This window comes from Neocloeon triangulifer, unplaced genomic scaffold (genome assembly GCF_031216515.1).
Source record: "Neocloeon triangulifer isolate White Clay Creek 2 clone unplaced genomic scaffold, ASM3121651v1 ptg000008l, whole genome shotgun sequence".
In the NCBI taxonomy this organism is placed as follows: Eukaryota; Metazoa; Arthropoda; class Insecta; order Ephemeroptera; family Baetidae; genus Neocloeon; species Neocloeon triangulifer.
In genome coordinates, this window is record NW_026775550.1 from 5,060,331 (window position 1) to 5,614,930 (window position 554,600).

At 38.2% G+C, this 554,600-nt stretch overlaps 52 protein-coding genes, 2 long non-coding RNA genes and 1 pseudogene across 125 annotated transcripts in view; 29 read left to right on the forward strand and 26 right to left on the reverse strand.

Moving 5' to 3' along the window:
- Positions 1-1,882: 1,882 nt before the first annotated feature.
- LOC132194831 (aquaporin-11) lies at positions 1,883-4,405 on the forward strand. 2 transcript variants are annotated; one of them, XM_059616381.1, is made up of 4 exons: positions 1,883-2,030; positions 2,659-2,847; positions 3,254-3,528; positions 3,944-4,405. In XM_059616381.1, the coding sequence occupies exons 1-4, from the start codon at positions 1,988-1,990 to the stop codon at positions 4,328-4,330; spliced, it is 894 nt and encodes a 297-aa protein (XP_059472364.1). In that variant the 5' UTR covers positions 1,883-1,987; the 3' UTR covers positions 4,331-4,405. The 2 variants fall into 2 exon arrangements, with proteins under 2 accessions (XP_059472364.1, XP_059472363.1); XM_059616380.1 differs by lacking the exon at positions 1,883-2,030 and adding an exon at positions 2,434-2,599.
- On the reverse strand, positions 4,108-6,173 carry LOC132194830 (aladin-like). Its single transcript, XM_059616379.1, has 4 exons — positions 5,893-6,173; positions 5,379-5,831; positions 4,789-5,315; positions 4,108-4,733 (listed from the first exon to the last, which is right to left on the reverse strand). The coding sequence occupies exons 1-4, from the start codon at positions 6,040-6,042 to the stop codon at positions 4,568-4,570; spliced, it is 1,296 nt and encodes a 431-aa protein (XP_059472362.1). The 5' UTR covers positions 6,043-6,173; the 3' UTR covers positions 4,108-4,567.
- Positions 6,174-6,463: 290 nt separating this feature from the next.
- LOC132194632 (ubiquitin carboxyl-terminal hydrolase MINDY-3 homolog) lies at positions 6,464-8,777 on the forward strand. 3 transcript variants are annotated; one of them, XM_059616042.1, is made up of 9 exons: positions 6,464-6,605; positions 6,692-6,967; positions 7,024-7,160; positions 7,216-7,472; positions 7,527-7,638; positions 7,693-7,984; positions 8,049-8,208; positions 8,257-8,416; positions 8,468-8,777. In XM_059616042.1, the coding sequence occupies exons 2-9, from the start codon at positions 6,892-6,894 to the stop codon at positions 8,615-8,617; spliced, it is 1,344 nt and encodes a 447-aa protein (XP_059472025.1). In that variant the 5' UTR covers positions 6,464-6,605; positions 6,692-6,891; the 3' UTR covers positions 8,618-8,777. The 3 variants fall into 3 exon arrangements, with proteins under 3 accessions (XP_059472025.1, XP_059472024.1, XP_059472023.1); XM_059616041.1 differs by having other exon boundaries at positions 6,466-6,605; positions 6,655-6,967; XM_059616040.1 differs by having other exon boundaries at positions 6,560-6,967.
- Positions 8,778-9,097: 320 nt separating this feature from the next.
- LOC132194589 (uncharacterized) lies at positions 9,098-10,534 on the forward strand. 4 transcript variants are annotated; one of them, XM_059615961.1, is made up of 6 exons: positions 9,098-9,257; positions 9,312-9,577; positions 9,641-9,782; positions 9,843-9,918; positions 9,971-10,160; positions 10,214-10,534. In XM_059615961.1, exons 1-6 carry the CDS (start codon positions 9,206-9,208, stop codon positions 10,328-10,330), a joined length of 843 nt encoding a protein of 280 aa, XP_059471944.1. In that variant the 5' UTR covers positions 9,098-9,205; the 3' UTR covers positions 10,331-10,534. The 4 variants fall into 4 exon arrangements, with proteins under 4 accessions (XP_059471944.1, XP_059471945.1, XP_059471942.1 ...); XM_059615962.1 differs by having other exon boundaries at positions 9,644-9,782; XM_059615959.1 differs by having other exon boundaries at positions 9,312-9,782.
- On the reverse strand, positions 10,525-14,090 carry LOC132194588 (uncharacterized). The gene is made up of 5 exons (XM_059615958.1): positions 13,792-14,090; positions 12,313-12,635; positions 11,831-11,951; positions 11,342-11,719; positions 10,525-10,981 (listed from the first exon to the last, which is right to left on the reverse strand). The coding sequence occupies exons 1-5, from the start codon at positions 14,064-14,066 to the stop codon at positions 10,921-10,923; spliced, it is 1,158 nt and encodes a 385-aa protein (XP_059471941.1). The 5' UTR covers positions 14,067-14,090; the 3' UTR covers positions 10,525-10,920.
- Positions 14,091-14,745: 655 nt separating this feature from the next.
- LOC132194719 (uncharacterized) lies at positions 14,746-18,191 on the reverse strand. Of its 2 annotated transcripts, none has more exons than XM_059616176.1 (6): positions 17,981-18,191; positions 16,427-16,685; positions 15,968-16,207; positions 15,528-15,688; positions 15,292-15,464; positions 14,746-15,230 (listed from the first exon to the last, which is right to left on the reverse strand). In XM_059616176.1, exons 1-6 carry the CDS (start codon positions 18,188-18,190, stop codon positions 15,077-15,079), a joined length of 1,197 nt encoding a protein of 398 aa, XP_059472159.1. In that variant the 5' UTR covers position 18,191; the 3' UTR covers positions 14,746-15,076. The 2 variants fall into 2 exon arrangements, with proteins under 2 accessions (XP_059472159.1, XP_059472158.1); XM_059616175.1 differs by having other exon boundaries at positions 15,528-15,706.
- A 6,865-nt stretch (positions 18,192-25,056) lies between these two features.
- LOC132194583 (serine/threonine-protein phosphatase 2A 65 kDa regulatory subunit A alpha isoform-like) lies at positions 25,057-30,362 on the forward strand. Its single transcript, XM_059615951.1, has 7 exons — positions 25,057-25,333; positions 25,710-25,910; positions 26,181-26,400; positions 27,994-28,154; positions 28,210-28,323; positions 29,314-29,774; positions 29,829-30,362. Exons 1-7 carry the CDS (start codon positions 25,253-25,255, stop codon positions 29,998-30,000), a joined length of 1,410 nt encoding a protein of 469 aa, XP_059471934.1. The 5' UTR covers positions 25,057-25,252; the 3' UTR covers positions 30,001-30,362.
- Positions 30,363-31,559: 1,197 nt separating this feature from the next.
- On the reverse strand, positions 31,560-41,352 carry LOC132194932 (sialate O-acetylesterase-like). Its single transcript, XM_059616531.1, has 11 exons — positions 41,292-41,352; positions 41,078-41,206; positions 40,812-40,990; positions 40,536-40,677; positions 40,309-40,474; positions 40,148-40,233; positions 39,523-39,647; positions 39,274-39,434; positions 32,128-32,221; positions 31,939-32,022; positions 31,560-31,886 (listed from the first exon to the last, which is right to left on the reverse strand). Exons 1-11 carry the CDS (start codon positions 41,350-41,352, stop codon positions 31,593-31,595), a joined length of 1,521 nt encoding a protein of 506 aa, XP_059472514.1. The 3' UTR covers positions 31,560-31,592.
- A 6,966-nt stretch (positions 41,353-48,318) lies between these two features.
- On the forward strand, positions 48,319-192,127 carry LOC132194826 (protein alan shepard). Of its 14 annotated transcripts, none has more exons than XM_059616366.1 (13): positions 48,319-48,676; positions 88,340-88,405; positions 114,980-115,033; positions 134,417-134,683; positions 184,322-184,557; positions 184,885-184,943; positions 186,781-186,905; positions 188,598-188,755; positions 188,820-188,988; positions 189,214-189,396; positions 189,455-189,556; positions 189,684-189,823; positions 190,028-192,127. In XM_059616366.1, exons 1-13 carry the CDS (start codon positions 48,623-48,625, stop codon positions 190,047-190,049), a joined length of 1,635 nt encoding a protein of 544 aa, XP_059472349.1. In that variant the 5' UTR covers positions 48,319-48,622; the 3' UTR covers positions 190,050-192,127. The 14 variants fall into 14 exon arrangements, with proteins under 14 accessions (XP_059472349.1, XP_059472351.1, XP_059472354.1 ...); XM_059616373.1 differs by lacking the exon at positions 48,319-48,676 and adding an exon at positions 70,594-70,602; XM_059616364.1 differs by lacking the exon at positions 48,319-48,676 and adding an exon at positions 71,609-71,867 and having other exon boundaries at positions 184,885-184,937; positions 186,781-186,872.
- LOC132194904 (uncharacterized) lies at positions 64,371-65,158 on the reverse strand. The gene is made up of 5 exons (XM_059616496.1): positions 65,141-65,158; positions 65,059-65,099; positions 64,872-64,994; positions 64,702-64,812; positions 64,371-64,609 (listed from the first exon to the last, which is right to left on the reverse strand). The coding sequence occupies exons 1-5, from the start codon at positions 65,156-65,158 to the stop codon at positions 64,405-64,407; spliced, it is 498 nt and encodes a 165-aa protein (XP_059472479.1). The 3' UTR covers positions 64,371-64,404.
- A 3,513-nt stretch (positions 192,128-195,640) lies between the features above and the next one.
- Positions 195,641-198,146, forward strand: LOC132194828 (tubulin beta chain-like). Its single transcript, XM_059616376.1, has 4 exons — positions 195,641-195,994; positions 196,736-197,072; positions 197,164-197,524; positions 197,798-198,146. The coding sequence occupies exons 1-4, from the start codon at positions 195,641-195,643 to the stop codon at positions 198,033-198,035; spliced, it is 1,290 nt and encodes a 429-aa protein (XP_059472359.1). The 3' UTR covers positions 198,036-198,146.
- LOC132194933 (ribosome biogenesis protein WDR12 homolog) lies at positions 198,141-199,907 on the reverse strand. The gene is made up of 7 exons (XM_059616532.1): positions 199,868-199,907; positions 199,383-199,590; positions 199,186-199,326; positions 198,903-199,134; positions 198,599-198,845; positions 198,413-198,545; positions 198,141-198,356 (listed from the first exon to the last, which is right to left on the reverse strand). Exons 1-7 carry the CDS (start codon positions 199,905-199,907, stop codon positions 198,221-198,223), a joined length of 1,137 nt encoding a protein of 378 aa, XP_059472515.1. The 3' UTR covers positions 198,141-198,220.
- A 434-nt stretch (positions 199,908-200,341) lies between these two features.
- LOC132194829 (tubulin beta chain-like) lies at positions 200,342-203,991 on the forward strand. The gene is made up of 3 exons (XM_059616377.1): positions 200,342-200,866; positions 201,049-201,155; positions 203,621-203,991. The coding sequence occupies exons 1-3, from the start codon at positions 200,804-200,806 to the stop codon at positions 203,856-203,858; spliced, it is 408 nt and encodes a 135-aa protein (XP_059472360.1). The 5' UTR covers positions 200,342-200,803; the 3' UTR covers positions 203,859-203,991.
- Positions 203,564-205,867, reverse strand: LOC132194827 (ribosome biogenesis protein WDR12 homolog). Of its 2 annotated transcripts, XM_059616375.1 has the most exons (8): positions 205,644-205,866; positions 205,489-205,574; positions 205,209-205,416; positions 205,012-205,152; positions 204,729-204,960; positions 204,422-204,668; positions 204,236-204,368; positions 203,567-204,179 (listed from the first exon to the last, which is right to left on the reverse strand). In XM_059616375.1, the coding sequence occupies exons 1-8, from the start codon at positions 205,697-205,699 to the stop codon at positions 204,044-204,046; spliced, it is 1,239 nt and encodes a 412-aa protein (XP_059472358.1). In that variant the 5' UTR covers positions 205,700-205,866; the 3' UTR covers positions 203,567-204,043. The 2 variants fall into 2 exon arrangements, with proteins under 2 accessions (XP_059472357.1, XP_059472358.1); XM_059616374.1 differs by having other exon boundaries at positions 203,564-204,179; positions 204,422-204,960; positions 205,644-205,867.
- Positions 205,868-206,093: 226 nt separating this feature from the next.
- Positions 206,094-213,922, forward strand: LOC132194584 (proteasome activator complex subunit 4-like). Its single transcript, XM_059615953.1, has 31 exons — positions 206,094-206,484; positions 206,552-206,692; positions 206,830-206,943; positions 206,990-207,034; positions 207,094-207,307; positions 207,359-207,550; positions 207,603-207,751; positions 207,852-208,058; positions 208,118-208,394; positions 208,444-208,755; positions 208,810-208,947; positions 209,009-209,224; positions 209,277-209,434; positions 209,504-209,593; positions 209,648-209,828; positions 209,887-210,147; positions 210,213-210,341; positions 210,390-210,581; positions 210,643-210,830; positions 210,890-211,019; positions 211,159-211,427; positions 211,483-211,678; positions 211,727-211,984; positions 212,046-212,134; positions 212,245-212,376; positions 212,431-212,690; positions 212,749-212,954; positions 213,015-213,125; positions 213,179-213,298; positions 213,359-213,562; positions 213,616-213,922. The coding sequence occupies exons 1-31, from the start codon at positions 206,261-206,263 to the stop codon at positions 213,748-213,750; spliced, it is 5,538 nt and encodes a 1,845-aa protein (XP_059471936.1). The 5' UTR covers positions 206,094-206,260; the 3' UTR covers positions 213,751-213,922.
- Positions 213,923-214,220: 298 nt separating this feature from the next.
- Positions 214,221-217,582, forward strand: LOC132194586 (uncharacterized). Of its 2 annotated transcripts, XR_009441561.1 has the most exons (8): positions 214,221-214,915; positions 215,682-216,141; positions 216,200-216,409; positions 216,468-216,536; positions 216,602-216,691; positions 216,745-216,827; positions 216,880-216,973; positions 217,083-217,582. XR_009441561.1 is itself a non-coding variant. In XM_059615956.1 (7 exons), the coding sequence occupies exons 1-6, from the start codon at positions 214,710-214,712 to the stop codon at positions 216,802-216,804; spliced, it is 1,095 nt and encodes a 364-aa protein (XP_059471939.1). In that variant the 5' UTR covers positions 214,221-214,709; the 3' UTR covers positions 216,805-216,827; positions 216,880-217,582. The 2 variants fall into 2 exon arrangements, 1 of the variants encoding a protein (XP_059471939.1); XM_059615956.1 differs by having other exon boundaries at positions 216,880-217,582.
- A 469-nt stretch (positions 217,583-218,051) lies between these two features.
- On the forward strand, positions 218,052-221,538 carry LOC132194585 (SET domain-containing protein SmydA-8-like). 2 transcript variants are annotated; one of them, XM_059615954.1, is made up of 6 exons: positions 218,052-218,178; positions 218,355-218,583; positions 218,705-219,051; positions 219,301-219,588; positions 220,327-220,687; positions 221,059-221,538. In XM_059615954.1, the coding sequence occupies exons 2-6, from the start codon at positions 218,437-218,439 to the stop codon at positions 221,464-221,466; spliced, it is 1,551 nt and encodes a 516-aa protein (XP_059471937.1). In that variant the 5' UTR covers positions 218,052-218,178; positions 218,355-218,436; the 3' UTR covers positions 221,467-221,538. The 2 variants fall into 2 exon arrangements, with proteins under 2 accessions (XP_059471937.1, XP_059471938.1); XM_059615955.1 differs by having other exon boundaries at positions 218,118-218,178; positions 218,315-218,583.
- Positions 221,539-226,616: 5,078 nt separating this feature from the next.
- On the forward strand, positions 226,617-232,596 carry LOC132194891 (cardioactive peptide). 3 transcript variants are annotated; one of them, XM_059616480.1, is made up of 6 exons: positions 226,617-226,685; positions 230,410-230,530; positions 231,067-231,133; positions 231,429-231,586; positions 231,874-231,960; positions 232,183-232,596. In XM_059616480.1, the coding sequence occupies exons 2-6, from the start codon at positions 230,444-230,446 to the stop codon at positions 232,195-232,197; spliced, it is 414 nt and encodes a 137-aa protein (XP_059472463.1). In that variant the 5' UTR covers positions 226,617-226,685; positions 230,410-230,443; the 3' UTR covers positions 232,198-232,596. The 3 variants fall into 3 exon arrangements, with proteins under 3 accessions (XP_059472463.1, XP_059472464.1, XP_059472462.1); XM_059616481.1 differs by having other exon boundaries at positions 232,186-232,595; XM_059616479.1 differs by having other exon boundaries at positions 232,174-232,585.
- On the reverse strand, positions 232,553-238,457 carry LOC132194871 (cyclin-G-associated kinase). Of its 2 annotated transcripts, none has more exons than XM_059616448.1 (21): positions 238,144-238,457; positions 238,014-238,075; positions 237,774-237,948; positions 237,543-237,685; positions 237,357-237,482; positions 237,083-237,308; positions 236,868-237,032; positions 236,572-236,812; positions 236,324-236,512; positions 236,002-236,274; positions 235,728-235,947; positions 235,565-235,667; positions 235,238-235,507; positions 235,011-235,183; positions 234,728-234,961; positions 234,523-234,670; positions 234,289-234,456; positions 234,087-234,173; positions 233,867-234,033; positions 233,638-233,811; positions 232,553-233,570 (listed from the first exon to the last, which is right to left on the reverse strand). In XM_059616448.1, exons 1-21 carry the CDS (start codon positions 238,286-238,288, stop codon positions 233,463-233,465), a joined length of 3,597 nt encoding a protein of 1,198 aa, XP_059472431.1. In that variant the 5' UTR covers positions 238,289-238,457; the 3' UTR covers positions 232,553-233,462. The 2 variants fall into 2 exon arrangements, with proteins under 2 accessions (XP_059472431.1, XP_059472430.1); XM_059616447.1 differs by having other exon boundaries at positions 233,867-234,036.
- A 331-nt stretch (positions 238,458-238,788) lies between these two features.
- On the forward strand, positions 238,789-240,745 carry LOC132194875 (transmembrane protein 115). Its single transcript, XM_059616456.1, has 4 exons — positions 238,789-239,103; positions 239,169-239,608; positions 239,671-239,844; positions 239,954-240,745. The coding sequence occupies exons 1-4, from the start codon at positions 238,837-238,839 to the stop codon at positions 240,237-240,239; spliced, it is 1,167 nt and encodes a 388-aa protein (XP_059472439.1). The 5' UTR covers positions 238,789-238,836; the 3' UTR covers positions 240,240-240,745.
- A 13-nt stretch (positions 240,746-240,758) lies between these two features.
- Positions 240,759-243,060, reverse strand: LOC132194876 (actin-related protein 1). Its single transcript, XM_059616457.1, has 8 exons — positions 242,975-243,060; positions 242,678-242,742; positions 242,130-242,456; positions 241,935-242,078; positions 241,714-241,879; positions 241,486-241,659; positions 241,371-241,433; positions 240,759-241,310 (listed from the first exon to the last, which is right to left on the reverse strand). The coding sequence occupies exons 1-8, from the start codon at positions 243,020-243,022 to the stop codon at positions 241,167-241,169; spliced, it is 1,131 nt and encodes a 376-aa protein (XP_059472440.1). The 5' UTR covers positions 243,023-243,060; the 3' UTR covers positions 240,759-241,166.
- Positions 243,061-243,296: 236 nt separating this feature from the next.
- LOC132194893 (uncharacterized) lies at positions 243,297-244,104 on the forward strand. The gene is made up of 3 exons (XM_059616483.1): positions 243,297-243,461; positions 243,572-243,724; positions 243,806-244,104. The coding sequence occupies exons 1-3, from the start codon at positions 243,321-243,323 to the stop codon at positions 243,935-243,937; spliced, it is 426 nt and encodes a 141-aa protein (XP_059472466.1). The 5' UTR covers positions 243,297-243,320; the 3' UTR covers positions 243,938-244,104.
- LOC132194880 (transmembrane protein 169) lies at positions 244,098-246,513 on the reverse strand. Its single transcript, XM_059616460.1, has 3 exons — positions 246,237-246,513; positions 245,964-246,149; positions 244,098-245,902 (listed from the first exon to the last, which is right to left on the reverse strand). The coding sequence occupies exons 1-3, from the start codon at positions 246,339-246,341 to the stop codon at positions 245,234-245,236; spliced, it is 960 nt and encodes a 319-aa protein (XP_059472443.1). The 5' UTR covers positions 246,342-246,513; the 3' UTR covers positions 244,098-245,233.
- Positions 246,514-246,942: 429 nt separating this feature from the next.
- LOC132194874 (ferrochelatase, mitochondrial) lies at positions 246,943-248,904 on the reverse strand. Its single transcript, XM_059616455.1, has 8 exons — positions 248,870-248,904; positions 248,519-248,707; positions 248,229-248,450; positions 248,073-248,174; positions 247,853-248,021; positions 247,637-247,793; positions 247,469-247,584; positions 246,943-247,409 (listed from the first exon to the last, which is right to left on the reverse strand). Exons 1-8 carry the CDS (start codon positions 248,899-248,901, stop codon positions 247,203-247,205), a joined length of 1,194 nt encoding a protein of 397 aa, XP_059472438.1. The 5' UTR covers positions 248,902-248,904; the 3' UTR covers positions 246,943-247,202.
- Positions 248,905-249,069: 165 nt separating this feature from the next.
- LOC132194890 (mpv17-like protein 2) lies at positions 249,070-252,120 on the forward strand. 2 transcript variants are annotated; one of them, XM_059616478.1, is made up of 6 exons: positions 249,070-249,263; positions 249,447-249,615; positions 249,676-249,905; positions 249,961-250,089; positions 250,149-250,196; positions 251,750-252,120. In XM_059616478.1, exons 2-5 carry the CDS (start codon positions 249,468-249,470, stop codon positions 250,188-250,190), a joined length of 549 nt encoding a protein of 182 aa, XP_059472461.1. In that variant the 5' UTR covers positions 249,070-249,263; positions 249,447-249,467; the 3' UTR covers positions 250,191-250,196; positions 251,750-252,120. The 2 variants fall into 2 exon arrangements, with proteins under 2 accessions (XP_059472461.1, XP_059472460.1); XM_059616477.1 differs by having other exon boundaries at positions 249,086-249,133.
- LOC132194873 (pancreatic lipase-related protein 3-like) lies at positions 250,198-259,317 on the reverse strand. Of its 2 annotated transcripts, none has more exons than XM_059616454.1 (10): positions 259,197-259,317; positions 253,370-253,516; positions 252,640-252,774; positions 252,428-252,588; positions 252,135-252,375; positions 251,780-252,010; positions 251,148-251,399; positions 250,853-250,982; positions 250,603-250,797; positions 250,198-250,547 (listed from the first exon to the last, which is right to left on the reverse strand). In XM_059616454.1, exons 1-10 carry the CDS (start codon positions 259,267-259,269, stop codon positions 250,454-250,456), a joined length of 1,659 nt encoding a protein of 552 aa, XP_059472437.1. In that variant the 5' UTR covers positions 259,270-259,317; the 3' UTR covers positions 250,198-250,453. The 2 variants fall into 2 exon arrangements, with proteins under 2 accessions (XP_059472437.1, XP_059472436.1); XM_059616453.1 differs by having other exon boundaries at positions 251,148-251,411.
- A 937-nt stretch (positions 259,318-260,254) lies between these two features.
- Positions 260,255-281,214, reverse strand: LOC132194870 (serine/arginine repetitive matrix protein 2). 6 transcript variants are annotated; one of them, XM_059616442.1, is made up of 21 exons: positions 281,187-281,214; positions 273,533-273,731; positions 269,901-269,979; positions 269,760-269,846; positions 269,520-269,705; positions 269,261-269,457; positions 269,080-269,201; positions 268,801-269,024; positions 267,727-268,741; positions 266,901-267,600; positions 266,365-266,762; positions 266,130-266,313; positions 265,917-266,072; positions 265,742-265,868; positions 265,378-265,529; positions 265,091-265,132; positions 264,589-264,716; positions 262,566-263,059; positions 261,962-262,254; positions 261,373-261,858; positions 260,255-261,193 (listed from the first exon to the last, which is right to left on the reverse strand). In XM_059616442.1, the coding sequence occupies exons 1-21, from the start codon at positions 281,200-281,202 to the stop codon at positions 261,094-261,096; spliced, it is 5,385 nt and encodes a 1,794-aa protein (XP_059472425.1). In that variant the 5' UTR covers positions 281,203-281,214; the 3' UTR covers positions 260,255-261,093. The 6 variants fall into 6 exon arrangements, with proteins under 6 accessions (XP_059472425.1, XP_059472424.1, XP_059472423.1 ...); XM_059616441.1 differs by having other exon boundaries at positions 261,962-262,251; positions 265,378-265,544; XM_059616440.1 differs by having other exon boundaries at positions 265,378-265,544.
- Positions 281,215-281,953: 739 nt separating this feature from the next.
- LOC132194872 (zinc finger protein 3-like) lies at positions 281,954-328,863 on the reverse strand. Of its 3 annotated transcripts, none has more exons than XM_059616451.1 (10): positions 328,585-328,863; positions 287,265-287,682; positions 286,867-287,136; positions 286,346-286,457; positions 286,079-286,295; positions 285,847-286,028; positions 285,596-285,754; positions 285,390-285,539; positions 284,905-285,221; positions 281,954-284,235 (listed from the first exon to the last, which is right to left on the reverse strand). In XM_059616451.1, the coding sequence occupies exons 2-10, from the start codon at positions 287,625-287,627 to the stop codon at positions 283,981-283,983; spliced, it is 2,025 nt and encodes a 674-aa protein (XP_059472434.1). In that variant the 5' UTR covers positions 287,628-287,682; positions 328,585-328,863; the 3' UTR covers positions 281,954-283,980. The 3 variants fall into 3 exon arrangements, with proteins under 3 accessions (XP_059472434.1, XP_059472433.1, XP_059472432.1); XM_059616450.1 differs by lacking the exon at positions 328,585-328,863 and adding an exon at positions 327,397-327,526; XM_059616449.1 differs by lacking the exon at positions 328,585-328,863 and adding an exon at positions 288,594-289,920.
- On the forward strand, positions 291,272-295,322 carry LOC132194888 (elongation of very long chain fatty acids protein 7-like). Its single transcript, XM_059616472.1, has 8 exons — positions 291,272-291,890; positions 292,363-292,515; positions 293,479-293,669; positions 293,739-293,819; positions 293,873-293,929; positions 294,456-294,561; positions 294,702-294,838; positions 294,894-295,322. The coding sequence occupies exons 2-8, from the start codon at positions 292,464-292,466 to the stop codon at positions 295,098-295,100; spliced, it is 831 nt and encodes a 276-aa protein (XP_059472455.1). The 5' UTR covers positions 291,272-291,890; positions 292,363-292,463; the 3' UTR covers positions 295,101-295,322.
- LOC132194883 (elongation of very long chain fatty acids protein 7-like) lies at positions 298,508-307,211 on the forward strand. The gene is made up of 8 exons (XM_059616466.1): positions 298,508-298,681; positions 301,593-301,680; positions 303,730-303,923; positions 303,976-304,056; positions 304,719-304,775; positions 305,334-305,439; positions 305,786-305,922; positions 305,975-307,211. The coding sequence occupies exons 2-8, from the start codon at positions 301,593-301,595 to the stop codon at positions 306,251-306,253; spliced, it is 942 nt and encodes a 313-aa protein (XP_059472449.1). The 5' UTR covers positions 298,508-298,681; the 3' UTR covers positions 306,254-307,211.
- Positions 310,024-317,289, forward strand: LOC132194889 (elongation of very long chain fatty acids protein 7-like). Of its 3 annotated transcripts, none has more exons than XM_059616474.1 (9): positions 310,041-310,151; positions 314,288-314,457; positions 315,083-315,192; positions 315,248-315,438; positions 315,628-315,708; positions 315,780-315,836; positions 316,396-316,501; positions 316,569-316,705; positions 316,771-317,289. In XM_059616474.1, exons 3-9 carry the CDS (start codon positions 315,132-315,134, stop codon positions 316,936-316,938), a joined length of 801 nt encoding a protein of 266 aa, XP_059472457.1. In that variant the 5' UTR covers positions 310,041-310,151; positions 314,288-314,457; positions 315,083-315,131; the 3' UTR covers positions 316,939-317,289. The 3 variants fall into 3 exon arrangements, with proteins under 3 accessions (XP_059472456.1, XP_059472457.1, XP_059472459.1); XM_059616476.1 differs by having other exon boundaries at positions 314,288-314,450; XM_059616473.1 differs by lacking the exon at positions 314,288-314,457 and having other exon boundaries at positions 310,024-310,151; positions 316,771-317,288.
- On the reverse strand, positions 317,287-320,001 carry LOC132194886 (elongation of very long chain fatty acids protein AAEL008004-like). 2 transcript variants are annotated; one of them, XM_059616470.1, is made up of 7 exons: positions 319,938-320,001; positions 319,061-319,141; positions 318,811-319,001; positions 318,542-318,673; positions 318,379-318,484; positions 318,009-318,145; positions 317,287-317,652 (listed from the first exon to the last, which is right to left on the reverse strand). In XM_059616470.1, exons 2-7 carry the CDS (start codon positions 319,119-319,121, stop codon positions 317,422-317,424), a joined length of 858 nt encoding a protein of 285 aa, XP_059472453.1. In that variant the 5' UTR covers positions 319,122-319,141; positions 319,938-320,001; the 3' UTR covers positions 317,287-317,421. The 2 variants fall into 2 exon arrangements, with proteins under 2 accessions (XP_059472453.1, XP_059472454.1); XM_059616471.1 differs by lacking the exon at positions 319,938-320,001 and adding an exon at positions 319,568-319,613.
- LOC132194885 (elongation of very long chain fatty acids protein AAEL008004-like) lies at positions 317,906-322,608 on the forward strand. 2 transcript variants are annotated; one of them, XM_059616468.1, is made up of 8 exons: positions 317,906-318,080; positions 320,519-320,652; positions 321,163-321,353; positions 321,428-321,505; positions 321,565-321,621; positions 321,697-321,802; positions 321,950-322,086; positions 322,140-322,607. In XM_059616468.1, the coding sequence occupies exons 2-8, from the start codon at positions 320,589-320,591 to the stop codon at positions 322,368-322,370; spliced, it is 864 nt and encodes a 287-aa protein (XP_059472451.1). In that variant the 5' UTR covers positions 317,906-318,080; positions 320,519-320,588; the 3' UTR covers positions 322,371-322,607. The 2 variants fall into 2 exon arrangements, with proteins under 2 accessions (XP_059472451.1, XP_059472452.1); XM_059616469.1 differs by lacking the exon at positions 317,906-318,080 and adding an exon at positions 320,117-320,247 and having other exon boundaries at positions 322,140-322,608.
- LOC132194881 (elongation of very long chain fatty acids protein 7) lies at positions 324,033-331,247 on the forward strand. 2 transcript variants are annotated; one of them, XM_059616461.1, is made up of 8 exons: positions 324,033-324,273; positions 329,689-329,758; positions 329,823-330,013; positions 330,116-330,193; positions 330,246-330,302; positions 330,360-330,465; positions 330,627-330,763; positions 330,951-331,247. In XM_059616461.1, the coding sequence occupies exons 1-8, from the start codon at positions 324,124-324,126 to the stop codon at positions 331,110-331,112; spliced, it is 951 nt and encodes a 316-aa protein (XP_059472444.1). In that variant the 5' UTR covers positions 324,033-324,123; the 3' UTR covers positions 331,113-331,247. The 2 variants fall into 2 exon arrangements, with proteins under 2 accessions (XP_059472444.1, XP_059472446.1); XM_059616463.1 differs by lacking the exon at positions 324,033-324,273 and adding an exon at positions 327,380-327,531 and having other exon boundaries at positions 330,951-331,246.
- Positions 331,248-331,708: 461 nt separating this feature from the next.
- On the reverse strand, positions 331,709-363,392 carry LOC132194882 (elongation of very long chain fatty acids protein 7). Of its 2 annotated transcripts, XM_059616464.1 has the most exons (9): positions 363,122-363,392; positions 338,546-338,643; positions 335,051-335,158; positions 334,735-334,925; positions 334,596-334,676; positions 334,021-334,077; positions 333,662-333,904; positions 333,392-333,611; positions 331,709-333,264 (listed from the first exon to the last, which is right to left on the reverse strand). In XM_059616464.1, the coding sequence occupies exons 2-9, from the start codon at positions 338,583-338,585 to the stop codon at positions 333,260-333,262; spliced, it is 945 nt and encodes a 314-aa protein (XP_059472447.1). In that variant the 5' UTR covers positions 338,586-338,643; positions 363,122-363,392; the 3' UTR covers positions 331,709-333,259. The 2 variants fall into 2 exon arrangements, with proteins under 2 accessions (XP_059472447.1, XP_059472448.1); XM_059616465.1 differs by lacking the exon at positions 363,122-363,392 and having other exon boundaries at positions 335,083-335,158; positions 338,546-338,640.
- On the forward strand, positions 349,681-364,489 carry LOC132194884 (elongation of very long chain fatty acids protein 7-like). Its single transcript, XM_059616467.1, has 8 exons — positions 349,681-350,033; positions 355,147-355,313; positions 357,931-358,121; positions 360,445-360,525; positions 360,582-360,638; positions 360,745-360,850; positions 361,168-361,304; positions 363,141-364,489. Exons 2-8 carry the CDS (start codon positions 355,253-355,255, stop codon positions 363,417-363,419), a joined length of 912 nt encoding a protein of 303 aa, XP_059472450.1. The 5' UTR covers positions 349,681-350,033; positions 355,147-355,252; the 3' UTR covers positions 363,420-364,489.
- On the reverse strand, positions 364,468-366,110 carry LOC132194892 (NADH dehydrogenase [ubiquinone] 1 beta subcomplex subunit 7). The gene is made up of 3 exons (XM_059616482.1): positions 365,917-366,110; positions 365,503-365,671; positions 364,468-364,726 (listed from the first exon to the last, which is right to left on the reverse strand). The coding sequence occupies exons 1-3, from the start codon at positions 366,023-366,025 to the stop codon at positions 364,627-364,629; spliced, it is 378 nt and encodes a 125-aa protein (XP_059472465.1). The 5' UTR covers positions 366,026-366,110; the 3' UTR covers positions 364,468-364,626.
- Positions 366,111-366,733: 623 nt separating this feature from the next.
- LOC132194877 (D-beta-hydroxybutyrate dehydrogenase, mitochondrial-like) lies at positions 366,734-371,510 on the forward strand. 2 transcript variants are annotated; one of them, XM_059616458.1, is made up of 7 exons: positions 366,734-367,017; positions 369,994-370,077; positions 370,146-370,314; positions 370,530-370,682; positions 370,738-370,905; positions 371,047-371,195; positions 371,257-371,510. In XM_059616458.1, exons 1-7 carry the CDS (start codon positions 366,808-366,810, stop codon positions 371,410-371,412), a joined length of 1,089 nt encoding a protein of 362 aa, XP_059472441.1. In that variant the 5' UTR covers positions 366,734-366,807; the 3' UTR covers positions 371,413-371,510. The 2 variants fall into 2 exon arrangements, with proteins under 2 accessions (XP_059472441.1, XP_059472442.1); XM_059616459.1 differs by having other exon boundaries at positions 366,734-366,879.
- A 5,302-nt stretch (positions 371,511-376,812) lies between these two features.
- On the reverse strand, positions 376,813-379,079 carry LOC132194879 (paraplegin-like; annotated as a pseudogene).
- A 22,687-nt stretch (positions 379,080-401,766) lies between these two features.
- On the reverse strand, positions 401,767-407,187 carry LOC132195014 (uncharacterized). Of its 3 annotated transcripts, none has more exons than XM_059616700.1 (11): positions 406,940-407,187; positions 406,607-406,865; positions 406,459-406,539; positions 406,349-406,411; positions 404,782-404,917; positions 404,502-404,723; positions 404,301-404,447; positions 404,124-404,244; positions 403,897-404,070; positions 403,687-403,844; positions 401,767-402,431 (listed from the first exon to the last, which is right to left on the reverse strand). In XM_059616700.1, the coding sequence occupies exons 2-11, from the start codon at positions 406,729-406,731 to the stop codon at positions 401,952-401,954; spliced, it is 1,707 nt and encodes a 568-aa protein (XP_059472683.1). In that variant the 5' UTR covers positions 406,732-406,865; positions 406,940-407,187; the 3' UTR covers positions 401,767-401,951. The 3 variants fall into 3 exon arrangements, with proteins under 3 accessions (XP_059472683.1, XP_059472682.1, XP_059472680.1); XM_059616699.1 differs by having other exon boundaries at positions 401,770-402,434; positions 406,607-406,829; XM_059616697.1 differs by having other exon boundaries at positions 401,770-402,434.
- A 13-nt stretch (positions 407,188-407,200) lies between these two features.
- On the forward strand, positions 407,201-411,274 carry LOC132195017 (protein SET). 2 transcript variants are annotated; one of them, XM_059616703.1, is made up of 4 exons: positions 407,201-407,359; positions 408,927-409,357; positions 410,389-410,646; positions 410,838-411,274. In XM_059616703.1, the coding sequence occupies exons 2-4, from the start codon at positions 408,950-408,952 to the stop codon at positions 411,000-411,002; spliced, it is 831 nt and encodes a 276-aa protein (XP_059472686.1). In that variant the 5' UTR covers positions 407,201-407,359; positions 408,927-408,949; the 3' UTR covers positions 411,003-411,274. The 2 variants fall into 2 exon arrangements, with proteins under 2 accessions (XP_059472686.1, XP_059472687.1); XM_059616704.1 differs by lacking the exon at positions 407,201-407,359 and adding an exon at positions 407,515-407,647.
- Positions 411,275-411,527: 253 nt separating this feature from the next.
- On the forward strand, positions 411,528-421,056 carry LOC132195015 (pancreatic triacylglycerol lipase-like). The gene is made up of 10 exons (XM_059616701.1): positions 411,528-411,722; positions 412,474-412,619; positions 412,753-412,866; positions 413,043-413,189; positions 413,573-413,693; positions 416,057-416,293; positions 416,344-416,595; positions 416,679-416,811; positions 419,740-419,931; positions 419,990-421,056. The coding sequence occupies exons 1-10, from the start codon at positions 411,566-411,568 to the stop codon at positions 420,084-420,086; spliced, it is 1,596 nt and encodes a 531-aa protein (XP_059472684.1). The 5' UTR covers positions 411,528-411,565; the 3' UTR covers positions 420,087-421,056.
- On the reverse strand, positions 412,193-453,996 carry LOC132195020 (uncharacterized). 2 transcript variants are annotated; one of them, XR_009441599.1, is made up of 4 exons: positions 453,788-453,996; positions 453,327-453,403; positions 449,576-449,702; positions 449,249-449,510 (listed from the first exon to the last, which is right to left on the reverse strand). It is a non-coding gene; the product is annotated as an uncharacterized LOC132195020 (long non-coding RNA). The 2 variants fall into 2 exon arrangements; XR_009441598.1 differs by lacking the exons at positions 449,249-449,510; positions 449,576-449,702 and adding an exon at positions 412,193-413,782.
- On the forward strand, positions 430,523-453,234 carry LOC132195012 (pancreatic triacylglycerol lipase-like). Of its 4 annotated transcripts, XM_059616695.1 has the most exons (12): positions 430,523-430,680; positions 434,702-434,798; positions 439,870-440,082; positions 440,361-440,515; positions 448,344-448,463; positions 449,276-449,531; positions 449,590-449,706; positions 450,471-450,715; positions 450,773-450,911; positions 451,057-451,183; positions 451,241-451,450; positions 452,447-453,233. In XM_059616695.1, exons 3-12 carry the CDS (start codon positions 439,899-439,901, stop codon positions 452,556-452,558), a joined length of 1,665 nt encoding a protein of 554 aa, XP_059472678.1. In that variant the 5' UTR covers positions 430,523-430,680; positions 434,702-434,798; positions 439,870-439,898; the 3' UTR covers positions 452,559-453,233. The 4 variants fall into 4 exon arrangements, 3 of the variants coding, with proteins under 3 accessions (XP_059472678.1, XP_059472679.1, XP_059472677.1); XM_059616696.1 differs by lacking the exon at positions 434,702-434,798 and having other exon boundaries at positions 430,528-430,680; positions 452,447-453,234; XM_059616694.1 differs by lacking the exons at positions 430,523-430,680; positions 434,702-434,798 and adding an exon at positions 436,242-436,479 and having other exon boundaries at positions 452,447-453,234.
- Positions 453,997-454,233: 237 nt separating the features above from the next.
- Positions 454,234-457,905, forward strand: LOC132195016 (splicing factor 3A subunit 3). Its single transcript, XM_059616702.1, has 11 exons — positions 454,234-454,604; positions 454,666-454,824; positions 454,887-454,959; positions 455,014-455,105; positions 456,453-456,674; positions 456,741-456,877; positions 456,930-457,088; positions 457,146-457,329; positions 457,381-457,491; positions 457,551-457,641; positions 457,693-457,905. Exons 1-11 carry the CDS (start codon positions 454,461-454,463, stop codon positions 457,824-457,826), a joined length of 1,506 nt encoding a protein of 501 aa, XP_059472685.1. The 5' UTR covers positions 454,234-454,460; the 3' UTR covers positions 457,827-457,905.
- A 525-nt stretch (positions 457,906-458,430) lies between these two features.
- On the reverse strand, positions 458,431-460,419 carry LOC132195018 (uncharacterized). 3 transcript variants are annotated; one of them, XM_059616705.1, is made up of 6 exons: positions 460,266-460,419; positions 459,979-460,154; positions 459,719-459,879; positions 459,116-459,313; positions 458,968-459,052; positions 458,431-458,628 (listed from the first exon to the last, which is right to left on the reverse strand). In XM_059616705.1, exons 2-6 carry the CDS (start codon positions 460,052-460,054, stop codon positions 458,540-458,542), a joined length of 609 nt encoding a protein of 202 aa, XP_059472688.1. In that variant the 5' UTR covers positions 460,055-460,154; positions 460,266-460,419; the 3' UTR covers positions 458,431-458,539. The 3 variants fall into 3 exon arrangements, with proteins under 3 accessions (XP_059472688.1, XP_059472690.1, XP_059472689.1); XM_059616707.1 differs by having other exon boundaries at positions 458,968-459,066; XM_059616706.1 differs by having other exon boundaries at positions 459,979-460,209; positions 460,266-460,412.
- A 579-nt stretch (positions 460,420-460,998) lies between these two features.
- Positions 460,999-465,940, reverse strand: LOC132195011 (double-strand-break repair protein rad21-like protein 1). The gene is made up of 9 exons (XM_059616693.1): positions 465,781-465,940; positions 465,233-465,386; positions 464,951-465,180; positions 464,678-464,897; positions 464,130-464,622; positions 463,761-464,083; positions 463,328-463,597; positions 462,354-462,941; positions 460,999-462,256 (listed from the first exon to the last, which is right to left on the reverse strand). Exons 2-9 carry the CDS (start codon positions 465,374-465,376, stop codon positions 462,131-462,133), a joined length of 2,394 nt encoding a protein of 797 aa, XP_059472676.1. The 5' UTR covers positions 465,377-465,386; positions 465,781-465,940; the 3' UTR covers positions 460,999-462,130.
- Positions 465,941-466,501: 561 nt separating this feature from the next.
- On the forward strand, positions 466,502-468,018 carry LOC132194797 (small nuclear ribonucleoprotein F). Its single transcript, XM_059616300.1, has 3 exons — positions 466,502-466,665; positions 467,094-467,219; positions 467,275-468,018. The coding sequence occupies exons 1-3, from the start codon at positions 466,660-466,662 to the stop codon at positions 467,404-467,406; spliced, it is 264 nt and encodes an 87-aa protein (XP_059472283.1). The 5' UTR covers positions 466,502-466,659; the 3' UTR covers positions 467,407-468,018.
- On the reverse strand, positions 467,545-481,345 carry LOC132194796 (sphingomyelin phosphodiesterase-like). 2 transcript variants are annotated; one of them, XM_059616298.1, is made up of 12 exons: positions 481,190-481,345; positions 477,031-477,187; positions 472,386-472,609; positions 471,997-472,221; positions 471,662-471,829; positions 471,350-471,601; positions 471,112-471,284; positions 470,255-470,452; positions 469,755-469,925; positions 469,489-469,693; positions 468,102-468,295; positions 467,545-468,017 (listed from the first exon to the last, which is right to left on the reverse strand). In XM_059616298.1, the coding sequence occupies exons 2-12, from the start codon at positions 477,095-477,097 to the stop codon at positions 467,870-467,872; spliced, it is 2,025 nt and encodes a 674-aa protein (XP_059472281.1). In that variant the 5' UTR covers positions 477,098-477,187; positions 481,190-481,345; the 3' UTR covers positions 467,545-467,869. The 2 variants fall into 2 exon arrangements, with proteins under 2 accessions (XP_059472281.1, XP_059472282.1); XM_059616299.1 differs by lacking the exon at positions 481,190-481,345 and adding an exon at positions 478,601-478,730.
- Positions 481,346-482,180: 835 nt separating this feature from the next.
- LOC132194553 (CD151 antigen) lies at positions 482,181-491,901 on the reverse strand. Of its 3 annotated transcripts, none has more exons than XM_059615896.1 (8): positions 491,748-491,901; positions 490,105-490,196; positions 489,930-490,031; positions 489,719-489,847; positions 485,513-485,587; positions 485,352-485,459; positions 485,116-485,292; positions 482,181-483,883 (listed from the first exon to the last, which is right to left on the reverse strand). In XM_059615896.1, the coding sequence occupies exons 2-8, from the start codon at positions 490,168-490,170 to the stop codon at positions 483,749-483,751; spliced, it is 792 nt and encodes a 263-aa protein (XP_059471879.1). In that variant the 5' UTR covers positions 490,171-490,196; positions 491,748-491,901; the 3' UTR covers positions 482,181-483,748. The 3 variants fall into 3 exon arrangements, with proteins under 3 accessions (XP_059471879.1, XP_059471880.1, XP_059471877.1); XM_059615897.1 differs by having other exon boundaries at positions 491,552-491,895; XM_059615894.1 differs by having other exon boundaries at positions 491,557-491,894.
- On the forward strand, positions 489,303-489,853 carry LOC132194556 (uncharacterized). The gene is made up of 3 exons (XR_009441560.1): positions 489,303-489,447; positions 489,494-489,638; positions 489,712-489,853. It is a non-coding gene; the product is annotated as an uncharacterized LOC132194556 (long non-coding RNA).
- A 479-nt stretch (positions 491,902-492,380) lies between the features above and the next one.
- On the reverse strand, positions 492,381-495,954 carry LOC132194549 (uncharacterized). Of its 3 annotated transcripts, none has more exons than XR_009441558.1 (8): positions 495,327-495,954; positions 494,181-494,333; positions 493,953-494,119; positions 493,789-493,897; positions 493,509-493,723; positions 493,330-493,397; positions 493,101-493,253; positions 492,381-492,812 (listed from the first exon to the last, which is right to left on the reverse strand). XR_009441558.1 is itself a non-coding variant. In XM_059615890.1 (8 exons), the coding sequence occupies exons 1-8, from the start codon at positions 495,634-495,636 to the stop codon at positions 492,709-492,711; spliced, it is 1,299 nt and encodes a 432-aa protein (XP_059471873.1). In that variant the 5' UTR covers positions 495,637-495,954; the 3' UTR covers positions 492,381-492,708. The 3 variants fall into 3 exon arrangements, 2 of the variants coding, with proteins under 2 accessions (XP_059471873.1, XP_059471872.1); XM_059615890.1 differs by having other exon boundaries at positions 493,330-493,417; XM_059615889.1 differs by having other exon boundaries at positions 493,330-493,447.
- A 124-nt stretch (positions 495,955-496,078) lies between these two features.
- Positions 496,079-507,851, reverse strand: LOC132194547 (snake venom 5'-nucleotidase). Of its 6 annotated transcripts, none has more exons than XR_009441557.1 (13): positions 507,682-507,823; positions 506,058-506,260; positions 502,559-502,892; positions 502,357-502,505; positions 502,187-502,303; positions 502,001-502,123; positions 501,525-501,690; positions 501,188-501,451; positions 500,884-501,134; positions 498,830-498,957; positions 498,530-498,599; positions 498,411-498,472; positions 497,700-497,840 (listed from the first exon to the last, which is right to left on the reverse strand). XR_009441557.1 is itself a non-coding variant. In XM_059615887.1 (13 exons), exons 2-12 carry the CDS (start codon positions 506,181-506,183, stop codon positions 498,429-498,431), a joined length of 1,776 nt encoding a protein of 591 aa, XP_059471870.1. In that variant the 5' UTR covers positions 506,184-506,260; positions 507,682-507,823; the 3' UTR covers positions 497,700-497,840; positions 498,411-498,428. The 6 variants fall into 6 exon arrangements, 4 of the variants coding, with proteins under 4 accessions (XP_059471867.1, XP_059471868.1, XP_059471869.1 ...); XM_059615887.1 differs by having other exon boundaries at positions 498,411-498,476; XM_059615884.1 differs by lacking the exons at positions 498,411-498,472; positions 498,530-498,599 and adding an exon at positions 496,079-497,578 and having other exon boundaries at positions 497,636-497,840.
- LOC132194542 (signal-induced proliferation-associated 1-like protein 1) overlaps positions 505,107-554,600 on the forward strand; it is a 61,028-nt gene continuing 11,534 nt past the window's right edge. For 2 of the 5 annotated variants that reach the window (XM_059615865.1, XM_059615870.1), the window contains exons 1-13: positions 509,826-510,077; positions 525,218-525,559; positions 525,863-526,524; positions 542,517-542,788; positions 542,856-543,016; positions 543,108-543,223; positions 543,280-543,518; positions 544,661-544,764; positions 544,817-545,216; positions 545,272-545,524; positions 550,319-550,690; positions 550,745-550,885; positions 552,448-552,880. In XM_059615865.1, the coding sequence (XP_059471848.1) occupies positions 525,239-525,559; positions 525,863-526,524; positions 542,517-542,788; positions 542,856-543,016; positions 543,108-543,223; positions 543,280-543,518; positions 544,661-544,764; positions 544,817-545,216; positions 545,272-545,524; positions 550,319-550,690; positions 550,745-550,885; positions 552,448-552,880 (3,474 nt within the window). In that variant the 5' untranslated portion in view covers positions 509,826-510,077; positions 525,218-525,238. The other 3 variants (XM_059615866.1, XM_059615867.1, XM_059615868.1) reach the window with 3 other exon arrangements.
- Positions 533,408-538,070, forward strand: LOC132194543 (uncharacterized protein K02A2.6-like). 7 transcript variants are annotated; one of them, XM_059615877.1, is made up of 3 exons: positions 533,409-535,443; positions 535,678-535,798; positions 535,862-538,070. In XM_059615877.1, exons 1-3 carry the CDS (start codon positions 533,826-533,828, stop codon positions 537,816-537,818), a joined length of 3,696 nt encoding a protein of 1,231 aa, XP_059471860.1. In that variant the 5' UTR covers positions 533,409-533,825; the 3' UTR covers positions 537,819-538,070. The 7 variants fall into 7 exon arrangements, with proteins under 7 accessions (XP_059471858.1, XP_059471857.1, XP_059471854.1 ...); XM_059615875.1 differs by having other exon boundaries at positions 533,408-536,517; positions 536,611-538,070; XM_059615874.1 differs by having other exon boundaries at positions 533,408-536,269; positions 536,354-538,070.

The following is a 554,600-nucleotide window of genomic DNA, read 5'->3' on the forward strand; positions in this document are numbered from 1 at the left end:
CATAAAAAAGAAGCGCGGCTATAACGACTGAAGTGTTTTGATGAGTTAAATAAATCGCGATAATGGGACGAACATCAACCAAATGGTTCTTCCTTGCTCGGAGCAGTTTTCAGTTCGATTAGAGAGTGAATGGTCTTAAAAATCTCAACATAAAGTTAGCAGTGATATATAAAAAGAACAAAGGGAACCCCGTAAGCCCAAAATAGTTGAACAAAGAAGCTAAAAGAGTCTAAAAAAATTATCAAAAATTGGTACGTTACTTTTAAAGAAATCCCTAAAATAAAATTTTAAATTTTTATTTAATAACAAAAACAACCGAGGCTCACTGCGGCGGATGGGGTCTTTTTGGCCTCGGAAGTTTTAGCAAAATTTTTGCTAGTGGTGGTGCCGTTTTGTCCAACAATTTCTTTTTTCCAAATAAATGTTTTCAACAATTTGTATGTAAACAATGTGATTTAACAATTTGGACAAATAAACAACAATAATAAAAGTTGTTTGATAAAAATTTATGAATTAAATTTATAAGCTTTAATCAATGTGAAAATAAACTTTGACTTTCACAGCATAAAAAAACCATGGGATCATTCATAATATTAACGATTTATTTTAGTAAAATGATGAAATCTTAAAAAGCGTGGAAGACATTTTACGTAAAAATAATAAAAATAATCTATTTTGGAAAAATTAAGCTCCATTCTAGCTCAATTCGACAACAAAGAGGTAGGAACAGGTCTGTCATTTGGATTGCCCTGGTTGACTTTAATTATTTGATTTTTATTTATTATTTTTAATGCAAAAGATTTATTTGATTTAAATTATTCATTATTAATGAGTTTTCTAAGTGGGTGATTTACGCTTTTAAACGAGCCTGCTTCTAAATTTTCTTACTCAAGAACTTTAGCTTTAGATATAAATTATAGAAATCTTCTTACCAAATGCACCGCTGTACACATGAAATATAATTTATAGATATAGCATTAAAATTTATTTGCGTAAAAGAAAAAAAATCAAAAATGATCGCATGCGATCTACTGACTTTTGCGATTGCGATCATCTTTTTAAAAAATGGTGCGATCGCTCGCAGATCGCTTTTGCTTTCCTTGAAATAAATATAAATTTAATTTTAAATCAAAGCATTTCCACCATATCATATTTTCTCAATGATATAAGCTCACAACTCTTCATTCTGAAAAAACTGGATTGGTTTTGCCGATTCCGTCCTTCGAGTGCACGGAATGTCAATTATTAAGCACTCGCCAAATAGGGGATGTGCCAAAACCAGCTCACCGCCAAGATGTTGGTAGAGATCGACGGACGCCACGCTGTCTCGAATCACGCGAGTGGCTTTTTCTCTCATAATAAAATAGTGATATTTATTTTAGTACAATGTTAAAATATAATAAGAAATGTTTTAGAATTTTCATGAAAATTAAAAAAAAAAATTGAATAATTTTTATTTTATAGCAAAATTATTTTCATACGGTGCGGAGGCAAATCGACTTGAAGGCGCCATCTGTTCGCACATGAAGCGAATTTGTTACTAGGAGAGCTTCAAGTTTCAGCGGTAGCGACACGTTTCTCATTTAACAATTTAAAGCAACCATTAACCATCAAGGTGTGTAATAAAATATAACCACGCTAATTACAATTAAACAAGAAAACGAGACGTAGCGTTGAAGACATTAATCGTTTTAACAGAAAAAAAACTGAATAAATTTATCGCTCAATGACGCACGAGTTTTACGATTGGCTTTGGACACGTTCATCTCCTTCGTTTGAGTAAATATTGTTTTAATATTGAGCATTTTATCTGTGCTCGCGGTTAGTTTGTGCTCGGAGCGGCGCGGCCAGCGCAATTTCAAAAGTTGGCCCTGGCGACCGAGAGTGCAAACTAGCAGCCAAGGACGCAGCATTCTTTTCATTGCTTTCATTCCACCCTGCTAAATCAAAACTTTCGGGGCGAGTGCAGCGGCCCAGTGACCCCGGGATGTCTTCGTTCTGGCAAACCGCGACTTTGACCGCACCGTCAAGTATGGATCATTCATTCAATCAATCAATTGATAAAAGGCGCTCTACTTGCAATTAACATCAGAGCACCGAAGTAAAAAAATATTTCCATGGATTTTTTGCATCTATATTGAGTATTTCGTTATATTTTCCACATATTTTGTGAAACAAAATAAATTTGAAGTGAAAAACAATTTCGAAAAATTTCTGTAAATTTAAGCCTCCTATCGAAAGTTTAATTATTAGCAGTAAAATTCATTTTCATTTGGATTTGTATATTTTTTCCTTTTTTTTTTTATTAAAAGGTTTAGCTTTAACTTAAAAATGTTGAATTATAAAATTTAGATTATTTATTGCTTGTCAGGGGAAAGTTTAAGAGGGTTTGCAAGTTGCAAAAATAAGAGATAAAAATGAATCTGGCGAAATGACCATGGACAACTGATGAACGGCTCGGTGCCAAACGCGCTGGGCGGAGGCGTTGGTCGGAGGGGACGCGCGTCCGAAAATAGCCGCTGCGGGGCCGAAGGAAGTTGGCCGCAGTTTGACACGGCGGCCTCCGCGATGAGGATTAGCATCGCCGAGATTCTCGACGGTTTTCCGCAATTTATTGCAAAAAACGTGTTTTCACAACATTTAATTGTGTTTGAGCAGGGGTTCGGGATGTGCTGGAGATCAGCCCCCTGGCCTTCTCGGTGGCCTGTATCTGCCTGACGCTGAGCATCAGCCAGTACCTGCGAAGCGCGGTTCGCGGTGCCTCCGACCCCGGCGTCTGGCGACAATGCCTCGAGGAGATGGTTGCCGCTTTCGAGCTTTGCGGATGCTGCTATGAACTCATAATCAGTATGTAAAATAACTAATTTTGAATTCATTATAATTTAATATTTAAAAATTAAAAAATATTATTTTGTTTCAATTGGAAAAATTAGATTAAGTAGTAGTACAATAAATTGAGCTTTGGAGAATATCCAGGTCTTAACTCCACTCTTTCTTTCTCTCTCCGTTCATTCTGCCCGGCTCTCTTGGCTCATTGACTCTCCCTAATTTATTTTTGCGACCAACAACAACACCGCGAGGGCTCAGCTTGTTTCACAAGCAGGCTCCATTCCATCTCTATTTAAGAGACACTCCAACTCCACTAAGCAACTTTTCATCTTTATAGAGATATTGAAATTTTCGAGAATTTTATCTAAATTTTTGTTAACAAATTTTTAACTCCAACTTCTCTAAATTAAAATTCAACTTTCAGTTGCTGACAACTATGGCGTGGGAGCGTACGCAGTGGCTCTATTTTTACTGACAATTTGGTGGTCGAAACACTGGGGCGACGCAACCGCCTGCCCGTACACTTACCTTGAGGACTTGCTCGAAGGCCGCACCAACTACGGAGTAGTCATTTTGAAGACCATCTTCGGCCTGATAGGCGCCCTTTCAGTCTTTCAGTACATCCAGCTTATTTGGGGTCTTGAAATGGTGGAAAACCACAAGGACAGGGCAGACTCAAAGTGCGTTGCCGACCTTCAGGTAAACAGAAGAAAGGAAAATAAAATTAATTTCCAAAAATTTTTTTATAGAGAATTAATTTTAAACCATTTTTTATTTATTATATAATAAATATTTTTTTTTAAAAAATAAATTTTGGAGTAAAAATCTTTAAGATCTGAAAATTATATTTATTTGGCTCATTCTTCTTTCATCGAAGATTTTTTGTTCAATTTTACATATTATGGTAATCCTAAGTTTTTCAAATAACTTTTAAAGAACACTAACCTCATCAATTCTAAATAAGAGATATTACAAATGATACTTAAAATTGCAAAATCAGTTCATCAATTAAAAAAATTATACAAATATTGTTGCACTACTTTTACAGTAACTTTATTGTTTTTTATTATAAATAGCATAACCCTATTCTTAATTTACCTCTTAATCACTGCAGGTTCCAGTGCTGTATGGTGCCCTTGTTGAATTGGCGGCAACCTTTGTGTGTCGAGTGTGCTCACGCACAATTGGCGAGCTAGGTCCCAAGCACGGAGCACCACTCGACTCCTTCATCGGCACATCCCTTGTGGTGCTCGGTTTCAACTACTCGGGTGGCTACTACAACCCGCTGCTTGCCACCGGCCTCAAGCTGGGGTGCCTAGGCCACACGTTTGCCCAGTTCTTTGTTGTCTACTGGTTGGGGGCCACCCTGGGCAGTGTGGCCGCCTCCTACTTCTTCCGTCTTCCTGCTGTGCACAGTTTGCTGGTCCCCTCGGCTGCTGCCGCACAGCAGAAGCCGGCCGAGGAGGAAATCGAGAATGTTTGGCCCGACCACGAAGACTAACATACCTGTGCTAAAAACCCAGATCTCTCCGATGCGAAATAAACGAAAACCATGTTGAGTTTCAAAGAGGCGTTTTTTGATTTGTAAAATTAACTATGCACTCAATTCATTTAACACTCTCCGTTTAATCAAGTAATGAAAGGATATTAATATGAATTTGAAAGTTTTTGCTCATTACGTTTTGAGTTCAGATAACAAAATACCAATTATCCTGAGCCACATCACAGTCTTTTGAGTTCAGACCTTCTGGTTGTGATATCTGCAGAACTCAACTTCTGTAGTAAAAGGGAAGGCTTGAGTCCTTCCTGAGGACCAGAGGATCACAAGCACAGTGGCACCTTTAATACTGGGGAAGAACTCGATGGCTGATGGACTTTCTCCTTCCTTTCCACCAATAATGAAACTGAAAAAAAAAATTTTTTAGATTGTTGCTCTATAAAATTTTTAAATATTTTTACTTCGGTCGAATATTTAGTTGAGGCTCAGTCTGGGTGCTATAAATGTGGACAACATCACTGTTGTAATGAACAGCAGCCAAAAGGTCCCCATTCCAGGCCAGAGCGGCCACTCTGGTTTGGTCGACCAAAAAGGCAGGTCCATCTGGAGGTAAGCAGTAGATTCCTGCTTCGTCTCCAAAAATTAACAAGCGGCCGTTCTGACTGAAACATGCGGCCACCAAGGATCCTCTAGAAACAGTCCATCGTTCTGCCGTCCACGTGGCAGTGTCCCACAAGTGGAATACTGCCCCCGTGGAAGCAGTCAGCAGACGGTGGCCACACGGAGACCAAATGAGAAGCTGAGGTGCGTGGCTTTGGGGAAGAGGCCACCAGTGCTCCGTCTCTGGCCGAACGAGGTACATCTGACGGCCAGCAACAGCCACAAGGAGGTCGCCTTTAGGGTGCCAAGACACAGTGGTCACAGGGCGGCCATTTGGAGCTCGCAATAAGTTGTGCTTTCCAGAAACCAAATCAGAGTATTTGTTTTCCTAAACGATAAGCATCAAGTTAATGAAATAATTTGGATTTTTTGGTATTCTTTCAATCTTCACCTGTTTAGCACTCCAAATAAGTAAACCAGCGGCACAACCAGCCACAAGGTACTGTGCATACGGGCGCCAGGCAAGACATAAAACGCGGTGTTTGGCCTTAAAATCGTGTGCCTGGGTTTTGGCCCATCCAACCACGCGGACCACATCTTCTCTGCACGCAACAGCTAGTAAGGGTGCCGTTGGATGAGCAGCAAGGAGAGGGTGGTGGCCGCCTGCTTGGTGCTTAACTGGGGACACCAGACGCCGCAGAACGCGGCCAAGAGGATGGACATTACTGTGCGCGAGCATTTCGATCGCGGCCGTCCAGCCGTGGTGATAGAAGGTGGCCGCAAAGGCCTTGGCTAGTGAGGTTGGGGCGGCCAGGAAGAGGCCACCTGGTTGATGCTCGAGTGGAGCCCGCCACTGCTCTCCATGCGCCTTGTCACTAGGCGCGTCTAGGCTTTCGCAGAACGCCTATGCAAAACAAAAGTCATTTATAATTAAGGAAGTCGCCATCGGAATTATGAGATCGAACCGCAACAGAGGAAATCAGAGGCGAGCCGTTGATGGACGTGAAGGGAGTTTGACGAGGCCGACTGTGCAGACGACCGTCCAGTTCGCAGAACCATCGATGGCCCTCCGGAGGAACGGGCGTCACGGTAAAGTCCATACTCTCTTCTGTCATTTTGGTGAAATTCTCCAACAAAAACTCGCAAAATTTCCGTTTTTCACAAAAATCTTGCCCGACTCTTATTTTCCGTTATAACTCGTTTGTTCGTTTTTGAATTTTGAAAGAATCAAGCAATCAAGCATCAAGAGACAAGAATCAAGAATATAAAGAATACAACGACCAACTTAACAATATTCAGATCATAATTGGAGCTATTTAAAAAAAATTCCCATCATTTTAGAATTTAACTGAGCGAAATTATATTAAAAATTTTAATATTTAAATAACTCGATCCAAAAATTATTAAAAGGCATACAAAATTTGATTTTTATTAAAAATTTTAAATTTATTAAGTTGGCATTGGGAATTGGAACAAGGATAATTCCTTCTTGCCGTTCGTTCACTCGCAATCCGTTTGTTGCCATAGCAACCTTTTATGGTTTGCGAGCTGTGTGAAGTTGGCTCTACGAAGCGATTTTCTTCGTGAACGAACAACCTCGTTATTAGCATTTTTGCAGTTTAGCCAACATATTAGACATAATAATTATTGAACAAATGGATACAAAACACAATCACAGGTGGCTGTGCATCCTTTTGTTTTTTGCAAATTCCGTAACTTTTCCCTAGGAATGGTGAAAATAAATTTGTTTTCTCCATTCGCTAGTGTTGCAGAACTCGAAGGCACGTGAATATTTTCTACTGTCGCCGAGCCACGGAGCGGAATCGACGTCTGAAGTAGCGGCATGCTTGCCGTAGTGCCGTGTGCCCGTTTCATAATAAAATTGTGAACTCTGGTGTGTTTAAAAAAAATTAGCCCGTGGCTCAGTCGAGCCGAGCTATTTGAGTTCTGAAATTGGCAGAATAATGTCTGTTGATGAGTTCAAGAATCTGCTCTGGGGTCCCAGTGTGAAAGAAGATGTCTTCAAACGGTGGTCTCAAGGTTTGACCTCGTAATTTGTCCAGCAATTTTTGTAGCTAACATAATTTTCAATTAAGGATTCGTGTTCAGTGACGCTGAACCGACCGCTCTCGTCCAATGGGAAGGTGGTCCCTGTGCCGTTTTGGCCCCAGTTCAAGCATTTATTCTGAAGTCCCTGATTCAGGGCAACAGCTTGCGTGAGCAATGGCGAACGGTCAGTATTAAATCTATTTTTATTAAATGATGAAATTTTTCATTATTTTTCTCAGGTGGATCCTAGTCAATGTAACGAGTTACTGGCAAGTGCCTTGAGCGAAGTGCTTCTGCAGGCTGCCGTCGAGGATCATTCCATAAAACTTTTCCGTCTAGATGATGCCCTTCAGCCACAAGTCTCAAGCACAGTAGAGGAATCTCCTGCGTCCGTGGAGGCAGCTGATGACCAGCCAAATCAAGAATCTGAGGCTTCACCTGCAAAGCCTGCGGAGGAAATCGAAGTCTGCTCTTCCGACTTCCATCAAAGACTGCAGTAAAATAGCGCTGCAAATTTATGTGTAACCTAAATTTACTCTTTAATCTTCAGGGTGGAGAACGTTAGTAGAGAAAATCTACCGGCTGAAATTTTGAAGAACATTGACAAACTGAAATCTACTTACGGTGTTCTACTTTTCCTTTACTCAGTTTTGGGTACCAGAGTGAGTTACGGAAGCCACTGAGAATATAAGAGTGCTAATTTAATTCTATTTTAGGGTCTGGAGGAAATGAAAAATGAGCTGTCCGATATTGTTGAGCCTATGATTGATGACAACCATGGCTATGGCAGTCAAAGTTTGATCAACCTGGTGCTTACTGGTCGTGCTGTTGGAAATGTTTGGGATGGGGATCAAAATGTTGGCGGTCTTAACTTAAGGGGCATAGATAGACAGAGTGAGGTTGGCTTTTTGACTCTGTTGGAGCATCTTAGATACCTAGAGGTTGGCTCCTTTTACAAAAGTCCCAAAACCCCTGTCTGGGTTCTGGGAAGTGAAACCCACCTAACAGGTAAAGAACTAATATGGCGATTAATTTAATTAATTAATTTTGTTGTACTGATTTTGTCATGCAGTTTTATTCTCGGTTGAGAAGAAACTTGTGAGCCCCGAAACAGCAAGCGAAGCTGGACGGAGAGTATTCAAAAGCTTCGACCCAGAGGGCAACAACTTTATTCAGACCAAATTCTTGGCAGATGTTCTCAAAGCGTTAGACTTAGTTTCAGAACCTGAATAGTGAGTCAAAGTGATTAGTTGCTTTCGTAAATTTACTTTTTCTTTTAGTGTTGAAATTATAAGGAAAAAGATCGACAGTGAAAACCTAGGAATCATTCTCTTGAATGCCTTCATGGAGGAGTTTTTCCCAACTGAAAAAAGTTCCACGCCTGATACTTTTCCTCTCTATCACTACAATGGACTGCATAGATCTTGCCCCAATGGAAAGGTAAAAATTTTACAAAATTTTTTGTAGGAAATATTGCAAAAGCTTTTGCAGGTGGAATATATTGAAGGCCAGGCTGTGACTCTTGAGAGTTTGGTTGGACCCAGCATGTCTGACAGCAACGCTATGCTAACGTGCCTGCAAACCAAGTGGCCAAGTTTGGAAGTCCAGTGGCTCGCTACTGCCACTCCGTCGCTCAATTGAGCCAGCTTAGCGGTGGAAGCAAAAAGACTTGTTGACAAGCCAAAGTGTTGGAATATTTTTGTCTTGAAGAACTTTAATATTTTGAAACTAGTTTCACTTAAAAAAAACGCATTTTTCAAACTTTGAATAAACAATCAACTGAGAAAAGTTCTGGATATATAAACAACTCCTATATATTATTAACATATCGCTCAAAAACTCTACATCAAAGAATTTTTTTTTTTGTCGCCAAGGTGAATAGTATAAATTTCCAGTTTGCTTGCAAAAATGCACAATCTATGATTTCCTTGTGTACTCTGATTTGGTTGGTATACTTGTAAGGAATTCCTTTTTGTACACTATTTGAAGCTGGACGCCATTTTTTGATTTCAGCATCCCAGGCCGCCAGGCGTATTGAAAGCGAAAAATGGCGTCTCGACCAATCCAGCCTCTAATGTCCATGTTGTACACTCGGCTACAGCTGGACATTTTGTGTATGTGATGGTAGTTAACTTCACGACACGATAGTAGTCAAAGTCAACAATAGAAATGTCGTCATCGTGCCTGCGACATAACTACTTTTGAAATTTGTAAAAATCGCTCCGTAAAATGACTTCCATTGAGCAACAACGACTTCTGAACGAATTAGAATATTACAAAAGTAAGTCAGTTGTATTTAAACCGTCGGCCAACTTCCTAAACAGGAGATTTTCAGATCTGGTCGCAAATCACAAAATCGAATCAGGCCACAAGGTCGCACCTTCTGGATTGAAAAAAGCGCCAAAGGGCCCTTCTCGGAGCTGGCGCAACCCTGCCCTGCTTGTGCCTCCGCAGGCCGCGCCTTCCAAGATTCTGGTGAACCCAAACTTCCGAGGAAACAAGATCTTGGTCAATCCAAACTTCGAGCCTCCGCCACCCCCAACGAAAATCCTCGTCAATCCAGCGTTCCAGCAGCCCAAGGCTATCCACGTGAACCCAAAGGTTCTTAATAGCAATAAGAGTCCCAGGGTGCTTTTTAAAAGCAAAAACAAGTTGATCCTGAAGAAGCAGCCTGCAGCGACGACGTCGGGGTCCACGACAAAACCGAAGAGTTCACCTATAATTTTCAAAAGCAAAACCAAATGGGTCAGAAGGTCAACAACCAAGAGTAATAAGCTGGCTAGTCCAAGTGACAAAAGAAAAACAGGTGGGCGAGTGTGAAAATTCTGATAAGAAATTTTTTATTTAACTCTATATAATCTTGTAGCAATTAAAGTTCTCAGCGGAGAGAGATTTGTGAGCAACGGAGGCACAAGACTGACCAGACTGCAATCCATTATTAGGTTAGTCGATAAATTTAAACCTTTGTTGACATAAACAAGTAATAATTTACAGACAAGCCAAGCAGAGGAGTCTAACAGTTTTGTCCAGTAAAAGACGCTCGTCTTTACAAGTGTGTACGGTTTTTCGAAAATTGGGTCGATGCCCAAAAGGAGACGCTTGTGAACGCGCCCATTTGCCTCAGACCACTCTTTTCAAACGTCAAAACAAAGCCTGTGATCAGCAGATCTTAAAAAATGACAAGGTTATTTGTTAACTTTCTATGTTGATTGAATTATTTCATGATTTAATTTGAAGCAGGAGAAGAAAAAAGACCCGAGATATTACCAGAGTGATCAGCAGGAGGTGAGCAAGGCTGTGCGGCCGGTGAGGACCAAGACTGTAGGTGAGCTGCCAGCTTTTATTCCTTTGTGATTCTCTTTTTCATTTGAGCAAATCCTATTTTATCCCAATTTTATATTTATTTATATCATTTCCCCGCATCACATTTTAAGTACATTGAATTTAGGAGTAAAAGAGAAGACGCCGTGGATTTTAATAAAGTCCACCAGATTTGACAAATAATGGAAAAGATTTTTCAATAAAAAAAAAAACACCAGAAAAAACGTTGGAATTTGCTTTTTATTGAGAACATTTAAATTACACATCCGCAGGACTGCTGCCTTTTTTAAACTATCTCAGTTCACAGTCTTGGGAAAACATACTTCTTACTTTTGAACATTAAAGCCATTATCAAGAGGCAGTTTTGCTCTAACGAATTTGTAAGGCAAAGGTTGTCTTTTAATTTTCGTGTCGAGAGAAGAACAATGATGGATTATTAATATTATTCAAACATGAATAATGCTTATGTGATTGGAAGAAGAACCTATGTATCTTTTGTTGTGGGTGAATCTGGTATACATTAATTAATGGTAGATAGGAAAAAAAATGAAATCGTCAAGCTGATACTGTGGTGGAGTAGGAAACATTTATACACGGAGAGATAAATGTGGACTCTCATCGTCTCAACAGTGCCAGGCGAGGATGACTTTTCGAAACGGAACAAATAGGCCGCGACCCTGCTCACTGCAAAAAAAAAAAACTTATTAGAAACCTGATTCTCATTCAACAGATCCAATCATAACATTTTGAAGAAGTTTAAAGAACAATCTTACAATTTTTCTGTATTTTATATTCAGAAAAACAATGAATTTATTATTAAAATATTATTGAATTTGTCAAAATAAAAAAAATAAAAATAAAAAATGGTACATACAGCTTTTCATATTAATTAAATTAATAACAATTTTAATTTTGTATTGTATTGAATCAAATTTACAAAGAAAATCGCAACAATTTTTATATATTTTTGTCCCAGCTATACTTTATTATATTTTAATCTTCTGTTGTTCTGTTCTCTTAAAATTAAATTACTTTTAAACATACCAGGAGAACAGTCTATGTCCATTGACGGTTCCGTCCGAGTCGCCGTACTCGGCCACTTCGAGTCCAACGACCGGCTCCTTAAAACCGGCCGCGCTGGCGCTGCCCACGAATCGGACTCTGCCGACCAGGACGCGATTTTCAGGCCCGATGACCTTGGCCAGGCAATCCTCCTTGAGGTCGCGCAGTTGTCGTGGCAGGAATGGTCGCGACGTGAGTGGAGGTCGCAGGTCCAGCATCAGCTGTTCTGGCGCCCGCAAGTCGGGCAGTGAGCCTCGGACGAGCCACGTGGCCGGCGGCGCCGCGAGAGACGGCGACGACAAGAAGACGCGGCGACGGCAGCAGCAGCACTGCTCATCTCCTGCCCACTCGATAAACGGCCTGCCCGATTTAAAATTTTAGTCAACAAAAAATAATGAAATATTTTTTCATACAAAATCATATAATTTCTTAAATTTTTATTAAATTTAATTAATTTTTTATTAAACTAACCCTGGTGGAGGAACGTCAGGTGACGCTGGGACGGATCCCCAGACTGCGCTGTTTCTGGTCAGGGTGCCACGATTTGTCTCAGCGCTGCTCTGTGCTGTTCGCCAAGAAAAACGCCTTCGTTCTGCAATTTTTTAATAATTTTTTTAAGGCCAAACAAAGCAGACTAATTTGACACCTAAGCCAAACTTGTTGGATTATAATCGCCATTTAATTAAGCCCACACTCTTTTTATACAAAAAAATTCAATTCATTGTGCGCTTTTTCTTTAATTTTTATTTTATTTTAAGTTACAGTTTCAAATACATGCAATTGATAATATTATTTAACATTATCAATAACAAATCTTTGCAAAACATTATTTTTGAAAACTTATTTTGAATTTGTGTTTTGCGAAAAATAAAGCAAAAAAATTAAATAGAACAAATTGGATGGAAGAATTATCTTAATGAAGTTTCTTCTATTAAATTTTTTTGTAAACCTACCCTTATCGCACCAGGGACTTCGGAGAGAGTCCCAGTGATGGGCAGAGGCGGCCAAGCATTCGCAAGGCCAGCGCTCGACGGTTCGCGGCGGCGGCCGGGCCAGGTCGTGGTCCACCGAGCGACTCAGCTCTGGCACCATCGCCGTGAAGCCCAGGTTGGACAGCGGCTTGGTGTTGTTGCCGTTCGCTCGTGGCCCCAAGATGGGCCGCAGCGGCCGTCGGTTGAGGAAGCCCTCGCTGCGCCACTGCACGGCTGTCACGTCCGTCTGCGCGCCCGCGCTGCTGCGGGGCGCAGCTGGGGCGCGGGTCGCACGCAACGCATCCCTGTCCAAATACATACAGGTCTTTCAAAAAACGAAGTAATACATTTCGAGAAATTTTAGGCCATCAATCAATCTAACCAGTTTTTTTTGGTTAGAGGTTGTCAGTCAACATAATGACAAATCCAAACGTTAGCTATTTTATAAGAAATTGGCATTTTCTTTTTTTTAAATGGTTTTATATTTGATATATAATATATAAACAAATGTGAATAATACGGTTACCCAAATTAAAAAAGTCGATGTAATACAAAATAAATTCAATGCGTCACCAATCAATTGGAATAATTAGTGCATTGAAAATCGAAACGCATTAGTTAACTGTTAAAAAGACTGTTAAATACAAGCAATTATTTATATGCTTTAATATCCAATCAAAAGGAAAATGCTTTCACGGCGAGCCCGACAACATTCAATAATTTCCTGGAATTGAAATGGAAATTGACAAGAGAAGTTTAATTTATGCTCTTAAATCAGTAAACTTCATCATATTCCGGTCCTGAAAGTGTCCATACATAAAAATAAGTTACCGAACTTATTTTTCTTTAAATTACTGATAACTACATATTTATAAAATTCCTTGCATTCAGGTCAATGAACCTTCCTCGACCTAGTTCTAATTTAAAATAAAAAAATTTAGCAAGCATTTGTTCATAAACCTTATAAGATTCAATTGCGCAAAATGCAAAACAAAATATTTAAAGTCGCTCAATCTAAGAAGTTTTGAACATTTTTTTTAATTTTCAATAAAATTTGGAAGGGTATTGCAGTGATAAGACGGGGCTACGGATCCCCTTTCCAACCGTGTAATCCTAATTTGAATTCATCGACGGGGAAGGGGGTTATTTACTCACGAACACTCGAAGTGCTGTGGAAATGCGCGGCTGTTTTGGTCACTAATCGATTACTTGGAAATCAAGTGCCTGCGTATAATATGGCAGTTTGAGACGCAGTTCAAACCAAAAGACGAAATATTTTGATTTAGAGATACATTATGAATTAAAAAAAAAAAATGATTTATAATTTAAATCACAATTAAAATTGCAAATTTTTCGTTGTAAATATATAAAAGTATCAAATTTGAAAAGCATTATATTTCCTGATTTTAGATTACATTATTATTATTTTTAATTTTAAATGTGAACTTAGTGTTTCTGTACCTGTGTACAAGGGGTCTGTATCGCGTGTGAGCGCCGGACGGCGGGCCGCCGTCCTCGGTGATGGACTCGAGAGGCTCCTGGGGTGGGACGCTGCCGGCGCCCTCGGTCGTGAAGATGAGCTCGATGTCGTCGAGCTCGTCGTCGTCGTCGTCCATGCGGAGGCGCTCGCGCAACTCGCGGTTCTGCGAGCTGAGCAGCTCGCCCTGCTGCTTGCAGCTCTCGAGGGCCGTTCTCAGGCCCACGACTGTCTGGTGCAGGGCCCGCACGGTGCCCATCGACCACGCATTATCGACTGCCGACTCGCGAGACATCTGCCAGCGAGCCGCCCCAACCTGCAAACGCGTCGCCACGGCGACCACGCACCCCCTCGCACCCCTCGCGTGCATGACCGAGGTCAGTGTTCTCTATACTTCTTATATGCCATGCGTGTGCGCTGCTTGTAAGGATACATTATATTTATAGTGTTCTTTTCATTTCATTTTTTTCCCTTTGGCTACAAATAGATTGCGAATATAATCGTTTCCAGTTTGAAGCGCGATTAATTTAATCAATTTCAATATTCAGTCTTCCATATCCAATCAAGAGTGAATTTATTTTTTGCTATACTTAATTAAGGGATGTAAAAGTTTACTACAAAATAAACAGAAATAATTTATCAAGAAAAATTGTATTATAGAACTCAGTTTAGTAAAAGAAAAAAAAATTGAATAAAAACAGCTCGGCTTGCAGTGTTAAGGAGTTCAAAAAACTGTTTTAAGGCGCATTTTTAATGTTCAAAAGTTTTATAAAGTAATTTAATATTTTTAATATCTTGTTAGTTGCTCGGCATATTTATTTTTTATTATTTAATCGCCAGATTAAAAAATTTCAAATTTTCCCATAAAGTGTGCAATGGTGTGCAAGTAAAATAAATACAAAATTGATTCAAAATAATTATTATTTATTGTTATTTATTTGTCCAAATTGTTATATCACATAATATTTCTACTTTTGGCTTTTACTAAATTATTATTTCAGTATGTATATAATGACTTCAAGCTCAAAGCTCAAGATGAAGAAATTTAATGGCCCGTTGAAGTGTGGAATAATTATCTGAACATCTGAAGAAAGTATAAAAAATATGCTTTTTTTAATAGAAAAACATTTGATTTAATGATAACAATAACAGTTTCCTTTTTAATAATTACATATAATACATATCCGAAGCAAATAATATCATATATTGCTTTATGAAAGGAGTTGAATTTTATGAAATTCTTTATTTTGAATTTTGGATCGATTTGTTTCAGTACTTTGGATTGACACATTGGTCCCACGCCTTCTGAGGGCAGCGGTAGGTCAGTTCGCACTTGCCCTTGCGGCCAGTGGCGGCGGCCAGCCGCACCTTCTTGCTCAGCTCCTTAGGAATGGCAGGATGGCTCGCCATCTCACGCACCACTCTGTATAATTTTTCAATTTTTAATTCTTTTTTCGCCCACGGAAAGGCACTTCAAAACTTACATCCTCAGCACTTGCATCTCAAGTTCGGGCAGTTCCGTGGCCGGGTCGTAAGCCTCGCAGGCAATGCGTTGCAGACAGCCTAGGTTTCGGGGGTCAGCGAGACCTGAGCAGGACAGCAAAGCTGACAGAAGGGCGTCGCCGTTGCCCTGTGACCTTTGCGGCAACTTGTCTTGCTGCAAAAATGGTACAAAAATTTTTTTTTTTCTTTTCTAAACATAATTGAAATAATTTTTCACCTCTCGAAGGAATTTCTGCAGGACGGCGATTTCCTTCAGTCTGGTTGATCCGACCGCGGCTTCTTTGAAAGGCGATGCCTCATCAGCTCGGGGGCCAAGGTCCTCTAAGGCGGCCAAGTCTCCCAGTTCGAAGGCGGCCACGTCTCTGCGCCGCCGCTTGCCTGCAAAGCGCCACACGTCTGCTCGACAAACACCAAAAAGGGCTTGTTTTTGCTCAAACTTCAATTTTAATTTGAAGTTATCTCCAAGTTTTTTTCTTCATAAAAACCAATAATATAACTTTTTGCTCAAAGTGAATATTTTTGTAATAATTCAAAATTCAAAATTTATTGATTTAAAAATAATAGTAAAACGGTTTGGCAAACTTGAAGATTTATACAAATTTCTTAGAATATTAAATTTTGTTTTAGTTGCAAATTAATTTTATATTTTCTTCTGACCTGAAACAACGCCAAGCTGCAGCAGGATAGGGTTGGTTGCAAGGGCAGCGGCAGCGCCAAGCAATGCGATTCCGGCCAGAGGAACAAGCACCCTTTTCAGATTGTGCTCCCTGTTTCCTCTGTGGGGCGCGACCTCGTGAGGGTGGCGGTGATGGTGGTCAGGCTCCTCAGGGAAGTGCACATGCGGACTACCTGCTGCTATCAGATTCACGGGTGGCTCGTAACCTGGCCGCGAACCATCTTATAACACAAAATAAAGAAAGGTCAGAAAATAAAAATTAATTGCACGCGACTTGTCCAAATGAAAAAAAAAAACTCAATTATTAGCTTAAAATCTCGTGTTGTTTGTTTTTCTAAAGTTTTTTTATGAGGCACGGATAAATTAAAATAATTTTGTTTCAAAAACTTCCAAAAATTAAAATGTCTATAGCAAATTATACTATTTATTATTGAACTCACGAGAAGGGACGAACTGAGTCTCGTATTGGGGTGGTGGAGGCGGCTCTTGCACAAGGGGCTCCTTGACTGGAGGCGGCCGATGAAGCACCTGGTATTGCTCGGCCGGTTTTTCGTGTTGGGGCACGTGAGGCATGGGCACAGGAATGTACTGCACCGGTACATACTGATAGGCAACCCCCTCTTGGTGGGGGTGGCGCGGCCCCACCGCCCCGTGATGGGGGACGCCTCCACCGGGCCCAATCAGTTGCCCAGAAGCGATCTAAATTGTGAAGAATATATTTAAATTAATCCGCAAAAATATAGAAAGGAAAATGTAATCTCAAGTATTTATTGTAAAAAAATTATGAAAATTAGGCCAAAACTAGGCACAAGGACACTTGATTTTTTCATTGAAGTATAACTATTTAAGTAACATTAATTTATAGATCAGAAAATTAATATTGTAATTATATAATTATTAATTTGATTGATTGTTCTGACTTGTTTGGACTTGGAGATAAATAACACAATTTGCAACCAAATAAATGAATTGAATTTTATTCGCACATAAAACCTGCAGGAAAGATTTATTATTCAAAAATTGAAAACACTTTTAAATTTTGGCTTCAAATATTATTAGTATTATTTACTGAAATATACATTGATTTTTACAATAGTATTTTTACTGTCATCCTACTTTGTTTAAAAGTGGGCTATATAATGTAAGCCGAGAAATTATAAGAAAGTTGCACCAGGCGAAACGACGGCGGGTTTGTGCATTTCATTCTCGGCGCGCGATAAATTAATGCACGCGGCGCTCTTTTCGAGTTATAAAAACATGCGTTGCATCTTTCCAAGCGCGCGATCGAAAGCATAATTAGAGAAGAGAAATTGCCAAACACTGCAGAGAGACGGACGCGCTTGTTTGCATTTTATAACATAAATCCTATTCCCACTCTTTCAATGCGGCTACTCATCGTCCGTCCGTCTCGGTGATCTCGTTTTCTCTCAAATATGTTCACCTCATTACTTCAGTACGACTATCTCAATAGATTGAATTCATTAAAACTCCGAAATGTATTTTTAAAATTAGACATTGAATTTTGTAAAAATTGTTTAATTATTTCTTCCAAAAACTCAAAATATTTTTGTGCAGCATATGATTTATTTTCTCAAAAAATAGAATTTCTATTTAATGATTTGAATAATGGAGCCTACTAATATAGAGGAATGAAGTAAACATTAATAAATACTAAAAATGCAAAGTGTATTTAGAATTAAATAAGAAAAGCCAATTTTAATTTACTTTTTGTATGTTTTATTTTAAATTATTGAGCAATTCTGCAATAAATTATTATTAATTCCTGATAAAACCCATTAAAAAAAATATAAATATATTCTAAGGATCTTTTTTTATTCACTTAATCATTATTAATAAATAATAATAATATTAATTTAAAAATAAAAAAAAATCATTAGAAATAAGATTAATTTCAAACATTCCTAATTTTTTTGCCGCTTAAAATTTAAATACACTTATTACTATAAATAATTATTGCTAATTAGTGAACATACCTGGTGGTGCAAATGTTGGTGTTGTTGAGGCACAAGGACATGTTGAAACTGCTCCTGATGTTGTTGTCGGACGTGTTCTTCGGGGAATTGAAGCTGCGCCACCCTGGACTCGGTGCCTTCCGACCGTTGCTGCTCCTTGCTGTCCTTCTGCACCACCACGCAGGCGGCCACGGCGGCCATGCACAACACGATCAACGGCCGCGTCAACATTTCGCGGCGAAATGACTGCAGATTCCACCGAGCGCCGCTCTTTATGAAGCCTCTCAAGCCCCTACTCGGAAGCGACAGGAGAGTGGTACAGGCGCGCATCTCCTCCTCACGAAAAAGCACTTACACGTCAAAATTTTGAGCAATATCGAAACTTAAAATGGGGAAGGGCGAAGGGCAGCGACCCTGAAACAAATTTACGTATTACAGCAAAAAAAAATGGCTAATTTATATTTATAAAAAATTTGTATTTGGGGGAAACTTAGGCCAATTTTTAATTTTTATTGATAAAATTCTATTTTTCTAATAATTTTTGTAGACTGATCGATGTAAAAGTTCTACCCGAAATAAGGCTCAAAAATTGGATACCATCATAATGTCCTAATGTGAGTATTTAGAAAATGTCCAAAAAGATTGGTCCTAAAATAAAGAATCTTATAATGCCCAATTCTGGCCCAATTTTTAGAAAGGATTGTTTATGTTAGGACATTTTATTTTCGTGAATGTCTGACATGAAACATAAAACTTTGGAAACTTTCTGTAGGGCAAAAATGTTCATAAAAAATATTTTAAAAGCTCATCACCCTAAAAATAATTTATTTTTCATTAATTAATTATTTATTTATTAAAAAAAATCAGCAATCTAAGCTATCTGAAATTGTGAAGTAATAAAAAAAAAAATATATATATATTTAAAATATTGATAGCTTGTTTTAGTTGTATTATTTTATCACGATATCAAGTTGAAACTATATCAAACACATCAACAACATGAAGGAAGAACGTCTTATAGAAGCGGAAGCTACGCTGTAATATTATTTATTGTAGCGGCTGACGAGATTGTTTCATTGTGGAGACGCACTCACGTAGGAGAAGAGTTCAGGTTTGCTCGTATAGCGACGTGTGTCTCTTTGTGAACCGCAGCGAGATTTTTGTCACTTTCCCTCATTGTCGCGCAACGCACAATGGGCAAGTAATAAATGGCACGCGATTTTTGCGGTTCGACTCCCGTGGCCGAACGCGAGCAAACGTAAGAGAGAACTTCACGTATTGCGCAACTTCATAGAGCCGTCTTCTGTCACTAATTTCCTCTGGCGTGTCATTAAATAAAAAGAAGGGATCTTAAGAAATCAAGCAGTTTTTGTAGTCAAACACACATCATTTGAAAGTAAAAATAAAAAGACGTAACGCTCAAAAACCGACACATTACTTTTTCCGCGGACAAAATGCCGACTTAAAAAAAAAAATCATTTTCCATGCAAAAAAAAAAAAAATGTGCCAAACTGAGGAGGAAATGTTTGAATTTCTTTAACTCTTATTCCTATGCGACACATTTTGAAATTCAAGGCCAGCACTTGATCTAAATCTAAAATTTAAATTTTTTTTATTTTTTCAGTTTTCAGGAATAAAAAAAGTTTAACGTAAATTTTTCCTATTATGCAATAAAGAAAGAACATGTATTTGGCCACAACTTTCCAATTAGTTTTTATTTGCATTTTTGTTTGCAAAAAAATCACTTTTCAAATGGCACCTCTCTCAGCAAACCCTTTTATATCTCCCAAGTGTCCGCGGAAAATAAGATATTTCAACTAAAGGACCGTGTCAAGCAAATCTTTAACTTTTATTTTCCTAAATTATTTATTCACTTTCATTTACTTTGGGCAACCTAACGCGACCTAAATCGGGATCAGCCAAATCCGCACTCAACAGTGTCTTATTTTCGATTGTTGCAGCGACGGGTAAATTCAAAGGAGGAAGTACCAAGAACTCGCTTTTCAGACGCCAATATCTCCAAAACGGCTGATTGGGTCTTGATTCTGACCACGCCATTCGTTTTTCCGCCCGTTTTTTAATTAAGAAGTAACACAAAATAAATCCAAATTACAAACTGAAATCCTTTATTGATTGAATTCTTCCATGCGCACGGCTTTTTTTTATTTAAATTTCTCCTCAATACTGCCGCGCGGATAAGCAAATATAATTGTTGGGTTTGCACAATGTTTGACACAATTCCGATTGTTGATTAACTTCCATTGTTCACTTCAGAAATTCAACGGTTAAATTCATTTGAAATTTGAAACGTCTCGAATCAAATCTTTAGTTCCTCGTCCGAGCCGCAATGGAAGTTTACGTGTCCGAAAGAAAACCGTCCACACCCCACTCCTGCAAAGAGCAAGGTAAGACTGCACTCAAGTGGCAGAGTGGTTAGTGTGCTTGCATTCTGATCACTCTGAACTCGGCTGGCGTGTGTTCGAGCCTTGCAATTTGTTTGCATTGATAGGTCATAAAGTTGTGTGTGAGCCGGACACTCGCCAGTCGAAATCCAGTGGGATTCGGGAGATGCAGAGCAATCTGCATCAACTCGCCGAATCTAGCGAAAAGCGGCCGCGCAGAACAAAGCGGCTCCGTACTGCGCCAATAGCGCTCACCCGCAAGAGCTCTCACCACTTTTTTCTGCGCCAGGAAAACCTCGTCCAGCGCTTGATTCAACCCTCCCCAAATTACTATGCCATAACTCATAATTGAATGACAGTAAAATAAGCAAAATATACCATTTTCAAGTACTTTTCGTCAACAGAATGCATCAAATTGTTAATCAAAAAAACCGCACTATTTAATTTCCCAACCACATAATCTGAATACTCAGTCCACTTCAAATTATGTGCAAGGTACAAGCCCAAAATTTTTGTCACATCTGATTCAGTCAAATTGTCGCCATTTAAAGTCAAATTAAAATTATCACGATCTAGCACAGGGTGCCTAAGTTGAAAATTAAGCACCACCGTCTTGGTCTGATTTAGCGTCAAAAAATTGTCACGGCAAAAACCCGACATTAAATTAGCCGCCAACTGCGCCTCCTGCATTAGAGAATAAGTCGTCCGAGCAAAAACAAGGGACGACGAATCGTCCGCATATTTTCTGTGGCTTCAGGGCCACAGAAAAGGGTTGATCGAGTGAAGAAAAACGAGTCGGATGTTTTTGTGTTGTTTAATCCGAAGTGAAAAATATTTACAAAAATTAATATCACATTTATATAAAAAATAAATTTTATTTATTTGGTTTGACTAATTGAGTTTGATTGGAATGACATTTGGTTGGATGGAAAAATTAATTTGTTGTTCGAATGTAAATTAGTATGGCCAACATTGGCTTGATATTAGCAAATAAAAATAATCCGAATTTTACAAGTTATCATATATTATTGCTTAATCATTGAGTGTTCGGAGAAAATTAAAATTAACATATTCATTGTGAATAAAATAAAAATTTAAATTAATATATCGTTTAACTTCACAGTTGCCATCTTCATGTCCGTTGATGCCGTCCATGAATTGTACCCACCGAGACGGGGAGCTCGGAGGCGGACTTTTTACGTCGAGGTGGCCCGCCAGGGCAAAGTGCTCTTGATGATTGCCGTGCCCACCGACTCGATAGAGGGATACGCTGCCCAGCTTACACCATGTGCTCTCCGTTGCCTGGATGTGAAGCCGTCCCAAAAGTGCACTGTCGCAGTGCCTCGTCGAGTCGTGTGCCTGGATTTCCTTGAGCTGGAGGTGCTGTGCACCAACGTGCAGAGAGGCGCGGAGGCCGACTACAGGCTCTTGCAGGAGGCTAGGCGAACCTGCCGAGCTATGGGCGTCGGCAGTGTTGGACAAAGGCCTGGAGGAGGTACCACCCTCAGGATAAGGCGCCTCTCACCAACGGCCAACGACTACGGCTCAGTTGAGAAGAGCACCAACATCGTTTTCCAGGAAGAGGACGAAGAATACTTTTAGTTCTAGCGCGAAACAAGAGAGTCTGCAGCACATTATTATTATTGTTGTTTATTTGTCCAAATTGTTACATCACATTGTTTACATACAAATTGTTGAAAATTTTACGAAATATAGAGAGAACACTATAATTATTTTAATTTTATTGTCACTTTTCCCACTCATGGTGAAATATTTTTTTTTTATGTTAAATTAAAACATGAAAAGCACATCAGTCAGATTTCTTTTAAAATTGATTTTAGTGATATCATAAAAAAAATAATAATAAAAAAAATTAATTGGGTGGTGCCTTCTGTACCACCAAAAAAGGGCACAGGCCGACAAGACTTTGTCTTGGCCTGACCCTATAAAAAAAAAAATAACAAAAAATTAAAATAAATTTTTAATGCGCCATAAATGGAAATTTATCTCCTCCCCAGCAGCACCAATATTGTAAATTGTTCATTAAGGTTGTTGCTTGCAAATTGACAGCACCCAGCAATTACAAAGCATGGTTTTGGTAACAATTTTCTTCTTCTACTTATTCATAAAAACAAAATTTGTCAAAAGGGTGCGACGGCTAGGTGATTGAAATTATTAAAATCATCACATTTATAAAAAGAAACATTATTTTTCCGACACTTATTGTAAGCAGTTTTGAACTATCATGATTAAAATAACCCACAGTCGGCAGATTTCGCATTCAATGCGACGCATTGTAAAATTCGAGGTGAATTTGCCGCTTTTGATAGGAGACTAGTCTGCCGATGGAGCAAAAGCACTTGCTGGTGGCCTCCGAAGGCCGCTGAGTGTCTCGGACGGCCCTCATCTTCGCCGCCGCGGCCACCGCCGTCATCTTCTTCTGGCCGGAGCCTGGTGAGACAAAATCACCATTATCATATCAATGTGGAGTTAATCGATAATTGGTGCGTTGCGGAAGTTGCAAATTGGAGTGATGAAATCTTTTGTGGTGTGAAAGAGTTATTTCTTCAAGATTGATTGAAACAAATACCATATAAAAGTAATAAAATTGTTAAGAAGTTAAGAAGCAATAATTTAACAGGTTTTTTACATTTCACAAGATGTAACAAAAAATACTTGTTTTATTTAAATGTTTTATGTGTTTACAGTTACTATTTATACCAGAGCATTTTTCCGATTATATATTATTTACGAATTTAATCAAATTAATATATATTTCTGAAATTATTATTCATAATCAAGTTGATCAAAGCACCAAAATGTTTACTACGATATGAATTAATAAGTAGATCTTAATATTGTAGCTTTCATATAATATTTGACTTTTTAGTTAGACAAGTATCTATTGAATTTAATATCAATACTAATTTTCGTTTTTAATTTTTTCACTACAATTTTGTAAATTCTAAAGAATTTTCAGCTTTTATGACATCAATTTTCTTGTTTTCATTCAGGTCGAGGCAAAGTAGCGTCGCCTAACTGACCCCCTTCAAAGAGTGCCAAGGCATCTCGACTTTTTAAACGATTACTTCAATAATGCAAACTATTTATTTATTTTATATTTAATATAGAAGAGAAATTTGTCAATAATTACTTTCCCAAATCGCATCTCGGACACTTTCAATTCACAAGACGCCTGCGAGCGTTGAAAGTTTGCAACCCGCTCAACGCCAACGGCCGCCTGGTTGCCCGTCATTTCAGTTCGGCCCTAGCAGAGCATTGATAGAAAAATGTGGAATTGATTTTTTTTTTTTAGAAAAAGGTTTACTGCCGAGATTTGAGATTTGTAATCAACCCCAACGACAAAAGCTCAAAGATTTAATTATCTATCATCGCTGATAATAATTATTTTAATTTTAATATTTCAACGGATTTTAATAAAATAGCTGGATCTTTTCAGAGGATATCAAAAATTGAAATAATGGTTTGTAAGAATTTAAAAAAACAGGCAAAAAGGGTCAGAAAATTATTTACAGAAACGAACTTTTTAAATATTTAATAAAATATCTTCAAAAGTAAAGATAATTCCATTCTGAATTTTACCTACCAGATGTAGAATTTCATGGGCAACATTTTTTTCTAAATCGCGGAAAATATCTGAGTTACGCTTCTTTGAGAAAATTGACCTTGAAAACTAAAAATGCATTTTACTGACCTTGACCTTTGACCTAGGTATTTTTTGTAAAAGGAAAAGTTGTTCAAAATTAAAAAATAGGTCCGGCAGTGAAAACCGCATTGCTCTAGGCTGCTTAGAAATTAAATAACAGAAAAATGTCGAAATACGGCATTTCGGAAAAACGAATCTTTTTTAATTTTAAATTGAAATAACTAAAAAACTAAGATATGCGCCATCGCAAATAATTTGGACCAAATGTAGAATTTCACGGGCTACATTTTTTGCGTTTGCTAAAGAAATATCTAAAATACGCTTCTTTGAGAAAAATGGCCTCAAAAACTAAAAATGCATTTTAATGACCTTGACCTTTGACCTAGGGATATTAAGTCAACAGCAAAGTTGTTCAAAATTAAAAGTTACCTACTCTAGTGCAAACCAAATTTCTCTAAAGATAATAGGAGCAAAGATATAAGCATTTTTGAGCTTTTCAAAAAACCCGAATAATTCAAAAAGTAATAAAAATTTTCGAAAATTTTGGTCTCAAAATTTGGTCAAATTAGTTTTTCATCAACCCTAACAACATATCTAAAAATCAGAACGGTCCTCGTAACAAAAAAAAAATCTGTCCAATCTGATTAATTTTAAATCATTCGTGAACGGTCCTAATAATAATAATAAAATGTCATTATGGTTGTTACTGAAGCACGTTTCAAGTCTCTCGCACTCCCTTAAGCGCGGATCTTTTTATGGTTATCCAAAATATTATGCACTTCTATTCTAATGTCGATCATGATTTAGCTGAAAATCAACATTTCACTTTCCGCATGGACAGCGCCGCATTGAGAATTTTCGGTTCATAACTTAAATATACTGTTCATAGCAGTTCATATCAGCGCATAGTGCAAAAACAACGTTATCTTGCTTTTAGCGCCAAAACTGAGAAAATCTCGAGCGGTGACCAATCAGAGAAAGATAAGCGACTGCATCTCCTCATGCGGCATCTTTGGCAAACTGCAATTTGCATCGTTTTGTTTTGTTTGAGGTGAAAGGTGAAACTTTCGTTGGTGTCGCGTTGGTGTGCTTTAATTTTTCTTAAATTCATTCTCTTCGACTTCTACCCACACTGACGTGGCTAAAATCGCCTCGCTTCCTCGCTAGTCTCACCTTTAACCGAATTGTGCAGAGAAACGTGTGACGACAATTCAAAGATTCGAAATGGCAACGAGTGATCCGGCGGACGATTCTCTCTACCCGATTCCGGGCCCCATGGACGACCTGAAGAACGAGGACATGGAGGTAATTAACCCTGTCAACCATTTCTTGCCAACGGGCAAAAAATTGGGCTCAACTCGGCCCACCTGCGGACTTGCAATTCTGGCCCCCCCAAAATGCATGCTTTCCCTGAATACATAAGTTTGAGATGGTAACGACTGTGGAATTGCAATGTGCAGTCTTACATCAACTATAGTTCCTGTTTATTTTTTTTTTGCATTTACTCCGCTAATTAATAGCTCAAAATTAGGTAAATTAGGTATTGTTAATGTGTACAAATTGTTACACATCACATTTGTTCACATTTTACATTTAATATTGTTGAAAAAAAACCATGCCGCCTTATTGTATTCGTTTTTTGATTGCACTGCGACTATGACACCGTTTTAATTAATTTCAGATACGTCTCAACTCCATGAAGAATCTGTCCCCGATTGCTGTAACGCTGGGCGTCGAGCGCACTCGCAACGAGCTAATTCCTTTCCTAACGGAGACCATCCGTAGAAATGACACTGACGAAGTAGTCTTGCTTGCGTTGGCTGAGCAGCTTGGAAACTTCACTCCACTCTGCGGCGGATCTGAATATGTCCACTGTCTACTGGTATGAGCTAAAATTCATAATTGATGGATGTAAAAATAAATTTTGGCATGAACGAGCACTATGAAAATGAGAACAAAATTTAGTTAAAATCAAACTTCATAGTGTAGCTCTCAAGAAGCCATTTTAAAAATTATCCAGACATGATTTATAAAGAGATGTTTGGGGTTTTTGAATGGAATTTATTTATAATAAATTCGGTCCTATCTCATATTATTATTGATTTACTGGGTATTTTATTGACCTTTCTATTAATTAAATATTTTTCTTCAGCCACCACTGGAGTCCTTGGCCACGGTGCAGGAGGCTGCGGTTCGAGAGAGGGCAGTGGAGTCCCTGCAGCAAATCTGTGCCCTGCAAAGCCCATCAGACCTTGAGAACCACTTTGTTCCACTGGTTCTGCGTCTTGCTGATGGTGACTGCTTCACGGCTCGCAGTTCAGCTTGTGGTCTCCTCAGTATCTGCTACCCAAGAGTCTCTGCCAATGTGAAAGGTAGAAAGAACACTTGACCTTAGTCTAAAAGCGCCGACAGTGGGTAGTGGGCAACATCTTGGTTGCAGTAAAATAGAAACTTAATTAAAGAGTGCTATCAGATAGCATGTAATTTTTTTTAAATCTGTTTTTTAAATGCAAATCTTAAAAGTGTAAATTAAGAGAAATTACTAAAGAGTTGTGTATATCTGATTGGTTTTGGAAAAATTTAAAGGTAGTTCCATGAATGGAATGAGGCCAAGCTTGGATGAGAAAATATATACAGAAAAAATTCCATTAAAATTTAATTTATATTTTTTTATGTTAATTAAGGCTGTTTCGGCGATCATCGTAGGGTACGCCCACTGAATTTGCAAATATTTTGAAAAAATGACTGCAAAATATTTCCAACAAATTTTTCTCTTTTATTTGCCCATTATAAGAGCTTTTATGAAAAATTTTTCCGACTTTTCTGGAAAATGGCTGAGTTATAAAGGGGTTTGCTTTTCCGCTTGTATCTCATTAAGTATAAGTCCTACGTTAAAAACGAGCATATATTCTGAATGCTGATAAAATTTCCAATATTTTTTACATGAACAATTATTTTCTATGAAAGGGTTAAGTACCCTGAAATCAGGGTAAAAATACTTCAATGCCTGCTCCTGAAGGTATGCAACCGGAAAATTAAATCTGAGATAGCCAAAATTTGACGTCACTCATAGGCACAAACTTCCCCAAAGGAAATTATTTTTGCATTTTCCATTTTTGAGAAAATCCAAAATTTCCCAAAAAGGGTCAAATAGGGTTGGAAAATGCGGGAAAGCCAAGAAAGTGTGGTCATATGGCACATTGGCCGATTCGTTATCACATCCTTAATACGTGTCTAAATTTTCAGAAAATTTCATCTGCCCAAAAAAAAGTTACAGCCGATTTTCAAAAATAGCCCTATCTCGGAAGCAGGAAAACGAACAAAACCGTTTTATATCCATCAGCCAAAATTTAAAAAGGCAAGAAACATATCGTTTTTATGGTCTCATTCGAAAGCTATAGTGGCTAACTTCACGTTGGTACGAAAAAATTTCGGTTTCTTCTGACAGATATTGAGATATACCGGTTATTGTGTAATAAAAACCGGTATGCAAGTTCTAATTTCACCAAAATTTGGACTTTTTGCGACGAAAAACATGTATATTGTATAAATTTAGGTTTGTGCATTAGTTTATGATGGAAAAATACGATATTTATAATAATACCACTCCTCAGTTCAAAATTATAAGCATTTTTCAAAAATATTTTACATACCGGTATTTAATTAACTATTCAGAAAACCGGCCTAAAATCACCGACTTTGTGTGGCGCGATAATAATATTTTCAGAAAAAATAAAAATATTTACAATTCTTCTGCGCCGCATTATCGTAGAAACACCCTTAATAAAAAGCATTTATATTTTCCGTCACTATATACAATTTTCTTGATCTCGAACATCCATAATTTTTATCATAGATCATAGTTACTCCGTCAAGTCTTTCAAGACCGTTTTGTATTTCAAAATTTTTAGCCACTCCCTTTAATGATTCAATGCTGCCATAATAATCCTAACAAATTATTACAGACGATTTGCGTTTCACCTTCAGCAAAATGTGTGATGATGACTCCCCCATGGTTCGTTGCGCCGCTGCCACTAATTTGGGCACACTCGCCAAAGTAGTCGAGCTCAAGTACCTCAAGTACGAAGTCATCCCCATGTTTGAGATCCTTTCCCAGGATGAACAGGCTAGATAAAACTAAAGGAGAAGTGGATCTTTTAAAAACTTTGTTGAATTTTTAGGATTCAGTTCGTCTTCTGGCGGCCGAGGCCTGTGTCATCATTGCCACCACGAGCAAGTGGGCTGAAGACAAGTCATTGCTTGTGCGCCAAATGGCCGCTGATGAAATAAGAATGGCAAGTTTATCTTTTATGACCATTTAGTGAACTGTTATTATGAAAGATTTGCACCTTAAAAATCTTGTGGAAATTTGAAGATATTTAGTAAAATTGCACACAAAATGATCATAGAAATGAAGCGATCGGGCTTTTCCTCGTTGCAGAAAATTGTTTTTATTCAAAAACAAATGGCTCTACCAGTTTCGGTCACAGTCTGCGACCCTATTTCATGAGCAAACGCGCTGCTCGCTGACTAATACAAGAGCCATTTGTTTTTGAATAAAAACCATTTTCTGCAATGAGGAAAAGCCCGATCGCTTCATTTCCATGATCATCTCCTCAAGTGTCAACTTTTTCAATCAAAAATGATCATAATTTACCATTTTTAAATGATTTTTGGTGTTGCCAGTTCTTGATGTATATTACAAAGACTTCAGGCCTCCATAGTGACAAAGTCAAATCCAGTCTACTACAATAAGAGCCATTTATCAATTATGGGAAAACCATGACAGATTTTGACCACTATATATTGTTGTAAAAACTTATTTGACTTAGTCAATTAGAAGTCCTTAATGAATACATATAAGTAGAGGAGCCTGTCAATTGTACTTAAGGCCTCCGTATTCTTTACAACAATTAGAATTATTATTATTATTATTGATCTTTATTGACGTATGAGGCCTCACAACGATGTAATCATGTTATATTATTTGAAACAGTGAGAAATTTTAACCATTGTCGTATAGACTTGATTGACTACGGCAATAAGGAGTCGTTAAAACTTTTTCATAATTTAATTTTATATCTTAATCTTTATCCTCAATTTCTTGTTGTTATGAGCGTGGGTTGAACATAACGAGATTTTTTTATACCTAAAAAAGTGATCAGCAGATCAACTGGCTCTCTCAACATTATCTTTTGATTGTTTCGACCATTGATTGAGATTGATACAGAGCTAGGGATATGAAATTTTTCACCAGTTATAATTATATAAAAAATTTACCACAGGTTGACGAGAGCCCACCATCTACAACAGCCAGACTTGCTGTTTTGCCTAGCGCCACTGCAGAGGATGACAAGCGCGCTTCCAAACTAGCCGCTTTGGTGTCGATCTTTCCAAAAACGGACCCAATATTCTTGTCTACGAAAGCAGCCCTTGATGAACATGAGTTCATTCAATTCATCAATGACGCCATTGCTAAAAATATTGATTTACCAAGCAGGGCAAACAATTTGAATAGAGTTGACTGTTTCACTTGTGAAACTTTTTTGAAAGAATTCCCGAACCCGAAAGATCACTTTGGGCAGGAATCGTGGCCGTATGATGAGATCTATAATACCTGTGCCTTGATCGTCCTCGGAAACCATTTTAGGAGGCATAACTTGAGGGACATTATAAAAGGTTTTAAGGAAAGTGGAGACTGCCTTTACAAGGCCCACCACATCCTACAAAACATACCTGCCAAAAAGTAACTGTTTTGAAAATAAAATCTAAAATTAATGTAAAATTTTAAATTCAATAGGACACATGAACGAGAGCAGCTATTGATCCCTGTCGAGGGCAAAAATCACCATCGCCTTATGAGTGAAATTTTTTTTTTGGAAAACGAAAAGAAACTGGAGGAGCTGCAAGATCATCAAAAGCAAGAACTTGAGAGGAAAAGAGAGGAGGCCAGTTTGGAAAAAAAATTATAAGATGTTGTGTATTTCATTGTATTTGAATGGAGAATAAATAAATAGAAAAAACGATCAATCCCATTTTCAACAATTGTGGCACTTGATTAAATTTTTTCAAAATATGGAATTATTGTTTCAAAATTGTTAATTTTAAGATCTAAAATCAGCCTTTAAAATCCTTAAATCTAAATCATTCTACGGCGAATGTCTTTTTGTCAGGTTTGAAAACTCAAATTGTGCTTGAAATAATACAAAAAATAAGGATCATCCCATGCTAAAAAATTATGGCAATTAATTTTCTTCAAAATTGTTAATTTTAAGCTCTGTGACTGAATTTGTATCAGAAAAATCTCAGCCGTTATTAAATTATGCTCAAAATACTTGGACAAGTCGTGTGAATACATGCTGAATCGATTGACTATCTCATATAAATCTTAAAAATGTTTTACTTGTATAATAATCTAAATTTTAAATTAATTTTTTTTTCAGAGTTCAGGAATAAAAAAAGTTTAACGTAAATTTTTACGATGCAATAAAGAAAGAATATGTTTTTGGCCACAACTTTCCGATTAGTTTTTTTCATTTTTGTTTGTAAAAAAATCACTTTTCAAATGGCACCTCTCTCAGCAAACCCTTTTATATCTCCCAAGTGTCCGCGGAAAATAAGATATTTCAACTAAAGGGCCGTGTCAAGCAAATCTTTAACTTTTATTTTCCAAAATTTTATTCACTTTCATTTACTTTTGGCGACCTAACGCGACCTAAGTCGGGATCAGCCAAATCCGCACTCAACAGTCTCTTATTTTCGATTGTTGCAGCGACGGGTAAATTCAAAGGAGGAAGTACCAAGAACTCGCTTTTCAGACGCCAATATCTCCGAAACGGCTGATTGGATCTTGATTCTGCCCACGCCATTCGTTTTTCCGCCCGTTTTTTAATTATGAAATAAGTAAAACTTATTAAATTATCTTTAACTAAAAATAACGCCATTCTGAATTTTTCCTACCAGATGTAGAATATAATGGGCTACATTTTTTCCTATACCACGGAAAAAATGTGAGGTATGCTTCTTTGAGAAAAATGGCCTTGAAAAATAAAAATGCATTTTACTGACCTTAACCTTTTACCTAGGTATTTTTATCCAACAGAAAAGTTGTTCAGAATTTAAAATTGCATCTAGCAGTGAAAATCGCATTGCTCCAGTCCTCTAAGTAAGAAATTAAAAAAAAAAAATATCAAAATAGATACACGGCATATCGGCAAAACGCATCTTTTTAATTTTAAATAAAAATATCTTAAAAACTAAAATAACGCCATCGCGAATTTTGCTGACCAGATGTAGAATTTAACGGCCTACGTTTTTTGCATTTTACACATAAATATGAAAAATATAATTTTTCCGGAAAACGGACCTTAAAAACTCTAAATGCATTTTAGTGACCTTGACCTGTGACCTACGACATTTTCCTTCTTAATAAACTCCAATTTAATATACTTATATGTGTATAAGAAATTGTTTTTACCAACCCTGGCCCAATATTAAGTTTGCCTGCACATAAAACGCTTAGTTTTTACATTTAAATTTTTTACTGTTAAATTAATTTTTCATTTTATATTATTATGTTTAAAAAATAAGCAATGAAAGCTCTGTGGATTACAATTGCAATCAATGAAGCAGTCAACTGAAGCACTGATGCTCCCGACGGGAGCGGCAGCACTTTTGGTTGCAGTGGAAGTCTTTGCGAGTCGTAAACCGCGCACTGTAGTCGCAGGCAGGGGGTTCGGTGAACCGCGTAGCCGAGCACCGTCGCCCCCAACGGTGGTGCCTCCAACTGCAAGCGTCGGCCAGATACTCCGACCACTGCCGCTGCCGTCCAATTTTTACATTTGGCACACGTGGAATACTAAAAATTAATTTATTTGTACAAAAATTTTAATGAAAAAAAATTAAACCACCGAAAATCCATGGGACCCGTTCAAAATGATGTCTTCAGAGAACTGAACTTCTATTTGAGCTGAATCAGTTTTTGATAATTCAAACTGTGGAAATATTTTTTTTTCAAAATTAATTTTTAGAAGAGATGAAAATTTATAAATAATCTCTTGTTATATACATGTGACAAAATAATAGAGTTCAAAAAATACTTTTAAAGTTGTGGTGTTTTCTGTGGAAAAGACGACTTCCTTTGCTGATCGGAAGAGTCTTTCAGTCACAATGCGTTTTGAGTTGAAGAGGGCACTGAAATCATTTTTTAAATTTTTTCATAAAAATTCTTGGTTTTCCCCCAAAAAAATCTTGATGTTTTTATATTCAATGGTATAAAGTTTTCATCAAATTTTTAAGCAAAATAACAAATTTTAATTTAAGCTATAGGTTGCTTGATAAATTGTTGATTTCATATTTTCGGCTTTTTCTATGGGTGGTAAAAATAATTTTGACAGTAAATAATCAGATTGGCCTGCAAATGATGCTTGATTTCAATAAAAAAAGAAATAATACAGATAAGCCCAAAAAAACTGTCCCTCTAGCAATTTTCCCTCCCTCTGCAAGGAGCATTTGTGGCAGTAATTCAAGAGTTAAGATTTTAAGCAGCTTTCCCCGGGCAAGGCAGTGCCCCATCAGAATCTGCCAAAGTCACAGCAGGAACAGGTGGACAAGCTAGGTGCACACCGGAGACCTGTAAAAAAGCTGGGGTGCCCTCCCGTGCGCCTAGCCCCACCTCATCGCCAGCTAATAAAGGTGATAAAAATTTAAATCAGACTACCAATCCTGATGAGGTACGCACTTGCAGTCTGGAGCCCAATAAGCTACCTGGTGGGGCTGTGTCACAGACGAGAGGGACTGGATGGAGGGACGCTCATGACCGTAAACTGACTGCATTCTTTGCTAACCTCGAGCGTGAAAGCGCATTGCTTCGGGAAGGCTCTGTCGGTGGGGGTAGCCTACCCCCGCTGCCCCTACCTGTTTTATCTCAAAATCCCCCCCGACAACCTTCCACTGTTATGGTGAGTGGAACTGAGAGAAGTCTTGCAAAGGAGGTCCTAATTTCTTCTTCGCCCGAGCACCCAGTCTTAATTGCGGCCCCAGAGGCACCAGAAACAGTCGACCTGACAAGTTTCATGAATGACCAGATGGCCGGAGTGAGACGCAGCATCGATGCGTTGACTGAACAATTACGTGAGTCACATCCTGAGGGCAGGAAACGTTCACTGCAGAAAGTACCCTTCTGGAAAATAAATTTGATAAAATTTGATCCAAAGTTAGAAAAAATTAGAAAAAATTAGATCCAATATATGGTTAGAAATGCGATTCATGATGTTTCTGATAAATTATTTTTTCAAAGTTTTAAAATTTTTTTTGGTCCCAAAAAAATGTGCATGAAAAAATTAGAAAAAATTTTAAAAAAATTCGAAAAAGTTTGATGTGAAAATTCGATAAAATTTAATGTTGAAATAAACATGGAATTTTTTATTTTTGATAATGAGTAATACAACCAACAGAGCCCGAACAAAAATTAACTGACGAAAAAGACACACGTACCGTAAAAATGTTTGGATTTTAAGTTGAATGAGTGTCCACCAGGCGTCGGTGGCTCAAAGTTTTGCTGCGGGCATGAGTGTTTGATGTATTCTGGGTTGATCGATGCGCACGTATTTTTATCATTTTTATACTGAAAATTGTGCTTCAATAATAGGAATGTAAAGGTTCGCCACCGCCAACTCTTCTTTGAAATTATTAAAATTTGAAAAAATTTATCAAATTTTTACTAATTTTATCAAATTTTTTCTAATTTTATGAAACTTTTTCTAATTTATCAAATTTTTTACATATAAAATTAAATTTTTTAATCTAATCTTCTTAAATTTGTGTCTAGAATTGTTGCTTCATTAAATTAAAATTTCATCCAATTTAATAAAATATTTTCATCGCTCGTCCGACTCTCTAGCAAATTTTGGTGCAGTCAGCTCGGAGAAGCTTACGGTCGGAAACTCCACCACTTGACCGCACCGATCTGGTTACTGCGTGCAGTGTAGGAAAACAAGTGACCGGACTTATCTAAGTGGCCAACTGTCCCTCCCTGAAGTTTGCTCAGACGTAATGACACCAGGTGAGACCTTATGCATGTATTTGCATTGCTTTAGTAATTGACGTTTACGTTTTACAATAGTTATTTAATATATCTTGTAATTTCATCAAATTTTTTTCAAGTTTTACCAAATTTGTTTAGAATTTCTTAAATATTTATAAAATTTTATCAAATTTTTTCAAATTTTATCAAATTTTTTATTAAATATTTTTTTTAATTTTTTTTAACAATTCGAGACACAAATTCAAGAAGATGAGAAAAAAATTAAATTTAATATGTAACAAATTTGATAAAATTAGAAAAAATTTGATAAAATTTTATAAATATTTAAGAAATTCTAAACAAATTTGGTAAAACTCGAAAAAAATTTGATGAAATTACAAGATATATTAAATAACTATTGTAAAACGTAAACGTCAATTACTAAAGCAATGCAAATACATGCATAAGGTCTCACCTGGTGTCATTACGTCTGAGCAAACTTCAGGGAGGGACAGTTGGCCACTTAGATAAGTCCGGTCACTTGTTTTCCTACACTGCACGCAGTAACCAGATCGGTGCGGTCAAGTGGTGGAGTTTCCGACCGTAAGCTTCTCCGAGCTGACTGCACCAAAATTTGCTAGAGAGTCGGACGAGCGATGAAAATATTTTATTAAATTGGATGAAATTTTAATTTAATGAAGCAACAATTCTAGACACAAATTTAAGATATGTAAAAAATTTGATAAATTAGAAAAAGTTTCATAAAATTAGAAAAAATTTGATAAAATTAGAAAAAATTTGATAAAATTAGTAAAAATTTGATAAATTTTTTCAAATTTTAATAATTTCAAAGAAGAGTTGGCGGTGGCGAACCTTTACATTCCTATTATTGAAGCACACTTTTCAGTATAAAAATGATAAAAATACGTGCGCATCGATCAACCCAGAATACATCAAACACTCATGCCTGCAGCAAAACTTTGAGCCACCGACGCCTGGTGGACACTCATTCAACTTAAAATCAAAACATTTTTACGGTGCGTGTGTCTTTTTCGTCAGTTAATTTTTGTTCGGGCTCTGTTGGTTGTATTACTCATTATCAAAAATAAAAAATTCCATGTTTATTTCAACATTAAATTTTATCGAATTTTCACATCAAACTTTTTCGAATTTTTTTAAAATTTTTTCTAATTTTTTCTAATTTTTTCATGCACATTTTTTTGGGACCAAAAAAAATTTTAAAACTTTGAAAAAATAATTTATCAGAAACATCATAAATCGCATTTCTAACCATATATTGGATCTAATTTTTTCTAATTTTTTCTAACTTTGGATCAAATTTTATCAAATTTATTTTCCAGAAGGGTAGCTGCTACTCGCACCAGTACGCTGCGCGCTTCAACCAAACCGTCTCCGAAGATTGCAGCACCATCGCCTTCCAAGTCCGTAACGATTAATTACAGAAAGAGCTCAAAAAACGCAATCAGCAAGTCTCTCCACAAGGTCGCGTAAAAAAGAATGGTCAAAGTAAAGTTGAAAATTTGAAAATCGCTCTTTTAAATATCCAAGGCGTTAAATCTGCAGAAAAATTAGCGAATTTCGAAAATTACATAACTAATTTGCGCGAAAAGCCCTCAATCATTGTAATAAATGAGCATTGGCTCTGTTCTAAGGAAGTCAAACATTTTAGCATAACTAATTATAAAACTGTTACTTTCTTTGGCCGTAAGATAAGAGAAAGAGGGGGAGTGCTAATTTTAGTCAAAAAAGGCCTCAAATTTAATTGCAAGAAACTATTTCCAACTTCTATTGAATTTAGATTCGAAACTTGTGGAGTTGAATTGAAGGTTGCAAATCGAATTATTACGCTTTTGACGGTGTACCGACCGAGTAATCCTGAAAACAGAGATATTGAGTTCTTCATTGAAAATTTGGAAAATCTTATTGAGAAGTTTATAAGTCCAGAGAAAGAGATGTTACTAGTTGGTGATTTGAATGTTGATCTTAACTCAGACAATGCTGATAAAATGAAATTACTGAACTTAATGGATGGCTATGAAATGTCACTGGTAAATGGAATCGAAGCTACCCGGGTTACAAACACATCAGCAACTTTGATTGATCATGTATTTAGTTCCTTAAAGTGCTCGCATACTTCTTTTGTCAGTGATGTATTTTTTAGCGACCATAGAATGGTGTCTGTTAATTTTCAAATTCCAATTGAACTCGATAGAGATTATTACAAAATTATCAGGAGATTCTCTGACAGTAACTGGACTGAATTTTTCCACCTCTTAAGTACAGAAAGTTGGACCGAAGTTTATGAAAGTGATGATATTGATGATATGTGCTGTAAATTCATGGATAAGCTTACTATGTACTTTGAAATGAGTTTCCCAAAGGAGAAAATATTAATTAGAGTAAATAGGAAAAATAATGCCGATTCTGAGTTTCTTCGTAAGCAAAAGGAAGAATTAAGGCTCTTGGGTGCCCAAATATCTACACTGAAAAGGAATGATCCTAACTGTGACAGATTAAGAAGTCTTAAATTCAAATATAAAAGTAAACAAAAGTACGTTGGCTTTCTCATAAATGATGCAGTCCGAACTCACAATGACCAGAAAATGTTAAAAGCCTCTAATAAGACTGGTATGGCCTGGAAAATTATTAACGAAACTTGCAACTTGAACCAAGATAAACACGAAAATGATATTAAGCAAATTGAAATTGATGGTGAAATGGAAAAGGATTTACAGAAAATTTGCAACTTTTTAAATAAAAAATTTGTTGAACCTCAGGTAAATCTTAGTAGTGATGAAATTGAACTCTGTACTGAGAGTATTGTTTCAAATGGAATAAAATTTACTGCTCAGCCTGACGTTACCCCATTTGAAATAGAAAAAATTTTGAAGTTATTCCCGTCAAAGAAATCATCTAGCTGGGATGGATTATCTATGGATACGTTGAAAAAGATTTCTGGTTATATAGTGTTCCCTGTGGCATTTATGGTGAATGAGTCGTTTCGCACTGGTAAATTCCCGGAAGTGCTAAAATTAACTGTAATCAAGCCATTGTACAAAAAGAAGGGTGAGAAATCCGATGCTAGTAGTTATCGCCCAATAGCCTTAACATCTTCTGTAGCAAAAGTATTTGAGAAATGTTTCCTAAATAGAATTGAAAGCTATTTCGCTGAAAACAATCTCCTTGCGGACGAGCAGCACGGTTTTCGAAAAGGCAGGAGCACAGTGACTGCACTTTTTAAGTTAGTGTCCGAAATCTACGATTCGTTGGAAAATAGAGAAAAAATCAATGTGATTCTGTATGACTTTTCTAATGCCTTTGGGTGTGTCGTTCCCGAAATACTGCTTGCAAAACTGAAAAAATTTGGAATTGATGATGTATCCCTCCTTTGGTTAAAGTCCTTTCTTACTGATAGAAAACAACTTGTTCAACTTTTTGGTGTGGGTGAAAATGGCGAGCAAAAATTATTTGAGTCAACAATGGAAAATGTTTCGATTGGCGTACCACAAGGAACAGTATTGGGCCCTTTTGGCTATTCCTCCTACGGTAATGATATGCCCTTAAAAATCATTGTCGCCGCTCTTATCTTGTTCGCAGATGATTCATCTTTTATTGTAAAGGCTGGAAACTACAAAGCCTTGAACGAAAAAACTGCTGTGGCTAATGACAAAATGATAGATTTTGCCAGTAATAACCGCTTAAGATTGAACGAAAAGAAAACTCAGGTGCTGCAAATGCATACTGCTCAAACTAGTAAATTGGAACCGCCTGTAATCAGAATTAACGACGCTGAAATTGAAGTGGTAAATCAAGCAAAAATACTTGGTGTAATGCTCTCTGATACAATGAACTGGAGCACCCAATGCGATCAGGTTGTAGCGAAACTGAGAAGTACCACGTACCTTTTTGTTAAATTAAGGCAGCGCATTCAAACTAAATTGCTAAGAGATGTATATTTCGCCCATGTTCAAAGTCACTTACTATACTCAATTGTAATTTGGGGTGGGTCGCCTATGTTGGAAAAGGTTTTCATTGCTCAAAAGAGAGTTATCCGTGCGATGGCAGGTAAAAGATACTGGAAGGCATTGACACCTGTCGAGTCTTGCCGACCACTTTTTGAAGAATTTCAGATCCTGCCAGCTTTCTCTGTGTACGCCTTTGAATGTGTTAAATTTTACAAAAAGTATCCTGAATTGTTCCTCAAAAATTCTGAAAGCAAGGTGCACCAGAATCGCAGTACTCGAAATAAACCTATAGCGGAGCAAGACTTATTTGTCAAACCAAACAGACTGTTGCTGACTGCGCAGTCCCCTCACATCATGATCCCTAGAATTTTCAATCATCTTCCCGATAGAATCAAAAACATTGATAGTTATCAAGTGTTTAAGAAGGAATTGGAATTAATATTCTACGACAAAATGTTCTATGACGTGCATGAATATTTTTTGTGTAAAATTGTGTGAACTGTATTTTAAATGTATTTTAAATTTAGTAAGCTGTATTATAGTTATATTGAGATATAGCTGTATTACAGTGACCTATTCCAAAGATTATTTCTGTACATATGTTGATCTATACGGAATAAATATTATCTGAATCTGAATCTGAATCTAAAGTGTTTGTGATATCGTTCCTTTTTACCGATAGTGTGGGTTTACCGCGGCGGCCGTGTCTCTTTTGATGTCGGGCGTTTTAGCAGACATCTGCTAGTTGTAAACCCTTTCTTCTCTTTTTTCCAATTTAAAATTTTGTATTGACCGAGAAGAATAAATAATAATGAAAAAAAAAATTGCATACAAATTTATTGGCGCCTTCTGTACCACTGACAAGGGGCACAGGCCAACAAGACTTTGTCTAGGCCTGGCCCTAAAAAAAATGTTGCCAGGAAAGGCTTCTTTTGAATCAACTTTTTTATGGAAATTTGAATATTCGTTTCTTCTATTACAGATCAAATAATGGAAACTACCATGTCTCTCAAATATATATGGGCTCTCGTCAGTCTCGTCACATTCAGAATACATCAAAAATGTTTAAAAAATTTAATTAGCATAGAAATTAGCATTATAGAACAGTGAGTCAATTCTTTCGTCATTTAGCACATCATCTTTAAGGACGACAGGCTGCAGAATTAAAAATTATTTTTTAAGTTTAATTAAATAATATAAGTCCAAAAAATTAATGATATTAAATTTGTAGTTACGTAAAACAGTTTGCACTTTCTTCCGCAGTGGTGTTGTCCACCAGGTCGAAGGTGGACGCGGTGAACAAGCTATTTTCAGGATCATTTGCAAGTTCGTTTTGAAAAAACCGTACAGATGCCGCTTCACCTTCCGAGACTCCGACGATTGCATCAGGACCTAGCTGCGGAAGAACGCAACGTGTTTGGTAAAATGAAAATGAATGTATGCAACCTGTACAACATACGTGCTGCAAAGGGTGCCTGACTCACCTGAACAACACCGATTGCCAGGTCGTTCTGTGCGGCTTCGGCGAAAGTGGAGCGCCAGTGGCTGAAGAGACCCAGAGTGGCGCACAAGAATTCGGATTTGTTGAGTGAATTTTGCACACTCTCACCTTCAAAATGAAAAAGTCTAATTTAAAAGCTGCTATCCATGTGAATTTTTTTATATCATTAAAAAAAACAACAAAGAGGAAAAGCCTGATTCTTTATTTCCATGATCATCTCGAGTGTCAACTTTTTCAAACAAATTTAAAAAAAAGAATCTTATTTTTATACTTTTTTTTACATAAATGTTGCAAAATCAAATTTTTATTATCAGAATATTCTGTTTGTTAATTTGTTAATGGGGATTAAAATACAAAACATGCAATAAAATGTAATAAGCTATCATATTTAAAAATCAAATTTTATCCAATCTCTAATTTGCCTCTGTGAGATATCAATAATTATTTTTATTTATAATAAAATAAAAAATATTATCATTTCTTATATCATTTATTTTCTCGCAACAAGTCAGAGTTTGCAATTAGAGAAATTAATTTAAAAAAATTTAAAATGTTTTTTGTGATGAATGGACAGTAAATAAATAAAAAAAAGTGACAATTTTTTTTACCGTGATCCCAGATGATTCCCTTTGCGCTGATTTTGCTCAAAGGATGAACAACGCCGTTGTGGATTCCAGATTCAGGGTGCGGGCCACTTTAATTCCAGAAAAAACAATTGAAAAAAAATCACAATGCTCTGTGCAAATATTAATTTTATTATTTTTCTCACTCGGATTCGGGTGTCAGGCATTCCTGGATAACCTTCTTCGGCAGCCACGCCTGAAGACTGGTCGCCGTCCACGCGAACTCGATGAGGCCGATTGGACGCGCGGGCAAAAAGTCTGACAACATTTGCCCAAAGAAGACGCACTCAGCCGAAATCCACTCAATGGTGCCTGTGCAATTGCTTTGGAAAATTAAAATAATGCAGTTATATATATTTAATTATAAGCGGACCATTGTTGATGGTGGTCCAGGATTGCTCAATGTTCTGTCCTATTTCCTGCTGCTCTTCGCCCGCTTCTGCTCGGCCAACATGGAAAAATCGCATTCCAAAGTAGTTTCCAACCAATGCAGCTTCCTCCTCATAATTTTCCAACTTGGTGAATAAATAATTATATCATGAATATAAATTCCATAAATTCATTTATTAGTTAAATAAATATACACATAGTCATAAAAATTAATCAAACTTTTCTATTAAATCAATTACATTTATTTTAATTTTCTTACGGATCTCATGAAAAACTCCATGTTTCCCTCGCCAAAGCAAAACCATACGTCTCCGAAGAGCACTCCGCCCAATTTGACCTGAGTCACCTGCCCTCCGGATTCCTCTGCGTGCTTAAAACGTAATGTGTGCGGCCCACCGGCCTCTTGGGGCGGTATCCAAAGCTCCCACATTTCAGTTTCTAGGCTCAAATTTTATTTTTATTTTGGCCCCGAAAAATTTCAATTCATGTGTTGTGGTGACGACCCATCAAGTAAAAATAATTTACCTGCAACTGTTGTGCTTGTGTCAACGTCGGCAAAGGTCAGTGTGACCTGCGATCCTGGGACGCCAAAGCCCCAGACGTGGGCCCTTTTTGGCTCCATTTGTAGTACCATGTGACTTGCATAGCCGCGCGCTAAACGGAACGGAACCCCACAAACATGCAAGATAACTGACTAAAATATTAAGGATTTCCAAAAATTCTACGAAATTATAATTACTGTTAGAAGCAATCAACGATATAATTGAAACGTTAAGAAAAGAGATGATCATGACGGTCATGTTGAGTTCTCTATGATAAGAACATCCAAAACCAAATTGTGCTTGATTTGGTAAAACTAAAATTATCATTTTTCTTATCTCAATCACTGCTGATTAAATTTAAATCGAGATGAAATGGCTCCGGCTGAAGAGAGCGACTCCGGTCCCTGTCTGGAGGGATTATTATTGACTCCAGCTGAAAGAAGTTGCTCCGACCTGAGGGAATTGCTCCGGCTGGAGGAACTTGCTTTGGCCTTACAGGCCGCAGGGTGAGGTTCCCACAAGAGGGTGCAAATCTGAATGGAGGGAGCGACTTCGGGAAGTGGAAGAAACCCATATGCGTGACGGAGCGACTCCTGCCGAAGGGAGTTGCTCCAGTTGGTCGTAACACAATAATAATAAAGGAATATAGGAATAACTATTATACAATAAGGCGAAAGACCTTGTGACGGGTCAGGCGCACGGGACAAAGAGGATTTTCATTCCCCATGCTCCTGCTGATAAAATTTATGAGCATGAAATTCGGCCACCAAGACAAGAGCCAACATAAAGCGATGCGTCTGGCGGCTGGTTATTACTCTGTCAAGTATAACGCTATGTTGCAATTACGAGAACAATTAAAGTGGCTCGTATTTATTACACTCTCTATGAATGGCATATATGACGCTCGCGCATTCCTCACCGATTTCCAATTGGCACAACTAGCGTAAACGCGGATATGTATACGCGGAAGGAAAACTAAATCCATAAAATGAGCCATTAATAAGATTTTAAAGGAACACTTAAATCTGTGGTATACGAGACGGCTGAAATTATTTTATACCAAAGAGAAAAGTTCTAACTTATCAATACAAATTTGTCAACTAGAGGATTGTTTCAAATTTAAATAAATATTATGCGAAATTTTTTAATTTAAAAACAGCAGTAGAAAATAAATATTAAAGGGAAATTTTATTTTATAGTATTGAAGCTTCCAATATTTCACGTGGGGCCAAACGTAAAACTTTCTTCTTTTGATTTTAAATTGAATTCAAATGATAAGTTGAACGGTATTATTTCTTAAAGGAATCAAGTAATATAAAATATTAAGATTCAATATTTATTCAGAATTTTCTTAAATTTAAGGTAGTTAAAAATAAAGCAGAAATAATGCAGTTGTGGTGGTAAATTATTGAAAAGATATCCTAATCTTTCTTCTGCAAATATTTATAACATTGATGCAGCACTTTAAAAATACCAAAACCTACCAAAACATTAAAGTTGAAAATGGTTTCTAAATTGGATTTTCTGTTAGAATGAGATTTTGCAGCAACAAAGGGACCTATTTTATTTGATCACACAAAAGCAGACGCGCCACACCGCGAAGAGATTTTATACGCGGCATTCAACAGTGCATTTCAAGCGCGTACATCTTTTGGTGTTGGCGCGCGCGTTCCGAACTTCAGCAAAGGCCCAACAACAACTACTACTTGAATTTAATATAAAACAGGCCCGTTCCAGTATATCAAAGCGGAGCCGGGGAGAAATATTTTCCGAGAGCGCGTATATGTGCGGGCGGGCGCGTCAATTTGCAGTTGGAATGTGGGAAAATGGTGCCGAGACAAAGGCCGAAAAAGCAGCAAAGCGCGCATGAATCCGCGTTTGCAAAGGAAAAAATATCGACTTTGCACTAAAAGCAAGAATTCGTATGCGTCTCGTTGTGTGTCCTTGTTGTTTGTTGTGCCTCGGCGCCATATAAAAAGAAGTCCCAACGAGGGATGACGGCGCGCAGTTCATTTTATTATCTGCAACGCACCCATTGCTGCGCTGGACTACAAATTGAATCATTGACATGTTTGGAATTCATCAGCGCCACTTGCCAAGAATCCGCTCTGCCGCCGACTCAAAAATTTATACGGTTTGTGACAATGTTTCGCGTTTAAAATAAATCTTAAAGAACCAAGAGGATTGATTTATTCAGTACAACCCAAAAAGCCTAAAATTAAAATCCTGGTAAAATTGTTGGCTTGCAATGGGGTGTGGAATAAAATTAAATACTTATAAGATTATTGCAGCGTTTTAAATTTTCTGAAAAAGGTAAAGTTCTACTGAAATATTCATTTGAATAAGCATAATTATACTTGTTTGGAGACCAGAATATTTGCTAAAGAAAGTTCAGTATTTTGGCTATTTGTAAAATATTTAAAATTAAACAAAAATAATAATAATTTGTAAAAAACTCAAATTCACATCAATTCTGGGTCCATATCAATGTGAAATTCGTTGAGATTCCACATTAGTTTGCTTTCAATCAACTTTGGAGGCATTGCCGAAAAGGCGCGCGTACAATAAAATTCATAAAATCAATCGTGACGCCAGCAGCTCAGGCCAAGCTGATCTGAAGCCATCAAACTTGCTTTGTGAATCGCGACTCGAAGAGTACATTTGCAGTCGCACCGGCGCGGCGATTAATTACTTAATTAGCTAAACTTTGCGAGTGGCGCGCACCGAGTTTAATTAATCTTGCATTATATGCGAATAACCATCACGAGAGAGAGCTTGTGTGTGCGCGAAATAATGAAATTTGACTAGTCGATATGATGTCAAGGAGGGTACGTTGCTATTCTACTCGCGCGCCTAGCTATAATAATTTGCATACTCTTGTTTACAACGCCGGGGTGTTGCAAATTTATTGCCCTTTCGTCCTCTGTTCGTCGGCAGGCAGCCTTTCCAAGGGGATCTCTTGGGCAATTCATTTTGCGCGTCTTCTCTCTCTCCTATAAGGAAAACAGCAGACATGCGGTCTTTAAATCTCGATGTACATACATTATTTTGGTTGCTTGGAGAGAGAGACGCCGCCTTATGATGCGAATATTCACAACGTGTTGAGTGTTTAAGGCGCTTTTTTGCTTGCTGGTGACATTTTCCACCCAAAAATAAATAACTCAACCAGCAAACCGAACTTCGGGCGCTAAATTTTCGTCTTGAAAAGTAATACGTGTGTTTTTTCGTAGGTAAAAAATTTCACACTCCTCCTACAAATAGATATATTTCAACGATATTTTACTTCATTTTCTGATGTGTTGCAGATATATTGTTAATTTTACCAACTACTTGCAAAGTTTTAACTTAACAAGGGAAAATATGGGGCATAAATATTTTGGCATCATATGGAAGCCATCTTCTGCCGAACGGAGCAAATAAATAAGAAAAATCAATGGATTTAAAAATTGCATGTAGTTAAAACCACAAAAAAAATAATAATAAATGAAAACTGGGTGGTGCCTTCTGACCTATTAATAAAGGGCACAGGCCGACCAGACTTTGTCTTGGCCTGACCCTTTAAAATTAATAATAAAAAAAAAAATCATTTCAAAATAGATTAAGCCAAAATCAAATATGGTTGAGAGATAAATATACTGAAAATTGCCAAGTTTTCATAATTTAACTTTTATCGATATTACAATATGTTTGAAGAAATTGACAATCGAGGAGATGATCATAGAAATGAAGAGATTGGGCTTTTTCCTTTTTGCAAAAATTGTTTTTTATTTTGTATTTTTTACACAATTTTTGTAACAAGGAAAAAGCCTAGATAGCTGATCTCTTCATTTCTAATATTAAATAATTAATGTTTATTTTATGTTACTTTGTGCTTATTTTGAAACAAAGCAAATTCAATGGTGGCCTATAATTTCAAGATCCCGTCGGAGCTGTTTAGCCGCTCACTCTCATTATCTCCTCGACGCGTGCAGTATAAACCAGCAGACAAAAAGTTTTGCTGGCAGCGAGGGAACAATTATCAGCGCGCAAAAGCGTCTCTCTGAGCTGCGGCGGGCGGTTTGTTCTGTCAGACGCACAAACAAACGCTCCTCATTTTCTTGGAGCGCTTCTATCCTAAACTTTAAAGACGCGATTTGTGCAATTAAGTAATTATATTTTTTAAGCACACTTTACTGCTCAATTGTTATGAGAAAATTTGCTATTTGTGGCCTACGGTGACAGCTTGCGTGACAAGGCAACGGCCAAACCTTCAAAATTTGAGAAGAGTGCAAATAATTTAAATTATTTGGTTAAAAAAATTTACTTTGAAAGATTTTGAAATTTTTATACATTTGAAAACAAAATTTTAACCATAATGTTGAAAAAATTTCAATTTTCTGAAAAATAAATTGTTTCATTATTCAGAAAAATAGGATATTGAGGATATTATTGGAAATTTAAAAAAAACAGCAGCAATTCTAAAAGATGTATATGATTTTTAATGGAACATAACTGAAACAGTAAATTATAAAATTTGCTATCAAAAATTCCCATGACTGAGAAAAAATTAAAATTTAGCATTGAAAATATTGAGCTCCTACAAATAAATGGATAGTTAAATTCTTGTATCCTCTCAGAAGTCGCACAAAAATTCAGATTTTTGTATATATGACAATTAAAATTATCAGTAACTTCCAAATTTGACTCTAAAACCATTTCTCCTAATTTAGAATCTTTACTAAATCCATGTTATATCAAACCTGTTCTATCCAATCTATCTATTCTGTCCAATAATTAAATTTCTACCCCCCAACAATGGTTTTACCTGCAAAATTTTTGTAGCACTTTGGACAAAGAAACAGTAATATTAATACTGACCGCTAGCTCATATTTTTATGCAAAATTTCGCCTTGAACCCGATTGTCAAGCGAAACAACTCGAACATTCTGCGCGCATACTTTTGTTTGCATCTGATAAGATTCGGCTAAAGAGACGCAAGCAGTTTTGAATAATAATTCACGGTATGCTAATGCGCACAGAGTAACAAACTACATGAGGCTCATGCATTCCATATCAAGAGAAAGACGCCAAATTGTCTAACCGTGCGTGAATACTAAACAACATGCATAGGCATTTGTGTGTGCTGACGAGAGATAACAATAGCATCATAATTAGGTACCGAGACAATGTGTGGAAGAAAAATGGAAAAGTGTGTGCGGCAAAGAGAAGAGGTCTCGGGTGTCTTTTGAGTCCGTCTACCCCCCAGCGGGATTACTTCTCATTTGTGCACGTGCTCTAGCAAATTTAATTATCTGGCGTGAAGGTGTATTGTGTCCTCAACGCGCGAAATTCGATTATTTGCCGAGCAAATCACGCGATCGTGCAAGAATACCGGGCCACCCAAAATTCAATTATAGTCGTGACTCTTCCTTCAGGACGAGTTTTTGCCCCTGGAAAGTTTCTTTTCATCGTAGCTATATATTATTAATAAAAAAATTTAAAGCCTGAAATAAGTTTCTACTTGTACAATAAAATTTTGCATATTTGCAGGAAAAAAATGGGTTTTAAATGTTTTTATGTACCTTATTTATTAACATTCAATTCATTTAGTTGGGAAATAATATAAATAATAATAAACTATTTGTCATTTAAAGATTTTATTTTTAACTTAAAAAAAAAATCATTTTTATCCGGCAGTATCCTAAAATATTATTTGAAAGCTCATTTTACTATTAAATGCTTGACTGTTTAAATACTAATCTTAATTTACTACTATCATAGTTTTTCGCGGTGAATAATTCATCACTCAAAATGAGCCGAGGAGAAGTATGTCTTCATGTGCTTGCGATTCAACAAAGTTTTATGCTCTCATTATAATATTCTTTTTGAATATACACGCAGACCCTAATGAGCTTATAATCATAGTTTTCAGTGCTACCCTTGGTCTGAAACACTCGCGTAATTGATGAAACGATCATTAACTCGGATTGTATGCGCCGCTCGGAAAATCGCGCGCAAACTTATTCAAGACACGCATATAATACCGAGTCTAATTACGCGCCGGCAATAATTATCGCGCCTTGTCCGAGAGAAATATCGACAGCGAATCCACCCTATGCAAAGAGCCGAGGAACGTGTTCGCTCTTGCAAACTCATTTGAGCCAAAATATTACATGTATATCGGCGCGGTCCATCCAGCGAGAAGAAAAGTCGGCTGCTCTACTGACAAGAAAATAACATTTAAGAAGGAGTATCTATCATCGCGCTCAGCTTTATTTATCGCGCCGAGACGTGATGCGCAGCTATAAAAAGCATTCACCAGAAGCACATCATCCGAGCTATAATGATGATAGACTTGGAGCTTGCGAGTGACACTAAAATATGAGTTGCTATTTATCAGCCGCCGCCGCCGCGTCTACACGAGTTTCGCCAATTACAAACCGTGTTTTCGTGACTTTTCTCATCCACATCTCAAACCGTCCTGAATTTAATTCATTATTTATTACATCAGATACAATTCTGAAATCAGAAGGTACTGTTTTTAATATTTTAATACAAAATTCCTTGCTATGAATTTTGGGTTGCATTACTTGCATTGCCTCCGGTTTGGTAATAAAAAAATAAAAAAAAATCATTTGATCTTTTCAGTGTATTTTTTTTTTAATTTTAAAAATATAATATATATTTGGATCTATTTGGATTAAAAAATAACAAAAAAAATGTTGTCAAAACAATTTTTTTATGAATTTTAAAATAATAAGTATCTATTGTTGTAAATTTGGTTTATTCATCCAGCGCAGCTGTAGAACGGTACATAAATATTCCAATTTTTAAAGCTCCAATGATTTTGAAGAGCAAAATTAAATAATTACTCATTATCTCAATTCATCACATTTTAAATTGAATTTTAAGGGTCAAATCAAAAGAACTGAATCTAAAAAATGCTAATTAAAAAAGAAAAATTTTTATAATCTTTGATAAGAAAATTAATCAATTCAATCCTGGAATTGAAAAAAATTACTTAAAAAAACTTGAAGAAGTGCACAATATTGAGTTATTGTGGCATACAGTGGGTTGCTTTTTAGTCGAAATTTGACTCGAAAGAGGGCGGGCAAAAGTGACCGCGCAAGAGTCTTCTTTTCGCGTATGTTATGCAAGTCGGCGGCGGCGGCGTTTTCGTCGTACGTGAATGGGCAGGGTTGGCGCTCCCGAGCCCCCAAGCGGGCGAAGCGTCGCTAGCGCCGCCGCACGACGAGTGGTGCAAGCTGGCGTGTCTGTGCAGCAAAATGGTAGTGAGAATGGACATTAATATCTCGCAGTAAATATTCGCCGAGGGACAGTTTGGGCTGCCGACCGCTTGCACAGCGCCTGCCGACACCGCACCGCCGGGCTCACACCGCCGATCGGCCGAATCGGCGCCGCCCCCGCACTCGCATCACTCCAGCAGCGGTGCCACTGACAATAGTTTGCGACTCCCGCGGACACACCCCTCTCAGCCTTGACTTCTTCTTGGCCGTATTTCGTCGCCTGTGCTCACTTACCAGCGGCCATGGCCGTCCGAATGGAGACTCCGGCCACCCGCAAGGTCAACTACAAGACCATGGTGAGTACCTTGCCTACCCTGTCGAAAGGGCCCGTCCGTGCCCCTCCGCCGACGGCGCCCGGCGCCGAGGGCGGGTGTTTAAATCCCGTCTCCTCTCGCTCATCCCGGACACTTCCGGTCCGCCCGGCCCCAGTGCACCCCTCTTCCGGTCGGGTCGGCCGAGGGCCGGCCACTGGGCCTGCCGGGCTGCACTTGCACGGCCCCTCCCGGCCCGCGAAAACCGCGCCCAAGAAAGCTGTTTTTCTTTTTCCCCCTTCGGACTTTGTATCTCCTCGAGTGAGTTCCGGTTTTTTTCTCAAAACAATTATAAATTGATCGCGGCGGCCGACGTGCGATTTTTTCATTAATTGTGGAGATAAATAAATTAATGTGATTACAGGCCCATTTCACCTGTTATCTGTCCGGTGACGTGCGCCGCCGCTTATCGGACGCATGCATGCGTGTGTGTTTGATACAAACAGCCTTTTTTATCGCGGGCAAGACCTGTCGCAGATTATAATATACACACTTGAAATTTTATCCTCTTATGTAAATATGTCTTGTTGTTTTGCTCGTCTTTGTGTCTCCAGTGAGCTTGCGCTGATCTGGAAGTTATTAAAATAAAAAATGAGCTGCCCTCCCTAATTCAGCGCAATTATTTTTTAAACGATCAGATATTTTTTTATTTTATTTTTTAGAGAAAATATTGCAGACGTATTAAAAATAGTGGAAATGCAGAGATCAGGCTTTTCATCATTGCGAAAATCGTTTTTTTTTTAAAAACAAATGGCTCTACCAGTTTTGGTTACGGTCTGCGACCCTATTTCACGAGCAAGAAAAAATACAAAAACAGCTAAATTAAAAAAAAACCACATTTTAACTTAAAAATTAAAATCTTTTTGCTTAAAAGATAAAAACCAGAGTGTACACTCTGGTGACAAAAATTAACGCATTGTTTTAATTTAGATTATTTATTTTTGTGGTAGAATTTCACGATTACATTTAAATTATTTATGTTTGATTAAAATACATTGAATTAACACATCTTACATCACACCATTCTCTTTATTGACAGGTTCAATGTTAATTCAAAACTTTTATGGGTATGAATTGCATAAATAATTTTTGAGAAGAGGCTGATTTTTCTTGTAATGATGAACATGAATTTACTTTCATGCATCATCAAATTTTTTGCTTTTTTAGGTTTTTGAAATTATTACTTTTATTATTATTGATATTTATTGACTTATGAGTCTCTCAAATTTTACATCATATCTGTGGAGAATAATTTTTATGTCAATATTTTTGTTGTTGCTTATTTTCCCATCATAGGGTGTGGTGAGGCATGGTGTCTTTTGATGTTGAGTGTGAATTGAATTGAATCAAAATTTATTGTATTAGACAAATTTAATTTTGTCAATTTGCCTTTTACGAAAGCTAGTCAATTGTCTCATTTTTCCTCTCATTTCAGTACTTGAGAAAAATAAAATAAAAACTTGGAAGAAATGAGAAACAACAAAAAATCCCATTGTAGCGATTATTCCTTGATTTAATTTTATAACTAGTTTAGTTTTTTTGAGAATCTTTTGAGCATTGGAAGTGCAGAATATATTCACCTGAATATATTTTTCCGACTTAATGCACATTTTCATTTGTTTTCATTTAAATTAAAAATAAAAATAAGGCATTAAAGACCAATATTTAACATTTCACTATTTAAGCTTTATGGACTTAAATTATTGAGCAAATATTATCATATATCATTTCTTTCCTTGCAATTAGGGGACTAAAATCATTAGGAGGAACTAAATTAACATTTTTTCCGTGGCGAAATTAGCAATCATTTGTTCCAGCTGGTTCCAGCCTTACTCTGCTTATCCCTTCAAAAAAATCATTTTAGAATTAAATTCCACGAAGATTGAAACATACAAAAATTAAAAGATCCACTTGTTAAATTAAATTTTATTCCAAACTTCATAGAACAAAATAGATTTTGAGGTGAAATTTTTCACAATTTTAATTATTTGATCTTATGCCTCTGATTCAATTTCTTATTTAAAATTTAAACGCACAATTGTGTTTAAAATCCATTTTAGACCCGTTTGAGTATTCAACCTTTTTATTTTCACCCATTATAAAAGTTTTTTTTCTGATTTAAAAATTCCAAGCTCTCTTCCTTTTTGTTGCGAAAGTAAACGAGGGATCGAAAATTGGCCCAAGTTTTTGTGGCGAAAGGTGCGAGATTGGGGGGTGAAACTTTGAAACAACGGAGCACGCGGTAGGTGTCCAAATCGTGTTGAGTGCAAATCCTTGTGACAAAGACAGGGTGCGGGTTATTTACAGGCCTGGTGCGGTTGCCACGCGACTCGAAAAAAGAAAAACACACACCCACCCCCAATCAGCCCGCATCCGAGTGTCGCCCCCGAGTCTGTGCTGCGTGGGTGGAGACCGACCGGGGTCCCATAAAGTTTCGCAATAAACTCTTGGCTCCATTATTTGCCCGATACGCTGCCGCTTTCATTTAGACCGTCCACAAATTATCCTATTTGAGCTCACTTGCAGGACTTTTGCTCTTTTCCAACTGCAAATGGAATTTCTGCGCAGCGACCAGATTGGCCCAATAAAACTGCTTAACTTTTACTGCTTATTTATTTAGCCGCGCGCCAATAAAACGTGCACACTCTGTGTCAATCGCTCTTTCACTTGCTTTGTGCGAATGCTACTTTGTTAACACTGACTTGCGCCCCCTCAAAGTTCGATCAAAGGGTGCCGATTTACGACCGAAACGCGTTTGTTCTGTTCGCTTTAGTTCAAAACTGCTGGTTTTCAGCAAGTGCCTCCAATGTTTGCAGTTAGATTTTCTACTTCGATAATGCAGAAAAAATTTCTCAAAAAAATCTGCAAATATTCTAATCGTTAGCTTTTTGATTTTTTTTTTAAATTTGACTTAAATTGTCTTTTTCGAAATTGAAACTGGAGAAGCACTTAAATCTTTCAACTGGATTCAAACGAAGTTTTTCTTGGTTCCGATCTCAAATTAGCAACATCAGCGTCTCAAGAAAGCCAACGGCATAACTCTCTCGCTGCTCTGTTTATGGGTTTCTTCTTGAGCCCGAACAAAGGAATTTGTTTTCCTCCCCCTTTTTTGGCAAAAATCCCAAATGATGCAACTCGCGGCGCAGCCACACACAAACTCACATGCGCGAATTATTCTTTTTTATGGCTAGTCTGGCCAGAGAAAGAACCGAAAAGAAGAAGTATATCCATTTTTGGCGCACAAGCAAAAATTGAAAAAGCCCACACGTGAAAACTGAAATTTTGACAGTGCATTAAAAAATTGCTTCAAGAGGCGTTTTAAGTTGCAATTTAATAAACAATTTTGTCTGATTCTTTCTTTAGGAATGGAAAAGGCAAAAGTTCCAATAGTGTTGTGGACGAGCTTTCTCGTGGAGGCTTGAAATGCCCGGTGAGAGGTCAGTCGGCATTTGACACATCCTCTCGCTCTTTTCCCTTCCATTAGGCGATGCGAGCAGCAGCGAATTTCAAAGTGCTCGCACTAATCTCGGACTCGAGAGAAGAAAAAACCCCATTACTTTTTAGTGCCGCGCTGCGCATTATTACGGCGCGCGCTTTTTCGCCGAGCCCGCGCGGGTAAAAAGCGTAACTAATACCCTCTTGATTTTCTCATCTGTGTGCGTGGCGCATTCAAATGTTTCCAATTTGTTAGACAGGGCTATTACTGCAGCAGCTAGAGGTGATTTTTAATGGCCCGCGATGGATTCTGCGAGATCCGTTCATTCGTCCGCCAGCTTATTTATTTTCCCAAAGCACGAAATGCTCGGCCGGGTAAAACGTCTCGAGAATAGAGATTTGTTGGTTTTCGAGCACCAAGATGAATCCTCTCTGCAGCCCGTTTGGTCCCAATAAAATGGAATCAAGAGTTTTATGAATACTTCTTGAATTCTAAGTTCCAAGAAATGTTAGCATGAAATAAGTTTGATCTAAATGGTCCTTGAACAAAATTTAAGCATTTTTATGATCAGAAATTATTGGAGGACGCTAATAATTTAGACTTTCTCTTAAGTTTGTGCGTTCCAAGTTTCTTTTCCGCAACATTTCTTTGCAATCCATCATCTTCATCCTTGCAATCTGCATTGTTTGCCGCGGAATGGCAAGTTCGGACAAAAATCCGGCGGCTTGTTTGCTTGTTGTGTACACAAGACAGAGCGCAAAAGTTGAGGCCTATATTTGCAGAGCAACTCTGTGTCGGCTGGTAGAGATATGAATTTTCACTCGCTGCGTGTGTTTATTTCGCTAGGAAAGTTTGCGCGTCCGCCAAGCAACTCGGCCCGGAACGCCGCAAGCGCAACTTTTGGCTTTCGGTTTTAAAAGCGCAGCCCTTTGTGTCTCGAGTGTTACGCGTGAGGGATGCTGAAAGTATCTCTTTTCAAAGACATATATTTACTTAATAAGCGCCATTTGTTCAGCCGCGAATAGAACGCACGGCTCAAATATTTTGGCAACGAAACTTTTCAGCTGCTCTTTCGGTCCGAAACGGAAGCTGCGTCAAACTTGACGAAATCATTTTTGAAGAGCCCCTGCTCTTTATTTGTAATTGTCTAATAACTTAGGCGAGCATTAAACATTCTTGTGAACATGCGTTTGAAGTTGCAGCGGACCAGCAAATAAACGTTTCTTGCTTCTCTCATTGATCACGAATGGCCGTCTTGAAGAACATACAAAGCGCATCTCCCAAGTCATTACCCTGATGAGAGGCGGTCGCTCGCTCGCTCTGAAAGTAGGTCTGGTCTGCTCCCAGTCTGATTTGCTTCATTTGCTTGTTCAACGTTTGGCTGACTCGATCCTTATGTAAACCAATGTAAACAAGGAAATGCAAATCGGTCTGACGTGGCTCTAAACATTTAAAGTTACTTTACTTTGATTTGCAACATCAATTTAACTGGTCCAACGTTCAAACTGGTAGATTGGGAAATAGTTATTTGAGACGAGACTGAAAACTAATTTCATTATCTGCATCCATAGACAAAAACTAGGATTCTCTTTTGTAAAAAAGAATACTTTGATATTTAAAATATCATTGTGAAATTTGTCATGATTTATTGTGCATTCTAAAAATTCACATAATGACTTCAAATAAACAATTCATACATTATAATCACCTAGTTTTTATTGCAAATAAAATCTTTTTTCTAAAGCATGTGAGCACATAAATAAATACTGCAGCTTTTTAAATTATTCATTTGGCCTTAAATATAAATTATTAGCATTTTTTTTTTAAATTTCCTGTGAAATTTGAGTTTTGGTGTTAGAAGTCTGAATTACCTAGCGCAAAATAGCTTTATTTAAACTATATTTTTGCTGTGGAATGTTTTGCGTCCGTGGTGGCGAACAAAGCGAACTATTGGTTTGCGTGGATCGGGGGTTCGCGTGCTCCCCACAATCACTTGGAGCAGGCAGGGAAGGAGCCGCCGTATTTTCGCGCAGCAGCGGCCATATATCTTCCGGCCTACACCTGACAGAACACATTTCCAGCCTCTAAACTCGGATGTTTTATCGGGAATCAAGTTGCCAATTGAGTCCCTGGCGGACTGTAAGCGTCTCGGCGCGGTGATGGATGCGCCACAGTGCAGCGAGCTGAGCCAGATTTCACAGCGTCCAGACAACAAAGCTTTCAGCATAATTATTTCGGCAAATTGCACCTGAATGGATAATTATTATTTGCTTGGCGTTGACGAGATCTGTGGGTTTCCTCCTCCTGCTGCGGCCGAATGAAAGGCACGTGACTTCCCTCTATCGAAAGACTGCCCACCCCAAAAACAACGTCACGAAAGCGCCGCTTGCAACAAATGAGAATCTATATCATTAAAGTTCTGTTGAATATGGACGGAATGGTCCTTTGATTCTACTTATTCATTCAATTGGAAAGAAATAAATTAATGTAAAATATTTTTCGGTGCTTTCAATTTATTTTAAAATAATTCTTAACAAAACCGGATGAAAATTAACTAAATTATTGATTAATATAGATTTATTAAAAAATAAACGCTAAGCTTATTTGTTTAAATTAACTACTGAAACTTTGTTAAAAAGAATTTTGTGTTTTTTTTTTGCATTTTATTTAAAAATGGATTGGGATTCTTTGTAGCTAGTAAAAGTGTCAAATAAAAATATCTTTATGGTAGTGCATTTTATTTTAATACTTTATTCGCTGGTTGCAATTTGTCTCCTTGATTTGTTTACTTTTTAAGTTACACAGCAAACAAAGATTAGTCCTTCTGGCAAAAACTCAAGACTTGTGTCCAATTTTCTAGCGGCGCCAACAAGCCAGGCTCCCCCAGCTATCAAGGTCTTTTTTCTCTTGGCACTTTTCTCTCGTCGGCTGCAGAAATAATTAAATTTCTCAGTGTTTCGAGCAGAAAAAGAAACGTCTGAGAGTTTCCCTTGGATTTTTTTTTTCTCGTACTAAAACGCTCTGCATACTTGTCTCGACGTATGCGCGCCACCTAAGCGTTCGCCTTTAAATTTCACTCAAGATCAAAGGTGCAGACTGCTGAAAGCAAAAGCGTAAGAATTTGCTTGAAACTCTTGCAGCTCCAAGCACGCCCGACTTTTCAGCCTTCGTACTTTCTCGTTCTTTCATCTCCCTGCGAAAAAGGGAATTATTATGATGCCGCTGCTTCCAAAGGTTTGAAATAAAATGAGAGACGGAGACAGTGGAATTATCCGCTCATTTGTTGTAAGTAACAAAAACTGAAAATCTGCCAAAATGTCTGGACCCTGGAATCAATAATGAACAAAATTATTTCTTTTGAAATAAAGTATTTCATTGCAATTAATTTTAGTCACAATTAATGTATAATTATTAAACAAATAATTATATACTATCGTTGACCCTTGAGGATTTGTTTATGAAGACAAATGAAGAATTTTAAACCTGTAAAATTTTAAAATTTTGAAATCAATCTAAACTGAAACTTCTAATGAAATTATGAAAGGTAGATTGTGCAACTTTGTTGGCGCCACTGAATTTTTATTTTGGCTGGCGAGTGCAATATTGGCTGCGAAATCAATTTTATTTTTCTGCCGGCCCGAATGCAGCCGACAAGCGCATTTATTACCCCGACCAAAAGAGGCGCCGGCCGTGCTAATATCGGCCCAATCCATATTTGCGACGTTTAAAGCAGCATTTTAATAGTTGTGCATGCATGGCACCACTCCAAACGGATCCGCAAAAACAAATATAAACACACTTGTGCACACACAATGGGCCGAAATCGCGGAGAAAATATAAATTTCGCTGACTGGAAGGCGCACGGCCGACTCCGATACTTTACGGCCATGCTGCTTTTGAAAATTGCATGAGGCGTTATTATCTATAAATTATGTTGCTCGCAATAAAAGTGGCCATAAAGCTGCCTAGACGCGCGTTTGACTTCTTGTATAATCGTTTTGATATTGTGATCATAGACTCCATTTTATTGGCACAAATCTTTTTCTGCCAAGTCGTTTTGTCTTCTGCGAACTTTGCAACTTTCGCCCCTAACAAACCACGCGCACAAAAACTGCTTCTTCCTCGGAACGCTTTTATCCGTTTCAGCTTTGAAGGAAATAATTCAAAATCTTTGTAAGTTTGCAAATTATTAGAAATTTGTTGATAAAGAGTCATCTGCCTAGTGTAAGGAAATGATGTCAATCAGGAAATTTTCCTTGCTTAACAAAACGTGAAGGTCTTAAATTACAATATTAATAATAAATCAATAAAAAAAAATGAATAAAATCGAAAAAATTAAAACTTTTTCATAAATTTTGAACTTAAAGCAAGTGGGTCTGAAGGATTTCTAAGGGATTTTTGTCCATATTTTTTTCTTACATGCAAAATTTGCATTTTTTGTGAAGTGGCACGTTGAGATGTGATGCTCTTCAGAATGCAGAGGTGCATGAGAATTGAAATGGTGTGAATTCATTCGGAATAACACCCGCACATTCTTGTGTGAATGCTTAAACACTCTCTGCTGCAGAGCCAAAGCCCGCGGCCTGCTGGTAATAGATAAGAGGCAGGGTCGCTTAATCGATTTCCACAAGTCGATAATAATAAATTGCGCCTTAAACACGGAGAGCGCCGCCGCCGATCGCTATCGTTACAATGCAAAGGTCGCCTCCCCTTTTTATTCGCCAAAATTACCATTCATTATGCACCGCGGCGTTGGTTAGAAAAAAAACTGCTTTTCTTCGCAAGAGAGAAACAGAAAGAAAAAAGAGCTCTTTTGATTATTCCCGGCTCGGACTTGCGCCGCCCTTTGATCGATCGATGAAGTCTTCGATGTTGATGATGATGGTTTCTCGAGTTTTTTTTTTGTTCCTAGCTGCATGTGTTTGCGTCTGAGCTGCTTGCCTTTTACGCTTGTTTTGGCACGCATATTAAATCTATTTTTCTTTGAGACGCGACCAGAGACCGACAACTATTTACCATGTTGCGCAGATCCTCTTTATCATTTTATTAATTGCACCCATGAATTTATGAAGTCTTTTATTTCATTTAACATTGGCCACGGTGAAAAATTTGCAATTAAAATTTTAAGTTTAAAAACGTTTTGAAAAGAAATATTTAAAAATAGATTTATGTTAAATGAATAAAACATGAATGCTATTATTTTTTCCAAATCAATTTTTTTTCATGTATGACTTGAGTAGAATAAACAACAATATAATATGGTTCTAGAAATTTTCATTCAAGAATCCATGAAGAATCTTGAAATAATAATTATTCTGAATTGCATTGATTACTAAATTAATAATATTATGTTCAAAAATATAAAACCAAAATATTTTATTGCTTGGAGATCTTTGAAGTATTTTTTCTGCCAGCAACAGGAGCTTCTCAAATTTTATTACAAATGTTTCCGATTAAATTTTTGTGCCGCTTACTTTCTCATGTTAAGTGATTTGCCAAAGTTGAGTTATGGCAGAAGAAACGCCGTTTGCCAAAGTGGGATTTTCTCATCAACTCGTCGGCGAAAAACGAAGACGGACAGTGGGGGCAAAAAAGCACCATCACGACTTTCATCATCGGTCTGCATCTTTTCGCACCATTCCGCGAAAAGAGGAACGGAAAAGCTCGGCTGGCAGGCATTTTCCCTCGCGCGCGGTCCGAGCCAATTTTACGCCTGCCAAACAACTGCGGGCCCGACCGACCAGCATGCAATCGCTCCAAAGGCTCGGATCGATGCGCCGCCAGAAATAGAAAATTATTATTTATCTGCGTGTAATCTCCAAGGAGTGTAAAGTCTGAGACTGATAAATCCCAAGCCTGCATATTATTCCCGTCAGTCCTTGATGCGTGCGCCACATTCGCTTGATTTATCGTCCGCCGACTAATTATCACCGGCTTGCGATCGAGAGACGTCGTCACCTCGCCCGGACTAACGAGCTGCTGCGTGCGTATCCATACAAATTTATTACAGTCAGTCAAATTAGTGTTTTTTTGTGGGCCATTGATGATAAAACGTACTGATAAGACCATAGTGCTGATTTTTTGTATCCACTTATCATTCATTATCAAGTGTATAAAATAAAAGACCAAAACTCATTTGAAATTTTGCAAATTTTGTTTAAAATAATTTATTAATTGTTTGGATGGTTTTGTAGGGAAATGAAGTTTCAACAGAAATATAAAAATGAAAACTTACAATTAAACTTAAAATCTCAAAAGTTCGTGATTTATTTTTTAAGACGCTTTTTATAATTATTGCTTTTTGGAGCTTCCAAAGTTTCCAGAATGGTTACCGTTATCATGCGAGTAAAGGACTCGCTATCGGTAAAAATTTGTCCTGAGCAATTTTTTAAATAACTTGTGAATGCAAGGAAATTAATTATTGAAATTTTCAATAATTTATGATATGGTTTATGGATCTCTTGATTAAAGAATAACATAACTTTTCAAAGCATCGATCCCTGAAACCAATTAATGCAGGATTTCTGCTGAGCATTGCACACATTTTGTTTCCCACGGTGTCAACCGCGCCCAGGCAAAGTCCCAACAGATTCCCTCTGTATTTTATACCAACATAGCAATATATTATTATTATTTAAAACGCCGGCAGGCCCTTTTAATTCGCAGTTTTGTCTTAATGTTATGCGAAATTATAACGCGCCGAGAGGATTGATATGAAAAGAAGCGAAGTTGGCGGGCGCCGCGCTAAATCAAACACAATAACGGACGCGGCTGCGATTTATTAAAATCTTGATTTTCGGCCTCGCCAGTGGAAGAAAGAGAAGGATGAATGATGGTGCGTTGTGTTGTTGTTGCCGCCGCGGTGCAGCAGCATTAATTAAAAACGCCAGTCTCATCTGTTGGGCCAAAATATGAGATTAATTTTCTGATAAGGCGGCATAACTTTTAGTGTAGGTTCTTAATCAGTGAGTGATTTGCACTATTAGAGCTCATTAATTCAGAGTTAGACGAAAGAAATAGCAGCATAAAATTAGTTTCGTATTTTTTTTGAGCAAAATAAAATGGGAGAATGCAAAAAAATTGTCTTTTTTTGTACTTTTAATTAACGAGAAAGAGAAAAGTTTCAATGAAATAAACTTCCATCGGATGAGGAAAAATTTGACTTTGTAATTTGAAATGTTATTTTACTCAATAAGGCACTGTTGAGCAGGTGAACAGACGGGAAAGTTATTTTCTACGTGGGAGGTACACGCGGAGCGATCGGGCCGGGTAAACAGCGTTCAATGTTCAAATGGCAAGCCGTGTAATTAATGAGAGGTAAACACTTTGGTGATAGGCAATAATTATACAATGTGAGATGAACCAAAACAGCGCACTCTACACCAAAGGCCAAAGTTGCTGCGGCTGCCTCCTTAATGGCGTTTGTGCCTCCTATAATGCACTGCTGAATTTTAATTTGCGCTCAGGCAAATTCTAATCTGCAATAAATCAAGAATTCAAATAATTCCACAATGAAGGAGTCAAGAAAGCCGCGCTTGTGCGACCGCCAAGGATTATGAAAATTTAATGAACCGCCTCTCTCTCGCTTATTCTCTCTTTGGTTTTTCGAATTAAGCTGGAGAATAATGTGATTTTCGACTCGGGATAACAATTTGTACGGAACTTGAGCTATTAAATTTATGGTCAAAAGCTCAGCGCTCACTTGCAAAACTGGCAAAACGGCTTGATTTGTAAACTGGTAAATATGTTTGCCATACAATACGGACACAGGGCTTTTAATGAAATGAGAGGCAAAATTGAGTTTTTTTTTGTCGGACACTAACGAACGCAATTTGCCTCACAACGACGCAATCTAAATATATATATGCAATGCCTGTTTTTTCTCACGGCTTTTTGGGCATTAAAATGTTTTCCGATGGGAAATTACAAAATTAGCAAGTAATTTACGTTGTTTTCTGTTTTATTTTTCCATTTGCATTTACCAGAATGAGAGGATTGCACTTGATTCTTTACACAAATGGGTTAACAAGCATGAATTTTATTTTATTTTAATAAATAATAATTTTTTTGGTAAATTTTTTAAACCAATGCTAAATATTAAAAAGTTTTTTTGAAGTCGAAAAACAAAATACATTGAACCTAGAAACACCGAGTAGTTATTTTATTTGATTTTAACTTCTGCATTCTCCACACAAAAATGTATTGCATTTATAAAAATCCAGACTTTTAAAAGTTTTTTTAAAAACTAAATTTTTATCAATAAACTTGGATTACTTCTATAAAAATCCTAAAATCTAGCTGCTAGAAGAAGGGAAACTGTTTGGTTCGAACTCGAGCCCATCTGGGGAAACAAACAAAAAGGTTTTCGCCGCATTGGCCAATAAACGCGTCGTTGGCAAGCCAATTCTTATCTGCTCACGCGGTCGGTTCGATAATGGGAAACAATAGAATCGCACTTTTGGGTGCGAACAGGCGATAAGGGCGGCCATAGCGGCGGCGGGTGTCACGAGCACTCCACCCCGCGCGCGCGTTCACCGCAATAGCGTTCGTTTTCGGGCCGGCCGCCTAAATGGCTTCATTTGTGACACCACCGAGAGCGACTCACTCTGGAGAGACACGTAACGACCGCGCCGCTCCAGATGTCCCATTACTCTCGTTTTTCCGCGCGTTTGCTCGGCAACCTGTTCTCTCGGAAATCGGAACGCTTGCTTTTCATTAAGCCAAAGCCGTGCCTCGTCCAAATTGTTTCAATGGCCTGTCCGCCTCACCGAGGGCGTAATTACTGCGCGTCCCCTCCAGCTAACGATGCACAATGTTCAAGTGGTCGCGGCCCACGACCGGACGCGCCGGTCCACTGTTGATTGCTTTTGAGTGCTGCCTGGGTGCTTCGACTACAAACCCAACTTTCCACCAATTTTATTCTGAAAATTTTTTCATTTTTTTTTAACCATAAAAAAAGCATATTTTTAAATTTAAATGGGTCTGTCTGTCTGAATCTATATTTGTGGGGTCAAAAGCGCAACCTCGGTGACCTTTTTTCGTGTCAAATACGGGTTGGGGGTGAATTGAATCTGACTTTTGACCATGGAATTTGATTCAGCCAGTGACTCGTTATTTAATTAAACTCAATCAAATCAATAATTTTAATTCAGTTTCAATCCAACAGGAATTGGAATCAAATGAATTGGACATTTAGCACGATTTGGAATGCAAAAGGCACCCGATTCGTCGATGCCCACGCCCAGCAAGTGTTTCTCAATAGTGTCTGGTAACGAGAGAGCCTCTCTGCTCGTTGGCAATCCGCAAGGCTCTGATTGCAGTTTAATGTACTTGACACCTGGCTCTCTCGCTCGCTGCGTGTTGACGATGTAAATTTGGCATGGCTGCGGTACAATATTCTTCTGCCGTCTGGCACGCATAAAGCGTTTGTCAGTCTGTGCACCGCATTGTGTGTGTACCGAGTAGGCGTCTCGCAAAACCACTCCCAAATTATTAGCAGAAGCAGCACCATTTGCGCTGTCTCATGTGCAAGGGGGAGAGAGAGGGCCTTCTTTTTTCACTCTTTGTTGATCACAAATTGTACCTGGTGCGAAAAATCGTTTCATTTCCACGCTCAGTGAACGAAAGAAAGTTGGCAGCCCCTTGCAGTGCTCCCAACTTTGTTATGCAAATTTATTAGTCTCGCGAGCTCTTTTAATAAAGCAGAAAAATATGGTTTATGCGCCGTGTTTTGCGGTCTGCACCCAAGTTATTCGGTCTGCGGTGCCTCCCTGCGCTGCAAATAAATGTGTGTATGGCACTGCACACATACATTTCGTGCCATGCGCCGGGTTTGCGTTGCCGCCGCCACCACGGAGAAATTAAACCGCAAAGTTGAAAAGCACAAATCAAATTTATGCTAGGAAATCTTGTGAGGGATTTCTCGCTTCGTTTCTCCCACACTAGTGATGTGGTGCAAAAATGCTTTCAAAAGCTTCTTCCATCAGATTCTTCCAAGCGCTTCCAAAATTTAATTCAATTTGTAAAAAATGTACAGTTATTAAATATTCTGTGCTAATTATACTTTGTAAAACTGAAATAATATTCATAACATCACATAACATAAACAAATTGTAAATTTTTAATATTGAAAAAAAAATTTAAAAATGGATTAAAAAAATACTGTTGTCTTTCAAATTTCAATTTCAAATCCGGATTAAGTAATTAATTTTTAATATATTCGTATTGTAATAAATTATTTATAAATGACATTAGCGTGTGTCTCATAATCAAATCGGAGACTCTATTCATGAAGTTCCGTGAAGTAATTACCAACCTAAATTACAGGTCAGGCGGAGACAGTCGTGAGGAGATACGCGAGTCCTTCTTACCTGAATAATTTCCGTCCTTTACAAACACGATGTGTGTACGCGGTTATCTGGCATGTGAATTCGTGCATTTTCTCGGAAATTCCGAGTCAGCCGTGCGGCAGCATTTAATTTTTCAGTCCAAGCTCTCCATACTTTTGGGAGGAAGAAAGGCACGGTTGAAAAATCGCGATAATAGTGCGCTCGGCGGCCAGACGAATAATTGTGAATACGAAAACTGCGGAGTTTGAATTTCACCAATCTTCGCGTGCCCGGATCTCATTTCGCGGTTCGGAACAAAAATAAAATGTCTAATTAGCCGCCGCGGAAAGAAAGAGAGGAAGGGTTGCTTTATTATTATACAGGGCGAGTCGGAGGAACAAAATAAATTGCCCTTATCGCGCGCTTGTATCTGCCCTAATTTATCTATTTCGCGTGTTTCTTGTCTCTGGCCGCGCGCGGTGATTTACATCGTCGAGAATTGATATTATTCCGGAGAGGGAAAGAAAGGGAATAAAGAGAAAGAGCCAGTCGACGGCATTAATTTCGTGATTTATGTCGATTCCGTCCGCAGCACGGCATGCTGTGGTCGTCGAGTAAAAAAAAACAAAAGGGGTGCTGCTGTGGGACTTTGATATTATGCATATTTCTCAATACTGCTTATTTTCATAATGTGAAACCCCGAATGAAGTCACTCGTCAGCACAAGGGGAAGTTGATGCTGATTTATCGCGTGGAAAAATACACCGCATATTTATTTATATATTTGTCCGCCCGGAACCTTTTCCGAAACACACACCAGATGATTCGTGAGCGACGGTAAACGCGTTGCATGAATGAACCGTTTCGTTTCAGTCGCGCGCGGCGAGAACGTAAAAAGGGAAATGATATCATGTCATGCGAATGGCGAGTTAAATCTGCTGGAAGCTCGCCCCGAGTTTTCAAATATGAATAACCGTGAAAACCATTACACAACTCCCTCTGCACAAACACACATCGTACATATGAAAGTTCTGAATGGCAAAAAAAGAAATCTCGTGATTGACTTTTCTCTCTACAGTTGCGTGTTGCTAGTCTATGTTCATTATTTTATTTCAAGGCAACTGCGGTTTTGGCGTCATCGATCGGCCCGCACTCGGTCGTATTTCATTTTTGCAATTGTTTCAGCAGCAACATAATAAAATTTACCGACTTCTCCGCGTGCACATACGTTGACCGAACAATGCTTCGTGATCACATTCCGATTGGCCATAAATCTACTTGAACTGTTGAACTTGATCGTCGGAATTTACAACTCAATTCAAAACAAATTAACGCTGCTCCCGACGGACCGCAATATGCCATTTACTAATATTTATTTACACAGAAAAAACTTAATTTGATTGTGTTTTTTTTTTATAGAACAATGAAATTAAGAATTTAAATTGAACAAGCCTTAAGAGTTCAATGTAGAAATAAAAGAAAATAATTCTGTACAAATAAAAGTTCATAAACTTTATTAAAATTGAATTTCAGATGTAAAAAATCGTAAATAAAAACAACCTATCTAGTGAAAATCTATATTCATCTAATAAATTTACCTCTAGAATTTTCTTCTTGTTGCGTGAAAATCAGTCAAATCTGATGATAAAAAATCGATAAATATATCTAGATAAAATATACCTCTATATTTTACAATTCAATAAATTTATTTAATTGAATTTAATTCTTTATTTTGGTTAGGAAAATTTTAAAATATATTTATTCCTATTAATAAGATTGCAGGAAAGAGGATTTTGTTAAATAAAGTACTGATCCTTTTAGAAAACTTTCAATTTATGACTCGATTATTTTCAGGAAATTAAGATAAAGTAAACAAATTGATTCAACTGCTGTTTTTCAGGTTATATTCCCTATAATATACAACTCTAACTTTGGATAATGTGTTTTAATTTAAATGGGATGAACACAGATAGAAGGTGGGGCAAAAGAAGGGGTGACGTCTTGAGGTGGCGGCACGGACGACAGGTGAGGTGGGCAGCTGCAGGTGGTGGACAGGTTCCCCAAAGAGGGCTGGCGTCGGTCACAGGGAAGGCTCGGCCTCTCGCTGGGGTGAAGGGCCACTCTCAGGTTGGTCAGTGGTCGCCAGACGAGGAACCTGGGGACAAGGAGGGAGCAATTAGTTAAGCTTTAAATATATTAGCATATGAGGTGCTAAAATGCACACAAATGCGCTATCACTTTATTTACCTGTCGACTCCGCAGGCAGGACTTGGGGAGTGTGTCTCGTGGGTCAGCTGGGGTCTGGGTGGTCCGGAGGTGCTGCCTGGTCGAGGTCGCCGGCTGGTAGATGTGTCCGCCCTAGAACAGTATTGTGACCATTAGATAATCACAAAGGAAACTAAGGGTGGACATCTCACCAACTGGGGTGGTCAGGACCTGGGCAGCTCTGCGTCCTCTGGCTAGGCTCTGCGAGACCAGGGTAGCGGCGAGGAGGGACGTCCGGCCAGCGGGGTGGCGGGGCGTTCTGCTCGCTGGATAACCTGGGAACAAAAGATTGAACTTTTAAGTCCCTCCGTCAGCGGCGGTGGCCAGAGAGTCGCCTACCTTCGTAGAAGTGGCGAGTCTCGAGATTGAGTGATCCACAGCTGACGGGGGGCCTCCTTTTATACTATTACCGCCCACCCACTTTTGCATACAAAACCATTGCCCTTCTACTAGAATATTCCCACCCATCGGCCAAGTGAGAGAATTCAGGCGACCTTTGTACCTGAATTCTTGAACCGACAAAAGAATTTACTTTATCCCAAAATAGATTTGCAATTTGCATGTTATTTTCAACAATTGATTTCCCACAAAAAGATTCTTAGACTGATTTTAAAATTAATTTCACTATTGGGATTTTAATTTTAAAACCCACTTAAACAAAAATATTCAAAAAAAAAGAACTAGGAACAAAACGTACATAATGCATTAACTAAACCCCTAAATTAATTTGACCTCTCTTAAAAAAAAACAATCCTTAAATTTTTCATCAACTCCCCCCCCCCCCCCCATTATGTACTTTGTTCTCCAAAAAGCAGTCTTTGTGCTCTGATTAACAAAAAATAAATAAAACAATTTCTTATATGTGACTCGGTGTTTAGTTGGGGTTGTCCGAGTGGGCTGCATTTCGGGCCTCATGTTCTGCGTCCAGGCGGTTGGCCAAACTACGGAGGAGATTTGCGGCCCGTCTCAGCTCGTCTGGGGTTACTGTTGGTGCAGGGCTTCCTTGGTGCGGCTGGCGAGGAACGGGATTTGGTATTGGCTGCGCCATCAGGGGTGGCGGTGGTGGGTAGTCAATAGCACTGCCTCTTTGTGTCCCGAGGCGTGCAAAGACGCTAGTTCTGGTATTTGCCTTGTTCTGAGTTGGTAATACCGCAGCAGTTGCTGTCACCATTTTGGCAGGCGTTGGTGGCTGTACTGGCACTGGCTGCCGAGGACCAGATGTTGCAGGACAATCTATGGGTATTAGTCTGTAAGGTGTGCTCGTGGTTATCGGAGCTGTCTGGCTTTGAGCTTGTGCAGGGGCAGGTCTGCGTACGCGTACTTCTGGCGGTAGGATGCGGACGGGAGTAGTCGCTGCACTTCGTGGGTCAAAACCCCGGCGTGTGACCTTTGCCTGTTGTTGTCGGTGGACTTGCGCCTGTTCTCTTTGCTCTATGCGCTTGTTGATCTCCGCAGGATACAACCCTGTCAGTGGTGATTTTCTGATGGCGCCGACTTTGTTTTTTTTTGTTTTGGAATGGGACGCCTCTGGTGTTGCTGGTCTGTTCTGAAGGGAGTGTTTGTTGCATGAAGAGCTCCTTAGGGGTTGCCGTCGGCGGGTCGGTTGGTGGTTGGCGGTTGGTGGCCACGGGATGAAGGTCATTTGCATTTTTTTTTATGGTCATCTTCCAAAGTGCCCACGTCTATAATGAAATTTGCACTTGTAGTTATGTTCACATTATTTTAATAAAACAAAATCTACGCTACCATGGGCTTGAGGCACTTCGGGTTTGTTCCTTTTCCGATTATTCCCGTCGGCGAATTCATCGTCCGAAGATGATAGGGATAAATTCAAGAAGTCGTCGTAGCTGGACATGGCGAAAAACCCACGCTTCGCGAGGAGGGAAAAGACGCTTGACTTATTGATGGGATGGGCCTTGCGCTTACGATTCGTGTTTGTTTTTTGTGTCTATAATTTGAATTTTTAAAAGTTTAACAGAACAGCTTTGTAAGGAAATTCTAACTATGTTTTGAACGAACCGTAGCATTTTAAACTGTGTTGAAAGGGTTGATGTTTTTGGTATTTGATAGGGGGGTTTGGCTTTGTTATTTACCGCAATCCTGACAGAATCGCCAATTGGTATTACAAATTTCGTTTATTGCAAACCAAAAATAATTTTAGGAAGTTGCAAGTAAGGGGTTTGCATATGATTATACTGACTTTTTAATTGTTTAAATTATTTCTAATGCTAATTGTTTAATAATATTGGTTGGGGTATTTTGTTTAAACAAATTGGGTCAGCTTATACACGGGCTTTATTTTATACAACAATTCTGGCAGAATGAGTAAAATCACTGGATCGAAATTGTTCGTATAGTGTCACTTAAAAACCAACAAATGGGAGCGGTGTTCCCTGGGTAGGCCGGCATGTTATTTTCAACAATTGATTTCCCACAAAAAGATTCTTAGACTGATTTTAAAATTAATTTCACTATTGGGATTTTAATTTTAAAACCCACTTAAACAAAAATATTCAAAAAAAAAAGAACTAGGAAAAAACGTACATAATGCATTAACTAAACCCCTAAATTAATTTGACCTCTCTTAAAAAAAAACAATCCTTAAATTTTTCATCAATTTACATTTACAACTGTTTACAACGTAGCGTTACAGGTGACACAATTCAATTCACTCATTTGCAAACTGGTTGAAAAGGAAAAGGAAACAAAACAAGTCATTTTTTCTAATTTTAGAACACCTAAATTCCAAACTTCATTATCATCTAGTATTGCCTATATAGGGGCAGGAAGAGGATTTAGATGATTATCAAGGAGTAATAAATATTTATTTGCGCTTTCTATCCTGCTGCTATACACGACACATACAGTAATTTCAAACATGAATCTTTCGATAGACAAGGAAGTAATGATCGTTGAAAAGGGTTTCTCATTTTTTGCGTTAATTTGGCTATTCACGTTTTTTCTTCAAAGTATAGGACGACATTTTAAATGCACGGTTAAAATCAAGAATTAAACTGCGAATATTCCAAATGCTGCCACGGGCACTTAGTAAAATTCAAGTAGTTTGCACGTTCTCCGATTTAAAAAGGGAGCAAAGCGATCGTGGAAATGGTTATAAAAGTCCAATTTGCTCATTGCAAACGCCCATGCAAGATCCACATTGAAAGCCCACTTAGCGAGCTTTTCGCGAGGGGCGCAGCCGCGTTTTATTGCTGCGCGACGGGCAGAGAAGAAAATGACACAGATTTTCTTGAGGTGCGGTGGGCAGAGCCGAGGATATCCAGCAGAACATCTGCGGTGGCTGCTCGTCGGCGGCCTAATGGATGGCTCCCATTATTATGCGAGAAATAAAATTTTATGGGCCAACGAGAGAGAAATATTCGGGACGCGCGTGAACGAGTGAGTTATTAGCGGGCTTAGTGTGAAAAATGGCGGCATCGGAAACCAGTTTGATAGATCGCAATGATCGCATGTGACGTCGCGCGCTGCGCCATTCATCTCTCGCGGATTCGCGCACCTCTTCGCGGCCTCCAAAGGCCCCAACTTCTTCTGCGCGCCTTCTAATTGCTGAGGCAACACGGCGACGGACACGACGCTGGCTGGAATTTATACATTCGGTATTGCGCGCCGACTCGAAAAAGAAGCTAGTCTTCTCGGCCGGGCACTTAAAAAGCCGTAAAGATAAAAGTTCTTGCGCTCAAAATTAGTTTCACCTTGAAAATTCCAGCCGAAAAAGTTTAAGAGCCGCAGCGAAGTCTCCTTTTTTGAAATTAAGAGGCGAAAGAAGTTAATCATTTTTATGCGCTCCTTTTTTGAGTTTCTGATTTCCCTGCAAAATTTTTGACAAGCGCAAATTGGAAGTAAATAAAAAAAATTCATTCCTAAAATCAAAATAGATCTTGAAACGATTTTGAAAATTAAACAATTTTAGCTAAAAAATTTTGCTAAAAACAATTCCAATTCAATAATTTTTTTTTACAATGAGAACTGAATGTTGCCTGTGAGAATTTGTTTTGAATTTTTATCTCTCTCATGCAAACTTCATAACAAACTTTTGAGCTTCTCAATTCTGGATATTAACGTGTTGTCAAGTTTATTTCGTTTATGTTGCGGGAAAACATTTTAAATTAAAAATTTGATTTTTTTCCTATTTATTCTCAGTAATCACAGGATCAGGATGGAGCAAAGTTTACCGTGAAACAATGAAGCGCATCGTCATTTTCTAAACACGTTCGATTCACCCTCGGGTCAGCCTCTGCTGAATTATCGCAGCGTTCAAAGAATCAGCTGGCTGGTCGCGCATTCCACGGCCACTTTGTGTAACATAATAAGGAGGAAGGCAAGGCAGGAGTCTTGCATAAATAATCGTCGCGGCAACATTCTCGAGCTGCATTCCGCGTTGCATCTCCTAGCGCAGTCACATATGCTGCTGCGGGTGATTTGATTATACTTTGATTACATGCACGGCGGAACATGGAATGCAGACACTTGTTACGCGCATTTGCATGCAACCGTGTTTCTTTTCTCATATTCTTCTGAATTGAATTTGAGACGACGTGTTTGCAAATTGATAAAATTCCCGGCGCGATCGAAAACTGCAGCGAGTGAATTGAATAATTTAAATCGCGCCGGTCACATGCATGCATGACTCACGTTGGCCTGACTGCTGGTGTGGTAATGTGATTAATATAAAACTGCTCTCTCGGTGGTGTGTATGTGTGCGATGATGATTGCAACAGGGTACCAGCGTAATATCTCGTTGCAATGGGACGGAGCCGCGCGGCAACAATCTTATTTTTACGCGTGATGAGCGCGCCTTGTTTATTATTCTTCTCTCCAGACTGTGCAGGCTATGATGAAACATGATTTATCTTTGCACAATTCTTGCATCGCACAAACACAATCAACTTGCAAATATTACAAAGCTAAAAATATCTAAAGCTCATCAATTTATTTACAAAATGATAATTTATAAATATTCATTCATTTTTCTCGCTTTTTTAAACCATGTCTGTTTCTTTAGATTCCAAATAACTTTTTCTCCATACGTTTTCAATTTAATTAAATAACTAATTTACTTCTGTTCAATACACATTGGAGAATATGCGAATAAAAGCAACTTGGGAATTGAACGTTAGCAGAAACGCTTAAAAAATACGCAGATTCGGTCACGCTCGAGATTGCAATTGTACCCATTTACGAGCGGACAAATGAGACAAATTCTGAACGGGCAGACGCACATTGCTCATTCAAAGGCGTTTTTGTTTCGCGGACCACCCGTGGTGGATGCTCGCGGTGCGTCTGTCGGTGACAAAAGACCATTTTTTTTAGAGTGCATACTTGACAAGAAACAGCGAAATTGGCTCATTATCCGCGTGGCAGAATGTTGAGGTGTCGCTCTTTATCGCGCGTAATTGCAGGCTGGGATGAAAGCAAGAGGCGCAATTTTCGCCAACAAGCAATTAAATTCCATCCTGCGAGAAATTCAAAATCTCTTTTGAAGAATGAGAAATCGCAAATAGCGCCGCCGGCCGGAGATGAATTGCCGATCGATATTAGAGGAGGTGGCAAAGAAGAAGACGAAGTGTCGTCATCTTAAATTGTTTATTAGGCGCTGAGAACTCGTAAAAGTGCTCGTAAAGCGACGACGAGACGACGCTCGAGTTCACAGCAGATTAGAAAACATTGACGAACTTGATTTGGCCGCACCACTCTCGCCTTGTCGAGGGTGCCAAAATCCATGTGTTTATATATTATTATTATTATTATTATGTGAGTGCCATTTTTAAACGTGACAATCTTGTGTTTGTTCTAGGTGAGTAGCGAACCCGCCCACTGGATTTCTTTATCCTTGGTCAGTGACTCTGCTGCAGTCGTTTTTGTGTGAGTACACAATTCGAACAATAGCCAAAGCAGCCGTCGTGCTGCTGGAATTCCCGCTCCGCTTTTTTGCAAATTACGTAAGCTACTGCTTAAGTGCATTTAATGGGAATTAGTAGTCTTGCTAATGGAATAGTTCTCGCGGGCGAATATCATCTGCTGAGCGTCTCGAGCAAATTGAACAATTGTTTAACGACCGATGACTGTTTTTTTTTTCATGCTTTTAATTCAACTTTTGCATTACTTCGAACTTGGAACAAAAAGATTTCTTCTTGGAATTGAATGGTAGGGAAAAAAGTTTGGTATAAACTTGAATATTTTATATTTATCATACGAATTTAAAAAAAAAATGATATACTTTTTCAAAGGTTATCTGAAAATAAGGCAAGTATAGTTAAAAAAAGTACTAAAATTTATATTTTTTGAACTTGACTGATGAATTTGTAAAATTATTTGTCAATATTCACTACGGGATTAGCTGGTCTTAGCTTGAGTTGGAATGAGAAATTTCATGAAAATCACACAATCATATTCCCTCTATATGAAGCAAAAAATAAGCAACAAAGGGGAAACACCGAATGTACTGTCACCCTTGTTAGTTTTGCTCAGTTGAGCAAAATCACGGTGAATTGTAAAAAAGTGAAACTTATGCGGGCTTGAATGACAATAATTCGCATCACATGCGCAACAATAGCAATTGGTCATAATCTGTATGAATCGGCCCGCATGTATATCGGAACGAGAGTTGTTCTCACGCGCCGCGGAAAGCAGCTCGCGAGAGTGGTCATCGCGGCCAATGTATTCATTGAGTGGCTAATTCCGCGTTTGCATTATTATATCTCTGGTGGTGTGTATTGTGGACGGACGACTCCCCTCGGCATTCATCACAATTACACAGAAACAGAAACACACACCGCGGCCTCCTCCCGTCCGCCGGCCCCCCTCCCCGCGCGTATTTTGTCACGTCACGCCGGCTTTCAGCTAAGTGAGTTTCTTCTTCTCACTGCGTCGTGTTCTCCACTACTGTGAGTGAGCCGAGTGAGCACCGAGTGCCTCGTCCTCGCGGTCATTCAAGTGCTTTTCAGTTCCGAAAGTCAGTGCGGAAAAGTCGCCGCCGCCGATTTCCCGAGCAGGATTTTCCCTCTAGTATGCCGGAGCCGACAGGTGCTGCTTCCCCGGCAGACCCGATGAGTAGTGCCGCCGCCTTCAACAACAACAACAACAATCCAGAAACCGTCGGCAAAGACGTCGTCGACCCGGTCGCAGCTGTAAGTCTAAATTTCCCAAATTAGATTGTTCTCGACTCTCAGCCGTTTTAAATTGCAAAAGATTTGGATCAAAAACATTTTGAGCCATTTTTCCTGGATAGGCGTTGGAATTTTTACTTTAAAATCACTTTTTTTGACGTGTCCACACACCAAGTAAAAATTCTGTTTCTAGGTCACTTTGGAATATGATTAATTATTAATTTATTTAAATTAGTACTGTGACTAATCGCCTTCGACGTCCAAGTGGTTAAAAAGTAAAACAAAGTAGAATTCCCAATTTTTGGTGAAAAAGCGATATGAAATTTTTCATCATTCTAGGAAGCAGAAAATTAGTCACTCTGGTGCGGATTTTGCGCAGAGTCAAAATATCAGCTTTCCAGCCAAAATTTCTAAGTACTCCGCCCTTTTGCTCGTTGCTTGTTCGTTCGAGTCATGAATGAGAGAGCCACTCTCTCACTCGCGCGGCATTTGCATGCAAAAGCACAATTACCTCTTTTGCGTCTTGCAGATCATTCGTCTGCCTGTATACAAGAGGAATAAGACAAAAGAAAAAGTGCACGAAGAAGCAAACAAACAGCACGTTATCTCGTCGGCTAAAACAGCAGCCGAGAGATGAATTATAATTTTTTCTCCTCTTTTTATAATGTACACCCGCGCGCCAGTGAGTGGCTCAGAATGATAACACTGCGCTGGCTTCTTTGGTTTTATCTAGAATTCCTGAGGCGTGACTCGTCGCGGCTTCAAGCCCTGTTTGTTTATCGGAATGCAAATGTTTTCTAATTCCACGCGTCACCAGCTAAATCGGCGCTCAATTACCGCTCTATATTGACACATCCATGTTTGAATGGAGCATCGCGATTGGCGACGACGACGAGGCCACATACGCAAGTTCACTGACTCGCCCGACGGTCGGTCGGCGTCGAAATTATCATTACGGGCGCGCAGTAAGCGAGCTAGTAAGCAGGCCGAGCGAATTTGCATAATGGAGAGACGTACGGGTGCGTTCGAAAAAAAATTCGCCGTCGATCGTTCGTTAAGTGAAAAGCACCGAATAAAAAACGTCTGAATCAGATAACCGTGCACGAAACAAAGGAAGATTTGCTTAATTTTCCGGACATATTGTTGGAGTTTTCCTTTTTAATTTCGGCGGATCGATAGTCATCATTTTATTGCATAGTCGTAAAATCAGCGTTGCCAGCAAAGCGTGACTGCAACTGCACCGAGCGAGTGTGTTGAACCAGCCCAGGCATTTTGCTCTCAATTTGTCTTTTATTGTCTCTCGCACGCTTGGTTTGCGCGAAATTCGAGTTTCGCCCCGAACGTCTCGGGTAATAACGAAATTTATTGCCGCGCGCACTCGGCACACAGCAGCTGTCGCGATCAATTGCCCAGGTACCATATACGTTCTTTCTTGTTGCCCGAATTGGGCTGCTCTAGTGTGATTTATGCCACTTTGCTTCCCTCTGCCAGTGTATTTAATTTCGCACTCTGCTGCCTCCCGGTCGCAATTGAGATTTAGATGCCGGAATGCGCCAAACAAGGAAAACTTCTCAAATGCTTTTTAACTTTTCCACCGAGAAAAAAAGGATGAATTGCTGAAAGCTATTTTGCTCAGAATACTTCTTTGTATATTTTTTTCTGCGTTTTAATCGCTTTGCTGCTTTTGTTTTTGTCTAGACACTGCTGATTAAAAGTCTACCACTTATTTCAAAGGGAAAGAAAATTTCCAAAATTAGAATTTTGTTAAAATAAATTTGAAATTTAGTGTTGGATTATTTTGACTTGTTTACAGAAAATTAAAATGATTAAAAATTGATTAGCAAATTCACATTTCTATTGTTAGAATTGTTAACAAAACAATTCTGAACATTTGGTTGGAAACGAAATTGAACCAAGGCGTTTTCAGAAGCATCAGACTATAAATCTCGTGTCGTCTGCTTGTGCACTGACACAAGTTTCCTCCTGCGCCACCTCCCCGAGTTGGGTATCAGGAAGCCCTTTAAAAGGCCACGGAGGCCAAAAGTTCCGCCTTAATTAACGATTCAATTAAAATTCCGCGCGCACAACGTCTGCCTGCGCGCCTCTCTGTACATTTCGCCGATTCTCGACAACCGCCTGCTGCTTCTGCATGAACGCAGTGGGAAGTAATAAGTAATGAATCGTCTTTCTCTTTGGCATATCCTGTTGCTTGGCAGCCGAGAAACTGCTACAACTCCCAGCAGTAACTTTCGACTGAATGCAGCGCTCTTTCTTTCTCTATCTCTCTCTCTCTCTCTCTATATTATTACACCTTTCATTCCGCGTACTTCTCGAACCATCTCCTTCGCTCTTCTATGTGTGTGTGTATGTCGTCTGCCACCGCCGCCGTCACTGCGGCACACACACCATATCGATTCAGTTCCAAACTCAATTACAGTCAGGTAGGGCATGCCAAGTTAACTTGATTTACCTGTTTGTTACTCGAGAGGCACGCCGTTTTGGGCCCTGCAACATAATGTCTATCTTCTCTCTCTTGAGCACCGTCCAAATCAAATTTCTACTCTGTCCTTTGCCAGAACTTCACTCGAGACACCAGCCGGTGCTGCAATAGTATAAATTGAGAAAATTTTACATGAAATTTCTTTATTTGGTGGATTTTTCCTCAAAATTTCTTACAATTTAAGGAACAAGATTTTTTTTTTCAAATTTTGTAATTTTTTTCCATTTTTTTTTGTGCATTGCTTTATTATGGGAAAAAAATAAAAGGTTTTTTTTATTTCATCTTTGGTAAAATTTCAGATTTTTTTTTTATTTTTTTTAGATCATATATGATTTTTCACCCCAATAAGGATAATCTTTTGTTTGGAGATGGATTGCATTAATAACTATCGTAGCTTATTTTTGAAATTTTCTTGCAGAAATCTAGCGCTGACGTAATTCTCTTGTCGGCAATATTTTAAATATCCACGCACGCACACACTGAGAGATAAAGACAAATTACTCGCTGCGCGCAAGTTGGAATTTTTGCTTGCATAATATTACAGGCAGCACGTTAAAAGTCTTTTCTGTGCCGCCGCCGCACAAAATCTTCTTATCTTAAGCACAAGCGGCAACTCTTCTCGCGCAAAATGTAATAAATTTGTTGCTAACCCTTTTATTCATTTTGCACCCAGTATGGATGCGGAGAAGGAGCGGCCTTTCTTGTACAAACATACATCAAAGATTTAATAAATTATGCACGGAATTTTAGCCACACAAGAGGCACATTGTTCTCCTGAAAGCCATCATTTTTCGGGCCAATGTGCCGCTAATTCAATTTGAGCTCTCTTTCTGCCTGCCTTAACGACAAAGAGCGGAAAAATACAAGAGAAGAGAGAAGAAGCATCTCCTCAGACAGATATAATCCTTTTATAATTAAACATAAGATGGGTCGTCGCCGCGAATTTGCATTAAAATAAGCGCTGGCTGCTTCGGCGAGCAGCGTCCTCTCGGCTCGTCGCTCGTTGGGCACAACAATGAATAACGCTGCCTTTGATGGATAAAAAAGGCTTTGCAGAACCAACAGCCATAATGACATTTACATACATCCGGCCACTGACGATGAAATGACAATGAGGGGCGTATGTGTGTTGGTGCGAGTGTGCCCTGGCCGGCCTGGCCGCTGCACCAATATACTCTTTTTTTGTTGTGCGCGACCCTCTTGCGCTTGCACGGTCACAGGCTCGATTCCGCTGTGCCAATTTATTGAAATAACAACCCTTTTCTCTCATGGCAGCGAAACTCGGCGTCATTCGGATCGCGAATGGATTTGAGCGGAAATTAAAGGCGCCGTTACCGATATTGTTCACGCGCGCACTATATAAGGCTGATCGCAAAAGGTCCGTTTGCCCGATTGGTTTCCGCTGTATTTAATATGCTTTTGAAAACAGATTTTGAATGATTTTTTTGTAAAGTTTCTGTGCTTGAGCCTCCAGGCAAAGGAAATTCTCCAATTTTTCCTGGTGTTATTAAAAAAAAAAGAAAAAGGCACTTAAATTATTCCAAGTTTATCCGCATTCATTAGAATCCAGCGCAGATATGGAAAAATGGGTTCAGCAGGAAAGAGAAGAAAGCTTGCCCCAAGTTATTTCCTTCAATCACACGTTATGCGGCAAATAATTGCCAAAACATTTTAAAGCGGTGCAATTGTTTTTTATTTTTGCAAGCTGGAGGAAATTAATGCTGCAATACAAAATCTGATTTTGAATTTTGAAGAATAAGTCGGTATTTAATTAATTTTTTTTAATTACACAATTACGCCAACAATAATTAATCATGTTCAGAACTAAAGGCCCTTATCACGTGAAGCTCATCGCTGCTCACAAGCACTCTTTATTGTGTTCCCATGCCATCCATGGTGGTGACCACTGCTGCGAGAGTGCCGGACGAACGCTTCTGAATGATCTGAAGAGGCGATTAAAGCTTATTATAGGAGAAAAGATGCATGAAATAACCGTGCTGTGGTGAATGATCCAAGCGGCGGGGTCAGAGTCTCCGTCGTCGTGTTATTGTTTGTGCAGCGGTCTGACTTGACCGACCGTCGTCGGATAAAGAAAGAAAGAAAGCGCGTTATCTCGATGGCGCGCGCTATACTGAATTTTCAGCAATCACATGACACGACGGCGATGTGACCTTGTTATTCAATTTCCAGCTAGGCGGCTTTTGATCCTATGCAAGACACGTGAACGCCCCTGCATTCACCTCATATTTAATTCTGCCGCCTTTTCCCGATGCGGCAATTCATGCAAATTTCACAAGGAAAAGGGAGAAAAGCAGCTTACACGAGCGAATTTGTCTAAATTTAATAAAACTGGAAGCGAACCAACCATTCGCCGGGGTTAATTGTGTTTGTTGCTGCTGCATGCGTGTGTGGGGTGTTATTAAATTTGTTGGCGCTATGACTCGCAGTTCAAAGCAAAAAAGTAGGCTGAGTTTGTCTCCTTAAAAGTCGCCGCCGCCGCGACTCATAGAAATGATAATAGCAGATGAAATTAATGTAGCATGAACCCTTGGAAAGTGGGTGTGGCGCGCTCTTTCTTTCTCTCTTTGTCTTTCGGCCGGAGGAGCCGAGCAGAGATAGAGAAGTTTGCGAGCGAGCGCTCCCAAGGTCCTTGCCGCTATCGTTGTCTCTCTCTCTCTCTCGACGGCCGCCGTCGCCATGGCAACCCGCATCATGTGATGGTGATGATGATGATTCCCAGTGCCGACGAGCGAAAGGGGCTGCCCGCCTCTCTCCGCCACCGTAATCTCGCGGGTGCTGCCGGCGGAAATTCATTCCGATTTCGCTGCATTTCCACGGCTGCACTGAACTCGCGTGTTTCGAATTATTAATATCATTGCGTGTCCCAAACGCTTGCTTGTATACACATTTGCGCCGATCCGCTCGGGTGCATGGATCGTCGTATTTGGCTGCTGCGACCGGAGCAGCAGGAAACGCCCTGCTGAATAGTTGGGAATTAATTTGGTGACGCTACGAATTTGCCTCTGATAAAATCCGCGGAAGTGTCATATACATGCATTCCATTCAAGTTTTACACTACAAAATAAAACATTCTGAAACAGCTAATTTCATAATTTTCTCATTTAATTTATTATTCTTCTCTAGCAAGTCAAAACCATTCAACCTACAAAAATTTTTTGAACAAAATATTGGCATAAAATATCAGCATTATTTGCTTTAGCACATTTTGTCAGATTTCTAATGGTCCTTTGATAATATTTTAATATTCATAAAAATAAGTATTTATTTAATAAAAACGTCAAATGCATTATATTATTTTTAAGGGCAGGCCAAAACAAATTCTTGTCCGCCTTGTGCTCTTTATTGGTGGTGTCGAGATTGCTTCTTTCTTGACAATTTCTTGCGTGGCATTGATTTCAAATTAAAAAAGCTCAAGCTCAAATTTTCATTGATCCATTCATGGAAGCCATCAATCATTGCCTAAAATCGATATGAATGCTGGTGGTTTTAATTTTCGCCCAAGTTCCAATATCGCAGACGAGAAGAAAGAGCTTTTAAATAATTCATCGGGCGCGATCAGTTTCTAAGAGCTCTTTTCTTATATCATTGGATGCCATGTAAGAAATGCAGGCACCGCTCCAAGACGGGCGGCCGCACGCACCACCACAAGAAAGGGAACAAAAGGCAGCAAGTCGAAAGTGCATTGCCAATCAAAATGGCGTGCAGAAGGAAACGAAAAAAGCTGCTGTGCCGCAGAATAATAACTCGAGATTAAAACGCTGGCGCAGACGGATGGTTTGCGGAGAGAAGCTGTTGCAATTTCCCTCATTCGGCCGCGTGCGAGCATGGCAAGAGTGCAACCGGATTATTCCGCAGGCAATTGTTATGTTCTACGGCGTGCAATAACTTTTTATGCAAACTGAACGCTACGTCAGCACAAATGTGATTGTGTTTTTCCCTCTGCAGGATCGAACAAGAAGGTTATTTTATGTCGCAAGGCGTTTTTTTCTTCTTCGCCTAGCAATTTTCTTTAATGAAAAGTTGGTCCGATGACGAATTGACTGAAAATATAAACATACAGTTTTCGCCGGCTGCTGATATCAGCAGTTTATGTGGGGCCGAAAATATCAACGCTCCACTGCTTTGTTTGATAAGATACTGCCTTAGCACTTCAATAATGTGTTTTGAACACGACTTCGAAAAGCCAATATGTAAAAATTAATTAAAAATGTCATTATCGTATCTAAACATTCCTTTTTTTACAGGCCTGTGTTAGATTTATTTAAAATTTTGGTGTGTCTTTTCTCAAATTAATTCATAATTTTGGATCTGACAAACATACATGAATAAAATAAAAATTAATATTAACCCTTTTCTTACCATCAAAAATGATTACAATATATGTAAGTCCCAAACCCTCTCACTGGACTAACAATAAGACTTCCTAAAGGAAATCAGCCCTTTTCACCTTGCTTTGTGAAGAATTTCCAGCCACAGATTCAAATTAATTCTTCTTTGGTTATGCAACTCGTTTGCAATTGAGTGAAAATAACAAAAGATACTTAATTACAGCCTCAGAGAATTCATATTCCAGAGCTCGTTTGCAAATTATTGTTTCCAATGTGCAGGCCAAAAAAAAGAGAGCCACAAAACACAATGAGCCATCTATTAAATATTTCCGTCGCGGTCGTTCGTCTCTCATTGTATTTATCTTGCGCCGCTAATCTGGCGACTCATTGTCCCCAACTCTCTAACACAATCGCGCGTTTACAAATTTCCCTTCCTATCAATTTCGCCATATGTTGTTATTGAAGTTGTTGTGCCGAGCGGTTATCGGAAATTGACGTGAGTTTGCTCCGTGCACGACACTATATATACTCGCTCGGGCAAAAAGCGGAGAAGTTCGATTTTTGTGTACCATCATTACCGACGTCGAGGTTATGATGAGAAAGAAAACTGCACATGAGAGTGAGAGAGGAACTCGCCCTGTAGCTCGTGTTGGCCTCTGACCTCCTCTTTGTACACCAGACAGTCGGAGGATGGATTTTGTGCCGGCTGGAGAGGAGCCATCCATTTTTCGCTGCCTCTCATTCTCTCTTTTTAATTTTGGCCAGCCGACCAACCGCACACCACGAGAGAGAATGAGAGTGAAATGGCTCTCTCTCTCTCTCTCCCACTCGCCAGTGCAGTCGGTCGACCAGAGAGAGAGAGAGAGAGAGAGAGAGAGACGTCTTTTTGCACCGTCTTTTGTGCGAACTTTTAATCATGCAGATTAGAAATGATTCTCCGTGCAAGCAAAGGGAATCGAAAAGAAGAGAGCAAAGCTGCATATCAAAAGCCCCATTCTGCGGGCTGAAAGGACGCTCGCCTCGTTCTGCGGTGCTGCCGCGCACTTGAATATGTCTCTCTCCACTTTCGATGATCTGTCTTGTCGAAACGACCCGCACTAGAACTGATTCGATAATCAAGGATTGAGGAGAACGGTTAAAAAACTGCTACAAATTAAATTGGTGCTGGAGATTTGTTTCCCCCTTTGTTCAGACTGTCCGAAATATTCATATCGCTTTCATTAAAATCGTTTTGCATACTTACGGTAAAATTACGATTGTCTAGAATATTTAAAGATTGAATTTTGTTTGAAAATTGGACTTTAAAATTAGTTTGAAACCATATTCACTTGGATTGTTTAAAAGTTTAGACACATAATTTTTTTGGAGACTTGTACGGTCCAGGATCTTTCGTGGTTTTTAAATATTTTTAGTGATATATTCTGCGCTGTCTCATTCTAGCTCCACTGCATACAAAATTAAACCATTCAGAACAGGATTAATATCTGTTTGGGAGCCAAAGTCGATTTCCCAGGCGGCCCGGCATCATTATTCAAATGGCGAGACAGCCATTATTTTATTGTTACCAGTCGTCGTTGAAAGAAATTCGGCGCCGCAAATGGCAAATCCCAATCTTCTGGGTCGACGAGCGTTAAAAATCGGCCTCTCGAAACTCAACAAAATCTGCATGCGCGATGATAAATCGATCGGCAAATATTAATAAGCGATAATTCATTGCAACGGCGAGGCAGAGCAAGAAAGAGTTAAAAACGCCGGTTAAAAATCCAATTAGCTCGTCGTGTGATGCGAATTCGTTATTTATTTCCGTTCCGAATTAAATTTTCACGCTTGCTGTCACTCGATTACAAGCGCTGATATAATTGCAGCGAAAAAGAGCATCAGGCGGTGTAACTGTTAATAATTTACGGCCTGCGTCGAACAGAAATGCGTAACTGGTTATTAAAAAAAATATAAAACTTTGGTCGAAAAGCGCGCGACGTCATGTTATTTTGAATAGTTGCGCCGGGGCCGATGTATGACTCAACTTGCTCAAACTGACCTATCCTTTGATTGTTTAATAGCAAAACACTGCACAATTTGCAAAAGTTGCAGGAAAAATAAGGCAGCTAAGAGCCGTGTACAGAAGAAGTGTATGCGAGTGTAATCACCTCGAGAGAGCAGACATGAAACATGACTTGGCTCTTTTTGCTGAGCGTTTGTGCTGCGCCGTGCGAATTCTTTTCGCCAGGAAAGGGATCGTGTTGTTTGATTCGGCAGAATGGAATCCCGCGTTTTTGCCCGTCGCCGAGCAACAAATTTCACGCAGAATTCTCGTGTGAGCGACCAACCTTCATTTAGGTCATGAAAGAAGCGTTTTCAAAATATAAAAAAATTAATTGCATATAAATTTAAAAATATTATATTTGTTTTCAAAGAAATCATTGCTTGATTATAACTTTTAACTTTCCAAAAAAGTGATAAAAAAATTCTGATATAGAGGCAAAAGATTTGTGTCAGTTTTGGTGCTTCAACAACAAGAATGAAGTCTATAAAATGCTAAAAATTCATGCGCAGCCTGAGGTGCAAGTGCCATCATAAATCTATAATCCCAGCAAAACTTCCTGCCGGCGCGTATACGTTTCGCACACACGCGAAAATGACTCAATAAATTCCACGCACAAACAAATGAAGAGAAATAAAACACATCGCTCATATCTGCCGTTTTTTCTTCCAAAGGAAAAAAAGGCGCATTCTTGGCTCGAGGGCCGAGAAGTGAATTTCGAGATGGATGGCCGTCTATAATTACACACGCCCATTAAAAACAAATAAATCTCATCTGGCCACTCTTGACCGTAGAGAGAAAAGTTTTGAGAGGTTGTCGCGTAGCCGATTCATTTTTTCCTCTCTCTGCTGGGTGCGTGAGAAAGAGATTTTCTTCCTTTAATCCACCTGTGCGCCTCTTCCTCGCCCCACGTACACACAATTGGAAACAAAATAATGAGAAGGAAGCGAACGGCGGCGCGAGAGGAGAAGAAACAAGAAGCCGCAGCTTATCCGCATGGCCAGGGGGTAATCACCTGAGCACCATTTTTCGGCGTGACGTCATAATTGACAAGCGCGTCCTGAGCTCCGCTGCGCCTTTTTCGCCACCTCGTTCGCCCGATTTTGAAGCGAATTTTTCGCTCCGATTTGGTGCAAATTGGTTTCTTGTTGGAAAAAAAATTATTATGCTGACTGCCTCCGCTTGAATGTGAAATGAGCTGCGACTTTGAGGAATGCTGCTCATGAATTATTGAGAGGGCATTTCATTTCTCACAATGTTATGGTCAACTGTTCGTTACCGTTCTTGGCTACTATTTTTTTATGCAAATTTCTTATTCTTTAAAAAATATAAATTTTTAAATTCTCTTCAATACCTTTATTTTTTCAAATTAAATCATATTCTTCTAAAACGTTTAAAAGCTTTCGATGTTTTTTTTTCTTTAAATGAATTTGCTCATACAAGGATAGCAAAATTTTAAAATCCTCCATGCTTAATTATAGAAAATTCATACATTCGAAGCCAGTAGTAAAAGAAGAGACAAAATACAGAAAAATCTATTGTTTTTTTGTAATAAAACAGTCTATTATGTTACATGATAAGTAAGCCATCCATGAGTTATGGTATTAATTAATTTGTTTCTTGGCTAAAATCAATAGTGAAAATTTGGTAGAGATAATTTTTTTGCGTGGAAGTTAATTAAAAAAACCAGTCTGAAAGAGAGTCAAGTGTGTCGTCTGGGAGCGGGAGCCCCCTTTTAATTAAATTACACGTTTCTGCTTGACGGAGGGTGAAATTTTAAGCACAAACGTTCAAGCGTAGATATATACATAAATAAATTTGTAACCTCTAAAAGGAGCAGGATATTGACTGACGCGACCGCGGAAGGTCTTGAAAGAGAGGCGCGCGCGGATGAAAGGCATTCCACACAATGATCAAAGCATGTAACATAGGCAGGCTGAATAAATAAATAATTAGCATTGATTGCCGTTCCGGGAAGCGAAGATTGATCCCCGGCCGAGTTCCGAGAAAGCCACTTTTCGCAGTTTTGATATCGAAATTAGTGACGATTAAGTTGTTGCATCTTTCAAGAAATCAACAACAAAAAGCTGGGCACTTGGCTGGATAATTATAATATCACGATGCATTTCATTATGGCGGCATGACATGGATGTTATTTATTTATACATTCATCGCCGAGGAGTGTCGATGACAACAAAAATTAGCGTGCCGGCTCAAATCAAGCGTGCGTAGGCAATTTTTTATCAACAGCATTGTGTTCCTCTGCAAAATAGAATAAAAAAATACAAACACGCGCTTGAGGTCGGCCGGTTGGACCAGAGGAAAAAAAAATCCGACGCCCTGGCCGCCCTGCTCCTGTCACTTGCGATTATTGTCAACATATTTTTTGCTTGGTACGGAGAGACGAGAGCAGAATATTTATTCGCTTATCTCATTTCGCCGATCAGGTTTTTTCATTTAATCACTTATTGAGCTGTCGGTCAGCTGCAACAGATTCGCAAACAAACTATAAAACATTTTTATTTCTGCAAGACTAGAGCAGGCTAATAATTATTCCTAATTACATTGAAATATATGAAAAATTCATTAAAAAAATATTTATTTTAAATTTAATTCAGCTCATTCATAAAATTAATTTGATTTAAGTCAAAATGTAAATTTTATTTTGAACTGTTGTATGTATGTAAAATGTGTAAGGAGGGAAACATTTTAAATTATCTTGTCCTGAAAAATGCAGCAATTTTTTATTCATTTTTCTGATAAGCTGCAAAATCATAGCGTTTGGCGCTAAAACAAATCCGGTTTAATGAAATGCGAGCCCCGGCGAGAAAGGAAATTTACTCTGTGCCGCTTGTTCGGCAAGTTTCTTTTCTGGGAAAGGCTGTATGAAGCGAATCGCAGCACCAAAAGCAGCTGAAAAGTGGCAAAAATCCGAGTCGCCTCGGATGGCTGGCTGCCGCAGCAATTATTTTCGGAAGCAGCGCGTCGATTACTTTGCGTCTAGTGGTTAATTACGAAATTTATTGCGTTTTATGGCCGGTTTCCTTTTACATGGTGCGGTTTTTGCTTTTCTCGGAACGCGTCGAACGCGATGAACTCTCGCGCCGGCCGGCCGGTCTGCGCCGATTCGACCAGAGATGCTTTTATATATAAATCAGAAAAAGCGACACATGCACGTTGCATGATAAAATTATATGGATGTGCACTGAGGTCGGCCGCAACCTTGGAGTCGCAGCAATTGTCTATGCCCGGAATCGTCTTTCTGCATCTTATACTCGCTGACGGCAACAATAATAAATTATGCCGATGATGCGTGGCCGGTAGAAAAAAATGCAACCTTGATTCTGATGCAGCAGTTGAACATAGGTATGCGTGACAGCGGCAATTAAATTAACATTCCTCACGCTCGATGAATGAAAATGACCTAATCTCTCCCCCCCCCCCCCCTCTTCCCGCTGATGCGGTTTTAATGCACATTGCAGTCGCGATTTTCGCCACAGCACTTTGTAAAAGGCGATTTCTATGTTTCGTCGTATTCAATACAAATATGAAAATGTAATATGCGTTTTTTTCGCTATATTTATAATAATAGCCGTTGGGTGTGGTGCGCGGCGCAGTTGGAAAATTGCTGTTCGCGGCTAGAAGGTCTCTTTGATAACTCTTCTCTTCTGTCTCTGGTTCAGTTTACTTTTGATGGTTAAAAAAAACAAGGATCTGATTTCTTTAACAATTCAGTCAAGATTCCTGACAGTTTGTAGAAAAGTTTTTTTTTACATTCTTCTCCTGAATTTGTAAGAGCCATTAAATTTAAAAACAAAAATGAATGGTCAGAAGGATCTTTCATAATCTTCAATAATATATGATCTGAATTTTAGAAGTTTTTTTTTTTTAAACTGTTCGAGAAAAATATTTAGACCGAAAATTTCACTTGTTTGTGAATGTGCAAAAAAAACCTTAATTTTATCTTGGGTGATCTTAAGTATTTTTTGTGTGTGACAAAATCAATCAATTTCAGTCCTCTAGAATCATGTAAATATAATTTTGTATTTATTTGCCTTTGCTTGGAATCATTTCACAGTTGCATTTTAATCAGGCTCAATTATACTTGCGTCCTGAAAAAGTCGCGAGTTCTTTTGGCACCTACACGTACATTCTCGTCACCATCTTTTCGCCGTCCATAAACACCCATGTATATTCCGTCTTGTTGTTTTAGCGTGTATACCTGGTGCGCGCTCAAACATACCTGCCAGCCTTGTCGGCATTAGACGAGCGCGCGCATAGCACAAAAGTAATGCTGTTACTCTTTATGATAATGCTGCGAGTTGCCGGTTGGGCGTGATCAACAGGTGTCTTATAAAATACCTGGATGATCCTCTCTCTCTCGGCTCTCACTGCTGCAGCACGTGAGTGTGTGTTTCGACCTGTGTTTACAGAGCCAAAAAAATTCGAGATGGAAAAACACGAAGTTTATGCGCACCGAAATTCGCGAGCTCCATGGGAATCGCGCGAGAGTTTTCGTCCGCTTGACTGAATCTTAGGATCTTGGTCGGTTTTACTTTTTTCGGACAGCACATGCAGAGCACGTCATGTTCTTGGCTTGAGGTTTTTTGACGGTTGCTGAAAACAAACAGGCGCGAAATGCTGATGAAGTTATTTTATAAGCGCCTTTCAGTGTGTGCGCGTCGAGAAGGCGCTTTGTTCGAAAATCGTCACGTTTTTCCCTGGAAGTGTCTGCAGAGGCGGAGATATTATAGACGTTGTGTTGAGAAGGGATTTTGCAGAACCGGCCCTTTGTTTTAACGAGACGAAACAGCACCGGTGCTTCTTGCTTGATGATTAATGAAGTCATTCTGAAACACCTGATTTGGGACTTTGTACAGAATGCAGGGAGGTTTTGAATTGAATCGTGGACAATTAAAAATAAAATCTGGTTTGAGATTCAAAGTACTTGTACCGTGCAATACTTTTTACTGTAGAAAAATTGACCTCCTGATTGTTAAATAGAATTTTACATATCTAACAAAATTTGATAGTCTCAAAATCTGTGAATAAAATTCCATTTCTTACTTTTGCGCATCTTGTAAACTAAATTTATCCAAATTTATCCACATTTGGTCTCTGAGCAAGAGGATCTTTGCCACTGCCAAGGTCACACTGGTTATTAAAGCACTCGTGGTGACGTCACCGAATTCATTATTCGCTCCTGCATCAATTTCAAACATTGTACTGCTTTTTTATAATTATTTGTTCACTTACATTTTCTACAAATGCGTGGCAAAATTAAAATAACAAATAAGCGTCAGATTTCGGATTTAACTTGCAAAAGAAAAAGAAAATTGTTGCTCTGCTTTGAAAAACGACGCGCACCACTTGCCGCGGTGCCGCAAATTGCATAAAATAGGCAGAACCCGAGGGATTAATCCAGCAGCAGCGCAAGTTGCTCTCCGACGGCCCTAGAAAAGTAACTTTTGCTCCACTATTAAAAGCCGGCTCTGTTTATGTGCCACTCGACGTCACAACAAGTTTAAAATTATACCTTTACGCACAGTGTCGAGGGGCAAAACGTAGCATTCCCTGCGCTCAGGAAGAATGCAGCCTTAATGGATTAGCCCACCCGTTTCCTCTCCTCCGAACGAACGTCTATCATTTTATCCCTTTTCCAGCCGTTTTCTCCGACTTTTTATGCGCGCACCTTTCAATTTATGTAAAATAGACACCTTTTCGGCCGCTGCGCGAGTTCAAGGAACTTGTTTCTTCCAAGCGACCGACCAAACTTCTTGATGATGTTGTTTATTTTCATTTTAAAAACCCGCTCCGTAAATTTGTCTCTCTCCTGTTTGAAATATTACTCAGCTTTTTAAATGCGTGCCTTTTTCGCGCATGTATTTGCATAATGAGTCTCGCGACACGGCCCATTTCGACCATTTTTTCTCACTCGGAATCCGGATCGAGGATTGAGGAGGCGACGCTGCAAAAAGCGGCCGCGCCGCCGCTTCTATTCTGAGCGCACCTGTGCGCCATGTCTATTTCAGGCATCCGCGTCGCTTTTGAAACCAAAGTATACTCTGCAGTTTACAGTAGCATAGGTCATTGACTAGTATCTCATTATTTTCGCTCGAGTTTCGCTCCCAAGGTCGATTGATCTGCACGGCGCGGAATGCGAAACGGCCCGTAATCGTCTGCGTTTAGCACTCAATTATTGTCTTAGAGTGGATCAAGATGCTGCCTCTAATGGCTTCGCGGAAAAATTGAGCAATTCCATTTGCGTCTCCGACTAACGAGTGCAACGCGAATTCCAAACCGTGTCAGGGACGCCGCATTTTTCAGCGGAAGGCTTGAAATTAAAAAATAATAGCAAAGTGTCCTCCAAGAGAGGGGAACTTTAAAATGTGCATTTTTTTCTTCCTAACTATAAAAATAACGGAATTCTACTAAATGAAGGAGATGAACAAGTTACTAAATTATATTATTATTTTTAATTAAAAACATTCAAGTGGAAAATTCTACAAAATAAAGTAACTAAATAAACAGGCCTCAAATTTAACTGCATTTTTCATTGATTTATTCTTCATTCAGGTACAAATATGAAATATACAACATCTTACATCAAGTCCAAGTTTTAGGTGGCTATAAAAATAAATTAGAATTTTTTAACTGATATCTTATAAAATAAAGGAAAATAATTAATAAATTTTGCATCTTGCTGTAAAGTGTAGAAACTAAAAAAAGACGAGTTTTGATGATATTTTTTATAACTTTTACTATTTCATTTGGCGTTTTTGTTTCGTGCATTCCAACTGTATGAATAATTAAAATGACATGAACGAAATCGAGCCCTGTCATCGTCAGGTATGCGAAAAATCACGCATCGCGCTCTTGAAAACCTTTAGCTCGCGTGCGGGCATGCATATTTTATGTACGTGTGTGTTCATGGCGAGGACAATAGATGCCATCGGCAGAAAACAACGCGCTCTCGATGCATTATAGTTCACCCCGCGTGTATGTGCGCACACGTAATTCACGGCTGCAATTTTCCCTGCACATTATTCGAATGATCAATGCGCAATTTGTTCGAGAGAGCGGTCGGCGCGGCAAGCGGGAAAAATTTATGCAAAATATGCCTTGGCACCAAACACCCCGCGGCAGCATAGAGCAAACTTTATTTATTACACAAATTTATATATAATGGCCCCTTGTTTTTCCCCTGTCCTAAATAAATACATAAATATATATAAAAATATAAAATGATGTTGGTTGAGCGTTGAAAAGCCATTATGGCGCCCGAGAGGAGTTTTCGCTCCGAAAAAGCAGCAGGCCGTGCTGTTATTCACATTATTCACGCGGAATGCCTTTGATTGGAATCTTGCACGTCTGCTCACTGGCTGGCTGCGGCGATCCATCACACGGCCTGTCTAATGTCACTCGAAGCGACCGACCGAACTGACTGACTGCCGGGCCGGCCTATTTTATTGATTCCTCTCTGTTTAATTCACTCACACGTGGCTGCTGCAATATGGGCAGCAGAAGTGCCAACCCCCGCAAGTGACGAAGCCAACCGGCCTTTTTCTCTTTTATAATTTTCCGTTTTCTTTTTTTGTTTCAGGTGAGTACCGGATTATTGCGCTTTTCCGCAGAAGGAGACGTCTCGGAGGATTTCGCTCCGTCAGCAGTGAGTACAAAAATTATGAATGCATTTAGTGCCTTGCGCGCGGACAAAAAGACTTCGCCTCTTGACTCGAGTGACGCCCTCAGGAGCGGTTTCCAGTTTTCTAAGAACAATTGTTAGTTTGCAGAACTGCGCTCTTGACGAGCAGAAAAGAATAGCAAATCTGCTTCCTTGTGAAAATCTTTCTGCATCAAGCAGTTTTTTTTATTCTTTTAGGACAAAAAACACTTCTAAACAAGTTTTTAAAAATTGGAAATAATAATGAATGTTCATAACGAAATACTGCAATTAAAATCATTATGCGTCAGATTTCTTAAATACTATCATGAAGAAGCACAAAAAGTTGTTTTAAAGAACATTCCTAGAATCCTTTTGAATTTTTTCACTTCATTTGAGGGGACCAAAACATCATAATCTAATTTCACAAAAGCCTTCTTGCTATTTCGAGCGTTGAAGGACCTCATCTCCGCGCCTTTTAGGAAAAATAAAATCTTATTTCGCAGTTTCCTCCCCTTTCACCTGCTGATGCTCTCGCGTAGAAAAAAAAACTGTGTCTCTGCGCCAACCTTTTACACACGCGAGCTAGCGACAAGTCATAATAAAACACAATTTGATACGTCATTACTTTTTGCTACATAAAAAAGCACTTCTCCCATTCCTTTATTGCATTTTGCCAAAAACAGGCAGGCAGCGAGCGTATAATACAAAAACCCCATTGTCGTCGTCGGCGGCGAATGGCCGGAGAAAGAAGTCAAAGGCGGCTTGCGTTCGTGCCAGTGTTATATTTCATTTTCCATTTCCTCCGAGAGCAGAGAATAAACACAACACCCTTTGCTCTCGGCTGCTGCTGCGACTGCAATATTTATATTTCAGAAAGCTCTGAGACTCGGCGGCCGGCCAGAAGTGGGACTAGGCTCTCTGGAAATTGGAGCGAAAGGGACACAGCGTTTCATTACGAGAGATCTTGTTAAAGGAGGCAGCCCGAGAGATGGCAGAAAATTGCCTCGGAAAGGCTCTTCCGCTAAAATAAGTGCCGGAATAAATGTGCATATGCAAAGAGGGACAAAAACGCCCGCCACGATTTTGGCGCCGAATTCTATTTGGGCGAGTGCATGATTTTCCTGCACAGTTCGCCAAGCGTGAAAAATTGGAGCGGATTTTGCGCGTGAAATTTGATAACGTGAACCGCACTATTATTTTTTTTTTATATTTGGTCTTTCTTGCGGAAGAATGATTTTCTTAGAATGCAATTGATGCTGCTGTTTAGTTTTTGAGTGTCGCTTCAAACTGGAAAATTAGAATGTAAAAGTTTTAAAATTCGATCGATGAAAAAACGTAGATTATTGGAGTAATTTTGTCTTCAACGAAGTTTAGCAACATTCAATATTACTTTTTTATTCAATCGATGCAGATATTTTTATTCCAGTTATATCTTTGAATTAAAAGTCAATATCGATAAGATTATTTTTAAGGGGGCTCAAATATTTCGCTGAAGTGACTTCTTGAAAATAAAATGTCGCCGATTTGGCTTCTTCTTTTAGAAACGTTATTGGACGCGGCGAATCAAAGTACGAGTGATCACTTTTACAGTTCACAAGGCAAGAGGCAGAGCGCAATGGAGCGAATTAAATAATTTGGCCGGTATGTTGAAACGCAAATTGAATTAACTTTCCGGCTCATTTGCCGCGACGCCAAACGTCAGTAGCGAGACGAAAAAAAAAATAACGAAAGACCCCTTTTGGTCGAACGAAAACGGAAAACCCTGGCGCAGAGTTTATGGCCCTTTAACTGCGGATCGCGTTGCCCCAAGTTTTATTTGCAAAATGAGCAGGGGCGTGGTCGGCTCGGCTCGGCTGCTCTGCGAGAATCCAGTTATTATGGCCCGAAGCATCCCCATACAAAGTTGTCTCTCTGGAGCGCTGCTGGCTCGGCGCGGGCTGTTTGGCGCGCGCACCAACCACACCGCTGCCGCACATCACGAATTCCGATCATATATTCTGCAGCACGTGGTCGATATAAAATATAAAAAGGTATAATGCCGGGGCGCAGAAGCCACCCCATTTCTGTGATCTAGGGCCAAATCGAGGCTTTCCTGAACGAACGCCCCCCTCACTGCATCGCATCTGCTGCCACTGGCGCGGAGACGTCAGCCGAGCAAATATTTATCAAGCGACTCAAATGTCAAAAGATTTAGACGAAATTGGCAGGCGTCAGTCAGAAAAATATACACGTCTTGGAATTAAAACCAAAAAAAATGGGCAAAATGCATGAAAAGTTACTAAACCGGATTAAATGTAGGAAAATCTCGAGAATAATGGAAAAGGCTGACAAATCACATACATAAGAAAATTTTTGAAAAATTAAATTGAGTGGATTATTTTTCTATATATATAGCGATTGCAAACTTCTTCTTTGTCTCACACCGGTTAAATATTAAATTTTGATATGAATAATAAAAAAATCTACCTTTCCTTTGAGTCAATTATTAATAATTTCTCCCTTTGCCAATGAAAATTTCTTTGAGGTGCTCGTCGCCGGCGTTCGTCTCAAAGAGAGTATAAAGTGTGGCTTTGGCGCACAAGTTTTTCGCTCCGACGCGAGAGTTCTTTGACCAGCGGAGCACCGCACAGTCTCGCATGCACAACAGCCAGCACGTCTGTGGCTTGTGTGTGTGTTTTGAATAATCAGCCAAATTAAGCCACAAAGAGAATGCTATTTTTGCATTCTGCCCGGCGCGCTTTCAACTTTGAAGCAGGTGAGCCCCGATTTTCTTTAATACATCCTATACGCGGGTCAGGGCGGCTCCTTTGACGCGCGTTATCCGTCTCGAAAAAAAAGAGGGTCACATGCGCGCAGCCGATTTTGCGAGAGCTCGTCCAGACGCCCGAATTTCAATATATAGAAGACGTCCGTGACGCGCAAATTAATACGCCATCGGCACGATTGGAATTTCGCCTGCGCCTGACAACGAGAAAATGAAAATGGACGGAATTTTTCTGCCGCCTTGTGAACGACACAATTAATCCTCATTCTTCGGCTGGCCTTGAAGTAATTGGCAAAAATGGTTTGAGATGGAGACGATTAAAAAAATCGATCTTTGCCATTTATTAAATTTTATTCAAAATTATCTTTTGGGGAAAAGTATACATACCATTTTTTCAATTTTGAATTTAAAGGAAATGTCACAACCGATCAAATTGAGTGCTTTTAGAAATTTCCTCCTCTTTTCCTCCGTCTTGGTGCGCCATTTGAGAAAAAGATTGAATTCTGTGCCGGTCCGCGAAAAAGCGAGCGCGCACAAAAAGCAAACAAAAGAGCACAGCCGGCATTAAAACTTTGATCGGCCGTCTCTTTTTCCAGTTGTGCAAATAATGTATATTTGATGGAAGCGTTTCTCGTCATGCAGCAGTCAAAGGAGAAATAAAAGAGGAAATTCGATTACGCTGCCTGGCCGGGGAAAAGAGTATTTAAGCAGCAAGAAGTGCTGCAGCTGATTGGTTCTTTTGTGCGAGACGGCTCTGCCATATAAATTGAAACAGAGGAGTTTTTCTACTTTTATTTTCAGCAGGCAGGAGAGAGAGAGGATCGACAAATCAAACGAATATTACTTGCAATCTAAAGTGAGAGCGCTGGCAAAACATTTGAATTGTAAATGGCCACGTTTGGTGTGCGTGCCTTTTGAAATGAAGCCAGTGGAGGCGCAGCAGCACAAAAAAGTTAATAATTTATTTATGCAAGACGGAGGGAGGAACTGAAAAGTAGTAGTGTCCCCTTCTGCGTTTTACACGAGAATTTGCGAGACTGTATAATTTTTTTAAACGACACACCAAAATAAGCTAGTATGACGGAGCAACAGCGGCAATGCGACGCCGCGCCTAATATTTTCATATATTCCAGAGAGCGTGCGCAGCTTTGTGTGAATGCGTAATAATGCGAATAAATATTTTTTTTTTGCAAATTCGTTCGTATGTATGGAGAGACACAATTCCTTTGCGGATGTTTTGCAGTGGTTCGAACGACGCCCCTTGACTCTTGCACCAGTTGTAAGAGAGATTGTGCGGCGCGCTATGGGCCGTGTGCGATTGTCAAAGTTTCTTTCTTGCTCGCCCAGGAATGAAGGGAAAAATCTGAGGCGTCGCGCCGGCGAAATTCAATTTGCGCGCGTAATATTTGCGAAAATTGCTATGGTACGGCAAGAGGCTCACATGTGTTGCAATGCTTGGGAAAACTCTATTAGGTGATTTGATTTTTTTTGCAAATAAAATCCCTTCATACTCCATATTAGAAATTGATGGGAATTAAAAATAGCAATTTAAGCGGGGTCTTTTAAATTTACAAAAATTTTAACATTCATTTATTTGAACATGAAATTTATTCATGATGTTCCTTTTTTTACCTTTATTAAAAAGTCATTAAAAGGTGGCAGTTTAGTATTTTAAATTTGCGACTTTTTCAAATAATTCCATTTCTGCTTCAGTGCGGCCCATTTTTATCAGCAAGAAAGGGAATTCCTAGACTCTATTATATAAATTGCGAAGTTAGCTGCCTTTTTATCGCCTAGATAAATTAACGAACTGATAGAAGTGTACAATGACAAGCCAAAGCTTTTAGCGCGGATCTGGAATGGCCGCCGCCGACTGGCGAGTGAGGTCAAATGGCAAAAATCCGGTCAGATAACCGCTTCGCACATTTTCCCTCGAGAAAAGTGGCAAAAAGTGTCATTCCTGTGTGTGTGCTTCTCCGAGTTAATAAAAGACAAACGGCTCGAATTCTCTCCCGTCTCATGAATCCAGCAAGCAGGACTCCTCCAAAACTTCAATTTCGAGCAAAGGAATCCTTTCTTTTTTCCAGCTCTACATAAAATACATGGGTGTAATTTACTCGCGACCGCAGAATGTAAACAAAAACGGACGGACGGAGAAAAAAGGCGAGCAGTTCATACACAATTTTTGTGGTCGCAAAGAAAGAAAAATCGGCGCAGAAATGTTTGAAAACGGCGAAAAGTCTCGAGTCGTCTCGCAGCGTGAGACGAAATAATTCATTCTTTCAGGTGTCGCGGTGTGTGTTTCTTGTTCTTGTGCTGTGTGTGCGCCACGTAAAAAAAGAAGAAGTAGTGCTGTCGTGGTTTACACGGGTAATTTTGTGTATAAAATAATTATCCTCTCGTGCTGGAGTCGTTGCTCTCTCTCCGTTAGTTGTTTTCTTGGTCGTGGTAGAAGGTTTTTTGTTGATTATTTAAGACGGCGGGTTTAGAAGAGGCTAAAACTTTTTAAGAATGAATTAGGCGGGCGCTTCTTCCACAAAAATCAGGAAAGGCTAGAACTAGTTTAGACGAAGAGGAGAGCGTTTTAGAAGATGTGGAAAAAATAGATTTAATTTAAGAGTTCAGTTGAAGGGAAAATAAATATTCTTGGGTTTGCTTCTTGCTTATAAAAGGGGAGGAAAATATATATTAAACATTGAGCTATAGTTTGTATATAATATTAATTTTTCAGGAAGATAATCGAAAAGAAATTGTTTCCATTTTTTTCTTCTTAATTTTAAACAAACTGTACATTTTCAAAATTTTCATAGGTTTCAAGTTGCAAGTTGATTGATTCCCCCCGAATATTAGTTATTTGCATACAACGGAAGTCAAAAATAATTTTTCAAATAATATAAATTAATTAATATTGGCATTGTCTGCGGTTTCCAGGCAAACAAACTTGAAATTGATGCAAGTGCAGTTGAGACTCCGTGCTCAATCAAATGGTCGTTAGTGCACGCGCGACGGCATTAGCCTGTTCCGAGATGAGCACCTGACGCCTCAGCCTTGGGGGCGCGCATCCTTGCATACCTGAGCGCCAATGCCAACGGTGTCGCCGCCGCTGCAATGATAAATACATGCGCGTTTTAAAGAAGGAGCTCATTAGTCTTCCCACACACCCACCTGACAGCAATAACGATCAGCTGGGAGAGGATTCTATGTGTCAAGGTGCGAGATAAGCACCGCGAGCACCTGCACCCTATGGCAAAAAATAATAATGCATGCTCGTTCTGCGGTCGGATGGGAGATGGAGGCAGGTGTATTTGCGCGTTCCAAATCCGCCGCGCCGCCTGCGAACAATGCGACCTGATTATCATTTTTATTGGCCTGTTAAATTTGCCATCTTCGCATGCTGATCGCAGTGAAGACCGAGCGAGCGCACAATCGCACAAATCTGAAACCAAGCAGGGGCGAATTGATCCATTTTATTGCAGCAACTTTAAAAAAAAAATGAAATCAGAAACTAAAATGTTCAAACCTTTCAATTCAAAATTCGTGAATAAATAATGTAAATTTTAAAACGTTTTCAGCAGGAATGTCGCGAATATTTGCAAAATTTGTAAATAATCATCAACAATTTTGGCAATAACAAATAATAATCGAATTTTAAATTTTCCCATTTCACCAAAAGGGTAGGATTTATCAAATTTTTATGAAATGTCTCATCATAACAAATAAATAAATAGATAAATAAATAAATTTAAAAAAAATCAGTTTTAAAGACTCTAGAGGGTCCAGTTCCGCCACTTTGCACAATGCGAGGGGGCCGTGCCGCACAAAGTAAGAAATCAGAGACAAGCCAGACAATGTGTCCTTTGTTTACATTCGATCAGATATCACGCGGCAGCACAAGAATCCGTGCGCGCTCTCGGACTTGCGCTGCTAAAAATTAATCAGGTTTTTTTCGCGCAGAGGCCGATTTTTTCCACCATTGTTTACTGCGCGTATATTATCGGCCAATCTGCCGTACTGCCAAATAAAACCGGATTTAAATTGATTTGTCTCTCTGCAGCCGCCGCCGGGACAAAGGCGGCGAAAAAGCTCTGCAGGTTTTTGCGGCTTATTTATTGCGTATCGATTGGCGTGTTATTATTTTATTGGCGCGTTTTCCTTCACCAGAGAGCCAAAAGAAAAGAGCAACTTTGCCGGATTAATGGCACACGATCCATTAGGCAAATTCGGAATTTTTTCGCCGCCACCGTCGCGCTCTCTTATAATGCAGTCTCTTTCTCTCAATATTTTTTACAGCGCCATAAAAGGAATTTTTTATTACACTCGATTTTATGCTGGTTGAAAATTTCTTTTATAGCGCGGAAAAACAACTTTACTGCTTCTATATTTTTTCCCTCCTCATTCATTACCCATTATTCTCGATTTTGTGCTCGAAATAATGCTCGATGTGTGAAATTCTCGTGAAACACACGCTGACAGTATAAAATATACATTTTACAAATCTAGCTGCCGAGCGCCGGAAAAAATAATAATAACATGCTGTACAATGCAGCAGCGCTCGGTCGGCGTGCATTCACTCTTTGATGTTGTTTTGTGCACGTCAGAAGCCACAAATTGGTCTCGCTGACTGGCGTATCATGTCAGAAAATAATCTCCTTCTTCTCCCTGCCAAGCTGCTGGAGATTTCGCGATGGAATCAGCAGCCGGCAGCGCTCGCCATACGCCCACCAGTCGGAAAAATGTGAAATAACCAGCCAGTGATGGAGAACAGATGTTGAAAAAATAAACAGTCTCAACTAGAAATTGCAAAAACCAAAAGCGAAATCGATTTCAATTCCAGACATACATGATTTTTTTGTATGTAATCTTGTCAATCTTATTTTTATTTTACAATTTCAAAGTTTTTGATTTATTATTAATATTCAAAAGAAAATCCATCTTATTGCGTTTCTTCATTTATTTTTGGATCTAGACTGACCCTTTTGAATGAGTTTTTTTTTTTGCATCTGCTGATCCCTGTCCGTCCAAACGTCTGTCGTCTCCTCCTCTTTGCAATCGCTCGCTCTTTATTTATTTATCTTCCGGCGTCACAAGCGGGGGCAGGGTCAAGCTGATAGTTTCGCGCGATAGTTTAACAGGCAAGCATTATTTTCAATTTACATGTGACACGTTATCTGCACAGACGAGGCAACGAACGGCAGCAAAATACGTCCCACGTGTTTGTACGCCAAAGCGAGATAGCAATAAAAGAGAGAGAAATTTCGGCAGGAAACTTGTGCTGATCACGTCCGCGGACGAAATACTACTTTGACGCCTAACGCTCGCCATTATTCTTGTCGCCGATCGAATTTTCGCAAGGAAGAATAAATCTCTCACCCCGCGCCGAGGGGTGAAAAATGAACACGTTAATTCCAAGTGTCATCGCCTCTTCCGTTTTATTTCAAACGCGATGAATTGAGTCAGCAGAAAAAATAATTAAGTAAATCATAAAATTTTTTCTTCAATACTTTGATAAATTAATATTCCTAATTGAAAGATTATTTTTCAATTCAATTAAAAAATTGAGTGATAAATCCAATTAAAAAAAAAGAAGAGATCAAAATTCGGATTATTTTGGAGGAAAAAAATTGTTATCACCAGGAATAAAATTTGTGACAAAAATTCGCTACTGTTGAGAGAGGCAGAAAAATTTATTCAATATTGGTCTCGTTCATGGACTGGAAATCTCAAAGCGATCGCAAAATCAAACACGGGTCCGATCGAGGGGGCAACTTTCAAATGTGGTGTTTGCCGTGGTCGGCGAATCGGAACACACACTGGCTGCTGCAAACCGAATTATTTCCACGCAAGCGTTTGCATCAGTGGGGTGTGGCGAGTTGGAAATTCAAATTGCGCCGGCAGCGTGTTTCTCCAAGACAGAGCAGCCGTCTTACTTAAATGGTTTGGCAGCAGCTCCTATCTTAATTGAAACTACGCCTGCAGCCCGGGTGCCTAATTGCGAAAATTGTTTTCGCGCTATCGCGGCGCGAGCAGGCGACGACGACGACTTGCTGGATTCGGCACCAAGACGCACACCAGCGATAAGGACGTGTTAATTCGCGCGCCAGCCGTGGTTAACAATGGAAATTTATTCGGCGTCAGACTGCAGGACGAGTGTCACTCTCAACACATTGTGACATGAGAGCACCAAGTAACCAAATCTGCTTGCTCTCTCGCCCAAGTTGAATGCAGACAGCGCCGCCCTTCGAGCTTCAATTCATATTATCTTAATTGGCATTAATTCTTGAAAAATAAATTAAACATTTCCTAATATATGTTCCAAATATTGTCATTCTTTTGAGGTTTGAAGACCAAAAGTTTTTGAAGTACTTAATTGTTTAAATTGCATTTTGAATTTTAAAGGATTCCAAGCCGTTATTTTCCTGTTGCAGTTCCAAGTTCAAGTTTTTGTAAATAAAGTTTTTTAAATTAATTTATGCTGCCCTTGGGTTTACCGCGGCGGCCGTGTCTCTTTTCAGATTCAGATTCAGATTCAGATAATATTTATTCCGTATAGATCAACATATGTACAGAAATAATCTTTGGAATAGGTCACTGTAATACAGCTATATCTCAATATAACTATAATACAGCTTACTAAATTTAAAATACATTTAAAATACAGTTCACACAATTTTACACAAAAAATATTCATGCACGTCATAGAACATTTTGTCGTAGAATATTAATTCCAATTCCTTCTTAAACACTTGATAACTATCAATGTTTTTGATTCTATCGGGAAGATGATTGAAAATTCTAGGGATCATGATGTGAGGGGACTGCGCAGTCAGCAACAGTCTGTTTGGTTTGACAAATAAGTCTTGCTCCGCTATAGGTTTATTTCGAGTTTGAAGTTGGGCGTTTTAAGAGACATCTGCTAGTTGTAAACCCTTTCTTCTCTTTTTTTCCCAAATTCAAAATTTTTGTACAGGCCGAGAAGAATAAATAATAATAAATACACGGAACACTTACAAGTCTTGAAAAATTATGTAGTTTTCCGCCTCCAGGAAAGTAATCATGTTCAGAATTAAATTGAATAATTTCAACTGAGATAAAAAGCAATCTTCCTCTATTAAATTTGATCCATCTCCCTTGCGTTCTCCTGTCTTGCGTTTCCCTTGGATTTATTTTTAATAAAATAGATTTTATCCCGACGGATTTGTTTGTATATTTTTTTTCTCGTGAGTCTCTCTCTCAAATTTCAATACGCGCTGATCCTCGAGTTGATACCGCAGCCAGAGGAGAATCCAGAATGATTATAATTATAAGGGAGCCCAAGCGTTTTTCTCCTGGAGAGCAACAAACACAGATTTTCCATCAAACCGGTTTCTCTCTCGACCAGAAACATCCACTCTCTCGAAGCTTTTTCTACTTCTTTGTAACACCAGCAACTTTGTAGCTTTGATGATGTTGGTAATATGTTTCTCTTTCTGCCGAGGCTGTGTTTTCGATAAGAAAAGTTGAAAGCACCACCAAACATTTTCAGCCAGGCATTCTTCTTTTCCAGACAGACGCAGAGACGAACTAAAGAAAATGGCTTTTTATTTCTCTCTCTCTCTCTCTCACACAAAAACAGAGGATTTTCTTGCCCTTGTGAAAAATTCCGGCACCGCGAGCACCACCAGAGCATATTGATCGATTTTCGCTCGTCTTTTGTTCTCAACTCGCGCCAAGGAGCTCATATTGCATGCGTGTGTTTCTGCTGCTTTTTCTGTCGGCTCTTAGCACAAGCACGTAATAAATCATCATTGTGTGGATAAAGCCGAGTGAGTGTGTATGTGCGTGCGCTAAGTATAAGTATACAAAAGGTGGAGCCGCTCTTCTTCTTCTTCCTCGTACATTATTAAATCATCTCGCGCGCGCACCCATCACTTCATAAAATTCGAATCCCGCGCACCCGCGGCTTCATGCACGTCGGACGTTTTTATTTCAAAAGAATGATGATCGTCGCGCCGTGGAAAAAAATGCGCGGCACATGCTTCTCTTCTTTGCCGAAAAAGGATTAGACAGATGCGAGGAAAATAATCGTTTGGAATTTATTTTTGAAACCGTTAAACGGATTTTGCCTGCTTTTTCGGCGCACTTTAGAGTTGCACTAATTAGGATTAGCTATTAACAAAGTTGAGAGCTTCGTAAGAGCGCATGCAGATTTTCCACGAAACGCCGAAAAGTTAATCCGCTTAGCTGACGAAACAGTTGTGACTTTTCCGCACAAAACCAGCAGCAGGGGATTTTTTTCCAGTGCCCCTATAAAAAACTGGGAAACGCACCGGTCTAAATGTCTGTTATACGCTTCACAAACAAAGCATATTCTTGCCCCTTTATGAAAAGCGGTGAAAAGTACATTTTTAACATTTATTTTTAGGTCTTGTACTTCAAGTTAGATTCAATTTGAATTTGGCTTTGAGAAATATTCGGTTTTCTTTCTTCTGAATTTCGTGAACACCTTTTTTAAAATTTTTAATTTCAATAATAATGAAATCAACAATTATCGCTTAACAATAATTTTTCATTGGAAAATCACTTCACTACATTTAATTAAGTTGAATCATTTAATCGATTGAAATTTAAATTTAGCCAAAACTGAGAAATTTTAAGCGAAATTCAGCCCATGTTTTCCACATAGGATGTGGAAAAACCATTAACGTCTGGGAATTGCGATTTCGCCAGCCGTAAAATCGACCTGAGTTTGCCAACTTTCCGCCATCAATCAAAATATTCCTGCAAAAATGTAAGCATCCCACAAACATGGCAGTTTGCGGTCTGAGATTAATCTGGCTCTGCATTGTCTTGATCCGCTGGAAGCTCTTTCTCTCTCTCACTCTCTGCCAAACTTTGGCAAGCCGGCTGCCAAAAGTATTCTGCTCAAAAATTCGAGCCTCAAAGCGGCAAAGCGAGAGACGCGCGCGGATATTGCAAAATCTCAAATTCAGCAGCAGAGCGATAACATGCCTGCATCGCTAATGCACGCCAAGGAGAGCGAGCACACATGCATACTTTGCATATAGGAGGGAATGCCTCACCGGGGCGAAATACACACTTCAAAGGCCTCAAACCCGCCGGGCCAAGTATTAGCTTAGGTTATATAGCTGCCGAATTTTCCCGGTTTGGGATGTCGAGTGAAAGAGACAAAGCCGAATTTCTCTCGCGCGCAAAAGCAGGTATATTTTGTAGATAGAGCGGCGGCGCATCTCTCGCGTGCGCGCCGAACAGCTAATTGACAAGCTCTCTCATCCAATCTGCGAAACTAATAGCGCCCAAATTGGCTCTTGCCAATTAATTAGCTCTGTCTCCTGTCACGACCGTGTGTATGAAATAATGTATGCTTCGGACGCACACGTGTGTATGAACTTGATTTTGATAAAATCCGTCTCAATCGATTCAGTATTATCTACTTTGAGAATTTGGCAAACATATATTTTTAAATTTTGAAAAATAATACATTACTTTCTAGATTTGTATCGCACAATGTTAAAATATATTTCAGATTTTTTTTTTTAATAAAGTTTATTCATTTGAAAAGAATTATAAGTCCAGTCTGCTTCTATCGTAGTTGTTATCGACCGGAGCTTAATGCGACTAGAGAGCAAGGCAATAAAGCCGAGCACACATTTTTACAAAATTAACATTTTTAAAGCATTAAAATGTTAAAGCCGAATTTAAGATTGAAAAGCACCTTGAGCTCACTTGCAAAAAAAATAGAAACGTGTCTTCTCCAGTGTGCTGAATAATCAATACAATAATGAAAGTCATGCTTGCTTAATAACACAAAACTGAAGAACAATTGCTGTGGGAAACGTAGGAAAAGTCATGATCGTTCAATTGCTTGCGCCTCGGTCTGCCAGAGCAATTGAATAAGTTGAACAACATCACGTCTGCCGCGAGCTTGTATAAAATATATAAACCTGCAACAAAGAGCAGAACGAGTCACAGGAAAAATTATTTCTGCCTTTCGAAAGAGCCGAGGCAAACCTGATTTGACGCGGGGATCAACAAATAGCCGAGAGTTTAGCGGAAAAGAATTTACAAGTAAAAAAGCATAATTAAAGTCTGTATAATTTTCGCATATTGCATTAGTTGCCTCCATCTCGACCTTAATGAAGGAATGTAAGCGCAGAAAATTTTTTCCCTTGGGTGACAGCAGCAGTTCTTGATGGCATCGTTTCAAGAGAGTAATAAAATTTTATATAAGCCCCTGATTAATTGCGCTCTAGTTGAAAGAGACTGTGTGTTGATTTTTTCACTTAATTATGCACAATCCTCGCGTTTGTATGCGCGATGAAAATCATTTTTAAACTCGACCTGCTGAATAAATAAAAATTTGGACGTTCAAAAACCGAGTTGGAAAGTTCTTTGTGCTTCGTACTGGAATTAATTACGTCTCGGATTAACGGGAGAGAATTTACGCGGCACAAACTTTTACAATAACGAACGAGACGATGAAAAGCGCGTGTAAACACGAGAACGATTGTCGCGCACTCGGAAAAGGAAAGGAGCTCGTCGGTGACCCCTGTCGGGAAAAAGGGGATAAAACTTCTGGCAGGTGAGGGGGTGCAAAACTCGTCTTGGCTCACGTGCGTCGGTGACGTCACCTGCGAGAGAGTCGGCGGGCGGTTTTTTTTTTTGTTCTGGCGCGGGGCAGAATTATGAGGGTAGCTCTCTGGCAGGGTGGAGGAAGAAAAGTAAAAGGGGCTGGTGGGTGTGTTCAAGGGGTTTTGACAGCATTATGGCCCATAACCAGCCAGCAGCACTTTTGGCTGCCTCTCTCTCGCTTGCATCCTCATCCGCACTTTGGCACTATTTCACGTCTGCGGTGTTTCGGGACCGTGCAGCTTTTGGCTCAAAGAGCGAGAAATTCAAAGCCCGTGTACCTAATGCGCCAGTGCGCGCGCCGAGCACAAAGAAAATTGCAGCCCCTCTCTAGACTCGACTCGATTTATTCGCTGCAAATTTGGCTGCTGATACGAATCAAGCCGAGCCACTTTTGCGGCTGCCAGTCTCAAGAGAAAGGGATTTCTGCAGCTTCTATTCCGACCGGTTATGGAAAAGTGCCTTTCCTCCACCAAGAAAAATTGCGAAGAGTGAAGCAGAATCAAGCCGAATTGGCTCGGCGACTCAAGATGAATTCCTGCGAGGATGATTCTCTTCTGTAAATGATGCGTTCCTTTGGAGGAAGGGAGGATGGGAATAAATTTGAGATGGATGACTAGAACGATCATGGTCTTCAATGATAAAGGTTTTGATTTGATTTTGATATACATTTGGTCATTTTCAAATCATTCTGACCAGTGTTTGGCATTGCTATAGACAAAATAAAATAAAATTAAATTAAAAAAATCTGATTTCAATCCCTGAAGTGCAAAATCAGATATCACAGATTTAAAAGTTTGTATAACTTCAATGGAATATATTTCAAACGTTTTATTTATTGTTTCCAGTTACCTTTGATTTTGAAAAAAAATTATATATCTGTAATTTTTGCATTTTCTTTTTTTACTTCCTGAATCGTTGTGTTCAAAAGGTGAAAATCAAGTTCCGCAAGTTCAAATCTAGCTGTTTATTGTGGAGGACACACAAATTAATTATTTAATTGGAATCGCTTGAGTTTAAATTGGATTGTGCCAAATTTTATACTGGAGGGTGCTCCAGGTCAATTCAAAAAGCAATTTGACCGTAGGTGGACGCACACTCTGAGTGGACGCGGCAAAAAACGCGCAATGGAGCGGAGACGAAACTCGTCACGGTAGCCCAAAATTGAGTGGTCCGGCTCGCGGAAAAGCCGCCGCAGAGCACTCAGGACACGCCACAGCCAATATATCACACACGCGCAGTTTTCTCCTCAAAGCAGCCCGGCTGGACAAACACCGGCCGACGAAATTTTGATTCAAAGCTAACTCATCAATCATTGAGGCCGAAAGTTGCAATTACGTCAGCCCGAAAGCGACGAGCAGTTCGCCGCAGCGCAGGTCACTTTTAATCAATTATTTCCATCACGATAATGACAGCGCGCAGCCGGGCAGACGGCAAAGGGTCCGAGCGACAAAAGCGAGTGAGCAGACGACGCAGTCTGGCGTGTGCTCTCTTGGACCAGACCGGCATCTATTTGTGAATGACGAATTAAAGCGAAGTTCATTAAGTCAGTGGAATTAAACGGCACGCGCTCGTGCACACCTGCCCCCGCTTCGTCACTTTCACGCTACAATTATTTTTGGCTCAGACAGAATCAAAAATAAACGCAACTGTATATTAATTTGGACAAAGAAAAATAAGGCACGTGAATTTTCTTTCTCTTCTCGTTAAAAATTTCAAGAACTCCTTGCGCAGAGAATTGAAAATTACAAAGTCTTGATGAAAATTTACAACTTCTTTAAAAAATACACTAAAAATTTTCCAACGCCTAAAAGAATTAATTTTAAAATATGCCCTATTACTGAAAGCTTATTTAAATTTCTGGGTAACATTTCCATCTGGGACAGAATGAGGAAAACTGCCGGAGCTAAATTTGTATCATGAGAGCGAACAATGTCGCAATTTAAACAGCTTGTAAACCAATTTTGTATATTCGCAAAAAAGCGCCCATGGCGTTGCATGTTAAATTTTCTCCTCTCATTTTCCTGCGCTTCTCTTTGAATACGCAGCCGCTCGTCTAACAAACACAACCTGCGCAAAAAGTACTCGAAAACCAGCCACCACTTTATCTACCCTTACTCTGTCGCTCTGGACATTTCCACTTTTTGTCAAGTACTTTTCGTTTTGACGTATCACTTGGCCAACGTGCGACAGCCAGAAACGAATTCGCCACAAATTGTTATTTGATGTCTCGCTTCGCTTTTTCCCACATTAGAGCAAACAAACAAAAACGCGTTTTGACTCCGAAAGCGGAGAATGACAAAAATCCAGTAGAATTAATATAACATTAAACAAACAAGAGGTTCTCTTTATTTCGAGGCGACTCACCTCGGCTGCTTTTTCCGCACACATTCACAAAACGCCGCTCATCAAAGCAACCCTTTGCCGCCCACACCTCTCAAAATAAATATAAACACTGACAGCTCACAGCGGTGCGCTCACGCCAGATATAAATTGTATAAATTTACATGCACAAAGGCTAAATCACAGATTCTGAAGTAGCCCTAATGTGGCAAAAAGGTACAAAAGCGCCATCGCTAGGTTGCATGTTCGTTTGAATGCTGCAGGAAAAAAAAGCAATATTGATTTTTATCATTAATTTCATGCGTGGTAGGTGCTGGAATGAAAATTGTGAAATCTGTGAGGTCTAATTTAATTTTAATACGTGTGCATCAATTTGGAACTTGATTGATTGCATTTTTAATTATTTCTAATTGTTTGTTTATTGTCAAGGCAGGTGAAAATGACTTGTAGAGCTAAAATTGAAATAAAAATAAGTTTACACTTGAAATGACGACTTTGAAAGTGTAGTGGACGAGGACGAAAAATAATCGTTATTTTCACAAAGACTGATTTTGTTGAGCGTGCAAAATTGAATGCTGCAGTAAATAATTTTCCCCAAGTTTCTCACTGGCTTTGGGAAAAAAATAAGCAAGAAAGTTAGTTGCATGTGCGTGCTACCTCTGTTAATCTCTCGTACAAAATGTTGAAAAAGAAAAAAAGGAAAATTTTCGGTTTGGAAAACGAAGGCAGGTTGCGTGCGCCGGTGACCACCAGCGGGAGAGAGTCGCGTTCTCCGCTCGGCGGCGACGGACGGAGGCTGCGGCGGCGGCGGCAGGGGAAGGGGAGAACGGGGAGAAGAGGCGAGGGGCGGCGGCGGCGGTGAGCAGTCAGTGCACTACGAGCCGTACGCCGGGCAGGAGCTATGCTGAACGCTGCCGTCGCGGTAATGCCTACAGCCACAGCTCCATGGAACGGTGCCACTGTTTTGACTGCCGATAGTGTGGTTGCCGCCAACAGGGTGCAGACCTACGTCGCAAGTTCTTACGGGGTGAGTTTCGCCCCCGAACCCAAATTCGTACCGGTGGGCGTGTCCGCGCGGCGCCCAATTTGCATACGTGAGAGAGAGGGCGAGATGAGCATAGTAGAAGGAGTTTTTCATCCGATTGCGTGTGTGCGGGGGTGGTGCGTGGCCCGCAGAGATAAGGGTGTCGCCGGAGGAATTTAATTTGGGCCTCGGCGTGTAATGGACGTGTTGGAGAACGCGACGGGCTAATTGGACGGATTGTCGCGCGCCTCCGGCTTTTGGGCGTCGTTCATCTGCAAAAATGATACCAGACTGAATTCCAGGGGTCTCAAACTAATTAACTTTTTCAACTCTCAAAAGTTTTGACAAGCAGATCTGTTTAATTTTCCTTTTTTTTCAAAGCAAAAGAAATTTTAGTTGCGTTTCTTTACTTTAGAGGAGGAGATTGATTCATTTAAAATGCACTCAGCATTTTCCAAAAATTTATAAATCTGCTTTGAAAACCGCTAAATTATTATTATTGATCTTTATTGAATGAGGCGTCACCGTCACCACGATGTAATGACCCATGCGCCTCATTTGCAACATAGTACAAAACAAGGAAAGAAGAAAGAGCTACAAATCAACAAAATATTATAAATTGTCAAATATTTTAAATGAAAGATTTAAATTCCAGATAATAACATTATAAATATTTGTCTGCTTATTAACTTTACCACACATTAGTCTTTGCCATATAAAATCCGGAAATTGGCAAACTTTCATCCTCGTTGCAGCATCTTGAGATGCAGCTAACGGCCTTTTGGCGCAGTATTATAACTTTGCTGAAAGTTCCGCATAGTAGTTAGACCGTCTTCCGTCGCTTTTCCAATAAAAACAGCGGCACGTTCAGTTTCCCTGACGCAACAGCGCGTCGGCGAAACCAACACTTTGCACCGCTTAACCTGCTCTTTTTGGGGCGCAAAAAGTCGAAAAAGCAGCACCCTGGACACATTAGTCTCTGGCGCGTCCCCACCGCCTGTATTTGTCTCTCGAAAGCAACAGACCGCAAGCAAGCATGTTGCTGCAACTCGCGCGCACCACAAAAAACAAACGGAGCGAAATCTCCCCTGGGAACATGGAAGCGGACGCCCGCTGGCGTTAGTTAATTATCCCAATTTTTCTCTCACGCCACACACCGCATACGGAATATATCGGCCGCGCCTTCTTTTCTGATTCGTTCGGCGACCCGCGTTTCGACGTGCGAGGACAAAAAGGGTGATTTGCTGGGGAGCCTTCACTTGCTCCAAAATTTTCAATTCTTGACGATTTTTCTGTCAAATCAAGTTTGAAGGAGGAATTTTTTTCCCGCACCCAAATTATGCAACCCACGCAACACTAAACCCACTTTTATAATAAAATCCTTTCAGGCTCAAGGAATGTCATTCAGGTCAACCAAGAAGCATAATGAAATTTGAAAATAAAAAGTTCAGTCTCCATTGTGCCGCATTTTGTTTCACATCTTTTTTTTTTTTTTTTTGTGATTCATTTGAATAGACTATGATCCTGCCAAGCTCCATTCGGTGCTTATCGGCTGGAAAGTCTACCAAATTAGCCAGGTGCCGCTGGACTTTATGAAATGCCCCCATTTGGTGCAGGAATTCCAACAACTCGAGGAAACGGCACAAACCTCGAGCAGACAAGTTCGGCGCCTTGCGACACCTCCCGAACATGAGTGACGATACAGAGCACTTTTTGACGCGCTAACAACGTCAAAGCATTGAACTCTGTACCTTCGTATTGGTAGCCTAACACTCAAACCACTACGCCACTCACGCCTGAAAGCGAAAATTGTAAATTTTGTCGTTGTCTGAGTTTCGAACAAGTGATGGCGACCCGATTTGCTCACTCGCGTGCAACGGAGATGGCGAAAGAAAAGCTGATGGGGCAAGTTTCTGTCCCGACTCGTAGGCACAGAAAAGTAAAAGTGGGGAAAAAAAACTTGAGGCATGGAGTACCGTTTTATTTTTCGGACTTTTGGAATTTTCCGTTGCTTTCCCAATCGAACGTGCCTCTGGTCGGGTAAGAGGGTTAGGCAAAGCGCGCAGACAAAGCGGCTGCTCACCTGAATGGCATTCTTACAGGTTACATAAGAGCATTATTATTTGGTAGCATTTTTACGGGCAGCAGGGGCGGCTATTGAAAGGAGGCTCGGTCGTCTTCTTTTTCTTCTCCGGCAGCTCCTTTCCCATTCAAGTTGGCATGAATAATTTCCCTTTCAGCCCTCTAACTTATGACCTCTGCGAGTCAGCCAAGTCGCTCGCTCGCGTTTTATGTGCGAGAGTAATATAATGCACGGAGAGACCTTCTCGTGCAGAGATTTTAAATAATTTATTATTATTCGAGTGAAAGAGCCAGGCCGGGATGAAAGGATTTATATATCATCGTGCGCATTGCCGCATCCGCGCGTCTCTCGATTCAGCTCAAATGAAATTCACGCAGCCCGAGGCCGGAAATTATTTATCCGCCGAGATGCATTTTATTGTGCTGCCGGACGCATTCTCGGCCGAATAAGTCGCGTTCCTTCGGCGCCCAGGAATGTCCCAACACCCCAATTGAGTACTACAAGCATGTGAGCGCCTTCGGGCCGCGAATACTTGTTGGCAGTTTATCCATTCGCCAGTGGCACGCTGCACATTTCACACAAAACAAACAAAGAATGTGTCCAATTTAAAAGAACCCACTTCAAATGCGCTCCCAGGGAATTATCAATTCGCCTTCAATCTATTTTAGTTGCTTCGCTAAAAATTTATCACGCATTTAATTTCTTTATTATGAATATAATTAGTGTCATTAAATTTCCTTTGGAATATGATTTTCTAGATTGAAAAAGGGCGATTTATGTTCTATGTATTTCTGCTGTGATATTTATTACTTGCAATTAGAAAAGTAAACAACGCCATTGAAATTGCAAATTTAAATAATTTTGTAATTAATTTCAGCTGGGAGTTGAAACACGTTTTATTTTAGTAAAACGGCTTCAGGGGATAAGCCGAGGCGAAAGCACTCTCCGCGGCAAAATATGCAAGCGCATTATTAGTCCCAAAAGCCATAGTCGAATTACTCGCATAATGCACATTCGAGCGGTTGCCAACAGCTCAAAAGCACGAATTCCACTGCGATATCGCAGCCCACGCCGGCTAATTGCTAATTAACCGCGGCAGATGGAAATCGGCGCCCATCGACACACAATTTGTGTACATTTTATCGCAATATATCCGGCAGAGGGGTGTGGCCTCTCGTTTTTCCTCTAAATTTTCCATGTTTTTGAATTGGTCGGCAATTTGGAGAGACACAAAGGTATGAACTTGATGTATAAATGTTGTGGTCGATTTGCCTTTGGTGATTGGTGTCGATTTGCGGTCTTTTGATCTCTAGCTCGGCATGGCCATCCAAGTCGAACGCAAACACATCAGCAGGGGAAATGTCACGCGCGTGTTTCGGGTTGCGCAGAGCTTGCTGAGAGAGAGTGCAAATTGATTGGAAATTGATTCGCCGCTGTCGAATTTGAGTTCGTGCAGCCCCTGGAAGTTGGCGAAAATTGCCATTTGGGTGTCACAAAACACGTTGACCGCGCCCTCCATTGAGAAAAAAATTATACGAGCACAAAAAGGGGAGAAAAAGAATTATTTTTTATTTCTGCTGCCGCGAGTGCATGACAATTGGCCATTTCTTATTTTCATCACGATTTGCGACAGGGCGATGAAATGATTAAAGTATGACCATAAAAAGTAAAGCTCATAAAAAAATTTATAACAACTTATTGACAGAAATTTATCTCAAAATCAGCTTTATTGCTCTATTTCTCATTTATTTGTGGAGGAAAAAATATTTTTTTTTTAACATTTGGTTGTGTTAATTTAATTAATTTTGATTTAAATTGAATTTATTTTTATGGGACCCTAGAAATTACTGAAACAAAATTGATTCAGAATTTTCGTAACACTGCAAACGACGCGCCACATAAACTGACCTGCAAGTTGGTGTATTTTGACAAGTGCTGAGAGCATGAAAAGCCCTGTCCAAACACGAAATTAGGCAGGCCGACGTCAAGTGCAGGGACGTGTACTATTTGACGAGAAGGACCGAACGCGAAATTGAATGCGGCGGAGGGACACGCACAATACACCTATTAACGAGCCCGGCCCAAACGAATTCGGCGCTCTGTTCATTCACCGGAGCGTCCCGGTGTGTGCTTTATTAATCAGGACTCTCTCTGTGCAGTTGTACATGCGTCATGTGCTGTGGAACAATGAGACGCAATAATAATAAGCATCAGCGTCGTCTGTCAGAGAGTGCGGAATATAATGAAGAGCCGACGTGCGTGCAAATATAATTCCGAAACCTCGGCCCTGTTAATTTTAGACTTTTTCGCATTCATTTGCGTCTGGTTGGAGAGGGAGGGAGGATTGGTCAGTCTCTGCAGCTTTTTATCGCCCGCTTTGTTTCACCACCCTTTCATGTTCGCTTTTTAATTTGGATTCCGGCTTCCGCGATAGCCCGCTTTTGTCCATTTGTGTTAAAACAGGACACGGTAAACAATAATGAGACCAAAAATGTTCTTTTCACAGTTTGCGGTTTTAAAATGATTTTAATTAAGTCCTATTGCGCTAGGGAAAAGTGTTTGGTCAAAAGTTTTTAAACAAGAGGAAATTTCACTCAGAGGAGAATTATTTTGTATTTTTATCATTTTTTTTTTAAATCCTTTGGGTTAATGGAAAATTGGTTTTCTACATTTGAATAATATACATTTTTCTTTAAAAATACTTCAAAATAAGCGTCCTTGCAGTTAAATTCCGCTTATCCCAATATCATACTGCTGCGCGTTTCTTTGAAGGGTCTTTCGTATGGATTCCACAAAGCTAATTTTGATGCAACTTTGGTTGCTGAGCGGGGTATTAATACGGCTTTTGTGACGTGGCTAAAGGTGCATTATTCAGCTGCAACGTATAATCCTCTCCCTTTGGAAACTAGACTAATGCACTTACTTATTTTAACCCTTATACGCCGCTTTTGCATAGTTGGGAATTATTGCATTGGCAAAGTTAGAATTTTCCGTTAAGCTTTCATGTGAATAAAAAAGTTTTGCTGACTTTTGTGCTATATTTTATTGTGCATATGCATCAAAATGCAAACTGACCTCATAGAGAAACTTTGTAATGCTCCCTTAATATGTATGCGCTGCAATATTATCAGTCTAGTCAATAAAATGCATTTGATTTAAAGTCTACAATCTGACTTCTCCATTTCAATGAAGATGGAAGAAATTTTAATCACAAAAATGTAGTAAATTCCACTATTCTACAAATCTATAACAATGGTAATTTTCATGAATGAATTGAGATGCGTTTTTCTGCTGAACAACAATATTATTCCCTAGCCGCTATTGACCCCTAGTCAATCCGATCCCTAGTTTAGTTGGTCTCAGCTGCACCCTCCAGTGAAATTTCGCATCGATCTCTGCCCACAGTGGGCTCTTGTTTTCCCGCGTTTCGCATACTTCCCGAGCCATTGAACATCGCGTAGGCCGTTAATTCAGATTTAGGCGCGTGCATGCATGCAACCGGCTTGTTCGGTTTAATCTTGATTTAAGTCGGACAGAATCATCGGCCAGCACTGCATAATCCGCGGTCTAAACATGCACGCTTATATACAATGGATTACTTTTCACAGAACACCATATTATGATGCACCGAATTCCGATTAATTTCGTCGCCAAATCTCTAAATCTTCACTTTTTTATTTATTGAAACTTAAGATTTTGTAACCAAATGTACAAACTAGAGTCAAATTTTCATTATATTTTAGTTTCTTTCTAATTCTTTCTGAAATCATTTTGCTGAAAACTGATGTTACTTTGAGCTTAAAAAAAATGTAGAGCCTCACGATATGATTAATTTTCATTAAATTTTTTAAAGACAATTCCAGGTTCCAGGCCACAGTTAAATAGTTTCAGTTGAAATTTAAAATGATTTAATAAAATTGACTGGTACCCTTTTTTTCCCCAACCACTAATTCTGTGTTCAAATTGAGCGTCTTCGGAGGGGAGCAGAAAGTGAAGCGAGGCCAAAAGCAGGCGAATTTTTGTGCCGCGGGGGGCGGGCGGGGGTGTTTGGCGGGCGGCATCGATTGTGTCCCCGACGGTTATCGGCTCGGTGTATCAGAGATGCTGCGGGAAAAAAGGGTTTTGCGGCTCACACGGAGTCACTCTCGCTGGCTGGCTGGCTGGCTGGTAGCCGGCGTGGCGAGCGAGCGTACTCTGCAGATCGATACGCACGCGAAGCAAAAAGGGGCCCTTATGCACTCCTCCGCGCGCGCCAGCCCCATACATACAATATCCACCGCTTGTGCTGCCGGCGTACATATAAAACTTGATGGTGCCAGAGAGCACCGAATATGTACCACGCGCGCACCGTTGTGGAAATTGTGCTGATCGCCGCACCCAGATTTTCGACCTGATAAAATAATACCATAAATTTCTTTTCTCTGCTGCAGCGGCCAAAAGATTGAGAGCAAGTTCAGAGCACACCAAAATAAATTACAAAATTTGGTGTCCGAAAAAAGAGATTTTTGTATGCGATTTAATCATACTGGGACGAAAATATTTTTCTCTCTGACTTTGAGCTCAATTTTGCCGAATACTAAAAATACGACCAACGGTTAGTTGCAGACTTATAAGTTGTCTGTTATTTTTCTTTCCAAAGAAGACATTTTACAAATGAAAGAACGTATTTATAGATTCAATTGCTTTTCCTCTTGTATATCATTGAGCACAGTTCTTATTTTCTCTGCGTATCATTTTGCCAAGATCGAAAGTTACTCTGTGTATATTTCCGTCCGTCCGAGCTTAAGTAAAAAGCAAGTCTATGCGTGTGTTTGGCGTTGTGATTGAAACAATGCCATTAAAAATAACAAGCTCGGCGCGTCGTCTCGAGGCGAAATTGGCTCCGATTCCGAGAGCAGCCAATTTTCCGCGACCGCCGCGCGTAAGAAAGAAGCAAGGCTTATGTCTTGGCGAGGCGCGCCCATTCATGATGAAGACTCCGAATTCGGGCCGTCCGTCTTAATAACTCGTGCGTCTCAGCCCTTAAATAAAAAGCAGCAGCAGCAGCCGGCAATAATAATATTTGTCTCTGCCGCTTCTACGCATAACGAGATTTTATTGTCGCCGAAAATGAAAATCCGCCGCACGCGCGCGTTTATATATTATTATATTTTCTAATGCGTGTGCGTAATAATAAAATTCTATTCATGCTGCCAGCGGGCTTTGCAGGCGCGTGTGTACATTATGCCAGCATTATCGTGCCCCGGCAAAATTGGAAACCTTTATTGCCTGTGTGCGCTCAATTTTATTATTATTCATGCTCATACGCACAGCGCCGAAAGCGGATCATTATGCTGCCGCCTTGGTGAATCGCAAGGTCGGCACTTTTGGTGCAGTTTCGCAGCAATCGGCAAAGTAAACAACTCGACGCCCAATTCCGGTGCTGTTTGCTTTGGGTGTACCTTTGGGATTCCTCGAGTGCCCGTGTGACGTGTCAATTTCGCCAAGTGGACCGACCTACCTCATAGAAACACATTTCTTTCGCAACAGCATTTTCCTATCCAATTTTCAACCAGATTTAAAATCTAAATTCGTGTGCCTGCGTTTATACAATTAGATGGGATTTTAAGTTCAGTAAATAATTTTCACAAAACAAATCCATAATCATTTTCAGTTGGTAAAAAATAAAAAACTGAATGTAATTTGCACATTCGAAACTGTCATTATTATTGAATGCTTTAAATCGTTAGAGTCAAATTTTTTGCTACAAAATTTCTAACGTGGTCAGAATTTTGCTCATATTTTTTTTGGCAACATTTTTCAAGTGTACCGTGGGACAAAGAAAATTCCCAAGATGATTTCCGCCAAAAGATTTAGTTACGACTCTTGGTTGCTCTCCTGCTCATAAACATTGGAATCAGCCCGCGGTTGGTCACCAACAACTACGGCATACCGACAGGTTTACGACACCCGCCGAGTGTCCCTTTCCAGAATTAGAGAAACTTTATGGCTCCGAAACGGTGTGCATTCCGTCCGGTTGTCACAACAATATACGAGGAATGCCGTTTGACGAAATAATTCAAACAGGCTGTCATGCGGCATATATGATTTATGAAATTTCCTTGTTCTTATCGGAATTCAATAGAACGTTGGTTAATTAGCGGGCAATTAGCGCGTCGGCAAGGGAGTCAGCAGTTCATATATGTACTTGGTCTTGGCCAGACTGTTGCAATGCAGGAGAGTTATTGACCCTCGGCGCGAATGAGCGCAAATTAAAAGAAGGCAGACCGTAAATTAGACGTCGGGCCTAATCCACAGCCATCCGTATAGAAATGCGCATCTGCGGCCTTTTGCGAATATAAATTCGCTGCTTCGTTTTCTCATCCGAGGCGAAATAATACATCTGGGAGCTTCTCGTGTTCCAGTGGTTGGTTTTCGTTGCGAGCATCAATCTCTGCAGGCCCCTGCAATAAATAAATTACCACTGCCCGCCGCGTGCATCGAAAACCAATCTTACTTCGTCGGAAAATTGCGACGAGGGCAGCACCGGCAGAGCCCCGCCGCGATAAAAGCAGGGGCGCATGTATGTTTTTATGTCACGGCCATTACGCCTAATGAAACGAAGATGGAGCGTCCTAGCTTTCGCGAGCGAGACGACGCTGTAAAGTGCGAGCGTGTGTGTTTGTAATTGAACTGCACATAACATTCGCGCGCCCCCTCGGTAATAAAGTCCCTAGATACTGCGCGTCCGGGGCTCTTAAATTCGCAAATCGGGATTGCCATCGTAGACCCTGCGGGGGCCACTGGCTGCTTAGCAACGGCGAGCTTAAATTTCATCTTGCAAAATCGAATTGATAAAAAATTTAAATTTCAATAACAACCGAATCAAAATTAACCAGCTGAAGATATGTATATAATTTTTCTAAATTCAAAAATCCAAAACTTATAAAATTTCCAAAATTTAGAACAAAATGGTTTTTCATCTTTTCTTACTCATTTTTATTTAAATTTCGTATCCGATCCGTGTTTTTTGCTTCCTAAAATATGTAATCTTAAACGCCATTTGTTAAAAAAAAAATGCAAATTTTTTATGCTCACAGTTTAAAATTTCGTCTTTATTTATGAGTCTTGTCAGCGAGTTATTTTGGATACGCTCGGATCTGATGACAGAGAGAGATGGAGGCCAGATTATGCTGCCAGTCTGTCTTTCTTTCTTTGCCCAAACCCAAAACTGCACCCTTGCGCGCGGCCATTTATCATCAAATATCGGGTTTCCAATCAGAAATATCTCGTTTCAGTCTCGTCATAGATTAATGCACCTCAATTTTACTACACGAGCTGATGAGAGTGAAAGAGCAGCGTCGAGAAATAAATTGGACGGCTCAAATAGAAACCGCAGAGAGCCACGATGTTGCGGAGTCTCTTATCAACTCTACGCAATGTGTGGCGAATTGGTTTCCCAATCACAATCAGTGTGCGAGCGTAAAAAGCAAACCTTTTTGAAAACTCAAAGGAGTACATGAAGCACAGCTGCATGAACTTGGAAAACAGATGTGAAAATATTGAGAGAGAAAATGCTCATATGAAGAATATACACTTAAAAATGCTTGCAACTAAAATGGATAATTTTTCTGTAAAAAAAAAAAATTGGAAAAATTGATTATTTAAAAATTTCCTAAACTCCTACAAAAGAATATCATTTTCGAAATATTTATTTTTTGTAAACATTTATTAATGTCGAAATTCTCTTTGTTTTAGGTGAGTACCATTCCTTTTCATCTCTGCGCACGTTTGGCCTGTGAAACAGCGGTCGTAAGTATTCCGACATTAAAAACGGGACAAAATGTGATGGAAAAGGCCACATTTGAGAGAATAAATCGCTGGATAAAACAGAGAAAGGGCGGTCGCGAATAATTGATGACCCCGCGCTCGTGTGTAAAAGACACGCTGCGGCAACAGAGCGAATTCATCATCGGCACAGGTGCAAAATGACCGGTGCAGGTGCCCGGAAAACATGCGGCACTCGGGCCGTGAATCGAAACAAAACATCGGCCGGATGAATGGATTAAATTGTAAATACAAAGATGAAGAGGATGCACGTGATTGTCGACGACGCATACAAGATTAAATCAGTAAAATCACAGAATCAAGTCAATTTTCAGGGGAAGGAGTAGCTTGAATGTTTAAAGATTTTTTTTTTTTTTTAAATTGGTGAATTAAGGAGGAAAAAATTTTCGTGGTTTTTAGTTCAAAGATTTTTTGCAAACAGGTGCTCCTTACCAATTTTCCCATGTCGCTCTTTCGGATCGATTTTGCGTGAAATATTTTTGAGGCTGTCATGCAAAAATGTGGTCGTGCGTACATTTATTATTACAAATAATTGGCGTCGCTCATGCCGAGTTGGTGCACGGCGCCGATTACATCCATTTTCCATCGCAGAGCTCGTAATTTGTCCAAACACGCGAGTATAATAAAACGCCACGACCAGCGGCTCTGTTGCCGCACTCGCGCGCGCCCAGAGAGATGTTATTTAATATCACAATTCTCAACAAGTTAGCAACATACCCTTTGTGGCAATGATAATAACAACAACAAACGGCGACGGCGCAGGTTGGCTAAAATATGCGCGAGGCTGAAAATAGACTCGAGCTGCCATCAAAAGTCTTCTCTGCAGCTTTTCGTCCCGCCGCCGGTAATTTTGTTTACTGCCATTCTAATCCAGCGTCGAAAAATAAACGTGCGGTCATTACGCCAAATTAAAGTCGAATAAACCTTAACGAGCTAGTTTGACTTCATCAAGTAGAATTTCCTGCTGAATAATAAGAAAAAATTTGCTTTCGGCCAAACGATATTTTTCCTCTCTATTAAGAAATTTATTTTCAAGCATATCTGAAAGATTACCCTTTCAGATTTAGACCAGACCTTTTTCTCCAAGAGCAGGTGTTAAATGCAGAGGCAAATCACAATAGGGCACCGCTCCATTCCCCCTTTCGACTTTCACACGAAACTCGCGTGGTAATTTTATTTTCCTCTACTCTCAGTACACGCGTATACACCAAAAGGAAACCGTAATAACAACAACTGGAAATTTGCATGTTGCGCGATAACCCGTGCAGCTTTCAAGGGTCTCTGTCGATACAACCCCCGACGGCCGTTTAAAAGTTTAAAAACACAATCAAGGCGGAAATGGGGGCGAAAATTGGCCATGCGTGCATGAAATATTTAACTCGGCGCGTATGCACAAACAAAACTCTCGGCGCACGAGTTTTGGTGCAAAAGTGAGCAGAAATTTCGCCGAGCAGCTTTTAGCACATCAAAAGGGTATATTAAATTATGGTACGGAGAGAGCAAAGGGGTGTTCTCTCGCCTATGCACATTTGTAATAATGCGAGCGTAAGTGAAGTTGCCATTTATAGAGAGCGGCCGGACGCTTTATCTGATGCGGGTGGCCGCGCACGCACGCAGCCGAATGCACCCCCGAAATTTCGGAACGGTGTGGAAAATCGATCGGCAGGCGATTATCGCCCTTTGCACACGAAAGTAATATTAATTCAAAGGGGTGCAATTAATATCGGACGCCATTTTGACTAAATGTGCCCCACAAAGATTAAAATCAGCTAAAGCGTTTAAAAAGCTCCGAGCTAATTAACTTTTTGACGATGTTATTTACCAAAAATTGCCTGCTTTACTTTTTTCAGTTGTAAAAAACGTCTGTTGATTGCACGAAGAGACTCAATGAGAAGAGAATTGGTGCGCTGAGCGTTTTTATTTCTGCCAACTGTTGGCGTAACTGCTACAAATCTATTTAAAGCCTCAAACGACGAGCGGCCACGCGGCTCTCTCGCTACCTCTGCTCTGTGTCTGCAGAGACAGGTATATGGACTTTTTACCTCTTTTTACACGCAATAAAAGCAGCTAGACCGAATAAAAACGACGCGGAATTCATATATTTTTTCGTCGGGAGCACATCGAGGAGAGCTTTTTTTTTGTTTCGCGTGCCTGATTTTTGCCGAGTTAATTGGTTTCATGCTGACTTTGTTGTTTTTTGTTTCGCTTCTGTCCGTCTGCCGGCAGAGCAGCGATCAGAAACCGTGTTGTGCCGCCCATGAATGTACGTTTCCACGGGAGAGAAAAACGTCCCTCGCAGCGACACGTCTTGGAAATTCTTCCCGTGTTTTTAAGGAAATTAAACCACACGCACAGTTCCTTATTAGAATTTCATATTTAGTCAAAATGGACAGGGAAACTGCTACAACGTCCCTAATTAAATCATTTTATGATTAAATTATAATTATTAAAAATCACAAAGTAGTTAACTTAATTTTTTTGTTGGGGTTGGGGCTCGATTTAATAATAGTACGAAAAATGTTATTTGCTTTCTTTCAAAATAGTTTTTAAGTTGACGAAAGTTATATTCGAAAACTTTATGGAAAAATTTAGCAATCAAGGCGATTTGAATCTCAATATGAGAAATAATAATTTAGACTTGTAGTAGGCCATATTTCAAATTGGATGAAATGCAAAGAATAGTGCGCTATGAAAGCGAATTTTGAAGCAAAGGCAATTATGAACCGTGTCGGCCGGAGTGCGGGGCAAAAAGCGGCTCTAGGGCGCAATATTGATGTATCACTTCTTTCATTATCACTTTTTTCTGCATACTGCCGCGCAAAAGAGTATTATGAAGCACGAGCTGTAATGAATAAAAAAGAGCAGCGCGGCCAGGAGAAAATTACACTTTCATGCCCACACAACTTTTTGCCGTATGCGCCGGCCGAGCACACACAAAGCCAGCCTTCCTTTTTTCCATTTCCACGCTCTCCGAGTGTAATTTTCGAGCACTTTTATATTCGTTCATGTGCAAATATAATGATCTAACGATGAGCGATGGTACTGTTTCATAATTTCCAACCCTGAATATACATAAAAAATGATGAAGTGAATTTTGAACAACTTTTGCACACATAAACTGACGGACGGACCGCGTCGGTCGCATAAAAAAATTGAACCTCTCTCTTTTTCCCTGCGTCTCGTGATTATTCAAATTAATTTGCGCACCATTAATTCCCGCAGCTTTTTTATTCGTGAGAAACGTGTGTGTGATTTTTTCGCTTCTCCCAACTCTCCGAATCGAAAAAAAGCGGCGGGTGAGAACAGTTATCTTTTTCCTCTCCCGTTGCCGACGTAGTGGTTAATAATTTGATATTAATAATTAACGTGCTGCGCGAGTGTATATCGCCGATGACCCCATGCTTCGGCCTTTGGCCCCAGCACCATCTTTTGCTCGCCTCTGAAGCGATTTTTTCGCTCATTACGCTGCGGCTGAATCGATCGGTTTGTGCGTGCAGATGGTCGCACGAAACGGATAAAACCTCTTTCATCCTCCCTTTGGAGTTTGCGAGAATGTTAAAAAAAAAAAAATATAATTATCCACTTCAGAAATATGGAGATTTGATGAAATCGTCTATATTTTGTTTATATTTGAAATTTGGAATAACAATTTACAAAAAAAAAAATACATACTTTAGTAGAGTGGAACCTAAATTATAAAATAGAGAAGAAATACTCTAGGAAAAATCGTAGAAATGGCCACATTTTGACATGTAAATTCCCAAGCATTTCTGTGCGTCACGCAGTAGGTATTTTTCCTGCATGCATTTTGGAGGCTAAAATTGTGTGTAGGGCGCGCAAGTACCGTAAATGGAATTCCGTAAAAACAAACGCAATATCGATTTCTGCACCAACCGAGGATGAAAAATCCGGCCGCGGTGACAAATGGAAAAAATTTCCATTCCGGCTGATATATAAAAAACCAGCTAGGAATTTGTTTACTTGCTTTGTGTTTTATTTGTTCGAACGCACATGCCTTATCACCAATTCGCCGCCGCTTTTTATCACGATCCGTGCACCGCAGGATTAGTAATGGCGTAATGAAAGTGACGGCGTCGTCGCACGCAACCTCTCTTTTTTTTCTTTCCTGCTTTTAATTTCCCTCTGATGATTTGCACTTTTGCCACATTGATTCGGCCGACGCACTAACCCGCTGTTTTTTTTTCATGGCGGTGGCTTTTTCATTCCGCAGGCACAAAACTTCATTCATTCTCGCGGCGGTCTCGGCGGGGCACGATGCGGGTGCGCGCAAATGGCGTAATTGACTCTGATAATCGTGCGCGCCACCGACCGCCCAGACTTTCATTGTTGCTTTTTGAAATGCAGGCGAAACAGCAGCAGGTAACAGTGAATTTGCACACTTTGCTGGAGACTTGAAAATTGAAATTCAACACAATGCTCTGAAAAAAAACCCGTTATAACAAAACTGTGGTTGTTACTCACAAGGGTGAATTAATCTAAAAAGCAAAACTAATTTAAGCTTGAAAATTGTTATTTCTCTTTCAAAATTCCCATTTAAGGCAACGACCTCTTGCAAATCTAAAGCAGGAAATTAAAATGGATAAGACTTCTGCGGTTCCAGTGGCTTTTTACAAATTTTGAAATGAAAAACAAAAATCCATTTCTGATTGCGAGCTATAGAAAATGCCGCATTTTGAAGCAGCGATGCAGTTGATTAATTTTTGAATTTTCATCTTTTATGCCTATTGATAACTAATAACGCAACATTTCTCCAATACACTCTACACAATATTAAATTTTTTATGCCGCTGGTTGCAGATTGTGTTTTTATTCTCTTCTCGTCTCTCTCGCGCACCAGCAAATTGAGGCGAGCAACAATGAGCGTCCCTTGTTCTGCCTTAATACATTTTCGCTTGGAACGTTCGGCGGGAAAAAGCGCGAAGCATTCTGGTGTGTAAAAAATAAAAGCCATATTATATTTATAGCTCATAAATTTCCGCGCATCAACGGCAGCCAGCAAAAAACGGGAGCCGCCGTCGCTCGGAAAATCGATAAATATACCAAATGCAAGAGTTTCGTAACTGAAAATGGAAGAAAAATGAAATTATTTATTACTGGGGCTTCTTTAATCATTTCTATTTTTTCGCGTCAATATTTCGGCGTTTTGCTTTGTCCCTTGGATCGGTTGCGCGAGGCCTCATGTGTGTGATAAATAGCCTTACATGATAAGGGTCTCAAGGGGTTAGCGCGCGCAAAGGAGAGCCATTGTTTTGCACGTTTTCCCATTTGAATATTATGACGCAGCTCTCGAGAGTGAGCCGGAATAAAATGCGAGAGCGCCGTGATAAAAATTCTTATAATGCCATTTTTCCTCTTGGTCCTCTCCTCTCCATCTCGGCACGCAGACTTATACGTGTGTATTTCTCCTGGGATGAAGCTCTGTTTTAAAAAGAAAATGCTGCAATAAATAAACTTCTTTAGCGCCCTCTCACGACTGCTGCTCCCCAGTTAATTCTCTTCTCTCGCGCGCTCACCAAGCTTCGTTTTTTTGCTGTCACTTAATTTCGTTGCTGATGAAATGCGGCCCGGCTTGTTTTTGCGCCTGTTGAGCCGATTTATTCGATTTGTGCTGGAGAGGATATTTTCGTCTCTCTTCTCGCGAAGCAAACGCAGGAAAAAAAGAGGAAAGGGAAAAATCAAAACTTTCGCGCAGCCACTCTCCCGAGACAAAAGTGGAATTGCCTTTTCTTCTCTTTCATTTTGCGCAGCCTTTGTCATTTCACCGGCTGCGGGAAATAAAAATCACTACTGGAATCGTGGCAAATCTGAAATAGGAAAAACTTTTGAGGAGGGGCTCTAATTAAATATTTTTATTTCGTTTGAATTAAGAATTACTCAATCAAAATGATGAGAGAGTAGAAATCAATGGCCAGATTGCAAAAAGGTAAAATTCTCATTATTATTTAAAGGAATTCCGCAAAAAAATGATTTTTTTAACACAAAAAGATTTCATTTTTCGTAAAAATGTTAATATCTATTTTTAATGATGGAAAAATGTACTGAATAATGAGTAATTCGATGCCATGTTCTGTGTGGTAATAGAACAAAAATAATTCACCAGGAGGCTGACAAGTCGTGCCAAAGTGCACGGCCGTGCGTCCGTCGATCGCCTCCCAACTCGTTAATTCGCATTTGAAACATTGTGTGTACCCGCCGGTAATAAATTGCTACACAACAACTAACTTGTTACGGACAACACGGGGATAAATCACCGCTCGCGACGTGTATGCTAATGCAGCCCGAGAGAAAACGAACGGCCGCTTATTATTTATATTAAGATTTATCTGCCGCCGGAGAATTTAATTCGCCGCTTCGTGACGATTCATTCGAGCGGTCTCTGTGCGCGCACCTGAAAGTTGTTGTTTGCATATCACAAGGCAACAAGAGAATTTTGGTGCTGCACCCAACAGTCTCCCCTGAGAAATAATAATAATTCATCAGTGAATTAAAAATTGCCGCGAGAGTTGAACGGACCTTGAAAAGCTGTGGGAAAAATCTGCCAATAAGCAAAGATGGGCTGCAAAGTTAATTAAATCGACGCCCATTGTCTATAAATCATTTTCGAAGGAATTCAAATTTCGGTAAAATTAATTTTGTTCACTTGGTGCCGTATTTGCTTGAGCGAAACTTCCCTCCGCCTGTCGTAATAAATTCCGAGTTCATTACTCGCCTGCCTGTGCGCAAATTCTCATCCGAAATTTCGCGGGAATAATTAATCCCGGCAGCTAGAGCAAAAACGATTAAACAAACTCGGGAATTTCGGACGCTTATTATCAATTTCTCATCTCTTGGCAGCTCTTCTTTTCTTCATTTTCACTTGCTGCTTCATTTCCGAGCGTAATTTATTAATTACTCGCCGTGCACTCTGCGTGAGTTATTCGTTCTTTCTCCGAATCGATATAATTATCGGCGCGCACGCATCATTTAATTTGTGTACCAAACCTGTTATTAGCGGCGAGATTGAATTTTGATTTGTGGCTCCCTCTGCAAATACGCACGATTAATGAACTCGCCCGAAACAAAAACCCAAATTAATTACTTTTCGTCTGCGCGCCTGTGATATTCGCTGCGTGTACAAAACCATCAATCATCGATCACGTCGCTTGTCAAAAGATGCGTTTTCATGCGGCGTGAGTTGTTATTTAAAATATGAATGAAGGGGAAAAACACACGCTTTTAATTAAGAGGTGAACGGCACCTGAAATTAATGCAGGAATTTTATGTATATTGACACGTTCATTTGAATGTTTTTTCTTCCACTCGTGTCTTGCCTGATTAGAGGAAGACAAACCTGATTGGACGTCCGGCAGCATCACAAGAGCAGGTGCGCGTTTTTCTCTGGCCGTGAGACCGAAAATCCGAGCCCACGTTCCCTCCACAGATCCATGTTTTATTTATTAACAGCAGGAACGAGTTTGTCCTGATAAATTGATTTTTATGTTTCGATTCGAGACCAGACACTTAATTAAACTGCTGAACTTGCAATTAAGCGCAGATTTTTAGTTGGAGTAAATCCAACGAAAATTTTTTTGGGGGACGCAACGTCAAATCGTAAATCGACGCAGATATGACCACGGACTGAAAATTTGCATGCGATAATCTGGACGCTATTATTTATCAAGCCCGCCAGCAATTATCGCACCGGTGTCAAAGTGTCAAAATTTGCATTCTCCGCCCATTTTTTTTTGCGCCGCTAATCTGTCCGAAATTTATATCGTGGAAACAACAACGGCCATTATTCACGGCCGGCAACACAAACACTCTGTCGGAGGAGGAAATTTCATACGAACGCGGCTGGGTGTATCGATATAAAATCTTGATGGCGCGCGCGTTTTTATTGCCTTTCCAGCAGTGACAACCGTCATAAAAATACAATTTGAAATTTTTACGGCATCACGGAGATAAAAATACATCAAACGCGCAAAAAGCGCATGCGGCCGTGTGCGTTATTAAAATTCAGCAGTCGCCCCTACAGGTGTTGCTCTATGCATAATCGTATGTCATTTCTCGCTGCCTGCTCTGCTGCCGCATTATTTTGCGGCGGTATTTCGGGTTTTGCGAGCTGTCACGCGCACTTTTCCCACACGTCCGTCACGCAGCGCCAGGGAAAGAAAGGAAAAAATGAGAGACGCGTATGTCTTCCTCGAAACTGCTTTTTTTTGCGTGTGTGACAAATTGGAGCAAAAATTCGCAAGTTTTCGTAGAAGGCCTCTTGTACAGCTGGATTGTTTTTAAAAAATTTTCTTTACCAAATGGAGAATTATTTACGTCGTTTAAGAAATTTCCAATGAAGTAGTTTGGGTAAAATCTAAAGAGAATACAAAACAAAGAAGGAAATAGAGTTTAAGAACAAAACAAGAGACTCGCTCTAAACGTCGTCTCAATCTTCCTCTTGTAGTCTGATTTCCACCCCCGGCAAGGAAATTGTAATGCAAATTGGAAACAATATACGTTCAGCAGCGTCTGTGGTTTGAACTTTTCAAACGAGTTGCGCGCAAAATATCAAAGGGAGAGACGACGAAAATGGGGGAAGGAGTGCAAAAGCGGGAGCAACGACCTTTGCGGGCGCGAGTGTGTGTCATTCTCCCCTATCGCCGGAAAATCAAAGTCTTGTCAAATTGTCGTTTTTCATGACGTTGTCAAAATCTGTCCAATCCTGCCCCTTCCGATAAAATTTTTAATATTTCCCCCGCTTTGGCGGCGCCTCGGGCCATTCCGCGCGGCGCGAGAATTTAGTCTTGCACGCACACTCCCTCTTTTAAACTCGCCATAAATAACACGCAGACCTGCCATTTGCACAAAGTTTTGGTCTCCGCAGTCGAGACGAACTGCACGATGCAAAAACTCGGCGCGCGGCGAGGGCAATTACTTAAGTTTCTTCATCGCCCGCTGCCTCTAACGAGCTCCCACAAAAACAAGGCACAGATGAGACTAATGCGCCTTTGTCAATTGTGCATGGTTAATTAAAGGGTGGCTTTCTCGTGGGGGCATCAAAAAAATCGACCCTCTTGCGACGGAATTTCCGTCTTGTGCTGAAAATAGCCGAAAATACATGTCAGCTCGCCCCTCACTCAGAGCCGCACGTTAATCTCGAAAGCGTAATTAATTTTATAAGGTAGCGCAGCAAAGTTTATCATCAAGTCGGCCTTCGAGTGTTGATAATGTTATAAAGTTTTGCGCAACCAGCATGGGCAAAAATTGCGTTTGTGCAAAATGTTTAATTAAAGCAGCAGAGTTCTCGAAAGTTGCCGTCGCTCGCTGCTCTCGCGTCTCGTCGGGGAGGTTTTACGAGGCGGCACTAAATTAGTTGGAATTTATTAGCAGCGCACCTGAGGAGCTCTCGCCGTTTCGTCTCGGGTTTCGAGCACGCCCGCCGCCTGGAAAATTCGGTTTTCCAAGGGTAAATAATCTGCACCCCTATAAACAGTCTGTCAAAGTTTCAAACAAACAGCAAACAATGTAGGAATAATGTGCTATTTGAGTAAAATACTTCGTTTGAAACGAAATGAAAAGCTAACAAGGCAATTTAAAAATGATTATAAAAATCAAAGGCATTAAATGAAGGAATTCTGATTTGCTGGTTTGGTAAAATTGCCCTCTGCTGTAAAGATGTGGACAATATAATTTTGATTTTTTTTATCAATTCAAATTCTAGTACTCAATAATTTCCATAATAAAGCAGTTGCCATTTTTCCGATAGTGTGGAGTAGCCTTTGCGTTTTTCACTGCGTCCACCCCAAGCGATAATGCAAATAAATTACACCCGTTTTGCTATCTGCGAACGCGCTTATCGAGGGTCCAGCGCAAATTGTGCGTTTTATCAAAAGTTTCGGAGGGTTCGGTTGTTTCGCGCCAGGCCGACTCTTATCGCCGGGCACACCGCGATAACGCCCCGGGTGGAAATTCACGAAATTCCATTATCATGCATAGCAGCTAGGGGTGCATAAATGCCATAGAAGTGAGTGCAGTGTGACCCACATACCCCCGCAGCAGGGGTGGTTCGGGGGTGGCACTTGCTTGTCTTGACTCCTCTCAATCAATACGTCACGCCACTTGGCGCAAACAATCAGCCGAGCTTGTCGACCCACGCAGGATCTCGCGCTTTACGTTTTATCTGGTCGGAGTTTCGAGAGTTCGGATTGGCGCCGCCAAACCCGTCGGTCGACGACGAGAGCATTTCGTTCGCATAAGTGATTAATTTCTTGCGCCTCTCGCCCTCTGACTTTTCGCTCTTGATGCAAATCGGATGAGAAATTGATGATGTGCTCTCGTTTTTTAGCCATCAGCAAGCAACCGTCTAGCCGCTCAGAAAATTTGTCGGACGCAAAAATCAAGATTGCTCTCTAGCTCAGGCCGAGACGATTTAATGTAAATTTGTTTTTTGATTGGCATTTTATGAAAATACAAATTAACAGACATGATTTATAGAAATTATTTTCATTGCTGAAAACGGAATTAGAGTCAATGCCAAAGAAAAAAAGTGCCATTAAAACATATCCATTCACATCAATTGTCCAGCCGCTTAGAAATTTGTAGGACAAACTTGAATTAAGTTTCTAATTTCTCTTTGGAAATATAAAAAAGAACGTTGAAAAGTCTATAATTTGGAATTAATTAAGAAAATTTAATACTTCTAGAGTTGAACTTTGAAGGGCTGTGTGAAATTGGCTTCTATAAAGAAGCTTGGGAAGATGTTTTATGGTCTTGTCGTGCCAAACGAAATTTTGATATTTATCACGAGCCGACCTGCCATTTCATAAATGCCGCTGAAATGAGCTGTTTGAAGTTTGATACGCCTTTGAAAGTTCAATTATCTCCACGTCGAAGAAGAAAAGTTTAGAGAGCAGGTCATTATTATAGCTGCGGAGAGTAATTAGTTTCAAAGTTAATCACCCGGGGCGCCGGAATAAGAAAATCGCGGTGGCGTTTGCACCTCTCTGCAATTAGAGCGAATGTTTGCGTATTTGCCGAGAGCTTTTTAATCAAAAGCTGGAATGACAGTTCAATTACACCGCCGGCTGTTGTGCTCGCATAAATACGTTTGTGTTGTTATATCACGAGAGAGCGGAGCTTGTCTGTCTCTCTTCCGAAGCATAATTCAATCTCGGCACATCTCGCACAGAAGGCGCGAGACGATAATTAAAGTGGCAGTTGCTGCGCTGCAAACAGGTGCATACAAGTAAGTACATGCGACGTGTCGGGTAATTACTGCGCGCGGCCGTAATTATGCGCGAAAAATTGCACGCACGCCGATTTAATTCGGCGATACGGCCAACGGAGTGACTGGCGAAAATATTATGCTGTGCTCTACCGCTGCGGCCGGCAGGTGGTTTTGCACTGCACTCGCTTCCTGCACTTGGCAGCCCGCGTTAACAGCTTGCGAGAGTAATTGCTTAATTTAAAGTTTGAAAGGTTTACGAATTTTAAAGAAACGGTGAAGAACAAGAACAGAAAATTTTCAAATACAATTTTTATTAACTGCGAATTGAACTTACGAGAAAATATTAATTGGATATTTTCGCGCAATACATAATTTTTTTGCTTTGCACGTTTTATAAATTTCTCTTTTGAGTAGATAAACTGCAATTTTTATTTTCATTATTCCATGGAGCTTTTAAAGTCAACGGCACGCACTTGAAACAAAAACTGCTAATTAACTACCACTTGGTCTAATTAATTTGAAAAAAAATGTGCGTCATAATCGTCAAATTAATCTCGGAATCAACAGTCAATTAAACACGTATACATTACTAATATTATCACCTAAAACTAGTGCTCTCGCGATATGATCGGCACGATCAGATAACCGCGTCGGATCTAATTAGAGAGTAGTTTGGCTAAAAAAGCTCAACAATAATTGTCTCTCGCATTCGCGCGCGCGAGTGCACTGGGAACCTGTTCTTGACTTTTTTCGTGGCGACACGCGGGACCCCGCCCAGTTGTAATTTGGACGACAGACAGAAAGAGAGTCTTTTAATCCTTGTGAGATACCGGAAATACACTTGCCAGCGTTTTTCGCCTGCTGTTGCCGCGCGACATAGCACGCAGGAAACGGACCGTGTTTGTTCGTGCTGTGTACCATAGGGCCATTGTTTCTCCGCTTCTTATTCTTTCTTTATAAGGAGAAGCCTAGGAGAGAGAGAGGAAGAAGAAGATTAATGCTTTGCCGGTCGAGTAGCGTGTTGATGAAACTGCCTCGGCGGAATGAGCAAAAAATTGGCCGTCGCCTTATAAGGGTCCTCGTCCGGCCCAACGACCGCCGGCCGCTCTTCGCAGAAAAGTCTCCTGTCGCACAACTAATTGAATCCCGCACTCCTCCGGCTTTGATCCGATTTCTGAGTGAGAGATGTGGGGAGAACAAATTTGATTTCTTGGCTCATCTGACTTCTGGAATTGCCTGTCTCCGCTTGGGACTTTTTTTTAATTATTTATTTGGAGAAATTGGACCATTTGTCAAGAAAAAGTTTCAGTCGTATAAATAACAAAATTTATTCTGGAATAAACAATACACATAAACTCGACAATTTATTTCCATCTCCAGCCGCAAATGGCAATTTGGATGCGTAGAAGAAAATAAAAAAGCGATTGATATTCGTGTGTAATGAGTCATAAATTCAGCTGAACGACGGTCGTATCAAATCTTAAGTACTTCTTAAAAAGGCAAAAGTAACGTCGCTTTTTCATTCACCGTCCATTCAAGAGAGAAAACAAATGGCTGCGGAGAGAAAGAAACATGACGCATGCCTGTGAATACATTTCGGCGGCATTCCGCTCGGAACATGTAACAGAGGACGACGAGTTGGAACGCTGACGTTGACCCATTGAGGTGGAACTAAAAGCCAACAAACTTAATGACGACTGTCGTCATTTTTCATTGAGCATCTCGGCTCGGCGGCGACGCAGAGAGAGGTGTACCTTGACCTCAAACTGATGGGCTAATGGTCTCTCTACGCATTTCCCCGGCCGGCTTTTATTTTCGTCTGTCGACCGCGCTCGCATTTGCATTTAAATATAATTTGTGCTCGCGAGCAAACCGGTTTTTCCATTGGAAAAATTCTCCGTTTTTCACGCACGCCTCGATGATAAGCGGACAGGTGGAATTTATTACGCAAATCTCTGAGCACGCAACACAATTTTTCTCTCGCAAATGACCGTGATTTCTCCCTTTGCCATCTTTTGTTCCTCCGCGATACTTTTTACTCGTAAATCGATAGGCCGTAAAAAAGCCAATCTCGCCTCAAACTTTTATCCATTCTCGCGCTGGAGGCTGAGTATGGGAAGGAAGGAGATAGAAATTTTCTTTTAATATCCAACAGCCGGAAAGTTGTACACGCAGAAAATGATCACCATAAAGTAATAATGTAAAATCCCATTTTGTCAACACGCCGCCGACGGAGCGGAGGCTGAATATCGCTTACAAGCGTGTTCAACGCGAAAAACTTTCTTCTTCTTCCTCCTCCGTCGTCGTCGCACTTCTGCACCAGCATAAATTGCTACACACGAGTCGACGACGACGACAGAGAAGGAAAAGTTTTTAATTTAAAGCTCTTTTTAAAAGTCGTGCGTTCGTATATTTAATTGCAAAAGTTGTTCGATAATTTAATTAGCTGCCACGATATGACAATTTTCATCGGAATGCGCCGCCCGCCGGCTGTGTGTCGCTTTGACACTTTTAATCGTTATTTCTATGGCGATGGGGGCAAACAGTAATTTTGTGTCAACTTGTCGCTCCGGCCGCGCGCGCGTTATCGACGACGAGCAGCCCTTTCCCATTTCGGCGCCAGAAATATCGTGGCGGTGATTGCTTTTTTGCATCAGCAGGTGCCGCGCGGGCACAATTTGTCACTGGTGCGAATTGAAAAAGGCATTATTTGCCGGGGCAAACAGTGAAAGGGGTGACAAGGTTGCTTTTGTATGCAGACGGCTAAAGCTGTGCTGAAAACTGCAAATTGGTTTTGGCGCATTTAAGAGCTTTTTCTGTTAGCAAGTTAAGATTTTTTTATAAGCATCTGTTATAAACACCTACTTCAAATTTAAAAAAAATTAAATATCCCACTTTCAAATTTAATTTATCGTTTTGCAAAAATATCACCTATTTAAAAAAAAGGCAGAAGTTATTAAAAATTTATACCATTTTGTAAACACTGGGGTATTTATAGAAATTTTTACTACACCCGTTTCCTTTGTTAAAATATCTGCTCTCTTTTATTACTTTTCAAACCATTCAGTCCTTAAATAGTATCAATACATGTGGGATGAGCTTTATCGGAACTCAATGCAAATCCAATACCCGTGGAGAGGGACAACAGAGTGTAGAGCCGAATTTGAGACAAAACGAGGCAGTCGGCAAACGACGTCTCCTCTCTGCTGTTTACCCTTGATAATCGATATTGGAACAAACAGTCTGTTGAAACGCATGCACCTTCCTCAATTCTATTTGGAAACAAAGCGAGCCATCAGCATGTTGACAGTATCGAGTGAGTCACTCGCACACACACACACACACCGAGACGAGGAAATAATGTAATCTCCATCCGGCTGCTCATTTCATTTGATACTGCTGCGTCGCTTCGCACTCGCCCGATCCTCTTTCGTGCGTGCGGTGCTCCTCAATTGAAATCATCCATCCATTGTGAAGCAGGATCTGACGTACCGGGCCAGAGTGAGTAGCTCCCTCGCTCAATCGTCTTCCGCTCGACGCGCGTGGGGAGAGCCTTTAATAATTCTGTCGATAATTTTACAGTTTGTTTGGCGCAGACTAGTCCAATTACTCCGGCAGACGTTGTTTGCAATCGTTCGTTCGCGTTACCAAGGAAATTCGTTGGGTGCCGCTCTCTAAATAGAGCCACGCAACAGTGAATTCTGCAAATTACTTCAATGGCCAACGTCCTGCACAGAATTCATGTTGAGCAATCAAGTTACAAGTTTAATTTAGATTTTTTTCATCTCTCTTTAACTAAAAAATACAATTTTTTTACCTCCTCAAGTTGATTTATTTACTGAAAGTTTTCAGACTTTTGTGTCTAATTTCCAATACTATCAGAATTTTAATTTTCAAAACGTTTCTTGCAAAGTAAGTATGCAACCTGCTCGTCGTTGGTGCTGAGCCAGGTTGCATTCATCCATCCATGCGCAGGGGTCGAAATTTTGAGCAGCAGGACTTAATTTACGGAGAGCCAGTCTAGCGCGGCCTTTTTGTCTTAACCGAGTTCTCGAGAAGCACTCGGAGCGCGGAAAATTGCAGTTCGTTATGAGCGCCGCGCACTTGAGATAACCCCCTTCCGATCTGAAATGCAGCCGAACGGAATTCCGCGCGAAATTTCCAAAAGCACTCAGCAAAGCTGCTCATCCGGCCGGATTACCACGGCCGAATTTGCCGATAACAAATGAATTAAAAATGAACGCAGGCGCGGCTGGCGAGGCTAAATCCTTGCAATCCGCTGCATATTTCATCAGACACCGGCAGGATCGCCGCCGACCAATAACATTATTTTATCGCCGGCCCCGCATTTGAATTCAGTTCGCACGCGGCCGTTTAAACACAAGCGTTCTCCGCCGAGCTTTTAGCGCGTATTAAAAGGATTTAGTAGTGCGTGCGTCGGTGATATTTTACGTCTCAATTATTCATCCGCCGGCTCTCTCGCAGAACGAGCGGTTACACTAGATTAGAGGTCTGCCCGGGACCAGCTCGAAATTCAATTGTGCGGCCGAGCTGCATTTGGGCACACAACGCCGTAAATCGTGCGCCAAAGCCCGGTCTTGCACGTGTAAAACACCTCCGATTTAATCTTGTTACCAATGCTATGTGCAGCCCCTTATTGTGTCCGTCTGACCCATGAAATTAACGATCGTCCTTGATTGTTTTAAATTTCAACAGATGTTTGTAAACTCTTGACTTCGTATGAAAATTTTTTCAAAAAAGGTGAAAAAGTTTCACACAACTCTTGAATTTCACGCCCAAATTTATTTAAAAAAAAAAAAAATATTTGAAGAGCTAAATTGGCTAACAACTTATTTTTTCTCAAATTTCTTCAACAAAATCTTTAATAGCCTCCATAGAATTTTTTTAATAAAAATATTCCATTTTTTCAAAATAAGAATTAAAGAAAAAACTGAATACCATAGATATATTTTTATCTAAAATTTTGCAGATATTGTATTAATCGATCAAATTTTGTCATCATTTATTGAAACTGCACTCCCTGGAATTTGTTAAGTGAGACCGAAATTGGGCTTGGGATCGTCTCCCGTTTCGAGCCCCGCGGGAGATGTGAGGTCGTTCCCGACCTCTAATGGCCGCGGCAGCATCATGTTGCAGGCAGGGTTTCGTTCGTGTGTATGTGAATGTGTGTTTGGTTGTAGCGGCAAAGGGAATGAATATCTAACTCCATTTAATATGGCTGGGAACAAAGAGCGATGAGATATCAAAGGACACGACGACGCAAACTAGCTGCCTGGTCTCGTGTTTGATACTGCGCTGCACGTACACCCGACATTTGAACAAAACATGCAGTTAAGTTTGCGTACAGCAGGAGCAGTGAATGGGCCGGCCGGGAACATTGTGTAATTGCCAGAGCGCGCTAAATTGAATTTCCGCGGCCCTGTTTAAATATATACGCTTGCGAAATGCTGGTAATTGCCTGGGATAATTGGCCGTAAATTTTAAAAGTATATGTGAGGGGGGAAGGATAAGGAAAACTTGCCACTTTTCCCTTTATTCTCTTGCAGGGTTTGTTAAAATTAATTTTTTCATAACTTTTCAAATGAGTATTTTAATTCTATTTTTGTTTGGTGGGACTTCATGAATTAAATTTCAAAAATAATATTTTAAATACTGCAGCTCTCTTATTGAACTAAAATAAAATAAAATTGGATAGGACCTTTCCACTTTTCTGTGGGAAATCAATGGTTGTCCCGCCGTTGGGGGAAATAATTAATTAGCAAGTCGTGATGACGGCGCCGTGTTCATACCGCAATCAAATATGAAGTGAACGCTCCACTTGCGCTTTTGTCTGTCCGTGTATGTTTGCGTCTGTCCCGTGATTGGATATTGACTGACACCAGGGGTACCGATGTCGGTTATTATCGAGTTTTGCGTCGCCGCCGGGCTTGGCCGCCGACGCGCAAATTCCACCAGGCTTCATTGCAGACGCGCTTTTGCTGATTGATGAACGCGGCCTCCGACTATGTACACACCTATGTACGTAATTCAAAATCGAATTCGTAAACGATTCGCCGCGGCGGACCATTAGTTGCGAGTGTGATTAATTAAATGAGCACGTGGTGCGTGTTGCGGCGCGACAGATGCGCTGTTCGATTGCGTGCACTCGTCATTAGCATTATTGATGACGACGGTCGCCATCCGGAGGGTGCGAAATTCGCCTGAGCCGCAGACGCCGTCAATCATCAATTTGGCGATTACTCGTTGATGGGCCGCGACAAATTCGACGACTGCCAAATTTGCGTCTATTATTCCTGTCGCAAAGGGCAAGGGATTCTTTTTTGCTTGAAAATATATTGGAAGAAAGGACAGAAAGAAATTCACAGGCAATTTTGAGAATAATCCAAATACTGATTTTTTTCATCCTTATTTAGAAATAAGTGGATCAGTTGGAAAGAAATTAATTTAACTTCACTGGGATTAAATTATCCTGGATAGAGAAATATTTTTGAAAATGGTGAAAAAAGTTATTTTCTAAATATCTATGAAAATAAAAAATAATCATGTTGCTTGCGCTCAAGCGCGATTAATTTCTTCTATTTTTTAATTCATTTATTTTCCATGTATGTTTCAAATGAATACTTGTTTTTATCTTTAAATAAATCTTTGTGCATTCCAGAAGTTTGCTCTTGTGAATCGCATGTGTTGTGCTCTTTTGAAATTCATAAATTGAGCGTGTATTTTGTAACTGGACTGGCGAGGGTTAATTTTAATATTTCGTGCCGGAAGCCTAGTTGTGTGACTGCTGCCGAGCTCAATGTTAATAACACACTGTGCGGCGAGAGAGAGAGAGAAATGTCGAGTTACAAAATTCGAGTTGCATGTTACTTGATCGGAAAGTGCAGCACGAACGGGACGGTTGATTGACAGTGGCAGTGCCGCCGCCGAAAGCGAAATCACGGAGGTAGAAAAGGAGGAATTCCACGTGCGAGAGAGAGATGCTAAGCAACAGTTTTGAGCGGATGTATTTGTTTAGTGTTGATGACAAGCGCAGCCGTGAGGGAGTTCTCTGCTTTTTGCGCTGAATCTTAATATTTGATGCGCGCCGGCGAGACAATGACGATGTCGAGCAATTAGCACGGCGTTGCCGCCCGAGGACAGCTCTGCAAACATGAAAGAGCAAAACAAAAGTTTCGACGCGCCCGCTCGCTCGCTGCATGAATAAAATATAATTATACGCTCGAGAGACTACTTTTTATTTTTTCTGCACTCGAGAAGCAGCGACCGTAGGCAAATTTAATTAAAAGCTGCTGCTGCTCAGGATGAGATGCGATTATAATTCGCAGATGATTTACATTTATTGCCTACTTGATGCTGATTAAATTTTTCTCAGTATTACCTGGAAAGTGTTCTTGAGAAAAATTTTGACATAAAAAATGGAAAAGTTTCGCTTGAAATATGATTTGCGGTGGTTGAAGGAAGACTGAGTAGAAAATCCGAGGGTATTTACAAGTATGCGTTTAATTAAAAAGTTGCACGCAAAAAGGAAATGAGCGGCGCGGGATTTGAGGAACGAGAGAGACGCTGCCAGAGAGATATTTAATAAAATGTGCAAAAGGATTGCTGGCCTGCTTTTTCACTGCGAGCCCTCCCTGCGTACGCACCAGGGAATGACAGGGGGTGGGAGGGTTGCCATGCGGCTTTTAATATGGCAGGTATTTGCAGCCGCCGCGCCGTTATTATTGGAAAGAATGCTTACAATTAAATTACTTGCGGGCATCGCCGAGTTATTTCCGCGGCTGGAATCGGATAATAATTCCTTGCAAAAGCATTTCCAGGCTGTGGCTTTTGATAACGTTTTGTTAAGAATGGATATTCTACATGAAAAACCCTTTCAATTAATATTTCATCCCTAATGATTGTTTGTTCTCCTCAAAAGAAATTGAATGGGAAAATATTTATACGATTTATTTTTTATGCACCGTCCAAAGACATACTGGAAATTTTCAAGCTGGGATTAAAAAAATTGTTGATTTAGACTTCAAATCCATCACTCCACGATTTTTGAAAATCTTAAACAGTCACAAGATCCAAGCTTGACCGTCTTTTTGGTGTTTGTTTCTCAGGGTGCTACAGTTCCTAGACCAGCCTACGGAGGACAGAAGGGCGCAGGAGGTCCTCGGCCATCCAACAACATGACTCCCACCTCAGCCGGCTCCACCGCCTACAGACCCGCCCCAGCGGCCGGCCAACAGCAGCAACAAAGTTGGGGTGGCGGCGGAGGCGGCGGGGGCAGTGCCGCGTACGCGCAGGCCGCCTCCATGCGCTTCGCGGCGCCGATCTCCGTGTCGGCGCCCTCATACTCGGCGCCAGCTTACCAGCAGCACAATTCGGTGAGTACAATTCTTATAATTTTATTTATAATTTATTATGTTTTCATCGAAAGTTTGCTTCCCTTGAGGAAAGAATTTTGTTGCTTACATCTTTGTATTCCGGGAAAAAGCTTTTGTGAAAAGGTTTAATCAAGAAGTCAATCTTTGCTCAAGCACATATTGAGGAAAAATACGCGGCCTTTTCAAAGGGTCTTATGAAACCGTCAAAGAGAATTTATTTCCTTCGTGTCCCTCAGCGATGCAAAACTTACCTTCTCAAGGAGCAGAGTCGATCCCCAGAAGCGCGCAGATATCCATCTAACCATGCTCCTTTCCGATTGATCTCCCTCTTGCCTTTGAACGAAACAAATGAAGAGGCACGTGATTCGATAATTCCACCCCGCGGCTCCAAACTTGACCTTATTTTCAGGGCAGATAAAATAGGCGCGGTACCAACAAACAAAGCTGTTGTCAAAACTGCTGCAAAATCGCGGCTGCACACATTGCGAATTACCGCGCGAACCTGTCAATGCAGCTCTATTATTTGGCCAATTGATGGAAATACCTGCCCGCTTGGCTCCGTTGATGCTGACGTGAAATCGATGCTGCCGAAACGTGGCATAAAATATTCATCTGCTTCCGATATAGTTCTGTTGGCGACGTTTTATCTCCTCACTCCGCCCTCCTCATTGTGTTTTGCACTTACTTGCATGTCGTCTCTCGTCTGACTGAGCCGATACTTCCATTTTTCCTATCTTATATTGGTGCGCAAAACGTGTAAACACAAAACAGTGCACAGAGATGAAATTGAAAATAGCTACACACAAATCAATCGACTTTCAAGACCGTGCAGAATATTTTTACGTGTCTTGCGCTGTAAGAAAAAGTATTGGGAAAAAACAGGAAAAGAAATTCAATTCTAGAAAAATATTTATGCTGAAGATTATTTATTTATTTATTGATTCTCCATTCGATACAGTCATGAGTCATTTAACGTTGATTTAAAAAGTTGATTTAAAAAAATAAAAAATATAACGTAGCATCGAGAACTGAGCTTGTTTTTGTTTCTCTCAAAATCAAGTTGTCCAGGTTCTATGGCGGTAAAAATCCAGCAGCTTAGAAAAAGGGAACATGCGCTTAACATTTATAGGCGTTATTGGAAAAGATTTATTTTATTTTATAAAATTGATCAAGTACTTTAAGTTAAAATTGTGAATTAAGGTTGCAGTTTCTCTGCATTTAATATCTTGACTTTTTTATCAGATACGCATTTTATATATTTTACAATGTAGCTTTTGTTATAGCAAGTGAAATCGGAGCCGGTGCAGCTTTCGTTGTAAAATTTGGTGCGCTGCAAGATAGATAGCGGTGGCACTTTGGCCCGCACTTTGCAGCCGATAGAAATGAAAATACGGCGCCCAACCATATACGGCGCATACAAACACACATATAAATTCGGATCCATAACAAAGAGCGATGCGCCAATGCGGCGGAGCTGCTTCCCCTGCCGTCTCTCCACACAACACAAGCAGAGAATAAAGATGGAGCTGGAGAGAGAGATGGATATGCAATGCAGAGGCCCATTTTGCATAATGCCCGCCACTAACTTTTTACAACTCGGCAGCCGCTCGTGACATTTGCGAGAAAATGCAATCGGCTTTTATATTGAGTAGAATTTTGTCCCAAAGAAAGAACTTCCCAGCAGGTGGACGACAGGAAAAGTGGAAGATTTGATTTGGAAAAATACTCAGTCCACACTTCCGTTTTATCGGCTGTCGGCCGAGGCGCAAATAAATTTGAAAGGCTTCGTTCTTGCTTTGTTCTCTTTTTGCGCTCGCAAAGGTTTCCCTGAAAAATGTGTCACGCCGGACGGTTTGCTGCGTTTCCAATTGTAAATAACGAGCGGCTGGGTCAACACGCCCCGGAAAAGTCACCCCTTTGAAAGCGGTGACAAATTAGCGGCTCTCAAAGAAAGTAGTGCTGCAGTTGATTATGCGACTCGGCCTTCTGAAGTGCCAGAGCAACTATCGATCCAGCTTGTGAAATAAGCGCACTCAAAACACGCGTGCTTTTTCTCTTTTTCCTTTGAACCACTTTCTCACAATCAATCATACAGCTTCCATTTATTTACTAAAAATAAATCATAAATTCGTATTCCCAAAATCAAATGTTCCCTGTATTTTCAAGTTGTTACTTCTAAAATTATGTTTTGCAGAAATAATCAACTTACACAACTAATAAAAAGTTGATATTTTTTAATATTGTTTCACGTTTGAATTGTAATTTGTTTTGCTAAAATATACAAAGTATTTCAGAATTTCTGCATTTATTCTAAATTTTACTGAATGAATAATAAACTCAAAGTGGTCACCTTGTTTCCATTTGCGAAATTTAGAAGCAGCTTTTGGACGTTTGCCATACGTTGGTGGCAAAATTAGCTCGCCCAAAATTCTCAATGTTCATTAATGAAAATGCATATTTTAGTCTTTTGCTCGCCGCGCGGTCCAGGTGTTCGCTTTGCCATCTCTGCTCTTACATTTAATTTTTCTCTCTCCTCAATCCGTCGCGCCATAGGTGCAAAAATTTCGCGGCGGGCATTTGGTCGGAGAGCCGCCGCCGCCGCCTTTTTCATTATTAATCGGCGATGCCATGTGGTTTGGACGGCGAATAAATCAGCGCGACTGGCCTTTTAATTAGCATGGGCTCTCGCCACACAGACTTTTTAACGCGGCTTTTATTCATTTTGCACAAGGAGTGTAGCGTCATGTTGCGGCATTTTTCGTTAGCGACGATCCAGAGCTTCAAAATTATTGCTCTCTGCGAGTGCTGAAATGTGTCCATTTGTCAGATATTACTTTTTGTAAAAGCGGCAAATTGACGCAAGAAAAAAAATGATTCAAAATGTCATTGTGAAGAGGAAAATTTGATTTGATTTTAATGCGAAAAGTCCAAGCTTTGTCCCAATAAAATTTGGCCAGAACTGTTTGACAGAAAGTTTGAAAAAAAAAATAATCCAAAAATGCACACATAGGAAATTTTAAAACAGTTAAACTTCTAAATCAACGGCATAATTTGTTAATATACAAAATTAACTAAAAACTGAAACTTCAAATAATAATAAAAATAATAATTTAAGAAAACCCTGCACCAAATTGTGCAAGTCAAATATTCATTTGTGGATAAAAAATCCTATTGTTTCCAAGGGAAGCAGCTGGGGCGAGTGGTGCAATCGCCAATTGCCGTTTTGATGATGACTATTAAATCTCGCGAGCTGACATGAGTGGCTCGAAATAACTTGCCGAGTGGCGTGAGTAGAGAGAGTGTGTGTGAGAGAAAAGAGAGCCGCCGGCGAAGCACCGTCCGTCCGCCGAAATCCCTGCAAAACTTATTATTACTTCAACCCCCAGCTCGAGCAGAACACTTCCTTATTACCGGCGGCGTGCGTCCCCAGCACTTCCTCCTCGGAGACTCATTATTCAAGTGACCCTTCCTTCCCGCAAGCTGAATAATTAGAACCCGGCGAGAAATAAATTCGATTTTTCTCCTCGGGTTTCGCTCTCCATTTCACCGGCCCTTTTTCGCCCTTCAATCAGAGCTGCCGAATCCACTTAACGGCCGGGGCGAATGCTTCTTTTTTTTATACGCTCCTCGCCGTTCGGGGGAGAGAGGGAGGCACGTTTCAATTAATGCAATTCGCACACGCTCGTCTTTCTCAATTAAAGCCGGACAAATTGGGCATTTAAAAAGTGGCAGAGTGGGAGCTTAATTATTAATGGAGGCAGAACAAAGGCAAAATTTTCGAGTAGGAAATCTTTGATCTGCATTTTTTGGATTTCCTTTTGAAATAACACCAATTTAGTTGGAAAAATAAATTATTTACTACAAAGTTTTGCAAGTTAAGAAAAAACTTGTATAGTGTGTGCAAAATTGAAATTGCCTCCCCATTTATAGTTTGTGCAACCCTTGTCTGAGTTGATCGATTTGAGCATCTTGCAACCACAGCAGCCCCCTACTGGAACAATTTCGCACACCCTCCTTCACACCCCTTGCTTCAGTTCTCACGCGTCACCTTCGCACTGGTGCTCGCTGGGCAGAAAGAATTTTTGCCGCCGCCGCCGACAGAGAGGGCTGATGAGTTTCGGCTGCGGGTTAATTACACGAAAATGACGGGGATGAGACGCGCCAAGGGTGCGGCGATAATGATTGTTTGGGAGGACCTGCGCGCGCTCTCACTCTAGCTCTCAACTCGCTCGCTCTCTCGCGAATAACAATAATAATGATGAGCGCTCTCGGCGAGTGCGTCATGCCTCTCATTAGGATGAAACTGCGACATTACGCGCGCGGTACAGTAAGAGAGCAAAATGTTGCTGGCTGACGTTCGTTTGCTTCTTTCCACCGACGGCACAAATAATGGCACTGTTTTGACAGAGCGGAATTTATTATTTGGGTCCCTCGTCAAAAACAGCGCAGAAATTGGGCAGGAACGGCCGATTTGTGCTGCTGCGAGCCGAGCGATTTGTCATCTGTGGCTAACGAGGACGATTTTTTACTCCATTCACGGGGCAGAGTGCCTGCCTGTCTGCCACAAAATCTCTCGATGCGTTTCCGCCCCAATACGACAAAAACAAACTTCTCATATCTTATAAGTGAAATGGATTTTTAGCACTTTCGAAATTTCCCTGTTTTTGTAAAAGCAATAATTTGACATTTCATTAGATCGCTGTGTTGATTTTTTTTTTGGATAAGCTGCGAAAAATGATAATTGTGTATAGTTTTTGCTATTTTAGAATTGCAGCCCTATGAGAGCAAATACAAACTAAATAGATGTGAAGGAGAAATGTATTGTTTGTTTGTCTCTGCCGTGCAATTTGCCAATTTTTCGACTCACTCGTTCGTCTCCCCCGCCCCCGGCTAGCAACCGCACGCAGCAGCTGCTAATTTCCAGCTCCAACAATTGCACCGCCACAACAGTATAATTAACTGGGGCGCCTCAATAATTCACGTGGCCGCTGAAATTACACCCGAATAAGCAAAAGCTGAAAATACAAACAGCAAAAGTTTCGTGCATAATTCAGGCTCGAGATATCAGCAAAATTTCCGCCTTGCCGGAGCTGGAGAGAAACGGGGGTGGTTTCGGTCCGCCGGGGGAAAAGGTGGGTCGGCGCAAAAAGTGCACCTGGCGCCAGGCCAGATGCCGATCGGACAAATAGACAGAGGGTGAAAACTCGCATCACTTACCCCCGATGTGCTGTTTTTGCGTTTAAATGACTCAAAGCTAAATAAACACACAACAAATCCGGCCTTTCGCAGCCAGAGGGATTTTATTTTTTTGGACGCGGCGCGTGCATTTGCATGCGAATTCGCGGCGCGTTGATAAGGGCGATTAGAGCTGAGCCAGAGCGGCGTGTGGATTTGCGCCGACGAGCCGCGGCTTCCTTGCAAAAACACGTTCCGGGGCTTTTTGCCGTTGTCTCTGTCAGGCCGATATTTCCATGTCAAACGTGCAGCGTCGCCGGCCGGGGCGACAGGGATCGCCAGCACATGTCCGACCTTTTTTCAAGTTTTTGCGCTTTTCGCGAATAAAATATGTTGACATGATGAATCTCATTTGTAAATGAGGCTTTTGGTTGAAACATTAGATAAAAACATACACACTCATTATTCAACGGAGAATAATTTTTTGTTTTGTTTTTTTTGCCCTCATTGGAATTTTAAATTATTCCGTTTTAATTTAATGTTATCTTGGATTAAATTCAATGTCAGCTTAAGATTGATTGTGTCAGGAAAAAAATCAAGTTTCGCACCCCTGTTAGAACAAACGCATGCCGATTTGAGCGACCCCGTTTTGGAATTTGAACACGCCATTGTGCGCGTGTTATAGTTTTGTGTGCGCGTTATTTGCATATCAGCGGCGCCGCTGGCTGCCAGGGTGACGTTTTCATATTCAGATTAAGTCAATACGGCGAGTATGCGAGACAACACTTCTTGTCTCTCTGTCTCTCTACGTTGTCAGCAGTTGAGGTTGAGTTGAGGGGCGCCAGTTTCGCCAACATGTTTATTTATGAAAAACATACAGGACGTGCAGATGTGTCGAAAACGGAAATTTAAAACAAAAATCAACAGCCCAAAAGTGGTCTTGCAGAGACAAATTTCTTTTTCTTTCACCATCGACGTGGCACGTCTCATGCAAATTTTAATTTCTGAACTCGGCGGGGCCAGATAAGGTGGCGGCCTTCGATGGGGCGCAAAACGGCCGACACGCAAACCTGCATACAAATTGGCGCGCAAATCGCTCTATTTTTACTTGTGGTGCGAGAACCGGGGAGGCCGTATTTAAACGCCTTATTATGACAAATTGCTGAGTGAGTGAAGGGACGACGCGCGAGAAAAGGGTCGGGGGCACATAAAAAGAAAAGTTCCTGAGCCACTTCATTATTCAAAGGATTTGCTCGCGTTTGCCTGCGCGTAAATTATGACCGAAAAATGTAATTCCACTGATTTAGCTATGCGGCCTCGTCACGTGGCCCCTCCAGGCACACGTTCCAAACTTTTCAACCAAGTTTTCAGATTCAAACAATCGCGGATAAAACTCGCGGGGGAATACATCTGAATTTAATTAGAAACCTCACTTGGGAAAAATCTATCACAATGAATATCAGTTCAATGGATTTATATGTTGAATTGTTATTCAAATTTTAAAAAATAAACCAATGATTAGATTGTAATGTGGCATGTCATGTGGTTTTTATTCTCAAATCCAACATTTTTTTCAGCTTTTAATACATATTTAGTTACACTGAAATTATACCTGGACTGCAATATCTTTTGGATCAAGTTCGCTTTGTGTGTGGTTGAAAGGCACCTAAAGCATGCTAATCAATAGTAATCCGTGATCTCGCTCAATTTAATTCCGCCCCATGCACGTGACACGATGTTAATGCTTACAATTGGAAGCCTTGGGAAGCCGAACAAGTCTGCATATCACACAAAGTGCAAGAGTGCGCGACACACCTTTGGCGTCATAAAGCAGCGGCAGATGAGGCTCGTTACTTGTGGGCGGGTCAACCACCGGCGGCCGGAACATGCAGCCTTTGCTAATTTATCGTCCATATGGCGCCCATTATTGAATCACTGCCCGATATCATTATTGGTGCCGAACACGTATATGTCGCGAATTAATATGTAGAGGTACATCTGCCGCCACCGCGGACAAAAGCATCCCCAGTGGCAATTAGTGTGCGAAAGGACAATGCATTATTAACCGGAGTGGAGAGATTCATTATGATTATATCATGCTTTGCGTTCGTTCGTTAGTTCGAGGGTGTATTATTTAATTCATCAACGGCCATTATCGTGAAAGAGAGAATCGCCACGCAGATCCAATAATAATTGGAACCGTGAAACGGATCCGTCATGCGCGCGTGACACCAACTCGGACCGATTGATTAGTTTCAATCGGCACTTGCGTGCGCGGTTGAATCCCGGTGTTATTAATTATATCGCGTTTGCAGCCAGCCCAGTGCTTTGATTTGCTCTGTTTAATTTAAGCCGTGTTATCATTAATTTAATCGTTCGACCGCACACACGTGTGTGTGCTGAATGATGCAAATCGGCCTGCAGAGTTGGAAGAGTATGCTAATTTGGTGGTCGTTGTTATTTCACCGGCCGATTATCAACTAAAATTGGAAACAAATTTTTTATTAACAAAAACACTTGTCAAGTTCATTCAAAATTTGAAAATGAATTATTTTATTCCCTTACATCATGACAATAAAATAATGGTAATTTTTTCAGCAAAAAACATCTTACAAGAATTTCATTTTATTAATATTTTAAATTATTATAAATTTTATTTATTCCAAACACTAGGAGTTTGTTATTTTAAGCAGTTTTTGATGGTTCCAACTCACAAAATAGTTCCTTTCGTGACACCACAGTGGCCGAAATCTATAAAACTGCGTCAAATGCAACACTACTTAATCTTATCAGACCGAAATCGCTCTTTCCCCTCTTCCACATTTGTTATGAGCTTGCTTCCGTCCGAAATTCGGCCGCTTGGAAATTACACACAATCAACTGTGCATTACTTGATTTCGGTGAAATGGAAAACTAGAAATTTATCCGCGCACGTGAGGCACTCTGCACGAAAGCCAGCCCAATTTGCTTTATTACCATTTTTTGTAAATCAGTAAGGCACCGTGTCCTGCGTAACCTCGAGTGCCTGCCGCGAGGTCGGGTTTGCTTTTATGCTTTTACAGCACGGAGTAAACAACTCGAATCTGCACAACTCACGAATGATGTAATGCATGCGAATCGACGCGCGGTGTGTGCATTATCAAGTTTGATCATGACTTAGGGGAAAAGTTTGTGCGCTGGGCGCGCGCGCGTGATTCATTACGCGGCTGGTGTCAGAGCGGCATTATGAAGCATTTTATCTTGCAGAGAGAAAATATATAAGGAGCAAAAGGGCTGCTGCTTTGAGAATTGATGAGCCTCCGAATTGGATCTGCCGCTTTTAATGGGAAAATGCTCGCTAAGGGAGATCTTTCGCTTTCGTTTCTTGTTCTTAAGTGGGAGAGAATGAAAAATAAATTGGCTTTTCTAGTGCTTTAGAGGAAATAACTCCAAATGGATGGCAATTTTTGGAAAGAATAACAAAAATTTATAAATTCCTTTCCCAATGGCATGAATTCAAAGTGTCTATCAATTCTTACCTTTTGCAGAAACAATGTCGGCCAATTACGACCTTGCGAACTACACGCTGATTTTTTTTCCTCGCAGAAAAGACGTGCACCTTCAAACAGAACTTTTTCACATTTTTTTTCTGCGGCTTTGAAAGTCTTCTGCTCTCGCGTCGTTTGCTTTCGTTACGTTCTGCGACGTTTAGCCCGCAATACATTATTTTTACTTTCGAGTGCGTTCACCGTTTTTACGGCCGTCGCAGAGACGCCAAATTTTATGTATCACTCTCTCTTTAGTGCGCCCGCCTAATATATCTGCCGGGCGTTATTTTATCTGCTCGTCGGCGGAAGAGGTGCTGTATCGTCGCTTTTTACTTGGGCCGATACCCGCCGCCGACTAATGGCCGATTCGGGTCGGCGACAATATTGCCGCATATAAATTCGGCTTATCTTCTGGCGCTTTTCTCGATGGACGGATCCGATAAATATTCCGAGTGGGGGCAAGAAAAGAAAAGGAGTCGGATCGAGAGAGTTACTGTGCCAAGCCTGCTTTTTAATGGCCGCTCCCTTATCGATTTTTCATTCGGAGGGGCTGCAGCGGAAAATGTGCCAAGAGAAATCCAAAAGACCAACTTCAAAAAAAGGGGAAATTTCTTGACGAATCTTTTCCCTTCAATTTTCCATCAGCGAAATGACGCGAATCATGGGAAATCGGCCCAATTTTTTATCACAGGCGTCTCGACCGAAGCAAAAAATGGTCGGGACCAGAGCGGAAAATTTTCAAAGGCCATGCGAGATTTCCTTTCGTTCCATTTGCCAGCTGATTAGCTGTCAATTGAAGAACACGGCGCTGCTTTTTTTATATGCTGGCGTCTTGAAAAATGCCGGCCGTTGAAAGCGCTGCTGGCCAAAGGTCGTCAGTCGCTCGAAAATCGGTATCAAAAAGCAAGCGGACCGAGAAGTGCACCAGGGAAGCCATTAAAACTTTTCCATCATAAAAATAAATACGGCAGCGCTGCTCCGAGTAAGGATCAATTTATCATGCCGGCCCTTAAAAGTATTGACACAGGCGGGCGACGTGAGACTCGGCGGTCAGTTGCGGAGAGAAAGAGTGATGCTGGTCATAAAACGATTTCATTCTGATACTATTTCTGCTTTTTTGAGCATAAAAATAGAAGAAAATTGTATAATTACTGTTGTTTGTCGCCTGCCTGGGGCACAAACAAGGCTAATTACCGTCAGAATTGGTTGTTTGTGGATCGAAAATTTCGGATTAATATGTTTAATAATAAGTGGTGGGAAAGCCGTGGAATTCGTTGCGGTCGCTTAAGGATCGACGGACTAGTCGCATGCAGTAATTATAACGTTGGAGGTTATTCACTCCAAAAAATGCAGAATAATAATTGAAAATGTACGAAAAAAATGCGGTGTCTCTTGAATATACAAAAATATACAAAAACCCACAACGAGTTAAATTAAAAAATAAAAAAAATCCTGTTTTTAATTCATTAATTTTTTGCCAACAAGTCAGAACGATAAATTGTAAAAAAAAATGGTTTGGAGAAAAATAGGCACACAATGCTAGTGAACAACTCACTGAAACTCATATCATAACCGAGTATTTATCAAGAGGCGATAAATACCCGACTACCCGCCGCACTGCAGCCTAAACTATGTTTTTAAGGGTTTTGTTGATAAGGGACATCAAAAGAGATTAACACAAATGATCTCTTAACAAGTAAGAAAGGCATCTAATTTTTACTGTCAGATTTTTAAGGCTCAATTGGATAAATTATAAATTTGGAAAATTTTCATAAATTGTTTGCTGAAAATTGAGTTTTATTGGTTTAAATTGGAGAGATTCGGCAAGAAAAATATTTATTCACATTTCAACCAAAAAAGACCAACTAGATTTTGATTGAACATAAAATTCCAATTGCAAACAGAGCTGGTGACGTAGATGAAGGTCATTGGAAAATGTAAAAAATAAACTTTGACTTGGTCTCTCCCTGAAGTTTGGAACCCCCAAATCACGCAGTAACCTTAATTGTCGACGAACCTTAAGGTCAGCGTGCGACTTGTCGACGGGTAAACGACCTATAAACGACGGACGCATCGGGGCACTTGAAATACCAGCACGCTCGCTGGCCATAAGTGACAAATGCCTGCGCGCGCGTGAGTCGGCAGGCAGTTGATGACCTTTGCGAGGTTAAATCAATCCACTCGCGGCGATAATGAGCCGAGCGAAAATGCAAAAAGCCTTGGCCGACGTCCCGAAAAGTAAGTCCGCGCCAATTGATATGCAGTTCGCAGAGCCAGGCCGCTCATTTACCTGTGGAATGGTAATAAACCAGCCCGCCTCCATACGTGAGTTTGTTTTCGTGTCGCGCAAGCTGATGAATTAATCCAATTTGCGTTTGGACTCGTATTTTTCGCATACGCGCTCGCAGCCCCGGGCCCCGCTTTTGTTTTGGTCGCGAATTTTGGCATCGGCGAGCGAACCAACACCGCGAGGCTTCATTTTTAGTTCCCCATTTTTTTTTTTTTGCAAAACGGCGCGTGGTGACAAATTAGCGGGCACGCAGGTACACACGCCCAGATGAATGTTTGATGAGCAAATTTTATTTCAGCGTGCAGATTCTTCCGGCGGCGTCGCGTTGTGAAATTTAACAAGCAGCCGCTGGCGACCAAATTCAAATGGAAATTTTTGAATGCGTGTTCGCAACGCTCTTGTTTGCCAGCCAGGGTCGGTAATCAACTTGCTTGTGGCGCTGCAAAAATTGCAATATTTTGTTACAAAAACAACTCTTTTGGTCTAAAAGAGTCTGAAATTTGAATCTAATTCCATCGGTTTCATACGAAAAGTCCTCAATCTTAATTGGTAGCTTTCATTTTAAATTATTTTGAATCTAATTGAAACTGTTCACAAACTTTTATGGAAAAAAACAATACCACTTTTAACCATTTTTTAAACTTTCAACCTTGTGCTTATTCATAAATGCCAGTACAAATTTGATCGTGCAGCTGGAATTTTTCCGATTTTGTGTGCAAACTTTTTGATGAAAAAACTCTTCCATACCTGCACTTGCTGAGAGAGGGTCGGTCGGAATGCGCTTTATATATAATGGCTGGAACACGAAAGCGAATCCCATTAAGGACTCGTCCGACTCACCGTCCCACTCGACGAAGCAATTTCGCTTTAAACACGGCGGCGGCTGCGGCTCGCTTTAAAACAGTTTCGAAGCTCATCAAAAGTTTTAAAACAGGGTTGGAGGGCGCAACAGAAAATCAGTTTCACGTCTGTCAAGAGCGCGGCTACTTTTCTCTCTGCTTTTCATTCATTTCGCAAGTTTAACGAGATAGTCTAATTGAAGGGCGTTGTCGCGAGAGCTTTTTTGTCCAGCCCAACCGGCTGATGAATTCTTCGCCCCCGGCCGGTGCCTGCGGAGGGTTACATTTGGCGGGCTGCGAGCGGAATCAATCACCAGCAGCAGCGAGGGCTGGTTGCTATCTTTTGGGAATTGACAAGAAGAAACCCGGCGCGTATTGCGTCAGAGAGGCGCACACGCGCATTAAAAATTTTCTGCTTCATTTTCCCCGAGACTGCCTTAAGAGGATTTCTGCTACTTTATTTTAGTTACTCTAAGCGGCTTTAGTTTCTGCCACTGCTGGGTCCTTTGAGATTCGCAGCTTACCGGCTAATTTACAGCAAAAAATTTATCAAGCTAAACTCGGAATTCGTAATTTCAATGTGGGGATTAAAATTGTAATTACGCGCGATTAATTTTTGCTCCATTTCCATTTTCCAGTGACAAAAATTATTATCGACGAGAAAATGTTTTGATAATCATTAACAAGATGCGAGCGGTCGTGCGTGAAAAATTCGCGTTCGCTATGCCTCAATAAAGCTTTGCCCAAATTAAATTAAATGCTTTCTTTTGTAAGTGCCGCATAAGCGCCTATGGGTTCGTGTTAATCTCAAAAAAATTAAAATTACAAACATTCAAAATTTACAAAAATTTTATTAAAAAATTACAATTTTTGACGCCAATTCCATAATCTTTGAAAAAAAAATGAGAAAACCAAAATTTTGATTTATAAAATGAAAAATAAATCAATGAAATAGTTTTATCTGTATAGAACCTTTTTGAATAAATCGCTCGGTTTACAAGATATATCGAACGTACAAAGAAAACGGCAAGTTCTCCCATGGAGAGATTGAATTGATTTACACCTTCCTCTTGGCCACATGCACGCATCGAGTGGCAGAAAAGTGGTCCAGTTTCCTCTTGGGCCGCTCTGGAACAAATCGAATCAAAGTCGGGTGAAATTCGTCACCGTACGTGTGCTTGAAGTCGAGATGCAAACGGCCTCATTTGCATCTTATGGCTTCAATATCGCGGCACAAGTCGTTTCGTTTCGCAGCCCGGGGCGCTTTACGTCGTTTCGTTTTTCGCATCACGGCTGGTGCGCATCAGCACTTTGTGAAAACGGACCGCCGGGGCCACTCCCAACGCACACCACTGCGGTGCCCGGCCGCTCATTAAAAACATGCGGGGGCTTGAAAAGACTATGCAACCCGCTCGCCGTGTTCTTTCTGCGCAGCCAAATTAATCTTCTCCTTTTGTGTCGCGCGGAATAATCTGCGTTTTTTAGTGAATGGGGCCCGGTGTCTCGCGCAGATGAATTTAATTTCAACTCTGCGTGCCCCAGGGGGACGAGAAACATCCTAACCAGAAGTAAGGAATAAACTTTGGAGTGCAAAAATATTAAATTATACTTGGTCTGGAAACCTCAATAGTTCTTGATTCATTTTGAATTGTTTGGATTTTAACTACGAAATTTTTCTTTCCGGAAAATTCTCGGCCAACTTTAAATTTTGGGAAAGTTTCGAAAGAAAATCTGGTGGAGCCTGAGAGCGGCCCGTTCAGAGATAGCATCAATAATTAAATCCCCTGACTACATACATAGTGGGCGAGTGGAATAATCGCTGCAGAAGAGCACAAAGTTGAAGCCGTTTTCCATTTCCAGCGGCATATTAGAGGCCCGAATTTGTCTCATCTGCGCTGCAATAAGGGCGTGTGTATGGTAATTCGGCCGGTGGCGGCAGCCCGAGTGCGAGGCCGGAATAGATTTTAATCAACGTTTTGAAGAGAGAACGCGCGCAGAGATGTGTGGAACTGTGCGCTGGAAATTCGCTGAAGAGCTCTCTGCGCCAGGCTTAAACTCTCTTAATGGTCTGTGTGCCATCATGTCTCCATTATTAAACGACACATCCACTGTAAAAACAAACTGTAAAATTTAATTATCGCTGAGGAGAGCGACTGCGCGTGAGTGATGCTCGGGCGACCATTACGGCTCTGTTAAACATCGCCGCGGCGTCGTACCGAGTTAATTAATTGTTCCCCCAGCCAACCGGCAAATGAATATTTCGCCAAATGGAGTGTTTTATTGCTGATGAGCAACTCATTTATTCGCCGCGCAAACCCACGTTGTAAACAGTATCGTGAATATACGGATAAAATAATTAATAAACGCGCGGTCGAGTGCGAAATTCAGCGATTTTTGGCACCGCGCATTAAAATTATCTTTGCGATCGGTCGCAGCTGATGCCCAAATTTAATTAAACTTTGGTCGTTTTTTGCGGTCTTATCTCTCGATGGTGCAATTTTACTTCAGCGGCACTTCCTTTCCATAATTGCCAGCTACTGTCGGCCTAATTAGTGGAGTCGTATGCGATTTTTGCTACATGAAAAATGCCGTCAAACTTAATTAAAAATAAATTTCCATTTTGAAAGGGAATATTATTTATTATGAATTCTCAATATGAAAGGAGGATCTTGGTTAAATGAAATAAATTTTTGTTCGGAATTTTCTGTAATTGCTTTTGTTAATTTTTTTTCTGTTTGAATTTAAAAAATCTAATTTTTGGTGGCCATGGTTTTATCATCTGCTCGTGTACGGCGAGACTAATACCCAAAAACGGTGCAAACCCTCTCACAACCGGCGTGCTGTCGGACGAGATTTTTAATCAGCCCGGCCCAATTAATGAAGTTGGTCCCAGCCGGAGTCATCTTGCTCCGCGTGTGTAAATGAAAGAGAGGGTGCGAGCGGAGAGCGCAGCCTCTCGAGATGAAGATTAAACTGCACGAGCACTCGAGGAAGAATCGCTGAATCGCACCATTCGCTGCAGATTGAATTAACAAGCACGTGACGGAGAACAACAAAGGAGGGAAAGAAAGAAAGCAAGCAACGCCCGCAGCACCCCTCTTCTTTCTCTGTGTTTGCGCGGTGGTTTTCTTATTATTTGATCCGACCGGCTGATTCTCGGCCTCTGATTTTTATGGACCCCTTCCTTATCGCGCAGTGCGAGAGAGGGTGCGTCGTGTGGGGCATTTGCTTGGCAAATTTGTGGCCAAAAATTGTGCTGCCGAAGGGAAACGTGCCGGGATAAAGGTCATCGCAGGCGGCAAGTGGGCCGTTCAACGGTTGATGCTGCTGTTCGTGGAGGCGTCTTTAATGCTCAAATTTTCAAAAGATGCGCAAAAATGGAATTTATTAGCTCACAGCTATAAATTGCACGATTATCTCGCACAGGGCTAAAATTCAGCAACAGGGCATGAAAAATATTAAAAATAATTAGGTATTGCTTTCTAGGTTGAATAAAAAGCAAATCTAAAAGAAAAGAAACAAAAAGTTCAGATGCTTTTTATACCCAAAATTCTCTGAATAAACAAAACAAAACCACAGTTCCCCCCATTTATTTTTACAGTTTTGTACAAAAATAGTTCTTTTAAAAACAGCACTCGGCTCTTCGTTTGCGGAAAAGAACCGTCACAGTGTTTACCTTACGAATGCATTCCGGCAGCAACTCGAAAGAAACTCGAGTGGACGCGGCAGCAACTCAAGTGTTTGGAAAATCGCTGCAGCTTCTTTTTTTTTGTCGCCAAGCGGTCGCGGACAGATTTTAAATTTAGTAAGCTGTATTATAGTTATATTGAGATATAGCTGTATTACAGTGACCTATTCCAAAGATTATTTCTGTACATATGTTGATCTATACGGAATAAATATTATCTGAATCTGAATCTGAATCTGAATCTGACGAGCATCTGTCAGCGTCGCACCGTGTGTGAGCAGATTCCGCGAATTAGCGCAAATCCAGATCTAGCAAAGCTGCAAAAAGCGAGTGGAAGTTGAAGAAGTAAAACGGCGGCCCGGAATGCATCTGTTGAATTAATAATGGCCGCGGTGGTCTTTCGCCGGCTCTTTCTCTCGCGGTAAGAGGATTACAATAAAAAGAGCGGCAGCTTTATCACTTGACGCGGCCGTAAAAAGTCGTTCGTTCGGTGCGCGCGATGACGATGATGGAGTCGGTGCTGAAATGAGCGTAAAGTGCTCCGTGTTTCGCACATTTTCATTCACCTGCTCCTTTCCGCGTCCATTTAGCGCCGGCTTATTCCGCCTTTTATTACAACCGCACGTCTCGTGCAACGAGCTCGCAGTACTCTTGGCGCCAGCAAAGTAAACACAAGACCATCCAACCAAAAAGAAACATTTTTGAGAACTTGCGATTTTTTTATAAATTTTACTAAAATATTTAGCGACCTTGACGCGTACCTCTTTTGAGGCTCCCGTGTCTTCACAAAGTTTTTGCCTTTACTTCAAACATTATTTACTTCCCTCATTGTGACTTGATTTTTTGTGACTAAAGTTATTTTCAAATTTCGTAATTATGAAATAAATTGATTTTCAAATTTATTTATTCAAAAATATTGTAGCTTATTCTTCTCAAACCAACATTAAAAAGATTAAAAATGTGAAGATGTGAAAAAACGGCAACATTAATATAGCAATTATGGAATCGCATGCAACCCCTTAATTCATATACAGAAAAACTTATTATTATTTTAATTCTTCATTCCTCTCAATTTCTTTGAATTATTTATGGTTGAATTATTATTATTATGGTTGAATAATTGATTGTTTTTATAAGATAAATTAAAATACAGAAAAAGCTTACGGAGTATTTTGTTTCTATTTTTTCACTTGGTTTTGACATTTAAATTTCAAATCGAATTTATTTTTGAACAAATATTAAGAAAAAAATACTAAAATTTGTATTATTAAATTAAACGTTCAAGGAAATTCAATAAATGTTCTACTCGAAGATGCAAAGCAACGGAAACGCCAGCTCTGATATATCATTTCAACCCCTATTTGATTAACTTGTACACCCTAAGGAATTATATTATTCTCTTGTACATAATGTATCGCTGCACAGAGAATTAACTCTCTATTTGAGACAGTGCGTTTTGTGCCTCGTTAAGTATGTTAAGGGGCGTGTTTCTTGCATGTATTTCGCGCACATTCTGCATGTTTTTGCGCACTTGTTTGTATAGAAATTCTCTCTCGCATTCACCTGGCGCATTATTCGTGGGCGGCAAGGGAAGGTTAATGGGGCTTTGTGCCCTTATCCGCTCGCTCCCTTGCGAGAGCTTCAAAGGCTCTTCCGACTCTGATCCTGCGCTCAAGAACGGACTATTCTTCGAAACGCCGTATCGCGCTCTGTACTCAATTACAAACGGCGCATACACACAGGAATTTGCGAGCAAGGCAAACTTGCCAGCTAATAAATGGCTTCAGTCGATTTGTCGGCTTTGAGAGATATGCCAGCGCAATTGACGAAAGCAGATTTTCGGTCGAATACAATTTAGTCGGTTCTATCATAGGCTCAAGCTGAAATAATAATTTATTTGGTCACATTCTTGAAAAATGCCGCAGGCGTGCTTTGTGCGAAATTCACAATTTAAAATTCAAACACGTTTTTAGTGCTCAATTTCTACTTTATAAAAATATGTACTATATTTTCTAATGAACTTCCTTTTTCGTTTCAGGTGAGTACAAACGTCAACACAGTCGGTTCCACTTTGGATTTGGCAGAGCAAACAGCAGTGAGTAAATATACACGGCTCGCGGAAAATTTGAAACCCTTTTCTCCTGAACTGAATCTACACAGAGTTCGTTTCTAGCCGGGCGAATTTTGTGCATATTTGATGTATTCCTTATTTGACGTCGAGCTTGGCAATTCTCGCGAGGAAATGTTTTTAACGAGCTCGTATCACCCGAGTCCCCGGCGGAATCGCGTCACGGCCTTCAAAGAACATTTTTCACTGCGCGTAATCCTTTAAAAGCAGGGCTTAAAATAATGCCTGAAAAATGGCAGAGCGAATTTGTCATTTTACTCTTCAAAATCAGAAGAGATAATCCGGCCGGCATTCAATAATGCGCCCAGTCCCGATTTCGAATTTATTTTTGAACTCCAAGCCGGCTCTCAAGTACAGCAAAACTCACTCAATGGCTGACCAGACCACACATACATGCGAAGCCTCGCTCGCGCGTATATTGCGGCTGGGAAGCGTGTAATTGGCTGCCAGTGGCTGCCGCCGCCGCTGGTCACCAGTCGACAGACAAGAACGACCGCGCCGATTTTTGCCCCTGCAGCTGGATAACCGCAGTTTGCTCAGGGGACAAAACCTCGGCGACAAACTGCGATTCAAATCAAACGATGCTAATGCGCCAATTAGTCATGAAAGATTTTCGTGGAAACTTTTATTTGAAGTGGATTTGCAACACATGAAAATAAAAAAATGCGTTTATTTGATCATAAATGGAAACCTTTAAATTACAATACTTATTTATCAAATTAAATTTTTACGCAAACGATTTAGAAAACTCAATGAAGCGTAATTATGTCACCGAAAAATTGAAACATTTGTTATATTGCATTGCAAAACAAATTTCTTCTTATTAGAGTCAGATATTTCGCCTCCTCTGCTCATTTTGTGAACTTTGGAACGGCTTGGTCAGTCTCGGCACTAATAGATTTCCGGTGCTTGAAAATCGAAAGGCTCTCGAGTCTCGAGCTAGCACCGGCTGGCCGACCGGCATTCTTCCTCTTCCAGAACACTTACCCTACCTGCTACTCTTGCAGGCTGATATATTTATTGCGAGAGCGGAGAGCAAGAATAAGAATGAAAAAAAAAATCGGGACCCGCTCTAACAGATGGTCCTGCTGCTGGTGCCGGCGCCACCGGTTCAACGAAAGGGCTGCTTTCTTTCTTTTTGCCCGGGCGTGTCATTGTGATTCCGGCCGAGTATTTTCTCGCTCGGCGTGTTACACACCACTTTTATAACGCGGACGTGCCCATTTTTATTTTTCAGCGCAGGTATTCCCTTTCTTTCTTTCTTTCTTTTTTGGTTGGTATTGCATCGACGTGGCCATTCCGCCCGCTGGGAAATGTCCCTTAATGCTCTCGCCGGTGCTACTGGTGGCGCGCCATTGAAAAGATTCCTGGCCTTTTGACTCGGCACGAGCTTTGAGCAGTCGATCGACGGAATTATTTATTAATTTGTTCTATTCTGTCGAGGCAAAAGGTCTGAAAGGGTCGCCCGCCGAGACTCGGAGGCGAATAAATATATTACTAACGTTCGCAGCAGACCACTTTTCCGGTTTTCACTTTTGTTATATACACTGCCCAATGATGTGTGTCGTTTTCATTTCCAACAAAAGACGCTAAAAGTCAACTTATATTTACAAGGTGCCGAAACAAAATTTATTGATTAAAAATCAAAGTCATTCAATACAAAAATTATTTCGTGATGATGGGAAAAACTTATTGCATTTTATTTATAAATACGATTTCTTGAAAACACCTGAATTTTTTCTATTTTGATAAACTGCATAAATTATCAAAATTTGCAGAGTAATTCTTTCGGTGGTGTTTATTTTTTTCACCTCTTTTATTTTCTGATAATTTTTAATGGACAATCGATTTCCTTATCAATCCAAAGGCAGTATTATCTTGGTCCATAATTTCTATCCCTTCTTTTTCATTTGCACTTGTCTGCCAAAGGCCTGCTTGCTTTCTCGTTGAGCGCGCCAAGAAGTGCTAAACGAAATTCGGACGGGCCGCTGTAATTTTGGCTCGCACCCTCGGAGCAATCGCCGCGTCGTTTCCACGGGGGCGATAAAAACAATGACCAAATGCGCTGTGCGCGGACAAAAACATAAATCGCCGTTGTTGATTGTTGCGGTTCGAGAGTGCCCGGTGCAGCTCTATCGAGGCCATAATTTTAATTATCTCCTTAAGAAGGCTTGGCACGTGATTTAATAAGGGTCGGGGGGCGGCGGGGGTGGAAATAGACCAGCCATGCAGCCGCCGGGCCAATTTGGCAAGCGGAGGCCATTTCCAGCAGCCGACCGACCAAAGCCCGAAGAGCATCTCGCAGCAGCGCAAAGTTATTTTCGCCACGCTTTCGCTCCGATGCCCGGCTCGCTTTTATCACACTCGAGGGTGATTAAAATGAAAAAGTGCGGCAATTAGACCCAAGCAGAAGAGCGCCAAGCGGCCCGCGCTCTCTTATTAAAAATGTTTCTCCTTCACAAAAGTAAATTTCGGAGAGACAATTTTTGGACCGAAACAAGACATTCATTTCATTGTTATTGGACTTTTCGGTGATCAAAGAGACCACCATGACTTGGACTGAATGGAAAAATTGTCTGAATGGAAAATTCTAAAATTTGATTCAAGATTTGAATGTGCGACAATGTTTATCAGGAATTTATTGGTATTTTTTATTTACGAGGAATTGACAAACCCGTCAGAGTTGAAAAATTTGAAGGAAGAAAATTTTCTTATTATGATGGATATTCAAATTTTTCCGTATACAGACAAGATCGGTTGGTTTTAAAGGGCTCAATTTTTAATGAAAGTACATTAGAGTGACTAAAAATTTTATTCAATTCAAAGTAAGCACGAGCTAAACGTTGAAAAATAATTTGAGGCTGCACCAAACAGATTGGAAGAAAAATGGAGGAAATAATATGGTTTAGCGTGTTGATTCATTAAAATGACGATCGATGTCAGTCGTGGGGCTCGGCAGCATCACTCATCCGTCGAGCGGCGTCTACTCCACATGCTCATTATATGGTAATCAGCCAAAACAAACGATCGAACCGCAGGCCTCGTTCATTATGTAGCAAATCTTCGCTTGTCAGCGGCAGCGAGGTTAGAACAATAAACAGCGGGCGCAAAAGTGCGAAAATTCTCGCCCATAAATCATCCGCCGCCGCCGCACTCGCCGCGGCGCGCACGAAAATAATTAAAGTTTGCAGGCTTGATTTATATGCAGAGCTGCTCGGCAATTTTCAATTAACAGACACATACGGCCGGGCAGACGACCGTGTCGTTTAATAACTAACAATAAACGCCTCTCTCTGCACCGGCCGGTCGATTTTCGAATGCATTCGCCGGACGGAAACTGCGCTGTAGCGATTTCCACTCGATTTCATCCACGATTTTGCCTCCTGGCGCGCCCGCCTTTGTAATAAAACGGATGGATTTATGGTAGGTATTTGGCACGGGGGCAGCCTCTCGCACTTGTGAATTGGCTGCACGTGATTTTTCATATTAGAGGGAGGGCCTTTGTCACGCTTAAGCTGTTTATATGAGACACATTTGGCACTGCCGCCGCCAAGTTTCATTTCATACAAAATAATGCCAGACTTTTTGCACATTGTAAAATTAGAAAAGAACTAGGAGACTGAAACATTGAAAACAAAAATTAAACAATCAAAGCAAAGCTCAGGTGCTAAAATACATGTCTAAGATTTACTTTCCTCAAACTCCTAGTCCATTTCAATAATAATAATTAATTATTAAATCAACCAAAATTTTTTTCCACAAAGAAGTCGGAAAAATTGGTCGAGAGGAAAACGCAGCGCACAACTCACTGAAACTCAAAGCCGAGCATATTTACCAGGAAGCGATAACAACCTAAATGCTCTAGAATCCCACTTTTCATCTGATCAAATAAATTTTCTGGCGTGTTTTCCTGCAAATGACGATCCCTGAATTCTGACTGCAAGAAACACCCGTGGAGCGCCAAATGGCAATCAATAATCAATTTAATTTGAAAGGCACTCCTCTGGCCGCTCTTGCAATCAGCAAATCGGACCAAAGGGTTGAGCTGTGAATTTGACGTCGAGTTGCAGCATCGACGAGCAATTATTCTGCGTGTTTCATTATTTATTATTGCGCACCGAGATAAATCATTTGGCTCGCGCCGACGTTTTATTCTTCGTTTTATTTCACGTCGTATAATTTGATATTATATGTGCGAGCGAGAGAGCGAGCGGCGCAAATTTATATTTACTGCGGCGACAAACACAATGAAGAATGGAAATGTATTGTATCAAGGGACCTCCCAAGAGTCGCACAACGCGCGCATGTTGTTATTATGATTATTTACTCCGGCGGCGTCATTATTCTCCGCCGCGTGACACCGAGCGACACATAATTCCTTTTTATTCTCTCGCCCGCCGGCTGGACCAGAATTAGCAGTTTCATCTTTGCGCAAAAAGGCATTGAGCTGCGATCCCATGACGCTGCGCTTTCGCAGCATTCGCGGAGCCTTCTCAAAAAGACGGGCCCCGATAAAAATTTATGTTCTAGAAATCAACTCACTAGTTTTTAATTTATGATTGTGAACTAAAATTATATACAAAAAAAACTCGTATCAAGAAACTTTGAACGTGCCTCCCAAGTTTTCTGGACGATTTGATTTAATTTATGCAAGAATGACTCTAAAATTATTCGGGAGCTCAAATTATTAAAATTCGTGAGTTACAAGTTTAAATAACTCATTTAAAGAGAAGGAAAATCCTCAACAGTTGGCCCTGAGGAGGCGCATTGTTCCTCTCCTAATGTCTCTAATAGGCCGTAATGACGCGCGAGGTGTGGCCGCGCAGTCGGATCGTAATTTTTTCGTCGACATGCCTCGAAACACGTCGTCGTCTTGTAATTTATGCAAAGCTGCTTTGCAGCCTAATTTATGGCGCATCGGGATTTGTGGTGTAGCAAGTGAGTGTGGAGCGCTCTCTCAAAATCATTTGATTACATTATACCTTGCGCGCTCTCCAAAATAATAATGTATGCACATACATTAGGGTTGTAAATGATGTACGAATGTGCTGCGCGGCACTACAAGCAATTAATTTGTCTCGCTGCGGGGCCTGATTTGCAGATAGCGATCTTAAGTTGGTCATTAGCGCGAGCAGTGACTGTGCGCGCCGGAAATTTATACGCCAGCTGAAATTCGAGAGCGAGAAATAGCGCGCTCTTGTTTCCAGATAACCGAAATAAGGCGATTATCATAATCCAACGTGCTAATAGTAAAACCGCAAAAAGACTTTGAATTTTGATGTAGAAACGTGGATATTTTTTTAATATATTATATAGGATAATTGTCAAATATGGATATTTTTTATTCTTAAAAATTCAGTTTTCCAGCCTTGCGTTTGAATTAAAATTGATAAAAAACTATTTCCAATTATTTTTCTCTTAGAGAGCAAAAATTCCAAAATATTCTTAATGCTCCTGCGTTTGGCCTTCTAATTTCATGAAACACCAAGTCTTCTAAAATCCCTGCCGGACTTCTGCTTCTCGAACAACAACTTGCAAATCTTCAATTTGTCCGAGTCTCGTGGCTGGCGACTTACTCGGGACTTCGGTCTCGAAGCAGTTATAATCCCCCTTGTAAAAATAGGAATTAATTAGCATGCAAATCTGGCAAACCTTGTTGCCACCCAGCAGAGCGAGTTGGCAAATTTTAAGCCACAAGCAGCAGCAAGATGGAATTTAATCCTGTTATTAAAATCTGCCTAACATTCTGGACACCGACCGCTTTTTGCTCATTCGAAATCCGGTCTGATTTTTGTGCTACAGGGTCGCGTCGCAAATACACACGTGTTCTAATTAGACTTATATATTTATTTAGCTTCTCATTCACTGAGGCCGGGATCCGATTTCCGTGCGCTCTGCGGTGGCGGGACAAGTTGTTGGTAACCAACACCGACGGCTTTTTACAACCTCACTTTTTTCTCGCGCCTCTCGCGGCAAAAAAACCACTAATAATCGGACATTCCCACTATTATATTTTGAAAATTGAAAAATGGTGCTTTTATTGGATCACTTCTGGGAATTTCTCGCGCTGGGATATTTTTCCCTCCACCTATAATGGTTTTTCAGTAAAACTTCGGATCAAAATAAATAGAAAAATTAATATCATTCTATTCGTCTATTAATAAATCCTCGATTCTTCAACCATAAACCCCCTCGGCAAGCTCCCTCCCCAGGGGTAGGTTTTGATGAAAAATTAACACCTGAAAGCTCAAACCTGCTCTCGCCTGAGATTCCTGATGTGCTGACCATTCAACAACAAGTGACTGTTCAACAACAAATGATTGACGAGGTGAGGGAGATGAGACGCAGCCTGGATAAGTTTATGGCGCAGAAGGACCCGCAGTCAAACCCGTCAAAGTCGTCACCAGCTGGAGTCACTAGGAGGCGACAAAAAAACCAACTCAGCCAAGGAAGGGAAAAGTGGCGCTAGAGAAAAAAGAGCAGAAGAAGAATGAAAAGAAGAAAAAAGAAGGACTTTCACCTCAGAGGCAATTTAGTGTTATGTTGTTAAACGTTAGAGGTATTAGAACCGCGTTAAAATTTACACTTGTTGAAAACTATGTCCAAAGCCTTAAAGTTAAGCCGCAATTTATTGCAATAACAGAACATTGGTTAAATGTACATGAGATAGGAACACTGAGGATTAGTGGGTATTTACAGTTAGCTTCCTTTGCGCGAGCAACCCAAGAGCGTGGTGGAGTTGTGTTATTTGTTGCTAGTGAATTGCAATATGAGTCTGTTAAAAAGATAACCTTTGCAAATATAGAACTAAAATTTGAGGCTGCTGGTGTTGAGATTCGAATGGCAGGAGAAGTTTTGAAAATAATACTCTTGTATAGACCTAGCAATCCACAGAGCAACTTAGAAATTAGTAAGTTCTTTGAAAGACTAGAAGATGTTTTGGAAGAAAACGTTTCACTTGGGGGCCATATGCTATTAATGGGAGATTTCAATGTAGATTTAATGAAAATTGATGGAAATTCAAATAAGTTGAGAGAACTCACAGGAGGCTATAACTTGAAGCAAGTGAATAATCAAGTTACAAGGATAGATGGCGAATCCGCTACCTTGCTAGATGTCATGTTCTCTACACTAGATTGTGAAGGTCAGAGCAAAGTTCTGAAATGCCCCTTTTCGGACCATGATGCAGTGTTTTGTTTATGGGATTTAAATTTAATACAAAAACAGGATACGTTTAAATTCAGCAGGCATTTTTCAGAAGAAAATTGGAGTAAATTTTATGAATTGCTTAGTAATGAAACATGGGAAGATGTGCTCTTCATTGAGGGTGGTGTTAACCTTAAATGTAGTATCTTTATGGAAAGACTTTCTTCATATTTTGAAAATTGTTTCCCGATGAGAAAAGTTATTAATAGAGCTAACCAGACTGGCAAAATCAAATTATCTCAACCTACTAGGGAGCTTAAAACGCAATTAAGAGAACTTGGTGAGCGGATGAAAAGGGAAACCAATGTAAAAGTAAAAGACAAGCTTCGAATAGAATTTAAGAGCCTAAAACGACGGGTTGGAACTTGCATTAACAAAGAAATTAGGAATCATAACAATGAGAGGATTTTGAAAGCGAGTAATAAATCTGGTATGATGTGGAGAATAGTTAAGGAAATCAAAGAAGGTCAAACATCTTCTTGTGATATTATAAAGTGCCTGAGAGACGGGGAGGAATTAATATCTGACCCATATAAAATTAGTGAAATATTAAATGATAATTTCATAGAATGTGTGCCGGAACTAAACAGTGAGCTTGGCCAAAATGTTGAATACACAGTAGAGAAATTTCAACTTTGTGTGTTGAGTGAAGAGCAGATTTTTGAAATTTTGTGCGGGTTGCCAACTAAGAGATCGTTTGGCTGGGATGGAATTTCCACAGAAGTGTTGAAAAAAATCTCTGCTTATATTGTAGCTCCACTAACACACCTTGTTAATTGTTCCTTCTGTGAAGGAGTATTTCCAGACTTAATGAAGGTATCAGAAATAAGGCCTCTGTTTAAAAAAGGTAGTAATACAGATGCAGCTAATTATAGACCAATCGCCCTTACGTCGAGTATCTCAAAAGTTTTTGAAAAAGCGTTTTTAATTCAGCTGGAGAAATATTATGAAGGGAATAACTTTTTGCCTGACCAGCAGCATGGCTTTAGGAAAAAGCGTTCTACGGTCACTGCGCTTTATGATATGGTGATAAATGTGTACGACTCATTAGACAAAAGAGAAAAGATTAATGTTATTTTGTATGATTTTACAAACGCGTTTGGATCATTAGTACCTGATAGATTGTTGAACAAACTAAAAATGTTTGGTGTCAATGGTAAAGCGTTAGACTGGGTCAAATCGTTTTTACTAGAGCGAAAGCAGCTAGTTAAACTGAGAGTTCTGAATGATAAGGGTGTAGAAGAAATAATTAAATCAAAGTTGCGTGAGAGTAACAGAGGTGTGCCGCAAGGTACATCTCTCGGTCCCTTTACTTACAGCGCATATTCGATTGACCTGCCCTTAATTGTTATAATTGCAATATTAGTTATATTTGCCGATGACTCTACAATGATAGTGAAAGGTAAAACTGCCTCTGAGGTGAATGAAAAGACAATACAAGCAAACTCTGACATGGTGAAATATGCGAGTGATAATCACCTGAAATTGAATCCGAATAAGACTATGGTAATGACAATGCACACCGCTCAAACGAGGAATATAATCCAGCCTGAAATATTGATTGAGAATGAGGAATTGTCTGTGGTGAACAGTAGTCGCCTTCTAGGAGTAACGTTAACAGATACAATGAATTGGAATAAACAGTGCAGCGAAGTGGTTACTAAGTTGCGTAGTGTTACGTATTTATTTATCATGTTACGAGAAAAAGTTCTAGAATCGACTTTGGTCCAAGCCTATCATGCATATGCGGCTAGCCGAATTCTATACTCGATTGTAATCTGGGGTGGATCTACACATATGAAAGATGTTTTTCTTGCGCAGAAAAGAGTAATAAGAGCGATGGCTGGCGTTCAATATTGGAGAAGTAATTCGGCACTTGACTCATGTAGACCACTATTTGTGAAATTTGGAGTTCTTACAGTCTATTCATTATATATTTTGGAGTGTGTTAAGTTTGTGCGCAAATTTCCTGAAAAGTTTAAAATGAATCGTGATGTTCCAGGTGTTGTAGTGCGAACTACGCGTGCTACTGCATATGTTGAAACAGATTTATTTGTAAGGCCAAGCTCACTAAATTGTGTGAATGAAAGTCCTGAGATAATGATAGCACGAGTATATAACAAATTACCCAATGTATTGAAAGAAATAGCTGACTATGGCAACTTTGTTAAAAGTGTCAAATATGTAATGCTGAAGTGTCAATTCTATGATATGAATGAATATTGGAGATGTAAATTTGAATGCTTAAACTTGGAAGATTGAGACTCAGCTGCAGGGTTTTCGGGGGTGGTTTTCCCCTGCAGTATTTGAGGAGGGTTAGTCAAAGGCTTGCCCACCCCCGCCGAATAACTAATGGCGTGCGAGCTCCCTCATTCACTTGATGTTGTATTTAGTTGATTGATAAAACCTAATTATTATTATTATAATGACCTGTTGTAAAGGCAAATTGGAGATGTACTATATATGTCTAATGCAATAAATTTTGATCTAATCTAATCTAATCTAAATCTTCTAAATTATTAATCAGAGAAAAATTTATCATTTAAAACTAATTTTAAATAAAATTTCATTTCTGTTCCTAACATGGAAATTTACTTTACCGCTAGAACTATTTTAAATAATTTTTTATACCATATTATTCCAAAACCCACAATAGCGAGCGCCAATTACGAGCCCTCTCCCGAAACGACCATTCCAAATCTCCGGCCATACATTTTACACGTTTCCCTCTCCTGACGGGGCAAGCGTTTTGCATAAAATCGCGTACGCTTTAACTGCGCCAAGTAATCGCGCATTTCGCATCAAAAGTTGGCAATAAACATTAACCCATCACGGGCGCACACATTAATCCGGCGCGATATAAAAGACGGGGCGCAATTTTTACATTTACGACCTCCCCCGCGCCACAGGCGGCACATTCGCGCATTTCGGACGGAACAATTTAATCGGCGGCGACTGCAGTGCAGAGTGCATAATGCAGCGAGCAACTTTATGGTCCGTCGTTGTCACGTGCTCGGCGGGGATTACACCGGGGTTGCATTTCATTATGATCTATGTGTGTCACTGCACCCGGCTCTATTTATGCAACGAGTCGGTCTGCAGCCGCGGGCGGGCGGGGCGGACAAGAGCGCTTTTTTTCATAGTGCTGCGCTGGCTCGGGTTTTTAATAATGGGTCGATTTCAGCTGCTGTGCAAATATGTGCCGCAGAGCTTGATGAGAGATGGAACTTTGTGTGATTGCAACCTGCATTTGTTTGTTTGCGCTCGGTTGAAAAATTCTCTCTTGACTGCTTCTAGCCGTCGGGAGCGCAAAAACTTTTTTGTGTTCCCGAAGTAAACTGCTTGAATTTTTTATTATTTTTCAAGGTACAAAATGAAGTTTACTTTGGCCGCAGCCCATAATTTACTCATTAATTAATAAAAAAAAAATAGAACTAAAAAGAAGAGCAGATAAATTTCAACCTGCAAATGATGTATTTTCCTGAAAAATGGAAATATAACGAAAGCATTGGGAAGGATTTGCAAAGTTATGCAACACGCACAGTATCCATGTTGAGCAGGCTGCCGGCTTTGCCACAATTACACAAAATTCGTAACAAAAACCAGTTTTGCTCGGATCGGCAGCGACTCGGGGGCGCAACAAGCAACTCCATTAGCACCCATTGGTGCAGTTCTGCATGCAAGAATGCACCCGCCGAGTGCGGCAGGCATAAGCATGACCCATTTCGATTGTCAACGACAGAGCAGAGGATGAGGAATCGTAAAGAGTCGCCGCCCCGGGAGCATCGATCCCCACGCGTATATTAGAGGAAAAAGGCGCGCGCGATGATGTTGCGGATTAGTGCGGCGGCACGCACGTCGACACTGCGATGCATAAATTGCGTCGCATTGAGCCAAGATGAATTAGCAGCAGCGGAAATGGAGTTGTCGCCGCCGTTTGCTTGCCGAGTGAGAGATTATCGCCTCGATTATTTATGGCCCCTCGATACATATTTCGGGCCATTCAAATCGAATCGAGTGTTTAGCAGAGGAAATCAAGAGATTCGTGTGCCTGATTGATGCGCGCGATTGGGCTCGCGTTTAATCCCGTTCTCTGTGTCGCCCGCGCACGGATTACTTTATTGCACGCCATCGCCGTGTTAATTAAAAGCAAATAGAGCTCGCTCTGTTGGGAAACGGCGAAACACGTTCGCTATTCAAACAAACGTGCAAGTCCCGCGGTGATTATCATAAAATCATCAATATATTGTGAATTTTAACTCTATAGAATTTAGATTAAATCACGAAATTAATATCCATTGGACGCGAATGCCTGTTAGAACAATATAAACAATAAATTTTTAATTCAATTATAAAATAAATTTCAAAGATCATTGTATGCAATTAAAATAAAATTTCTGCTAAAAATTTGGTTGCAGTTGTTGCCTTTTATGCATCAAGGTGAAACTACTAAATTATTCAAATTTCTTACTGAAAGTTTGGTGCCATGAATATTGTCCAAGTTTTAAAAAATCCAGCCCAAACTGGACTGAATTTGAATCGCAAATCCTCATTAGCACGCTCGGCGGGGTGTATCAATCCCAAGCCGAATCAGATTTGAAAACTAAGCCAACTGCTGGGCTAACGAACAAGGGTCCAGGAAGGTGCCCCATTTAATTCAAACAGGAAAGATATCGGTGTTATGTGCGGGTCTGCCGGGCACAATCTTTTTTTGCCTGCGGCCAATCTAGGGCCTCGCCGAGCACGCTTTGATTAACCTAAGGGTTTGCTATGCCGCAATAGACGGAAAGGAGAAAGAGAAAAGCAGTCAGTCGGCTTGCTATCTGCAGTTGCCGGGACCAGAGAGAGAGAAAGTGCGGGAGTAATTCCTCTGGAATTGTGCGTCATCTTTCCCTCGTGCCAGAGAGGGAGGTATCGCAGAACAAAGAAAATAATTCTCGAGCTCCTCTCCAGCCGGCGAATTAATTAAATTGCCTTATCTTTTCATCCGCCCGGAATTTAATATAATAAGAATTATCGCGCCTCTTGTACATTTTCTCATTCTCTCAAGCAGCATTTTTCTCCCTTTCCTTATTTCGTTCTTGGTCTCTTTTTTCTTTTGTCATCAAGTAAGAGTATTTTTTTTCCACCAAAAGAAGAGAGCTTTTCTTCGTAATTTTCCCTATTGGCGGAAGTTGTATACAAATCGCACCAACTCCTAACGGAATTACGTCTGAGAGTAGAGTGTAAAACTTTTGTGTTACTTCCGCTCTTCTTGCATGCAAAAGTCAAACAAAATTAGCAGCTTCTTTATGCAAATAAATTACTTGTCAAGTTTATATAGAAAGGGGTGTGTGTGTTATAAGAGTACATACGTGTGTCGCGCAAAAGGGATTGGCACAATTCAAAAGGGGCGCCGCAGAATGAAGCACCTCTTTCTCTTTATTTCTCACTCGCTATATAAATATATTTTCGGCTCTTGTGCTAAACCCCTTTTAAAAACTCGAACAACCTCCCTTGGCTGCCTTGCGCCGCGAAGCCGCCCACGCAATCTCGCTGAAATTGATCACTGGAAGCAGAGGCTGCCGGCACCCGAGTTCTATTTATAAACCACTCACTCGCCCACTCACTCACTCTCTCGCTCGCTCGCAATACACCCGCTGGATGGATATGCAACCCTCCTCCCCTTTTATTTCGCCGCACTCATGCGAGTCATACACACTGCAAGAGAGTGTCGCGGGGACACGTTTTCTTTCACTTTCCAACCTGCGCGCACGTGTCATATACACTCGCAATCTCCTTCTCAATTTTTAATAACAAAAAAGTTTTCGCTCGCGAAAAACGTATTGAGCTTTTTGGCTGCCCGCCGGCGGTTTGCTTCTTTCGCTTTCTCTCTCTCTGGAGAGGCTGCTGAATCTCAAAAAGTCGAAGAAGCCTTTCTCGGTGATTGTTTCCCTTCCGTTCTTTTCTTCTCTTTCTTTGGACAAACTTTTATCCTCTGAGCCTGCTGAATCTTTGAAATTTCGCCTCGCCGTTTGTTTTGATACGAAACGCTGCTGGGACGTGTTCTATTTCTGAATCTCGCTCTCTTTCTGCAGGCCTGGCGAATAACTGTCTGTGGAAATAAGCGATGAGCTGACAAGAGTAACGGGGCGGATTTGCTTTTTGCCGTGGAAATAGATTTGAGATTAAGGGTCAAGAGCCGAAAGATGAATGAAACACAATATTCTGGGTGATTTTTTAAGTCTAAACATCTCGAAACCTCACTTTTTTTTTTTTTTTTTTTTTAAATGAAGTATATTTATTTGAGTGAAGTTACAAGTCCAGCCAACTCCAAACGGAGTTATCGGCCGGTGCTTATTTGACTGGAAAGCAAGACTTAAAAGCCAGGCAATCCAGTTCTATACACATTGTTTTACATGCGAATTTTTACAAGATAAAAATGTCAACTAAATATTATAGAAGTGACAAAAACCATTTTTTAATATGAAATTTAACAGAATTTTTTGAATCAAGATTTTTTAGATTTGGTGGTAAAGCATTCCACAGTCTGGGAAAAGAAAATTCAAACGTGCGATCAAAATATTTGTTTACACTGGGCGGCATAACAAGAGGATCCAATTGGGACATTCTTGTTTCATATTGATGCATTCGTGGCACGCCACGATTTTCGTCAAAGTATTTCAAGCAATGTACATTCAGATCATAAATTTTATTGACAGGCATTATGTTCCAAAACTTGAACAAATTATCGACTGAATTTTTTTGTTTACGAGTACACATTTTATATAACACTTTTTCTTGCAAGTTACGCACAGCAGTTAAATTTGCGGATCCCCAAGCAGGGATTCCGTAGTTCAATTAGTTTCATACAGTTTCAATTATTTATGACCTTATTTTTTCAAATCCTTATTGAGTATTGACTTTAAAGTCTAATGAAATATGACCCAATATTTAAGAATTTGTTATTTTATAAATAAATTGTTTATTTTCTTGCATATTTTTTTTTTGTCAGGACAAGATGAAGTGTCTTATTGGCCTGTGCCCTTATGAGCTTGCAGATGATTTTTTTAGGGCAATTTTTTATGAGATTGATGACGAAACATATGTATTTGCTTTGTTCCTGGGCACTTTAACTGCAAAGAGTTGATTTTTACAAAGTGTTTCAATGTGGGAGATAACTGGTGACCGAAAAATGCTGCTAAAAGCTCGGTAAAGTGCATTTGCATCTTTTGCTACTGGAGCATCAGTCTCGGTGCCTATCTTAATGCTGCAATTGAGTGGAAAACGCGGTGCTTGGGAAAGGAAGGCTGCCTTTGCTATCTCTGGCGTCTGCATTTGCAGCGCAGGAACAAACTGTCAGCACTCAGCGCAATGAGGCTGCCGCATGTGTAATTTCATCCAAGCTGCAGCGCAACCCACATCATTTCACACGATGGTAACGCGATAATGCCGAGGAAAAAAAGAAGAAGAAAAACACACACACTTACAGCTGTAATTCCCAGCTTGCTCTCTCGGCACACGGCCGAGTTAACAATACTGGATGTTAGTGCGCGGCCGGCGTGTTTTACACCATGTGAAATGAAAACGCTCTCACGTGCAGAGTAGCCCATGCAGACACTCTCGGCGACACTTGAAATAAATAAACATGTTCAGCAAAAGCAGAGAAGAAGAGAATGATAATTACCCTGGAAATCTATAAAAACGTGTGATGCAGCTAATGAGGAAAATTTACTTGCAGCACGTCCTTCAGATAAAACTTCCGCTTGAGTTTAAATATTTCGATTTGTAAAATTGTTATTTTCAAATTATCGTTGCAATGAAATTTTCTATTCAAAATCTGGTACCCAGATTTGGTCAGTTTCAAATTCTTTGCAGAATTTTATAAAAATTTGTATTTAAAATTATATGGGAAGTACTGACATCATGAGAGAAGCTGCTACCCTCACACAAAACACAATCTCTTTTGGAAAAGTTGTTTTGGGCTTGAGATGCATTAGTGTGATAAGAGTGGGGAAAACAGCAACGGCTGTTTTGCTCTCTGATCAAATGATTCACAACCGGGTATAAATCACGGCGCGCGGCTTTGAGATGTAAATTCGGCGCGAGACGGGATATCGGATTTGCGCTTTATTTGCCCGAAGGCGTCCTGGCTGCCCCCGCCCGGAAAAGCCATCCGGGAAAATTGCCTGGTCGCGCTTTAAATAAATATATATGCACTTTGGAAGGCGCTCCGACCATTTTTCTCCATCTCGCAACTTTTTTTGCCGCGCCTAAGCCACTCAAAGAGACAAGAATGCTTTCCTTTGTCGCCGCGCTGTTTTTCTGCACATAATTCGTCTTGTTTTTGGCACGTCATACAAAACGAGGGGAATAAGCATAATTTATTTGTATGGCTTTGAATTGAGAGTGTTAAATTGAGATCACTTGAATAATAATTTGTTAAAGAAATTAAATTTTTTTTTAAAGGGTCCTTCATAATTGCAAGGGTCCTTATTGCAATCATTTTTTTTTTAAATTCCTTACTTTGAAACAATAAAAAAAGATGATGGGGCTAGCGAAACCTTAGGGCACAACTTCTTGATGTACTCCTCTTGCAAAAATTCCATTCCCATTCAGGCAACTGTCACTGCCACACGCAAATTGCATACTTTGTTTTGTTTTCAAAAAAGTTGTTAAATTAATTAAGAATAATTTCAAATGCACTGTGCTTGTGCAATTGAGTGATGCTGAGATTGTACAGCTTCATTTGCTGACGAATCGGAAGAAAAGTTTTTCCAGTCTTCTCCCTAAAACGCCATTCGATCAAGTGAGGGTCAACTAAACGTGCAGGGTCATTGAAGTTATGCCAGCGAAGAATTTGAAATTAATACTGAAAAGCAAATCGTAAGGACTATAGATATTAAAATAGCAAAAACGTGGTCCTAATTTTTTTTTTTTAATTTCTTTTTCTAATGTCTGCGCTTTGCATTGTGTTGTTGTTATGATTATTTATAATTCTTCCCCTAATTAGTTGTAAATTCCATAATGCAATAAAGCTAGAATAATAATAATAATAATATAATTTTGTTGCTGGAAAATCGCCAAAAAATCATTTTGAAATTATCTTGCCAAAACAAATCTGCTTGAATGTGGTGAAAAAAAAGAGCCAGAATTTTGGCAAAGAAGACGCACTACTTTCACTTTGCGGCGTCAGTTTTGCGCCGACACAAAATTTTGATCTTGGGCTGGTGGTGCAAAAAGCTGCTTTGTTTTTTTTTTGCAGCACAAAGGCCCTTTTTTCGAGGGCTTCTCATCTCAAACAACAAGATTTAATTCCTCCGCACTCTGACGTCATAATAAATTCAACGGCACGCACACTGACACACTTGATGCAGTGCTCGACGGACGACGCTTTTATGGGATGTACTAGCAGCGAGCGAGCTGAAGAAGCCCGGCCATTTTACAAATACACGCTATTGTGGCGCCGGATATTTTATAGACGCCTATTCTGGCGGCGCCTTTCCCTCGCCCAGCGTCTTCTTTCGCCAACATTCCGTCCTCAGTCGGTTTGTTTATGAACTCGCTCGGCAACGCAAAATGCACAACAGTAATTAATGCCCTTATAATAACACGAATTTATTGCGCGTGCGAATTCCGCTAGTTTCGTTTTACGACCATGCCATTTTTTTTTTGCCGTTCAATAATGAGTCAGTCTCATTTTCAAGCCAGACGCCCGGCAGACGCTGCGTTTTCACAAGTGGGTGGGGAAGTTGACGAAAGAAAGAAAAATCCCGCCCGGGCACGTGGCAAATTTGCTCAGCGGACGCACGTGGGCCGCTCCATTCAGAACCAAAAAAGCTGCTTTGTTTTATGGAAAAAGGTTTTGCACAAATTTGATACTTAGTATGTCTATTTTTAGATAGAAAATATTTTATGCAAATGATCTTTTTCCTCGTCTTAAAAATTGTTTTTTACTAAAATAGACGGCTCAAAACTTTATTAACTGGATGGAGAATAAATAAATAAATTAACTTTTAACAAACTTAATTACGTGTCAAATTTTTAAGCCGGTTTTATAATTTGAGCCCTAGATATTAAAATAATATATTTTCGTAATATGAACTTCCATATAGAAGTAAATTGCAAAACAAGTACGCAAAAAAACTAATTATTGTTTCCTGGTGGCGAATGGTGGCGAATTTCCGACAAAGACTCGTTGCGATTTAACGCTCGACCGGTTCTGCATCAGCAATGCGCCGCAAAGCACGGCACACAACAAAGAAAAATAGCGCAAACACCAGCTAGTCTGTCAGTTGCAGCCTCTTGGTGCAGTGAAAATAATCAGCTCTCGCCGTGTAATTGATTGTGCGCTTAAGCACATCAGCTTTTAAGAGTGGCATAAAAAGCTGCCGGTGGGAGTTGCTGCCGCGGCTAAACGTAATTACGCGCCAGTGATGGATTTTGAGCTTCCGCGAGATACTATATACGAAATTGGATCTGAAAGACGTGATTAGCCGATGGGTGTGCAATGAAGAGACAACGACCAAAGTGAGTTTTAGAAAGAGGGATCTGGCTACTTGGAAAATTGGAAAATTAATTCCTTTTTCTGAAACTTTGGTGCTGTATTTTACAGAAGAAGTACACTTTTTCGTGTTTAAATTTTGAATCAATTCAAAGTTAAATTACTTATACTTTTACAGTGCTATTTTTGTTCAAAGACGGAACTATAAAAATAACTTTTTAGGTAAAGTGAAAATTTTGCTCACGGCTTGAAATTATTTTTTCCCGGGAAGGGAAAATCGTGAACCGCCATCCCGATTGGCCAAACAATTAGAGGGCAAGAAGTTTGGCTTGATAGACTAGCGTCGGAAACTTGCGTGCGTGGTGGCCGCAGCTCCGAAAATACGCTCACGGTCCCTAATAACCCGAAGGACCTTTGCAAACATCGAGGGCGCGCCTCTTAAGTTATTTACCGCACCGAGGGATGAAACCGCAAGTAGCGAAAGCTGGCCTTAATGGGCGCCTGGCCCCAGAGAGAGACTGACTGACCCCAAACTGTCAAGGGCATGCAAATTCAAGACGTGCCAATCTCAATTACCCGCGCCCATAAATACGTCCGACTCAAATTAAATTAGCCGCTCTGCCAATGAAAACTGCCTCTTTATTTATATATATTTATTTTTGCTGCGCCCCTTTTCCGGCAACATGCATAAAAAACTGCCCTCTCGTCGTTTTACTTTTTTTTATTAAAGGAGAAAAGTGGTGCCGGTGCAAAACGTGACCTGTGTCGGGTTCTCGTTTGCGGAAACTCGCTCTCGTTTGATATTATATTATATTTATTTGCTTATTTGCTCGGCGCGCGCCCTAATTTATTCGGCGACTCGCAAATCATCCTGCCGCCGGCGGATGTTCTGCTGCAATATGAGCCACCCCGTGTCGCGTTTTAATAATAAAATAATCCGTACCGAGCAGGTCCGGACTGTCCTTGCTTTAACATTATTATAACAATTTTTCTTTTTGTGTTTCAGGTGAGTCAGAGTGACAAATTCAGATATTCTTGGAGCCAAATTGTGAGTAAAATAAAATGAAAAGTTAAACATTCACTTAAGTTGGTCTTCGGCATTAAGAGTATTTACAGATTTTATTAGGAAAACTGTGGAATTTAAAAATTTTGTATGAATGGATTACAGAATCCTCATTGTCAGTGTTTTTCAACTAGAAATGGAATTAATTAAAAACAAAAATCAACAAAATACAACATTGAATCTCCGTTGAGAGAATTTGAAAGTCTTTTTAATCCGTTCAGAACAGTCCGTGCCTTGCCGTGTTGATATTTGCGTTTTGTGAACCCCTCGGCGTGCTTGCTTTTCGCACCATAAATAATGAAATATGGGCGATCGCTAGGATTTCTCTCTATTAGCCGAGGAATTTCGCGCGATCATGCGTCGCTCCCTATTTTAATTAAACGCCCTGCAAATCCACCGAGCGACGGATTAGCCCGTTTTTTAACGCTCCTCTCTCCGGAGCGAGCATTCAATTATCGCGTCGGGCGGGTCTTTACCACAAGGAAAATGTTTGTTCAGTCTCTGTCGATTTATTTTTCGCGCAGCCTCCGAAAAATAAAAAAGAAAACGCCTTGCCTGGAAATTAAAAAGGCGCGCGCAGAAAGGAAGTTATTTCGGGAGATAATGAAAAACCGCACGCGGGGACGGAGCAGAGAATGGAGAGTGCCATCTTTAAGTCCAAGGCCCCAGGACAAAAAAGCAGCTCTCGATCGAAAGCTAGGGTAGATTTGAGCTGCCCGGCTAATTCCTCAAAGAGCACGTTTTCCCCCTTGCACTCCTTAGACGTGGAAAATTGCATCTTGAAGAACAATTGAAATTTGAAAATGGCGGAAATTTGCTTGGGAGTTATAGGCAATAGCTAAAAAAAAGAAAATTAAATAATTAAATTAATAAAAATTAATTCGTTAATTAAAAATCTTTGGACGAGGATAAACAACAATAATAATAATAATAATGATAAGTTAAGAGTTTTAAAAAATATTCAAAAATATATCGAGCCATCCAAAGCCTAACCTAGAACCCATCAATGGTGGGCTAATTAGCCTGGGCCAGTTGATATCCTCATTAGTCATTGAGATAATACATCTTAGTTTTTTGTGCAAAGTTTCCAAAACTCATTTTTTAATTTGTAAAGTAGCCGATTGGTGTACACTTTTCTCAAGAAGTTGTTTCAAACAAGATAAACTTTTTGCAAAATCTTGACTTGGTTTTTTTCTTAAACTGGCTGCAAAAATCGCCCGCGGTGGGCAATCGGATGGATTTATTTCCGGGTCGTCAGGGTGGCTGGCGTTGCATCGTCCGCAGAGATTGGATTGCGCTCAAGGGCGAACCGTTGAGTCTCGATCCATCAGTCTGGGCCACATCATCATAATGCGTACGAACCCCTCCAGCTCCTGCGGGCAGCTGCATTTAATGTGCTTTTATTCAAACTTGCTTTTTATACACACACGTAATTTTGGCCCTACCGGCGGGTTGCGTTTGTTGCGCCATTAAAATCGGGAATCAAGTTTGGGCCCGAATGGCTTTATTATGACGGCCTTTGGTTTCGCCGAGGGCGCCCGCCCTTATTTTATTTCCGCTCGGCGCTGCTGCGGTTTGGCTGAATTGAAATTTGTGGCTGTCTGCGCGAGCTCCGAACAATGGAGCCCTTTCACAAAGTTGGGCGTCTTGTGCCCTCGTTATTATTGCAACGGGCAAACTGTGGCACCGCCAACATGAGACATTCTTTGTCCCCAAAGTGTCTTTTAATTAATTAATTGATTGCGACTGGTGCCATTGTCAGAGGCCAGCTGCCTTTTCATATCAGGTTCTCCACAATTTTAAAGTAAAATTCATGTGAAAAAGTAAAAATCTTCTGTCGTTTGGAAACGATCTTGGAGAACTCGAGGAAAAACGTTCGGATATGAAGAAAAAGCTTTTATAACAAAAGAATCCGCAATTTATTTGAAAAAAATGGTCATATTAGAAATTAACATATTTAACTTGTCAAAATCATTATTTTCATTTTCTCTTTCCTGTTAATTTATTTATTCATCTACTTGTTGCGTTTTTTATTCTCTGAAAACAAAATCTATTTAAAAAATCATATTTAATAAATATTAAAGGTGATTCGTTTGCTATACAACATAATTTCTCTTAATTAACCCATTTTTAGCCCAACTTGATTAATTCACTTATCAACAGCGGGCATCACGGGCAGGCCGTTCGTTCTTTCGTCAATGCTGGGTGTAATTATTACGTAGGAAAGCGGCCGGGGGCAATGTACATGAAGCCCTCTCACGTGCTTCATGCCCTCTTTCCTTCTTTCTTTTCTCGTCGAGTGGAGGCTAATGTATTTTTAATGAGAGCCCCCTTTTCCACTCTCGTGCTGCGGCCGCCTGCATCTTTTATCTCGCCCTTTGATATTCCAAGTAAAAAATCTTATTGTGCCACCCACAAACATGCACGCGCCCGTCGCTACTTTTTGCAGCACATAAGCGACCGACCAACCCTCTGTGTTTTATGACGTGCGTTTCCGCTCTTTGCGCTGCAAATGAGGCTCTTTTGGCGCCGAATTTTCCAGCAGACGACGATGTTTAAGGGTCTTGAGCAAAAGGGGCTGATTTTAAAAAGTGAAAGTGGGACAAAAATTTAATATTTAGAAATTTTTCTGTAAAAATTTAATAGTCAACCGGCCATTATATCAGGACAAAAAAATAATGAATTGGGAAAGAGAGAAGATAGTATTTGAACTCATATGCCTCAAAAATGCAAAAATGCAAATGTAGTAGAGGAATAAATTTATGAAGTTAAATTTATAGAGATTATAGAGGCACTTGAAGAGTTAATTCATTATTTCCATCATAAAGTCTAAAATTTCGTAGGTGAATGGATGAAAAAACTAACTGAGTCTATAAATCATTAAATTGAGAAAAAGATTGAACTTTTACCCGAGGTGAATAACATTTGCTCCCACTTTTCCATGTCAAAAGAATGAAAAAAAGTAAAAGTAAGTACGGTATACGGAAGAATTAAATTATGTTTTATTTTATGACAGATTAAATTATGTAAGCCACAGGTTTATATTTATTATTATTATTTATTCTTTTATCAAATTTATTAAACTAAATTGAATTTTCAGACCTCATTTTTTCACACATTTTGAATCTGTATAAAAACTATAAACAAAATGTACAAACTGTAAGTTTAAACTCCCTTTTTTATATCATCCGCGCGCACTTCGGCCATCCAATAATGCGAGGCAGCGCACTTTTCTCTTTCTGAAAGCGCGCTCAGACGAAAAGCCGTCCCTTTTTTGTGCTCGAATTCCCTTTATTTTGAGCTTTGCGGAGTCGGCGCGGAAAAAAAGAATAACAAGCGCGGCATATGAAAAATCAAGCCGGCATAATGTCGTGCAGCGCATCTCGTAAGAAAATTATCAAGGTATCATGTCAGGCGCGCGGTTGTGGTATAAAAACGAGTGTTTACGCATGAATAAAAATCATTTCATGCAAAAAGAATGCGCCGGAATTTATACAAGGTACACTCGACGTTCAGTCACTCACTCGGCTCGACATTATTACGGCCCGAGGAGAGGCGCGCGACGTTTTTCCCTCTCTTGCTCGAGCACCGCCATTAACTTTTGTGTCAATCTCGGCTGCAACGAGAAAAAGTAATATCGCCTCCGCGCGTCAAAAACGCGACCGGCATTCTCATCATTTTTTCGGTTCACCCTGAGAGCGGAATTCGAATCCGCTGACCTGTTATAATTCGGATTATTTTCGTCTTGATGGAATGCCGAAGGAAGAGATGTAAAATCTGCGTCTGCCGCGGATTAATTTAAAATTCACCCTTTTGCCCCTCTCAAATAGAGTTGCTTGTTTGCGCCCTCAGCATTTTTCTTCGGTACCTCGCGGCACCGAAAAGAATTTAATGAAAAGGAGAAACTTTTTCCAAAAGAAAAATCTCTTTCTCTCGTTAATAAATATTCCAGACTAATTTAACTCCGAAGAGAGGCAAACTTTTTATCACTGCTGCTGAGAGATGATGCTTCTTAACTGCTTGGCCAAAATCCCGCTGATTGTAATGCTAATGAAAAGATTTGGAATAATAATAATCTCACTAATGAGCAAATAAAGGGAGAGGAGAGACAAAAAATGCCTTTGGAAGCTGCTGCAGTAGAGAGAGGAGGAGGAGTCGAGGGCTGCGCTTTGTTTACTTTGATATACAAAGAGGGATATTGTGAAAGAAAAAGGTCAAGAGAAGGTAAAACAAAGAGGAGCCAAGAGAGAGGCACAGATCATAACGTGCGCGCGGCCTGTCTTAAAAGATTTATGCAAATAAGAAAAATCTCTTGGTGCCATCAGCTAACGACTCATTTCCTCCAAGTCAGCGTTTTTTCCGCGTCTCTCCAGCTTTTAGAAGAATTGGCTACATCTGGTTTTGTTTTATTATTATTTATTTATTTATTTATTTATTTATTTATTTATTTATTTATTCTCCATTCGATACAGTCATGTCATGAATACAGCAAAAAAAACTATACAGAAAAAGTACAGAAAAAGCTGAAAATACATTTTAAAAGAGACATACTGTTAATAAGGGGTGAAGGGTGAATGGAGAAATGGCTTTTCGCTAGCAAACAACTTGCTAAAGCACAGGACCCTCTCCTTCGAAAGAGAGCGTACCGGCCGCTAGAGCCATCAAAAAAAAGGGGGGTTGAGAAATATTACTACACACTAAAATTTTGCCACAAGTACGCCTTGCACAGAGATGGAAACTGTGCCGCGGTACTACCCTTCACTGCGGGTGGCAAGTCATTCCAGGGTTTGACGACGCGGTACGAGTAAGCTTCGCGTCCAAACTTTGTATTCGCGTCCGGCTGCTGCAGCCGCGGATGGCTTTGACTGTCGCCGCGAAGCTGCATGCCCATATTAATGCGCGCTTTCGCGTCCATGTCGGTAACTCCCGAGTCACATCTTTTAAAAAAATTCAAATCAGTATATCTGAGCTGCATATCCACGGGCATGATTTTTTGTTCTCTAACTGGGGGGAGATGCTTTCCGTGAATAAAATGCAGGGCTCGCTTTTGCACTCGCTCGAGTTTTTCAACTGTGCAGTCTGTTCCGGGGTGCCAGGCTGGCGTGCCATAAAATAGAATAGGCTTCACCAACGTCAGGTAGGCCACCCTTTTCACGCGCGGAGTGCATCCGTGCAGATTGCGCGAGACGAAACTTAGATTTCTCGCTGCCTTTGCGCGCACAACACCAGTGTGGTGGTTCCATCTAAGATCTTTTGAGATGTGCACGCCGAGCAGTCGCTCAGTATCAACGTAGTCTAATTTAGCGCCACTAACAGTGTAAGTTAAATGTTTTACTGTCCTAGCGTGGGTGATATCCATTACTTTGCATTATTTATTTATTCTCGGTCATTTGCAATAATGTGGACAAATAATCAACAATCAAAATAGACTAATTTTAAATTGGAATAAAGAGATGAACAAGGTTTTACAGCTAGCAGATGTTTGCTGAAACACCCAATATCAAGAGACTTGATCAGAGCACTATCGAAGAAAACTCAGAATTTTCAGATTATGAATTTTAATAAATTATCCTTTTTGTATAAAAAACTTTTTGGGCCAGACATCAACGTCTGGTGCCAATTTTTGCTGATTCTGGAGAGAGGCGCCGCTTAAGTTCCTAGTATAGTTTTATATACGGCGTATATTACGCTCGCACGCGCCGTACGTTATTCAACTTTGTTGTTTAGCATAATGAAGGTAAAGCAGCCCCGGGGAGTTGTTAAATATTTAAAGAGCAACAAGAAGTTGTTTTGAGTGCTCGCGAGCAAAAATTTATTTGCGCACCTCCAAGGCACTCCGATTAATCCGGCCGTGGTTTTTTTCAATCAACGGCGTAAACTTTTTTAATCAGCGAAAACCGCAATAAAATTTGAAGCGTAAATTTCTCTCGGAATTTTTTTGTACACCGGGTCCCATCTGTAAAAATTCATTGTTTATTTATATCAGATGTTCTCCGCGGCTTGGTAGTTTGCTCTTTTATTCAATTCCTTTCTTCTCATCTTGTTTGCGCGGTGGCGCTTGTTGGCGTTTCGCGGATTTTGGATTTTGGGCTTGAGTGCTAATTCGCCGCTTGTTTCGCTTATTGCTGGAGAGAGTGCGGTGAATGGAATCGCTGGGTGAAACCACTCAATTGATTTTTTTTAGAAAAAAAATTCATTATTTGATTGGTTCAAGTCCAGCCAAGCTATATCGGCTGGTGCTCATGTTAACTGATGAGCACATTTGCTCGCCAGACTGAATATAACGGGCAAACTGTCATTAAATCTAAATTTCACAATCTGAAATTGCGATCAAGTTTCGTTTGGGAAACACTGACACCTATTATTGCTCTGAAAAGCTCTAAAGACAAGTGTTTGAATTTAATAAAAAAAAAGTCAAAATTTTTGAAGAATAATAAATAATGATTAATATATTAATATATGATATTTAATTTTTCTTTGCGATGATTCCATCACGATTCATTTAAAATGTAAATTTGAGATGAATTAATTGTGAGGAAAATTTTCAGTTAGAAAAGCAAGGAATTTTATTACAGTTCATCCTGTAGTTGTAATTCTAAAATTCCAGGAAATAACAAAATTAAAGAAAATAATAGAAAATCAAAAGGAAATTGGAAGCGGTTGCTGCTGTATGAGCCTCCATAGAAGCAAGCGTTTGTGCTTTATAATAATAATGATGATGATCTTTATTGCGTGTACAACGTGATATTGCATTGTGTAGTAAGAACTCAACACAACTCACAAGCAGCTAATGATATAAATAGTTTTCCCTGGTTTCATGGCTTTTCACTTTTACCCATTCTATATCGGAGCCAATTATTAGACTCGAAGTCGCTGTGACTCAAAAGCCACCAAGAAACACAACATTGTATAGCGAGAAGTCGGCCTTTATCAGTCTGCTGTCGTGTGTGTGTTTCTGCGAGACGCAACACAAAAGGACGAGCAGCCAATTAAAATTATTCAGCAAGGCGTGCACCTCGCTCTCTGGCGCGTTCCGCCCTTGGGCTGCGGTGTTGCTATTTTTCCGTCGTTTCCTCCCCTCTTTCGTCCGGCAAATCAGTCAAAGATTCGCGAACGAAAACAACAAGTGACGTATTTGCTGGTAATGGATGGCCGTGGAAAAACTGCGGCGGCTGCCTGTCGAGCCGGCTGACTGCAAATCTATCAGTCCTATATGATTGATTCCAAGTGTAATGCCCTCGGAAGCGCGCTGCCGGTTCTGAATTATGCGATCTACTCTGGCAACTGCATAATGACTGTTTAATTCGTCGCCGCTGCAGAGTTTAATGAAAAATGGCCTGGATCAAGAGCTAAAATTAAATGAAATTTTTTCCTAAAAATGGTTCATAATTTATTAGTATTATCCTTACTAATGGCATAATATTGGATAAGAATCAATAAAAATGTAAATTTTTTTGAAACACGCTGTCAGTTGCAAAGATATGGACAAAATATTTAAAAAGAAGGACCCAAATATAATGATTTTTTTGCGTTTTGTCGCAATTCTGTTTTCTTCTGTGTCGTTTGTCCTCTGTTTTTGCTTCATCACTGGCTCCCATTTTCAACCTCATTTCTCAAAAATTCCTTCCGACGTGGACTCGCAAGAGAAAAAGGGCAGGAAACAAAGTCCTCGAATCAGAAAGAGTGTCTTATTACGCGTCATTTCTTCCGCAAAAGGGCAGAGGAGGCGCAGTGTGATGAATACGCCGAATTTCCGCCAACGCGCGCATCTGGCACCAGGGGAAAAAAGATCGCCGCTGACAATTACAAATGACTCGTTGTTCATTTGAATTTAAAACCAATTTGCCGGCGTTTTCATTATTCCGTGTCTCCTCTGCTCCGCGTTCATTCAAAATAAAAAAGAGTTTCAGCTTTTTGCTTTTTTCGGCATCGCTTCAGCCTTTTTAATTGTTTGCTTTTTTGCACCGGTCCTCGCTTTTTTTGTAGTATCGCGTGCGTTATCTGTCAGTGGCGACTTTGCTCATCTGCAATTCAGATCGGTCCTATTGTTAACAACAGGGACAAAGCGTGAGCACGGGTGCCAGAAAATGTATAGAATGAGTCAGTTCAAAAGTTCTTACTTTTTTCTAAGGCAACGTAAATTTAATGTCACGTTTAGGATTGATTGATTTTTATTCATTTTTCTTCTTTAAATAATTTAGATAAATAAATTAAATACTAGTAAATTATGTTTTTTATTAAATTCAAATTATTAGTTAATTATTTGTATAACTTAAAAGTGCATTTGTGACATAGTTTTATTTGCAGCTATAAGAACTTAAAGCTTTATATATTTTATAACCAAGTTAAAAAAATTCAATATTTACTAAACATTTAGTTAAAAGGCAAGTTATTATTATGATTTTTTTATGCAAAATAGTGTAAGACACATAAAAAAATTCTTCCCAAATTGCACTGAATTATTTTTATAACTTTTTTTAAACCTCAATGATCCCAATTTATTTTTTTTTAGTCAGGCGAAGACAAAGTGTCTTATCGGCCTGTGCCCTAATGAGCTTGCAGAAGGCAAGCACTTATTTTTCTTATTGGGTAATTTTTTTATTGTAAGTTTACTTTAAGTTAACTTTCCACTCCTTATTCTTGCCAGGTGGATTTAATATCTTTTCTCAACTGTGTCAAAATTTTAGCGGGACGAATGTTTGGCATATTCATCTTGGGTCTTTTCACCACATCTTTGCCTTTTTCCCATTCTCCTCTTTTCACCTCTCGACTTGGGCTCGTCTGTCGGGAAAAAAGCTGAAAGAAAGAATCCATCTGCCTAATGTCATTTTGCGCGCTGAGGAGGAGGAGAGTGTCGGAATGTTTTATTCATGCCGGAGCACCTTCGAGAAACAAAAAGCAACAGCAACGCCGAGTTAAGTAATGCGCCACTCAATTTGGATCCGCCGGCGCTCAATTCGTCCCAAGGGCTCGACGGAGCCGAATTTCAGCAAAACTGCAAACAAGTGCGATCGATCAAAAAACAAATAGAGTTGTGTTGCATTTTATTTTTTCCCTTTCTCCGTGATTGAATTTGCCGATTGATTTCAACTGGATCGATCTCGCGGCGCCGAGCGCTTTTAGCGCTGATGAGTCGAGCGAATCTTTATGGCGCCGCTCTTAAAAAGCATTTAATCCGAAACTGCCGAGGATGTGCACTGAATGAAAGCTTCGCATTTGGAGGAAATAATGAGGAGCCGACTCGACTCTCAAGAGAGTTGTGCACCGAGTTGTGTTTAAACGGGCGGATTGAATGCGCGGGTTATTCAGTTTGTAAAAGACGAGCACACGAAAATAAGATAGTTGGAAATCCAATACTTAAATATTTAAAAGACGTATCAAATTTTGAATTTTGAATGCTCTTTAAAAGCGTTCTCTTTTAGCCCGGAGTTATGATTTTGTAGAAGCATCGCTCTAATCTAAATACACTTTTTTACAGAGCCGGGCGGGATTTTTATTGGTTAAGCAATTTAAAACACCCAATAACTGTTTTTATATTATCAAAATTGTATAAAATATCCAAATAAGACATTTTCCCTGGATATCCTGAATACGAAAATAAAAATGTACCGCCCTCAACAAATCCTGATTCAGTGAAAGGAACTACAAGATTTAGTTTCGTTGAACATTGTAAAAACTCTAAAAGAGTAAAAGCACTTTTGATTTGTACACTTTAATTTAAAATTGTGTATCAAGACAGAGGAATTAGCTGCAAAGTTTTAATCCTGCTCTCTCAAGTTAGTAATCCCCAAAATACTGAAATTAGCGCTAAACAGCCACTTTGAATAATTCGGCCGCACGCGCAATTCTCCTTATCTTCGTCATTTTGAATAAATATACCCACGCGCATGCATCTTAAGCCCAAGCGAAACTTTTTCACGCGCGACAAAGGCCACACGAGAAGAGATAACAGTGCGAATTAAAAGAAATTTACGACTTGTTATCTCCCCCCTAATTAAAAATCGCGAAAATCCGCGAGAGCAGGTGCCGTTCTTAATTAGAAAGTGTGTGTTTGAGAGAAAGAGAATTGTCATTTGGGCAAAGAGGGTGATGTGACGGGGCGGTGCTGAATTATGCAGTTTCGGCATCCCTTTCTCTGTCGCTGGCTGCGTGGCACCAGGGCGTGGATTATCGATCCGAGTCGCTCTTGTATGCATCGGGGACCGGCATAATACAAGTCTCATGAAACCATCTGTCACCGCGCGCGTATCCCATCAACAAACGCACTGCTCGCTTTTCTCTCTCTTTCGCCGCACCACCTTCGGCCCCGCTTTCTTTCTTTTGCTGTGTTTGTTTTCGGCCGGAATTTAATTTCGAAAATATTTGCGGATGCGGTGCTTGGCAATCGATGGCGACCGCAAGCTGAGGGGACGGCAGCTGTCCGCCCGCGCCCCAGAACAAAAAGGGCGTCGGTGGCGCGGAAATAAAAAAGGAGTGCGCCCGAGCGAAAAGAAAAGACGTGCAGCGCGCCGAGCAAAGGCAAAATGGGATTCGGCAGCATGCAATTTTATCACTCAGTAACACACTTTTAGGCTTTGCAGTAAAAATGCGAGTTGTTTCGCTGAGAAAAGCAGCCCTCTCCGCTGGAAATGGCCTGTTGTAAAACTCTGCTACTTTTTGATCATACAAGACCTTTTTTGGTCTCCGGTGTGCTGAGTGAGACAAGTCTGAAGTCGTCAAAAAGGTGCTCGGATTTGCCATAACAATGCGATTTCGGGAGCAATGATGACTTTTAGTGCAACATTGGAAACTTTCAAAGAAAACGGAATGGAAATTTCAAAAGATGAAATTCTTGAAGTGAAAACTTTTGTGGAAAATAGTTTTAGAAGAAGGCCCTGATATCAGTTCCATTCAGGGAAACTATCAAAAACTTGACGTTAGGAAGTTTTTACAAAAAATTTTGGAAAAATCTTAATTTCAAATAATTTTAAAGAGATTTTCAGATACTCTTACTCAATGAGTCAATTTTGCAGATTTATGGTCCACATCTATTTGGTAAATTTCAAATTTTGGAATGAAATAAAGTTAAAAGAAAAAACGCATTCAATTTTAGCACAATTTTTTTAAATCGAGCTTCATTAGCATATTTAGGTGTCTCAAAATAGAACGGAATCTCTTCTCAGTAATAATTTTTGTATGACGTGATTTGTTTCTACCACTTTTCATGCGCAAGTTCTGTAATAATTTTAACGCAGCCAAAACTTTGCAGTTGTCATGGCCGAGTTAATTTCCCGTCCAATTAAATAAATTTTCTTTTCAACACGGCTGGCTTTTCAAAAGCACCCCCGCGCGCCCCGGCCGAATTTATGTTTTTCTCCCTCTCATTTTCGGGGACATAAGTGCGTGTTTCAGAAATTTGTGAGCACGGCTCTCTCGCGTGCGCCTTCATTAATTTTAATAATGGTCGCTTAAATAGCGGCGCGGCACTTAAATTAAAATGGTTTGAAAGGTTTTACGACAAGACGCGCGCGCGTCAGTCGAAAATTTTGCTAACGACGACGCGCTCTCGCTAATTGCGGCCCGGCTGCTGAATTATGAAAATTTTCGTCCAGGAAATTCGGCTCTGACATAATTACGGACATTCTTTGAGAGCTTCTGCCAACCTTGGCGCACTAATTGCATTACATCTTCGACGCGAGACGCCTTACTAAAGTACTCTTCTGCGCTATACGTGCCTGCACACCTAGCAAGTGCGTTCATACTTTCGTGCCTCCACTTGTAAACACGATGTGGTGCACGCTTAGGTGCTCGTTGCTTTTCGCGCCAAGCCGGAGAGAAAAAGAGATGCGAGAGGCGTGTTTACCACTTTACCACGACCCAATCTACGATTTTCGCAACCAACTTTTAGCCAAAATAGAACATTTTAGCATGAAAACTCAGTTTTCTGCATATTTATAAGAAGGACGAATAATTTTCAGAAATTTCAAACATCATACAATAATAATTTTCAAATTTCACTAAAAATAAAACTTTCAAACTTCATTTAAAATAAAGATATTTGATTTTTTTTTCATTTTAAATTAAATTTTTATTAATTTTTTGCATAATCAATTTCAACCAAATAATGTGCTGAAATTTTGACGTGCTATCAAATCTATCAGATTTAATAAATAAAATTTCAGAGCCAAACATTTATTTAAATTGGCTTCACCGCAAGTCTTGCACATAAGTTACGGAGTTCTTCGTAGAAATCGTTTCAAGTGCATCAAGCTGCATTAGACTTTGCTCCCTCTGCTACTTTTGCAAACGCCATTTATTTGTTCTCGATTTCACTCGCGGCACATCAAGTTTTATTCCGCCGTCGAGAGGCAGGCACTTTCTTTCTCCCCTTTGTATGCCATTCAAAATAATGAGGAGGGCGGAATTTCCCTCCTTTTCTTCTTCCCGCGCATCGAACCCATTCACTGGAAAAAAAAAAGGAAAAACACACACAAACAACCGTGCAACAATGCAAACGCATCGGTCGTTGTGTGCAATAACAATCCGTACGGGTGCGGCGCCACCCTCTCTGGCCGCAAAATTAGATTAAACAGGGGTGCGCGGGGGTCGAAGGGGCGTGCGATGAGTGGCCGACGCACCGCCGGACCGGCAAGATGGACTTTGTCAAATTTCTGCACCACTTGCTGCTGGTGATGGCCGTAATCATGGTGCTGTTGTTCGCCTTCATGATGTACCAGCTCGTTTATTTGATCATCAATGACAATCACAACGGTGGGTCCGCCGCTCGCCAGCCCCCTTATCGGCCGCGGCCAACACTCGCGTTTCCCACCGACCGCCATCAATCAGCCCGGCTGCCTTTTCAATCAGCCAGTAATGCAGTTTTCGGACAAGTGGTTTCGAGGTGCGAGAATCAGCGATTCGCGGCCAACCTCAGATAAAACCGAACACGGCGCAAAAGTGACAGAAATTGACTCGTTTTTATCAGATTAAGGTCGATTTCATCAAGTTTTGGAATTGCAAAAGGCGTGTCAGTTTGCATGACAACAGAGGTCACGATGCACAATTACCATTAGAATTTTAAAACTTTGATTTTTGCATTCAAATTCACCGAAAGTATTTTCAAAAATTAAATATAATTTTGTTAGTGAAATTACAATTTGAGAGAATTTTCAAATATTTTCTTTTGCATCTACTGACTTTTGGCTCTGCGAAAATTTTCCCCGAGTGCATAACTATAATTCTCTTTTTGTTTTGTTTCAGTATTCTAACCAAGCACAGGGCGCGCCCCAGGGGCAGCAGCGGGTGCCGACGGCTGCCTCGCCAGCCACCACCAACAGCAGCGGCAGCAGCAGCAACGCCGGTTCGCAAAATGGCACCATCAGCACCAGCGTCAGCACCGGCGGCACCGGCTCCGAGCAACTGTCCAAGACCAACCTGTACATCAGGGGCCTCAACCAAAACACGACGGACAAGGACCTGGTCGCCATGTGCTCTCAGTGAGTAGCAAGTTTCATTCAAGTTTCAAGCAAAACGTTTGAAAAATAAAAGAAAAAATTGATGATTTCTTAGAAAAAATTTCCACCTCTCTTCTGAATTTTTTGTCTTGGCACTGTAAACAAGCGTCTGTCGCAAAATGGATTCCGCAGTCATTTGAGCTGCTTTGCATTATTAAATATCCTTTCAGAAAGCGAAGGGCGGCTGCTCGCTTTACGCCAGTCTCTTTCCTTCCTTTCTCTTCTTCTTTTTCGCTCCTCCGTCGTCGAGCCCGCAATTTTCCGTCCAATTTGACGACACTCAAGAGCTCCGTTTTCTTCTGCCAACAGGTACGGAACCATAACCTCAACAAAAGCCATTCTGGACAAGAATACTAATAAATGTAAAGGTATGTTTTATATTTCTCAGTAGATTTGCTTTTTAGAACACACACTTCAGAAGCGCATAGTCTCTGCATTGTGAACATAATTTTGATGCTTGCGGTAATATATACATTGGAATCAAACCAATCCACGTTTTATATATTTCTCTCTATCTCTCTAAATCCATTAATTGTGTCATTCGACTCCGCTCTCTGATTGGATCAAACACTTGCGACTCTTGTCCTCTCCCGACGATGCTGACACTTAAATAATAGACACGTTTAGACTGTGTTTTCTAGTTGGTGCTCCTCCATTTTAAACAAATTAAAACACTGTGTGAACGACTGTGAGTAAAAACCGAATCAATTTGAAATTAATTTTAATTTTCATCAATCCCCTCATTTTACAATTATTAGTTTTTTTTATTCTTCGCCAAGGCAACTTGTTGTTAGTTCTGCATCCAATAGTTTTAATTCCTACCTAGTTGCCGGCGCAAGTTTAATTTCAATCATCTCTCACAAAGTCAAACAAAATCGCCTATTTCGATTGGAAATGAGCCCCGCCGTTCAGCACAGTCTGAAAATTTTATTTTTTTACTCCCACTCTTTCTCATATTTGTTCGTTCGTTGGTAGTTATGGTGTATTTACACAGTAAATGTTGGACCAGTTAGTTTTTTTTCCTGGAACAGTTTTTGCGCTGGTTTTTCATGACCATTTTTTTAGCATTATTATTTGGCGAAAGTTACTTTTGTGCTGTGGGCGCCGCTTGGGGTTTTACATATTCGCAAAGTCGGGGTGTTTCGCGAGCGGAGGCGGAACTTTGATTGATACGCACTGACGTCAGTCAACTTCTTTTTCCGGTACAAATATCGATCACAATTTTATACCGAGGGCTGTTTTGGCACCGGATAAATTACTTTTACAGATGAGCACGATCATTCAGATAGAATGATTTATATATTCAACGCAAATACATATAAAAAAAAATGAGTCATCACATCATAATGACGCCTCATAAGTGAGTTGAAAAAAGGAAGGTTGCAATAAATTATTTGTTTCCATAATTATTGAATTCCATAAATTTTATTAAAAAGATAAATATATTATTCCCTTGGAGAAAATTTAAAATTTCATAAACGTAATCCGCCGTTAAGAACTCAACAAGTTTTTGTTGGACCAAAAAGTTATCGGAAGCGTCTCGTCTCACCTTAAGCCTCAGCCACCCCCATCCCAGTGTGTGCACTTGACAAGGGTTGAGTCAAATTTTAAGTCGGCCGGGATGAATTTCCTGGTGCAAACTCGGCGACGAGGAGACGGTTTTATCTTTGGCACAAAGTCGTGTGTGTCGCTCGCTCGCTCGCTTTGATCAAACTTTCGCCGTTCGCTCGCTGGCAGTGCGAAGTGATAAAACTACATTGCAAAGTCAATTTCCTTGGTGGACGCGCCCGCCGGCAGCCGCTCACAGCCAAAAGTCCCTTATTTTTGTTTCCAACAGCACTCTGCATGATGTCCGTGCTACGTAAACTGATTTTTATAATAAATTTGATGACACCAAAATCACACGTCCTCCAATTTTGAGATCCGACTCGGTTTTGCCAAACTGGTTCTTTCTCTATCATAGATGTACAGAGTTTTGATAATTATTAGACAGTTGATGCTGCGTGTTTTTCTTATGGTTGAACTGCACCAAATTATTTATACTTAGTATTTTCATTTTTTAATATATAATTACGAATTTTTATTTTTTATTCAGATTAAAATATCAGCATTTAAGTGATTGCAATGCTTTTTCTACCAACAATTGTTTTCTTTCTTTCAGCAAGTCGACTGTAAACTGGACTAATGATGTTTCTCTTTGTTTAGGGTATGGTTTTGTCGATTTCGAAAGCCCGGTGGCTGCCGAGACCGCAGTAAAAGCCCTGCAAGCAAAAGGGGTGCAAGCTCAGATGGCCAAAGTGGGTATCTCACTTGTGCATCGTAGGCAAAGTGTACGTTTGCATGACAAACTAGTGGGAGAGTATAACCACACTAAGTAGCCAAGTATATTCCTTAGACCATCATTTAGTAGCGAGACTCATCTTCTGCCCGGGCAACCTGCCGTGCGGCACAATAATTAATTCATTCTTACCCCCCGAGTAACGCTCACTCCTAACCTTTCTGAGACAGGCCTTCTGGGGGGAAAAAAAACTTGAAATTTTTCACTTCTCCGCTTTTGAAGCTCCATTAATTTAGTATGTTAGTTAGCTTTAGATATTAATTCTCATAATAAATTAGAGTTACCTCAAAAAGTTGGTAATCAAGACTTTTCTTTTGTTTTTTTTTTCGTGGATTAAAAGGGTATGAGTGAGTTTTATCTTGGAATTTCATCGCCTGCGGGTTGCCCGGCGCGAAACTAACCACAAAACTTATGATGACAATTCCTTTTGATTACAACATTTTCAAATCTGCTGCATTTTATTGTCAGGTCTGGAGAACTGAGAGCAAATGCGCTAAAATCGCAGTAACATGTTCCGTTTTTTCCTCTTTTTTTTATAAAAATATATTTTTATTTTTTCAAGCAGTTTTTCCGTATTTGAAACTTTTCGCATAATCATCGATTGATATTTGAAATAGAGTGGAAATGTTACTTTAATAGAGAGCTGTCTGGTTTTTTGATACATTAGCCTTGCAGTAATCGCCATTATTTGGATCATGCAACTGCAATATTTTATTGTTACACATATCATTTCGATTTTAGTCTGCAGTCTCATAATTTCATGTGTTGCATTGTACAATTTTGATTAGCGGCTGTTATTGCTCATTTTCTTTATACATTAACGAATTATTGATTGATTGGTAAATTATTTCTAAATCAGAGCCTCAGCATTGTAGACCTCAACGTTTTTAGTTCCGCAAACTTCAACAAGCCCTTTTCAAATTTAGAGCAGCGCAAAATACTAATGTAGACCAGCAGTATCCATTTTGATTGAAAAAACCTTTGATGCAAACTTACACTAATTTTCAGCACTTTTGTGATTAAAACACACAAAAAGTGGACCAATTTTTTTTCTCTAAGAGTATTTTCAGGGAACGGTCATTATGCGGTCATTTTTCACTCTTTATACGTTTTCTCTCCTCTTGGCTGGACAGACTCGTAACTGCCCAAACAACCGTCTACTGACAAATAGTCGTCCATAAGCATAAATTTATTATTATTTCCACTCTCATAGTCTCCTTGTTCGTTCTCCTGATTTTCAAACCGCAGGCCTTTTTTTACCTCACAGAGATTATTATCTTTGTTTCCTTTTTTCGAGCGCTTTTGTGATATTTTCCATTGTAATCTTTTACTAATGGTACCTTTTAAATGATTTTGATACATTGCTGCTGGGCATAGCTCTGCTATTACATCTCATTAATTTTATCCATATAGCTTAACTTACTTACAATACTGCCTGGTATTTGATTCGACATTTTCTATTGTTATCATTTCTTTTAACTCTTAGCTAGCAGAGTAATTTTCTCCTCTTACAAAAATATTTTATACTTGAGTACTATACATATATACTAACCTTAGCAAGACCAAACTTAACAACTTATAAAGCAGTCTATTTACAAACAGAAAATTAAATCGTTTTGAACACAAAACCCACACCTTAGACCGTCCGAGCGCAGTTCTAATTGAATTCCTTTTGCCTCCGCAGCAACAAGAGCAGGACCCGACTAACCTATATATAGCTAATTTACCATTGAACTACAAGGAAAATGATCTTGACGCGTTGCTAACCAAATATGGACAAGTCATATCTACTAGGATTCTTAGAGACACAAGCGGACAAAGCAAAGGAGTTGGCTTTGCCAGGTAAAAACAGTCAAAATATATTAATAAATTTTTTTTTTTAAATTATTTATGCTTGTCCCTGCAGGATGGAATCAAAGGAAAAGTGTGAACAGATAATCCAGATGTTCAACTCGCAACAACTGCAGGGCTCCAAGGAGCCTCTCCTTGTGAAATTTGCCGATGGGGGCAACAAAAAGAGGAACGCTATGTACAAGAGCCCAGACCAAAGAATGTGGGCGAAAGATATGGGCGAGGTGAGACACGCGCCAAGCACTAATCATTTATCAGTTTCTTTCGGACAAATTTTTCTAAAAAAAAAACGTACCCGTTCAGTTTTTTATTTCAACCTTTAATACATTCATCTTCCTTCTTTTGACAAACTCTCATGATAAGAAAATCAAGGTAAACTCGCTTTCATTGCTATAGTTTTTCAAAATATTTTTCCACGTTCTTTCAAACTTGTTGTTTGTGATGCTCAGGGTGCGCCTGTGGCCTACGACCAGTCGCTGATGGCGCAGAACGGCATCCCGACCCAGCTTCTACCCGCCCTCAACCACCAGTACGGCAGACCGTACACCGGCCAAATCCAAAGCTACTCGATGCCCAACCCGACGTGGATGCCTGCCCAGTACGTGATGCAGCCACACTTGCAACAGGTCGAGGTTTGTAACTTTGAATCAATTGCGAGGACGAGAGGTTCAAAATTTTGTTGCACACCAGCAGATGATGCCCTCCACGGACCCGACCATGCAGTTCGCCGGCTCAATGATCCCACAGCTCACAACACACATGTCAGCGCTGCAGCTTGGAACATCTGGCTCGGTGAGATTAAAAACATCATTGAAAATATAATTATTCAGAAAAATATTAAGTTTATAGCAACATCGGAAATCAGTTCAGAAATTTCATATGTGAAGATTTTTAATAAATTTTTCACCTTAATTTTTAGTACATTGCGGCAGGACATCCACACTACGGCTTCTACCCTCCAGCAGCCTCCATTATCCACACAATGCCCATGGAGTCTGAACAGCCCTCAAACGCAACCTCACCTGATGAATATCAGCCCTATCAGAATCAACCAACCAAGTAAACACTCTGGGGGAAAGGTTGGTTGCCGCATGTCCACACCTCTGATTGGCACAATTTTCACATCCTTATCCTGTCCGAGATCTAACGGAATTTCTCCAAATTCACCCCTTCCTCTCTAACACACCCTGAGATGAATGATTGCTTTTGGGGGGAAAATCCACCTTTTGTTTCGAATCGCAATTTAATTGTGTTGCATTGCAGATGGCAGACTGGATACGACTGAAAGATGTACATTTTCATTTCAACGAAGGAGGTTCTTTCTTCTCTCACACACACAACAAAAGAAGAGCTGCTTTCTTTGGGCCACAAGATAGCCACGCTCAAGAGTCATTGACACAAGGGATTGCCTTTCTGCCTGGAGAGTTGAGAATTGTTATTTTTAGGCTCTTTGGTGCTGATTCCCTTTTTATTAGGAAAATGTCTCTTGCGTCGCTATTGCTAGGCTAATTTCATTCGCGGTGAAAAGAAAGAAAGCTCTCTCATCTTCCGACCTCCTTTCCCCGTCAAAATATTTAAATGAAAAAAAAATCACACACATACATAAAACCAGATGTAAGAAACCGAGTGACGCAGAAGTTAAGGAAATTACTGACAAAGCGCATTGTTGTATGCTCATCACAAAAACCGCAAATTCTTCCGAAGCATGCATCATCAGATTGATTGATCAAAATTCAATGTTCACTGTTACTGAGAACCGAGTGTCAACACTGACCGTAGAGTGTTTATTTGCGAAAAGGCAAAAACTTCTCTCGACTGCCCGCCTGCCTGGATTTGTGTATTTATTTTAATTAGCTATTTATCGCCTAAAGTAGCGTGTTTTTAAATTATTCAGCGCCACATTCCAACCAGATTATTAACCGATATTTAATTATTTATTGATTTTCTCAAGTCATTTGCAATGATTTTTTTTTTTTGCAAAGTTGCAAATGCGCCCTTGTTGATGAGTTTTGACCTTTCTAGTGTCTAGATTGTTACGTTTCGAAATAAATCAGCTAAAGTGTTTGTTAGTCTTGTCAGGAGATTAGAAACCTTTTGTCACACACTTACACACGATGGATGGGAAATTTATTTAGATATTGTGCCTTTCAGAATATCCTTAGTAAAAATGAAGCAAACTGTAGTAGTGGAAATGGTGAAACAAAAACGTTAGGGATTTTCTCTGAGATGAAAAAAGAAACCAAAGCCAAATTACCTTCTAGTTCATTGTTTATTAATTTTTCTATATGTTGTAGTAGTTAATTGTAATAGAGCAAAACGGGATTTAAAATAACTCAAACAGACAGATTTAAATAGCTGCTAAAAGTCCTCCTTTCGTGAACTTGTAAAATGCAGATGAATTAAATTTTATAAAGAACTACAAGAAACTGACAGGGACCTGGTTTCTACACACATAGCAAACTGATTATTCCCAGACTCCTCTTATTCGTAGGCTGAAAATCGTAAACGTTAATGTGACAACGTGTAGTAGACAATTTACTGTGTAGCGAATCTAAAAATGACGTAAGCAAAAACGAACGAAGAGCTTGTTTTTCACGAAAAATGGTAACAAAAAATGTTAATGAGAAAAAAACACAGCAGTGAACGTGATTTGTAATGCCAAACTAACAGCTAGCACAAAAAAAGTATAAAAGCAGTCGGGCGCTTTTTGTGGCGTCCGAATCGGAGATTTTTATTCAGCAGTGAAAAAGGACAATGGGGATAAGTTATATTTTTTACCGAATTTGATGTTGAGAAAAAACATAATAACCATGAGAACAGGCGCATTGATTTGCAAAAATCCAAGATCGGTTGGTAAGGAATTAAAAAAAAACGTAATCTGTAAAAAAAGTGATGCTGGACATAACGGGAAAGATCAATGAACAAAATGATCGAAAAATGTACAGAAAACATTTGCCCTGCTTTGTTTGTTTGTTTGTTTTTTTTTACGAATGAGGCGCCACTCAATGCAAACACACACAACACGCATGGTTTTGGAAACTGCAGAACTGCGAAAAGAAACCTTTCATGATTTCCGCTGCCCGTCTCGAGTGCGGAGTTTGTAGATTTTTGTAGATAATTTAAAGATTAAGATGTTAGGCCCAGAAAGTGTTTGTTTGTTTCTCCGACATGAGACGCATGAACCTGATCGAGACACACGCGCGCGCGTCATTAAACGACGAGAGATGACTTTTCGCGAAACGAGAGAAAAAAGAAGCAGAGTTTTAATTTGCGTGGTGCACTTTTAGTGTCATTAGATTTAAGCTCCTAGCGCGTAGTGAAAAAAGAAGAAACTAGTTTGTAAGGCCCGAAAATGAAAGGAAGGTTGATGAGCAAAATCCACAATTTATACGAAGTGCGGGACGAAAAACAAAAACCCAAGGCGCTTTGATTTCCTTCTTTCTTGTTAAATCTCGTTTTGGTTTTTTTGAGTGCGCGTGAGTGAGCGAGTTACATAAAAAAAGAGACATTTTTGATTGTATGTGTGTGTGCCCCCGGCTCCCTCTATTTGTTCGGCAAAAATAGAGGGCGAATGAGAGTGACGAGAGAGATCCTAGTTTGTAGACAAATTTCTAGTTGTTAAGTCGAAAAAGAGAAGATTTCTTCTAGTGTGTAGCTAGTTATGTAGGCGAAACTTAACGTTTAAGGAAAAAAACATGTTCTTTGGTGTAAAGAGGTTGGCGTGTAGCCGAACAAACGCAGACGTTTGGCCGCCGCCGTGGCCGCCGCCACACACACAACTGGGGCATACACGAGGCCATTCAGAAATTACAACAAGTGCCCTTAGTTTTCTTGTAATATTTTGTGAAAACGCGCGCTGGTAACATAATTTATTTTATCTAACAATAAAAGCGGCAGGTGAAAAGAAGTATTGGGGCGGAAGCACGCAGGCCATTGGTGGGGGGCGGCGGTCGGACGTTCGGACGGACGGACGGACGAAGCGGCCGGCGCAAATGTTCAAGTTCCTTGTAAATATTCAGTCAGTGTGGCTACATTCCAGCCTCTGGTAGGTTTAAATTAAGGCGCAGACAGAAACAGAGAATCACACAACCACTGTGTAAAAAGAAAGAAGATTTGAGAGCAGAATTTAAGTCTTAAAATATATCAAAATGATGATGATTTTCTGTTAAGTGCGAAAAGAAGATGAAAGTAAAAATTAAAGAATACAAAGTTCTTTAACGCGAGGAAAAAAGATAAATTTAAAATGCAGTAATTTGTTCAACTTGCCATTAGAGATCGAGAGAGACAAATGGTGGTGAAATTTTTGTTATAAGCAGTAAGCGACACACACACACCCACCCACACTGTAGTTGAGACAAGTTATTGTGCGTTCAAGTTCTGTTCCACGAGCAAAAACGAGAAGCCCACACATGAGCATTCCTGTCTTCCCATCTTTGATGAGAGAGAAAATGAATTCTGGGCTGCAGATCTTGAATTGATTTTTGCTAATGGTTTCATCAAGAAAATAAAAACAGAGAGAACAGGAGAAAAAAAGAAGAAAAACAATGTTTGAAGAAATTTGAAATAAAAAAGATAAGACTACCAGGATCTTTATTGAGTGGCGAAGTGACAAACGGCGCCGAATGAAACGTGAAAACCTCTCACATAAAAAAAAACAAAAACGGGCGGAAGATGGCAGGAATTGCGTTTCCACGGACCGACGATAACCCTCCCGCGAAAGCCAACCCCAGCTTCCACCCTTTTTATCTCCCCTTGTTGTTGAAATATGTATTTTATTGATTTTTCATGTTTGTTGATTTTTTTGTCGCCTCTTCCAACGGTTACTCGACGATTTTATAATGTTGAATAATGTGTGTAAAGGGAATAACGTACGTGGGAAATCTACTGAGTATTCAAATAGCCTCACAATACTAACGAGAGAAGAAGATGAGTTTAAAAGAAGAAGAAGAAACGACGGAAAACAAAGAAGCGCCCGCGCCACCGTAACTTTTTAAGGCGCTCGGGTCGCGAGAAATAAATTATTTTTATAAAGACTGCAAAATCTAGATTAATATAATTATTTTTTGTATAAGCTAGCTATAAAAAGTGAAACATACTAACACACACACACAGAACACAAGCGCGAGGGGAAAATGATTGTTGAATTTTTTCTAAATTTATATAAGATGAAGAAATGAGACACACACAAACACACACACACTACTCTCCCGGAGAAAAATAAACTCGTGTAAATTAAAAAGAACACTCGCCACCCCAGCACAGACCGACTTTAATATAATACTATATCACGCAGTTCAGGACACACTCACAACACACACCCCTCTACCAAATGAATATTTGAGACTTTGTATACATTCGTACAGAAACCACAAACTTACCACCCGATTCGTTCGTCTTACGAGCATCGGTTTACGACGGTTATTTTTTTGCGCACCAACCACAACCACTTTTACAGCGACCAAACCAAATAGCTACTTTCTGGGCAACGTTTCCGATAAAAATTCCCATAGACGTCTGTCAAGCCGGTTGACGATAGTTTGATTTTGCTACCGCGATCGTTTTTCTCACGTACATCCGAAACTGCCCAGAAAACGTTTAAACTCTCACTGATAAAATGTAACGATGTAGAAAAAGAAGATGAAGACTACTCCCAATAGTCTGTTGTTGATTGTACAAATTCTATGTCTAGAGTAAAATATTTATTGTTTTGTTTTTATTGATTGATTTTGTTTTTATGTTGATATATAGTGTAATCCTCTTCGAACGCCCTTTCTTACAACTGTCCGCTTCCCTCTGCCCTTATTCGTTTTCGCGCACAGGAGGTCCGAAACTCGGAAATGTCCTGAAGCGATCAAAACCTGCCGTCACTTCGTCCACAGGGCTAATTACAATTGCGAAACGCGCCCGTTTGTCACCCGCACACAAAAATCGTTTGTGCCAGGAGGATAATTTTTGTAGCTGGTTTGCGCCAGCCGTCGATCGATTGATTAACATAAGTTCTCTTGTCAATAAAGATCCATGTGAAAAATTACTCACGCACTTGTTTTGTTTCTTACTTTTTCATTTAATTCACAAAAAGTATGTACAGGAGAAAAATTGAAATTTGAGCTTCGGCAAAAAGTAAGCAGTCCGCAACCCGCAGAGCGTTTAGGTTTTGCGGGTTGCCGCTCATGAATCTTGCAGGCGTTCGCAGCGCAATTAAGAAGAAGCGCGCCCCTCTAAGCAAATATGCCATTTTTCTCATCTCTGAATGGAAACGGGAAGCAATATTAAATATTATGCAATATTTGTACAACACCCTTCGACACTTTCAAGAAAATGCTCGCGGAAAAGTTTCGACAGTATCAGTTTGGAAAGCGAGAGAAATGGAGACGAGACGCGGAATCGTGCAAATTATGGCTGGTCAGTGCGGCAACTCCATTGGAGCAGAAGTAATTATTTATTTATTTATTTATCTGCATTCAAATACATGAAATATACAACATCTTACATCAAGTCAATACACAAAAAATTAAATATAAAATACATGTTAAGAATGTTGGTTAATTAAGCACATTTTCATCATAGTTTTTTATTAATTCTCTTGACACATAGTTATAAACAAATAAAATTAAAATTTAATTTTAAATACTTAGAACACAGTAAAATAAATTCACATTTAAACAAACATTTTATTTAAAATATATTTTGTTAATTTTTATTATTATTATTTTTTGTTGTGTCGATAAAATTTCTTTCTTTAAACGCTTTTTTCAGTTTTATTTTTTTTTATCCATCTGAAAATATATTTATTTTTCTTTCATATTCTTGCTTATTATTATCATTTTCTTGATTTTTGTATTTGAAAAGAACAAAATAATATATCAATTAAAAAAAATGTATGTATCATATAAGTACTGGAAGCAAATTGCCGCCGAGCACGGAATCGACCTTGAAGGCAACCAGGTGGGCACCGCGGAGCAACTGGGCAGCGGCGATTCCGTTTTCAAATTCAACCCAGACGCAAACAGACACATCGCACGCGCCATCCTGCTCGACTTGGAGCCGGGGGTGGTGGAGGCGGTTCGCTCGGGGGCCGCCGGCCGCCTCTTCCAGCCGGCCAACATCATCTACGGCCAGAGCGGCGCCGGCAATAACTGGGCCAAAGGTCACTACACCGAGGGCGCCGAAATCGTCGACAGCGTGCTTGACGTCGCCAGACACGAAGCTGACGACTGTGACGTTCTGCAGGTATTCAAATCGATGATAAAATTTTACCTCAAAATATTATGTAAAAAAAAGAAAAGAATTATTGTATAAGAGCAACAATAAATTGTCTATTGCACGAGACAATTGATTTTTGCAAGTATTTTTTTCCATACATGGGTGCGCTCAACAATTTTGCGCTCGCGCTCGCGCTCGCGATCACTGGCAACAGTGCGCTCGCGCTCTGCGCTCGCGATCAAGATTTTGAAAATGTTGCGCTCGCGCTCTGCGCTCGCGCTCAAATTTTTAAAAAGTCTTGCGCTCACGCGTTGCGCTCAAAAATATTTTTATCCGATGAAAAAGTGCGACTTTTTAGACAATTTTTTAATATAACAAAAAATACATCGGCAATTGGAAATGATAAAGTTGAAGTTAAATCACCAAAATTGGGATCAGTTTTAAGTTTTTGGTATAAAAACACTGTTTTTCATTACAATTTTTGATCAAATTCGGGAATTTTTACTCTTGGTTTGAGCGCAAAATGAGCGCAATTGAGCGCTGCGCTCAGCGACCAATGCGCTCGCGCTCTGCGCTCGCGCTCACGATTTTGAAAATCGTGCGATCGCGCTCTGCGCTCGCGCTCATGAGCGCAGAGCGCGAGCGCAGATCGCAGAGCGCAAAGTGCGCTCTGCCCATGTATGTTTTTTTCTATAGCTAAAAGATCAAGAATTTAGTTCTAAAAATGACATTTAAATTTCATATAATGTTTGTTTTTTTCTTTTTAAGGGATTTCAACTGGTGCATTCTCTTGGTGGTGGCACCGGTTCCGGTCTGGGCACTCTGATGCTGTCGAAACTGAAAGAAGAGTTTCCCGACCGCATCTTCAACAGCTTCTCGGTGGCGCCTTCGGCCAAGGTTTCGGACACCGTGGTCGAACCTTACAACGCCGTCTTCACTCTGGCCAGCCTGATCGAGAATTCTGAGGGCACTTTCCTGGTAGACAACGAGGCGCTGTACAACATCTGCCACCGCACCCTTGGCAAATCCACCCCCACTTACTCGGATCTCAACGGCCTTGTGGCGCAGACCATGGCCGGGGTCACCGCATCACTAAGGTTTCCCGGTAATTTGGAATTTTTTTACATCAAAACATCAAATGACGAAATAAACAGAGATCCTAAGTAAATTTTTTTTTTTTTTTAATATAATTCAAGGACAGCTGAATTCAGATTTGCGGAAGTTGGCCATCAACCTGGTTCCCTTTCCTCGTCTCCACTTCTACATGTCCGGTTACGCGCCCCTGACTCGCACCCAAGACGCGGAATTCGAGTTCAAGTCGTCCGTCCGCGAACTGATGCACCAATTGACCGTCGGCCGAAACTTCCTGGTCGACTGCGACCCGAACCACGGGCGCTACCTCACCATGGCTGCCATCCTGCGAGGCAACTTCTCCATGAATGAAGTCGAGACGGAATTTGCCGCCATGCAGAAAAAGCACAGCGCCGCCTTCGTACCTTGGGTGCCCAACAACGTCACCATTTCGTCCTGCGCGATACCCCCAATCGGCCGTGAAAGGTTGATTTTATAATTTTGCATTTCTCTATCCTAGGCTCTTTAAAATATTGAAAAAAGACGAATTAAAATTAAGGAATTGGTATTATCATCTCTTTGCTTTATTACTGAGCCAAAGTACTTCTTTTTTTTCTTTGCATTTTGATTTTTTTTTTCATTCTTGTATATGAAAACTGGTAACTTATAAAAACAATTTATTTTGTCCAAGAACTTGGCGTGGATTAATTATTAACAGCTATTTGATCCCAATAGTAAAGAAAATTTCCATTATTCTAGGTCCGCAACAGTGATTGGGAACAACTCGGCTATCGCAGAAGTTTTCAAAAGACTGGTAAACCAGTTTGAGGCAATGTTTGCCAAAAGAGCCTACCTTCACTGGTTTACTGGGGAAGGAATGGACTTGCAAGAGTTTCACGAAGCTTCGAAAAATGTGCGCGACTTGATTTCTGAATACCAACAGAGAGGTGAAATGGGCATGGAGGCTGACCAGGCCGTCGATGAAGAGGACGAATGATCAGTCCAGTGTGTTTAATATAAAGTCACTCTATCTCAAATGTAATTTGTGTCTAATAAATAAATTTTTCGAGTGCGTCAAATTTCTCATTAATCAAAATAAAATGCAAAATTTGAATTATCTTGTAGTTTCGTTTACTTTCACCGCTTGAGAAAATATTGAAAGCAAATACTGTGATCACAGGGCTACAGCGCATGCTGAGATTTAAAAATCCGCAACGAGTTATCTGAGCTCCCTGAGAGAATCAACTCTGGGTTCGACCAGTCACAGCAGAGAACTTTGTCCTGGTGACCAGACATATCAAAAAGTGGAGCCTTGGGGCTGCAATAAAACATTGGAATAGAAAAATGAAACTTCCCTGAAGCATGAACGCAAACCTTCTCGTGTCCCAGAGTTTAACCTGCTTGTCGTAAGAGCCAGAGATGAAGTGGTACTCGGAGGTCGTTGACCATTTGACACACTGCACCCACTCGGTGTGCGAAGTGAATGTTGATTTCACCAAGGTTCCCTCTGAGAGTTTTGATATTTCAAATAATTTTCAAAAGTCAGGTCTTTTATTTTACCTGTTGATCTTGGGTCATACAGTCGGACGTGTCTGTCGGCAGAGGCTGTGATTGCAGTTCTGGTCAGCGGTGACCAACAGAGGTCAAAGAAACTCTTGTTGCCTACGATTTCCACTTTGATGCCGCCCAGCTCTGCGTCCCACGTTTTGATTGTGTGGTCCCAAGAGGCGCTGATCATTTCTCCCTCCTCCGACCACTGCACTGCAGAAATGGCTTCTTTGTGTCCTTGGAAGCTCATCAGAGGTGACTGCAGAATGCAAAATTTGATTTTTTTCAACCCAATGAAAAGTTGTTGCAAAATTACTTTGGAATCAAATTTAATCTTTTTTGGAAATGATTCTCCCTCGCTGAGTCCTTCGACAGTCGACCACAAGTGAATGACCTTGTCCCAGCCAGCAGTGGCAATGTAAGTGCGAGTGGGGTCAACGGCCAGACACTCCAGCCCCCTATCGTGTCCTCTCAAAACGTGGACACACTCGACCGAGTTGGATGTCTGATTCCACTGCCAAATCATTGCAGTTTGGTCTTGAGAAGCACTAAAAATTTAATCAATTAACCATGGAATACATAATTTTGTTTTGTTTCACCTAACAAAGGAACAAATTTTGTCTGCAGTTTCCACCCAAGCTACCGCCTTGACGGCTCCTGTGTGTCCTGGAATTGTTAGTAGGTGTGTTCCCTTGCGACTCCACAAATGTAATGTGCTGTCGTAGCTTCCAGACAAAATCCTATTTTGACAAAATTAATAATCTTGGAAATAAAACTCGCTTTTTAGAAGACAAACCATTCCCCACTGGCCTGAGTGGCAGACACCCAGTCATCATGTTCAAGGCAGTCTTGTGGTTCTGGGGCTGGGAACCTTTCGACGTATTCAACAAGGACAACTTCTTCGGCAGAAACCTGTCTCTCTGATAAATGTTCAGACAGATGTGTCCGTAACAGTTCTCCGCCGACGAGAAAATCAAACTCAACCAAAGCGCCATCATGAGTTTCTACAAAGAATAAATTTCATTTCATTTTGATATTATTATAAATACATGTATGCATGGATATTCATACTCGAGTGTCAACTTCTTCAAACAAATACATGTATGCAGTAAATTAAAATAACTGTCAATAATTCGTTGACGAGAGAATTCAGCTCAGCACAGACTATTTCTCAGGGAACTGAATACGAAATATCAGGCACAGCATATCTGCAAACGATATTTATATTAATAAAATTGAAATATACATAATTCACCATGAAAAGTTCTTTAATACACATACGTCGATTGCTTTGTGACGAGTTTGATTTGCAGTTGGGCATCGCTGGATCCCGCCATTATTTCCTCTGATAATAACCAACTACAAAAATGCAAACCAGGAATCTTTATGCAGTCGTTAATCGTTGAAAATATAAATCAAATACGATTGTGTAAATTTTGAGTGGATGCACGTGTTGATGTTTTTTTCTTAAATGCTCTCCAATGGGGCGTGGGCGTGGTTCACACTAACCAAGGTGCATGGAAAAATAATGCACCCTGGTTCAAACATTAATGTTGACCAACTGAATAAAAATAAAATGTTAAGTTTAAATATTTATATGGCAAATTTTATACGCTAGATTAAATATTTAATCATTTTTTGAAATCATTTTTGTAATTTTTTCTTCTCATTTTCAAACAGCGTATCGAGAAATACTTTCAGATTTTTTTAAAACATCGTTCCATCGTTGGCAGCAATGGCTTGTTGATTTGTTGACCAATGGAGCAAAATCTCTATTATGCAAATTTAATAATAAATATACCGTCATCCGTCATTACCTGACTGGAGCATCTCTCCTTCGCGACAAAATCGTGATTTGTCTTTGTCAGGACGACTCTGCGTCCGCCGGACGGTCCGTTATACAAGCGTTGGAAGCTTCCTAGCCCCTGGGCCCCGAGTATTTTTTGCACCTCTCCAGGCTCTCCATCAGATAAGAACCTATCAACCCAAATAAAACACACCCTTTGTGATTCGTCCTACCGCAGGTTCTTCCGGGAAAAACTCGCTCTCGGCCGCGCCGCTCTGCCAAGAGATTGTGCTAAATAAGGACGTGGATGACCACTACGAACTGCGCACGCTGTCTAGCTCGCCCACCTGCTGGAGCCACTCCGTCTTCCGCAGGTGTCCGTAGCAATCCCCTGGTGGGTGTTGCGGCGGCTTCCGACAAGTCCTTTGACCATGCCGGGAGTATCTTCTTCAAGGGGCGCTCCTGCCCTGCGCAGAAATGCAAACTCTCCAGAGGTAGTTTAACGAATACCCAGACAACCACCAACGCGGTCACCACTTTTTATATGGTTGCATGCGTCCCCTATCTTGTTTTCCGAGAAAATCTTCAAAAACTTAAACACTTCTCCCTGACTTGAGACATGATTTGGAGGATTTTCTTGCAAGGCTCAGCTTTACTCATATGATTTACATTACAGGTCCTTGGCCAAACCAGGAAAAATATTCCTCCACTTGACTGCACTCTCATCCCATCCTGGCCACCTCCAGCGGTCAGCGGCAAAGTTGGAGCCCCTCCGTCAGTAAAGTAATTATTTTCAACAAAAATTTAACCCTACCCTCGGGCTCGTAAATCATTCGGACAGCTTTATTTGTAATTCCTCGTAAAACTTGTATTAAAATTTCTTTGTTTCAGCTCAGGCTAATGCAAAAATTTTGTCAAAAATTATATCTGCACACTGTAACCTGGCTGTCCAGAACACCCTCCGCGTATCTGTCTCCCGACCCAGAGTTGGGAAAATTTTTCCAAACCAAAATTTCCATCTTCATTCTCGGATCATTATTTTAAATGGTATTTTCAAAATTTTACATTCAGATCTTGCAGTCATTTAACGAAATCATACGACAATAAAGTTACGGTGCAAGGCGAGAGCAGTGGCGCTTGACTGTCCAATTTTCAAATCATCCAAGTTTATGTTGCTATAACAATTCTGCCGGCCGTGCTTCTTCTCGTCCCGCCTGGCCTTTTCTTCTTTGTTCAGGTTAAACTTGCTGTCAGTGTGCGACTGATCGTCAGGGGCGGATATGTCTCCTCCGTAGTCCACTACAGCAGCTTCGTTTGCAATTTTCTGCATCATGTGAACAGTAGCAGCCTTGTTGTCCTGTGGAGCTGCCTCAAGGGTGGTTTTCTTGGAACCATCAGTGGCGCTTGATTGTCCAATCGAATCAACAAGGGCTGCACTGGGATCAGACTTCAACATTATGTCGGCAAGCGCTAAAAAAAATATATTATATTTTACTCATACAACTATTAATGAGTCTGACCATCAGCGCCAACCATCAACTCATTCAGGAAGAGCAGTGAATCGCTGATGCGCTTGCCGACACAACGAGCTTGTCCCTCTTCTGGGTCTTCTTTGCTGGATCTTATTTGCAGCACCTCTGAAAACCAATTCAACGTTAATATTTTATAAATTTTATATTTCTACGTAAATAGTATATTTACCGTCGCAGGCCTTCAGAATAACGTTCAGATTTGTAAGTGGGTGTTTTTTCTCAGAATCAGACATTTTGGAGTCTCAACAATGTGCCTAAAAATCGGCTCAAATTTATAGTAAAAATTTAACTGTTGTGGATTCGACTTCATTGTTGGGGCTTTTTATAAAATGACGCCCATATAAGAGACGAAATTTCATCTTGCCTGAATATATGAACCGTGACTTTGTTTCAAACGATTTTATTATATCGTTTAATCTTCACAAAGTTTTATTTTATGGTGTGGAAAATTAATAATAAATTTATGCCTCGTCCAATTTTTTTATTGTGGCTGGGCTGATTTCTGAACAGATCATTTTGATCATTTCTATAGCTACTTTTTCCGAGCGCTTTTTTTTAAACTCCCCTGTTTGAACTTTGCCTCAGAACAAATAAAATTTCATATTTTTCAGCGACCATCTAAAAATCCCGAACATACCAATCTGATCATTTCTGGCTAATTTTTGCGAAAGCTATTTTTTACACCCTCACCCCTGGTTGAACTTGGCCGCCGAACAAAAAATTTTCATGTTTTTCGGCGACCATCTAAAAATCCCGAACAGATCATTCTGATCATTTCTGGCTACTTTTCCTGAACGCTTTTTTTACACCGCTCCCAGAAATCTTACTTTTTCTAATTTATTAATTTATTTTATCAAAAGCTGCAATTTAAAGCAATTTCCTATCCTCATAAGAAAATTAGTGGTTTTTTGGTACATATTTTTATAAAAAAAATTTGCTCGCTTCGCTCGCTATAGATACTTCTGCGTAGTCCTAAAATATTAGGCTTGCAAAATAAGATGCAAGCAATTAAAATAATGTGTATAGAACTGGATTGCTCGGCTTTTAAGTCTTGCTCTCCAGTCACATAAGCACCGGCCGATAACTCCGTTTGGAGTTGGCTGGACTTGTAACTTCTTACAAATAAATATACTTCATTTAAAAAAAAATTAATTACTTAAAATGACGGAAAAATTTGGCGATCATAAAAAGGGCTGCGAGAAAAAATTAGGGGGGGGGGAGGGTTAAGGGTCCTTGATGGGATGTGGGCCCTCTCATCCACAGAAAGCCCGAACTGAAGTTTTGGTTCAGTCCGGCACTATACCGCGTCGTCAAACCGTGTGGAATGACACGCCACCCGCCTTGAAGGACTGTACGGCGGCACAGTTTCCAGCGCTGTTCAAGGCGTATCTGTGGCAAAACCTTGATACATAGTCATAGTCCCCTGACCAATGGCTCTAGCGGCCGGTGCGCACTTCTTCGATGGAGAGTGCGCCGTGCTTTAGCAAGTTGTTTGCTAGCGAAAAGCCATTTCTCCATTCACCCCCCCCCCCCCCAACCAACATTCTTAACATGTATTTTCAGTTTTTTCAAATTTTATTTGACTTGATGTAAGATGTTGTGTATTGTATACATTTCACAATGGAGAATAAATAAATAAACTTATAAAAACAATTTATTTTGTCCAATAACTTGGCGTGGATTAATTATTAACAGCTTTTATTTTGATTATTACAGGTCGGCAACAGTGATTGGGAACAACTCGGCTATCGCAGAAGTTTTCAGAAGACTGGTGAACCAGTTTGAGGCTATGTTTGCAAAAAGAGCCTACCTTCACTGGTATACTGGGGAAGGAATGGACTTGGAAGAGTTTCACGAAGCTTCGAAAAATGTGCGTGACTTGATCTCTGAATACCTACAGAGAGGTGAAATGGGCATGGAGGCTGACCAGGCCATCGATGAAGACGACGAATGATCAGTCCAGTGTGTTTAATATAAAGTCACTCTATCTCAAATGTAATTTGTGTCTAATAAATAAATTTTTCAAGTGCGTCAATTTTCTCATTAATCAAAATAAAATGCAAAATTTGAATTATCTTGTAGTTTCGTTTACTTTCACCGCTTGAGAAAATATTGAAAGCAAATACTGTGATCACAGGGCTACAGCACATGCTGAGATTTAAAAATCCGCAACGAGTTATCTGAGCTCCCTGAGAGAATCAACTCTGGGTTCGACCAGTCACAGCAGAGAACTTTATCCTGGTGACCAGACATATCAAAAAGTGGAGCCTTGGGGCTGCAATAAAACATTGGAATAGAAAAATGAAACTTCCCTGAAGCATGAACGCAAACCTTCTCGTGTCCCAAAGTTTAACCTGCTTGTCGTAAGAGCCAGAGATGAAGTGGTACTCGGAGGTCGTTGACCATTTGACACACTGCACCCACTCGGTGTGCGAAGTGAATGTTGATTTCACCAAGGTTCCCTCTGAGAGTTTTGATATTTCAAATAATTTTCAAAAGTCAGGTCTTTTATTTTACCTGTTGATCTTGGGTCGTACAGTCGGACGTGTCTGTCGGCAGAGGCTGTGATTGCAGTTCTGGTCAGCGGTGACCAAGAGAGGTCAAAGAAACTCTTGTTGCCTACGATTTCCACTTTGATGCCGCCCAGCTCTGCGTCCCACGTTTTGATTGTGTGGTCCCAAGAGGCGCTGATCATTTCTCCCTCCTCCGACCACTGCACTGCAGAAATGGCTTCTTTGTGTCCTTGGAAGCTCATCAGAGGTGACTGCAGAATGCAAAATATGATTTTTTTTTTCAACCCAATGAAAAGTTGTTGCAAAATTACTTTGGAATCAAATTTAATCTTTTTTGGAAATGATTCTCCCTCGCTGAGTCCTTCGACAGTCGACCACAAGTGAATGACCTTGTCCCAGCCAGCAGTGGCAATGTAAGTGCGAGTGGGGTCAACGGCCAGACACTCCAGCCCCCTATCGTGTCCTCTCAAAACGTGGACACACTCGACCGAGTTGGATGTCTGATTCCACTGCCAAATCATTGCAGTTTGGTCTTGAGAAGCACTAAAAATTTAAACAGTTAACCATGGAATACATAATTTTGTTTTGTTTCACCTAACAAAGGAACAAATTTTGTCTGCAGTTTCTACCCAAGCTACCGCCTTGACGGCTCCTGTGTGTCCTGGAATTGTGAGTAGGTGTGTTCCCTTGCGACTCCACAAATGTAATGTGCTGTCGTAGCTTCCAGACAAAATCCTATTTTGACAAAATTAATAATCTTGGAAATAAAAATCGCTTTTTAGAAGACAAACCATTCCCCACTGGCCTGAGTGGCAGACACCCAGTCATCATGTTCAAGGCAGTCTTGTGGTTCTGGGGCTGGGAACCTTTCGACGTATTCAACAAGGACAACTTCTTCGGCAGAAACCTGTCTCTCTGATAAATGTTCAGACAGATGTGTCCGTAACAGTTCTCCGCCGACGAGAAAATCGAACTCAACCACAGCGCCACCATGAGTTTCTATAAAAAGGACAAGTTTAATTCAATTTTGATGTCATGCGTGCATATTTATAAAAAAAATTTCATGCATACCTGTCAATAATTCGTTGACGAGAGAATTCAGCTCGCCACAAACGATTTCTGAGGGAACTGAATACGGAATATCAGGCACAGCATATCTGCAAACGATATTTATTTTAATAAAATTGAAATATAATTCACCATGAAAAGTTCTTTAATACACATACGTCGATTGCTTTGTGACGAGTTTGATTTGCAGTTGGGCATCGCTGGATCCCGCCATTATTTCCTCTGATAATAACCAACTACAAAAATGCAAACCAGGAATCTTTATGCAGTCGTTGATCGTTAAAAATATAAATATAAATCAAATACGATTGTGCAAATTTTGAATGGATGCACCCGGCACGTGTTGATGTTTTTTCTTTACGCTTCAAAACGCTTGCCAATGGGGCGTGGTTGAAACGTTTATGTTAACCAACTGAGTAAAAATACGAAGTTTAGTTTAACCTAATTTAAATATTTATTTAGCGAATTTTATGCGCTAGTGAAAAAAACATTAAATATTCAATCATTTTTCATAGTTAAAATTTTAATTTTTTTTCGTCTCATTCTCAAACGAAGCATTGAGAAATATTTTTTTCTAAAATTTCGTTGGCAGCAGTGACAGATGGAGCACGTAACCAGGAGCAAAAAAGCAAGTTGTTGTTTTCTAGTTTTCCCTAATCATCGCGGTAGCGATCATTGGCGCAGTAATTAGCAGAGCAATCAATTTATCACGCAATAGATTAAAATTGCGATTAACTTTGACCACGACAAGAAGGAGAAAAGAAGCTTTGCAGGCATGGAAGAATCGCTGTCCGAGGATGACAGTTCCCAGGACCGAATCGAGAGCCTTGGGTTTAGGCCGCAGAAAATCCTCGAGTGCAACAGACTGTTGCCCTATGCTGACAAACTGGACGAGGAATCCAACCGAGTCCTGGCCACTATCAAAGCTAACCTTGGAAGGGCTGTCATGTTGCGTGAAATTTGCCCTGGCTGCAGAGTCTGGACAGCCAGACTGATGAGGCATGTATTTAAAAAAATAAAAAATTCATTCATGCAGGTCATTGACACTACTTTAAATATTATGCAGGTTCACACGTCTCTACGGCTTGAAAATTTCTAAAGAAGACCACCTGGCTTTTGTGAGGATGTTATACGAGCTGGTGACATTGCCAAATTTGGAGCCGTACTTGGTCAACAAATTTGCCTCAACTCTACTGGAGCTCCTCAGGTTTATAATTATAACAATGACTAGTTGAAAATTTATGACGCAAGATTAACATGAACTAAACTGTTGCAAAAACATAAAACACCATTAATAGAAATTGACAAACCTATGCCTAAATAAATTCTTTTTTACATTTTTAGCAAAAAATACCTGAATTATGACGATTTGACCTTAGACTGGAGGCCTCTCTATGAAGTTCGGAAAAGAATAATTGAAGACTCCCATGCAGAACTAGGAATGTACAGATACTTCACGTAATAAAAAAATTATACCATCAAACAAAGCTAATTTTTCTTACAGTGATTTGGATAGCACTTTAAATGCCCTGATTCGCGAATCTGCTTAGTAAGTTGGAATTTCATTACCTTTGTTGTTTCAAAATTCACACTCTTATTGATTTCCAGCTATTTTCCTCCATCTACAACCCAAGAAGTTTTGGATTTGTTCCGTCCTCGCCTGTGCCCTTTTGACAGTTCCACCACCAAAGGGATGGAAGGGCTCAATCTGTTTTTGCCCACAATGCGCAGAGCAGACGTCAAAGAGCAAGGTTACACACTCTGGTTGGATGAACTGATGCACTTTTGGAGCGTTTGCAACAACTCCACCAACTTTGAATCTGTAATTTTGGTTTACTTGCAAATATGTCCAGCTGATGGTTATCATTTGTAGGAGCTGATGTGGCTGTTAGCGCGGCTGGCCCGCTTGAATATCGGCCACATTGACTGGGAGCCTCACATGGCTATGATGTTTACAAGATTCCTTAGATCACTCAATCTGCCAGTCCTGTACAAGAAAATGTACCCAGGGCGAATCCACAAGTTGGACTCCATGGCCATTTGCCAGTGGATTGTGTCAACTATTGTAATTTATTTTAATCAAAAATATTTGGCAAATTTTGCATTTGATTTTTTAGGGTGGCAAAAGCAGCACATACCAGTATCTTGAGAAGTTCATGAAGACGCTGGAGACGTACTTGCAGCCAGCTAATTTTGGTCGCTGGGTCCTGAAGTTACGAGAGCTTATCAAAAGAATTGTTTCCTGTTTCATCAGCCGTGTCTATAGGTACATGAAAATTTGTCCAAACATTGAATTTTGTTCAAAATTTTTAATTTTATTTTCAATAGTAACATTTTTTTTAAATTTTTTTTTTTTATGTATAAAGAGAGAGAGTGAAGAAGCGAAAATGGGAACCTCCCATACCCGAGAGTCACTTGCTGAGTGATGAGGACATAACCAAGTTTGTAGAAATTATGCAGCCAATCACCATGCAAGCTATGTACTCGAAAGCTGGTGTCCTGGACATGGTTCAATCCCTGCAGTATTTGGCCACCCTGAAGCCAAGCCTGGTTGTACCACCTATAGTTGAAAAGTAATTATTGAAATAAATTTGTATTATTGAGATAAGTGCTAACATTGAATTTCTCGCAGAATGTACATGAATTTGGACTCAATAACTGAACCACACAAGCTAACCACTGCCATGATGTGTGTGGTTGCTGTCGGAAGGCCAATGTTGGAGCAAGTGGGTGATTACAAGGAAGGAAGGGGCCATGTTTTGCCTCTGCTCATGTCTGTGTTGCCTGGAATAGACCCCAACGATTCCTTCAAGTGCTTCATCACGTTCCAGTTCATCTCCACATTTGCCACACTGGTGCCCTTGGTGGATTCATCCAGGGCATACGAGCATTTCAAAGACTTGACTGATGTAAAAAAAAGCTTCAATTCACTAAATTTTTAATCATTTGTGTTTATAGGAAGAGGAAATTTTGTGTGCGGCCTCATCAGGATTTGAAGACTTTGTGCTGCAGTTTATCGACAGATGCCTGAGCCTGATCGAAAGCAGCTCTATCGACCAGTCTCGCATAGAGCAGGAATCTGACAAATGGGAAAGCGAGTCCCTTACAGAGAGTGCCATTCTTTCAACTGTGATTTCTGTGCTTACTCAAACGTCACCTTCCATATTCCAACAAGCACTCAGGAAGGTGAACCAGTTTGTAATAAGTCGCATTTTGGAAACCTCAGTGGCGGGCATATTGCTTGCTGTTCTCTGCCAAGCATTTGCAATGGTTTGTTCGTCTATTCACTCACTTATAATTTTTATTACAACAGCCAACTTTTAGGTGAATGCAGAAGAGACTTTGAAACTGCTGGTGCCAAACCTTTGCTCAGCCATCATGCAAGGCACAGAGTCCGAGGACATTATCAAAGAACCCCACCTTAATAACGAACTGCTGTACCAGCTGCAGATTCTTGCAGAGGTTCAAATGTTTTCAATATTATTAGTATTATCATAAAGTTTTTATTTTTTATAATTTAAAGGTTGTTTGCTGTGATGGATCCTACTTAGTGCAGTATGTGCCTCTAATAATGCCTGTTTTGGACCGAACCCTTCGTTTTGTAAGCAAAGAGGGCCAGCACTCGGCAGGTCGATTGCTGAGCCACATGCTTGATTCCATGGTCCACATGAAGCCTACTGACTACAGAAGTGTCGGCTACAATTTCACAGAGCCATTGACTGAGCACCTTCCAGTTAGGGTACACTGAGCAGAAACAAAATTTATTTTGGCACTTACATAAGATTTTTCAGGATTGGTCAAAGCCTTGTAGTATATACGACCTCAAAATAATCTGGCACATTCCCTCGAGGGAAGAGGTGCAATGTGTTCAGCAAATTGTTGGTCGCTACTTGCCACCAGAACTAGAGAAAATCAACAATTTTGTTAGTGGAAACCTTACTCTGACAAGGTGAAAAATTTAATAAATCACCGATTGTTCGATTATTGTATTTATTTTTTTGCTTGATTAATTTTTTAGGGATGAACTGCAAAGCACATTAAACATTATGATGTCAATATTAGCTGGCCGTCCATTGCTTCCAGTTTGGGATGAAGAGCCAATCACTTTGTAGGTTAAATCAAGTTGTCTCTTCACAAGATTAATTTTTTTTTTCATTTCCAGGATGGATAGTGCAGTTGATTTGCGCACTATAAAATACATGACTGGTGTTGAAGGAATGGAAGTAACCATGCCAGATGGCAGCAATGTGAGGCAGGAAGTTGCCAGAGTGATGATCCAACTCCAAAAAAAATTACTCCGGGCGCATGAGGACGACACTCGCTCTTTCTTCCTGCTAATAAGCGTATGTTATGTTTTAAACTGTTTGAAAACTTATTTCAAATTATTTCTTTTACGTACAGATTTATGAGTTATTGCTATGTAACCAAGGGACATCCAAATCCGACTTCCTGAACCACTGGAAAAATTATTCATTCATCAAGCAGCTTCTGGACAACAAATTGGCTGTTGGCTCTAAAAGACAATTGCGAAGAATGATCATTGACAGAGCTGTTCTTCAGCAAAAGATGCGGCAAAGTGAAGCTAGCACCTCAGTTGTGACAGAGACCCACAAGCAAATTTTCTTGGCTCTATTAGAATTGGCAGCAAGCCAGTACAGTGAAGTGCGTCTCTAGAAAACTTAATTTATTCATTCATTTTTCCAGTTACTAATAAATTAATTTCTTAGGTCCGAGCCAAAGCTCAGGGTTCTTTGTCAATGTCACTTGAAATGTTCACTTTCTCCTATCGTCTCCTGGTGCCCCAAATCATCGACTACCTCAAATTGGATTCCAACAAATTCCATGAGCAGTTTAAGGTGATTTCATTTGGCTATGTTTCGTAATATCATTTTACTCAACTTTAGGGAGCATTGTATGTTTTGCTTGGGCCAAAGCAAAACCCCCTGGTTTCAAAGCACAGCTGGGAACTCTTGTCCGACCTGTGGTTTGTCCTTGTGACAGCCAAACCCTCTGAGAAAAACTCTGTGATTCGTCTGATGGAAAAATTAGTTGAAAGCGTGCACAAAAATTTCCCTACAATTACCATTCAGTTAGAGGTACTAATTTCTGACCGATTCTGCCCTTTGAGTATCTTTTCTGAGTACCATTGAATTTAAGGTTCCGCAAAAATGCGCTGACACAGGCCGAGCCTTGTGGAGTTCTCTCCCAATTCCTGATCAGCCAATTCCAACCGAGACAGAATTGGAGTTGGGAAAAATGACTTTGGACAACCTGTGTAGAAATAAGCAAGAAAAGTACACAAATTTAGTCAACAAATTACTTGATGCCATTGAATCTGGAAATTTGTAAGCATATTAGGCGTTTTTGTTTTTTCGTAACTTTGACATTAATTTTGTATTTACAGACATTGGCGGTACAACGACATGGCTGTTAGTTTCCTCCGGGATTTGGTTCATCCAGACGTTCCATTCCCATCTAGAGCAGTGAAATTTTTCTTGAAGACTCTGATACACGACACAATCCATCTCCGAAAGGTTCCCAATAACTATTTTTTGTTATTTGTCCCAATTGATAAAAAAAATATAATAATCAAGAACTTTTCAATTTAATAGAGATGTGCCACACACTAAATATTTGTAAATAAAAAAGGCCAAATAATTGTTCTTCTTTTAGTTGGCTATTGCTAGCATGGTCTTCATTCTGCAACAGCAAAAGAGAGACCACGTCAAAGTGTTGGTCGATCCAACTTCATATCAAGAAGGATCTGGATTGACAATTTTGCAGAGTGAGGATGAAGCAAAGCAGGTAGCTGTCAAACCTGGTGACAGGGAGGACAATGCCTGGCTTCAGTACAACTACCAAAGCAGACCATTGACCACTGAGCAATGGCAAATGACAAGATATCAACACAGGCCTTACCTGGGTTATTACTGCTGGCCAAAGTAAGAAATATCTTTTGACCCTGTTTTCCAATTACAAATTAATTGATTATCTTAGGAAAGTAGAAGTCTATGCTTCTTACAGCAAACAGCCATGTTTGGACAGGCCTGTCGAAGAGATGGACGAGGCTGAGGCCGACGTTTTCAAATTTTTCCACAACCAAGCCAACATTGACAAACTCATAGAGTATTTATCCCTGGAAGAGAAGAAAGGCAGAGACAAATTCAACAGCAAGAGATACATTCTCTTTAAGGTGAAATTATTAATTATTGCAACTCAATAATCTAAAAATGTTTTGCAGAATTTATTCCGCAACCATGGTGATGCTCACTTGAATCTGTTTCTACCTCATTTAAAACGGCTAGTGGCTGATAAAAACGAGAGTAGCCAAAGATGTGCTGCAGAAATCATTGCAGGCCTTATCAAGGGCGCCAAACACTGGCCTTTTGACAAAATTGAATCGCTGTGGAGAGAGCTGTGTCCTATTATCAGGTGTGCCTTGTCGAATATGACTGTCGAGACTGTCGGAGACTGGGGCATCTGTTTTGCAACTGCAGCGGTAACTCGACCTTTTTTTTTTTTATTCATTCAAAATTGATTAAATTCAAATCCACCATCAGGAGAGTCGAGATCCAAACCAACAGCATTGGTTGCTGGAAGTGCTCATGGAGGAGCCTTTGAGGGAAGAAGCTGCTTTTAAAGACTGCGGGTAAAATTGGACACATAAAAATATTTGTCTTAATTCTTTACACATGAAGTGAAGAAAATTATTCACCGAGTAAAATTTTTTTTAAAAAAAATTGTGTATTTGATTTTTAGGAGGTTGTACGCACTGCAAGGCGCGTTGAACCAACACGAGTGGCGAATCCCGGAGTTGCTGCACCGTCTTCTGCATTATGTGAAACCTTTCCTCACCCATTCATTCCAGAATGTGAGGGAACGGCTGGGAAGGTATGAAAAAATCAACATTAAATTTTCTTGAATATTTAAATTGATTGTCTTTAGTGTGCTGACAAATATTTTCAACTTGGACATTGCCCTGAGTGACCAGAACTTGACAAAATCGCCCCGGATTGATGACTTCATTTCTGAAGTTTTGCCTAGGCTACAAATTCTATGTGCAAACGGACCCAAAGACATAGAGAGCAAAATGGAGGTTGACAGCCCCGAGGAGGTGAGCAGAACAGCCGACTTGATTGCTAATGTCGAGTTGTCTGCAGAAAACAAAGCTCCTAGGGATTTGGCCCTTCGACTGCTCAAAACCGGTTGGTTTATTGTGATTTACTTTTTCCTACTTAAAGTTTCGTTCAAAATTTTATTTAGTTTGCCAGTGGTCATCCGCTTGCATCCTCAGATCATGTTTCGGAGTAAAACCTTCATTCTACAAATTCTTCCCAATTGTTTGTTTATTGGAGAGCTATGAAGGCGACGATGAAATCAGTAAATGCTGCACAACCTTCCTAGCATACCTAGCATTTTCACTCAACCCTCCGTCAGTCATTCCCACAGCTCTGGCTACAGTTAAATCTGTAAGTTAAAATATTTGTGTTTTTATTTCAATTAATACGCAATATTATTCCAAATTTTAGACTCTGAACCTGGGCTCTTGGAAAGCTAGACTGACTTGCTTGGACTTTTTGCAAGTGCTTGTCTTCCACAACATGCCAAATTTCCTGAGCAATGATGAGTGGGTGAAAGATGTAAACGATAAAAGTAATTTTGGCTTCTATTAAAACAAACGTTATTTTGCTAGGTGACATCTCTTGTGTTGACTTTGATGAAAGACGAAAGGTTGGAAGTAAGGGAGAAAGCGTCCCAGGTGTTGGGCGGACTTCTTCACTGTGATTTTATTTCTTCTACGGATGAACTTCTCGTAATTATTGAACTAATTATTTGACTTGTTGATATTTATTATGTTTATTATGCTCACCAGAAACAATTCACCAAACAATCAAAAACAAAACTTAAGAGGAGCAGTGCTTTGGACAACATCTACACCGAGTCTGTGATCAAGCGGCACTGTGGAGTGCTGGGCTTGTGCGCCTTCATCGACGCATACCCTTACGAGGTGCCAGACTTCATTCCAGACGTTTTTTCTGTCTTGGGTGACCACTTGAACGATCCCCCGCCAATTTCGGTAACAATGGGGAAAATTTTAATTTCCTTAAAGTACTTTCAATTCCCTTGCAGACAACAATTCGCAAGTCGCTTGGCAACTTCAAGCGAACCCACTTGGACAACTGGCAGAATCACAAGCTCAAGTTCTCGGAAGACCAACTTTGTCTGTTGTCTGATCTCCTCATCCCTCCCACTTACTACGCTTGAAGTACATCTACAGGAATTTGTTTGAAATACCGAGAAGGGATTTTGTTTAATTGAGTTCACCTAGAAAACCTTTCAATTAGTTATTGCAGTTAAAGTTCTGATCTGTTTTTCCTTAAATATGCCTCACTGTTTAATCATAAAATAAATTTTGATTACTTTTTGTTTCTATGTATATGAATTTGTTGTTGCTGCTGGTGCTGTGGAACTACCACATGTTCCTGCTCGGACACTGTTAATTTCGAAGCAGAACCCTTTGAATTGTTTGGCTTCCTTGTATAACAAATTGCCTGTTTCGATTCGCTTGGAGCCTCGATACAAGACTTTTGAAAGTAATTTGAGGCGTTTTATTCATGCCCGCAAATTTTATAGCAGAGAAGAGTTTTTCAGGTTTTTTCAACTCATCGATGAATTGTAATATTTTGGTTGTTTTTTAAATCTTCTCTTCCATTTATTTTGTACTATGTTGCAAATGGGGCGCGTTGCAGTGAGTCACTACATCGTGGCGACGCTTCATAAGTCAATAAAGATCAATAATAATAAAATATGATTTCGGCGATTTTACGAAGGTCTACTGTGTGACTGGCCGTAGTGCGCACAGAATAGTGTGAACTTTTTCCCAAATTTACATATGCTTCCAACAAATAAATGCAAAACACGGGAAGGAAATCAAATTTCTCAAACAAAGGCCTCGACAGTAAACTTCACCCTACATCGCCCGCAAAAGACGCTTCTGTGCAACAAAAACCAATTCCAAAGCCTTTGCCGATCCCTCCCCAAATTACAATTGCGAACACCATGTAAGACGGTCAAATTGTCATGAATTTTTCATCAGTCTAATTTCTCCATTCAAAAGTTACTGCCCACACCATGCTTTGCATAATCACGCGTCCTTGCTGCTTGCCTGGTAACCAAAGTCCCGACGGCAGTCAGCGTTCGCTCGTTCTGCCCACGCTCACGGTATGCCCCTGCGAATAGGCAACTACGGCGCTGCCCTTCATCCCGTTTTCGCATTCGGCGCTCTAACCGCCGTTTTCCCGGCCTCGCGAGCAACGGCCCGCGCCAAGTTCAACACCTGCGTGCTCGCCGCCCTGGCTGCGTTTTTGTTCTACGGCATGTACCGCTTCTCGAGGTTTTTCCTCGCCGCGTGGAAAGACCACGACAAAAGGTATTTAATCTTCAACACTTCCTAGCGAATTTCCATTGCAGATTTTCAGTCAAACTTTTTTATGAAGCCGCTCTCCTGACAAATTTTTATGGAAGATGGGCTAATTTTTGCATAAATTTGGTTTAGTTTATTTTCTGTTCGCTCGCATTATATTACTTTTTGGGTTGAGAGTGGCATAAATTCGTTGATATTTTGAAGCACATCGCGTTATAAAAATATAGAGGACGATCCAAAAGCCCTATATGGACTAGCCTAAATTATTATCATTATTTTATTTGTCCACATTGTTAAAAATAAATTGTATACATTTGATTGTAGAAAACAATTTATTCAAAGGATTCCTTATTGACATAGTTGTTAACAACAATTATGGTAGTTAATAATTCCAATCATTGCAAAAAAATGTCTCTTATTGTTGTTAAGACATGATTTAACTAGGAATATTCCTTAAAAAAAGGAATGACAAAGCAGCACCACCAATAACAAAAGAAATTTGCTAAAACTTCTGAGATTAAAATGACCCTATCTTCAAGCCTCGGTTGACCCAACCATTCAATACCGCCGGCGGTCTAAATTAGCTCTTGGGTCAGGTTAGGCCTACGTTTTTTTTCTTTTTAAATATATCCTAATTAAGGTAAAATAATTCATAAAAAAAAGTATTCTTTTCGATTTTTTTTTAACAGGCAACCGGCTCGTCCTTGCCGCAGAGCAGGTTGCCTATCCAGCCACTTGAAGGGGACTGCCAATCTCGTTTTTATTTTTCCAGAGAAACCTCGCTGAATTTGACGAACGTTGTAATACTCTCGTCAAACTTCATTGCCGGCTTGGCAATTATGTACACGTGCCTGCTGAAAGCCGACAGGTTCGACCTCATCCTGAAAAATATTCAGCGACTATCCACATTTCTGAACTTCGACGCGTCTGCTGGCCACGCCAATCTGCGTCGCAGGGTTTGGATCAGGTCCGTCTCAGCATTCGTCATCATGAACTTCCTGTTTGTCTATGAACCCTTTGTGTGGCCAGACTACTTCCACCTCCTTGATCTGATCGGCAGACTTTGGTCGTCGGTGGCTATTGCCATACTGGAAATGCAAGTCATATGCATTGCTGACTGTTTAAGGGAGATCTTTTGCTTGCTGAACGCCCGACTGGTGGCAACCAAAATGTCGATTCGAACCTTGAGAAAAAGTCATGGCGATCTCTGCGACACTTTACATCTTTTTCAGGTTAGATTTAAGGAATTTGATTTATAAATTACTTCAATTGATATATATTTTCTTTTAGGAACATTACGGCGTTTTTATTGTAGCCAATATACTTTACTTGTTTACAAGTTTGACTTTCGGTATGTACTTTTCGATTGTCGGAATATACCAAAACTTGCCCGATGTGGAGAAAATTATCAAACAGGCGGTTGTTTCTGACTCTTGGTTGTGTTACGCCGGTTACAGACTAGTTCAACTGGTAACGCTGTGTAGTTCGTCGTTAAAAGAGGTAAATGCACGAATTATTTAATAATTGACTTATTAAAAAAAAAAAAAAAACACTGAAGGCAAGAAAAACTGGCATATTTATATTTCGACTAAACCATCCCAATATATGGCAGATTGAAAAAAAAGAGGTGCTTTTAATTTTTTTCCCAACAATTATAAGAATTAATAATCATATTTGCTCTTAAAATTAAAGCTGCTTATATTCAGTCGGCAAATTCAGCACCAGCCTCACAAATTTTATGCGACTGGAATCTTGGCTTTGGATAATTCTCTGTTATTTGAGGTAGGTATTAGTTTCATGTAAAATGTAATTTTAGGAAGCATAAAATTTTTCAGACATTTAGTGCGGTAGCCACTTACTTCTTTATTATGGTGCAATTCCAAAATTCCCTGTAGTTCACCAAATCGTAAATAACAAGGTTGTAAATAATAGTAAAGCTAAACACAATAATGAAGGACTGCTTTCATCAGGTCTAATAGCAAAATAGGTGAATCAGTTTTACGGTAAAAGCTTAATCATTCACAATCCACTACATCCAGATCAAAAATCCAGTTGTAAAAATGGGTGAGTTATAATAAAATAATAATATCTATAATAAGACACCATGATCTACAATAAAAGTGCATATTAACGAGCTTTGCTATGCTTTTGTGGGCTTGCGTTTGTCGGCCAGAGATCTTGTGTCGTTGATGTGGAGCCTCTTCAATTTCTGTGAAATCTGGCCGCTGCTCTCACTGTGCCAGTTTGCCAGGTTCTGGAGGCGGACATCGGCGCTGACGTCACAATCCAACCTTTGGCACCCGGAGCGGTCAGACCTCCATCGAGTGCGGCACTCCACTCGAGACCACCGCCGTATGGCTTTTGAAATCCCTGAATATTGTCCAAAAGGATCTCAAGTACAAGGTTGTGGATCCGGAGAACTACAATGGTTGTGCAAGTCAAGGCACATGTGGCCTTTCAAGGATGGCACGAAGCGCCGCAAGTCGAGAGCCGCCGACCTGCAGGGAGCCGCCGGTTTCCAGCAGGGCATTGCCAGGGCAGCCTCTGCCAGGCACAACCACGGATAAAACCGCTCCATTTTGTGCATTTTAAGACACACTTCAACCAACTTTTATCGAGTCAGTGAAATTTACCCATTTCGCCAGAAATGTTGTAAATCAATAAAGCCCGTGTGTAAGCCGACCTGACTTGTTTTAAACAATTACACATAAACAATAGAAATAAGTTAAGCTATTGAAAATCAAAGCATAATTTAGTCATTAAAATATATGGAAACCCCTTACTAGCAATTTTCTTTGTGTTTGGTTTACAATCATACCAATTGGCGATCCTGGCGCTATTGACAAACACAACAAATAAAACATTAGTTTACACAATTTCTTACCTTTTATTTTGACGACACGAAACCGTAGTGTTTTTTTTCTTTTCCATTGATCCAAAATTTAACTCTAGCATCTCCGATGATAAATTTAGCTCTTCGAGTGAAATTTTTTTACATTTGATTAGTTTTTCAATACTTATTTTTCCATGCAATAATAATAATATATATATTAAAAGTTTATTTTATAATTTAGTCCAACTGAATGAGTATTATTTTACTCGTTAGATTCGATCGATCGACGACAGATAGAGCATGTGTGTTGGCTGTCTCATATGACCACCATTAACAAAGTTTTGCTCACGAGCCAAAATATCTGGTCTAAAATTAGAAGGCACGTTTCAGTGGAGCGCACACGAGTTTGTCTTAAACGAATATTTCTTTTGAAATTGTAAGTTAAATTATTTGAGAAAGCTTTCTTACATCTAGATTTTTTTAATCACTATTTTGGATCATCATTTTTTCGTCAAATCTTAGCTGCGGAATTGTTTTAAAAACGTATTGCGTCAACCCTCAATTCATTCTAGAAAAGTATGGAAAGGGTGGAACGTTTGCTTTTATTTTCAGACGGCGCTATAAAAGCAGAAGCTGAACAAGTGAATTAATATTTTTCGGTTGATGAGACGAGTTGAGAGACGATCAAAGAAAGATGCCAGATTTTGGTTCATGTGCGGTGTGCGGGAGTCCAGCTGAGAGTCGGTGCGCGGGGTGTAAAACAGCCCTGTACTGCAGCAAGGAGCACCAAAAGCAGGACTGGAAGACTCACAAAATTCTCTGCAAACCTCCACTTTACAAGGTAAATTTGCAATTAATGAGACAAATTAATAAAGAAAGTCTTTATAGAAATTTAAAATATAAATATATATGTTGGCTTACCGCGGCGTCTGAGTGTCCGTGTGTGTGGTGTGTGTTGACAGGAGTGCAGCAGTCCGGAACTGGGCCGCTACCTGACGGCCAGCCGCAACATCGAGGGCGGCCAGACGGTGATCACCGAGACGCCGATCATTATCGGGCCCAAGCAGGTGACGCCGCCGGTGTGTTTGGGCTGCATGCGTCCGGAGCCCAAGGCGCGCTGCCAACTGTGCAAGTGGCCCTTGTGCGACGAGGAGTGTCCCGGCTGGGACGCGAACCACGCCATCGAGTGCGCCGCCCTCGTCAGGGCAGAGAAGCCGCTCTCCTTTACTGACCTCAGCAAACCCCACGCAGCCTACGAGGCCATCACCCTACTGAGGCTTGTGCTGCTGCAGAAAAAAAGCCCTAAAAAGTAATAATTAAAAAAATACTTGTTAAGTGTAAAAAAACGGGTATTCTAAAACAATAAATTAAATTGAATTGTAATATATTTTTACAAAACGACACATAAGTGTGATTTATTTTAACGAGAAAACGAGGCTAGATCAAGTTGATATTTATTTTAATACCCTTATTTTCTTTTATTTGACTTGAAAATTAGTATTGTTTTGAAAGGAAAAAAATTTAGAAAGACCACAATTTTTTTTTTTTTAAATTTCAGATGGAAATTAATTCAAGAAATGAAGGCAAATGATTTAAAACGAGAGCCTTCTGCCGAGGAGAAGAAAATCGTGCAGTTTCTCTTAAGCTACGTGGGCCTCTCGACGTGGGGCCCCACTTGGGACACGAGTGAAAAGACGCTGCACCATTTAGCGGCCGTTCTGCAGGTGAACGCCCTAGACGTGCGATTGCCCCACGGAGGTGAAGTATTGGCCCTCTACCCGACCACCTCGTTCATCGAGCATTCGTGCATCCCCAACGTCCGCATCGTCTTTGATCCTATGTGCAGGTATATCTTTTTTGTCAGTTGCTGCGCAAATTAAAAAATGGCTTCAGACCCTTTCTTGGAATTCAATAAAAATTGGTAAAATTACCTCGTCACTCTCAACGGTTAGAAATTGGGAAAGTTGACGATTTTAAGGTTTCCAACGTCGAATTGATTTTCTTGAAAGTAAAGGAGGAAAACTATCTGGGAAACTTTCCCAAAATATATTTGTCAGTTTGCCATTTTTTCATTGCCAAAAAATCATTTTGGAACGCAAAATGTTTTTGTCAAAGTTTAAAGTAGTGCAAAATATATAAGTTCAGAGGTAAAGCAAAAACGGAAATAAGAAGCGTCTTAAGGAAATATTAATTAAAACATTTTTTTTTTTTCAAATTTGAAGTTATTTTTTTATTAGCTTCTAATTATTTAGTGCAAAAAAATTTGATCAGTTATTATTTTTTATACTTACTTTTCTTTTTCGCAAAAAAATCCTATCCATAGTCCTGTCAACGTCTCAAATTATAATGACAGTCGGACATTATTCCAACGTCAATTTTGAGAATGTTTAAAAATATTAAAAAAAAAATGCATTATTCTCTAAATAATAAATTAATACTAGATTGACCGAGAAGAACACAAAAATAATGATATCATCAGCTAATCTATTGAAATTAGGTTGTCTTTTGAAAAAAAAAACACACTCTCAGGGAGTAAAACTTGGTTTTTCAATTTCTCATAATAAAATCAATAATGTCGTTATAGAATGACTCTGAGTGCATGCAAGGATATCAAGGAGGGCGAGCACCTGCAGACGATGTACACGCACGCCCTGTGGGCGACCTTCCAGCGGCGGGAGCACCTGCACGCCAGCAAGCAATTCTGGTGCCGCTGCCTGCGGTGCGCTGACCCCACCGAGTTGGGCACCATGTTCGGCGCGATGCGTTGCGTGGCGCCCGACTGCGGCGGATTCCTGCTGCCGACGGCGCCACTGAAGGCGGGCGCCGACTGGGCCTGTACCAAGTGCGTCGGTCGACTCAGCGAGAAACAGATCGCCGATCTCACCGGACACCTCGGTCAGATCGTGGACGAGGCTCTAGCACAACCCACTGAAAGCAGTCTAAAGGTAATTTCGACTTTTTATTTTTGTTCGAATTTTGTTTGAATTGAAGTGAATTTTATCAATTGCCCCACAAAATTTTCAATAGGTATAAAATTGTTCTCAAATTATTATAAATAATTTTCATTGAATGGTAACACTCGAGGTGGATTTCATGAAAAATTGAAACCGGGCGAACCTCGTTGCAAAGAAAAAAATGAAAAAATATAAAGGACAACTGACCGCAGGTCGCCTTTGGGGTCAGTTGTCCTTTATATTTTTTCATTTTTTTCTTTGCAACGAGGTTCGCCCGGTTTCAATTTTTCAATAATTTTCATATAATACATTACAAATTTCTGCTTGCTCATTTTTGTGTGCATATCTCATGACTGTTTTAGGAATTGTTAGAGAAGCTGAACGCCATCACTCATGAGAACCACTTCCGGCAGTACGCCGTGAAACACTCGCTAGTCCAACTGATGGCCAAGTCTGCACCTACCAAGGACGAATTGGCCGAGAAGCAGCAGCTGTGCGAGCAGCTACTCAGGGTGACGCAGACCCTGGACCCTGGCGGCGCCCGTCTCGCCATCTACGAGGCCGTTGTCTGCTACGAGCTCAACAACGTGCTCATCATCAGGGCTCAGAGGGAGAGCGACGAGCAGCAGCAACTCTTGGCCAGGGCGAAACGCCTGCTGGAAAGAGTCGTCTACCTACTGAGATTTGACGAGCACCTGCCGGAAGGGCAACTCGCCGCTGTGGCCAAGAAGAAAATTGCAGAGATCGACGAAAATTTGAAAACATCATGATTGGAAATTTAGTTGCAAATTTACAAAAAAAAAATGATAATAATAAAAAATAAATTTTGTTACTCTGGATGAACATCATTTGCTGTCAATTTTTTATTTCACCAAATTTGTTAGAATTTCCATACTTATAAAAAAGCAGAAAATAAATCAAACAAATTTAAATAAACGAAATAAACGATTGAATAAATTTTTCAAATATAGGGGAATGATATAGTATTAATAAATTTTATATTTAAATACATTATTTTTATCTCATGGAAAATAATATATTGCATATAACCTTATAATATATTGCATTCAATAACCTTTGGTCTTTCTTCAAATTAATAAATGGATAAACCAAGTGGTTCAATTTATTCAATTATTTATTCTCCATTTGATTCTTATTATAAAGTCATATAAACAATTAAAACTTTACATAAGCTGCACACAAAAAGCTGAAAATTCTTCGTCAAAAAGATAAAAAAAGAATCAATGTAATAATTATGATTATTTATTCTTCTCGGTTGATAAAAAAAAATGAAATTTTAACATGAGAGAAAAGGTTTACAACAGCAGATGCCTGCTAAAACGCACGATATCAAAAGACACTCGGCCGCCGCGGTAAACCCACACTATAGAAAAAAAAATATTCATAATCAAATCAGCGAAACAAATCTTATCATTTATTTGGAAAAAACCCTAATTTTTAAATACAAAATGAAGTTCAATAGAATTTTCTTCTGCAAAGAAAACAAGTCATTTTCCGCCCCCTCAATCTCTCATTTATGCCCAGGTACGATCAAACGAGTGCTCACTCTGGCGTTACGGCGAGCGGTGATAAAATATTTACAAGGGGCAAGTGTATAGTTTCCGCTCATGGTTAGCGCTAGCATAGGCGCCCACCCGCCCGCCCGTTCAAACACGCTCGCTTGCACACGTGAGAATAGGAAAAAGATGGGGCTGCACCACACAATTAAAATTGATTCGCATGAATAGTAATGAGCGGACGGCGGCGTGATTGAGCAATTTGCCACCCATCAATCGGATTCATAATTCACGCGCGGCGGCGGCTTTTTGACCACCACTCGTCGTCGTTCACTCGAGCAAACAAACTATTATGCCTCGCAGGATCAATACGCGTCACCTTTTTGACGCTCTGATTTCATTTATGCGCGACAATGACGAGTGCAACGTTTATTTGCCTGTTTGGTGATCGGACAGGTGCTCTCGCCAAAACACGACCCCTGTCCCCTCCATGCCGCCCCCGGTCGAGAGTGACCAAATCGGCGCCCCGAGGGTCGCGACCAAGTCAGTCTCATTTTCTTGCTCCGCGACCACCGTCCTGCCATGGGTGAGACACACAACGACCCCAAGACCCCACCTTTTAAATAGATATATCTCGTTTCTTATACTTATAAATATTTATTTGAACTTTAATATAACAAGGATATTTTTTAACCAAATTTTTCTTTTTAATGAAAAATGCGTGAAAATTCTAATTTTTTTTTGGAAATTTAAAATACACCCTTTCAAAAGGTCGAAGTCTACCAGTGCCTGTGCCATGCAGAGTTTGCGGAGACAAATCGTACGGGAAACACTACGGCGTCTTTTGTTGCGACGGATGTTCCTGCTTTTTTAAAAGAAGCGTCCGCCGAGGCCTGCTCTACACTTGCATTGGTTTCCATTTTAGTCGCAAACCGTAACTTTTTTTAATATTTTTACGCTTCAGCCGGACAAGGTGCTTGCATAGTGGACAAGGCAAGGAGGAACTGGTGTCCGCATTGTCGCCTCAAAAGATGCTTCGCTGTCAATATGAACAGATCAGGTCTCGATTCGAAATAACTTTATTTAATTACTACAGTAATTTGTTTTTAAATATGTCAGGCTTATGACAATAAACATAATAAAAACTATTTTATAACACTTTTTCACGACTTATTGCCCAACTTAGCCGTCCAAGCAGAAAGGGGGCCGAGGAAAAATAAAAACAAATCCATCGCGCAACCTCAAAAACAGCAAGAGTCGGAAAAAACCAACGCAACGAAACATGGAAATATTCCTCAGCAATCCGCCTTCTACCCTCCTTCCTCAATCAGAAATGCTACGGTATGTTACGTGAAAATTAATCCCTGCAATAATAATTAAATTAATTCATAGCCCTTTGTGAATTTCCACTGCGACCAAACGAGTCCCTTCCAAAGAGTCAGGCCGTCAGCGATCAGTCCGATGAGGCCGCCGCCCATGAGTTTCCTCACGCCGTTTCTGGCGAGCAGCATCGAAAGTATGTATTTAAATTTACGTGTAAAACAAAACAAAAATGTTTCCACAAGTTCTGGGAGGATTTATATATTTTAGCCCTTCCATAGATGCATTAAGTAATAAAAGTATATATAATTTTCTATAATTAGAAGATAGTATGGGCAAATGTGTTGTAATGTAAAATTTTAAAAATTGTATGATTCCCACGCGGATCCTAGAACTCAAAGTGCCACCAATAAAATCTCATTAAAAATTCAATTAACGGAATTAGCCCTTCCTATTTGTTGTACAGAAATAAATGACTTCAACGATCAATTTCTCTAACGCCTTAGAATTTTCCAATCTAATCTGCGCGTTCAATTTGCAGTGGGGTGCCCCGCGGGCCTCAACGCAGTCTACCTGCCGCGAATGATCTCGACCGAATCATCACCAGCCGATTTTTTCTCACCCATTCATCACGAGGTATGCGTGAGAGAAAGAAATTATTACGAAACGGCACCTGCAGGATGCTCAGTATGCAACCGGTGCGTGCTGCGCGACGTGCTGGTTGCAGGCTACCCCCACAGAGCCGGAGCAAATTATAATATGGGCATTGATTTCGAAAAGGATAAAGGATGAATTTTTTTTAGGAAATTACTTTGTTAATTTTATTTTTGCAAATTTTGAAATCGCAACCTCTTCAGGAACATTCAAATTAAAAAAAACTTTCAATCTTTTTAATATTATTATATTAATTTTTTGAAACAATCGGTTGATTAACAAGAAAGTAATTTTTGCATTTTCAAGCCAAACCAAATATTTTGTAATTTGAAAACTGACCAAGGTTTGCAACTTTTTTAGGTTTTGCTGCGTTGTCGAGCTGCCCTGATGAGCATCTTGAACAGGGAAATCTCTCTGGAATCGTCGTGCCTCCCATCAATACCGTGGAGCCATCCAAACTAGACGCTGTCCACGATTTGATTGAAAATACATTTGACATGACACGCTTGAGCAGTCTGTAGGCATTTATTTTTGGCAATCAATAAAATCCATCCGGTGTGTGTGTGCGTTTTACTCGAGAGACTCTAAATTTCTTCGCCCTCATCATTCATCCTAATAACACTGAGCAGGGAGAAAAAAAGAGAAATCCTGAGATTCTCATCTCCTCCGCTGATCCGCCCGAGCTTACACTCGGCGCAGATTCCTTCAGCTTGCTCTGAGCGTGGGAGCCTCTCAAAAGATAAACACGGCCAAAATGTTTCAATGTGTGATCAGCCTGAAGCGAGGGGTGCGAAATTTTGCTCTGTTAATTAATTATGAATTAGAAACTGCACGAGGTTACTAACTAGACCAATATCGGCTGTTTGTCAGGCATTGTGTTTATGTTAGTTAAAAAAGGTTAAAATTGATCATAAGTTCATGCCAATGACGCTCTAAGAATATGCAAATATAATACAAAAATATAATTTGTAATTCGTTTCCAATGAAGACTATGTTTATAATGAAATAAAACAAATAAATTGTATTTTCAGTTCAGCTTAGTTGCCAAAACCGCTTGAAATCGGTTTCAAAATTGATTCATCTTGTTAAAATTCTGATTTATTTGTTAAAGAGATTCGAAAATAAACTGCTTTACATTATTTTTTCTTTTTTTTTCATTATTATCATTTATTATTCTTCTCGGTCCATACAAAAATTTTAAAGTTTTTTTTTTGCAGAATTTCAATTATATCCAGTGGAAACAGGGTCGATTGATAAGAACCCCTTGTTTTTATTTCCTCTTGTGCTTTCTTTCGCGGCATTGTGAGATGAGGTAATGAACACAGCGAATGGGGCGCTAAGTGAGGGGCGCGCGAGGTTTGGTCGGCGTTTGGTGTCGATATTCAAATGACTCTGCTCGGTTCGGCTGACCGGGGGTGGCTGGGGGTGGCATAGCGGGCGCACCGCGGGGGCCGATGGAGTAAGCTGGTTTGCCTCGCCGCGGGGATCGCGGCCGGGGTCAGAGGTGCGGCTACCAACGGGTCAACATTTAACATTGCGTCTTTTCACTCGTTGCGGTCCAAGAGCGAGAGCAACAGGTAAACAGCAGCACGCCGCACAAGCGAAAGTGAAATTGAGGCACTTTGTTTTGACCGACGAGCAAATAATTCTCTGGCTGATTGCTTACTTACATTTTTTTTACAAATCATTTTATTTATTCTTCCGTGAATTTCAGTTTTGGAATTTATTAAAACAATTTATAATGTCAAGCTCTGTTGACATTCCGAATCCCTTTCAAAACTTACTATCGCAAATTACAGTAACAACAAAACGCGCCTGCTGCCGCGATAAAACTGTCAACTTACAACTTGCCGTTTAAACAGATTCAACTTGTCAAAATTCTCACTCCTCAATCATGTGCATCAGTTGCCGGTGGCAAAAATAATAATAATTTCCTCTTCATCCACATTTACATGTTCTGCAAGGAGTATCATCTTGCTGAGTTTTTTTTATACATGATATGTTTGCTGAAGAAAATCGTTTCCATTTTTCATGATGTACATATAAAAATATTTGCTCGGTAGAAAAACCAATCTTTCGTTTTAAAATTGAAGCACCCCTTTGTATCAAAACCATCAAAACGCTACTGGATTCTTTTTTATATTCTTATATTTATTTATTTATATTTATTAATATTGCATCGATATTAAAAGAGAACTTATTACTCACTCACCGCATTAATTTAGAAATTATTTTTCATAATTATCAAAAAATTTATTTTGCTTCAAGACTGCATTAACTTGAAGAGGCTGAAGAGCCATTAGGCTCGTGTAATTATCACAGTAAAAAAACTTTTCAATGCGAGATTTTGCGCAAAAAAAAATAATGTGGTTTATCCACCCCCGCTAGCAGTGACGTCACCGGCCACCCTTGGTATAAGACACCCTGCTTGCCTGTCAGCCACCCTCAGACATCTCTGCACCTCCTCTCGGCATAGTCCTCAGTCAGTCGGTCGGTCGGTAAGTTAAATAATTTCATTTTAAAACTCAAATTACTTTTTAAATTTAATCTAATATTGGTGTTATTCATTCAAGTAGCATATTTAAAACGTTATTTTAACAATTTTAATCAACAAAAGCCCGTTTTCACTTAAAATTAATCATAAACAGCTCTGAAAACTTGACTCCACTCTTATCATGAAATCGCAGCTTACTGCGTTTCATTTTTATTCCAAATTTTCACTGCTGCTGAGTCTGGCCATGTTGTTTTTGCAAGCAGCGCTTCCGTCTCCTGCCTTTCTCGTTTTGCCCAAGCAATCTGATTACGTTCCGTATTTATAACAAAAATCAAATTATTGACTCGAGCGTCGGTCATGTCTTCAACATGTTCTCAATTTTTTACGTTTTGTAACAGAGAAGCATTAGAACATTTAACTTTTCTAGCTATGATCAGCAGCTGCATGCCTTTCAATGGAAATTGCAATCAATTATTATTTTATTACATATAAATTTTGCAATATCAATCGGTCAAAGCTGATAGAATGTGAAAGGGAAAATTTAAAACAGATTCTCCGCTCCAATGAATAAAAATATTTTGCAATACAAAAATTTTGCGACAACTTCCTTTACTATTTTTACTAATAAGGTATGCTACCTCTCGTGGCTATGGCTACTAATAGAATCCAATTTGATCTACATGAGGGCCAACTCATGCAATCTAATTAGTACAGGAACATTTCAATTTCCTCTCGCTACCCCACTTTGGGTGAATTATTATTTTGCCCTAGCCCCGATCGCCACCGATTGCAACTAATTCATCATCATGCAAATTGGCCAGCATTTGCAAACCGGTAGTGTATGTCAAAAGGTCAAAGGTAAGAGAGCCGCACGCACGATTTAGCGCTTCTGCAACTGATGGCTTTGATTTTCTTGTAAAAATATATATACAACGACAAACGACGCTCGGATTTCAAAGCACAAGAGTGTGGTATAATTTGCGTGCGCCGAGGGCCGAGGAGCGGGCAAAAATTGTGGTCTTTGAAATCGCGCTTGTACGTCTCATCAAGCATTTAGCCACAAGCACTCGTTTTTCCATCACGCGCACGTCAGCCACATGCATGCAAACTCATTCCAAGGAAAATAATTTAATTAATTCGTTTTTGTACGTTTTGCTTCAATTTGAGTAAAATATATTTAAGAAAACATATTTTTCATTTCTTTCCACAAGTTATAATAATGTAGCCTGAACGGTCTGAACCAATAAAATGCAGACCTTCGAGATGGTCGTTCACTTTTCAGCTAAAAATAAAACACGCGGCCCTTAAGTTGATGGAGGGATTTGATATCAAGTGTCCCTAAAATCCATCTAGAAAGTGATGAGGGGTCACCGTTCCCCAATATACCTCGTTTATTTTCTAAATTTGACAGAGAGAGATTATTAAATAAAAAAAAATGTTGAAAATAGGCCAACTCACAAACAAATGATAAGACAAAAAGGTTTTGAAATTAGACAAAAAACAACAATGTATCGAAAATTAAAAATAATAGCTGGATCTAGAAGCTATCAAAGTATTATTATTATTATTGAAAATTGTTATACAAAGAAAGAAAAGTTTTTAGGGAAACGTTGAATGCATCTACGCGAATAAAGATTTAGTAAAAACTTCGAGATTGACAATGAGGTTGTTTTGTTATATCGATTTAATTAAACTATTAAACATCTAACCAAATTACGCATTAAATTAGAAAAAAAAACACACACACATTTGAAAATTTGGACGTTGCATCCAGGTTGGAAATTAATTGTTTCTGCAGATTTTTATTGTTATACGTAAAATTAAGTGATAAGTAAAATTAGCTTGCGGCCCATCTTGGCGCGGACCTCTCTGGAGGCCCCGCGTTTTAGCAACTTGTTTAGTTGTTTATACCAGAGGTGTTGCCGTTTCTTCACATTTTGTAATTTTTTCTCATTTGACTTGATTCGTGAAGAATAAACAACAATAATAAGTAATACTTTTTTTGTTTTAAACTGGATTTTTGGGGTTCGAACAACCCCGACTTCATAATAATTGTTGTAAAAACGTGAAAAGATGTACTTTTAAAGCAGATAATATTATAATTATTATTGTTTATTCTTCACAAATCAAGTCATGAAAAGAAAAAGATTACAAAATGTGAAGAAACGGCAACACCTCTGGCAAACAGGTTGCTAAAATAATGTTTAATGATCCTGTTTTCAAGAGCTGCCAAAAAAGCGGGAAACCAATTTTTCTTGAAGGATCTCGCTTTATGCAAATCACATAATTCCCGACGCTCATTTCACACGCATTCATTTCTTGTCGCTAAAATTTGCAGATTTAATTTTCAGGCTCACTTAACCAGCATCCCTTAATGGCGCGCTTTAATTAATGCGACGAGTATTTTTTTCTTGCCGCAGAATAAAATTTAATTGGAACTCTCTTTTATTCAAATTTAATTTTTATTGCAGTAGCCCAGTTTCCATGGAAGAAAATAATTTGTGTAGCGATTCTTTTTTTTTTCACTGAGAAAGAAGTACCAAAAGTCCATTTAGCTTATTTTGTTTAAAAACACTTTTTACCGCAAGTGTATTTTTAATTAAGAAGAGTGTCAGAGGCAGAGTGTGGCAAAGGTGATTTCAAGACGCAACTCTTACAATTTCCAAAAGTGGAGCATACTATGATCCGGCTTATGAAGTTAATTAAGAGACTGACACCTCCAGAGTGTGGTTTTTCCGACTGACGCGGGGTTGCATACATGCAGGGCTGACGCATGTTTGCCTGATAAACAGCATAAGGAGTTCGTTCTCACGGACCTCCATAAATCATGGTCGCATTTTCATAAATCCGTCAGATAGGTCGTTTGACACCGCCGCGCGTGCGATTGCGTCACTCCCTTTGTGCGATTGAGTTTGCACGCCAACGAAGAACAAAATTTTTTTTAAGGGTCAGGCCAAGACAAGGTCTTGTCGGCCTGTGCCCTTTTAAGTGGCGCAGAAGGCGCCACTCAATTTTGTCATTTTTAATTTAATTTTGTTTTTGGGTTTGTCTTTATTGAAATCAAGCATCATTTATTTTCGCTGGCATAAACTTATTTTCAAAGAAATTTTATTGATTACTTATTTACAAATTATAAGTTATTATCTTTCCAGACTCCAACGCTACTTAACGCTGAATTTATTCTTGCATTAGAGTAAAACACAATTATTATTAAATGTTGTAATTTAAAAAAAAAATTATTATGTGCAATTTGATTTCCTTGATATTTCCACAATCCATTTTTTTTCTTAAAAAAAATCTGCTTAATTGTCTTCTTGAATGTTTAGAATTAGTGATTTTTATTCATTTTGACCCTGGCATAAAAAGAAATATAGATGCCTAAATTTCAAATATTTATTTTTGTATTTTCCATTACAAACATCATTTAACATTGTCAACAGCGATCAACAGTAACTCATCCTGCATGCTGCGCTCGTCGTGCGTACGTGTAATGCAAACCTACAAACGTATCAGCCACAGCCAACCCCCTGTACTTTGAATTTTATTGAAAAGACTTGCGGGTTGCATACTTTTGAGACATGCAGGCGTAAATAGGCAGTAGAGTGTAATCTGAACGAACATGCAGTTTCATAATATCCCTTTCATGGAGGCACACTATTTTTTCATTATCTATTACGACATATTTTTGAATCACTTTCAATGATGTATATTACTTTGCTTTGCTACAGGTACAGTGAAGAGCAGTGTCATTAATTCTTGAGAATGCTGTCCTCAAGTCAGGTGACCTGTCTGGCGATTTGCGCTCTCGTCCTTGTCAACCTAGTAGCGTCCAGAGATATCAGGAAAAGGGTAAAAATAATTTATTAAATTTATCTTTATTAAATTATGAGGCGTCGCCACTCTCATTGCAACGCGTCTCATTTGCAACATTTTAAAATTTTATTCAAATTCAATATTTTTTTGGCTTGAGCGCTTAAAAAATAAATTAGTTGAAAAGGATTACCACAGAATGAATAAACAGCATCTTTTTCTCCCTCTTGCTCTATCCACATTATATTTTTACCCCCATAACGAGGGTGAGTGAAATTATGTACCCAGCTGTGCGCATTTTTCTCCGCCGGCTCGGGCAAGCACAAAAAAAGATTTGACGAGGCGGAGTGCATAAATAAATAATACACCAACAACAAAGCTGCTACGAATTGAATGATGCCTTTAGCGTGGATGGGAGAGAGAAAAAACCATTCACGATCTCTCGACGGCCCTAATTAGCGCTTAATCAATGCTTGGATGCAAAAGTCGCAGCAGTCGATTTTTCTTTCGCTCTCTCGCTTATTGGCCGTGGCATTTATTCAATTAAAGCATTCGATTTTTGTTTTGTTTTTCAGGAAGTAGACGATTCCGATGCAGGCAATGAGCCAAAGAGGAAAAGACCTTTCTGCAATGCGTTCACAGGTTAATCTTACAAGTTTTGTTATTTTTAATTTAGAAATAACACTTTTAATACAGCAAGATTCTCTATAACGCTTCAAATGTAGCAAGTGTATAAATCCCTTATGCTTTCAGGGCTGGATAATTTTCTTTGCTAGATTTATTTCTAAGCATTGAGTTCCACTAAATAAACGCGTCATGTTGCTCAAAGATAAACAGACCGACAGGGGATTTGCCAATCTTACTTTTTCTATTCCCAAAATATTGAACCTTTTTTGTGTCTGCAAAATGTAATCTGCTCGATTTCAAATCTTTTAAGGCTGCGGTCGAAAGCGTTCTGACGAGTCGATGGGGGCTTTAGTGGATGTTGGCCAGGAACCCTTGTTAGCTGATGTGAACCGGCAAATTATTTCAGAGGCGAAATTGTGGGAAGCAATTCAAGAGGCTCGCAATGAACTTCTCCGTCAGCGCCACCAGGTTTGTTGGAAATTTAGATACGAAAAATTAAATTGATTCGTCCTTAGCCTTAGATCAAAATAATACTATAAAATAATTCTTTTATGGGGTTTTCAGTTGCTTTGCCCTCTGAACTTTTGCAATAATTAGAATTATGAAATTTGAGAGAGATGCTCGCAAAACAAAACTTATTTCAAAAACTTTTATCAATGCTTTGTCAGAAAGGGAAGGTTTTGATGTCACAGGATCCACTACTGCTGGCGGGCTTCATCTTTGTTTTTATCCGATTTTTTTTTCATCTTTTGCAGCAAATGATGCACGCCCCCGGAGGTTTGATGGAACGAGAGCTGCCGCTTTTCAGGAAGAGGCGCGACGTTCTGAACCGTCTCCCCGAGGCAATGCCACTAATTAGTATTTATTATAAAATTATATATATTATTTAATCGTGACTTTAAAAAAATTCAAACAACATCAGATCTCATTTTGAACAAAGAAGTCTTCAATAATTTAATTTATGTAGAAAATAAATTGCAATTTATTACAAATTTTGTTATTTTCACCTCTATCTCTATTTTTTCCAGCAAATAATTTTTACCCGCCTGTTTCAGGGAAAGCAGCAGCATGTTAGGTAAAAATCCGGGCGGTAAGCGAGGCAAAGTGTGAGGGCACATGATCGGCTGGATGACTCCCAATGCATTTTACACCCACAATTTAAAGACGCAAGCAACTCTTCCACAGTAGCAGAGCACACAAACCATTAAACAATAATTGTATTGATGTGGCGATTTCTTATAGATGTAGCTACCTTGAATGTTGCATTACATAATTATATTATAAAAAGACGGGGCTATCAAAATTATACACGCGGCGATCAACGTTTGAAGATTGAGAGGAGTATCAACTACGAATCTTGTTTACATTATTTCCCACTTTAATCAGAGCAATCATCGCGTAGTTTGAGATCAAGTCTTAATAAAAGAAATTGGGTAACATTAGAGCAGTTTATAGTTTTTATTTCAGACAAACCTAATCAACTTCTGATGAAGGAAATTTCTATAATTGCTGATTCAAGAGGCTGAATTCATTGCACTTGCTTTATTTGTATACTTATTTTGGCCCAGAAATCAATCATAACATCTTAAGAGATCATTTGCAAAAAAAAACTTTCAAAAACAATCTGGTAATGCCAAAAATTGAGAACATTTTTGCCCATTTAGTCATAAGCACTAAGTTGTTCCACAATATGAAGCATTGCTGTTTCTTTTTTTTTAATAATAATTTTGCATATAAAAAACGAGCACATGAAGCTATATTTCAAACAAAAGACTATTTCTGTGGAATGCTCCTTTTAAATTCACGTTAATCTGGGTCAAAATTTGCCAACAGTATATTATTATTGAACTTTCAACATTTACAATTTGATCGATGCCAGTCCGACCTTAACAACTTTTGATGCTAATTAAATTGAAAATATATATAATATATTATTATGCTTCTGTCATTAAATGATGTGGTTTTAATTCTCTACCCATTTCAAGAGCACGTTATCTGTGGTGATATAAGTTTACCAAGGTTTACAATCATTAATATATTTCAATCGTCTATATTTTGCTTTCGACTGATATTATTTATCAATCGCAGTTTGAGAAGATCCATGAAAATTGTAACAAATCAATAAATTAATGATATTTTAGCACCAAATAAAAATATAACAAAATAGCATCTTTTGACGTAAAACACGTATATTATTGAGACTCTGCCGCTTCTCTAGAAAAAAGCAAATGACTGATTAAGCCTTTCAAACTTCAGCCAACAGAGCAAAGCCTCAAATCTCTACATAAAATAAGTAAATTTGCCCTGAAACTTATAATCCAATCAAAATGATGTAGAGAGGCGCTCAACCAAACATCTGTTGTGTCATGGGATCGTTTTCAAATTCGCTCCATGCATTGTTCAGCTCCATAAATATCAACTTGGCCATGTTTTCATTGTCAGAGCCCATTTGCTTCAAAAGTTCAAAAATTGAGATCATTATTATTATTATTGAAATATTGCACAAGGATGGAGCCTACCTTATCAGGGTGCACAGCCAGACAAGCTTTCCTGTACGTTTTCTTCACTTCAGCTGCAGTCACAAGCTGGTGCATTCCCACAGTTTTCCATGTCGTGCCCTCCCAAAGGACCGTGTGCAGTGAGCACAAGAGCGCCCTAATATTCTTCTCCTTGCCATCAGTCCACTCCACAATCTGAACAGTAAGTAAATTATACTTAACAACAATTCAAATTTGCCCTAGTGAAAACCTTGAGTTTTTCTGGGTCCATATCTCGAGCCATGTCCTCCTTGCGCATGGCATTCATCGTCTTTGGTCCTGTATCTTTTGCAGACGAAAAAGCATAGCCTTGCGAGCCCAGAAGGTCGCCAAAGGCATCACCAACTTTTGGCCTAACTCCAGTTCCGGCCTGCTTATCTGCTGCACCAAAAGCATTAATATCTCTTTCTTGATTACTTTTAAATAATTACGATCTTTATGTGCTGTGTCAAAGTGTGATCGACTGTAATCAGGACGTTGAGGTTCACTAGGAGATTTCATTTGGTGTTGAGGGGTGCCTACAATATATATATATTTTTTTAGTATTATTTTAATAATAATAACAATGAACATGAAATCATTAACTTTTATTTAAAAATATGTAAGATATGATCAAATAGCTTTAGTTTGCACCTGTCGGGGATTTTGCACTGTTTGATGCATTCCAGTTTGGCATGGAGTTTGGCCGATGAGACGGTGAACCTCCCATTGGACTGCCATTCATGGGAGTTGTGGGCTTCGATGAGCCACCTCCTACACTCCAGCCACCCCCTCCTACTGGAGCAAGGCCCGACAATGATCCTGATTATGGAAAACAAGACTCTTATTGTCAATTCAGCTTTTAAGATTTAGATTTAAATCACAAACCCAAATCTGCAAATGGATCACTATTGGTTTTGGTTTCCATGTTTGGTGTGCTGGAGTTTCTCACCATTCCGTTAGCCGATGGATTATTGGCCCATCCTCCTAGCAGGTTTGTGTCACTGTGGTGAGTGCTAGTAAGCCCCTCACTTCCCTTGAAGCACATCATTAAATAATTATACTAGAACACTAATTTCTGTGAATAATTTACTGATATTCCAAAAGGGTCAAATAAATCTTCGGAAATCTTGGTTTGTGGTTTACTAGGCTGGATAAAATCTGGGTGGTTGAGAAGGTTTTCCGGCCCAGCCCCAAAACCACCAAGAAGGTCCACATTGCTCCCAGGCTTTGGCATGTTAGACGTGGTATTACTTGAGATCGAAGCACCTAAGTTTAGTCCTAGAAGATCGATCGTGTCTGCTACAGATTCAGCTTGTACATTGTCCTGAAAAGACACGCTAGATAACTCAAAGAGTGCCTCACTGATGTCAAACCTTCTGAAGATCAGGCTTGGTGTCTAGCACATCCTCTGGCTTGTGGACTACAGGTGGCTGCGGTCTTGGAGGAGGAGTATTAGAATGTGCGGGCACCAAAGGTGGAGAAGAGCGCTGCGCCTCAGTGTGAGACGGAGGTGCTGGCCTGGGAGGAGGTCTTGTAGGGACATGCACTGAATTTCAGACAGTATTTGTGATAGCATAGATTTTGAGAAATTTTTACTAACCAAATGTTTCAACAACTTCTTCTTTTTCCAGTTTTGTGGAGAACAATAGGTCTGAAGAGAGAGTTTTTGATTGATGATCAAGCCATGGCTCGGGTCGTAAAGGAGACCGCACTTCGTCAGATACAAACACACTGACAGTCAACGAAAACTTCTCGGGATAGTGATCAGGGCTGACTTCGATTTCATCTAGTTCACATGTTTGGAATCGCAGACTTGTCATTTCTTCTGCAATGACCCCTGTGTGAAACTGTACTTGGCCAATCCTGATGCCTAAAAGAGAATTATTATCAATGACTTTTAAAATTTGGTTCAAGAAATAAAATGCACCTGAAGGTCTGCCTTGGGAAATCACTCCGCTGATGGTGTTCCGGGCATGATAGGCTATAATTGAGATATCGCCTTGAACTTGTAGACCAATTGGCAGGGCAATCTGATTGCAAAAGAGTTAAATTTTCTGAAATCGCTCACAAGGCTTTGCATTTTTGCATACCTTTCCATCTGTGATATGATACACATTCATTCGCTCGTAATCTTGAAGGGTGGTGAAAATTTTGTGATCATCTTGGTAGATTTCCATGAATGGCCGACAACCGTCTCTTACTTTAGTGAACATTGGCACTGGTTGGAGAATCAGAGACACAAGATGAACTGGTTGGTGGTGAGGCAAGAGAGGTGATGGCTGTAGGATGTTGTACAGATAATACAAGTACCTGCAAAATGGTAAATGGTGAGTTTAATTATTTTTATTTTTTATATTGTCATACCTCATTTCGGAAGGACTTAGGAAGGGAGGAAATCTCTTGACAGCGAACATTTGCACTGCATCATCCGGCCTTTTGAAAAGTCCTGTGTACATCAAGAGAGCGCTCACGGCAAGAGCAGAAGAGGCTCGGCCATCCATGCAATGGACAACACAAATGTTTCGGTTGTCTTTGCCGAGAAAATCCAGCATTGCAGAACAAGTAGAGTAAAGATGTGTCAGAGGAGGTGCCCGCCCTTTACCGGGCCAGTGGCAATCCACCACTCTTCCTCCAATTCTGTCAAACAAGTTGAAATTCATACTCAAATTCAGTTTCCAAAATTTACCTGGCAGGGTTGTAGGACCGACCAGACACATTAAACACCATAAAATATCCACCGTGCCTGCTCTCGAGTAGCGCCTTGACGTCTTCAGCATTGTTTCTGTGGGTGATTTCCAATCCCTCTCCTGGAAAACTCATGACTGCAACTCGTGAAGTGATGTAAGTTAAGTCCAAATCAGATCTTGCAATACTCCTAAAAATATGCAATGACATGTTATATGCATGTTTCTTGTTTCTCAAGAAGTTACTTACTGCTGGACTGTATTGATCACTTTAGAAGAGGTGTCTTTCAAATTTTTCAAAAAACTGCCTGCGCCACCTTTGATTGATGAAAACAGGCCTCCACTTTGGGTTGGAGGTGCTTGTTGAGGAGGAGGGGGTCTTTGCGGCAAAGGGTGATTTTCAGGAGGCCCACCACTGGGGCGGGAAGGCGCTTGGGATGGCCGTGGAGGACGTTGGGGCGTTTTTCCTTCTTCTGCCACGGGATGGTTTGCTAATGGCAATATTAGTTATTAAAATAAAAAAATTTATAACATCTATATTTTTACCTGGACTAGGTGTCATATGAGTTGGACTAGGTTTATCAAGTCTTTTCCCCTGAAGTTTCAATGGCTCTTTGACGTCAATGCGGTGGCTTTCGGATATTGCAGCCAACCTTTCCAGTATTTCAGACACTGTGAGCCGTTTTTCAGGATCAACTTGCAAACAACCACCTAAAAGACAGCCTTCAAGCCAACCGTCCTCTGTTTATTTTTAAACTCACGGATGATATCATGATACCAAGAATATTTCGTATCCCCAGCAGGAATTGCATAGTTGCCATTCAATATTCTAAGCTTGGCCGAATCCTCGAAGGGATGTTTCATGAAGCACAACATGTAAAGAATGCATCCGAGGGCCCAGACGTCACTAGCATGTGTAATGGGTCGATTGTCCCAAGTGTCCAGCATCTCTGGCGCACGGTACATTGGTGTGGTGAATTTTGCCATCTATTAAATATAAATAAAACAGTTATAAAAAATTTTAACTCCCCTCACCTCATCTTCCAGCAAGCTTCTCTGAGCAGCCGACCACATTAAATCTGGATGGAATGTTTTCATGGTGGCTGAGCCAAAGTCGCAAAGCTTTATTTGCCCATTAGCACCGATTAGAAGATTTTCAATCTGTAAATCAGTTTTACGTTATTTTGATGATCCACCCAATTTCATCATCAGGTAGTTTACCTTTAAGTCTCTATGGGTAATCGGAGGCTGCTGAGCATGCATGTGTTGAATTGCTTTGCAAGTTTGCCAGAAAATCTGACATACCGTAATTGGGGGAAGAGGGTTACCCGCCCGAACATTCAGAACATCAATCAAACTTCCACCTGAGAAGAGTTACAATAGTGTAATTCAGTTGCATGGTTTGAGAATATCAGAGAATATATTGTAATTTTTAGAAAATCAAATTAATACCTGTACACAATTCTGTCACAATTTGATACTCAGTCATTCCATGTGAAGTCCTCGACTTCTCTATTTGGTGTGCTATCATGAATTGAATCACATTTGCATGTCCGTTTAACTTTTTCAGAATGCTGATTTCTTGGGCAATGTTTCTGTTTGCCTCTTCATCAGCTGCCATCATTCTCTGCACAAAATATTGTAAGGTATAATAGAAAAACAAATTATTATCTCTAGCACTGTTGGCGTTACCTTGAGAGCATATTCCTTGCCAGTGTTCATGTCTTGAGCAATGAAAACAAGAGCAAAACCACCTGTGCAAAATGGATAAGAAAACGATAAATTTTTAAGGTCAAGGTAGCTAAAAATAGATATTTCGAACCTTCGGCGATGAGCTTCCTGATTCTGAGCTTGACGTTGTTGATCTCCACAACTTGGCCTACAAACTCATTGCCTTGACCAGAAGGGTCTCCAGGGGCTGAGCTGGAGCTGAAGTAGCCCATTGCAGATTTGAAAAGGTCGCTCATAGTTTCTACGCTATTGATTTAGCTAGCTGAAGAGAAAATATCCGGCAAGCCAAGTCACCTCATCATTTGAAAACACGGAAAGAGGAAAAACTCTTATTTTCCTCGATTAAAAATTATTCTGTCTATCGCACTGCAGTCACAGTCCCCTAAATGACAATCATATGTGCAAGCTTCCGTTAAGCGCCGTAAGGGGCGTAAATGGCGTAGTTTTCGGTAAAGAGTTTCAATAATACCGGTGAAAAAGATGAAACCGGTAGTGTTTAAAATTTCAATAGACTATGAAATTATCAACAATTTATCTTATTTTCAATTATTTAGAGTTAGATTTGGAATTAAAACTTTAAAATGCACTATTCTTCTGCATAATTAGTTTTTTGAAAATATGTTTTGCAACTTTTTTCCCCCAATATTGATCTGATATTTCAAGTTAAACCGGTACATATTTTTTATATTGTGACGTCATTAAGTCAAGTGTGCCACTCCCCCTTTTCGTTCTTCTCTTCTACACCCTGATGTTTACGTACGTGTGATTTGTGTTGTGGTGAAAAATGGCGACTTTTAAGACAGTCAGCCGCAATTTGCCATTCGTGAAGCAGCAGCTCGGGGCGCTCACGTCCAACACTAGCATATTTTTCAAGTTAATTAGTTCCTTAACCGTGTGCTGTTATTTTCTTTCCTACTCGGACTACTTGGTGCAAATTCTGAGCGTTACGCCAGGCTACTTCTTGCCACCCACTTTCCGAATATACTCGGCTTTTACATTTTGTTTTCTTGAGTTGCACCTCTGGGAGTTGCTTATCGACGTCCTAACACTCGTAAGATTCACTTAGCATAATTCGTTTGGCTAGACTCTAAACGAGCAAACCTTATGTCCTTGTAGGTTCTGTGTGGGAAACTTATTGAACCATTATGGGGTCTGGTCGAGATGCTGATTTTCTTCGGCGTCGTCAACCTCAGCGTTGCTGTCCTTTCAGCGTTTTTCTACCTTTTCCTCTACATGTGCACGTCCAACACAGAGCTGCTCTTTGAAGTTCACATCCATGGTCTGGCCGGCTACATCGCGGCACTTTCGGTGGCCGTGAAACAAATAATGCCAGAGCACCTCGTTTTCCGGTCTCCAATCGGCAAAATCACCAACAGGAACATTCCCCTCAGCGTCCTGGGATTGTCTCTCATTCTGTACTTGATTGGTCTCATTGAGGGCACCTACCCTACAATGTACGCATGCGGTTTCCTCGTCAGCTGGACGTACCTCAGATTTTACCAGCGGCACTCGAACGGCACTCGTGGAGACATGGCAGAGAGCTTTTGCTTTGCAAAGTATTATTATATTTATCATTTTATTACAATTGACCTTTGAAATCTAATCCTCGGATTTTTAGCTTTTTTCCAAATGTGGTGCAGCCTCCAATAGCTGTAATTGGCAACACAATCCACGGTTTGCTTGTGAGTGCAGGACTGTGCCAAAAGCCTGTGCGCAAATACGACTTGGGAGCATCTACTGCTATCACAATCAGTTTGCCAGGAAGTGAGCCACAGGATCAAGACAGGAGAAGGTTGGACACAAACTTCATTTCATGAAAATCGCCAGTCTTTAATTTAAAAATCTATCTAAATTATTTCATAATTTTTTATACATAATTTTTTAAATTCTTCTTTTCTCAGAGAAAAGGCATTAAAGGCCCTGAGTGAGCGACTAAGCAAATTTGACCCAAGCGCCACATCCAGCGTTGCACCAGCACCAGCCTGGCAATCCAAGACAGCCTGGGTGGGATCTTCGAGTTCCAGCAAACCCAACGTCAAGTCAGTTACGATTGCTGTTCCTGAAGTGACCCCTTCCTCCGAGGTTAATGGTCCAGGGGCGGCAGCCGCGGCAGTGATGGAGGCAGTTGGCTTGTTAGACAGTTCATCCGATAAGGAGCCGTTGATCACGTCCTCCTCGTCAGATTGAACAAAGACTAAGATTGTAGCTCATAAGCAAATTGTCTGTGAAGGTTTGCACCGGCCATTAGACTGTCTGAGAGAAAGAGGCCGAGCGAGTTTGTGCTAGTTGAGTGGCGACAATTGAAACGTGTTGATTTTTAATGACTCCTAAGAGATGATGAAATAGTTTTAGGATATTAATATTTGTCGTGCTTGAAGAATCTGGATGTTTGTGATAAGGTTTCTTGTTATCCAGTCTCAGAATCTAAGTGGTTAAGATATATGTATATAAAATTTGCAGCCTGCAGGTTAATCAATGTTGAATGTTATTTTTTACAACAAGTTTTAAATTCACTGATTTAACCTTATTATTGAGAGTTGCAAGAAAAGGTTAAGAGATTTGTGTACCACTGCACTGGGGTGGTTGCATTAGAATTAAATAATATTGCATTCAACTTAATTCACAATAATGAGACGATTTTTACCTTCTGTCGAATCCAAAGAACATTAATAAAGGAATTTTTAAAAAGCAGACACACACAGTACATCTTATTATATAAAGCAATATTTAATATTACTGCAGAATTAAGAACAAAAAATTAAGATTGCCATCCAATTTTGCTGACAAGTGCTGACCGTTTATGTTATATTATCAAATGATTAACCAAAATATTTGAAGTTAAAAAAACATGAGTGCATCTAGGATTATAATAAATAATGAACTTGCAGCTAAAGAATATTTTTAAGGGCTAGAAGTCTTTCATCGATCATGTGCTTGCTTTGTTAGTTAGCTGCTCAATTCCATTGAAATTTTCAACCACCAGATTTGAATGTATAGAGGACGTTGATTATTTGGCTGTATGCTCGTGAACCACAAATAAAGTACATTTGCAGTGAAAATTAACATAAGAAAAACTTCCTTGAGCTGCCCTTGGAACGCTTCAAATCAGGAAGATTAGAAAGTTTTGCGATGCAATGCTCTTTGACCCTCCTCCTCAAATTCTCTTTTTGAAACCCACATCTTCTTGAATGTGTCCAGAGAGGCCAATATAGAGCCACCTATCCACGTTGAATACAAGCGTTCTTGGGGTGCAGATATCTAGAAATGGACAGACAGCATGGGTTATTTAATTACATGGGCTTAGACCCTCCGACATACCTTAATTTTAATATCCTTGGGTGCCAACTTTTTCAGTTCTGCCAACAACCTCTCTCCGAAGCCCTAAATGATACAAATTAGAATCACTCAAGCAAGGACAACACAAAATACTTGCTTTAAAAAGTGTGGAACCTCCAGATAAGACAATGTTTTGGTAAAGAACTTGTCTAAGATCAAGATCTGACTTTTGGATAGCATAAAGGAGAACTTCATGGAGGCCTTCCGACTCTTCACCGACCAGGTCTGGTCTGAACAAGACCTCAGGTGCCCGGAATCTGGCGGGACCAACCTGAAAATAAAGTAGAGCAAATTTTAGGGCTCTGCTTCATTTTTTTTTTCATACCTCCAGCATACTGCCATCTGGTAACTGATATTGCACTCTCTCAGATTCAACACTCTCTTCCTTCTGTGGATTTTTGGACAAGTAGCAAGCTTTCTCTTTGATAGTGCGAACTATTTCAAACTCAGCTGTTGTGCGGAAATTGACCCCCTCTTTTCGCAGCAGCATTCTAACCATGAAATTGTTAAAAAAATTTAGGCAAGTTAGATTATTTCCTATTGTACTTTAGGTATCTCGTGACATCACGGCCTGCAATATCCACCCTCATAATGCTGTGGGGCATGGCAAAACCTTCGTAAATAGGCACCGCATGAGTGACACCATCTCCTGAGTCTAGAACCACTCCTGTTGTACGACCAGTTGCATATCTGAAGAAAATATTTTTGAATGAATCTTAAATAATTACTTCTTAACCCTACAAGCTGAGAACTGCTTGCATGGAGACGTAAAGTGCTGGGACATTGAGGGTTTCAAAAAAGAGCTCAGCAGCTTTTTCTCTGTTCCTTCTGGGGTTGAGTGGCGCCTCTGTCAGCAAAACTGGGTGCTCTTCTGAAAACGCCCCAAGTTGGTCTTTGCTGTAAATGTACTGCCAGATGCGCTCCATGTCATTCCAGTCGGTGACAATGCCATGCTCCATGGGATACCTAATGCTCAGCAGACCTCTGTGCTCCTCTGCTTTGGGACCAACAAATATATCACCTTCCAGGGCACCGGCCATCACCCTTACATGTTTTGGGCGACCAATGCTAAAAATAAGATAAATTTCTTTATTTTCATTATGCTTAAATATCGAATCTACGATTTTATTTAATAAATTTGGGATTGGTTGATAAAAATTTAGGTTCACAAAGCTTTACAATTTATTGGGTGTGTGACTCATGATCCCATCCTGTGGCTTTGGTGTATCGAATGTACATAAACTTATGTACTTTTAAACTTAAGTGTGTGTATAATATTGAATACTTACTAATTTGGGAAGCGGCATTTTGGATTTTGGTCACCAGCGAAACCTGCCTTGATTACTCCTGATCCCTAAAGAGACAAATTTGAGGATATAATTAAATTTATTTTTAATATATTATTGCAGATTTTTTGCAAAAAAAAAGCAACCACACCCCCACACACTACATGGACGAAGGTGCTCCTCGTTCGGTTAAATCGAAATTGAATGAGAAAAATTGAACTCCGAGTTCAAAATTTTGGCCCAAACTTGAGAAATAATAATAAATTCATTATTAACGTTTCTTCCTGAAGAATAACTTACATTATCGATGACAACAGGCTGATTTATGACCACATCATAGGGCTCCATTTTTCGGTGTCAGAATCACCTGGCTGGGACTTGTATGGGAACATGAGAGGAGTCACCAATATAACAAAGACTGAGTGAAACTTTTTTCTATAAGAATTGTCCTATGAACTGAATATTTAAATTTAAAAGAAGTTAAAATATAGTTTTTACATGTCACTAAAACAAAAATTTTACGATTTTTCTTCAAAATATAGAAAGTTGGATCCAACATTATTTTTTGTTGTGTTGTCGCTTTGGTTTACCAAAACATTTTTAAGCAATTCTTGGCGGTAAATCGGCTAAAAGTTGTCAGAGAGCGATGTTCTTCCAAAAAATGCAATTTGCATTTGTCGCAGGAATTTCTGCTGCTCTTGGTAGTGTTTTTGGAAAATTATCTGGGTCGACACGCACTCTGATGCAATTAGTAAATATTTCTAAAGTAATTTTCCATGTGAACGAGGTACGTACGTACTTGAAAATTTCTAATAATTTTTTTGTATTAGCAGAAGTTTGGTATTTATAATATAACTTTCATAGAATTCAATATAATAAAAATAATCCTATTTTCAGGAATATGTTTTGTTTGGTTTGCGGTCCACGTTCTTCATTTTAATGATTGCTTGCAATGCGTCTGTCTGGTCTTTCTATGTGAGAGCACTCCAACATTCAAACTCTTCACTTCCAGCAACTGTAATAAGCACAGCGACAAATTATATTGTATCAGTAAGTCATATTTATGCCTTTTTCATTTTAAAAAACATTCAAATTGAACAAATTTTTTTTACATAATTCTCTTAATTGCAGGCACTTTTGGGGGTATTCCTGTTTGGTGAGAAAACTGGCTTGCTTTGGTGGACTGGAACAAGCCTAGTAATTTTCGGCTTAGCGATAATAGCAAAAAAGGAAGAAGTAATTGTAGTAAAAAAATTTGAATAATTTTTAGCTTGACATAATATGTATACATAAAATATAAAAAATTTTGAAAAAAAATGTATAATAATTTTGACTTATAAGCATAAGAAGTTTTCGCTTTTATTGGAATATTTCACATTATTTCAGTTACATACAGTAATTGCAGTGTTGTGATTGTGAATAAAATTGGTTTACTATACAAACTGACTGCAAAATTTAATTTATTTTTTCTGAATTCAATTTATCGGTCTTTGTTTTCTATAAAATTTAAAATTAAATAATAATCTGGAAGTGTAAATCAGTAAAAATGACAAAATGATTTATAAATTTTTGATATATATTATCATTTTCATGTAAATGCACATAAATATAAGTAAAGTAATTTTGAAATTTGATGTGTACAGATAATATGACTTTTAAATTTAAATTGATATGACAAGTATTCAAAATAAAGAATTATAACAATATTTTAGGAAATTAATACAGAGTTAATGTGGATGACTTGATAATTATTATTATACCATGTTGTTTGCTAATTTCAAATTGGAATACCATTCATATCACAGAAAGAATTATTTTTGTTAGACACGTAAATACAAAAGTTCTGGTTTTTTCAAACTACCTTAGACAGATATCAGCAGTGTATAAATCTATAAAATGTAAAAATCTTAAATCATCAAATTCATTGGCCTCTAAAAGTGATCACAACTTATTGAGAATTTGTTGTGAACTATGGCAATGGGATGGCATGGGCATGACATAAAATGATCAGGATAATAAAAAAGGAATACAAAATATAATCTGATTTAGCAAATAAAATAGCTCCTTGCAAAAACAGACCTGTTTCTAAACTGCGATCAAATTTTTAAGAAATTGAACAGAAACAAACATAAAAAAACAACTTTTGTCTTAATTTTAAAATATGTTGTGTTTGTGTTCAGATTGATTTGGAAATCAATCAATAGTGATCTAAAATGCAATTGCCAGAGAAAAATGTGATGATTGAAATGCACCCAAAAGTTCAGTGAAAACTCTATGCAGTGTCAAAAATTTGCCAAAAACTTTAATCCGCTTTAATCTTTTCTAGCTCGTGCACTGAGACTTCATAAAAAAAGAATCTGCAGAGCACACACGGCCTTTCAATATTTTTTCTAATATCACTAGTTGATCTTTCCCTTATTTTTGACAATTGCATATTTTTTTTTTTAATGCATAATTTGATGCACAGCTAGTTAGTAGCTGCTACAATTTTTGACTTTATCTCTAAAAGAAAATAATGCATTTTGAGACATGACAATTTTGAGCTTCTTAAAAAATAATCTAAGCCTCTGGCTGAGAATTCCTGCCAGAATTATCCTGCCTTATGTCCATCAGGATGACGACCTCGTACGGAGAGCAATCTTCAAGCTTGAGAGCTGAACACATGGAGCCGAAGAAGCCTTTTTCCAGATCTTGAACCTGAGTTTTCCACCGGATTAGGTCAAAGGACACCTGAACAACGCCTGCGTAAAGTCCCAGCAGCAGTGAGGCAGACACGATGAAAATCGGGTACAGGAGAATGATGAAAGGTGGGAAGATGATTTTGGAGCAGAAGATTTTGCTGTAGCCATTGCTGAAGTGCGTGAAAATGTTGTACCAGGTTAGTGTGCCCATGTAGAAGTTGTACACAATAGCAGCCACCGTGATGAAGGGGATGCAGAAAACAGAGAAAATAAATATGTGAATGCCAAAACAGGGGTTCTCCTTTGGGTTTTTTTCCATGATCGCCGCCTCGATGATTTCAAGCTCTTCTCGGGACATGTTCAGCTTCACGTCTACATTTTGCCCAGCCTTACGACCACGTTTGATTGTGCCAGTCAAGGTTAAAAAGTTTTCACTAGGTGATCGTCTAGTGAGATCCGATTCACTTCTATCCAAGGACGATGAGGAGGTTGCGACTTTGCCAACGAGAGGATCATTTGAGTTTTCGGTGCAAATGTTGACTTTTTTCTGAGCAAAAATAGGAAGTTTAAATGAAAATCAAGTCAAAGTAGTCAGTGTGGTGCCTTACCTTCCTCCTGTTAGAACCCATGAGATCAAGACTGGGACTCCGGCTTTGGTCCGTGCTGATTGATTCTATTAATTGGGAATCCGGAGTCGCCGAAGACCTACTGACCATAGGCTCTACCTCGCTTATTCTGTCAATTTTTTCCAAGTCCTCCTCCGAAGGTGAAGTGACTGGACTTCTTCCATGTCCCTGTAAAATTTGTATTTCATTTATTTATCCATATAACTTAATTATTTTTCGGTTTCACATCACTGAAAAATTCAATTTTATTCTTACCTGAACAGTCATAATGTAGTCACCATGGGCGTTTCCTCCTGCGGTCTTTTTACCGCTGGTCCTTTTCACGGGCGGCTGAAAGTTTGTAGGCCTCTTCTCTGCCATATTCTAGTTAGCAAATATATTTGTTTAAAATCCAAGACAACCGATGACTTAGGGTCCGGTCATCGGAAGCTCTTCATTTATATTTACGTTTTCCTTTTCCTGCTGTGAGAAGTTTGAGGCTAGACCGCTTCATAAATAAATCGCAAACCAAACAAGAAGGGGTTTGAGAAAGGAGTGTGAGCGTGTGCTACACACGGTTGTAGGAGACAAGTTACCGCAGACACACCTTACAAACGAGGAGGACAGAAGCTACAAGCCCCTCCTTTTTTTGTAAAATTCATTTAGACACAAGTTACAAGCGCGAAACTTTGAATAAGCAAAGCAAAATTGATCAGTTTTATGATAAATTTTGAACCTCTCTGTCAGGAAAATCGATTATAAATTTGGATATTAGGGCACATTTTCATAAGAAATATATTATTATATTATTTATTTGCAAGGATAATGTAATTTAGTCGATTGTATACAAGAAAAAATATTTAAAAAGTTTTTTCATATTCGAAACATTTTTATATTTTGAAGCTTATATGTTGATATTAGTTTATATTTAAGAGGAAAATAATAAAATTAGCTATTATGTATAATTATATAAATTTCATCACTATTATAGGTATTTTTTTTTTTATTTTACTAAATTTATTCAAATGCTCCTTTTTTACATGAACAATAACACTTTTTAATGTAATAAATTCACATTGATATATCTCATTATGATCTTAGAAGATCATTAATTTGTGCACCAAATAACAAATCTTTTAGTGAATAAAGATACCTCACCTAAACATTTTATGCAGCTTTCAACAATCTGTAATATTCAAACCTCAAAGCACTTTTCAACCATTATGCCCTTATTCTTTTTACCTAGAATTTTGCTCCACAAATTTGCGCAAACCATCTTTTTGTTTGTCCGCACCTGGCGTTGGTGCAGTGAGGACATCTGGTCAAAAACTTGGGTGAAACTCCAGGAGCACTGGACTTAAGTCGCTGCTGCACCAAATCGGCCAAGGCGTCAATAAAAAGTGGGTGGTCGTTAGGTGCAGCTGCACGTCGCAGATTTTGCACTCCAAGCTGTCATCATTTTATACATAATTTAGTGTGTACTTATTAAATAATTATGAAGCGCAAACCTTTTTGCCAAGATCGTGGCAATATTCAATGTCAAGTTCGTGCAAAGTTTCGATGTGTTCATTTACGAAAGCAATCGGCACAAGAATAAAATTCTTTTTCCCTTGCTTCACATATGCTGCAGAGATAAATAATGTAACTTGCATAAAATTAAAAAAAAAGTTGCAAACCTTCAAGAGCTTCATCAGTGAATGGCCCTAACCAGGGGAGAGGCCCAACTTTTGATTGCCAAACCAGGTTGAAAGGATTGCTGTAGTTGAGTTCGTTCATGACCATTTGGACTGTTGAGCCAACTTCCGAAGGATAAGGATCGCCTCTTTGGACAGCCTGCACAAAACATTAACAATTTATTTTTTCAAATTAAATAATTATTACTTTTTAACAACCTTCAGGGGCAAAGAGTGAGCTGAGAAAAGGATAATGGTTTGATCACGGAGATCCTCAGGAATTTGATCAAGCTCTTTTCGAATCTGGTCCGCAAATACCTTGGCCAGGAGAGGGTGAGTCGGCCACCTGTCAATCACGCTCCACTTCATACCCCCAAGATCACCTTTCCTATAAATTATTCACTCAAGTTTTGAGGCAGTTTTATGGGTTTATATTTACCGTTTGGCAAAGTAGTCGTAGATTGCGTTGAAACTCGAGCCAGAAGTGGCACAGCTGTACTGAGGGTACTGCGAAAATGCAATTACTTGCTCCACACCATCCCTGGAACAAAACCAGTTTTCAGTATATAGCTTTCCCATAAATTTCAATTCCTACTTTTGCATGGCCTCCATGGCCTGATCTATGAACGGGGTTACATAGCGAAATGCAACGTAATGCTTGTGCAGGCCCGTTTCTTTGGACACCTCATTTAATTTCTTGCACATCAACTCTCCCTGCTTATTTGTCCATTTGAGAATTGGTGAACCGCCACCAATTTCTGCATACTTCTTCTGCACTTCCGGGGTTCTGCGCTTGGCAATCCACGGACCCAGTTTGCTATTTGAAAAATCCAAATGCATAGTATTATATTATTCAATATGAAAAATCATCAATGAATAAATTACCTTTGCACAGGCAACTGGATCATGTCTCTGTCGGTCATGATTCCCAAAAGGTAATCATGAACCTGGTCCAGTCTCTCGGGTCCTCCCATATTGATCATCAACACTCCAGTTTTGATTTTACTGTTGGCTGCATTTCGCAAGGCCGAAGCTGTTGAAAAGAATCTCCGAGAAATTCTCACTACTTCCATCCTGTAAAAGCATTAAATCCTCATAATTAAACTCCATCCATTCATTCTAAGGATAAAACATAAAATGCACATGTTCAGAGCAGCAACAAAAAGCAGGTTGATCGTGTAATGTAGGCTAAATTATGTTTAAATTTTGAAGCTGAAAATGTAAATCTCTACAGACAACAAGCATGTGCGCAGCACAAATTTTCGCATTTGAATTACATATATTATATCAAATTGTATATACCTGATTGCCTTTGGAGGGAGAATTGAGAAATCCAGCAAAAAAGCTAAAATGCCTGCTGAGCACAACCAGAGCAAGCACCCAACACGCTCCAACTCAAACCTCAAACGCTGTTCACAACACGTGTCACGTGGTACGAAATCAGCTGTTGGATTTGGACAGGGTAAACAAAATTAACAAAAAGAGCCGAAGCAGCTCATGGTACAGTTTTACATATTTATTTTACTTTCGTTGCTGATTCTTCATCAAAATATTATGATATCTTAATAATGATCTACTCTTCCTTATCATAATTAAACATGCAATTTCGTGCTTATTACATACATAAAGTGTAAGTAAATTACATATTTCTAAAAATTAAATATTATTATTACCATGCATGCAGGAGATTTTTTTTAAGTTCATATTTTTCCAGCACATAATACTTATATGTGCTATTATATTTTTATGATTGTTCTTTGTTACATCTTCACACAATATTGCTAAACCCCTGAACCCCATGTAAAATTTTCAGAAATTCAACACAAAAATAAGGATGTGGTTCCAACGCTTATTTTCCAAAAGGTGGCTGCTTTTCACTAATACCGTAACCTCTGGCGGTCTATTGGCCTTTGGAGATGGCCTGCAACAAACAATTGAAAAGAAGAGAGGACTTTCTGTAAAATACGACTGGTCTCGTACAGGTATAACTTTTGGCTATTATTTTTGCTATAAAAAATTTAATTGAACTCTAAAAAATCCAGGCCGAATGTTTATTGTGGGTCTCGTAATGGGCCCTGTGCATCACTACTGGTATATCTGGCTTGACAGATATTTAAAGACTAATCAAGTTTGGCGAAAAATCCTTGCCGACCAAATACTGGCAGCCCCGTTTTTTGCCTTCAGCTTTTTCTATGGAATGGGATTTCTTGAAGGGCGGTCAACAGAGGAGAGTTCAAAAGAGTTTCGTGAAAAATTTGTCACTGTCTACGCTGTAAGTCTGATAAACTAAAACTCTATAGAGCACCAAAGTAATGTCTTTTCTTTAGTTTGACTGGCTTTTTTGGCCACCGAGCCAGTATGTCAATTTCCATTATGTTCCTGGAAAGTACCGGGTGCTGTATGTGAATGGAGCCACTGTTGTTTGGGATGTCTTCCTCTCCTATATGAAGCACTACGTACGGAATAATTGTTATATAAATTTAATCATACCAAAATTAAATTGATTTTTATATAGGATCAGATAAAACCAAAGGATAGCAGTAAAAAAAACCAATGAAAAAAGGTAAAAATTATTTTTTCTTGTTTTTATTTCCATACTTACATCAGTTTGTCCATTTACCCTGTAAAATAAATTGTAAAATGTGCCGAACGTTTTCTTAAGTAACAGTCATGGATTTGTACCACAGTAAATTGCAATCATTATTGCAGCTTGGAAAATTAACCGAACAGAATGAGCTGAAGAATCAAATTCCACCAATTAAAAATCAAAAGTTTTTACAACAAACAAAAGCAAGTTAGTAAATGAGATCAGTCATTTTTTCAGCATCGATTTCCATCCAGCTTCACTATAAGTGGTTTGCTTCTCTGCTTACTTGTGTACTTCACTGTTGTGTTGCGACCACAGAAATGCCACCTGCAAAAAGCAAAAATTGTTTTACTTTCTCTGCAAAACAAATTGTCCACTTTACCATTTTCCTTCTTGACTCGTAATACTTATTCGGTCCAAGATGACCTGCTGGCTGGTTATTCGGCCAGCAGGCCCAGTTTTAGGTCTGAAAGCCAAAGCTGCATACAAAATCGGAGTTTTTTCTGGAGAAATACTGTAGGCGTCCGTAGCAGTTACAGCGCTCAACTCTTGGCCAGCACTAATCATGTCAAGAGTCCTGGAGTTCAATTTTTTTTTTTACATAATTTGATTTGCAAATTTTTGTAGCTTACTGTGAGCCTAAACGGGATGAGCTCAACTCAAAAGTTGTCACTTTTGACTCATGGTGCAGCTGCAAAATCATGGTCCCTCGTGTCAGCTTTGACTGAGGCGAAATTTGTACTGCTGCTCTAATTTGTTGGCCTATCAAGAATATAAAAAATCTTTTAAAAATAGAAAAATTAAACAGGCAACAAAATAATCTGAAATAAAAAATTTAATACCTATTTTTACCAAATAGAAAAAAGTGGAAATAAAAACATTAAAAAATATAATTATTATATAATATATATTAAATTAGTTTTGTACCGCAATATGGTTTTGTGGCTCTGGTGGCTAAGTAAAGAGGCCCTCTTCCACTTCTAAGAGGCGCTCGGTATCCCATTTCGCCACAAGACCCTCCGTCACATGTGAAGCAGTTGCCGTGCGTAAAGTCGCGCTCAAATTGCCGCAGTCCGGGACAAGGATAGGCCAAAAATTTACAACTCGGGTCCAGCGACTCGATGAATAAGTCGACGGCCCTTGCGTGACTGCACAAGTTTGTGCTGTTCATGTTTTGCGCTGAAAGAACCCCTTTTTTTCTAGTTTTAGTATTGGGACTGAATCATGCTTTAGTTGCCTGCCATGCGTACCAGCGGGGTTACAAAAAAGCAAATTAACTTCTAAAAATCTCCAAGCGTTAATAAAATAATTTTAAAACTTAAATCAAGAAAAAAATAGCTTAAAAATTATATTTAGAAAATGATTAGTTTAGAATTGAACTCCCCTGAATAAATTTTTTCTGATCTTATTATATCAACATTTTTAGTTTCGGCAATAATTAAATGTTAATAGGCTCTTTTCAGTAATATTTCATTTTAATAATAAGCAATAAATTATTCACCAGGTTTCCCAAATTATTGTGTTTGCAGACTAAAAAAGACTCCATTTTAACAACTTACTGAGTTGGAAGGTGAGCGCTCCGACGTAGCTGTCTTTGCATCCAGGCTGGTCGCGTCCGCCGTTTGGATAGAAATCGACGTGGCCCACGGGCGCCAGAATTCCGAAGCCGTCGGACCAAATCAAACTGCCGTCCGTGTGGATCACGTCCACAAACTCTGCGTCGGTTAAATCCAGCCTCTTGTCTGCGTCCAGACCGGCCCGCTCAAAGGTGAATGACGCAGGGTCCAAACCTACGGAAAGTTTAGTATAATCTTCAGTATTCGTTCTTCAATTAGATCTATTTCTAGTCCCATGTCATTCTGTTATTTTTTTTCCTGAAATTAAAAGAAAAAAAATTGGATCGTCGAGTTTTACCCGTGATTCTGCCTATTTTGAAGCCCTCCTTCTGCACTTCGGCGCCTGCCATTCCTGCAACCTGCGCCCCCAGACTGAATCCTATTATGTGGATTTGCTTGGGGTTCGACCCCATGGCAATCATTTCCAAAATCAAATGTGCCAGCTGCCGAGCCACTAATTCCGCATTGGCCACGGCTCGGAGGTAGTTTGGCCCTTTGGCACCGTTCGACCAATCCACGGAGAAAATATTCACATCCTCCTTTAGTAAAAAGTTTATAAAAAAAAAAATCAAAATTTTCTTGACAACTTACCCTGTCAAAAAAGGCGTTTCGTATTCTCTTGGCGTTATCTCCGTCGCCTCTACCCTTGTAGCCGTGGAGCAAAATTTTTGTGTCTTTTTCGGGATCAAAATTTGAAAGTGACAGTTTATGATAATTGAAAAAATCGATCATTTCAGCATCATCTTCCGCGCCTTTAAAAAAAAAATCGATGATTTAATATTCTGTGGTTTGACAAGGTTTACCTATGGATCTTTGTTCACGTGCGTCTGGAGGATTTTTCCTGTATAGATAAAATCTTGTGTCCAGTCTTTCTGGGCTGTCAGGCACCGAGCGAAGGTGTGCCAGTTTTCCAGACACGTGGAAGCACCCCAGCACATCTGCAAATCCAGTTGTTGCTCAATTAATTAATTGCCTTGAAATTAATAAGTAAACAATCTTTTCGCATTTCATCTCGTGTTGAGCCACACTCTGCGGCAAGTTGCAAATCTTAAAGTCACGATCATTATCAGATCAGATCCTTTAAAGTGAATTGCACATCTTTGCGCGCACTCGAGTGCATCCGCGACAATTTTCTCCACAGCAACATTTTTATTCCTTTGCGTGAAGCGCTGCTTAAAACTGTCGCGTGGGTTGGGACAATTATTAAAGAAATGCACAAAAGTTCACAGACAAATAATAAAAAAAAAGTTCAGTGAAAGCTTGTTAGAAGAGGATGATTATGTTATCAGAGTGTGAGGCAGGTCGAGGCCGTCTGTGGCATGCAAAATAATAATTTATTTCGGCGTTCACTTTTCTTTCTTAACGAATCAAGCACCTTTCAATTAGTGCCTTCTGAGATGCTGTGAGGAGAACTCCCACAAGAAAAAAATTTAATTCTCAAACATGAAGCGTTTTATTATCCTCAATCTGCTAATTGTAAATTACAACATTTTGTAGAATATAAAGAAACAAAAGCGTGGGATAAGTTCCTACCGTAGCAAACCGACTTTCTGCCTTGGCGATGTTTAAACAGGAATTGGCTCAGAACTTGATCGAGCACCCTTCTGATGTTGCCGGGCGGAATTTCAGGTGGCATGGCTACAATTGCCACTTCTTCGGACAGTGCAGGAGGTGGTTCACCTATTGAATAATTGTCATGGATATTAATCTGTATTAAATTTGAAATCAATTTCAATATTTCTTTATTTTGTTAAGCATTAGTTTGCAGTAGCAATAAACACATTTTTATTAAAGAAGCGAAGAAGTTGTTCTACGACAAATTATTTTATATGATATCCATGAGAATCTGCTTTGTAAACTTGAATGAATGTGGAATGTTGAATTACTTTTATTAAGAATTATTCCAAAGTAAATATGTGATCTAAAATGCGGAATAAAACTATTGAATTGAAATTGAACTTTTTAAAATAAGTCAATGTTTGAATGGCATTATTCAAACGATAAAATTCGTTTAAGTCATAGAATTGGTGTTGTAGTACAATAGCTTTCACTTACTTTACAAGTTCCTCGTCGTTTTTGAGGATTTTTTTAGGATTTTTAAGTTAGAAGAGCATTAAAAATTCTTGGGATCATACAATCAGGAATCAGGGCTTTCTACATATTTTTTAGAGTAACTTCCCTCACAACTAAATCATTTATACACAGATTATATTATAATATTTATGAGAATTTTAAGAAAGTTTAAATAGTTTTAAACTTTTGAGGGTTCATATTAAATTTTTTGCTTTAAAATGTTTCAGGGGTTTTCATGAGTACGCATATCAAAATAAAGGCTATGAATTGTAATTTGTTCTATTCAAGTTGTAAGAAAAAGAAAAATGAGCAGGAAGGGTGAGCAGAAGTCTGCTACACGCCCTAATTCAAAACAGCCTAGGCTGTCACTTTGAACACACTATCAAGAAAAAAGAATATCATATCAATTTTTCAATCAAAGCCTGGAACCGATTATATTACAAAAACATGCTTAGAGACTTCTTAACATGAGCAACGCCTCTTCAATTGGCCGTCATAAATGTTAAGATTAAGATGCATTATTTATGCTTATAATCGCCTGCTGAACAGGATTTCTTGTTGCTTCATAATAGAATGTGTTATGCTATTAGTATTATTTGAAACCTTAATTTGAAACGAACAGTTTTGAATAATTTTTTTTGCACTCTTAACAAAATATGATAAACACATTAATTTTCTAAAAAAATTACACGTAATTTTGATTCTCTTTAATCAAAAGACAATGCTGCAAATGGAGCATGCAAAGCGCGCGACCTGTTTGCATATTTCCATGCGCTCGTCAAAAGAAAGTTGTCGGGCGGCAAAGTGCAGTGCACAATAAGCGCTGCACGCACTCTTTTCTATGCTCTATTAAGGCTGATGTAATAATTTTATTAGGTATGCACGCGGTGTTGGCAGAGGTTACACAAGTTCAAAGGCATGCGAGCAATACAAAGCAGTTGATTATTTGTATCAACACCGTCAGAAATTTTAAAACCAAGCAAAGTAATTCGTTCCGAATCAAAATAAAAGTTGCGTCTTGCTTTTGTCTTCAAGTGTAAAAATTATTAAAAGTTGATGCTCAATATCAGCTTCAGAATCGTCATTAAGGGATGTTTCATAATTTTTTTGAAGAAATTTACAATCGAGGAGATGATCATGGAAATGAAGATAACGGACTTTTTCCTTGTTGCAAAAGCTGTTCATACAAAACAAATGGCTCTACCAGTTTCGATCACGGTTTGCGACCCTATTTCATGAGCAAGAAAACACAAAAAAATCCGCAAAATTTAAAAAACACCACATTTAAGCAAAAAATTAAAATCTTATTTGTGATTAGTGCCAGTTTAAAAACTTAGTCAACCGAGGCTCACTGCGGCGGATGGGGTCTTTTTGACCTCGGAAGTTTTAGCAAAATTCTTGCTAGTGGTGGTGCCGTTTTATCCAACAATTTCTTTTTTCTAAAATAAATGTTTTCAACAATTTGTATTGTCAGTGTTAAGTTGTGGCACGCCTATAGCATTCAATCCAATAAAAAACAAAATTTAAACCTAACAAATTCATTTTTAAACTTGTTTCTTATAGTTGATCAACATGAACGTAATTAGATAAAATAAATTACACTCTTTGCATAAAATCAAAAATATGTTCGTTAATATTCTATTTAAAAAAAAGAAATCAACAAAAAAAAATTCATATAACTCTAATGACTTTTACTAAAGAATATTAAGGCAAATTATGTAAATTATGTAAAATAAATAAATAATTAACTTTGGTTTAATTTAATGTAACGGAAACAAAATAGAAATTTGATATCTTCATTTAGCGATGAAGAGTGGAAAGAATACTAATTGCAATGTTTCCGCTCGTCGCCTAAAGTGGTCCGAGGGCTCCGACTAAACATTTGATGGCAAACGAAAAGCGAGCAAGTTAATCTTGATCCGCTTTCACCAAAAAATTAGAATCGCGCGTAATTAAAGCGTTATCAGCAGCATGGGATGTGAACAATAGTGAATTGTTTTCCACTTGTACCGTCTTAGAAATTCCTTCCTAATTCAAAATTAATTAGGAGCTGCAACACCAAAACGGAATTATTGTGAGTGAAATCCGCAAAGAAGTAATTTTGACAAAAACACGTTCTGTGAGAAATTTTCAAATCACTATAATTATATTTATTTTGCAAAAGGTGCGTTTTGCAAAATTTTGCTGCAAACCAGCGTTGCTCGTACATACAATACTTTTAGCTTAAATAATGCATTTTTCAAGTATTTCAAAGTTAAAAGCTGCAAAACCGTAAAATATTGTATTAAACAAAATTAAAAATGTTGACGTTAAGTAACTGATTAGTCACAATTCCGGTTTCTCGCACTTATGTTTGTTTTAATTGTTTTGATTTAGTTGCCCAACTTCCTAGAATTTGCAGCTCCATCTTATACTTTTATAAGAGCATAAAAAATGAAAATTAGTTGTAATTTTTAGGCGTTAATCTGAGCGTGAGAATCTTATTGCGGGGTAAAGAATTTAATTTATTCTGGCCAGGCGGAATCATAAAGGACTTAAACGTTGCACCCACTAAACCCAGATTGTGATCCTTTTGTTTTTGCAATCGCGGATCTATTTTAGAACATTTAGCATGCAGAAATTCGTAAAGTGCGAAAAAAAACTTCCGGCTTTTGGCTTTTTACAAAATGATATTTGTTTTACTTCGATTTTTAATAAGAAATCCGCAGGTTTGTCTGATAACTTTGTGGATGACCTTGATACATCCAAGTTTTGTGTGTGTAGACGTCTTGACTATATAAAGTCATAAATAATGAAAGGAATGTCGTTTTAGTTTAAGGAAGAGCACAGATATTTAAATTTTTCTTACAAGGTGATACGGTCGTGGTCCATAATTTATTTTTCACGCACAATCACGGTGCGAGTGCGTGGATGTTTCTCGAACAATCTGCCTTGGTTTTGGTGCAGAGATGGATTATAATTTTTATTTCGCGTGAACGGAGAAAGTTCAATCGCCTCTCATTGAAAATGAGAAAAGCATCTTCCTTCTCTTTCATTAGCAAACTGGAGCTAATCTTGAGTTCTCAGCAGTTTTCAAGAGCGGACCATGACTTAGCGCAAGTTTCTTTCTTACCTTGTCCAGTTAATTTGTTACATGCATGCGCGGAGAATTGCTCGACCCACAAAAAAGCGAATAGTCAAGGAAAGAGCGCGAAAAGTACTGAGACATATTATTGTTCTTGAGGTTGCAACCTTGCGACTTTTCCACTGACAAGTAAAAAAAATTCATCAAACTTGAAGTGAATTACATTTTTATTGACCCGAACAATTTCGAATGAAAATTTGATTGCACTGTAATTCTATTTGGTCGTAAATCGAAACGTAATTAGCCTCATATTATTGGAATAAGCGATATTTTGAGGTAGCGCCGCTTATAAAACGAAACTTGCCCAACTGTAAAATTTTTTTAAGAAAGGGCAAGGTCAACAGGGAAAGTAACCTGCAAAATCTCTATCTCAACAACAAAGACACTTGATAAATATATGAAAAATAAGCTTCATCTTTTTTGATATCATGTTTTAATTTATATTCTTAATTCAATTCGCATTTGTAACTTGACGTAACCTGTAGATTTTGTAACATCAAAAAATCAATTTGAAAATCAGAAAAAAGCAATATAAAGTGACCTTTGAGCAAATGTAGGTTTCCTAATTATCATTAATGAAAATTTTACAGCCTTCTGAGTTCGTCAATTGATGGTGTCAATTAAGATAAAGTTTTCACATGCCTTTGATAAATTTTGTTTGCTCACATAATATAATACATTTTGAGGAATGGTTCTGCTTAACGCGCGAGATAAAATAAAAATAAGAACTTTACTTCTCTACGTAAACATCAAAAGTACAGATTCAAGTGGCAACGACATCTGCAGCAGATTAGAAAAAAATCATTCCTCACTATACATAATATGTTAGCCAACTCGCGGCTGCAAGACACAATTTATTGTAAAATGCGTCGGAGCAGCGCGCAGTGAGGTAATTCTAATTACATAATTTTGCCAAGCGAAGGGACAACAAATAAAACCAGAGACGAGCGCCTCGATTTTATTTGTTTACTGCTTCACAAGTCAAATGCCTGGTTCAAGAAAAAAGTTTATTTTGATGTTGATTCGGTTTTCCTTACTTATGAAAGGCTAACAATTTTGTAACAACTTGAACTTTGGAGAGGGTTAAAAGCTGACAAACGCGATGAAGGATTTCTTTGCTCACTGATTAGCGGTAGATTTTTAATGAATTAATCAAACTGAAAATTCATTTAATGGTGTTTGCTGGTTGAAAATTTTGGCACGGCGTTTTTATGTGAGGAAAGACGTGGATAGAAAAAATTGCAAAGCACAAAAATTTCTCAAGCACGCCGGGTCGCATAAAGCGCATTACCCAATTAGAACTGTCAATTCAGCAGCTGCTTGTGTTTGTCCAGTGAGCATCGCAAAGATTGCTTTGACGTTCCGAAGTTGCTTTTTTTTTGCTAACCTATTTTAATATTGCTCAAATATCAACGTAAAAATACTTCTCAGATTTTTCGCAATTATAAATTTTCAAATTGACAAATTCAAATTTTATCTCTGTGAGAACAAAAAAATTTGCCAAATCCAATATGTGTGCCATCAAAATTTATTCATAATTCACATTAATGTTGTTTAATTAACCTATTTATATTATTGATCTTTATTGACTTGTGAGGCGTCACAAAAGAAAATCAGGAATTAGTTGGACTGTTCTCACCAAAAACGCGGGCGGAAGAAAAGGAACCGTTGATTGAATCAGAGTGTCATGGACACGGCTGATTTAATCTTTGCATTTTGTCAGCGCTTGCATCCTTTACCTTTTTAGCACTTGAGTAATAATAACTGAATCAAATAAATATTTTCAAATATTTTAACAAAAATCTTGAATAATTTTGTGAAACGTAAATATTTGGAAATGAACAAGAAAATAAATTTCACCTTCAACTCTATTAATATTTCAATCAAATTTTTTTAATGTTATTAGAAAAAAATTCATTATAGGAAATTAGGAATAATGTAAACAATGTGATGTAACAATTTGGACAAATAAACAACAATAATAATAAAGCGATATCAATCCATTTTAAAAATTAATGGGATATTCACATGCTAAAATGTTAGTGCAGTAAGGTAACTAAGCTAAGCATGGTGAATCCCGAAATCAATCTGTAAAAAAATAATAATGCAAAATGCACAATTTGAACAGCTAGAGAAGAGAATAATTATTTTTTGAAGATTTACCAAGAGTGCCGGCAGCCAGCCTCGCCGCGGCAATATAGAGGAAAGCCGACAACGCGATGGAAAACACAAACATCTCGAGTGGAAAGTGAACACAGACTGGCTGGCCTAGCTTTGAGCAAACCCACAGACCGACTGAAGAGAGCTCTTGCAGGTGGGCGCCAGGGAGTACCTTCAGGAAATCCCCACCAGCGTTCATCAATAAAGATTATACGTGCCGGCTAAAGTAAAGTTACTTGTATTATTGCAGCGGTGACTTAATTGAACTAATCTGGTTATTTTGGTGTAACAATGTGGACAATACACAACAATAATAATTCGACTTTGGAAAAATTTAATTTTTTAATTTTTTTGCCCAGTGAAATTTCCCCGTCGCTTTTGTGCCAATTTATATGTTTATATTTCATTATCGAGGTATGCTAATTTTTTATGCCTATTTTCTACACTCAAAACTAATTTTTTGCTCATGAGCTCCTGCTCAAAAGTCACGTTGTTCAAACTCATTACACAATTCACCCGAGATATACTTGTTGCGTTCTCCTCTCCAGATGCATAAAGTTTCATTAATGCATACGCGGAAATGCAGCGCGCAAATGTCTCTAAGCGCCGAGAGAGCAATTGGTCAACTTCATATGAGATCGCGCGAGACTGGTTTCTGGAAAATATGGGGTCACGATTAATTCGTGCAATACCTTTTTGCTGCTCCACTTTGGAATTTTTCTTTTACACCAATAATAATTGCACACGCGGAAACATTTTTTCATGGTTTGCGTTTCTATTTTATTCTTCTCTAATATAGTCTTGGCGACTCCTGTTAACAAGAGATCTTATGCTTGGGTCGGTTATTCCTAAACAAGCTTGAGAGAAAAAAGCACTCGTTCTGTTAAGAGCGTCAAAACTGCGTTAGAGAAAGGCGCGCGCATGGAGAGCAATTAGACGCCGCTTCTATTTATTTAAGCGGGTCAAAAACTCTCTGCCGAAAAGTTGCGGTCTTTATTATCTCTTGGAGATTAGTTCCTAAGGTTGGACGAATGCCGGAAATGAGACTAAGTTTCTTTGTTCTCCACTGAAGATTTATTCAAAAACAACACTACATTTTCAAAATGCAGTTATATAGTTCATTTTCACAGTTAATTTTTTTTTATTTATATTATTAAACTTGAAGACGATTAATACAGATGACTTGTAAAATTAGTCATGAAACAAATATCTAACGATATAAAAATTGAGAGAGAACTGCAAAAATCTTTTAACAATATTGACCCTAATTATAAATTCGATGTTTTTGTGCTCCATTTATATAAATTAACAATTCCATCAAAAGGAAATGTAAAAAAAATGACTGATACATTAAAAATTTGGCATCGGGCAAAATCAAAAGTACCCAACATTGTGAAAAATAATAGAAAATAAGATACAATCACATGGCAAAAATACTAGGTTACAAAGCAATCTTGAAAAATCAGCTCTTGATAAGGGCAAGACTATTTGGTTTGCAAAACTTACAGCTGCACGACAATCTCAATATTTTTGGCATCCGAATAAATAAAGCAACGAAGAAAATACTGATTCAGTTTTAAAACCCCCTTGAAAGAGCATAAATTGATTTCAAAAGTGCTAAAAATCTGACTAAAACTGTTTACTTGTTTTGTACACGCATTAATTCTTGTGCCAGCAAAATGGTGGCAATTTTTTCCCTCAAAATAATTAAAAAGACAAGCACAATTCACAGTTCACAACATCACATGCAAGATGTGAATGCTGATGGCTCAAATTTAAAACATGTTTTTAAGGCTCCACTGGTAAATCACAAGTCACAGATGAAATGGTTCCGGCACTGGCACCACCACGGCTTAGTTCTAAATGTCTCCTCCATACTCCTGCTGCGGGGAAGCATTTGTCAGTGGTCCACCATCGGCGGGGGAGACGGCGGCCGAGTTGGGCGCCTTGACGGAGGCTGCGAGGGGTAGGCAGGAGCGCTCGGGTTCCTATGACTGTATCTGTAAATTGGGGGGAAAAAATTATGTCATTTTAAGAAATTAAATTTAAAAATACATTACTCTAATAATAATAAAGATTAACCCAAAACTAAAATATGAAAGAAAAAATCAAGTGGCAAAGTCCGACAAGACTTGTCATGGCCTGTCAAGAATAACCTCTAAAAGAAATTATTTTGCACCTGCTCAGTTTCCTAGCTTGCTGGTAATAATCCTGCTCCATTTGAGGCTCCCAGCCTCTGGGCAAGGAGCCGTAAGCGCTCAATCTGGCAGCTGCGGCAGAGTTTTGTTGCCTTCTTTGTTGTTCCTGCTGCTCCCACTGCCGTTGTTGCTTTTGCTGTTTCCTAATTCCCTTCTCCAGTATAGCAGTGACCTCAGGCGAAGGCTTTGCTGGTTGCTTCTTGGGCATGACATAGTCATTGAAACGGGTGTAGAAGCTCTTCCGCCTGATCCGGTCGCTGACTGTTTCGTCTTCTGCTGGCTCCTGCGAGTCTGAACAAACTGACCAAGAGTCAAAAGAGTCGTCCTGGCCACCATCTCGACTCAGATTGTGACGGATGAAGTCGTCAGACAAGTCGTCCTCTACCAACTTCTCCTTGCTGTTGGTGGTCCTGTATGGCAAGAAGGCGCTCGGAGTGCGAGACGATGGAGGCTCTGGCCTTCGGTATCTAAAAATTATTTGTAAAATTCATTATTTTTCTATAAATAAAAAAAACGCAAAATTTCAAATCATTTTGATTGATTTATCACAATGTAAGCACATTCAAGTACCTCGAAAAGTCTTGCTGGTAGTCAGTAGGCACAGAGTCACTGCTGGAGTTTTCGTAAACAGACTTTGACCGTCTGAACCGCGTTATTCCACTTTTCTCAGCTGGTTTTTCCATCATCCTGAACATGCCAAGCACAGAGTTGACTTTTCCTGGATTACGAGGCTGCTCGTTTAGCTCGTCTGAAGAAACAGCTCGCTTGATCAGCAAAGACTCGGTCATGTCCTGACTGTCTGAGCGCTGCTGGAGGGAGTTTATGGCTCTGTTGATTCGACCTCGCGCATCATCGTCAGCCTGCTGCATGAATTTTTTTTTATTAATAAATATTAGAGGCTAAGATAGAAACAGCAAATCCTATGTTTAAGTTTAGCAAGTTAATTTTTCTTTTTAATATTAATTGGTCCTGTTTTTTGTGACTTATAAATGTGCTAGGCATCAGAATCTTTGAAACCAAAACTGGTATTTGTGGGTAAGACACAATTCAGTTTTTCGTTTCATTATATTAGACGGAATAATATCTTAATCTTAAGTAAAAATTTCATTATAAAGAGTTTTTAAATCAAACAACACCAAATTAAAAATAAATACTTTTCAATTTGTTGACTGACCATTTGTCTTCTCTCTGTTGAAGTTCGCCTCTGCTCCCTCCTCAGTCTAGCTTCTTCCTCCTTCTGTTTGGCATAAGCACTATCCTCCTTTGGTGTATCAAAGAAGTCAGGCCGCAAGAATCGAGATGTTCGCCGGCCGCGCCTCTTCTCCTCGCTGGTGAGCGGCGGAGGCGGCGGCGGGGGAGGCGACATCTCGCGCATCTCGTGCTGGTTGATGTACCTGGAGAGGAGCGACCTGTCTGGAGTGGTCCGCTGGTTTTTCTTCCAGCTGTTCTCGCGGTTGAGGGACAACGAGCGCAGCCTGCTGAGGCCTTGGCCCTCCGAGTAAATTCCCCCACTCCTGCGGGCCTGCCGCTGCTGCTCTTGGCGGTAATACTCGGCCGGGTCTGGTCGGTACGGTGTCGGTTTGTAAAGGTCAGTGGGCTGGTGTGAGTTGGAGCGGCGGAAATGCTCCTGCCGTCGGTAGTCGCCGATGGTCGACCCCTCAATGTCTCCTGTCAGAGTAAAGTTTTTGTTAGTGCCCTAAGATTACAGACATTTCAATTGGGACCAGGGTGGAGCCAGCTCTGTGAGAAGGTGAGGTGATTAAGGCGTGATTGGAATTTGGCAATAAACAGTTGTGATAAGCGTGATGAGATTGGGGAAAATTTCTCAAAACATTAAGTTTTTCATTTAAAAAATTACTTTGTGCGATTTCTTTACTTTCTGTGTCAAGAAATAAAAATGTTCATATTGACAAAATTAATCAGAATTGGGAAACTATAGAGAGAATTGGGTTTTGCAGAAGGGCGAGAGCTGACTCTTTGCTTATTGGTTTGTTTGGGCGGAAGCATCTTTCCAAATACTCTTCCTGAAAAACCAAACTGCCTGAACAGATAAAAAACTAAAAGCATGGCAAGGTGGATAGGAAAAGGGCAGTATTAAACATACGGAAAACTTCATGCTGGCGTTCCAAACCCCATACGCACCTGGAATCATTTTCTGCAAATCCTGCAGGAGTGAGTGTGATTTTTGATTGATCAGTCTTGCGTGTTATGGTTAAGGCCAGCGTTCCGGTGAAGCAACTACAAATTGTACAACAAAAAAGGTAAAAACAAACGAAAAAAATCAAACAAGCCGTTAGATTTATCAGAAAAAAACAAAACTCAGTTTCATTTCAAGTACATTTTGCAATTTATGCTGCATATCTCTGTGGAAATTTAATGAGGCGTTAGCTCGAAAACTTGTAAACATTGAAAATAACATTATACTAAAAATTTATTCGGGATGTGACCGAGAAACATTATTGTATTATAACTGTGTTATGGAGGGACTATTACTTCATTACTTGGCAGGGCAATGCTTTCTAATAATTACTTTTGCGCTCTGAAAGGTGTGTCAATATTAATAGTATGCATTTTGGTGAAATCGAAAATATTTGCGGTTTAAAAGAAGAAGAAAATAATTCAGTGATGTTAGAAAGCATTGACAGGCCGATTAGTGAGACAAAGAGACATTCAACGGACGGTACCCCTGTAAAGAGCACTTCTGCTTAGTGCCAGGTGGGAGGGGGTCGAAGGACTGCGTCAGTAAGTTGGCAGGTCTCGGCGCAAGCCGAGACCCGAGACGCGAGATGCCGTCAAGTTGCGGGGCAAAGTGGAGAAACTGGACGAGGGCAACTGCGTCGCCAAGCGGACACCGACAACTGAAATCAGACACATCACAGACAACACATCGGGGTGCACGGACCGACATAAATCAATCCTCAAAAAAATTTATATAAATATTCATATCGAATTCCCACAGAGAAATTGCAACATACTTAGTACTGATTTAAATTTCAGCGTGAACTTGTTCTGAGTACTTATACCTAAAAGATGGGGACTTTCACTTTCCTCATGCAACAAGCCAAAAATACAAAGTCTCATTTTCACGGCGGAAATTCAAAAATTTTCTGATATGACAAGATATTATAATGAAAAATAGGGGAAGGTACTAAATATGCAAGGTGAGAGTGTTGTTGGATCCAAGAGGAAATCGCTACCTCTTGGGTGATGCTCCGAATAGACGCTGTCGCCCTCTGAGGCGTCTCGACTGAGGCTGCGCCTCCAGTGTCCGTGCTCCTCGCCTCGGCTGTTGTTCCGACTCAGTCTCGAGTGTTCACTCAGCCTCCTGCAATTTGAAAAAAGGAGTTAACCTTCCAAACCTCAAAATTAGGAGGTAAATCTCAATAATTTAATACTTGAATTTGAATATAAATAATGCATCTACAGTATTTTCTACATTTTCTTAAAAACGTTTTTACTACAGGAATGTATATTTTTATGAGAAAAATATATATAGAAAGTTGTGAATAATACATGCTATTTGAAACTATATAATTCTAAGTTTGAACCACATCTACTCCGTTTTGCTGCATCTGTGTTGACTGTGTTTCAAATTGAAAATGAGATGACAATTTACAGTGTCAGATGTAAAATTTTAACTACAAAAAGGAACTCAAGAGGATGACTCATGCTGCGAAATTGACAATCAGTGTTACTTACACATGGCTAGTTATAATCCTTTCATGATGAGCAACTGTGTAACTGCCATAAAAATTGCAAAAAATCACACTTTTAGAAACCACAAAATTCAGAATATTTTTAACTTTATGCTAAATGTTTTGTCAAATAAACAACAGTAATTTTTAGAAAAATTTTATGTCTATCATACATAAAATTCAATTGCAGTGAGTCATGCAAAATTTAGAGCAAAAATTTGAATTTTGAAACACAAAAAAAAAAAACAATTTTCTTCATTATCTTTTCAAAGTTTATTAAGTCGAACTCACCTAGAAAGGGGTTCTCCGATTCTGCTGGGGAAGTTACTGGAGAACAAGCTTGGTGGTTGAGAGAGGTTCTGCATGTGTCCGAGAAGCCTGCTGCTCGGGAACCCAGGGCGCATCTCGTTGTCAACGTTGAGTCTCTGAGTGAGGCTTCGAACCTGGCCAACACGCATCTGAAGTCAATAGCATGCATTGCTTGTGGCACAGAGAGGTAGCCATTGCAAAGGACTAGAGCCTGTGACCGCTTCAAGCATAAGTCTCAATTTACGCAAGAGCTTTCTTTAATAGAAAGGCACTCTGTCAGCAGGTCAGGCTTGCTAATTTTGGATGCAGAAAGATGCATTGTTTAAGAAAAAGATATAATAAGTACCCTGTTCAGGAGAGTGGAGAACAAAGTTTCAGCGGTGAGAGTCTCAAAGTTGTCCTCTTCATCGTCTTCATCGCCAGAACTGAGACTATCATTGTGTTCCAGAGAAGATTTGCTAGGACGAGAACTCCTGAAATTTTTTTAAATAAAAATGACATAGAAAGAATAAGATTTTTACCTCAATCTGTGCATGTGCAATCCTCGTCCAAAGGTCCCACCCATGGGTCCCAACTCGTCTTCAGTTTGATCACTGTTCATTCTACTGAAGGACGGAGGTCCCCCGTTTGAATTGATGGTAGATTCAGTCTCAGCGCCCTCACTCTCACTGAGTTGACTATTAAAAATTTCATGCTTAGTTAGTTTTAAATCAAATCTATCCTTTGAATAATACCTCATGAACCTTCCGAATGGTCTGGCAAATCTCATTGATCTGCCTCTGGCACCCGGAGTTGAAGGAACAGAGTCTGAAGAAGGCTCCAAGCTGCTGGCTCTGGGAGTGACATAGCCACCACCCTCCACAGCAATTGGGATGATGAACTCCCGAGGACTCTTCCTGATTGGCTCTCCTCTTACAGCTATATAAAAATTAATTAAAAACTGCATTTCACGCAAATAAAACGTCACACTTTCAGCCTCTGATTCGGTGGTGCTTTGTCTAGAAAGAGGCTCCTTTTTGTGTGGCGGAACGCTCTGCTTTTGAACAGCCTGAGGTATTTGCTGCGGTTGAACTGGAGGCCGAACTTCCTTCAGCATCTCCCTCTTTGGTTGTTCCTCTCCTCCTTCCACTCTGATGGGAATAATCCTTTCTTTTCGGAGCTCAGGTTCTGCCGACATGGATCTGAAGGCGTTGGAAGTAGGAGCTGTGTTTGAGTGTCTGTATGGTCTGGGCACTCGGGGAGAAGCAGCACCTGCTGGAGTTGTGCCCACAGACGCACCACTGGATGCTGCGGACACAGGGAATGCCACCTCTGAACGTTGGGTTTGAACTGGCTGTGGGGTGCCAACCATGTGCTCCACTTCAGTCCTGACAAAACAAAATTAATTTATTATTTACAAAAATTAAGGTCGTATTATATTCCATAATGCATTAAAACTACAATAATAATAATTTAGATCCAAAATAACCCATTTTTGTAATCATTAATTTTTGGGAATTATTTACCTGTATTCAGCAGGTTTCTGGGGCATAGATGGTGTTGCAGGTGAAGCTGCAGTTGGCTTGGGTGCCTGGGGAGGATTATTGAGCCTAATTTCAGCCTTTGATGTTCTCCTAGGAAGAGTGGCAGACTTTGGACTAGATTCAAGAGTGATTTTCATCGTTGTTGACTTTTTCTTTTGAGCTTCAACTGATTTAGACTCTGGGTCTGGTGTATTAGCCTTTGCCATAACCGTATTAGGAGGCGATGCTTGCCTGACAGGCTGCTTTTGGGATGGAGGAGGTGGCACAATTTCTTTTGGTGGAGACAGCTTGGGTTTGATTTCTGGCGCAACAACTGCAGGTTTTAAAGCAGCTTTTACTTCCTGCTTTTTAGGCTCTGGCTGTTGGGGAACAACTGGAGGAGGAACTTGTGGTTGTGCTACAGAAACTGGTGCAGCTGTTGCAGGTAACATTTGCGCAGCCTGAGCAACAGTTTTAGCGGCTAAAGGTGCTGTTGTGGAAGTCGTAGTCAATGGGGAAGCCGTAACTTCTTTAGGAGACTTCTTTTCAACCTGAGGAGATTCTGACTTTGCAGGTTTCTTCAAAACCTCTTTCTTTGGCTCCTCACTGGCCACTCCTATGCTTGCTGATTTTGTTGGCGGCTTCTTTTCAAATGCAGATTTAAAGTCACTAACTTTAACCCCTGGAATGAACATTTTCTTTCCTGTAACAAAATAACATTGAACATTGATGATTGCAAATCTAAGGCGGAATTAATTGAATAATTCGTTTGAATGTTTGCTTTATAATAATTCATAATAATTAAAAAAAAAATGTGAAATAATTTTACCTTTTTCAGGCGATGTTCTGTTAACATTGTTGGATGACAAACTATTGAACATCTCCGCTTTCTCAAAGATGCTTGAACGCCGCCTAACATCATTCTTAGGAATTTCTCTCCTCTCCAATGATTTCTCTGGGCTGACAGATTTACTAGAAAGATCTTCTGTCTTTGTTCTGTATCTCAAGCTCTGCGGCCTACGTTTATTAACAGCCTCCTTTGTAGGCGACTCCTCTTTCTTCGACTCAACTGTTTTTGCACTTTCTGCTTTCTCCGATTCATGTTGTTGGGTTGCAGTTACTGCACGGGGTGTATTTTCTGATTTTTGAGGCTCAGGCTGAGATGCCAATATCTCCAAATCAGGCGTGGGGATGAGGGGTTCTTCCTGGTTTTTAGCAGGTGAAATTTCAGCTTTAGGTTTTTCAGGATCGGGAGCTTGCACAGTGGCATTCAAATCCTCAATAGGAACCGGCAGCAATTCTTTTTCAACAGGTTTGTCAGCTGCGGGTTTCGGATCTGATACCTCTCCATTGATCTCGGTTGACTTCTTTTTCTTCTTCAAGCTCTTGGTATTCTCTGCATCAGGCAACAAAGTCGACGCTGGAGATACCGGAGTTTCAGCTGGCGTGGCTGGAGGAGCTTCAAAAGCTGGCAGTTTTCCAGATTCTTTTTTGGCTTTCACAGACTTTCTTTTTTCTTTGGGCTCTGTAACAGTTGAGGATGATGTTGTGGTTTCGTCTACTTCCATGAGCTCCTCCTTCTTTCTGGATTCCTCTCTCTTGGCCTCAGTGGCAGGTTTTGTTTCTTTCCTTTTGGCACCCGTTTCTCCACTAGGACATTCCTGGAGCTTCCTCTTAGGTGCAATGGCAGTTTCTTCAATTGGCAAAATTGGAAGGGGAGGTGGTGGGATTGTTAATCTTGGCGGTGACGTTTTTCTTTGAGGATAATCTAAGTCCATTAGACTGCCCACCGAGTGAGATCTTGTTGGGTAGCTTGTGGGTGGTAATGGCATGACTGACAGAGCCTGTTGAAAATAATTTCAATGTATTAATGAAATAAAAATAACAAAAAAAACTTTACTACCTCGTCAGCCTTTTCAGGAACAACGATCTTATCACTACTCGGTGCCGGTGCTAAAGAAAGGAGGAGATCGAGTCTAACTGGAGTTTGATTGGCCAGATTTTCTGCTATTTCCAAACAATTTTCGTTGTAGCCTTCATTGACCCACCAATGGTTGCAAATCTTTTCTACATCTGCCCTTTTCCGAGGCGTCACAGTCAACATGTCCCGAATCAGAGGAGAGGCAGCTGTAGATTGAGGGAATTGTTAGATTTTCGTCCATTTTATTTTAGGCTGACTTACGAGACGGCTTTTTGGGTTCAAAATAATCTCCTTGTGAAATCTGCTTTACTAACTTCTTAAAATTTGAGCCATCAAAAGGCATCGCGCCATAAACCAAGGTATACAAAAGAACTCCAAGGGACCTGGGTTGAAAAAATAAATTAATCAATCCGTCATACTTTTATCTTATAATGACGCTCACCAGCAGTCAACCTCTGGGCCGTGGTATGGTGTTCCTTTGACTATTTCAGGGGATGCATAGAGTGGACTGCCACAAAACGTGCTCAAAAGCCTTTTGTTGTCAAAAACATTTGACAAACCAAAATCAGCAATTTTTGCATTTCCAAGCTCATCTAGCAGAATATTTTCCAACTTCAAATCACGGTGGCAAATTTTATGCTGTTTTTAATATAAATTAGATGAGTGTTGATTTCATGTTTCATAATTAAAAGCAGTTGTACCTTGTGACAGTAATAGGTTGCAGTTGCTATTTGCCTAAAAATTCGCCTCGCCTCCACTTCATTCAGTACCTTTCTCTCACTCAAGTAATCGTAAAGTTCGCCACCAGCAGCATATTCCATCACAAGAACCATCTTCTCTCTATTCTCAAATACCTCATAGATGTGAATGATGTTTGGATGTCTCACCTAGAAAGAGATATTTAGCGCACTGCGCGGTCTGTCAACGTTTTTATTACTCACAGAGGACATAATTTGAATTTCTCTCCTAATCCTCACTAGATCAGCTTCAGTTTCAATCTTTGCTTTCTTGATTGTCTTGATTGCAACCTAAAGATTTAGAAAAGGATTATTTTTCAGTTCAATGCTTTTAAAAAGCTATACTTCCTGTCCGGTTTCTTTGTTGATTCCGAGTTGCACTTTGCCATAAGTGCCCTGGCCCAATTTGCGGATGATGTCGAATCTGAAAGCAACACAACAAGACGCTTGGTAAATCAAACTCATACAAAAAAACTTTAAATCTAAGTCCGTAAGTAAGATTACATGCAAGTGGATGCCTCAATGGAGTTGGGGCTCTTACAAGCCTTTGATCTGCTCCCAGGCGCCGCATATTGTTGCGATTGGTTTAACTTGTTCTGATTTCTCACAACCAAGTGTGACCGTAACTTGGTAAACTTTGGCACAAATGAAGCAATAAAATAATTATATTTTACTGCTGCTAAATGGTACAAAAACAATGGAGTAAATTGAAATGATTAAAAAGTGAAATGCATTTCTCGATCTGTCCCATATATGTATGTGGAGGACATTTGAGTTGAAAGGAGTCATTTGCATGATTTGTCTGCAAGCAATAATTTCAATTTGCAAGAAGCTCATTCAGACTATCTGCAGCAATTGGCTTTACTAATTATAATTCAAGTCTGCACGGCGTGACGTGACGTCGGCCCTCTTGCGGCTGCTGAGACGACGCCGGGTGCAAATTATTTTAAGCCGGGCTCTGTCTCGCGCGTTCTCTCCTCGGCATATTTGCATATGCGTGCACCGCGCACAAAAGATGAACAATTATACGACGGCCGTGCTCTGGCTCGCTTGCGCGGCCAGTGATTTTTAACTCGGATGCTGAAAACAAAAACAAACAGCCTCTTTCATCGCCCTATTTTTGGTGTTGATTCATAAAAAAAAAATGGTCTGATGGTCCGCACACGCAAACATATAAAAGTGCCGCGCAGAGCGGGAAAGGCCAAAAATCAGAGGCGACGCACATTTTCCAACGAAAAACATTTTTAAGAAAGAACAATAATCATTTTTTTACGATTTCCTTTCATATATGATTGGGACCTAAATAGAATTTAAATCAGATCAATAACGTATTGACACGTGAGTGACGCAAATAAAAATAGCCTTTTGGCATAAGACCCAAACTGGGCCATCAGCGGGTTTTTTAAATCATGTCATAGGCGATATGGTAATCAGTGATTCAGAGTGCAAACCAATCGCCTGAAAAGTAGTAATTCAATATTTTTTCCTGTTGGGGATGCGCCGGTAATTTTTAATTCTTCTTGTAGGAGGAAGGAAATTTGCAAGAATAAATCACATCATCTAATGGTTACATTTATATTTAAAATCTACTCCTACTTACTATATTTTAATACTTTTATTTAAACCATATTACTATGTATTCCTATTTTTAAATTCTTACACTTATTAAATTTTCCTGCTTCTTTGGCTGCACTGGCTGCAGTTAACTAATATTTATTTTCTCTGCTTTATATCTTGTTTCATGAGCACGACAACGGCTTCAAAAGAAAAGCAACAAAACCACCAAAGGCCGAGCAAAGCAGAGGTCAGGCAGAATCTCCTCAAACGATCATCGCGTCCGAAATGCCACCGGATCTAACTTTGGCCCGGACACAAAACAAAAAGGGAAGGGAACCTTTTAAAAATTTCACCAGACTCCTCTCTTGATGTATTGTTGTCCCAAACTTGACCCAAATTTTTTCAATCGTCGTCTGCGATCAGCTGCTGGCTCCGACTTGGTGCCATCAACTCCCTTTATCCCGGAAAAATTGGACTGCCCGTGTGGGAAAAGCATAAAATTAACGCTGACATGGAGAGTGCTCGCAATTTCAATACACGCCGCGGTTGCTGCATTGCGCAAAATATCAACAGACAATTGCCGCGAATGCTCTCTGCCGCTCGCATTCCAAAGGATGAAATCGATGTTCCACTCACACACATACAAAGTCTGTGCACAGAATCAATGTCGCGCAAAGTTTCACACAGCTGTGACACAAGATAAATTAATTCCCGGCCACTCTGGTCTTACATTGTTTAGTTCTGGTCAGGGGTCGGATTTAGGTGACATCAAGACGATAAAAAATTGCCAAAAACGAAAAGAATAAGTAAATTGGATTTTTCACGGGGAGTTGGTATTTGCAATCAAGCCACTAGGACAAGGTTGGAAGTTGTTTTTTCGCGAGGACTCTTTTGTTCTGTTGACGTTAAGTCTTCACCCACTGGCCAGAATAGCTGCGCCAATATTTGGCTGACGTGCGTCTAGCTAAATTGTTTCAAAAGTGGTGCAGCGATGGCGGAATGAATTATCGTTTAAAATTTCTTTGAAATTCGTCACCAACGCAATTTTGCAACAAAAAGCAGTCTGGGATGAAAAGTTATGTTTTGCAGGATTGATTAAATAAAGTCTAAGCAGGAGTATTAGTGGCTCTTGTAATTTGTGTGACTATTTTTAAGAATATGACGTCAGTGGATATAGTCTGAGAATTTAATAATATTATTTGCATCCAAAAAGAGTCTCGGCGGTCAGGGACATGAAAGTGCCAAATATTTGCTAGCAATAAACATTTGAAATTGAAAAGTGCTGAATTTGATTCAAAATGTTAGAAGTAAAATTTAACCAATATAATAATATGGTACTTGTTAGCTGGTTTGAAAAGATTAGAGTTGACCGCAGACAAGACGCAATTCGTCGCATGAATAAGTTTCTGACTGGTTATTATCTGATGTATCTGGTGACAAGGAAAAGTCTGTCAAAGTGACCTGGTCGATCATTGGCTCAAAGCAGATCCATTTCTTGTTCACCACAGAATTCATTGACACGAGCGAAGCCGCTGAATCGGAAGGAATTTGTAAAACATTCTGTTCACCTGCTAGAAAACCAGACAAGGTGACTTAAAATCAACACAATGCCATTTGGCAACGGACCAAATGTCGGGCCCAACCCGGGGCTCTCGGACGATCACTCAGCCATTGCTATAGTTTGACACTCGCGCCACTAATTTCACCTCCGCTGCAACATTGCAGCTCTTTGCTCCAAACCCATTTATTCTCACTATTAAAAGTCTGATCCTAACAATTTGTTGGTGGACAAATAGCGTTCCGAGAACAGACAATATTTGCAGGTATGACGATTTCCGGTGCTGGGTATTTCAATTTGCAGAGCAACAATAATATTGCCGCAATTATTAATAATTTTTTTTTATTTATTTATTTTATTTTTTTTTTTTTAGGGTCAGGCCAAGACAAAGTCTTGTCGGCCTGTGCCCTTTTTTGGTGGTACAGAAGGCACCACCCAATTAATTTTTTTTATTTTTGTTTTTGGGTTCAACTTGATTTAAAAAATCATCATTTTTTGCTGGCAATATTAAAATATCTTTTTTAAATTCATCCATGATCTTAATTGCTTGCTAAAATTGTCATCATACACTGCATACTTATTTTAAAACTTTAACTTCCTTCTGCTTCCTTCATGAAAATAAATATATAGAGGGATATTCACATGCTAAGTTAGCACCAGCAAATCCCATAAGAAAGTTAGCATGTGAATATCCCCCAATATTGCCTCGCAATGACTCTTTTTCCTCCAGAAATGATTTTCATTGATGATGGAAACAACAATTGTAATGATATTATCTCAAACGATAAAATAAAATTCAATGAGCGTTTGAGTTTTTAGGACAGTTAATATGTATGCAAAAAATTGAAATTTTAGTATTAACCTTTGTCTGAGTTTCCGACGGTGGTTGTGCAGTTTCACGCCGGCAGTGCTCTCCATGCCGCCCATGATGTTGTTAATGTTGCTAGATATTGCAGGTTTGGTTGAGGGGCCGTTTTTTGCCGCAGCCGCCGCCCCCTCTTCGGGGGCGGCATTGCTCGCCTCCTCCCCAACCACCATCACTTCGTCCTCAGGTCCTCCCCCTGGAACAAGACAAAAATTTTAAATTAAATTTATGCAATTTGCATGCATAAACCATTTGGTTCCAAAAGATCCAATAAAGCTTGATTTTCGTGGAAATGAAGAGTCGGGCTTTTAACGAGGAAAAGCCCGACTCTTCATTTCCATGATCATCTCCTCGAGTGTCAACTTTTTCAAACAAACTTGATTTTCGTGTTTAAACAAGATTAACTTTTAAAATACCACCTTTTTCAATCTAGCTTGAATTGCACTTATCGACAATTATTTGGTTATCAAAATGACACTTATATTGTCTGAATCATGCCGCAGAGAATCTATTTCCTGTATTCAGCTGAATGTATGGAAAGCGGCAGTCACCACAGACTACATTACATACAGTTATGAAGTGTTCATACATACGCAGTTTGGTTTTCCCAAGTTTAGCTGTTTATTTACAGACGTGGGTTAAAATTAGCGTGGTGCGAGTGCTACCACGTTGCGTTCTACAAGATTAAATTTTTTTCTTCAGATGTGCGATTAATAAAATAAAAACAACGCCAAACTCGAATTGCATTATTTTAAGTATCGTTCTGCAAAATCATGAAAAACACTAAATTGATAATCTAATTGTTTTTTAATTTCTATTTTTAGTAATAATTCTATTTTTGAGGTAAACGACTAATTTATAATTATTGCATTATTGGAATTACCACACACTCGGCCTATACTTAATAAAAATGAAAGAATTTGTTAAAAATTGAGGGCTATCGTTTTCAATTCATAAAATTATCTATTAATTTTTTTGCCTTGTAATGCATCAAGTGATAGCTCCAAAGAGGGCTGGCGGGGTAAATATTATTCGCGCAGATAGACGGACCAGCTGACGGGTGGCTATTTTCAGCTTGGCACCGAGGAAAACATGCTCAGCCTCAGACATTTCAACGCTTTAAAGCCTCTTCCAGAAAATTTCTGCTTTTTAGCTCAAGTTGAAAGTAAGGAATCCATAAAATTGACGACGACTTATGTGGTTTGCCGAAATCAACGACCAGACAAGCTGACAAGGTCTTGGCAATATTGACAATAACGGTTGAAATCGAGCTTCGTCAGCAAATTCAACGTTTCACGGTCAAACAAGATATTAAATAACGATTTTTTAACAATAAAAGTAAAGAAATGAATATTTTCAAGTTAAAAGGAAAAGTATCGTTTGCAGTTTTCCGCAAAATTAAAACCCTATTGATGCCTAACTGATTAATACATTTTAATCATCCAGAATAACTCTCAGGAATAATTATATTCAAAATTGAAGAATTTGGAAAAAAAATATGTAAGAAGGTTTCATCTGCTTGAAGAAATTGAACAAAATGTTAATCTTACAGCATAAGTCGGTCTCGTCTGGCGCTGCGTGGAGACAAGGTCGGCAGATTCCCTTAGAAGGGCAGAAAGCGAGGCAAGGGCACTGACATCCCACGCTTCTCTCTTTCCCACTCGCAAAATGTGAGCAACACCAACCCAACCGAGCGGGTCAATAGTGTTCAGACAGGCGAGCTGCATTGCCCCGAAAACCACCCATACCTCGCCGCTTTAGTGTAATTTTGTGCACAAATCCGGTGCTGATCAAAAGCAACGAATTTTGCGGCAGTGGCACGTGTGCTCGAGTTGGCCCATTCATTAGCAAACCGGGCGTGTTCATTGTGCCAAACCGTGGCAAGTTTGCTTATTCAACGGAGCGGCGGCGCGTACAGAGCAAGTCTGCTCTTCATGTGCGCGCTGCTAAATTATGCGGCTGCCTCTCGCCGGGGTGTTTGCACTCGGAAAATGTTTTTGCGTTTTATTTTCATGATCACGGTGCCTTACGAGTCAATAATTTTCCACTGCAAAAAATTTCAGCAATCCGAAAATTTTATTTTGCGGTGTTTTGAGGGAATACGCATCGTGTAGACTATTAATTAAGATTCTATTTAAAATTCGTATTGCCCGTTAGAGTCATATTATTAATTATTTTAAGGCACAAATTTAAATTTTTGTTATTTTTGTGCTTCAAGATTTTTCCTCTTGAAGCAACAACGCTAGTGAATGTTATTTTCCAGCGAGAATGCGTCACAATTGTCCACCAAAGAAGGGCGGCTCGTTTGCTCTGCATGGACTCAGTCGGCTCAAGTGACTCACCTATTGAGTGACGTAATCACTGAGAGAACACAATTGGTTTCTCTCCTCTGCTATGGTGCTTATTACTCCCGAGTGCGATTGAATAAATAAACATGCAAACGCATAGAAAATAGCGGCTGTTTTATAATTATTATTATTTTTTCTTTATAAATAAATGGATAAAATCTTGTTTCTTTGAGGAATTGAATGTTTTAATGAATATCAAGCAATATTCTGTTATTTTTGATTGAATGTTAATTTGTTACGAGAACCTTCACCATCGGAATAAAAATTTGATTAGACAATTGAAAAGCACAATGAGTCTATGGTAGGAATGATACCTGAATTCAAGTTTTAAAAACATAATAATTTTCAGACACGTTTTGAAAATAAAACTTTTACGATAAATTTTACGGCTCATCTTTCCCGGAATATTTTTTCTTAAAGTTGAGATCGGTGGTAATTTATAAACAATGGCAGGTATTAATTTAAGAATGAATAGTGAAATCGATGAATTCAAAATTTTTGGTTTATATTAGCCAGTGAAATGAAATTCGTCTCTTGCTGGCTGATGAGTGCGTGCTTTTTCCACTTTTTTTAAACAGCCCTTGTTATTATTCCGACGACTCGTGTCGCGCACTTGGAATTTTCACTTCTTCTCCTGTATAACTCGCACTTGCTAACGATGCTGACAATTAAAACCAAGGAAGAAGCATCACGTACGCGCGCGAGATCGATGAACTCCGCGTGCGGATTATACTTAAATAATGCATTCACTATCCTGCGTGTCTGTATCAGCAGGTATTTAAGTTAATTAATTAAACCTTTTTTAATCTGGAAATTTGACATATTATTTATTCTCCTCAGCGGAAGAAACAATGAAAAAGAATTAAATTAAATAATAAAATTTGTTTTAAAACCAACTTAATTTCATTTTTATGGATGTTTTCTTTACTTTCCTTGAGCTTCAGCAACACAATTCATTCTATAGTTAAGGTGGTCGCAATGAGTCATTACATCGTGGTGACGCCTCATAAGTAAAAAATATCAATTATTAATAAAAATAATGATGATTTGCAATTTGTTGAAATTAACATTGAGCTTAATGGAAAGCCTATGGAAGGAATTATCAAATCATATTTTTTAATGTTGGTGGCTATTACGAATAAATTATTCCACAAGGGTTAGAATTGCAAAATCTTCTATGCCTGATAAAAAGGTTATGAACAGAATCAACAACTGCACTCTGTGGTGTTTGTTAATTGAAAAAAGTAGCACGCGAGAGGAATGAGAGGATGTCGCCAGACTAGAGCAGAGGCGCCCGTCGAACGTCTTGAATAATTTAAGGTCGCGTCACGACAGGGTCAGTAAGCACAAGCCGGTCGCTGAGAGGCAAAACCAAGAAGAGCATTGTTTGGTAAAATTATTCAAATGCACGACTCTGCTTTGGACACGAATTTTGAGCGAGAGACAAAAACAAGCGTGACGTCACGAAGCGCGGTTGCTTCTTCTTTGGCTGGCGTTCAAAGCAGCTCCACTTCAATTGTCCGCCGCTGCGGAAATTTGCATTCGCGCAATTGGGCAATTATCAAAGTGTCGAGTAACCCGGTCGATTTGCTCAAGGGGTTTTCTCGGGTTGTTTGCTAACCAAGACAAGTTAAATCGCACGCTTGGCTCTATATTTATGCACAACAAACTCTCAAAACACGCGCACATTTCATTATTTCAACCTCTCTTGAGCGATTATTGATTGGAGTTTTTGCCGAGAAAACTGGGCCAGCCGATTATTGCGCTGCAATTCTCTGCACTTTACATTCTTGGCGCCGCGGGAGCAGACGTTGTTCTGAATTGACGAAAGGTGTGTGAGAAAGACGCAAAATCGCTGGGGTCAAAATAAGCATCTATTTAGCTAACTTTTGAATTTTAATTCAATTTTCATGCTGTGCATCGTTTTGAATAACTTTTATTAAAATATTAAATCTTGAAATATTATTATTAAAATATTATTATTTTATTTTTTAAATTCAATCCTTCATTTTTTCATTAACTTTTACAAAGAATATTTGCATAATATCCCCGGGTATTTTTCCATTCATTGGTGTGGTGTGTTGCAAAAAATGCTCACATAAAAATTAAAAATGCTAAAAATCACAGATAATATATGTTTGTTTCTTCGCGTGGCCTAAGTAAAAATTAAACTAAATTTTGACGCAGAGTTGAAATTGAAATCAATGCCAGAAAGGTTCTCTGCATGCAAAAATTATTCACAAAGGATATTATTCAGGTGGAAAGTGGGGATTTTCCGTGCGATACGAAGACCCCTTTCAATCCCAGACTCATTTTCCCTGCGACACTGTCGTGGAAGAGCGACTGAGCCCTTTTGCACGGATCATATCGCTTTCATGCTGTTCTCGCTCACATACATGCTGAAGCACCTTATCTCGTAATCCCAGCCAAAACACGCCTCGCTGTTGCAAAATTTCTTCTTATCTGGATTTACGGATTATGTGTGCCAGGGTGGATATCTTGACTGAGTGAGCAAATTTACTTGCAGAGATTCAGTAAAATGGTTGTCTTATGGCTTTAATTTCTTTTTTTAAATAAAATTAGAAAAATCAAGAAAGAAAATTAGTTCCAAAATAATTTATTTGTAAGCCCGCTTTGAAGCAACTTATTTAGAGAGATGACGATTATGTAGCTTAATTTCTCCTGAATTATTCAAATTTAAATAATTTCATCAATTTATTACTCTTAAAGTGCGCATTGACCTCGGCCTCGCAAACCAAAGGAACTCCTTGTGTGAGCCGAATAATTTTCAAACATTGTGCAAATTAGACCAATTGAATATTTTTTCGTATTGTAGAGATTAGTATGCCGGGTATTTATTGCCTCTTGATTAATTAATATACTAGTTTCAGTGAGCTGTTAACTGTAGCACCAACCAATAAAATTTATTGACTTGATTCGGGGGGAAATAAATTAATTGAAGATATTGAAGGAAAAATTGAGTAAAATGAGAATTATTTGACAAGCCAACTTGAAAAGAACTCGCAATATTGAAATTTAACAAGTTGATTTAAAAATTAAATAAATTATCAATTGATGTATTTTCCAGAATTTTTGTGTGTTGATGCATGATTCCGCTTTCCTGTACAATGTACTTTTTGGGAATGGAGACTAAATAAATAAATAATAGGGTTAATGCAAACTTCCAAGCTGTTCTTATAAATTACCACCTGACCTCTACATTGACTGAGAACTTCTTTATTTTTATTTTAATTTAATTCAAATCAATGCAACATGAATTAAAAATAAATGAAAAACTTGACTTGCCGATTTGTCGGCGGTCGGTTTTTGGACTCGCAGCGCGCAAAGTGTATTGGGCGCTAAATGTAACGCGGATGGAATTCAAGCCAGTGCGCGATCTCACAGGCTAGGGAGGGCTATTTCGGGTGCGACTCTCTCTCTCTCTCTGCCAGCGAATAGTGGTCCACTAGAGTTCTTCTCTCGAATCAAGGACCACCGTCAGTCGGTCGGGTGCGTGTGCCACACAACATGGGACACTTCTTGGCTTTCGCCGACCAGACACTCACTCAACACCCCCCCCCCCCCCCGACCGTTTCCAGTCCCACTTGCTTGAGGAGCAAGAAGGAAAAGCCATGAATGGAAAATACGCCTGGGCTCACACTTATGAGAAATTCCGCGGAGAAGGCCAAGGTGTATCAAAATCGATAAAATAAAAAATAAAAAGCGATTTTTTTTCTAGTAAAGAGAAGGAAAACGAAAATGGGGGGTGCTGGAATTCCATTTTTTTTAATTTGCTTAATTTTTATTAGCTCAAAATTATTATAAAACAAGATTTTAGATGACAAATTATGGAAATGAAGAGATCGGCCTTTACCTCATTGTAAAAATTGTTTTTATTCAAAAACAAAGCCGTTTGTTTTTTAATAAAAACAATTTTTTGCAACGAGGAAAAGCCCGATCTCTTCATTTCCATGATCATCTCTTCGAGTGTCAACTTCTTCAGACAGGCATAATTAGACCACCTTTTACATTTAATAAGTATTTTAGCTCAGTGAAGGAGTTTGAAAAATTGAGACACTTTTCTAAGTTACATGAAAATTTAATAAGGCATTTTGTGTCAATTTATGAATTGTTTTCGCCACAATTGATCTTTTAACATAAGGCAAGTGGCAAAAATTTTATCTTAAGTGGACCTGCCGTGAACAATTGGCCATTGATAAGCGGCAATTCATTAACAATCACTTCAATGCAATGACCAATTAAAATTCCTGAGATAAGCAAATTAACTTGAATTCCGTGTAACAATAATTTTAAATTACTAATTATAAACTGTGGAAGAAAATCAGAAAAATAAATTTGCAAATATGTTATTTTGAGATATTTACAAAAAAAAAATTTATCGCAAAATACTCGCTTGAATTATAAGATCAACCAAGATTAGAAGAGAGAATTGTGTTGACACTTCACAGGCGAAGTGTCAATATTGAAAACAAATTAACTTTCTCATAAGAGCCTGATCCAAGCAATTAATAATTATTAATAATAATAATAATTATTATTAATATTTGATGTCAAAATGTTGAGCAGCTTCTTCGTATTTCTGATATTTAAAAAAAAATTAAAATAAATAAATTTTATTAAAATTTAAAAAAAAAATCAAGAATTATAGTCCTCTTCTAAAGTTTCTTTTTTTATAACGAAAAAAATGGCACTATTGAATCTATCGTCAATAATGCAATAAAGAAAGAATTAACCAAGTAAAAATCAGAAAATTAATAAGGTCACAACTTAAGGCAAAGTAAAAAATTACCTGTATTAACTTCGATTATGAGCATTGGGCTCATCATAATATTATGCATTTTACGTTAAATATAAAAAATTTACCTCAGGCGTGAGCTTCGCAGGTCGTTAGGAGCGAGAGGCTAAGTCCACCTAGGTTAGACTCGAGACTGCAGGCGCATATTTTTGAACTTTGCAAGCGACACGAAGTCGTAATGTGTCGGTTGCTGAATCGCCGATTCCAGTGGGGTTCGAACAAGAGTGTGAAATTAATCAAGAGACGTGATCACTTGGAGAATTCCGGCTCGACTGTGTATTCAAAAATAGCCTGCGAGTTTGAGGGGCGATGGTGCTGCCTTGCTCATCCCTCTCTTGCAGATCGCCCCGCCCTTGATTGGAAAAACCTAATCGCACCATATGATAATATGGACCCGAAAATTTCCCCGGCTACCGAATTCAGCAAGGCCGACGCGTGTTAATGTCGATTTTCGGCGAATTTGTCGTGATATAAACAATACACTCACCGTTCCAGTACGCCATGTCTGCGCTCACTACTACTAATTGTGCCATCTATGAGTGATGCTTGGAACTACCGGTTGAGACGGAATGCAAGGGAGGGAAAAGCCTCTTGCGAGAAGAAGTCCTGTATGCTTGTATACAAAACACAGCATTCGAGTAATAAGAATTTTATTATATTACTTTTTATGTATAACTTATAAATATACAGGTTATATAATACACTTAGCCTCTTCAGATAAACTCATTTCATATTTGCTGCTATTTGCATCAGATATTAATATGTTATTTATTATTATTTATTCTTCTCGGTCTGTACAAAAATTTTTAAATTGGAGAAAAAAAGAGAAGAAAGGGTTTAAAACTAGCAGATGTCTGCTAAAACGCCCGACATCAAAAGAGACACGGCCGCCGCGGTAAACCCACACTATCGAAAAAAAAGAACGATATCACAAACACTTTAAAATCTTCAATCTTCAATTACTGCCACAAATACTCTTTGCAAAGGGAGGGAAAATTGCTTGAGGGACTAACTTAATAAAGTTAGTTTTGTAAAAATAATTGCAGCTATGCATAAAAAAAATAATGTTTTTTCGAGAAGTTAAATAACTTTGAAGGACTATTTGAATTGAAGCAGAATTGAAGTAAGAAACATTTTTTTTAATTACATTGAGTAGAATAAACAAACACAAAATTTAAGGTGACGAATAAAAGTTTTGAAATAAAAATTACTGAAATTTCGTAATTGTTAATTGAATTTATTATTTCAAGAACACATTTATTGCAAATAGAAACTTACACAGCAGATGAGATGATATCTTATTGTTAATAATATAATCCTGTATCCTGAAAACTTTTTTAATTATTTAAATATGCTTTAAATATTGAAAGACACTATTTAAGGTATTTATTTTTGTTAACAATAATAATCTTAAGTGAATTTTTTCATAATATGTAATCAATTGATTTTGCTTTAATAATAATTATGTAGACGAAGCACATTTCACTTTTGCAAAATGGCCCAAAGACACACGAGAAAAGTGCCGCTTTTTTAATTAATCTTGGATACCATTCATCAGCAAAAGTTTGGATAAAAATTGACACTGAAAATAACGATAGTCTAATTTTAAGCTGCAACGATTCATAATAATTATTGTGTGTGAGAAACGTGTGTGAGTATGGAAAATTACCCTCATGCCAAGTAAAGCCAAGTCTGCTACATCTCTATTGAATCACAATATTTTAAGTTCATATCACTTTCCATTACAGCCACTTCTTGAGTTCGTCTTGCCTTATGCCTTCCCAATTCTAATATTCAGCTTCGCAAAATTATCATAGCGAAAGAGGAAGTACCAGGATTTTAGTGCAAATTGCTTCTAGATTTTGAGAGAAGAGTATGTCAATTTTTAATTTATTGAAAAGGATAAACAATTCACAATACTAGAACACCGATTTGCAAAATTAGCATATCAAAAATGATACTGCTACTGCTTTATATGGTGAAATATTTTCAAGAATCAATGCAACACCTCAGTTAAAAAAAACTAGTGAAATTTCAAAACTGCTTCTTCTCAGCGTTGATAAAAATGCGTGAAAATTCAATGATACATTTTATATTCCTAAAAGCGACTTGGAAAATGTTATTTCATTTTTCCCCCTTTAAGCGGTTTATGCATGCAATTTTGGGCATGATCAATCAATAGATTTTTCACCTCAAATCTGTCCAAAACCAAACACATTATAACACACATTTTATACCAAAACCCTCGCGGCACTCCAAAAAGTCACAACTTTTTTATGCAAATGTGAAATACGAAAGCGTGACCCGCACAATAATTGTACCCGAGACACTTAAAACGTGAAATTTGTGCACTTTTGGGAGCAGAATAAATCATAATTGGCTCTTAAGGTTTGTGCTGCTTTTACAATAATTAAAACACAGACACTAGGTAGTATTAAAAATGCACATAAAACTTCGTTATTCAAAAGCCTTTTGAGCAAAATCTTTTGTTCTCTTTTTTTAGAATCGCGAAATGTATGCATATGTGGTATTTTTGCCTGTTTTGATATTGTATATAATATTATTGAACCTATTTTTATTTCAACAGTTTTGGTCAAGGAGGAGAATTCAACATTTTTATGCTTAGCGATGTCACAGTTAGTGAATAATCAAGAAGCAAAGTTACAAAGAGCGAGAGAATCAAACAGTGCGCAACTAGATTCATTTTAGTCAAGCAAAAAGTAACATGTGGAATAAGCCGGTGAATTTTCATTTCAATATGAAATCCATTGGTATGTATTGATCACGTGAAATTGTGTGTGTTTTTTTTAATTGCTACAAGAAGATTTGAGTTTTGTCTTTAACAAATTTTGTATTACTTTGAACGACATTATAATATTTATCCTTTATTGCATCAGAGTAGAGCAACTTTTCAAAACCTCATCTAAATGGAATGCAATGTAAATGCAATTTTTCTCTTCTGCATGTTGGCCCGCCCCATGAGTTATGCTTTATTAAATGTATATAAACACCTAAAATTCAAAGAACAAATAAATCAATTGCCACGCTGACGCTGTTTATGTTTTTTGGTGCCTCTATCAGATTGCACTAAGAGAATTATTTTGTGGATCCCTTTTGGCCAACAGCGAAGAGAGAAGTCGTGCGCGATTTTACAATTATAGTCGTCTGGCAAATACCTTGATAAAACCGCAAGCCGCTAAATTTAAGTCATTGGTTCCTTTGCACAACTTGGACTACGGTGAAGACGATCGAAGCGGATTGAAAACGTGTACAGTCTTTGTCTAAAATAGGGGCATGCATGCCTGCAGGCTATAGTCGACGAGGCTGCCTTGGGCTAAGCCCAGTCCCGGGCCCATCATTGGCCTGATGGGTTCGATGAACGCCTGCTGGCCGAATCCCATCATTGGAAGGGCATGCAAAGATCCTCCTTTGAGCTGCTCCACCTGCTTGCCTCCGGGCTTGAGGTGCTCGAACGAGGGAAACTGGGGAAGACCTGACGGACCGGTCGCCCCCAACAGCAGCTCAAGCTCATCCATCTGAAATTCATCAAAATATGCTTGCAAATAAATCGAGTGTCCGCAATGACGATGGAGGAAAATTTCGCCTCTTTTGGCGTCAGGCTCGTTCAATTTTGATTGTCCAGAATGATTAGAAAAATAATTCCATTAGTATAAAAGATAAAAAAATCTCTCATTATTGGTCATATTGCTCCTTTTTAGATATTCCCCAATGGCTAAAAGAACTCAGAGAATATACAAAATTATGTCATCATCGCGTGGACCAAAATTAAGGATATGCCAGCAAAAAATGATGATTTTTTAAATAAAGTTGAACCCAAAAACAAAAATTAAAAAAAAATTAATTGGGTGGTGCCTTCTGTACCACCAATAAAGGGCACAGGACGACAAGACTTTGTCTTGGCCTGACCCTAAAATAAAAAAAAAATAAAAATACCTACAATAAAAATGGATATCAGATGAGGCACCAATTTTTTTCACTTTATTTTAATTTTAAATGATTTTTTTTTTAATTATCATAAAATATTTTGTTACATTGGATTTTTTCTTGACTTCGCGGATAAAAATATTTAGATGTAAAAAATTATTTTAGCCACAATGGTCATCCAGAGAATAAAACGCCTGCAAGCAAATACTTATGCAACCTGCCCGACTTGCAAAGACTTGCTATTGTATTCATTAACTTACCTTGGCAAGTCTGGTGCGCGGCGGCCGTGGCCTGTAGGGCACCTTGGCCGAGGCGTTCTGGCCGTGGTGTCGGTTGAAGTGCTCCTTCAGTTTGTCGCGCCTGGAACTAGCGTAGTCGCACTGCGAGCACTTAAACGGCTTGTCCTCAAGGTGGATGCGTTCGTGGCGGACAAGGTGACTCTTCTCGAGGAAACCGCGGCCACACGTGGAGCACGTGTGTGGCCGCACCCCCATGTGCGTCCGCATGTGCGAGCCTAGTTGCGATCGCTTAGGGGTTGTATACCGACACTGTGGGTACGAGCACTTATGCACCTCCCCTGTTAGCAAAATATTTAAAATTTTGATAAAAATAAAAATGTGGAGATGACATGATTTCCAATGAATAATGGATAACTCATTAAAAAAACCAAGAGAATGAATTTAATTGAATCATTACAATCATACAATAATTAAATTAAATAGAAAAATTATTAGACTTCATCTACCTGTATGTATTCTTTTATGAGCAATTAGGTGGCTGAGATACTTGGTCGAGAAGCCGCACGTGTCACACAGGTAGGGCCTGTCGCTGCTGTGAGTGGCCAGGTGTTGCTCCAGCGTCGATTTCATGCCGAAAGAGCGGCCACACGCTTCACCTGTTAGTTTCAAAAATATGTTTTGCAAATTCCAGCAGCTACGTACTTCAAATTACAAGTGAACGGTCTCTGTCCGGTGTGAGACCTTTGGTGCTGCGTCAGGTTGGGTTTGGTGCGACACTTGAAGCCGCACTCGTGGCAGCAAAAAGGTTTCTCGTCCGAGTGCTGCAACCGGTGGGATAAGACCTGGTGGATGCGGTCGCATCTGTATTCACCTGCAACCAATTCAATATTCAAAAGTCTTAAAATCTCCAGTGAATATTTTAATGTGGATATTCTTTGAAATTAAGCTCATTTTTTTTTTTACAATTATCACATGCGAAGGGCGGGCCAGGAAAGTGTTCCCTCATATGTGAGTAGTAGTCCTTGTTGAAGTTGCATGCGAACTCGCAAATGTTGCACTTGTATCGCACATCGTGAGCGTGAACTGTGGCTGCGTGCTGCTCCAGTTCAGTCACGGAAAAAGTTGAAAACTCGCACAAGTGACACCTGAGCAGAATATAAAAATGCTATTTTTTCAAATTTATTGTTGAAGTTACCTAAAAACTTCGTCGTCGTCTTGACCGTTGTCAGTGGCCATCGTCTCGGTGCAGGCGTCGTCCTGATGAGTCGAGCCTGGACTCAGATCAGCTTCATCCAGGGACTGAAGAGCCTGCATTTTCCCATGTATTTTTCGTAGGGCCTGCAGTCGGGCCGAAGGCGTTCTCCACAGGTGAGCGATTGTGCTCGATTTTCGCTTGTGCTTAGGCCTTTCTTCTAAAGTTTAAATGTTATTTGTTAAGTCAAAATTTTAGTAAAAGTGAGACCGTTTCTAATTGAGTCGCTGAGCGGCTCGTGCAAGCCCAGCAGGATGTGGTCATCACTAAATTCTTGAGCGTCATCTTGAGGGGGTTCTTCGGGCTCTACGGTTGCTGTTTCCTGTGGGTGCAAATTATATTTTACCTTAATTATATTTTACCCTTTCTGACACAAAAAGATAAATTCTACAGATTTTAGAATCAGTGCTTCTCTATACAATTTCCTGTTGGTCCAATATTTTTTTCATAAATTTTCCGAAAAATGGACAAAAAAAAGTGGTACACAAACATAAATAAATTTTATAATCGTCCTAAATTATTGGTTTAGACAAATCAGAGTGAAATACGAGTTGCAAAAGTTATTTTTAAAATTTTTCTTTTTGGTGGCTTAACAATTAAAAAAATCGGGCCTGGATATTATTGGTTTTCTCACAAAAGATCGTGATAAACATTCAAGGCGTTGATTTATCTACGGCAAGACAATGACGCGGCGCCATCCACGCAGATTAGCCTGCTGGAGAGGCACTCACTTTGTTGTTGAGGGCGTCGTAGGTGGGTCGGTATTGCGGTGGCAGCCTCTCGGCGCGCACCAGGTTCTCGAGCACCGCGTTCAGGCACTCGGTGCTGCTGGCGTAGAGGGCCTGCGAGTCGAGGTGACCTTTGACCTGCTCCTCGCTGAGGCCACTCCAATCGGCGACTATTTCTAGCAGGGTTGGGAATATGGATTCCCTCGTTGTCAGGTCGTGGCTGATCCAGCAGCAGGCAACATCCAGTAAGGTCAACACGTCTAGCTCCAAAGTCTGCACAAAATGTTAATATTTTGGCAATTTGCATCAGAAATGTTAAAAAAAAAATTATTTTTATGTAACAGCAACACGATTTTATAAATTAAAATTAGTAAAAACAAGTATTAATTAATTTATCTAACCTTATCAGATAAAAAGTCTTGGATTTGGTTTGAGGAGAATTGTAAAAAGTCTTGTTGCTTGACTATCTGGTGAACGTGAGCTCTAACGAATATTGCTACGTTTCGTATCAAATCAGTCATGTCGTATTTGTCGGCCAGGTGCCTGGTCTGCAAGCAGTTATCCAGCCTGAGGTTCTTGTCGAGGAACTCCTCGCAGTGCGTCTTGAGCTTGGAGACGAGGAAGTGGTTGGCCAGTCGCAGCATCTCGGCTACGTTGGCCTCGTTGATCAGCACGATTCCCGTGTACATGTAGTTAATCAGGCAGTGAAACACCTCTGAGTTCTGGCACGTCACCGTCAGTCGCTCCTTAACCACGCGGTGCATCTTCAGGATTGAGTCAAAGTACGGTGAGCATGAGGCTAGAACGCTGCGGTGTGCCCTGAGAATATAATTCACCAATTGGATTTTATAAAAAATGTAATTTCCAAAAAAATAAAAATTGTTAATAAAGAAATATTTAAAATGGCAAAAATAACAAGGAGATAATTTTTAATAACATAAATTTCAAGTAAAAACATGCATTTTGTTGAAAAATCGAATCTAAAATAAAACAATAAAATGTACCTGACGCGCGAGGGACAATTAAGTGAACATACAAATTAATTGTTTGGATCAGGTTGAATAAATAAATGAATTGACTTAAAATACACAAGCAAAAATTGAATTATTGTTGGTGATTTGAATTTAAAGTCGGCAGCCATAATTCATTTTGAGCTTTCTCGGCGGTGGTCAAGAGAAGACTGATTTATTGTTGTTTATTTATCCAATTAAAACATCACATTGTTTATTAATATATAAATAATGAAAATTATTAGACCAAACCCAGAGTATATTTTTTGATCGATTTTTTGTTCAAAACCTTTACACAAGTTCCATGCAGCTAGTTATTTATTTTATTATTATTTTAAAATTTGAACCCATTAAACCCACATTCAAATTTCTTATCACAACTTAGAAAAACAATATGCATTATATTAAGAATTTTAAAAATAAAAACGAATTTGGTATCTAATTTAATTAGTTATTTTTATCATAATTCATATATAAGTTTAGGGAATTTAGTTTAAGTAATTATGAATGAATGGTTGTTTTTAAAAATCCCAAAATGAAAAAAAAAATGGGATAGTTTATAATGTTTTGATTTTGACGAAAAATTAATGCTCAAGTGAGTCGAGAGCGATCGCCCACGCTGCGATCAATTGAAATGATGGAAGGGTCAAACAAAAATGGATTTTGGCAGTTCGTCGGAGTGTCGCGGCCCGGCGCGGCCCTTGGAGGGGTGGCTTTCACCTGAAGCTGCGTCCCTCAACGTAGAGGGTGACGTCGCAGAAGCGGCCCTCCTCGCGCTGACTCCGCAGCTTCTCGAGCATCGAGTTGCCGTGCTCGGACTCGGTGAAGCTCATGGAGCACTCGGTGGGCGCCATCCTCGTGTCCGGGCCTGCAGTCGGTGCTCACGTCCCGCTCATTATGCCCCTGCCGAACGCAACCCACAACACGGCCAGACTCGCGTAAAAAACACACCGACCGAGTGCCATTGATTTTTGCCCCTCTGTCTGGGGAACAGCTGATCCGGCGCAGACACTTGGCGTAGGTGCTGCGCCCGCCGCTCGAGGGCTAGGTCACGGTGAACTTTAACATTTTATGGGCTCCAAAAAAGACCCCCCTCCCCCTAAAAAAATTGAAACCATCAAAATTGTATGATTCCTTGAAACTTGTGTTTTCTTTGAAAATTGTGTTTTTTTTTTAACTTTGATACATGATATATGAGAATTCATGAATTTGCATTTTGCTTTACCTTCCAATTTTCAATCTTGATGCAATTTACATTTTTTTTTTAAAAAAAGCAAATTTTGCTCAATTTTCGCTAATCAAACTGGGTGAAAAATAAAAGTGGCCACTTTTTGTCTGGATTTTGGGTCAAAAGGGGTGAGCGAATTCGCAGGCAGTGTTGCCGTTTTACGATTTCCGGTGGGTGTTTCAGTCTGCGGAGCGACAATATCGTTATTGCCGCGATCATTAAGCACAAGTTCATGCGGGACAAACGGGCTGGTTTGCGACGCTAAATAATTCCAGCCCAATTAGAAGTAATGGTCCGGCTCGGAACAGGGCGTCGGACAGCAGCGCGGGGGTCGGGGAGCGCCTGCCGAAATCGCACGCACGCCACCCGCAACACGGCCGCGCACACCAGGCTGCCTACCCGCGGTGCCCTCCTAATGTGGTGCCGGGGCCTATTCAATAACACTTGATGGAGAGCAGCTTTCTAAAAATGGCTGGCTGGTGTGCGCGCCTCGCCCTTTTTCACACACACATACACCGAAATCACCCGTAATTACGCCCAACTTGGCTGCGTTGATGGAAATTCTGGTCGTTTGGTAATAAAAACTTGGACAATTTTTCCAATTTCGCAAAGAGCAGGAAAATTTTAAAATTTTGATTGTACTGGAAAGTTTTTCGCGAATTCTAATTGACAACTTGAGAATCGTTCTAAAAAATAAAAATACTTTTTATTTTAAACCGATTTTTACATAAGACTCTTGGTCTTCTAAAATGGTCAAATTATTGAAGCTATCCAGTGTTTAAGAAACTTCGTTTTATAAACTTCACACAGCAATTTGAATTTAAAAATAATAATTCATCTTCAAAACTTATAACTTTTATTTTAATAAACATTTTTTTTTTAAATTTTTCTTTCTTTGCTATTCACAGTTTAATTGTACTAAATTTCTGCATTCAAAGTTTTTTCTGCAGTTTTTATCACTATTATGCAACGGGACTCGCTATTAAGAGGAATTTCAAAATAAAGAAAATGTGAAGTTAAATAAAAAATAAAAAAATTATATTTGTCGATGAACTGAATTACACACACACGCAACTCACCCATTTATTTAGCCAGAGAACACTAATTCCTAATTAAAAACAAATTTTTCCCTGGCTAGGCGCTGGGGCTCAGTAGCTAGTTGCGTTTGGAGGGATCTAACGCGGCTACAGTGTAGCTAATGCCTGACATTTCACTTTGAAATGTCTTAAACAAAATTCTTAATGGTAATTTTTAATACAAGATTTGACTCCTAAGTTATATAAAGCAAAGGAAATATTAACATTCTTTAAATGTTGTTCTAAAAGCCGTGAAAATGATTTAGGGCAAACGGAAATTAAACTGTTACGACCGATTTCATGAATATCTCCATTTAGATGGTAAATTTATGAATTATTACCTATTAAGTTTTTGATTGCAATTTGGAATCTCAATAATTATTTTTGATAAATATTTAATATTTAAAATATAAAATATCACGTTGTACACGCAATAAATATTTAATAATATTATTTTTGTTATAATATAAAATCAAAACAACTGAGGCTCACAGCTGTGCATGCGGACTTTTTTTTATCTTGAACGCTTGTAAGTTTTGTCTTAATTTTTGCTAATGGTGGTGCCCTTTGGTCCAAAGAATTTCCTTTTGTTTGTAAATTTTACAGATCTCTACAGGTGCATTAGAAACGATATAATTTGCAATTCAATCAGAGTATTCGATTCAATTTCTAATATTTTGCAAAGCAAACAATTCTATTCAGCTCTATTTCAGTTTTTTAATATAAATAACACATATAATGCAATGCATCTTATATCTGATGCATCACATAAATCGAATAAATATCTCAAGACAATTACTCACAAATACAAAATTAATAATAATTAATATAATTTAGCAAGCGGAAGATTTTGTTATTCCACAAGGATATTTGAATTCAGTTTTGATCTTCAAAATTCTTGCTAGTGGTGGTGCCGTTTTGTCCAACAATTCCTTTTTTTAGATAATTTTTTTTCTTTCAAAAATTGTATGTAACAATTTGGACTAATAAGCAACAATAATAATCTCTGATTCTTTATTATATTTTTAAGATTCTAATTTTGGTGTATATTATTCTTGTGGTTTCGACAGAAAATCAATACAATGGAGAAAAATCATAGTGCACGCATCCCTTCCAGCTCATGCCTTATTCAGCGGCCCACCAAGGGACCATATCCTGTACATAATTCAGCTGCAGAGTGAGCGCGTCGGCTGGCGAAAAGTGGTGATCTTGAATTATGCACGTAATCATAGAATTTAATTCGACCCGCGCGCGGCTAAATAAATTAAACTGGTATCGATCCCGCGGGGGCCGCGGCGGCAGCCAAATTACATACAGAGCGCCACAACACGCACCCACGGCAGATATAACTGCGCCACTTTCCGCCGCATTTGCTTATATTGTATTGAAACACACATAATACTTATCTCGCGCTTATTTCATTTTTCTCCCCGTCGGAACAAACGGAAAATTATTTCACCCCTCCCGGACGCTGTGAATGGGAAAAGCACGCGACTTTTGCTCCGTTTGTTTCGTATCACAAACTCTAATGTTTTTTCTTTTCTTGATTTGGGTTTTTTCACGTGGAATGCGCATGACGAGCGGCCACTTTGTTCTCTGGAGAAGCGCTCTCGTGACTGGCTAGTGTTTGGAGGAACGTCGTGGTGGCGGCATGTGAAGGAAAAGGGTTACGCAACCTGGGAAGTGCGTGAGTGCTGCAGAAAGAGAACCCAGGTAAAAAACTGTTTCACTGATGAACGGTATTTTTTTCTCTCCCAGCAGCCGAGAGATTTGTTCTCTTGGCGGCGATTTTTCTTTCCTTTGTTGCTTCTTGATTGAAAAACAAAAATTATTGCTAGCCAATTTATTTGAGGAGAAATTTCACAACGTGATTACATTTTTTTTCTTTGTGCGGAAAAAAAATCGACAATTGCTACAGAACAAAAATTATAATTAAAAACTACCTATTCATAGCCTTATTTCAGAGCTTGTTATGTAATTTCAAGCATCGATTTAATTTATCCTAATATGCCGACTCATTTTTATCTGTGGCACTATATTTCGAGAAAATGGGTTTTGGTAAAAATGTAAATATTGGCCGAATCTTTGTTGATAAGATAACCGGCAGCTCTCTCGTTTCCCGGCTCTTATATTAAGATAAAAAATATTATTTAGCTAGGGTACAACGTACAACGTATGTTTTCAGATTTGGGCTACAGGAAGGATCGCCGCCAATGGTGCTGTGAGAAGCGGCGGAGCTGTTAACCTATATGTCGATTGGTACTTTTGACTTTAAAAGGCAGCAAGATGAGCCAAGGGGTCGATCACTTTTTCTACACAAATTTTGAAATATTACCGGGTTTGTATTTTATTTTCTACGTCTGCATTTTTTGAACACACTAGTTTCTTCTAAAAATATAAAATTTATCATTAATAAAAATAAAAATTATTTTGTTGTAATCCATAATTGATTGTTAATTTGATAGAAATGTATTAATTTCGTTACATGTAATAACAATATAACTTTTATTATTATTTATTCTTCTCGCGCATAAACTAAAAAGTTGAATTATCATTTTAAAAGTTATCGAAATTAGACAAAGTAAAGAGAGTCCTAAATCTCACTCATTATTATTATTTATTCTTCTCAGTGAATACAAAAATTTTAAATTGGAAAAAAAGAGAAGAAAGGGTTTACAACTAGCAGATGTCTGCTAAAACGCCCGACATCAAAAGAGACACGGCCGCCGCGGTAAACCCACTCAGAAGAAAAAAAATAACACAAAAACTTCCAAAATGATCTCACATAACCGCGATAGCGTTTTTTTTTTTTTAATGAAAAGTTGATCGCGTCTAACATTGAAAACTTCCCATGATTTGATTATGATAAATTATGATTCATAAAAATATAAAAAATATTTTGAGCGCCCTTTCCTGTGACTGACTTTATTAATGTTATAATATTATTATTTATTCTTCTCGCGCGGCTGGGGAAAAAGAGAAAAATATTTTAACTTGAAAAAAAATCACATCCCCTCTTATTTTGAGCCATTAAAAGTTTCGATCAAATCAGCTGTCCCAGTCAGTAGTGTGAGGGAAATTGTAATTTTTACTTACAAAGGTTCTTTGCCTGTGAATTAAAGTTTTATGATAAATAATAATGTCATTGGTTGTTATGTTACTTATACACATTTCAAGTCTCTTTCACTCCCTTAAGCGCAGACCTTTTGGAAGGAAATTTTTGTTTAGAGACAAAAATAATTTGGAAAATTTTTTCATGATTTAATCCGAATATTGTAAAATTCCAACAATTTTCTCCTAGATCCCAGAACAAAAGACTGGTTTCCCGTTACCAATTTCAATCTCGCCGTGGTTCTGGTTGCCGCCTATCTGATCTTCTGCCTCTTCCTCGGCCCTCTGCTCATGAAGAACAGAGAACCGATGCAACTGAAGAACAGTATGGCCGGTTACAATCTGACGATGGTTCTAGTCAGTGCTTACGTCGCATTTGAGGTACTCACTCTGATTGAAAACAATTTTAGAGCATAGAAATATTTTTTGTAAACAAAACGTCTTTTGCAGTCTTTCATGGGAGGGTGGGGCACCCACTATCGCTTCTTTTGCCATCCCATCGGCGCTCCTGACGACAAAAACTCCCTAAGGGTATGGATAAAATTCAACCAATTGGCACAAGACCTTTACTCAATTTTATCTAGATGGCCAAAGCGCACTACGTCTACTTCGTCTCCAAGTTTGTCGAGTTGATGGACACGGTAATTTTTACAAATAAATTTAAAACATTGGCTTGCAATAGCTGAAAAATGATTGCAGTGAGCTTCTGATAGAAATTAGGTACTCCAACTAAAATCATCTAGTTTGATTATTTTTTTTTATCGCTGCGTGAGTGGATTATAAAAATAATTCATAGCAGATGTGTTTATACCTCTGGATTGCTTGGCTTTGCCTTGCTTGCCAGTCACATTAAGCACCGTTTGGAATTGGCTAGACTTGTAAAATAATTATGTACATATAAATATATGCCTTTATTTGAACAAAAATAAACCGCACACGGTGATGAACTGATGAAAGACAATAAACCACGCTTAGAGGTTTGGTTTAAAAAATATAATACCTCTGTATCTCAAACTTTGCGGGGTTTCTGGTAGTAGATATTTCAAATGTGGATATTTATAAAAAATTGTAAATTATCAATGCGTTGCCTCTCCAAATATTGAGCTGCTTTTTGAAACCGCTACTCTTCAATGAAAATTTGAGACTTCAATTGACTTTTGTTTTTAGGTGTTCTTTGTGCTGCGCAAAAAATACTCTCATATCACATTCTTGCATGTGTACCACCACGGCGTAGTGGTGTTAATGGCTTTCTGCTCGCTCCGCTATCTGCCAGGTACATGATATTTTTAATCAATGAAAATCTACTTGTGGTTGAATTTGCATACTATATAAATACTAGATAGAAATGATTTTTTTTGATACCTGGGACTGGTTTAACTAGAAGGAAATCACAATTTAATTATTTCATTTCAGATGGACATGGAACTTTGATTGTGCTGCTCAATTCTCTGATCCACGTGATTATGTATGCTTATTATTTCCTGGCCGGGCTAGGACCCAAAATGCAAAAGTACCTTTGGTGGAAAAAGTATCTAACATCCATGCAATTGGTAAATTTTAATCAAAATTCTTTGCCTTTTATAAAGCCTATATTTTAATTTGTAGGTCCAGTTTTTGTTCACGTTGTCTCATGCAGCCGTAGTTTTCCACCCTTCGTGCAACTACCCTAAACCGTTGGTCATCGTTCTCATGATCAACTCTGGCATGTTCCTACTGCTTTTTGCAAATTTCTACAGGAAGAGCTATAAGAAGGAAAAGAATGAAGAGGGGGAATCGCACATAAAGAGCAAGAAATCTAAGAAGAACAAATAGTTACATATAATTTTAACTCTAGAAATATGTAGAAAGAATGTGGAAAATGAAACTATAGCCGAGAGATTAACACTTTTGAGTAAATGAGAAAATAAGAGAGAATGTTTTATTTTTTAAATTTTGCACCAGGTATATTAAATTGTAAATCAACAAATTGTGTTTAAGGAAAATTAAATGGAATATTTATTTTTTTGCCAAAATTATTTTATAATAAAAAGATTTTTTGTGTGTTCGTCCACAGACCTTTTAAACTTAACTAAAAGTTGAGCTGAAAATTCAAAACAGAATAAATATTTACAACATATTTTTTTTTTAAAATAAAATTAATTGATATTTTTTTTTAAATTTTAGCAAAGAGAATTTTTTTATTTGTTGAAGAAGAGCTGGACGCCAACTCTGGATCAGCCGTAGCATCACCAAGATTATTATGACCAAAACTATTTGCGGCAGTAGAAAGTTTTATCTGTAAATATTTAATTATTAATTATTATTTAATTATTATTATTATTGTTGTTTATTCTTCACAAATCAAGTCACATGGGAAAAAATAACAAAATCATAAAACAAAAAGTTCAAATGCTAAACTTTTGCTTTTCGACATCCTTCTGAGAGGTTTCTTTGCAAGTAGCAATCAAATTATCATATCAAATATACCATGAAGGCGACAAATTTGAAATTGAAAATCAGCAATACTGAATTGATTTGTAATTCAATAAGCCCACAATTATGTAAAAGATATTTGTATCTGATAATTTCTGCACGTCTCTCTTGCAGCGAAAAATAAATGCCCACTATTATAGAAATCTCGATTGGACCGCCAAGGAAAATAATGCCGAGAGTGAGAGAGAAGGCGAGAGCATGAGATGTTATGTAAGCCGCTGGCGGAAGAAAGATTGCTGGCAGATTAGCACACATTTCTAGCAGCCGAATTTATAATCAAGCACCAGCCGCTTTCATCACACACACTAGATGTTTTGCGGCACGGACCATTTTCAGCCAAATATAATAAAACGCGCGGACGACCAACACGACCGCCGTAACAAAAAAGTTTTGTTAACGACTAGCAATATGCAAGAAAATTAATTTTTGTTCTTGCTGGGTTCCGACAGTCTTTATAAATAAAAGAGATTTTTGTGTAATGTTTTAAGTTTTTTAAGAGTTTTATTTTTAAAAGAAAATCACAAAAAACATTAGCAAAATGTCGAATATGAATGAATTCCCCCGACAATTTGCACGTGATTGACTAACTGCTGATTTTGCAACCGACGTGCTTTCATAAGCGCACACAAAATAAGATAAATAAACAATAAATCTTCTATCCTTACATATGGCAGTTAACAAATCTTGAAAATTAACACTTATCTTTGGGAAAATCAAGACTATTTAAGTTACTTTTATTTTGCGAATTATTTATTGAAATCTTGTTACTCATACCTTTGTTTAATGTAGTATTTCTGATGATTTTTTTTTTCATTATTCTGAAATATGTAATCTTAAGTGTTAAAATGGATTTTTAACGCGCATAAAAAAACGTGAAAGGACAAAATAATTAACTGCAATTTTGCCACGAAAATTTTTTCATTAGCAAGTAGAAGATTGTTTTTTAATTTAAAGTCTCTGCGCGCAGGATGTGCGTTTGCCTGACGCTCCACGGGCCTTCCACTTGGTTCACATTGACCCAATTTTGCCAAGACAAAACCGCCGCTCAAATTCTCCTTCTTTAACGTAATTACTGTGCTAAATTTAGAAATTTGAAACTGCTTACCATTTAACGCACACTACTGGTAAATGAAAAATAATAATAATTTATGATGAGACGCTAAACGTGAATTCATAAATAAACTTTGCTCTCAAATATTGGCGTAACCTTTATTGCTGATCGCCTCTCTCCAGTGTTGATCAAGAATCTCCGAAACGCAATATGCAAACCCAAAACTTTCTCTGTCCAACAAGAAGGAGGCGGCTGCGGTGGGTCGCTTTGGTTAACAATCACTGCTGAATGCCTTTCGCCCGACGGCTTCAGATAATTGATCTCTACTGCTCTGCAAAACAATTAAAATTTGTAAGCATGCGGAAATGATCGTTGCTACTTGAAAAATTGCAAAGACTTCAGTCAAAGAATAATCAGATATTTGCATAATTATCTTTCATGTTCATCTCTCTGGAAATCCAAAGTTGTCTAAGTGACATTTAATTGCCCAAAACTTGCCTAAATGAGCTTCGGTTGCCCTTGAGGTTTGAATTATACGAGGACTTAACCTAAATATAATTACGTTATTTTAATTTTTTTGTTTTTTTTCTTTTGCTTGAAGGAGGCAGCACTAATTACTATATTTTCCCCAACACCTTCAAATTACAATATTATAAATTTGTTCTGAATTTGCAAAAGGATGGATTTGATTTCAACACTTTTGCTTTCAAATTAAGCTTACGAGTTCAAATTCAAATTCAATTTTGTACTAAGTTGTTTACTATAGGTCTGGCTGGCAATCCTATCTCATCAACAATGTATTTTTTTCCCTAAAATAATCTTTGACCTGTTGTGAGAGAATAAGCGAATTGAATTAGAGTATATCTATAATTCTTATGGAAAAAAGAAACGCCAATTAAATGAAATATATGGCGTAATTTACGCGTGCCTTATTCCAAAGATATTAACATAAAATGAGCAAATGCTTCTGAATCAAGATTCAATGTATGTTATGTGGTATATAATGCTTAACAAAATCAATAAATCTTGAATCTATGGCGCAATTTACGCGTGCCTTATTCCAAAGATATTAAGATAAAATGAGCAAATGCTTCTGAATTTGAATGTTGCCGATATGATTCTGTATAAGATGAGCTCTGATGAAAAATCTTTATTAACTTTTATTGTAACTAGAAACTAGAAGCCCAAATACAATAATATTTATTTGTTTTTATTTTTTAGATCAGTGACGCACTGTACCGTTTATGCAAACGATTCTTAATGCCAAAAGTGAGGGCCGTTCAATGAGCAACAGGTTATCCTCGGTAACATGGGGGAAAACACAATTGGAGGGCTCAAGGATACACATTCCGTTAAAATATTTATTTTTGGTCCTGATTAGCTGAATTAATTAGTTCGTCGCTAGAGTCGAGAAAAGGCCCGGCAGCAGATTGAAAGTGAAATTGAGCACCGATCCCGCAAGGAAAGAATGGGTCTTATATAATCTTGATGGCCTGGTCAAACAGGTACAATCGCCGAATTTCGGGGTTACGTCACACAAATAAAGCACAAGCCGTTGGTTGGTCGGCCGCTCGCTCACTCTCCACCATGTGTGTGCGAGTAAAAAAATTTCTCTTGCGTAAAAATATGCTCAAAATTTTCACCTTGCGCCGCGCACCGAAGCCAAGGGCGGGAGAGGGAAGTCTGCAATCTTGCACCTCCGAAGCCAGACCGCAGTTCTGTCGAGGTGCTCGCGCCATTTTGGTTGCTTGGTGCAGCGCGCTGCACTTGTATAACCCCGTGCTGCAAAAATTCTCAAAAATCTGAGCGGGAGTCTACACATTGACTGCTTTGGCTCAGGACGCTGATTTTGGATTAACTATTTTCCAAGGCAAGTATCTTCCTTTGGCTTCTGATAACAATTAAAATTATCCTGAACACGTGAAACCTGTTTACAAATTAACAACACAATTCAATTCGTCAACAATATTATTAATTATTATTATTTTTGACTAAAAATGTTTTATACTCCTTGTCAGGCACTATTGACGGAAATCTGATTAACCCTTATAGTAAATGGTAAATTTTATTACGCGCTCATAGAGCATGCAATAGGCATAATTGACGTTTTAACTTTTGTTTATGAAGAAATTCGACCGACATTTTCAAAATTGCCCATAAAGGTTCCACTGTGCCTCATTCCAGGTCTCGTTTTTTTTAATAACATTTTTTTAAAATTATATTTAAGTCAGTTTATACATCATGCTCAGTTCAATTTACTAGTATTTTCTATCTAAGTATTAAAAAAAGTTGTATTTGTGTTTACTGGAATTGAAGATTTTTGCATATAGTTGAAAGGAAGATGCTGATTTTATAATTTTATTTCCGTATTTTATTACTAAATATAAACGATATAATGTTGCTAATAATGACCTCAAATTTAATTATTCTATTTGCGTTAGCCAACGTGCAAAACAAACGTGGCGTTAAATTGGCCATTTGTTCGCTTGAAGTGCTTGTTTAAGCACAAAAGGTGCGCTTGAGGTATAAAAACGGCCGTATTCTCACTTTTGTTGCACTGCTAACGAGCGCACAATCATTGAATTCACCAACTATGCGAGCCAGCGAATTGCAAGTCAGCGTTATTCACATTATACCGCTGTAACAAAATACCACAAAGGAACACTGTTGGCGGGTGCCGATAGTAAATAATAATAGCCGCGACGCGTGCCTCCTCTCTGGCTGGCAAGACAATGTCACTCTGGTAGCAGATTCGAATTATGAGCGACACGCCCGCACCATTGTTTTTGTCATTAAGTAATTGCCACCGCACGAATGGTATAATCTGTCCGTGTCTCATGCTGCTGGCGCATTAGAGCCAAGATGTGTTTGCAAAACACTCCATCCGGCTTTCTGTGTTTACTATAATGGAAGTACTCAAAAAAGACGGTCAATATTGGCTTTGCAATAAAACGCTCTGAGAATTAGTTGTTCGGTGCTGTAGCACTTAACAGTTACTATTGTGATGCTAAGGATAGTGTTAATTAATTGCGTTGAATATGATTTTTTTTAGAGAGAAATAAAAGAATATAGATTCAAGGTTATCCAGCGTTGTAATTTTGGGGCATTTTTTGCAATGCTTTTAATACATCAATCGCCTTGTTGCAATCACTGCAGCCTTGATGATCTTCAAACTGCACGGCTGTTTTTATAAATTAGATGTTTTTTTAGAATATTAAAAAATGTATTTTTTAATTCAACTTATTGAAATCTTTGGCATCTAAATACAATTCTTTTTATAAACAGCAAAAAAATCTAAAATTAAAAATTCACAAGTTTGTAATTTCTATAAATGATTGCAATGACAACGCGGCAACGGCTTATTAGACAATAAAGATCAATTTGAATAGTCTAGAAAAAAAATGTGAGTTTCTTTAAGCTTGAAATTTATTAAATTAGTATTTTTTAATGAAATTCCATTGTAAAATCGATTTTATAGAATTGCGGGCTATAAAAGAAAGGTCTCTGCATTTTCATGTTCAACTCTTTTATAACTACCAATGTGTGACTTTTCAACAGTTTGTTGCTTGTATATTGCAGCATCCAGTCAAAAAGCCATCCCAATTTCTAGGTCCCACCACATTTTATTAAATAGACCATTTATTACTTAACACAAGAAAGCTGGGGAGCGGCTCGAGGAAATCTGCGTACTGGCTAACGACGAAATCTATTTTAAGTGAAAAAAAAATAATATCAATCTTTTCTTGAAATAGTCATAATGCATCAATTTTAAACTTAATTTTTCCGTTCATTCTTTATCCAGTAAAAAGAAAAAAAAACGAACAAATTAATAAAGCCAAAATGATAACTACTGAATTTATGAATGGATATAGCAAATTCAGCGTTGCTGCGTCGCGGCCTCGCGGGTCGCAAAATTAAGGTCACAAGTGATGGTAACTCTACGCAAAACGTGCGCTAGCCGCGCCGCTAAATGCATAAGCGGGATTAAATAATTATGCTGCTAGTAGTGGTAGGCGCCTTTTTAACACCGAATGCTGCTGGTCCACGTGTGTTCAAGTTTCGGGCGTCGAAAATGAAAGTTCTGCTGCAAAAGCGCGCGACTGGGCTCCTCATCTTCCTCTCTTGCAGCAAGCACGCTAATAAATTTTACGGCACGCGGCGGCGGCCAAAACTTTCTTTCTCTCAGCGCCCCACAGGAAATGGTGGAACTTAATTTTCGGCGCTTGAGAAACGCGCACAAGTTTGCGTGAGATCGGAAACCGGTGTTTGTCAGTGGTTTCGTTAATTGATCTCCTCGATCGCTTTTTATATTAGGCCACTCTAGCAAAAAAGTTTTTGCTACAGTGCGGTTGGAGTTTTCCGCATAAGACATTTATGGTTGAACTGCGTTTCTATGTCTGACATTTTATCGGTTCACAGGATTTTATCAATGTGAAAATATGTGCAAAATCATTACCTGTAGTTTTGATCCAGGCCAGATTTATTATTTATTTATAAACAGTCGCAATCCAATTAACAATTTATTCTTCCCATAAATTTAAATGCCCATCGATAAATTTTTCAAAAACAATGAAGTTAGTTTTATTAGTTTTTAACTGCTTAATTGTAAAATATCTAAAATTTTCCAAGTGAAATTTAAGTTTTACTCATTGTCAGATGAGTTAGAAATAAATTATTTATGTAACTGAGTAATTGCACAGACTTTTATCACAATTGATTATTTGTGTGTGAAAAAATGTATTAATTTCATCCAAGCATCTAATTTCATCCTTCTTTTTCAGATGGGCTACGGTCCTAATTTGTCAAAATCTGGTGTCATGATTGAAGCGCTGGACAGATGGATATTCTACGGTCTAGGAATACCCCCAGGTAAGTTGTTAAAAGTAAAAATTACCACTACGCTAAGAAAAAGTTGCGCAACGGCTGAATAATGAATCACGGCACTTGAATGTAAAAAAAAGAGGAAAGTTGCTGGACGTGCAAATTTTTTAATAAATCGCAGTGACGGCTTTTAAGTCAATAAAGAGCTAAATTGAACAATTTTTTCCATTTATATGATTTATTTGGTTTCCCGTCTTCTTAAACTTTTGTAATGAATGGAAAGTAAAATTGCAAATAAAATCTTATTTAAATAATTGACGAACAGCGTTGCTGTTCATATTTTAATAATAATTTTGAATATATTCAGAAACTTTACACATCATTCAGGAGGGCGAAATTTGTATGACCCCATGTACAAATTGAAGGGAATTGCTAATGAAGTAGAATGTACCACCAGTGGGTCTCAATGACAGTGAAGGTCAACTGGTGGTTTGCTTAATGTGAAATCGCACGTAGGCATTAGAAGATTGACAGAGCTTCTACTAAAAACCACGTCTAAAAGCTCGTTAAGCTTCAACCCAAACAAGACTTAAAATTATGAAACGAATTCAAAAAATAATCCTAGTTCCATATTTTTTATACAGTTAATTCCTGTTTAGTTATTCCGCATTCTTATTACATATATTTACATCAACAACTTAACAAAATTGTTATATTGCAAGTTAGAAACATCTATAAAATTAATGAATTAATAATGGATTTTAATTTAATGATATTAAATTAAAAACATTTAATTCGCTTAACTTTTGTTTTATTCCCCTATGCTCCCATTTAAAAAAAAGTAATAGTAATTTTTGTCCTGTCTCTAGAAAAAGTAATTCCAATAATTTGAAACAGCTGTCCTAGCAAGTAGTGTGTGGCAAATTGTAAATTTTTTACAAAGGTTAATTTCCTTTGAATTTTTATAATATGTATGTCATTGGTTGTTACTTATGCACATTTCAAGTCTCTCGCACTCCTTAAGCGCGGATCTTTTTATGGCTCAATTCCAATCATTCAATCTATAAAAATTTGTTTTTATTTTATGTTGTCTATGTTCCAAATTGGGATAGTTGCAGGGACTAATTACATCCTTGCGATGTCTTTTTGATCATAAGTTTTATTAGATTAGATCAAAATTTATTCCATTAGAAATATATTTAACAATATATTATATAAAATTTTGTATTATTATATTGCAAATGATAAAGATTTGTAATTTTTCTCTCTAAATAAGAACGAATGTAATAACTTTGAATTTATGATTAATTTTACAGCAAAGAAGAGTTTTTTGAACTTATTGATGAATTGTAATATTCTTGTTTTTTTACCCTTTTTTCTACTTGTTTTGTACTATGTTGCAAATGGGGCGCGTCGCAATGAGTCATTACATCGAGGCGACGCTTCATAAGTCAATAAATATTAATAATAATGTATCTCCATATGGACAGCGATTGCCTCTGTGATAAATAAAAAAATATCAATTGCAACTGTATCTTCAATTTGCCTGTACATTTGACTAATTTGTGAAGAAAAAACAATGATAATTAGTAATAAATTACTAATATTGAAAAATATAACACATTTAAGTGATTTAATGCCTTTAGCTATTTAGCGGGGGTGGGCAAGCATTTAAATAACCCTCTTCACTTACCACCGAGGAAAATCACACCCAGAAACCCTGTAACCGAGTATCACTCAGTTTAATGTAAGCATTCAAATGCACATCTACAATGTTTGTTCATATCATAGACAACATTTGAAAAATACTTCTAAAAGTTTCTTAACAAAAAATTCAAGGTAATGTTAACGTCCCTTAGTACCTTGGGCAATTACTACCTTGAGTAAAACTACGACGTATAAGCAGTAAAGATTGAATTTAATGAAATTGAAATTTCCGTGTAATCATTATCTCTGGATATTCATTTACAATAGTAATAGTAATTAATTTCAATATTAATTAATATAATATTTTTTGCTTAACTGTCAATTATATATTTTTGCGACTTGCTTGGTGAATAACAAACATTTATAATAAAAAGAACACTTTATTTACAGATTACCGAACAAAAGACTGGTTCATGATGGAAGAACCTGGTTTTATCGCGATCTTGTTACTTTTCATCTACCTGCCCTTCTGCACAAGAGTCGGCCCCTGGCTGATGAGGGACAGGAAACCCTTTGACTTGCGCAACACCATCATCTTTTACAACTTCACGCAAGTCATTTTCAGCGCGTACATTTTCTACGAAGTAGGCTTGAAGCTCATTTTGTTTTAAGATAATTTCGCTCATGTATTCACAGGGCTTGCAAGGTGGTTGGGCAAATGGATACAGCTGGACCTGCCAACCTTTGGATACTTCAACAAGTCCAACTGCAATGAGGGTGAAAAAAAAATCGAGATTTATCTTTTAATTTAATCCAATAATAATTATTTTTAAATTGAATTATAACATTTGCTTGATAATGACAAATTTACTTTCTGTTCTGGCGTTTTTGAATCCGTGCATGCATGACAAAACAGAACAATTTTTTAGTTCTCATGAGCATGAGCAAAGAAGCGATAAACCACAAACTCGTTTTGTAATGATCAAGGTTAAATGCAGGACGCGGTTCAGCACAGGGAAGAAATTTTATGCAAAAACTCTAGTATGTTATTTCACATGTGAATTTGCAATTTCAATTTTTTTTTACCTGCCGGTATTTTTTAAATTGTGGTTATAATTTTGGCTTACAGACGAACAACGAAATTGAAAGGATACTTTTTCTATTAAAAATACAACAATATTAAAATCAATGGGGGCTATTTACATGCTAAGTAAGCGTATGTGAATTGCTGGTACTAACTTAGCATGTGAATATCCCCCAATAATAAAATGAATAATGAATTGCATTTTAAAATGTTTTTTTTTTACAATTAGACACACACAAAAACCTTGGATTAAAATATTTTTGTGTTGCACTTCAAGCACCAGAGGAAAAGAAAATTTTGACGTCTAAATAATTTCGTAGTAAATTTCATATAAAATTTTTCTGTAAATTTTCAGATGGCTAGAGCTGTGTGGCTTTATTTTATTTGCAAACTCGTCGACTTGATGGACACGGTGAGTAATTTAAATTTGCCTTGATTTTAATGATTAATTTGAAATTTGAAATCATTTAAAATTAGTTTGGAAAAAGTCTCACGTCCAACTATTTATAAATTGTCTGGCTATTCATGTCATAGTTAATTAACAATCATATAATTAAAGACCTTCAACTTAGCAATAACGTATGCTTAAATTTGCAAAAAATCCAGCAGACGATTTTTTCCTCATCTCGCAACAGTCTGCACAACGTCACCCAATGAGATTAAAAAAGGTGTGGCTCAAATTTAATTGTAATTTCCTCGAGGTCATGTTTCTTTTGATTCATATTTGCCAGCCGTTTTTTGTCAGTATTGGAAAATCCTGATTGCCCAAGCACAAAAAACTGTTTTCGGTCGCCGCAGACGCTCAACGATTTGAAAAGAAAAAAACGTTGAGTGACGTCATGGATCACGCAATTAGAAGCGATCTGAAGTTGGGATGTGAAAATCCCCCTTTTCCCATAAATGAAACTTATAAATTGCATTATCATTATTCAAGAACGGGCTTTGAGGTTGTATGTTGAAATGCTTGCAGGTTTTCTTTGTGCTGCGCAAGAAGAACAACCAGGTGTCTTTTCTGCACTTGTATCATCACGTTAGTATGGTGGGAATTTCATGGGGAGGAACCCGCTATATGCCAGGTTAGTTTTAAGGACAAAGCTTATGGTCAAAATAAAATTGAATTCTGCTTGTTGAAAAAAATATAAGAAATCCAAAAACATATATATAAACATATTTTCCGAAAGTCAATTTATTTACAGTAAGGAAAATATGCCATGAAAATCGACTGTTTTGAAATTAGATTATTCAATTAATTTATTAATAACTAATAATCAAAAAAGTCAAATAATCTATTTAATCTCTTTGCTTAGTTAGAAACAAATACCTCGCTATCAACGTGTTCAATTGAAAATGGATGATAGCTTCTTCTTATGAAGCGAATGTAATGAAAATATAAATAGTCAAGAAACATTCAAATTTTTCTAGGTGGACACGGTACCATGCTCGGACTTTTGAATTCCTTTGTCCACGTGGTCATGTACACATACTACCTCCTTTCGGCCTTTGGTCCGCACATGCAGAAGTACCTCTGGTGGAAGAGGTACCTCACCAGGATGCAAATGGTGACTAAGATTTTAGAAAATCCCTTAACAGTTGAAAAATGTTGCCCCTCAGATCCAATTCATGATGGTGTTGGTGCACACAATGTTGATCCTGCAGCCGAGCTGCACCTACCCAAAGGTTGCAATCTTCTTCCTGGCGCCCAATACGCTCATCTTCTTCTACCTGTTCTACGACTTCTACCAACAGGCGTACAGGGCGCAGGCAGCTACCAACGGAAAGGCAAACGGCGTTCATAAGAACGGAGTGCACACCAACGGCAACGGTGTCCACAAAAACGGACACTCGATTCCCGTTTCAGCGTGTTACTCGCCAAACGCCAAGATCGACTAAAAATAAACTGAACAGTGGTTGCTTTTGTTCATTTTCTTTCAATCCTTCAGAGGGTGAGGAAGTTTTTGAAAAAGAAAATTCCAAATTTTTTTGGATTGTGATTTGCGATTGTTTAAAAAAAATTTGGGAGCGACTCAAGTAAGATGCTGATAATAATTTTGACAAAAGTATATTCATATTCAAAATGTCACTACGGAAATTTATATATTGTAATGGATCACTTACTAGTTGAGAAACTTGCCATAAAAATCTTTATCTTTCCTTGTACTGAGACCCGGAAGTTTAATTTTACATCTCCTCACCATTATCTTTCTTGTTGATTAGATTTATTGATCAGTTTTTTTTAATGACGATTTTTCACTGTCATCAACATTTAACTGAATTCAATTGAATTGAATAACTATGCCTTTTTCATCATCAACTTTCCTTGCCACTAAGCTTGTCACTAATTACAATAGGAGATGATCTATCTATATTTCGCTCAAATTTGTGAGGCAGAATAGACTTCGTATCCTTCTTAAGTAAAACACGACATTCATTATAAAATAAAATAATAATGTTTGGCAAATCAATATATTTCATGAATATTCTTGCCATTTTTGGTGTTAAATAAAGTAGTGTTTAAGTTAAAAAGATGTTTGCGCATGACCAAATGTGGTTTATTCTATGCTATGTATGTGAAAATCAAGATATTTTATGCCATGTTGTCAGGGAATTTGTAAATATTATACTTTTGTGCTTTTAAAGAATTGCACAATTTATATACTAGAAAATATCCCAAATAGAAATCCTCGAATTTCTATATCATAACACCTTTTTTTTTAAATTAAGTCACAATACAAGGTCCGACAATACCACCATGTAATAAGTAATAAGTATTTTTGAGCGCTTGCTTATGCCTATTTAATAATGTATTATAATGTCATTCAAAATAAAAACAATATATGATTTTTAAACATTTGTTCTGAATTTTTATTCTGCCCCCTTATTCACTGGACATTAAAAAATTAACTAGACTATCTTTTAACTGATATTATTTAGTACCTGTACATTTTGTTTTTGTACCTTAAAGTACACATGAGCACTATAAAATTTTTTCCACATTTCTACAAAAATTATTGAAAGAAATACAATTAATGTGGGAGGGAAACATTGAAATGACGGAAAAACAAGATACCAACCAGTAGCATGATTGATTTAGCAAAAACTTTGGAGATCAAAAATATCCTATCTCTGCCGCATTGAACCTTTTCATTCTCCTTTGTCACTGATAATTACTTATTCCAAAGATCGTTGTAAATATTTGATCTAAAATGGAATAAAAATCTATTGAATTGAATTGAAGATTTTCACAAATATTTAGAATATATGAAAAATTCTCAGGTATAATAGAGTGAAAAATCTACTTGTGATATGTATTTGCTTAAATCTACAGATTATAAAATTGTGAGATATTCTAGGTCTTAAGATCTTAAGATCAACAACAGAGTGGCGAATAAACAAAAACGGGGTGCTTTCGCCTTGAGGATAGTCAAGCCCTAGAACGACCCACCAATTTCTCCTCCCTTTGATCTGCAAGCTATATTTGTGGCATCAGTAGCAGTTTAAAAGTGCTTGTGATTGTTCTTTTTTCAATATATAGTGTGGGTTCACCCTGGCGGCGGCGTCCCTCTTGATTTTGGGCGCTTTAGCAGACCTCTGCTACCCTCATTTTTTCACATTTCAACTTTTTATGTCTTTTTATGAAAAACCGCCTAAATAAACCGGAAAAACCGGTAGCACCCAGCCAGTATATATGCAGTAGTGCCAACCCAAAAATCATAGTCTGGAATATACTAGATATATACCTTATTTACCGACTTGCATCGTCACAGTGGTGGAATTTATCTATTTTGCAGATGGACTGCTCCGATTTCGTTATTGTTTATTCTACTCAAGTCATACATGAAAAAAATTGATTTGGAAAAAATGAGCAGAAAGGGTATCACAACTAGCAGAGGTCTGCTAAAACGCCCGACATCAAAAAGAAATCGGCCACCGCGTGAACCCAAGTTTCAAGTGATGTATTTTGATACACCACCGTCACCACCCCTTAGATTCAATACAAAAAACAATAATAATGATCTAAAATGGAATAAAAATCTATTGAATTGAATTGAATTGAACAATTCATATGGTTCAGAGAAAATTAAAAAAAAACTTTATTAAATATTGCTTTTTTATATTTGAATGGAGAATAAATAAATAAATAATTGGTTAATAACAATTGTTTATCATTTCTAATTCCTTAAAATTTCATATTAATATTACCTATTATCATCTATAGATGTATAATAATGATTGATAATGATCTGATCTAATGTAAGCTACCTACTTTTTCAGGTTTTAATTAATATTTTATACAAATATGTTTGCCTCCTAACAGGTAGGCAACTGGCGGCCCTAGAAAGTTTTACATGAAGCCTATTTTATCACAAAAATACGCAATACGCAGCTAAATACAAGATTTCGCGCAAATGCTTGACAGCGATTGCATGGTTTCACAACAATTCGTTTTCAAGTACTGCAGATGGGTGATTTTGTTTTCTCAACAAACTTCCCTGAATGACACAGCGGAAAATTTGTCGACGGAGCGATGATTGACTCACAACGCAAATAATGCAGCAGACCAATGTCCACCAGCCGCGATTTTGTTGTGCATGCATAACTACTTGAAACGAAATAAAAATGCATCCGAAATTAGGCCATCTCTTATTCTAAGTACTGGTTATAGTTTAGGGGAACTTTTAATAATTGCTTTCTTTAAAATCAGGGAAAGTTCACTAAATTTCTCATGAAATTATTCACTCTCATTTTCTCCGCCGTTCATTCCGACAAATATTGAATTAAATTTCCTCTCCTTCGCGCAACTACTGCGCGGAGATAATTACGCTCTAATGCTGGTGCAACAAATGCCAGAAAGCAAGCAATTATTGCATTAAGGTTAAGGTTTTGTTGCGCTCTTCAAATTTCGACAAAATTAGTGCGTGCCAAAACCGGTTTCCTTGAGCAGCTGCACATAATGCACCTAAGTGTGGAAATCTCATTTCATTCATTCTGGGTAAAAAAATCAAATGAACAAACAGTTTCGATTCCTCTTCCATCATTCATTCGCACATAGAAAAAACATCCCCGAAATTCCTGAACATGCGAAATTTCATAGATGCTGCTTACACATTGTTTATAAAAACGTCATTGATTGGGACCAAAAAATAAAAAAATGCTTCATTGGGAGGCCATAACTTGAGCTGCAGATTTTTGCCAGGAGTAAGAGCAAAAAAATAACAAATACCGCGGTAGTAGGCAGTTTCAGGCAGTCATCTGCATGAAATGTTTTTATTTTGTAATCGAAAAATTTTGTTACTGTACAATTCTCATCAATTATTTTAAACTGTATAATTTTGAATATGCCACATGAGGAAGCAATTGCCTTTGTGATGGATCAATAAACACAATTTTTAACTATAATTACTTTTAACTTGATTTTTAATTTTGAATTGAATTGATTTTGAAATAAATTTTCTGCAATTCAAATTTAGAAAAACCCGTTGAAAAATCTGGATCAAAGTAACCCATCCAAAGCTTTCTTACTTTGATTAAAACTGCATAATAAGACTTTAAGGAAATTCATGTTTTTTTATTTATTCTATTTTACATGAAATAAGTTCAAAAATCCCCACTTTTATCACAGAGAACCAACTATTTTTCCGGCGCTAGGCAAGGTGAATCAACACGGAGGTGGCAATGGAAGCGGCCGCCTGCCTCCGCGTTTAGATCCACGGGCACCTTGCACTTGGCAGCACGCGCACTCCAGTCCTCGGTGGACAACACTGATTAAAAATTTTCGCCTCTTAGAACCGTGAGTTATTGTTTTTCATTTTTAAATTAAATTGAGCAAGTTTGTTTAAAAATATAGTAATGCATTTTTTAAGGGTGCACTCTCCATCCTTAAACTATTTTTTACTGCACCTTTGAAATTGATACATTACATTTATTTATTCTCCATTAATTGTTAAAAAATTGGTATAAACAAGTACCATTTTTTTATTAATTGTAAACTTTTCAAAATTTGAATTGGCCAAAGAAATTATAAGAAAATAATCCATGAGCATTTCAAAATTTTTAATTGCACCCAATTAGTTGAATTCCCAGGATTAAAAAGAACAGTCTTCCTTAACTGGTGATGAAATTTCATGTTTATTTGAGAATTCATAAATAAACCTCAATGTGCAAGAGTCACTGCATCAAAAATTATAAGCGCCAAGGCTGCCCAGCAGCATATTTTCTTATCTTATGAATTGAATATCATGATTTGCATGGCACTGTGCTGTTTGTTTCTAGTCTTTGAACAGAATAATTAAAAGCCAAATTGCAAAGTCTCTCGCTTTCCGCGGCTACATAATGCATGAGCTTATCTAATGCGTTGAAAGTAATGCACACCAATGGAAGCGCACGAGATTTGCTGGAAATCCTTCACGCCCAGAAAACAAGGGCAGGATGAGAAATCTACTTCATAAAACATGTGAGCGCAATTTTTGTTAAAGTAAAGATAGAAGCCCTCTTAATGTACTTTCAATCGCAAATTATGACCTAGTTTTTTGACTTTTTAATATTTAAATAAATGCGAAATCCTAAGGAGATGCAGTCTTTTTAGGTAAATAAAGTGAAATGGTTCGATTTCTTTTTTAGAACTTAGCATGCGTCAAGAAGTGCATTTGTAAATAATAAACAACAGAAAGAAGCCAAAGGCACTTTCTTGTTCTCACTAATATCAAATTTTAAAAATCGTGACCTCCTTAAAAAAAAGCACACCGAGCGTAATTAATGTGTTTTTGTTTTGACGTGTGTTTTGTTTTTCACCGTCTCAGTTCATTTGATCACTTTGGCAATGGGCTAAAAATGTCTTTAATAAATAGATTATCAAGAAAAATACTTATGCTTTTGGGAGAACACGAAATAAAATCTGTGCCAAATTTATTTTGCCACTTTTTATGATCAACAATTTTCTGCGTAAAAATTTACAAGCCAATAGCAAGTAGTATCAAGACTCACTAAAACACAAGTAACAAGCTAAAAATCAAATTCATCCAGAGATTGCGTATTTTAGCCAAACCTTCAAAACATGCTTGTTAAAAATGCGCTGATTAATACATTTTGTCACCGTCCTCCGAGTTGTCGAAGCAAGAGATTGAGGAGATCAAACTGTGCATCTGCTCGCGAGTGTGTTAATTTCGTAATATCCAAAACACCATTTTTCACCATCGCACGAGGCCGACCGAAACATACAGTCCGAAACATAGTGCACGCATTGGATCAAGTGCAGCAGGTCGCGATAGGAGGAAAATGTTGAGCTGTTGCTGGACCGCGACCTTGGCTCCTCTGCCCAAATCTATGAAACGCATTCAGCGTCACGTAGGCTGAAAAACCCGCTTTTCCCCGCGGTCTACGTGCAGCCGGTGGTGGATCGAGTGGAGCTAAAATTCGCGACGAGTTTTGATTGTTACGTAAAAAACCAAGCTCGAGGCCGCCGCCAGCACCACCGGGGCAATGGGATTACGTGCGTTTGTGCACATGCCGAAAAATACATAATGAGTGCGACGATCTTACTGGGTCAGCCGCCGGCCATTATTTTCTTGCATGGAATTATTTTCCAGACGTTGAGTGAAAGATTTTACGATCGCGCCAGCCTTGATTTGCAACCCCAGTCTGCTTTTACAGTCTGGTGGTAATGAGGGCCAAATTATCCTGCACGCTTCTGAAAGTAACTGGAGAAAAGAGAGGACCCTCTGCCTCTGCACTTTCAAATATTGACTAATTTATGACCACTTGAATTGAGGGTGGATTTAATTTCAAAGAGAATTTAAAAAGTCAATTAGATTATAAAACCTTCAATTGCAATCTTTCATTGTATTATTTCATGACTCTCTGCATGGCAAATTATTATTCGAAATTGTTACAGAAATTTCATATTGGAAAAAAACAAATTGTTGGAGAAAAAACATTGAATCGTTCTAAACAAGGCACGACTATGGCAAAGATTATTTTATTTAAGTTTCCACCGCAGTGGTTCTAATTAATTAATCTTTTTCTGTGCGTGATAAAGTGATCTCAGCCCATATCGGCATTTGACTAGTTTTTCTTCCCTTTATCACTGCGGCGGATGGGGTCTTTATGATCTCGGAAAGTTTTAACAATATTTTTGCTAGTGAAGGTGCCGTTTTATCCAGCAATTAACTTTTTTTTCCTTCAAATTAATTATTTCCAAAAAATTGCACAAAAACTATATGATGTAACAATTTTGGACAGATAAACAGAAATAAATTTTTAACAGATTACACCACTATAAGTTAAAATCTAAAAAGCTTGATTAATCAGCTTCCGTGGAAATAAGTTTTCAATTTCAAAAGGTTTTGTATTGGGCTGATGAGAAGAATAAATTAATAAAAATAATAATGCAGTTTGTTTTGTTTCAAGAGTCTTTTGGACTTGAAATTTTCCACTTCCAGTTATAAGATCAATTGGTTATTTCAGGGGATAAAAGGGCAAAGCTAAAACGATTTCTGCGGGAGTCGAGGGAAAACTAAAATATTTTGCGAACACATTTTTCACAGGCCCGTATAATTTTCATCCATCTTTGTTGTCTGACGTGAGATGAATATTTTATGTTGACGGGCAAGAAGTTATGTAGCATTCTGTCTCTATTTGGCAGCATTTTAAGATTGAATGCCCAAACTAGAAATTCATTGCGGAAACTTTTCTGCTTCTTATGAGAAAGCAACAATTCTCGTTTGCGGGTTTTTATTACCAGCAATAAATTTGGCAAGGCTGCAAATATTTACATTGGCCAACCTTTTCATTGCAACTCAACGCCAAAAGCTGGAAATTTATGAAATCTTATAGCTTTACAAAAAAATTGGAATTATTTGTGCGTGAAATCGACTGAATCTGATGAAATAATGATGTTTAAAGTTTAACTTTTTGTTAACACTGAAATATTTTTTTTTATAAATTTAGGGATATTGTTTTTAGGAATTCAAAATGACTGATACAAAAGGCAGGACAGCATAATCTATATATGTATTTAAACTAATGAAATAAATCATTTTTTAATCTTTCTTTTGAGTGACCCTTCCTGAAAAAATGAAATAAATAGGAAAAAAAAATACGGGAAAAAGACCTGAGATAGTTTGAAATCGATATTATGAAATCGCACTTTTTATTTCATTTGAAGTGAGCGAAATTCCTGTTCATGACCACGTCCGTTACGTAAAAAAATAAGGTTGCGCACATTGCATTCATTCGTCAGATTTAACTCTGGTTGCCGGGCGATGAAAGTGATATTCCAAGAACGTGCCTATTTTTTATGTAATTGGCGCGATCAAATTGGTAGTGTGTGCATTCTCGAAACACGCGTGATCGACAAGTTTTAGGACACTATTTAAATATGTGTCCTTAAAATTTGCGGCCTGCAATTACGCCATTTAGGCTGTGCTTTTAAATTGCTCATTTAAACATCTATGATTACTTTCAACATTCATTAGTCTCATGGACAATATATCACCCTGCCGGGCTTAATTATTCCCAAATTGGATGTGCAACGCATGAATAATCGACACGATTCAATGCCGATTTCAGCATAGGCCCGAAATTGTTGTTCAATATTATTCAAGCGTGTTAATTAACGCCCAACGTGCAGTCTCAACTTTGCTAACAGAAGCAAATTTTTTGACTGCTTGTAAAGCATTTTTATTAGTTTTATTTTAAAATAATTCTAGTGCGCATAGGGTATCATTTTAATACGAAATTTTTTTTACCATCCTCTACCCATTTCCCATTGTGATATTTAGCATTAATGTATGATTGATGAACGGAATTCCCGTCACGGGAATAAACAACAATAATAATTTATGTCAAATTGACAAGGTACCAAGTTTCCTTTAATTAAAGATCGAGATTAAGATCGAGATCAATGCATGAGAAGAATCAATTTTTCAGAAAGTTCTGGCGACTACACTTAATCCCCGGCACCCGGCAGACGAGTAAAGCGAAAGGAAAATAACCAGAGTTTGCAGCACCTGCGAGTCGGAAAGCACAATGCCTTTTGTTGAAGGATAATTTATTCAATCAAGATAGGAGAGTGGGAGACTTTTTGCTGCTTGCATGTGGTAAAAGCTCATATTAAGCGCGGAACTAGAGTCACGCATAAAATATGGGAAATTTGTGGCTCAAAGAAAGATGCATGAAAGCTGTGTTTCTCTTATTGGGATACATGAAATGTTGCCACAATTGAAGAATTAAAATGAAACTTGTATGATAACATATTAAAATCAGAACATTAAAACCTGACTTATTATTCCAAAAGATAATTTCTGTATGATATGTTGATCTATAAGGAATAAATATTTTTGTGAATCTGGATCTGCCCAGTATTTTATTAAATTGAATATAAATAATGTGATGAAACAATTGGACAAATAAACAGCAATATAATATAAAAAAATGGGTTCAATATAGATTATTATATTATTGTAGATTCGTTTTTTAAAAAAATTATTTGAAAGTGATGCGATTTTTTTTAACCAAAATAGGCACTTCTAATTTTTAAAATTAAATTTAATTTAGGTCTAAATAGAAAAATAAACAATTATGTCAATATCTCCTACAGAATAAATTGCCCTCTAATGACAATGCGTCTTTCAGTTAGAAAAAAGTGATGAATAGAGAAAAATAGATATTTTTATCTGGCTGCGCAAATCCCGCTGCTAATCACGTATTATTCCTTTGTTTCAGACAAGAAACTAGTTTTAGTTGCTGCTGGTGAACGTCAAGAGGTGTCAAGATGAGCAACTACGCGACAGAGATCGTGGAAAATTTTCAGAGCTTTCTTGAAGAGACGGCTGGTTTGTTTTTTCCGATTATTTATAGACTGAGAATTGAATCGAGAATTTTCTGCAGATCCAAGGACAAGAGAATGGTTTCTGATCGACAGCCCTGGCATACTTTTCACCATTTTGGCGTCATACCTTTATTTTTGCAATATTGCTGGGCCAAAAATGATGAAAAATAAAAAGCCCTTTCAATTGAAAGAAGTCATGATTGCATACAATGCTTTTCAGGTCATTTTCAGTGCCTACATTGCTTGGGAGGTAAAAATTAAACTTTAATATAATGAATATATTAATTATATATAATTAAAAAATTCATTGAAATTAATGTTCTAAAAAAATGTATGTGCATAAGATAAACAAAAGACAAATTTTCTAAAAGATAACGTTAAAATAATAGAACATAATAAGTTGAAAAAACCTAGCTGTAATTTAAAATTATACCTTCAGGGACTTCAGGGCGGTTGGTTGCACCACTATAGCTTCAAGTGCCAACCCGTGGATTACTCGCAAGACCCCGTCGCCCTCAGGGTGAGTATTTTTCTATCCCATAAACTAAAGAGACAATCAAACATCTAATACGCTATTGTGCATTGTTTCAGATGGCACGGGCGTGTTGGTGTTACTTTTTCTGCAAGATCATAGAGCTCCTTGACACTGTGAGTTGTTTCACTTATCGCGGCTATTAATTTTCTCCACGTGCATTGTTTATTTCTTATTCAACTTGAAAACACAAAATTTGAATGTGCATATAGATTTGAAATCCAATTAAATTAAATTAAATCTATGAACACTAATGGTGACTTCTAAGGCAGTTCATCTAAGCAAGGCTATTAAAACTCTTATTGCATTTTAGTAAAATAATCAACAATAAACCTGCAAAAATTATGCAAAATTTTGTGGATTTATAGTTTAAAGAAAATTGAATTTTTCATACTAGATGATGATTTTGAGACTAGAATATGTGGATTACGCACAACTAATGGTAAATTTATCCATTATATTTTGCATTTATATTTATTTTCAGAGTAATTAATTTCCCAAAATAGTAAATCACTGCTGAGGTCAATTAGTTCTTAATTAGGATTTCTGCTATAGGAAAAATTGTGAGAATTTGATGACGCACAAGCCAAGCAAGCAATGCATTTTTGATAAACAATAAAATGGAAAAGTTTTGCGTTATGAAGTTTTTGTAATTAACGGCCCTTATATTTTTAGATTTTCTTCATACTAAGAAAGAAAGATAGACAGGTGTCATTCCTGCATCTCTACCACCACACTCTAATGCCTCTTTGTGCTTGGGTTGGTACCCGCTACCTTCCAGGTAAAGAATCACCTTCGCAATATGATGCATTATGAAAAAAAATTTATTTTTTGCCGTTTTTTGCCAGGTGGTCACGGTACCTTGCTGGGCGTGATCAACTCTGTGGTGCATATTGTCATGTACTCATACTACCTTCTGGCTGCGTTTGGCCCTGAAGTGCAGAAGTACCTGTGGTGGAAAAAGTACATCACCACCATGCAGCTTGTAAGATAATTTAAAATTAATATAGTTAAGGGGAAAATAACAACTAAATCTAATTCTTTGTTCAGGTGCAATTCTGCATTGTGTTTGTGCACTGCGCCCAGCTACTGGTTTATGAATGCAATTACCCTAAGGCTATCATCATGGCTCTTTGCGCCAATGCAATCATCTTCTTCTACATGTTCGCTAAATTTTTCAAGCAGAACTACATCAAACCTCAAAAGAAAATTATGTAAAAGGTATTCTAGTTTGAAGTTGCCTTAATTATGTATTTGCGAACAATGAAACTTGGATATTAGGCAATGTTTGCGAATAATAATTAATCAAAAGCAATTTTAATTATTGTAATATACCACAGCTCTCAATGGAGGATTCTGTTTGTTTGAATTTCTCTTAAACTATATATACAGTGTATTGTGTTTAATAATGGGTTTTGAAGAGATTTCTGATAATATCTCCATGTTTTGGAAACTGTAACAGATAATTTAATAATAAAAAAATTAAATTTCTAATGTTCAAATTTGAAGATAAATATTCTAATCATTATACTACTATTTTTTGGTCCCAATCATATTATGAGAATTAATAGTTTATAATAAAACAACATATTTCACATTTTAAAGCTCTACTATCTCTTCACTTCATGGCACAGGCGGTTCACGGGTTGGATTAAATTTATTAACCCTTAACATTTAATTTTAACCAACAAATAAGATGTTTTATTCTGCCTTTTTCTCCTCTCCTTGCTGAGATGCAGTTTTCCTATTTTCTTCAGCAAGTTTTGCCGCTTTTGCTGCATTTCTCTTCTTGTAAGCAGACTGGTAGAAGTCGTTGAAAAGGAAGTAGAAAAACATGGCGTTTGGCGTGAGTAGGGCGACCACAAATTTTGGATAGGTGCAGTCTTTCCGCAAAATCAATAGCGAATGAAGGAAAACCAAGCAGAATTGGAACTGAAAATTAATGATAAAAAAAGTAAATTTTTAAATAAACCATAATTGAAGAAATTAAGAACAGAGACGGAATTATTTTGAAATTTTTTTCTTTTGAATAAATGACCCTTTTCCGTCAAGTATTGCAAATTTCCAAGGTTAGCAAGTAAAACTGCGACAGTATGCAGTTTCTCAGTCGCCAAAGACAGGCAGGCAATAATAACACCCATATTTCCAGTCTTGTTCCACAGCCATTTAATAATCAGCATTAAAGCGACAAGCGTTTGACAGTCTCAGTCAGCAGTGGTGGCGGAACAGACGAAGGAGTAATCACCGCTGATCTGCTCTTTGGCGCTTCGGGAGATTTTTGAGCTCACCATCTGCATCCGGGTGATGTGCTTTTTCCACCACAAGTACTTCTGAACATTTGGCCCCAGAGCTGTCAGCAGGTAATACGAGTACATTATGATGTGTACGAACGTGTTAATCAGACCCAAAAACGTGCCGTGGCCGCCTGAAAGAAGCATGAAAATATGAAATTAATAATAATTATCAGTAAAGTAAAAAGCAAAAACATTTAACTCCTATTCAAAATTAAATTAAAACTTAACCATCAAGAACAACAATATAACATAAAAGTATCATCCTTTCGATAAAATAATAATATGCAACCCTCCAATTTGTTGTTTTGAGCGGTAGAATAATGCACAAGAATAAGAAATGTAGTGAATAACAAATTATATGCACCAGGCAGGAATTTCGATCCAATGTATCCGCAGAAAATCATCATTGAATGGTGGTATAAATGCAGGAATGACACTTGATTCTGCTTTTTCCTTAGCACAAAGAAAACCTTAAAAAATTAAAATAAAAACGTTTGATGCCGGTATTTATCAAGATAAAATCTCACTGTGTCAAGCAGTTCAGTGTACTTGGCCATGTAGTAAAGCCAGGTTGCCCGAGCCACTCGCATTGCAGTGGGTGTATTGGAAAAGTCAATTGGTTCACATATCCAACTGTAGCCTTTCCAGACAGACGCTGCCTATGTAAATATTGCCAAACAAAATATTATTTAATCAATTGCCAATACTCGGGTCACATGAATGTTTAGAAATAAAAATTATTTAAAAAATTTTGTATATTAAAAAATTCTCTTTTGAAACAAGAAATAGGCTTTACCTCGTAGAACAGGTAGATGCTGTAAATGACCTGCACTATATTGTATACAAGGAGGGTATTTTTCAAGTCGTATGGTTGTCTGTTCTCCATGAATTTGGGGCCCCAATCCTTTATAAATTTAAGGTAGAGGTAAATTATCATCATGGGGATGAATGGTGTGCCAACGAGAAACCAGTCCTTCGTTCTCTCGTCTGCCAAGAATTCGGAATCGGTCAAAACACGAGCAAACTTAAAATTCAAGGAATCTCACCTGCCCACGTGTACGTGAAGGTATTGTAGCCATCGATCACTTTACCAATAAGGGCCGCCATGCCTAGCTCGTGTGCTTCAACTGCAAAGGGAAATTAGAGTCAGGAGGCAGCAAATTAAGCATTCAAGTGCACACAATATCCTGTCAAATGTACGCAGTCATCGTGACACGTTCGCTTTTTGCTTTTTACTCTTTGTGCAAGTCAAGCGACCGCATAGGAAAACTGCTGCAGTGAACCTTGGTCTGAATTTTTGAGAAAATACATTTTCGGAAAACAAATTGTAACACTTTTTTTCAGATATATCTGTGCAGAAAAATAAAAGATCCCTTATGATTTTACCTGTGAACAAAATAAATGCGACTTATTCCAAGATTTTTTTGTACCTTTGTTGATTTATGAGGAATAAAAATTTTCTGATTATTAAAAATTGAATGGAAAATGAAAATTGATCTTCAAATTAATGCAAAGAAAAACAATGGAATTTAAAATTTTGTACTTTAACTCACAAAATTATTGGCTTTGGGGCATCCGAGCCGTAGCACAGTTCTTAGTCAGAGCGATATTACGCGATATATTGGCCACGATAGGCCCGTCGCTCAGCTTTTATGTGACTGCATGTCGAGCACACAATAATGATGCAGACGCACGGAAAATATCATATGGTGCTCACCAAGAGTCGATTTTCACTCTGTGTGAAGAAACGATTTGTTTGCATGAACCCAGTAGTCATTTTATACACAGGCGACATTCGAATCGAGAGCGACCGTAACATTGAAAATCAATCCAAGGCGTCACTTGATTCAGCGATTTTGTTCACAAATATTGAATAATGCAATTTGTGAAATAGGTGTTATGAAAAACAGAAAACGAACTTACCCCGTGAGGGTTCCGACGCTGAATGAAAATCGATTTACGAGCCGACTGCCTAAAGTATGGGAAAGTGTGGCTCTTAATTGCAAGTCACTGGCCTCGATCACAATTTGGCAGCTGGAAATGGGGCGCGGGAAAACTGTTGCAGGTCCCCGCACAAATTTCTCAGTTGCAATTCAGCCGCCAGTCGATTGGTTTTTCAATTGGATTTGTTTACTCTTGGCATGTAAAATATGTATTTATTTCATGGTGGTCAAATGCAATCTAAAACTCGGTCTCCCCCCTGAGCTCCAGTAGACAAAATTTTTCCAGGCAGGTAAGGTCGGAGGAAAATTTATATTATTAAAATTATATTGAGAACCAATTTTAATTATCAAATAGAATAACATTGTTTATTTAATTTTTAAATTGGCAGTTTCGGGAATGTTGACCCCTCACTTGAATTGAATCCATTATGAGTCTTGATTGAGTGCGGCGATGGCGACAATATGACCGGGAATAAATTATCCCACGAGCACTTCCTCCAAACCCCTATTCGCGCCTTTGAGTGTCTGAGAGTGATTGCGATTCTTTTTGTGTCACGCTAGGACAAGGTGAACACCGGCAGGTATTCACTCGTCCCTTCTGGACCTGCAGGAGCAGTCACGCTGCTGGACGATGGCGCCGCAATTCTTCCAGTCCATCCTCAATGGATACGACACCCTCTTCAACAAGTGGGGTGGTGAGTGATGGATATTTTTCTTCTAAACATCTTGATTTTTTTTTACTTGAAAAGGTAAAAGTTGAAAAAGAATTAGTTGCAAAAAATATCGGCTAAAGTATTCTGTACGCGATGCTTGAGGGTCAAGCAAGTTGCATAATTGGCAGGTGGGCATTGCGCTTGTGCCGTGAGAATTTTTTTCATCAGCGCGTGGGAATGACTGTCAAATTTTGCATAGGCTTGTTGAAGGGGCAGAAAAGTTTAAAAGTATTTAAAAAAAAAAAAAAATACTGCTGCTACATTAAAAAAAGGACCCTCTGAAAAGATGCAAATTTTCAAAATCTTTGAAATATACAAATTCAGAAAGTACGAAGTCAAAATAAATTCTTATAAAAATTGGAGTTAAATTTACGTACAGTTTGTAATTTGGAATAACCAATGAAATTCTTGTTGGCATGAAAATTATCTTTACGAGAAATTGCAAAGCTATCAATTCTATTTTATTTTCTTGAATTTCATACGTCTTTCCAGACCCAAGGACAGCATCCTTGCCGTTGATGTCAAGCCCTTTCCCAACACTGTTCATCCTTTTCTGCTACCTGCGGTTCGTAAACAAGTGGGGACCCAATTTCATGAAAGACAGAAAACCCTTCAATGTGGACAGAATTATCATAGTCTACAATCTGCTCAACGTTCTTGTCAGCGCCTGGCTCTTCTATGAAGTAAAACCTTGCGCCGCTCCTTTTTCCATAATTGCATTAAGAATACGGAAAATAAATCAATTTTACTTTTGCAGGCATGGGACGGCGCCTGGAAAGAGTATAGCTACACCTGCGAACCGGTCGACTGGTCAGTCAACCCAAAAACAAATAGGGTACGATCTTTTTTATTTAATTTAGAAATGCAAGTCATTTTCAAATGCAATATTTTCAGATAATCCGAGCTACATATGTCTACTTCCTAGTGAAAGTGATAGAGTTGGTGGACACGGTATGAATTTGAAGTGGACCAATCAATGAATTAGTGTTTTTTAATTGTATCATTCTCTTAAAACTTGAACAATAGGTCTTCTTTATCATGCGCAAAAAGCTGAACCAAGCGTCATACCTGCATATCTATCACCACACGGGCATGGTGATGCTCTCGTGGGGAGGCGTCAAGTGGCTCCCCGGTAAGAATAAATGACCTTTATATTACATATATCTTGAGGGCATTGGAAAATCCTGAATGAAAATAAAACCCAGTTAAAATTAAAAATGAGAAACTTGTCAGCGCAATGTCCAATATTGTACTTTCTTTTGTGTGTTTCTGACCTCAGGCGGTCACGGTACGTTCCTTGGGTTCATCAACAGCTTTGTACACGTCGTCATGTACTCGTACTATCTGATCACGTCCCTTTACCCTCAGTACAAACAAAATATCTGGTGGAAGAAATACATCACTCAAATGCAAATGGTTCGAATTTTGAAATCTGCAATCAATTAAATAATTAATTATTTAAATTTCAGATCCAATTTGCAATGATCATCATTCACTCAATGCAGCTCTTATTCCGAGATTGCGACTACCCAAAGTTTACAGTGCCGATCGTCGTCTCGCAGAACGCCTACATGTTCCTTCTGTTCTTCAGGTTCTATCTAGACACTTACGTCTACAAGAAGAAGCCTGCGCAGCAGAGCAACGGCACTGCCCACTCGGGGGACATCAAACCCACGACTGGAGGCCCCAAACAATCTTGATCTTAAAAGTCGCGATTAGTTTTAAATTAAACCTTGTATTCTCCAGACGCTCAATAAATAATAACAAAAAAAAAATCAATTTCATTCAAAGACTCATAAAAAACTGTCTATCACGAAATTTTTAAACTTGATATTTTTATTGATTGACTGTGAACATGATTGAATTGAGAGAAGGAAGAAAATAAGAACTTAATGTTTAGATTCCTTGCTTGTATTCGAAAATCATTTCAACCGATGATGGTTAAAATTTCAAATTTCCTACCAAATAAAGGGAAATGGTTAGTAAAATAACTTTACTTTTTTAAGTTAAACCATTTAAAATTGTGGAAATGAGTGAATCGAGCTTTTTCCTCGTTGCAGAAATGGTTTTTTTATTCAAAAATCAAAGAGCCATTTGTTTTTTTAATAAAAATTTTTAATAAAAAACAATAATTTGTGGAACGAGGAAAAGCCCGATTCACTCATTTGTATAATCATCTTCTTAAGTGTCAACTTCTTTAAATTTAAAATTGGTCACAACAAATTTCGATATTTGTGCAAGCAGCATTTTGCCATAAAATTTTAGTCCTACTTTTGTTCATTTTCAGACGGCGAGATTTAGCAGGTTTTATTTTTTTGTCCTTTACCTTTAATGTAACTTTTGAAACAAATTATTAATCATGGTGATTTGAAGTTCAAGTTTTTTAGTTTTGATATAAGCTTTGAATTTAAAATCGGCTTTTCCTCAAGGTTTTGAGTGTTGCTTATTGTTTAAGAAAACAATATCCTTCTCTTCATGTTTTGGCTGCAGCCATAATTCATGATCATTTTGACAGGAATTAGTCCAAAAATAGATAATTAAACTTTTCTTTCGTATTAATTATTTCTTCGTGAAAATTATTTTCAATACAATTTTTACTCAAAACAATTTTAACACGAAATTTGACAATTGAATTAAATTTTTTTTTTTTTAATTAATTTTTGTATAATAATTTTTTTTTCAGAATTGGAACGTGTGCATTTCTTGGCGGTGGTCGAGAGAGGACGAAAAATATTATTTTGTCATTTGGTTTTTCAGTTTAAAGGATATTTATGTGAAAATGCTTAATGCATTGAAATCGTTCATCGCCACTGCATATTTCTTTATTTTGTGCGCGGTCGAAGCTGATACCTGTGGGTGCTGCAACTTGAAATAATTTTTCACAAAAATAGAATTATTAATTTTAAAGAAAAGTATTTTTTTAAATATTGATTTTTGTACGAAGTCTTGTCAAAATGATTTCACAGCTCATGAATTATGGCTGAAGCCCGCCATAATTGATAATATTCATTTTAACATTCTTGCAAGAGTTAATTTCTTGGAATAATGTTCCGTATGAGATATTGTACAAAGATGACTCAATGGCCCAAAAATAAATTGCCCGTACGCTTCAACAGACGCTGCCCAAAACAGATACTTAAAAAGGCTGATATAGCACAAAACGGAACCTCTTGAAGAGACTAATTTCTCAAGCAAACAAGGTGCCTAACTTAACTAGAGGTCAAAGGTTTCGCGATACATCTGAAATAATTAACTGGCAAAAGTTTGAATGCAAAACAAAATTTCTTGCAGACGAAAACAAATTCAAAAATTCAAAACATTTTTTAAGAAATGTCAGCTGGTTTCGTACGGTGAGCTACACAAGAAAATTGGCACACGAGCGTGAATTATTGACTCGTGGACAGTGAGCAGAATAAATTTGCGTGTGGGAAGAGCCTTGGCCGACGAAAAATAATGTATTGGGGAGGAAGCGGCAGCGGCGCGTTTTGGGGAGCTGCAGCAACAACGACGACACCGGCCGCCTCAGGAATAACGCCAAACAATGACAAGCCTCTGTTTAAAAAAGCGGCAGCTCTGATGGCTTTTTCCAGCCCAGCGAACTCGGTGAGTTTCAAAATTACGTTTATCGATGGAAAAACCTTTAAGCGAAAATTTGACGCTGCAGCATTGAAATAACTTGCCTAACTTATTATTTATTATATTGATTATTTTTGTTACAAAATTGCTTTGGCTTCATTAATGCATACATTATATTACAAAAAGAAATTGAAAAATATTTTGTATCGCAGGAGATTTTTTGATGAGGCGACAGGGAGCGGCTTTATGGCAAGTTTGTTAGTTTGTGAGATGCGCCTACTCCAATTGTTAATTTTATTTTGATATTATGTTTATTATTTCTTTTTAATGTGACTTACTTGCAAAAAGATGGATCTTTACATTGCCGCTAGTCAAAAAATATTGAGATAATAATAATACTAAAAGCGCAGAGCTACTCAAAATATGTGCAGCTTGTGGTTAATTTCTAATTAGCACCGTCTACGTCTTCAATTACAAGATTTAGTTGGCATAGTCAAGGTTAAGAGCTTAAGTTGGAAGGGAATTGATTATACTAAATTAAATTGTAAAAACGATTAGCAAATTGGTCCTTATTAACAAAAATGAATTCATTTTTTCGCAAACAAACTGCATGAATTAACATGGAGATTAGGGTACTTACATTGAAAAAAATTATTTCTGAACCGTTTCCGATCATATCAATGTAAATTTAGGAGCTAACTGCTTTATTAGGGCGATTATATTCCTTAAGGTCAACTGAATACCAAAAAACCAGGTACTCGACATATCCTGTAGCGGAGTGCATGTTGAACCAATTTTAGATTTGACTCGACTATCCAGTCACCAGAAGGTATGAGAATTTTTAATCATTTCAATAACAGAACGTTTGAAAAACGAAAAACAAGTAATTATGCTGGAGAGTTTCAGAAAAAATTATTATTATTATTAGTCAGCGAGCAGTGCGTTTATTATTTTTAGTATTATATTTAATATACATTCCTTTATCCTGCACTATCCTAGCTTTTCTTTTAGAAAAAAGCTCTACATCGTTAAGTTCAAGATATTTTTTTATTTTTTCCTTCTGCCTAAATTGCATAATCGTCTATTAAAACGAGAGCTATCATCATTCATTCTATGTTATGATTCAACAGATTTCCTTTTTCCCCCCACTTTTCTTTCAATAAGCACGTTACAAACATATTTTTTTTAAAATAAATTTAAAGAATTGTTATTGTTGTTTATTTGTCCATCACATTGTTAAACTGAAACGTTTCTTATTCCTTTCTTCTGAATAAATAACATTTCTTTTATATGATTTCGGAATAAAACTAAAATGAATTAAAAGTTATATGACAATAAGCTTTTGTTTACCCAAAAAGGCACAGCTCGCAAAAATTTGACGCTGGAATATCTCTTAATTGAAATTCCAACGCAGCGGAGTCTTTCGTCGTTTTGTCGGACGACGTGCGCGCGATGAATTTGCATGGCCTTTCTGACCGTGAATGCGTTGATCTGTCTGCTCATAACACATCCGTGTGTTGGTTTGTCGCCTGCATACAAATTACCTCCTGCGACGGGACACATGACGCATTAAATTATAGCCACCAGAGTTACATCACACACGCGCGCAAACACACTTAACTTCATGATCTGCCAAAGAAACCATAAACTGACGCGATTCCACTTATTTCTATTTTATTTGATTTTTTTTTTTTTTTTGATCAATTGGAAGACCTGTCTGATGTCCAATACTCTTTTATTCAATACATATATCATTATGAAAACTGGACTACTCCAAAATATAGATAAGCGCCCCATTCAATATTACGAGCTGCCGATGTGTTATTAAAAGGAGTGCGCTGTGCGCTGTGCTTTAGCAAGTTGTTTGCTAGCGAAGTGCCATTATTTCTCCATTCACCCCTCTAACCCACATTCTTAACATGTATTTTTAGTGTTTTATATTAATTTTTGTGTATTGACTTGATGTAAGATATTGTGTATTTCAATGTATTTGAATGGAGAATAAATGAATAAATACAATTATTAAAATTAATTAATTAATTTAGTTATTCTCCGTTTAGTTATATTTGAAAGAACAACAACAAGCGTGCATCAAATCAATCATCAAAATTATTTAATTCTTAAAAAAATTCATATTATCCATTTTTCGAGCGATGGAAAAGGATTGCCTTAACGGAAGAGGTATGCACATGCTTATGTAAGACCTTAAACACACAGCCGACTTGATAATTGAGCACCAAGAGGCATACCTTCACAAAGGTACTGAAGAAATAAATCATGCCTGCTCCTTAGAGTCTCATGGATATAATGGTTTACTCCGGGAGAGTTTTGGCGGGGTGCCGTAAAAAATGTAGTTTTTAGAAATTCTTCATTTAAAAATTCATTTGAAAAATGCAACCTGAGCGTATACAATTTTGGCAATCTTTGAGCTAAAGCGTGACCTCCAAATTGCTGAGAGCGTAGCAATGTGTACGAAAAATAAACATAGGCGTTCACCTGCTCACTGGTGTGCGAGTGTATTATTTTGTGCACCTCAGTTCTCGAAGTAAGTAGGTATTTATTTATAAATTAAGCCGAGGGCTTCCAAGGCGAAAGTGGCCGACGGGAAGAAAAGATGCACGGAAATCGCAGTAAATTCCAAGTGTTTGACGTGTAATGCAGGTAATGAACTTTCCATTTAAATTATCTCAGCTGAATTCATTTTTTCATAGAACTAGATTTATGAAGAACGCACAAAAATAAAATATGATATGAATACTTATAAAAACCAAATCTTTAAAAAGTTTAAAAATAGAAGAATGAAGACAGAAAGTTGATGATAATAATAGCATCAAATGAATTTTCCTCCCGCAAAATAGTGAGACCATTTTATAAACTCTGATTTCTTGATAAAATCATTACAGAAAAGCGGTGCACGATTTTCAAATTTCTTCCCACGAGTTGCAATTTTTCTTTAGCAAATCGCAATATGGGAATAATTGATTTTGATCGCGTCGTTTCTCCACTGATTTGCATGTCAATCGTTGTGTCACCTGCTAGACCATCGTTTATAGCCAATGCGACGAACGCAAAAGGCGAAAAGTAGGTCTGGCTGCACAAAAGGTGCATCCACACACAGGTGGGGGAAACGTACCTAACACTTTACTTTACCTCGTACTTGTTGCCATCGCCAGTCAGTCCTCAAACTCACCAGCTGCGGTGCGAATTACATTGGAAGAGAGGACGTACGAGCGAGGGTTTTAATTAAGTGCTCGGACACACTCTGCGTGGCCGCAAAAACCTAAGGTACGAAAATCAGTATTTTTATTTTCATTCCAAAAATATATTCCTTATTATATCAATAATTAATTGCTATATTATATGGCAAATCGATTTTGTAAATTTAAAAAGCTAAAATTGAACTCCACGGTAATTTTTTAAATTTCACTTTCAGCAGATACAAAAATATAAATTGAATTTAAAAGAATTATTTTTGTTAATTCTTCACAAATCAAGTCAAAATTTTGGTAAAAATTTCATTATCACTATCAAATTCAATCAAAGAGATGCAAATAACAGTGCCTATGGTTTGATTAATCAATTTCATACGCAGTCTAAATGAAAAAAAAAATACAAGCGTGACCGCGAATTTTTTTTAATATGTCATCTATTTCCTTAAAATTTGGCTGAACTAGCGGGGACGCAAGCATTTCACTTTTATACTTAATTTTACCTCTCCAAACTTGTACATATTCAAAGTTGTCTAAGGAATCCTGTCAGTATTTGTACGTGCTATACTTAAATTATAATCAATAATTATTTTCTATTATTTGTGATTACGGTGGTAAAATCAAAATAATTCATAACGTACAGGTTTCCATTTCATTTTTCAATTGGTTAATTTTGTGCTCTTTCATAAAATAATTCCAAATGTTTAATCCGCTTTACTGCTTTGCATTTTCAAAGCAGATTTCCAGAGCTCATAAAATTCACGAGAACGAAAAAAATAAACAATTTCAGTTTATGCACAATTTCATGTACTTGAGGTACGCTTTTGCGATTCGAAACGGAGTTGCCTACAAAAGTTGTTGTCTGCAATCTGTGCAGTACTTTCCAGTACTTTCATTAATTAAAATCATGTATGGTAGCCAATGCGTGAAAAAAAATTGATGTGAAATAAGCTTTTGGGAATTCAGTACACCAAAATTTGGTGCAATAAATTAATATGTAATATGCACGAAAACAGATTTGATCGCGATGCGGATGCAATTGTACGTATGTGTATGTTATATTACTTTATATATTATGTAATTTTATAACTCGTTGGAGTTGAAAAGTGAAAAAAGTGCTTTGTCCTACCTCCGCGATTTCGCCTCTCGAGTCTCCTCTGAAGTCCAGAATAGAGTCTTTCCGCCGGTCCATTTTTCTCCAAACTGAAGTCCTCGCCGTCCTCGGTCACTCGTTCTTGATGACTCGCACTAAACTTAAGTTTCTCAAATCTTACGTAAAGACCACTCGCAAACCACTTTTATATATAATATATCAAAATCGCAAATTTATGGTTCAGCCGGCGGCACATCGAGCCACACTCCTTGGATCATAACATAATAATGCGCTGTTCAACCTGTTGTTCCTGTTGTTTACAAGTGCCATCCAACGATCCAACTCGATTGGCCGATCAGTCGATCGAGTCATTTTTTGCTTCTTGTGGCGCGAAATATTTCGCAGGAAAAAGGCGGGATAGTGATTAGTGACCCCCAGAGGAGCGTGCGCTTGCCCTCCATCCCGGAGATTGTGGGTTCGATTCCCACTCCTGGCAGATTTTACTCGGGGAAACCTGAGTGATTTATCATACTGGGTTTGCGAGTGAAGTATTGTTCTTTGCTGAAGTTGGACGGGGGCCGCAGGATTAAGCGTTGAGATGGGTGCACTTAGCGCCCCAGTTGTATGCAAAAGCGTTTAATTACAAAATCCCTTAAGGCGGGATAGTCCTCTGCAGATCAATCACAAACAGATGCAGGCAATTATTGTTTATTGATAAGATTTTTTTTAGAAAGAATTTTCAAACCTGTCTACGTAAACGCCAGTCAGAGTTGGTGAAAAAACTGAAAAAGACTTAAAAATCCAAGCATTCCAGTTCATAATATGAATTTGTACTAATACACTAATATTTAAAATTGCGAAAATTTCAACGAAAAATTTTTCAATGAGGAATGAGAATTTTGATATGAATTTTTTTGCGAAATATTTTTCGTAATTTGTATTTAATTTTTTTATTGTCGTTGTTTATTTGTCCAATTTTCGCATCAAATATTTATTTTTTTGCATCAATTTATTGATGCTAAAAATTTGACATTACATAAATAAAAAATTTATTTCAAAAGTCTCGTTCATGATGTGCAATTAACAAGAAAAGTAGTCAATTCAAATTATGTAATTGAACAAAATTGAATTATTTTTCAGTCAGCAGCCATGGCGGAGCTGATGCACTTGGTGGTCGACAACTACAATGAACTGGTCGAGAATACGAAAGGTTGTTTCAATATTAATAAAAAAAGCAATAATTATTGGAAGAAATTAATTTTTCTTGAGTGTAGATCCGATGGTGGACACGTGGCTACTGATGTCGAGTCCATGGCCCGTTTTCATGATTTTGGCGTGTTACCTTTATTTTGTTCTCTCTTTGGGCCCCAAACTGATGGCAAACCGGAAAGCGTTCCATTTGACAGGGGCGCTCATCGTGTACAACTTTGTTCAAGTCATCTTCAGCATCTTTTTGGCCTATCTGGTAAGTACTAGAAAATTAACTGCAGCGCAGGGTATAAATTAAATTTTGATAAATAAAATAACTTGACTATTATATTGTTGATCTAAATTATATATAATTCAGCCCTTTCAAGAGAGCGCGTTTTCGCATCTAATAAACAACGCCTGCTCAGCGACACGCACCGTCGAGTTCTCCAGAGCGGTAAGATTCTGATCGTAATTTCCATGTGCTATTGCAAATTTGAATAATTCAGCTATCAAGCGGCGCTTGGTGGTATTTCTTTGCCAAAGTGACTGAGTTGCTTGATACGGTGAGATTATTATTCATGGATTTAGATTTAGATGCGTTACAATTTTTTTGGCCGCAGATTTTCTTTGTGCTGAGGAAAAAGCAAAATCAAGTGACATTTCTGCACGTTTACCATCACACTATCACAGTGCTCTTCTCCTGGGGCTATCTCAAGTTTATCCCAGGTAAATATGATACAAAAACCAAGATAATATTTTGTTTATTTAACAATAACTGTATTTAAAAAAATTTTAACTGCGTTGCTAGAATTTTTTTTTGTTACTTTGTTTACTTTTTTCAGCTGCTGAGTTAAGATTTTTTAATTATTTGTTAACGATTTCTTCAGGTGAGCAGGGAATCGTCATTGGGTTCCTCAATTCTCTGGTCCACATTGCAATGTATTCATACTACCTCATTGCTGCCATGGGTCCCAAATATCAAAAGTACCTCTGGTGGAAGCGATACATGACCTGGATTCAACTGGTTCGTTTGATTTTTTCATATGATTGAATTTGAAACATATATAATTATTATATTTATAAATTTAGACTTTTGACATTTTTTTTCTTTACTTCTTTTAGAATTTTTAGCTTTTTAAAATCTCTCACACAGTAATTATAATTATCGTAATTATGTTAGTAAAAAGTCAAAATGATTCAAATTTTTACAGATCCAGTTTTGCCTCATGGTTGCCTATATGCTTGGTCTTTTAGCATACGACTGCAAACTGCCAAAGGCGCTGACACTTTTCTTCGTTGGTAACGCCACCGTGTTCCTCTTCCTCTTCTCAGACTTCTACCGCAAGGCGTACATTAAAAAGAAGCAAATTTAATAAACAGAAGCAATTAAGAGTATTGAGAGATTCACATTCATTTTGAATGGAGAATAAATAACTATGCACATGATATACAATACATTTATTTGAGGTAAAATAAAGCATTATTTAATTACAAAGAAACCCCTCACCTGGGTTTTAGTGGAACACCTGCCATTGTTGGTTGCCCTTCCCAGCTCCCAAGCACGGGATTAAAGAATTATAATAAAAAAAATATTAATATAAATAGCAAATTTGTTTAAGAATAAGAAACATAAACTTACAATCAAAATTATTTACATTATTTATTCATCTTTCGTCAAATAAAACTTTTAAAATATGAAAAAGAGAAGAAAGGGTTTACAACTAGCAGATGCTAAAACGCTCGACATCATCAAAAAAGACCACTTGTAAATCCAGACTACCGAAAGAATAAGAAGTGAAAGAATGAATGAAAATAACTTTAAAATTGCTTCCACAAAAAATATCGGAGTAGGGCAGGGATCCGCTTAATATTTCTTTGCATCATAAATTTATGAGAATGACATTTTCAATTAAATTTGAATTTATTTGAAAGATTTATTAGAGGACAGCATTGAAGGAAAGAATATAAATAAGTTTAGCAAATTTTATTGTAGTGTTGTACCTAAGATATACACATCCTTTTTATAACATATTTATAAATTGTAATTATGTGATTATAACCATATAATCCGCTTTTCACCATTTTATTAAAATGCCCATCCATAATGCAAGTAGATACTTTATAGTAATATGCAAGATGACCCACGTGTAGATCTACCTTCAATTTCCAAAATTAATGATTTTCTTTATAATTAGTTGAAATAGAAAGAACCCTTATTTACAAGATATGCAAATTCTTTTGTTTTGCAAATGCATAATTTATTGCTTTTCTACCTTGTACCTGTATAATATGTATGCAATTATGCATGTATCAATTATTTGCTCTACAATTAAACATGGTTAGGCAATTCCATAGTGCATTTAGAAATAAAGAGTAACAACTTTTTCCGTCGAGGAAATTTAATAGTATTTTCCTTCAGATCTAAATTCTCACATCATGTAGATTATAAATTGACCGATTTATTTGAAATTTTTATTTTTTCCAAATCCTGCTTGGAAAATTTATTTATTGAATTGAGTCCAATTATTTATTTGAATAACACCATAAAATATTACAAGAGCTAAATTGGCTTGCCAAAAAGATTTGATTGCATTGACAGACTAATTATTTTTCACTTAATTTTATAAGGCCAACATACAAAATTTTTGATTGCAAAAATGCGTATTTATATTAAAATCTTTTTGCCAAGCCACAAAATCACACACATTACGCAAAAAAATAGCCCTTTACTAAATCACAGAATAAAAAAGAAAGTGGAATCTGAAAAAATTATTTTAGATTATGTAATGGAATCTATAATTTTCCTCTCTTTGCTACACAGTTTATCAAAGTTTTAAATGCAAAATGTAAAAAGACGCCTAAACGTTTGTTAGGTAGGCATCACGCCAAGAGACATAACTCTCTAACAAATTTGCGACGACATTTCCTCAAAATTTATTTTTCAAGTTACCTAGTGCAATAATAGAATGAGGTACAATATTACAAAAACCTTACTCGTGTATTTCGTTTATGTTACAAGGCATTTGAGCACATTTCAGATGTGTCAAGCTATATTTTGTCAATGATACATCAACTTCTTGCAAAATGCATGACTAAAAAGTACTGATCACACGGGATTTTGCCGCCAAAACGTCAAAACAAGATCACATGCAAACCCTGGGTTGGAAAAAAAACATGAAAATCGGTTTTTGTTGGAAGAAAATTTAAGAAAGCGGCAAAACTCCCGCAACTGATAGACAATCCTAAATCCTACTACAGGGTTAGATTTTTTACTTGCTACAATTCATTCTGCTTCCCGAAAGGAGATTTCAAGCATCTTTAGTCGGCTTGACAGCTTGACAGCGTGGTAAATAAATACAAACTAATGCTGAGGGATTGACGAGATTTTCATTTAACTGCTTGGAGGTTCATGAGCTTCTCGTCCAGCTCACCTTGTTTCACACTTGCCATAGTTCCTTGCAAATTTGGATCCACAGAGAGATATTTACATTTGGCCAATTGGAGGCATCAATTATTCCATTCATTCTGCAATCACAAAATTTAAGAAATTTAATATAAGGGTCAATGTGAGCCATTTTTCGATTTCTATTCATTTTATAAGAAATATTCTTTGGAGGCGTTTAATAATTAATTATAATAACAAATTTCTAACCAGCTTTTAATCTAGTTTTGGTTGCTCCGTTTTTGGAAGCTTCGTCCTTAGCAGCCTTTAGTCTGGCCTGCTTTTCCTTGTAGGCCTGCTGGTAGAAGTCATTGAAGAGGTAGTAGAAGAAGATTGCGTTGGGCAGCGTGAGGAAGGCCGTCCACCTTGGGAAGCCGCAGTCGTAGAACAGTAGCTGGGTGTTGTGCAGGAAGGCCATGCAGAACTGGGCCTACATAAAAATGTACTTGATAAAAAAAACCACAACCTAATAAAACTTACCATCTGCATTCTGGTGATGTACTTTTTCCACCACAGATATTTCTGAAGTTGTGGTCCAAGTGCTGCGAGGAGGTAGTAGGTGTACATGATGATGTGCACGAAGGTGTTGATGAAGCCAATGAAAGTGCCGTGTCCTCCGGGGTAGTATTTGGTGCAGCCCCAGGAAATCATAGGCATGACAGTGTGATGGTAGAGATGCAGAAATGAGATCTGATTTTGCTTTTTGCGCAGCACAAAGAAAACCTTGGAAATAAAAGTAAAGTAAAATATTTGCTCAACTAAATTATAAGCAACCTGCAGAGCATTGTTGCTGCGCAAATTGCCTACTGACATAATAAAAAAGTCAAATTTGTACTCACTGTGTCTAGAAGCTCTGTGATTTTAAGAATGAAGTAAATCCACACTCCTCTAGCCACCTGAGAAAAACCAGTAAAATTAAGAAAGATGCCAAGCTTTTTTTTTAATTAATTACAAAATACACTTTGCAGCAACTATTGTTTTATTATTATTTTACTTATTAGTTATTATAACATAAAAGGAATATGGTTGTAAATGATATCAAACAATAAAATTTAAGAAGAAAAAAAATGTTTAAATTAAAAATTTTTCAAATTTTTAAAGTGGGTTAAACATATAAATAATTGGTTTTTGAATAATAAGAACAATAAAGGTGGGTGATTTAGCACAATGGAGGTCAGTCACACAAGTCAAACAAGTGCAGCGCCATTCATGTTTGATCTGCGGTCACAATTTTTCTTTTGTGAGCTCATCAAGGTGAAAGTGTTTGCATCTTCAACTCTGGCCTCACTCGCTTATATAACATTGAGCAACATTTCTCTTACAAATAGTGAGCTATTCTAAGAATTTTTCGATAATCAGTTTAGAAATTAGGTCAATTTTTAAATATGAGAACGCAAAAATTATAAACACAGACCCTCATGGCTTCGGGTGACGTAGAGTTGTCCACAGGCTGACATCTCCAACTGTAAGTTGACAACCACGCTCCTTCACAAGCCTGGAATGAAATTAATTTTAAAAAGATTACAATAAATAAATAAATCAATAAAATCTACCTCCCAGAAAAGCCACACGCTGGCATACACTTGAAGCGCATTATACACAATGAGGGTGTTTTTCAGTTGGAAGGGTTTGCGGTTTTCCATGTACCTGGGTCCCACTTTGAGGCAGAAAATAAGGTAGAGGGCAATGATGGTGAGGCCAGGAACAGGGCTGCTGATGAAGAGCCAATCATTTGTGCGAGGGTCTGCCGGCGTAGAAAAATATTATTGCATTATTTACTTAATCTTCTCTTTTTCAAAAAAAAAAAAAAAAAAAAAAAAAAATGTATCGACTGAGAAGAATAAATAATAATAATAGGATTTTTCTGACCTGCTAGTTCTGTAAAAAGTAGGTGCCAATACCTTTTGGCAGCGCCTCCAAAGCCAGCTTCAGGTGCATCCTGTAGGCCACCCAATGTTTGAGGAGAGGGTTGAAGACCTTAAATTAAAAGCGTAAAGTTCATTACTTGCATTTGCTTGCTGCTGCAGGTGGGAGGAAGTTCTAATATTTTCACTTTCTTTGCTTATCAGGAGCAGACTATCAGTTCAAAACCTTACAAGCTGAAAAGTTTATCGCAAAATGCGTGTGACATACATTAGTGAAATAAATGTTAAAAAAGTTTAGGAAAAAACTTCTTCACCATAGGAAATGTGTAATATTTTTGATAAACAAGCAACTATAATAAAATGTTGAGTGATGAAGTTACACTTCAGGAGGAATTATTATTAACTTATTTTAATTATAAATAATAAATAAAAAATTAAATCTAAATTTTGAGTAATTTTTAATTTTTCAATTTTTGAGTCACGGTTTTACAGTTTCTTATCTTTACTGTCTTATAGTTTTTATATTTAATTAATCTTACTTGGAACTTTTGAAAACATTTCAAACTGCCTTTCGTTACGGTTGGGCAAAGTGCAGAAAATATCTTGTGGTTCACCTTGAAAAACAGGAACGAAACGGAAGCGAGCAGCTCTTTATCAATTAACTGAATGGAAAACCCCAGACTGATGCTCACTAACTAAAATGAGATCATCATCCCTGCTCATCCTTTTATTCAAAACATAAAACGTAGATTCGTTTAGCTAAAAAATTTGAATTTATTTACAGGAAAAGAAAGGAATCGGACTTTTCCTCATTGTAAAAATTCTTTTTATTTACAAGCAAAACAGCTCTACCAATTTCGGTCACGGTCTGCGGCCCTATTTCATGAGAGCAACCGCGCTGCTCGCTGACTAATACAATAATGATTTTTACAACGAGGAAAAGCCCGATTTCTTCTTTTCCATGATCATCTCCTCGAATGTCAACTTCTTCAAACAATTTACAATAAAGCATTCACCGAATATTGCAAAAAAACTGAACAATTCAATTCAATTCTGGCGAGGCAACATATAAGCAAAACCATTTAGATGCGGTAAAACATTTTGTTGAGGCGCAAAAAATATTGCACGAAGTTCTCATTTGCCACTGCTGGTTCAAGGTAAGGAAAAATTTTTATCCAAGCTGCACGGTCTTTGATTTTGGCGCTTCTCGAGACACGCTGCTCTTTACTTTGTGCACGCGTGTGAGCACAATCAAGATTATATGGTTAATGCATCGCACTCGATTGCAAAACTCTACCTGCAATGAAATTTAGAGCTCGCGAAACCCTCTATAATTAGCGATTATTAAAATTACTCCCGCAGCCGGTGAAGGTTGTTCGATCAGCTAGGAGAAAAAAAATAATCTGTTGACTGAGATAATGGACAAATTCTAAGGATCTCCTCAAGCGTGTTTGTCGTCACCACAGAATCTGTTTTCATTTCGCGGTCAGCGTGTTATTTTTTTAAAGTAAGGACTAAGGTGTTTTAGTAGGACAAGGATGCCAACAGCTGGTTTAGGTGGACCAGCGCAGTTTAATTTGAATTTTATGTGCATTAAAAAACGCAGAACGCACGTACGCAAAGATAAGATTGTGTCTGTTTAATTGTACTGTACAAAAGACAGCCTTGATTGACTGGCCAAACGTGGCTCTCGGTCACACACCTCACTGTGTGCAAATTGAGAAAAAAATATATATATATATATATGTATATAATATATAGCCGTTTTAAAACCGTGAAAAATTTAAATGAATTAAAAGCTAATGGAGCTTCAATATGGCCTGGCGCTGAACAAATTTTATCTTTAGAATTTAGAATAGCTACTCTTGCTTATTGGAATTTTTTTTAAAGCGTTTATTACCTGATGTAAAATAACAGTTATTTTTCACTTTCTGGATGCATTGTAATTAGGCCTTTCTAATAATAATGAAGGCAATCCAAAAATCTAACCTGGCCCAGGCTTTTGGATAATTTGGTTTGCCTTCAATGTTCTTATTATGATCATTAAATTGCTTAAATTATTGACGCAGGATAGGAAAGAGTGAAAACTTGAAATAAGGTATTCAGGTCACACAGCGTAAAACTTGCACTTTTCATCAAGAAGAAATGTAAACCAAGAGCTGGTATATTACATCATTTCTGTGCATTTTGATTGACAAAAAATTGTTGAACGCCAGATTCTGATTGCCGCGCGTAAATTTCCATTCGCATTAAGTCACTTTAGCCTTGGTGGTCTAGAGAGATGAGCTCAAAAATGGTGTGCGTGTGGTATACAACGTTACCCTTGAACTGGAAAAAGTTGCAGAAATTATTTGTATGGTCCATGCGAGTAATAAATTGTAAATTTACACTTTTTAAATATATTTTTTGTATAATTATCTATTTGCTTTCCTAAGGGGGGGGGGGTGAGTATTATAATACAACACATTAATTTTCATTTTACATGTAGAATTTAAATTAAAATCTGAATTTTATCTATTTGAATATTTAATATTTAAATACTCAATATTGCTAATATTTAAAAAATAAAAAAGCTTACATTTTGGAATTTCGTGCATTTTAAAAATGTTTTAAATATTACTATTGTTGTTTGTTTGTCCAAAAATAAAAATAAAATACATTATTTTTTTTTTAATTTTATGTACAATTTGATAGCACAAAATATTACATAAGTTTAAAAAATTAAAATGCATTTCTTCATTTCCATTCTCATTTTCAATTAACTTAATAGCGTGGCTTTTGCGGTTGTGAACTTTTTTATGAAAGATTTTGATAGTAAAATGCGCTAAATAATTTTATATAAAATTTGGAGATTCACTTTCAGATTTTTCAGATTCAGAAGTATTTTTATTTCATGAAATTAGCTACTCCATTGAGCACTCATTCACGCTCCAAGAGGAATAAATAAAGTCAATGTATTGTTACAGGCACAGCTAAACACAGGAGCGCCTTTTGTTAAAGCAATTATCACCAAAATTCGACAACTAACCATGATTCATGAAAAATCATGCCCAGTGTTGATGGAGACAATCACTAGTTTTCATTAGCCCACGATGACTATACATACATGTGAGGAAGTCAATAAAGATAATTAATAATATAATGTAATAACAAACTTTAGAATTAGTATTTAAAAAGAGAAGAAAGGGATATACAAATAGCAGAGGTCTGCTAAAACGCCTGACATAAGAAGGCAAACCCACACAATTTGATTTTAATTTAATTTTTATTTGCATTTACGTGGTGGCCTTAGAAGTTTAATATCACACAGTGCAACCTAGACCCACACTTGAAAATTTATAGAAAAAGGAAAACAAAATAATATTCACAAGTTCTGCAAAAATCTATAATTATTTTTGATAATTACTATGGGCTACTGCAAAATTTATTCTACTCAAGGCGATACAAAAGAAAAGCGAATGGAAAAAATAAGATTATTTTGAAATTGATATAAACTCACAATCAGAAAGATTTCCTGCAGAGCAACTTTGAGGATCCATTTCAGCAGTGCTGCGCAGTCGGCAAGGGTGTTTCTATCCCCCTGAAGGTTGAGCAGGACTGAAATAAAAGAGCAGAGCTAATGCAAACCTGGTGGAATCTCGCGGTAGAGTGGTGGGGCGGTTGGATATTATTGCTCAAGACAACACACACGCTTTTCTTATGCAACTGCACGCGAGTACCAAAAGCTCCTTCCGAAATTTTTACTCTTGAATTATCCCCTCCTCTAAAAAATGATTGGAAGTGCAGCTTTCTGGTAACATGATTTAAATTGTACAACTTTTATGGAGTTAAATTCAATTAAGCTGTTGAACTTTGGTAAAAACAAAATAATAAATGTATTTCGGCGTTTTTTTTTTTTTTTTTTAAGGTTTTGGGATTTGATTGCTTATTTGTCCAAATTGTTATACAAATACAAAGAATGAAGAATAAATAAATAAATAAACAATAATAATGAAGTCCCAAACAGGGGCGAAGCCTTGTCCTCAACTAGAAGTTCCTGTAAAAAAATGTGAGGGAAAAAGATCCAATCAAAATGTGGAATTATTCATCCTTAAGTGTGAATTCACGTAAACAGAAAAATTAAATAAGTTAAAAATTGAAAACGAAATTTACATAACTTTTACTCAAATAATATGGCGCTAATACATAATTATGCTACTCATTTACGCTAAATATGGGGCAAAGTTGCCCTCGGTCTGAACCGAACAAAAAAACTTTTGCAGCTAAATATCAGTTCCAAACGTGCACTAGCAGGAATTATCAACTGAGTTAACCCTACGAAAAAGAAGAAAAAAAAATATTAAAGATTTCTTTATTATGTTAGGAATTATTTGAAGTTTAGTTTATAATTTGTTTTTTCGAACTTCTAACGATATAATTTTTTGAAGCCATAGAATTAATTGTCTATTAAAATTTTTTTACTTCATTTACAAGATCGCGATCCTTAACATTTATGAGGGTTTTCAAGTATTTTGGCAAGACGATAAAATTCTAGGGATCATAAACTCTGGCTTTTCAACATATTTGTTTAGCTTAATTTCCCTCAAAATTGGTACAGTTTCATTATGTTTCTGAAAGAGATTACGGTTGCACTATAAAGTTAATACATTCAAGTAAATATAATGAGGGCACAGTCATAATATTTTTTATTTTATCTTTTTATTTTTAATCAAGCGCTTCATTAGATCTCCAGTATGGAACGCCCGCCATGACTCGCAAAGCTCTTTTCTGCGCTCTAAACACCTTGCTTAGTTGACAAGAGCCTCTCCCCAGATCACAATTATGACTTGGGATAATGAGCAAAATATAATTGATACATTGTAATATTTTTCTTGTTTTTTTACTCTCTATTTTCTACTTGTTTTGTACTATGTTGCAAATGGGGCGCGTTGCAATGAGTGGCAACGCTTCATAAGTCAATAAAGATCAATAATAATAATAATAATATATTTGCAACTATATTTTACCATCCTTGTATTTCAGTTAGTGAAAACATGGGAGACACTTCTACATTTATTAACAACCTCACCACAATGGTCATTCCAGTTTAAAGTATCATTTTATTTATTTACAAAAATAAATAATGCCCGCAAAAAGAAAAAAAAATTGGGCGCCATTATTTTTTTTACTGATTTTTATACTTATTTATCAGGATATTGCTTTTTTCCGCAATAAAAGGTTGATTGCGTATTAAAAAAAAATTGCGTGATGCAATTCAATTCAATTTGATGTTTCAATAGAGATACAAAAAGCATAAAAGTACATGACCTGCGACCTGATATTTCCTTGTGACCTTGTAATATATAGGTAACGGTCAGCTAGCACGTCGTCAGTCAGTCAAATCACTTTCTATAGTCTTTCTTTCTACTCCAGCCTGAGCGTAATTATTAAAACGCAAGCGATCATTTTACCGGTTAGTATGTTTCACGGAAATTTACTTTGTTGTTTCAGGAAAATTTTTGAGAAATATCAAATAAGAGTTCGGTTTCATGACGAAAGTTTTTTATATGAGCTCAAACCATAAGCAATTAAAAAATCAGTCCGATTTGCACCTTGAATATATGAATGTCCTCTCATAGGTGTGGATTTTGCTATTTTTTTGGTTGCTGGTACAAATTCTGCGTCAAAAAACATACTTTTATAATAACATTTTTTAGAAAATTAGAAGTATAGCGACAAACTTTTTATTCCAACACTTTTTTTTTAAAGAAAATTATAATGGAAATGGGGAAATATTTAGAAGTCTTAAGACTTTTCCTTCTCACATAATCACTGAATAATGATAATGCCTAAACAGTCACAAAAATTTTCCTCAAAAAAAGTGTTTACTTGATGTGTGAAGTGGGGAAGAAAAAGAAATAATAATAATACTTCATAATAATGCCAAATAGATTGGGATAAATTTATTTTTTATTGATTTTTTTTCCTCATTAATAATAATTTCTCATTAATAATTGAGATTTTCAAATATCATATAAAAGCATTTCAAAAGTAATTATAATTGCTGAGATTCGAATAAACGCAACAGCATTTTGTAAGAACGGTAGCCACACACATTCTAAATTTCACTCGCCTGTTTTAAAAGTGCGTCAAAATGAGAGGTCTCAATCTCGTCTCGCAGCAGCAGCAGCAAAGTTGCGTTTGGCCTAAATGCCGCTTGGTGCGTGTCTCTAAATCAACACAGCGCTTCCTTCGATGCAGCGCCGCGTCTGATAGATTATTTGTTCTAAAATTTCCTTTTTACGTACTGGGGGAATGTGTTAATTTTATGTAGTAGAAATGGATGAGATAGAGTGGAGCTAAAAATATTCATAATTAATTTTTCAATTATTAAATGCTATAGTTAATTAATATGATTATTTTTCTAGATTTGTGTGAATATATAAGCTTAATTTATTTTTAGATTTAGGAGTGAAAACTTGTGGCCTCTAAAATTAAAATAATTAATCAAGTTGTGTTGGCACAGCGTATAGGCTCGTCAGATCCAAGAGCACCATGCATGAGGCAAGAGCGAATATTGACCTGGACGCAATTGGATTTGTTGTTTTGCCGTCTTGGAGTGGGTCGTGAATACGCCAGAGACAACACTCGTGTGTGTGCGTGTGCACTTGCGGCATTAGACGAGCAATAGGCGGTAATTAGTGGGGCAATTGCATAGCTCTGCAACGGCTGCTGCGCGAAGTCAAGGCCGGGGATTGCAGAGAAAGTATAAGTCTGTGGTCCAGTGATGCAATACTCGTCACCTGCGACCGAGATTTGTGTGCTGCCTGCACGCCGCTATCATCCCTTGATACCACCCCGCGCTGATTGAAATTGAATTTAAAAACTACCTTCCAAAATTGTATTTCAGCTTTTTTGTACTTTTTATGTATAGTTTTTTTGCTATGAATTCATGAATCATGACTGTATCGAATGAATAATAGATACATAAATAAATTTAGACATTTCATTCAATACTTTTAAGAAGGAGTTAATTTATCTTTACTCTGAACTATTTTCTTCTTTTTTATCGACTGATAAAGAAAAAAATTTTACACAGAACCCCAAAATGCGTAGTAAAAAAGTGAATAGAAAAAATAAAACGATGACCTTTGAATCAGACTCTCCACACAGCATGAAATGTACACAGAGGCAAACAGCGAATTCTCCTTGGCCCGCAAAGTCGAATAATATTACATATTTAGTACATCCTCATTTGCAGAGGTTTGATTCGAGGGCAAAAATTTGCCAAATTAGTAGAAATGATTTACTGCAGAAATATGTTAGATAATCTAGTTTTAATTGCAACCTTGCTTCTATATATACGCTTGTTACAAGTAAAAATTAAATTTGAAGGAAAAAAATAAGATGCATTTAATTAAAAAATCAAAGCTTCCACAAATTTTCTTGTTTGATTTAGTGCTTTTTTATGCGATATAAATTACATATGTAACAGCGCAATGAACGGAGAGAATAAATAAATAATTTTGGCAAGGTGACATTTTTATTATTAATCTATGTATCTCTTTTAATGCCTTATTTATTAATATATTTATTCTCCATTCATGGTAACATTACATCACAAAACTTAAATTTTTAGACTGAATGAAAGACTGTTGCCAAGAACAAAGAAAATTGTAAGTATATACCTATGTGCAATACTGGAAATATATGTACTTATATCAATATCAGTAAGAATAATTTTTGTTCACTGAGCAATCATGCAAATAGATGTAATCAATCACGAAAGCTCCATTGATCAAGAATTGCTCAGTAAATTATTGTTGGATTTTTCATTCGTAATAACAATCGTTTTACGCAATCCAAGTTTTAGGTAAAGTTTGTATGCAACCTGTAGAGCTTAACCTGACCAAGTGTTGCATATGCCACAGGCTCAATCTATAATAAAAAGTCGCTCTCACATTTTTTTACTGTAAAAAGATTGACTCACACTTCAACACAAAAGGAATAATACATATATGTAAAAGCAAATAACTGACATTAAATTTAATTAATTCGCATTATGAAAAAAATTAATTATTGGATGATTTCGATTTTGTTGCGATCCAATTCTAATGAGAATGGTAGGTTTCAATTTATAATCTTGATTAGGTTGGTCAGAATAATGAATTGAGTCGTCAAACAAATGAATGATGATAAAAAAAGGGAAACATCGTTGGGCGTTGAGGCTCCTCTTTATAAGGTCTCAATTGATAAGGGGCGGAGTACTGCAGCTCTTCCATGCGAGTGAAATTGAGACTTTTAAATGGTCAAAACGCAAGTAGGCCAGACGAGCTGCTTTGCGGAAGTGCTCTGGTCCATCAGACAGATTTCACGGTTTGCCCACCCTCTCGCTTATGCAACAAATTTCGTCAACGCACTACAGTCAATGCACTAATTTTACATCTAGATCAAATGAGCCAAAATTATTTTCCTGTCGGTAAATATCAAATAAATTATGAATATTTTTTTTTTTGTTCAGTTGTGCTCTCTGTGTGATAAAAAAAAATGTTTAAAAATTTATATTAATTTAAATTTGTTATGCTGAAGTTGTGGATATTTGATCTTTAAATATATTTAAAATTAATTATTATTGTCTGCTTAAGCAATTTATAAGCTTGCGATTTACAGACTCTTGGTGAAAAGGTCAATGATAAATATTTGATATTTATTTACGAGAATATTCTGAAATTCGTCTCCCAAGGAGGTTAAAAATATTTCAAATTTTGGACAAAAAGGCACCACAACCAGCAAAGATTTTGCTTAAACTTGCATGATCAAAAAGATTCAATCCGGGCAGTGACTGCAGTGAGTCGCGGTTGACTTAACCCTCTTTATGTACATGAAAAAAAATATTAAACTAAATACACCATAAAACTAACACACTAATACACAACTAATGCACTATAAACTAAAAAAAATGATGGAAGCAAGTACAATTTGTCTGCGACTCTGTATTTTTTTTTATTTAGCGAGTCTTTACATGATCTTTTCTTTTACAAAATACACTGCCGCATAGTGCAAAAAATATTAATATGTGCATCGCCATTTTCCACTTCTCATCTCCAACCCTGCAGATTGTCTCAAACAAAGCATTCAAGGATAAATGGACAACGATCATGACAATCCAGACTTATAATTCAATATCAAAAGTCACACAAGTTGATGGTGTCTTTTTTAGATGGCACAAGGTAACAATTCAAAAACGTTGCTATGTTGAAGCAATATAAGGAATTTGACTTTGGAGTACAAATGTTTCGTGACAATCTTGTCATGCTAATTGGCGTTTTCTTATAGCGGCCGGGCAAAATCTGCTCAATGTTAATTGCAAAATAAAATATCGACATTTCACATTGATATTGATTGTTTTTTAATGAGCCCCTGTAAACGTATCAAAATACTATTTATTAAATAGCTTTTATAGTTTTTACACATAAAATGTGTCCATTTACCGCGGAGGCCGAGTCTCTTTTGATGTCCGGCGTTTTAGCAGACATCTGCTAATTAACCATTGCTTCTCTATTTTCAATTTTTAACTGTTTGTTTTCAGTTCAATTAAATTCGTTTATTCTCCCACAACAGATCAGATTATTTTTGTACCGACAAAAAAGAAAAAAATATTAGTATGAAGTGAAATTGGGCGTATTCTCATTATGTGTTTTGTTTTAGTTTAAATCATTTTATCATAATTATCAAATTTTTAAAATGGTTTTAACGGTTTTAACCTTTGCATAATTTTTTTCGTCATATGTCATATCGATATTAATATTTATTGTTTTATTTTTTCAAAAATATATATTATAGGGTAGTAATATAGCTAGATTTGATGGCAATTTTTTTCTGTAAGAACAGGAGTAAAATTTAAGTCTATTTCTTGACGTTTAACTCACGTTAAATGCCGTCTATTTTGTTCTCTAAATTTTAACACAAATCGCTATTCATAAACATAAAATATTCGATTAGACACTTATGAAAAAGTAAATTAAAAATAGTTTCTGCCTCTCCATATGGAAAAAAACCGGTCTACCTTCTAGAACAGCACACAAAATTGCCTGTGCCGCACAAAAATATCATTAATCAGCTAACTCTTCTTGCCCTTGCAAAAAAACCCACAAGAATCTGCATGGCACCTGAACCTGAAAGCATCTTGGGCGAGCCTCCGTTTATTTTGTCGCTATCTTTTTCGTTTAATGGCCGCTTCCGCGACCTTGCAAGGAAGCTGGAGCAGGAAATTTTGGGCGAAACTCCTCAGACCTTAATTAGAATACCGAAGACCTGGGGGTAACTAAATTGATCAAAAATGAGCTTCTGTTTCTCGAGCGGAAATTTTATTTACTATGCGTATAAAAAAATACGCATCGTGAGCATATTCCATAGAGTCTTTGAAAAAACGAGTTGCTTCCAAGCAAAATTTTCTGGTCCCCTAGAATTTAAATAAATTGTCTGAATTTTTATAGGAATTTTAGGAAAAAATTGTTGGGTGGCAAAAATTAATGAATTGATGATTTTTTAATATTTGTAAATTTGTATTAATTTATTATATATTATTGCAATTGAAGTACTCCATCCAAAATGTATTGGAAAACATAATGATTGACGCAATAGTAAATAAAAAATGTAATGTCTCATGTGCAAAGTTTACAAACATTTTGAATTGATAAAATCTGAAAATGTGCCCTCCTCAATTGGATTCTGACATGGCAAACCAGTTTTGTACTGGTTAGACCGATCTCATCCAAGAAGATCGGAAAGAAGAACAGCGAGGGGCCGGGAATCCCAAAATAATTGCAACGCCGTAAAAGACACACCGGTCTGGGCGAGTTCCTCTCGCTTGTTGGAAAATCAAGAGGCGATGCTCTCGGCCTCAGTCAGCGTAGTAATAAAAAAATCATGGCAGGCTCGACGAGCGTGAGTCAATTCAGCAGCCAAATTGCGCATTTCCACGAGTGGCGCGCGAGAATGGAAAGAGACGAATGCAGGCCGAACGACCTCAACCGAGAGTCTGGAGCGAAACAAACGGATCGTACGACTCCAATCCTAGGAAATAAAGTGGACGACCTTCCAGCCCACCGCTCTGAATCGGGTGAAAATACATAAATAAATATGTCACGATTGCCCAATTCTAAACAGCACTCCACATCAACTCCAATAATTATACACGTGCGTTGTTAAATACATGCCATACAGAACCGTTTTTTGCGGTTCAAGGCACAATTTTAATTTCAATAATACATCACATGTTGCTGCACAAAAAAAGGGTTGTTCTCAATGGGAGACGTTCAATTATTCTCAACTATCAAAACTTGCCAGATAGGGAGCAATAGAGATTCAATTCATTTATTTATGAATGGAGAATAAATAAATAAGTAAATTCATTTTTCTCCAAACCAGTCAGAACAATCAATTGTAAAAAAAAAATTTGTTGGGAGAAAAATAGGCACACAGTGCTAGTGAACAGCTCACTGAAACTCATTATTATTAAGGTATTTACCAAGAGGCGATAAATACCCAACTACTCGCCGCACTGCAGCCTAAACTACGGGGGGAGGGGGGTTAATTTGTTTTACACGCTCTTTGCACAATTTTGGAAAATAATTTGAAATTGATATTTTCTGGTTATGCTGAGTGATACTATAATCTAATACTACGTCGTAGAAGCAATTAAGAATTTAATTGAATTCAATGATTATGATAATAAAGCATGCTTTCTGTCGCAAGTGTTTGAGTGAAAAATATCCATTTTGATCATCTATGCAACTGCATATATATGAACGTGATATTGAAATTCAAAGTTATAGTTTTTTTACTCATTGAAATTGACGAAGATTACTTCAAATGCTTCCCAATATTTTGAAACTTCACTATTTTCACATTAACAACACACAGCAGCAAGTACAAGGAGAAAATTGCGCGCTGCATGTTGTTGCAAATTAGTTTTGGAGCAGAAATCGAATGAGGGAACGGGAGTGGCGTTCAAAAATGTTTTAATGAAAGAGAATCTGCTGAAATATTTGTTGATACTTAAATTATGCTGTGAAGCAAAACTGGAAATCAGCAGTCTTGAATCCTGAACCCGTCTGACAACATTAATGAAAAAACCACCACGTGATTATTCAAGAGTAAACTACAGTTCTTTTTGAATAGTAAATTTGTAGAAAACTTAATCTTATGATATAAAAACACAATCAATCACTCATGCATTTACCCTAAATTTTCAACAAGGAAGACGGTTTTCATAAAACACATTATGATAACTTTGTACATCAATAGTAATTCTACCCCATTTATTATCTATGAATAAGTTTAAAATTAAAGTATATAAACCATTTTTTTTTTGAAAGATACATTATTTTATTATTTTATTTATGATTAGATTAGATGATAATAAGTGCTTTGTTTTTATTTAAGTAGAATAATAAAAAACGAATGATATAAAACATTATTTATAATAATAAAAAAAAGAGGTTGAAAAGTATTCCGAATTATTCTTAATAATATTTGAAATCAATTTTACGTGTTTTGCTTAATATTTTTCTCCAAATGGCTGATTTTGTGTCTGCTCACGCTAAATGTGCTTTACGCCAACGTTAAAAAGACATTTGCAAATAATACGCTCAACAGCTGACGAAAAATTGCAAAAATGATGAAGGAAGGTGCGACCGGCCGGCGGCGAGAGAAAAGCGCTGCTGGAGCAATTGAAGCGGTGAGGAATGAGCGGTGTTCTTGTTGAAATAGTGAAATCACGCTGCTGGGTCAGCGTTGCGCGGAATATTATGCTAGATGTTCCCCGTTTATGCAATATTTTCCCTCATAATCCAAGGTCAGATGAAATTGTGCTCGCGTGCACTGCACGGTCGACTCACTGACCGATAAAAATCAGCACAAATAAAAAAACAACAAACACCCTCTTGCAAAAACGGAGCAACTGATTTGGAGCGAAGGACGTCGCAAACCAAAATTGGATATTGATTTTCCTGTGAGTGAAGGGAATTGATTTCAATCCACCACAAAATTCTCACAATTTCAAAAATTATCTCACTGCTGCAGGAATATTTTTTAAGTTTTCAAAATTCAATAGCGCAAGCTACATTTCAAATTAATCTCTTGTCAACTTTTGAATTAATTTCTTAGCCCCTGGCAGTGGAAACAACTGAAATTTTCTGGCATTACATGGATTGATTCAAACGTCATGAGTTAAGGCGTAATGGCGACACAGCAGCGTGTTGACCTACCTGGGCCGTTTATTATTGTAAAGGCTTGCTTGAATACAAAGTGCAGCTCGAATAGCGAAAGTGGTCCACGCATCTCCTTTATGCACTCATGCAGCCTCGATTAGAATTCATTGTTTGGTTTTAACTGCATACATACAAAAGATAAAAAGTAAACACGTATTGAATAGCAAAATAATCTAACAGTCCCATGTATTCACATTTTTTGATTTTTTTTTTAAATATTAATATTTTTTATTCTCTTTACATTATTATTATAATTCAATTTAGTCCAGTGCCAACTGCCAATGCATAAAAATAAATGCTGATAATAATTAAATAAAAATGGCTGCATTTAATTCTAATTTGGCTCCTATTAGTACATTAAATATAATTGCAAAAAAAAAAAATAGTAAGAAAGTAGTCAAATTCAAAATATAGTTATTAAACTTTGCTCTTTTGTGGTAAGTCTGACTTACAATTTGCCAATAATTACTCTTAATGAGCAAATAATAATCGGCCCGAATGAGGAAACATTTACTTCTATTGTCGTATCGTCACAGGAGAGAATCACCCCCAATAGCCTTTTGTCACTTTTAATCATAAGTTCAGTGTGTTTTATTATTATTTTTTATTTTTTGCTAAATAATAATAAAGAACTGAAAAAACTGTTAATGTAAATAAGACACCCCTCAACTTGGATCGAGACTTCAATTCAATTCAATTCAATTCAATTTTTTTTTTCTTTTTGCTAGAGAAGATTATTTACAGTAGTCTTTAGAACATGTTTAGTCCTCCAGGATCCATCCAGGATATACCATGAAATTCATACATGAATTAATTATTAATTAATAATGAAGAAGATAATGCTTTTATTTCTTGTGTAATAATAATATCTCATATTGCATCTACACAAATTTAGTTGCAAATTAAGTTTTTTGTTGTACCACAAATTTATTTGTTAGATGCACGTGTATTATCCTTCGTTCAATAATTTTAAATTTCCAGATTGAACTTACTTTAAAAATTTGTCTGATTGAATTAATCTAAACAAATAAATAATAATAGTAATTAAATCCCTCAATTCGGAAATTTGAAGGTTTCTTTGTGATGCAAAAATTATTTTTTCTCCTCAATCGATACAAAAAATGAAAAGTACATGAATTAAGCTTTAATAACAATATCATATAATGAAAAACGCTGCAGCATAAAGGAATCAGGAAAGATTTGCGAATCTTGAGACGATTGACAGACGACAGATCACATCATGTATGCGTGATTGTGTGAAATGAAAAATGTTCACGGAACAACTGGGAACAAATAATACCTATTTGGCAAACGAAACATAAACTAAAAGCGCCCCTGTTTGTTTTTAACATAGGTTTACTACAAGGCCATCAAGAGAGAGAAAAAAAGCATACGTATGAGACTCCCCGCGAGCCAACTGGATCAGATCAAAATATTTGGTGAGGGAAGAAATTCAGGCAAGCTTCCTGATGCTGGGCGAAAATGTTGGCCATTGCCAGTGCAGCCAAGGTCAGTCAAGGTGGTGTACCAAGAAGCAAAAGAGTGGAGGGCCGTGCTGGCTCTCTCCGAGTCTCTGGTGGTGGGGTCCTTCGTCCAGGTACCGCAGGTGCGCCCACCGGAGCCACATCCAGACGTAGTCTCATCCAGGACGCCACACTCACACCTGCCTCCGCCTCCTCAAGTGCACCAAAACCCAACATCTTCCACACTGTTGGCCGAAAACTCCGCGTTCAGGTAAGAGTCAAATTTATCATTAAAATAAATAAATTATTATAATTCTTTATCGACTTATGAGACGTCGCCACGATGTAATTACTCATTGCAACGCGCCCTAGTTGCAAAGATTTAGTAAAATGATAGGATTCAATTTATCTTAAAACAATTTGAGACCTACAACTTAAACAATTGGGGATAAAATTTCATGGAAATGAAGAGATCGGGCTTTTCCTCATAGCAGAAAAATTGTTTTCGAATAAAAAACAATTTTCAGCCCGATCTCTTCATTTCCATGATCATCTCCTCGAGTGTCTACTTCTTCAAACAAATAAATTTTCATGTAATTATTAGAAAGATAAGAATTGAACATAATATAAATTTGTTTTAATCATAAGATATTATTAATACTTCTCGGTTTGAAGGATTGAGTGCATCAAAGTTATTGTATTACATTGCATTAGAAAAATTATTGGGTTTTTTCATGAAATATTATTAAAAAAAAACAACTACTAATTTATTTTTTGACCGTGAAGTAAATTAATAAATCTTTTAAATTTGCATTTGCGTTTTGTATACAGCTTTTGATACTACGGAAAATGTGTCTGATTGCAAATACTTGACTGCTGTTGAACTGTATATTATATTAAATAAACGGCAAAAGTAGGCACAGGTACAGAAGCTCGCACTCCTTGAAATTCGCGGTCATCTAAGCAAATATGAAACGTGGTTTCCTAGTCAATGCGGATTTACATAGATTCCTGCGCAATTAATACATCACCCGAACAATGGCGTGCTGATGCTGACACAAGAGAAGAGAGCGAGCAAACACTCGTCGTTAAAAGTCTCGGTGGCCGATTTCAAAATGTGCAGGCCGCTTCACTCACGCCTGCCATTTTCGGCGCGTAGGAGGTCGCGATTCTGAATTCTTTTCTTTGCGGGTTGACATGTTATTTCACTCCTTCTAATTGGACTGTTGACCGTGATTTGGGCAAATCCATTTACGTCATGCGTGTGTGCCATTACACGGCAAAGAATATAAAATGCAATTCTTTCTTTCTCTCGCGGCAGACTTGCTTGGTCATAGCTGATGAAACGTGGTTTGATGCTTTTTGCCGCATCAATTGCGTCACACTTTTATCCCGCAGCAAAGCGGATTTGCACCTCAAAATAAGTGAATAACTCGGAGCTGAAGTGACTGATTTGTCTCCTTCGTTAATTCAAGGCAGTTTATTTAATTTGTTTGAAGACAATAACAATAAAAAAAAAGTTGACACTCGAAGAGATGACCATGGAAATGAAGCGACCGGGCTTTTCCTCGTTGCAGAAAATTGATTTTATTAAAAAACAAATGGCTCTACCCAGTTTCGATCACGGTCTGCGACCCTATTTCATGAGCAAGAAAAATGCAAAAAATCAGCAAATTTAAAAACACCACATTTTAACATTTTTTTTCTTTAGTTAGCTAAAATGTGGGTTTTTTTCAATTTTGCTGATTTTTTGTATTTTTCTTGCTCATGAAATAGGGTCGCAGACCGTGACCGAAACTGGTAGAGCCATTTGTTTTTGAATAAAAACAATTTTCTGCAGCGAGGAAAAGGCCGATCGCTTCATTTCCAGTTTATTTAATGTCCTCTTGAGCCCGAAAGCACTCGCAGAAAAGATAACGAGCCGCTGGTTTAAAAAAATTTTGACACAATGATTATACTTCCTCAAATGTTCCAACTATTGATTAAAAAAAGAATGGAAATAAAAAATGGATGAAAGATCATTTTTAGCTATTATATTATCATGATTCTTATTTAATCATATAGCTAGGATCAAACTTTTTATAATATTTTAATGCATATTTATATAGGTTATACGTATTATGGATTTTGCAAGACATTTCTCGTCGATTTGATTTAATACATAGTATATTTTATTAGTTCATAAACTAACACGTACAAAAATACAATTTTTTTTTATTTATAAATTTTCTCCATATATATGCATTTGATAACTAATATTAGTCAACACAAATTTTCAAGATTTTCATTTCAATAAAATTGTATAAATATTCAATGAATTGCTTTGCCCAAATTTGAATTAAGAACTATTGTGACATAATATTTCGCCTGCAAAATTTAGCTCTTGTACTCGCTGACTTGACAGTGAAAGCGCGCCCGGCTTAATAAAATTCGGACGAATAAAGGAGGAAGCTCCGCCACGCACGCAAATGGTATAATTCCGCCGAATGCAGTTTTAAGATTTGCTGTCGCGGCCAAATTTCGTTTCTAGAGCGTGAAAAATAAAACGCCTGCATAAAATCGTCACGTGATTAATTGTCCGCGCGAAGCAAAGGGAGTGAATAATCTGCAATTGCTGCAACGAGAGATTGAAAGTAAGTCTATAAAGTGCATTGACGAGACGAGCTCAAGGTTGCGCCGCTTGGGAAAAGTTATTCATTCAACTCGATTGCACTCTCTCGATTTACTTATGCGTGCAAGGAAACTTGAGAATTCGGTTAGTTTTAGCTTTTTTGTAATTTTGGAAAAGAAAAGCGTGGGCCGAAAATAAAAATTATTGCTTGTTGATCTAAAAAAAAGAGTTTTTTTTTATTTCAATGGTCCGTTGTGACAAGTGGGCTTTGTGGATTCATATGATATGAATGCCAGGTGAGTATAATGGCAATGAGTAATTTAATTAGGCGAAAATATCCTGGCAACATCGTGTTTTTTGGCGCACTTTTCAAGGCTGCCGTCTTTAATTTTCTTACGCTATTATTGTCTTGGCCTGACCAAAAAAAAAAATTAACAAAATGCCAGTGACATCCTTCATATTTATAGCCCATCTTCAAAATTAAAATGCGTAAAATTTGACGCTTTCCGAAGTATTTTTTTTTTATCACGTTCACAGAATCAAACGGCAGACACGCCAGTTTTATATTTGTGCGTAATTATGTATGGATTGAAATGCTGCACTCTCTGGTGCTCACAAACTGGTTTTCAAGGACGTCCCGCGCGGCGGTGCCCATGTGTACAATCTCAAGTATCTAGGTGCATTGCAATTATGCAACTGACAGACACATAGACTGTTTACATACGGGGTCAATCGAGTGTGAGAGTCAAGCTGTTATACTCAAGTAAGCGTGCCTTATGGACCCACTCTGATCGACCTAGCAACCGACTGTGCAATTTTATTAACAGTAGTGGCGGAATTTTATAATGTAGCTCCAAAATTACTGCAACTTGACCTTCTTTATCAAGCATATGTCTAATTAAATGTAAATCGCTTCTAGTCTAAAGTGAAAACACTAGGCCAATTTTTTTTTTTTTACCAAATAATGCATTTTGTCAACTCTGCGCGTTTGGTCAACAACACATTCTATATTTTTTTGAACGTCATATAATTTAAGTTATTAATTAACGCACTAGCAAAAATTTTGCTTTAGCTTCCGAGATACAAACATCCGCTATAGTGAGCTTGCCTTGAGTTCGCTTATTTATTAAATTATTGATTTATTTGTTAATTCATAATAATAACAGACCCAATTTTGCCTTCCACAGTGAAAGTGAATCAAATTTATGGCGTACAAAAATGCTCTTGTTATTGCACTTCTATACCGTCCGAAATGGAGTTTTGGTGCCGCGATTACCGCATCTCTCATTTCCCCATGCTCAAAAGACACCGTGTAATCCTACAAGCGATCCTTTCACTAATAGCGAACATCAAATTATATCAAACGCCACTGTAACGCTAAAAAACGGCGTGCACTCATGCTCGGCGGCACTTAATGTGCCGATTAGCGCGCCTTTGTCTCCTCGTCGTTGCGCAAAAATCATTCTTTAAAAATATATATCCGACACCTAAACTAAAATAAATACTTTATGCGAAATGCGAATAAATGCTTCAAGTAAAGATTCTAATATTTTGTTCATTCGAGGATAAAGAATGGGCAGGATTTTAGCGCAGTGGAACAGTTTCCAACCCTCTGCAACGCCTACCTATGTGGCAAAATTTGTGATACGTGATAAGAACAAAAACAAAGTTAACCGAGGCTCACTGCGGTGGATAGGGTCTTTATATCTGGGATATTTTAGCAAAATTCTTGCTAATTGGTAGCCGCTTTCTCCAACAATTCCAATTGTTTTTCAGATATTGAATGCAATGATATTGTAACTAGGATGAATACACAATAAAAACAACTATAATAATAATAATAGTGGCGGCGGCGGCGGCGAGCAATGTTTAATTCTACCAAAAGTATGCACTGCACATAGCTCTCAGGCGACAAAGTTTTTCTTTCCGAATCAAGAATCAGTGGAATTCCCTTTCAGCTGCGTTAAAAAATGGTATGGTTCCTCAGTTTTAAAAGTGCATGGAAAGAATATATGATTCTTTGATAAAAAATTTTTCCTGTTTATGACTCGAGCTCGGCTTAGGGCTTGGTTTAATTTGGAAATACTTTTGCTTCCAAATTGGGCCTTGGGCCTATGAGTTTTAGTAAAAGTTGTTTACTAGAGCTGGCTGCCAAATTTCTCCCAATGTGACTTTTCCATTTTTTGTTTGACTTGTTGCGAGGGAATAAAGGAAATGAATAATTTGTTTAAAAAATGAATTCATAAAAATTGGACAAATAAATAGTACTTGGGTTGATTTTTGCCTATATGTGAGGGCGAGAGTAAATCAGTAATTTAGATAAAGGAACCACTGAGATAAATTTATTAAGTGTAACAAAGTTATAATGACGATATAAAAATAGTTGCAAAAATAAAAATCAAGTTAGCAGTTCCTCATAGCAATTGACCCATATTTTCAAACTATTAGTAGCAATAAAACTTCTGGCGCTCTATTGCAGCACAGTCTGAGCAAAATTAAATCGATTTTCAGTGTGTCACAAATAACTATTCACAAGCAAGTAACTTGTGTTTACACGCATTGAGGCAGTCGCACAGTACCGAAATTTTTTGCTAACCATTACGGTCCATGACTCAGTATATACAAGAAATGATTATTAAATAATAATCACTTATTGAATTCCTAAATTATAAAAAAACTACCATTAACCATGCGCACCATTGAATTTTCTTGCCATGTTTTAGTTTTTGACTTCCTATTTCAATTGAATCGGATTTTTGTGTTTTATTTGCAGGTGGTGAAATTCGGCGATTGGTTGGTGCAGTGTCGAGGCCGGCTCGGAAAGTGCTCCTCGCACGCAATTTATTTTACACGCAGCAAACAAAAATCAAACAGGTGCTATGGCGCAACTAGTGAAGGAAGTCATCGACTACGGCCTCAACTACTGGGACTACATCAGCGGTGAGTTAATTTCGCATTTGACTCTTGCTTGCAGTGGCCCAATATTTATTTCGCTGTCACGGTCACTTCCTCAGAAGTCGCCATAAGTAGGCCGATAACGAAAGAATCCGAAATCCATGTGCAAACCTTTAAGCGATGACCCGACCCTCAGAATTTAAGGATCACCGCGTCTTGTAGGCTGATATATTTTTCCTTCATCCAGGCAAACACTCTTTTTTTTGACAAAATTATTCAATTTCCGCGTTTGAAATGTAAATTTTAGTAATAATTTAGTATGTTTCAGGGGTCTGGAATGTTATCAGTTTGTGAATTACCTTCTGATTTCTGATCAGAAAGGAAACCTTGCCTTTGGCAGAAAATCAATTAGGAAATACTAACGATCTAATTAAAAAAAAGTGTTGCCTATATTTAGATAAATATTTTGGTTTTCAATTGAGCCTATGAGTAGTTACTTGAGCTGGCTGCCAATTATCTCCCAGTGTAATGTTTAATTTTTCCTGTTTTACTTATTGCGAGAGAATAAACAATAGATTTGAGGTTTTTCGCTTAAATCGCTGGTTTGAGCGCAAAATAAGCACTGCGCTCAAAATTCAAAAAATCGTGCGCTCGCGCTCATGAGCGTCGATAGCAGATCGCTCTGCCCACGCATGTTTATTTACTTGCAAATAATAATTTCTGTATTCTTCACAAATCAACTCATACTCTAAATTGACTTATTTTTAAATTCAATCAGACAAAGAGTTGGTTCAATCTTTCGCAAATTATGAGGCTGAAGCATTGCAAAACAAGTGAGCGCTGACAAACAAATAGAAATCCCTCATCCATGCCTTATTGCTGCAAGCGCGGAAAATCTACCTCAATGCCTAAGCTGTTGGAGCGTGGACTTGCAGAAAAAGTCCTAGTGACCTTTCAGCAAGTGATGGATTTATTTTGGCAAAATATTTCCAGAAACCCACCCATTTACCGACTGTATAATTTGGCAGAGAAACGAATAAAACGTGCGAAACGCATTCACCTGTCGCTGGATCTGGACTCGGCGCGAGTTTACCTTTAACTGTCCTTGACGTGTACAAAAAAGTGCCAAATTACAATTGAAACTGTGCTGAATCATTTCAGCCGGTCCGTCGAACAGCATTTCTTTGAGAGCAACGTGCACCTTGAAGCGACTGACCGGACGCATGTGGCTCGATGTGTGCGTTTTCTGCTGAGTAAATCTAACATCGTCATTACGAAAGTTTATCCTCGAGTGAATAAACTGACGTGCGCAAAAAAAGTATATTTCACGAAAAGCTCGTTAATGCTTTTTACATATTCAAAAGAAAATTGTAATTCCATATGGCGAGAAACACCTTCTAGTGAATTAGTTCTCATATTAAACCAGATTTTCTACAAAAAATTCATTATACTGTCGGAATTCATTTTTTTCACTGATGGTTGTAATTTTGTGATAATTTTTGTAAAAAAGCAGGGATTAATATTACTATCCTTTATAATTATTTTACCATCTCAAGCTCGTCTACAATAGAGAAGCAATCTGAACTTAATTCACTTTTATTGCGGATAAAAGTCAAATAAGCACAGAAATAAATCGCGTGGAATTGGACTGTGAATAGAAATTTTTCGTTTGCTTCTCTTGAGATCTCGAGCGGCACCTGCTTAAATTCCATCTCCACGCGCTAATTAAAAATTGTAAAAAGAAGCAGTCAAATGCGAATACCTTGGGCGCCAAGACAAAGTGGTCTCTAACCTTTAATTTGAATCTCGCACCGCCAACAGGTTTTCATGACCGGTGAAAAAATATTTTTCGAGTTGATATTTGCAACTTGTGCCATATGATTGAGACAAAGCTTAAAATATATGATAATTGTTAAAATTTTAATTGTTTCCCATTTATTTATTTATTCTCCATTCGATACAGTCATGAGTCATGAATACACAGTACAAAAACTGTACATACAAAGTACAGAAAAAGCTGAAAATACTTTTTCGCAAAATACGCTAATTTATATAATGAATGAATGAAAGTATTTATTGTACACCATTGGGTGTGCTACTAAACCAAAATACAAAAATAAACGACAATCAAGAAATATAAAAAAGATCGAGAATATTACAGAGTTTTCGAAACTTTTGTTAGATTTAAATCATTCTTCAAACATTCAATGAAGTGATAAAATTTAATCTTCTCACCGCACTTTTTGTAGATACAGCTATCTCTAGAACTTGTATGGTATTCTTTATTTTTACACAAAAGATGGTGAAAACCATGTACGGCGTACCTAGTGTGTAGATGTCTTTTATCGAAACACGCTTCTTTCCATAACTCGGCAACCATTGCCGGAGTATTGTAAAAGGCACTATCAATTTCTGTTAATTTAAATAAAAAGTTTTCAATGAATTTTTTAGAGTTTAAGGTTTCTGTTAGATTAAATTTTTGCATAATGTCACTTATTAGTGGATTTGTGTCAGTGAGCTCGTAAACCAGTCTGGATTTAGTAAATTTAGACACTTGCAAGGCTCGTTTTAGAAATCTTGATTTAACGGTGTCTAATTTATTTAAATCGCTTAATGTCAAATATGACCAGATATATAATCATAAATCATTTATTAATTCTAGACCCCAGGACGAGCAGCTGGCCCCTGATGTCGAGCCCGATCCCCACCTTGGTGATGGTGGCTGGCTACCTTTACACAGTGCTCATCCTGGGACCCACCCTTATGGACAACAGAAAGCCTTTCAAGCTCAGAGAGGTGCTAATCGTGTACAACGCGGCCCAGGTCATCTACAGCGCCGCCATGTTTTACGAGGTGAATGAAAATAATTTAATCGTTACTCGTGCAAGGAAGGTCTGAATTTGCAAGACGCAATGCGAATTTTTTGTGTTGCTAAAATGCGAGTCTCTCCAAAGATGTTGTCGCATCCGGGATGCAGGTCCTCTCAAATAAAGTAAAAAAGTTTAGTTGTGGATTGCGACAATGACTGGACGCATTTCCATGAAAGGATATAGCTTGTCATTGCAAATTTGGAATGGTCCTTAATCTTAAAGGTCATTCGAAAATGAATTTTACTACATACATAATATAACATGTAGAGAAGTTTGATTTATAATTTTATAAAAAAAAATATTTGATTTACTCTTATAAGCCAGAAATTTGGCCAATTATTGATACAGGAGAATTCATAATATTCATGTGTGCAAAAAAACTTATTACATAACAAAAAAGCTCAACGTATTTTTTAAATTGAAAATAAATTTTTCCAAAAGGCAGTGGTGATTTCTGTTAATAACCTGATTTAGCAAATTTTATTTTGATTTTTTAATATACTGCTTTTTCAAATCAGTAGCAGTAATGTTAAATTGCCATTTGGTTAGCCCGTCGCTGGATGATAATTAGAATGGCTCCTGGATCAACTCTAGCGCGGTTGCATAATTAGATTTCTAGACGGTCGGAGTGCACTCCGAGAGCACTTAAGCGATTGTTGCATAAAAGCACATAAAAGCATACTTACTCTGTGCGCACGCATGTGTGCTCTGATCTTGAACTTGGTGCAGAAAGAGTGAAAGTTCTCTCATACCTATTCTTCTTGAGAGTTATAAGCATAATGCAATGTTATGCCATTTAATGGAGTAAATTTTTTGGTTTTGCTAGTGCGTCAGCTTATTTTCCTCGGACGGTGCATCATGGCAGGTTACATAATTCCAAAGGTCGGATACTTTAGCGCGCTCTTGAGGAAAATTCCGGCTTGGCCAAAATTTAGAGGCAATTCACTTGCTATAAATTACTTATCATTTTTTCCTCACAGAAAAATGTTGTTTTTTATGTGTGCCGCGAGACATATCGCAATGGGTCTTATTTTGGCTTCGTGTACTTTTCCACGCGCGGAAGCTTTTAATTAAGTAACCTCGCGTCCACGGCTAAGAAAAAAATACAAGTTGATCTCAGTCGGAAATGGCCGTGGAGATGAAAGGAAAACACGAATCAGTGCAACGCACCAGCATGGAGACAATAAACTGCCTCACTTTTGTTTTCTCTCTCCACCGCTGGCAGCCGTCACGAGCAAAGAGCAAAAAATACCTTGACGCAAAATTAACCACGTATAGGCAAAAAACTAGGGGCGTTTCACCTTCAATAATTAAGATTGAGTTTCAAAATTTTTTGGCATTGGACGCTAATGGAACGTGCCCTCTGCTCCGCCAATGAAGGGCAAGATAACAAGAAATTGATAATTATCTGATAATTAATTGCTTTTGCCATATTTTACAATATTTATATTCTTTTGAAAATATGCGATTAGTTAATAGATTTTTTGGGAAATCTGGCACTTAAAACATTTTTGCAGGTTTTAACAAATAATCTTAATCATTTTTCAATACCTTAAATAATTAGTAAAAAAAATACGGAGGATTTTATTTCAAGTAGTTTTACTTGGCCAGCATTTAATTTGTAAAATATAAATTTAAAAAAAACCTTTGTCTTGAAATTGAGACCAAACGAGCAAATGTGAAACATAATTTTATTTATTTACTCTCTATTCAGAATTCATTGTCCTTTGGATCCTCGCCTCTTGTTGTTGTTCATTTTACTCGAGTCATGTGTTTCTTTTCAAATGTATTTTTTTATTTTTTTTTTGTAAGTCAATAAAGATCAATAATTATAATAATAATAACTGACCGAGAAGAATAAATAGTAATATTAATAGTATTTTTAGCTAGCCTTGTATTCACATGACTGTATATTGAATGGAGAATAAATAATTTACAAATAGAAAATTGGAAAAATGAGCAAATGGAAAAATTGGGTGGTGCCTTCTGTACCACCAATAAAGTGCACAGACCGACAAGACTTAGTCTTGGCCTGACCCTAAAAAAAAAAAAAAAAAAATTAAATAAAAAGCAAAAAGGGTATCACAACTAGCATCTCTAGTTGAGGTATTCTATAACAATAAATAAAGTATCATAAAATAATCAAATTCAAATCCCTACGTTTTATCATGTCCATTTCTTCCCATTTGAAATCCTTTCTAAAATAATCATTTGAGTTCATAACAAAGTACAAGACTTTATTAACAAACATTTCAATTGAAAAAATATGATCAAATTTTATGAATAAATTTTATCTTTACTTTCAGCACCTGATGGGTGGCTGGCTGTTCGAATACAGCTATTCTTGTCAACCAGTGGACTACTCGCATAGTCCTGTAGCCATGAGGGTGAGAAATACAATCAAAATTTGCTAACGGAAGGTTTAATGATTGAAAATTTTTAGATGGCTGAGCTTTGCTGGTGGTACTACATTTCCAAACTAACTGAATTCCTGGATACCGTAAGTAAAAATTAAAAAAAAAAATGCATTGCATTAAATCTATAATTTTAAGAAAAAGGTAATTATTGAAAAGTAGCAACAGTAATAATATGTTTTTATGCTATAGCTTTTCTTTGTGATGCGCAAAAAGAACAACCAAATCTCGTTACTCCATGTCTACCATCACTCAATGACTCCCATCATGACTTGGGTCCTCGTCAGATTCCTTGCAGGTAATTTTTTACTGCGACAAAAATGATTCGTTTTGTTGAAATATTGGTTTGAGCTTCAATGGATAAACTTATAAATAAATTAGGGAAATGACTTGCAAATCAAATCGTGACGCTTGAACCTTTTTTTTCTTATTGCATCATAGCGTATTTGCCAAAATACTAGACTCAAAATTGTGCTTCTTGTGACGCACATGAGCAGTGACATGCAGTTTAAGTTTTGCCCGTCTGCAAAAAAGGGGATATTATAAAAAAAATTTGATACGATCTTTACCAAGACTGTAACGGCTGATGCTGTTTTTTTTTTTTCATCTTTTCAGGTGGTCATGGGACCTTCTCGAACTTGATTAACAACTTAGTGCATGTTATTATGTATTTCTACTACATGATGACGGCGATGGGACCTCAGTACCAGAAATACATCTGGTGGAAAAAGCATCTCACCACTGTACAGTTGGTAAGAACAATCATTAGAATCAGAATTTCAATCCGTAGTAAAAATTAAGCTCATCATTGGAGGTGAAAATGGGCTTTATAGTTGGCCAAATACTCATTTGAATTATTTTTTTGAAGTAAGTAATTTACATTATAAAAAGCAAGTTATTGCCATTTTAAACAGTTAAAATGAAAAGTGTAAATAGTGTTGATAAATGTAAAATGTGCTTCAGTGAGTTGTTCACTAGCACTGTTTGCTTTTTCTGTCAACCAATTTATCACAGTTGATAGTCCTGATTAGTTTGGAGGAAAATAAATTGAATTGATATCTCCGAGTTCAACATTATGTACTTCATTAAAAATTATAGCTCTTAAATTTTTGAAATCAAAATTGATCGGAAAAAGAAAAAATTATTGTCTTCGCAGATAGAAATTAAAAAGTCATGTCTTGTTGTCATGGGGATAGATTCAATAATTGTTGAGACACAGAAAATGTATTCAGTAAAATCAACATGCGCGACGGTTGTTTGGAAACTGCATCGCGTTAGCTATGCATATAAGTATTTTTGCTCACTTAGTTGTGCAGCGCGCGAGCAACGTTAAATGTAAATGTCAGTGTGATGGATTGTCAAAAGCGATAATCCGTCAATGGGTTCTATTCAAAGCAAACATGCACTGCCCACTGCAGTTATGCAATTTGCTTTACTTTGAACGCAAAAAAAAAACATTATTAGCACTCTCATCCGACCACAAGCTCAATTTATTTCATGCATTTATTTTTCTCTGAGAGTTGAAACATAAACTAAATTTTGTATTCCAAGAGAGGATTAGATAGTTAATTAATATATTATAATGTTGCAAAAAAAATGAAAATTATTAGCTCAAAAATGAAATGATGATTTGCTAAAAAACTATCTAAAAATGCTTAATCGTTAATTCATTCATACAAGAATTCAATTAGTTCTGTCCGACATTGTTGGGCTTCAGATCACCCGCTTGCTTTAATTTGTCGCTTCAAATGTGTGTTGCTTTAAAGTATCGACCGCGTTCTTTTGCTCTCACAAAGCACGGCATAAACTCACTTTGACTCTCGTGTTTACATAAATATCGATTGCAGCTTTTTACTGTTTAGCAAGTTAATGCGATGTTAGCAAGAGCAATAATTAAGTAACCGAAGATTAAATACAAAATAAAACTTATCGCGAAAATAATTCAAATGATTAAATATAATCCTTTTCAAATATCTGCGTCTGCACTTTTTTAGACCCAGTTGGCGCAAAAATGGTTGAGGGTATTTTTTTTTTTTCAGAAAGAACAAAATGCAATATCACACCATATCACACAACCATAATTTAATGCAATAAAAGAGTAACGATGCCGAGATAAAGCAAAAAAAAAAAAAAAATGCAAAATAACAATGTACGCCCTCAGTGAAATTAATGTCATGTATGCATACATTTACTTTTTTGTTTATTCCCTCAAATTGAGATTTTTGTTTCATACATAACATTCAAATTTGGATGTAATATTTTTTTGTATGCAGTTCATCGGAAAGCTTAAACTATAACACATAAAAAGAAATAATTGGGGGAAATTCACATGCTAACTTTCTTATGGGATTTGCTGGTGCTAACTTAGCATGGAATAACCCCCAATAATTTCTTGCTCTTCTCTTGTAAGACTTAATTTGACAATAAATAAATGCGCTGAGCATAAAAAATTAAAATTGAAGATTATGTAGTTAGGTAAATTTCAAGATTACATACTTATTAGAACCTCGATTGCAAGGGAAGGGATTTCAAAGCCTAGCTCATGATAAAATATGTGTTTTGTACTCACCTGGAGGGCGTTTCCGCAGGTTCAATTCCTGATGGTTTTCGTGCACTCGGCGAACGCGCTCTTCTCGTCGGACTGCAGCTACCCAAAGCTGATCTCGGCCTTCTTGGTGGTGCACTCATGCATCTTCTTCGGCCTCTTCCTCGATTTCTACATCAAGGCGTACCGCCGCGAAAACAGGCCCAAGAGCATCGATGCCCTCGACACCCTGAAGGGCGTCCACAACGCACCCGCCCTGGCAGCCACCCCGGTGCTCACCCCGGCGGCCGAGGGCCCAACCCCTAAGATCAAGACTCAGTGAGCCTGCGCGGCTTCCAGGCTTCCCCGCCCGCGCCTTTTCTCCGGTGATGCCAACCCAATAACTCATCCGATACCTTGTAGTTTGTACTGTACATAGTATTTTTCCGCCCATTATATATACATGCATTCGCGCCCTCATTATATATGTACTTAATTCTACTGGTCCCATACTGGAGATGATGGAGTTTTTCTCATTGTGTGCTGCCTAAGAACACGTGCGTTAAAGTGCCAGTGTTTGTGATTCAACCTTTTATTTACTAATTTTAATTTATATTTGAAAAAAAAAATGCAAGATTCTTCGAAAGAAAAAAAAGACTACTATTTTTTCGTCAATTCTCTAGGCGTTGAGACGAATTTGAAATTTCTTCCTTATGTGTGCCTTATTGCATTTCCATACTATTGTCAGTAATACAACAAAATATAATATATTGCCAAATTTTGTCTTGCCAAACTCAGATCGAAGAATTTTAATTTTTTTAAGGAATCACGAATATATGATTGAGTAGATTTTTAGATTTTTACCTGTGCTCTAAATCTAAATAGCTACACCTAAAAGCAACTTATTTTATAAACGTGAACAGAAATCATTAAATTGGAAAAAAGGTTAATAAATAATTTTTATGCATTATACAGTTCAAAAACTAGATTTAAGGTTTCTAGCCTGCTTTGACCTGAATGTATTTAGGAATCAAAAGCACATGGCATAAATATTTCAGGTAACCTCAAGATAATATGTTGGTGAGACTATTCTTAAAGATTGCCGTTTGTTTTGTGACTCTTAGCAATTTAAGTGAGGAAGATACATTATCTTTTTTTAAATCATAAAACACTCAAATTGCAAATTGAGAAGTTCTTTTGTTTTGTATCTGCCTCTGATATTGGATGTGATTACTGGTCCATTGTATTTAAAATTAGACAAAGGATTCGAATAGAAGGTACAAAGCATGAAGGTAGGAAATGCTGTTTGGTCCAAACACACTTAATCAAGATTGTATCATATCCCGATTATGCTGCGTTTTTTTTTACCAAAAATAAAGAGCTCAATAAAATCTTGAACTTGGCTTTCAATGGAAAGAACATTTACAAAATTGTAACTAACATTTTGACATTTTGGATTTATTAATTTACAGTGACAGCATCTACTCAAAACAGCATTACGGCAGGTCAAGAAGTTGGTTGCCCAGCCAAGTGATCCACTAATTTACAGTTTATTCGGCCAGTTCGATGGACTTCGTTTTTGCTTCGATTCTGTGCTGGCGCGCCTTCAATCTCTTTTCCCTTTCGTACTCCTTCATTCTGAGCACATAGCTGAAAACAAATTGTTGACTTTAATTTTATAAGAACTGACAAAAGGATAATAATTTTATTGAAACAGCAGATTCCCAAAAAAGTCATAATTTTAGAATTTGGATCTGGGATATCTCACCAGGGCTCCAAGTCTGTAATTTACCATTAAAAATTCCTATACAATAGGAGGCTGGACTCTAAAATGTAGGTAACTAGGATCAATGAAGGTGATGTAGCATTGCTTCTCAAGTGGCCAGAAATTAAAAACAAATGATTTAATCTGACAATTGGGTATGGTAACTATGGTACCTTCTGCACCACTAACAAAGGGCACAGGCCGATAAGACTTTGTCTTAGCCTGACCCTAAAATTAGAAAAAAAATTAAGTTAGTAAAATCCATTTCAATAGCACACCAAAAGGAACTAGCACAGCGTAGTTTTTTTTTTAGAAATTATAATTTATGCATCTTTTTATGGGCAGTGATTACCTCTTTGATAGATTAGTAAATATCCCTCACTTATTGCAATGAGGTTCTACGTCAGATGGTTTGGATTTTGAAAAAAAAATCCTTGATATGTGGGTAATGTTGAAGATAAATTTTAACCTGACAATAATAAAAAATTGCATTGAAAAATATTGAAGGCTCCTAACTCCTAAATGTATGTTTTAATTATTGTACTATATGATTGTGATACCATTTCATTTCATAATCATTACATGATTATAAATAAATAGTCATGTTAAGACCATCGGAATTTCATAGGAAAATCAAGAACAAAAAATTTGATCATCTTACTCGTCAAATTGACATGTCAAGTATTCATGCTTCTCATGTTTGCAGTTTGCAACCCAGGGCCAGTTTTCTGATCTGCATTTGCGGAAGTCTATCAATTTGTGTGCACAGTAGTCTCGCTCATCAAGCTCCAACTTTGCTGCTACCATTTCTTCTTGTGAGGCGATCATTTCTGAAATAATTGAAAATTGAACTACTTTGAAGGTCAATTTTACACGAAAATACAGGTCATATAAGAACACACCGAGGTTGAAAAATCCAAAAAGAAATGAAATTTGAATAAAAAATGACATCATTTTTTCCAATTCTGACTTCTTTACTAACATGTACTTTCTAAAATTATAATTTGCCAAACTATGTTAAATTAATTTTCAGCTGGCTGAAGTGGTTTGGTCCGAGTTGTCGGCGAATTCTCACCTCTTGGTTTTCGGCCATTCGGAAAACCAAACATGGGGTCGAAGGTCGGTGGTTTGGTAATATCAGGGAACCTTTCAGGCTCCCTATACGAGGACCAATAAACTCCCATTTTTGCCCGAAATCGGCACGAATTTTTACCGAATCTGCCCGGCGCAGCAATCAAGAAGCAAGAGTAAAATCTTAAAAACACGAAGTACCAGCTGGCCAACCTCCAACGACATCAGGCGGCCACTTTGGTCACTAACAATTTGCTCGCCGAGGGCGCACATTTTCGAGCATCCGCTGGCACGTGGAGTTTACATTTATTAAAGGAATCGAATACCTCAATGACTGGCAATGCAAGCTCGCTGGGAGAATTCCAAATCACACCGCACCACCAATCACTCGAGTGGCTTTACCCCAAAACCCAACCTGTCTAGTTTCTAGATAAGCTATGAAGAAGGTTTCTTTTCATAAATTGAGTACATACTCTATTAAAGTATTTTTCCAGTTAATTAAATTAAGTCAGCAATATTTCAATAATCCCTTATCTGCTTTCTTCTAACTTTTGGTTAAATAAAACTAGCTAAATTGTCCCACACCAATGACATACTAAAATCAAGTCTTTACAACAATAAGAGCCCCATTTTATAAATTATTTTAAAGCAATGAAAACAATTTAAACCACCATAGCTGCAAAAACTTGATTCGACTATGTCAACAAGGATTCCTTTATAACATGGAGAGGAGCCAGCAGGACATATTCCAAGAAAGGAGCTCCTACTCTACTTGCGTCGCTTCTTTCTCTGCGTGTCCCGCTGCTCACAGTGTGTTGGACGGCGTGCCAGAAAGCGGGCGGTGTGCTTCGTTGATCGCTCACCCTAAATACAGTATTGTGGAAGGTGCGGAAAAATGGATGCCTCAACGGGAAAACAGGCCGCCGAATTCCCGTCGGTGTTGCTGGACAGGTGCCTTTTGCCAGTGGTATTTTCGCAGGCGGCCGCCGCCCTGATCTCGGGACTACTCAACGCCCTGAGGATCTCACAGATCTCGTTTTTTGTCCTTTTCGTCCTCTTCTGTTCCGCGAGTTTGGCTATCGTTTTCTTCTACCATAATCTTAAAGTATGAAACACTTTTGCCAAAAGGTTTTAACTGACAATAACCACAGCAAACTATTTGTTATTATTTTTCACAATGATTTAATATCAGTATAACAATTTTTTGTGATTTTTTTCAAACACTTTTTGGAGCTATAAATTTTAAAAGAAAGAGTTTGGTCATTCATTTTTTAAAAAATTCGGTCATGTCTTATGTCTTATTGAATTAATACTTTTAGATTAGATTAGATTAGATCAAAATTTATTGCATTAGACATATGTAATACATCACCAATTTGTCTTTACAACAAGTCAATAAAATAGCAAAATAAAACCTCCAAAAAATTTTAACGATAACATTCAATAAGTAAGTAATTGAGGGAGCGATTGAGGGAGCTCGCACGCCATTAATAATTTGGCGGGGGTGGGCAAGCATTTGACTATCCCTCCTCAAATACTGCAGGGGAAAACCACCCCCGAAAACCCTGCAGCTGAGTCTCACTCTTCCAAATTTAGGCATTCAAATTTACATGTCCAATATTCATTCATATCATAGTATTGATACTTCAGCATTACAAATTTGACACTTTTAATAAAGTTGCCATAGTCAGATATTTCTTTCAGTACATTAGGTAGTTTATTATATACTCTGGCAATCATTATCTCCGGACTCTCATTTACGCAATTTAGTGAGCTTGGCCTTACAAACAAATCAGTGTCGACGTAGCTGGTAGCACGCGTAGTTCGCACTACTACACCTGGAACATCCCGATTCAGTTTAAACTTTTCAGGAAATTTACGCACAAACTTAACGCACTCCAAAATATATAATGAATAGACTGTAAGAACTCCAAATTTCACAAATAGTGGTCTACATGAGTCTAGCGCCGAGTTACTTCTCCAGTATTGAACACCAGCCATTGCTCTTATTACTCGCTTCTGCGCTAGAAAAACATCTTTCATGTGTGTAGAGCCACCCCAGATTACAATGGAGTAAAAGTATTCGGCTAGCCGCGTACGCATGATAGGCTTGGACTAGAGTTGATTCCAATACTTTGTCTCGCAACATGATAAATAGCATACATGGGTGCGCTCAACAATTTTGCGCTCGCGCTCGCGCTCGCGATCACTGGCAACAGTGCGCTCGCGCTCTGCGCTCGCGATCAAGATTTTGAAAATGTTGCGCTCGCGCTCTGCGCTCGCGCTCAAATTTTTAAAAAGTCTTGCGCTCACGCGTTGCGCTCAAAAATATTTTTATCCGATGAAAAAGTGCGACTTTTTAGACAATTTTTTAATATAACAAAAAATACATCGGCAATTGGAAATGATAAAGTTGAAGTTAAATCACCAAAATTGGGATCAGTTTTAAGTTTTTGGTATAAAAACACTGTTTTTCATTACAATTTTTGATCAAATTCGGGAATTTTTACTCTTGGTTTGAGCGCAAAATGAGCGCAATTGAGCGCTGCGCTCAGCGACCAATGCGCTCGCGCTCTGCGCTCGCGCTCACGATTTTGAAAATCGTGCGATCGCGCTCTGCGCTCGCGCTCATGAGCGCAGAGCGCGAGCGCAGATCGCAGAGCGCAAAGTGCGCTCTGCCCATGTATGATAAATAGATACGTAACACTGCGTAACTTGGCAACCACTTCACTGCACTGCTTGCTCCAACTCATTGTATCTGTTATCGTTACTCCAAGAAGGCGACTACTTTTCACCACAGATAATTCCTTATTGTCTATGAAGACTTCGGGCTGAACTATTTTCTTCGTTTGTGCCGTGTGCATTGTCATTACCATAGACTTGTTTGGGTTAAGTTTTAAGTAATTATCACTCGCATATTTCACCATATCAGAGTTTGCTTCTATTGTCCTTTCATTCACCTCAGAGGCAGTTTTACCTTTCACAATCATAGTTGAGTCATCAGCAAAAATTACTAATATAGCAATTATAATAATCAATGGAAGGTCAATCGAGTACGCACTATATGAAAAGGGGCCCAGTGAGGTACCTTGCGGAACGCCTCTATTGCTTTCCTGCAGCTTTGATTTAATTATCTCTTCTTCAAAATTTTCATTAAGGATTTTAAGCTTAACGAGCTGTTTTCTTTCCAGCAAAAATGACTTGATCCAGTCCAAGGCTTTGCCATTAACACCAAACATTTGTAGTTTGCTTAACAATCTCTCAGGTACTAGTGATCCAAATGCATTTGTAAAATCGTACAAAATTACATTAATCTTTTCTCTCTTGTCCAAAGAGTCATACACATTTATAACCATATCAAATAGGGCAGTAACTGTTGAACGCTTTTTTCTGAATCCGTGCTGCTGGACAGGCAAAAAGTTATTTTCCTCATAATATTTTTCTAGTTGCATCAAGAAAGCTTTCTCAAATATTTTCGAGATACACGATGTAAGAGCAATTGGTCTATAATTGGTCGCATCTAATTCACTACCTTTCTTATGTAGTGGCCTTATCTCTGATATTTTCATCAAATCTGGAAACACACCTTCACAAAATGAACAATTTACCAGGTACGTCAGTGGGACAACGATAAAAGCAGAAATCTTTTTCAAGACCTCTGTTGAGATTCCATTCCAGCCAAAAGATTTTTTACTCGGCAACCCCAACTCGACTTTTGATGATAGTAAAAAGTTAGAATGCAAATAAATAATTGCGCAATAAAAAAAATAAGAGCTTGCCCCCAGCAAGCTCATATAAGGGCACGGGCCGATAAGACACTTTGTCCATACAAAATTCCAACGTTATTTGTTATAATTCTTTTATAATCAACTGAGAATGAAGTAACACTGACGATCAATTATGCGTGGTCTATTTTTGAGTCGGTGAGTGCCAAAAGGATGAGCTAACTCTGCTCTTCAGAATCCAAAAATAACAGTACTCTCCACGTTATATGATCAACCTTGCTTCCACTTGCTTCTTGGAATAAAATCAACTTAAATTTTTAGACCACTGACCAGACTGACCTAATTTTTTTTCGCAGGTAACGTCGACAGGGAAATCTATTTTGATCACAGGATGTGACTCAAAATTGGGATCAGCTTTGGCACAGCAGCTGGACAGTCTGGTTTGTTTTGGTCTTCTGCAGTAATTAAACGAAGTTAAAAAAAATCATTGTCCTTCATGCAATTATAGGGATTCACAGTTTACGCAGGCTGCTTAAGAATTGAGTCAGAAATCGCGACGAAAATAAAAAGTGGGTCATCGGGCAGGCTTCACTTGATATCACTGGACGTCACCTCGGAATCTGAAATTTCGTCGGCCATCAATTACATTAAGAAAAATCTGCCGCACTCTCAAGCAGGTCATTCAGCTAGCGTTGATGCAACCCGCGCGACAAGTCCGATGTGCGGAACAGCATGGATAAGTTCGAAGGCGCTCGCGGGAGTTATATTATTATACACTACTTCATTGACTTATGGTGTGATACTGCGATACAATACACTGGGCAGGCCGCCCATTTGCAATGTAGTTTGGTACAACATAAAAAAAAATTAAATCTTTTTCTGTTTCTCAAAGGAATTTGGGCGGTGATAAATTGCGCTTCATGGGCTGCTTTCGGCGAGGTAGAATGGGCACCTTTTTCGAACTTCCAGCGGTCTGCCGAGGTTAATCTTTTGGGCACCATAAGGGTCACCCAAGGTTTTTTGCCTCTACTACGAGCCACTGGAGGTGAAATTCGACAATTGAGGATTATTAATTTGAATTAAAATTAATCGAGATATAGGTCGAATTATTAATGTGGTGAGTCTGCTTGGTCGCGTCTCCTCACAGGCCAGGGCACCATACTGCACAGTCAAATCAGCTTTAGAAGCGTTCGTCGAGTGTCTCAGGTTGGAAATGAAGAGATGGGGCGTCGATGTCATCCTGGTTGAGCCAGGCGACTCCCTGACTGGTACTAGTTTTATTTTTTTTTTATTTTAGTTAAATATTTTTTACATTTGAGAAGAAAACAACGATAGCAATAATTATATATTATATATATATTTTTTAAATTTAAATTAACGACATGCAGTTCTTTAATATTTCATTTTAGGAGCTTTAGAATGGTTCAGTGAGGAGAGAGTTTTGCGACAGGCAAAGGAAGCTTGGATAGCGATGAGCGATGAACAGAAAAAGGAGTATGGCGAGAAACACTTTGTAAACACAGTCCGAGCTGTCCACGACTATATCAAGGAGGATAAGGTGAAATTGAGAACACTCTTTTTGGAACATATATTAAGCTTTAAAACGAATCCTATTTAAGGAAATTGACTTAGCCCCGGTTCTGCGTGCTCTTGTTGACGCAGTGGTCAGAACCTTTCCACTGCCAAGATATCAGGTTTTCACCCCTGCTGAGTGGGTGCAAACTCAAGTAGCTGAACATTTTCCACGCTCCATTTACAATATTCTTTACAACTGAGCTCAAGGCTTTTGAAGAGGTGATTGGAATTTGTGTTGGTTGTGAAAGGAGAAACAAAATTGTACATTTAGCTGAATAAACTAATTTTAATTTAAGAATTGAATGTACTTTTGAAATGAAAAAAGCAAAGTATAAATAGGAAAAATTTCCACTATTTCCTATTATGCAATGAATATAGAAATTTAGTGAAAAATAAGGTCCAAAATAAAAATAAAATAATTAATTCCCTCCATTCAGAAATTTACGTCAGAATTCATTCAAAAAATGTTTGTAGGTTTGACAATAATTCAGTGTGTTTCAGCAAAATATAGCCAAATTTTATTTGAATTTCCAAAATGGTGTCCATGCGTGTTGATCAGAATAAAAAATCGGGTGATGTAGGCAAATGTCGGTCATCGGGTTGGATCAGTCAGCTCTGACGCCAGGGTCTGGCACCTTGGTATAGGTTTCCGGGCCCTGTCTTCAATTACAAACTCAGCTTAACCAAGGTAGGCAGTGGGGTAGCCGCCATAAGCTCCATAGACGTTGCGGTAGCCCAGACCGCTGTAGGCCAGGGGAGAAGCGGCGACGTATGGGCTGGCTCCATAGTATCCGGAGCGGACGGTGTTGTAGGCATAGGGGTAGTACTGGGCAGCAGCCACGGCCACAAGGGCAAGGACGACAATCATCTAAGAAAATAAAAACAAAGTGTTAGTAAAATTGTCGAAAAGCATTTGGTAAAAAATTTAAGTAATTCATATTAAAAAATAATAATAAATAAGAATAGACAGTTAGACACTAGTCTATTGGAGCTGAATCTCATAATCGACTGGATACGGTTTTAAAGAGTGATAATTTTAAATTTTAAAAACTGATTGAAAATTCAACTTACGAGCTTGTACATGGTTGAGTGAGTTTTGTTGAGCTGTCTCTGGTAAAGACTGATACTTTGGCCACGCACTCCAGTCCTTTTATACCAGTTGGACTCGCAGGAGGGCTAACCGCGTGTCCGGGGCAGGTGCGGTTTCAGGTATACGCACGCTAAGCTCCCCTCCCAAGCGGCCACACCCGGCAGCGAATCCTCCTCCTACAACAAACCGCAGGTCGACCAACCTTGGACCAATGTCAGAGTCACCGCCGCTACCTCCTTTCTCTATTTTCGTTACTCATTGTTAAGAAGATAGCGAATTTAGTGGCGCGTTAACGATTTGGGAAACGAAAAATTGACTCCTTCCTCATTCAGAGGCCTTGAGGAATCGTCCTACTCCTGACTAATTATAGTGGTAGTTTGGCGCAGAATTTTGTTATGCATTGATTAGGGGTTCAAGAGTTACTTTTGAACTAAAAGTTAACTGGTTTGGCGCGTGATATGGACTTCTTCACTTGAAAATAAAATAATTGCTTTTTTTCGATTATAAAACAAGGATGAAGATAAAAACAAAATGTCCAAACTAGAATTCAATTTAGCGTTTTGTGACGCAAAATTTATAATCGATGTAATGTTAATATATTATAAAAAGGTCCAGATGTGAAGCTTGAGATTTATTATATTATAATCTACAAAAGAAAAAACTGCGTACTGCGTCAATCCCAGCAAAACGTAAATCTAGATCAGCTTCATCAGCCCCTGCGAGAAATATGGGGCTCCTCGGAGTCCTCGGCCCCGAAAAGAAATTTTCAATGTATAAATACATTTTGTGCTTTTGATAATCATTGTTTTTCTCTTTGATTTCTTGTGATATGTTGCGAATAGGGTGCGTCGCAAGTAATTACATCGCGACTACGTCTCTTATATAACTCTCATAATTAGGTCTGATCAATAAAAGAATAATGACTTGTACGGGGCGGTATATCCTCTTCATCAGTGGCTGATCCTGGAAAACCATTTTAAAAATAAAATTCTATTCCCTGGGATAACCACTTGAAGAGAATATCCTTCAATATTAATGACAATTTTTTTTTTTTGGTCAGGCCACGACAAAGTCTTGTCGGCCTGTGCCCTTTAATGGTGGTACAGAAGGCACCACCCAGTTATTTTTTTATTTATTTTTCCATCGGTGCATTGTCCATTGTCAGCTTGAAAAGTAAATTATTATGGGTTTTTGGTGATTTTTATTTAAATTCTGCTACATTATTATGAATTTGATCACCGCAGTGAAATATAAATTTTTTCATTATGATTTTTGGTGTCGATATGAACATAGATTCCGATGAGAAAAACATTGCTCTAGAACCGATCGACTTGTGAATTTTTGACTTAGCTTTCGCGATACATTCTTTTTTTAAAGTTGTCTTTTCTTGTTATTCATGGCCGGCAGGATAATTACATTTAGACTGGAGCGCCCTTGCTTGCTCGGTAGGTACCCTGATGCTATTATTTACATTGAGTGAATTTCAATTAATTTTTGTCGTCATTGAAAAATATAAGTCTTGGGGAAAAAGTTGTTTATCGAGTGAGCACAGAAACCGAAAAGTTTTTTTTTCCAATCGAAGAACAAGTGTAGTTTCATTGCGCCTGTTTTTTTAATTTTAATTTTTAAATTTTTTTGCAGACCTCTGCTATATTCATTATTTTTTTAATAACTTCGAGTAGATTAAATAATAATATAATAATTTTTGTGTCTATATGAAACGCTTTTAAAAACTGATAGTTGCATCTTGCATCGCAAATTTTATGCTCAAAAGTCCCTTTTTGTTATTGTTTTTTTTTTTTAAATATATTTTTATTTTTTATATGATTCAAGTCCTGCCAAGCTCGAGAGCTTCTCGGCTAGTGCTCATGCTAACTGACGAGCAAACTCGCCAGCTCGATATTATTATGCACAATTTGTATTAATTAAGTCATTACAAAATAGGTGTAACACCATGGTCAGAATCAAAATATAAAACCAACAAACATTGTCATATGAAATTTTCTCTACTTCTCTGATAACTATTACATGCATATTATTTTCATTTTTTTTCTGGTAAAATTATTATATTGCACGCTGCATATCCAAAAGGTTGACCGCGGCGAACAGAGGTCTAGCGCGGTGAAGTGGACCTAGACGCACTTAAAACGTCGCAATATATTAATATTATATAATTACACACATTTTATTTATATTTAGGTCTTCAAATATATTTTTTCCAATCTCTTAAGTAAATTGTGACTAATTAAAACCGACAAGGAAAACCGCACAAGCAGCGGAATGAGTTATGCCCCGGCCAAATTGAACGGCCCTGGACCTGGGGTTATGTTGTTATTTTCTGATTGCGGCGATAAACTATATTGCAGGAGTCACGATTGCGGATGCTTGTTTCATTCACATCACTCATCATATTTCCGTTTTTCTCCACGCACAACAACGTAGTTCGCTGTTTTAGTACAAAAATTTAAGGAATTATGAATTACGAGTTTTGAAACAATCTCAAATTGTTAGATTTTATAAATCCCATCAATGACGAATTGAAATATACAGGGATAAAAATTTAAAGTCAATTGAAGTAAGAAATTTTTCAGAACGAATTAATCCTGTACCATGTGCAAGGCCTACATGTAGCAAAATTTGTGATAAGTGTTGAGTACAAAAACTTGGTCAACCGAGGCTCACTGCAGCGGATGGGGTGTCTTTTTAATCTCGGAAATTTTAGCAAAATTCCTAGTGGTGGTGACAAGTTCAAGTTTATATAGTTTTGATTAAAGCTACATTATACATTTTACAGTATAAGGTTTTGCAAAAGAAGTCAGAAAAAGAGATTATACTAATTTTTTAGAGGACAGTGTTCAGAGTCCAGAGAACTGTGTCCGGGTCCAAGAGGAAGAGGGACCGCTTGGACTTATCAAAAGTTGCCAGCTAAATCCAATCTCACCGAGCCCCATTATACAAATAGAAGGTATCAAGAAGAAGAGCAAGCAAGCTCTCAGCCCAAGAATTGAGTAACAAGAGAAACTCACATATCTGAAAATCTGACCTTCCCCAACCTAATCCACATCCTTTCATGATCTTTTCTCTCTTTAGTCTTTTTTTTTAGTTTTCAGCTTTGTTTGTCATCATCGCGTAGACCAAAATTATAAAGATCTGCCAGCAAAAAATGATGATTTTTTTTAAACAAAGTTGAACCCAATAATGAAAAAAAAAATTAAAAAAAAAATTTAATTGTGTGGTAGCTGCGATCGCCCGAGAAGCTCAGAAATTAGAAGAGATGAAAACCTTCTTTCTCAACAAAACCAAACTTGTCATCCTCTCTGTCAGAATTTCTGCAATCCAATTTTCAGCCTGCCGACAAATTAACATCATGACTTCTTGACTTCTTACTCTTGTAATGCTCCAATATTAAATGACTCTAATTAAAATTATATTAATTAAGTCAACTTTTTACTTCATTTATATTAATTACTGGTTAATTAAATGGACTGGTGAGCATATACAGATATTAATACTAGAGGGTATTTTGTTTAAATAATTTAAAAAGAGATTTTTGTTTGTTTTTGGTTATAATCGGAATTGGCAAAGAAGATTTTATCTCTGGTCTTTTGTGAGGGAGGAAAAGATTTTCACATGTCCGAAACAGCCGGACAAAGCAACATGGATTAAGATAAAACAAATTATGTACTCAAAAGCCAAATATGTGTTCTCGCGTTTGTCACTTGTGCACACGTAAAGTCATAAGCTGGTCGGAGGCCTTGTTGGCGCGTGTATTGTCTTTAATGAGGGAATGGTGGCACACTCACACCTTAGGGGCAGTGTGAGTGTACATGCTCTTTACCTTGAGCGGCAGCAGGCGGCGGCGGCCAAAGGCGGCGGCGGCGGCAGCTCGGAGGTAGCGGCAGCGGCGCGGAGGCGGCTCGCAGGCGTGCGGCGGCCTTGATCAGCGGCTTCGATGCGGCTGAGAGGTGGCGGTCGCGGCGTCCCATCTCACTGGTCTGGACAGTGGACGGCAGCCTTTCCATTCGGACGCGGGACAGGGGAAACCAGATCAAAACCCTGTCCAAGGCGGCTGCAGAGATTTCGGTCTCTCTGTGCGCGACAAGTTGCACTCGAACGAGAGATGAACGGAGGTGTCTCTCTCGAGCGGCAGTGGCCATGTAAGTGTCCCGGCTCTTCACGGCCTGGGGCCTCGGCGGGCAGCCTAGCCTCGTCGGCCAGGCCACCGCGGGAAATCCTCCCTTCGGAATTGGTCAGTGTGCCTGACCAATGGGTTTCATTACATCCACCTGGGGGTTGGCGGCATCAAAAAATAAATGAAATCACTTAAGAACTTAATATTTGTTGAGAATTTATAAATTGAAAACAAAAACTGGTGAAATAGGGACACATCTAATCCATTTTTTTTTTTAATTGTTTATCCCTTGTTGTATCCTTTGTATTTTATATTTGATTAAAAAAATAATAATCATTTCAAATTAGAGTGAAAATTCTTCAGCCCTATTTCATTAAAAAAAAAAAAAAATTAAAAAAAGGTATTTTATTTAAAATATTTTTGAGCGTATAAGAACTGTTATATCTGGTGAAAAAGAATTGCAGACATTCAATAACCAAATTTTCGTAACAACATGATTTGACTATCTTAAAACAAATTAGTATACCTGCGAGGTACAACATGTTGAAATTGGAGCAATTTTGTGCTTTTTCAGGGCAGCATGCAAAGCCGCCTCATTGCAAACGTTGGCAATATCAGCACCCAAAAAAATAGATAATATCAAATTTTTCTTAATTGAGTAGAAAAATTACCACTAAATCCTGGGGTTCAAAATGCCATTCGCCTGCAATAAGAGCTGGGAGTATTTTATAATTTGATAACTTTGAGGTGATGCTCGAAAATTTCCATGCGCTCCTACAGTGTTGGTAAATAAATTAAAATGTGCCTGTCAAATCTTCCGTCTCTGCTCTATTGGTAGAGGCGTGGTCGAGGCCAGCATGAGAACCCCTTCCTTGGAGGCCATGCCGTCCCCATTTCGACTAGCAATTGATTCAGGGTTTGCTCTCCTTCTCCAACAGCTCCGTCAAACTGGCCTGTTCCTGAACTTCTCTTTCTGCCAATGCCGTCAATTTCATCAACGTAAATGGTGCAGGGCGAGCGCTTTTTAGCCTCGCGGAAGAGATCTCGTTCCCTGGCAGCACCAAGACCTCCAATCATTTCCTAGAACTTGGAGCAGTTCATAGAGAGGAACGGAACATTCGACACAGTCGCAACAGCCTAGGCAAGTAACGTTTTGCCACAGCCGGGAGGTCCGAGCAGCAGAGCTCCTTTCGGAAACTGGAATAGATTTTAAATAAAAATTACCCTATTTTAAACAAAATTTTAATAACCTTGGTTTCTTGTAGAATTCCTGCCTCTTGAGATGGTCGACAAACTCCCTGACCTCCTGCTTGGCCTCTTTGAGACCAGCAACATCCGAGAAATGCACTCCTTTTCCAGGACTAGTTAGCGGATCGACCAACGTGAATTTGGCTCGACTCATTTGCGACTGAAATAAATTGATTTCAGCATTTAAAAACAATTTTGAACATGAAACTAATTACAAATGGGTCCATGTTGGTGGGAGTTTTGAGAGTTTTGCTGCAAGAGAGGAGTGAGAGAAGCAGAGCTACGACTATCAATGAGGCCAGCAACTTTCCGGCTGTGTCCGAATTTCTCTCGTAAATCACAGGAACGCCCGCGTTCTCAGAATTGATTCCCAGTCTCTGTTCAGCGGCTCGTAATTTCTCTTCAAATTTGTTGGTGTCCTCTTATGTTCATGTGGAAGGTTTTGTGGTCAATCTGTGAGAAACAATAATTAGCTTACAAATGCGTAGGTGATCTCGTGTCTCACCCTTCGGCCTTTGATGATGGCACCCTCATGCAAAATTATGGTAACTATGTCCATGTACGGACGGACGATCACTTCCTCCACTTCTCCCTTGGCCAAATTCGTTCCAGGAAACGTACCTCGTGACCTAAATTTAAATTTTGATTAAAAAGAATAAAAATTTGATTTTTATTTGCCTCTGGTTTTGGTTGCTGCTCGGAAAGAGGAGTGAAACAACACCAATGAGCTGTCAGCATCCATAGAAAAGCTTTGGCCAGAAGAGAAGAAATTTTGGTTTCCTCATTGTCCTCTCTGTTTGGTTTCTTGTCGTTGTCAGGAGGTTGCTGATTCGGAGAAGGATTGCCAGGGCTTTTATTGTTCTGGGCAAACCAAACGGTTGAATGGAAATTTCTGGAATTCACTTCATCTGGCCAACAAGGAGCAAACAGCTTTGTACTCTCGTAAAATCCTTTCAACCATCTCCTTATATTTGTTGGGCTTCGAAAGTCAGGAAAGTGGAGAAGAAGTTGAGCTGGTAAAGCATCTCACACGAATAATTCATTAATTTTTATTTTTATTTTTAGGGTCAGGCCAAGACAAAGTCTTGTCGGCCTGTGCCGCCCTTTTTAGTGGCGCAGAAGGCGCCACTCAATTGTGTCTTTTTTTTTTATTATTTTATTTTGGGATTTGTCCCAACGTTTACAAAACATCATCCAAAATCTGAAATTCACGTTACACAAATTGCGTGAGAACTGAAATAAAAATTACAAATTTCTTAAAAATAATTACTCTTTCCTTCAAAGTAAATACACGAATTTAATATATTAAAAGACCCAATCGAGTCGAAATCTTACGTAAATAATCAGGAACTCTCAGCATGTTTCGCAGCCTCGCATTGCCTTTTGCTACAACAGCTGTTTTGAAGAGGGGGAGGGGGGTGGGGGGAATGGAGGAGCGCTTTGAGGAGAATGCGAGTTGCTGATGAGGTGTACAAATTTCTATGATTTTTAATAAAATATTTAAATAATTTGCATGTACATTTGAAGTAATTATATGTAAAAATTGTGATTAATTAGAACAGTTTTTGCTACCCAAAATATGAATTTTGATTCATTTAAATTTTGGTAATTTAAAAAATTCATAATTTAAAGAAATTAAATGTAGCGTCAAAATTCCAATGGAAAAATAATAGAATTAGCTGGTTATTTTCGTTAAATTTCTCTCTACAGTCAATAGAAATTAGATTTAAAAAAATTATTTCTACACATCTGCTACACATAAAAAAGTTCCGTATTTATTTTCAGATTTTAACTAACTTCTAAATAAATATAAGAGTCTACAAATTTAACATTATGAGACAAGTTTATATTATTCAGCCATTTGTTTTAGTTTTTATACAAGTAGACACCAGAATCCTTCATTTTTAGCCTTTTATTGCTTTGCACAGAGATTCTTTGTTGAAATAATTATCAAACAGAGGCAACTTCATGTTCAGGTAGGGATCTGTTAGAGATTAAGTGCGCCGGCCACAGTTCTTCATAGGAATCCATCTGGAAAAAAATTACAAAAAAAATTAGTTCTGAAAAGGTTCATTCTTTGAGCATCACCTTTCTGTTCTTTGCCGGCCATCCCTCAGTACCCGTCTATTTTCAGTTTCTTCGCTGCAGGGGGCTTCTCACAGCTAGTCACCTTGCTCTCTACATCCTGACGCTGCTTCACAAACAAGGCCAAGTCCTTCTGGCCTGTAATTTTATCATTTCTCATAATTATAAAATTGAATTGTAATTATATTAAAGAAAAAAAATTACACATCGATTTCAACCAATTCAAATTGAATTCAAAACTCGGGTTTGGTAAAGAATAATGGAAACAAATTTTTCTGGAAAGCTATAAAATCAAATTTTCAATATTAAATACCTGTGCAGCCTTGGAATGAAATGCCATTTGTTCTCCCAAACAAACGAAGTGCAGCGTGGTGGGCAGAGAAGGGTCGGTCTTTACATTTTCCGTCTCTTTGTCACTTCCGGACAATGCGCCGTACACTAGGGTGTCTGTCCCAGTGTACATAGCGCAACGCCGAAAGGGCTTCTCCTTGTCAGAGAGCACCAATTTTTCAGCAACCTTCACTGCCATGCGGTCTTTGGCTAAGAAATACAATTTATGTTTCACTTACATTACATACTTATAAAATGGCAACAAACTAACTTTCTTTGAAATCGTAAGGACTGAGGTTCAGGAAGCAAGTGTCGTAAAGGAGGTCGCATGGAACTCTTTGCTCGATTTGCTTTGCAGCTTGGAGCACATCCAATGAGCGACAATCCTCAAAGATGTCTAGATGTCTTGGGACAGGTCGTCGGCAACCACAAAGATGTTGCCCCTGGTGCACTCGGTCATCTCGTAGATACTGAGAAGCAGCGCTTCCAACTGCTCTCTGACAGCACCTGCTTTCTCTTCCACATCCTTAAGTTGTGTGGTCCAGAGACCAATCTCCTCTCTGTGCTCAAAAAGCTGAAAAAAATTATTGATTTAAGTCGAAGCAAAATCTAAAATTTCCAATTTTTAAGCACAACCCTCGAGAATTTCTCTTAAAAATCTTGCATAATAAAATATAACTTACCTGTTCCACAATTTTCTTTCTTTCTTCTTTGTTATTTTCAAATTCTAGATACTTTCTTGGTGTTTGTGCCTCCAGTGCTTTCAGCTTGATGTCAAGGTTGCTCATGTAGTCAGTGATGTCTTTGACCATCTGAACCCAATTATCATTTTTAAGATTTTGAAAAGATTTGAAAGATTTTGAAAATGTTGCGCTCGCGCTCTGCGCTCGCGCTCAAATTTTTAAAAAGTCTTGCGCTCACGCGTTGCGCTCAAAAATATTTTTATCCGATGAAAAAGTGCGACTTTTTAGACAATTTTTTAATATAACAAAAAATACATCGGCAATTGGAAATGATAAAGTTGAAGTTAAATCACCAAAATTGGGATCAGTTTTAAGTTTTTGGTATAAAAACACTGTTTTTCATTACAATTTTTGATCAAATTCGGGAATTTTTACTCTTGGTTTGAGCGCAAAATGAGCGCAATTGAGCGCTGCGCTCAGCGACCAATGCGCTCGCGCTCTGCGCTCGCGCTCACGATTTTGAAAATCGTGCGATCGCGCTCTGCGCTCGCGCTCATGAGCGCAGAGCGCGAGCGCAGATCGCAGAGCGCAAAGTGCGCTCTGCCCATGTATGTTTTTAAGGCCATCCATTTTTGTTGATGAAAGAAAACACATAAGTGATTATAATCATCTAATAATTTTACTACACATGAGAGTGCGAGCACATTATTTACACCGATTAACACTGCATTATCATTGCTTCGTGTCTTTGACTTGAAATTAAAATGCGGGATGGGGAAAATTTCGGCCTTGGTTGAGCTAATATTTAACTGACGGGAAAAATAATCAGATTTTTTCCACAATTGTTTGTATTTAGGACGCGCGGTCTGGACTGTCTGGAGTCAGATCAGAATGTCAGGGAATTTATATCCAAAAAGCAATTAGCATAGAGTGAATGGAGTTGAAAAATGGGATTTTAGGCAATATGTATCAGTAACACATTATTATACACCTATATCCGTAGGAAAATTTATTGGCCAAAAATACTTAAAGTTCGCTCAATTATGACCCTAACAATTTTTTCTTTTGCCCCGCCGAAAAGTATGGCTGCCGTTTGGGATGGCGAAAATTTTCACGATTCCTGCTATTATAGCAGTCAGTATACATATTTTTGTGACATTAATCAAGTTAAGCAGTCCGAATTTTCGTGAATTCTGCCTTAACACACTTCAACGAATAAGTTGCAAAAGGTTAAAAATAGTTTTGAGAAGGTTTAAAAATTTGCAAACAAGCATGTAGAAGTGTGTACTCGAAATGTACCAATTTCGGTCGCAGAATTTTCACAGAAAATGGTAGCTTCCGAGCTGGCCAATCGGTTTGTTTTATTGACCAAACAGTCCATTTTGATAATTATTAGAGAAAGAGGCTTACCACGACTTATATAGCAGATGAAGGGTGAAAATTACCCGAGAGTGAAGATGAGATGAATTGCTCGATCTGAGGGGCGGCTTTAAAGAGGGAGTGGCACGGCACGCTTGGATTTTGGAGGGAATATAAGGGTCGTTTTTTATGAAAATTAAGTCAGCTTTTATCATGTAATCAGATAAATAAATTAATTTCTGAATTTTTGGCACTATCCAAATGTCGAAAAATTTGGCCGTCGTTCGGCAATCGGCGTCTAAAGTTGGGGGCGGGTCGCGATGTCTGCGAGTCCACACGCCCACTTTTGCTGCGAGAGCGAAAGCACACCTTTGTTGAGCAAAAGTAGCGATCGGAAACTTTAGAGCGACGTTTTTGCCAAAAATGAAGATTGTCTCGCGGCCGTATGCATATAATTATTTAGCAGGATTATTTAAAAGCTTAATATTCACGCGGCCGATGCGACTAGGGAGTTTAAAACCGAAAAAATCACCACGAAATGTGGCCGAGCGGGTGCCGTGGAGCCGGGTTTGGCGCAAAGATGAAGTCGCGGGGAGGGAATAAGACATTAATCCGATCAGTTTTACCCTACCTTTACCAGGATATTAAATTTTTGAAGTCCCTTGGTCACCGAGAGTCCTAAAAAGTCCTCCGTTGAGAGAAAACCGGCGACATAAAAGCGAGACGACTCCGGCGGCTCCTTCTTGGCGCAAGCGATGCACGCGAGCGCCACGAGAGGGCGAAAAAGCGGCGGGAAGAAAAGTGAATGAAAACGATAATTAAAAAATTAATTACAGGAAGACACGGAGATTAACAAATTTTATATTAAAAATTTTGAAAAATTAGAATTTTTTGATATTTTTTTTTTTTATCAAAATCCAACCACGATTTTTTTTTTTAATTGTTTATCCCTTAATTAAAAAGTTCCATAAGGGTTTGCTAATATGGTGTTGCCATAATTAAAATATTTATTTTAGAGAAAAAAACTTAATTACAAAGTTTTTGGCAAAGATTTATTCTTTCATAATGTTTTTGATTAAATTTTGGAATCTTGATTGTTTCTTCATGAAAAAATGCTTTGAATTTGAAATTGTCAATTTTTACATTGAAAAAAAAAATTTGGAATTTTTTCAAGATAGCCAATCTAATTCTTGTTTAATTTTGACTCTAGATTCCAAATTTCATTCAAATATTCCCGTCCATATTGAAATAACAATCGACTTTCCGAAAGATGCAGATTCCCCGAAACGGGCGACTTACATATAGCACTATTCTTTAGCGTTTAATTAACAAACCGCTTTGAATATTTGAATGAAAATTGGAATCTAGGGTCAAAATTAAACAAGAATTAGATTGGCTATCTTGAGAAAATTCCACAAATTTTTTTTCAATGTAAAAATTGACGCTGTTTTGGGCTTTACTAGAGTAATAAACACCAAGGACACCAAACGTGGACGGTTTTTTTTTAAATAATTCTCGTTTTAAATTAAAATATATGTACCTGAAATAGTTATGCATTAGATAATTATTTCTGACAATTTATTATTATTAATATTATTGCAGTATATTTTATTAATTTTAACTGAGATCCGGTTGTTTAATTAATAATAGCGTTTACAAACATTATGCGGCAGGTACTTTTATTCTCATTGCCTGCCGCAAAAAAAAAAAAAACACACACACACACACACGTAGGTTCAAGTTGGCGTGGAATATAAAATCTTCGTCCATTTCCTCTCCTCGAGTGAATTCGCATTTTCTTCACAGTCATTATATATAGACTTCAGCGATGCACAGAAGCTTGGGCCGCTTGGGGAATTTTGTTAGAGGTCCATAGGAGAAACTTTTTACTGAGATTTATTTAATATCCAATAATTTTCAGGCTACAACGTAAAATAAATAACACGTGAAATAATAATAAAAAATACAATTTTCAATTATGCCACCTTCCCCGCCCCCTTATAATGACTCTCGAAGGAGAGTGTTTTGCAAGTTTTTTAGGGTCAGTCCAAGACAAAGTTTTGTCGGCCTGTGCCCTTTATTAGTGGTGCAGAAAAGGCACCACCCAATTTATTTATTGCCTTTTTGGTTAAAATTTATTTAAATATCATATATCATCAATTTTTGCTGGCATATCCTTTTTTGATGGTCCACGCGATGATGAGACAAAAAAAGCTGAAAACTAAAAGGAAATAGAAAAGATTAAGAGAGGATGGTTTGATAAGTGGTTGGGGAATTATTAAGTTTAGATTTTGATATTAAAAGGAATTTAACCAAATGCATTTTGTTTTTGCATGTTTTAATAATAATATTATTTTCCAATTTTTGTAATTGTAATTTTTTTTGTTTTCTTCCCAAATAAATTATTTCTGTATTTTCAGAATTAAATAAATGATTGTCTCCATGATCTGCGTGTATTTTTCTGACATTTTCTTTTTATTGAGAATTTTTTATGCTGATGCATGGTCCTGCTTTTCTGTACCGGTCATCTTTTGCAATATAATGTGAACATGAATGGATTATATTATAAATAAATAAATGAAAATAATTTATTAGACACACTATATAAGATAGATATGATTATTCTTTTTTTTATCCACGCGTTATTTCTAATAATAAATACTATGATATATTTACATGTACTCCACAAATAAATAAAAAGTCCCATTTTTTTGTCTTGTTGGCCTGTGCCCTTTTTTAGTGGTGCAGGAGACACCACCACATTAATTAATAATTTTAAAACAAATTATTACATTTTTGCCTTGTGCCATATATTATATAAAAAAAACACATATTTAATAAAAAAAAAAAATTTCCCTTGAACTCTATCAAAATAGTCAAATAATAAGGGTCACAAAAATTCCATGTCTACAAAAATTGAATTCTCTCCAACACATACAATAGAATTAGAATCACAATGTTCTTATAAGAAATATATTTAGTGAAAAGGTGGTGATAAAGAATTAATGAAAATTAAAAAAAAAAGGCAAAAATATAATATCAAGGTATTTTATTGGCATAAATTTCTATGAAAAGATAGAAGACAATCAACTTTTTTGGCAAAAACAGGCTAAAAAGGTGCCTAGATTTCACAAAAATCCACCATAAATAGTTGAAGGTTTGACCCCTAAAAACCGACGAAAATGCACGGGCCAAATAATGTGTTTGCTAAATTTTCACACAAAAAAAGGCATATAATTTTTATTAGAAAATGAAAGAACGTGACCGTGCGGGTCTCAAACTCTTGAGCAACGTACAGCAGCATAATTACTGAGGTGCTACGGCAGGCGAGTTTCCCAGAAAGGCCCCAGACCGCGAGTGATCTGCTGGAATGGCCAGGCGGGGTTGGCAGCCTGCATGTCCTTGAACAGTTAACCCCATGTGGCCACCACGCCAGGGTGGAGTCGCAGCCCTTTTTGCCCGATGATGTGCTCATATCACAATTAATTAGGCGCAATCGCTTTTTATTCATTGTGCAGCGCAGATGGATACATAATATGTATTTATGTTGCCTCAGGCCCAGTCTGCTCTTGAGAGTTGCCACCTGCCAAGTGAACCGAGCCTATGAACAAGCAGACAGTCGATCGCAAATATTTGTCGATCCTAAAAAAAACCGGGATTTAATTACATTTTCCAAGCTTATGCATTATGCACTTATTATATTTATATTAATTTACCTTATATTTGTTACAAAAAGCCATATTTCAACAATTATAATAAAAATTGAAATATTATTTTAAATGGAAGTGAAGAGATCGCGACATGGCTTTTTACGACTAATAATCTCATTGTTCATATATTATTTAATATTTTGAAACACCATTTTTTTTTTTTTTTTTAAGAAATTGAGCCTTATAGGTTGATTTGGCCAGTAGTGGTGCTTGCCTTTTAAATTATTGATAAATTTAATAAACTTGTTCTCCAATTTCTCCATATTCAGGTACATTGAAAATAAACCATTTTACTCCAAATCAATGCATCAAAACATGCAATAAATCACAATAAATTAAAAGTGAAAACAATTAATGGAAATGTTTTCAAGGGTGAAAATGTCATAAAAAGCGGGGAAGTTCCACAGTTTTTATATTGAGTTACTATAAAAAATGAATTAACGAAATGTGTATTCTAAAATTTTGTTATTATTACTCACAATTTTGCTTTGGAATGACATAAAAAAATTTGAAATGTTTCGAGTGGAACTTTTAATTGTCCCAAGAAATGAGCATTTTTTCAGCACTGATTGCATCGCACGTGATTTGTACAGTATAACACCGGCTTGTAGCTTGTGTTGGTTTGACACGTAAGTTGTGTTGGCGGTACCTTGTAGCCGCGACCCCTAATTTTGAGCTGCATTTTGATGGGCGTGATTTTTTAATCCTTCACTATCGCCATATATGAAATGAACAAGGGATTTTCTCTGGTTTGTTTGCAGGTTTCAAAGACGCAAATTATGATGTTGACCACTTCCCCACCCTCTGCGCGCAATAATCTCGGCGTACAGACCGAGAAGAATAAAAATAATAATAATAATAATAATTTCGATTTGAGGTACGTAATAATATTTAAGAACAAAAACCAAGTCAACCCACTGCGGCCTCCTGATCACTCTGATAAATAATTTGGCTCCTGCGAAAATTTTTGAACTAAGAAAAGTTATTTTGGTTAGTAACTTGGTAGTGTACATTACACTTAGTACAGAGGACAGCGGTGATTTTAACGCGCGATTGCAAGAGAAGCCCACCTCCGCCATTGGCGTGTGTGTGGGCACCCTCATCTCATACGCATGCTTTAATCAGAGTAAATTAGTGCAACCTTTTTGTATGTGTTATAAAATGATCTTGATCTCGCACATTCAAATAGGCAGTGTGAAAAGAGATGCAGTAGCTAACTCAAAATTGTGCCCCATTCAATGTTTTAAATTTTTTTAAGGAAACGTTTTTTCATTAATAATCAGGCGTTACCCATGGCACGCGCGGCGACATTCTTTGGCGATCTTTTAGATGAGAATGAGAGGCGTGTTCTCAGTTTTTATAGTTTCAGACAAAAAATAGAAGGTCATTTAAAAAGGTCATGTGCATAAACACAATTGCAATTTGATGGACGTTTTGGAAAAAATTAAAACAGCAAACATAGAAAAATCAAATATACACTTGCAATAAAAGTTTTTAACTTCACGTTCTGCGAACAAAGATGGATAGCAAGTGTGTCGGTGGAGTTGAGATTTTTGAATGAGAGTTCCACATGAAGTAGCAGTGGAGAAAAATGAGACTGAGGTAGCGTTTCAGGATATGCGATGGCCCACGGTCGGTGGGCTCGGAAATACCAGCAGGAGTTGTTGCGAAGCGGCTGCGCTGGATCATGATGATTAGGGGCACACAAAGATGAGGAACTCCTCAACCGTTGGCGCCAGACTTGATTTTCTTGGGCCAACGGTGGTGGAGTTACCAAACTCTGAAGCCGGAAAAACTGCAATTGATTTTCTGAAGTCCAACACACAGGAAGCTCATCTAAGGACAAGGTATGGACACTTTTTTACAGCGGTTTATCAAAGAACTTGCAAAGAGTGAGTGACTTGTTTGTTGTGACACCGCGAGTGTTTTTTACAACACGCGACACCTCAGCCAGCACCGTCATATTCAAATATCATTCGCACGCGCCTTCTCTAAATGTCATTTGCACAATCAGCCATCTGTTGAGCACCAACACCTGCCTAATTAATTGTTAAATAAAGAAAAAATTTCTCCCTGGGACAACGTCACACTAAAAAGTGTTATTTATTTTTATCTGTCGACACTAAAAAATTAAAACTTTGAAAAAGAGAAAGGGTTTACCTATATGGCAGATCATGTATGGCCAAAACACACGGACATCAAAAGAGTAGCCGCAGTAAGCCAGCCCTTGTCTGATAATCATGAACTTCGCTTGTTTTTTTAAAGTAATGCGAATATTTACGGACATATTTACAAGATTCAAACAGATAAATAGAAAATACTGGAAGAAAATAAAATCGAGCGTAGAGCGGTCGCGCAGAACAAAGCGGCTCCGTGCTGCGCCAATAGCGCTCACCCGCGAGAGCTCGCACGACTTTTTTCTTGCGCTAAAACAACTTCGCTCATCCCTTGATTGGACCCTCCCCAAAACACAATACTGTAACTATACTCACAGAATGACAGTATGCAAAATAAACCATTTTCAAGTACCTTTCATCAACTGTTTTTAACGAAATATTTAAAAGAAAACAGCAATATTTAATTTGCCCACAGCATAATCAGCATGCTCTGACCATTTTAAATCGTGCGAAACATACAAGCCGAGAAATTTCGTCAAGTCTGATTTGGTTAAATTCACACCGTTCAACGTCAAATTAAAATTGTCACAATCTGAAACAGCACTACTGTTTTAAAGTTAAAAAATTATCACGACAGAAATTGGACATCAAATCAGCCGCCAATTGAGCCTCACGCACCAATGCAAAAGTCATTCGCGAAAAAACTAGCGACGACGAAACGTTCGCGTAATTCAAAAGCAATTCGACGGCTACGTGGAGCAACATGTCACCGATGGAAACGTAAAAACCAAATGGAGAAATAATTCCACCGACCCTGAGGAGTGGAGGAGTCCCTCTTTCAAGCAAAAGCTCCTCCGAGTACACAAACTTTTCCAGCTTCCCATCCATGACACGCAATTTAATATATGCATTAGATTAGATGGTGTTTGCTAATAAAAATTATTTATCCAAGTTATAAGTTTAAGGCACTGATTTTTCCTTTCTCTAAAACATAGGGTCGCAGACCGTGATCCTAAATCTGGTATAGCTATTTGTATTTTAATAAAAAAACTAGTGGAAGTGAGAAAAAAAGTGAGGGAAAAACAATATTGAACCAAAAACAATTTTTTTCTACGAGGAAAGAGCCCTTTTCTTCACTTCCACGATCGTCTTCTAGAGTGCAAATTTTTTCAATCGAAAAATTACGGAAAATTTTCGTTTAACTCCCTTCTCATGAATAAGAATGTTAACTTAAATATGAATCAAATTAATGGAAGCAATTTAATTACAAGTTAGAGTATGATTAATAATATCTGACCATTATCTCGTATTATTCATAAAAGGCACTTAATATTAATCTGATTGGCGCACATCTGTGCTATTTCTTTAAGTCTGCAGAATCCATTATGGAGCCTCCAGTTAAAAAAAAAACAAGATGGCGATTGATTTTAGTCATGCTATGTTATACCAAACTGCGCATTGTAGATTGAAAAATGCGAAGTATTATAATAAGACACAACTGAAGGTAATTTCAGAAAATAACATTATTCCCGTAATTTTTTTGCCAAATTTAATTTAGAAATACTTGAAAGTGCGCGCAAAAATTTTAATGAATCAAGCTGTAAAATCAAAAAGTTTTTCATGCCCCCATATTTTTAAAAAATTGGTTATTTACACAAATTAAATAAAAATCTGTTAAATATTGAAAAGTTTGTATAATGCTTATTTTTAAACTTTTTGTAAATAAAACTTCCGCGCTATGAAAAATGCTACGAACTAGAAAAAGTAATAAAAATGATATAAATGAGAAGTGGACATCAATTTTGAAAATTCACTACAGTTTGTCTTTCACTAAGAGTACTCACTGACTTAATGACGGAGAGGGCACATTTGATGGTGACCCACCGGTTGCTCTGCCGGACGCTGACTAATAGAAAATAAGAAGAAGAAGGAGGAGGAGGAGAAGGAGAGTGACCACGCAGAGATGACGGTTGGATGCTGCAGCTCGCGAGAGATGAGGGATGCTGCAAGAGCTGGAGCAGCCAGCCACCACCACACCATCAACCTTGCATCCGAAAGAAAGACTTGAAAGACGCACTCGTTCTCTCTCGCACACCGCAAAAAAAGAGAACCGGTTTTCCTCCTCTGCAGCAGCCTCGCCGGCTCACTCAACTTCTCCCGCCACCGCCGAGCACAGAATCATTATTTTCACATTATAAAGCCACTTCGGACTCGCGTTTTTTGTCCAAAATTTTATTAACTTTCTGCTGGCTTCTCCAACATATCAACACCAACCGCCTAGTTCCACGCGTTCCAGCTCTTATGGTATTGCCTCCCCCCTCATTATACATATATTGTTGCTATGAGAGCAGCACCTATAATTAAATAATTATTATTATTAAACAAAATTTAATTTATTCTATCATGATAAAATGTAATTTTGTGAGAATCAGCAGCTTTCTGTGCAAGTAAGCATTCCAGACAATTGAAAAATTGACTTTATACTCTAACTCTAACATCCACTAATCTTGAATCAATCGGAACGATAAAGAATTGAAAATGACGGAAAAGCTCGTCTACATAATCAGTGTTCAGGTGGGGAAATTATAGTTTTGGCGATTGTGTGTGAGGCAACCGAGTCGGGCGTTGGCCACTAAATATATTTTTTTATATTTTCCTGCGGCAATTAGATTAGATTAGATTAGATCAAAATTTATTGCATTAGACATATGTAATACATCACCAATTTGTCTTTACAACAAGTCAATAAAATAGCAAAATAAAACCTCCAAAAAAATTTTTTAACGATAACATTCAATAAGTAAGTAATTGAGGGAGCGATTGAGGGAGCTCGCACGCCATTAATAATTTGGCGGGGGTGGGCAAGCATTTGACTATCCCTCCTCAAATACTGCAGGGGAAAACCACCCCCGAAAACCCTGCAGCTGAGTCTCACTCTTCCAAATTTAGGCATTCAAATTTACATGTCCAATATTCATTCATATCATAGTATTGATACTTCAGCATTACAAATTTGACACTTTTAACAAAGTTGCCATAGTCAGATATTTCTTTCAGTACATTAGGTAGTTTATTATATACTCTGGCAATCATTATCTCCGGACTCTCATTTACGCAATTTAGTGAGCTTGGCCTTACAAACAAATCAGTGTCGACGTAGCTGGTAGCACGCGTAGTTCGCACTACTACACCTGGAACATCCCGATTCAGTTTAAACTTTTCAGGAAATTTACGCACAAACTTAACGCACTCCAAAATATATAATGAATAGACTGTAAGAACTCCAAATTTCACAAATAGTGGTCTACATGAGTCTAGCGCCGAGTTACTTCTCCAGTATTGAACACCAGCCATTGCTCTTATTACTCGCTTCTGCGCTAGAAAAACATCTTTCATGTGTGTAGAGCCACCCCAGATTACAATGGAGTAAAGTATTCGGCTAGCCGCGTACGCATGATAGGCTTGGACTAGAGTTGATTCCAATACTTTGTCTCGCAACATGATAAATAGATACGTAACACTGCGTAACTTGGCAACCACTTCACTGCACTGCTTGCTCCAACTCATTGTATCTGTTATCGTTACTCCAAGAAGGCGACTACTTTTCACCACAGATAATTCCTTATTGTCTATGAAGACTTCGGGCTGAACTATTTTCTTCGTTTGTGCCGTGTGCATTGTCATTACCATAGACTTGTTTGGGTTAAGTTTTAAGTAATTATCACTCGCATATTTCACCATATCAGAGTTTGCTTCTATTGTCCTTTCATTCACCTCAGAGGCAGTTTTACCTTTCACAATCATAGTTGAGTCATCAGCAAAAATTACTAATATAGCAATTATAATAATCAATGGAAGGTCAATCGAGTACGCACTATATGAAAAGGGGCCCAGTGAGGTACCTTGCGGAACGCCTCTATTGCTTTCCTGCAGCTTTGATTTAATTATCTCTTCTTCAAAATTTTCATTAAGGATTTTAAGCTTAACGAGCTGTTTTCTTTCCAGCAAAAATGACTTGATCCAGTCCAAGGCTTTGCCATTAACACCAAACATTTGTAGTTTGCTTAACAATCTCTCAGGTACTAGTGATCCAAATGCATTTGTAAAATCGTACAAAATTACATTAATCTTTTCTCTCTTGTCCAAAGAGTCATACACATTTATAACCATATCAAATAGGGCAGTAACTGTTGAACGCTTTTTTCTGAATCCGTGCTGCTGGACAGGCAAAAAGTTATTTGCCTGTTATTATGCAAATATACATCCGACCATTGAAATCCTCAGAGCAAACCAGCATCTAGCAAGAAGTCTGAACGTATTATTTGAATTCAATTTTATTCCATATTTTAATTATATAAAAAATAAACGATCATCATAAAATAAATTTTAGCGTATAAGTTTACACAAAAAGCGTTCGACAGTTACGGCTTTATATGATATGGTAACAAATTTATATGACTCTTTGGATAAGAGAGAGAAAATCAATGTAATTTTGTACGATTTCACAAACGCTTTCGGATAATTAGTACCCGAGAGATTGTTAAGCAAACTACAAATGTTTGGTGTTAATGGTAAAGCCTTAGACTGGATTAAGTCATTTTTGCTGGAAAGAAAACAGCTCGTTAAGCTTAAAATCCTTAATGAAAATTTCGAAGAAGAGATAATAAAATCAAAGCTGCAGGAGAGTAATAGAGGTCCCGCAAAGTACCTCACTTGGCCCCTTTTCATATAGTGCATACTCGATTGACTTCCCACTGATTATTATAATTGCATTAGTAATTTTTGCTGATGACTCAACTATGATTGTGAAAGGTAAAACTGCCTCTGAGGTGAATAAGAAAACAGTGAATGCAAACTCTGATATGGTGAAATATGCGAGTGATAATTACTTAAAAACTAAACCCGATCAAGTCTACGGTAATGACAATGCACACGGCACAAACGAAGAAAATAGTTCAGCCCGAAGTCTTCATAGACAATAAGGAATTATTTGTGGTGAAAAGTAGTCGCCTTCTTCTTGGAGTAACGATAATAGATACAATGAGTTGGAGCAAGCAGTGCAGTGAAGTGGTGGCTAAGTTGCGCTGCTTGATTAATAAATATATAATTATAAGACTGAGTGACTGGAATTAGCGCTGTAAGTGTACATTATATTTTTTGTGGTGTAAAGATATAAATAAAATACAACCATTTTCCTTTGCATAGAAACTTTTAAAAGAAGGGGACATGTAATATTTCAATATATTTATCCACTCTGAACTTCCACCATTCTGAGAATAAAACAAAAAACCATGTAAGAAGAAAAAAAATATTGCTAAAATGTATTTTGTTTCTTCTAAATTATAGATATATAGAAAAATTTTATAGTATTGGTTGGTTATTGACAATGCGTTTAACAGCCGCCGCCTTCATATTTAATTAAAATTGAAATTGAATTTTCTGATTAAGTATATTTGAGTAGAAGTTAAAAGCCCAGTCAACTTCAATCGGAGTTATTGACCGGTGCCATATTCTACTAAAAGAGCAAGTAAAAAAAAAAAAAAAAAAAAAATGGAAACTGAATCGAAAAGGCAATGAATTTCATGAATTCCAACTGAAGGTTCTAAATTTAAAATTGTTTAAAAAATAAAGGGGTTTAGTATTTAGTGGATCAAATTATGGGCTCGTTGCCAAAACAAAGTTTTCTCTTTTGAAAAATTGACTTATTCAGGTTATTCGTTTGTTTTCATAAATTACATGTTAAATATCATTTTTTTTTTAATTTGCTCACATCCCACTATTGATGTTTAGGATTTGCATTTTATTGTGTTGAAAAATGAGGCAATTTTATTCGTTCTTCCTCTGCAACGTAGTCACCCCATCCGCAGTTGTCAAAGGGTGATAGGTCAGGATGAACAAAGAGCCACGCGGCACGTTTAGAGCCATTGTGCATGCTCAAGGGTGGTAAATTCCACTTGAATCCTTTCATCCCTACAGATAAATATCCCCGTAACACACGCCGGCCGGTCATTCAGAAATTCAGATCGAGACGTAAGTTTTCAGCCAGCTGCTTTTTATTTAAAAAAAAAACTGGCCGGCCCAGTGCAGACAGAGGGAAAGAAAGAAGAATTTTCCGGCTAGTTAATCACGCCACAATAGATTCGCCTCCCTGCTCATAAAAGTAAATTTCGATGAAAATATTAGTGTGTGCCTATTTTTCTCCTAACCAATTTTTTCACAATTGATTGTTCTGACTTGTTTGGAGAAAAATAAATGAATTGAATTTAGAAAAGTACGTGCGTGTGAATAAGTTAAGTGCTGGGATTTTTTGGAGTGCGCTAATAATATGCACGCTCTAGTTAAAGGCGTATCTTTCCGCAGTAGTTACAACCCTCAAACGAGAGAAGTGTGAAAAAGCACTGTCACGGGATTATTATGCAAGTGTGCACGTAAATAAATAAAGGGATCAGGTGTGTTTTTGTTATTTCTACCTCAAAGCGCACGCCAAGAATAAAATCTCTAGGGGCCCAGGTGTGATTCTTTAGATTCTTACTGTTTGAATTGAATTATATATTTCGCGATTGTATGGTCCGCGCCGCGGCGAGCAAGGTTGAAACCAAGAAAGCACATAGTGCCATAGTGGGAAAAGAGTAGTGAAAAAGATACACCGGCCGTCTCAAAGATCTTGCTAGACGCACGGTTAATGTGTATTAGCACCAGCAAGAGAAAAAACGCAAAATAATTGATTTGAACCTTTGCTGCACAATTCCAGAGTAGCGAAAAAATTATTTCATTATTATCATCACGCCATAGTCAAATAAAGTAAATAAAGTTAGTGTTTTAAATTTTATTTTTGTGTATTGACTTGATGTAACATCAAAGATATGTATGTTCTGTTTTTCATATTGTATCTGAAAGGATAATAAATAAATAATTTTCGAATATGGAATAAAATTTACTGCTCAGCCTGACGTTACCCCATTTGAAATAAAAAAATTTTGAAGTTATGCATGCTGATTATGTTGTGGGCAAATTAAATATTGCTGTTTTTTTTTAAATAATTCGTTAAAAACAGTTGATGAAAGGTACTTGAGAATGGTTTATTTTGCATACTGTCATTCTGTTTTGATAACGCAGACGGCACCACCTTTTTTTTAGGGTCAGGCCAAAGTCTTGTCGGCCTGTGCCCTTTATTAGTGGTGCAGAAGGCGCCACTCAATTATTATTGTTTTTTATTTTGGGTTCAACATTATTTCAATCATCAATTTTTTGCTGGCCCGGTGGCTCAGTGGTTAGAATGCTTGCATTCTAATCAGTGAGTAAAGCGGCAAAAAAGCAGCAAAGGTGCTCTCGTTCGCGGCGCGCAATTTGCACGGCTGCACGCCGCGCGTGAAAAAGTTGGCCTACCAGACGATGGTGAAACCGCTCCTGTTCTACGGCACCCCCGCGTGGCACCCCTCCATCGATATTAACATCAACAAATTCCTTACCTTTTTTGCTTATCCTAGCACCTACTTCTTCGGTTAAATTTATTTATTAATTTCCAATCGGAGCGAAATGAGCAAAATTGGTGGTACCAGTCAAGCTATAGCTCAAGTAATGAAATATATATATTTTTTTTTTTTTTTTTTTTAGGGTCAGGCCAAGACAAAGTCTTGTCGGCCTGTGCCCTTTATTGGTGGTACAGAAGGCACCACCCAATTTATATAAGATATGACGAATCAAAGAGGCGCATTTCAAAAGGCAATTACATTGAAAATATTGTTTCACAACATGAACCTGCAGGGTGAGCTGATAAGAATGTCGGTGAGCAATGCATTTATGCAAAATAGTACTTTTATGACGACGTGTCTCAGTACAGGGGTATATACAAATCTTTCGTACTCGCATGTATATAAAACTGGCGGGAGAGAAAAGCATAATTATATATATAATGGGGTCGCACGCGGAGAGACTTGGAGGAACAGGTCTTGGATCGTCGCCGGTTGCAAGTTTTTTGTGTTTCCCCTAGACTTGGGGTCGCGTCCGCAGAATAATAACCAGTCGTTATCCTTGAAATCGCTTCTGTAATTATGATACACTGCTGCGCTCCGCTCTTGGCCGCGCAATATTTACAGAAATGCGAGAAACACACGCCGGTTTTAGGTGCATTCTCAAACAGCGTACATAAATGCGGTCGCTTCTCAATATACCGCCACGCGAAAATTACTTTTTTCTCCTTTCCCTTGTGATGAAGTTGCGGGGCCAATTTTTCCACTGATGTTGCGGGGTAGGAGCCGTGAGAGGTTCAAAAACTCTGCCCTTAGCTCCTTGCTTTTGAGTTGAATAGCAGTGTGTTTGGGCCAAAATCAAGAAACAAAGATCAAGATTGCCGAACTTGAACAGAATTGAGAATTTTGAGTCATTTGGGGTGGAGGGTGGATCAGAAATTATTTACTATAATATATACTGGAGTATTGGTCGTACGTGTTTTGATCGGCACCAAAAATTCAGGGCTTTGGAAGTTTTCTGTTGTAAAGGCAAATTGGAGATGTACTATATATGTCTAATGCAATAAATTTTGATCTAATCTAAAAATTTTCCAAACTATTAATAAATAATTCAATATCCCTGTAATCCCTGTTTTCATGATTAACTAGCCTGTCAAAAAAGTTACAATTTGACCTTGCTATTTTAAGTTCGGTTTACTTGCCCCATGTACAGCCATCATATTTTAAATGCGATAATTATTTTGGGGTGGCTCCAGTTATTTGTGTTTGCAGCTCAAAAGATAGTTTTGCGTGCCTTTTGCTTATGGTTTATGCTACGGAAAATGATATAATTTAAAGGCTCTGGAAATCATGTTGGTCTCCTTTAGAAGGTATGAAATTATTAATTACTCCTTGTAATTTCTTGAATGTGTGTCATTTTAAGGGAGGTAAGACTCGCTCGGACAGAGGTTTCTTTCATAAGAAGCCAGCCGAGAAAGAATTAACGGGGAGCTAAATAGCATGAGAATAAACAAATTTGAGCAATTATTGAGCGCCAAAATTGCGGACATGGGACGCACTCTTTATTAACAATAGCAGAATTTGTTTATTCTCTCTGGTCTCTTTACATCAGCGCCTTGGCACGTCTGACGCGCGGTGAGTTGAACACTTATGCAAATATGCACACATCACTCTGAATGTAAAAAACTCGCTGTTCAATAATTATTATAATGAAGTCCAAAAGTTGCATTAACACCATTATTTAAAGGAATAAATTGTTTATCTAGATTTCCTTGTTGGCTAACATAAATTTTGTCTCTTAAAAAGGAAAAATTTTCTAAACTGGCAATATAGCCTCAAAAGAGATCATCTATAAAGATATCGAGCATCCCTCCACTAAAGATCTGCTAAAAAGATGTAAGAAAATATGCCCAGCAAGAGAGCGGCGACGACGACTAGTTTTTCGTTGCGTTTAACGTCATGTTTGTCCTGTCACTTGCATGCTCTATAATATAATACAAAACAAGTATGTATTAAAGGTATTCCATTATATTTCCCGAAAAGGCAAAAAGCGCACACCGCGGCTCGGGACAAAAGAAAATGGTTAGTTGTTAGCCGTCTGGCCGGTCTGCTCTGGCGAATCTCGGTTGGCGCTGAGTGAGTCTGGATATCGGGCGTGAGTGGAGTGACTAAATGGCGAGACGGCCTTGACGGAGAACACTTATAGCCGGTATTCGCGGCGGGTATGGATGGTATGGAAGCAAGCGAACTCGTTAGTTGCGCTCTCCGTCTTTCTTTTTTGCCCAGCCGTCGTGCACGAGAAAAAATTGTATTCTCCACCAGACAGCACATCTCGTGTGTGTTTCTCCTTTATAACTTACCTCAGCCGATTCATATGAAAGTGCGCGAGAATGGCCTGCCTGCCGAGCCAGACAATGCACTGGTGCACCGATTGTGAATTGTGAATGCAATCGAGTTTGCAAACTGGCTTCGGCTGCTGGCATTGACGATAGATCAAGATCACCACCGTTGAAATCTCCGCGCAGACGTTCGCTTTCAACAGACAACCGCGATCGATACTAAGCAATTGCGAAGACTTGTATTCACTTTTAATACTTTTTATAAATAAAAAAGCATATTTATTTAAAATATTTTACAAGTCGAGCCAGTTGTAGGCCGGTGCTCAAGCGACGTGTGAGCAAGGAAAAGCCAAGCATTCTTCTCGGTCTGTACAAAAATTTTTATTGGAAAAAAAAAGAGAAGAAAGGGTTTAGGAAAGGGATTAGGAAAATTTGTAGAAACCCTGACAGTTTCAGCCGTTAATTTAATTTAAAAACTAACTATGTGCGCTCGAGACGCTCGCGAGCACTCTTTTCACTGAAGAGCGCGAGCGTGCCGAAAATTAATGCGCTCGTCAACCTTGTCTATTTGTTTATTTTGCATATATTTTGTTCTGATCTCTAATAATTGTGATTTGATCTTTCTGCTCATTTTTCCATTTATTTGTTTTCTTTTTTATTCACTTGTGAATCAGTTTATTCCTTGTTGAAGTCTCGTGTAGACTCATAATATCCGCAGAGAGTCCTGCTGCTATGATACCTAGAATCTTTAATGCATTGCCGAAAAATATTAAAATTTGTAAAAATGATGATGAGCTTGTAACGAAGGTGAAAAAATATGTGTTGGAAAACCAGTTTTATGACATGGGCGAATGTTTCGCTCTAAATAATTAACAATTCTCTTTATTGACCTGTTTTGCAAAAGCTTTATACTGTAAATGTATAAATTAGCTTATATCAAAATTAAATAAACTCGAACTTGAACTTGAACTTGAACAGTGTTGTGAATTGAATAAACAATAATAATAATAGACCAGTAATAGATTTTGCAAAGAAAAAAAATATACGCACTCTTTAAAAAATATTGAAATGAGTGCGTATTTCTCTTTCATCAAATCTTTTCATTGAAAAATCACAAAACCCCGATTTCTTTTTGAAAGTTAAAATGAATTCTATGTCAAGACACAAAATAGACCTATCAAAAAGTAACTTTTTATGTAAAACAGCGTCAGTTAGAAAGAAGAGGAAAATGAGAAAAAGTATAATGGTGGCAATAACATATAATATTTTTTTAATGAAAGAGCACTAGAAGTAATCATCAGGCACATGGAGAGACAGAGACACACAATAAAAGACAAAAACGTAAAATTCGTTCTATTTCTCACAATGAGCTAAGCAGCGCAGTGACAGAGAGATAAAAAGAGAGCCGCGGCTATGTGTGTTATTTATGAAGTGACAAGATTCTCTACAGCGCACAGTTATATCCGGTTTTCGGGGGTCCATTTATATTCTGCGCGGCCAGTTTCAGCAGCAGCATCTCATCTCGCACAAAAGAAGATCACATGGACCATCATGATCAAAAAATATAACGGCCGCTTTTTTATTTTCACACATGCACGCCGGTCTTGCTGAATTTAAATTAGCAAACAGACGCGTCTTTAAATAGCGCGCAAACGCAACTGACCGCTTGCAATTTTTATCATTATAAATGCATATTGTTATGCGTCCATCGTTATTTGTTATATCGTTTATATTGGCAGCTTGTGCGGCGTTTAAAACATCCGTCCACATCTCCACATAGCGAGATCAGATGCTGGGAATTATTTTATATGGTGCGGCACAAAGGGTTGAAAGAATGAAAGGTGCTCTGTGCTCGACGGAGGTCAGCATCATACCAAATCTTTGTAACCGTTTTATCTGCTTCAATTCTTCGTCGTGAGAGACTCGGATTCAGAAGTATTTTCATTTCATTAAATATTATTAACGGATTGCAAACTTTTGAAATAAATAAATTGGCAATATTATGCTCAGCTGGTTCAGCAAGAATAATTTATTAATTAGGGGGGTTTTCATGGCACGATCTGATCAGAGATGAAAATCATTAAATGCATTTTACGCACCGGCGTCATCTTAATAAGAAAATCCTTTAAAGGATTTATAACTAAATTAAAAAAGAAACTATGGCGCTCGGTATCTATCAGAGAACAGTTTCAAGTGTTTGTTCCGATTTGTTCCACAAGCAACAACAAAAATATTAAAAATACACAACAAATTTAATATGAAATTACGCAGTTAAACTCCTTTTAACAATTAAAATATCAAAATCTTACCTTCTCCAACCCCAACCTAAATCCAACCATCTGATTTGCTATTTTTATTCTTCTCTGTCAATACAAAAATTTGAAAAAGAGAAGAAAGGGTATCTGTTGAGAATTTAAGATATGTTGATCTATACGGAATAAATATTATCTGAATCTGAATCTGCCAAAACGCCCGATATCAAACAAGATTCGGCCGCGGCGGTAATAAACATCATTTCTTAATTATTTTTCTCTTTTGTTTGAAGAAGTTGACACTCGAGGAGATGATCATGGAAAAGCCCGATTTCTTCATTTCCAATTTTTCTCTTTTTTAGTTTTCAGCTTTGATTGTCATCATCAAATAATGATATGCCAGCAAAAACAAAGATTTCAAATAAAGCTGAACCCCAAAAAAATAAAAATAAATTTGGTGGGGCCTTCTGAAGCACACAGGTCAACAAGACTGTCTTGGCCTGACCCTAAAAAAATCTAGGCATATAGCACCGCAGAATGTTGCGACAAAATCCTTTAATACAGCTGCAATGAGCAATTTTGTTTCGTCATGAGTTAGAATGAGCAACAGCCAATTAGTTAGGCTGGACTTTTAAGATCCAATTGTTCTTTTTTTCAATAGTGTGGGTTTACCGCGGCAACCGAGTCTCTTTTGATATCGGGATTATCGGGCGTTTTAGCAGACATCTGCTAGTTGTAAACCCTTTCTTCCCTTTTTTTCCAATTTAAAATTTTTTTATATTGACAGAGAAGAATAATCATGTAACATAATAATAAATTTTCTATGATAAGAATTATGTTCATTCTTGTTTTAAATATTAAAAATGCACCCAGGTGAAAAGTGGCAGTAAGAGAATTTGAACATATATTATCTTCTCTGAAAATTTTTGATAAGGCATCGGGGAAATCGGCGATTGCAGGAAAACAGCTGGAGAAAAAAATCTGAAAATTTATAGGGGTGTCTTGCGAAGAAACCAAGCAACATTTTTGGCTATTTAAGAGATTTTAGTGCAGGTTGGCAGGTTGCAATGATTGCATGCTCTCTGTATATCAGTTGCCATAGCAAATAGAAAAAAAATGGAAATTTTGTCAGATTTCAGAATTGCTTTAGCTTTTGTCTCTAGCTCCCAAAAAGCCAAGATTTTGCTCAAAACTTGAACCCTGTCCCTTTGTGAAAATGGGCAATTTTCAGGAAAATAGAGAGTATGGAAAAATTACGTTGCTATGTAGTTCGAGATTTAATTTTCAGATTTTCATCTCGTATTAATTTTTCTGGCACATTTAACAAATAATTGCTAATTAAGGGGCAAAAATTAAGCTAATTTTGAAAAACCGTCCCTAGAATCGTGTTTAATATCAGGTCCCTAGAATCGTGTTTAATATCAGGTCCCTAGAATCGTGTTTAATATCAGGTCCCTAGAATCGTGTTTAATATCAGGTCCCAAACACATTGAACTTATTACTTGTTCCGATACTAATAATGTTGCTAAAAGGTAAGGCCCATAATGCACTTTTTCTTATTAGTATTCCAGGAAAAAACATTGGCAATTTCAACTATGAAAAAATTCAAGTTATGCCAATCAAATGTGTAGAAAGTTGAGCTTTCAGAATCAGACTAGATTTTACAAATTTGATAAAGTTCTTCGCCTGCGGCGAGCTATCAAAGATTACCAATAGGCCAACTCTTCGCATGCAAAAGGTAGCAGATGGGTCAAAAAAAGAGAGAGGTCTTGTCTGGTGCAACACAGAGCTAGTCAATTTTGAATTTTTGATACAATAAAAATAAGAGACCAAAACAAAAATCAGATATCAATATACAGAAGCACCCCTAAAGATAAAGGGGATCAGTCACAATGGTAACAGTTGAAGGAAATAATAATGATGTATCACTCCTCAATATCATCAGCTTCAACATCCAAGTCGTTTGCTATCCTTTCAAGTTCAACCAGCAAGGGACTATGAACTTCTACAACTTGGTTAGTGCTCTGAGGGCTTTCAGGATCTTCCTCTCTACTTTTAGACTCCTGACTAGCATTTGAGTCATCTAGGGTGAAAATTGGTGATTCTCGTGCACAACTTTCGGTTTCTTCAACTTGGACCTGTTCGCACTGTTCAAGAATTTCCTCCACAGAACTTGATGAACTGCCATCAATTTTAGGCAGTGGTTCACAGTTTTTAAAAATGGGTTCCGACTGCAGCTTTTTCAGAAGCTTTGCATTTTTATTAGAATTGTCCTCAATTGCGATCATTGTCGGCTCAGAAAATCTGCGTGGAGGAGTAATTTCGTTGCTGATTATGGCTCCCGATGGCAAATTGACATTGACAATGATCGGATGTGGATTGGCTGAAGAGGTACCACAGACGCTCTGCTAAAAATTATAAATTTGCAATATAACTTGGTTCCACATCGGAAATGTAAAATTTAGAATACAAAGGAAAATGATGCATTAAATACAATTCTGATTTAATTTTTTTCAACATATTAATATTTTTTTACATCAAAAGGTGTGGAAAATAATTTAGACAGAGCCAATAGGGGTAATTAGTACTTCCTCTTTCGATGGTTGCCTTAAGCAGGCCTGAGGATGGTTTATGACTGCTCTGTAATGAGTAATCTGAGTAATGAGCTATGGATTGGTGATCTGGGGCTGCCCTGAGTAGGCTAGAGATTTAGTTTTTTTGAACACAGAGGCGGTTACTTTGTTTGATGTCGGGTGAGCGACATTGGCCTGGTCATACTCCAATCTGCTTGGCACAGTCATCCTCTTTATAAGAAATCGATTATTCTGCCTTATTAAAATTACAAGTCTAGTAATTTTCCACAACATACTGGGAAAGCTACCAATGTATGGAACAAGAGTGCGGAGTGAGCTGTGCAGAACACGGTTATTTCAAGGCAAAACCCACTGTTTCTTCACATTTTGTATTTTTTCTCTCTGTTTCTGTCGCTCATAATTTTTGAAAAATTGTGAAGAATAAATATTATTATAAATATTAATTTTCAAATTGGTAATTTGAATTTAAAATCGGCTTTTCCTCGATTTTTTTTTGTGAGTTGTTTATTGTTTCAGAAAAAACAATGTCCTGCTCTACATGATTCGGCTGCGGGCTGCAGCCATTATTCATGAGCTTTCTCGGCGGTGGTCAAGAGAAGACTGTAGAGCAGGATATTGTTTTTTCTGAAACATTAAACATCTCACAAAAACCCATCAAGGAAAAGCCGATTTTAAATTCAAATTACCATGAATCAACCCTTGACCGTTAAATTCTACCACGAAATTTTCAAATTGTTGTGAGAATAAAAGAAATTTTGAACCAGTTGCACATGGGAGAATTGCTATAGTGTAGTTATATCGTATTGACCCATAACGCAATAAAAAGAGTTGCAATAATAATATGTTGGATGAGATGATAGTTCCTGTCATCACATATTAAGAATGAGTAATCTATTATGTATGTTCTACGATAATAGATTACTACTAGTATGTTACAAAATAAGAATATTTAACATTAATTACACGGGGCACTTATCTAAATTTGCTTTTCCACACCTCATGATATAAATTGAATTTAATGAGTCAATTTCCTAATTTATTTAATTTCTTAGAACTGGATTAATACCTGGGGTTCATATCTACTTCCAGTTCTCGATCTGAGCATCTCTTTTACCATGGTAGGGGCTACTAGCCAAATTATTAGGATGAATGATATTACACACACAATACACAGAAGGAGTTTCAATATTACACCAATGATAGGTGAAATGAAAGGTATGCCTCCTGAAATAAATTAAATTATTAATCGAGGTTGAGAATTGATAATGAAACTTGCCAAATGTGTCAAAAAAGTTGTCAAATAATAGCCTTGATGCCCTTCCAGTTGCAGAAGCTATTGAGACAAGATTTTGCCCATACTGCAAGACAATAATTTCTAATGGATCAATGTGGGTCATCGGATCCGTATAACCATCTTCATAATACTGAGCACAAAGCCGCGCGTTGAATTCTGAAAAATAATTTTTTTTATTTTTCACTCTTAAACTGTCTTAAAGAACAAACCATCAGATTCTCCAAAATGCTTTAAGGTTTCCAACCAATTCCTACTATGGGGTCGACATGCACTGGGCATATCTTTAATACTGAGAGGGTTTGACAGGTGCATCATGCGAGCAGAGTTTGCCTGAAATTAATATTTTTGTATGTAAAAAATGTTCTTGCTATTTACAATAAACTTGCCTGATGAACTTTAAAAGCCCTCATGGACACACTAAACACAAATGAGAGTAGTAAAAGAAGACAGAAAATCTTCAACATGGACACTCCTATGATCATCATTAGGACGACAGTCAATATAGTGCCAATGCCCACAAACAAGTAGAAATTCTAGTAAAAATTGAATATAAATACTGTTTACAAGCACGGCAAATTTTTAAGAACCTCTCTTGAAAACTCAGGCTTCCAGTAGGACAAGTGGTACCATCTAAGAACATTCGGACTCTCAGCCTTCACTAACATATTGCTCCAGATAGAATCAAGTGCCAACAAGTCAATCTCCCCTGTTTTGGCAAATTCTTGCAATTTCTTCAAGGCATCATCTTCTAAAAAAATTATCATGTACCGCTCATGATAAGAGTAAGAGCCCCCATCACTGGGTTCAGTCTTGAATCGAATAAATTAATAAATACATGGGTCAAATTAATGTGGCTATCATTTTTACCATTAAGTTGGCAGCAGCCAAAATCATGGACGTTTGTCGCTGAAGGAGAGACATGGTCAATTTCTCTTTCGATGTAGTACACATTTTTTTGCATTCTCTCAGCTCAGATTCAGTCTTTTCAAAAATTTCAAAGGCGCTGGAAAAAAATTAAGCACTTTACTCCACTGAAAAACAAAATTAATTTTTAAGTACCAAGTTATACGCTGTAGGTCTGTTTAACGGATCCAAAGGCCAAAATGACTACATGCAAAAGGGGCTAAATTAAATTCTATTCTGACCAATATCAAACTTAGCGTGAAAACTGGTTCTGGTTCCAAGTGGACTTATGGGTACTAACTAAATTTAATGGAAAAAATATTTAAATAGACATATAGATGTGTGAGAATTTAATTGCTTGAGAGATGGTTTATGAACCAATGCCAGAGCTGCTAGGTAAGTTTAAAAATACAATTAAAATACTGATTGGGTTCTATAGAAACTATGCAATTTGAATCATTTTAGCAAAATAATGAGATATTTTAATTCTACCTAGAATGTTACATAATAAAAGGGTTTGCGTTCACATTGATATGGCTGTAGCTTTGTAACCGCTGGACCAAAATTTAAAACTTGCGAAAGAAAATGACCGCGCAAATGTAAATTGTCTTACGAGAAGGGGGATACATATTTTCAAATATGCATATCATAAATTTACTCAACATAAATGTTATGTCTTTCTATTTTTTTTTTTTTTTTTTTTTTTTTATAATTTCTCTCTCTTGTAATCAATAATGTTATTATTATTATTGCTATTTATTGACTTATGTTGAAAGTATGGATAATATATTTGGGCAGAGAATGCCCGGTGGTACATTAATAAACACAATTTGCAACTATTTGTAATATCACTTATGATACAATAAAAGCGAAGTAATAATAATAATAAATTAAGAAATGCTTCTATTCAAGTCCAACCATTTCTTCTTGCACAAAAATTTTATCTCTGAAATGAATAAAGCTCAGGCTATTGCCGTCATTTTCAGATAATTATTTTCCAAATTTGTCTAAATAGGTACAGAACCTGAAGACCTCAATGTTAAATATGTATCAGGTAAAATAAATCATATTTGACCATGGAAAATCATTTCAAAGCGATTCCATAATTAGAACTATTTTTTATTGCAATTTTCGATTTTTTGGCTTTACATTATTAAATTAAAACGCAAGAGCTTTTCATAATATATTCAAATTTTTCAACTTAAATTAATACTAATTAATATTAATACTAATTTATACTAATATCATTCTATCAATTGTAGTTGAGGTTTAATGCACTGGATGATTTAAATCTTGATTATCAGTATTACTTCTTTTACCTCTTGTACTGTAAAAATTCCAATATATGCATTTAGACTTGGACACTTTGCATGCTAAACATTTGAGCCTTTTGCATGTTGACCAATCAGGTATTTGGACCCATTAAGCGCGGACTTACAGCGTAATGTTTTGTAAATAGAATAACGGAATTTTGGATAATGTGATCAGAGTGTTATTAAACTTAATATGGAATGAAGTATAATATACACACCAGAAATTTTGTTTGTCCTTTTCTGAAGTCAAAGCAGTAGCACCTCTCTGGACTTTTTCAGTCCTACAAGTCAAATAATAATTTGTTTTTTGTCTAGAATTAATTCTTACACTTCGGACGCTTTTGAACTTTTCAACTCTCCAAAACCATGAAGGTCTGATGGATCCGAAAAAAATTGGCCTTCACGTGGGCTAAATATTAAAACAAAAATTAATTATTGATGTGTTTATATTACAAAGATTTTATTTATATTCAAACCTTCCCACGTTTTTCTTCAATGTGTGGTCATACGAGTGAAGATCAGAAGGGTCAACCCAATTAGTGGGGTCGCAATCAGCACTGCCGAGAGCGATGACCACAGAAAAGACCATTAGGAAATTCATTTTTTGTTTTTGACAACTTGTCGCTAATTTAATGACATAGAGATGTGATGCTAGCAGGCCGTGGATGCCACAAGACCACAACAGACATCTGTATTAGTCTGTGGATGAGTCAAGGATTTTTAAGTTCGCTCAGTCTAAAAGACAAGTAAAACTTGCGGTTAAAAGGTGAAAAATTACAAAATTTTGAAACTCGAAATTCCCAGCATACCTAAGTTATGTGTATGTCTTCAAATAAGTGAAGCGGCAAGCAACGTTTGCACGAGGTCCCAGGCCAGCAAGGTGGATTGGATCAGTTGGATTGAATATTGGAATTGGTGGATCAGATTTGGATCAGATGAGAGATTTTGTGGCAAGTTAAAGAAAAAGATACTTTCAATGAAAAATAATCATTTGGATGTGGAAAAATTACGGATGATGGACGTCCGACCGGTGCTGCCCTCCAACAGCAATGATCAAAAATGGAACTACAAATTTGCAGCGTCCATAAACAAAAGACGATCGTGGTGCGCAGCGGTGTAGGCGTAGGCGCCGAAATATCAGTCCCATGTGTTAGCGGCAAAAAGCTGCCTGAAAAGCGACGCAAATCGGCCGATTTTCAGAGAGCACGGCTCGCATTCGTTTGATTTAGGTAAGGAATATTAAATTGGTATCTCAAATCGACCCCAGGAGCCAAAATAGGCGACCTGGGGCTCGATTCTGCGCTATAAATGCTAAAGTCACATTGGGCTTGGAGATGCTTTGCTTGGTGGTAAACAAAACACGGCCTTGGTTTGCCCATCGCTGTGGTTCGATTACCGCGTCCGAAACCTCGGGATGTAGTTCGGCAGCGGTCCATTCGACTCCACCGACCGGTGCGTGGTGCTAAACGCCCATTCGCGTGGGATCGCACGTCGTGATTGATGAAGCATCTCTCGCGGTAATGGCTGCACAATGATGAGAAATGGCCCCTCATTTTCGTATTCGCGCCTCGCGCTAGTCAAAATGCTGCGAATTTTCTTTTGATAACTATTGTTTAGTGCTCTTGGTATCCGATTTGGAAATCCGACTGGCGATTTAGCCGTCAGGAGTCGTAATTTCAACTGATTTCGTAGAATGCCGGTTATGCGTATCAATCGTATCATCGCGGGTTGCATACATATACGCCGAAAGCCGAAACATTTATATGTTGCAAACAACGCAATGTAAGCACAACATCCTTGTGCTTGATTCATCGTCACCTGGACAGCTTTTGATTTTGTTAAGAGCCTACAATTTTTTTTCTATTTAATTTTATTCTCCATTCTTGGCAAATAATACATTCTTATGGATTGATTTTTCTGTTTCAATTGTTGATATCCAGGAAAAAAAATTGGTATAAGCTTTGTGTAATGCAATAATTTTTTTAATTATCATGTTGTGATCCATGTTTATAAAAATTTGCTAGCATTCAAAATTTATTATTGTTAAGATGTTAATTTATGTCACGTCACGTTGAAAAACACCGTTTCTTGTTAAATCACGAAAGTTAAGCAACGGTGAGTGCAGTCAGTATTTGGATGGGTGACCGCCTGGAACTATTGAATCGCTGTTTGTAACTCGCTTCTTGCAGGTTTCCACCTTCCCTGCATTCGTGTTAGACTTCACGGAGCAAATTTCTGTAGACAGTATTTTAGTTTTAAATCATGTTTATTAATTTATCTCTGATTTTGCGTGCAAGCCAAAATTTTACAATTTCGGGTGTTTTACGAACTTTGACCAAACATTTCTGAAAAATGCCATACTAAAAATCTCCCACCAGTGGCGAAATTCCACGAGTTACATTTAATAATTTACATATGAAAAACTATCAAAAATAAGTTTTTTTTATATGAAAAATCACTCTAAAAATTTAATTTGCAGTTCACACTTCATGGCATAGTGAACCAGAAATTTAGGCCAATTCACAGTCATTCTTTTGTGAACAGTCCCATATTTGAAATGAATTATATTTACGTAGGTAGGGAATTTTCCAATGATAATATTTCTTATTTCGTGCCAAGAAAAGTAATAATTCCATGTTCAGTGTTTAATTGAAATATTGAATATTGGAAAAAATTATAAAATTTAGATTATTTTAGAAATAATGAATAATGTCTGTGAAATCATTGTGTTGATAACTTCGTAATTCATTTGCATTAATTATTCATATCTGACGATTTGACTTAATTTATTTGCAGGTGCAAAATTAAATAGCGAGGACATGTCAAACGACGGGCCCTCCCCGCGCAAAATGGCCAAGCCTTCGGGTAGCAACGGCGAAGACACGGGCGACACAGACGCTGAGACCCAAAAGGCGCTGGTGGATATCGACTCATGCCAGAACGAGATCGATGCTCTGAATGAGAAGGCCAGCGAGGAAATTCTGCTGGTGGAACAGAAGTACAACAAGTTGCGGAAGCCCTTCTTTGAGAAGCGCAATGAAATCATCAAGAGGATACCAAACTTCTGGGTCACTGCATTTGTCAATCACCCGCAGATCCAACTGGACGAGTCTGAAGAGGATTGCCTCACACACCTGAAGAAGCTTGAGGTTGAAGAGTTTGAGGACATTAAATCTGGATACAAAATCAACTTCCACTTTGAGGACAACCCCTTCTTTTCTAATGAGGTACAACCTTTTCTTTGAAACTTTGTAATATATAGTGTGATTCTTAAGCTAAAAAGTTGCATCTCTTACTGATTATTTAGTTGTCTTGTATAAAAAAAAATCTGACCCAGGGGGATGTCAGATCCACATAGCATTTTTAGCTGTTCGGAGCCTTAGCAATGCCTCGAACCTCGAATGGCACCAAATTTCTCTTGGGTGCTTGTTTTGAACTTGGCTAGCAGTGAGCGCAAAGGAAAAGAGGGAGGATGGGATGCACCATGGTCCTGCTGCACCTTCCTCTTTCTCTGCTGGTTTCCATAGATGACCAAAAATCGGTCCCGACATCCCCTGATCTGACGATCTGACCCATCTTTTTTAGAATTGTGTGTTGCTTTGTATTTTAGGTTTGAACTTGTGCCTGGGATACTTTGAGAAAATAAAGAATCTCAGGATTGGGGTAGATATTGCGGCAAGCACCACTGGATTTTGGGAGATGCGGAGAAATGGTAGACCTCTTGGTTCAAGAATGACGAAACGCTCTTCAAGTTTAAAATTGAAATCCCCCAATCTTTTACTCTCTAATTAAAATTATTTTGTCCATTTTGTGGTATTCAGTGCTAAATTTAATGTTTTTGATGACATTTAATGGCTTTTTATAAAAAAAAAATTCAAATCATGGGGAGGCAGACAAATCCTTGAATTATGGGAAATGAGAATTCATCTAAAAATTTTTAATCTTTGAAGAGAAAGAGGAAAAAATTTGATCTGAACCTCCGTTCTGATACTTGCCATGAGTTCTCAAAAGCTGGAGCGATGTCATGCCTGAGAAATATGCAGTTGCCTTTCCGGCTGGGCATGTTTTTGGCATGTGGCGAAGCCTGATGCTTCAATCAAAGTCTCCAGCAGCGAGGCATCACAAATTCCACGATTTTGCAAATCGGTTCATTGCGGTCGGGCTCCTTTTATAAAAGAAGCTAATTTTTACAATTCTAGATGTAGACCGTGCATGTCACGAAAGAACAAATTGAAAACCTTAGCCCTCTATGTTGCAGGTGATCTCAAAGGAGTTCCACCTGGGTTTGTCAGACCCTGTGTCTCGAAGCACAGATATACACTGGAAGGACGGGCAGGACCTGACCAAGAAGAATGGCAACGCCAAAGGGCGCAAGAGGCCCCATGAGATGGGCGGGTTCTTCCCCTGGTTCCTCAACAACGATGACCCCTGCAGCGACGAGATCGCTGAGGTCATCAAGGACGACATTTGGCCCAATCCTCTGCAGTACTACTTGATGGAGTTGGATGGTGGCGAGGTCAGCAACCTTATTTTTTAGCTGTAACAGATGTATATCGTTTTTTATTTTGGAAATATTTCTCTGATTAAAAATTCAGACATGGAGATTTATATTATTCTTAATTTGTTAGACGTTCTTCTTTACCATCTAGCCCCCCCTTTTTTTTTGAATTTTCACTTCTGAGCTTTTGAACCAAACTTGATTTTCAGGATGAGGAGGGAGAGGAGGACATAGTCATCATGGAGGAGCAAGAAGATGATGACGATGAAGCCAATGACGAGGCTGAGGAAGAACTCATTGAAGACGAAGAGGGTGGTGAAGGCGATGAAGACGCCTATCCCTCTGAAGAGGAGGCAGAAAAAGAGGGTGGATAAACAGGCAGGCTAAAATTCATTGCCCATAAGTTCTGTATCAATCACTACTAGCAGCATGAGCTCTTTATTTTTATTTTTAAGTGAATACCTAGCAGTAATAATGCCAATGTTCAGAACAAAATTTTACCTCAGTTTCTAAAAAAGAAGAAAAAAGTGTGGACATTAAGTGTATTGATATCATTCTCTCATCAGTTGCAGTTAAAATGTATGTCTGACTATTCGGTTTCATGATTTAGGCGATTAATAAACGGTACTTTTAACATTTATAAAAACAGTGTTTATCTCTAACTTGACAAAAGAAAAAAATCACCTCCCCTCTAATTATGAGCCATAAAAAGATGCGCGCTTAAGGGAGTGTTTCAAGTCTCTCGCACTCCCTCAAGCGCGGATCTTTTTATGGATCAGTGTTTATCTCATTTTTATCCCAACCTCTCCTTTCCAAGAACTCTGTTTGAAAAATAATATTTTGATGTCACTTGTGACGTAAGGCTAGGGAAGGAGGTCTGAGTTAGAGACCAAGGGCTAATGCAGTCAGTCAAGCGCGCGTCGAGTAAGGAGTTACAATGGCCGTGGTCAACAGCACCAACTTGATCCTGCAGACGCTCGTATCCGTCTTCAACCTTGGTGGTATTCAAAATCCTCCTCCTACTTTGATGAACCCAGGATTTAATCCTCCAGTTAGTTTCACGCCAATTGGTTTCAAAGACAAATCTGACACAAGTGAGTAAAAAATATTTTGAATTTTTTCTCCCAATTTTTTTTAGGGGGAAATATTCTTTAGACAATGAAAATAAAAATAATTAAATCATAAAAGAGTCTTGTTTTTTAGGTAAGGGAACATCAAGTCTTTTCACTTCGTAAATGTTTCCCTTTCAGAAAATTAAATAAATAATTGGTATTTGCACTGTACATACAAATTGCGCGTTTAAGCATTTTGCGTATTTTCTTGCAGAGACATTCTAAATCGAGATTTAATTTGTAGATTTATACAATCCTATAGGCTATAGTTTTGTATTATGTGAACCTCATTCAGTTTGAACAATCCAAGGCCAAGACCCGATTTTAATTTGATTAGCATTTTCATTGATGCTTGCAAATATAAAGAATGACTAGCCAGCAAAAGCCATAACAACCATTTATGTTAATTAAAAAGAGGATCATGAATTTGCAAAAATATTAAAAAATTTATATGGCTATAAAATTATTTTTTTCTTTGGTTTTTTTTCAAAAGTATTGTGTGGAACCTTAATAAGTTGTTTTTATAAATAATTAAAACAATTTATAATTTTTTTTTTATGCCAGATGTTTGAGCTTTTCAGCTATTTCGAGCAATCCAATAGAGTTGGAATTCAGTTTCTGTCCTGCTCAGATTTTGCAGGGGGTCAATTTGGTTTAAAAGGACGGCACAGTTAAAAAATTTATATTGTACCAATTATACTAGATTTTGTTCAATTAATAATTTTCTTTTCAGAATGCTATGAGCAGTCTGGCTATGGATGCTTTTCAATAGATTCGCCATGGCCAAAGAATCGGCCTGTCAACTTATTCCCAGAGCATCCTTATAAAATAAATCCAAACTTCTGCCTCTTCACGAAATATAACAGAGACAAGTGTCAGGTATTGCAAATTTTTAAATGTTAAAAACATTCGATTACCAGTGCTTAAACCACGGCTCTTTTAAAGAAAATAAATTTAATTAATTTGATTTTGATGTAGCTTGCTTAAATCAAGTTTTTTTCTCTAATTGCAGCCACTTCGGGCCAACGACACATCGACGTTCTTCAATTCTTTTATTAAAGACAATCGACAGACTTTCTTTATTGTTCATGGATACCTTGAATCAGGAAATAAAACATGGATTAAGGTATGGGAGTTTTTTTTTTTAAATATGATCCGATGGTTATTATATTTTGTCTGATTAAAAAGATAATTTATTTTGGAGTCAATAATATAAAATATTTAGAGACATCTTGAAATTAATTTTTAACGCACACTAATTTTAAATCCAAACGCAAATAATGTAAATTTTTCAATCTGCAGAAATTGAGCGATGAACTTCTGAAGAAGATCGACGCAAATGTGATTGCTGTGGACTGGAATGGAGGCTCAGGACCGCCGTACGCACAGGCTGTGGCTAACATTCGACTCGTGGGTCGAGCTGTCGCAATCATGATTATCAAGCTGATGGTAAATTGCAGAAATTAATTAATTCTTCGGCAAAATTTGCAGTCGCGTGCTGGTCTTTAATTAATTTTCGCGTCACGCAGCAAGAGCAACGTCTATTTTCTGTTTCCCAAGAATTACTTTTATCTATAATTCTAGAGAAAGATATAAATAGAGAAGAGCTTTCAATGCATAAAAAATCCACATTGGTTTACAAAGTGCAAAAGTACAGAAGCAAACGGATTGTGAACTGTAAAAGTTTGTAACACCACCAATCAAATGATAAGAATAATTGATAGAAAAAAGAAAATTCAGTCTTATTGTCATAAAAAAATCGTGAATTATTCTAAAAAAAAGTGATTGATTGATTGATTTTACTTCATTATCATAATATTCATTTATTTCAGGAAGAAGTTGGACTGCGGCCACCAAAGACACACATCATTGGCCATTCGTTGGGGGCTCACACCGCCGGCTACGCGGGATCCGCGGTCAAAGGGTGGCACGTTAAGCTCGGCAGAATTACTGGTGAGAGTAAAGCCCGCTTTTGTCGCTTGCGTGTTTACTGACGGGTTTGTTATACTTTGAACCCGGCTGCGGGAAAAGGTTTGAAAGGTCTGAAAACACAGAGTAATTTCATTATCGGTGATGGCTGACAAAAAATATCAACGGGAATGGGGAAAAGACGAGAGCGAACTTTGAGCTGTTTTCAGATCCTATTGGCCTAAATTAGACAAGAGCACTCTCATTGGGGATTGACGAATGCCGGGGTCATTTGACAGCCATGATACATACATTAGTCACCACAGTGAGCAATACATTTATTTATATTGCGCTCTTGTGATGACTTCGGACTTGCATACATTCACATGCACAAGTAAATTTAAAATTTTATTTTACTAAATTTTAACGCACGGACTTGAAATAGTCATTCAACACGCCCACCTTGTACATATAAAACAATTTGAATCTACGGCACATATATTCATATATTTTACAAACAGGTATATTATTTGATTGAAATTTTATACCTGCGCCACTATGCACCTTTAATTAAGTTGAACCGCAGCAAAGTCTCATAAAATACTTATTATGGTAAATAATATTAAAATTTGAATTAATGGAAAAAACCATAATATTATTTTATCCTACAGAGTCGTTACAAAAAAGCGTGAGAATTAAAAAAATGAGCAAAATTGATATCACAACTATTGCCCAGAGGTCTGCTAAAACGTTTGACAGCCGCCGCGGTGAATCCACATTATATCGAGAGAGAGAAAGAACAATCACTGATCACACAGGCACTTTAAAATTTACATAAAAAAGCATTGTACATGTATGAATTTAAATATGCTAATATGATCAAGTGCATTTAATTTTTATTATTTGTCAAAATTTTTTGTGGTTATTACTCAATAGATAATGCTGGTTTTTGTTAGTGAAATTTTTTGGAATGAACCCAGTTTGTGGGCAAACCTTTGGTTTGAGTAAGTTACTCTAAAATGTAAATCTTGACAGCTGTTACGTTTTTATTTTTAAGCACCGCGTCGAGAGGAACGCACCAAGCAATCCTTGACCCAACGAATACGTCAACTGGTAACCTCTCTAACCCCTTTTTATTATTACGAGGGCAAAGATTGCTTTAGCGCTTTATCTAGTTTTTGTTTATCACTGGGCCCAGATTGTTCATTGACTACACCAGATGAACAATAATCTTGCACACAGTCGCACGTTTTGCGTATTTTTGTGAGGAAAGAAGAGTCGCAGTTTGAAAAATATAATCATTCAACTCTCAACTCAATATTTTAGCATCATATTATTATATATACGCGCAGATGTGTGTAAAAACACGATTTTGTAACAAATCTAATCAACTCACAAGTATTAAATTCTTTAAAAGTTAATATTTATAATAAGGGTAAAATAAAAACTCCGACTAACTTGACCTGCCATTCAAATTGCATGGAGGATAAAGTTAGCCTGTCAGGTTAGGTTTTGGGACTTGGGACCCCCTCAATATTTTTTACTTTTTCTCTGATAACTTCTTTTCCTGCATTTTTGAATAGTATTTACGGTTTCTCTTTTGATGTAAAGACTAAAGAAATCGCAAAATTTCACAATCTTTTTGAAGAAATTGAGACACTCAAGGAGATGATCATGGAAATGAAGAGATTGGAATTTTCCTCGTTGCCATTTGTTTTTGAATAAAAACCATTTTCGCAACAAGGAAAAAGCCTGACGTACCTCTTCATTTCCATTACACAATCTTATCTTCTAATTTGTTTAGTTTGATAAATTGGGATTGATGAGTTTACGGGCAATTCCATCTTAGTACTTTATATCAAAGTCGTTGCTAAATATAAATTACTGTAAATTTTTTCAGACAGTAAAATTTAACAAATACATCTTGCGGCTCACCTTGGGGCCCCCGCGTTTAAGCAACTTAAATTGTTTGCCAAAGGTGCAGCTGGTTCTTCATATTTTGTATTTTTTACTCTTTCTAATTGGTTTTGTGAAGAATGAACAAATACTAAACCAGTAAATATTAATATCAAACAATAATATTAAATATTATGTTGCAAATGGGCAAATGGGGCGCGTCGTAATGAGTCATTACATAGTGGTGACGCCTCATAAGTGGCTAAAGATTGATTATAATAATTTCTCTTTAAATTTAAATTAATTATAGAAATGATCGCTTAGAAATTTGTTTGTTGATTGTTGTATTAAAAGAACTAGTTATTTTTTTTTATTATTTTCATTCAAAACCAAATAAAAGCAGGGTAATTTGAATAGTTTATTTACTATAGTAAAATTGGAAATTTCATACAAAAAAGGCATAAAAGTAAACACATTGCATAAAATTAAACTTTAAAATTCCCCATTTAAAGGTTTGGACCCTGCTGAACCGCATTTCGCAGACACCGATCCTGAGGTCCGCCTGGATCCCTCAGATGCTGACTTTGTGGACGTAATTCACACAGACGCGGCACCTTTCATTAGCGGGGGCTTCGGAATCAAACAAGCCGTGGGACACGTGGACTTTTATCCAAATGGTGGCGAAATTATGCCTGGCTGTGAAAACGCGATGTTCGATTCATTGGGTGACAGGCGAGGAATTGTCCTTGGTAAATATGTGTTAATATTATTGATAACTTTTTTATTGAAGAAAATTTAGGCATTAGAAAAGCTCTAGGATGCAACCACATTCGCAGCTACGAGTACTTTACCGAGTCTGTGAACACTGAGTGCGATTTCATGGGGGTGGAGTGCAACTCGTTCGAGAACTACGACAACGGTTTGTGCTTTGGCTGCGAGAATCTCGGTGGAGAGAAGGCCTGTGCCAGAATGGGTTTTCACGCCAGACCTATGGGCAGGAGAGAACTGGTGGCGTTCCAACTAAAAACTGCTGGCAGGGATCCATTCTGCAGTAAGGACATCTAAGATTTCAAGAAATTTCATCACTACTATTCTTTATTCTTCTATCAAATTTTTGAACATATTATTTTTCAGGGAACCAGTACTTGGTTGAGTTAAAAATCTCAAATTCGAGCAGCAGCCAGGAGCACGGCGGTGAGGTTGGTGCCTTTTACATGCAGCTGAACGGTACTGACGGTGTCACACACAGAATCAAACTTCAAGAATCGTAAGTGATCAGTTGATTTTTTTATATATCATGTTTAAATTTCTTTATTCCGTTAAGCATAATTTACTTAGTTTTCATGTCAAGTGTGGGTTCACCGCGGCGGCTGAATGTTTGTTTATGTTGGACGTTTTAGTGACATTCTGTTAGCTGTGGATACCCTTTCTTCTTTAAAGACGAATAAAAATTCCTACAAATTGGTCAAGCACTGTGCAAAATTAAATTCAAAATGATTGGCTTTATACAAACGGAAACAATTTTTGTGCTGTGGGAAAATTTATACCAATAGAGTTTTATCTACTTGCATTTTCATTGCTCTGATTATTCTTCTTGGTCAATAGAGAAAAATTTTAATTGGAAAAAAAGAGAAATAGCAGCTGTCTGTTAAAACGCCCAATATCAAAAGAGACAGCCGCCGCGGTAAACCCACACTATCGAAAAAAAAGAGCAATATCACAAACACTTTAAAATATTGAATCTTGAATTGCTGCCAAAAATGCTCCTTACAGAGGGAGGGAAAATTGCTTGAGGGACAGTCTTTGAGGGCAGGTGGCAGGTCGTTCCTGGCTGAAGGAAAATGCGCCGCGTCCATACTTATTATTATTATTTATTCTTCTCGGTCTGTACAAAAATTTTTAAATTGGAGAAAAAAAGAGAAGAAAGGTTTTACAACTAGCAGCATTTGCCGATGACTCTACAATGATAGTGAAAGGTAAAACTGCCTCTGAGGTGAATGAAAAGACAATACAAGCAAACTCTGACATGGTGAAATATGCGAGTGATAATCACCTGAAATTGAATCCGAATAAGACTATGGTAATGACAATGCACACCGCTCAAACGAGGAATATAATCCAGCCTGAAATATTGATTGAGAATGAGGAATTGTCTGTGGTGAACAGTAGTCGCCTTCTAGGAGTAACGTTAACAGATACAATGAATTGGAATAAACAGTGCAGCGAAGTGGTTACTAAGTTGCGTAGTGTTACGTATTTATTTATCATGTTACGAGAAAAAGTTCTAGAATCGACTTTGGTCCAAGCCTATCATGCATATGCGGCTAGCCGAATTCTATACTCGATTGTAATCTGGGGTGGATCTACACATATGAAAGATGTTTTTCTTGCGCAGAAAAGAGTAATAAGAGCGATGGCTGGCGTTCAATATTGGAGAAGTAATTCGGCACTTGACTCATGTAGACCACTATTTGTGAAATTTGGAGTTCTTACAGTCTATTCATTATATATTTTGGAGTGTGTTAAGTTTGTGCGCAAATTTCCTGAAAAGTTTAAAATGAATCGTGATGTTCCAGGTGTTGTAGTGCGAAATACGCGTGCTACTGCATATGTTGAAACAGATTTATTTGTAAGGCCAAGCTCACTAAATTGTGTGAATGAAAGTCCTGAGATAATGATAGCACGAGTATATAACAAATTACCGAATGTATTGAAAGAAATAGCTGACTATGGCAACTTTGTTAAAAGTGTCAAATATGTAATGCTGAAGTGTCAATTCTATGATATGAATGAATATTGGAGATGTAAATTTGAATGCTTAAACTTGGAAGATTGAGACTCAGCTGCAGGGTTTTCGGGGGTGGTTTTCCCCTGCAGTATTTGAGGAGGGTTAGTCAAAGGCTTGCCCACCCCCGCCGAATAACTAATGGCGTGCGAGCTCCCTCATTCACTTGATGTTGTATTTAGTTGATTGATAAAACCTAATTATTATTATTATAATGACCTGTTGTAAAGGCAAATTGGAGATGTACTATATATGTCTAATGCAATAAATTTTGATCTAATCTAATCTAATCTAAAACGCTAAAGAGGCACGGCCGCCGCGGTAAACCCACACTGTCAAAAAAAAAGAACGATATCACAAACACTTTAAAATCTTCAATCTTGTTGTTAATCGGGGGAGGCTGGAGGCGAGGGTGATGTTCGTCGTCGCCTCGCAGCTTACGACCTTTGATGATTAGGGCACGCGCAACAAAATCTGTTTCGCCGCTCAGGCACTTTTTGAAGAAGTATTAGAGGTTGGTGTACCTGAGGTGCATGTCAATGGGCATAAGAAGAAGGCAGTATAAATGAAGCCGATTTGTTTTATCGCGGCATTTAATATAGAAGGCTGAATTTTACAGGATAAAAATCAAATTTTCATTTCTACTAAAAAAATTTTTAAATGATCATACAGAGTAAATTTTACAGTCACGGGTATTTCAGTAAAATCTGACAGTGTCTCTTTGGCACCTGCGGGACGGTGTGCCTTTGAACCGCAACCATAACATGACATTCGGGCTTGTTCTTTTTGGCGACCGCACTGCCAGATCACAACATTATCTAGAATTAAGTATTAAATATTGGGTTTAATATTATTATTCTTTATTGACTTATGAGACGTCGCCACGATGTAATTACTCATTGCGACGCGCCCTATTTGCAACATAGTAACATAACTATATATAACGGAGAAGAATTTTTTTCAAATTTTAGATAAATATATTATAATATTTTTGTTGTCTCTTTCTTGTTTTGTACTAAGCTGCAATGAGGCGCGTCGCAATGATTGGAGTGGTGACGCCTCATAAGTAAATAAAGATCAATAATAATAATGATAGCAATTAAACAATTAGATTAGATTAGATACAATTTTTTGTGGTTTGATTTTGTGGTAGATAAAAGTTTATTTCATTATATTTATCCAACTTATCCAATTTGCCTTTGCAACAAGTCATTAATTCTAACAATAAGTACAAAATATATTATTATTATTAATATCACATTAACATCAGCTGATTGAGTGATTGAGGTAATTAATAATTTGGTGAGAGTGGGCAAACATTTGACTAACCCTCCTTGCGCAAGGCAGGGGGAAAACCACCTCCGAAAACCCTGCAGCTGGGTTTCACTCAGTTAAATTCCTCTTTTCCAGTGCAACATATTTCGCTCCAGGTTCTACCTGGCGGAGGGTGGTAGCCGCGACCAAGGTAGGGGAAATGAGGCAGATTCACCTCGAGTGGGATTTCCGGCACACCGTTTGGAACCCACTCTCTTGGCGACTCTTCGGTGACCCTCTAATTTACCTTGACGAAATTAGTATCACCATCTTGGAAACGGGCGAGAGGTATAATAATTTTTGAAGAACATATTAAATTTAAAATATTAACCGTACAAAAATTTAGACTACAAATTTGTCCTGGCACTGACGAGGCTTTCAAGTCTTGGATTCCGCGCACATTTAACCTGGGCACGCATTCCTGCCTGCCAATTGCGGCCTGAACACTCAAAAATTTAAATTGCAAGACTATTTAATGTTTTTTGAATGCAAGAGCCGGTGTGGATTAGAACGGTGCTTTGTGGGTGTTGGCACCTGGCGAAGACTGGCCTTACTGCGTGCGCGCCTCTGAGACTTTGTCTGACAGAGAAAGTGTGCGGTGAAAGTGGTGCACCAGCCAAGGGTACACAACAATGGGCCAAGCCAAGCATTGTTGCATTCCGCAGGCGCCAGGAGTGAGTGACTGATGACTGACTGACTGATCGCGCGTTTGGACAGCACAAAACATAATGCGCATTAACTTAAATTAGCCCAAGACCAGTAGCGAGTGCCAAACAGCGCTACTAAGTGGGAATTAAATTATTTTTAGCTGGAGTTTAAACGAATAAAGCATTCTATAGATTTAAGACATATACACATAAATAATAAAAAATATCTGTTTGTTCTTCAAAACACGATGAACCAATTACATCAATTTCAACTTATAAAACAGCAACTATTAAAATCTGAATTACTATCAAGCTTGTCAAACGTACCAGATGCTAAAATTAATATAAGAGTTTAATTTTAAAATTATTTAAATAATAAATAAATTCAGCATAATTTTTGTTCCTCGAGAAGACAACACATTAAAAACACAAAACTTATACCACCTAAAATTTCAATGCTTTTATGAAAAATATATCACAATTATGATTTAACCTTCAATCATACAATTTAAAATGCCAGTACAGTACATCAAGACATTTCCTGCTTTCAAACTCCGTGTATTGCCTTGGATAAATTTATTTGCGAAAGTGCACTTGCAACAGGTGTGCTGCAATATGTCTATAGAGACTTTGCTTATTAATTGATTTGTATTGCAGCCTGCTTTAACGTAATTTAATTTAGAATATATTTTACGTCTGCTTGAATCTTAAAACGGAATTTTTTTTATCAATGTTCAAAAAAAAAAGCGCAAGCAAAATCCTTGTAAAGGTACTAGTAATACATATGGTACCGTACAGCAGTGTGTACATAAATAATATAGCATAGACGAAAGATGATCTACTCAGTCTGGGTTTGATTTCATTTAGCACGCGCACGCTATGTCGCACAGAAAAAGAGATAATTATGTAATATCAGCTTTTTCTACAGCGAGAAATGCACATCAGATTAGATTATCATCTTCGTTCAGCCAGCATTGCCACAGAGCGCCATTATAAAAGCGGCAATTAGCATTCAAAGTGCGCGCTGGCTGGTTTCCAAGTGAAATGTGTCGTCTCTCATATGGCACAGTGGAGCGTGCGCTTGACCTCCACTGCGGGGATAGTGGGTTTGATTCCCACTCCAGGTGGATTTTTCTCGAAGGGACCTGGGCAATTTCTTATACTGACAATGAGACTGCGAGTAGTTTGTGTGAAGGCTTATTGTTGCTCATTTGGCAAGATTTCCGATTTCGTGATGAGAAGGGTGCACTCATAGTTGTACGTCCAGGGCAACACAGGGCCCACAGGCATTTGTTTACTAAGAAAATCATTTTTACGCTAAAATAAGAAAAGCTCTACAGACACATTATGATATAATTATTTATGTATATAACAGATCTATAGGTATTGGTGAAGATTTGTATTAGCCTAAATTTTATAACTTGAACGAGTTATATCGCTTAAATAATGCCATGTTTATTACTTATGTAACAGTGCTTAACAAAAAAATTAAAAAAAGCAACAACAATGGAATTTGATAATAATAGTTGAAGTATTCATATGAGGGTATGCTGCTTGCAAGTATGAGTCAATAAATTTTCTAATGTTTTCAAGCTCAGTCAGACCCGAAGACTCCGAAGAGGAATGAGGAAAATCATTAATTTGTGTTGGGGAAGTGCAAATGCACTTCTTGCTGCAAGAAACGCTCCAATTGATTTATATTACTACAGTATCAAATGCACTTTCACTCATATGAGCTTGGGATAAACCAAGCTCATTCAGATTCAATATTTATATTGCATATTGATTAACAAATAAACTAAATATAGTTAAGAATAAGTCACTGAAATACAATAATCACAATGCCAAAATATAAACATTTTTAGGCGATTTGTTCATTCACATAAATTTTGTAGCAAAGAGGAGTTTTTTTTTCAACTTTTCTTTAATGAAGTGTATATTTATTTGAATGAAGTTACGAGTCCAGCCAACTCCAAACGGAGTTATCGGCCGGTGCTTATGTGACTGGAAAGCAAGACATAAAACATTTAATCTTCGAAAATTATTTCAGTGAAGAAAACTATCCTTTTGTTGAAAATAGGGTTTTTACGTTTTGGTTTTTATTTAAAAAAAAAATATATAACTCTACCGCTGCTCTACCAGTTTAAGGAAAGCCAATTTTTTTTTAACGAAGGACAATGCCCGTTTTTGACAGTTCAATGATCTTCTTGAGCGCCAAATTCTTCACTCAATTATCTCAGTTTCCTTCTTAAACACTCTGGGAAACTACTAATATTTTTCATACATACATAGGAATATAATAAAAAATGAAGGCTGGCATAATTAAAAAAACTCTTTTTAAAGGTGGTTAGAATGACTTCACAGACGTCAATGCCCTTTAATAAATATAATTATGCATGTCATATCGCACAGATAGCGTTTTTTAGGAGTAAAAAAACCTTTCCAACTAAGGCGATCCAGCCCAGATTACAATTTAAATTTTAATAAAGCAAATAGATGACTTAAGAAAAATATAAAATAATTATTATTTATGTCAATTAATGGTAGGAAATTTAAATGATGAACGTATAACCCCTGTCTTCTGTCGCTATGCCATGCATGGCATTCATAATCAAAATTGTAGTTATTGTTCTGAGCATTACAACAATTAAAAAAAAATTAGTAATTTTTTTCATGAGCTCGATCTGTGGAGAAACGTGCCCAGAGTAGAACCTGGCTGATAATGAGTGATTAGTATTAATGACTATAAATAAATTTAATTGGCAGAAAAAAGGACTTTTCTTGCAAAAATTAAAATATTTTAATGTATATTTTAAAGTTTTCCTCAAATGAGTTTCAGATAAAATCATATACTTGAATAGACGATAAGTAGTGTCAGCTATAAAAAAATCCTGGTTATATATGTGGGCTGAATTTCAAAATCGTTGCATATTGATCGTTTTAAATTGAGGTTGTCTGTTTATGAAACCCCTGATTTGGAGTGTGCGTCGCATACTTTTACTGAAAGTGACCTGGCAGATAAAAGCGAGAGGTGCGCTTATATACTTGTTATGGAATCTGCGCGCCGACACCTGCAAAGAAAAACCGGTGTCGACAATAATTTTCAAAATTTTTCAATTTCAATTTCAAATATTCTTTATTTTGTTAAGCATTAATTTGCGGTAGCAATAATACTTTTTAAAATAAGTCAAGATACATGGCATTATTCAAACGATAAAACTCGTTTAAGTCATAGAATTGGTGTTGAAGTACAAAAGTTTTCACCTCCTTCACAAGTTCCTCGTCATTTTCGAGGGTTTTTAGATTTTTTGGCAGCGCATTAAAAATTCTTGGAATCATATAATCAGGGTTTTCTACAGACTTTTTGAGGGCAATATCCCTTACTACTAAATCGTTTATACACACATTGGTTTGATTTTTTCGTGTCACCCGCCTCGTGTCAACACTATCACTATATTTTTGAAAGAGGTGACGATTCCGCACTAGAAATTTAATACATTCAAGTATATAGAGAGAAGGCACAGTCATAATATTATATTTTATAAATAATGGTTTACATGTATCCAGGGCTTCGTTTGATCTCCAATATGGGACGCCCGCCATAGCTCTTAAGGCTCTTTTTTGTGCTCGAAAAACATTAATCAAATGACAAGAGCCCCCCCAGATCACAATTCCGTACATTATATGACTTTGTATATGGGAATAATATATTAATTTTAGGATATCATCGGACACTTTATATTTCAATCTTGTAAATACATGTGTAACACTTCGTAGTTGATTAACAACCTTATCACATTGGTCTTTCCAGCTTAAGGTATCAGTTACTTGGATTCCTAATAATCTACCAGTCTTTGCGATTTCTACTTTTTGGTCGTGAATATTCACTTCAGGTTCGATAAGGTTTCTAGTTTGGCTTGTATGTATTTGCAAAATTTTAGTCTTTTTCGAATTGATTCTAAGAAAGTTGTCCCTTGCGAAACCGACAAAGCTTTCATTAACGGCCACTGTTTTCGAGTTCACATCAGAAGAAGATACACCTTTTACGATTGCTGAAGAGTCGTCAGCAAATAGAATTAAGAGAGCCAGGAAAACTACAAGGGCAATATCATTCAAGTATGTAGTAAATCCAATTGGACCGAGGACTGTACCTTGAGGCACTCCCATGTTACTCTCAATTACATCTGAATTTATAAGTTCTTCATATCGGTCGCAAGATAGATTTTTAAGCTGCACATATTGTTTTCTATTAGTCAAGAAACATTCAAGCCATGATAACAGATTTTTATGTAGGCCGTATAATTTAAGTTTATGCACAAGAAGGGGAGGATAAAGTGTTCCAAACGCATTTGAGAAGTCGTACAATATAACATTAACCTTCTCCCTGGCTTCAACAGATTCATACAAAGATGTCACATAACTATATAGGGCGGTCACTGTACTTTTCCCTTTTCTAAAACCATGTTGCTCAGGGATTAAGATATTATTTACGTTAAAGTGAGTATCTAGTCTATGTAAAAAGGCTTTTTCATACACTTTTGAAATTGCTGAAGTAATAGCTATAGGTCTATAGTTAGAGGGGTCATCCTTTTCACCTTTCTTAAACAGAGGAATAATTTTAGCTAATTTCATATTGTCAGGAAATCTCCCTTGCAGAAATGATTCCTTTATAAGATGTGTAAGCGGGACGGTGATGTAAATTGAAATTTTTTTTAAGACACTAGTTGAAATCCCGTCCCACCCAGATGAGCATTTTGGCGGAAGTTGATTAATTATACTATAGATCTCAAATTCTTCCATAAACTGCAGGCTTTGAGCCGTTATATTGATATCATCTATCAGTTTGGAACAGTCATCTAAATTTATATTGCTTGTATCTGGCTCCAATTCAACAAACTTGTTATTCAGATGGTTAGCAATATTAAGTTTAATTGACTCACTGGCACCATCAATATTCAAGTTATCAATTAAATCTACATTCATTCTTTTACCAGTTTGTGAATTAATAAGTTTCCATGCTGCACTAGATTTATTTTTAGCCTTTGATATTCTACTGTCATTTCTTAATTTAGTTTCTTTTTGAACATTATCAACAACTTTCTTCTTAATAATTTTTAATCTTGACTTCATGTCTAATATTTTATTTTGGTCTAAGTTCAGTTTAATTTCTTTACTGAGTTCTATCATATCTTTTTGTAATTTTCTTGTCTCCTCGGTCAACTTAATTTTATCTATTTGGTTAGCTCTAATTGTTACACGTTTCATTGGAAACGATTGTTCAAAGTACTTTGTGAGTGTTCCCATAAAAATTTCACTTTTACTATCAATTGAACTAGCATGATATACTTGAGTCCAATATTCTTGCTCTAGGAAAGAGTTAAATTTTTGGAAATTTTCTTCAGAATAGGTTCTGACGTACTTAAAAGTATCTTTCAGTTTTTCGACTGGCAACGCAACAGATACATAAACAGCGCAATGATCAGAGAATAACATGGGAATAATTTCAAATGAGCTTTCCAGTTTAAAATTAGCAAAAACATGATCTATCAATGTTCCTCCTGTGTCATTTACCCTTGTAATTGCATTTTCATTAAGTAAGTTGAGATTATGAAATTTAACAATATCACCTAATTTTATACTATTATCTTCGTTACTCAATAAGTCAATGTTTAAGTCACCAGCTAATATTGTATAGCCGCTAAATCTATTTTGCATAAGGACAGTATCTAGGTGTTCAAGAAATTCCGGAATTTTGCAGTTTGATTTTGGATTACTGGGGCGATACACAGCAATTATATTAATATTTTCACCCCCCACAACTAGTTTACTAGCGCAGAATTCAAAGAATAACTCTTTAGAGCAAATTTTTATAGTTTTGGACGTGCATTTAAGTAATTTATTTTTAAGAATTAGTACCCCGCCTCTCCCAAAGTATAACAAAAATAATCTCTAGCTTCTGTTTCACGGCAAGGAGCATAATAGAATCTGTTTGAAGAAATTGACACGCGAGGAGGTGATCATGGAAATGAAGAGAGATCGGGCTTTTCCTCGTTGCAAAAAATTGTTTTTATTAAAAAACAAACGGCTCTACCAGTTTCGGTCACGGTCTGCGACCCTATTTCATGAGCAAGAAAAAATACAAAAGAATCAGCATATTGAAAAAACACCACATTTTAAAATAAAAATTAAAATCTTAAAAACTAACAAATTCAGGTACCAACCTATTTCATGAGCAAACGCGCTGCTCGATGACTAAATCGAAACTGGTAGAGCCGTTTGTTTTGGAATAAAAACAATTTTTTGCAACGAGGAAAAGCCCGACTTCTCTTCATTTCCATTATAGAATCGACGGGAATAACAATTAACAATCTGCGCAAAATCTTTTGCTCATTCATCCACCCAACAAACTCCATGAGTGTAGATTGCTTTAGAGCAGAGACAGTTCTAAGCGCATAGAGCAACAGCTCTAAGAGAACGTTATGAGAAATTATGAGAGCAAGTCACTGCGCAACGTTATGGACAAATTTGTAGAACTTTTTGTGTATTTACTTGATGTAAGATGTTGTGTATTTCATGTATCTGAATGGAGAATAAATAAATAAATAAACTACCACAGTAGCTCTGTGATATTTCCCGTAAAACGTTAAACTAGAGCTGTCGTAGTTCTTAACTTCGCTGGGTGTCCAATCCAAATAAACTGACGTGTCGTAATGGGAACCTGCTCCATAATTCATCTCGCGGAAAAATTAATTAGCGTACCTGCATGTGTCAAGTCAGGTACGAAATTTCACATGGAAGCAAGGTTATAATACAGCATTAATAAACAAGCCTCTTGAGTTGCTACTCATCAGTGCCAACAATAAGTGTTCGTTGTTACTAATGAAAATCGTGCCGTGAAGCCCGTGAACAGATTGCATTAGTTTTTTTTTTATTATTTTTTTTAAAGAGTATTTTAGAGCTTTTGTCAGTCGGAGAAATTTTGCAATGACTGCGCAGTGCGCACATTCAAAAGCTATGCAAGCACTCGTTGATTCTCTAAATATCCAAGGTTGGAACTGCTTCCAAATTTAATGCGCTTGCTCCTTGCGTGAAAGTTGTTGTAAAATGTTCTTTTTTACATGAAAATGCTTTTTTTCTGTCACGTTAGACACACCGCGCCGGTTTTATGGTTCCAGTCAGAAAAATAAAACAATAGTGATTTGCAACTGATTTTTAAAAACCATTGAATTAAAACATATGTGAAGCACATAATATATATGACACACAAAAAATTCATTCAAATTAGATAAGATTAGATCAAATCAACACTTATAATAACAATAATAATAATAATGATGATGATCTTTATTGGGTGTACAACGTGATATTGCATTATATAATGCATCTCCAATATTTGACTTGGCAATAACACAGTAATAGTTAGAAAAAAGTTGCTAAAATATGGTTTTGGTTTCTGTCTCTTTTAATCCATTTTTATTTCAAATATGTGTTCGATAAAACATTTTAATTTTCTTCATTTCTTCCTAAAGAATAACTTTGTGTTAATCATGGGCTTATAGTTTTAAGACACGCTAGGTGACTATTGTGAATAAGTTGAGCGCCAAGCACAAAGAGTGTTGTTGACTTTCTTATAATAAGGATGAATAATCGAAAAGGAAAGCACCACTTGCGATGGGAGAAAGGAGCGGTCAATTGATAAATTGCGAGTGCCAGACGAATGCCGAAGAAAGCAGTGACGTAGGTCAAGATCCCCTCGAGCGCAGCTAACTTTTTCCATGCTCTGCATGGTGCCTTAAATTGTTGTTAGTTTTTTTCCACTATCAGAGCACAGCGAATTCCGTTTCGGTCCAAGGAAAACTGGAGATTCGTCATTTTTTTTTTAAAATAAAAAGGGTATAGAGATCTGAGGCTAAAAGTGAAAAGAAAATAATACTAACTTCGAACAGTGGAAAGTTTGGGAAATTTTCTTCTCTATAATTGTCGGGCGTTTTAGCAGACCTCTGCTAGTTGTGATACCCTTTCTGCTCATTTTTTCCAATTCAATTTTTTTTTTCATGTATGACTTGAGTAGAATAAACAACAAGATTGTGCCAATTGCAACTTTTTCATTATGTTGAATCATCGTGAAGCACGAAAAAAATTTCATTCTTGCAATTTGAACATTATTCAGAACATCTCAACTAAAAATGTGATTTGGCTTTTAAATCAACTGCTTAATTCAATTCAGAACAGCGAAATAAATAAAATAATATTAATTAACAATAATTTTAATCAAAAAGAACTATTGGTCAAGAGCGAAACTTAATTAATTACGCAAAACCTATTCCACAAACGAGTGGCGGAGCAACCGCGTTATTAAAAATGTGAGTTATGTTTTTAACTTTAAGTGAAGCAATAACTGTCGGGGTAACATCTAACTAGGAAGTGCATTTCTGCTCCTTGTCTTGTGTGATTTTATAAGGCATACTCAATGACTGTTGCATCATTTGCAACTCACGAGAAAGAGAGACAAATCGATCGCCTTTGAAGGAGTATAGCAACTCCAACCTGTAGCAATTAAGTTGGCGTTTACATACTAGATTGTCCAACCTCAATACATCCGTCCAGGCAAACCCGCAACCAGAAATTGTTTTCATGGAAAAAAAAGAGCCGCATATTTTTTTACAGCGAGGAAAAAGCCCGAGTTCTTTACTTCCAACATAAAGAAATTTTGAATTTGAATTTGATATATGTGTAGAAAAAAACAAAAAGCCAAGGTAGTGTCGTCTCATCTAAAGTGTGCGAGCTGGTAAAATTCAAATTCGGAATTCTTCAATAACTCTCTAAAATTCAACGATTATGCCTAGTGATAAAGTGTCAAAAATTTACTCACAAAATATGGTATGAGGCACGTTGGCAGCCTCTCTCCATTCCTTTTTATCATGGCAACCGTAGATTTAGTTGGTTTACATATTATTTTCAATCATAAAAAATGTCATTTGTTTATAATTATATGAACTTTTAAATAAATAAATTTATTTATTTATAAAAATATTTATGAAATTGACAAAATGTTTCAGGTTTTATACACAGTATTGGAAAGTATTTCAAATTTTGATGTCTGTATAGACCGGCGAGCCCTCCCATCTTAGCAAATTGACTCGAAATTTGTGAATATTCAGGTCAGTTCGATTCCCACATCACCTAGTAGACGCATGAGAACGCAACAATGATCAACGGCGCTAATCACGTTGCTTAATTTGGGACAAAAGAGTCGTATATTACCCGCGAGAGCATTTTATTGCACGCACAAGCAGACGTATCTTTCTCGTCTTATGTAATACCTGAGCCGAACAAAATTTTTGGCGGAGAGCAACTGCGCTTCTTATATAACAGCTCTCTATATTGGCCAATAAAATTGTGCGGCGCCGCTACGCTTGCTTCGACCGATGCGATAATTGAGAAAAAAGTCCAAAATCGCCTAAGGGCTGTGAAAAAATAAGGACGATAAACTTAATGGAATTTTGTTATTCATGCCACGTTTCGAGATGCTGAAGCCGTCAAATTAGAGAGAAAGATATCTCTGAGCGTTTTTTATTAACTCCAAAAAAGGTCAAGTAAGCGGAAAAAAGTAAAGATAGAAAATATTTGAAAAATTTCGGGTCAGTTTCAAGACTCCTTAGCTTCCACTTTGCTTGAAATTCAGAAATTCAAAAAAAAAAGTAAAGGACTAAAAATACAAATTTGATTTCTTTTAAAATTTAGTGAATGAACAGAATTATTATTTGGCCTCATGAATTTTTTTTAATTGAACTGGAATTGACATTTGGTGGACTTAATTTTATAAATAATAATATCTGTTTCTTTTTTCAGTAAAAAAATAGAGAATAGCCCAAGAGAATTACATACAAAGAAAATAATAATGCCCTAGCTGCCATTATCCTCTATGGAGAGTATGAAATCAGGATAAAAGGTGATTTAAGCAGCAGGGTTATTACTAATAATAATTTTAATTTATAATCATTTATTATAAATAAAAATGCCGACTTTCTGATAAGGTCCTTGTCCCTGTACAAAGAATTTAGTCAGTAATTAGATGATTAATTTTTTTAATAATTATAATTTTTTTTTCTTTATTCAATGAAATTACTCTAAGAGGCAAAAGTAACAACGTGCGGTGCAGGCAGGTGAGGAGAAGGGATTTAGGCCATTGTGCTGGCAGTGTGTTTATATTTTATGAGAGCTGCTCTTTTTCCTCCATGTCTCAGTTGACTCTGAATGGTGAAAGTGTTCAGTAGTGCTATAAAAGTTCTAGGTATAAGTGTGTACTCTCGCGTGTGATTTACATAAGGGACGGCTAATGCGATAAATTAAACTTGCACTGAACTAGGAACAAATTTCGCATAAAAAGGTAGGAATTTAATTTGTATTTGAATAAAATATTGTATTTTACTTAAGAGGTACGATAGTAAAAATATTAATAAGATGGTTTTAATGGTAAATAAAAAAAGAAATCAAATTTTAATTTGCAAATAAAATATAAATAGATATTTCTCACCGAGTCTAAAGTGACAATTATCAAAAAGGTGACTCACATAGTTTATTATTCTCTCACAAGTCAAAAAAATTTATCTTGTCAGATTATAAATTTGAAAAATTGAAACCGGGTGAACCTCGTTGCAAAGAAAAAATGAAAAAATAAAGGACAAGCGACCCCAAAGGCGACCTGCGGTCTGCTGGTACTTTAAAACCTCGGGTTTCTTGTGTCCGACTAAAACTAAGTGGGAGGAATTTAAAAATAAAATAGGGAGAATTTAATTTAATAAACAAAAAATTGCAGAAATTAATTAAGCAAAATAGTCAGTCAACAGCTTCATACTGCGATTTTGGCAGAAATTTCCAGGGCAATGAACCCAAAGATTTTTCTGGCAAAATCACAGCAATCTGCCGCACTACTGGTTAGGACAGCTGTTTCGGCCAATCCAGGTCTCATCAGCTAACCTGAGTGCCAGTCCTCTCCTTTTCGTTTATTAAATTAAATTCTCCCTATTTTATTTTTTAAATTCCTCCCACTTAGTTTTAGTCGGACACAAGAAACCCTAGGCTTTAAAGTACCAGAAGACCGCAGATCGCCTTTGGGGTCAGTTGTCCTTTATTTTTTCATTTTTTCTTTGCAACGAGGTTTGCCCGGTTTCAATTTTTCATGAAATCCACCTCGAGTGTTACCATTCAATATAAATTTGAAACAATTTTTTATTCTTCAATTAGCAACAAATTTCAAACTGACGACGTCCTAGAATATAATTTACTTAACAAATTTTTTGCCCTTGTCATTCGCAAAAATTTCACAAGGAAGAGCATCCCCAGTTGCCATTATCCACATTTTATCAAATTTTTTATCCAGAAATCATAATTGCTAGATATTCATGCAAATGTATTTTTGGCCTCTCTAAATGTCTCAGAGCTCGCGGCAATATTTTGTTAAGTGAATTTTTCCTTGCCACAGTCACAGCACATGGGTTTAGTTGAACTAGCTGTGATGTAGCAACACATTTTTGAATTAGCAGCAGTAAAACAGCTCGCCAAGCAGAAAATAATTATCTACCAACAACTTGAGCTAGTAAGCTGTGCGGTTTTCAGGCGTTGAAATCGCGGCCTGAAGTGAGCGGAAACGTTTGCACCTGTTACCTGTTTCAAAATTTAAATGTTCCAGAAAATATGTTAACATGTTAACGTGCATAATTAAAGTTTCATTTGTAACCAAATTATTTACAATTATTATCATTGTTTTTGTTCTCCACAAATCACGTTGATTCTATTTAGAATTTAGGAATTAAGGTAAAAACAAAATGCTTGAAAAAACTTGCAAATGTGGAATGCAGCAAAATAATCGCTAAAATGCGAGGCGTCAATTGTAAATCCATACAGAAATGGGCCGCAAAGGCAACTTAAAGATGGCGACAATTTTCGTGGGATTTTTTTACATTGATCGAATCAAGAAAATGGCCCATGATACAACTTTTTGTCACCCGGGGTGCGATTATAGCAATAACAGAACAATGCCCAGGCGGAAACCATCTTGGATTTTAAAAATACTTGTTAATTAAGGCATGGTTCTGGTTGGTTTTTTGAGATATTTTCAAAAATGAAGGAGGCCATTTTTAAGGTCACATGGGTGTGCATGACCATCTCGATAGGCCTGTTCAGTCGGAATTAAGGTGTTTGCTAGATTATTACTTTTGTTATTTTTCCATTGCTCAAAAAATTAAAAAATATAATAATAATAATAATAATAATGGGGGATATTCACCAGCATATCCCATAAGAAAGTTAGCATGTGAATATCCCCCAATAATTTTTCAACAAAAAAGTTTTTAGAAATTTTTTTGAATTTTTTTTTTTAGAATTTTTTTCCTATAAACAGATGATGTATTTGGGCAGAGAATGCCCAGTGATACATTAGTAACATGATTTGAAAGTAAATGGCAGGCATGTAAAAAATGTATTGTTTATCCCTGTAAAATATGCAATAAAATTTTGTCAACTTTTTTTTAAATAGTCGAGGATATAAGAGACCCTCCCTGAAATTAAAAAAAAAAAAAAATTGAGCCGTATCTCGCCCAAAAATTTTAAATTCAGCTCTAGTGTAACGTTATGGGAAATTTCTTAAAGCGGTAACTGCTGTATTGTAGATGAGCATTCACCGCTCTGCACCGCTCCAAGTTAGTGCGGCTACAGACCTACAGTTCTTTGCGTGTATACTTCAAAAAATCCTGAACTTTAGGCAATTTTTTTTTATTGGGAGCACCATTTTTAAATTTTTTTCTAGGAACGGCTCAAAAAAATAAATTTTTTGAAAAATTCAGGGAAGGTCACTTATATCCTCGACTATTTTTATTATTTGTTTGACGCTCAAGGAGATGATCATGGAAATGAACGAATCGGGCTTTTCCTGGTTGAAAAAATTGTTTCCATTTTTATTATTGTTTTTTATTTGTCCACCGACTCAGACAAAAATTATATTGCCTACTTTACAGGGGGCAAACAAATAAATTTTTAACATTTATTGAAAAAAATTGAAAAAAGAAAAAACAGGCGACTTGTATTTGGCTTGCACGTGTTATGTCCATCGCCTTGCACATTTTAGCGTCTAGCGTCATTCCATTATGCACGTAACACGCGTCCACAGTCCACAATATACAAATCACCTTTCAATTTAAGGGCATCCTGGGCCTTTTCAAATATTTTGTAAAATTTGCACTCATCAGCACATCTTTGTTTTTACCACACCACGCAAATCGTCAACGAAAATATTTAAAAGCTTTGGACCAAAAGCACACTTGAATTACTCCCGGGGTCACCGGACAGGCCAATTTGGCGCCACCGAAAATGACATTATGGGAGCGGTCAGTGATAAAACTCTCAAACTATAGGAGAGAAATTTTCTCTCTATTCCACCTTAATTTGACATGTGGCACGGCACTGCTTTTATAACCTGGAGGAGACCTTTGCAGTTTCCAGCCACTACACAGCAACCAACCTCGCGCGAGCAAAAGACATTGTCACCTCTTGATGGTGTATAGCCTTCCGGCTACCTTAAAACTCACAACAAAACATAACAGACACAAAGAGTTAGAAAATTTACGGAGTACAAATAAGCCAGACACTTTAAGAATCACTTAACTGAAAATTGCAACTCCTCTGATTTTTTTCCAATTTGGCTGACTTAGTTAGCCTTCAGCTTGTTGACTTGGAGTCTGCGCAACCCTTCCCCTAAATGTGGCCATAAATGTAAAAATGAATTTGTTCGCAAAGGATATACAAAAAGCAGCATGTATAATTATTCGTATTTTTGCTGTACACAATTGAACAGACATGTGCTTAATAAAAATTTGTAGAATACTACGGCATATGTTGAGACAGATTTGTTTGTAAGGCCAAGCTCACTAAATTGCGTAAATGAAAGTCCGGAGATAATGATTGCCAGAATATACAACAAATTACCTAACGTACTGAAAGAAATATCTGACTATGGCAACTTTGTTAAAAGTGTCAAATATGTAATGCTGAAACATCAATTTTATGATATCAACGAAAATTGGAGATGTAATATTAAGCTCTTAGAATTAACAGAGTGAGCTGAGCTACAGCGGTTTTCGGGGGGTGGTTTTCCCCTGTAGTAAACGAGGAGGGGTAGTTAAATGCTTGCCCACCCCCGCCAAATATCAATGGCGTGCGAGCTCCCTCAATCACTGAATGTTACATTTGAAAATTTGGATGTAGAATAATGCTATTTTATTGACTTATTGTAAAGACAAATTGGAGATGTACTAATGTCTAATGCAATAAATTTTGATCTAATCTAATCTAATGTTTTCCTGTATTTAAGCATCCGAACTATTTTGATTTATCCTAAAAACCTTTTTTTGCAGACCAAAATCTTTTGCTGACATTTGATCTAAGAGTCGGGGACCTATTTTAAAAACTGAAGCAAAGGCCCTATTCTGGCAAAAAGCTCCCCATTCTCCGGTATGTATACCATTTTAAAAATAACAAGAAATTTAATGCAATTTTTTTTAGTTATTTTCTATCGATCGGTACATTGCATCGCATTTAAAAAGTATCAACGCACAAAAATAAACCTTGCAGTCTTTCAAGGCGGGTATGGCATGTCATTATACGATTAGATGACGCGCGCGGTACTTAATTTTTAAGTCATATTGGGATTTTAATTGGATTGTAGAAATTAAACTTTATTTACAACCCCAAAAACCCTGTCCTTCATTTTTATTTTTCGTGCCACAATTCATCAATTCACTCGGAAAGTGTGTGCGCGCTCATTTGATAAAAGTGCATGCCGAGTGTGTCTGCGCCAGCAAGCAGAGCGCGAGGTTCGAATTATCGAGTGAGTTTTCATCGATAGTGAAATTATTCCGAAATCGAATTATTTATATTATGTAAATGCTATAACACATCCTATCCTTTTCCTATCTACACAAACAATATTGAATTAAATTTCTGCAATATTGATTAAAATACCAGAATAAATGAATAAACTTTATATTTTTTCTCATAAAAATTACATTTGAACTTTTTCATTAAATATTTTATATTTCAAGTGCATTCTTTTAATTTAGATTTGAGCCTTCCAAGTGAAAATTAGGAATTAGTTAATTTTATTCTGTCTTAAGGTAATAACAAGGAGAGAAATCAATCCGAACCTGCGGTAATTAGGATCTGATATATATATATATAGCCCCGCGAATAGAGTCCCCCCAGTATCGTTATAAATTTCAATTATTGTCTTTTGGGTCGTCGCCACTCATTGAAAATGTGGCGTACATTCGTTGAGCGCGAGGGTAAATCACTCAAATTTTCATCCTTGAATATATAGCTGCCGGTCAAACTGTAACTGTTATAGCTTTCTTTTCTGAAAATCGTGATTGTACTGCTGATCAAGTGATCAGCATTCTAAATTCCAATAGTTTTCCCAACGACAATAAGATTAATTAACATAATTACCAACCATATCCCTTGGAAACACGCTCTTCAAAAATTAATTTTTCAATCATATTTCAATAAAATGAAATTCTATATATTTTTGTTCTTTTCGTTAAGTTATATGTTGCATCCCCAATTGGAACGTCAAAACCAAATATCATTTTATGATTGCAATAATCTGAAACATTTTATTTATGCTTTATTCTACATTTAATGAGAATTACGTCGCACAAAAATTTACAGCCGCATAGAAAAAATTGTGAATATTTTAAAATAAAATTGAGCAAAAAAATGTTAAACAATATTTTTGTTCAAACAAATAGTTCATTACTAAAAGTTATACCACTTCAAAATCTATAAAATTTTGAACTCTGCTGTCTGCGGTTGGAGATTTTTAATGCGTCATATACTGAATAAAAATTGCGGATGTGACGCGCTATTTCCTTTCGACTCCAGCGCCGGAGCATTTTTAACACTGTGTGCAAAATGCTTGCACATGTCCGACGTCTCGTTATTGTCGTTCTTCTTTTCAAATTTAACTCTGGAGCACCAACAGAGGAAAAGTTTGAAGATGATTTTAAGGCAGATATTTTAGACTTTTCAAACAGTCCTCACAGCGAGAATAAATACGATTTTGAAAATGCTTATTGGCGTGAGGATTTCAACGAATTTGCGCTCATGGGAGATCTACCAGATTATTCCGGACTTGGTAAATTAAATCACTTGTAGAACCCTTCATAAGATGCATTAAAATGAAGGTATTGTTGATATTGAATCTACACTCTGGGTAGATTTTATGAAAAATTGAAATCGGGCGAACTTCGTTGCAAAGAAAAATGAAAAATAATAGCAAATATAAGGCTATATCAGTTATTATTATTAGTTTTATTTTAGACTTTGGACAAGAGCGGTATTGGCCTGGTCCACACCTGTTTGTTTGGCGCGGCCTCTTTTCAAGAAATTCGATGTTTTGCCATAGAGGCTTGCAAATTTGTGCGTTAATGCCTCTGTATTTTGTAAAAACGAGAGATCGATGTGCACGCTTATGAGACGCGTGAGAAGTTTGAGTTGTATATGCCGGTTTCAGACGTGTGCTATTTCTAGGCAAAATCCACTCCTATGCTTGTCACGTCACGCTTGTATAATAGTTTGCCTGTGTGAATTGGAATAGATTGGAGTAAAAATTTCCTCAATTTGTGGGCTTGTTAAAGAAATTTGTAAGTTCTCACAGATTCAGATTCAGATTCAGATAATATTTATTCCGTATAGATCAACATATGTACAGAAATAATCTTTGGAATAGGTCACTGTAATACAGCTATATCTCAATATAACTATAATACAGCTTACTAAATTTAAAATACATTTAAAATACAGTTCACACAATTTTACACAAAAAATATTCATGCACGTCATAGAACATTTTGTCGTAGAATATTAATTCCAATTCCTTCTTAAACACTTGATAACTATCAATGTTTTTGATTCTATCGGGAAGATGATTGAAAATTCTAGGGATCATGATGTGAGGGGACTGCGCAGTCAGCAACAGTCTGTTTGGTTTGACAAATAAGTCTTGCTCCGCTATAGGTTTATTTCGAGTACTGCGATTCTGGTGCACCTTGCTTTCAGAATTTTTGAGGAACAATTCAGGATACTTTTTGTAAAATTTAACACATTCAAAGGCGTACACAGAGAAAGCTGGCAGGATCTGAAATTCTTCAAAAAGTGGTCGGCAAGACTCGACAGGTGTCAATGCCTTCCAGTATCTTTTACCTGCCATCGCACGGATAACTCTCTTTTGAGCAATGAAAACCTTTTCCAACATAGGCGACCCACCCCAAATTACAATTGAGTATAGTAAGTGACTTTGAACATGGGCGAAATATACATCTCTTAGCAATTTAGTTTGAATGCGCTGCCTTAATTTAACAAAAAGGTACGTGGTACTTCTCAGTTTCGCTACAACCTGATCGCATTGGGTGCTCCAGTTCATTGTATCAGAGAGCATTACACCAAGTATTTTTGCTTGATTTACCACTTCAATTTCAGCGTCGTTAATTCTGATTACAGGCGGTTCCAATTTACTAGTTTGAGCAGTATGCATTTGCAGCACCTGAGTTTTCTTTTCGTTCAATCTTAAGCGGTTATTACTGGCAAAATCTATCATTTTGTCATTAGCCACAGCAGTTTTTTCGTTCAAGGCTTTGTAGTTTCCAGCCTTTACAATAAAAGATGAATCATCTGCGAACAAGATAAGAGCGGCGACAATGATTTTTAAGGGCATATCATTACCGTAGGAGGAATAGCCAAAAGGGCCCAATACTGTTCCTTGTGGTACGCCAATCGAAACATTTTCCATTGTTGACTCAAATAATTTTTGCTCGCCATTTTCACCCACACCAAAAAGTTGAACAAGTTGTTTTCTATCAGTAAGAAAGGACTTTAACCAAAGGAGGGATACATCATCAATTCCAAATTTTTTCAGTTTTGCAAGCAGTATTTCGGGAACGACACACCCAAAGGCATTAGAAAAGTCATACAGAATCACATTGATTTTTTCTCTATTTTCCAACGAATCGTAGATTTCGGACACTAACTTAAAAAGTGCAGTCACTGTGCTCCTGCCTTTTCGAAAACCGTGCTGCTCGTCCGCAAGGAGATTGTTTTCAGCGAAATAGCTTTCAATTCTATTTAGGAAACATTTCTCAAATACTTTTGCTACAGAAGATGTTAAGGCTATTGGGCGATAACTACTAGCATCGGATTTCTCACCCTTCTTTTTGTACAATGGCTTGATTACAGTTAATTTTAGCACTTCCGGGAATTTACCAGTGCGAAACGACTCATTCACCATAAATGCCACAGGGAACACTATATAACCAGAAATCTTTTTCAACGTATCCATAGATAATCCATCCCAGCTAGATGATTTCTTTGACGGGAATAACTTCAAAATTTTTTCTATTTCAAATGGGGTAACGTCAGGCTGAGCAGTAAATTTTATTCCATTTGAAACAATACTCTCAGTACAGAGTTCAATTTCATCACTACTAAGATTTACCTGAGGTTCAACAAATTTTTTATTTAAAAAGTTGCAAATTTTCTGTAAATCCTTTTCCATTTCACCATCAATTTCAATTTGCTTAATATCATTTTCGTGTTTATCTTGGTTCAAGTTGCAAGTTTCGTTAATAATTTTCCAGGCCATACCAGTCTTATTAGAGGCTTTTAACATTTTCTGGTCATTGTGAGTTCGGACTGCATCATTTATGAGAAAGCCAACGTACTTTTGTTTACTTTTATATTTGAATTTAAGACTTCTTAATCTGTCACAGTTAGGATCATTCCTTTTCAGTGTAGATATTTGGGCACCCAAGAGCCTTAATTCTTCCTTTTGCTTACGAAGAAACTCAGAATCGGCATTATTTTTCCTATTTACTCTAATTAATATTTTCTCCTTTGGGAAACTCATTTCAAAGTACATAGTAAGCTACAAGTTCTATACTGAAGAGGAATGTGTAAATTGCAAAATTGCTTGTAAATACGTTAATATATTTTTCCCTGCTTTTCATTTTTATTTGAAAAAATTGTAAACTGGTGGGTCGTACGGGAGATATTATTCCATTTATTTATTTATTCTCCATTCACTGTTAACATTTTACATAAAAAAATTACACTCTACAAAAAAAGCGGAATCATGCATCGACTTATAAAATTAAAGTACAAAAAGCAATATATAGCTATGATAATAATAATACATCGAATTTGGCAAAAAGTGGACGCGCCAAGCAAACTGGAGTAACCCATGCCAGTATCGCTCACCGACCATTGCTCGAATCGACCGTTATTGAGCAAAGAATACCAACTCCCTTGAGTCTCCCTTGCCTGCTCAGAGCATTCCCGAATCACCAATCCATAATTCATAACAGAATAAGTATAAAGCGTATTAATACACCAGAAAGTGTCGTTGCAATGTACAGGCGGAAATTTGTTTGATGATGCTCATGGATATTCGCCGTCCCAGCCAGCTGATTTTTTTTTTTGCTATTTCTAATTTTACTGCTTGCCAATTTATCTCCAGTTCCGTATTTTTAAGGTGTGTGGTGGTCTACTGGTGATGGCAGCATGGCACCCCGACCTGCTGCACAACTACAATCCTCCCCGCTGGCCCAGCTGAGCCGCATAGCACTCGTGGCCTCGGTTCTGGGACACGTGGTCCAGGGAGGTATCCTCGACTACCTGAATGTCCGCACTGGCAGACAGGCCACGGTGGCCACCGAACTTGGCGAGGGCATTCCTTGGGTACCAAGTAAGAAATTTAAAAATAAAAAAGTAAAAGACAACGAACTAAATCAAAATCAGTGATTTGCTCGTAAATATTGATTTAAAATTTAAAAAAAAAATTTCCACGATAATTATTGGCATACATGAGCAGAGCGTACTTTGCGCTCTGCATTTCTGCGCTCAACGCAAGCGCCTTGGCCGCTGAGCGCTCAAAAATTCAGTTAAAAATTGTATATATTTTGCAACATTTTACTTACATTCAATTTGTTTATATTTTTTTTTTACCTTCTTTAATTCTTACAGGTGACAATGAAACACGGTGCTACGACGAGCTGGGTTGCATGACCCTGGGCAAGGGTTGGTACCACTTAATTTATAGGCCATTTAATGTGTTCCCGCTCTCAAGAGAAATGATCAACACACGTTTCATACTGCACACGCAAAGGAATCCTACCGAGGTAAGCAAATTTTGTGTTTAAATAGGGATATACAAAATAAGTTATAAAACAAATCAAAGTGTGCTTACTTAATTAATTTCAAACTTCTTATCATTTAGAAATTCAGAGGGTATTAGACAGGCGATCGATTTAGCAAAGTAGAGAGTATACCAATAAGTGCAAGAGTGTTTTTATGCCAAAAGATACAAATCGGTTTCCAATTGTAGTAAATTTAGTTCAACCTTACAGTTTCCAATTGCAGGATGGTAATACTTATTGAATGATTCGTCTAGTAACTAATGAGTTGAATTTTGGAGGGGGGGGGGTTAATTAATTTTTATTGCTAAGCACGAGTGGAAGTCTTTTGAATTATTTGAGCACGCGAGTGCAAAATTTTCAAAATCTTAGTGCGAACACCGAACACACTGTTGCCCTACGAGCGGGAGCGCAAACTTGATGAGAGCGCATTGCATTATCAATTCGATTCAATTCATATTATTTTTCCCCGAACAAGTCAGATTTGCAAAATATTCTTTGCAAAAGTTTGGAAAATCATTTGATGCACACGATTATTATTTTATTTTTCCACATTGCTATAAAATCATTGTTTACTTTCAATTTTTGAGCAATATTTTATTTAAAAATAAAATGATATTTATCCTATCATGCGTACGCAGCTAGCCGAATATTGTACTCTTTTGTAATCTGGCTCTACACATATGAAAGATGTTTTTTAAGCGCAGAAGCGAGTAATCAGAGCAATACTGGTGTCCAATATTGGCGAAGTAATGCGGCACTTGACTCATGTAGACCACTATTTGTGAAATTTGGAGTTCTTACAGTCTATTCATTATATATTTTGAAGTGCGTTAAGTTTGTGCGTAAATTTCCTGAAAAGTTTAAAATGAATCGTGATGTTCCAGGTGTTGTAGTGCGAACTACGCGTGCTACCAGCTATGTAGAAACAGATTTATTTGTAAGGCCAAGCTCACTAAATTGCGTAAATGAAAATCCGGAGATAATGATTGCCAGAATATACAACAAATTACCTAATGTACTGAAAGAAATATCTGACTATGGCAACTTTTTGTTAAAAGTGTCAAATATGTAATGCCGAAATATCAATTTTATGATATGAACGAATATTGGAGATGTAATTTTAAGCTCTTAGAATTAACACAGTGAACTGAGCTACAGGGTTTTCGGGGGTGGTTTTCCCCTGTAGTAAACGAGGAGGGGTAGTAAAGGAGGAGAGTTGGAGTTGAGCAGCCGCAGCGAGTGGACGTGCCGGCACACCGCTCGCGCGGCAGAAAAAAGTAGCGAACGTTTCGCTGCTTTCCTGCAATTTTGGTGCACAATTTGGACATTGTCTCGTGACTGCCTGAATAGTGTGACTTCTGTGGCCCGATATTTTTGGAAGCAATCAAGATTTTCTAAAGGTCAGTGAAGATGGACGCCAAGAAATGTATCAGGTCTGCCTCGCAGGGACTGGCTGTTTCTCAAGAGAGCGAGCTCGCCCAGCTTCTTGCAACACAGGGTGAAGTCAGAGATTTATTGAACGAAATTCTCAAATTTTTGAAACTGAGTGACACGTCCGACGCTTCGGTGCAAAAATTATCTGCTGCAATCGAACACAGCGTCAGCAAATTTGCGCGACCCAGTTCAGCGGCAGGTGCAAGCGGATGCGTGCCAGTCAAAACAAACAGCGTCAACAAAAATGCAGCGACTCAAAAGACGAAGCGAAACATCGTGAAAATGAATGACAACAAGGAGAACGGCAAACAACTGCGCGCGGTAGCGAAAAACGGTGAGCAGCCGAAATCTGCTGACCATCTCGGACACACAGCTCCTGCGGCTGAGAGAAAAGATTGGACCGATGAAGACAGGGCCATGCTTAGGGACTTCAGAAGAATAATTCGGCAGAGGAGATCTCCTGAGTACCAAGGCAAGGTTAAGTTTGAGTATAAATGTATGGACATCGCTGAAGCGGAAGAGGATGTTGTCGCCCACCTAGTCGGAGCTAACCTGAAAAATACCAAGGGTGCGGCGAAGGCCTTGATTGACAAGTTTGGCGCCATCAACGCGCCGGGCTCAAATATTCGCATCGGCAGTATCGTCATGCAAAGCATAGAGGGGGATCGAGCGATTTGGCACGTTGCATCCAAAGAGAGAACAGGTGACAAGAAGCACAAAAACCCGGGAAGGTTTTACAGAAATGAGGTGGCTGCTCTTACTGCTTTGCATGACAAAATGAGGGAACAAAAACTTCAGAAAATTGCCATAACTAAATTGGGAGCTGGATTGGATGGCATTCCATGGAAATTCACAAAACAAAAGCTGAGAGAGATCTTCGCAGATGATGACGTTACTCTGGTAGTGCACTACCTTCCTCGGAGGGAAGAGTTGCAGCGCGCCCCTTCATCTCCGACAAACAGGACCTGGAGAACTGCTGGGTCGTGGACGCACAAGTCGAAGAGCTTTGTCGTAGGTAAAGCAACAAAGAAGCAAAGGACACTGCCCGTTTCGGATATGCTTGAGAGCGGCTCTTCGTCTAATGCAACACTGGGAGGTGACGAGGAAACGCTGCTCGATCGCCTAAACGTCACTTTGAGTAGTATGAGATCGGAAATACAGCAGACCCGACAGAGCATCGAGGAGCCGGCTACTGAGCGTTGTTCGTCACCAGGAATCTCGACATTCGTCCCTGAGGATAATAAGCAAATAAACTCACAAACATGTTCTTTTGTTTCAGCTGCGCTGCCGTGCCACTTAATCAGCAGCGATCAACATGTGGCAAGGCCCGCAGCTTTCCCCGGGCAAGGCAGTGCCCCATCAGAATCTGCCAAAGTCACAGCAGGAACAGGTGGACAAGCTAGGTGCACACCGGAGACCTGTAAAAAAGCTGGGGTGCCCTCCCGTGCGCCTAGCCCCACCTCATCGCCAGCTAATAAAGGTGATAAAAATTTAAATCAGACTACCAATCCTGATGAGGTACGCACTTGCAGTCTGGAGCCCAATAAGCTACCTGGTGGGGCTGTGTCACAGACGAGAGGGACTGGATGGAGGGACGCTCATGACCGTAAACTGACTGCATTCTTTGCTAACCTCGAGCGTGAAAGCGCATTGCTTCGGGAAGGCTCTGTCGGTGGGGGTAGCCTACCCCCGCTGCCCCTACCTGTTTTATCTCAAAATCCCCCCCGACAACCTTCCACTGTTATGGTGAGTGGAACTGAGAGAAGTCTTGCAAAGGAGGTCCTAATTTCTTCTTCGCCCGAGCACCCAGTCTTAATTGCGGCCCCAGAGGCACCAGAAACAGTCGACCTGACAAGTTTCATGAATGACCAGATGGCCGGAGTGAGACGCAGCATCGATGCGTTGACTGAACAATTACGTGAGTCACATCCTGAGGGCAGGAAACGTTCACTGCAGAAAGTAGCTGCTACTCGCACCAGTACGCTGCGCGCTTCAACCAAACCGTCTCCGAAGATTGCAGCACCATCGCCTTCCAAGTCCGTAACGATTAATTACAGAAAGAGCTCAAAAAACGCAATCAGCAAGTCTCTCCACAAGGTCGCGTAAAAAAGAATGGTCAAAGTAAAGTTGAAAATTTGAAAATCGCTCTTTTAAATATCCAAGGCGTTAAATCTGCAGAAAAATTAGCGAATTTCGAAAATTACATAACTAATTTGCGCGAAAAGCCCTCAATCATTGTAATAAATGAGCATTGGCTCTGTTCTAAGGAAGTCAAACATTTTAGCATAACTAATTATAAAACTGTTACTTTCTTTGGCCGTAAGATAAGAGAAAGAGGGGGAGTGCTAATTTTAGTCAAAAAAGGCCTCAAATTTAATTGCAAGAAACTATTTCCAACTTCTATTGAATTTAGATTCGAAACTTGTGGAGTTGAATTGAAGGTTGCAAATCGAATTATTACGCTTTTGACGGTGTACCGACCGAGTAATCCTGAAAACAGAGATATTGAGTTCTTCATTGAAAATTTGGAAAATCTTATTGAGAAGTTTATAAGTCCAGAGAAAGAGATGTTACTAGTTGGTGATTTGAATGTTGATCTTAACTCAGACAATGCTGATAAAATGAAATTACTGAACTTAATGGATGGCTATGAAATGTCACTGGTAAATGGAATCGAAGCTACCCGGGTTACAAACACATCAGCAACTTTGATTGATCATGTATTTAGTTCCTTAAAGTGCTCGCATACTTCTTTTGTCAGTGATGTATTTTTTAGCGACCATAGAATGGTGTCTGTTAATTTTCAAATTCCAATTGAACTCGATAGAGATTATTACAAAATTATCAGGAGATTCTCTGACAGTAACTGGACTGAATTTTTCCACCTCTTAAGTACAGAAAGTTGGACCGAAGTTTATGAAAGTGATGATATTGATGATATGTGCTGTAAATTCATGGATAAGCTTACTATGTACTTTGAAATGAGTTTCCCAAAGGAGAAAATATTAATTAGAGTAAATAGGAAAAATAATGCCGATTCTGAGTTTCTTCGTAAGCAAAAGGAAGAATTAAGGCTCTTGGGTGCCCAAATATCTACACTGAAAAGGAATGATCCTAACTGTGACAGATTAAGAAGTCTTAAATTCAAATATAAAAGTAAACAAAAGTACGTTGGCTTTCTCATAAATGATGCAGTCCGAACTCACAATGACCAGAAAATGTTAAAAGCCTCTAATAAGACTGGTATGGCCTGGAAAATTATTAACGAAACTTGCAACTTGAACCAAGATAAACACGAAAATGATATTAAGCAAATTGAAATTGATGGTGAAATGGAAAAGGATTTACAGAAAATTTGCAACTTTTTAAATAAAAAATTTGTTGAACCTCAGGTAAATCTTAGTAGTGATGAAATTGAACTCTGTACTGAGAGTATTGTTTCAAATGGAATAAAATTTACTGCTCAGCCTGACGTTACCCCATTTGAAATAGAAAAAATTTTGAAGTTATTCCCGTCAAAGAAATCATCTAGCTGGGATGGATTATCTATGGATACGTTGAAAAAGATTTCTGGTTATATAGTGTTCCCTGTGGCATTTATGGTGAATGAGTCGTTTCGCACTGGTAAATTCCCGGAAGTGCTAAAATTAACTGTAATCAAGCCATTGTACAAAAAGAAGGGTGAGAAATCCGATGCTAGTAGTTATCGCCCAATAGCCTTAACATCTTCTGTAGCAAAAGTATTTGAGAAATGTTTCCTAAATAGAATTGAAAGCTATTTCGCTGAAAACAATCTCCTTGCGGACGAGCAGCACGGTTTTCGAAAAGGCAGGAGCACAGTGACTGCACTTTTTAAGTTAGTGTCCGAAATCTACGATTCGTTGGAAAATAGAGAAAAAATCAATGTGATTCTGTATGACTTTTCTAATGCCTTTGGGTGTGTCGTTCCCGAAATACTGCTTGCAAAACTGAAAAAATTTGGAATTGATGATGTATCCCTCCTTTGGTTAAAGTCCTTTCTTACTGATAGAAAACAACTTGTTCAACTTTTTGGTGTGGGTGAAAATGGCGAGCAAAAATTATTTGAGTCAACAATGGAAAATGTTTCGATTGGCGTACCACAAGGAACAGTATTGGGCCCTTTTGGCTATTCCTCCTACGGTAATGATATGCCCTTAAAAATCATTGTCGCCGCTCTTATCTTGTTCGCAGATGATTCATCTTTTATTGTAAAGGCTGGAAACTACAAAGCCTTGAACGAAAAAACTGCTGTGGCTAATGACAAAATGATAGATTTTGCCAGTAATAACCGCTTAAGATTGAACGAAAAGAAAACTCAGGTGCTGCAAATGCATACTGCTCAAACTAGTAAATTGGAACCGCCTGTAATCAGAATTAACGACGCTGAAATTGAAGTGGTAAATCAAGCAAAAATACTTGGTGTAATGCTCTCTGATACAATGAACTGGAGCACCCAATGCGATCAGGTTGTAGCGAAACTGAGAAGTACCACGTACCTTTTTGTTAAATTAAGGCAGCGCATTCAAACTAAATTGCTAAGAGATGTATATTTCGCCCATGTTCAAAGTCACTTACTATACTCAATTGTAATTTGGGGTGGGTCGCCTATGTTGGAAAAGGTTTTCATTGCTCAAAAGAGAGTTATCCGTGCGATGGCAGGTAAAAGATACTGGAAGGCATTGACACCTGTCGAGTCTTGCCGACCACTTTTTGAAGAATTTCAGATCCTGCCAGCTTTCTCTGTGTACGCCTTTGAATGTGTTAAATTTTACAAAAAGTATCCTGAATTGTTCCTCAAAAATTCTGAAAGCAAGGTGCACCAGAATCGCAGTACTCGAAATAAACCTATAGCGGAGCAAGACTTATTTGTCAAACCAAACAGACTGTTGCTGACTGCGCAGTCCCCTCACATCATGATCCCTAGAATTTTCAATCATCTTCCCGATAGAATCAAAAACATTGATAGTTATCAAGTGTTTAAGAAGGAATTGGAATTAATATTCTACGACAAAATGTTCTATGACGTGCATGAATATTTTTTGTGTAAAATTGTGTGAACTGTATTTTAAATGTATTTTAAATTTAGTAAGCTGTATTATAGTTATATTGAGATATAGCTGTATTACAGTGACCTATTCCAAAGATTATTTCTGTACATATGTTGATCTATACGGAATAAATATTATCTGAATCTGAATCTGAATCTGAGTTAAATGCTTGCCCACCCCCGCCAAATATCAATGGCGTGCGAGCTCCCTCAATCACTGAATGTTACATTTGAAAATTTGGATGTAGAATAATGCTATTTTATTGACTTGTTGTAAAGACAAATTGGATATGTACTATACGTATATGTACATATATATATTATGTACATGAAAATGACGAGGAACTTGTGAAGGAAGTGAAAACTTTGTACTTCAACACCAATTCTATGACTTAAACGAATTTTATCGTTTGAATAATGCTGTGTATCTTGACTTATTTTAAAAAGTGTTATTGCTACTGCATATTAATGCTTAACAAAATAAAGAATATTTGAAATTGAAATGTCTAATGCAATAAATTTTGATCTAATCTAATCTAATGATTCATTAAATTCTCGTGATCGTAATTTGTGCGGGCTGAGCTTTCTGATCAGTTTAACAAGCAAGTCTTGCTCTGCTATAGGAAACATATTTCAATTGCTTCATTCAATAATTAGGAATATTCTCTTAACGACACTTAAGAGATCACACAAAAAATTAGCTGCGTCTCGCTGGTTCCTTCTGCGCCCGAATCACACGCTGACGAGACTTTTGCTTTGGCCTGCGCTACTAAAAAAATCAAATCAACAAACGATTTTGCTTGAAAGTTTGTAGGTTTCAAAGCAATAAAAAGCTATTGAGACAAAATGGTCAAAAGTCCTATTTTCACAGATGACAACGCGTTTCGTTTAAGTTTCCCTCTTTCTTTCAAGTCTGCTGCGGTCGAGTGGTAATAACAAATCACGATTTTATATGCACCTATTTTGCGCGCGCGGCATTAGAAAGCTCTTTCGGCATCAAAAGCCTGGGCTAAGTCTCGTCTCGAACTACACACGACCTGCCTGTTAATAGCTATAATAGAGCGCAAAGAGCAGTCATCCGAAAGTTCAAAAGATCTCATCATGGAGTTTTTATTTTGCTATATTATTGACTTGTTGTAAAGACAAATTGGTGATGTATTATATATGTCTAATGCAATAAATTTTTATCTAATCTAATCTAATCAAGTTCTAGGTCACATGCTTTTATAATAAAAAGTGCATTTTTTTTAAATTTCATTAAGATTTCTGAATTGCACATAATGAATTTTTTTCCATTCTTGCTTGCAGGGCCAGGTTCTCAGTGCCCAAAATGATAAAACTATCAGAAAGTCAGAATATGACGTGAAAAAGCCAACAAAGATAATCATCCACGGGTTCATTGATACTACTCTCAGCAATTGGGTCAAGGTAAGAGTCTTTTTCGTCCGTGTCCAACTAATCCTTCACTTAAGCATTAATTGTATGAAGAAGTGTCTTTATCTGCTTGTTTCCATTAAGTTCGATTCTTTTAAAGCAATACGTCGGAGAATAATATATCTGTAATATCACAACACGATCTACAGTAAAAGTGATGCAATAATTATAATAAATATAAATCATTTGCTAAGAATGAAACTAATTTATTTTACTACTTTCATATATCTCGCATCCATTAATATTGCAAATCATAATTTTATTTATGCCATTTTGGCGTAATTCTGTCTCTATTTAAAAAGGATTTTTTTTTAAATTATGATTCAAACATTTATTGTTACAAGAGATGTTTCAAATCTTTTTGGAAATTAATCTCTTTTAATACTGGTTAATTGCAATTATTGCGTCGAATTTTTTATTAAAATATAATGGCGTTTTTTTGATAATGTTTATTACCTTGTGGCCCAACTGGGCGTAGTTTTATGTTTAAGAGACTTGATTGTTCGCAAGAAGTACTTTCTTAAATTCAATTCAATTGTTCTCTCTCATCAAAGTCACACAGAAAAATGAAATTGCTTCGCATTTTTTTCCATTTTTTAATTTGTGAAGAACTAAAAGTTTTACCAATAATTATAATGAATTTTCATTGAATAAGATTATTCAGATTATTTTATCATGAGTATGAAAAGCTATAGCCAAAGAAAATTGTATTTTTTTTTTTTTAGCTTTTTTGAAGAGAATATGAATGTGTCATTGATTCTAGAATTAATAACTGCTATAAGTGCAATTAATGTATTATTTATTAGGAGATGCGCCGAGAGTTGTTGAAAAGGGGTGACTGGAACATAATCACAGTGGACTGGGCAGGCGGATCATTGCCTTTGTACACACAGGCCACGGCCAACACAAGACTGGTTGGCCTCGAACTGGCATACTTTATCAACCATCTCATCAGCCACTTTGGCCTTGACCCTGCAGACGTGCACATGATTGGTCACAGCTTGGGAGCTCACACAGCGGGTTACGCGGGTGAGAGGGTGCCTGGAATAGGCCGCATTACAGGTCAGTTCAATAAGAACTGAAAATCGAAAAAAGTTTTTGAATACTTGTTATACATCAGGCCTTGATCCAGCCGAGCCCTATTTCCAAGGAATGCCATACTATGTGAGACTGGACCCCACCGACGCCAACTTTGTGGACGTTATACACACCGACGGGAAGTCAATATTCCTCCTAGGTAAGTGAAAATTAGCAAAAAATTTGTATCATATAATAATCACTTGAATTTGAAGATAATCGTTAAGTTATGTTACCATGAAAATTTAAAAATATCCGTGAAAAATACTCTCAAAGATTTAACATTTTTTCTTTAAATTGAAATATTTACTATGAATGAAATTAATAGTCATATTTTTTTTTAATTAAATCCAAAATTACACTTTTAAATGATAACTTTTATTTGCTTTGATTTACATCTTGCGAAGTTGTTGAAAATGACTTATTTTAAGAAGGTGTTTATTTTCTGTAACATAAAATAACCTTTAAAGCTGCTTAAAACTTTAAATATTACTTTGATATCACTTAACAAAATAAACAAGCCTAAAATATATGTATAAATAAACGTGAATTTTGTTAACCAATTTTTGATCTTCCAACCATCAAAAGAATAAGCGATAGCTATCGCAAAGAGAAATTATTTTTAAATTGAAACACATAATTAACCCAACCCCCAATAATAGTTCAACTCTGATAGTCTTCTGTTGCTTGTGCTTGTTGCATAAAGCTTAATTTGGTCCATGCATACATTTTATACCGAACAGAGGAGTTTCTTGATGACGCACTTGTAAATTTCTGTAAATATGTTTGACTCTTTCTCCTATCTTCCTTTGACCCAATTGTAAATGGTCTGAGTGCACCATTTGTAATATCACACCATAAGACAATGATATAATAATAATAATAATTCCATAGAAGATATTCTCAATTTATCAATTTTGCTAGGCTACGGAATGAGCCAACCTTGCGGTCACGTTGATTTCTACCCAAACAATGGCAAAGAGCAACCAGGGTGTGACATAGCTGAAAACCCAATCCCTCTGACCCTGATAAAGGAGGGCCTCGAAGAGGCTTCAAGGGTGCTTGTGGCGTGCAACCACGTCAGGGCCATTAAGTACTTCATCGACTCCATCAACTCCAAGTGCCAGTACATGGCGCACCAGTGCGATTCTTTCGACCACTACATGCAGGTATATAGATTTAAATGTTGCTTCAGGATTAATTTTAACTCCAGGCCCTTATAACAGGGACGATGTTATGCGTGCAAGGAAAACTCCACGCAGTGCATGGTGATGGGCCTGCAGGCTGAGGATTATTCGTTGAGTCTACCAAAGTCCACTGGCATGAAGCTGTACACCACCACTGGCAAAGAGTACCCCTTCTGTAGTAAGTATAATCAAAATTTATCTACACGTACTGCGCTGAGATGGGTAAAAAAGAGACTAAATTTCTTGTTTTTGTACGAGATGTACATTTTTCTTGCGAATGTATGTAATTCTTAATAAATGGAGAATAAATTGACTTCCTGAAGGAAAACATTATCGGGTGACCGTGGAACTAGCAAGACCTCCAAGGGCAGAAGACTGGGTGCAAGGTTTCATGAAGATTTCTCTGCACAGTGACGATGCCATGGCAAGGAACATAGATTTGACTCCCACGTAAGCTGCATTTATATGAAAAAATGGACAAACATTTTAAACAGAAGTTTATTTCAGGGGCTATGTCAAACTGCAGCATGGTCACTCACGGACATTTGTAGTCTCCCACCCTGCAGAGCTAGGGCCAATAAAGAAGATTGATTTCTACTGGGAGTACGACATGGACGTGTTGCAGCCACGATCTCTCTGCTTTTTCTGGTGCAACGACCATTTGTACGTGTCCAGGATACAAGTGATGGAAATGGACGTGCCTCAAGACGCAAGAGGGTATTTATTTAACTTAAATCCTGCTGATGCATTTATAATACATATGAAATTTCTATTATTAGCTTATTTTATTATTCCACTCTTTGACATTACGATTGCTTCTCATTAGAAAAACAGTCTTGTTTAAAACCAGTTGAAAACTTTTAAGTGAATTCCAATAATAACAGGGTAGACAGAAAATATTTTCACCGGTGTCCATAAACCTCACGATAAAACCCCAATCTTGCAAGTACAGAAATAATCCATATAAAAAAGAGATTAACATAATTTTCAAAATCTGAAAACCAAAATATCCGTATGAAGGAAGTATGGAGCTTGCGGCAGCCCTGTATAAAAATGAGGGCTATCCCTCATAAAATTAATATAAAATGATTTCACATATCTCTATAATTACTATTATTGCAAAAGAGGGGAAAGCCTGGTCAGTACCGCACGCACCCTGATAGTGGGGTGGGATCCTTAATTTTGATCGTTCAACTCTTAAATATGAATGCTGCGCGGGTGTTTAGACTTTTAAGTGTGGAAGTGTGCCTTATCCGAACGTGGCCATCCTGTGAAGGTGTTCCGATCAGACCCGCGGGGGCCCATCCGGGGCCCTTCGAAATGCGGAGAAAACGGAACTTTTGCCCATAACTCGGTGGGGGTCGGTCCCGGCGAAATTCTTTTTGGAAGTGAAAGTTATATTAAAAAACCATGTCTGGAAATGCCTTTAAAGTATTTTTTTCCCAAGAATTTGTACTAAACTTCTGTGGGCATAGATTAGGAGGTATGGTGTGATGTTATTTATATATAAGCAAGTGGAAAATGAAATACACAAATGGAACAAGAATTAGACCCTTTTGGCCCAGACTATTCACCCAACATATGTCTATAATATATATTCATTTCGAATAGTGGGCCTTAGGATATTTTCATTTTTCTTTTATTATTAAAAATATCTAGTTTTTGCGTTAAGTATATCAAAATAGTAATTGGATTTTTATTTAATTTCTGCAGTAAACGTGACGATTCGGAGGATACAAATGTGGTTGAACTTTGCAGCCTTGGAAGCAGGAGTTACACAGACATTGCATCAAGAACAGCAGCCACCTTTTACAACAACTGCTAGGCTTGCTTTTCATTTCCAAATTAGCATATTAATTCCTACAGCTGATTATAGTGAGATAATTTTTTTTAATATTGTCAGAGCTGAAGAAAATATGCTGATGAAATAGTTACAAAACACTTTGTTAAGCTCGACCCAATATTTTTGAACTAGTCTTTCTTATTTTATTTTGCTTATGTGTTATATTGTTTTTTATACTTAAGGAAATGAAAGTCCAGCTTTGTATGGAACAGGAAGTACTTAATATTTTTACAACTTTATGCTACAAAATTTTTGAAGAGGCACATTATGCATTTTTGATACATAGATGTTTTTACGTTTCTTACTTATTTCTTGCTTAATTATTTTTGGGTGTGGCTTCCCGTTCACATTATAGTATTCATAAACAAATCATAAAAATCCTCACTTAAAATTTGGCTGATATTTGTTTTTTTCCATTTTACTGCGTATATAGGGTTTTGATTGTGTACGGCGGAATAGGGATGCGATTCTTTAAATACGAGATATTTTTTGTGATGAACTTTATACAAATAATGTGCGATTAATATTTACTTAAGTTAAATACTGCATATTTTTTATATTTTCTATTGTTACAAATGCTGCACTATTTATAATTAAGTCTCAATAAAGCCTGTGCTATTTGTCCTATTTAAATAACGGAATGTGTTTATTTTTATTATATTTTGAATATTTCCATCAATTAAGACCATACACGCGTGTAGAGAAAGCGAGTTAAAAAAAGGGTAGAAGATGACAAAACGATATACTCACCATTTTACCCTTCTTCTGGACTGCAAATTATTTCCGTGGTGTAGATTATTTGGAGCCCAATAAGCAGCATACCAACTCTGCTAGAAAAAAAGGCAAATTGATTATAGGTTGACATAATATAATATAAAGCTCTACAATATGTACATATTATTGCGAAAAATGATTGAAACAAATTTAAATAAAACAACAAAATGCATTAATAATTGTACGACATTATAGAATGTGGCGTGTAAACTAATTTTTTTTTCAGTGTTTGCTTATCAATTATCCCAATTATCTCTTCCAAATGTCTTTTGCCATACTTGACCAAAAAAAAGAGACCGCATGGATGGTGTGTGTGAGCGTGTGTCACACAATCACAACAATGAAACATACGTCGAGCAAGAAAGAAAAAAAATCACGAAGAAGAGCTCATCTCTGAATTGTAGGGAAAAAAAATACACAATATTCTAGGTAACCACCTTATGGCTTTTATCTATGTGTGCGTGTGTTTATACCACAGCTACTTCAGTCTGTGGTGTATGCTGAGATGCTGCATGCTATGATGCTGCATAATAAGTAAGTCATATAAGCTATGCACTCAAAGCACTTAGTACTTGAGAGTCTTGTTGTACTGTGTCTCTTTTAGGAGAGTTTACAGGTTTAAAGGTCTTTTCTCTCCCCTCCCAGTCCCAGCTTACACTCACAGCGTTGAATAATAGTCCAACTCTTTAGTCTGTTCTGTTAAAAACTGCCAAAACTGCCTCTCTGACACAGCTCTCTGAGCTCGAAGTAAAATTCACTATGTAACTCTCTGTGCTGCCCACTGACGGCACTGAATCTGACTGGGCCGATTGGGGCCACTCACAGAGTTGTACACTGGGCCACTGGGGGAGGTGTTTTTCATCTTTGCGTGGAGATGGCGTCGTGTGTGGTTGTGTTTGTTTGGTGGGTTTGGTGATTGTTGTCGTCTCCGGTCTCTCTGGTGTTGTCTGAAGCAAGAAGTATACTACTTCTTGGTCTGAAGTCTCAACCTGAACGTCTACTCTCAAGTGCCCAGTCTCCGTTACATCGTCATAAAAGTTTCCCCGGACCCGGTGTCTCGATTGCGCGTTCTCCAGATTTGTCATAATATTATAACACAAGCGGGCCAAAATGGAGTCTATTTTGGAGCAGCAGCGGCGCTACCACGAGGAACGTGAAAGGTTGATGGACGCAATGGTCAAAGAGATGCTGCACAAAAAGCTTGGCAATCGCGAAATAATAAATTCCGATCACAGGCTGAAGATGCTCCTGGACGTAAGAGCAAAACATACACTTTTGGATTTTAGGTAAATGGCAATTTATAATTTTATTTTAGCATTACTCCGAGAGCACAACACACTTGAAGGAGCTTTACGAGGACAAAGATGGGCTTCGAAAGGAGGAGGTTTCACTCTTATCTGGTCCCAATGAGTTTGGAGAGTTTTACTCCAGGCTCCGGGGCATAAAAGAATTCTACAGGAAGCACCCAAATGAAGTTTGTAGTAATTTTCTCAGAAAACAGGTATAATATTATCAAATTGTTACCTCCCTTTTTAGATCAGCGTGCCCATGTCTGTTGAATTTGAGAACATCACTAAAATGAGAGAAAATCCTAGCGATGAAGCAGCTAGTAAGCTAATAAGTTTTTTTTTTTAAATTAAATTTTTAAAACTGATTTCTACAGATATTGTTGATTTTACTGACGAAGAAGGCTACGGGAAATACTTGGATTTGCACGAGATGTACATTATGTACATAAACTTGAAGGGTATTGAGGTGAATTGACCTAAATTATATGTAATATTATTTTTGTGTCCAACTTTATGTTGACCAAACGCTGAGTTGACTGAATGCATTTGGTCCATAAACGCTTGGTCTGAATGCATTCAATCTATCCCAGTAGTGATTTACATTGAATTAGACTTCTTTTTGGTGCCAAAAGCTTGGGCCAAACACAAATATAAAGCGCTGCCAACTTTTTCACAATTTTGTGCTCGTGCATTAGACAAAATAGTTTACGAGACGTGCTTAAATAACTTGTTCGGTTATAATTGCAGAAAACTGCAAATTGAATGTTAATTGAAAACTGACTGTATGGCACAGTGGTTAGTGCGCTTGGCTGATAATCTGAAGGTCTTGGGTTCTATCCTGGCTAGGGTCAGGGCTTGAAAAAGTTCTGATTCTGGCCGGCTAGTTCACAAGACTTCAGTAAATCATAGGAGGTGCATTAATCACTGTGACAGGCAGATTTGGGGGGAATTGCAGGCACTTCGTCTGCAATTTCGGATGCAGTCTGGTGTTTTCTGCAGTTTCCATCAGACATTCTAGGCGAATGCCGGCATAGTTTCCATTCACAGGCTGCAGCCGCTCACCTTCCTCATCTTTGAAATTCCCAACAACCAAACCCATCCTATGCTCCTCTCTCCCCGGCCCAGTGGGTCGTAAGGTCACCGTGTTATCGGCCCTGAAAGGGGAGAACCCGAGTTATCGGCCCTTGCGATTTAGCAGTCTGTCTGCTACCGCTGGTGCCTTCCCCAAGAGGGATAAACAATTAAAAGAAAAAAAAAACAAAAACAAACCAAACAAAAAATGTTAATGTGACTGTTGCGAAAATCTAAAATTCAATTTTAATCATTTAAAGGCAAAAATAAGTTAGTGAAATTAATTACTTTATATGATAAAATTAAAGTGAGTTTTGTTCTTTAAGCAAGCAAAATTTATAAAAAGAAAATTAAAATTACTTCGCAGCTCAAAGCGTCATCAAATTCGATCCTCAAGCAGCATGTTGTAATTTATTTGATTTAAATCAAGGTTCGTGCATCAGAACAATGGAACATAACATACTTTGATAGTTGTTTGAGCTCTCTGATGGGTGCAAGTAAAATTGCATCCAATCAGAGCGCTCGGCAACAATCAAAATTTGCTGGATAAAGAGTGTGCATTTGGTCTAAGCATTAGTAACAAATGCATTGAAAAGTGACTGCATCAACATAAATTGCTTCAGATCTAGCCTGAATGCTTCCGGACCAAGCGTTTTTGGACCGAATGCATTCCGTTAACTTAGCGCGTTGGGTCAACATTGTGCTGAATATATAATTTCAATAAATTTGTATTGATTTTTAGAAAGTGGATTATATTACCTACTTGACCACTTTTGACCACTTGTTTGACATACCCAAAGAGAGGAAGAACATGGAATACCAGAAGTACTTGCTTAAGCTTCTCGAGTATTTGGATGATTACACCCAGCGTGTCAAACCTTTGCTGTCTCTGCCCAATGAAATGGACAGTGTGGCCAAAGAATTTGAGCAGCAGTGGGAAAGTGGCACATTTCCAGGATGGCCTGTGAGTGCCTTGGACTTTTTTGTACTTCTTTTTTATTTTATTTTGTTTATTATCATTTTTTTAAAGAAAGAAGCTGGCAGTGCTCTGACCAATGTAGGTGCCCACTTAGATTTGTCAGCATTTTCATCGTGGGAGGAATTAGCATCGCTAGGGCTCGATCGTCTCAAATCTGCCCTGATGGCTCTGAATATGAAATGTGGAGGGTGAGTTGTGAATAAATTGATTCTAATTGTTGCGAGCTATAATTTTGTACAGAACTCTTGAAGAAAGAGCCCAGAGGCTGTTCAGCACTAAGGGTAAAAAAGACCTTGACCCGTCGCTCATGGCTAAGAGCAAGAAAGGAAACAAGACGGCTAATTTGAAGTTGCTTGAGAGACAAAGGGAAATTTCCCATTTGGAGGCCCAAGTTTATCGGTGAATTTTAAGTTGAAATTTCAGAAAAGCTTCATTTCAATCATAAATTTTATACAGATTTGCGGAAATTCTTTCGGAGCAGAGGAGTAACACCAAAGAAAACGTTCAGAGGAAGCAAGCTCGCACAGAAGGCGAAAGAGAGGAATCTGATGAAGAGGAAAGTGCGTCAGCCTCAGAAGATGAGGACAATGACGATGTTCCTTACAATCCAAAAAATCTACCCCTTGGTTGGGATGGGAAGGTTGGCATTGCTCGAAGAAAAATAATTTAAGCTAACTTTCTCTTCTTTCAGCCTATTCCCTACTGGTTGTACAAGCTTCATGGCTTGAATATCAGTTACAACTGCGAAATATGTGGAAACTTCGTCTATAAAGGCCCAAAAGCATTTCAAAGACATTTCGCGGTGAGATTTCTATACTAATGTATCAATCAAAAATATTTTTGACATCCACATTTAAACAGGAATGGCGTCATGCTCACGGCATGCGCTGCCTGGGAATACCAAACACGGCGCACTTTGCCAACGTCACACAAATCGAGGACGCCCTTCAATGTAATAATTTCATAAAAAAATAATACATGTATAATAGTGTTGAACTTCTAGTGTGGGAGCGCTTAAAGCTGCAGAAACACATGGAGCGTTGGCAACCAGAGGTCGAGGAGGAGTATGAAGACTCGCTTGGCAATGTGGTCAACAAAAAGACCTACGAAGATTTGAAGAGGCAGGGGCTTCTATAATCCCTTGGTAAATAAGTCTCGATTTTACTTTCTGTCTTGTGAATAAATCTTACTCGAATACAAAAGCTTTTTAAACAAATTACTTACTTTTGATTATTTGAAAATAAAATCACAAAATAATTATATATAAAATAATAATATTAAGTTAAGTTACAAGCAACGAGCAGAAAAAAGGATTAAGAATATTTCTGGGGATGTACTGCTAAGGGAAGTAAAGAATCTATACAATGAGCGTTGATTCTGTCCTCATCAGTTGCCCTGGCAGTGCAATTGCTTGGAAGGAGCGTCATCTGACCAGCTCCACTGTAGCTTTGGACAAATGGACAGCCATGCTAAGAGTGCAATGGGGCCGTTGTGCTGGGACATTACATTTAGATTCGACTAGGCATGTGCTTTTATTTTACAAGTGCAAAGGTGACAGGTGCCCTTCTTAGGCTTAGGATAGAATTATCTGATAGCTATTTTCTCAAATTGAAGCCCACCCTTGGGTTTCAGCGCACACTAAGCAGCTTATTTTGTATTCTACGTTTATTTTCCCGAAGTGGTGCATCCTTGGAGGTTGGATCTATCCTTAACCAATTTTGTTACTTTTTTAACTTTCGAATTATTGCTCAGACATTTTTATTGTTTATTCTTTACAAATGAAGAGAAAAATTAATTTTAAAAATATTAAAAGCACAAAATGCAATTAAAATTTTACAATCTTTCGTACGTTAATTGAACTGTAGTTGGTCCGTGTAGGCGTAAATAACGCTGCCTTCACCTTGACTTGTTCCTTCTCCAGTCAAACCAGTGATGTGTGCTGTTGAGTAAAAAAGTGTCAAATATGCTTTATATTCACATTATTTGATAAAAAACCTGACAAGCGAGTAAAACTAGGTACTAACATGCTGTTATGTCTTTAATGGTTATGCAGTTATCAAATTACAGTTCATTCCAAAACAATGTTATAGCATTCAATTTTTCTACAACAATAAGTACCGATCTTTTACAAGACAGTATATAAGATCTTTTTACGTCACAGGCATACTCGGTGCACAAGTATATTCACCAGTTTCCCTTTAATCATGAATTTCTATTTGTGCCCCAGATAATATTTCAAAATTTAAAGATGGATCAACACAAAGAGTATAAGTATTACCAAAGCCCTCCTCTCCAGTGCCTTGGATTTCTTCATAAATCGTGGTCTCAGATCCAGGTATGCCTTTATCATTTCCTTTTGTAGTCTACAAGATATTATCTATCCTGTAGTTTCAATTTTAAACGTATAAATATTTGAAGTTAATCACCTCTCTATATTTCTGTAAGTACAATTTGAGGGGGTCGACATAGTTATCGAATCCAAGGTTGGTCATGGCAAAAAGAATGTCCTCTCCATTGATGGTTTTCCTCTTTTCCATGTGACACCGATCACTGGCCTCACTTGTGATAAAGCTGATGAACTCTGACACACACTCTTGAACACACTCTCGCGCATCCTTGGCAATCTGGAAGGCAAGTTAAACATTGCTATGAAAAGTCTGAATCCAAGTATTAATATTATAGTTCTACACAAACGAAAAAAGTGTTTAAAAATTTGTTTGTGGACATCCGTAAGCAACTCAAATCGATATATTACAATTATTTATGGAAACACAAATGCACACGTGCTTGATAATGCAATAGGGTTGGTTCATACATAAATTTTGTCATATTTAAATTGAGATGATTATTTTTAGGGGTTCATCAATTTTGCTGATTTTGTATTTTTTTCTTGCTCATGAATTAGGGTCGCAGACTGTGGCAAAAACAAAGGTAGAGCGTTTGTTTTAAAATAATACTATTTTTCCATTGGAGATAGAGTAGCCCCCATTACACTTCAATTCCTCAGTAATAATTCTTTAATTCTATACCTTCCCAGTTTCAGGAATAGCTCTCTTCATAATTTTCGCGACGTTAGCTATTGGTAAAAATCTGTCTTGCTCTCGAAGTGGCTGTCCAGGTCCTTTCATATCATCTGTGTCATCATGAGCCGAATCATCAGAATTTTCAGCCAGGACGTGGTCACCTTCATCTACACAAATTTATCAAACCAAGTTTAAATAATGCTGCTACATTGCATATTAAAAATACGTATATAACACAACACAAAAAATAATCACTGTACACGTACCATCTGCTGTAATGTACGTTCCCTCAGCGGTATGCATAAATGCAGCAACTTCATCACCACTCTCGCTGTTGTCCATGTTGGCCAATTAAGCGTTCTAAATTATGTAATTGGAGGTCCCTTTATGCACACAAAGAAAATCTTTGGTCCGCTTTGGTCGCTGAATTTACTTCTTATTTCTTGAAACGAATAAAGAGAAATTTCCTAAATTGTGTATTTTGTGCTCTTGTTTTTCTGTTATCAAGTCTATCAAGTTATGAACACAAAAATACATTAAATATAATACATACGTTTGACGCTTTTGTTTTTTAATATAATTTCGTTTTGTTTTTGTTGCTTTAGGAGTCTGCCCGTCTGCCGCTTAGCTTTTCGCTTTTGCCTTTCGCTGGCTGCTGGCTTTCGACCTTCGCCCCCTTTGGCGTTGGCGCCTGCAACGCCACGGTGACGGCGTCTGTAGGTATCTCTTGTCGAGCGACCTCGCCTCAAATGTTCGCGCGAACACATTCTCGCGCGATAAAATTCGCCGCGAACAGCGAGCATGTACAGCATGGACCTGGAAAATCAATGATGTACAGACTACGCTTTAGGGAGTAGGGACGATATAGTCGATATACCATCAAGGATCTTTAAAATTTTTGTACTGACCAAGAAGAATAAATAATAATAATGATAAGCTGTATAGAATTTTGGAACTGCTTGTTGGATACAACACTCTTCATATCCTGTATTCTCTCAAGTCGTCTACCAAACGTCAAACCAACTGCCAAACGAAATGATAACAAATAACAAATGTGGATTTTCTATGTACTTAACTGATTTTTTGTACTTTTCTAGCTCATGAAAGTGTTGCAGACCGTCGCCGCTTTATTTTTTGATAAAACAATTTTTGCAACAAGGAAAAGGCCCAATCTCTTCATCTTTTCTCTTCTCTATTTGGATTATTCACATGCAACTCCTTAATGTGTTAAAAAAGGAAGTTGTAAATAATATCTATTGTCTCTTAATGAATGGTCCTTAATGAAAAATGTTTTCTTCAATGCATGTTTCGCATGTTTATTTTTATAACATAGGAATAGCAAATTAAACAGTGTTTTCGTAGCGATTTGAATTTAAAGGTGGCTTTTGTTGTTTATATAATTTAATACACGTCTTAAAATTTATTTTAAATAACTATTTTTTTCCATAATCCATTCAATCATGACCCATTCAAAGGTTAAATGAGTTAATCAATATTCAGGTTGCATGAAGGTGCAGAGCCAAATCAATTAATTTACTGCAATGGTTGAAAAGTCAAGTTGTCTTGACTTACACCAACATATAAAGGATCACAAAAACTTTGGCTTTGCACAACCTACAAAAATTTGTTACATCTATAATTAATTCAAAGTACTCAATGGAAATTCACCATTTGAGAAATCGAATAACATTGGATCTTATGGCAGCCTCATCTTAGAATGATTGAATCTTTTCAATCCTAAGACATGTTGTACTAGATGCAAAATAAAAAATATTGGCGTTGGAAAAATCAAAGTTCAGCGTGGGGCTGTAGTCAGGCGATCAAACATTTGTAAAAGCTCACAAAATTGGCTTTGGTTGCCTACTTTACAAATCTTTGATCGCCTGACTATACAGCCCCACGCTGAACCAATTTAGATTTTTCCAACGCCAATATTTTTTTATTTTGCAACTAGTACAACATGTCTTAGGATTGAAAAGATTCAATCATTCTAAGATGAGGCTGCCATAAAAACCAATGTTATTCGATTTCTCAAATGGTGAATTCCCGATAAATACATTTTAGTTTAAATTTTCTCTTCTTATTAGATGCGACCTCAGTTCAAATTTTCAATATATTATATTAAAACTGATTAAAACAATGCTTTCCTATTATGTGAATTGGCTATTAATGTAAGACAAAATGTATTCTATTTACAAATAAATGAACTCGAATTTACAATGTTATTCATAACGTTGCTGTCGTGGAAAAATATAGGATTCCCTTCCATTTTCCCATAAGAAAAAATGTGATAGTGGAGCCGCACCCAGAGATTGGAAAATTTCCTAGACAGCAACAATATACAATATGACTAACAAAGTCATGAAGGTGAGACCAGGATGATACAAGTCTATAACTTAGCCTTCTCCATCACAACTTTTAAAGATTGTTGTTGTCAAACTTTGGTCCAGGAGTGATGCCAATGTCAGCATAAGACTTTTCTTGGTGAAGTTCAATTGCTTCAAACTTTTTCAGAACCAACAAGGTGTAGAACTTTTGTGCAACCTGTTATTTATAAACATGGAATTAGTCAAAATTTAATGTCTCGATTTTTGATAAATGAATGTGCAATATTTCTACTTGATCAAACATATTAGTTTACCTGCTTGCGACTGTTGCGGTGAGTCATTTCAGAGAAAAACATTGGCCTCTGTGACGAGCTGTCCAGTTTGCTTTTCAAAATGTGATACATATGGGCCGCCCTCTTGTTCAGCACTCTCTCCTCATACTGCTCGTACGTCTCATCCGTTTGCTGCTCTTCAGGAGGTCCAACACTGTGCGGAAATTCTTCATTGTCAAGATCGTGCCATGGGGTTGTTGGCCCATGACCTCCAGGGGTCACTGCGGGTGGCAGCTGATCGTCATAGCCCATGTTGGCCATCAGAGGAGCCTGGCTTTGATCATATCCCAAATTCTCCATAGCTGGCATCTGTTGCTGCTGTGTGTGCATCAGACTATGACCTCCCATTTGGTGTGGGGTGGCACTCATCAGCAAACTAGGGTCATTCAGACTTGGGTCATGGTGCATCATTGGTGCAGGGGTGGAATGAGGTTGGTTTCCTAACACGGATACGCCCAGGTGGTCTGCACTGGGCATGGAGTGATCAGGAGGCAGCAGGTTGGAAAGGTTTGACATGTCTGGCGGCATCACCGGGGGCATCAAAGGAGCCTGAGCAGTTTCCAATATCATCTGAAAAAATGATTTTAAATAAAGATTAATCCAAAAACAAAACATAAAGGATAAAATTGGGGTGGTGCCCTCTGCACTACCATAGAATTGCACAGGTTAATAAGAATCTTGTCTTGGCCTGACCCCGAAAAAATTTCAAATATTAATTTTCACAACACAAATTTTTTTCAATTTTATCTTCATCTTGAATCAAGAATGCCAAAGAGGCTCTCTGTGGGTGGATGGGGTCTTTTAATCTAGTGCGTTTTTAAGCGAAATTCATGCTAGGGTTGGTGTGGTTCTGTCCAACATTTTAACATTTTCCTCCCAATAAATGATTATTTTCAAATTTTTTATAACAATTTGACAACTAAATAACAATATTAATAGCAAGTGATTGTACTAACAGGCGGGTGTAGAGGCTCTTCTTCGGGAAGTTTGCGTTTCCTGCCAGGTCTTCCTTTTTGAGGAGTAGCAGGAGTCCTAGGTGGCATAAGCATGGAATTCGGTTGGTCAACTTCAGCCACGCCTGACGTGCCAAAGTCTCCCATCTGACCAAGAATAGAAGTTTCCGGCCCTCCACGTACATTTTCCAACATAAGTTCTCGGTCCAAGTCTCCAAAAGTGCCAAAGTCTTCATTTTCTGATGGTTTGGATGTCAGATGCCGCAAGTAGCACTGAGCATAGTATTTTATTAGAAATCTTTCCAATAAGAAATTATTAAGGTTTGCATGCATGCTTAGTATTTTACTATGACATGTTTTAAGGTAATATAATGTAGTATTTAGTTGTAATGCAAACAAGATATTGAATTTGGAGGTTAATTCTTTTTAAATTCACCTTGAAGAGCTGCCTGGCCGGAATGGGCCTTCCTGGCAGGGCAAATAGCTTCTCAACACCGCCACTCTCCTTCCAATGCATGAGCCGCTTTGTAGGAGGTGCCAGATCTAAAGTTGTGACTATGTCAGAGGTGTCTGAGAGTTGTGCTTTCATTTCCTCTCCAGATATATTTTTAACTTCGTCCACAATTAGTTTTCTCTTCCTCTTAGCCTTCGAAAGTCCCTTTACGGTGGCAGTATCAACTGGTGCCAACGCAAAACTCTCCTCTTCATTGTGGATCAAGGTGGTTTGATCAACAGCTCGGTCTGCTTCACTTCCTAAATCTAAAGAAAACTTAAATCCTGTTTACAATAATCTGCTAAAAAATACCAGGTGGAAGACCAAGATGAGCCAAATCAGGTACTCCTACAATAGCGTTTGCTCCGCCAATTCCGAGTCCAGCGTTGATGAGGGCAGAACTAGGTCTACTGGGGTCATCATCATCACTATGGCCTCCCATTGGCGAGGGAGCACCAACAAAGTCCATCCCATCGTCATCCGAGTCATCTGAGTGAGCAGCACGTCCAAGGTCTCCTTTCGAAACTCCAACCAACGCAGCTGCAGCAGCAGCAGCTCTGGCTGCTTCTTCTTGTACGCTCGACCCTTCGGGAGGTAGTCCTGGGGCATCTAATGGGGCATCATCAAAGAGACCACCCTCAAAGAGTCCAGTGCCTATAATATCTTGGCCAAGGTTGCCACCAAATCCGTCATCCCTGATGGGAATATCAATGTCCATTGGCTGCGGGGCTGCTGAAGTTGAAGGTCGTACACTCTTCTCGGCTCGGTGATCAGTGACATTGTGGTCACTAAAGAGCAAATTTCCCTAGTAATGTTTTCATTAATTGACTTTAATTCAGCTCCAAAGTATAAGAATTTACTTGATCGCCAGCAGATGCATCTCTAAGAAGGTCTGCTGGGCCAGATTCGTTTCGATCAAAGCTCAGCATATCCCCAAAACCTTCGTCATCCACTCCCAAGTTTTCTGATCCTGGCGCAGCACTAGTGGTTGCCAAGGCCATGGAACCATAGTCCTCCCTCATGGTAATTTCTTCAGCTCTTGATTGGTTCAAGCTGAACTGAGCCTGGATATCTACATCACTAAATTTATAATTTTAATACATAAATTAAAATTTCATTCAAAGAGTGCACACTTAAGCTCTGGAATTGCAGTCTCAAAGTCGTGAAACACCTCTGGCAAAGTGATGGCATTTACATTGGCTTCTCGGTTGTCCTCTGGCAAGTCAACCATGCCAGGACGAAAAGCCATCTTAATCTTGACAAAAGCTTCATTGCAGTCAGCCAGAAGGTACTTGGCTTTGCGGGAGTAAATTCTGACGACACCCAACAAAAGATGGCCAGATGTTCGGAGAGCCATTTTCACCTATTTTAAAATGCAATTAAAATTGAAAATCTAGCACTCCATTAGACTCTACCTTTGGCTGCAGAATTCCGTCGACAGATTTCTCAATGTTTGTCTCAAAGACGTGTGCCTTAGTCAGTTTTTTGTCCCAATGGGCGGCCAACCAAATTCGGGCCAAAGGGCCCTTCTTGGCCAAGACAAAGTGTGCGTAGAACATCTCTAAGCAACTAGAACAAATAAATTACATAAATATGCATGTAGTTCATAAAAGTTTTTAGGAGCTTTTCTTATTTTTCGGCTCCAATAAAAATATGATTGTTTTATTTTGGGGTTACGCTCCACCATTTTGGCGCCAAAGTACATAGTTTCAAGTTTAATTCAGAATTTACGGTGAAATTTCGACAAATAATGGGACATTGTGATCACGTTTTAAATCTTTGTCGATTAGAGTAACAATTTAATTACATGAGCAAATGAGTAGGAAAATTGTGCCACTTTTGACATTAGCCCCCCTCGAGCAATCAGGTTGAATTTGCGGCCGACTTAAAGCCAAAATGAAATGTAAATTACAGTGATCTCAAGAGTTTTCCCAGCAAAATTGCGTGTTTAATCAAAACTTACTATTTATTGACAGCTGTATAGATAGATTTGCAAGCTTTCCTTTCCAAATTGATGGCAAAATAAAAGATTTTATGTTTTTGGCATTTCTAGAAGACGCCTCTCTGTTGTATGTATCGCCGTAAATCGTAAGTAAAATGTAAATAGCAACGCACACAAGATGGCGGCTATAAACTCGTCACTCCCAGAAACAGAAGTACATGCACCAACTTAATACGAATTACCCGCAACTTCTTTAATAAGCGTAAAAAATCATATGTTTCCTTCGAATTTTTAAATTCAATCTTATTCAAAATTTAAATAACAAATACGTGTGTTTATTTTAACAAGGTCACTAATTACGAAAAAATGATAAGTTTAAAATATTTTTGTTTAGTTGGCAACAGCCGGTTTGGAGGGTTCATGTTTCTGTTATTAAAAAAAGGATTGGTCAAGACGCCATTAATTTTCAGTTTCAGCAACCTAAGCGGCACTAAGCGGCATGATGCTGATATCTAAAAATGGCATCTCGACCAATCCATAGGTCGTATTATTTTTGTACTGACTCTTTATTGGACAAGACCGAACAGACAGAACCTGGACCGAATTGAACCTCGTCAACCTCGTGCTCAACAATGGAAACCTCAGAATCGCCTCAGAACACCTAGCGGCGAGAACGATAAAGCTCTGGGCTTGGCTAGATAGAGGGCCAAGCTTTTGATTGGCGGCCACCGATCACGTGACTCCGGCTGCGCTCGTGCTTGTGCGGCTCGTGTGTGTTTATGTTTTATGTCCGTCTGGACCGTCTGCATCGCTAACGACGCTAGCGTTGCCGCAAACGGTGATCTCTCTTTGCTGATTTTCTCAATATTTGGCAACTGAAGTTCCATAAATCCTTTCACGATGGCGGTTAGTAATATTTTATTTTATTACAATTATTGAGTCTTTTCCATTTCTTGTTTGTCTTGTGGCGAGAGAATACTTAATTGCATTGAGGCTCACTGCGGCGGATGGGGTCTGGTCTTTTTGATCTCGGAAGTTTTAGCATAATTCTTGCTAGTGGTGGTGCCGTTTTGTCAAAAAATTCCTTTTTTTAAATAAATTGTTCTCAACAATTGATTGTAAACAATGTTTTATAACAATGTGAACGAATAAACAACATTAATTTTGATTGAAGAGTATGGAGTCAACAATAAAAAGCATTAAAGCAAGAGCGGAGTCCATCATACAGGAATTCCCTTGCACATTAAACGCATTTTACATTTCTACTCTATTACGTACATCGTTTCTTGTTTTTTACAACAATTTATTTTATGTACATACATTTTCTTTTGCAGACAATGCCCATGAACCCGAAACCTTTCCTCAACAGCCTCACTGGCAAACCTGTGATGGTGAAGCTCAAATGGGGCCACGAATACAAAGGATATTTGGTATCTGTTGATGGTTACATGAATCTGCAGGTTTGGAAATAAATCTAATAATTCAATGGATCATTTTTAACTCATTCTTATTCAGCTGGCCAACACAGAAGAGTATATAGACCACGTCTGCACCGGCAACTTGGGTGAAGTTCTGGTGAGGTGTAACAACGTCTTGTATATCAGAGGAATGGACGAAGAAGACGAGGATGGTGAAATGAGAGAGTGATGTAATTGAGACTTTCTGAGCGCATGGTCATGTGAGTGAATTTGGAAATTTAGGTTTCGTTTTCAACTTGATGTAAATTATGCATTATTTTTACTTAATTCCCCCGGGAGTGAATAAAACTAACTTCGACAAGCAAAATCAAATTAAATTTATTTTATTAAATTCAATTAATTTATTAATTCTCTCACAAAAAAAAAGATTGCAATAAAAGATATCCATAACTGAATACTTCTCTTTGTGTGAAAACAGCATCTTTTAAAAAAAAAAAAACAAACAAACAAACAAATGTTGGCGCTGGAAAAAAAAGTTATTTTATGCCATCAAGTTTCAGTCTTTCAATCAAGTTTCGCATTGTATTCGAACCAATGGAGTTTTGCACTGTACAGAAGCAGATGGAAAAGAGTAGAGATGAATATTTATTTTAACTTTTTACACATAATTTACAAACACCTATATTGTGTTTTTATCTCCTAGCAAGCATTCTTCTTTTAATTTCACTGCAGTGACTTAAGTCGCCATAATCAGAAGTCACCAGATTGCATAAAATCTCCTCCTTGCACCTGAAGTCACAACCTTTCTTCATTGAAGTATCTCCTCTTTTTACAGTAATCCTACGGAAATTAAATTGTTGAGTAATTTCTTTCAAGGTGCTACGACGAAGAGCCTAACAAAAGTATTGCTGAAAAAACATTTACCCAAAAAATGTCTCGAACAATTTGTCATCGTGCACCATCCTGAGTGCGGCTTTGTAAAGCTCAGTGGCGGAAAGATCTGCCAGCTGCAGATCTTTCCTTGCCGAGTAAAGCTTGAACCATCTAAGTGGCACCTCTGGACCAGCCTGGTTGGCTTCGGTCAGGTTGAAAATCCATGTTTCATGGTCAATAATATCCTGCAACATTTCAAGCAATTTTTTAAAGACAATAAATAAAACAAATTAACCCATTTATTTATAAATTCTTTTACCAAAACTTGGGATTCATTGTAAAGCATTAATTATTAATTTAATTTAAAGTAATGAGATTTAAATTCTTTTCTTAAATAATTATAAACTGTACTATTTTTTATTGCCTTATGGAGTGATGTTACAGATTTAATTACACTGTTGCAAATCATCCATTTGCTATGATATGCTAATTGCTACTGGATCAAGAAAAGACCTGGTGTTTTTCCTGATAGACGATTAAAAAAAGAATCATATTTACAAACTAATCATGAAATCTATAAATTCCTCTTATGCGTCGATACAAAAGTTTTGAGCAGATTTCCAAACAAGTTAAACAGCATTTCTGCCCCAATCGACACTGGTAATCTATTTTATACAAGGTATTTAATTTATTTTCAACCTCTTAACACCTTATGTTTCTTTCCCTAATTTAAAATAAAAAATTTGGAAATACCCGATTTTTAGCAACTTATGCAATTAATTTTTTTAAGTTGATGGTAAAACAAAACCATTCTAAAGTTATTTAAATCATTTAGCCATGCAAATCAACAGGCTCTGCCTTGAAATAGCAGTCGTCTGCACCGGTACCCAAAGATAACTCCTTAATCTTGTTTCACAACTATGCTCATCCCTAGTCATTACAAAATATTGGGAAACCTTCTAACAAATTTACAAGATTCAAGGAGCAGTGGTAACAAATCAAACCTGCTGAAAAGTGGCCGCGCCGAGCAGACTATGGTGGGCCCAGGCTGATATCTCTCACCCACCATCGCACAAATCAAACACGCTTTTGCGCCACAAAAATTGCCTCCTCAGCCTGCTCAGAGAACCCCCAAATCACCAGGCCGTAACTCGTAATAAACCAACCAAAATAAAGTTCATGAAGAACACGGCGCTACATATGCAATTTCCCAACAATGTAGTCTGTTTTAACTTGCATTAAAAAAATTTGTTCAAAATTAATACAAATCTAGAAAAGGGCACATCCAGCAATTATGCTAATTCAAGAAAATAAAAATATGTGAACTTGTAACAAAGAACAACTTACGAAAAGCAAATATCGGGAATACAGAAAATTCATATATAAATAATGAAACAAGCATAATTTCATCTCCTGGATCAATTTAAATTTCTCTTACCCAACTGGCGCCCTTGTAACCACCATCTGAGTAGTAAACTTTGTAATTGGGGTTGAGGTCTGTGTAGGTGGAGACGCTTCCTCCAATGTAGGCAGTGCTGATTGGTTTTGCAAGTGGCCTATTTCTAGACCTGGGTGCAAACACAACTTTGTATTCCTCAAAATGTGTGTGACCGTAAAACTGCGCTGTAATTGTCCTTTGAAATCTTTAATTTGGAATCATAGAAAAATTATTAATTTCTATTGAAGTCAGGCCTGTTTTCAAACCTGTTGATTATTCTGTCTAGCTGCTTAGACCAAAGTCCCCAACACTCCACTGATCCAGGAGGAAGGTGGCCAATTATGTGGACCTTTTCCTGATTTTCCTCAGCCTTCTTGAGCTCCTCAACCAACCAGCTCAGCATTCCATACGGATCTTTGTACTCGAATATTTGCCACCTGTATTCGGTTTCAGAAAAATAATTTTTCAATATTTAAATATAATATGCTATGCACTACTTTAGATAAGATTATATCAAAATTTATTGCATTAGACATATATAGTACAGTAGTTTCAGCCACAGCACTTTGCGCAGGCAGCTGAAGGCTAAGAAATTCAATTTCTCCAATCACATTTTTAATTAAAATAATTTTATATTTTAGACTGCCTCTTGTATCATTTTAAATTTTTAATACTTTTAAAATTTAGACAATCCTAGGAATTAAAAATTTTATTTATTGCAGAAATTAAATTGTGCATCTTGTATTATGGCATATTTTAAGCTTACCAGTTTAAAATGTAGCACAAGTTTGAATTTATGGCGATTATTCTGAATCCTGGCTGTACAAGGACAGAGTAGAATCCTCCTTGGCGTACAGTTTCAAGAGCATCCTGGGGAAGCCACTGAGACCAAGCGTCGGCAGCAGCGTCAAAAAGCCACTTGGTAGTCATGTTAGTTGGCCCAGTTGGTTTGAGCGGACCAAAGCTGCAAAAAATTATTATAATTAATTATTACAAAGATATCAACGGCCATACATGGGTGCGCTCAACAATTTAGGCTTGCGCTCAAATTTTTTTAAAAGTTGAGCTCGCTCGCGCTTTGCGCTCAAAAATATTTTTTCTTTGAAGGAATTGCGGCTTATTAGACAAATTTTGTATATATCGGCACTTGGAAATGATGAGGATGAACTTCAATTTCCAAAATTAGGATCAGTTTTGAAGTTTTTGGTATAAAAACAGTTTTTCGTTACAATTTTTGATCAAATTTTGGAATTTTTGCTATTGGTTTGAGCGCAAATGAGCGCTGCTCTCTGCGACCAATGTACCTTAGCAATTGTAGAGCAAGTAATTCAATTATTATTATTATTGTTTCTTCTTCATAAATTGGTCATACATCAAATAGAAAATAATGAGAACAGCAGCACCTCTGGCGAACAAAAGTCGCTCAAGAGAGGTCCGCGCTGAGATGGGCACCCATTTTTAACAATGTTGATTTATTAAATTTATTTTTTAATTCCTTTATTCTCTTGCAACAAGTCACATTGGGAGAGAATTGGCAGCCAGCTCTAGTAAACAACTTACTAAAAATCACTGGCCCAATTTGGCAGCAAAAGTATATTTGATTATTTTCTAAATGTCACCAACCTGTTCAGAGGATGAGCCTCATGGTTGCCAATAGTTGGATAGATTTGGGTATTGGGGAACCGTTTTGCCAGAGCATTGTTCAGCTCCTTTATAATCAAGGTGTTTTCATCATTGCTTGAATCCCAGATTGCATGTGGAGGCAGGTCACCAGTCATAATTATGTAAGAAATATCCTGAAATGAAAAATTTGTCAACAATCAAGAATGTGTATTCAACTTATGTTGGTTAGAAACTGCACCTTATGATCCTCAGCAATGTGGTTCAGGGTTGCTTCGATGGTTCTCCAGGGCATGTCGCAGCCCCTATATTCTCCCCAATAGCCTGCCTTGTCAATGTCTGCCAAGCTCTGGAGGCGTCGGTGCTCAGGCAAGTACCTGCTTTCAGGTCTGCAGCACAGAGGTTCTCCACAGTTAATGCTGGTTCCCTCCTGGTACTCGGGGTCAAAGTGAATGTCCGTCAAGTGGAGGAACTTAACTGGCGTCAGAAGCGCCTGTCAATACGTGCAAAAATTTCAGACATGTTTTGTTTAATTTATCATTTAAATATTTACCATGGGCCTACGCACAACTCTGTTGGTGCTCTTCAGAGGAGGCGGCGGCAGCGGGACACTCCATTGGAGTCGAAGGTCAGGCGAATTGCAGGGATAGCCCTGCAAAATAATGGAGCAGAAGCGCGTTGCGTCAACCTCACCGGTGCTCAGGATGTAGTAAAACTCGGGCTGGAAAACATAAATCATTTTCAAAATCACGGCCACACTAATATAAGTTCATGAGCGAATTTTCTATTTTGCCTCAACTGCTGACGGAACAAAAAATTCAATCACATACCCCCTGGAAATTATTCAAAAATTTATATGGATTTTTAAGTAGTAAAATTGAAATTTACAATGTACTGCTCCATGGCTGCTGAGCAAACTTTGCCTGATTGGATTCGCAAGGTTGAACAGAGAAGGGTGAGGGCACTGTGGACTGTAGCGTGTGAAGGACGCGACTTGGCTAGGGTGATTAGCGTGTTAATGGCTGCTCGGCACCCAAAACAACTAAAGTTGTCAATGATTAGATTTGCCCGGTACGGCGCGTGGGAAACTTCACTTGGCTCGATTTCATTTGTCTGAAAAAAAAAATTACGCTCTCATGACACAATCTTTAGTCTATAATATATGTAGCTTTCAGCCTTTCAACTAATAAAATCACCAAATTTTCTATCAACTCCCAGTTCGAAATCTGTCGAATTAAAAAATTTCAAAACGGCCATAAAATTTTATAGAAATTCACCTCAACTTGCTGAACAGCTTCTGTGCGTTCGACGAGGGCTTCCGCTTTAGGTTGCTCTTTGGGTAGGTTGCGACTCTGTCTATCGAGGGCGTCTGTAGATGACGGGCCGTCCCAGTTGCCTCCGGTGAAAGTGGACATCACCGATGTCAGCAGCGAGCGCATCGAATTCATAATCCGCGACGACCAGCTCAACATTACGGCGGCATCTTCTGATTTGACAACCTCTGAGAAAAGAAGATAATTGCTTTTTAATGATTATTTTGTGCTCAAAGGAATGAAATAAATATCCAACTTTTCATGTAATAATAAGAATAAAATTATTAGAATGACGGCCTCAAATATTGCCTGAATCGGGCAAAATGTCTACTTGCAAAATTATTTAAGTACATGTAGTGATTCAAGGTGTCCTAAAAGTATTTTTAAATTTGATACATGTCCTTAAAAATTATAAACAACAATTCGGATTCTTTGCATTTGCAGTCCAAATTAAATTAATGGAAGTGGAATCTTTTTAATTATTGCTTTTTGCATTGTCGATGTGATGAAACTCATGAAACATAAATGTGAAAGCAATTACAAGCGCGTGTGCATTCATTTTAAAAACGAGTTAATTGAATAATATATATTATATTAATAATACCGATGCTTGCCAACAAAAGTTCCCTGATTTTTCCGCTGGATTTGCATGTTTTTGCAAACACTCATGACGTTTCTTGATATTTGCCTGATTATGAGAGTTCAGATTCAGATAATATTTAATCCAAATAGATCAACATGTGCAATAATCTTTGGAATAGGTCACTAAATTACAGTTAACAAATTTTAAATACTCACACAATTTTACACTATGTCTATTGTATACAAAAAAAAATAACGATATTAATAAATTAATTTTTTTTGTAAAGCCAATACAAAGTGCCCCTTTGAGCTTGCAGAAGGTAAGCTCATATTTTTTGGGGGGTAATTTTTTTATTGCAAGTTTTGTAACTTTTCTTTCACAAATGCACCTTGCAGAGAGGGAGGAAAAATTGCTGCTTGAGGGACAGTTTTTGAGGGCAGGTGGCAGTTCGTTCCAGGGCTTCAGATTCATTGAGGAGAAATCAATCAAAAATTGGGAATTTTGTCAAAATCAATTTTATGTAATAAGATAAGTGGCTCATTCTAATTTTGGAATAAAAGTGAAAGCGAAAGGGTTGGAGAAACGTCAAATTGTAGCGTGAGAGAAACAAAATTGTATGCTAAAGCAAAATATATCCACATGTCTTGGCTCCCTCGATCGTTTTCCTTCTTTGATTGATTGGCGAGAGAGATGCATTTTTGCATTCTGATCGCGGCGGGGAAAGGTGAAAACGTGATGCGTTCTATGGGAGCAGTCGAAGCTGATTATCTTTATGTCGCCACCGACGCAATTTAAGCGCAAAACTTGCAACAACGCGGTGCCTGTGGCATTGCACTTCACCTTTCAGCCGCGAGCTGCACTTTCTTTTGCAAGCAATATAAGTTCGACGCGATTTCATGATTTCAATTTCCTTCTCATTTTTCACAAGGGAGTTGTATAGTCTGTATAGATCAACATATATGTTCAGAAATAATCTTTGGAATAGGTCACTAAAACACACTTTTGAGCGTCCTGGCCTGGTGAGGCCTGAACAGTGAGTGGACTCCCCTAGTGTGTTCGGTCGGGTTGTTGAGTGTCCCAAGCACCTTTGTGACCAAAAGGTGTGATCTTTAACCCCGTACTCCGGCGCGGCTGGGCAGCGGCGGCGGCAGCAGCAGTGGAGGGTGCAGGGGCACCAGTGACGTCATTGCCCTGCGGCTGCTGCAGTCTTCGCCTCCCCGCCAGCCAAGCCATCTTGCAACTGGCGATGACCGGTGCACGAGGTGAGTCGTTCGCAGCCCGGGGGTAGGCCGGCCGGGCATGCGAAATATGTCCGCAACCGTCTCAGAGACGGGCGGCGCTCTGACTTGGTCTGCCAATTCCTGTGCCACCTCGTACAGGTCCTCGTTCTCTTTCACAGGCATGTTGTGAACTTCCAAATTCTCCGAGAGTTTGATTTGCTCGGCAATGTGCATTCGGCCGGATAACTGGTTGATCGCGGCGTCCTTTTCTCGCAGCTGTTCGTGGACGCTGTCCAAAGATTTTCTCATCTCGGCGATCACGGCCTTTTGCTCGGCGTACTCCCTCAAAAGGTCCTCGTACTTTTCACTCAAGCGAGTGCTTTTTCTGTGTCCTTGAACTGCGCGCCGAGAGTGTCGAAGCGCGAGTTCAAATTGGCCTCCAAAGCGGCCAGGGGACGGTGGGCTCACCAGACTCGGAGGGCGCAGGCGAGCCTCGAGCGGAGCCTTGGGAGTCCGTCTTCGTCCTGCAGTTGCTGCAGGCCCACAGGGCGGGCGCGCGCGTCCGAGCAGCGCAGCCCGGGTGAGCCACGGCCTTGTTGCAGCCCTTGCACTTCACTACGTCCTTGACGATGGTTCTTTTGCACACATCACACGGCAGAGACATCTTGATGTGCAAAATCACTTAAATCCTCTAGCGTACTTTAAATCTATAGCTGGAGCCAGGGCGAGTCGAACAGAGCAGCGGAGCGAAGTGAAAATGCGTCTGTTCGCCCCTAGTGCACCAGCCAGACTGCATTCAAATAAAAAAAAGACAAACAGTATTTTTATTTTAAACTAAATGATAAAAAACCTGAATTATTTACCATGATAATTAAATTTACAAAATGAATTTCCATGAAAACGTTTTTCAGGGTGATTGGTGATTTTACCAAAGAAGGAGATATATTTATGACTATTTGGTAATGTTATAGTAGGCGGTATAGGCGGGACGTGTTTACGAGCTTCCTATTTCTATGCCAGAACCTATTCAAATTATTTTTCTAGTTAGTCTGCACGCAGACTGCCGCAGATTTCCCAACAAAAAAGGAAGTTGCGCAGTGTGATTTCGCAAAAGGACGGCTGATCGTGATGTGCATCGGCCGTAGAAATGTGCGGGAGCTGCTCTACTGGCAACCGATTATAGAGTTCCCATTTCCCTACGCTCCTGGGAGCGGCGACAGACAATATATTGCATTCGTAATTTCTCGTCAATATATAGCGCACATATGCATGTCATGCGATAATGGCCGAGCTGTTGCGAGGCCGGGAATTAAAAGATATAATTACACGCGCTGCACACACTCTCTCATTTACTGATTCCCAATGCGTCGCAGAGTGTAATAAAAATAATTAACTATGGTTCATAATGCAGTTCCGCGATCTGAAATCAACTCAAACCTGTTTTTTTTTTTGCGTCAATAATTCTCAAATAATAAAAATTGTTGGCCCCAAAAAGATGGTCAGTAAATTGGAAATAGTTATTACTATTATTATTGCTATTTATTGACTTATGAGGCGTCACCACGATGTACTTACTCATTGCGAGGCGCCGCATTTGCAACATAGTATGAAACAAGTAAAAAAAGAGTAAAAAAACAACAAAAATATTACAATTCATCAATTAGTTGAAGACACTCTTCTTTGCTGTAAAATGTGTGTGTATGTAAAAAAACGCCTCAAACTAGCTTAAAAAATCTTGTATTGAAGCTCCAAGCGAATCGAAACAGGCAATTTGTTATATACAAAGCAGCCATACAAGTCAAAGGGTTTTGCTTAGAAATTAACAAAGTCTGGGCAGGAACATGCTAATCCCCTTGTCTGATAATCATGAATTTCACTTGTTTGTTTGAAAATAATGTGGGTATTTACAAACAAATTTACATTAATTCGAAGAGGGAACTAAATACCAGAGACAGCTTCTTCTCTCACTCCTCAAATGTAGCAGGACGACGATTAAATGTTTACTTTTTAGCAATCCTCAAGCCTCAAGCTCACTGCCACTAGTCCGATGACATTGTGGTATGGGTATGTGTACCACAGTTTTTTTCTTTTTTACAGAGAAACAAGGAAACCATGGCACATATAATTTGGTATAGAATCAACTCCATAAAAAATTACTATTTGGTTAAATATAAAGCTTATAATAGCTCTCATCATGTTACGCCGAAGGTGATAAAATAAATCCGGAAATGCGAGGTTGCATTCTGTAGTGCGCAAAGCAAAAGCTATAGCGTGCACTTCTTGTCGGCCACAAATAAATTTATCTAACTTTCTAAACATCCAAAGATGACCAGGTGCCTGCGTATTGTGTTTGGATTATACTGTATAGTTATGTTTAATAAATACACAGCAAAGTCTCGTCGTGGCAGGTGGCTATATATAAGGTGCCGTTCAGTCTGGTCACGGTCACAAAAAGAGAGAAAAATCGTTTTAGTTTTTGTAAGACAATGAACCGTGATACAGCACTTTTTGACACTTTTGAATGTAAGTCGTTTTGCGAGTAATATGGTTTCAGGCAAAGTTCAAGGAGGAAGGAAATTTAAACCTAATTTGTGTGTAAGCTTTTGCTCTCACTTTTCGCTTTTCATTTCAACTGTAGCTGACGTCAGTAACTGATGTGTGATATGCAACAAAAATACGAGTGCAGGTGGAAAATAATTTAATGAAATATTGCAAATGATAAAAGAATACATGAAAATAATTTTGGATTTTTCTGAATTCGTTTGATAATCAGGAGAAAAATTAGCAGCAATAGAGAGACACTCACCAGTGGTCTGGTGAGCAAGCAAAAGAGGCGACTGCAGCAGCAACAAGAGTAGCACCCAGGTACGCATTTTTACGGTATCTCGCTCAGGCAGGTCCAACGCAAGTAGGAATCCGCTCTAATAAATTGATCACTCCAATGTCTGCATAATATGTATTTTCTGAAAACATAAAATAATATTAATTATTATTCCTTCTCTATTATTGTGTCAGAAGAAGTGATATTACATATAATTTTTCCTTCGTAATCCACTTATAGATAGAATAAGATCAAAAGATAAAAGATATTTTTTTACAATGCATTAATTGCAAAATAATTTGACAGGAATTCGCATAGCATCTTAATATTTTGCAACGTGTGACAACTGTGAAATCATTTTTTATCTGACTATAGCGAGCAATTACATGCATTATTACATCCAAAATAATTCATTTTAAATTTTGTATTTATTTATTATTGTTGTTTATTTATATAATTATGTTGTTGACCAAACGAGCAGAGTAGACTGATTGCATTTGGTCTAGACGCTCATTTGTCTGAATGTATTTGGTCCAAAAACGCTTGGTCCGAACGCATTCAGTCTAGACCAGAAGCGATTAGACACTTTTCAGTGCGTTTGGTCCAAAAGCTTCCAACAAACGCATATTTTTTTCAGTGCTTCCAACTCCTGCGCATTGTTTATTCAAAGATATAATGTATTATAGAATGGATAATTAAAGATATTTTTTTTTGTTAAAATTTAAAATATAAAAGGTTGTATTATAGCAAACAAAATTAGTGAAACCTCAAATTATTGATTTTTTTGCTCATGCATCATTATGATATTTTTTAACTTTTTCCATTTAATATACAAGCCATAAAATTCTGTCTGCCAAAATTTAATGATTTAATTCGTTTAGGTTTAAGTCAATTCAATTACTGCACAATGTTTCTGGATAGCAATTTGTAACACCTAGCTTGAAAGTAATTTTAATTTTTTGCATATTTATTTTGAATGCCCAATGATATTATTATTTTATTATTATTAAATATCTTTAATTTAATCATTTAAAGTAGTATTATATTTTAATTATAAAAAAAAAAATATGAAATGCAACTTTTATTTTTCAGTAAAGTTTAAATATATCAATTTGTACTTCAGAAAATACACATAATATTGCTAATATTGAAAAATTTTCACAGAGAAATTAATTGTCCGTGCTTCTCAAGATATCTTCGGATGAAATAAAATAAAAATAGAGCAGAAGTTATTGGTAGCGCTGAAAATAAATATGCGTTTGCTCGAAGCTTTTGGACCAAATTCATTTAGACCAAGGCGCGCTTCAGTCAACTCAGCGCGTATAGTCAACAACATAATAATATCATAGCTAAATTAAAACCTTTTTGAGTAGAAAGTTGAATATAACCACCAATGGGGGCTTGATGCAACAATGAAATGTGTTATTAGCCAATCAGAAGCGGTACCAGTTTTAAAGCACCGCTTCTGAATGGCCCTCAAACAGTGAAAATTGATTTCATTGTTGCATTTGGCCCCCATTGATAACCACTTAAACATCTGTAATCTGTCAATTACTCTGTAAATTTTATAGACCGTTGGCAACAATCTAGTGGTTTTTTGTGTGGAAATTTGTTGCATATTGTGCGGTGAATGATTGTTTTGCAATTCGACACACATGAAATCGGATGATCGCCGGCAAGAGAGAAACTGGTGGCCGCTGATAAAAGTTGTAATTAATTATTTGCACAAAGCAAACATCAATATTTATGGATTGTGTCATACTTAAAATTTCATAGATTCAGCTCTCTTGTGTGAATGTTTTGCAAGGATTGTTGAATGCAATCTCTGTATTCAGAAAGGTCGCATAATCCATACGAGTGGTTACCTCATCTACCAGCTGCGTTTTTAAAGTAATGTCAACCAAATTTGATATCGTTGGCCTGCTTTAATTCAGTTAAAAAAAATATAACATTGTCTATTACTTCATTAAGAAAACACTATGATTGAATTATAAATTATAATGGTAGATTATTGTTTTCTTCATCTCATTAAAGTTGTTCCTATTGTGGAAAGTTGCAGCCCCCAAAAAATATTTTGACTTGAGCTCATTCTCATGCACAAATTCATATTTTGAATTAAAAAACTCGCTTTAAAGATATTTTCGTTGACGTATTTAAAAAAATATAATATGCAATAAATAAACCTGTAGAAAACCAAGACTTGCTTTTGATCAGACGACTGAGCCCGACATTCACCACAAATTATGATCGTGATAATTTTTAATGTTTTAATCATCCTCAGGAACATATTACTGCGACCCTATTTCATGAGCAAACGCGCTGCTCGATACTATGATCTGCAACTTTCATGAGGAATATAATCATGGTTTGATTACCATATAAGATATAAGACAATGGGAATAAAAACATAAAAAAACCCTCTAAAACATTATTTTATTGCTCTGAAATTTTTGTAATTAAGATTAATGAAAATGTATTAAATTGAAAGAAAAGCTAAAGATGAGTTGCTTTCGAGGCTCCTTTAATTGATATTATTTAATTTTCACGGATAGCTGGGAAATATAATGGTTTTCTAGGAGTGCTGCAAATTTTAAGGATGATTTTTTTTAGAAACAAAAACCTTATTAGATTAGATCACAATTTATTGCATCAGACATAATATATAATCTGTAGAAAACCCGGAAATTATGATCCCCAGAATTTTTAACGCATTACCGAAATCATTAAAAGTCCTCGAAAATGACGAGGTTCTTGTTAAAATGGTGAAAGCTTTTGTATTAGAACACAAATTCTATGACTTGAACGAATTTTATCGTTTAAATAATGATGTATATTGACTTATTTTAAAAAGCGGTTATTACTTTGTATGTTATGTGGTATATAATGCTTAACAAAATAAAGAAATCTTGAATATACATCTCCAATTTGTTTTTACAATAAGTATGAGAAAGCTGTAGCCAAAGACATTCTTTCTTTTTGGCAATGGTAAAATCTAGACTGTAAAAATACAACTGAAGAAAAAATTAGAAATCAAAAATTTTATTTTTTGATCAAGAAAATAATTGTTTACAATTTTAATGATATTGCCATCGAGCAAGCTTAAATTTCTAAGTTAGTTGAATTACTTTCAATGCTGCACTAAAAAAATTAATACCCTCATAAATGCTATGCCAGGTAGTTTCAATTCTTGTTGAGTAATAAAATTTCCCACTCCCGTACATCTTTGAGAAGTAGCATATATATTTAATTGTACTTGATTTTTGACTGACAGGGAACAAATTGGATTCATTCAGTAAATTAATGAGTAAACACATAATTATTTTTTAATTAAACCTGACCTCTGCGATAGCTGGAAGATAAATCCTTGCAAAAACACTTCCTGATTTTTGTTCCAGCCAACCGCAAAAAGTATATAGCCTTGACCTTTTCGACAAAATGCAAAAAAAAGTGCGTAGGTCGAGCTGTGGAGGTCAATCCACTGAACCAAGTGTGCTGGACAAAAAACGTAAGAAACCAAACATGTCATGTCATGATCTGGACGTCCATTAATTACATAACTCAACATGCTATCCATAATGTTGAGAGCAAAAATTAAAATTTTAAGTAGCTTTTGCATTTGCTAAAAAAAATAAAAAGAATTATATATTCATTTTTGTTGAAATAAAATGCAGTATGTGAAATCTATAAAACTCAATTTATGTATAAAATGTTATTCTTAAAAATTGTTTACTCTTTATTGAAGAATACTGAATTTATATTAAGTATATAATCGAAGTTTGGCTATTGTTTTTGTTGTCAATTGTATAATTTATAAGTTTAGTTCAAATTATAATTGTGTGTTATTCAAGCCAAAAAATTATGCTTAATTTCAAATTTAAATAAATACAAGACTAAGAGTGAAGAAGTGATAAATGCATAATTGGATAATTTATATACCGTATTGGTATTTTTTTTTTTAACAATTAGGACCATAAACAACGAGAGTAATCTTTACATGAATGGGAAAAAAATAATAAGAAAATTTATTATTGTTCTGTGAAAGCCCCCCAACGATAAAAAAGCATGAATCGGGAATCAAAAAGGACTGCAAATTCTCCCTTAAAAAATGTAATTAAATGGAGACACGAAAATGACGTGATCTTACCCGATTTGTGAGTGAGACAGGTTGCTCTTGAAGGAAAATGAAGAGGCACTTGAGCACCACCACCACCGGCTTGTCTATGTTAAACACTAACTTTCACTCTTGGTGGACTGACTACTGATGTTCACTAGCGTGCAGACCTGCGATTGAGTGGAGCTCGAGCACAAATAATGCTGCTAGTCGTAGTGTGGTGGCGGCACCAACTCGGCTCCTGTTGTTCAAGGATCTCGTTCCAATTCGCACTGCACGCACGCGTGTACTATTCCAGTGATTAGTTTTTATATCGCAATTATGTATAATTATTTTGGAACTATTTTTTCATTATTAATGTATTATTTGACTGACCCTTATTGTAAAGATTATTATTGTAAGTTTTTTGATAAATATTCTCTTAAAAAGCAGCATAAATTCAACAAAATATGTCTTTTTAAAAAATAATAAAACATTATTTTATATCCGAAATCCGAATGCAGACAAATTGGTGTTAAAATCAAAACTTTAAAATCCAAGAATGAAGAATGATTTATTTTGTTAAGAATTATATTCCACACTTATTATTATTAATAACCGCTATTTAAAATAAGTCACAATACAATAATATAAAATTGCATTATTTCTACGATAATGTCAGGAACCGATGGCACCGGTGGTCGCTAACTGGTGCTTAGCTTATTGGGTGTAAATAGTTAGTAAATCAGGAGCAAAGGGATAAGTTATACCAGTTGTATTTATTACATGGAATTAGTTATCCGATACATATAACATAATTATGCAAACCTAATAAGCCGGTGAAGTCCGAGATCGTCAACCGGTGGGTGGTGAGTGGCCCCGAGACCACTCTTACCATGCTAAGGTGCTCTCAACTTACGCGTACGTGCGCACCAATTTTCATGTGCGTGAATGTAGCTATTAATATTGGTGCGCGAACCCTGACAATAAAATTGATTTAAGTCATAGAATTTGTGTTCTACTACAAATAAAGCTTCCACTAAGAACCTTGATGACATTTTCAAAGACTTTCAAAGATTTCAGCAAGGCATTACAAATTCTGGGGATCATAATTTCTGTGTTTTCGAAAGACTTACTTCTTATTTTCCTTTACCACCAAATCATTACAACAGAGTTTGGTCTGAATTATGTCTTTTCATTCCCCTAGTATCACACTGTATTTCCGAAAAAAGTTTCGGTTTTGCGCTAAGAATTTTACACACTCACTCATGTATTTTCATCATTATTACTAGCAAAGTGTAGTGAATCTGGTCAGATTTATAATAAACTTAAAACGGCAAAATTTCGAGCGTTGCAAGGTTGCAAGTCTCAAAATATATACTCTAAGACTTATACATGTTAGGCCCATCTTGGCGAGGACTTCTCTTTAGGCTATGTACTTGTTCGCCTGAGGTGCTGCCGTTTCTTCGAATTTATATTCCTTATTTCATGCGCTTGACTTAATTTGTGAAGAATAAACAATAATAATCTCAGCGGCTGGCTGACAATTGTTTTTACGAAAAATGTTTTTTCATTCAAAAACGATTTTATTAATTAAAAAAGTGAGATTCATTTTTTTTATTCTTTAAATTTTTCTGCGGTGGCTGGCGGCGGCTGACCGTGTGGGCCAAATATGCCCGGCTGCCGCGACTAGCTGATTGTAAGTCTAGTTTTTAGCTGCTCGCTCATTCTTTGTATTAGTCAAGCAGAGCGTGTGCTCATGAAATAGGTTGATAAATGAAATTTGTTAGTTTTAAGATTTTAAATTTTTTTCCGTTTAAATGTGGTTTTCCAACTTTGCTGATTTTTTTTACATGATTGGTCACCTGATCATCTACTTGCTGCCTAAAAGCTAGGAGATAAAATATTCAGATTATATAATTTGTTAACTTTGAAATAATGGTAGGTATTGGTATTGTCCATATTATCTCAGCAACACTTAAAAGTTAACAATTAAAAATGCCACAGAAAAATTGAGTTGCATGAAAGCATGGGTCCATAGAATATAGAAACGATATAAATATTCCATTGAGTGGTAAAATCTTCAATAGAAAAAACTTCACTAGAGTTGAAGGCCAAATTGAAGGGAAATTGCTAATTGCGGCTAATTGGTGGCAACAAGGACCTCCGCCAAAAACATTATTTTTTCAGTGTTTTATGTACATTATATTATTTAAATACTAATAGGTACAAAGATATTACTCCAATAGGCACAGGTTGGACATTTCCGAGAGCCTACCAAAGTCGCTGATTTAGGTAAACAACGCACACATGTGTCAAGGCTTACTTTAAGGGGCAACTCTTAAAGACAACGCAACAGTAAAGACATTATATACGCAACTCAATAACTCATGCATAATAGTTATAGTTGGGACACACCTAAAAAATTATTCCTCACTCACTGTTCAGTAGACCGCACACTTATTTCTCTAGTTTATGTTTATGAGTTTTAGTTATTGTTTACTTTCACGTTTTATTATTTAGAGTATTTAGACACTGTTCACAACATGTTCAATAGCTCTCTCTGCGCTCTGGGGTTACTCGATTAAATTCGGTCCCGAGCATAGTTCGACGCTATCCACCCAGTGAGTGGCACAGGCAGCAGGCAAAGATGATGCCCAGCACCTGGATGGCAGCTAGCGAGAGGCACACAGCAATCACTAAGTCCAAATTCTGCTTGATCCAACTGTACAGAGCCTGGTAGCAACCCTGAAATGATTTTAATCCTCGTTATTTTACCAATTTTTTTCTCTCATCTTTTTTTTCTATAAACTACATTAGAATAAACAATAATAATAATATTCAATTGATATTTTCTTCAATTCAATTCAATAGATTTTTATTCCATTTTAGATCAAATATTTACAACGATCTTTGGAATAAGTCTAATTATAATTAATTCAACATTCCACATTCATTCAAGTTTACGTAGCAGAGACACTCATGGATATCATAAAATAATTTGTCGTAGAACAATTTCTTCACTTCTCACTAATAAAAATATTAGTATCGTTAATTCGCTTCAATCTCTCCGGAAGCTTGTTAAAGATTTTTGAAATCATCTTGACTGTAAAAAGTTTCCTTTTTATGCAATGTTAATTTAGAAATCTTCAAGATTTGTGGTACAAAGTCTTCCATTTTGGAAATATTTCTTCTTCTTTTTTGTACTATGTTGCAAATGGTGCGCGTTGCAATGAGTAATACATCGTGGCAACGTCTCATAAGTCAATAAAGAGTAATAATAATAAACTTAATCACATTCCTGGATGTGGATTTGGAAATGAAAAACTGAAAAATAATAATAATATATTCTCTCCCCTATTCATTATTTTTATGTAATAACAATTTTTTATCATGTATTTTTAGCATTGCAGATAAATTATTGACTCCATACTCCATGTATTTTCTGGCATTTTTATATGTTATACTTTATGCCAATGCATGTGTCCGCTTTTTTTGTGCGGTGTAATTTTTTTGTGATGTAATGTTAAACAAAACAGACTGTTGCTGACTGCGCAGTCCCCTCACATTATGATCCCTAGAATTTTCAATCATCTTCCCGATAGAATAAAAAACATTGATAGTTATCAAGTGTTTAAGAAGGAATTGGAATTAATATTCTACGACAAAATGTTCTATGACGTGCATGAATATTTTTTGTGTAAAATTGTGTGAACTGTATTTTAAATTTAGTAAGCAGTATTATAGTTATATTGAGATATAGCTGTATTACAGTGACCTATTCCAAAGATTATTTCTGTACATATCTTGATCTATACGGAATAAATATTATCTGAATCTGAGCCATGAATGGAGAATGAATAAATAAATAAATAATAAATGTAAATATAATGTAAAAAGTAAAACATTGAAGCATAAAGATAAAAAGCAATATATCACGAAGAGCACATATTAATTTTAGATAAATTAATTTAGCGGACCTTGTTGTAGTAAGAGTTGGACTCGGAGGGTCTATCTGGACAGGCTGGGTCCTTGGGTTTGAAATACTGAATGTCTCCTTCTAGGACGCAGCAGGCGTTTGGCACAACTTTATTGCTCTGCTGCCACTTTTCAGACAAACTAAAGTCTCTGTAGTTCTCAACTCCACAGCATTTGAACTGGAAATTTTGTTATTGTGAATACATAATACTCCTTTGAATAAAAATCATTGCCTTACTTGAGCCATCAAATAATTCCACATCAAGGTAACGGCATCTGCTTTTTCTGCTGTGGCATAATATTTAGAGATGGTTGACTTCAGGAACTCACGTGTGTTTGTGTCAGCCTAGTTAAAAATATTAAAAATAAAATCCTAGTTTCTCGATAAAGAGTACATACCTCTGCTTTGTAGTTGATGGCCAGGCCGGCTGCAGTGATTTCAAGAGCCAAGATAGCCACAATCAGGATGGAGTACTAGAACAGTAAAAAGTCATTGATTTTTTATTTTCTCAACCAAAAGAAAAATTGTATAAGGCTAGAAATTTACTTTTAATTTTGGACGACTTGCTTGAAACAACTGAGTAAATTTCACTGGGGTAAAAATAAAAGGTTGAATTCAGTAAAAAAAAAGTAATTTTGTTTGCAAAAATCAAATCAATTTTTTTATTATGACATCAGTAGAATAACCAAAATTCAATTATTATTATCAAGGTTGACGCGCTCAGCCGATTTTGCGCTCTCGCACTCAATACAACTTTTTTCCGCTCGCGATTGCACTCCTGCTCATATGTCAAAAATAAGTTGCGTTCGCGATCACCTTTCTGGAAAAAAGCGCTCACGCTCCTAATTTGCGCTTGCGCTTAATATTTTAATTCAATTTTATATTATATCATAGATAACACATAAAATCACATTTTTGTGTTGTTTTAAACATTAGGAGAGCAACTTGAGAACTTAGAGAAAGAGTGATTTGAATCAAAATGAGTTGGTGGAGGTTGAGCTTTTGTGGTAAACTGAAATTGTAGTTTTCTCTCCCTCAAGAAATAGGATCTGGTCGTCCTATCAAACTCGCAAGATAATTGAGAGGTAAATTGAGTTGCAGGAATCTATTGGAAAGTTTCTTTTTCTATAAATAATAAAATAGTGTTGTTTATTATTAAAATAGGTATCCCAAAGAGGTCAAAGGCTGTAATATCAAATAAATTGACGGAAGTCGGAATTATTTCCTGCGCAGGCGAGAGGAGCATAAGCGGCGGCTGTTTAAATATCCAGGGACTCGATAGCACACGCATTAGCCGCCGCGTCGATCATTTGAGACACCCCTTGCTCCTACCAAATGACCGCGCGCGAGTACATATCAAAGTTCATAAATATTGAGGGTGATCCAAAAGGCTAACTTGGCCCAGGCTAAATTAACCTGGCCCGGGCCATTTGCACCCGACATTCAATTTTGCTCGTGGGCTAAGTTAGTCAAGTTAGCCTGGGCCAGGTTAGGCTAATTTTTAATGAGGCACGCAGCAGCCACACTCGGATTCTTTTGGTGTTTATAGGCGGTGCTCAGAGTCATTTTACACCAAAACCTCTGCTCCAAAGCATGGAAAAAGATATAGAAGCTGCTTATTTATTCTCATCCAAAAATTAAATCACACCAACCAATGTGTAAATAAAATAAAATTGGTGTTATTGGTGCTTATACGACTTGCGAGCAGGTGTTTCAAGATTATATGTGTACTTTATTCCAATTTTTTTTTGTCAAGCTGTTATGGTCGTTTGCTAAATCAAAATACTTATTGATTCAGAAGAATAAACAAAATTAAATTATACAGTCATTGTTTAATTTTCCAGCTATCTTTTAAACGAATTTGTTCAGTTATTGAGTATATATGACACCAAATCCAAGTCTTCCAGATCAGCTGCGGTAATCCAGTTGCAGTGTAGCATAATTACCACTGAGGGAACGCGATGCGATTTGAGCGCACGAGGCAAGATGGAAAAAATGTGAAAGCAGCAAAACAAGAAAGTTCCGAGCAGGTTTAAAATCAAAACCTTAAATGGATTGGCGCGATCAACGCATAATTTAATACACTTTCACGGTCCATCGACTTAGCTTGACAGAATTGCTTTTCAGATTTGTGATTTAAAAATAAGGCAATTGAATCCCAAATTTCAATTTATTCAGAGCGCTCAGCTAATGACGCATTGTTTTTCCACGTTGGCAAGTTAATCAACTTTTCAAAATGAAATTCTAGTACGTTGATAATCATGGCAAGAATGTTCCTAAAGATATTATTATTATTTATTCTTCTCGGTCTGTACAAAAATTTTTAAAATTGGAGAAAATATATTTTAGTTCTTCCCTAATATCTCAAAATTTACTGCTGAGAGAGAAAAAGCAGCAAACAAATAATACATCTCTGCAATCAGCTAACAGCACCATTCAAAATAGTGAAACCATGCACTGCTGAAAAAAGACTGCAAACAATAATTATGCCATATATTAAAGGTAAATCTGAAGCATTAAAACGAGTGATACGAGAATGTTTAGAAAATGTAAGAATTGCTTTTACGAGCAAAAATACCCTCCTAAGACAACTTGTACAATATGTGAAACCCATATCAGAACCCTTAATTGTTAAAAAAAGTTGTTCTTAAAATTGATTGTAACAAGTGTGACAAAGTGTACATTGGGCAAACTAAGCGCGACCTAACCAAGAGAGTTAAAGAGCACTAAAGTGCTTTCCTTTTATAGACTTATGGTGTGATACTGCGATACAATAATCTGGGCAGCTTAATTAGGCCACCCATTTGCATTTTATTATACTTTAACTTTAGTGGCGTTTTTGTTGTGCAGGTCAAATCAATCAAATTAATATTATTTCAATTTAAGATAATTATACAAGGTATCCAGACAAAATCATCACGACAAGGTCATGGATCACCGGGGTCCTTTAGTGACCTGGTCACTATGTGCAATACGTTTTTAGATCGCTTGTGCAAAGGTGATCACTTTTTGTAATAAGATAATTTGGGCTATCTGAACCAGAAAAATGCTGTAATGATTCAAACATATTTGAATAGCAAAAATGATAGAAAAACCGCTCTTTTACCTTTTTTTATTAATTTATTAACGAGAAGCGCAAGCAAACTCGTTTCATGAACAGAGCCGACGCAAGGAGGTTATTTTGCACACAATATTTAGCTAAATTGTTAATGTCACATTACGTTTCAAATGAATGATGACGCTGCAAACGCATTGCAAAAGACAACAATAGAAATGAATCAACAAGCAGTGTTGAATTTATCCGTAACATTCACTATCGGCTGATTTACAGTGGCGTGAATTAATAATTTATTAATAGACAAACGCCACATTTATGAGGTCTGAAAGTGTTCTTTACAATCGCCCCCCTCCAAATTAATTTTTTCCCTTCGCACGCACTCAGCGAGCCTCGGCCGTTGCACCCCGTGGACAGTATAACAAATAAATAATATAAAAAATAATTCGTTTTTAAGGGGAAAAAATTATATTTAGTTTCAAGAATAAAAAGGAACTTACAAAATATATCATTAGCATCTGAAGGTATTATTATATAATCCCTTTCAGATCAAAATTTTCACACAGGTGGATTACAAATTTAATTTGTCACCATTTGATAAAATGGACTGAAATTGACATTGACTGCCAGAAATGGGTCACTGTTATGAATTCGGTTGTCAATGGTCCCAACATGCACCTCTGACGTTGATTATTCATAGCAACAGCAAAACAATGAACGCTCCATGCTCTATACGCCTGAATACAGGCCAGGGCTGCGCAACTATATAGCTTTGTTTTATAAAAAAATTAAAGGCATAAAATTGCTTTTCTTTTGAATGCAAAAATTTCTTTAACAACAAAAATAAATGTTTGTCTATTAAAAATCCTCGATGGGAAAAACAATAAACGACTCACAAAATTCATCGAGGAACTACGCCGTTTTTCAATACTAAACTCTTGTGCGTGTATAAGTTAAATAATAATTTTTTGAACGCTTCATTGCACTTGTTCCACAAGTGTAAAATAACACCTCCTGCAATGAGGGGGCCGTCCTACGACACAAGGTCACGAGCACAAAGAAATTCCTCACTGACTTATTTGATGCGCTACAGCGCTGGTCCGATATATTATACAAGTTTATTTCACCATCAATACAAAACCCTTTGCTGGCTCAGAAAAGTCTTTTTCGCCACAAAATTAATTAGATTTTTAGTTACAAAACCATAGCATATATTTTGAGATATCGGCCCTTGCGATTTAGCAGCCTGTCTGCCACCGCTGGTGCCTTTCCCAAGAGGTATAAACAATGTTTAAAAAAAATTTACACTATTATAATTTTCCAGGTGTTTGCCGCAGCCATAATTTATGAGCCTTCTTGACAAAAGTCAAAAGAGAAGACTTAAATCATCAACTCAAATAAACCAAATAAATCTCGAGGTTAAGAAACCGGGAAATTCTTCATCAAAATTTAAAATTGTTAAAATATACGTGAGTTAAAATTAATTTTCTTTCCCAATGCAATTTTAGTGAAATTTGTGGTACTATAAAACATGGTTTCCAGTACTCACCGTGCCGAGCATGAAGGTTGACTCTTGGTATGCTCCGCAGTATCCGAGGCAGCTGAGCACAAACACAAAGCCGCCTGCAGCGATCAAAATCCAAGACGCCTGCTCAATCACGGTAGGCTGCGAGAATTGCTGGAAACATTTTGTATATGAGATAATACTGTTTAATGAAATTCTTTTGAAAATCTAGATTCAATATTTTCTAGGAACTTACATGCAGGGCTGTGTCCTTTGAAATTTGAGTTAGCAGCCGGACAAACGAATTCTTGTCGATGGCCAGCCAGAATCCGACGCTCAGCAAAATCGCACCAGCGATCTGCAGTAAGTGAAGAATGATAAAAATATTATCGTGGTGCTGACGATTTATTTATTAGAGCGACTACACTTACAAAGAAGAGAAAGTTGAACAATTTGAGGCAGTACTTGGCCACCATAATGCCACAATCAGCCGCCATCCTCGAACTTCTCAAGCTTGTTTCCTCTAAAAAGTTTAAAATCAGTAAAAAATTTCTCATTTTATCATTAAAAGGCTTCTAGAAAGTAACAGTTGCAATCATTGGGGTAAAAATAATTTAAAAATATCATATAATTTCAATATTAAAAAAAAAGGGGAAATCCAATATTTTGGAAATGAAGCGATCGGGCTTTTCCTCGTTGCAGAAAATTGTTTTTTATTCAACAACAAAAAAGCCCGATCACTTCATTTCCATGATCATCTCCTCGAGTCTCAACTTCTTCAAACAAATCCAATATTTATCTGGAAAATATGGAAATTGTGGTATAATTTTGGTCACCTAATATAAGTGAATAGTGCCTTAATTATACCATAATCCATTTCAAACTTTTAAATTAAGCAATAATTTGTTTCTCCATTCATATAGTTTAGGCCGCAGTGCGTTGAGCAGTCAGGCATTTAATTGCCTCTTTTGGTATATCTGAATGGAGAATAAATAAATAAATTCGGCTACATGACTTTCAGTCTCTGTGAGTTGTTCACTAGCACTGTTTGCCCATTTCCCTCCCAACCAATTTTTCACAATTGATTGGGATCCTGACTTGGTTGGAGAAAAAAAAAATTAATAAAAATTGCACTATATCGAATCAAGTAAAATTTACAGTATTCTCGGATAATTTTTCAAGTTAATTTAATTTGACTTAAAAAAAAAAGAAAAAATCACCTCCTCTCTAATAATGAGCCATAAAAAGTTAAGGGAGTGCGAGAGACTTGAAATGTGCATAAGTAACAACAAATGACATATTATAAATTTAATTCAAAGGCAATGGACCTTTTGTAAAAAATCTACAAATTGCCATACACAACTGGCTAGTATTATGCACATTTCAAGTCTCTCTTGCAAAGTAAATTTAATCTCTAGGTTTTTGAAAATAATATCAAAATAAAAGAAATAGAATTGTTGCTTAAAGTTCTCCCACTGTTAAAAGGAATAATAACAAGAATAATTTTTTTGCTGATAATTTTTTCATATCTTAATAAATGAATAATAAAAAATATTATTATTATTGTGTATTTAAAATAATGAAAGTTTAACTCTCACTAATCCAATCATCCGCAATCTTTAATACATACTCTCAATTTCTTATGAACATATTATTAATGATACAATTTAATGAAGTTTTAATGATCCATATTTTGAATATTATGAGTGATTATGAGTAAGATTTATAAGATTTATAAAAAAAAAATAAAAAAGGAACACCCCATATTATTATTATTATTATGCGCAATAACATATGATCTCGACCATTATATCGCTTAGAAAGGCGCTTGACGGCTCACTCAATTCACTTAAATTTATGACCGAGTTTTAGGGTTACCTTACCCGAAAAGTTGAATGACAATTAGGAACTCGTCACAATATTTCGAGTCGGCGTCGGCAACAGGTTTTGTCACACAATTCCTAGGTTAGCCCACGTACAGTATAATCGCAAACGGGAAAGGGCAACACCACAAGACTGACACTAGTCCACTAGTGACACTTGATGACTGAACTGATAAAACAAAAACTCCTGCCTCCTGCGTTTCCAAAATCCGAACTCTTGTTTGATCCAAACTTCCTTCCCAGCTAAGAGGCTTGCTCTGGTACTCTGCTACGGCACTGGCAGTGCAGTACTGGCACTGGCTTGGGCGGCTTGGCTCTCTCCTCCAGACTCTCCTCTCGCTTTAGTTGCGCACACATTAGCTTGTTGATGCCTCTCCCCTTGCCTCTCCCTCTACCAAAAACTGCTTCAAATCACCCCTCATGCTCATTTACTATACGTCTTTCGATACAGTCGCTTTTGGCTTTCTCTTTCGGCGCACCAAAGCTCGCCTCAAATGGATACATAACTGAATGCTATGCAACCGTCTAAGCTTCTATGCTCTGCGAGTTGCGTTTCATATTTTTATTATTTTGGGTTTTATTCCTTATTCGTATTCTACACTCAAGTCATTACCTAAAATTGAGACTTTAAAAATGAGCAGAAAAGTTTATTGTTGGACAGTCACTCTCCAGGGCTTGACGAGTTAATGACCGTGAAGGAAACTGCCAAACTTTTGGCCAATTGCAACGTACATAAGACTATTTCTAATCAGAATTTTGTTAGGATCATGGAAATGAGGGCAAAATTGAAATCCAAAGCCAACACAAAAATGTGTATCCAACTTGTTTTCAAATTGCTTATTTATTTTGCTTAAAAACATTTAATAAAGACCTCTTTTCATCAAAGTGAAATTATGCAAGGAATTTTTGTTCTACTTTTGAAATTTCATGCTGGCGGAAAAATTGTAAAAAAAAAATCCTTATCCTGATCCTGAAGTTTAAACGATTTTGCAAAACATTCATACTTCGACTTCTGACACGGTCAAGCAGTGTCGAGCCGGCTGCGGAATTTTTGAAAATTTACCAACACCAGCAATCAAATATTTTGACTGCTGAGCCAGCTGACCTTGCTGTCAACGTCTGCGGCGGCCGAGACCGCAGTTCTCTTCATTTTCACGAAAGTGCGCAAGCATTTTGACTGTAGACCAAACTGAACCCTTGGCCCACGTTGCCAGCGTTTGTGCGGAAAGGAAGGATAAAAGGACCCGAAGTTGTGTCTGAAATTTTTATTAAATAAACATATGATTATGATTTCTTAACTTTTCAAGTTGTAAAAAAAATTATCAGCATCAGAATTCGATTCAATTAATTTTATTTTTCTCCAAACAAGTCAAACAATCAATTGTGAAAAATTGGTTGGGAGAAAAATAGGCAGGCACACAGTGCTAGTGAACAACTCACACTGAAACTCATAGCCGAGTATTTACCAGGAGGCGATAAATACCCGACTACTCGCCGCACTGCAGCCTAAAATTATGAATTTATTTATTTTTATGTCCTTTTACCTGTCACTGGAGCGTTGACAGTAAAGTCTATATTCGTGGTGGCATCGTTGAGTTTTTCTCCACAAAGTCGGACTCCACTGACCACAATGTAATCATCGGGACAGTTAAAAACTCCAGCTCCTGCTTGGTTGACTGGAATAATACTTTGGCCCCCTGAATAAAAAAAAGCATTTTTTTATTTTTAGTGATACTTTTCTTCAAAAGTTTTGATTTATTTGAAAATATTCACCTCTTTCCACATTGACAATCTGAAATCGAGACTCCTGACCAGCCACGTTGGTGTTTCTGTAGGTGATGCTGCAAGCCCCAGGCATTTTCTTTATGCATATAGCGTAATTCAAATTATTCTATTAATGTTAAAAGTACTAAAAATATATTCAAGCAATAAAAATTACAACAATTTTCTACCGTGTACGCTCCTCCTTCGTAGTTGAAACTCTGTACAACACCTGTAGGACTGGAGTAATACTGGAGACAGTGGCTAGGAGCGGCAAGGGGCAAGTCGCGAGGATTGAGTTGTGTTATTCTAATGCGCCACCGACGGTTCACTACAACGCTGCTGTTGCTCAAGGATATAACGGTAAACCGGACAGGTGTTTGTTTATTTAGCAACTCAAAGTAAACTGTAAACAATTTTGAATTCTTTGCATTTTAAACATAAATAAATCAATCTAATTAATAATATTACTGTGTTGGCCGGTATTGGATCCGCACAACGGTGGCACTGGACTTCCCTCATCCTGTCCACTGATGATCATACGATCGTTCTGGCACTCACCAGCGGTCGGATTCGATAACTATATTATTAAGTTTTTTTAATGCAGTTGCTTTTTGAAAAACTACAAGTTTTACCTGGAAAAATTCAAAATCAACTCTTACATGAGTGACCCAGGGGTTGGTTTTCAAGATTTCAAAATAACAAGATTTTGGGCGCGTTGGCGTTGGCATGATTTCGGGAAAATTTGGACTTTGGAAGTAACTTCCGTTTGCCTGAAGTCGGTCCCCACAAGTACCAATAACTGTAAAAATTAAATTTTAATAGCTTTCTGTTTATTTATATTGTTTTAAACGTCGCCTTACAAACACAACACACTCCAAATCCATTGGCGCAAGAGCCACCAATAACCCCACCCAGAGCTACGCACTCACTGTCAGGGTAGCAGGACCCTACTAAGCCATCCTCAGAGAGGCACTCAGAGTTGGAAAACCGCACCAAAGTCAAAAGGTTCAAAACTGGAAAATAATCATATAATTAAATTTAATCGAAAATTTTGACGTGACTGACACGTGAGAATTAAAATGCAGTGAAATTAAACATTTAATTATTGCGTGTCTTTATTTATAAAAACTTTACGTCTCACAGTTGGGTGAGTTTTAGCTTGAGAAATTCACGATTCGTTAACACTGAACGTAGAGAAAGTGAATCCACCAGAAAATGAAAGAGAAACGATGAAAATGAAAGAGAAAGATGAATATGAAAGCCGGACCCTAAATTTAAAATATAAATTTTTACTTCACATCACGTACGTAATGCACTGTTAGATTAGATTAGAATAATAATATTATTTGGGTTTACCGCGGCGGCCGTGTCTCTTTTGATGTCGGGCGTTTTAGCAGACATCTGCTAGTTGTAAACCCTTTCTTCTCTTTTTTCTCCAATTTAAAAATTTTTGTACAGACCGAGAAGAATAAATAATAATAATAATAATAATAATTTGTTTGAAGAAGTTGACACTCGAGGAGACATGATTTTTTGTATTTTTTCTTGCTCATGAAATAGGGTCGCAGACCGTGACCGAAACTGGTAGAGCCGTTTGTTTTTGAATAAAAACAATTTTTTTGCAACGAGGAAAAGCACGAATCTTCATTTCCAATAATATTATATATATACTATACATGTATGTATTTTCATAGCTTCAAAATTTTTACCAGAAAATTTGTAAGTATATTTGAACGATTTGAATATAATAACCTAAAACCTGGCTCAGGCTACCATATTAAAACGCTCTGCAATTTAATGATTTAGCATCCCAGCTGCCAGAATCAACTTTTATCCGGATTTTATCCACTCCACAGAGGATAAAAGTAGACTTTGGCAGCTATTTATAAATATTAAATTTAATTTAGCAGGTGGGCTGCCCAAAATAATTTATTGTATTGCAGTAAATCAGTAAATAATGATAAAAATAAATTATATATCTAATTTTTTATAATTACATCACTTACACCGCGCTACTTCCTCGTCCTTGGCCTCTTTGATAAAAGTTGAGGTGATCCCGTTGGTGCCAAATTTGATCTGGTTATCTTCATCCTCAATGACATTTTCATCCAGAAAAGCATCACTCTTTAACTTAATCATCCCCGGCTGGCTGAGTTCGTACAATAGGTCAGCCGTGTTTTTCCGAAGAGGAGGCGCCGCCACATAATGAATCCTCCAAGGGGCGTCCTGCAATCGGGATCGTCTCCCCCAATATCCGCGGCTGCGAGTCTCTGCCAGGAGCAGAAGCACCACGACAAAGCTTGACACAGCTCTCATGCCTCAAGTGGAATGATACGGCAGTGATCAAGTTCCCCGCTTTGCAGGTTTGGTGGACGCGCTCTGATTCAGGCTAATTTTTCTGCTCAAAGGAATTATAGAAATCGAGGGAGTTTTAGGTAGAACAAAATAATTTCTAGAAGCGGTTTACCCATTAATAAGCTAAATTTTATTCCATTGCATGCTTGCATAAATAATGGACACAAAACAAGTAAAAACTTTGAGGCCAGCTCAGAAAAACAAATTAAACAAATCATATATAATATAATATATACCAAATAAAGGGAGGTTGAAACTAATATAACAGCAAAAGAAAAGAGAAAACATGCATTTTCTTAAAATTTCTTGTCAACACCCAATCAGAAAAGTTTGATTTTCAAATATTTCAAAATATTCCAGGATATTGGCGATATTCATCCAGTGTTATCACATTCTCTTTCAATAAAAAAAAAAAAAAAAAAAAAAAAACATGGCAACAATATTAAAAAATTCTTCTTGCTGATTGGGCACATATGACTTATTAATTTGTGCTGTAAAAGCTATAACATTTTTTACAAAAAATAAATGGTAATGTTATAGTACGCGCGACGTGGTTCCTAAAATCCCTGATTTCAGTTGGCATCACTTGCATTATGTCGCGCGTTCAATAGTGGTTTTACGTCGCGCATACAATACTGGTTTTACGTCGCGCGTTCAATACTGGTGGCGGTATAATTGTTAAGAAAACCGATTATTCCATCGATACCTCGGCAACATATAGCACGCGCGACGCAAATCTTTTCCTACAATCTTAATGTAGGGGGCCCTTGGGATGGGTTCAGAATGGGGCAAGACGACCTCCGGAGGGCCGTGCGCACCCTTATAGCAGGCGCGACGCATGTTTATAGGACGCGCGACGGGCCGTAAATCCAGTGAGGGGCAAAGCGAATTCCAGAGGCCGGGCGCTTTTCACCATCGTAAGAGGCGCGACGCATGGTTATAGTACACGCGACGCATGCCGCATGCTTATAGTACGCGCGACGCATGCTTATATAGGAGGCGCGACGCACGACAAATTAATTATTACAAAAAGTGTTGCAAGCGGCCGGAGTTGTGGGCACCCCACAAACCGGCAATTCGGAGGTGGGCAACCCCATGATTAATTTTTGCAGAAGCCGCGAGCGAGGGGTGGAGGCGCAGCGAGGTCGAGGACGTGGGGAAGGCCGTGCGGAGGGCGAGGACAAAAGGGCGGCTGTGTTCATGAGGGGACTCCGCAGGAGCCCCCTCACGAACCCCGGCCTTTTGTCCCGCCCGGAGCCGGCCTTCACCACGTTCTCGGGCGAGCGCGCCTCCAGCCCGAAGCTCGCAAACCCACAACAGAGTTGCTTACTAAAGGAATTGTTGCAAAAAGGGCTTAGAAAGCAAAAAGTGTGGTGCCCACAACTCCCTTTGCAGACAACACCTTTTTTGGGCAACGTAAATTATCACGATCAAATAACAAAAGCTGTTATTCCTTTCTTTATTTGGGGTATAATTATGAGTGGAACCGGCTCCAATCCATCGCAGATCAAAATATCACATCCAGTTAATACTTTCCGTTTTCAAAATTCACTTCGTCACTCTAAAAGGAGGGATGAAAATCTTTCTTAACGATACATATTAGCTAGACCAAGCTAAACATTTAATTGGTGTGTGGAAGTATTGTTAACATAGTGCTCATGAATGTATCATCGATGCATACATATTGTATGTATAAACAACAGTATAGGTCTTTGCCTATATAACCAATCACACCAATAAAATAATGTCTCATATGCGGCAGGGACAATAATTCATCAATTCTCCACTCCTCAGTGGCTTATGAATTGTCGAAGCTCCCCCTTGGGGATATAGACTCATCTGCTTCGGGAATCACAGAGTCAGCCTCAATCCTTTGCCTTTCCAAAGTAAGCCTTCGGCGTGTCTAGAAAAATATTACATAACGTGAAACATTTCAACGCTCATTTTACAAAATGTCTACCTCTGGAGTCAAGTGCACAATCCGACCTTCAACTTTGGGGCACAACTCGCATGTTTCCTGTTCCAAATCATCAATGCTGGCTCTACGGGTCAGTCTGTTGCGTAAAGGTGGAGGTCCTCCATCCTGGTCAATGATGCTTGAACGACGAAGAGGAGGAGGCGCGTCAGAGTTCTCAGTTGTCTCCAGCATTTTCACCAAACTGTGCCTATATTGATCAAACTGTTAATTACTAATTATATTTTAAATTCAACTTATCTTTTTTTTTAAGTTTGTGAATAAAATCGACAGAAGTTTATTATTTTGCTTTTGACGCAAAGAATAAAAAGTGCCGTAATGAAAGTGAAAAGATAAGTGGAAATCATAAAATATTATTTTAGAGTGAGGAAGTTGGCACTCGAGGAGACGTCCATAGAAATGTTAAGAATGGGCTTTTCCTCATTGATTTTTTTTTTGTTAAATTAATAATGAAATTTTTTTACACAATGAGCTAATAAAATTTTTTTTAATTATTATTATTGTTGTTCATTCTTCACAATCTGTCACAAAATCAAGTTTTAAAATCAAAATTTAAAATTTAATTTTTATTGAAAATAATGACAACCTTTTTAGGTCAAAACCTGAGACCCTATGTAATGAGACATTAAAAAAATCAGTGAATAAGAATTTCATGAAATAGGGACGCTGACTATGACCAAACTGGTTGAGCTGTTCAACTTGATTTTTTTTTTTTTTTTAATAAAAACAATTTTTTTAACAAGAAAAAGCTTGTATTCACCTCAATACATATTGCTGTTTATATAATCACATTGTTACAAGAGGAGCTTATTATACGAGAGCCTGGCTAGAGGATAAAGTTGCTGTAGAAAAGGGTGAAAAATAAGGCAAAAAAGTTACTTCAGCAAGGAAGACTTGGGCAGGAAGAAGAATTTCCAGAGCTGCAAAGCTTCTGTTGCAAATAATATCTCTGTGAGAAAAAGAAAACTGCATGCATAAACAAGTTAAGAAATAAGGAGGGGACCAGCCAAAGAATTAAGAATTTAGGTGTGTTAAAATAGCAAAACTGAGCAGGTTTTTTGTGTGAATTTAATACTAACAATTTATAAAAAAAAAATAAAAGAAAAAATTAGACGGTGCCTTCTGCACCGCCATTAAAGGGCACATGCTGGAAATAATGCAAGATTAAAAAAAAAATACCTTCTTGATATAGTAACCAAACTCTGCCTGTGCTTTGTGTGGCGCTTGGTCTGGCCTTGTCTCATTTTTATGGCATGAAAATGGTTCTGGATTGCCGTCCTTAACTCAACACAGTCGTCAGCATCAACCTACACAAAATTAAATAGTTTGTGTAATAGATTATTATTATTATTATTGGGGGATATTCACATGCTAACATTCTTATGGGATTTTCCGGTGCTAACTTAGCAATGCTTATTGTTTATTCCTCACAAATTACGTTATAATTATTATATAAAATATTATTATTATTATTTATTCTACTCAAGTCATGCAAAAAAAATTGAAATTGGAAAAATGAGCAGAAAGGGTATCACAACTAGCATAGGTCTGCTAAAACGCCCGACATCAAAAGAGACACGGCCGCCGCGGTGAACCCACACTATATTGAAAAAAAGAACAATCTCAACACTTTAAAATTGCTGCCACAAATACTGCTTGCAGAGGGAGGGAAAATTGCTTAAGGGGCAGTCTTTGAGGGCAGGTGGCAGGTCGTTCCAGGGCTTGACTATCCTAAAGGAAAAAGCGCCGCGGCCGAACTTGTTGCTGGGTCGAGGGAGGCTGGAGGCTGGAGGCGGCGGTGCTGTTCGTCGTCGCCTCGCAGCTTACGACCTTTGGTGATGAGTCGGGCGCGCGCGTCAAAATCCGTCTCGCCGCTCAGGCACTTTTTGAACCTGAGGTGCTTGTCAAAGGGCATCACTCTCTGCTCGTGCGTCGGCGGCAGGTTGCGGCCGTAGATGAAGTGCAGTGCAGTGCCCGATTCTGCACTCGATCAAGTTTTCTGACGTTTTCTTTTATCGTTGGGTGCCACGCAGGGAGTCCATACGTCATTACCAGCTTTACGAGCGAGAGGCATGCCACCGAAGGTCACGGGAAATGCCGAGGATTTTTTGCTGGCTCACAAATTCAAGGACGGTATCGCCAAGGATGTAAATAAAATCAAGGGTTTCGCCTGCGTGAGTAATATCGATCACTTTGCACTTTTTCGCGTTCAAACTCATCCCGTTCTTGGCGCACCAAATTTCCACGTTGCACAGGTCATCTTGAAGTTGGTCTCTTCCTGGCTAGTAATTGTCTTGAAAACAGTAGCGTCGTCGGCGTACTGGACAATAGTGCTGTTTGCCACACTCTCCAAAATAAAGAAAATAAATGTGAGGAAACCTCTGGCAAACAAGTCGCTAAAATGCGAAGCCTCAAGAGAGGTCCGCGCCGAGATGGTCCGCAAGATAATTATCACTTTAATCACAAAAAAAAAAAAAAAAAAAAATTGTCACTGCCACACAAAATTTTGGCACAAGGGAGGGAATTGTTGTGCAGAACAGTCTTTCAGGGCGGGCGGCAGGTCGTTCCAAGGTTTAACAATGCGAAAGGAGAAACTGTCAAAGCCGAGGTCGGTGAGCGCAGGAGCGCTGGAGGGGGTACATGGGGTCATCGCCTCGTAGGTTTTGCCCTTCAATAATGATGCGCTCCTTCGCGTTGTAGTCAATGGTGCCGCTCTCGCACTTCTTGAGGAAGAGCAGGTCGTACCTGAGAGTGCTGGACGGACAGCATTTTTTTTGCTGCTCGCAGGAGGCGGAATATGACGTCCGTGGATGAAAAGCTGCGCTCTTCTTTGCACTATTTCCAATTTCAGCATATATTGATTTAAGTTGATGAGAGCCACGCCGGAGTGCTGTAGAATCGGTGCGGTTTCACTGGAGAGATAAGCAATTCTTTTCACTCTTTATAGTGTGCAGACAGACACGTACGCGTTGAAGAGAAGGGGGTCCCAAAACACTACTCAGGATGACTGCAGAGGTCACAGGATTCTGATTGCGCGCCATTGAACAAATTGCGTGAGGTCGATGAGAAAATTTTTGACAATTATTTTGAAAAATTGTAAATTTCTTTGAACATATCGAGTTGCAAATAAGCGAGTTGTGCTGAGTGTGTTTAGTATTTAATATTTAATGCAATATCATGTTCCACACGCAATAAAGATCATTGTTAATATTGTAAGTTTATTGGATAATTACCAAAATTTTTGATTCTCTTAAACAGTCATAGCCGTCTTTTCCTTGAGCAACATATTTCTTAGTTGCAAGTTTGTATCTCTGGTCTAAGCTGAGGTACTCGTCTCCGATTCTCACAAATTGAGGGTCCACCCTCTGGCCTGCAGATGCATTTGGATCAAACCCAAAAGAAATTCCTGATACTTGTGGGAAGCGACCCTCCAGTCGAGGATACTGTGAAACACTGTTCTCCAGCATTTTCAAAATTTGGGAGCCTGAAATTATTACTAAATCTTTGAGAGTTTATATAAAAATGACTGATTTTCACCAGTGACTGAGAGGACAGTAAGACAATCCATCATGGGCAACACACTCATCAAATCCCTAAGTGTGAATTCTCCAGCGCAATGCTCCCGATCAGAACGCAATGTGCCAGAGTTAAGGAGTACAAAGTCAGCACCAGTAGCAGCAAGAATTACGTCGCACACCCAGTTGCCTAGATTGGTTTCTGATGTCCTAATGCTGGCAAACCTGCCATCAAGAGGAACTGCAAATGTGCCAAGCACTTCTTCCATTTTTTCAGCAATCACAGCTGGAAAAGAGAATTAAAATTAAAAGTATAGCTTACTCTGCTAATATATAAATTTTTAAAACAAAATACTAACCTGAATACTTCTCAAGCTCCTTCTTGAGTCCATCATCTTCAGGGTACTTTGAGGTGACATTGATCTCTTCAATATCAACATCCACATTCTTTCCAGTAAAGGTTAAAGTGATTTTAGACATTTGACGGAAATCGGTCCCACTTTTGATCAAGTATCTCCCATCAACCTAAAAAATTTTAAATTTAATTTATTTTAAATGGTTTTCAATGATGAAGTAAAAATTCTAAAATTGATTATTCAAAGTGGATTTCATGAAAACTGAAACCTTGTTAAAAAAAAAAAAAAAATGAAGAGACCCAAGAAGAGGCTGCTGGTACTTCAAAAACCTAGGCTGCGAGCTTAATATGTATTTAATATTTTTATCAAGCTTAGCAAGGACAATAGAAACCCTAGGTACCGTACAGCAGACCAAAGAGATCGTCTTTTCGGGTGAGTTACCATTTTTTAATTATCAATCATAACCCAATTATTATTACCAATTGCACATCATAAACATGGTCATGACCTCCAAGGAAAAGGTCAATCTCAGGCACACCCTCTATGAGGAGGACATCATTTGGAGTTCGCATGTGTGTGAGGGCAATTACATATTCACAACCCTGATGCATGAACATTGGACATTATGTAAATATTTAAAGGTAAAAAGCATTTAAAGAGGCCACCTCTTCCTTTAATTGTTGGGCCAATTTTTTTCCAGCTTCTATGTAATTGATGAATGTGACCTCGTCAGTATTAATGCTGGCAAGAGTGTCCAGCCACTCTCTTTCAACTAATCCAATCTGACAAATAGAAATTTTCATAAATTGTAAATCTTGTATTTGAATGAAAGCACCAATCCAATTTTGTGACCTCCCCACTGAACAACATGGGTGATCTTTCCATCAGCCAAGGGTCGGCCGGTTTCGTTGTCAAGGACATTGCTCATTAGCCACGGAAAGTTGGTCCTGCTGACCCAGTCAAGCAAGACATCCAGACCAAAATCTGTAACATTTCCAATTAATATTTGAAGATATCTTTGGTAAAATTACTAATACCAAACTCATGATTGCCGTAGACGGCACAATGGACGTTGCACTCATTGAGTACAGGAATCATCTGCTCACCCTTTGTGAAGGTGCTTAGCATGCTGGGGGCGATTGCATCGCCACTGAACAATATGAGGGGATTCAGGTGCTCCAAAGACTTGATGACGTGGACAAACCTGGCAGCGCCTCCCACTGGCTCTTTGTCCGCTGGCTCAACGTTATATACATCGTTGAAGTGGAGAATAGTTATAGATGAAAGTGGCACGTTGGAGCCCATTGTATGGACCTCCACAAAATTGTTTCTCAGGGTGCGCAAGCCTGCCTGACGCACTTCGTGTGACGCCTGAAGCAAAATAAACATAATTCTATATTAATTTGATATTATAAATATTGTAGCTTCATTGCTTCATAAAATAAACGTGGCGGGGAAAAAAGAAATTAAGATATTTACAAGCACTTTTTGTAATTTACATATATTCCTCTATCTTTTGCAGTATAGAACTTGTGAGAACTAAAACAAATTTCTTTAACATGCCTGCAAACTGAGGAAATCTTTGACTCAAATCTAATAGACACAGGCAAATTTCTTATAAAACTGCAACATAAGCAAAGGATTTTGCCTTTGAAATAGCACAACTTTATCACATTGATCATAATATCAGTACAATTTAAGGTATCAGTATTTGGATTCCTTATAATCTATATAATATCATAAGTCAATGAAAATCAATCATAATAATAATAACTTGTACTATTAGAATCGATAAATATAAATATATTTTATAGCTTCAAAAAAGGAATGTATGTAAACAATATGTTTATGTTGTAACAATCAGTAAAAATAATGTGGAAAGGAAAAATACACTAAAAAATCTCAAACTGACCTGTTCACAGCATATATGTATGGCTGACTTGGCGTTTTTGGCCGAGTCAAACAAAAAAACCTTAATTATGTGAGCTTCGTAGGTCAATTTACAAAGCGAGAACGAGAAAGGAACTTACTTTTCCGGCGGCGAGTCCGACTGGCTTACGAGCAGCTCTGCCGAATCAGTTATTAGCACTCATTTCGCTGCTGCGCTGACTGTGGAGTGCTCCTCACGTCTCACGTTGCATTCGGGACGAATTTGGGCTCAATCTAGACCCCACCTACGCACGATGCACTTTGTCAACAAATAAAGCCACTTCTTATCACATTATTTGGGCGTGTCCGATTGTTTTTGTGGGAGGAAAGCGGGAACGATTGAGTGGTCCCGACGGAATTAATCAAAATATCGATCTTATTGAGAGTTTTAATATTTTGGCGATCGAAAAGCTTACATTTCTAGTACAATTGCGGCATGAGGAAAATCGCCGCGTAATTTATTTTTCGATCCGAGCTATGAGCATAAATTCGCATCGAGCTTGTCGCTTTGAGTTTGCTCGGCTGATGCACTCGCGGCGGAGAGCGGCGCGCTCGATTCATTAGACGTTTGCTCGAATTTAATATTTTATTAGTAAGCGTCATTCAAATTAAAAAAATTACAAAGCAAAACGGAAGTGAAATTGAAAATAAAAAAAATTGTACTTGTCCATGAATTAGCTTGTGACACCCATTTTGTTAGTTGTATAGCTGGCGAGCGAATTGCTTGTCAGTTAGCGTGAGCACCAGCCGATAAGCTTTCAAGCTTGGCTAGACTTGTATCATAAAAAAAAAATATCTTTAAAAATAAATAAAAAATAAAAATTTCAGCATTGGTAGTCGACTAAATGAAACAATTTATTATTCACATAAAAAATATTTATCTGGAGCAAAGTTATAAACGTTTCCGCGAGAATTTTATTATTTTGATGTAATCGAGAAAATTTTTAAAAATGAAACCCGTACAGAAAATTGTAGCTATTTAAATTCTTTACAATTTTTTTGACAGACGTTTTGTTGCAAATTTTTCTATTTATTCAACACGAGATTATCAAAATCAAAATATTACTTATTCTCATTGAACACATTTTTTCAATTTTTTTTCTGAGATTAGCCAATCCATTGAAAATTTAATTTTAACCTTAGAAAACTCTAATTTCATCAAAATATGTTTAGCCGTTTTGAAGTACTTTTTAATTTTAAATCAGAAAATGTATATTGATGAAATTAGAGTCCCAAGGTTAAAATTAAATTTTCAATCGATCGGCTATCTCAGAAAAAAAATTTAAAAAAATGTTTTGAATGACGCTTACTAATAAAATATTAAATTCGCGCAAACGTCCAATAAATCGAGCGTGCCGCTCTCCGCCGCGAGTGCATCAGCCGAGCGAAGCGACAAGCTCGATGCGAATTTGCTCATAGCTCAGATCGAAAAATAAATTACGCGGCGATTTTCCTCATGCCGCAATTGTTCTAGAAATGTAAGCTTTTCGATCGCAAAAATACTAAAAATTTCAATCAGTGTGATATTTTGATTAATTCCGTCGGGACCACTTTGTCGGGTTATGCTAAACTCGTTCCCGCTTTCCTTCCACAAAAACAAGCGGACACGCCCAAATAATGTGATAAGAAGTGGCTTTATTTGTTGACAAAGTGCATCGTGCGTAGATGGGGTCTAGATTGAGCCCAAATTCGTCCCGAAATAGACGAAATGCAACGTGAATGAGGAGCACTCTGCATTCAGCGCAGCAGCGAAATGAGTGCTAATAACTGATTCGGCAGAGCTGCTCATAAGCCAGTCGGACTCGCCGTTGGAAAAGTAAGTTCCTTTCTCGTTCTCGCTTTGTAAGTTGACCTACGAAGCTCACATAATTAAGGTTTTTCTGTTTGACTCGGCCAGAACCGCCAAGTCAGCCATATATACATGCTATAAACAGGACAATTTGTGATTTTTTTTTTCAATTAACAACAATTATAATAAAATTCGAAAGTTTTCAAACGTTTGAAGAAGTTGACACTCGAGGAGATGATCATGGAAATGAAGCGATCGGGCTTTTCCTCGTTGCAGAAAAATTGTTTTCATTTTCAATTTTTCTGCAACGAGGAAAAGCCCGATCGCTTCATTTCCGTTTTCAAACGTGTTATATGTTTTGTTGGAGTTTAAAATGTTTATTATATGTACAAATATTGGAGATGTAAATTTGACTGCTTAAATTAACAGAGTGAGCGAATCGAGACTCATTGTCAGTAACAGGGTTTCTGGGGATGGTTTTCCCCTGTTGCACGTGAGAAGGTTTAGTCAAATGTTTGCCCACCCCCACCAAAGATTACAGGCGTGCGAGCACCCTCAATCGATCACATGGTAATTTAATTGTTTCGATATTTTAGTGTACACACATAATGTCTTGTTGCAAAGGCAATTTGGGGACGCACAATATAATGTGTCTAATCGTTAAAAATAAAATTAAAAGTAGGTAAAAGGAAAGATGATTGCCAGAAAGAACAATAAAAAGTGAAAAAAAACGAAAATAAAATAAGCATCACAATAAACAAAATAAGCAACAAAGCAGGTTTAAGTGTTAACGAAATGCTTCAGGAGAAGGTTTTAACCTGCTTGAGCCAGCCCACAACACTCTTGACACCAGTGGTCACCTCCTTGGGCACCTCAAACGACGAGGAGTCAACCAGGTCGGTCCACCTGGATCTGAGGGCCGCTTGAGCAGCGAAACTGGCCATTGTTAGTAAGGCGGGTGCATGCACATTCAATCAAGGTCCTTGATCTGCGCGGCGGCAACTCCTGCCGCTTGTATATCCTTGTAGCAAAAGTTTAGTTTCTTTTTTTTTTAAATTAATAATAATCTAGCTAAAGCGTGAGAGGGATAATGCAAACAAAAACGGTAACAGCTTCAATAGAAATATTTTCACCTAAATCAAATATTCTGATTCAAAAAATGTTTTGCTACTCTATACACATCAGACATGAACTGTACAAATTAACTTAACCATAAGAGTAAATTCCAAAAATACTCTAATATAAATTAAGTAACAAATTTGTAGAAAAAAAAAAACACTTTCACGCGCATTTGAGAGATAAACATAAATAATGCTTTTTGAGCTTAATTGTAACTCTCCATTTATTCTCTATCGTGATATTCCCAGAAAGTTAAACAAGCAGAAAATTATATAAATGGAACTCAAATTGCCCAACTCCGCCGTCTCTGTTTATATTTATGGCCTTTAAAAGATAAATGGCAATCTTGGGAATTGGCCAAAACATTGAGGAGCTTATTATCCTTATCGTTCTTGGTTCCAGACACTGGTTCCAGGGAGTGCAAATTGATATAATGGCCAAGAGGATATATGTCTGACGAAAATTTAATCTTCTCTTCTACACGCGGTCAATAAAACACGTAGACCAACGGCCATTTGTAGGTATTACGCAATAAAATTAAGGCACCGCGGGTACATACGTAGAGCAAATGTTAGCATGTACATTGTACATTAAGTGTGTGGGCGGGAAATCATTACTCTGAAAACAAAATTATTGTCAAAAAAAATGTACAAGTTTTAAATTATTAAAATTGAGACAAATTGTGCAAAGATCGAGTGCTATATAAATTTGTTTTTTTTTTCCCATAAAAAAAGTGCAGCGAATAGTTGGGGTATTTTATCGCCTCTTGGTAAATACTCAGTTATGAGTTTCAGTGAGTTGTTCATTAGCACTTTGTGCCTATTTTTCTCCCAACCAACTTTTCACAATTGATTAGTTCTGACTTGTTTGGAGAAAAATTTAACAGAATTTTCTGTTGTCGGGACGATCAGATTAGAAAAAGATCAAAATTTTCATTGCAAATATAATCTCGCCTTAAATAAATGCAGAAAAACAAAAGTGCGTTGCTGGTCTTTTTATGCAAGCAAAGTTTGTGAAGAGAAACGAGCTTTGTGAACGAGAAGGTATATGAAAGTCTTAGATCATTTTTTAAGTTTTCCTTTATGCCAATTGGAAGAACAAAAGATTGCAGAAGTTGTATATAAGAGGCGAAATAAAGAGACACAGTGCATGAAAAGCGTTACTTTGTCTTGCGGTCAGTTTGCAGCAAATAAAAGCGGAGCTGATGAGAATCTTGGTTCAAAAAGCAAAACAACAGCTGATGCATATGTGGGTCAATTGGGCAAAGACGGCTGGGTGGTGTTGTGCAACAAAGTCGACCGACGACTGTTCTCAACTTCTCACCGATATTCGTAGAGAATAGGCCGGGCAGTTCCACAATTCGACCGCTGCTGGTCCGCCGAAATCGATCCTCACATTCATTCAACACAAATTCGCAAATTTTATGCGACTGACAGATGAACGAGTCCGAAAGGAGTGCCGCACTGCAGTGTTGCCTTTATAGGACTGCGAGGGGTGGGAGACAGCCAGGAGGAGAGAAACACGTATATGATGCGAATGTCATGAGGTCAACCCCTCCCGGTGCTCGCCTCCCAACATCCCTCATTGGTCGCCGCCTCGGGTGCCGTTTTCGCCATTCACCGATTGTCGAGTTGGCGGGAAATAAAGAGTTGAGGGAGGAGTGAGATGCATAAAAAAGATAATTAAAAACGCTTGAAAACTTCAGTTATTACTTGACCTTGTGCACAACGATCGAATAAACTTAATTTGTTCAGGGGGGAGTTTTATAAATTTCGTGTACGATCCTTCTACTTCTGCACTTTTGAGGACAGCAATATATAATGTAAAATTATGTTATCAACTTTTTGGATTTTATTTGATATATATATTATAAATTTAATTCAAAGGCAATGGACCTTAGCGTTGTAAGAAATTTACAATTTGCCATATACTACACTGGCTAGGATTGGTCGAAACAGCTGTCCTAGTGTATGGCAAATTATAATTTTTTTACAAAGGTTCATTGACCTTGAATTAAATATATAACATGTCATTGGTTGTTACTTATGCACATTTCAAGTCTCTCGCACTCCCCTAAGCGCGGATCTTTTTATGGCTCATAGTTAGAGGGGAGGTGATTTTTCCTTTTTTCAACTCAATTATTCTCTCCATTAATATAAGATAATAGATCAATTTTACATCAACCCATATCAAACCAGCGTTTCGAGGAAGTTTTTCATCCCCAGTTATGAAATTGGTGTGACAGCTGCTCGCTTTTCCACTCGGTAAGCAACTCACTATTCTCGAGTGAGCAAGAGAACAAACTTTTGCCAAACTCGGTGCCAGTGCTGCAGCGCAATTTTTCAAAATGACCGCTGGAATTTTGTCTGGACCAGACGTTTGACCAGCGTTTGATTTCATTCCCTGCAGCAGATTATGCACGTCAGCGTCGTCAGCGGTCGAAATCGTAATCTCAGTCAATTTTGGAGAAGTCAAACTTTCTCGCCTAAGAAATGGGAAAAATCCGCTCTCATCTGAGAAATTATTTTGAAATGAGGAATTAAAGTTCGACACAATTTCTTTTGGATCTGTGATAATTTTTCCTTCCCAGAAAAAAGTAGAAATGGATATGGGTACTTTGCTGCGGCTTTTAATAAAGCGCCAGAAATGTTTTGAGCCGTTTTTGCCTCTTCCGAGGTTCCAAAACCAATTGTCTTTAGCTCGTCACAGTTCTTGCTGGGCGCTTCTCCGCGTAGCCAAATATGCCTCCCTATTCTCATTTGTCTTGTTTCCTAACCATTTTTACAGAAGTTTACATTTACATTGACAGAAGTTAATTGAAATATTTAAACATATTAAAAGAAGTATAATTTTAATCATAAATATAAAGGATAACAAAAAAATTATTAATAATATATAATAATAATGGTAATAATAAGGTTCTAAATTTATTTGATTTATTTAAGCCAAATGCAGCACACACCAAAGTCTGATAAAAATAAAACTTAATGAGTTTATATAAAAAATAATAATTATTGAAATAATGAAATCATAGTCATAATTATTATGATTATGATATCATTATTTATTCTTCTCGGTCAGTGCGAAAATTCTAGAAAAAAATTAAAATAGCTCAAAACGTAAAATATTACTACATTGAAAATTACGAAAATTACAATTATTAACATGAAAGGAGTTGTGATACCCTTTCTGCTCATTTTTCCAATTTCAATTTTTGTTTGTATGACTTGAGTAGAATAAGTAATAATAATAATAACATTATTAAATTTATTCGCAGAGGAGAATATAATTCTGGGAGTTGTGGATGGGATCACGAGCACCACCTGCCGTCAAAGTGCACAAACAGCGGTCAGTCGATCGATAGGCGCGCCAAAGTGAAAAATAGGTAAATATGTGAAACACTTTCTGTTCTGTCCTGCCTGCTCACGCTCGCATCTTGAATTTTAGAGGTGACGCTTCAGGTAATACACAATCCCAGCCAAACAATAAAACGGAAGGGAAAGTCACGTGACTCGCTTTATGAACCATGTACGCAACAACAAGTTTGAACAGGAAAGTCAGGAAACGTGTGACGAGTTAGTTGGTGTGTCTGTATTGTGACGTGACTGACGTGTGTCACTGTGTGCAAGCGAACGTCCCCTGATTGTTGTTGCCCTAATAGTGGACTTTTCCATCAAATAACGGTTCATTGTGCTACCAGAGACATATATGTACACGTGGTAAGTTCTTTCTAACTTCTATCATAGACGCTAGTATAATTTTCACCTTGTGCAAATTTGATCCATACAAAGAAAAAGCTGCTATGCTATTATTATAGTGAACGTTAGTTTTCACGACTTCCTTTTTTAAGCTTCGTATAGGCCTTGTGTCCGAGGGCGCTTTGGTCAGAGGGCTTTATTTGTGTCTAATGGAGCTGGGCCAAAAGGCCTTCATAGATTGTCGCCCAAAATCTCCTCTCAACGCTTTTTGTCCAACAGCTTGCACTAAAACTTAAATTACATGCTTTATTTACTTCGTGAAAATTCGTTACCAACATAAAAAGTTTTTAACAAAAATTTAATCAAAATATCCTTATTTTATATTTTAATGTGTAGATTAGATCAGACTAGATCAATATTAATTTATTGCATTAGACATGACATAGTACATAGTACATCTCCAATTTGTCTTTACAAGTCAATAAAATAGCAATAAAAAAAAAATCAGAATATTTTGAATTTAACATTTTTAGTGATTGAGAGAGCTCGCACGCCATTGATAATACGACGGGGGTGGGCAAGCATTTGACTAACCCTATTAAAATACTGCAGGGGAATAAAATTTGAAACAATAAGAGATTTTTTTGCTTAAAAGCGACTTTACCTGCTGGAAAATTTTCAACTTAAAATTTTTGTATTGACCGAGAAGAATAAATAATAATAATAATAAAAACTAATATTTGAACCTAATTTTTTAGGCTCAAATTTAATTTTTAAAATTAAAAAAAATCTTATAAACATTCCATTTCAATTTTAAAATTTTTAATTTTGTTAAGCATTAAATTACAACTGCAATAAAACTTTTTAAAATAATTCAAGATACATAGCATTATTCAAACGGTAAAATTTCTCGTCATTTTCAAGGGTTTTCAAATTTCTAGGCAGATCATTGAAGATTCTTGGGATCATATAGTCAGGGCTTACTACAGATTTTTTAAGAGTAACTCAGATTCAGATTGTACCAACTTGTTTGGAGAAAAATAAATTGAATTGAATTGAATGCGCTGCCTTAATTTAACAAAAAGGTACGTGGTACGTGGATCGATATACCTGATCGCATTGGGTGCTCCAGTTCATTGTATCAGAGAGCATTACACCAAGTATTTTTGCTTGATTTACCACTTCTATTTCTCGTCGTTAATTCTGATTACAGGTGGTTCCAATTTACTAGTTTGAGCAGTATGCATTTGCAGCACCTGAGTTTTCTTTTCGTTCAATCTTAAGCGGTTTTTACTGGCAAAATCAATCATTTTGTCATTAGCCACAGCAGTTTTTTCGGGAGACCCGCATTGCCCCTAATTTCAAACCTCCTAAATGTTTCAAAAATTATTTGCCCTAAAATATTTCCCCTAAAGTATTTGTCCTAAATTATTTTTTAATTTCCCATAAAATGCATTTACTCGAAAATGCATTTGTCCTAAATCATTTCCCCGAAAAGTACTTCATTATTCTAGGCGATTTTCAGGAAGGTATATAAATCTATATAAAACTGAGGCAAACCTTAAAAAAACAAAGCAGATGATAATGGCTGTGTCTTTGCCAGTGGTGGCGTTTCAAAGTGTGTGTGTGTTCACTGTAGAAATTTACATTTTTTTTTTATCAAGAATATTTATATTTTTAGTCAATGCTTATGAATTCTTTTTTAATATAATTATTTTTTATGATTAAGGTGAATAGAAGCACTTTTACTTTAAATTTATTAATTATTTCCGATATGTTAAAGACAAATTGAAATTAATGAAATTAATAAACAAAGCTTCATCAATTTTCTAACATTTAAACTCTAAATATCCAGTTCTGTATAATATCTGCGAGCAAACCACTAATTCTTTTTAATATTTTTTTGAATTGTGCATTTTAGAGAATAAAAATATATTTTAAAGCTTGTTTGAATTGGGCAAAATAGTGTTTAGTTTTTGTTTTTAGTCTATTTTTCCGATGAAAGATGAAATAGTCGGTTTTTATACAATTTTGTTTTTCCCCTATCGATGAAGGTTGACAAAAATTTATTATAAGTTAACTAGAAGTGATCAGAATGGGCTGTCCAAGATTTTTTTACTTTTAGGGCAAATGTTTTTAGGACATTTACTTTTTAGGGGATTTGGAGTGAAAAATTTAGGACATTTCATTTTAGGGAATTTGTTTTTAGGGCAAATGAAGATATTGGTTTTAGGACAAATGAATTTAGGGGCAATAACGGCGACTCGTTTTTTCGTTCAAGGCTTTGTAGTTTCTAGCCTTTACAATGAAATATGAATCATCTGCGAACAAGATAAGAGCGGCGACATAAGGGCATATCATTACCGTAGGAGGAATAGCCAAAAGGGCCCAATACACTGTTCCTTGTGGAACGCCAATCGAGACATTTTCCATTGTTGACTCAAATAATTTTTGCTCGCCATTTTCACCCACACCAAAAAGTTGAACAAGTTGTTTTCTATCAGTAAGAAAGGACTTTAACCATAGGAGGGATGCATTATCAATTCAAAATTTTTTCAGTTTTGCAAGTAGTATTTCGGGAACGACACACCCAAAGGCATTAGAAAAGTCATACAGAATCACATTGATTTTTTTCTATTTTCCAAAGAATCATTGTTTACACAATAAGCGGGCAGTGTACTTGAATATAGAGTTCACGAGAGAATGTCTCCAGTGGAATCACCATACGGACGTGGTGCGTGCAAAAGCAGCCCAAAATCTTGGCTTTGCTTCGAGAAATTTGCACGGGTGCTCTCCGCTTGTAAAAAGAATTGCATATCTCACGCTTGTAAAGCCGGGTCTTTTTTACGGAAACCCAGCGTGGCACCCAAGCACGCGTTTTTACGAAATCCAATCTGTTTGGGCACCGCGAATTTTACCAACCATTCATTGGCAAAATAGCTCAGTACTTAACTTCTTTTTCTTTACAAAATGAATATCAAATTAATATTTGACAATCATGACGTGTGATTTTAAATAATTTCCACGGTCAATTGTGTAATATTTATTGATTTACAAAAACGTTTTTACACAAGTCAAAATTGCGTGCGTTGGCCACAGTGGTCTGGTCTCTACATAATATGCCAACATCTTGCTCCATGGATAGTTTTGTGGAATATATTTACAAAAAATTCACCCAATAATGTGGCACCTACTGTAGTGTGAAGGTGCTGACAGCGCTTTAATTGCAAGACATTGCGTGTTCAAATCCCACAACAGTAAATTTTTGCAGATTTTTTTACAGATATTCTATTTGTAATTTACACTTTTTGATATTTTTTTCCCACTCAAAATGATCATTTAAAGCCGACATAAACAATATATTAACTAAATTTTTAGTTTTTTAACTTTCAAAATTAAAATCTTTCGTGGTGTCCACGTAGGTTTTTATTCGGGATTTTCTTGTACATTTTTGTACGATGCAGTAAAAAGAAGGGTTGATAAATAAAAAATAATTTTCGACCAATTTCCACGCTTTAAAATCGTAAATAAAAACCTTCGTTTTGTTTATATAGAAAAAATAATATAACTCCAAAACAAAGCATGCATGATAAAATAAAATTGCAAATAAAAAATTATCGTACATTACACCTCAAGATAATAAAGCATTAAGGTTATTCTTCAAGCTTATTTTACGAAGGAAAATAAAAAATCTTTATTCTTAAATATATTCAATATGCTTTAAAGATATTGGAAATAAATTTTCAGGCACTTGAGATGCATAATTAATTAGATAATTAAGTTTTAATGTTAAAACTTTGAGTCCTTGTTTAGGTCGTTTGTGAAGAGATACGTCACTAGGAACGCGTAGATATAATCTTTCATATATATTACATCATATCAACAAGTTTGATTGATTAATATTTAATGGAACACAAGAAATTAGCACTTTTACCATTTCAATTTTTTACAACAAAAAGCTGCTATTTTTGTTCCATGCGTGAAACCACTTTTAACCCACTTGCAATTATTGGACTTGTTTGAAATTTGTTCACATAATACTACACACAAGTGGCTTTCATGTGAAGTTTTTTTAATCTTCCTATGATAATTATAGCTTATGATTCAAGTTCACAAATTTGTGCATGTTTATTTGATAAAATTTCGGGTCGTTTAGTCCCAAATAGAGGCACGCTCGCGCTTCGATCGCTCGCGCACCCAACTCTTGCACAGCAGGGGTCCCATCCACAGCTAGAGCCAGACAAAAGGTTTCCTCTCCCAATGCTTTTGCCCCAAGCGACCGATTTGATTTTCGTCCACTGTCCTTTTTCTCTCTTTTGCTCGCTTCGCTCCTACTTGATTCCTGTATTTTTCTCATGCTAAAGTCCAAGACTCTCGACAGGACTGTTAAATAAAATTATTCTACCGAAAGCTTGAAAATGAGAATATCTTGAGATTTTTTTTTTTTAAATTTTCACATTGATTATAATTTTGAAATTATATTACATATTTTATAAGATAATTTAGTGTTTTAGATAATTTTAGTGTTAAAAAATACCTCAAATAGTAGTTTATAAACTTTACAAGTGCATTTTTTTAATTGAAAAAAAAAAACATTTATAAAACATATTTTTCAAACTGCGTAATGTAAAAATTATGGCAAAATTAAAAAAGCAAAATTTAAATCTTTGCCAAAATAAAAGTTGAACTTTATGTTCGCCAATCAAACGTCAAAAAGCGTGTCCAAAAGTCCAACAACCGCAACAATGAAAAAGGGGGAAAATACTATTGAAGTTTCACAAATAAGTTGATACTTAAGAGTATAAAAAATTCAATAATAATACGCTTTTGAGAGTAAAGTTTCTATGAAATTTGCATGCACCATGATTATTGTTTGAAATTTCGCTAAATCATCAGCATAAGCAATAATATAATTGATAATAATGTAGCTTCCATCTAATTTGCTATTAAAAAAAAGGTATGTGCGGCCTCTTGATAAAAAAGGAACAAGCATATTTTATTGTTGATTGTTTGTCCAAATTAAATTTTATTACCATCACATATTGTTGGCATTCAATTATTTAGCGTCATTTTTTTCTCTCTATTTTGTTATAAATTTTTCAGCAAATCAAAGAGACTTTTGTCAGCTCCATGAGCTCCGTTGACTTTTTGTTGAAATAAAAATATGACATTTTTTTAAAGGGCAACGACCAATGAACTTATCCAATTAGTTGTTAGTTCACAATTCCATTGATATTTTTAGAGCAAAATTGTTATTTCGAAATTTGTTTTTAAAAAATGAATTAAATGTATTTTTTATCACACTCATTTGAGCACAACATCTACTTTACTTTAAAAGAATTTTGTAATGTGGTGCTTGTCGTAAAATTAAAGCTTTTCCTTTAATTTTTGAATAGTCAATTAATAACTAAGGATGCGAATTTTGCACTCGGTACTGGGTGCATTTCTTGCCGCATTGCAAACCCACGTATGTGAATCACTTTCATCAAAAGCACTGTTGTCGCTCGGAACTATTGCTACAAATTTGGATTAATAATTATGAATTGACATTATATCTTAAAATATTATATTTTTTTAATAAAGGAGTGAAAATGAAGATTAAACCGTAAAATGACAGCATATTATCGATGCACATTTAAGATTTTTAGGTGTTTCGAATCCTTTAAATTTTTTCAGCTTATGCAAACTTTGAAAATTGAATCGAAAGTACAATACATAATTATTTAAATTGTTCCTAAGGTTTTTTAAATTACAATATAAAATTTTTGAATAAATAATCCAAAGAAACTTTGACCTAGTGCAGACTCTGAAGTCAAAATGGCTCGAGTGCGCTTTGTCTGTTTGTGGTGGAACACAATTTAATTAACAGTTTAGAAATTTGATAATAATTTTTTAGATCTTGAATCATTTTATTGCTGTTTATTACCTTTTTCCTTGTAAAATAAATGAAAAGCAAATTAAAAGCTTATCAACTGTTACATATATTTTTTTAATAAAGTAATAGGAAAAAAGACGACAGGAAATATTTTTAGTCATTTGTCAAAAAATTATTTATCAGAACAACAAAATTTATTGATTTTTCTAGTAACAAATTTAATTAATATTACCTTTATTTACTCAAGAGATCAAATATGCCATGAGAGACAGATTTTTCATATCAATATTATAAATGTCAGACTCTTTCCATAGAAACCAAAGGTCTGCTTAAAAAAACTGCCACGAAATCTGAATTTTGAAACTTTAGATAGCAATCCTAATAGAATTTTAAAATTTGCCTGTGTTGATCTGAAAACATTGGAGCAAGCCTTTCTCAGTAAAGAGGGGAAAATCTCCAGGTCTAGATTTTTTTTCACGAAAATTAAAATTATCCAAATTTATCCAAAATTGCTAATACTTATAAATTCTACGTTTACGTGACCTTTAACAATAAAATAAGAATAAAAATCTTATTTTTGAAAAATGAAAAACACTATTTCTGTGCAATAAATTTTTGATATAATGCCGAAAACTGTTTTCTGACAAATCAATTTCGTGGTAAATAACAGCGACTCAATAATCAGAATTATTTCCAGAAAATTTCTAATTGAGATAAAATTTCCATTCAAAGTTGGTTGAATTTAAAAAATTTTGGCTATTCATAATGTGAGTGAATATTTTCGCAATTCAAACACTTTCAAATTTTCAAATTTGAATGCCTGGAACCTCTTGGAAATAATGGGCTTGAGCGCACAGCAGGGAACTAGAAAGAGAGGCACCCTGTGGAGAATGCATTGTCTCGTAAATACAATGCAGTTTTCTTTGTACTTTTGGAAAAGCGCTCCTGTGGAAAAACGCTGAACTATTTTTACATTGGAGGATAGAAAGCAGGCAGCAATTGTGCCTCAGGGAATTTAACTCCCAAAAATGGCGACTATAGAAAAACCTTAATATGGTCTTTATTTTCTAGAGGAAGTTCATATCTGTGTGTTGAATGCGGACACCACGAAAGATTTTAATTTTGAAAGTTAAAAAACTAAAAATTTAGTTAATATATTGTTTATGTCGGTTTTAAATTATCATTTTGAGTGGGAAAAAAATATCAAAAACAAATAGAATATTTGTAACAAAAAACTGCAAAAATTTACGGTTCTGGGATTTGAACACGCAATGTCTTGCATCAAAAACGCTGTCAACACTTTCACACTACAGTAGGTGCCACATTATTGGGTGAATTTTTTGTAAATATATTCCACAAAACTATCCATGGAGCAAGATGTTGGCATATTATGTTGAGACCACTGTAGCCAGCGCACGCAATTTTGACTTGAGTAAAAACGTTTTTGTAAATCAATAAATATTACACAATTGACCGTGGAAATTATTTAAAATCACACGTCATGATTGTCAAATATTAATTTGATGTTCATTTTGTAAAGAAAAAGAAAAGTACTGAGCTATTTTGCCAATGAATGGTTGGTAAATTTCGCGGTGCCCAAACAGATTGGATTTCGTAAAAACGCAAACGGGACCCTCATTTTATACACGGCAAACACCTTCCGCCGGCGAAGGAGCAAAAAATAATGCCCGTGAAAATGCAGCTCCTGTACACCGGCCTTTTATTTTTTAAAAAAAGTGACCACGGCGTGACCGACTTTGACGCGAGAGCGCGCCTAACTATGGGGCCAAAGTTGCGAAGTGACGACGGCAACTACCCCCGTGCTCTGCAGCCGGACGCGAGAACAAAATTCGGACGCGAGGCGTTTTCTTTACCGCGTCGTCAAACCGTGGAATGACACGCCACCCGGATATCGGATATCGGATTTTATGGATTCCCCTTTGCATCGCATGAAGCCCCACAGACCCTCTTCTTTCTTTCATGGTCTATACTTATGGTATTTGTGTACATATATGTATAATGTTGTTGACATAAAGCCTTCAGCGGACAAGAGGCGCCTCCTGTCCGAGCGCGCTTTCGTTAAAAGGCCTTTTGTCCGAATGTCCGAAGGTTCTTGGGCAAGAGGACTTGTGTCATTATTATTATTATTATTATGTCCAGTCATGTTTGGCTTGACGAGAGAGATACGCAATTCTTTTGACGCGAGGGGTGAAGCCGCGCAAGTTTCGGGCCGCAAAACCAAGAGATTGGACCGCCTTGCTGCGTAAAATGTCCATGTGGACCTCTCGAGATGTGGACGCCGAGCATTCGCTCCTTGTCCACGAATTCGAGCACAGATTCACCGAGGTTGTAGACGAACTCCAACCGATCGCGCGCGTGAGAAATGTCCATCACTTTGCACTTTTTCGCGTTAAGGCTCATTCCGTTATTTGAACACCACACGTCAATGTTGCACAGATCTTCTTGCAGCTCGGCGTTTTCGGGAGAGTCGATTTCCATGTAGAGACGCTCGCGTCGTCGGCGTACTGGACCAGGGTGCTGTTACCCACGATCTCGGGGAGGTCAGCCACGAAAATGTTGAAAAGGAGGGGCCCCAAAACACTGCCCTGAATTACTCCGAACGAAACCTCACAGGGCTAGGATTGAGCGCCATTGAAGGAAACGAACTGAGTTCGGCCGACGAGAAAATTTTCCACCCACTTAAGCAGCCGCCCTTTTATTCCGTAGTGGGCGAGCTTTGAAAGTGGCCGTGTGTGCGGCACCCTGTCGAAGGCCTTGCTCCAGTCCAGAACAACTGCATGAATGTGCGCACCACTTGTCTTGTCCAGGGTTGCCGTCCATTTGTCAATCACACCTATCAAGCGAGTTGTGCAGCTCCGTTTGAGCGAAATCCGTGTTGGCACGCAGGAATAATTTTTTCCCTCTCCAGGAATTGGCAAATTTGGTCTCGGATTATTCTTTCCAGCGCTTTTCCGACTGGAGGCGTGACGCTGATTGGCCTGTAGTTCTTCATATCCTGCTTGTCGCCGTCCTTGAAGATGGGCGTCACTGCTGTAGTTTTCCAGTCAGCGGGAAGTTCGCCAGATTCGAGTGATGAGAGGAGGAAGAGATGCGAGAGGCTCGGAGAATGAGAGGCGGCGCAGTTTTTATTGCCCGCGGCTGCATTCGCTTTTATTGCCTGCAATCTATTGTACACCAGCCAAGGTATATGCATACTATCTCGCATAGTGTTGTAGCCGAGGAATTTACGCTCGCCCGTGTGCGCCTAATGAATGGGAAAATATTTTAGGCCTGCGAGAAATTGCTCTTGAAGGTATCACTGAGGCTCAGCAGTATTTTTCCCATTGTGAGCACCGTGGGGTCCGCTTTCCAGCCCCTCGCCCGCTATCTGGCTGATATCCTGAAGCCTTTAACCGATAAGTCAACAAAAGCATTAAGAACGCTGATCAAATTCTCCCCAACAAATTTCAAACTTTCCAAATTTGACCAATTTTGTAGTTATGATGTAAAAAGCCTTTTCACTTCAATCCCAACAAATGATATTTTAATTATTCTGAGAAAAAAACTTGAAAATGACCAAAGTCTAATTGATAGAACCTCCCTCCCAATTAGCTCAATTAATGAATTAATTAATTAATTGGAATTAATTGAATTTAGCATCAACTCCACCTTCTTCCAATTTATAGGTTGGTACTTGAATTTGTTAGTTTTAAGTTTTTAATTTTTATATTAAAATGTGGTGTTTTTTCAATTTTGCTGATTTTTTGTATTTTTCTTGCTCATGAAATAGGGTCGCAGACCGTGACCGAAACTGGTATGAGCCATTTGTTTTGGAATAAAAACAATTTTTCTGCAACGAGGAAAAGCCCGATCTCTTCATTTCCATGTTCATCTCCTCGAGTGTCAACTTCTTCAAACAAGAGTTCAAAACTGACATTATTATTCGGCACCTTTGTATTTGAATTTATGTACCTCCAGAACTCATTGTTGCCATCGTGGCCTTTTCCGAGCAGCCAAAGCCATTTTTTTTCAGGCCGACCTGATGGCAGATTGCGTATTTTTCTAAGATTCATAATAATAATGACTGGCAGACAGACATTGGCTGAAAGAAATCAAGATTTGTGTATTTATTGCTTTCTGTTGTGGAAGCGCTGCGTACACAGAAAGCTATAATTATGTTCAGCTTGCTCCAGGGTCGGTGTAGTTTCAATGCAGTGCAGAGGGTCAGTGGTGCGTGGCTGCCGCGCTTCCTTCCTCCTCTTTGCTGCCTCAAAATTGAGCATTGTTTCCCCTCTTGACAAAGGACGTTTTTCCGGCCGCTTCCTGTTTTTGTTTATTTACTCACCATATTCATACAACATTGCAAAACATGTACTGGAGAACAAGAAAAATATGAAATCAGCATACAACACCACTTACAAAAAAAAAAAAAAAATCGTTCCAGCATATATTTTAAATTGTTTTCTCTTCTTTATTGTCAATTACCAACCATGATCTACTAAAAATTTATTTCAATTTGTAAATGAGAAATTGACTTTGCAATATATTCAGGTGAAAGAGCGCGCCCCATTTCCAGTTTATTGTTGTTGTAGTCTTTAGAACATGTCAGGTCTAAAATTAAAAGTTAGAGAAAAAACCCGTTGCTTAGGCAAAGGTAAAAAACTATAAGATTAGCGCGAGAAATTTCACTTGTCTAAACTGCACAGTAGGTATTCGTGTATGTGATAGAAGTTGTGTTCACTGAGCACTTGTTTAAGTTTCAGGGTGAATGTCTTTTGGTCTTCAATTTGTTTTAACTCGGCAGGCAAGTGGTTATAAATTCGAGCGATCATCATTTTTCAGTTTTGCAATTTTTTTTCAATTTAAAATTTTTGTACAGACCGAGAAGAATAAATAGTAATAATAGCAAGCAGTATTTCGGGAATGACACACCCAAAGGCATTATAAAAGTCATACAGAATCACATTGATTTTTTCTCTATTTTCCAACGAATCGTAGATTTCGGACACTAACTTAAAAAGTGCAGTCACTGTGCTCCTGCCTTTTCGAAAACCGTGCTGCTCGTCCGCAAGGAGATTGTTTTCAGCGAAATAGCTTTCAATTCTATTTAGGAAACATTTCTCAAATACTTTTGCTACAGAAGATGTTAAGGTTATTGGGCGATAACTACTAGCATCGGATTTCTCACCCTTCTTTTTATACAATGGCTTGATTACAGTTAATTTTTGCACTTCCGGGAATTTACCCGTGCTAAACGACTCATTCACCATAAATCGCCACAGGGAACACTATATAACCAGAAATCTTTTTCAACGTATCCATATAGATAATCCATCCCAGCTAGATGATTTCTTTGACGGGAATAACTTCAAAAAGTTTCTATTTCAAATGGGGTAACGTCAGGCTGAGCAGTAAATTTTATTCCATTTGAAACAATACTCTCAGTACAGAGTTCAATTTCATCACTACTAAGATTTACCTGAGGTTCAACAAATTTCTTATTTAAAAAGTTGCAAATTTTCTGCAAATTCTTTTCCATTTCACCATCAATTTCAATTTGCTTAATATCATTTTCGTGTTTATCTTGGTTCAAGTTGCAAGTTTCGTTAATAATTTTCCAGGCCATACCAGTCTTATTAGAGGCTTTTAACATTTTCTGGTCATTGTGAGTTCGGATTGCATCATTTATGAGAAAGCCAACGTACTTCTGTTTACTTTTATATTTGAATTTAAGACTTCTTAATCTGTAACAGTTAGGAGCATTATTTTTTAATGTAGATATTTGGGAACCCAAGAGCCTTAATTCTTCCTTTTGCTTACGAAGAAACTCAGAATAGGCATTATTTTTCCTATTTACTCTAATTAATATTTTCTCCTTTGGGAAGCTCATTTCAAAGTATGTAAGCTTATCCATGAATTTACAGCACATGTCATCAATATTATTACTTTCATAAACTTCGGTCCAACTTTCTGTACTTAAGAGGTGGAAAAATTCAGTCCAGTTACTAATAAAATTTGCTGCTCAGCCTGACGTTTGAAAAAGAAAAAATTTTGAGGTTATTCCTGTCAAAGAAATCATCTAGCTGGGATGGATTATCTATGGATACGTTGAAAAAGATTTCTGGTTATATAGTGTTCCCTGTGGCATTTATGGTGAATGAGTCGTTTCGCACGGGTAAATTCCCGGAAGTGCTAAATTAACTGTAATCAAGCCATTGTACAAAAAGAAGGGTGAGAAATCCGATGCTAGTAGTTATCGCCCAATAGCCTAAACATCTTCTGTAGCAAAAGTATTTGAGAAATGTTTCCTTAATAGAATTGAAAGCTATTTCGCTGAAAACAATCTCCTTGCTGACGAGCAGCACGGTTTTCGAAAAGGCAGGAGCACAGCCAGTGACTGCACTTTTTAAGTTAGTGTCCCAAATCTACGATTCGTTGGAAAATAGAGAAAAAATCAATGTGATTCTGTATGACTTTTCTAATGCCTTTGGGTGTGTCGTTCCCGAAATACTGCTTGCAAAACTGAAAAAATTTGGAATTGATAATGCATCCCTCCTATGGTTAAAGTCCTTTCTTACTGATAGAAAACAACTTGTTCAATTTTTTGGTGTGGGTGAAAATGGCGAGCAAAATTATTTGAATCAACAATGGAAAATGTCTCGATTGGCGTTCCAAAAGGAACAGTATTGGGCCCTTTTGGCTATTCCTCCTACGGTAATGATATGCCCTTAAAAATCATTGTCGCCGCTCTTATCTTGTTCGCAGATGATTCATCTTTCATTGTAAAGGCTAGAAACTACAAAGCCTTGAACGAAAAAACTGCTGTGACTAATGACAAAATGATTGATTTTGCCAGTAAAAACCGCTTAAGATTGAACGAATAGAAAACTCAGGTGCTGCAAATGCATACTGCTCAAACTAGTAAATTGGAACCACCTGTAATCAGAATTAACGACGAGAAATAGAAGTGGTAAATCAAGCAAAAATACTTGGTGTAATGCAGCATAAATCGTGTATTTAAACGGATTCAAGGGTGAAGGGGTAAAAATCACTGTTCGCAAAAACTAGCTAGAATTGATCAGATTGATCTATCCGAGATTTTTAGACGGTCGCCAGAAACGATGAAATTTTTTAGGCTCGATCGTCTCGAAAGGGCGGATCTAGGCCTAGGGGTGCAAGGGTAGTGAAAATCACTGTTCGAAAAAACTAGCTAGAATTGATCAGAATGACCTATCCGAGATTTTTAGACGGTCGCCACAAACGATGACATTTTTTAGGTTCGATCATCTCGGAAGGGCGGATCTACGGGTGCAGGGGTAAAAATCACTGTTCGCAAAAACTAGATAGAAATGATCAGGATGACCTACCCGAGATTTTGAGATGATCGCCAGAAACCATTAAATTTTTTGGTCTCAAGAAAAGAACCGAGGGTGGATCTAGGGGTGTGGGGGTAAAAATCACTGTCACTGTACGCAAAACGCAGCTAGATATGATTAGAATGATCTATACGAAATTTTTAGACGCTAGCCAGAAAAAATTATTCTGGATCGGGACATCGGGACTTGGCGTAGATGAATAGCTTAATTTTATTTCATTTTTTCACTTCATTGCATAAAAATTTTATGTAGCTAATTATTGAGACAAAAGTTTGTTTCTGAAAGTTAAAACGTTTTAAATATGTCAAAAAGCATTAAAATAAATAATTCTAGAGTACGTGTTTTAAGAAAAATGGTTTGCCCATTGCTTTACATGCGTGTATGAATTACATTAAATAATGATTAATTTTTAATTTTTATCAAAAATAGCTGGCAGCCTGAAGCCGCAATCGGCAGGCCGACGGCCGACCGACTGGGCCTCGGGCCTTCGCGCCTCGGCTCGTCGCCTCCGATTTTTTTCAATGTTTTCCTAGGGTTGTCTGGGCCCCTTGCGGGGCCCTCCGGGCCCAGGGGCCCGTGGAAACTTTCGCTCTTCCCACCCTTATTGCCGCCACTGGTAATGCTCTCTGATACAATGAACTGGAGCACCCAATGCGATCAGGTTGTAGCGAAACTGAGAAGTACCACGTACCTTTTTGTTAAATTAAGGCAGCGCATTCAATTCAATTCAATTTATTTTTCTCCAAACAAGTCGGTACAATCAATTGTGAAAAAATTGGTTGGGAGAAAAATAGGCACACAGTGCTAGTGAACATCTCACTGAAACTCATAACCGCGTATTTACCAAGAGGCGATAAATACCCGTTTACTCGCCGCACTGCAGCCTAAACTACACATTCAAACTAAATTGCTAAGAAATGTATATTTCGCCCATGTTCAAAGTCACTTACTATACTCAATTGTAATTTGGGGTGGGTCGCCTATGTTGGAAAAGGTTTTCATTGCTCAAAAGAGAGTTATCCGTGCGATGGCAGGTAAAAGATACTGGAAGGCATTGACACCTGTTGAGTCTTGCGACCAATTTTTGAAGAATTTCAGATCCTGCCAGCCTTCTCTGTGTATGCCTTTGAATGTGTTAAATTTTACAAAAAGTATCCTGAATTGTTCCTCAAAAATTCTGGATATCAAGATTTCTATCATTGCAGAATGGTTGTGACGATTTATATATGTTTGGTTTTGTCTTTTGTTTCGTGAAAATTTAGAAATTTTTTAAAATTTCCTTAAGAAGTAAAATTATAATAATATGATTAATAAGAACGTTGATATATGTCTTTGTTCCGTTGATTTGTATTCCAATATCCTGTGTAAAATGAAATAGAGAGAATACAGCATAAAAAAACGCTTTTTTTCAAACGCTCCAAAAAAAGGTATGCGCTCGCCACATTGACCTGACGCGTTTCAACTTTCAACTTTGGTTTTAAACATTTTTTTTATTTTCTTTTCAAAATAAATGTAATAGAAAAAAACAATCATGTTTTTCCTTAACGAATCAAATAAAATAGAGTGGGATTTAAAAATAACACAACAGTTATATTTAGGGTCAGGCCTCTTGCAGATTCAGATTCAGAAAACACCAAACAATTTATTCTTTTTTTTATTCAAACAATCTGTATGTAAACAATGTGATGTAACAATTTGGACAAATAAACAACAATAATAATAATTTAAAAATAAAATTTTTCCTCGCATGATGGTCCACGCAATGATGATGAAAATGGCTGAAAACTAAAAAGGAAAGGTGGGATTGGGGAATTAAATATTTTGATATTTTTGGTGTTAAATAACTGAATTTCGTACATATGTTTTAGAGCCCTAATTTAACAAAAATTATTATTTTCTTTCTGCTTCAGGCTTGGGAAGCTCTGGACAGGATGAGCAGCGCCGGTACAGTGGCCGCTCCTCTGGCCGTCGGGCCTGGCGGCCGAGCCTCGGCCGAATACTACCCATTGGGGCCGCACACTCCCCAGCGAGAGGTTATCAGGAACAGTGGGGCCGGACCGGCCTCAGGGACCACAGCTAGCGGGCGGGGCCGCTTCAGTGGTGTCCGGGCGTCGTATAATGAGCGTCTGGCCTCCAGGTACCAGCCCAGTCATCAACATCATCATCCATTGGCAGCCCCGTTGGCAGCAGCTGCCCCTGTTCGGGAGCTTGTCTACCGCAGCAACTCGAGTTTAGAAGTGGAGCAGGATGAGGTATATAACCTATCTAATCTTATTACATGTTATCGCTTTATATGTTGCTCGGAAATTATTTTCGGCAGCAGATCTGTTGCTTTAGTAAACAGTTATTGATAAATATTAGATTCACTGATCAGATGTATAGATGGTAAATTTTAAGTCCTTTGTGTTCAACTATTCTATAGTCCAAATTTTGTGAATGTTTGATGTTATACTTTTGAAAAAATCCATATCAAAAATATTATTTTCCATTCATTAGAAAAAAAAATGGAATAATGCCTGCTTTTATCAATCATTCTAATCCAAGAAATCTTCCAGGTTTCGCCTAGTCCTCTTCGGAGAGAATATGGCAGCCATGGTTCCATAGATATGTTAGGTGACGGCCCCAGTCCAGGCCAAGGCAGTTTTTTTGCTCTCCTTCAGGACTTTAAATGTAAGGCCCCGCCAGACCAGCGCAGTCCCGGACCTGCCAGAATTGCCGACGTCCTCAGGGGCAGGGTGGAGCAGACGGAAGTGGCCAGTACCATCCCCATGATGACTGGCGCCTTCATGGGCCCCCCTGAGATTGAACTCGATGCAGCTAGCCCAAAGATGAAAACAAAGCTGCACAAGTTCTGGGGTGAAAAGTCTGCAAAGAAAGAGGTGGAGCAGCCGCCAAGCATCTTCAAGAAGCTGCGTGGAAAGGCGCAGGGTGACGAAGATTTGGCGGTCATTGCGTCTTTTGAGGATGAGAAGGAGAGACAGCGGAGACGGGCCTTTGCCCACTATGACTGCCAGAGTCTGACAGCCAACCTGCCTTGCACTGCTTCTAGACTGAGGAATCTGCTGCTGCTAAGGAGGAGGAATACTGCCACCGGTGCTTCAGCCGCGTCTATGCGCTCAGCAACCCCGGACGCTCCTCTTTTGAATGGAATCAGTTCCAGTTCCGAACAATTAGATGAGGAATCTGGTGATGGAAGAAAAAATGAGCTGCTGGACAAGTAAGTTTAAATAAAAAACATTTTGTTCAAAGTCATCTCTATTTAATAACTAACATTTTTCATAAAATAAATTTTTTCCTAAGTAGAGGTAAGCTTCTTCAACTATTTCTTCAGGGTACGTTTCTTGGGATCGGCTCATAATAAATAAAACTTCGGCCAATCAGTTGAAAATTAGTTTTAAATTGCAAACATATGAAAACAAACAATAATTTTAACCAAGCCCGGTGGCCAGTTGTTAGAATGCTTGAATTCTAATCAGTAAGTTCCTCGGCCGTCATGGGATCAATGTGCTAAGCCTGAGGCTGTTTGTGAAATGCGAATCATTGATAACATTTTGGCTGACACGTCGGGAGTTCGGGAGGTATGGCGCAAGCTGTACCGACTTGCACTCGGAGGTTTGCCACGTTTCCTCCAAGCCACGAGCTGGAAGAACTCGGCTTGTGTGGCGAATGCCTGCGTTTCATTCCAAGTCCCTCGTGGCAAGGCCGGGGCAAGTAAGGTCTCAAGGGGGGTGGAGGGCACCAACAAATCTGCTAGAATGCCCCCGACCAGGGGTCAGTTTGGTTGGGAAGCACAAATATGCCAAGGGTGCTCGACTTCGGCAAGAGACCGACCCAATAGCCTAATAAGCTCAGATTCAGATTCGGAATCATTTTTATTTCATTAAGTCGTGAACGAATTGACAACTTTTAAAATACGTCATTCACATATTTATAACAATTTACAAATCAAATTTACAACTGAAAAACTCGTTCATGTCATAATATTGATACTTATATACAATTTCTCTTATTTTGCTAATAAAGTCGTTACTTTCCACAGTCATTTTTACACTAACAGGCAAAGAGTTGAATATTCTTGCTATCATAACTACAGGATTTTGGTTTAATATATCCAAGTGATTTTCAATCTCGACATATAGGTCATTTACACAGTGCTTGCTTTTTGCACTTTTTGTTTTCGGACTCATACAATTTGGAATTTCTGATTTTTTTCTAAATTTTTCAGGATGATTTATAAGGAATTTCATACATTCTAATATATAGAGAGAGTAAACAGTCAATATACCATATTTAGCAAACAGTGGCCTACATGTATCAAGCGCACAATTTCCTCTCCAATACTTCAGCCCAGTCATTGCTCTGACAACACGCTTCTGAGCGACGAACACTTTTTGCATGTGTGGTGATGCTCCCCAAATCACGATAGAATACAATATTTGACTTTGGGCATATGCATAATATACAGTTTTAAGTGAACTTTCTGACACTGTATCGCGCAATATAGTAAAAAGATGTGTCACACTTCTCAATTTATTTGCCACTCTTTCACATTGTAGGTGCCAATTCATTGTATCATTTATTGCCACTCCTACACTCCTAGTTGTTTATTTTAATTTACTGCTTCAATACCCGTACTATCTGCATAACCTTAATCTTACTAGCATTGATTTTTAACAGGAATTCGTCAGCAAACTCGACAATATCTTTATTAGTTTTGATAGTGTTTATATTTGTTTGTTGTATGGTTTTCCCTGTAACTAACACTGTGGATTCGTCAGCAAAAAGGATCAAAATAGCAATTCAAATCCGAAGTGACAGGTCATTTGTGTACAAAACAAAACTAGTTGGACCCAGAATTGTACCTTGCGGCACCCCCATATCTGATACTTGTCTCTCCGAATTAATTATTATTTCTGTTCCGTCGCAGTCTGTATCTCGTATTTGTACATATTGTTCTCTTTGTATAAGGAAACAGTGTAACCATGAAATTGCATCGTCTGTAACACCATAGATTTTTAGTTTGCGTAATAGTAATTGGGGGTAAAAAGTACCGAAGGCGATAGAAAATGAGGCGTTAGTCATTCAGGATTACGTTAATTTTTTCGCGTGCGTCAATTGAAGCATGTACCTGTTTTGCAAAGTCAAATAAAGCTGTTACTGTACTTTTCCCCTTTTGAAAACCGCGTTGTTCTGGGCTAATTTAGTTAATTATATTATTTTGGTCGAAATAATATTTCGGGTGCTATAAGCAAAAAAAAAAAAAAAACAATAATAATAATAACAATAATTTGCAAATGGAGTTAGTTGAATTTTTTTTTATATTCAATTCGTAATTTGAGAATAATGTATATTTGCGCTAGTGAACCATTTATGAAAAAAAATAAAGGGGAAAGAACAGGATTAGATAAGATTAGATCAAAATTTATTGCATTAGACATATATAGCACATCTCCAATTTGCCTTTACAACAGGTCATTATAATAATAATAATTAGTTTTAACCAATCAACTAAATGAAACATTAAGTGATTGAGGAACTTTTGCGCACTTGCCGCACTTAAATCAAACTCGGTATACTCGTCGATTATATTGTCCCTCGATGTAGTGGTGGTGGTTCCTTCTTTCAGTGAGTGATGGCTCGCGGCGCGACCCAATTGGCGAGGTCGCCCGGACAAATTGGAGATGTACTATATATGTCTAATGGAATAAATTTTGATCTAATCTAAACACCACGCAAATAACAAGTAAAAAGTGCGTCGCCCTTAAAAGTTTGTGGGCCACTACACACTCGATCGCTACCCGCGGGAAGTGAACGCAATCCCCACCTCCACATACCTATCGGTTGCAAGTGCAAAGTGCATTTTGCCAACAAGCCCCACTCTCGCCCCGCCGTCAATCCGCCGCTTTCGATGTTGTTTGGTGAACGATTGTAATTAAAAATTTTAGGGTGAAAGGGAGGGATGAAAATGTGGAGGTAAAAATTGTGAAAACAATATTCATTTAAAAAAGTAATTAAAAATGTGTTTCTGTATATTTTGCCCCTCTCATCTACAAATTAATCGTTTTAATAATGATTTCTCACTGTAGAATACATAGTTGGTTGGCCGTTTTTTTTTTGGTGTGTTTGGAGCATTCACATTTAATATATAACCTCTGTTTGAAATCAGTTTGATTGAGTCAATATACAGAACAATTTTGTATAAGTAGTAATTCAGATTCAGAAAATACTTTTTTTATGTTAGATCAAGTAGATAATAAATGGGGATAACGCTATACGTTCATTCAAATTAGCTAATTTGCATATTGATATAAAAATAATAATTAAGCAAAAATTTAATTTCGACTCATAATTTAATATATTTATGTTGATAATTTGACACAGTATTTAACTAATTGCGTATGATTAGCTCTCTGATTTAATTTGAATTAAAGATAAAAAATTATTAGATATTACAAATTTATTTTTGCATAAATAAATGAAATTTTTTGTTGAAAATCAAAGTCAATAAAAAGTCTCTAGATGATGATTCTAAAAATGAAAAATCAATTCCACGCTTAATTGCCGCGTGCTTGAAAGACGTCGTAACATTCATTTTTATTTTGTGTGCAATAAATGCAGACATTTAATTGACCAATGGCCCCAAATGCATTCTTTTACACTTTTACATCGGCTGCATCGGCTTTTGGGGTGCTGCTCAGATCATAATGCACTCGGGGCTAGGCTGTACCTCGCTTTATATGTTGGTGTGTCGTCGAACCCGCGCAAGCGTGTGCTTTGTGCGCGATTGTTTTACCCGCACTTGGGTGGTGCATTGAGACGGATGTTTTTATTTTTCTTAGCCCCTGTCTTGGCCGCAAAACGTCGGCACCTGACCCGGCGCTTTTGAAGCCTGCGCCTGTTGCAGGTGGAAAAACAAAGCATTATTCATTTTCGGCGTGACATAATTTGTCGCGCGCGGCCAAATCACGTTGACGGGTGCAGACGCGGCCCCTCCTGGGCCCTGCTTTCTCTCTGCAGATTTTTTCTTGCCTTGTGTGTTCGGCTCGCGACACAGCGCGCCAGCGGATTATAATTTTCTCCGCTATAATCATAGTTTTCTTTTTCATCTCGCGGTAATTTTATTATCTTTATTATTGAATTTCATACATGAAATTTAAATAGGGCAGTAACAAAAAAAAATGGTTCCGACAAAAAATAATCAACATCAATATGAAAGCTTTTAATAATATAAATACATTCACAAAATAATTTAATTCTGAGGCAATGGAAATTTAATTTTGCTTGCAAATAATTTCGTCGTTTAAGTACGGCAACAAAGACGGTGCATCAGCATACGTAACATAAATTTTAAAACAATTGCAAATATTGCTAAGAGTACAAGAAATGAATCCATGCCACCAAGGCCTTCGGTGACGGTGTGCAGCAGTCCTCGCGGCGCTCTTCTGCAAGTTTGCCCCGGAATCAAAACTTGAGAAATGGAATAAATTACACAGTACAAAATGCTGGTCAGAGTCATCTTGACTAATAAAGAAAACTGCGTGAACTCTTCATTTATATAAGCTTTTGGTGTTGATAAAAAGGAACATGCGCAAACGAGCAGGTGAAGCAAAAGACCGTGAATAATGTTTTCTAAAATAAAAAAAGCAATGTGACGTATTAACAAATAAACAATAAGTATAATTTATCATCTGCAAAATGTAAAAAGAAATATTAATTTTGCCGCAAGTTTTAATTATCTTTTTCCTCCGAAAGGCGCGTGCGCCATTGAAAATATAAAAATAAACACCAACTTGCAAGGCACATTATTTTACATTCAGACTTTCCTCAGGCGACGAAAGCTCTCGGGCAACAAAAATCCAATATGCGTAATAAATTTCCACATCCCGTTTGTGCGATTTCATTCGCTCCAAGCGGATCGGGCAAAAGTTACATGGTCTTCAAGTTACTCGAAAATCCGAGTCTCTATTATGACGCGGAATTTGACTCCATTTACTACCATTATACCTCCTGGCAGCCCGAATTTGAAAAATTAAAGAACGTCACTCTGGTCGAGGGGCCAATAACGGACATCCCCGACGACGGCAAGAAAAAGCTTTTCATTGTGGACGATTGCCAACACTGCAATTTAAAATTAATGAGTGAAATCTTTATCCGGCTGAGCCACCATAGAAGTGCCAGCGTCATTTTTTTGGTGCAGAGTCTGTTTCTCGGGAAGGAAATGAGGCGAATCAGTTTAAACTCAAAAATATTTTTCATATTCTTCAACCTCCGTGATAAAATCAGCGTGAACGTGCTTGCGAGACAAATTAACGCGCCCACGCGTATGATCATGAGCGCATACAAACAGGAGTGCGTCAAGAAATTTTCATTTTTGACTATTAATTTAACGGAATCGTGCCATCCGGCCCTGAGATTCGGTGGAAATTTTTTCGACGAAGACCAGTCGTTCTACCAGCCGGAAAATACGATTCTGCCCAAGGCGATAGATATAAATGAGGAGAAGTACTAGGCTCCGCTCCATTCGTCCTCGAGATGGCCTCGAAAGCATTTCTGGTTAGCGAAGCCGAGTACCGCAGGCTGAAGAGCAGACCAGTCGAGGGATCGCCACCGGCCGAGATAAAGGAAGCACCTGCGGCTCCGCGGGTCGTCTACCAGCCCCCGGAAACTACCATCAAAAAGCCCGAAATCACCGTTAAACTGCCCGAAACGCTGGCCATCGAGGGTGCAGGAGCGAGCGAGCAGTCGCCTGAAATGACGCCACCGGTCAAATGCTGCGGGGGCGACGCGTACGAGCAATACGTCGCCGAATTTTTCCAACTCGCTAAAGACAGAACGCGCCGTTTAGTGAAAATCGCCATAAGGAGGTTGGCCAAATCGAATAAAAAAGTTTTTGAAAAAGCGTTCCGCATCTTACGCATCGTGGCCAAGCGCATCGTTTGGGGAAACAACGCGGTTAGCTTTGGAAAACACAGCAGCACCGCGAGGCAGTTTGCAGAGCTCATCGTCGCCGTCGTGTCACCGGGCAAGAAACCGCGCGGCGTGAAAAATTATGACGGATTCATCGAGTGGCTCGGCACCGCCTCACCTGCGGCTCGCAAGGAGCTGACAGGGGTGCTGGGCAAGCGGAAGCTGTGAAAACACCGGCCGAACTTGTACTAAATAAATACTTTTATGAAAATAAAAACATCCCTTTCGCATTTTTCACTTGTGCATATTTGTAATTAGCGTGACGGCTCGCGCCGAAATAAAAATAAATGAGAAAAATAAATACTCAAAAAAATGACACCCGAAATCCGGCGGTGCGTCCGGCGGGCCAAAGTCGGAATCGCCGGACGAGAGCGCGGCGGCCCCGTGTCGAAGTACCGGGCCGAGGGTCGGCGGCGCAAAGTCGGAATTTGAAAGAGTCGACGCGGCAGCCCCGCGCGCGCCGCCGCCCGCCCGCCCGCCGGGGTTTGTGTTTAACCCCGGGCCGCCGAGCTTCGGTCCGGCCGCGGTCCGACCGCGACTTTGGGCCGCCGTACTTTGGCCCGGTATTTCGACAGGGGGTCCGCCGCACGTCTCTGGGCGAGTGTGTGCAACCGGCACTGCGTGTTGGCCGGTTGCAGTTGGCCGGTTGCATATCTTTTTTAGTGAGAATTATTTTGTTCAATTAAATTTAATGAAATTAAACAAAACACTACTCTACACTAATTTGAACTGAAGAAACACACGCACACTAACAATTATCTGAAATTAAATCGAGTTTGATTAAATTAAAGAACGGCATGGCACCGCAGTGAATTATTTTGGTATAAGAAGGAAGGAAAGGGTCGACGCGGCTCAAAAATGGCACGAGACTTGGAGCGAGCGTACACAAACGTGCATCAGCCCACGGCTTTTTCCATCTTCTCGCAACTGAAGAAGAGATTCAAGGGCAAGTATAGCGATGCCGAGCTGAGGGAGTTTCTGGCCGCCAACGATACGTACACGAAATTCGCTCCCCGGCGTACCAAATTCCCTCGCAACCCTATCGTGGCGCACGCCAAGGACGAGATCTGGGGCGTCGACTTAGCGGTCATGCACAGTTTGAAAAAACATAACCGCAACTTTTCATACTGTTGTGAGCCCTCTAGCGGCAGACAAATAAATTACTTTAGTCTTGATTTTCCTGCAAGAACACGAGTTGTTTCACTTCAGAAGTCCGAGAGATTTTAGTGAAAAAGTCAGGGTAGAAACCCTCAGGGCCATTAAGTTAGGGCCAGAAGTCTTCGAGACTAAGTAAGAAACATTCAGGGCTGAACTACAGCAAAGTGGCGACGAGTCTAAGGGAGAAATAGCAAGAAAACTGAACCTCGTGTGGCCGCCATCATCGTTAGAGAGAATTCGCGTGTGTGGAAGCAGGATTTAATCGTTGAAAATCAAGAAAGCAAGCGGTCATCCGGGTTTTCCCAGGGGGTTCTGTCATTCAGCCAGTACCTGAGCAGGTGGAAGTTCCATTTCGCTGTGAAGAAGGTGACAGAGGACGCAGACAAGAAGAACATGTTCGTTGATCATCAAAGTGAAGAAGCGTTTGAGGTCTTCTGCAAGGTGAGTGACCCTGAAGGGATTGAGGCCATCACCTTTGCGAAGCTGACTGAGAGGTTGGCAGTTTATTATAGACAAACAGAGCCGCAGACTATTGTCTATAAAAATGAGTTTAACCAGAGAGTCCAAGGACCTGATGAATCAGCTGCAGTATACCTAGCTGAGCTGACTAGTTTGGCCAAGAAATGCAAATTCTCAAAAACGGATGAGTTGCTAGTGCCCAAGATCATTTCAGGGTTGCGAGACCTGCGGCTGAAGCAAACGCTGCTGGCTGAAGAGGATGCAAAGTTGACTCTAGATTTTGTAAAGACAAAGGTCCTCGCACATGAACGAGCTGAACTGACCGCAAAGGCTCTTGGGCTGAGTAGCTCGCAGGGTACAGTGAACAAAATTGGCCAAGAAAAAAAGTCCCAGTGGAAAAAAGGTCAAGGTCAGCAAGGTAGTGACCAAAAGCAGCATGGACAGGTCACCTGTTTCGCCTGTGGTAAAGACGGGCACAAATTCTTCAAATGCAAGGTCAGAGACAAATTAACCTGCAAGAAGTGCAAGAAAAAAGGGCACGTTGAGCAAGTGTGCAGAAGTTCTACTCAGAAGGCAGCGCACCATCTGGAGGACCAAGAAGAGGGAGAAGATGAGGCCAGTGGAAGCGATGGCCAAGAACAATTGCAGGCAGTGACAAATTACCTGCTAAGAGTGGAGTCCACAAGCAAGCCACCAGTTTCAGCAGACCAGAAGCTGATGTTGGAAATTCTGCTGAATGGCAAGCCCTTGATGTTGGAAGTGGACACTGGTGCGACATTTTCGCTCATTGGACTCTCCACTTATGATAAATATTTCCCAGACAGAAAAGCGTTGCTTCCAAGCAATGTGCGGATGAAGGCGTGGGGTCAGCAAGGGGAAATTAGGGCAGCAGGAAAAGTTCAGGTGAAAGTGACTCCAAAAGGTGGCAAGCCGGTGAACCTTGAACTGTTGGTCATGGAGCAGAGTGGACCTTCGTTGCTTGGGAGGAACTGGTTCAAGCAGCTAGGAATTGCAGTGGAGTTGCCCATTATTCTGAAGACAGTGGACCTGAAAAAGGAGCCACCTGACCCTGAAAGACTGCCGGAGATCTTCAAGATGACACAAGTGCCGCCAGAATTTGAAGATCTCAAAGAAGTTTTTGAACCGGTGCTGGGAAAATGGAAGGGAGAACCGGTTCACATTCCGCTCAAGAAAGGAGCTACACCGGTGCGGCACTCCGCCAGACGTGTGCCGTTCGGACTGCAGGAGAAAGCGAGTGCTGCAATTGATGAGTTAGAAAGAAGAAAAGTCATCGAAAAAGTGATGTTCAGCGAGTGGGCTACACCGGTAGTGTATGTGGAGAAGGGGGAGGGAGTGCGCCTGTGTGCTGATTACAGCGCCACCGTCAACCCTTTGTGCTCAGCAGCTGATTTTCCGCTACCCACTATTGACAAACTGCTCGCCGAGGTCAAGCCGGGGTGCTTCTTCACCAAAATTGACCTGGCAGACGCATACTTGCAGTTCCCTGTGGATGAAGCGTCATCGGAGGTGCTCGCAATTGCTACTCACAAAGGTACTTACAGATTTTTGAGATTGCCCCCAGGGCTCTCCGTGTGTCCCCCCATTTTTCAAAAGAAGATTTCGGGATTAGTTTGCAAAATCTCCGGAGTGATTGTGTATTTTGATGACCTCCTGATTTTTGCATTTACCAGAGCACAACTGATTCAGAAAACAAGAGCAGTCCTGAAAATTTTTATAGAAAATGGGCTGAAAGTGAAACTGACCAAGTGCTCATTTTGCGTTCCAGAGTTGGAGTACTTGGGATATTCCTTCACTCAAGAGGGGATCCAGCCCAAGAAGGACAAGCTGGAGGCGCTGGAGAAAATGCCACCACCACAAAGTATTGAAGACCTTCGAGCCTTGCTAGGGTATTTCAACTACTACGACAGATTTGTTCCAAACAAAGCTCAAATTCTTTTTCCGGTCTACAGGTTGTTGAAGAAGGGCGTTCCATTTGATTGGACCCCTGAGTGCCAGCAGTCTATGGACAAGATGACTAAGTTGCTGGTCAACTCATTCAGCTTGGCGTACTTCGACCCAAAGAAAAGAATTCGGTTGGCCTGCGACGCCAGCAGGAAGGGGCTGGGCGCCGTACTGAGCCAGCTGGAGGACAGAATGGTAGAGGTACCAGTTATGTTTGTGTCACGAGCACTGAAGAAAAGTGAATTAAATTATTCGCAGGTTGAGCTGGAAGCACTTGCGATTGTCTGGGCCGTGAAAAAGCTGAAGAATTACTTGTGGGGACAACAATTTGAAATTTTGACGGATCACAAGCCGCTGCTGGGGATTTTTGGCAAAGGAAAGTTAATGTCTGATGACCTCTCCAGCAAGCTGAAAAGGTATTGCTTGTTCCTGAGAGAATATAATTTTGAGCTGAAGTTTTGCCCTGGAAAAGAAAACTGCAATGCTGATTGTCTGTCTAGGCTGCCACTGCCCGTCCTTGAAGATGAAGAGGAGGAAGAGGAGGCTCGAGTAGCTTTCTTGCAGGCTATCGAGTTGCCGCAGAGCCACATTTCGCTGCAAGAGTTGCGAGAGTTCACTGAGAAGGACGAGCAGCTCAGACGTATTCAACAGAAAATCCTTCAAGGTACACATCCTGATAATTTAACAAGTGAAGATGGAGAATTTGGAAAAAGGTGGAGAGATTTGAAATCCACTAATGGTGTGATTACCTTTGTAGGAAGGGCAGTGATTCCCCGAGACTTGAGGAGCAAAGTCTTGGGACTTCTACATTTGAATCATTTTGGCCAGACGAGAATGAAGACTTTGGCCAGGACGTACTTTTGGTGGCCAAACATGGACGAGGAAATCGAGCAGGTTACGCTCTCGTGCATGCCTTGCGCCATCACCAACAGAGCGCCATCGAAGGCGCCCATCATTCCGTGGTCGGTGCCCCATCGTCCATGGAGCAGAGTGCATCTGGACTTCTTCGAAGTGGTGCATGGCAAAAGCTACATTGTTGCAGCTGATGGACTCTCCAACTGGATTGATGCCGAGAGAACGAACAACTTGGAGACTGAGACGGCTATCAAGTACTGCAGAAAGCTTTTCCGAGTGCAGGGCTTATGTGACATTTTGGTGTGTGACAATGGGCCTGCATTCCGAGCTGAAAAGTTTAAGAAGTTCTGTGAAATGAATGGAATTGAACTAATTTACTCTCCTCCGTACAGCCCCCAAACTAACGGACTTGCAGAGAAGACTGTGCAGACTGTGAAATATTTCTTGAAGAAAGTGCCTGAGAAAGAGTGGGAGCTAAGACTGGACAGTTTTCTGTTGGGACACAATTCAACTCCAAGTTCTGCACTGGGAGGAGTGTCACCTGCAGAGTTCAACCTGGGTCGACGACCGCACACCCTTCTGGACAAGACTCGTCCAGCGTCGGCTGTCGTAAACCAAAAGGCAGCTCGGGACAAGAAAGTGGCAGCTGCCGTGGCAGAAAAGCCTTTGAAGTTGGTGCCAGATGACCAGCCAGTGGTCCTCCGGAGCTACCGAAACCCTAAAGTGAAATGGGAAGCCGGAGCCGTGGTGACCCAGCTGGGTCCTCGACGAGTGCTGGTGGAGACAGAGGCAGGCTTGACTGAGCGACACACTGACCAGATCAAGAAAATCATCAGACCTGCCGAGACACCGCCAGAGCCACCTCAAGTGGTCCAAGAAGTGCCCAGAGTCCGCCCCGACGTGGCCCCTGATCCTGTCCTTGATTCGGAGCAGAAGGATGGACCGAATCAGGGCCCCCTGGGAAGTGGATTGGCGAAGAGCGAACCACCAGACAAATCACCAATGTCGGTGCCGAGTCCCACTCGAGTCCAACCAACTCCACCTAGGCGCTCTCAAAGAGCTGCCGGATTGCCTGCTAAATTCAAAGATTTCATTGTGACCAAGAAATAATTCAGTTAAGTGAAGTGAGAAATTAAATTTAATTTTGTAAAGCAAGAAACACATCAAGAAAATAATACTGTACAATTTCCTGTTCGAACTTCTAAAATTCGTCAATAACTTTTCAAGTAATTGAATTAAATTGATTTCCAATTTTTATTTCCATTCTCATTTGCATATTTGTTCAAATCTCAGGAGGGAGGTGTTGTGAGCCCTCTAGCGGCAGACAAATAAATTACTTTAGTCTTGATTTTCCTGCAAGAACACGAGTTGTTTCACTTCAGAAGTCCGAGAGATTTTAGTGAAAAAGTCAGGGTAGAAACCCTCAGGGCCATTAAGTTAGGGCCAGAAGTCTTCGAGACTAAGTAAGAAACATTCAGGGCTGAACTACAGCACATACTTTGCCGTATTTTGCGATATTTTAACGCGCAAGGCGCGCGTTTTCAAGTTAAAAACGAGAAAGCCGGACGAGATGATTGAAAATTGCAAGCGGCTTTTTAAGAAAACCAAGCCGGATATACTGTTTCATGATGCAGAGGGAAGTTTTATTTCTAAAAAATTCCAGGCCTATCTAAAAAGCGTCGGCATCAGGAGTTGGACCGCTAGGAACACGGAGACCCACGTTGCCGTATGTGAGGCTAAAATTCGAGTTATTAAGCAGAAATTGTTCCGCTACATGCACTACAATAACACGAAAAATTGGATCTCGGTGCTGGACGACGTCGTCGACGGCATCAACCGCTCATACTCGCGTAACATTGGCGCCGCGCCCAATGACGTTAACACGCTCCAGGAGCAGCAGAGGGTTTTCATGCGCCTGTATGGCAAGCACCTGGCCAAGTTTCAGCCTGCGCGGGTGCATTTAGGCGACCGCGTTCGCCTCTCCCTAATTAAATCGCCGTTGGTTAAAAAATATCTACAGAGTTTCAGCGATGACAAGTACACAGTAACCGCCGTACTCAGGCGGCCGCGGCCTATATTTAAGCTGTCCGACGGTCAAAACGAGTTAGTCGGCAACGCGTACCCGGAGGAGTTGATTCGCGCAAAATGATTATTTTTGCTGACTCGAGGAGCTCAGTGGCCGAATTTCCCGGAAACAACAGCCGCCGTTTCACCACCCTACTGCCCAGGCCGCTGGATTTGCACGGAGTCCACGAGGTAGCGCTCACGCGCATCTTTCTTCCAACTCTCGAGTCCAAACCTGTCCCCAGCTACGTCTATATCACGTGCAGCGCGGCCGAGTTTGCTGTAGTTGGCGATCGGACCCTAAGAGCAATCGCAGCTGTCCAGCCAAGCATTCCCAGCATAAAGCACCCTATTTTCGTTCCCATCGATAGCAGCGTCCCGTTGAGCAGCATCACTATAGAGATCGTGCACCCGGACGGCGGCGAATTAACATTCACGGCAAAAGAAAACACCCTCTGCGTTCTGCAAATAAGGAAAAGAACATGGCGAAGCTGTCTGGACGTGGCGTCGGCGAGCTGAGTTCATTTGTAACTAAGAAATATAAGAAACAGAGCGGGAGCGGCGTCACGCGGAAAAACTCTGATCTCGGTAGGCAGTGGACAAAGGCGAAAAAAGTCACTGGCGCAGGTCGAAAGTTGTCCGGCGGTAGCCGAGATAAAAAGACGAACGGCCGATTGAGCTTTTCATAAACGATCGAGCAGCTGTAGAGAATGGAGCTTCAACACAAACTGGACCTTTTCTCGGTGCCCGAGTTCAGCAGCTCGGTAGAGAGCACATACTACGCCACATACCGGTCGCAGGGCCGGGTGAGCCACAATTCCATAATTGAAATTACAATCCCCAAATGCAACGAGTACACAGACTTAGAGGCCACGCAGATCGGCGTTTCCTTCAAGGTGGTGAACGGCGACGGCACAAACCTCGTAGCCGAAACTGGCAAGGTCACTACTCTCGTAAACGACACGCTAGGCGCATTTTTCCGCTCTTTAACGGTGCTTTTCAACGGCGAAATTGTTTCTCAGACGTCCATGTACAACATGAAAAATTATTTTAAAACAATACTGAGCACAAGTAGCAGCGAGTATAAAAAAGGGGTGCTCGCCACCGCGGGATACGTTGAGGAAGCGGCCGGAAAAGTCGACGTCATTTCGAGCACTACAGCCGTGGAACGGGCCAAGTGGATTGCGGCCAGCGCGATGGTGAGACTGCAGGGCGCAGTGTGCGACGGACTTTTCTCCCAGCCGCGGCTGCTTATTCCGGGCGTCGAGTGCACGCTGCAGTTGACGCCGTCACCTGCCAATTTTTTAATTTGGTCTAACACGACGACCCCAACTTTTAAAATTGAAATTTCGGAAGTGTACCTGCTCGCAAGACACGTAAAACTCATGCCCAGCATCAGCAGTGCGCATCAGCAGGCGCTAAATAAGAGTGCGGCCAAGTACATTTTCATGAACCTGCACGCCAAACACGTCGTCGTGCCCACCGGGTTAAATACGCAAATTTTAAGTTCGATTTACACCGGAAAGTTACCGCAGCGAATTTTCTTCACTTTTGTTTCAAACTCAGCCATGTCCGGCGAGTACAAGTCCAATCCATATTACCTAAATCACTACGACCTCAGCTCATATGAATTTAAAGTAAATTCACAAAGTCTCCCGACAGTGAAATTAAATTATGATTTGGGCGCCGACAATGTGGTGGAACTCCACAATCACAACATGATCAATATGGAAAACGGCCTGCCGCGCGGCATCACCCCGGAGAAGCTGGCCAAGGGATTTTTCTTTGTCGCGCAGCAAATAATCAACGAGCAGATAAGCGCGCCATACGTTCCCGAGGTGCCGACTGGAAACATAGATCTGCATTTAAACTGGAAAAATTCACTGAAAGAACCTATTTGCGTTTTGCTTTTCGCCGAGCATCTGGTAACGCTCTCTCTCGACAAAGACGGGCGCACCAAGTATGAATAGCGACCAGCTTGAACGTTTGTGCGCGTGCATCGGCGGCAAGGTGCTCGCCGTCGACGAGCTGCCCCAAACGGCGAGCGCACCCGCTTATTTTATCGTCAACTCACACCCCCGCAGTTCAAAAGGACTGCACTGGCGAAGTATTGTTCTTAAAGGAACCACAGCCTACTGGTTCGATTCCCTTGGCATACCAGCAGCGCAGCCGGAGGAGCTTGAATTTTTGTATAATAACTGCAAACGAGTAATAATGAACAAAATTCGCTTGCAGTCGCTTTTTTCCGACAAGTGCGGCGAATACGCACTTGCATTCATTCATCACATGCATGAAGGTGGCACATTTGAAGACTTTTTATCCTGTTTTACTCGCACACCCGCAGCAAACGACAAGCGAATTGGACTTGCTTTTCACGGAGTGCGAGATCCTCGTGCCGGCAGCTTAGCATGCCGGGCCATTAAATTAAGACTTCGGCGGCTTCAGAGGCGAAAAGAAGAAAATGGTTAAGTTTGAGTTGTTGAATAATTAGTTGTAAAAATTTGTTTCCATGTATAAAATTAATGTTAATGCTAAAAAATAAAAATAGATCTATTTTCTGAGCGACATATTTTGTTGTATTTTTTACAGTATTTTAACATTTTGTATGAAAATGATAATTAAAAATTAATAAAGTAAAATGATTGCTACTATTAGCAAAGCGGAGAAAATTATAATCCGCTGGCGTGCTTTGTCGTGAGGCGAACACATTGCGGCACGCGCAGAAAAAATTAAGCAGGGCCCAGGAGGGGCCGCGTCTGCACCCGTCAACGTGATTTGGCCGAGCGTGACAAATTATGTCACACCGAAAATGAATAATGCTTTGTTTTTCCACCTGCAACAGGCGCAGGCTTCAAAAGCGCCGGGTCAGGTGCCGACTTTTGCGGCCAAGACAGGGGCTAAGAAAAATAAAAACATCCGTCTCAATGCACCACCCAAGTGCGGGTAAAACAATCGCGCACAAAGCACACGCTTGCGCGGGTTCGACGACACACCAACATATAAAGCGAGGTACAGCCTAACCCCGAGTGCATTATGATCTGAGCAGCACCCCAAAAGCCGATGCAGCCGATGTAAAAGTGTAAAAGAATGCATTTGGAGCCATTGGTCAATTAAATGTCTGCATTTATTGCACACAAAATAAAAATGAATATTACGACGTCTTTCAAGCACGCGGCAATTAAGCGTGGAATTGATTTTTCATTTTTAGAATCATCATCTAGAGACTTTTTATTGACTTTGATTATCAACAAAAAATTTCATTTATTTATGCATAAATAAATTTGTAATATTTAATAATTTTTTATTTTTAATTCAAATTAAATCGGAGAGCTAATCATACGCAATTAGTTAAATACTGTGTCAAATTATCAATATAAATATAATAAATTATGACTCAAAATTAAATTTTTGCGTAATTATTAATTTTATATCAATATGCAAATTAGCTAATTTGAATGAACGTATAGCGTTATCCCCATTTATTATCTACTAGATCAACATATGTACAGCAATAATTTTTGGAATTAGTCACTTAAATACAGTTCACAAATTTTAAACCAATTAATACTTGTGCGCGTTTTAAAACATTTTAACATAGAAACGCACTGCGCTGTGCTCTGTTAGCGGACCTCTTAATTCCGTTTTATTCTCTAAAGCCACAATAGAGTGAAATCAGTTAAAATTTTTTTTGCTCTAATATGAATTTTACTGGACTTTGTCTGAATAATTTTACTTTTTTTTTAGCTGCCCTTTCTTCAGAAATGAAATTGGCGGTGAGGAAGAGAGGGAAGTTGGTCTGACTAAGATAACAACAACCAAGAAAAGAACAGATTTCTCCTCTTTAGTCCTACAAATCATACACCGCCCTCCTCTAGCCTATGGTATTTCAGTGCTAGAATCTATCCCTGGTGAGTCTCTCTGGAGGAGCTCAGTTTGTCCTTATCAGAAGCCAACCCGTCCTATTGAGAGCACAGATCAAGGAGCTCTTTACTATAGGAAGCATTTCCTAGGACAAGGTATGTAAAAAGGATAATTAATAATATTTTGTTGGTTGGTTCAATTAATTTTTCCCTCAAAATTCAGAGCACCAAAATTGGTTTGGTTTGGATGAGACTTTGGGACCAGTTGCTATCAGTATTAAAAGAGAAAAGCTGGACGACAGTTTAAACTCGGCAAACGCAAGCCAATTGGACAATATTGGATCAATGCTATACCAGTACCGAGTCATAGTTAGGACAAGTGAGGTAATTTCTAAAACATAGAATCGAGAAATTGTATTTGCACATAGTGGCGAAAACCTAAATGTAGGCAATAATTTTTAATTGAATTTCCCAGCTGCTTACACTCAGGGGAGCTATCCTTGAAGATGCCATTCCCAGCAGCAAAGTCAATAAGGGTGCTAGCATAAAGGATTTACTTGAATACGTCGCCCCAGAAATTCAACATCAATGGTAATATATATATTAAGGCCCACAAAGAGAGTTGTATTAATTTTGGAGCATTGTAGTTTGCGTCTTGGAGTATCTGCAACAGCTACAGAAGAGCAGCTGACCAAGTTAGACGAGCAAGGTTTAAGTAATAATTATAAAGTGGGGATCATTTACTGCAAGCCGGGTCAGAGCACTGAGGAGGAAATGTACAATAACGAGGATGCAGGGCCCGCATTCAGTGAATTTCTGGAAACGATCGGCCAAAGAGTTAGACTGAGAGGATTTGACAAGTACAAAGCTGGCCTGGATACTAAGAGTAAGTTGATATTATACAAATTTTAAAGAAAAAATGACATCAGATTAGTTCAAAATTTATTGCATTAGACATCTCTAACAATAAATCACCTTTACAAGTCATTAATGATAGCAATAAATTCTAAAAATATTCATTTAACATTAAGTGGATGAGGATGCTCCCACATCATTAATAATTCGATGGTGGGGGTCAAGCATTTGACATCCTCCTCAAGTATAACAGGGGAAAACCACCCCCGAAAACCCTGTAGTTGAGGTCCTCTATGTTAAATTTAAACATTCAAATTTACATCTCTAATCTTTCATATCATAGAACTGGTACTTCATTATTCTAATGGAATTATTGCAATTTATTAGGAAGGCGTGGAAAAGGAATTTTAGATAGGTGCTATGTGTACTTACTCGTCTTGTTGTTGCATCACACAAATGGAGTGATGATAGCTTTTTTGGGAGAAATTTTTGGCACTGAAGATGTGATTCAGATTCAGATTATATTTATTCTGTATAGATCAACATATGTACAGAAATAATCTTTGGAATAGGTCACTGTAATACAGCTATATCTCAATATTAACAGCTTACTAAATTTAAAATACATTTAAAATACAGTTCACACAATTTTACACAAAAAATATTCATGCACGTCATAGAACATTTTGTCGTAGAATATTAATTCCAATTCCTTCTTAAACACTTGATGCAAAAATTCCAAACCGTTGCTTTGCAATCAAAAGAAAACCTAAATCACACGAAATTTATGAACATAAAGATATAAAGGGGTCTTCCTCCTGTCAGATTTCACAAAGAAAGGGAGAATTTATGGTTGTTGGATGGCACTGCATGCCAACTAACAGTGAAGTTGCCATGCTATCAACATCGCTCAGCAACATTATCAGTGCCACTAACGACGGGTCAGTGGACCGAGTGGACGTTGAGCTATAGCAAGACTTATTTGTCAAACCAAATAGACTGTTGAAGACAGCAGTAACCTCACATTATGATCCCTAGAATTTTCAATCATCTTCCCGATCGAATCAAAAACATTGATTATTTTCATGTGAAATTTCGCGACCAAGCAGAGAAGAAATAAAAATCACCATGTATATGCCTTTAATTATAATTGAAATTTTCTTTTTCTCTTAGCTGACTCAACCGGTCTTTACTCAGTATACTCACAATACCAGGAGTACGAAGTCATGTTCCATGTTTCAACATTGCTACCTTTTACTCCCAATAACAGGCAACAAGTATTATAATTTTGTACCAAAAAATCATTTTAACATTTCTTTTAATCAAAAGCTCCTTCGAAAAAGACACATCGGAAATGACATTGTGACCATTGTCTTCCAAGAGCCTGGGGCTCTACCCTTCACACCAAAGAACATTCGTTCCCAGTTTCAGCATGTATTTATCGTGGTGCAGGCCATCAACCCGTGTTCAGAAAACACCCAATATAAAGTGGCAGTTAGCAGGTCAAGAGATGTGCCCATTTTTGGCCCTCCTTTGCCGGAGAAAGCCCTTTTTTTTCGTTCAAAGGATTTTGCAGATTTCCTTTTGGCAAAAGTGATCAATGCTGAAAATGCAGCCCACCGATCAGAAAAATTTGTAACAATGGCCACCAGAACAAGACAGGAGTACCTGAAGGACTTAGTTGCAAACCACTGCACCACCACAGCCATTGAGATCAGTCAAAAATTCTGTAATTGCATTGGTTGAAACTAAAAATTTGATGCTAACTTTAAATTTACATGCAGCAATGCTTTCATTCAGTAGCAAGAAGAAGGACAAGTCGAACTGCTCACAACGAAGGTCTGTTGCTGAAGCTTTCCAGCAACGGGGCGCAATTGTTTGGCATGTGATGCTGGACGACAGTGGACAGTCAAGCAGAATTAAGTGCTTGCTGGCAATTTCTGTTGAAACTCTAGTTATTGTGGAGGAGAGCTCAAGGGATGTAATCTTTGTTACACCATGCCGAGCGATTCTTGGTTGGTCAGCAAGTGGAAACAGGTAAATAAATTAGAATAAATTTAAATTTACTTTGCAACTAAATTGAGAGATTTACTGCACAAGACCTCTCGCGGAGCAGTCTTTTCAAACATAAATTCCAATTTTTTTTTCATTATTGGATGATTTTAAACAAATTACAAAATTTTTCGAGCATCAAAATTTATTTATTTTTCAATAATTTAAGTCGTACATTTGAAGATCTCACGGCAAATCAGTGCATAATTTTTTTTTATTATTTTATTTTTTATTGTGTATTCCTCTTGGATACTGCCTGCCAGCGGAGGCAGTCAGATTACCTAAATCTCAAGGGCAGATAACACAGGTCTCCCGAACAACAATAATAATAATAACAAATTCAATTCATTTATTCTCTCGCAACAAGTCTTCTTCTTCGACTCCTTGCCGGAAGGCATAAACACAGTTGTTTTAATTCTTGCAATTTCCTAGGGAAACAGGGGGGTTGAAGGAGCCGCAGTTCACAATACCGGCAGCAATTTAGACTGATTGAGTTGAAATAATATTTTAATTAATTTATTGTTAATACTTGACAAGTACTAGATTGTTCATCTTAGATAGCTCGAGCAGGTAGTAAATTGAAGCAGAGAAGATTGAATTGATTTTAGTTTTACGTTTTATTATATCTGTGCCGCTCTTACAAAAGATATTTCCTCTCCCCGGAGAGAAGCAGTGATGCTGTCCTGGTGCTGAAAAGGGCCAGGGCCGTCACTTAAAAATCACATTGGGAGAGAATTGGCAGCCAGCTCTAGTAAACAACTTACTAAAACTCATAGGCTCAATTTGGAAGCAAAAGGGTTTCCAACTTAAACCTACTCGCCGAACTGGAGCCGTAAATGGGGAAAAAAATTCAAAGGGTTACATATATTTTGCATGCAATTTTAAACTCAGGAACCGTACAATTTTTTAACGCAGAAGGCAGGGAATTCCACTGATCCGCGACTCGGAAAGAAAAACTTTGTCGACCGAGCTCTGTGCGCACTTTTGGGAGAATTGAACGGTGCTCGCCGCCACTATTTCTCATCACTCGGCCGGTGGTGATTCTCGCCTTTGCGTCCATGTCAGTCTCGCCACTGGTGCATTTCTTGAAAAACATCAAGTCATTAAACTTCAGCTGCTGCTGCACCGACAGCAACCCGTGTTCGGCCGCGTCAGGGATGTGCCGCCCGTACACAAACCTGAGGGCTCTTTTTTGCACTCGCTCGAATTTGTTGATGTTAATATCGATGGAGGGGTGCCACGCGGGGGTGCCGTAGAACAGGAGAGGTTTCACCATCGTCTGGTAGGCCAACATTTTCACGGCTGTGCAGATTGCGCGCCGCGAACGAGAGCACCTTTGCTGCTTTGCCGCGCGCGATGTCCGTGTGTTTGCTCCACCGCAGGTCTTTGGACACTTTTGGACGCCGAGGAGGCGCTCGTCGGTGACGTACTCGAGGGTGGAGGCGCCGATTTTATAGACGTCGTGCCGACGTGTCCGGGCACGCGTCACGTCCATTACGTGGCACTTTGCCGGGTTCAGGGACATGCCGCTGTTGTCGCACCACGCCCGGACACTGTCCAGGTCGGCCTGCAGCAGAGCGACGTCCGAGGGTTTCAGAATTTCGCGCCAGAGGGTGGCGTCGTCCACGTACTGAACCAATTCGGAGTTAATGTTAGCGGGCAGGTCGGCGACGTAGATGTTGAACAGCAGCGGCCCCAGGACGCTGCCCTGGATGACTCCGGACAGGACACTTTCAGGTTCTGATTTTGCTCCTCCATAGACGACGAACTAGCTGCGGTCGGTCAAAAAACCTTTCAGCCAATTTAGGAGGTTGCCGCCAACGCCATAGTGGGCGAGTTTGGACAGCAGACGGTCATGTGGGATGCGGTCGAAGGCTTTGGCCCAGTCCAAGAAGATGGCGTGGACGTGCGTCCCGCTTCTTTCGTCCAGCCTGCTGGCCCAACTGTCACAGGTCTTGCACAGTAGTGTGGTGCACGACCTTTTTTGTCTCAACCCATGCTGGCAGTCGGGAATAATTTTGCTCGATCGTTTATAAAATTTTCAACCCTGTCTCGCACGCACCTTTCTAATATTTTTCCGACTAATGAAGTTACACTTATGGGGCGATAATTGTCAAGGCAGCACTTTTTCCCACTCTTAAAAATTGGAAGTGACTGCAGCCGTTTTCCACCCCTCTGGAAGTGCACCCTGCCGAAGGGAAAGATTGAAAATTCGAGCGAGGCTGGGGGCGAGAGAGGCGGCACACTTATTCAGCACAATCGCGGGCACCGTTGTCGGGGCCGGTCGCTGCATTTGTTTTTATTTGCCGCAGATGGGAGCACACACTCGCCTGCGCTAACAGAAAAATCACTCAACACTGGGGCGTCTGGGGCCGCCGCGCTGGCAGGTGATCGGCGCACGAATAGGGAAATAGTTTTGCACAGTGTTGAAATTCTTGAGAAACGCACGGCTGAACGCGGAGGCGACTAACTCGGGCTTCGACACTTTCTCGCCACCAATTTCAAACACTGCGGCTGCAGGCGAAACTTTACTCTTCTCCTTCACGTAGTTCCAGAAAAATTTATTTCCGCCTGGTCCACGGCCCAGATCCCACATTCACTTATCGCGTGCCAGTCGAACTGCCTTCTGCACAGATTTTCTCGCTTTTTCAAACTCGAGACGTGAGAAAGCTGATTTTGTTTTACGGTTGGCCTTGGACCCACTGGCCACACTAGGCAGGGGTGAAAATAGTATAGGAGGCCGGAGGATCAGGTTGATGGAATATCAAGGATGAGGAAAGTTATCGGCTGCGGCCTATAACTAAGCCGGCATTTGCCTACAAACCGCAGAAAACACCAGACTGCAAATAGGCGGAGTTGCAGACAAAAAGCCCTCAATTTCCCCCTAATCTGCCTGTCATATATCAATGCACCATGCACCTCTTATGATTTCCTGAGGTCTTGATTGTGATCATACCGACAAGTAACAGCCAACGTAACAGCTTTTTCTATCCGTGACTCCAGCTGGCATAGAACCTAAGTCCTCCAGGTTATCAGCCAAGTGCACTAACCACTGCGCCACTAAAGTAAAAAAAATTGAAATTCATTCCATTTACTCCATTTCTCTATGGCTGAAATAATAAATATTATCTGAAGCTGAATCCAACAATGTCATTTTCCGTTAACATAACATTTTTCAGTAATTGAATTTATATTATGTTATTTTCATTGTAGCAATGTGGACAAATCGGACAAATAACAAAATAATGGGCTCAATTGTGAGTGGGAAGGTTCGGATATTGACGAAAAAGTGCAGCGCCCATTTCTGCACTCATTCTTCTGCGCCGTTTAGTGCCACACAGGGAGCCTATAGGTCATGACCTGATTAACAAGCGATAGATATGCACGATTTCTTTGACGCGAGGGGTGCAGCTGCAGTTTAGGGCTGCACAGCTGAGAGCTTTTGGTTGCACACGATATCCGTCTGATTCTGCCACTAAAGGTCACTCGCGACATATACGGACGCCGTACTCGGCCATATACTCACGCACTATTTTCCAACGTTAGAAACAAACGGCGGTGAATATTGTAACAATAATTGGGAATTTTGATTTGGAATTATTGTTTAAAACTGAATATTCCTTTCTCAATTAATCCTTTCCCTTGAACACACAAGAACACAATCACTTTTATTAAAATTATTTTATTCGTCGTAAAAAAAAATTAATTGGGTGGTGCATTCTGTCTGTACCACCAATAAAGGGCACCGGGTAAAGGTCTCTGACCTCGTGCAGTTTTGGTTTAGTCGCCCACGATCACTGGTTGTGAAAAAACCACCCGGCCTCTGCTGTGCCAGCAGCAGGTTGGCCGCTTCCTCTTGTCAATTGGAGGATACGAACGTTCTGCGAGAAGAGTCTACATAAGTTGCTTTTCAGAATTTTTCCCTTAATTGGGCGGCATCCTGAATGGACCTTCTGGACCATTCCTTCCCTTGGTTCATTTTGAAAATTGGGCGCGTTGACTAAACGAAATTCTTGTACAACCCAGGTGCCCTGTGGGGCCGTTGATTTGCGCAACTGTCCGGCCCGGCAGAGCTGCTGTCCGCCAGCGTCGTTCGCGGATGGGGCGCGCTGTCGCCAATTGCAGCGCTTTGTGCTCACGAGTGACCGCTCCCCTCGCCGAGACCATCTCGACACCCAGCTCACGATGAGTGTACCTCTCGTTTGTGCTTTTAAGTGATATCGAACCGAACACTCGTTGAGTGAGATTTTGATTATTTTTTATATTTTTCTAAATTGGTATTTTTGTTACACATTACACTTTCTACACACATTTAGCCCCACCTACTAACCACACACAGTTAAATCTCAATTAATTTACAAATACAAATTTCTTATTATTTTTTAATTGACTCGCTTTGCAATTAAATTCCGTTTTGAAATTAAAATTAAAAAACTATTCTTTTCTTTTGCAATTTTTGGTTCTTTAATTTGAAATATACCTTTTTTGCGCATCGTTTCTGAATTTGAGATTTATTTCTGAGCAGTTAAATTTAAACTACTGGATAAGCAGAACCCACACATTGGATCTGAATCAAAAAGTAACCCTGAGTGTTACAATATCACCCCTGAACTTTTTTCCGTTGAGACTTTTCTTTCTTTTTAAGTTAAGAAAAACATAAAAAATTTACAGTAATTGTGTTTTTAAATACATTAGCTACATTCAAAGGAACTTACAAATAGATTTGCTATCAAAAAAATTACATTTTTGCAAGAATTCCTTTAAATTAATGTGTTTCAGTTTGAGGATCTACTACCATCAGGGTGAATGCATCACCATTCATGTGAGTCAGGACAGTGATCATGATGAGCTGGTGGAACTAGTGGTGCGCCTGAGGTCAGTGTCCCCTGGCTGCCCAGGACTAGAGATGGCCCTTAGGAGAAATGGTGCCGGTCAGCTTGGTTTCCATGTCCAGCCGGATGGTGTAGTCACCCAAGTGGAGCCAACAGGTCAAGCGTGGCAGGCAGGTTTGAGACAGGGTGCTAGACTAGTCGAGATATGCAAAGTAGCCGTCTCCACCCTTTCTCATGATCAAATGGTGGACCTCCTGAAGACCTCCACCATGGTTACTGTCACTGTGATACCTCCCCAAATTGATGGCTTGACAAGACGGTAGGTCTGTTTGAATTTACTGAATTCTTTGATTTTCTGAAGGTTCCTTTTCAGAGGGTGCAATTTGCCTAACTGCAAGTACAATCTGAGTAACTACGAGGGTGATTACGAGAACTTGAATGGTCACGATGAAATTGAAAACGCCAAAACACACAGCAAGCCAATCAGCCAGCTGGCTGGAAACCACAAGAAGAAGCAAGTTATTTTTAAGGGGTTTTTACATGATTTTACTGAAACTGTGCGAGAAAAACTTGACTTTAAAAAATGGAATGCATATCAAAATTTAGACTTTCAACTAAGAAATTAATTTTAAGTGACTCAAATTTTTTTTAACCTTTTGCGTCCCCAAAAAATAAAAAACTCAATTAAGTCCGGAAAATTAGGGCAAACAGATAAATATAATTATGCTTCCAAAAAAACCGATGTCCATTTTTTTTTCAGTTCCAAAGTAAAAAACAAGCAGCCCTTGTCGAAGAGCATGACAGAGAATGACAGAGTATGGGAGCATCATCTTCTGTCATTCTCTGTCATTAATCCTGTCATTCTGTGTCATTCTCTGTCATGGATTTTTTTAGCTGGGCCCATGTGAGGCCCAAGCCGGGCCCATTTCATTCTCTGTCATTCCCTGCCATTCTGTGTGATTCCCTGTCATACTGTGTGATTCTCTGTCATATTTTATTATTCTGTGTCATGTTGTGTCATTCTGTGTCATTCCCTGCCATTATGTGTCATTCTGTGTCATTTTGTGTCATTCTTTGTCATAATGTGTCATTTTGTGTAATTCTCTGTCATTTTGTGTCATTCATATTTTAGGGGCCCCATATGGGACCCTAACACTGGGCCCATTTCGTTTGACTTCATTCCTTGTCATTCTGTGTCTTTCTGTGTCATTCCCTGTCATTCTCTGTCATTATGTGTCATTCTCTGTCATTATGTGTCATTCTCTGTCATTTTGTGTCATTCTGTGTAATTTTGTGTCATTCTGTGTAATTTTGGGCCATTCCCTACCAGCTGCCCGCGCGTCAATATTTAAAGAAAAAAAGTGCAATTAACAATATAATTATTGATCATCATCACAATAAACACCAAAAATTTTTATCCATGAGCTCAAAATATTGTTAATTGCACTTTTTTTCTTTAAATATTGACTTGCGGGCAGCTGGTAGGGAATGGCCCAAAATTACACAGAATGACACAAAATTACACAGAATGACACATAATGACAGAGAATGACACATAATGACAGAGAATGACACAGAATGACAGGAAATGACACAGAAAGACACAGAATGACAGGGAATGAAGTAAAACGAAATGGGCCCAGTGTGGGGTCCCATATGGGGCCCCTAAAATATGAATGACACAAAATGACAGAGAATTACACAAAATGACACATTATGACAAAGAATGACACAGAATGACACATAATGGCAGGGAATGACACAGAATGACACAACATGACACAGAATGATAAAATATGACAGGGAATCACACAGAATGGCAGGGAATGACAGAGAATGAAATGGGCCCGGCTTGGGCCTCACATGGGCCCAGCTAAAAAATCCATGACAGAGAATGACACAGAATGACAGGATTAATGACAGAGAATGACAGAAGATGATGCTCCCATACTCTGTCATTCTCTGTCATGCTCTTCGACAAGGGAGGGGAACACACATTTTTAAGAGGTTTTTTATTAATTTTTTTTTCTTTTATTGCATATTACTCTCTTTGTTTAAAATTAAAATTTTTTGTAGATACGAGCGCAATTTGTCCCCTCCACGCTCTAGCAACAGTTCTGGGTATGGAACCGGAAGCAGCAATAAGTCCTTTGTCGCCCGTTCTGCTAATCCTGAGGGCACAATGACCAGTTCATCAAGCGGTCATTCTGGTGATGAACGTTGGTACGAGGTGATGGAGGCGTCTGAAAATGGAGACTCACCTCCGCCTTTACCAATCCGCCTTGGTGGTGGTGTCAGTGCCTTCCACCAGGTCAAGGCTGGTACTGGCTCTGAGGAACATAAATACCTCTTGGCATCCGGCACTTATGCTGTAGGCACCATTCAGGCCTTCCCGACACCCTATGTTGAGTATAAAATGGCTGTTGCTGGAGAAAAACACGTGGAAGCTATCAAAGGAGGAAAGGGGAGGTCGGAACGGGCCATGGAATACTTGGCCAGAGTGCCCAAGGTGAATATTGCAATTCCCTGTCATTTATTTATTTATTCGTCTGCGCATTTGAATGCTGTTTAATCCTTTAATTTTCCATTTTACTTAAGATTTTGTTGTTAAATTACATAATTATGTAAAAATAAGTAAAAAAGTTAACTTTTCTATTTATTTCAAGTTAGGAAATTCTTTGTCATGTATTATTGTTTGTTCTACTTGTCATTGAAAAAAAAGAGCAGAAAGGATATCACGTCAACCGTGTGGCCGGCTGCAAATTCAGATGTTAAACTACTGATTTGAATGTCTTTAGAACTGAAGAACTCGACTTTTGTTTTTATTATAACAAGACGACTCTACTACTAGTTTCTGTCACGGTCTGCGACCCTATTATTTCATGAGCCAAAAAAAGCATTTTTTTTTTAAAAGAAAGATATTTTTTTTCTATCTGGTACAAATCCAGCCAAGCTCAATAGATTAGATTAGATCAAAATTTATTGCATTAGACATATATAGTGCATCTCCAATTTGTCTTTACAACAAGTCAATAAAATAGCAAAATAAAAACTCCATGATGAGATCTTTTGAACTTTCGGATGACTGCTCTTTGCGCTCTATTATAGCTATTAACAGGCAGGTCGTGTGTAGTTCGAGACGAGACTTAGCCCAGGCTTTTGATGCAGAAAGAGCTTTCTAATGCCGCGCGCGCAAAATAGGTGCATATAAAATCGTGATTTGTTATTACCACTCGACCGCAGCAGACTTGAAAGAAAGAGAGAAACTTAAACGAAACGCGTTGTCATCTGTGAAAATAGGACTTTTGACGATTTTGTCTCAATAGCTTTTTATTGCTTTGAAACCTACAAACTTTCAAGCAAAATCGTTTGTTGATTTGATTTTTTTAGTAGCGCAGGCCAAAGCAAAAGTCTCGTCAGCGTGTGATTCGGGCGCACAAGGAACCAACGAGACGCAGCTAATTTTTTGTGTGATCTCTTAAGTGTCGTTAAGAGAATATTCCTTATTATTGAATGAAGCAATTGAAATATGTTTCCTATAGCAGAGCAAGACTTGCTTGTTAAACTGATCAGAAAGCTCAGCCCGCACAAATTACGATCACGAGAATTTAATGAATCATTAGATTAGATTAGATCAAAATTTATTGCAGACATTTCAATTTCAAATATTCTTTATTTTGTTAAGCATTAATATGCAGTAGCAATAACACTTTTTAAAATAAGTCAAGATACACAGCATTATTCAAACGATAAAATTCATTTAAGTCATAGAATTGGTGTTGAAGTACAAAAGTTTTCACTTCCTTCACAAGTTCCTCGTCATTTTCATGTACATATATAGTACATATCCAATTTGTCTTTACAACAAGTCAATAAAATAGCATTATTCTACATCCAAATTTTCAAATGTAACATTCAGTGATTGAGGGGGGTACCATCATAATGTCCTAAAGAAAATGTCCTAAATTGAGGTTAAAGACAATGTCCTAACAGAGAATGTCCTAAAGAAAATATCCTAAAGATAATGTCCTAAAAGCTATGGTCGCACATTGTCCTAAAAACTTTGTCCTAATTGAATTTCAAGAAAATGTCCTAAATTTCGGAAAAGTGGTTGATTTATTCTAAAAAATTTAGTTTTTTCAACAGTGACTAACATCCAAAATGAATTCACTTAAAAGCAGAAAGAATGATGCTAATTGTTGAGCTTCTCTGTCACATTTCAAAAGATA

What these genes read in the sequence shown, in the direction of transcription:
- LOC132194831 (XM_059616380.1), top strand. Translation starts at nt 2,449, where the DNA reads ATGAACGGCTCGGTGCCAAACGCGCTGGGCGGAGGCGTTGGTCGGAGG. An exon ending in CTGCTATGAACTCATAATCA is followed by an intron (nt 2,848 to 3,253) that starts GTATGTAAAATA and finishes TTCAACTTTCAG; the next exon opens with TTGCTGACAACTATGGCGTG. An exon ending in AGTGCGTTGCCGACCTTCAG is followed by an intron (nt 3,529 to 3,943) that starts GTAAACAGAAGA and finishes TAATCACTGCAG; the next exon opens with GTTCCAGTGCTGTATGGTGC.
- LOC132194830 (XM_059616379.1), bottom strand. Translation starts at nt 6,042, where the DNA reads ATGACAGAAGAGAGTATGGACTTTACCGTGACGCCCGTTCCTCCGGAG. An exon ending in CTCTGATTTCCTCTGTTGCG is followed by an intron (nt 5,832 to 5,892) that starts GTTCGATCTCAT and finishes TGTTTTGCATAG; the next exon opens with GCGTTCTGCGAAAGCCTAGA. An exon ending in TTATTTGGAGTGCTAAACAG is followed by an intron (nt 5,316 to 5,378) that starts GTGAAGATTGAA and finishes CTTATCGTTTAG; the next exon opens with GAAAACAAATACTCTGATTT.
- LOC132194632 (XM_059616042.1), top strand. Translation starts at nt 6,892, where the DNA reads ATGTCTGTTGATGAGTTCAAGAATCTGCTCTGGGGTCCCAGTGTGAAA. An exon ending in TGCGTGAGCAATGGCGAACG is followed by an intron (nt 7,161 to 7,215) that starts GTCAGTATTAAA and finishes TATTTTTCTCAG; the next exon opens with GTGGATCCTAGTCAATGTAA. An exon ending in ACTCAGTTTTGGGTACCAGA is followed by an intron (nt 7,639 to 7,692) that starts GTGAGTTACGGA and finishes ATTCTATTTTAG; the next exon opens with GGTCTGGAGGAAATGAAAAA.
- LOC132194589 (XM_059615959.1), top strand. Translation starts at nt 9,206, where the DNA reads ATGACTTCCATTGAGCAACAACGACTTCTGAACGAATTAGAATATTAC. An exon ending in AGACTGCAATCCATTATTAG is followed by an intron (nt 9,919 to 9,970) that starts GTTAGTCGATAA and finishes AATAATTTACAG; the next exon opens with ACAAGCCAAGCAGAGGAGTC. An exon ending in AGATCTTAAAAAATGACAAG is followed by an intron (nt 10,161 to 10,213) that starts GTTATTTGTTAA and finishes TTTAATTTGAAG; the next exon opens with CAGGAGAAGAAAAAAGACCC.
- LOC132194588 (XM_059615958.1), bottom strand. Translation starts at nt 14,066, where the DNA reads ATGGGCACCGTGCGGGCCCTGCACCAGACAGTCGTGGGCCTGAGAACG. An exon ending in TACAGACCCCTTGTACACAG is followed by an intron (nt 12,636 to 13,791) that starts GTACAGAAACAC and finishes GTATTTGGACAG; the next exon opens with GGATGCGTTGCGTGCGACCC. An exon ending in CCTGACGTTCCTCCACCAGG is followed by an intron (nt 11,720 to 11,830) that starts GTTAGTTTAATA and finishes TAAATCGGGCAG; the next exon opens with GCCGTTTATCGAGTGGGCAG.
- LOC132194719 (XM_059616175.1), bottom strand. Translation starts at nt 18,190, where the DNA reads ATGTTGACGCGGCCGTTGATCGTGTTGTGCATGGCCGCCGTGGCCGCC. An exon ending in TGCAGAAATTCCTTCGAGAG is followed by an intron (nt 15,465 to 15,527) that starts GTGAAAAATTAT and finishes CCATTTTTGCAG; the next exon opens with CAAGACAAGTTGCCGCAAAG. An exon ending in GAGATGCAAGTGCTGAGGAT is followed by an intron (nt 15,231 to 15,291) that starts GTAAGTTTTGAA and finishes AAAATTATACAG; the next exon opens with AGTGGTGCGTGAGATGGCGA.
- LOC132194583 (XM_059615951.1), top strand. Translation starts at nt 25,253, where the DNA reads ATGGCAACGAGTGATCCGGCGGACGATTCTCTCTACCCGATTCCGGGC. An exon ending in AATATGTCCACTGTCTACTG is followed by an intron (nt 25,911 to 26,180) that starts GTATGAGCTAAA and finishes ATTTTTCTTCAG; the next exon opens with CCACCACTGGAGTCCTTGGC. An exon ending in CAAAACATACCTGCCAAAAA is followed by an intron (nt 29,775 to 29,828) that starts GTAACTGTTTTG and finishes TAAATTCAATAG; the next exon opens with GACACATGAACGAGAGCAGC.
- LOC132194932 (XM_059616531.1), bottom strand. Translation starts at nt 41,352, where the DNA reads ATGACCGTCATGATCATCTCTTTTCTTAACGTTTCAATTATATCGTTG. An exon ending in ATCGTTGATTGCTTCTAACA is followed by an intron (nt 41,207 to 41,291) that starts GTAATTATAATT and finishes CGTTCCGTTTAG; the next exon opens with CGCGCGGCTATGCAAGTCAC. An exon ending in TGGAGTTTTTCATGAGATCC is followed by an intron (nt 40,678 to 40,811) that starts GTAAGAAAATTA and finishes TTATTCACCAAG; the next exon opens with TTGGAAAATTATGAGGAGGA.
- LOC132194904 (XM_059616496.1), bottom strand. An exon ending in GACTCGCCACTTCTACGAAG is followed by an intron (nt 64,995 to 65,058) that starts GTAGGCGACTCT and finishes TTTTGTTCCCAG; the next exon opens with GTTATCCAGCGAGCAGAACG. An exon ending in GGTCCTGACCACCCCAGTTG is followed by an intron (nt 64,813 to 64,871) that starts GTGAGATGTCCA and finishes ATACTGTTCTAG; the next exon opens with GGCGGACACATCTACCAGCC.
- LOC132194826 (XM_059616359.1), top strand. Translation starts at nt 71,748, where the DNA reads ATGCCGGAGCCGACAGGTGCTGCTTCCCCGGCAGACCCGATGAGTAGT. An exon ending in CTTACCAGCAGCACAATTCG is followed by an intron (nt 134,684 to 184,321) that starts GTGAGTACAATT and finishes GTTTTGTTTCAG; the next exon opens with TATTCTAACCAAGCACAGGG. An exon ending in CTGGTCGCCATGTGCTCTCA is followed by an intron (nt 184,558 to 184,884) that starts GTGAGTAGCAAG and finishes TTCTGCCAACAG; the next exon opens with GTACGGAACCATAACCTCAA.
- LOC132194828 (XM_059616376.1), top strand. Translation starts at nt 195,641, where the DNA reads ATGTATGTATCATATAAGTACTGGAAGCAAATTGCCGCCGAGCACGGA. An exon ending in ACGACTGTGACGTTCTGCAG is followed by an intron (nt 195,995 to 196,735) that starts GTATTCAAATCG and finishes TTTCTTTTTAAG; the next exon opens with GGATTTCAACTGGTGCATTC. An exon ending in CGCATCACTAAGGTTTCCCG is followed by an intron (nt 197,073 to 197,163) that starts GTAATTTGGAAT and finishes ATATAATTCAAG; the next exon opens with GACAGCTGAATTCAGATTTG.
- LOC132194933 (XM_059616532.1), bottom strand. Translation starts at nt 199,907, where the DNA reads ATGCCCAACTGCAAATCAAACTCGTCACAAAGCAATCGAC. An exon ending in GTATGACCCAAGATCAACAG is followed by an intron (nt 198,546 to 198,598) that starts GTAAAATAAAAG and finishes CAAAACTCTCAG; the next exon opens with AGGGAACCTTGGTGAAATCA. An exon ending in AAACTCTGGGACACGAGAAG is followed by an intron (nt 198,357 to 198,412) that starts GTTTGCGTTCAT and finishes GTTTTATTGCAG; the next exon opens with CCCCAAGGCTCCACTTTTTG.
- LOC132194829 (XM_059616377.1), top strand. Translation starts at nt 200,804, where the DNA reads ATGCCGGGAGTATCTTCTTCAAGGGGCGCTCCTGCCCTGCGCAGAAAT. An exon ending in GAAATGCAAACTCTCCAGAG is followed by an intron (nt 200,867 to 201,048) that starts GTAGTTTAACGA and finishes TTTACATTACAG; the next exon opens with GTCCTTGGCCAAACCAGGAA. An exon ending in GGAGCCCCTCCGTCAGTAAA is followed by an intron (nt 201,156 to 203,620) that starts GTAATTATTTTC and finishes TGATTATTACAG; the next exon opens with GTCGGCAACAGTGATTGGGA.
- LOC132194827 (XM_059616374.1), bottom strand. Translation starts at nt 205,699, where the DNA reads ATGGCGGGATCCAGCGATGCCCAACTGCAAATCAAACTCGTCACAAAG. An exon ending in ACTCAGGCCAGTGGGGAATG is followed by an intron (nt 205,153 to 205,208) that starts GTTTGTCTTCTA and finishes TTGTCAAAATAG; the next exon opens with GATTTTGTCTGGAAGCTACG. An exon ending in AAACTTTGGGACACGAGAAG is followed by an intron (nt 204,180 to 204,235) that starts GTTTGCGTTCAT and finishes GTTTTATTGCAG; the next exon opens with CCCCAAGGCTCCACTTTTTG.
- LOC132194584 (XM_059615953.1), top strand. Translation starts at nt 206,261, where the DNA reads ATGGAAGAATCGCTGTCCGAGGATGACAGTTCCCAGGACCGAATCGAG. An exon ending in ATTTCAAAGACTTGACTGAT is followed by an intron (nt 208,395 to 208,443) that starts GTAAAAAAAAGC and finishes TTGTGTTTATAG; the next exon opens with GAAGAGGAAATTTTGTGTGC. An exon ending in GGTTATTACTGCTGGCCAAA is followed by an intron (nt 211,428 to 211,482) that starts GTAAGAAATATC and finishes TGATTATCTTAG; the next exon opens with GAAAGTAGAAGTCTATGCTT.
- LOC132194586 (XM_059615956.1), top strand. Translation starts at nt 214,710, where the DNA reads ATGCCCCTGCGAATAGGCAACTACGGCGCTGCCCTTCATCCCGTTTTC. An exon ending in TGGAAAGACCACGACAAAAG is followed by an intron (nt 214,916 to 215,681) that starts GTATTTAATCTT and finishes TTATTTTTCCAG; the next exon opens with AGAAACCTCGCTGAATTTGA. An exon ending in ATAATTCTCTGTTATTTGAG is followed by an intron (nt 216,692 to 216,744) that starts GTAGGTATTAGT and finishes AAAATTTTTCAG; the next exon opens with ACATTTAGTGCGGTAGCCAC.
- LOC132194585 (XM_059615954.1), top strand. Translation starts at nt 218,437, where the DNA reads ATGCCAGATTTTGGTTCATGTGCGGTGTGCGGGAGTCCAGCTGAGAGT. An exon ending in GCAAACCTCCACTTTACAAG is followed by an intron (nt 218,584 to 218,704) that starts GTAAATTTGCAA and finishes GTGTGTTGACAG; the next exon opens with GAGTGCAGCAGTCCGGAACT. An exon ending in GTCTTTGATCCTATGTGCAG is followed by an intron (nt 219,589 to 220,326) that starts GTATATCTTTTT and finishes ATGTCGTTATAG; the next exon opens with AATGACTCTGAGTGCATGCA.
- LOC132194891 (XM_059616479.1), top strand. Translation starts at nt 230,444, where the DNA reads ATGCTGTCCTCAAGTCAGGTGACCTGTCTGGCGATTTGCGCTCTCGTC. An exon ending in TTCTCCGTCAGCGCCACCAG is followed by an intron (nt 231,587 to 231,873) that starts GTTTGTTGGAAA and finishes CATCTTTTGCAG; the next exon opens with CAAATGATGCACGCCCCCGG. An exon ending in TTCTGAACCGTCTCCCCGAG is followed by an intron (nt 231,961 to 232,173) that starts GCAATGCCACTA and finishes CGCCTGTTTCAG; the next exon opens with GGAAAGCAGCAGCATGTTAG.
- LOC132194871 (XM_059616447.1), bottom strand. Translation starts at nt 238,288, where the DNA reads ATGAGCGACCTTTTCAAATCTGCAATGGGCTACTTCAGCTCCAGCTCA. An exon ending in CAGGAAGCTCATCGCCGAAG is followed by an intron (nt 238,076 to 238,143) that starts GTTCGAAATATC and finishes CATTTTGCACAG; the next exon opens with GTGGTTTTGCTCTTGTTTTC. An exon ending in GTGATCAATACAGTCCAGCA is followed by an intron (nt 236,513 to 236,571) that starts GTAAGTAACTTC and finishes GCATATTTTTAG; the next exon opens with GAGTATTGCAAGATCTGATT.
- LOC132194875 (XM_059616456.1), top strand. Translation starts at nt 238,837, where the DNA reads ATGGCGACTTTTAAGACAGTCAGCCGCAATTTGCCATTCGTGAAGCAG. An exon ending in GAGAGCTTTTGCTTTGCAAA is followed by an intron (nt 239,609 to 239,670) that starts GTATTATTATAT and finishes TCGGATTTTTAG; the next exon opens with CTTTTTTCCAAATGTGGTGC. An exon ending in CAGGATCAAGACAGGAGAAG is followed by an intron (nt 239,845 to 239,953) that starts GTTGGACACAAA and finishes TTCTTTTCTCAG; the next exon opens with AGAAAAGGCATTAAAGGCCC.
- LOC132194876 (XM_059616457.1), bottom strand. Translation starts at nt 243,022, where the DNA reads ATGGAGCCCTATGATGTGGTCATAAATCAGCCTGTTGTCATCGATAAT. An exon ending in CAGATGGCAGTATGCTGGAG is followed by an intron (nt 241,660 to 241,713) that starts GTATGAAAAAAA and finishes CTTTATTTTCAG; the next exon opens with GTTGGTCCCGCCAGATTCCG. An exon ending in CCAAGGATATTAAAATTAAG is followed by an intron (nt 241,311 to 241,370) that starts GTATGTCGGAGG and finishes GTCCATTTCTAG; the next exon opens with ATATCTGCACCCCAAGAACG.
- LOC132194893 (XM_059616483.1), top strand. Translation starts at nt 243,321, where the DNA reads ATGTTCTTCCAAAAAATGCAATTTGCATTTGTCGCAGGAATTTCTGCT. An exon ending in TAATTTTCCATGTGAACGAG is followed by an intron (nt 243,462 to 243,571) that starts GTACGTACGTAC and finishes TCCTATTTTCAG; the next exon opens with GAATATGTTTTGTTTGGTTT. An exon ending in CGACAAATTATATTGTATCA is followed by an intron (nt 243,725 to 243,805) that starts GTAAGTCATATT and finishes TCTTAATTGCAG; the next exon opens with GCACTTTTGGGGGTATTCCT.
- LOC132194880 (XM_059616460.1), bottom strand. Translation starts at nt 246,341, where the DNA reads ATGGCAGAGAAGAGGCCTACAAACTTTCAGCCGCCCGTGAAAAGGACC. An exon ending in ACTACATTATGACTGTTCAG is followed by an intron (nt 246,150 to 246,236) that starts GTAAGAATAAAA and finishes CAAATTTTACAG; the next exon opens with GGACATGGAAGAAGTCCAGT. An exon ending in TGGGTTCTAACAGGAGGAAG is followed by an intron (nt 245,903 to 245,963) that starts GTAAGGCACCAC and finishes ATTTTTGCTCAG; the next exon opens with AAAAAAGTCAACATTTGCAC.
- LOC132194874 (XM_059616455.1), bottom strand. Translation starts at nt 248,901, where the DNA reads ATGCGAAAATTTGTGCTGCGCACATGCTTGTT. An exon ending in TACGACTACTTTGCCAAACG is followed by an intron (nt 248,022 to 248,072) that starts GTAAATATAAAC and finishes AATAATTTATAG; the next exon opens with GAAAGGTGATCTTGGGGGTA. An exon ending in CACTGATGAAGCTCTTGAAG is followed by an intron (nt 247,585 to 247,636) that starts GTTTGCAACTTT and finishes TTATCTCTGCAG; the next exon opens with CATATGTGAAGCAAGGGAAA.
- LOC132194890 (XM_059616477.1), top strand. An exon ending in AATTTGTCACTGTCTACGCT is followed by an intron (nt 249,906 to 249,960) that starts GTAAGTCTGATA and finishes TCTTTTCTTTAG; the next exon opens with TTTGACTGGCTTTTTTGGCC. An exon ending in TCTCCTATATGAAGCACTAC is followed by an intron (nt 250,090 to 250,148) that starts GTACGGAATAAT and finishes ATTTTTATATAG; the next exon opens with GATCAGATAAAACCAAAGGA.
- LOC132194873 (XM_059616453.1), bottom strand. Translation starts at nt 259,269, where the DNA reads ATGTTTGTGTTTTCCATCGCGTTGTCGGCTTTCCTCTATATTGCCGCG. An exon ending in AGCGCTCACCTTCCAACTCA is followed by an intron (nt 251,412 to 251,779) that starts GTAAGTTGTTAA and finishes CTAGAAAAAAAG; the next exon opens with GGGTTCTTTCAGCGCAAAAC. An exon ending in AGCCACAAAACCATATTGCG is followed by an intron (nt 250,983 to 251,147) that starts GTACAAAACTAA and finishes TATTCTTGATAG; the next exon opens with GCCAACAAATTAGAGCAGCA.
- LOC132194870 (XM_059616440.1), bottom strand. An exon ending in CGTCGGAAACTCAGACAAAG is followed by an intron (nt 269,980 to 273,532) that starts GTTAATACTAAA and finishes TGTTGCTTTCAG; the next exon opens with ATTCGACATCATCCGCAAAT. An exon ending in TTCCTGAAAAGGCTGACGAG is followed by an intron (nt 268,742 to 268,800) that starts GTAGTAAAGTTT and finishes TATTTTCAACAG; the next exon opens with GCTCTGTCAGTCATGCCATT.
- LOC132194872 (XM_059616449.1), bottom strand. Translation starts at nt 288,727, where the DNA reads ATGGCGCCCACCGAGTGCTCCATGAGCTTCACCGAGTCCGAGCACGGC. An exon ending in ACGACGCCCTCAACAACAAA is followed by an intron (nt 286,458 to 286,866) that starts GTGAGTGCCTCT and finishes TTGCACCCACAG; the next exon opens with GAAACAGCAACCGTAGAGCC. An exon ending in CAGCGACTCAATTAGAAACG is followed by an intron (nt 286,296 to 286,345) that starts GTCTCACTTTTA and finishes TTTAAACTTTAG; the next exon opens with AAGAAAGGCCTAAGCACAAG.
- LOC132194888 (XM_059616472.1), top strand. Translation starts at nt 292,464, where the DNA reads ATGAGCCAAGGGGTCGATCACTTTTTCTACACAAATTTTGAAATATTA. An exon ending in GTGCTTACGTCGCATTTGAG is followed by an intron (nt 293,670 to 293,738) that starts GTACTCACTCTG and finishes CGTCTTTTGCAG; the next exon opens with TCTTTCATGGGAGGGTGGGG. An exon ending in TTGTCGAGTTGATGGACACG is followed by an intron (nt 293,930 to 294,455) that starts GTAATTTTTACA and finishes TTTTGTTTTTAG; the next exon opens with GTGTTCTTTGTGCTGCGCAA.
- LOC132194883 (XM_059616466.1), top strand. Translation starts at nt 301,593, where the DNA reads ATGGGCTACGGTCCTAATTTGTCAAAATCTGGTGTCATGATTGAAGCG. An exon ending in CGGTCTAGGAATACCCCCAG is followed by an intron (nt 301,681 to 303,729) that starts GTAAGTTGTTAA and finishes CTTTATTTACAG; the next exon opens with ATTACCGAACAAAAGACTGG. An exon ending in GCGCGTACATTTTCTACGAA is followed by an intron (nt 303,924 to 303,975) that starts GTAGGCTTGAAG and finishes ATGTATTCACAG; the next exon opens with GGCTTGCAAGGTGGTTGGGC.
- LOC132194889 (XM_059616473.1), top strand. Translation starts at nt 315,132, where the DNA reads ATGAGCAACTACGCGACAGAGATCGTGGAAAATTTTCAGAGCTTTCTT. An exon ending in TCATAGAGCTCCTTGACACT is followed by an intron (nt 315,837 to 316,395) that starts GTGAGTTGTTTC and finishes TTATATTTTTAG; the next exon opens with ATTTTCTTCATACTAAGAAA. An exon ending in ACATCACCACCATGCAGCTT is followed by an intron (nt 316,706 to 316,770) that starts GTAAGATAATTT and finishes TTCTTTGTTCAG; the next exon opens with GTGCAATTCTGCATTGTGTT.
- LOC132194886 (XM_059616470.1), bottom strand. Translation starts at nt 319,121, where the DNA reads ATGGCGGCCCTTATTGGTAAAGTGATCGATGGCTACAATACCTTCACG. An exon ending in TGGATCGAAATTCCTGCCTG is followed by an intron (nt 318,146 to 318,378) that starts GTGCATATAATT and finishes TGCTTCTTTCAG; the next exon opens with GCGGCCACGGCACGTTTTTG. An exon ending in ACATCACCCGGATGCAGATG is followed by an intron (nt 317,653 to 318,008) that starts GTGAGCTCAAAA and finishes ATTAATTTTCAG; the next exon opens with TTCCAATTCTGCTTGGTTTT.
- LOC132194885 (XM_059616468.1), top strand. Translation starts at nt 320,589, where the DNA reads ATGGCGCCGCAATTCTTCCAGTCCATCCTCAATGGATACGACACCCTC. An exon ending in GCGCCTGGCTCTTCTATGAA is followed by an intron (nt 321,354 to 321,427) that starts GTAAAACCTTGC and finishes TTACTTTTGCAG; the next exon opens with GCATGGGACGGCGCCTGGAA. An exon ending in TGATAGAGTTGGTGGACACG is followed by an intron (nt 321,622 to 321,696) that starts GTATGAATTTGA and finishes CTTGAACAATAG; the next exon opens with GTCTTCTTTATCATGCGCAA.
- LOC132194881 (XM_059616461.1), top strand. Translation starts at nt 324,124, where the DNA reads ATGTATTGGGGAGGAAGCGGCAGCGGCGCGTTTTGGGGAGCTGCAGCA. An exon ending in TTTCCAGCCCAGCGAACTCG is followed by an intron (nt 324,274 to 329,688) that starts GTGAGTTTCAAA and finishes ATTATTTTTCAG; the next exon opens with TCAGCAGCCATGGCGGAGCT. An exon ending in CTATCTCAAGTTTATCCCAG is followed by an intron (nt 330,466 to 330,626) that starts GTAAATATGATA and finishes CGATTTCTTCAG; the next exon opens with GTGAGCAGGGAATCGTCATT.
- LOC132194882 (XM_059616464.1), bottom strand. Translation starts at nt 338,585, where the DNA reads ATGGATCCTCAAAGTTGCTCTGCAGGAAATCTTTCTGATT. An exon ending in TGCAGGAAATCTTTCTGATT is followed by an intron (nt 335,159 to 338,545) that starts GTGAGTTTATAT and finishes TTTTAATTTAAG; the next exon opens with GTCTTCAACCCTCTCCTCAA. An exon ending in TCACAGAGCTTCTAGACACA is followed by an intron (nt 333,905 to 334,020) that starts GTGAGTACAAAT and finishes TTTATTTCCAAG; the next exon opens with GTTTTCTTTGTGCTGCGCAA.
- LOC132194884 (XM_059616467.1), top strand. Translation starts at nt 355,253, where the DNA reads ATGGCGCAACTAGTGAAGGAAGTCATCGACTACGGCCTCAACTACTGG. An exon ending in CTACTGGGACTACATCAGCG is followed by an intron (nt 355,314 to 357,930) that starts GTGAGTTAATTT and finishes TATTAATTCTAG; the next exon opens with ACCCCAGGACGAGCAGCTGG. An exon ending in GCGCCGCCATGTTTTACGAG is followed by an intron (nt 358,122 to 360,444) that starts GTGAATGAAAAT and finishes CTTTACTTTCAG; the next exon opens with CACCTGATGGGTGGCTGGCT.
- LOC132194892 (XM_059616482.1), bottom strand. Translation starts at nt 366,025, where the DNA reads ATGGGAGTTTATTGGTCCTCGTATAGGGAGCCTGAAAGGTTCCCTGAT. An exon ending in GAATGGCCGAAAACCAAGAG is followed by an intron (nt 365,672 to 365,916) that starts GTGAGAATTCGC and finishes CAATTATTTCAG; the next exon opens with AAATGATCGCCTCACAAGAA. An exon ending in TTGACATGTCAATTTGACGA is followed by an intron (nt 364,727 to 365,502) that starts GTAAGATGATCA and finishes ATTTGTTTTCAG; the next exon opens with CTATGTGCTCAGAATGAAGG.
- LOC132194877 (XM_059616458.1), top strand. Translation starts at nt 366,808, where the DNA reads ATGGATGCCTCAACGGGAAAACAGGCCGCCGAATTCCCGTCGGTGTTG. An exon ending in TCTTCTACCATAATCTTAAA is followed by an intron (nt 367,018 to 369,993) that starts GTATGAAACACT and finishes TTTTTTTCGCAG; the next exon opens with GTAACGTCGACAGGGAAATC. An exon ending in TCTGCCGCACTCTCAAGCAG is followed by an intron (nt 370,315 to 370,529) that starts GTCATTCAGCTA and finishes TGTTTCTCAAAG; the next exon opens with GAATTTGGGCGGTGATAAAT.
- LOC132195014 (XM_059616699.1), bottom strand. Translation starts at nt 406,731, where the DNA reads ATGAATTTCCTAATGGTCTTTTCTGTGGTCATCGCTCTCGGCAGTGCT. An exon ending in AGCCTGAGTTTTCAAGAGAG is followed by an intron (nt 404,448 to 404,501) that starts GTTCTTAAAAAT and finishes AATTTTTACTAG; the next exon opens with AATTTCTACTTGTTTGTGGG. An exon ending in CAACTTTTTTGACACATTTG is followed by an intron (nt 403,845 to 403,896) that starts GCAAGTTTCATT and finishes AATTTATTTCAG; the next exon opens with GAGGCATACCTTTCATTTCA.
- LOC132195017 (XM_059616703.1), top strand. Translation starts at nt 408,950, where the DNA reads ATGTCAAACGACGGGCCCTCCCCGCGCAAAATGGCCAAGCCTTCGGGT. An exon ending in ACCCCTTCTTTTCTAATGAG is followed by an intron (nt 409,358 to 410,388) that starts GTACAACCTTTT and finishes TCTATGTTGCAG; the next exon opens with GTGATCTCAAAGGAGTTCCA. An exon ending in TGGAGTTGGATGGTGGCGAG is followed by an intron (nt 410,647 to 410,837) that starts GTCAGCAACCTT and finishes CTTGATTTTCAG; the next exon opens with GATGAGGAGGGAGAGGAGGA.
- LOC132195015 (XM_059616701.1), top strand. Translation starts at nt 411,566, where the DNA reads ATGGCCGTGGTCAACAGCACCAACTTGATCCTGCAGACGCTCGTATCC. An exon ending in CAGGCGAGGAATTGTCCTTG is followed by an intron (nt 416,294 to 416,343) that starts GTAAATATGTGT and finishes AAGAAAATTTAG; the next exon opens with GCATTAGAAAAGCTCTAGGA. An exon ending in ATCTTGGAAACGGGCGAGAG is followed by an intron (nt 419,932 to 419,989) that starts GTATAATAATTT and finishes ACAAAAATTTAG; the next exon opens with ACTACAAATTTGTCCTGGCA.
- LOC132195012 (XM_059616694.1), top strand. Translation starts at nt 436,257, where the DNA reads ATGCTTGCACATGTCCGACGTCTCGTTATTGTCGTTCTTCTTTTCAAA. An exon ending in CGCAAAGGAATCCTACCGAG is followed by an intron (nt 440,516 to 448,343) that starts GTAAGCAAATTT and finishes TCTTGCTTGCAG; the next exon opens with GGCCAGGTTCTCAGTGCCCA. An exon ending in AACATAGATTTGACTCCCAC is followed by an intron (nt 451,184 to 451,240) that starts GTAAGCTGCATT and finishes AGTTTATTTCAG; the next exon opens with GGGCTATGTCAAACTGCAGC.
- LOC132195016 (XM_059616702.1), top strand. Translation starts at nt 454,461, where the DNA reads ATGGAGTCTATTTTGGAGCAGCAGCGGCGCTACCACGAGGAACGTGAA. An exon ending in GGCTGAAGATGCTCCTGGAC is followed by an intron (nt 454,605 to 454,665) that starts GTAAGAGCAAAA and finishes ATTTTATTTTAG; the next exon opens with CATTACTCCGAGAGCACAAC. An exon ending in TAAACTTGAAGGGTATTGAG is followed by an intron (nt 455,106 to 456,452) that starts GTGAATTGACCT and finishes ATTGATTTTTAG; the next exon opens with AAAGTGGATTATATTACCTA.
- LOC132195018 (XM_059616705.1), bottom strand. Translation starts at nt 460,054, where the DNA reads ATGGACAACAGCGAGAGTGGTGATGAAGTTGCTGCATTTATGCATACC. An exon ending in AACGTACATTACAGCAGATG is followed by an intron (nt 459,880 to 459,978) that starts GTACGTGTACAG and finishes AAATTTGTGTAG; the next exon opens with ATGAAGGTGACCACGTCCTG. An exon ending in ACTTACAGAAATATAGAGAG is followed by an intron (nt 459,053 to 459,115) that starts GTGATTAACTTC and finishes AATATCTTGTAG; the next exon opens with ACTACAAAAGGAAATGATAA.
- LOC132195011 (XM_059616693.1), bottom strand. Translation starts at nt 465,376, where the DNA reads ATGTTCTACGCACACTTTGTCTTGGCCAAGAAGGGCCCTTTGGCCCGA. An exon ending in ACTGCAATTCCAGAGCTTAA is followed by an intron (nt 464,898 to 464,950) that starts GTGTGCACTCTT and finishes TTATAAATTTAG; the next exon opens with TGATGTAGATATCCAGGCTC. An exon ending in AAGAGCCTCTACACCCGCCT is followed by an intron (nt 462,942 to 463,327) that starts GTTAGTACAATC and finishes TCATTTTTTCAG; the next exon opens with ATGATATTGGAAACTGCTCA.
- LOC132194797 (XM_059616300.1), top strand. An exon ending in ATGGTTACATGAATCTGCAG is followed by an intron (nt 467,220 to 467,274) that starts GTTTGGAAATAA and finishes ATTCTTATTCAG; the next exon opens with CTGGCCAACACAGAAGAGTA.
- LOC132194796 (XM_059616298.1), bottom strand. Translation starts at nt 477,097, where the DNA reads ATGCGTACCTGGGTGCTACTCTTGTTGCTGCTGCAGTCGCCTCTTTTG. An exon ending in GCTTGCTCACCAGACCACTG is followed by an intron (nt 472,610 to 477,030) that starts GTGAGTGTCTCT and finishes TTCTTTTCTCAG; the next exon opens with AGGTTGTCAAATCAGAAGAT. An exon ending in AAGCTGTTCAGCAAGTTGAG is followed by an intron (nt 472,222 to 472,385) that starts GTGAATTTCTAT and finishes TTTTTTTTTCAG; the next exon opens with ACAAATGAAATCGAGCCAAG.
- LOC132194553 (XM_059615896.1), bottom strand. Translation starts at nt 490,170, where the DNA reads ATGGCGGCTGATTGTGGCATTATGGTGGCCAAGTACTGCCTCAAATTG. An exon ending in CAAAGGACACAGCCCTGCAT is followed by an intron (nt 489,848 to 489,929) that starts GTAAGTTCCTAG and finishes AAATGTTTCCAG; the next exon opens with CAATTCTCGCAGCCTACCGT. An exon ending in CAACCTTCATGCTCGGCACG is followed by an intron (nt 485,588 to 489,718) that starts GTGAGTACTGGA and finishes TTACTGTTCTAG; the next exon opens with TACTCCATCCTGATTGTGGC.
- LOC132194549 (XM_059615889.1), bottom strand. Translation starts at nt 495,636, where the DNA reads ATGAGAGCTGTGTCAAGCTTTGTCGTGGTGCTTCTGCTCCTGGCAGAG. An exon ending in GGACGAGGAAGTAGCGCGGT is followed by an intron (nt 494,334 to 495,326) that starts GTAAGTGATGTA and finishes ATTATTTTCCAG; the next exon opens with TTTTGAACCTTTTGACTTTG. An exon ending in ACGAAGGAGGAGCGTACACG is followed by an intron (nt 493,448 to 493,508) that starts GTAGAAAATTGT and finishes TAACATTAATAG; the next exon opens with AATAATTTGAATTACGCTAT.
- LOC132194547 (XM_059615884.1), bottom strand. Translation starts at nt 506,183, where the DNA reads ATGGCCAGTTTCGCTGCTCAAGCGGCCCTCAGATCCAGGTGGACCGAC. An exon ending in GAGGTCACAAAATTGGATTG is followed by an intron (nt 502,304 to 502,356) that starts GTGCTTTCATTC and finishes TCTATTTGTCAG; the next exon opens with ATTGGATTAGTTGAAAGAGA. An exon ending in ATGTTTATGATGTGCAATTG is followed by an intron (nt 501,691 to 502,000) that starts GTAATAATAATT and finishes AAAATTTTTTAG; the next exon opens with GTTGATGGGAGATACTTGAT.
- LOC132194543 (XM_059615871.1), top strand. Translation starts at nt 533,826, where the DNA reads ATGTTCGTTGATCATCAAAGTGAAGAAGCGTTTGAGGTCTTCTGCAAG. An exon ending in TGGAGGACAGAATGGTAGAG is followed by an intron (nt 536,055 to 536,111) that starts GTACCAGTTATG and finishes AATTATTCGCAG; the next exon opens with GTTGAGCTGGAAGCACTTGC.